Source organism: Eretmochelys imbricata, chromosome 7, assembly GCF_965152235.1.
Source record: "Eretmochelys imbricata isolate rEreImb1 chromosome 7, rEreImb1.hap1, whole genome shotgun sequence".
Classification (NCBI taxonomy): Eukaryota; Metazoa; Chordata; order Testudines; family Cheloniidae; genus Eretmochelys; species Eretmochelys imbricata.
This window is the reverse complement of record NC_135578.1, coordinates 7,795,917-8,372,632: the sequence shown is the minus strand read 5'-3', so window position 1 is coordinate 8,372,632 and position 576,716 is coordinate 7,795,917. Positions and strand designations below refer to the sequence as shown.

The 576,716-nt window shown below is 42.3% G+C and overlaps 2 protein-coding genes across 4 annotated transcripts; one reads left to right on the top strand and one right to left on the bottom strand.

The window, feature by feature from the left end:
• The first annotated feature begins 100,911 nt into the window (after positions 1–100,911).
• SUCLG2 (succinate-CoA ligase GDP-forming subunit beta) lies at positions 100,912–333,320 on the top strand. 3 transcript variants are annotated; one of them, XM_077821193.1, is made up of 11 exons: positions 100,912–101,013; positions 142,581–142,722; positions 208,344–208,443; positions 208,576–208,666; positions 220,370–220,522; positions 221,533–221,622; positions 225,010–225,106; positions 239,160–239,321; positions 244,595–244,737; positions 316,560–316,680; positions 331,588–333,320. In XM_077821193.1, exons 1-11 carry the CDS (start codon positions 100,930–100,932, stop codon positions 331,701–331,703), a joined length of 1,299 nt encoding a protein of 432 aa, XP_077677319.1. In that variant the 5' UTR covers positions 100,912–100,929; the 3' UTR covers positions 331,704–333,320. The 3 variants fall into 3 exon arrangements, with proteins under 3 accessions (XP_077677319.1, XP_077677320.1, XP_077677321.1); XM_077821194.1 differs by lacking the exons at positions 316,560–316,680; positions 331,588–333,320 and adding an exon at positions 314,899–314,936; XM_077821195.1 differs by lacking the exons at positions 316,560–316,680; positions 331,588–333,320 and adding an exon at positions 311,261–311,386.
• A 170,812-nt stretch (positions 333,321–504,132) lies between these two features.
• Positions 504,133–552,741, bottom strand: LOC144268138 (monocarboxylate transporter 2-like). The gene is made up of 5 exons (XM_077822759.1): positions 552,652–552,741; positions 547,848–548,107; positions 521,286–521,429; positions 511,178–512,053; positions 504,133–506,557 (listed from the first exon to the last, which is right to left on the bottom strand). The coding sequence occupies exons 2-5, from the start codon at positions 548,062–548,064 to the stop codon at positions 506,256–506,258; spliced, it is 1,539 nt and encodes a 512-aa protein (XP_077678885.1). The 5' UTR covers positions 548,065–548,107; positions 552,652–552,741; the 3' UTR covers positions 504,133–506,255.
• Between the last annotated feature and the right edge of the window lie 23,975 nt (positions 552,742–576,716).

The window sequence follows — 576,716 nt, the reverse complement described above, 5'->3', positions numbered from 1 at the left end:
GCCACTGGCCACTGTAGGAGATCAATTGCTCGACAAGATGGACCACGAGTCTGATCTGGTATGATATCTATGTTCTGATTTGAAGTGGTTATTAAATCAGGCCCTACACAAGTTTGAGTAAGTGCTTTTGAAAATGTATCTTTGAAGTCTATTAGTGAAATCCTTGCCCCACTGAAGTCAATAGCAAAACTCCCTTTGACTTCAGTGATACGCATTCAGTCCCTGAATTTGGATCTCAGTTATGTGTGTTCTGGTTGGGCCTTGAAATGGGTGTAAATAATAACCAGTGGAGACGTACATTTAAATGAAGCAGAATAGATTCCGTATAATGTGAAACTTCTGAACATTACTGGGCTTTCACGTCCCTGACAAAGCTGAGTTACCGCCTTATTCTGTTTCTTCTTGAACAGATGGTGACATTCCAGTCACCACAAACACTGAAGGTGTTCAAGAAAATGCAAGGAAAAGAATAAATACTTATTTATAAGCACAATTATGTTTTTATATTATGAAAAAAGTTCCTAGTTTGCTTAAATTGTATGTTGAAGGGTCTTTATTGCTTCATATTGAAAACTGCATATCCCAGCCAGTGTGTGTATTTTGAAATTCTTAAGCCATGCTTTAATGCATTGCTGCAATCAATTAAATGTAAAATCCTATCAGATTATTACTAAATACATGACATCTTCCTAGAAAACTAACCACTGGTAGATCTCAGATTTTATTTTTCATTTTGTTCTTGACAAATAGGTGCAAATAGCGTGCCAGTTCATCGGAGACAGAGCAGAGAGCCAGAGGCCTACACATAATCATTTTTCAAAGAAAGAGAGAGTCAAAAGTAAAGTTAAACTGTGAAGTTGAACTGAGCAAACCTAGCAGCCTGGCTACATATTTGGTATTAACAAACACAGACTTTAATAGTACCAAGGATTTAATTCAAAAAGTATGCTCTGGATGACTAGGGACATAAAACTGAGAGGGAACCCTACACACAATGGAGAAATTGGTGGCGTTTTATTTAAATAGAGGGTTTGTTAGACACGGTTGCATTATATTCAATCACATTCATAGAGTTTAAGACCAGAAGGGACCATTAGATCATCTGGTCTGACCTGTGGTATATCACAGGCCATTACATTTCACTCAGCTAGCCCCTATATTAAGCCAAATAAATCCACAGGAGATTAAACCATTATGTGGCACAGCCAGAAAACAGGAGAGAGAGAGGCAACATCAAAGCCTAAGGCCCCTGCAATGACAAACAATTGATTAGACTAGAGAATTGATTAGGTGGGAGATGCCCAAATGGTCTGAGCAGGTGATCTGTGCCCCATATGCTGCAGAGGAAGGTGAAAAACCCAGGGACAAATTCTGCCCACTCTCTGTGATAACATCCCTGCCTGCAAAAGAAGATAGAATTTGTCCAAAGTTATTTAAATGACATATACAAAACATTACCTGAAGCCATACACCATATCTATATGTAGGTAACATAATTATGAAAACCCAGCAAATCCAGCAAAAGCTGATAGAGCCACTTGTTCTAATACTTGACCCTGCATATTTACCCAAATTGTTAGCACAGCTGCCAAAACTCAGTGAAAGTTTATCAGATGTCACAATAACCCTTAATCACAAATGTTGGTGAGCCACGGTACAAAAGTGAGACCGACTGAATTAATCCAAACAAAAAAGGCTGATTGACAAGCCTCAAGGAGTGTGTTAAGATCATGCTTGGTAAACAAGAGAGGTATGGAACCAGAAATCAATGAACCAAAGTTGGTGTGTGAGAAAAAAGTCCTAGTTGGTGGACAGAATGATGAGGGGATGGGCTATTCCGCCCACTATTCCCTTTGTGGCTCCTTAAAGAAAGAGCAAGCTTCAGCATCATGGCTGCCGCACCACCATGGGAGCCCACAGCGTCTTCATCCTGATCTTGAAAGATGCCCTGACCAGACCAGGCATAGGGAGGGACCCAGATAACATTGTCATCTCTACTGGCTCCAGCTGAATCCCAGATACCACCTGGAATGAAACGGCAATGGACTGTAACGACAACAACAGCTCCAGCCCATCTCAGCCCAATGGCCTGTGATGGGATTTAGATGGGGTGGGATCTGAGTCACAACAGTGAATTCTTTCCTGGGTATGGGTATCGCCATATTTTGGGGTCTGGAAGGAATTTTCCTCCAGGGCAGATTGGAAGAGGCCCTGGGGGATTTTCGCCTTCGTCTGCAGCATGGGGCACGGGTCACTTGCTGGAGGATTATCTGCTCCTTGAAGGCTTTAAACCATGATTTGAGGACTTCAATAGCTCAGACATAGGTGAGAGGTTTATTGCAGGAGTGGGTGGGTGAGATTCTGTGGCCTACATTGTTCAGGAGGTCAGACTAGATGATCATAATGGTCCCTTCTGACCTTAATGTCTATGAGTTAACTTTTTCTCTCTCTCCCCAAAAGGACAGTTCTTACCATCCTAAATACCCCCTAACTGTCTGTCAGACAAGGGGGGGGGGGTTCCTTCATAAAAGCTCTTCAGCTGCAGGGAAAGGGAACAAGGGATGTTGTTAAAATGAAAGCCTTACTTAATACTTTACATTTCAAATGCTTTAACTGCTTTTCCCTTTTTAAAATTGTATCTTAAATAAAAGGTCAAGGATTTTTAACAGTGTGTTTACCATGGTGCTAAGCAGGCTGAGATCTCTATCTATCAAATCCTGAACTGTGTTTAATGTTGGACAGTGACTGTGTTATGTTAACATCTTTAGCCCATATAGTCCATCTAAATTAATACAGTATACCTCACCTGAAATCTAAGGCCTGGATCTTGCTATGTATAGGCAAACAGTAAGATCTCTCACCCCTTCTGATCCCTATTAACTTTCAACAACAAAAAATCTAAACCTCTGAGTAATGATTTAGGATACTTAAGCCATTCAGGAGCATACACATGCTGCAGTCTTCTTGCAACAAGCTAAGCAGGTCTCCCCGGGCAAATATCCCATGTGACTAGGTTATGCCATTATACATAGCTTATGTACGCTGGGGGACAGATCAGAAAATTCTTTGAAATATGACTATTTTCAGAGGCCTGTCCTCTACAGTGTAACCAGTTTTCTTACCTAGAAGGGTGCATGGTTCCCACCTGGCTTTGGTGCCAGATCGAAAATTACAGCAGTGAGAATGGGGGTTACTTGCGGCACTGTACCTGAATAAACTGTCTATCCACAGTGATAGTTCCAGAAATGGTGTGATAGTGTATCCTTTCACCACATCCATTGGTGACATGGTTGGTTTATTCTTTATGGTACCAGCTTCACTCCTCCTCTATTTACCTTTAGGTTCAACTTCTCTTGTGCACTAAGAAGCATGGGCCAGCATAACTTCTTCCACATTATACATTTATGCACTCCTTTCATATTCAACTCACATGCTGTCCACCATTTCAGTATTCAGTCCTGTTACTCCCACTGTGTCACACTCTGTCTTTCACTTCTCTGCCGTTCCTGTGAGCAATAGTTGACAACTTGACTATTCAAGCTTTGAATTATGGAGGAGTCGTAAATGCACTAGAAATTACAGTCTTCTTTACTGTACAGTGTTTGCTTCCAATAGCTGCAAACCACCTGCTTGGTAACTTTTCCCCCTCTGTTTTTCAAATCCAGAAATCTTTCACAAACATAGTGCCAAAGCCTCCAATTTCCACTTATCTATCTGTTTTAGCTGCCCAATCTCTGTTCTATGGAAACCAGTTGAAGAGGTTGCTGTTGTAGAACTTCAATTTACTGTCTAGAGTCATCTTTTTGTAGCTTCAGATCTTTGATAGCTGTCAGAATGCATTGCCTTCTTGCCTGATCTTTACATGGATCTTCCATCAAATTTTGCCTTCCTCTGCAATTCAGCTGTCCAGACAAGTGAGATTTTATACTTCTTTCAGTTCTTCTCCTGCAAACATTACTCTGCTGTCTGCCCCAATTTCTCCTACCTTCATCAACTTTGATGTGGAAACACATATACACAGCTAATATAAACAAACACAAAAGATGTTATGGGTACATCTGCCGAGAATTAGGTACCACTAAGCACAGGCATACCTAGCTACTCGCAGTCAGACTGGGAAATAGGATGTCTGCACCATTACTACCCACCTGGGTACCACTTTTTTGTTTATATGTCATCGCTGGATGTGCATCTTCAAGAAGATGGAAATGCTGATTTTCTTGGGCTGTAATGGTGTCCCAGAAGTATCACTTTTCAGGTGCTATGAAAAATGTGGTCACTGCAGCAAACTGGTGAGGATGTGAATATTTTCATTGAGCTTGCACGTAAACAAGGATGGCAGACATTTTAATACTCACATCTCTAACTGAAGCCAATGCATCTGGCTCTATTCTCTCTTGTATGAATTAGTCTCTTTTTGCAAGGCTAACTAACGAATAATGTAACATGATGTCAAGATAAATTGATGACCTGTAAACAATCTCTCTCATTCCCATTCATTCAGGGATCTTACTGTGTTACATTTACTTACACTTACTGTCTTACACTTCTCAATATCCAATATGTAAGTACAATATTTATATTCCAATGATTTATTTTATAATTATATGGTAAAAATGAGAAAGGAAGCAATATTTCAGTAATAGCATGCTGTGACACTTGTATTTTTAGGTCTGATTTTGTAATCAAGTAGATTTTAAGTGAGGTGAAACTTGGGGGTACACAGGACAAATCAGACTCCTGAAAAGATTGAGAGCCACTGCTTTAGATGACTGATTTCAACTCCCATCTCCATATCAGTACATTAATAGTGGTTTATTTTAGGAAGGCATTTAGGGTAGAAGTTATTGTGTGTACTTTTAAAGCTTTGGAAGTTCAAAGATTCCAAATTTTAGCTGTTTATACAAACCGGTTTGGTCCGTGCTTTGTGTGGTATTTACACTTCTGAACCTGGATGAAACTAGAAGATGAACGAGTCAATGATTTTTTTTCCCCCTAGAAATAGCTTCAAACCTCGAAAGTTTCTGGTTTAATTTGTGGTTGAATGTTCAAGGTGATTTTCACGCTATGTGTTATACTAATTTACATTAATGATCTCTTCTGACCTTAAAAATCTATCAGTCTGACTAATCTGTTTCTCCATTCTATGAGTGTCCAAACACTATAAAAAATATCTTCTGAAAACAACAAATGCAAGCTGTTAAACACCTTAGCAAAGTCAGTGGAGTTAGAAACCATCAGGTATGCTAGGCTTTGTTCAAAGATTGACTGAAGAGTAAAAATCTGCTGTGAAGGAATACCAGCCTGCTGTCTCTCACACATTTACAAACAGCTTTTCTGATTCTGTTCAACTGACCATGATTCCTGATTACTGTCTTGGAAGTTCATACCTTCAACTAGTCACATGACCTCCCTTGTATTGCAATGCAAAGTATTCTGTGCTTGGAAGTTTGCCTTGTCTCCTCCTCCCTCCCCCCGCATCCCACACATCCTGTGTACTCAAGGCTGTTGCCATTCCATGAATGCCGACTGTGACTTTACATTCCCTATTCCTTATGAAAATATGTTTATGATATGAATATGACATAACTGAAATGGACTTTATGCAAGATGGCTCACGTGAGATATCATTGGAACGGTTATGATTTACTGACTATGATTATCCAATTTGTATGCATGTATCATTTCTGTATCTGAAGATATGAATATTGACTATGTATCTGTATTTCAGCTATGTTACTTTGAGTGACACCCTATGCTAACACTTTAGGTACAACAATGGAAAATCCAGACAGGGTGGATGGCTCATCAGCGAGGACAATGAGCTGCGAAAGGTTTGGCCTTCCTGTGGACACTCCATACTGCCACTGACTTATGGACGCTGTGATACTATAAAGTCAGGTGATCTTATCACCTGATACCAAAACATTACCTGGGACCTATTGTAACTTTCCACTGGAAGGGAAGGGGGGTCAAGTTTGGGAAACAAAGGATTCCCACCTTATGTAAATCCTATTTGAGGGTGGGGGAGGAAGGGAAACAGGACTCCTCCTCTCCATGGCCTGTCTGCCCAAGAAGAAAGACTGCAAAAGAGAAGGCAAGGGGAGAGTCCAGACTGAGACAGGGGTCTAGTCTGAAAAGGAACAATAACTGGATCTTTGAACCACAGAAGCTTTGCAAACTGCCGGCAACAATATCTAGGGTGAGAAATACTATTTGTAACCAATTTCTTTAGTGAAACTAGCTTAGTTGGCATGATGGATTTCATTTGTTTAGTAATCTGCTTTGTTCTGTTTGTTACCCCCTTTACCACTTAAAATCTGCCTTTTGTAGTTAATAAAATTTGTTTTGTTTATTATCAAACCCAGTTTCTGTCCTTTCTCATAGGGGTGGGGGGAAGAAGTGTGCACACCTCTCTCCACATTGAGGGAGGGGGCGAATTTCATAAAATATCTTCGGGTCTGCACTCCCAGGGAGGTGAACATCTGAGTGCTGGAGCAAGTCCCTTAAGGTGAGTCTTCCGAGAGCTGATCTGCAGCTGGGTCTGGCCCTGCCTGTGTGTGTGTTAGAGGAGGTTTTAAGGGTCTGGCTCAGCAAGACAGGTTAAAGGGGGCCCATGCTGGCAAAACAGGTAGACTCACTGGTATCTCAGCACACCAGGTGGCTTCCCAAGGGGTCCAACCCATCACACCAGTAAGGCCCTGAAACGTTGTGTCATAATCTCAGTCACTCTGAGGCACCACTTTGCTAGTTCAGATAGCCAAGGGCTGCAACGCTGCCCATATACTACAGCTCTTTTCAGACAGACTGCTCTTCTCCACTGGTTCCACTGCTCCTTCCTTAGCTTGCCTACCCCCCTTTCCCTTCCATGCCCACTTCCTCTTTCTCATCCCTACTAGGCAGCATGTTTCCTACTCCTCGCTTACTGTCTTGCCCAATTGCAGCTACGATATGCGTGCCTGCCAGCTAGCTGCTCCTCAGACTCACTTTGGCCAATGGAACCCTCCCTGTTGCTACTGATTCCATACCCACAAGCCCTCCTGGCCAAAGAGTGCACTCTAGGCGTGGGGCTCCATGGGACCTTTGGTTAATAATCAAGGTACAACATGCCCATCTCCTTTATAAAGACAGTTGGACTGTGCTAAGTTGGCAATGCAATAACCAGAGTGCAACAGGATATTTAACAAGATTGATTTAACAGAGTGTTTATAAAGGTTTATATTATTTAATGGCTTTTGGTTAGTTTACACTACAGCCCAAATTATTGTTTATGTTCCTAGGCCACTTAGAAAGCAGGCAAGAAGGATACATAGGATACCTTTGTAAGCTTAAGGCCATTAGACAATAACAGCGCTGTTGCTAGGATTAGCAATTTAATGGACCAGACATATTCAAATTGTTATATAACTACAGAACAAACTTTTCCAGAGCTACTTCAATCTATCTTGAAGCTCTGGTTCTAACTTTTCTGAAAAAGCCCTTTTATCTCTGTTCTCTTTTGGTATGAAGAATTTTTTTTCAAGGTTAGTTTTAAAGGTGACCAGAGAAATGTTAAGTAGATCAAACATCAACATTATCTACTGAACGCCTCCAAAGAAACCAGGCAAGAGGGTTCCTCAGTACATTAGGGTCCTTGGTCCTGCTGCCATTACAGTCAATGGCAAAACCTGCCAATTGGACTTCACAGCAAAATTGCGTCGTTTTAACGGAATGAAACTTATTTCACTTTGTCTTCTATTTCAAGTCCTAAAATTAGATTGGGCTTTCCAAAATTTTAGTCAGCACAAAGAAGTAAGTGTTACTTGTTAGCACCTCAGTTGGGAATATTTGGTTATAGCCACTTCATTTTTACTCATGGTTCTGAAGGACTTTAGGACTGTGCTTGAACCAAAAATACAGAATGAATTGCTGTGCATCTGATGCCAGAAAACAGGCTTCATATAGCAAGCTCAACATGGGGCCAGTCCACGTATTGGTGGTAGTAGTAAGTGTTCACAGGATATGCTCCAGGGATAGCGTAATTGGTAGTGATTGCACTAGGGAAGGTGGATGAGGCTGGAGTAGGGAGCAATACAGATTTGGAGGAGCAAAGGATCTATAACAGGGGTCGGGGGAGTGAGAGAGACAAGGTACATAGAACAGAAGAAATATTTGTGGACAGCTGAAGTGAGAGAGCAGAGGACAAAGACTTGTGGAAACAAAGAGGAATATTGTTCCAAGATAGAGATGGGCAAAAAATTTTTCACCATTAGCAAAACATCATGTGTCCAGAAATGCTGACCCTTTGTAAGTCCTCTGCTAGGCGGTGGGCCAGAGAGTGTACATAAGTGTATCTATGGTCCCAGTGGATATGGTGGTCTAGGAAGTGGCCAACCCACACATGCAATGTGTGTGCATTACCCAGCAGAACCTACAGTGGGGACTCAGGCAGGCAGTGCTGGAAGAACTGACATTTTAGAGGCTGCATAGTGGGGCCATTAAAAAATGGCAAGCTGCCTCACGGCAACAAATTGGAGGTTTGCTCCTGGTGAAATTTCACAGCACTCACACGGAAAAGCTGCCTTTCCTGGTAATTGTGGCTGCATTTTCTTGTGGAATATATTTGCAGATTCTTTGGAAAAGATCTCCAGCTTTGCATGCAAATATTCACACAGCAAAAGTGGGTCATTTTGAAGAGCTCTAATTTGGTAAATAGAGAGGGGGAAGGAGAGAGACTGGAAAGCAGCAGGAAAAAAAAACTATGGCCTGAAAGGAGAAATGTGTTTTGGAATCAAGCGAACAGAACATGAGATTGATCCTGCAAGAACCACAAAGCACAAATTGTGAATAGCTAAACATGAGCCACAAGTATGGCAGCACATCAGCTTTTGAGGTGATGACGCTATGTAATTCCAAAAAAGAAAAAGAAAAAAAATCCCTGCACAGTTGATTGCAGTCTCTATTCTTTTCCACAACAAAACTTTTTTTGCTTTCTCCCTTGATGCATACTAAAATTCACTTCCCTCTAAAAAAGCCAGTTCAGACACTATCCATTTCTGAATGCATATTTACTTTTTAAAATATCGAGACTATCCTGGGATTAATATGGGCATTTTGTTCAACTGGTTTATTTCTTCATATTGGCAATCAAAGAGGGTACTGAAGTGTAATAATTTCAGTGTGAGGACACATCATTACCTCAGGAATAAGAGGGAAAACATTACAGGAATTAAGAATGCAGAGCAACTGGGAGGGAGGAAATGATCCAACAAGCAAAATGGCCATTCTAGGCCGACAGCAGCTGATCTCTGCCAAATTTAAAGGGCCAGCCCCAGAAAGGCACATGGGAAACTAAAATCTTATAACTAGGGAAGGTTCTGATTTGTCTCCTTTGTATGGCTGATGTAAATGTAGAGCAACAACTATAATTTTACATTTAGAAGGTTAAACCAGGTTAATTATGTCTGGAGTAGAGCAGTGTATTGCTGTGAAGCCTCCTTCGTATTTGTGAATCAGGCATTGAGTTGTTATGTGTCCCATGGTCTGTTCTGGGAGACCACAGTTGCACACGGGAGAGTCTATAATTTTCCATTTGTGCAGCAAGTATCCACAAGGAGTCGGCATTCACAAAGGGAGGTGCTGCTGCCAGTCTGTATTATTTCTGGGAGCTGTAATTATAGAACCCTTCATACAGTATTTTGAAAGTAGGGCTGAGTTCATGAAAGCTGAATAGATTCATACTCTGATTCCTAGAGTGCATTAATCTGGAAAGTAGTTTTGTTTTCTTCGTTTAGGATCCCCTTATCGCATCTTGCAAAGCTCGGCACTCCACAAGCAGTCCCAGTGACTTCAAGAGGCCTGCTTGCTGAAAGAAGAGAATCAGAACCTGGCCCTTAATTAGCATATTTTACAGTCTTAAAATAATATCAAATGAATACAGCCAGCATCTGATATAAAAGGAGTGAGAAAAAGAGGAAAAAGCCACTTGCAAGACAGTTAATCAGTGTATATCATTTATATTATTCACTACATATCACAGGCTACAAACCCCACCCAACACTTGCTCACTAAACCCAACAACCAAAATTAAACCAAAGTATTACAGCCCACAGGAGACTAGCTATTGTGTGCCACAGACAGAGAAGATGAGGGACCAAGGTCAATCCATGTCCGAGACCCCTGCAATGGCAGGGAAAAGACTGTGAGATATACCCAAATAATCCTGGCAAGTGACCCACATCCACATGCTGCAGAGGAAGGCAAACTGCCCCCATCCCCAGGTCACTGCCAATCTACCTGGCGGGGGGGGTTCCTTTCTGACACCACATTTGGTGATTGGTTAGACCCTGACCATGTGAGCAAGAACCAGCCAGCCAAGTACCTGAGAGAAAGAGAGAATGCTTGGGGGCCACCTTAGAGCACTGGATCAGCCTGTCCTATGTCCCATCTCCAGTCATGGCCATCGCTGATGCTTCAGAGGAGGGAGATAAAAAACCCTCCCAGATTACATTCCTTCCTGACCCCAGCAGGTAGCCAGCTGAAACCCTGAAGCATGAGCTTTAGGAACATAAGACATAAACCAGAAGTGAGCCCCAGGGCTACTGAGCCCTGCCCCACCCCCATCACAAGCAACCCTGTCATACAATTGCACTCATAAACTTGACCATTGTTATATTATTTCAATATCTCCCTGTAATAAAAAGGTATACTTCTATTTTATTGACTGGCTACATGAACCTCTGAAAACCTGTATTAAGTTGTCATAGCCTCATATTCTTATTAGTGGGAATGTGCTGTAGAGCCCACTGATATGTTTGCACATTATAAAGAGGGAAGGAAGATTAATGTGAAGGAAGAGAAGAAGGCTATTCACTATATTGCCACCACCATACCTCTAGGAAGTGCAAAGGTTGCTTTAGCTATTCAAGCTATCTTGCCCGACTGTATGTCACAGAGAGAGAGTGGGTTGGTTTACTGAGGAGAGTGTTAATAAGACCTCCTGGATCTTACTGGAGATGATCAATATGACAACATCTGCAGTTTGATAAAATGGTCTGGGCTGAATTTAGTTTCAAAGAGCACACCACACCAATAACAGACTTGGGTAATTCGAAAATCCATTCCTGCAGTACAAGCAGGATCAACAAAGAGTTCTTTGAATTTTACTAGTCTTTCAAAACCCTGTAGTGTGGGGTTTTTCCCCAAAATTGTTGCAGGGCTTAAAGACCATAGGTTTTGAAAAATCAGCAAAGACTTCTTCTTCTTCTTTTTTTCCCCCAACAAAAAAGATCACAACAGGTTTATGGGAGGGGGAAATCAGATGGCACTTCTTACATGCAAATGATGAAATGTCAGTGGGAAAGAATTCAATAGGATGAATGTACTCTGTGGTCTCTGCTCTTGAGTGAACCCCTGTGAAGCAGTTTGCCTATCCCAGTCCTATATTTCCAGAGGAAATTGCACAAGTTTTACCATGCAAATTGAAAGCAGCTGCAGCGTGGACATGCAGCATAATGCCGCTGTTGTTTGGCTCATCAGTCAAAGGCAGTAGATGGAGCATCTTTATTCCAGGATTCAAAAAAGGCAGCCTAAAAAGACAGCTCTATTTATTCTGTACTTGTCTATATTTTTAGGGGAGCAGGGGGCATATTGACCACATACTGTGTTGATATATTCTGCACTTAACCATATAAAAATGAGTGCCCAGGTGAATCCATCAACGACTGTAAATAATGCTTCAGCATAAGCTTTAAATCCTAGTTCAAATTTGTCTTAGATTAACTAATCAGATGAACACTGAATAATAGATAAAAAATTCTTTCCCATTCTTATAGGCAAGTCACCACACCCCTTTTGGCTGCTTATTTCCTGAAAAGTTAAGATAGGGAGATATGATCATGTAGTCCAAATACAGACAGAATTTTCACATAGATCAATGGACTTTTGCCTACAAAGGGAATTGAAAGATTTGACCCAAGGCATTGAAGAGTCATTCAGAAGAGCAGTCAATATGACCAAAGCATCAATATTCTGTCTGAAAATACAACAAAACACAGACACTGGATTAAGAACAAATGCTTGGATTTTTGAAACTTTAAAATCTTTTTGTGTGCATGTTTGAAAGCTAGGGCAACTTTTCCACCAATGTACGAGCTCCTAAATTGGGGAGGGGGGGAATAATGAAAGCCAATTTCCAATGCTTTCAGGCTATTCCATATCAAACAATGTGATGAATGTAGCAATATCACTATTAGCTAAGTGCAAAAATATTCTCTATAGACATGGCAGCATAAAACAAAAATGCTTTTATTACCAGTAGCAATGATGTGACGTGCCTTACGAATGCCATATTAAGATTCCTTTGGGTCCCACCATTGCTTGGTGCTTATTATCAAGTTACTAATAGATTCTGTAGGTTTGACTGGCCATCATTTAGGAGTGTCATTTACTCTAAAATGACAGAAAAATAAAATGTTCTTAAACGTTCAATTTTTCTCTTTTCCCTGACTGAGTGAGTAATGACTAAGAATAGTATCTTTTATTTATGTTGTCTAGGTGATGAAATGGCCATTGCAGAATGATGAATTTCAAGTAAAGATGTTTTCATTTAACACAGATGGGGAAAAGAAACAAAAAACAAAGCACAAACTTTTACTTCTTAAAAAGAAGAGGAAGGAAAATGTTTGGATGTTCACATTTCTTGTGTTATAACCCAGCCTGTTTCTTTTCATATGTTTTTCTTTTTTGATATATAACTTGGCACACCCCATCCATGTCCTCTGATCTCCCAGAAACCTCTCAGACTCTTCAGGAAGTGGCAATTTCATGTGGGTTTATTTATGCTCCCATCCCCAATACCAGTACAGTTTCATAGCACAAAGTATTTACAGTGTGTCTTGCCCTTTAGCAACTTCCCACAGGGCCAGGGAGAAACAGCCATTCCCCCAAGATCTCAGTACATAATAGATCCAACTACCACCAATCCACCCACTCAGTCCCTTCCTGTGTCTTCTTTTATACCTCTCAGCTGATGGCTAATTGGTTCACCAGCTCTCCCAGATTGATCAGCTAATTAGCTGCATATCCCCAGTCAGCCTTCTCCAGGGGAACAGACTGGTGCCTAACTGATCAGAGTGCTGGCTTGCCACTCACTCTAGCACAGTGAGCAATAATGACAATTAGGTCAGAAAGGTTATGGGCTAAGTTATGATTATTTGTGTTATAATAGCTCCTAGAGTGCCCAACTGAGATCAGCACCCCATTGTGCTAGACGCTGTACAAACACGGTCAGACAGTCACTATACTGAAGATCTTAAAATCTAAGTAAACGAGGCAAAGGATGGGAGGGAAAATGAAGGCACAGAGAGGAAGTGTCTTGTTCAGTGTCACACAGCAGATCAATGGCAGAGCTAGGAACAGATTGTATTAACCCTGTGGCTTGAAGCCCTAGAGAGTAAAGAGCTCAGTACTGACTCCTGTTAATGAAAAGAAAGAGGAGCAATCCAAAACTGCCTAATAGCTCCAGGTGGACAGGGGCTCCATCGGGCAGGGGAGTTCTCTGCTGGCACCTATTGGGGAGCAAGGGGTATGACTGGATGAGCTGTGCCTCATTTGCATTTCATATATGTGACAGTTTGGGACATTTGGTTTAAAAGACAGTTAAGTTTTGAGTTTGGGGGAAACAAAATGCTGTTTGCCCTGTTGGGAAATAAGAGGGCAAGAGATCTACACCGAATAGGTCTGAGGTGAGGGGTCTCCATGTCCGAGACCACGGTCAGGTGCAGTTGGATAAGTGATCCTGCACTGAGCTAATGGGATGTGATAGACTTGGTTCCTACTTTCTGCTGGGAAGGCCTCTCTGGTGATGAGGACTCTGTTAAGCATTCTGAATGCTATTGCAGTCTCAGAAAACTCAGTACAGAGGCACCTTCATCACCGTAGATTGTTTTTGAGGCAGCAGATGGTAGTAGAGTCTCCAGATCAGTGTGGGCAGCTCTGACCTGCCAGAATTCTTGGACTTCTCTGACCCTGGACAACAAACTGTGAGTGGGGAAGAGGGAAACGACTAGAATGCTATAGCCTCTCCCAACTGCAGGAGACAATCTGAGGGGCTATTGTTAAGATACTTGGGATATTACTTGCTGGTTTTCCTCCCAGTGAAGTTCTCTTTGTTTTAACCCCTAGACTCAGTGCTTGCAAGTAGGGATGTATTGCCCATCAAGGGTGCCCAGGGTGATATAAATAGTTTCCCAGGTTTCTGAGTGGAGACTCAAACTGGTGTTTAAGTTTTCAGAAGGAACCCTGAGAACAGTGTTTCTCAATGACCAGTCTGTGGACCGGCACCAGTCCCCAAGATCTCCCTGACATGATTTAGGAAGGCAGCAAGCCGGTTGCTGGGATCAAAAAGGTTGAGAAATACTACCCTAGAAAACTGAACCTGTTCCTTTTTCATGCTGACAATACTGGAAAGAAGGATTACAATTATACCTAGATCACAGACTAATACTTAGGTTGTAAACTCTTTGGGGCAGTGGCCATCTTTGTGTTCATTGTTTGTACACTGCCTAGCAGAATGGGGTCCTGGTATGTAACATGGGCTCCTACAGACTAGAGGTTTTGGGCTCATTGTAACTCAAGTTAACTAACATGATTGTAAATGCTGATCTAGATACTCCACAAATGTTTCTTCCTCACCGTGGTTCATCTTAGGCTCAGCCTCGAAAAATGGGGGCTACTGGGGCCTGAACTCTTTCCAAATCTGGCCATGTATTTAAAATATGTTACAGAAGAAACTGCTAAATAAAAGAGCCATACATTAATTGTTGTTTTCAAGGGACTGGATGCTGCAGGTTCATTTACTTGCAGAACACTCCGATTGGTTCCAATCTTGCTTTCTTTACTCATGTAAAACCACCATTGAAGTTAAGGGTCAGATTCTGTCACCCTTAGCCACGTTGCCTTATATCCCTAATTTTCTACAGTTACTTATGGAGTAAAGGTGCTATGCAACATAAGGGTTGCAGAATCTGGCTCTCTGTTGCCAGTGCAGGGATAGACACATTCTTGTTAAGCCTACTCTCATACTGGTTTGACACCAGAGTAATTCCAAAGACTTCAGTGAAGTTGCTCCTGATTTGCACTAATGTGTCAGCAAAATCAGGCCCACTGACTTCAGAATGCCCCGACAGCTCAATCTGTTAGCTCTCCAGTTCTGCACATGGGGAAAAATTCAACCCTGTTCAGAGAGCCAGCACAAGGCCTTACTAGGCAAGATAGAGCTTAAATGAGTCTAATGTGTGCAAAGATCTTGAGCTGGGCCTCTGTACTGTGGTAAATTTCCCCCCATGGAAAGCACTTGCAGAATCAGGATTTGGGATGCGGTGGTGTGATGGCTGCCATCTTAGCTGACGCAACAGGGCTTGAAACCAGGGTCATCCAGAAACAAAAGCATGAGCTGCTACCTCTTGAGCTAAAAGGTCAAACTTTTGTAGCTGCGGCTGCATCAACAGCTTTGCATCCTCTGTGGACTGGCACAGAGAGAAACCTGTAACACTTAGCAGTGGGTTCTAGTGGCATATTCAGCTTTCAGGTCAATCAGTGGCATGAATACCATGCAAACCACAATGTGCATCTTTTAAGCAACAAGCAGATGGAGGAGAAGAAAATAAACTCTGTGATCATTTAGAGGGAATACGAAGCTCCTACCCCACAGCAAAGATCTGCTCCGACTGTATTGCAAACGATGTAATGTAAACTCTACAAAATAAACACACCCAGCTATTTCTCTGCTTTCCAACTACAGTGCTAGAAATGGATGATAATGTTCAACAAATGTAGGAAAACAGCATATGTCAATCCAGCATTTCTTTTGAACTGTTCTATTTCTGGTTGCTGGTTTGTTCAGTTATCATTACCACACCTGACTCACACTTGACACATCTTATCTGTGTGGAGGGAATGGCAGATGTGGTGTCGTTTTAACACTAAAATCGACAGTTAAACAATTGTAAAGCTTTCAGAGTAGCAGCCGTGTTAGTCTGTATTCGCAAACATACTTCATCCAATGAAGTGAGCTGTAGCTCACGAAAGCTTATGCTCAAATAAATTTGTTAGTCTCTAAGGTGCCACAAGTCCTCCTTTTCTAATTGTAAAGCTGTGACACATACAGATGAAAGTCAGGAAATGAAATATTAGGCCTGATGTTCCATCCATAACCCAAAATGGCAGCAAGAAAGGATGCCTCCAGTGAAAAAGATACCTAACAGTAGGGGAAATTTAAAAGCTGGCATAGGGCTAAATGTATCTGATGGTGGCAGCCTTGTGTCTAATATGATTGTGCAGCCATGCAAATGGCTGCGTACTTTACCTTTTGCAAAGATGCCAGATAATCTCTGTTTGTGCCTAATAAGGTATCACCAAGTATTATTATCTTACAATGACCCTAACTAGGTGCTAGGTACCTCCCAGGGCAAATTGCACATGGTTCCTGCCTGGAAGAGCTTGTGAACTAATTTCACATACAACTTTAAAAAGGAGCAACAAAATAGTGGGGTAAAGATGGGTAGGGACAGAGGTGCCATGAATACAATAACGTGGCTATTCAGCAAAGACACGTGTTGCTGAACCTTTGTGTCCAAAATGTTATCTATAATGAATGTTAAGTCAAGAAATAAAAATACCTGGGTTAACTAACTTTTTGCGATGGGCCTTACGGTGGGGTCTGAATGAAAGGATGGTAGCGGCTTGGGAATCAGTTCAGCAGGAGCATTCTGTGTGTAAGGAGGGCGTGAAAAGAGTTGTGGGGGGGGGGAGATGCACAGGGCATTGGGGCTAGCTATGCTGATGCGCTGGAGTGAACGGTGGGATGACGTGAAAAAGGACTAGGTCAGGTAAGTAGTTGGAAGCTGTGTTGTGGAGGGCTTTGGAGGTGAGGACAGAAGCTTGAACTTGGTGATGCAGAGCAGAGGGAGCCCAAGGAGAGAGATAGCGAGGGTCACCAAAAGGGTGGACTGACTTGGTCTGGCTGACAGACAAAAAGATGAAGAGCTGTTGGGTTTGTACAGACTGGAGTGGGTGGAAAGGAGGGAGCTGCAGTAATAAAGACAGAAGATAGTCAAGGCCCAGACACAAGCATTTGCTGTCTGCCGAGGGAGAGAAGTTCAGCTCATAGAAATGTTGTGGAGGGAGAAGCGGCAGGACATGGAATCAGCCTGCATGCAAGGGGCAGAGAAGTGGGTAGAGCTGAACATGACCACTCCCACCCCTGTGTACTAGGTGGGATTGACCGTGCCCATAGGGACAGAGCATGTGGGAACTGGAAACAGTTTGAAAAAAAGCCAAGGAGTGCACATTTGGCTATGTGAAGCCTGAGCTGTTTATATGATCCATTCAAGGGATGACAGAGAAATGGACTGAGTAGAGATCCTCTTGGACCTAATTTTACAGCCCAACCTGAACCCAGCTACGCCCGCAGTCCAACTGAGTCCGAGAGCGTCAAGTGGCTCTTCAGGCCTCATCTGAACCTGACACTTCCCCCCACCCAGCCCTCGAACCTGTTAGGGCTGCCACCTCCGCCGCTGCCTCATCCTTGGGGCTCAGCTTGGTGGAGGCTTCCTGCTTCCCACGCCCTGTGCCCGTGACCTGTCTCCTGCCTCTGGGGTTGGCATGCTGGTGCTGCATGCCCCACTACTGCCATCCGCCTTCACCTCGCCGCGCTGTGGAGTGACTCATCGGCGCACTCACTCTGCAGGGCACACGGAGCAGCAAGGTAATGGGTCAGCAAGGGCAGGAGGAGGAGATCGACCTTGTGGGCAGGAGAGCACCTGACCCAAGCTCGAGAGGGACGGATTGTTCTCAGACTCAACCGACCTGAACCCAACACTTGTAGTTGGGTTCCGTCTGGCTTGGGTTGCAGGGCTCGAGGGCTGAGAGAGAGGTCGGCACTGGAAATGAAGGTTTGTGATTCATCAGCATAGAGATGGTAGCAGAAGCCAGGTGAGCTGACAAGATCTGAGCTCCAGTAATAGAAATGACAATCCCTACTAGCACCACGTGGAATATTAAAGGTCCAAGACTCTAAAGCCCCATTTCAGCAAAGCACTTAGGTCTGCTCTTACTCAGGAAAGCACTTAAGCATGTGCATACATCCAGTGTCTTCAGTGGGACTTGCCTAAGTACTTTGCTGAATCAGGGCCTAAAGAAGCAGGAGAAATCCAAGGAGATTTCAAATATGATAGACACAAGATGCGTGAAGAAATTGAAAACAAAAACATTTCAAGGACATCACAGAAGCTTTTGTAAGCCACGCATTAGAAACAATTTGTAAGATTCTTTATTTGGTTATAACTACAAATTCGTTTTAAACCGTTCAGACATAGTTATTAATAAATGATCACTGGAAACACCACCAGAAGGTCACTTCATCACCAGTCTCATTTTGTATTGCAGTATCCAAATTTCCTGGCATCCGTCTGAGTCTCTCTGCCTTAGACACTCTTCTCCCTCCTTGCTCAGGTGAAGTTGCTATGTGGATATACTTCTCAATGCATTTTCAAATTATCCTCTAAATCAAAACTGGGTTTTGTCAAAGGCAACATGCAATAGTAAATAAAGCATGTGACTCAGTTTTAAATACAGTTTATAAAAGACAGAGTAGAAAAGTTCCCTGAATATAGACAGGAATATAAGACAAGAATTTTGAAATAGAAAACTAACATTAATTAGCTGTTATAAAATGGATTTAAATTGAAATTAACCTGAAAAGATGAAAATTTTAGAAACAGGGATATTAAAATGTTCATTTGAAATTATGATTTTTTACCTGAAGAACAAATTGTCTTAAAGGCTCCATTTTATAACTTAGCACTATTTTCCCTTTATCGAATATTTTGCATTATATTTTAATTAAAGTTATAATTACAGAACTAAATATAATTAGCTTCTGTCTTCAAAAGAAATTGGAAGTGAACTTACTTTATTAAATTTTCAATTTGTTTCCTACAGTGTTACATAGTTTATTCTAATTAATTAAAGGAGATCTCATACATATTTTATCAACATAGGAATCTGATTAACAGCTGAAGAATTTTTTTAATTCTCAATTTTTTCCTCTCTAACACATTCCCCATTCCCCCAGCTTTCACCTGCACTCTAATGCCTTCAACGACAATGTAAATAAGGCACCACTGCCATGGTTCACGTCTCTCACACGGATAAACATGGCACTGTAATAGTTACTGGCTGTGGGAAGCCATTTTTATCCTTCTCAGTTGGAATGTCTATTAGTAAAGGGATCCCTTGTCTAATACAGACCAAGGAAGTGACAGTCATTGCTGGTATGATTTATTACTTCCAAATTAAATAGCTCTCTATAGAGTTTTTTTCTGTTTTAAGTGTGTGTGTTTGTGTGTGTGTGTGTGTGTGTGTGTGTGTGTGTTCCTCAAAGCACATTTATAACTAGTGGAGGCCCCAGTGCAGCAAAGCACTCAAGCATGTTCTTATTTTTAAGTGCTTAACTTTGCCTTAGCTTCAGTGGAACATAAAGACATGTTGCTGAATGAGGGGTCGTATGGCTTCACCATAGAACCTCCTAGTGAAGTCAGTGGGACTTCTGACTGAGTAGGAATTGCAAGACTAAACCCTGTAAATGTCTTTAATTGTTGCTGCAAATGTCATTAAATACTTGGCTAAATATTCAGTGCACTGAAGATCTGCACCTTCCTTGGCTGCTAGTTGCTTATGGGGAAGTTTAAGGTGTCATTTTTGATGTAGAAAGGCCTAAATAGTTTGTGTCCTTGGAGGCCACCTCTTTTCCCATCTCCTTCTCCAGCAGCTGTGATCATTTGATGTGGCAAAGAGCTCCCAGGCCCCTGGCTCAAACAAGAGGGGGCTTTTAGGGAGCAGGTCCTGCTCATTCTGACACTTATTCCCCGCATTGGAACAACACAGCCCACATCTGAGGGCCTCCAAATTTGCTCTGTTTTTCCAGGGTTTTCGAGGATTCTTGGAGGGGAAGATGGGATGGACTGAAAGGGGAGAGGATTTTAGATTAGTGGGTTGAGATGGCCTTTCTTTTTGTATGTATTTGTATTACACTAGTATCTAGAGGCTCCAGCTGAGATTTTGGGTCCATTGTGGTAGGTGATGTACAGACACATAATGAGAGACACAGTCCTGCCCCAAAGAGCTTACAGACAAAATAAATAAGATATACAAAAAGTGGGAGGGGGAAACAGAGAGGTAAGTGACTTGCCCAGGGTCTCCAGCAGAGCCAAGGATAGATCCCCTCCATGTCTCTGGGGTCCCAGTCATAGAATCATAGAATATCAGGGTTGGAAGGGACCTCAGGAGGTCATCAAGTCCAACCCCCTGCTCAAAGCAGGACCTATCCCCAACTAAATCAGTCCAGTGCCCTGTCCACTAAACCACTCATTTATGATCACTTTGAGCTATACCTGAGGAGCAATGGCTTGGTACATCTGTCAATATAGATAATTAACTATTAGACTGATGATATCACACTTAGAAAAAAATTGTTGGTGTAACAGTGTATTTTTTGCTTTCAGGTCATGAAGAGCTAACCACCGTGACAGTATATCAGATATATTCATGGTCTGTTTCTGGTTTGCATGGGCATGGGTTGGTGTTACAGAGGGGAATAGACTATTTTTTCTTAGCTTGAATATAATATTCAAGATTAATTCAATTAACTATTGATTTAATAATACATCAGACCAAAGAAAAATTTCAGCCTTTAGCACAGCAAAGCCAGCTGTATCAAGGGCACATGATAAATGGAAGAAATATGAAATCTGCATAGCATTTTATCTCTATTGATTTGGCACAAAGATGGGGACCATCTAGGCTCCCATTTAAGTCAATAGCTAAACACCCATTGACTTCAGGATTGGGCCCAGCACCTTGTTAAAATTTAAAACCAGATTATGTTCTTAGGGGCTTGCCTATCTGGAGAGTTCATACACACCAAGCCAGGGTGTGAATTTTACCGTGCCCTAGACTGCCACATACTAAGTGGCCACGAGGACCTACTGCTGTTCATGAAACAGTCCATAGTGAACTTTGATCTGCTGCTGTTTGAAATGGATGTATGTCAAAGCACACTACGGAAATGCGTGGCAGCAACGTCCACATGGCACACTAAAGCACTGTAGACTCTCACCCCAGCTTGCCACACAGGGTGTGTCTCCATGTGCCCTGCAGGTCCTACTGAAGTCAGCTAGAATTGCATGCACTTCATCAAAGAAAGAATTTGCCTGTAATTTTCTTTTCATTCAGTCATCTTTCTTGCTGTTTGTTTTTTAATCTGGGACAAGTTTTGAAACTAGAAAAACAAATTCTGTTTCCATTCTGTACATGGTACAGGAACATGGGCCACTCAAGGGCCTAATCATGCACAGACTAAGGGTATGTCTACACTACGGAATAAGGTCGAATTTATAGAAGTCGGTTTTTTAGAAATCGGTTTTATACATTCGAGTGTGTGTGTCCCCACAGAAAATGCTCTAAGTGCATTAACTCGGCGGAGCGCTTCCACAGTACCGAGGCTAGAGTCGACTTGCGGCGCGTTGCACTGTGAGTAGCTATCCCACAGTTCCCGCAGTCTCCGCTGCCCATTGGAATTCTGGGTTGAGATCCCAATGCCTGATGGGGCTAAAACATTGTTGCGGGTGGTTCTGGGTACATATCGTCAGGCCCCCGTTCCCTCCCTCCCTCCGTGAAAGCAAGGGCAGACAATCGTTTCGCGCCTTTTTTCCTGAGTTACCTGTGCAGACGCCATACCACGGCAAGCATGGAGCCCGCTCAGGTAACCATCACCGTATGTCTCCTGGGTGCTGGCAGACGCGGTACGGCATTGCTACATAGAAGCAGCAACCCCTTGCCTTGTGGCAGCAGACGGTACACTGGACCATACACTGGAGCATACTGGTTTGGTCCTCCAGCAGCCTCAGCATTGAATCCTGCCTCCTCTCATCACGATCCCACCACATTTGAGCTTCAGCCCTGTTTTCAGCCCGCCACTTACTCTCTTCAGCACGCCACCTTTCCTCCCGGTCATTTTGTGCTTTCCTGCACTCTGACATTATTTGCCTCCACGCATTCGTCTGTGCTCTGTCAGTGTGGGAGGACAGCATGAGCTCGGAGAACATTTCATCTCAAGTGCATTTTTTTCTTTCTAATCTTCACTAGCCTCTGGGAAGGAGAAGATCCTGTGATCATTGAAACACATGCAGCTGGTGGAGAAAAAAAAAGGGACAGCGGTATTTAAAAAGACACATTTTATAAAACAGTGGCTACACTCTTTCAGGGTATACCTTGCTGTTAACATTACATACATAGCACATGTGCTTTCGTTACAAGGTCTCATTTTGCCTCCCCCCACCGCGTGGCTACCCCCTCAACCCTCCCACCTCCCTGTGGCTAACAGCGAGGAACATTTCTGTTTAGCCACAGGCAAACAGCCCAGCAGGAATGGGCTCCTCTGAGTGTCCCCTGAAGAAAAGCACTCTATTTCAACCAGGTGACCATGAATGATATCTCACTCTCCTGAGGATAACACAGAGAGACTAAGAACAGATGTTGTTTGAACGCCAGCAAACATACACTGCAATGCTTTGTTGTACAGTGATTCCCGAGTATGTGTTACTGGCCTGGAGTGGTAAAGTGTCCTACCATGAAGGACGCAATAAGGCTGCCCTCCCCAGAAACCTTTTGCAAAGGCTTTGGGAGTACATCCAGGAGAGCCGCGAATGCCAGGGCAAAGTAATCCTTTCACATGCTTGCTTTTAAACCATAGTATTTTAAAAGGTACACTCACCGGAGGTCCCTTCTCTGCCTGCCGGGTCCAGGAAGCAGCCTTGGGTGGGTTCAGGGGGTACTGGCTCCAGGTCCAGGGTGAGAAACAGTTCCTGGCTGTTGGGAAAACCGGTTTCTCCGCTTGCTTGCTGTGAGCTATCTACAACCTCATCATCATCATCATCTTCTTCTTCGTCCCCAAAACCTGCTTCCGTGTTGCCTCCATCTCCAGTGAAGGAGTCAAACAACACGGCTGGGGTAGTGGTGGCTGAACCCCCTAAAATGGCATGCAGCTCATCATAGAAGCGGCAGGTTTGGGGCTCTGACCTGGAGCGGCCGTTCGCCTCTCTGGTTTTCTGGTAGGCTTGCCTCAGCTCCTTAAGTTTCTTGTGGCACTGCTTCGGGTCCCTATTATGGCCTCTGTCCTTCATGCCCTGGGAGATTTTGACAAAGGTTTTGGCATTTCGAAAACTGGAACGGAGTTCTGATAGCACGGATTCCTCTCCCCATACAGCGATCAGATCCCGTACCTCCCGTTCGGTCCATGCTGGAGCTCTTTTGCGATTCTGGGACTCCATCATGGTCACCTCTGCTGATGAGCTCTGCACGGTCACCTGCAGCTTGCCACGCTGGCCAAACAGGAAATGAGATTCAAAAGTTCACGGTTCTTTTCCTGTCTACCTGGCCAGTGCATCTGATTTGAGAGTGCTGTCCAGAGCGGTCACAATGGAGCATTCTGGGATAGCTCCCAGAGGCCAATACCATTGAACTGTGTCCACAGTACCCCAAATTCGACCCGGCAAGGCCGATTTAAGTGCTAATCCACTTGTCAGAGGTGGAGTAAGGAAATCGATTTTAAGAGCCCTTTAAGTAGAAATAAAGGGCTTCATCGTGTGGACGGGTACAGGTTTAAATTGATTTAACACTGCTAAATTCGACCTAAAGTCCTAGTGTAGACCAGGGCTAACACTCGTGTTTCACTTTTCTCATTTGAGTAGTCCCATTGAAGTTGAATATGCAAGATCAGTTCTCCTTGGTTGGATGACATCATAATATCACTGCACTGTTGACATTTAATTTTGCTTTTGAAAGTCTGATATTCCCCCTTCACCACAAACGTTAAAACCCAAAGAGCTAAATTCAGCCCTGCTACCTTGCAGGCACAGGCTCGTTGATGTCAATGTAGCTGTGGTTGCTTACATCAGAGCTGGATTGGGCCTGGGGATTGTTTTATGTTTCTCTTGCATTATAAAGCAACTCCAGACTAGCTTTATGATGGGTAGGTCTTCACAGCCATGATGCCGACCTGTCCCTCTCTTAATTTACTTTACTCATCTGAAATCAAATAGTCTGTTTCTTGTAGAACTGCAAAGGCAATAATAATGGCAAATACAATTTTTATGTGGACAAGGTCCCCACGTCCCAGTTCCTACTTTGCTGGGAAAGATAAAAAGGGTAGAAAATTTGTACTGCTGTTAAAATGACAAGATTGTGGATATTTTCTAAAATTATTATGAGAGGTCCAGGATTCACATGTAACATTTAAGGCAGATCCTACATTCTTTAGGCATTGAATTATTTATATTGAATGCAGTATTTACAACTATTCAGCTTTTTAGCTCTGAATTTTTCATTTCCTCTTTCACTTTTGAGTATGGGGGGCTGACCCCTTCCTTCTGATCCCATCATCCCAAGCAGTCTGCTATTACCCATTTGTTCTTTGAAATGCAGCCCTCTATTTCCCTTACTCAACTTTCTTGAGACTTCCTTCTCTCTGTACTAGTGGTCAATATTGTTCTGTAACCCATTGGGAGGGCAGGAAGGACTCTTTCTTTGACACCACCTCACTGATGCCATGTGGATTGACAAGCAAACTCTCACCTCCTTCAGCCCTAAAGAACTGGGATCTTACAACCTAGTAAATCTATCTTGAAATAGATAAAATACCATATCTGCCTTGCTTCAGTTTGTTTTCATATCTACAATCCCGTCTTTTACTATGATAACACCAGGCACATTTCCTGTCACCAGCTTCTTTACTGCTTGCTGCAGCTTTTCTCTTGGCATATGAGGAAAGCAGGTTTCACACTTGCATTCTTTCCATATTCTTGACATAAGGGATGGTTTAAATGACTTGTGTGTGCATAGACAAGAGAAGGGACAATATGTGATGATGTTGAGGGGAGAGGACAGTTCTGTTAAGGTTGCATTGACATGAGTTTCAGAGATGGGGACCTAAATCAGAACACTAGATCTCAGTGCCCACATACTCTAAGGGTATATCTACACTACGGAATTAGGTCAAATTTATAGAAGTCTTTTTTTAGAAATCGGTTTTATATATTCGAGTGTGTGTGTCCCCACAGAAAATGCTCTAAGTGCATTAAGTGCATTAACTCGGCAGAGTGCTTCCACAGAACTGAGGCTAGCGTTGACTTCCGGAGCGTTGCACTGTGGGTAGCTATCCCACAGTTCCCACAGTCTCCGCTGCCCATTGGAATTCTGGGTTGAGATCCCAATGCCTGATGGGGCTAAAACATTGTTGCGGGTGGTTCTAGGTACATATCGTCAGGCCCCCGTTCCCTCCCTCCCTCCGTGAAAGCAAGGGCAGACAATCATTTCGCGCCTTTTTTCCTGAGTTACCTGTGCAGACGCCATACCACGGCAAGCATGGAGCCGCTCAGGTAACCGTCACCGTAAGTCTCCTGGGTGCTGGCAGACGCGGTACGGCATTGCTACACAGTAGCAGCAACCCATTGCCTTGTGGCAGCAGACGGTGCAATACGACTGGTAGCCGTCATCGTCATGTCCGAGGTGCTCCTGGCCACGTCAGCTGGGAGCACCTGGGCAGACATGGGCACAGGGACTAAATTTGGAGTGACTTGACCAGGTCATTCTCTTTAGTCCTGCATTCAGTCCTATTGAACCGTCTTATGGTGAGCAGGCAGGCGATACAGATTGCTAGCAGTCGTACTGTACCATCTTCTGCCGAGCAGCCATGAGATGTGGATGGCATGCAGTCCTTCTGCACCGTCTGCTGCCAGCCAAAGATGTAAAAGATAGATGGAGTGGATCAAAACAAGAAATAGACCAGATTTGTTTTGTACTCGCTTGCTTCCCCCCTCCCCTGTCTAGGGGACTCATTCCTCTAGGTCACACTGTACTCACTCATGGAGAAGGTGCAGCGAGGTAAATCTAGCCATGTATCAATCAGAGGCCAGACTAACCTCCTTGTTCCAATAAGAACAATAACTTGGGTGCACCATTTCTTATTGGAACCCTCCGTGAAGTCCTGCCTGAAATACTCCTTGATGTAAAGCCACCCCCTTTGTTGATTTTAGCTCCCTGAAGCCAACCCTGTAAGCCATGTCGTCAGTCGCCCCTCCCTCTGTCAGAGCAATGGCAGACAATCGTTCTGCGCCTTTTTTCTGTGCGGACGCCATACCAAGGCAAGCATGGAGGCCACTCAGCTCACTTTGGCAGTTAGGAGCACATTAAACACCACACGCATTATCCAGCAGTATATGCAGCACCAGAGCCTGGCAGAGCGATACCGGGCGAGGAGGCGACGTCAGCGCGGTCACGTGAGTGATCAGGACATGGACACAGATTTCTCTGAAAGCATGGGCCCTGCCAATGCATGCATCATGGTGCTAATGGGGCAGGTTCATGCTGTGGAACGCCGATTCTGGGCTCGGGAAACAAGCACAGACTGGTGGGACCGCATAGTATTGCAGGTCCTGGACGATTCCCAGTTGCTGCGAAACTTTTGCATGCGTTAAGGGCACTTTCATGGAACTTTGTAACTTGCTTTCCCCTGCCCTGAAGCGCATGAATACCAAGATGAGAGCAGCCCTCACAGTTGAGAAGCGAGTGGCGATAGCCCTGTGGAAGCTTGCAACGCCAGACAGCTACCGGTCAGTTGGGAATCAATTTGGAGTGGGCAAATCTACTGTGGGGGCTGCTGTGATGCAAGTAGCCCACGCAATCAAAGATCTGCTGATATCAAGGGTAGTGACCCTGGGAAATGTGCAGGTCATAGTGCAGGTCATAGCTTTGCTGCAATGGGATTCCCTAACTGTGGTGGGGCCATAGACGGAACCCATCTCCCTATCTTGGCCCCGGAGCACCAAGCCGGCGAGTACATAAACTGCAAGGGGTACTTTTCAATAATGCTGCAAGCTCTGGTGGATCACAAGGGACGTTTCACCAACATCAACGCGGGATGGCTGGGAAAGGTACATGACGCTCGCATCTTCAGGAACTCTGGTCTGTTTCAAAAGCTGCAGGAAGGGACTTTCTTCCCAGACCAGAAAATAACTGTTGGGGACGTTGAAATGCCTATATGTATCCTTGGGGACCCAGCCTACCCCTTAATGCCATGGCTCATGAAGCTGTACAGAGGCAGCCTGGACAGTAGTCAGGAGCTGTTCAGCTACAGGCTGAGCAAGTGCAGAATGGTGGTCGAATGTGCATTTGGACGTTTAAAGGCGCGCTGGCGCAGTTTACTGACTCGCTTAAACCTCAGCGAAACCAATATTCCCACGTTATTACTGCTTGCTGTGTGCTCCACAATATATGTGAGAGTAAGGGGGAGACGTTTATGGCAGGGTGGGAGGTTGAGGCAAATCGCCTGGCTGCTGGTTACGCACAGCCAGACACCAGGGCGATTAGAAGAGCACAGGAGTGTGCGGTACGCATCAGAGAAGCTTTGAAAACCAGTTTCATGACTGTCCAGGCTACGGTGTGAAAGTTCTCTTTGTTTCTCCTTGATGAAACCCCCCGCCCCTTGGTTCACTCTACTTCCCTGTAAGCTAACCACCCTCCTCTCCTCCCTTCGATCATTGTTTGCAGAGGCAATAAAGTCATTGTTGCTTCACATTCATGCATTCTTTATTCATTCATCACACAAACTGGGGGATGACTACCAAGGTAGCCCAGGAGGGGTGGTGGAGGAGGGAAGGAAAATGCCACACAGCACTTTAAAAGTTTACAACTTTAAAATTTATTGAATGCCAGCCTTCTTTTTTGGGGGCAATCCTCTGTGGTGGAGTGGCTGGTTGGCCGGTGGGCCCCCCCCCACTGCGTTCTTGGGCGTCTGGGTGTGGAGACTATGGAACTTGGGGAGGAGGGCGATTGGTTACACAGAGGCTGTAGCGGCGGTCTGTGCTCCAGCTGCCTTTGCTGCAGCTCAACCATACACTGGAGCATACTGGTTTGGTCCTCCAGCAGCCTCAGCATTGAATCCCGCCTCCTCTCATCACGATCCCACCACATTTGAGCTTCAGCCCTGTTTTCAGCCCGCCACTTACTCTCTTCAGCACGCCACCTTTCCTCCCGGTCATTTTGTGCTTTCCTGCACTCTGACATTATTTGCCTCCACGCATTCGTCTGTGCTCTGTCAATGTGGGAGGACAGCATGAGCTCAGAGAACATTTCATCACGAGTGCGTTTTTTTTTCTTTCTAATCTTCACTAGCCTCTGGGAAGGAGAAGATTCTGTGATCATTGAAACACATGCAGCTGGTGGAGGAAAAAAAAGGGACAGCGGTATTTAAAAAGACACATTTTATAAAACAGTGGCTACACTCTTTCAGGGTATACCTTGCTGTTAACATTACATACATAGCACATGTACTTTTGTTACAAGGTCGCATTTTGCCTCCCCCCACCGTGTGGCTACCCCCTCAACCCTTCCCCCTCCCCATAGCTAACAGCGGGAAACATTTCTGTTCAGCCACAGGCAAACAGCCCAGCAGGAATGGGCTCCTCTGAGTGTCCCCTGAAGAAAAGCACTCTATTTCAACCAGGTGACCATGAATGATATCTCACTCTCCTGAGTATAACACAGAGAGACAAAGAACGGATGTTGTTTGAATGCCAGCAAACATACACTGCAATGCTTTGTTGTACAGTGATTCCCGAGTACGTGTTACTGGCCTGGAGTGGTAAAGTGTCCTACCATGAAGGACGCAATAAGGCTGCCCTCCCCAGAAACCTTTTGCAAAGGCTTTGGGAGTACATCCAGGAGAGCCGCGAATGCCAGGGCAAAGTAATCCTTTCACATGCTTGCTTTTAAACTACGTATAGTATTTTAAAAGGTACACTCACCGGAGGTCCCTTCTCCACCTGCTGGGTCCAAGAGGCAGCCTTGGGTAGGTTCAGGGGGTACTGGCTCCAGGTCCAGGGTGAGAAACAGTTCCTGGCTGTTGGGAAAACCGGTTTCTCCGCTTGCTTGCTGTGAGCTATCTACAACCTCATCATCATCATCATCATCTTCTTCGTCCCCAAAACCTGCTTCCGTGTTGCCTCCATCTCCAGTGAAGGAGTCAAACAACACGGCTGGGGTAGTGGTGGCTGAACCCCCTAAAATGGCATGCAGCTCATCATAGAAGCGGCAGGTTTGGGGCTCTGACCCGGAGCGGTCATTTGCCTCTCTGGTTTTCTGGTAGGCTTGCCTCAGCTCCTTCAGTTTCACGCGGCACTGCTTCGGGTCCCTATTATGGCCTCTGTCCTTCATGCCCTGGGAGATTTTGACAAAGGTTTTGGCATTTTGAAAACTGGAACGGAGTTCTGATAGCACGGATTCCTCTCCCCATACAGCGATCAGATCCCGTACCTCCCGTTCAGTCCATGCTGGAGCTCTTTTGAGATTCCATCATGGTCACCTCTGCTGATGAGCTCTGCATGGTCACCTGCAGCTTTCCGCGCTGGCCAAACAGGAAATGAGATTCAAAAGTTCGCGGTACTTTTCCTGTCTACCTGGCCAGTGCATCTGAGTTGAGAGTGCTGTCCAGAGCGGTCACAATGGAGCACTCTGGGATAGCTCCCGGAGGCCAATACCGTCAAATTGTGTCCACAGTACCCCAAATTCGACCCGGCAAGGCCGATTTAAGCACTAATCCACTTGTCAGGGGTGGAGTAAGGAAATCGATTTTAAGAGCCCTTTAAGTCGAAATAAAGGGCTTCATCGTGTGGACGGGTGCAGGTTTACATCGATTTAACGCTGCTAAATTCAACTTAAAGTCCTAGTGTAGACCAGGGCTAAGGAAGTTTAGATCTGAATTTAGATCCAAATTTTATTTATAAAATAAGAAGACACAACTCTCTGAACACACAAGACTTGAACTCAAAAGTTCTGGTTTCCAAGACTCCAAACCCTCACTTCTTTGATTCACCAGTGTATTACTTGAATATATCAGGGATCAGGTCCCCAATGTGCCAAACACATAGAAAGCTCTTTTTGTGGCCAGCTCACTTCTCAGTCAGGCTGGGATGATCTCATTACACATACATGGCAGAGTGACACGTGAGCTCTGCAGACCTTCCAAGCAACCTCGACCAAGGGAAGGAAAAATCTGCACATGCAAAAGAAGCTGAATGAGGCCACATTACATTGACTATTCTACATCCTAAAAAGATATTATATGGTGGATGACTCCTGTCATGTATCTCTATGTATCTCATCTGTCCAGAAGAGTTTTATCACTAATCTTCTTTCCTAGCAGTAAAATTCTTGAAGATATAAATATTGGCGGGGTTGTGCCAAGCAAGTGCATTCAGTAACCAAGAGACCAACTGCAAAGGGATTTTAAGGAAGATGTAATAAAACTGAGTATGAATTATCTCAGACTGTAACCGTGTCTGCTAGGTTGAATAGTTATTTTGATGTTAGAACTTGGATCAATATCAATTTTTATTGTAGCTGTGACAAAACCACAAGCTGGATTGTGTAGCTTTCATGTGACATATGTGCCATGGCACCCAGACCAGCAGGTAGCACTAGGCTTGAGTTTCGCTCTGTTTAGTTTGACAGGCGTCGGCATTTGTGAAAAATGAAGAAGAGAATTTATGTGATGGCAGCTGATGGGTGAGTACCTCACCCACTGGCCCACATGGTCATTACTGGAAATGATAGAGAAACCTCCATTGGAGCTGAAAACACAAAACATCTTTAATTTCCGGCAGTATTTTCTGTTTCATGATTCCCCATTGCCTTATAGTATAGGCTCCAGCAATGTAAATGAGCCCTAAAGGCAGGCAGCCTGCCCACCTTTATCATACAGGCTTCCCCAGGTGCTTTGGAGCTGGCTCTATGCTGACCTCCCTTGGGATATGACATGTGCTGCCAGAAGGCCCAGCCAGCGCCCCACTGCACTCCAGCTGTTGCAATGGCAGCTAGCGTGTTTCATTAACAGTGAACAAAACTGAATGCAGGCTAAGTGGAACAAGTGGACCTTTTATAAACCTTGTGGACAGCTCTCTCTATGAGGCAAGTTGCCTCCAGCTTAATTCCCCACTGGCATCCCGTCAATAATAGTCCTTCACAGAACATGGGCCTTCTGACTCCAGTTCCACTGACCAAGACACATGGAGCTGTGGCAGCTACGCTTAAGTAAAAAGCAGCCCTTTGGCTGCTCTGACTTACATCGGGGAATAGGCCCCGGGCTGGGATGAGCATACAGGGAGGTGAGCACCCACCATCATTTTTGCCCTGGACCAGAATGCTGGCCTGGCCTCCACTTCCTAGGTTAAGGGAGGGGCTTGGTGAGGATGGTGCTGCGGTTTCAGGACACACAAGTGAAAAGGGAGCTGATGATGGGAAATGCTGCTTCTGAAGAGCTGGCCTGAGACTGGAAGAGCCTTCCAGTGAGCAGGACCACTGCCAAAAACTGGCTTCCTGGATGGTGGCAGCCCTTGCCCTCCTGACCTTCTCTCTCTCAGCAGTGGCAGAATGGTCTCCCACCTGCTCCTCTCCTACCCCTCGCAGTGGGCTAAAGGATCGTGCTATTGCCTCTGAAGAAAGAAATGGGCTCTTTGTAGTAGTCGTAGCCCAGTCAGGAGTCAACCATTCCCTGGCTCTGTAGGACGTTTCGTGGGGCCACTTAGCCTGTGTGTAGCCATCCTGCCTGGTTCTACCTCAGAGTTATTCTAATGTCCGGGGAGTTCAGACAGGCCCTGGCGCTCTAGGTCTTTACCCACTGAGCTGTCTCCTGAGGATAGGCTGCCAAGTAGAGGGGCATTTCACATATTGCAGTCATTATCTCCACTTAGCACGCCCTCTGTCAGCTTTCTACCCAAACACGTATCTGCTGACTCTATCCCAGACGTCAGAGCATCACTGATTTACACACACCTTTCCCAGCCCCTGCCTTCAATCCACGAGTCTCCTGGGGCTCAATTCCACTCTTGCTAAAGTTACCCCCCTGCAACCCCCCCTGGCTTCAGTGGGCTTTTGTGCTTGTAACTGAGGTTAGAACTTGGTTCATTGTTTTCTCCTTGTCACGCCATCTCTACAGTTCCCTCACGGGGTAGGATTACAGAAACACTACAGTGTGACCCTTCTTTTGTAAAGGGAATCAGTTTGTCCGTTTCAGATAGAGCCTCTGTTTTAGTGAAACCTGACCAATGAAAGGGTTTGTTTTTAACCAGTTGATATAATAGGATAATAGCATATGCGGAATGATGGAAAATGTGAAAGTTTGGTGTGGTTTTTTTAGCAGCATTGCCCGATGCTAAGAGTTTGATGAGCAGCTTATAAATCTACCAGGGTTCAGGCAAGCACCGAGGTACCATGGCAAATAGCAGTAAATGGGGGCGGCAGTATGGCACTGGACTGGGACTCGGAAGACCTGGATTCTATTACTCGCTCTGTCACTGACCCTTCTCCTGGGTGGCCTTGGGACAGCTACTTGCCCGCCCGCCGTTTGTGTGTCTTGTCTATTTAGACTATAAACTCTTCAGGGGAGGGACCGTCTCTGAGCTATGTCTACACTTTGGGCAATGTGTAGAGCACAGGCAGCAGGGGAAGGCTCCATAAAGGGGACACTACGCCACTAAAAAGAGCACTGTGGACATGGCAGGCGCTACTTGGGTGCGTAGGAAGCCATGTGGGGTATGCAGCCTAAGTTCAGGCGTGTAGGTCACTCTACTCAGCTAAGCGGTGCCTCACCGTCTATGCTGCTATTTAAACCCGTGCTAGCTGGAAATGCAGTGTCTGTACTTACACGCCACCGTCAGTGGAGATGTACATTTAGTAGGTGGTGTGTGCAGCGCCTCGCACAATAGGGCCCTGATCCTGGTTTGAGGGGTCAGGAAAGAGGCTACTATAATACAAGATGATTTTTACAGTTTCCCTCTTAATGTTTAGCCAAGTTAGGACCATTTCTCCATTATTAAACTCCCCAAGGTCAGTACTATACTACCATCTGGGGTTGATCTCGCCTCGTTTACCCCACAATCAAAACTAAAGTGTCTAGGCTCAAGTGTTTTTACCTCAGGATTGCTCAAGGGTGTTAGCCACTGTGTGGTAAAAAACACACCCTTGTTAGCAGTGAAGAGAAGGCCTAAAAGAGATTTCTTGATGCTTCCAGGTGATAAGACCTCTCCTCTGCCTTCTGACCCATTTGTCCCCAGGCATCTTGCAACCCACCATTACAGAGCAGTTATTAGCTTGGGTTGGGAGCTACTGCAGTAAGGCAGACATTCCTGTGAAGAGGTTGGTTTGACTGAGAGCTGGCATCCATGCATAGGTGCTGGAAGTAGGGATGCTGGGGGTGTTGCCACACCCCCGGCTTGAAGTGTTTTCCTTAATATCCAGGGTTGACAATTTGGTTCAATGGCTCTCTACACCCCCACCAGAAAAATTGTTCCAGCGCCCCTACATCCATGGCTTTCTAGAGCTTGGCTTACTACTGATATAGTATTGTGGATCAAGCCCCCAAAGGCATGAGATCCATTAATAAGTGAAGTGTGCAAATTCTGAGTGAATCAGGGCCTTGATTCTTTGTTGTTTCCACTGAATCCCTGTACCTGTGGCTATAGACTGTAGCTCATCACATGGAATTTTAACAATGGCTTTCCTAAAAATCCAGTGCCCTTTTGCATTGTTATCATCACATTTAATTTATGACCTTACATACAATGAGTTAGTTAAGCAGGATTTTCTAGTCTCTGTTAGTTCAATACATACTCCTATTTTGTCTCTCAGTAAAGCTTCTGTAACCCTTAACCTATTTTTGCTCATTTAGTGCAATTATAATTCAACGCGTGTTAGATAAATCAAGACATTACAATAAAACCATGTCTTGCTGTAACTTTTAAGCTGTCGCAGAGGCCCAAATTCCTTCCAACATTCTTTCCAGTGTGCCAATTAAGTATAAGATATTTAGGGCTTATTTTCAGCCATTAAATACTGTAGTTCAGAAGTGCATTAAGCAAATAAGAAATGTGCAGTGCTTCCTACCATCACTCAAAGGAAATTAAAACAAACAAACAATAAACCTTGTGATGTTATTTTTAGTGGGGAGAAAAACAGACGATTGTGGATAATTGAAATCAAGATACTCTGTAGATTTTTTTTTTTGAGCACCAGCATTCTAATGTTATAATAGTAATTTTCTCTTGTGCGTGTCAAAATATTACCAAGTGAAACTTGAATCCTTCACTCATTTCCAGAGCTGAGAGGCAGTTGATGTTGTAACCACATTTCCCAAGGGCTGGATGCTGCCCTCTGAGATGCAGGTGCGCCTCACAGCCATGTTGCAGATAAGAGGGATACTCTTCCTCTGCCAAAGTACAGCCCTTTTAAAAACAAAAAATTATGCCCAGATTCTGCCCTTGGAACTTATTGAAGTTGGTGTGAGTATCAACAAGCAGAATTTGGCCCTTAGTAGTTACAAGTTTAATATGTAAAAAGAAAAGGAGGACTTGCGGCACCTTAGAGACTAACCAATTTATTTGAGCATAAGCTTTCGTGAGCTACAGCTCACTTCATCGGATGCAGTATGCGGGGAGGCGGTATGCATCCGATGAAGTGAGCTGTAGCTCACAAAAGCTTATGCTCAAATAAATTGGTTAGTTGCTAAGGTGCCGCAAGTCCTCCTTTTCTTTTTGCGAATACAGACTAACACGGCTGTTACTCTGAAGTTTACTATGTATTAATATTATTATTTATATTGTCATAGCATCTAGAGACTTCAGCTAAGATGGGGATACCACTGTGCTAGGCTCTGTACTCACATACACAGTAAGACAGTCTCTGCCCCCAGTGAGCTTACAGTCAAATGAGACAAGACAGACAAAAAGTAGAAGAAATGGAATTCTCATTTTGCAGATGGGAAGCTGACAGATTTAAGTGACTTGAACAATGTCACACAAAGTCTGTGGCAGAGCTGACTCCTAAACACGTACCTTAACTATAAGAATGTGCATCTTCTCTAAGGTAATATGTTATAGGGACGTAGAACTTTCCCCAGAGTTTCTGCTGTTAGCTCCCTCTGCCAAGGAGTTTGTGGGATCCCACAAGCATAAACCTTGGACTGAATAGAAAGGCACCTTTACAGAATCAAGGGTTGTATGAACACCTAATAGCATTTTCTCTTCCCCACAGTAATTTAATAGCCTAATTGCTGACAAATGCAACTATTTATCCTGGCAGCTACTTTATTGCTTGGTACGGCCCTCCCATCACTGCTCACAGATGTTGAATTGCTCAAACATCATTTGCTACTCTAACAGACGACATAAATAATGTTTTAATACGTTTTTAAAAAGACGGATACATAAAGAGTTCAAGAAAAATGCCTAGCGTGTCTAGATCCAGCCTGTGTTTCTGCCTGGTTTATACCACAGCTCAATGCATGAACACTAGACCTCCCAACAGGTGAAAGTATGAGATAGAAAGAAATAGAGCAGTATATCACAAGGGACTAGTAAATAATCTTGTGTTCTGCATGTCTATCTATGAACGTGACTCCCATGTGATTAGTTACTCAGTGACATGGAGGGGAGAACAGACGTCAGTCATGTTGATCCATTGTGAAAATTCTCAGTGGTCAATAGCTCTTAAAGTTAGAGCCGTATGGCGTGCAGCTTAGTCTACAGGGAAAAAACAGACACATTTGCTTCTGCGTTAGCTTTCAAATGTAGGTATCAGTGATAAATTCTCCTTCCAGTCATGCCCACCTGCTCCTGCAAGGAACTCCTGGGGCTGTGCATCACTGCAACCCCGTCAGCACTGGGCTACAGTAGCTCCCCACTCTGCCCCCGCGTTGGTGCAGTATAAGGCTCAGGTTTCGGGCTGAGATTGACAGGAGAGGCTGCTCTCCCCGGCACACTCTGCCCACGAGGTGATAGATCCAGGTACAGAAACCACACCGCTTGAAGCAGTGTTCGCTGTGACTTGCTGCTGTCAGCCCAGGAGGCTTTGCACAGGCCCAAGATGACTGGCCAATGGCAGCATGGCTCTTGCCAGGGAAGTGGACCAGAAAAGCAGCAAGGGAGGGTCAAACCTGTATGAGTTGTGGGTTATTTTTCCCAGGGATCAATGGCAGCTGTGGGTCTCAGAGGCCACAATCTGTGCTACACAGTCTTGGAAGCTGCTTCTTCCAACAAGGGACAACTTGTTGCCATTGCTCTGAGCTTGTTCTCCACCCTCCATTAGTGTTTCTGTGAGATGGCATGGTTTGCTTCACAGCCTGTTTGCCAGAAGCTGGGATTGGGTGACAGGTTATGGATCACTTGATGATAACCTGCCTGTTCATTCCCTTTGGGGCACCTGCCATTGGCCACTGTCAGAGGACAGGATACTGGGCTTGATGGACCTTTGGTCTGACCCAGGCATGGCCGTTCTTATGTTCTTTTATCTGGACTAAGCACCAGACTTTACAACCAACCTACAACTTCCTACTCAGCTTTATAGTGGCAAAATCTAAAGGCAAAACCACACATGTACTCCCTCCCACCCCGCAGAGCCTCTAAGGGAAGCAGTGATTGGCAAGGAATAGGCCTTTCCAGAACAAAGAGCAAAGGGAGTGCAGATAAAGGGGCAGATTTTTCGCTCATGCTGCTGCACCACTCTCCGCACATTTCGCAGTGCAGGCCTTGTGTCAGCTAGCATGTGTTAGAGCAGCCCCCAGGCAGCTCTAACCTGTGCCTGGGAACTGATGACCTGCCCTCCTCCGACTTCCATGCTGTGCCCTTTGGAAACTAAGCACAGCAGAGATTCAAGCCCAGGCTTTCTAAACTGGAGAAGCAGAAGGATAAATCCAATAAGAGGACTGAGGAGGTGGGAGAGAAAGTGCTGACAGTACAGAAATGCATGGCAGAGCACTCTGCATTCAGCGTGGCTGCTTCCGAATGGTGCCTACTCACAGCATTATCCAAATATTAACAATGGCTGCAAAAAACGTGGAGGAGCAGATCCTGCTGAAAAGTACCCCATGTACATTCTCAAGCAGCCATGTAGCTGTCAGTTACTCCTCCCATGCCAGTACAGCCCTCCATCTCTGAGAGGAATCACATTGGTGTGATGATAATTAACTGACTATCTACTGGGCTATCTAGTGGTCTACAGTCCCTGCCCCAAAGAGCTTTCAACCAAAGCAGATGAGACAGACAAAGGGTGGGAGAAGGACATTGCTGTTATCTCCCTTATAGAGATGGAGAACTGGAACACAGATTAAGTGACTTGCCAAAGGTCACATGGGGCTTGTGTGCCAGAGGTGGGAATGAAATGCAAGTCTCCTGAATCTCAGCCCAGCATCTCAGCCTTCAGACCATCCTTTTTCTCTTCTTTCTGATTTCTGAACTGTAACGTGATTGGCTAGATACACACCACACAATAGAATACAAGATCAGCAACTTCTGAATGGTCTTTTGTTGTTTATATATTTTTTACGTATATTTATAACTGTGCATATATGTATTTCATCATGTGAATACTGTATGCTGATTGCTTATCTTATCCAAAGAGATATTGCGGACAACTTTTCCACTTTAAAAGTATTCTGCTTTCATGAATCATGGCTGTCATTTTGAAACTACTTATTGTGCTATCGATTTTTTTCCCCAAGAGACTGTTTCATTAAGTGATTTGGAATGTAAGGACAAACTAAGAGAATAAATACCATGTGAGTCATAACACAGAAAATCCACAAAGAACATATGAAAGAGAAAAATATTTTAAAAATAAATACATAAAAAAAATAAAAGATTCAGATTAAATTCTCATGACTGTAGGGCTTTTGGTTGCCATTCACAATGGAATTCACTTCCACATGACATCAGAAATGCAGATGCAGTGAATTCATTTAAGACAAAATTAAAATCTTATCTTTTTATACTGGCTTTTCCAGCTTTAAATGCAGCTGTTTTAAAGCTCCTGGATATTATTTTGTGAAAAGCCAGTTGAGGTCCTTCATATAAGCAGCACTCTATACATTTAGTTTGTATTGTATTTAGTTCACATGCTTTGTAAAATACAAAGGAATATAGCCAAAAGATGACAAACAGTAGATAATGGAAGAGGCAAAGAAATCATTTGCTAATGCAAAACGGTAAACACAAGGAATCCTCTAAATCCTTTTCTTTAATATTAGGGAATTTTTAGTGAATTCATGAATATGCCATCTGGACTGGAATATTTAATGCATTCTAATTCTTTTGCTATCAGACTTTTAGAAGTGTCTTTCCCCTGCCCCCTCCCCCCCACCCCCGGTTAATCTTGCAACAATTGAGCTTGAGAAGGGTGCTAGACTGGCAGGCCCAGAGACCTGAGCCCTCTCATCGGCTACAAAATGGGCTGCACTGCAAGCTTCTCCATGCTATTGGAACCTCTCTTGAGGTAAGGTGTTAACATAGGCGCCGACTCCATAGGCGCTCCGGGGCTGGAGCACCCACTGGAAAAAAATGGTAGCTTCTGAGCACCCACCGGCAGCCCCCATCAGCTCCTCCCTAACCCCCAGTGCCACCCACCCACCCCCGGGCCCCACCGTTCAGCACCTCCTCTGTTTCATGGTGTGAAGGAGGGAGGGAGGAGGAGCAAGGGTGCAGTGCACTTGAGGGAGGGGTGGGGTGGAGTGGAGCGGGGCTGGGAAGAGGCGGGACACGGACTTGGTAGAAGGGGTGGAGTGGGGGCGGGAAGAGGTGGGCCGGGGGCTTCGGTGAAGGGGTGGAGTGGGGTCCTGCGGCAGAGCTGAATGTCAAGCACCCCCTAGCACATTGGAAAGTCCGCACCTGTGTGTGTTAATCATTTCCATTCACTCCTTATCTCTGCTGAGACTGCCAACCAATTAGCAGCTGTGGTAGTGATGAGGGTTTTCTGTAGTATGGATATGTGTCCCCTAGGCGCTGGACTGAGATTACACACCCAGTTCAGACAGACCATTAATGGGATGGGAACAACTTTCAATCTTGACCAATCTGGGCTGATTTCACATGGGCAACCTCATGGTGCAGAGCTCTGTAACTCGTTGCTAACACCCTGAGCAACGCAGTTGCTCCCTGTAATTTTTAAGATGTTCCTTAGACATTTTTACTTTGTTGACTGGTTATGCACGTGTACACACATAGTGCTGTCCTCATTGTTAAGGGCATTTCTTTAATATTTAGATTGCATGCTCACAGGTCCATGAACTTGCCTATTTTGAAAGAACCTGGTTGTAGATGATGCTAAAGAATGGAGCCCTCTGTCCTTAACTTGATTTGCAAGTTAAAGTATTTTAGGTAATTGAGAAGATCCTCTTAAATAATCTTGATGCTCTAGTTTATGCCAACTGCTCGTATGTTTCCATTATCACCTTGATAGACGCCTTTAGACACTCAGAAGCGAGGGCAGTGTTTGGCAAGATACATAGGCACTGCACGTAAGCAGAGACAAGTTAAGTACAATTCCTGCTTGCTGAGCTAGGGAAAGTTTTCTCTTTAGTACACCCTGGAGAATTGCTGCTGCTGCCTGAAGTCTGTAAAGACTCTCTGAAGCAAACCCAGACAGCGAGTTCAGCCTCAAGCTGTAACTTCACTACCTGGCTGTGTTTGCTAGAAGTGAGTGGCTGGCAAACAAAGAGGTTACACGCACCCACACACACCCCTGATGTGTAACAGAAAGGTGATCTTGGTGTCTGTCTACATCCGTTCTGTAGTGGATCTAAAGTTTGGTGTATGGTCAGGTGAATGCGAGAGATGATCCAATCCTAACCCCAAACCTATCTTTTCCAGCTGTTTTAGTGAAAGGACTGGTCGAAAAGCAGTTTTGACAGAAACTTTTTGATGGAAAATTGGGTTTTGGCAAACCAAAATTTATCACAAGTGTCTGCTTTCCAGGGGAAATTTTATTTTACTAAAATATTTCAGCCAAAACCCAGAAGATTGCAGCTGAAAATGGGAGCTGTAATGCTTCATAGGAGCTGTAGTTTGGTCTCCATTCTCCTCTAGGGGCTATGATCCTGTCAAGGTTCCTCCCCCACTCTGAACTCTAGGGTACAGATGTGGGGACCTGCATGAAAAACCTCCTAAGCTTATCTTTACCAGCTTAGGTCAAAACTTCCCCAAGGTACAAAGTATTCCACCCGTTGTCCTTGGAATGGCCGCTACCACCACCAAACTAATACTGGTTACTGGGGAAGAGCTGTTTGGACGCGTCTTTCCCCCCAAAATACTTCCCAAAACCCTGCACCCCACTTCCTGGACAAGGTTTGGTAAAAGCCTCACCAATTTGCCTAGGTGACTACAGACCCAGACCCTTGGATCTTAAGAACAATGAACAATCCTCCCAACACTTGCACCCCCCCTTTCCTGGGAAATGTTGGATAAAAAGCCTCACCAATTTGCATAAGTGACCACAGACCCAAACCCTTGGATCTGAGAACAATGAAAAAGCATTCAGTTTTTACAAGAAGACTTTTAATAGAAAATAGAAGTAAATAGAAATGAAGAAATCCCCCCTGTAAAATCAGGATGGTAGATATCTTACAGGGTAATTAGATTAAAAAACATAGAGAACCCCTCTAGGCAAAACCTTAAGTTACAAAAAAGATACACAGACAGAAATAGTTATTCTATTCAGCACAATTCTTTTCTCAGCCATTTAAAGAAATCATAATCTAACACATACCTAGCTAGATTACTTACTAAAAGTTCTAAGACTCCATTCCTGGTCTATCCCTGGCAAAGACCAGCATACAGACAGACACAGACCCTTTGTTTCTCTCCCTCCTCCCAGCTTTTTAAAGTATCTTGTCTCCTCATTGGTCATTTTGGTCAGGTGCCAGCGAGGTTACCTTTAGCTTCTTAACCCTTTACAGGTGAGAGGAGCTTTCCCCTGGCCAGGAGGGATTTCAAAGGGGTTTACCCTTCCCTTTATATTTATGACAGATCCCCAGGTGAGCTACATCTCCCACAATGCCCCAGGGCCAAGGACTCCAGGTTGCATAGTTTTCACTTGCCAAAAAGGGAGACCATGATGTGTTATGGGAGATGTAGACCAGCTGGGGATCCCGCCCCAGAGTAAAGAATGGGGATGTGAGGAGAAAAGTACATCTCCCATTTTCATCCAAAATCCTCTAGTCTAGAGTTTTTGCCAAAATCTCAAAGTTTCCTGTGGAAAAACATCATTGAAAACAAAAGTGTTTTTTCTGTTTTCACTAAAAATTTCTGCAGGAAAAAATTTTTTGGACCAGCTCTATTACATTTTGTACAGCTTGATTTTAAGCACCTGTACATCCGTTTAGTACGGGTGCTTAAAATCAAGCTGTACAGATTCTTGCCCTGGCATGATTGGGATTCTGCATTCACACATATGGTCAGCTAGCTATTGTCTCTCACGCAGAGTGTGTAGAATGACATTGTGCCCTCTCAGACTAGTTGCAAGTTGTTCAAAGACAGGTAAGAAGTAATAGTGACTTTTGTTAAGTTTTGTACATTACATTGTAAGTGCTGTCTATTTTTTTGCAGGAAGCATTTCTCTGCCAGCACAGAGACATTGGGAAGAGTTATTTCATCATAGAAGGCAATTGGGAAAAGTCCATTATGTCTTATACTTGATCCCATTTTATACTCACAGAATAAGCCACAAAAGGCTGTTCTGGGGCAGTGGTTGACAAGAAGTTAACACAGTTCTTTGGTACTTCAGATGGTAGACTAACTAGGTTTTTTGTGGTCAGGACATGGACAAGTCCATGAAGATTTTGAATTTAGGGACCTACTGACTGAAAATTACTGTTAGCACAATAATCATCAGAGGGGTAAATTATTTGCTAGAGTAAATCAGCTTCACTCCAGGTACTTCAACCGAGCTCCGCCAGTTTACACAGGCAGAGAATTTGGCTCCTAATTTACGTATTAAAAAATCTCTGAGAATTTGCAAAAGGAAATAGATACATTTCAGTATAGAAAATGGTCAAAGGCCCAGGCAGTACAAAAAAGCACTCCCTTAAAAGCAATTAGTAAAGCTCATTTCTACCAGGCATATGAAAGAAGAGCAGAGCATGAAGAACAGAAAACGTAGGAGAGATGGGTACAGAAAGAAGAGAGAGATAGCATAGTAACATGAATGTAAATACTTTGTTGATTAACATCAGACAACCATGTCCCTGTATAGCTCTTCTGCAGCTTGCAGTTCATCCATCTCTGGGAAAAAGCTGTTTCGGGTGTCCACATAGCATCAGGTGGTACACCAGTCCAGATGCTAAGTTATTGGACTGGGAGTCTTGAGACCTGCATTCTGTTCTTGACTATAACGCTCACTTGCTATGTGACTTCAGCCAGGTCACTTCACCTGTCTGTCTCAGATTCCTCAGTAAAACCAGGATAATGATTGTAGCCTTCCTTTGTAAAATGCCTTGCTGTATGGAGGAAAAACAACACATCAGAGCTATGTACCAGGTGGTGATATGGCCCATTCTTTTCTGCTGGATTTGAGTCAGGCTTCCTTTTTGTGTGTGTAATGTTAATCCCTACTAGATGCCCCTTTGATAGTTCTTGCAATTTACACATATAGGCATACATTTTTGCAAGTCTCTTGAAGATCATCTGGTGCAGCCTCATTTTCAGTCACTCTGTGAGAACCCTTCCTTCACATCTGCTATAGCAGGAAGACCTGGTCCTGAAAACATTTATTACCCAGGAGTAAGTGCTTACAGGCCTGATCCTGTGGCTGGTTGGTGAGAAGTCATTGGTGTGGACCACTTTCTGTATGCTTACTTGGGGGCCACACTTGACATTTTGATCTGGCATAGAAAAAGGATTCCTACTGTAGGTCAAAGGGAAGCTCTGAGGAGATGCATTTGGTTCCTGAGTCAGATTTAGGTTTCAGAGTGACTAAATAATAGAAATCCACAAGGGCTAAAGAACAGTCCATTTTTGGAACAATATATTTCTGAGAAATTACAAAAAACAGGTGAATACCTTGTCTGTTTCCTAGAATCTAACTGGATATATGCATTTGCATACATCTGAATCAAAATGAAACCATTGGCACAGTTCAACCTAGACCCCCTTCTCTTATGAAGAGACATAATAACTGTTTTCAGTTCATCCTTGTCACTTTGTTCTTTCACTACATGCATTATATTTTCCATCAAGCCCTTTTTGCATACTGTGGCTGTTTCATAAGGTAGTATGTCATGCCAGTTTTGTTCTGCTGTTTTTTCTTGATTGACCTTTGCTTAGTTGTTCTGTCTAATACCCTTGCCTATCAGGTCTATTACTTACACTAGTCCCGAGCTATTCTTACGAGGGGCAATGCTTTCCAGGAAGTGCAAAAATAGTACTCGAAGCAGTCATTGCACACAGCAAATAACATGATGGATGGATAGCACTAAAATCTTATAGGCAGCTGCCTGCATATTTCAACACAGGTGCATTGCTTCAGTTTTTAGGGCGGGATCCTCAGCTGGTGTAGATCAGCGTAGCTCCACCAACGTCAATGGAACTGTGCTGAGTTACACTAACTGAGGATCTGGTCCCTGGTTTGATTCTGCCACTCCCACACACATTGAGTAGTACTTTTCTGTGGAATTAGCACATTGATTTCAGTGGGACTACATGTGTGTTGAGGTAATATTCAACATCAGAAAAGAGATCAGACTCTGGCCCTTAGGAAGTAGATGTCTGGATTTAAAATCACAGCCACAGTGATAAAGTGTTATTTAATATGGGTAACTGGAATCTTGATTGTTCTAACTGATGAGCATCTCAATTTAAAGATGTCATTTATGATTAGATTCACACATGTTAAGGCCAGGAGGACCGGAAGAACATTTAGTCTGATTTCCTGTGTAACACAGGATAGAACATTTCATCCTGCATGAAGCCCAGTAACTTGTAACAGTATTATTCTTCATTAAATGTTAAAACACTATGATTTAGGCCCCAGTAGAAACTTCCATAAAATGTGCATTGTTTAGATATAAAAGCAATAAAAAGGAGTATAAAAAATGTAAATTAAGTCACTGGTGAGGCTCAGAAAAGCAAAATGAGGATTCTTAGTCTTTGATCTGCCTCACTGTGTATTATTAGGTTTCTGTACTGACAGTGAAGATGTTCATTTCCAGGCACCAAAATGTCTGAACTATTTAGGAATTGTCCCTTGCAATCAATTTTTGGTTTTGTCTCCTACATCTGTATGGGCATTATTTCTTTCAAATCAATTCAGTTTTTAAACTAATTGTTTAAAAGCCATGACTTCATTTCCAGGTTAAGGGACTATCTGTAACACTTTGAATTAAAAAAAAAAATCTTAAAGTAGTGTACACAACTTACTCAGAAGTATTTCCAATAGTAAAAGAATTTCCAAAAGCAAATCTTTTGTTTGCACATGCATAATAGCATTGTAAAAGCTGAAGGGTCTCTGGTAGAAAAACTTACTGTATCCACTTTAACAAGAGAATCAGATATCATTTATAATTCATGTTAGTATATTGAAGTTTTCCACTGCCATCCAAGAAAGATGGTTTCAAAGCTATTGAGTGCAATAATCCAATTTTCTGTAGTGACTTCTATATATCTCCTATAGATTTTATTCAGGAGATCATTTCCATACTGAGGTCCTGAAGTATACAATGTGATGCTTTCAAAAACCATCACTTTCTGTTTAGCTATATCAATGTACATCAATGTTGTTCCACAATGTGGGAGGGCTTTAAACTAGGTTCGCCGGGGGATGGTGAGGTAAGCTAAGACCAGAGGTAAGTGGGGAAATGGGATACCGAGAGGAAACACAAGGAGGAGGGTACAAGAGGGGAGGCCTCCTGATTCATACTGAGAAAGTAGGGCAATCGGCTAGTTATCTTAGCCCTAGTCTACACTGGGGGGTGGGATCGATCTAAGTTACGCAACTTCAGCTACATGAATAACGTAGCTGAAGTCGACATACTTAGATCGACTTACCGTGGTGTCTTCACCACGGTGAGTCGACTGCTGCCGCTCCCCTGTCGACTCTGCCTGCGCCTCTCGCAGCGCTGGAGTACAGGAGTTGATGGGAGAGCGCTGGGGGTTGATTTATCGCATCCAGACTAGACACGATAAATTGATCCCCGCTGGATTGATTGCTGCCCGCCGATCTGGCGGGCACTGAAGACATCGCTTTGGGTGCCTGTACATGAATGCAAGAAGCCTGGGAAACAAGCAGGAAGAATCAGAAGTCCTGGCACAGTCAAGGAACTAGGATGTGACTGGAATAACAGAGACTTGGTGGGGTAACTGGAGCACTGTCATGAATGGGTATAAACTGTTCAGGAAGGACAGGTGGAGGAGAAAAAGTGGAGGAGTTGCACTGTATGTAAGAGAGCGGTATGATTGCTCAGAGCTCCAGTATGAAACTGGAGAAAAGTCTGTTGAGAGTCTTTGGGTTAAGTTTAGAGGCAAGAGCAACAAGGGTGATGTCATGGTGGGCATCTGCTATAAACCCACCAGACCAGGAGGATGAGGTAGACGAGGCTTTCTTCAGAAAATTAAAACAAGTTTCCAGATCACAGGCCCTAGTTCTCATGGGGCACATCAGTCACCCTGACATTTGCTGGGAGAGCAATACAGCAGTGCACAGACAATCTAGGAAGTTTTTGGAGAGTGTTGGGGACAGCTTCCTGGTGCAAGTGCTGGAGCAACTGACTAGGGGCCGTACTCCTCTTGACCTGCAGTTCACAAACAGGAAACAAGTGGTAGGGGAAGTAGAAGTGGGTGGCAACCTGGGCAACAGTGACCATGAGATGGTCGAATTCAGGATCCTGACAAAAGGAAGAAAGGAGAGCATCAGAATACGGACCCTGGACTTCAGAAAAGCAGACTTTGACTCCCCCAGGGAACTGATGGGCAGGATATCCTGGGAGGCTAATATGAGGGGGAAGGAGTCCAGGAGAACTGGCTATATTTTAAAGAAGGCTTATTGAAAGCTCAGGAACAAACCATCCTGATGTGCAGAAAGAATAGCAAATATGGCAGGCGACCAGCTTGGCTGAAAGTGAAATCCTTGCTGATCTTAAACACAGAAAGGAAGCTTACAAGAAGTGGAAACTTGGACAGATGACTAGGGAGGAGTATAAAAATATTGCTCGAAAATGCTGGGGTGTCATCAGGAAGGCCAAAGCACACCTGGAGTTGCGGCTAGCAAAGGATGTGGACAGTAACAAGAAGGGTTTCTGCAGGTACGTTAGCAACAAGAAGAAGGTCAGGGAAAGTGTGGGACTGAATGAGGGAGGCAACCCAGTGACAGATGATGTGGAAAAAGTTGAAGTACTCAATGCTTTTTTTTGCCTTGCTCTTCACAGACAAGGTCAGCTCCCAGACTGCTGCACTGGGCAGCACAATATGGGGAGGAGGAGAGCAGCCCTCAGTGGTGAAGGAACAGGCTAAGGATTAGTTAGAAAAGCTGCAATGCAGAAGTCCATGGGTCAAGATCTAAAGCAGCCGAGGATGCTGAGGGAGTTGGTTGATGTCATTGCAGAGCCATTGGCCATTATCTTTGAAAACTCGTGGCGTTTGGGGGAGGTCGCAGACAATTGGAAAAAGGCAAACATAGAGCCCATCTTTAAAAAGGGGAAGAAGGAGAATCCAGGGAACTGCAGACCGGTCAGCCTCACCTCAGTCTCCTGGAAAAACCATGGAGCAGGTCCTCAAGGAATCCATTTTGAAGCACTTGGAGGAGAGGAAGGTGACCAGGAACAGTCAACATGGATTCACCAAGGGCAAGTCATGACTGTCCAACCTGATTGCCTTCTATGATGAAATAACTGGCTCTTTGGATACGGGGAAAGCGGTGGACATGATATATCTTGACTTTATCAAAGCTTTTGACACGGTCTCCCACAGTATTCTTGCCAGCAAGTAAAAAAAGTATGGATTGGATGAATAGACTATAAGGAGGTTAGAAAGCTGGCTAGATCGCTGGGCTCATCTGGTAGTGATCAACAGCTTAATGTCTAGTTGGCAGCCGGTATCAAGCGGAGTGCCCCAGGGGTCGGTCCTGGGGCCGGTTTTGTTCATCATCTTAATTAATGATCTGGATGATGGGATGGATTGCACCCTCAGCAAGTTCGTGGATGACACTAAGTTGGGGGGAGAGGAAAATATGCTGAAGGGTAGGGATAGGGTCCAGAGTGACCTAGACAAATTGGAGGATTGGGCCAAAAGAAATCTGATGAGGTTCAATAACAACAAGTGCAGAGTCCTGCACTTAGGATGGAAGAATCCCATGCACCGCTACATGCTACAATCCCATGCACTGGGGATCGACTGGCTAAGCAGCAGTTCTGCAGAAAAGGACCTGGGGATTACAGTGGACGAGAAGTTGGATATGAGTCAGCAGTGTGCCCTTGTTGCCAAGAAGGCCAGCGGCATAGTGGGCTGCATTGGTAGGAGCACTGCCAGCAGATCGAGGGAAGTGAGGTCTCTTCCAACCCTAATCTTCTATGATTCTATGATTCTATTAATGGCTTTAGGAACGGGAATTTGTTAATCAGATACACAATATAGTTATCCGTAACCAACCAGTAATCAGCACCAATGATATGACCACATTTTTGTTTGCATCCAATATATAATCCAAAGAGAAATAGGCGTTTGATGAGCTCAGGTCAGTTCCCTTAGGACTATAGGGCTCAGGGAAAAGTTATTGCATGTAATTCAACAGTTTCCTGCTGCCACACAGACTTTAAAAGCTCAAAGAGCGAACTGTAGTGTTATGAAAAGTTTAGTTATGTTTCAACCACAAACAATTTAGTTCCACCAAATTAAGATTCTTGTTTGTCAGGATGAGAAATTTACACTATAGCTGCCTGTAAGGTGTCTAACCGTGGATAACAAGAGAAATTCATTTCTTAAATTCTCCAAAACTTGTATTCCCTTAAATAAGCCAGTGAAATTGTTCGACAATTACTAGACAATTGTCTTAAAGTACACAATCCAATAATGCTGTCTCATAAATTCTTCCTATTGCCTAATGAAATTATGCCCCATCTCAAGAATCGGGGATAGTATTTAGCATTGAGTATTAAAAGCCAGATACTGGATAAAATATCATGAGTAGCTTTATACACTTGTGACAGGGAGGCTGCCCCTCACTGGTAGGTAACGGGTTAAACCCCCCTGGGGAGGCTGCGCAAGAGGCAGCCAATGAGAAAAAGGCTTATAGTGCCAGCCAATCCGGAGAAGCTTTATTGGAACAGCCAATCAGGGCCAGGCTGGCCCATATAAGAAGGGGCTGCTGAGCAGAACAGAGTCAGTCTTGCTCTGGAGTGCAAAGAAGAAGGACTGTCTGCCTTAGAGGAGTACCTTAGATAGAGCATTGTGGGCAGGGTCAGGGTCAGGGAACCAATAGGGAGCTCCAGCCTGAGGACTGCCAGATTGGGGCTCCTGATACAAAGGGCTGGGAAGGTGCTGGGGGTATGGGGAAGTGGTCCAGGGACATAGGCAGCAGGAGTTGGAGGAGCAGCAGCACATGGCTGCCAGCTATAGGGTCCCTGGGTCGAGGGCCGTGCCCAGAAGAGGATGCCACAGTCCAGGGAGCAACGTGAGTCTTAGATGTGAAGCAGAAGTGACTGCGATGAGACACCAGGAGAGGAAGGCGCACCAGGAACCAAGAGCTAATTCCCAGCACGGCCAGCAGGAGGTGCCACAGTGGTGAGACCTGCCCTGTTACAACACTGTTGTACAATTAAAAGGCTTTTTTTGCAATTCATTACTTTACAAAAGGGTTTATTTAAGATCGAGACTAAGTGGTTATTTGTTTTGGATGATTATTAAACTAAACAGGAGTAAAGTATCCATTATTACCTGAGAATAATCATTGCAGAAAAACTAGCATTTGGAACCCAGGGAGGTGACATTAATGTTCAACATCCTGAAAACAGCAGCCTATCAAATTATTGATGCAAAGCATTTGATGACTGTTTTTAAGGGGCAGGGACATTGGCTGTCTAGACATGATCAGATATTGAAGTGTATGAGTTCTGCAATCTGATCATTTTGTTTCCCCTTTACCAAGGTAAAGAGGCGCCTATCAGTACTTAACAGGCTGCAGACACAATGCTTATAACAACAATAAGAGGAGCGCCTCTCTGTAGGACTATCAACCTCTGCATAACTTTGTCAGGGGAACTCTGTTGTAGCTTGTTTATTTGGTGTTTTTTCTGGAGGCAAATGTCTATAAATTTCATGACCCTTTGTTACAACTCACATTAAGTAGGGATCCCAAATTGATCTTAAGCCACAATGGTGAGACTCAGTGGCAACATCTGTAGAAGCTGAATTGGAATATATTCCAGACCTGAGATGATGTCATTCTCTGATTTATCATTATGGACAAGATCAGAGTTAACTATTGCTGTTCATCATAAAAGGATATTTTCTCTTAGCTTCTCGTCTGGTCTACTAGCCTTTGATAAATGATTTCCAAATAGGAAAACTATTCTTCTAAAATGTGCTGACAACATTTTTAGATTTTGTTGTTTGTTTTTAGAATGGCAATTCCCCCGATATGTCAATTTCTCTTTCTTTCTAAACTAAGTAGTCCTTTGTCTGTTTTAACCAAAGAAAACGGGTCCCCCTTTCATGAGAAACTTCAAGGTCAAACAAAAGGCAAGATCAGATGAGAAGTACATTGTAGCAAACATGACTGGGACATCTGACGTGGACTTTTCTTTGTACCCAGATTGCATGAATAGATCCTGGTGAAGTCTATGTAAGAGCAGTATTCCCAGCTCTGTATAAGTGTTTGATTTGATTTAGACTATGATGCTGATGTCATTCAGGTGAATACCTATGAGAAAGATAGGATAAGATAGCTACTTAAAGGGAGATTAAGTGATTTGATGCGGAACCTCACTACTATAGTTTAAAAAACTAGGAAATAAAGTTGGGATTTCCAAAACTGAAACTGACCAAAAACATTCTTTCTGTAAAAATATTTTATGTCACCACCATAGGGACTCTGAGTGCTTCTCAAAATATAGGGCACTGCCATTTATCCGAAATTCCCAATATCAGAAAATCCTAGCTATCCGAATGTACAACGTTCCCGATATAGCCCTGGGTTCATTTTATCACCTGCTAATAACTTCTCAATTAGCATCTTAGTACCTGTTAGCATTAATCAATAAAAAGTCGTTGATTAGTGCTAACAAGTGCTAAGATGCTAATTGAGGAGTTATTAGTGAGATTAACATAGGGCAACATGGGGGACACATTGGATTTGAATAACTAGGATTTCTATATCCATGTAACTGCCATGCCAAATAGCACTTCCGCTTATCTGAATGTCCAGTGATCCAAAAATTAGCCTGTCCCCCAGGCCATCCGGATATGATCACATCATTTGATGCTGAACTAAAGTGTTTCCACCTTCAGGTCACAATGTGCGGTCAGGGCACAATGCTGTTGCTTCATATCATGAGGCGAATACTAGTGGGCAGATTTTTTTCAAATGCTCAAAAGGCAGTTAGGCGTCTAGCTACCATTGAAAAGTCAATAGAAGTTAGGCTCCAAGGGGAGGTTGAAGTTTATGGAAATCTCCCCCGGGTGAATAATTTTTCACATTGGATGAATAATCCGAGGATTATTCAATACAAGTTACCATCCTGAGTTAAACATTTTCTTCATATACCTGTTATCAGGGTGCCATAGCCAGGCAATCACTAGCCACCCAACACAGGATGGTAGTGACCAAAAAACACTGCTACCTGAAGGCTGTTTGGTGGCCCATGTGAAGGGAATTCAGGGACTCAGACTAGTTCCTAGAGGACTTGTTTTCATATCACCAAATCCACTACCTAGAGCTGGTCAGACATTTTCCATCAAAACTATTTTTCAGAGGAAAATTGGGTTTTCAACTAAAGTTTTGGAGGGAGGGGGTTGTGAAAATTGGTTTTCCCCAGAATTTTTCAACTTTTCAATCAAACACCCCAAAACCAAACAGCTTTCAGTTTTCCTCTGAAAACCAAAATGTTTCACCTGAAAACATTTTGTTGAAAAATCAAACATTTCACTTTGGAAATTACGTTTCCCATGATGCACCATAGCCATGTGACTCCCATGATGCACCACAAGAGGGGAGCTCCCATGGTGTGTCATGGGAGATGTAGTCCAGTCATGAAGTCATAGAGCATGGAGCATCAGGCATCCGAACTATTCACCACGCATTGTGGCAGCCTTTTTTATAACTGTTTTCAGACTAAAGATTTTTTGTTTGCAGACAAAACCTTTCAATTTTTGCTCAAAATCAGAATTTTCAGTGGAAAATGCCTATGTTTTTTTCCATTTTCACTGAAATATTCTGGGGAAAACACCCCATTTTCTACCACCATCACACTTGCAACTGATTAACATTTTTGTTAGTAGTTGAAACTCTAAGATAATGTCCCAACTCACTTCCCTCCTGGAACTTGGCTTTACTGGTTCCTTAAAAGGACTTATGCAACACCAACGGTGTGACAGACGCTTTGCACAATATACAAAGATAATGTCCCGGCCTTGAAACACTTACTGCTTTTCATCCAGTATAGAAAGTTTGTATGGGATACAACAATAAGCTGGCTGAGCTGTGATATTGTGCATTAATCACATTACTTCTGTTTTGCATTGTTTGTTAACATTCCCTTAAAGAAGGAGATATTAAAAGAAGCAAGTTTTAAGGAGGGACTTGACAGAGAGGGTGGAGGAGATGCAGATGGAGTCAGGGAGGAGATTGCAGGCATGTTGTTGTTAATATTTGTATTGCAATAGCACCAACTGAGATCAGGGCCCCATTGTGCTAGGCACTGTAGAAACACAATAAGGCAGGGTCTCTGCCCCAAAGAGCTTGCAGTCTAAATAGATAAAGTATTACTACCCCCATTTTACAGTTGGGGAATTAAGGTACAGAAAAATTAAGTGACTTGCCTCAAGCCTGTCAGAGCAGGAAATTAAACCCTGTTATTCTAAAGCCTGGTCTACACCTACAACTTAGGTTGACCTTGCTACATCACTCAGGGCTGTGAAAAATTTTGCTTCTTGTGCAATGTAGTTAGGTTGACCTAGCCACCATTGTAGATACAACTGGGTTGATGGCAAAATTCTTCTCTTGACCTACCTACTGCCTCTTGGAGAGCTGGATTAAATAATTGATGGAAAACCCCCTTCAGTTGATTGTAGGAAGCATCTGCACCACAGTGCTGTAGTGTAGGCAAGTCCTAGACCAGTGCTTTCAGCACAAGACCATCTTCCTCCTTGTACAAAGCTCTGCATGGAGCGACAAGAACGAGATAAACCTGCAAAGGGAGGAATTAGCTATACAGCTTAGGCAGAACAAAGGGCTGTGAATTGCCACCTTATTGAGAGTCTCAGCATGGAGGTCAAGGACTGAACGGGCCAGAGGAACTTTACCTCCTAGAGATCGTTCTTTCAGGTTAGTATTGAAACATATTGCCAGAATTAGCTGGGGGAGGAAGTTGCATAGCCACTGCCTACTCTGTTCTCATGTTGTGGGTAAACAGAGGACTTGCATCTACATGGCTGTCCCTTCAATTAGGGCCAGATGTACAAAGGTATTTAGGATCCTACAGATCCAGATAAGCACCGAGTGGTCTGACAAAGGTGCCTAAGCAAGTTATGCACCTAAGTAATGGGAGTTGGGCCCCTAACCTATTTAGGTGCTTTGTAACTCTCACTGAGTGCCTATCTGCATATTTAGGCTCCTAATTATCTTTGTATAGCTGGCCCTTAGAGTATAATCTAGTTTAACTGGGCTTTAGCCATTTAGTTAGTCAAAGGCCTGTAGCCAAATGGTCAGTCATGAGAGCTGATTAAGTTTACATCATCCATTGCTCGCTTTCTTATCCAGATCTCCCATGTTGCTAAATGTTTCAGATATGTCCTAACCTCTTGAGATCAGTAGGATTGTTCTATATTATGAATAATGACAGATAAAGCAGCCATGTATAACGTTACAAAGCTGCCCCCTGCATCCATCTCCAGAATTGGGTGAACTTTTGCTGATGTCAGTAGAACCACTCAATGGAATAAGAGCCTTTTTTCATCCAAGTCTCTATCTATTATCTCTTTTAGATGAGAAAAATGCATCTCTAGCATCAGATGAAAGGTTTTGTGATACAAAGGTTACAAGATAGTGATAAATGAGTCATTATTTAAAAAGTTAGTTAATCGGATAGCACGCAATTGACCAAATCACCAGGTGCTAGTGCGTGGGGCACATGATACTGTATGAAATTACACCCGTTGCTCAGGGGCACCTATGCTTGAGTCATTCTGACAACATTTACAACTCTCTAATTGAACTGCCTGGACATAGGGGAATTGCTTCTTGCTGAAGGAAAATAGCTAGCAGAATTACAAAAATGGCGTATCAGAAAAATGCAGTGTACTTTCTAGCTTTTGAAATGTCATACTCCTGGGCACCAATTTATCTGACTTACATTACAATGCTACAAATAGCCAGCAAGTGTTACAGGCTCGTTTTTCACAATAAAAATACTTTCCTAACTGCTATTTTAGTTCAGTAATGATTGTGTAGATCTATTTATTATGCATTTGTTTTTTTTTCCCCCTAAGTAATATCTTGCCTTTGGCAATGTACTGCAGCAGAGGAATGTGTGTGATATTAATCAGGGTGGACCACTTGGCTTCACTATAAGAACATAATTTGACTTCAGAAAGAGAGAAAAAAGCTCAGAAGAAATCCATAAAGCAAATTAAGAAATCTTTCAGTCCTTTTTCTAATTTGATATTGTTTTCACTCCTTGCTGCCGTTTTCAGTGTAATGGCCATTATGATCACAGTGGAAAAAAATTGCATTGATTGCAGAGTACAAGGAAAGTCTATATTAAAGGTCAATAAGGAAAAGTGGTTGCGTCTTTCTGCTGGAGTTCTGATTCACCCTCTTGAGGCCACTTCTTATAAGACGTTTCCATTGTTTGCTGTGGCACTCAGTGGCACACATGAGGCTGCCCATTTTTGAACAGCTCAGATAAAAACATAGGGCGTCCAGCTTGTAAATTCTGTTCTGCACCTGTGACTGACGTGCTATAAAACACCAGCTAAGCACCAGGCAAGGAAGTCCCAGTTCTCGGAGTCAGTGCTTTTCCCCCTTCCTTTGGATGTCCCAACTGTCAATTACTCGTACTGATCTAAACATCATGCCCCTAGATAAGTAGGTTGTTGGCAGTGGGGATTGAAACTGAGACCTCTAAATCTGAATGCAAATCCTCTGCTGCTTAAGATAAGAGAGCCAGCTCTGTTAGCCACAGCTGCAGTAAGCTCATCAACCTCTATCTATGGGCCAGACACCACTAAAGGGGGAAAAAGCACACTGAGTGGGTGTGGTCTAAGTGAGCATAAACAACCACTGCGTATATTACTGTGGTACCAGGCAATGTGATAGTTAGCTAAATCTAATTAAGATGCGCACCTGTAAAAGGCGCAATGTTGTTGCCGAAGTCCATTTCCCCATGGGTCTGCCTTGAGTGGGATATTATTAATAATGTCAGTGGGATATTATTAATAATGGTGTGTTTTATAGCATTTTGCAAACCTTAATTAGTCCTCACAAAAGCCCTTCCTCCTTATGCTCACCATACGAACAGGCAAGCTGCAGCTCTGAAAGTTAAGGGCTTGATGTTTAATTGGACCTCATAAGAACGGCCATACTGGGTCAGACCAGTGGTCCGACCAGCCCAGTACATTGTCTTTGGACAGTGGCCAATGCCAGGTGCTTAAGAGAGAATGAACAGTACAGGTAATCATCAAGGGATCCATCCCCTGTCACCCATTCCCAGCATCCTGCAAACAGAGGATATGGACACTTCAGAGCATGGTTTTGCAACAGCATTTGAAGTATAGTGACGAGGTCAGGCCTGACAAGAGGCTGTCACAGCTTCCCAGGCAGATTCAAAGATTCCAAGGCCAGAAGCGACCATTGCGGTCATGTTGTCTGACCTCCTGCGGAACACAGGCCAGAGAATTAAAAATTGTCAGGGATGGAGACTCCACCCAGACAGGGCAGAGTGCTGTGAAGCTCTTGTTATGCACAGCCAGATGGAACAAGATCCATAATAAAGCACTGCTCTTGCAAACACTGAGTGATAACTTAACACCACAAGACTGATCATGGTATAGGGCAGTGGTTCTCAAACTAGGGATGCCACTTGTTCAGGGAAAGCCCCTGGTGGGCCGGGCCAGTTTGTTTACCTGCCGGGTCTGCAGGTTCAGCTGATCACGGCTCCCACTGGCCGCGGTTCGCTGCTCCAGGCTAATGGAAGCGGCACGGGCCGGGGGATGTGTTGGCCGCCCTTCCTGCAGTGGGAGCCGCAATCGGCCGAACCTGCAGACACGGCAGGTAAACAAACCGGCCCGGCTCACCAGGGGCTTTCCCTGAACAAGCAGCGGCCCTAGTTTGAGAACCACTGCTATAGGGCACTACTCAGCATGCATAAGGGTGGTAGAATCTGGTCCTAAATTTGGTGACCGTGTTTTCCTTATTTTAGTTTTCCCACAGGAAGGTAGGTGATAGTGTCACATCAGCTTATCTTCAGAAGCAGCAGTGGGGAGTCTGTATGGATGCCCCAACAAATGTGCATTTTCCTTCATAAGAAATTATTTCAATACCAGAACTAGCTCTTATCTAGGAAAAGAGACATCAAGAATCCATCTCAGGGTTCATCACTTTGGACCTGATCCAGAGCTCATTAAAGTCCATGAAAACTCTTCTGTTTTGGTGATTATGATGGGAGTTTGTCAAAAATCCCAGACATATCCCCATAGAATTTCCTGTTCTCAACCTTATCCAAATTGGAAGTTGGTGGGTGGGTGCTCTAGAATGCCTGGGAGCACTTATCTTCTCAAAAATAGGTCAAAGTGCAGATCAGCAAAGCATTTGCTAAAATGGACTGAAATTCACCAATCTTGCCCTCACCCAATTTGCTCTATCATGGCACAGGGGAACCAGCCTTACACAGAGAAGCTTCCCAGGCAGATTCAAAATTCCAAGACCAGAAGGGACCATTGCGGTCATCGAGTCTGACCTCCTGCAGAAAACAGGCCATGTTCTCTGTGTAAGGCTGGTTCTCTGTGTAAGGCTGATTCCCCTGTGCCATGTTAGAGCAGCCCAGGGGCTGATCAAACTTATGCCAGCACCAAAACGCAGCAGGGTACTGGGCTGGTGGAAGGGAACCCCAGCCATGCACTCTTTTCACTGCTATACCAGCAGCAGGGAAGGCAAGGGTACAAGATCTATGCCATGGGTGCATCCGCTCATTGGGCTGATTCTCCCCAACCCAGCTATCCTGGTTTTAGGGCCAGTTTATATCTGTGTGTGGATTGATGTGTTGATGCCACAGCACCTCCTCTGGCCAGGCAGAGCATTGCATCAGAGTTCACAGTATGGCAGGGCAGCCAGTCCCTCTTGCCTGAATCCCATGGTTATTTTTTCTTATTCCTGGCAGGGTCAGCTGGTCCAGGTGCCCAGGGGGTCTGAAAACCCCCTCAGTTCTTAAGTCTCTAAAAGGGTTGGTTGGGGAACCCAGGCACGCCCACCCACTGGGTTTCAGCTCATGGCCTTTAAGTTAGACAGGCAGAATCAGGACGCAAGGACCCTGGCTGGGCCCTAAGCTCCTTCCTACTTCCCCTGGTTTCTGTAGGCTTTTCAGCCTGTTGGTTTGGTCATCCCTTCTCAGTGTGCTGTCTCTGAGCAGCTTGCTAGCAAGCATTCTCTTTCTCCAGCCTCCTTGCTCCTCTGACTGCCACACTATCCCTCTGCTTCCCAGCTCTTTTATTCTCCCAGCTGCTGTGAGGCTGCCAATCAACACTGCCTGGCAGGATTTGCATTAACCCATTGGTTGCCAGGCCCACCGGGCATATATACACCACACGGCATGGTGGTGTGGAGCTCAGTGAGTGCATTGCACTAGAGGATCTGGCACATTGTATTTGAATTGTATGGCCACCTTGTTCAGATTGGTATTCATCCTACATCTCCATGTATAGATCTCTCTGTGTGTGTGTATTTGAATTTATTCAGCTACGTGATTCATGAACTACTTGAAAAAGTTCAATAAGTGGTTCATGAATCACCCTCAAGTTGGTTGATTAAATATTAAGAAGTCTGTTGACTCATTATCTTGCATTTTCCAAAGGCAGCTTGCCCTGCTCACCTGTAGGGTTACTTTAGAAGTGTTGTTGTATTAATATGTTTCAACATAAAAATGCTATTTATTTTGATTTACTCAACATGTGTTCTCTCTCTGTCAGGAAAATATTCCCGATTAGGCATGCTGGAGAGGAAAATTCAGTGAATAAATAGGATAGAGTAAGATAGGTGGTACTACTTTAAAATTCTGGAGTGGAAAATCTGTCCTTAATGCTTGGAACTGGAACGGTTAATGTATTGTTTATAAAAGATACAGGCATACTGAATATAGGTGGAATCATATGTGCTATACACAATTATTATCACTACTGGTGAGCCCACAAGTATATTAGTTATGTTCACCCATCTAACAGTGAAAAATATGGGGTTAAAGAGTTGTGGTGATTTGGGGAATCTGTACATCTTACAAATTTGATATGTATCTGTGTCAAACTGTCAACTCCATTTTGGAAGGACGGGTTCTTTACCTTCTCTGTCTCTTTTCGGTCCAGCATAGATGTAAATCCAACAGGGTAGTTGTGCACAGCTAACTAAGGACTAGAGGGTCGTTAAATTTGGATGGTCCTGCATTGAAATGTAATTGCTCCAGAAAAGGCTGGCCCCTGCTCAGAGGAACTAGTTTAGCAGAGGAGAGGTTGCCTAGCAATGAAATAATTTGGTAGGACTCTGTGCTTATCTGTTGCAGATAACCAGGGAGTTACCTGGCTGGGTGACTGGAAGGTTATAAAAGGGCAGGAGCGGCTCTATTTTCTCTTGCTCTTTGGCCATTTTTCACCCAATTTACTCTGAAATAAGCTGCTGAAAAAGTCAGATGAAGTGCACAGGGGGACCTTGGCTGCCTGAACATAGATTATCTCCCATGGACACCCAAGGGAAGGGTGAGCTGAAGTAAAGGGAAATGTGTGTAGGAGCATACTATCCCTTTAAGGGATGTCTGGAGCCCATGACCAGGACAGCCTGGGGTGTAATCAAGGAGGTCTGCCCCACCCTGGGGTGGGCTATTTAGACAAAAACAAAGGAAGCTGAGCAAGGCTGAGAAGGGTTGGACTTATACAAGCTACAGTGGTGGTCTCGGTCTCTCAGGATCTAGAAGGCCAGCCTAACCAGAGGCTTTGTTTTGTGGACTTTAAGTATGGGCGCTGAACCAGTTTCCTGAGGTGAGGGCCTTATGAACTGCTTATTGTAATTGCTCCTGTGCTGAAGACTGATTAAAAGGGGACATGCTATTTTGTTAGTGTGTGCTGGTCTCTCTTTGCCCTAGGCTGTCAAAGTGAGCCTATTTCCACCTGAACTGGGGGAAATTACAGTGGGATACACCCACAACCTCACATAAGGTGGCAAGAATGCACACAAGGACGGCCCATACCTCTACAACAGTCATATTATTTTTAGCATGGGATTAAGTAAAGAGCAATAAGGTGCTTATGCTCAAATAATTTGTTAGCCTCTAAGGTGCCACAAGTCCTCCTTTTCTTTTCAAGGTGTTACTCTGTGTGTCCTACACTACACGTACCGTGTACCGCCAGAGAGTTAAACTCTAACCCTGAAGGCTCACATTTTTCGGTGGGATTCTGAGAGAGGCTCTGTTTGAGCTACAGGGGGAGTCAGAGGAGTCCGCACTGGTTCCAGGGGCTTGGCAGCTGAAGAGAAGGTCTATACCCCAAGGATGTGCCTAGGGACCCCAAGCTGGGACAGTACCGGGGCTCTGTTCAGACATCAGAAACTTAAAATACCTGAGGACCCAGAGGCTGCATTCCCCTCACAGCATTCTGGTAGGCCAGCAGAAAATGGAGCCCAGCCAGATCAGTGATTAGGATTATTGTGTATGGCTATATAATATTTCAGGGAGCTCTAAACAAATACTGATTATTTTTTTTGGAGAAAATATCAAGATGTATTGACTCAGGAAGCAAGTATTCACTGAAACCAGGAGTAGGTCCGTATTTTATATTCAACTACAAAACGTGGTGTTCAGTGAAACAAGACACCAATAGGCCAAATTCATCCCTGGCCTAACTCTGCTGACATCAACAGGTAGGATAACGTTGGGTTAATAGATGTATTGTGACTAGTTTGTTGCCAGAATTTCAGCACAACCCCCTCTCTCTTCAGTTTTGTAGACACATGATATTGTATCCTGTCGAAAAATACATGCCTATATTCTAGACCAGTGGTTCTCAAACTTTTGTACTTGTGACCCCTTTCACGTAGCAAGCCTCTGAGTGTGACCCCCCCCTTATAAATTAAAAACACTTTTTAATATTTTAACACCATTATAAATGCTGGAGGCAAAGTGGGGTTTGGGGTGGAGGCTGACAGCTCGCAACCCCCCCATATAATAACCTCATGACCCCCTGAGGGGCCCTGACCCCCAGTTTGAGAACCCCTGTTCTAGACGTTCCACACACACTGCTCTGCTGCACATGTGTCTTTAAAATGAGCCGTTTAAAATAAACTCTGGGAAGCTTCCACAGATGAATTAGCAAATAAAACACGAAAAAGGTAGTTTCGTACGTGAATAACACCCTTATTGTGGTATTATGTTGCATATGCTCTTAAAAAAAACAATTTAGGGATAACCAGAGGACTCAGCTGTTAGGTGGTAGCCACAAGGAAGCAGTAGGTTGAAGAGGAGTCTTGGGACCTCTGGTCCAATAGAGGCTGGAAGCAGTAGAGGAGAGACGCTGGCTACTTCTGAGAGAGGTGCACAGATGGGTCATATCATAAAAAGAACACCTCGCTGCAGCACTCAGGCTGACGCCTAATTCATTCCCTGTCCGGAGTTATTCATCCTGCACTTGCAGAGGCAGGGACTGAATGATCTAAGTTGCCTTTCTCCAGCTCTAACTCCTGTGGCTTTATGAAGTGGGATATACCTATGCTGGATAAGGAGGGGCTGTGCAAGGTACAGTGAGGCCCTCGAGAGGGGCAGTACCAAGTTGCACCACTGAGCAGGAGTCTCAGGTGACATTGTACCTTGGAGTGGACTGTGCAGGTTGTTTGGGGGGATATTGCGGCTGATATATAGGTGCTGACTACACTTAGGATGGTGAAACATGTTCCGTTCTCTGTGCCTAGACATCTCTGTTGGCAAGTGTCAGAGTTGGGGGCTACACATGCTCCCACTTGCTCTTGGGGTGCTCTGTGCCCCCATGAGTGCTACGAGACAGAAGTCCCTGCAATAGTGAAACTGGGTCTGCCTCTATGCTGGGGGCGCGATGTGGGATGGAGGTTGCTAGCTCCCACTCTCCCCACATCCCATGCAAAGGCCAATAACAATCTCACTCAAAAGGCGATAGCTGAGGCATGAATGTAACCATACAACATTAGAGAGACAAGGTGGATGAGGTAATATCCTTTATTGGACCGGCTTCTGTTGGGGAGAGACAAGTTTTGAGCTACACCGAGCTTTTCTTCCGGTCTGGGAAAGGTACTTTATATACAAGATCAAACAGATAGTTTGGCATAAATAGTTAGACCATTCACCTTCGATCTGGTATTTAGCTGTGGTACTGTTCATACTTTTCCCAGCAAAAATTGTTCACCTATTATAGATTGGTCTTTAGCTAGGTTGAATGAAAGTATACGGGAAAGCTAAGGGAAACCTTCAAAGGATTGCTTAGATCCTCCAGTCCTGATAGCAATTGGAGGTTTCATGTATGTCTACAGTTTGCAGAAACTTAAGTCACATGAGCGGGGTGTTCAAAGGGACCTAACTCCCATTGAATTTCATCCCTTTGTTGTCTCAATGGAAATAAAAGGTGAGCAAGAGCCTTTAACATCACCACTACAGAACCAGAACCTAAGCACCATGGCTCAGAGCCTCAGCATAGTTCTACTGAGTTAAATGGTGCTACGCCAGTTTATACAAGTCCAGGATCTGACTCCCTTTTATTTTAGGGCCAAAAAGCATTTCTAACCAATCATCTGGAGCCTATAAAGGTTCTTTTCAGAATAAACGTTATAGACTGTGTAGCACTTAATTCTTTTCAATGCAACTTGCAACTTTTGCATTTTTAGGCAACTCACCAAGGTATTAAAGAGGAAGATCTAAGAAAGTAAGTCACAACAGAGCATGTTTGCTTTAACTATCCCTTGATGGGAAAGACATCCCTATTTGTTTTGTTAAACAGTACATAATTAAAAGTCAATATGCAAGATCATAATAAAATCTGTATAACTAGTCAAACTGTCAGTCTGAATGCAGAGGGGAAAAATCCATTAAAACACAGCTACGTGTAAATTACAAGAAATTGGTAATAAAATGTTTTCTTTCAAAATTATCAGCAAAATGATTTGTATGTTAGCAAAATAAATCCATATTACTTTGTGGCTGTACACAAGCATCCATAGGCAAAGTTCACTGGGAGGTTATCTAGCTTATGCACTGACCTGAGGAGTGCTATTCAGAGGAGATAAATTGTAGTTTACTTCTTCAGGTCTCTAGTACATTGTGCAGAAATGAGTTTAGTTCCTTTGAGAATATCTGTCATACCCAAAGAGGAAAGAATACCTTAATAGGCTGTGCCCATTTCATAATGAATCCAGGCTAGATATCTCCCGAGGGGAGAGAGGAGGATGCTTGAAGTTAAAAATTCTGAGCATAGGATTTGTTGGGAAAGTAGGCACTCAATTTCAAAAGCTAATTTGTTAGATGAATTACGGTTGTTTGTTAGCAAGCACCCACTGTGTAAAATAATTTCATTAGCTATAAAACAGTATAAATGCTACAGAATACCCTGTTCTTTTTCACTGTCTCTAGCAATAATTACATCCAAAGTTTGAGAGCCTGACATCTGTCACTGGGTGGCAACAGCACCAATTCAAAGCTAACTAAGACAAAACCCTCGTTAAGATTTCACTTCCAAAGCAGTTGAACGCAAAACTTTGGCCATTCGTGGTAATACGTTACACAAGCACATAGAGGGATAAAAAGGAATCTGTAGATGAAAAAGTGATGCTTCAAAGCAGTTTCAGTGTTTCGGAAAGGTCTTGTCTATATTAGGAAAACCGCAACACTTTACAACACTGGAACAGCTGCTCGGAGTGCAAGCAATGGTGACAGCTCAAGTGTAGTCAGGGCACTGGTATTTTACCACCAGGCCAATCTAACCCAGGTTCCACTGATGTACACAAACGTCTACAGAATGCCCTACTCCTGCAAGGTAGAATTTGGGCCTGCAAGGTAGAATTTGAATTGGAAACTGGATCTGAATTTCCCTATGTTTCAGTGAGTTTGGATCCAGATTTTCATAACTTTCATAGAATATCAGGGTTGGACAGGGCCTCAGGAGTTCATCTAGTCCAACCCCCTGCTCGAAGGAGGACCAATCCCCAACTAAATCATCCCAGCCAGGGCTTTGTCAAGCCTGACCTTAAAAACTTCAAAGAAAGGAGATTCCACCACCTCCCTAGGTAATGCATTCCAGTGCTTCACCACCCTCCTAGTGAAAAAAAAAAGTTTTTCCTAATATCCAAACTAAACCTCCCCCACTGCAACTTGAGACCATTACTCCTCGTTCTGTCATCTGCTACCACTGAGAACAGTCTAGATCCATCTTCTTTGTAACCCCCTTTCAGGTAGTTGAAAGCAGCTATCAAATCCCCCCTCATTCTTCTCTTCCATATTTCTTGCTTGCACTACACTATTTTACTCTTACTTCTGATCAGGAATGAAGTACTGATGCATGACACATTCTGGGGTGCAATCCAGACTGGCAAAGAGTTTTACTGTGTGACCCTGAGTGTCTCACAATGCCTTGCTACTGTAGTTCTCTTCCTGGGATGCCCACGGTCAGCAACAACCATGAACTCTAAGCCTATGTATTGGGCACCCCTGGTCCCATGCTTTGGATCCTGGAGCCTGCTTGCAATACCACATGGTCTCCATGACTCCGGTGAACAACTGGTAAGGTGACGCCACACTCTTCAGAGCCCCAAATTGCCCCCACAGTGTGAAATGTCCAGCCCTGTCTTGGAACAATCAGAGGAATGGTAAGGATTGTTGCTCCTTTAAAGAGTCAATATCCAACAGTTTGTTACTTTAACTGGAGACACCAGACAGGTCAGTTCAAACACAGCACTGGATTGGTTTAGATTAAAAATAAACCAAGTTTAGTTCATTCCAAAGAAAGAGATTTTAAGTGAGTCAAGTATATGGATTAAAGTCAGAAATGATTACAAGAGAAATAAAGATAAAACACTTTCTAGTAACTCAAACTAAACGAGCTAGACTTCATTCAAGATCAAGTCCTCAACATGTTTCCATCAAGATGGCTGACCAAACTCCTGGGTCAGGATCTATCCACCAACATCAAAGGCCTGGTACCTTTGTCTTCTTAGGTGAAAAATAGATAACCTGGGGTTTCTTGGCCACATTCTTTTATAGTCCAATGAATCTTTGAAATGGATTCTTCTGGAGGACACCTCCAGACAGAAGTTTATTTCCAGCTGTGAGGTAGGCAACATGGAGTCTGTCTTGAAGGAAGTTTCCTGCTGCTTCTTCCCCTGCTGGAACTGTGTCTGCTAAAATACAAATTATTTTAATTTCTGTTCCCTCCAGTGCAATGGAATGAACATGTGATTGTCAATCTCCTCCCCTGCCACAATAGTGTGAGCTTTGCCTCCACCCCTTGTTAGCTGGATGGGTCTCTTCATGTGATATGCAAATACACTTTCATTGTCTTTCAAAGTACTTTGGAAGTAACTCCCAGGTGCGGAAACTACATTCAAGGGAGTCTGGTCTTGAACATATGCTAGTGACATCCTACAAGGGGAATTCATAACTTTACATATAATGATGCTACACGCATTTTATCATGAAGTTCTTGGCCAGCAAGATATTATTTTTCAAATGATACCACTCAAGGCATATTGTGTACAAAGATTATTACAACAGTGTGGCGTGTGACTACAGGGGTGCTTAGGGTCACAATATGAGACACAGAATGCACAGCTCTGCAGCAGAAAGCATGTGTAAGGTAAAAGGCATGCTCTTGTAAGGCAGGGGCCATAACTTGTCTACATTTGGGGCTGTTGTAACACAGCTGTACTAATAACCATGTATAGTGAAACTTAGCACCTGGAGTACTTTCCATCTCTATATGATTTACAAACTGTGTTCCAGATTCACTCCCACTGGCTCAGAGGGATACCAGTTGCACTCTTGTGCACCAATGGATTCAAGACAGGCAGTTTTTGCATCACCAGCCTGCCTGACTTGTATTACATACCCTACTTCCACCAGGGGTCGTATTCATACTATATGTCATCAGATTTCACCCAGAGACCTCTCCCTAAATTAAACCCAATGACTTTAGCTGGACTAAAGTCCCCAGGAGACTAAACTTGTAAGCCACCGGGAAAGAATAGGAGGGACTGAGGTGCCACGAACACCTGAAGCCTCTGCAATGGCAGGAAATTGAATGAGAGACGCCCAGCTGATCCGAGGAGGTGATTCACACCCCATGCTGTAGAGGAAGGCAGTCCCTCGCCTTTAGATCCTTCTGACTGTATTGTTCACTGTCAGTGCTTCTTTCAATAGCTCAGTAAAGTTTGTATCTCAATAAAGTTTGCAGCCCTGTAGGCTAACTGTTTACAATTCCATGTGTTTCTGTGACACCCCATAGATTTTAAAATATGGGGAATGTAGTAACTTTTTATGGAATAATCTTGTTATCTTTGAGCATTAAACTATTTAAAAGGAAAATATATTTTTGAGTGTGCACAGCAATTATTTGGGATCTTTATTGTAAAATGAACTAAGTTTATGATGCTACCTTCTGGCTGCTGTTTACGACAATTTAGAGTTGGCAGTTATAGTATGTCACTAAAGGAAAAGGGCTGTGTTAACAGCCTACTTAGGATATAAAGCACCATACTGTACACAGATTTGAATTCAGGTGCAGTATAAGGTCAGCCTTGAATTGTAGGTATAATATGTTTGTCAGGCACCCCATGTGTAAAGCTGACAGTTCTAACCCAGTTGCCACAGGCTGTTTTATACAGTTGGGAATGTTATGTCTTTTTGACTTGGGTGATGTACACTTGAAAATAAAATTGTTTTATATGGAGACAACTAGGGAAGGCAGAACCTAGACAGTGAAGGTTGACAATACAAACTTTCTGGCTGAAAGGGTTGCTGGAATTAATTAATGTGGCCCTGACTATGAAAACACCCTGTATGCCACAGTCACATGCAGCACATATGGCTGATAATTGTAAGGCTCACAGGTCGTGCTCCTCTTTTTGACATAAGCGTGCTGCGTATAGACACCAGCTCCATGTTACATACATTTTAAATGTGAGTAGGGTGACCAGACAGCAAATGTCAAAAATCAGGACAGAGGGTGGGGGATAATAGGAGCCTATATAAGAAAAAGACCCAAAAATTGGGACTGTCCCTATAAAATTGGGACATCCGGTCACCCTAAATGTAAGCTGAATTCTTTGAACACTTAGGAGTTGCCTACACTGCATCCTCTTTCTAACATGAACTAGGTACCTTTCAATTTGTGCCAATGGTGTCCACATGCGGCAGTTAAACTGCCTCACTGCAGCGTCCTCTGCAATTTGCACCCCTATCGTCCGCCCAGCCTCGGGGTTTGTCTACATGGGAAGTTAGTGTGTGGCTAGCCAGGGTATGAATTGACAGCATACTAGCTTGCTGTGCACTAACTGGCCACGCAGTCCCTACTACAGCACACAAAGTCCCATTGTGCACTTTGACGTACCTCAACACACGCTATGCAACTTTTCATGCGCTGTAGCAGGGCCCACCTGGCCAGTTAGCACTCAGCAGGCTAGTGTGCTGTAGAATCACACCCTGGCTTGCCATGCACTAACTCAGCAGGTAGGGCTAGACTGGACATTTCATGCACGGCCACAAGTAAGCAGTATGGAGTGGCACCGCTTGAGATGACACAATGTCTCCTGGGGCATTTGGTTGCACTAAAGTTGGGGATAATTTGCTATTGCCAGTTTTAAGGTGCAGTGTCCCACTCCCCACTCTCCCACACAACCATCCAGAGCTGTTGTCCAGTGCACTGAGTGCAGCCATGGCTCTGCCCATTCTCCACCCACTAATGTGCAGCCCCTCTACTCCCACTGGCATCCAGAGCTAAGATCTGGATATAAGGACATCTTACTCCTTGGGGTAGCAGCATCAGAGCTAGTCACAACCTAGCCCACAAGAAAAAAATAGCACAGGTTTGCAGTATTCATTCTATCTAAAGATCTCAAAGCACTTATTTATGAACATTACTTAATTAAACCTCGCAAGACTTGGTACGCGCTTTACCCGCTCCAGTTCAGATAGCAAACTGAGGCATGGATAAACGGAGCAAGTCGTTCAGTGACACAAGGATGTCTGAGGCAGAAACAGGACTATGACCCAGATCACCGGAGTTGAACTACCCTTTTTCTCACAACACTCCTGCCTTTAATAAATTACAGATACAAGGGTGGATGAAAGGAAGGGTTAGTAGGACTTACAAATGGATGATGTAGGCACAGAGAGCTGCAGTGACTTGCCCAATTAAACCCAGAGCTGAGTCCAGGACCTTAAACACAACCATCCTTCCCTAATTGTACTGTAAATGCACTAGACCAAACGGAGGAGGGAATATTGTACACTCACTTCAGCAATGGCAAAGATGGGTGCTGACCAATGGAAAGAGCAATACAGTATTATGGCCCTGTCCTCCCTCTATGCCCTAAGGCTTTCTTCCAGAGGACAAAGCTGTCAATGAACTTTCCAATCAGTTCCTCAAAGAAACTGACTAAAGATTTATCAGTCAACTGTACGTTTGAAAATATCAAGTTCTTTATAAGTGCTATTGGTCAGATTCTCAGGTGCTGTAAATCAGTGTACCTCCAATTAAGTCATGGAGCTATGCCAGTTTATACCAGCTGAGGATCTGGTGCAATGTATCCTTATTTCTGTTATAAGCATTCTCAGTATCTTCCATTCACCTCCTTAAAAAAGTAGAATCTGTTCAGACTGAATACGTATCATCCTGTGTATTCCTTAACTTCACTTTAAATGGAATAGAAAATATCAAGCTGTCTTTAGAGTAATCAACTTGTACAGTACACATTACTTCAGAATACAGTGCAGCACTTATCTCTGTTCTCTTTAATTAAATCCATGGTGTGCTTTGCCATTTATCTATGCAGAATTAATGTTCCCCTCACCAACAAGAACGTTAACTACATTGATCATTAACACTGATTTTAGTAACAATTTTTATTTAAAGTAAAATAGCCTGATTTACTGCAGGCGATCTTCTTGCTCACTAGATTACTGCAGAACATTCATCGTCGTTCAACAGTAGCTCTGTGTATCATTTGCTTCCTTGTGCCAAACCAGCAAACTTCAGCACTCATTGGTAATGATGGAGGAAATATTAATAATATGTAAGGAAGCCATCCTTACATGCCCTATTTCTCTTCTAATGGTGATAAATACTGCAAACCTGATGTTTAACTGAATTTATGAACGTGTAAGTTTGCTGGGTACTTGAAACGTTTTAGTGAGCATTATGGTGCAAGAAAATTTGTACCAGTGGACAAGGGTACAGCTGTGAACATGATGCTTGCAAAGACACCGTTGAGAACAATACATTGCAAACATTTACTTGAATGCATATATAGATGTGAATTACATTGTCAAAATAGATTTAGAAATTATGGGCCAGATCCTCCACTGGTATAAATCAGAGCAGCAATTTTGATTTCAGTGGAGCTCTGCCAATTTATACCAGCAGAGGATCTTGTCCTATTTTCTGAAACACGAGGAGGTCTGTTGCTTTTGGGGCAGCACCCTCAAAAAAAAAGTTATTAAGCAGCATCATTTCAGCCCTGCTAAAAGTGAGTTGTCTTTTCCTTCAGAATACGGGCTATTCAAACTCCGGGATGCTCAGAAGACAGACATTTAGGAAGGAGTGGTTAATGACCTCTTTTGCCTGAAATTCCTCTGCTTTAGTCCAGTAAAGTATTATAAGTAATGTTATACCATGGTTAGTGATGGGGGGGGGGGGGGGGAGTCCTGCTTCCACTGGAACCAAAGGCAAAAATCTCTATTTCAAAGGGAGAGAAGCTGGGCAGGTGACAGACGTTTGAACAAATTCATTTTTCCTGTGGATATTTTTAACAGTGTAAGTTGATGTATACACTACTCTTTAATTAATATGACGATGGGGCCACATTCTGCTGCCTTCAGATATTGGGCATGTATCGGCTGCATTAGTCCCTTAGGCACAATCCCTTTCTGAGCTATCCCGGACCATCATAATGCCCCCCAACACAAGGCTAGGTCTTAAATAATGTAGCCCTTTAATATCAAGGAAGTAACAGCACAACAGTGATGGCAAATATTGCAGATTCTTCCTTGTGCATACTGCAGACATGGGGTTTTGATCTCATGTAACATTTACAACGTTACAGTCATTCATTCAGCAAAGTTAATGTATATCCTTGATACAAAGAAATGGAAAACCTTTTGCTGTTGTCTGAAAGTTCTGCAGAGAGTGTCTGGGCACTGATTTTGTTTCACCACATCACAAAAAAGCATCTGAACTAATGTAGCACAACATACAACTGACATGAACTTAACAACCGCGCTACCAGTACAACCTTGCCAGTTCAATTTTTCTCACATTTTTGCCAGCACAGTCTCATCACCGTGGCCCATTAGCATCAGCTCATAGCCAGGGACAACCGGCTCAATAATATACCATATAATGAAAATGAGAGGGGAAGAATCAGAATAATCATGCTTGGAAGTTCTCCAGGGTCTTCTAGTTTATTATTCAGAAGTGAGTGAGAAAGATATATTGTATAACCATCATGTTGAGGTCATTTAAGAACAACATCAAGTGGAGACAAATTTTAGTGTAGAAAAGGAACAATACCCCCTATTGGTGTAAAGGGGCATGGCTTCACTGGCAAGACTCTTGGCAATGAAGTTTTGGGTTTTCAATTTTTCATTTTTGACAAAACTTGAAATTTTCCATGGGAAGCAGCTTCCTGTGATAAACTTAGTTTAGTTGAAAGACCATTTTTCCATTGAAAGGCCGTTTTGATAAGAAACTTTAAATCAGCTCTAATATAAAGGGGCCTTAGAGTAAATGAGAATCAGATCCAATGAGTTCAATGGGATACTATATGTTTAAAGTTGGCAAGGTCGCATCCTATGTTGAGAGTTTCTCTGTGTCTAAGCTCCCCGTTAACAGGTTCCAGTGTACTCTGATTAGCACTAAACTATCAAATGTCACTGAGATAGTGTCCAAGAAAAAAGATGGGCGATGGATCAGCACACGGGGCAATGCAGTGGAACCTGCTTTTTCGACATCCGGCAACAGCAAAACTCTTTTTACGGAACATCTCTCTGGCCCATCTTCTCTTTGCTCTTCCTCTGCTAACTGGAGATTAAGATAAGCACAAGGTCAAAAGCTGCTGAGAGCCAACCAGAAATAAAGAACTTGCAGTGAGCAATGCCACCTGTGCATATCTAACGGCAGCTCCAGGCAACCTGCTGCCCGATAATGGAATACTGTGGGGAATAATAATGCTCTGGCACCTGTCTTTCAAGGATCTCAAAGTGGTCTAGTAGCATAAATAATCAAGCCTCACAGCACCTACATGAAGCAGGTAAAGAATATGGGACTTCTTTGCGTGTCTTTCAACAGCAGTGACCTCAGTTTACCGGAGCACAGCAATGTTACATATCTGCATGGGAAAGAAAGTGGAGAAGAAAACGTATCCACTAGAAAACGCAGAGAGAGGGAAGCCGCACTTCATTGCCTGAGCGAGAACATGACCAGCATGTCAGGTTTACCCCCTTATTCTTACGAGACGTGTCTCAGGATACCTATTGAGCACACATACTCAGGGTCTCAGTTTTACATCCCATCCGACGGGCAACACCCTCTACCCTCTACCACCATGAGGGGTACCATCTACCACCATGCTGAGGCATTGTTTCAGCAGTAACTCAGTAGAGAAGGGACCATTTGCTGGATCTCCAGCTGCTTTCTGCAGAAATTCATTGTTCTTTAAAATGGTTCCCCCCACATTTCTGAAGCTGGAGGGACACCATGCAGCAACCATCCCAATCCTTTGCAGACTCAGTGGTAGTTCTTCCATGGGGGCCCCTTTGGGTTTCACTCCGTGGAGTGGGAAGAGGTAGGGTAGGGAAGGCCAAGCTCTGGAATATTGTTCCTGATCCTACTGCTTTTACATTGAGCAATGCCTTACTCCATCCTCAGTCCCATCGGTTTTAATGGGATAGACTCATGGAATAAGGTGCTACTCAAAATAAGAGTGGCAGACTTGGAGCTTACACTGCAGCATAAGAGAGATTTACGGGAAGCTGGTGGCCAAGGAATCCCTAATTGAGACTCAGACCCAGGGAGCAAAGGGTAGGCAACAGTGCAGAGGCCTCCCTTGAAATCCATAATTTTGTAGTAGGACTCATCCAATCTCTCATCAGGAGGACACAGCCCCCCCCCCCCCCCCCCCCGAGGAAACATTCCTATGTAGAAGAGCAAGGGGTCCCAAAGGGTTGGCTAGGACTGACACAGCTTAGCTGGTCACGCTGCAAGGTTAGCATGGTCTCGGGGAGCCCAAAGAGGCAGAAGTCAGGTGAGTAGTGGCTCAGAAGGCATTGGCATTAGAAGGAAGGATTATCGTTACTAATAAAAGTAATTACTAACACCAAGCCAGTGAGCACTCTCCATCTCACCTTCTCCTCTGAAACATCATGTGTGAACCCCAAAATACTAAATTGCCATGTGACTAGCTAGCAAATACCAGATGAAACATACATATAGGTCAGCTTTGATTGTGTTCAGCAACCACAACTGGAGCCAGTTTTCCAAAAAGGGCTCAACTCCCACTCTTCTATTGGCACCAAGTGTAAGGATAAAAACATTCTCCGAAACAAAATTCTTAGAAATAATGCATAGTGATAGTGTGTGCGTGAGATGTATGTGGATCACTCGATGATTGCCTGTTCTGTTTATTCCCTCTGAAGCACCCGGAATTGGTCACTGTCGGACAACAGGATGGACCATTGGTCTGACCCAGTATGGCCGCTCTTACGTTCTTATGACTCAGACCCTGGCCTGTTATCAAACCCTATATTTCCCCTGACTTTAACGGAATGATCTACACATACTTTTTGAAAATTGGCAAGCAGCTGGCTGCTCAGGGTATCTAAGATTTTTTTTCCATGGCACCCTTGTAGGTGAAGGGAAAGCCCTCACTTGAGCTCCTGATCAAAACACCAAGAGTCCAGACTGCTGCATCAAGTACTCTTGGGATGGCCTTATTATCAGAGAAGTTTGTTATTAAGCTTGAAATTCCACATGAAACAGCATCACATCATGTACAGAAGAGACAAATAGTTGTCTCACTTCTTCATTGCTGGAAAAACAGTCGGCTGCAGTTGTTAGCGAGATCATAGTATGAAGAAGGTTTCTGAAAAATAGATTGAAAGGGATAAAAAAAAAAAACCTGTGGCCATTTGAGTGGGGGGAGGTGACTATTTTAATTTTCAAATAAAAATCTCAGATGAGCATGAAAAAATATGCAGGGAAAGTGAAACAACCTCTTCACTGTTAATCTCATTTGAATTTAGCCAGCTTTTCAGTTTCCCTGACTATTTACTGAGAGTCTCCTTAGCTTCACAGAAAATCTGTTTAAGAGTCAACTACAAAGAGAAATAATTCTCTTTGCTACCACAAGGTGTGTGGGGTAGGAGCGGTTGCCTTTAACAGAGCTTTAAAATCGCATCACTGGAAACGCTGCTGTTTTGTCAGATTTGGAGCTCATTGTATGTGCCAATCCCTGTATGTCATGGTACACCTTGGCATATGCCATTTTTGTAAACTCTATCTTAGTGAGGAAACACCCACCTCCTCTGCACCCCTAGCACAGCAGGGCAGTGAGGCCCAGAGACATTCCGATCCTTTCCCCTTGAAGTTCCATGCCTGCTGCACGCTCCTGCTGGCCATGCCTGGCTGTGACCTCCAAACTCTGCTTCCACACTCCCTGCCAGCCATCCCAGCAAGTGGCTGTGAGGTCAGCACCTACATGCCTAGAACTGAGAAAATGCCTCTCACCAAGGTTACCACCCTCTGATAGCCCCGGGCCTCACCTAAAAGGAACTCAAAGCACCCAGTCCTTCCTCCCCCCGGCACATCCACACAATCAATACATGCACAAGCCACACTCGCTCAAGCAGCCTCTGCCCGACACACTGATTATTCCAGCATGTTTCTACATCAGCTTCACCCTGCAAGCTCCCTAGATGAAAGGACGGTGCTTCTCTGTGGACAAAATAAAATTGCCTTCTTTCACCTTCTGCATGGTCGCACTGAAAGTAGGTGGGACTTAGGCTCCTAAATCACCAAGGTACTTTTGAAATGTTTATCCTAAGGGTCGGATGCTGCACATGCAACCTTAACTTGGGCATTTCTTCTCTTTTGAGTGTTAACCCTAATGCAATGAAACGTTAGCTAATATTTAATGGGATATAGATAAATGATTTAAGCTTTGCCCCTTTCTTCTTGTGCTGGGTGAAGTGTCTACCTTTGGTGATCCATGGGTTCAGATCACTGCTTCCACACTGGTTCATTGCATCTGGGGCTGAAGATGGAAGCAATGTGTTGACCCCAGTTGCATGATATGATCACCCTGCCCCTTGTTCTGCTTCTGCTGCCAGATCAAGGCCTTGGTCTGATCGCTGAAGTCATCAGCAAGTCAGGACACAACCACATATTCATCTTTGACCTGCAGCTTTCCAAGACCAGGATGGCGTGAGGGACAGCCAGAGGTAAAGCATTCTTGGTGGAGGGAATTCAGCTGTAGAAGCTTCCAGATGAAATTAGACTAATCTAGGGTCTGGCCCCCTTTGAGACTGTCCACTTAGATAAAGCTTCCTCATAATAACAGGAATGACAAAGGGAAGGGAATAAAACTGTACTTGGCAGAGCTTCCTATTAGCACAGAAAGGAGAAGAGCAGAAAACTCCATGACATCTACTGGAGTCCTCAGTAGGCAGATCTAATTGACTTGGAAGTGCTTAGCTACTAAAACAATGGGTGCTATACAACACTCTTAAAGTAGACTGCCTGAGGGATTGTGAAACATTTTAGAGGGAGTGCGAAGGGGCAGAACAGAAATACAAGTCTCTAGGAGACCTTGGCTCACATACTTCTTGTATATAAATGACTAACATGGACACTGCTGGCATACACAAATTAGTACACGGTCACAGATGTTGTTACACAGGGGCATCTAAAGTGATGGAATGCAAATTGCATGATACTACAGTATATTGTATTATGTGATGAACAGTTTGTGGTTATGACTGTTTACAGCCTGGTGGTAACATTTTTCAAAAGCACGTAAAGGAGTCCAAGTCCCATTGAAGCTCAGTGGGAAACCCTAATGTTTCCTTCCCATTGAGTTATTTTTAATGGAATATAGTTAAGCGGTTCTCTTATGTAGTTTGTGTCTTTTACACTGAGTTGTTGATTGGTTTTTGTGCGAATGGAGGGCTGATTCTGTTTATTTAGTTCCTGAGCTGTTCCATGTGTTTCAACCTACAGGCTCAGCGAGCTTCCGCTCAGATAAAAGAACTTGTACCACTGCTGGAATCTAATGTAAAGGATTCTGTGCAGGCTCATTATAAACTATTCTGTATTATGCTCTGAAGGCTAGAGGTCGTAAAACTGACTAAATCAGCACATCTGGCCTCGGATTCCTTTCTATCTGTCCTTCAGCACCCATCACTGACTGCCCGATCCATATGTTTTCGCTCCCCTTTGGCTACAGAAGCAGAGAGGAGGTGGGGTCCTCAGTCTCTACCACTCACAAGCAGAGGAATGCTGTATACTGGCTTCTACACTTCACTTAGATATATGGCATGTGTTTGCCTTGAGAATGAAGACACTATCCACAAAGATTACATGAGTTATTACCAACAGTGGCAATGTATCATTAATGAAACGGAAATTGCGACACAGCCGCAACACCTACAGCTATAGCAAAGGCAGCAACAAGGAGGCCACAGTGTTGTGGCTTTTCCCTGCAGGAATTATGCCGTTTCATCCACCCTTCTCTCTCAGTGAAGATAGGGGGAGTCAGAATTCACATAGACCTCAGCTGGAAGGCCATATTCTGGTATCAGTTTCTCATCACTGCTCTCTGTGGCGTGGTGCAGTGTATTATTTGCAACAGTCCTTTCATGGGGATGGATACAAAGCATGCCCATGCTTTACTGTACTTAGTAGTTATATTTTCGTTGTGCCTATGGCAGAACTATGTTCTGTAAATGTATCTCTGTGCATTCATAAGCCTCTCGAAAATTAGTGTGCCATACTCTCCCAGAGTCTCTTGAGGATGGACAGCAGGCTTGCTTTCTCCTCCTGGATCTTCAGAAATATCTAGTTTGGCCTCTCATGGCTTTAAGAGGCAACCCAGTGGACCTGGTCCTACCAAACTGCACTGAAGCATCTCCTGGGGGCAGGAGACCAAATGAATCTTCCTGGTCTTCAGCACTGGGCCCCAGAAATGTTTTGCATGATCTCACTGCAGCTATTGCTCCTGTCCCTTTAATTTTAGAATGCTCCAGTCTACCAGCAGCCCAGCGTGTTTTAAAGGGACAGACACTGTAGGATCTGGCTGAATGTTTCTAAGTTCCAGTGTTAAGTTATGTGGTGGTACCCTAAGAAAATTCTCTGACAGGTATTTGTGAGTGGAATAGACCTACTGATCTCTCAGTGAGTCAGACTTGGCTCCCAGCCCTCTGCTCTGACCACTAGACAACAGTGCCACACGTAAGTTCAGAGTCATTGCAGGGACATCAACAAGCTTTCTCCCAGGCTCCTGCAGCACGAATAACACTGGGAAAAATAGTATGATTTGTATAACTCTTTTCACAAACAAACTAAACTTTCTTCAGCCTTTATTGCCACAAGTCTGCTTCTTTTTAATATTCACTTTTAAAAATACACTTTGCAAGGTGGGTTGGTTTTTTTGTCAAATGCATATACCTGTCAGACCCAGAGCAGGGTCCTGGCAATCCGACAGTCCTACCCCCCCGTCCTACAGCATGAATTAACTGAGGAAACTATGAAGGATTTTTTTCAATTTGTTTCATTATTATTAAATGTAGCCTGTCCCACATAAACTACTCAGAACTAAAGCTGTTGTGTTTGGATGGCAAGATGGGAAGGCACAACAAACAGCCTGCATCCCATTTCTGTGTCTATGTATGCAATCCACATCTTCATCACTTGACACAATCACTGTCTCTTTAAAACAACTCATTTTCTTCTGTCCCTTCCTTTGTTGTCTCATCTTCATTTTGGGCATGAAATAGAGTTGTGGTACAAAATAAATGGTATCTGTTTACACGGATTGCTAAAGTATGTGTATACCCCTTTCTTGGTAAAGTCCACCAAAACAGTCTGCACATAGCAAATACATTTAAAAAGTTAGTATTTGTGATTTATATTATATCAACCAGAGGCACCAGTCAGGATTGAGGCCCCAGTGTGCTGGGTGCTGGACAAAAGCATGAAGAGACAATTCTTTCCCTGTATGCTTTGTTTTAGTGCCTTTCACCTCAAATAATTTATTTTCACCAGTATTTGAATGCTTAAGAATTATTTTAGGTGAACCAAACAAAATTTAGTGGTTTCAATAAAAAAACCTGAAGTGTTTAAAGTAGAACTATAAAACAATATGTTTTTAACTCGCTAGATTGTTTGCACCACAAAATATGCCTATTTTGTATGTTATTTAAAATAAGGTTGAATGGCTGAAACATTAGAATAGTCCTACTCCTGGAACAGAAATATATTTTTGCTATTTCTCCAATTACAGGAGTAAAAGACTTACTAATCACGTAGCATTCTTGATGAGCACTATCTAGATTATATTATGCTTGATGCTATCATTGGTGGAATATTATTTTGATTTCTACAAGGTTTCCAGCTCTGCTTTTGTAATGCTCTAGAAAGCTATCTTATGATAGCAAATTCTTCTGTAAGTCATGGTATAATTGAGTTGATCATACTGTCATGATTTCCCATAGAAGCATATTCAAACAGGGTTTAAATTGAGAGATCTTGTGACAGAATGTGCAATTACATGCAGAATGAAATATCCCCAATGAAATTTCAAACAAGGCTCAAGAAAATTGAATCCCCAAGGCGATCAACCATGAAATCCCAAATGTGGGAGTAAAGATGAAGTGAGTAAAATCAAGATCAAGCTCAACAGCAAAACACAATCATATCTGTACAGATGGGACCATTATTGCACAAGTGACAGAGTAGATGTGCTCAGGTCAGATGGAAACCAGATGAAAATAAATCAAGAAATGAAGTAGAATAGGCTGGCGCACATTTGGGAAGAGCAATCACCCTACTCAGTCAGAAAAGAAGGTTTACAACCAGTGCATCTTTATGACAATGAGATATGATTCCAATACGTGGTCAGTCCCTCACAAAGACAATGGATCAAAAATGTCTCCCACACACTGCTTAAAACAGGGAGGGAGAAATGATGTTGAGCTATCTATTAAACAGTCCTGTGATGGTGCTGTAAGTCACATCGTAAGTAGACAGGAAATGGAACCATGGGCTGTGACAGACTAAAGTAACAGACAATATTTGTTAGATAAATAGACGCAGGTGACAATGGGCAGCAAAACAGCCTGTCTAGGCAAAGACCTTGTATTTCTGAGCTTAAAGGTGGGGGAATAAATGTTATTATTATTTATTACTTTCTTCCAGAATCACCCACAATACACTAAGTACAGTAATAACACAGAAGGTACAGTCCCTGCCTCGAAGAGCTTACATTCTAAAAACTATAAATAATGTGAACAGATGTTATCATGAATATTCATTCACATTTTAAATACATTGTTTCTGACAAGTTTGCCCCGTTCTCAATTTCCACTAGGATTTGGGAAATACAGATTTCTGGCACAAATTCATAGTAAGCAGATTTTACAGAGAATATCAGTATTAGTGCCAAAAGTACTGTAAATCTGGGACTGGAAACAATGCCATAGGACCTATCTGACCAGTGACAACTGGGCTAATTTCTCAAACGCAGAATATTCCTGATAAATTCATAGAATTAAAAAAAAAGTTGAAAAGTGATTCTTTGAATAACAAATACATTGAAGGAAATCATCTCTGCTTACAGATATTCCATGCGCAGAAAAATAAAACCTTTCATTCATCAAATATATTGTTCGATGCAAATTATTTGTTCAATTCTTGTTGAAGCATATACATTCTTCGCAGTTTCTCTCTACATTTAAAACACAAATAAATTTGAATAAATGTAAGGATTCAGATTGATTCTAATGTAGTGAAATGTTGGAGTGCTTTTGAATACAACATTCTGAATGGAGCTGGGAGACTTCTGGGTCTATCGGTCTGCTTGCAGTTTGGTTATTCAATTGGAAATTGGGTAGGCATGTGCTTTCTCTAGCAGAAGACTTGTGTGCAAAGAGTTGCCAGGGCTTTTTTGACATGACAAACTAAAGAAATCCTAGCAAAGGGGTAGGAGAACCGCCACAGAAGTGGATGAGACGGACCAAGATAGCCTCAAGATGGTTTCCATAGACTGGAAACTAACAGGGGAAAAGAGGCAAACATTCATGGAGAATAGTTGCTGTTTTGTGAGGTCAGCACAGTGTGTAGCCTCAGGCATACTGTGATGTGCCCCCCGCCCCCAGTAACTCTGCTTCTCCCATGATGTGGTAGTGGCAAGGGAGGCTCCCTTGGCCTCCTGGAGAGGGTCTTACCAACCCTAGGAGCAGAGTCTCCTTGGGAGGAGCAGGGGTGTATCCCAGAGTGGCAGCAGGAGGTGCTGCCAGTACTTACCTGAACAGCTGGTGCACATCTGTGTCAGGGAGGGTGGCAGAACCACCAGAATAGGGGGTCTTGGTGTTAAAAACCCTTTGGGAAGTATGGGTACAACTCTTACAGCTATTGGGTGAGGTCCTCTATTGAACCAGAGTTTCACAGAATTTGCAGCCGTGGGGGAGGGGGAGACCTTTGTGCCCTTCCTATTCTGGGGTGCATCACAGCCCATGACAACCCCGAGCATAACTTAATTAGAGGGCTGCCTATGCTATGGCAATCTGTCCCCTGCTGCCTTTGGGCCACAATGCCACCCAGAATTTCTGCAGTGCTCCTTGCAGCAGATCCATCCCCAACACAGCCCTCCTGCCCCTAGCCCCATCCTGCCCCAACCAATAAGCCAGGTCTTGCAAAGGGGTCTTCAGATGAGAGCCTGCAGCAGTCTTCCTTGGTTCCCGTTCCAGGGGAATTCCCTCCAGCATACAGGGATGAGAGAGGGGTCTGTCACTGAGCTCATGTCTCCAAGCTTTTCTTTACAAGCACAAGGACTACAGAATTTGAGATTCTGATGAAGTCACATGACTCCAGGAAATTAGACTGTAGGTACAGGCCTATAGTGCCTATGTCTTAATCCAGCCCTGTCTAGTTCAGCTTGGCTACAAATAGCCTGAAAGTAGATAACTGTCTCAGCAGCTCTCTCAGACAGCTTTTGAGAGTGCTTTAAAAATATATATATTCTATAAGATGCTGAAAGCAACACTGTGTGACATATTTATAAGTTAGACCAAGAATGGGGTTGCGGGGAGGCCCGGAAGCATGAACTGTTTTGAAAAACAGTGAGCCAGGGACTCCGCAGGGGTAACTCTACAGACCTCAATGGTGCTGTGCTGATTTACCACAGCGGTGGATCTGACCCATTGCTTTTAACAGGAAATTCAACTCCCCATCCTTCCTTCTAAAACAGAGAAAAGTCTCTGCGGGATCATGATTCCATTCTATGACCCCAGGTCATGACCCCAATCCCCGTGGGACTTTAGCCCATAAGGTATTGCTAATGCTGAAGTCAACATCAACAGCTGGAAAGTCAGTGGGAGTACAGAGTAAGAACTGCACATGTGGGCCCAGAATTAGTCATTTCTGTTCAGCAATATGCATGATGGAAATAATATCAACTATGCTAAAAACAGGATCTTGCAGTATATTGATCTCAAGCTTTAGAAAACACTCTTAAGACAGTAAGCCACCTGAACACCAAACAGTAGTAAACTGCAATATATGTTCCTTGGTTCCTACTGTACATTGCTATTGAATTTTCCCCACAACATAGGCATTTTTTTAACTGCATTTATGTCGTTTATTGAAGGAGTAATATAACCAGTGAATAAAATAAAAGAATTCTCTCCTACATGTCACCCAAATGGAATCAGATTTAGTCAAAGAAAAAATATAGCTCCAATCCTCACTCACAGAGTTAACATTCAGGCCTTTCTCCTAGGATTGCTTACCTGATAAAGAGCCTCTCCATCTGGTACCTAATATTAACACATAAATCCTGAAGATGTATCTAAAAAAATTCATACTATTCAGCTGAAAAAAAAATTAAATAGAAAACAAAGGTAGAATAAAATCCTTTGAGGATAAAATGTGAGTTCTATGCTTTGTTTGGAAAGCATGACAACAGATATTTTCAAAGGGCAATTGTCAACTCTCAAAGAAACAACAACAACAAAGCTGGAAACTTTAGATTTAAATGAGTTTGTTGAAATATATTGATTGAAAACAAGTTACTCAACATATATTAGCCTATAAAATATTTGCAACTAATCCTTTTCACTTATTTACTTATCCAATATTTACTCAATACTGGGATTTATTTATTTAGGCCCCAATCCTGGAGATGTTTTGGATACTCCAGACCCAAAAAAGCATTAGCTTCTTTAGCTTGAGCTGAAGCACCAGCCCTGGAGCTAAAAACTGTAACAGGATATTGTTCCCTTTTTGACTTGAGCAGTTAGACAAAATTTACCATCTAGGAGTATGACTAAGAGGTAGGAGTCAGGTATTTCTTTGATGCAATCCTGTTTATTTTCAAAAAATGTACAAAGTTCTGTTTCCCTGAATACAGCAGGAATCAAACAACAGGAGATGGGTTATTTGCTCACTGTTCCAAGCCTCTTTCAGCCAACACTTAGCCCAAAAAGTGCTCTCTCTAGCTTGTTTTAGGGCCACGTTCCTGGCACTTGTTCTGGCGGTATCCTTGGATTTCTGCCGCTTCTCTCAGGTTCGCTGTTGTCTCTTTTGCTTCTCTCACTGACAGACACACCCATCTCCATCAAACAATACCCAGTGAAATCCCTTCACCCATATGTGCCTTGATTTAGGGTGGGGACACATGCCTGGGTTTTGGGTGCAGGCTATTATTATTTCAGTTGTCTGGTTCCATAAAGGAGCTTAATTGTTTTTTACATTTCTCAGTAATGAAGGGTAACTGTTACAGACACCAGTTTCAATTAGGTTTAACCCAGCCAATAACAATATCATCTGTGGATCAGGTACAGAGGGAATATCAAAAGGCACTAACTAGTGGGTAACATAAACAATCTATCTTAGGGTTTTACACTGCCATCCATTACCGTAGTATTTGAGTGGCTTCCATGTAATCAATAGCAAAGTCCCTAGTACACTTCATGGAGACTCTGGCACTTCTCCCTTTTAGGGTCAAAACTTTGTATGTGTTTAACTTACTGAGCAAAAATCACATGCTTAACTTTATGCTCATGAATAGTTTCATTGATTTTTTAAAGGGTGACTCGTGTGTAAAGTTACGGGGGGCTTTCTATACTACTTTTATCCTGGAAGCTAAAAGTTGTGATTTTAAATGTATTACAGTTCCTACTTGCATATTAATTGAATATTCTTTCCATTATTTGGATAGTTGAGAGCTGGCCTATTGTCCTCAAGAGTTGGGCTCAAGAAAGTGATCATATTAAACCTTTGTTAAGTTTTGTATATCTCCTATGTATAATACATTTGCACCTATGCACTAATGGGCTGAAGTCCCATCCCAGAGAAATCAATGGTAAAACTCCTATTGACTTCAGGGGCGGGTGGGCGGGCGGGCAGAGGGTGGCGGGTAGGATATTGCCCTGGTATGCATAACTCATATATATAAGGACTCTCACTTGTTATGGATCCAAACTTGCTGTTCATCCAAAGCTCCTGTCAGGGCTCCTTCCCCACTCTGAACTCTAGGGTACAGATGTGGGGACCCGCATGAAAGACCCCCTAAGCTTATTCTTACCAGCTTAGGTTAAAAACTTCCCCAAGGTACAAACTTTGCCTTGTCCTTGAACAGCATGCTGTCACCACCAAGCGTTTTGGAGGGACAAAGGACAGGGAAAGAGACCACTTGGAGATGTCTTCCCCCAAAATACCCCCCAAGCCCTACACACCCCCTTTCCTGGGGAGGCTTGAGAATAATATCCTAACCAATTTGTTACAAAATCATCAAAGACCCAAACCCCTGGATCTTGGAACAAAGGAAAAATCAGACAGGTTCTTAAAAGAAGGATTTTATTAAAAAAAATGAAAGGTAAAACCCATTTTTGTAAAATCAGGATAGAAAATACTTGACAGGGTATTCAGATTCAAAACAAAGAGGATCCCCCTCTGGGCAAGACCTTAAAGTTACAGAAAACAGGAATAAACCTTCCTCTTAACACAGGGAAAATTCACATAAAACAAAAGATAAACTAATCCGCCTTGCCTGGCTTACCTCTACTGGTTGCAATATTGGAGACTTGGATTAGGATGGGTTGGAAAAGATGGATTTCTGTCTGGCCTCTCTCAGTCCCAAGAGAGAACGACACGTAAACAAAGAGCAAAAACAAAAGCCTTCGCCCCACCCCCCAAGATTTAAAAGTATCTTGTCCCCTTATTGGTCCTTTGGGTCAGGTGCCAGCCAGGTTAGCTGAGCTTCTTAATCCTTCACAGGTAATAGCATGTTGTCTCTGGCCAGGAGGGATTTTATAGCACTGTATACAGAAAGGTGGTTACCCTTCCCTTTATATTTATGACAGCTCTCCATAAAATAATTTCACCAGAGAGCAACATTAATGACCAAGTCTTAATTGTGTGGTCTCATCAGTGGTTTATATGTTATCCATTAGATCTCAGCTTCAATGCCATTCTAGTTGTCATGGATCATCAGAGTAATAAGGAAGGAAACATTGAAATATAGCAATAAAAATTTTAACAACAACAAAAAGTTTGAGCCAGGAGATAGGGTAAACATTACAGGATACTTCTGTTTTTAGAGGTTGTAGTAAAATTTAAGGAGACAGGATGAACATGTTTTTTTAGTGACTAGCTGGACACTTTCACTAACACTAGACCAATTGTTAAAAAGAGTATAAAATTTCAGTGGCTAGTCAATGAATGCCAGCATTTCTTCTGTGCACATTTTCAATTGATAGTTGAGCTGATTTCCTGTTCTGTAATGTTAGTGTGCAACATTATGGCCCTTTTGTTGGCCCTATTCAATGTGTTTGTAGTGATATAGCTCCAAAACCCTTCATCTTCACAACTGGGGAAATTCTATTAAGAGCAATGAAACTGCAATGTTCCCTAATTAAAAAATGTGCAAAAATATCATTTACAAGTTGTGGCTCTGAGGCTCTGATGACTTCATAATCCTCAACGCACATGGTTTTTATTGTGCTAAGTCACTGATGTTAGTTTGCTTCAAATGGCCTGCACTACTTAGGTTTAATTGTTTCTGTTTCCCATACATTCTCTCCCAGCCTTTTTCTGTTCTCCCCTGGCCCTTGCAAAGGTATCTGTCAGATCATAAAGACCTTGCTCCTTTCCCATTGTAACTCCAGATATTTCATCAAAGTCTCTGTCCAGGTCTCTGATTTACCTCCCCAGGTATCTCTCTCAATTTCTGCCACCCACCTTCAACATACACAGCCAGCCCTATTTAAGTCTAGCCTATTTCCATTTTTCCCAATTTCATCTAAATCTCTGCAAATAAAGTCTAAAATTAAGTTTACCGACAGTGAATTAAGAGCAGAATATTCACCAGTGAGACGAGGGTAGATTTCAATTATAGATAGGTTGAAGAGATGTTGTTTGGCTCTGAATCTAGATTAGGTTTGGACTAGGATTTGGGAACCCAATTTGAGAGTAAGATTCTGAAAATAGGCTATGAATACTGAAAATGAAGGAGAAAGAAGCTTCACGTGCCTAATTTTCTCATAACCGCCTTTTATGAATAATGTTTGCGGTGTTGTTATAGTTGTGTTGGCCCCAGGATATTAGAGAGACAAGGTGGGTGAGGTAATATCTTTTATTGGACCAACTTCAGTTGGAAAAAGAGACATGCTTTTGAGCTACACAGAGCTGTTCTAAGAAGACCTTTCTCAGTTCCCATTCTAAGAGTTCTGTGTAGCTTGAAAGCTTGTCTCTTTCTCCAACTGAAGTTAGTGCAATAAAAGATATATACCTCACCCACCTAGTCTCTTTTCTGAATAATGTGCTTTTCAAACATCCTGTTGCTTCATTTTAAATATTGTTAAATACCATGAGCCTGACTGTGATCCCACAGTGATGTAAATCAGGAGTAACTCCACTGAAGTCAGTGAAATAACACAGGAGTAAAAGTGGTGTAAACAAGATCAGAATCAGGCCCAGTGGCCACAGATATTATTCAGCAAATCTTTCATTGACCTCTATCTTTAAATGGTTATACATGGGAGAATTAAACGTTTGAAATAGGAAATTTGTCTGCATAATGGCTACTGATTGGTCTCTCTATTTCCAAAGAGGACTCAATTCTGATCTCAGTTATACCATTTTATGGTGTAATTGAGATTAGAATCTATTTCCAATTTTGTATAATTCAGGATTTGAACAATAGTTGTCTGTTCTGTAAAACATGTATTTCTTTATATGGTTTTCTTTTCACCAAGAATGTCTTCTTCAATAGGTTGTTTTTCCTGCAATGAAATAGCCAGACTAAAAATAAACTAGACACCATTTCCAAGTAGCCCATGAAAGGAATACAGTATCTTGATGAAAGCATATTACCATTAATCTTAGCTTTTCATTAACCATCAAGTTAAATTGCAATGTGCTCCTGACCACTGGTGTGGAAAGTTAACGTTTGGAGGAGTTCAAGCTGGAGTGTGTACTGGGTGTAGCTAAGATGTAGTAATAGCTGTAATCATACACATTACCTCAAAAGCAATCCAATAAAGCCTATGAGCATGTTTAGTCTCAAGGAATAGAATCATAGAATATCAGGGATGGAAGGGACCTCAGGAGATCATCTAGTCCAACCCCCTGTTCAAAGCAGGACCAATCCCCAATTTTTGCCCCAGATTCCTAAATGGCCCCTTCAAGGATTGCACAAACTGTTCACAAATAGACATGGGCTGAAGAGTCAGCATTCAGAACTGGATCGGGATTAGGTTTACTTTACGATTTAAGTTCAAGAATAAGCTACGTGATCTTGGGAAACACTTAAATGCTCTGTATTACAGTTTTCCTAGCTACAACATGGAAATGATGATGGTGCTACAGTACCCACCTTCGTAAAGTATTTTGAACTCTACGAATGACAAGTGCTATTTATATGTAAACTCCAGAGCCAGAGGCTTAGAGGGATAGAATTTTCTGTTTCCCCCACAGGAGAAAGCTAGCTCTGGAAGGCTTAATTTATATATGATAATTTCATTCCAGTGCATTTCTTCCCAGCGTTTTATGTTGTATTGTTTGGAATCTGGTTATGTTCTGCATTTGGAAATTATATTAAATGAGGCATGTAAGTGTGTCATGTAAGGGGGGAAAGAAATTATGAGGTAATATTTTAGGTAAAGTGGATCACCCTGAGCTAAAGGTAATGGACTTTTGGTACAGAGCTCAAAATTTAAGGTGGGAAGCAGAGCTGAAGGACCTGGTGAAAGACTAGGGATTCTGTTCAGGTGTCTTGCAGTGCTCTAGGTTTTCCTATCTAGGGTTTTAGTCCCTGTTCAAGGTAGGCTGTAGCACTTGACCAGCAGTAGCAGAACAGATGCTGTAGCAGTAGCCCAGATTTAATCATCAGTAAGGTGAACTTGACTCTGTGGCACCAGACTAGCAGCAGTGGAGCACACTTGACTCGACAGGACAGACCCCTATTAGTAAAGGGGACTCAACAATGGGACCAGAGTTGTGAAGCAGAAATAAGCAGAGGGAAGGGAGAGCCTCCTCCTAGCAACTACTTGGCCACCACTGCATCCAATTGGGTTCCTGAATGATGTTTAGGTGAGTGGAGGCCGACCCTTAACCAGTGGGGAAATTAACTAAGACTGTAGGGATGGCCATACCCCATGTAAACTATTTTGGTTTTGCCAATTTTATTTTTTATTCATATATGGAAGTACTGTTTTCCCAAATAACCTATTTTATCATTTCATTTTAAAATGACTCTGGTGTTCTGGGGAGTGGGGGAAAAAGCACCAGGAAAGGTGACCAGGGAGGTTAAATTTTAATTTCCCAGAGTCAGAGGTGGGAGTGAGGATCTAGGTGGGGGTTTGAGATGTATGTGTTGTTTATTTTAGAAAGGGTTCGCTAAACTTTTTGAATTTAGACCTCGCTGCTGATACTGACACTTGGCAGAAAGGTAACATACATGCGATTATTTCCCTTCCCTACAAGTCAGCAAAAATCTTCTTCCCAGAGAAAAGATGGTGAATTTTTGTTTACAATATGTGTGAAATCTGAAGTAGAAGGTAGGATTAGAAAATAGTAACTATACCTACAAAAGAACTGAATTATTTTTTTCTCAAACTTCCCAGAATAATTTACCTTTAATAGTAATTTACATGCTTGGAAACTTTCATCTTAAACACGGAAATAAAAATGTTCTAATGAAAGTTAAATTGCATTCTTAACTATAGCATTTGCTGCCATGAAGGTTACAGTTAAAACGTCTGCCTGTTTATACTGCACCATCTGGTTGGCTTGCTTACACTCACTTTATTTTTTATTGTGTGTTGTTATTAATGAGACTTTATATGTTATTATTTTAGTGGCTGATTTTTCGCTTTATAAAGGGAAGAGATTGCTCCTGGGCGAAATTTCATTTTATTTTAACAAATGAGTGAAACCTCCTCAAGACTGGTCCTTCTTATCTCAATATCACTCTGATATCTGAGTACATGAGTTAGGAGACTTTGTGATTCAGCAGTTTCATAGATTAGTCTTTCATTTTGAGAGACCTGAGACAGCAATTAGATTAAGTTAGGATGGCAACCTTACTATACAAGGTTTTATCCATATTATGCAACCATTGTATAGTTTAGCATATAACAGAAAGAACCAGCTAAAATAGGTTGTTACTTGACCTCACTGCCAGCTATTATCTCTTCCTTGGTCCTGTTGGTACCACAGCCTTTGCAGCACAGCTCATGGGAAATGGGCCCCTTTGCTATGATGCTATAGCAGCTGTGTTGCCATGGATACTGTAGTATCGACATGACCTCAGGACCTCAGGAGTAAAGTGGCCTTAGTTCACTATAATTTAAGGATTACTAGGTTATAATGAAATAAGGCCATTTTATTTCTGAATGAGAGCATCCACAGGATGTGTTCGTTTAGCTAAAGCCTAATGCCCTGTCCACACTAGTAAGGGTTTGCATGTGTAGATATACGAGCAAACCCTCCTAGTGGAGACACAGCTTACAGTATCAAGAGAGTGCTTTTACTTCTACAGTTTATACCAGATGCCTGAATGAAATAAGCTACAACAGCAAAAGGACTTTTTAGCAGATATAACTGTCTATACTGGAGTTTTTCCAAGAATAGTTATGTTGGTTGGAGGGGGGCGTGATTTTTTTCACATTCCTAACCTGGACAGCTATGCCATCAAACTTTTAAGTGTAGACTAGGTCTAAGAGATGGTCAGTTGAGGATACAATGACCTTTGATAGCTGCCTTTCAAATATTAACAACTCATCTTATAAACTGTATTTCAGTGTCTATTGAGTAAAGTGGTTTCTGATGGGCCATACTCAATGTTCATTGAGGAAAGTCATTTTTTGTCCGGCTGAGTAGAGTTTTCTAAAGCTGACTCTCACCCCCTCATCTCTGTTGGTTATTAAATATTACTTTATTTATTCAATCGGTCACATTGACATTGACATTACAGGTCAGGAATGGGGTGCACTGGTGAATCTGTTCAATCTAAACAGTATTATCTGCAAGTAATCTCGACGTTTGCTGCTATTCTAAACCATATTATGTGAACTAAAATTTATTCACAATCTTGGAGGAATAAGAGGAAGAAATGGGAGACCTGAAGAAGTAAACTATTACAGATATCCTAATGTCACAGAAGCCAGTAGAACAAAGATCTTCCTTATCCCATATTTAATATAAATTTTGATATAAACCTAAGGCCTCCTTCTTCTGTCAATAAATATGTGTGTGTGTGTGTATGTGTGTGTGTATATATATATATATAGTATACACACACACAGTGTCAAAAAGTTCATTGACATGTCACTTTCATTGGCCTAAAAAAGAATGAAAGACTTTTGTAGGATTATCCTGCTGAAATGAATGGTTATAAGGAGCTAGTCCAGCTGCATAGTTCTCTGTTTCTGATGTAAGGCAGCTTGCACCTATACACTTCCTAAATCCAGAGAGGGATGTTAAAGGAAGAACTCATTGCTAGTCTCAAGGTCCTCCACACCAGGGTTCAAGTCACCCTGATGCCTGTTCCTGCTGCTCAGTGACTAGGTTTACCAACTGTAACTCCTATGTATCTGCTGTATTTTTAGATGATACTCAGCACTAGAGCTGAGTGAATAATACACAATGAATAATATATTCAACAAAGTTAGCATCTTTTTTTTGCTTGCAGAATGTCTATGCATAGATTGCAAATACTTTACGTTATTTTATTAGACTAATAGTACACATTTTTAACTATAGGGTGATTATGAATGGTTCTCTATTTGCTATTTGAAATGTGATAGTTATTATTGGTCAAATAATCATATGGTATTGTTGTTGTTCCTCGATGGATAAGCATGTGTGTGATTTTGAAATTAACTTTTTATGAACGTTTGTGTTAGTAAAAGTCAACTACACAGAAGTAAATTCCAAAGCAAATTCTCTTAAAAATTGGAGTGACTCTTAAGACACTATTTTTCTTATAACCTACTGCCATAATACCTATCACATCTGAGTACTCCACATTCATCCCTATAAGGCACTACACTAGTAAGTTTTATGTTTTGTTTGTAATCACCACCATAGACAACAGTTATCCTAGCAAAGTCATTCAAGTTAAGTACAGTAATAGTGAAAAGTAAGTTTTCGTCAGCATTCATCCCTTCAAACTTTGTCATTTGTTGGGAAACCTACTCTGAATTCCATCATAGAAACCACATGAGTAATAAATTGATTCATTTTAGACTGTAGCTCAAAGCTCAATAAAAATAAATAGAAAGTCTACAAGAAAGAACATTTAAAATAAGGAAATAAAAGAGTGGATAATTTCCTTGACATTCTGTACTTTAGATGCACTTTATCTTAATTTATATATACAATCATCACAGCCTCCTAAATGACTATTGTTCTCCCTGAATTTTTAGTACAATATGCATTTTGAGTCACGCACAAACAATTCGCAAAACAAATCACATACCTCCCATGGCAGCTAGTTGCTTTTAATGAATTGGACTTCACTGGTTTCCCACTGCAGAAAAAGAAAATCAGCCTTTCCTCAAGCACAGACTGATAATATAAAAATACATTGGGGAGGATTCTGAGCGTAAACTTCCCTTTATGCATTAAAAAATTACAGACTTTCCTAGAGAAACAGAACAAATACATAAAAACTCGCTTTATAAAGGAAAAACAATCGGTCTGGCACAGACTACAGTGGATAGAATGAAGATGACTTTTTAACAAGTTAAACTCTCAGAAGGTCTGAACCTTTACTAAATCAGACATCTAGCAGAACCATTAAATGCTTGGAGAAATTTTAACTCAAATTTGCTATTTCATGCGGAATGCTAGAATGGAATTTTCAGAGTTTTGCTACAGTCGGACTAATGGCATGAGCAGTCCCATTTTAATTTGTTTAATAACTGCACAGTGACTTAAAACTTGTTACTTCCTACTTGATTTCATATATTTAACACATTAAAAATGTAGGCCTTATGAAAGTTATTACTGTTCCTTCCTAGCTCTAAGTTTTAAAAGTAGGAAATAACCCTTCCATTGCTATTTCTTGGCAGAAATGTATAACTGTGTGTATGTGCATATGCATTACTAAGTATCTGTATATGTACGTGTGTACACTATGTGCATAGAATCATAGAATATCAGGGTTGGAAGGGACCTCAGGAGGTCATCTAGTCCAACCCCCTGCTCAAAGCAGGACCAATCCCCAACTAAATTATCCCAGCCAGGGCTTTGTCAAGCCTGACCTTAAAAACCTCAAAGGAAGGAGATTCAACCACGTCCCTAGGTAACACATTCCAGTGCTTCACCACCCTCCTAGTGAAAAAGTTTTTCCTACTATCCAACTTAAACCTCCCACACTGCAACTTGAGACCATTACTCCTTGTTCTGTCAGTATGAATGGTGTGTGTATGTAGATGTATGTGAATGCATTGGACTCGGGAGAGGGAAGTATAACTAGATTATCAGTAGTGGGCCTGTCTTGTACTCTAATAATTGTACTACTGAAATGATTAATTTCTCCCCACACAGTCAGCATCTAGTTATCTCCAATGTTTTGAAACACTCTAAGGGTGTGATCCTGCAGGCTTTACTCAGGCAAATCTCTCACTAATGTCAATAAGAATTTTGCTTAAGTAAGGATTGTGAAACTCGGCCTACAATGTGCAAGGATTGTTGGCCACATGCAGCTCACAGATTGTTGAATTGTGAAAAGGTTACATTTCCTCCCAAGGAAATTTCCTTTATAGGAGAAAGAAAAGGAGTACTTGTGGCACCTTAAAGACTAACAAATTTATTTGAGCATAAGCTTTCGTGAGCTACAGCTCACTTCATTGGATGCATTCAGTGGAAAATACAGTGGGGAGATTTATATACATAGAAAACATGAAACAATGGGTGTTACCATGCACACTGTAACGAGAGTGATCACTTAAGGTGAGCTATTACCAGCAGGAGAGTGGGGTGGGGGGGTGGGAGGAGAAACCTTTTGTAGTGATAATCAAGGTGGGCCATTTCCAGCAGTTGACAAGAACGTCTGAGGAACAGTGAGTGGTGGGGGGCAGAATAAATGAGGGGAAATAGTTTTACTTTGTGTAATGACCCATCCACTCCCAGTCTCTATTCAAGCCTAAATTAATTGTATCCAGTTTGCAAATTAATTCCAATTCAGCAGTCTCCAGACCACACCACACAATCCATTGTCTACAGCCAAGCTCTACGATACAACTGCATTTGCTCCAACCCCTCAGACAGAGACAAACACCTACAAGATCTCTAGCAAGCATTCTTACAACTACAATACCCACCTGCTGAAGTGAAGAAACAGATTGACAGAGCCAGAAGACTACCCAGAAGTCACCTACTACAGGACAGGCCCAACAAAGAAAATAACAGAACGGCACTAGCCATCACTTTTAGCCCCCAACTAAAGCCTCTCCAACGCATCATCAAGGATCTACAACCCATCACTCTCACAGATATTGGGAGACAGGCCAGTCCTTGCTTACAGACAGCCTCCCAACTTGAAGCAAATACTCACCAGCAACCATACACCACACAACAGAACCACTAATCCAGGAACCTATCCTTGCAACAAAACCCATTGCCAACTGTGTCCACATATCTATTCAGGGGACACCATCATAGGGCCTAATCACATCAGCCACACTATCAGAGGCTCGTTCACCTGCACATCTACCAATGTGATATATGCCATCATGTGCCAGCAATGTCCCTCTGCGATGTACATTGGTCAAACTGGACAGTCTCTACATAAAAGAATAAATGGACACAAATCAGACGTCAAGAATTATAACATTCAAAAACCAGTCGGAGAACACTTCAATCTCTTTGGTCACTCGATTACAGACCTAAAAGTGGCAATTCTTCAACAAAAAAAAACTTCAAAAACAGTTTCCAACAAGAGACTGCTGAATTGGAATTAATTTGCAAACTGGATACAATTAACTTAGGCTTGAACAGAGAGACTGGGAGTGGATGGGTCATTACACAAAGTAAAACTATTTCCCCTCATTTATTCCTCCCCCCACCACTCACTGTTCCTCAGACGTTCTTGTCAACTGCTGGAAATAGTCCACCTTGATTATCACTACAAAAGGTTTCTCCTCCCCCACCCCCACGCTCTCCTGCTGGTAATAGCTCACCTTAAGTGATCACTCTCGTTACAGTGTGCATGGTAACACCCATTGTTTCATGTTTTCTATGTATATAAATCTCCCCACTGTATTTTCCACTGAATGCATCCGATGAAGTGATCTGTAGCTCACAAAAGCTTATGCTCAAATAAATTTGTTAGTTTCTAAGGTGCCACAAGTACTCCTTTTCTTTTTGCGAATACAGACTCACATGGCTGCTACTCTGAAACCTTTATAGGAGATTAGTGCTTGCTCAGGGCCAGGCTGATGGTTTACTAGTGGCTTTAAATGCTACTACTTAGGGGAATGACGTTCAGAATTAAACTCAGTCCCTCACTCCTTGACTGGCAAGAATAAAAAGCACTGTAGAGGAAGCCGAACTGATAATCCTCTCTCTGATACCAGAACAAATGAGCTCCACTGAAGCTAATGGAGTTACACAGAACATGTAAAACCTGTGAGCAGAAATCCAAGTCCAGGGAACTCAGACCAAGGGCAGTGGGGAACAACTCTTAATGCTATTTACACTTTGGCTGTGTGTACGCTAGCTTTTTTGCAAGAGTTTCCCACTTTTGCTAACATTGGTGCAGCTCCCATAGTGGTTCCCTCAGGTGCTCGCATTTTTAACCTCATACTGTCTTACTCCGCTTAAAGCATATTGAAACGATGTGGCAATGAATATCCTGGTAACTGCAGAAGCCTTGACGACACTAGCTCTCCCAACATTGCTACCATTGGGGAATCAGAGCCATAATAAAAAATGGTTTTTTGCAAACCCCTACTGTGGACAAGCCCTTGGGGCGGATCTATTGTGTGTACCTCTGCATGAACCACTATTCATAAAAGGTTCTGAGATGGTCATTGGGCTTTGCCCAGCTGCTGCCTCTTAACTCGGACACACGTGCTCTGGGCCCAGCATCCCCGACCTCTCCTCCTCCAAAATTGTTATTTCAATTTAGATTGTTAGATATTAAAGTACAACATATATGACCATATCATGTATTGTCCTATCCATCACTCAGCATATCTGACAAATTATCATGTCCCTTTATACAATGTTTGGCCAAATACTAAACTGAGACTCAGTAGATATACTATAGAAACTGCCTCTTCATGTAGTACTATTTCTTGCTCTTCTAATCTCTGTGTGCTTTCCCCAAGTAACTTTTTACCTTAGTTTTTCTTTATTCTGATACATTTTTCTTTCCTGAATTTAGATTGTCTATACTTTTGTAATGGCTTCTTACAAGTCTTTGAGGGGAAGGTAGTCACAACTTATCAAAGAGTCCAGCATCTGAGAAGTCATTTTCCTCCACTAGATCCCACAACTCAGATCTTAACACCTTTCTGTAATCAGAGTCCTCTATTGTCTCTGACAGAAGTTCAATAAAATTGTCTTTCTACCCACAATATTGAGAGTGTTCAACATTGTTGGAGCAGAGCGTTTTATACCTATAGCTTATCTCTACTGAAAATCCTGAACTCTCCTTCCTGCCTTATTATATGCTAGGCCCTTTGCAAAAGATAATAGTACATTTTTTGTAAATTGATAGACCGCTTCCACTCTTTTCAGCCAATTAATTTCTTTCATAATTACTGCACATTTCCTTTTTATATAAATGTATACAGTCTGACACCAAAAGGCTGAGGAACTATTACTACTCAATCTGGTATATCCACTTTTGCTGTAAATCTAAAAAAAGATTGGTTCCTTTCAATCCTTTTTCTCCTTCTTAGCCAAGTATTTTCTTACTTTAAAAGACTTCTCATGTTGTTAAACACCTCATTGCATCTCTGTTCATAATTACCAAAATCAAAGCTATTATGCAGCCTAACAATGTAAACTTCTCTGTAGTACCTGTAGCCCCAATGTGGCAAACTGGATGATGATGGCAAGAGGAACAAAGATTGTTGCACTATTCCTTTGTTGAATTGCTCCATTTCATACAGCTCTTTCAACAAATGCGGGGGAGGTTGGTGAAATCTGAAAGAGGGAAAGCAAAAAAGGTATCTAAATGCATGCTGGTGATCTATTTACAGCAGGAAGTATAAATTATACTGTGATTGACTCAAGACAGTGCAGGCAAGACTCCTACCTACCCAAAGCATCCTGCATTAAAAGAACATTTCCTTCCAACTACTACTTCTCTATTTCATCCAGATCCTTCCTTCACCTTCTGTTTTCATGCTCCTTTTTCTGTCCAAAATTTTATGCCCTTACTTTAGTACTGTTTAAGCTAATATATCCCTTCATCCACTCAGTCACTGCCTGACCATATACCATACCCTTTCTTATTTAGGGCCAGTTTGTGCTTAGACTCATGCAGGGATGCTAGGGAAAGAGGGGTGAGAGAGAGTGCAGGAACCAGCCACAACTCATATCTTGAGCTGCTAGCACACTAGGATCCAGGTACTCTAGTGACAACACTGGTACTATAACCATTAGGGCTATGGCCTTGTTCTCCTGCTCCTGTCTCCACCAAGCTTGGCCAGAGTGAGGGGGAGTACATGTTGCATCTTGCTGCTACTGTGTATTCTCCCTGAAACACTGTGCCAGCTTCTGATAAAAACTGTTTTCTACCTTCATCCTCTGTAACTGCCCTTATTTACCAGCTGCTTCTTATGTTAACGATGTTCCCTACTCTTTGTGCCATTAGCTCTCTGTTCTTGCCTCCCCTTTCACATTGATATAGTGAGTAGTTTGACAGGACTTACTATAAAGTCCTACCAGAACATGTCTTAGTGTTATCTCCTTTTAATATATACTTACAATGACAATGCAGGAAATATTGTAGAAATAAATTGCTTTCAACGTTTTGTTGTGGACACAGATACAATCATAAGGTAACGGGTACACAGAAATATTTTTGCATGCTATTATCTAAAATACCTTGAAGAAGGGGTTAAAATTAGTCATCGGTGACAGCCATCATATTATCAGTGATCAAAATGAAAGCATGACAGTCATATCCTGCTCACTTTACTCACAACAGTAGTCCCACTGAAACCAATGGGACTAATAATGTGAACAAGGAAAGCAGGATTTGACTTAAATATGCTTCATTACAGAATAGAGAACTGTTATCCATAAAAATATAAATGCTTTGTGCTTCATTGCGGTAATACTGATTTTATTCCTGATATGTATCAGCATGAGCTCAGATATGTTATTTAGAAAAATAATTTTTTTAACAAACTGCCATTCAGCTCTCCTGGCTATAATGAGTTTATATTTGTCAAATGGTTTTATGTTTAAATGAAAAGTTCATGATAAACAACCTTTCTGAACTGCAGGATACACCATCCACGGGCTGGCATGACATTCATCTTTAGCAAATAGTTTGGGAGGTAATCTATGTGGATATGAAAATGAGCACATTATTTCACTATTAACAAGTACTGCCAAGTTGAAGAAGAGGAAATGTGAGAACACCTAAGATTGTGTTTTTCCTTACTAGTTATGATACAAGGAAACTTTAAAAAAAATGTTTTAACATTAAAACTATCAACCATTTGGTCTGAATAATGATTTGTGCAGTGATGCCTTGCAACATGTTTCTATAGACCTTGTTTAATTGCAAAAACATTTATCGATTGCTCCACACTAAAGAAAATCCAAGCACAAAAGCAAAAGCTTTGGACCAAAGTCTGTTTTTTGTTGTTTTGTTTTGTCTGGCGGAGATACAAGAAGCCAAGAACAGTTTCCCTAAATACTGTGAACATTGGACTGTGAGGCAAGGTAGGTGAAAGAGGCAAGCTTTTGAGCTTACACAGAGCTCATCTTCAGGTGTCTGTGTATGCTCAAAAACTTGTCTCTTTCCCCTACAGAAGTTAGTTCAATAAAAGATATTATTGTGACACTCTGTACCTCAGAGTAGCATCCTGGAACCCCCATATTCAACGCTATCATATAATTATATGTTTTGTACAAAGTATGCCTTGTGAGGTATCACTTTACAAGGTATCACTTGATCTTTTGAACATTAATATTCTGTTGGATTGTATGTGCTGTCATTATATGTGAGGTTATGATGTACTGCTGTATATGTTACTGAAATGTGTTGCGAGAACACCCACAACCAGCCTTTCAGGTACAACGATGGAGTAGCCAGACAGTGGTTAATGGCTCATCAATACCCACCAAAGAAAGAATTCACAATCCCAGAGACTCTATGCAATGGAGACTTCTCAGAGAGAACACATATGCAATGGAGACTGACTCCCATGTCACAGCATAGATATTTCCAGCCAGCTTGAAGAAACTATAAAAGACGGGAAGTGACATCATCACTTGGCCTCTCTCCCTCCCCTCCACTCAACACCTGGAGGAATATCTGGAGGACAAAGACTTTCAATGGGGGGAGGGTGGTCCCAGGATGGAAAAGAGTCCCACCCTGTCTATTGAGGATCTGTAACCTGTTTGTACCATCTGCCAGGGTGAGACACTGCTTGATTCAAATCCTGTTTAGTTTGTAGAACTTAGACTTCAAATTTATTTTTTTTCTTAAGTAACCAACTTTGATCTCTACACTTGCTCCCTATAATCGCCTAAAAATCTATCTTTATGTAGTTAATAAATCTGTTTTATATTTTACCTAAAAGTGTGTTTTGGTTGAAGTGCTTGGGGATCTCAGCTAAGTTAACAAGGCTAGTGTGTGTCCACTCCACATTGAGGAAGTGACAAACTGGCTAATGAACTTACACTGGCCAGGCTTCTGACCAGAGCAAGACAGTACAGTTCTGGGGTGCAAGGCTGAGAAGCTGGGGGGAATTGGCTGGAGTCTCTTTACTGAAGGTTCACGAATGGTTAGGAGAGCATTCATGTAACTCAGTTGGGTGCGTCCCTGCCTGTGCCTGTGGATGGCTATACAAGTGCAGTGCCTGTCAGAGGCTTGGAGCTTGACATCAGCATCACAGTGAGAGGCAACCCAGGCTAGTAAGTTTGGGAGGGCTCAGCAGTACCTCAGTCCAGGCTGCACTCCAGGTACCCCATCACAATTATCTCACCCACCTTGTCTAATATCGTGGGACCAACATGGCTACAACAACACTGCAAACTACACAAGACAGATGCAGATACATTTGAACTCAAACCTACAACTCTAACTCACATGAGTAATTCCACTGACTATTCACCCAAGTAAAGACTACAGGATCTCACTGTTTGAAAGCTTCAGCATGTGCTCCCCAGAGCAAATATGAGGCAACCGGGAGTGTAGGAGTCCAGACATGGTCCCGACCAGTGACTATGCTCTGTTGGCACCAAGCAGGACTTCTGGGTGCATTACACGGAGGTAAAGCCTACTGCTTTAGAAAGAGTTAGGCCTAATCTTCCCTGGCTCCTGTGTAGGTGCATGAGGGTTAGGTGTGAAAAATGAAGATCTCTACATCTTCTCCACCTTCCTTATATCCTGCACAGGGGCATCTAGAAATCAGCCCTTTGAACGAGACTGGATTTTTGCATTCCCTTTTTCTGTTTGGTAAATCTAAGCAATTTAAAAAGTGCAGTGTAGACACTTCTTAACTATTTATATTTCTGTGTGAAAGTGTTCTTCAGACTATCAAATGTTATTGGTATATGCAACCCACACATATTGTCTGAAAGTTTATTTATCTGCTATATATACATATAATGCAGAGAGCCATAATAATTTGGGCAGCTGGATAATGGTGTGTTTACAGATTCATACTCAAGAAACAAAAATAAATTATATTTTTGTCATAGTACTGAATACTGTACACAATACTCTGCAAGAATAGGCACATGCTAGTTTCTATGTTAATTCTGAGGACTGCACATTATAATACAGTCAAAAGCAGCATCTTCAGAAGCTTTATTTAAGTATATTACAGTATTTCACTTAAATATGGGTAATAGCTGTTGAATTCCAGCCTTGCCAGCAGTTGGGTTATTCTGCAATTGTAGAATTTTTGTAAAGGAAGTGCAATGTTGTTGGTGTTAATAAGAATCCACTGATACACACTTTCAACCCTAACTGTTTCTTAAAGTTTTTTGTTGAAGAATATGCCTTTTTTGTCAATAAGCCTTAGGCATTCACAGCAGGGTTCTCCTTTGGCTCTCATCACATCCTAGTCTTGAGAAAAAGGGATTTGAAATCCTTTCTTCATCCCACAATTTACAGAGATTGTACCATAAAATGGGGATAATAATATTTACTTACCTACCTCTCAGGGTAACTAATGTTTATATATCATTTTGATCTATACGGAGGAAAGAATCAGTTTAAATGACATGCATCATAAAATATTAAATTGTTATGAGAGGAGCTACTGAGATCACAAATGTGTTTTTTTGCTGTACGCAGTAAGGGCTCTAGGCCCAACACATTCTGTATACCGTGCATTCCTGTCACATGTACAGTGGAAAGATTTGCAATATTCAGCTGGTTCCTCAACTGGGGAAAATTATTCTCAGATAGAGATGGTGGATCTGACTCTTAGCTCTGATAGTCTGCCTCTCCCTAAAGTCTAGAAGCCGAGATTTTCAGAAGTGACTAGTGATTCCAAGTATATTAATTTGTAGGTGCCCATCTGAGACACTATAAAGGGGCCTGATTTTCAGAGCACAGGTGCTCAGGACTTGTAGACAATCAAGTTTGGGTCTCAACAATGGAGGTACCCCAAATCAGTAAAAAGAAAAGGAGTCCTTGTGGCACCTTAGAGACTAACCAATTTATTTGAGCATGAGCTTTCGTGAGCTACAGCTCACTTCATCAGATGCATACCGTGGAAACTGCAGCAGACTTTATATATACACAGAGAATATGAAACAATACCTCCTCCCACCCCACTGTCCTGCTGGTAATAGCTTATCTAAAGTGAGCATCAGGTTAGGCCATTTCCAGCACAAATCCAGGTCAGTAGTCACTTTTGAAATTTTAGCTCTCAGTTTTTACTTTGTAGCAAGTATGAGGCAGGGGCTAGGCTGCACTTTGTCCTGAATGGATGATCTCTCATGCAGCAGCAGTGACAGAAGCAGCAGAGCACATCATGAATTCTTTCTGTAAAGCTAGAGAGTGCAGGGTTAAGGTGAGAAGAGTGGATTCCTATTGGGACCCCCCAAACACATCGTCCTCTGCTCCACCCAGTGATACCCCAAAACACACCACACCCCAAAACACATGCCCCTTCCTTGCACGATACCCCCAAACATCCCCTTCCCCACCCAGAGTGACACCTCCAACCTATACTCACCCCAAACACTCTCCTCTTGCTCACATACACTGACACACACAAAACAACCCTCTCCCACACATAGACACTATCCTGTAGTGACACCTCAATACCCCTCCCCTCACAGTGACACCCCAATACAAAACCCCTCCCATGACAACCCAAAACCCCACAACCCCTCCCACAGTGACACCCTAAAGCCCCTCCCCCACACAGATGCCCCAGAACCTCTAACTCTGCCCAACCCCTCCCCCCACAGACACCCCAAAGCCCCCTCCCTCTACACAACCCCTCCCCCATAGACACCCCCAAAGCCTCCTCCTCTACACAACCCCTCCCCCACATAGACACTCCCAAAGCTCCCTCCCTCTGCCCAACCCCTCCCCCAGACACTGCAAAGCCCCCTCCCTCTACACAACCCCTCCCCCACACAGACACCCCAATTGCCCTCTACGCAACCCTTCCCCCCATGCAGACATACCAAAGCCCCCTCCCTCTACACAACCCTTCCCCCCACGCAGACACCCCAAAGCCCCCTCCCTCTACACAACCCTACCCGCACAGACACCCCAAAGCCCCCTCCCTCTACACAACCCCTCCCCCACACAGTGACGCCCCGACTTCCCTCCACACAACCCCTCCCCCACACAGACACCCCAAAGCCCCCTCCCTCTACACAACCCCTCCCTCACACAGTGACCCCCGACTTCTCTCCACACAACCCCTCCCCCACAGACACCCCAAAACCACCTCCCTCTACACAACCCCTCCCCCACACAGTGACCCCCGACTTCCCTCCACACAACCCCTCCCCCACACAGACACCCCAAAACCCCCTCTCTCTATACAACCCCTCCCCCACAGTGACCCCCGACTTCCCTCCACAACCCCTCCCCCACACAGACACCCCAAAGCCCCCTCCCTCTATACAACCCCTCCCCCACACAGTGACGCCCCGACTTCCCTCCACACAACCCCTCCCCCACACAGACACCCCAAAGCCCCCTCCCTCTACACAACCCCTCCCCCACACAGTGACGCCCCGACTTCCCTCCACACAACCCCTCCCCCACACAGACACCCCAAAGCCCCCTCCCTCTACACAACCCCTCCCCCACACAGACACCCCAAAGCCCCCTCTCTCTACACAACCCCTCCCCCACACAGTGACCCCCAACTTCCCTCCACACAACCCCTCCCCCACACAGACACCCAACCCCCCCTCCCTCTATACAACCCCTCCCCCACACAGTGACCCCCGACTTCCCTCCACAACCCCTCCCCCACACAGACACCCCAAAGTCCCCTCCCTCTACACAACCCCTCCCCCACAGTGACCCCCCGACTTCCCTCCACACAATCCCTCCCCCACACAGACACCCCAAAGCCCCCTCCCTCTACACAACCCCTCCCCCACACAGTGATGCCCCGACTTCCCTCCACACAACCCCTCCCCCACACAGACACCCCAAAGCCCCCTCCCTCTACACAACCCCTCCCCCACACAGACACCCCAAAACCACCTCACTCTACACAACCCCTCCCCCATACAGTGACCCCCAACTTCCCTCCACACAACCCCTCCCCCACACAGACACCCCAAAGCCCCCTCCCACTACACAACCCCTCCCCCACACAGTGACCCCCGACTTCCCTCCACACAACCCCTCCCCCACACAGACACCACAAAACCACCTCACTCTACACAACCCCTCCCCCATACAGTGACCCCCAACTTCCCTCCACACAACCCCTCCCCCACACAGACACCCCAAAGCCCCCTCCCTCTACACAACCCCTCCCCCACAGTGACCCCCCTGACTTCCCTCCACACAATCGCTCCCCCACACAGACACCCCAAAACCCCCTCCCTCTACACAACCCCTCCCTCACACAGTGACCCCCGACTTCCCTCCACACAACCCCTCCCCCACACAGACACCCCAAAGCCCCCTCCCTCTACACAACCCCTCCCTCACACAGTGACCCCCGACTTCCCTCCACACAACCCCTCCCCCACACAGACACCCCAAAGCCCCCTCCCTCTACACAACCCCTCCCCCACACAGTGACCCCCGACTTCCCTCCACACAATCCCTCCCCCACACAGTGACCCCCGACTTCCCTCCACACAACCCCTCCCCCCCCCCAGACACGCCGACTTCCCCCCACATCACCGCCAGCCGGGCGGGGCGGCGGCGGCTCCTCCCCCGGCTCGGGGCAGCTCACGTGGCCCGGCGAAGATGGCGTCTCCCGCGGCAGCTCAGGCCGGGGCCGCGCTGCGGGGGCTGGCCCGCCGCTCCGCCCTGCTGAGGGGCAGTTTCCCGGTGAGTGCGCCCGGCTCCCTCCGCCCGCCCCGGGCTGCTCAGGGACGGGGGGCAGCTCAATGAGGGACCCCCCCCGTCCCTCTCCTTGGGGGGGGGCGCTGATCAACGAAGCCCCCCCCTCCGCACTGTCTCCCTCTCTCCGGGGGGGGGGTCAGTCAGTGGGGGCCCCCCCGCCCCCACTCCTGGCCCCTTGCCACGGTGGGTGCTTAATGCGTGCCCATCAGACCACCCTGCCGCGGCAACTCTGCGGAGCGCTGTCTGTTCGTACCTGCCGACTGCCTTTTCCACTTCGTGCACCTGACGAAGTGGGTTTTAGCCCACGAAAGCTTAAGCCCAAATAAATGGGTTAGTCTGGAAGGTGCCACAAGGACGCCTCGTTGTTTTTACTGATACAGACTAACATGGCTACCCCGCCGAAATCTGCAAAGTTCGCAAGCCTCCGATTTCGGGCAGCGCTCCTGCTTTTTCTGGTCTCCCCTGCTGTGCTGTCAGAGGCAGCCCTAGTCCTGAAGTCAAGGACAGTCGCCTCATATGAGGGGCGCACAGACATGCTAGTAACCTAATGATGGCACTGAGGTTATCGGATGTTTGGGGTTATGCCCTTACAGCAAATGAGGGATGTGCCGGATTTGTCAAAAATATACAAAAACCAGGTACCTCCAGTGAGCACAGCTACTCTGAAACTTATTTTTAGTAATGTTATCATGCCTGGGATGGTGGAATAAAAATGAAATGGAAGACCACCAGATTTACCCTTGGTGCTCTTTGTTCTAGGAGTACAAATCCTGTAGGCTTCTGTGGGAGTTGCTCTTGTATAACTAAGGGAACTGCTGGGTCTGTGATGTCCAGGGCACGCTAGTTTACCTGAGAAGGTCAGTAATTGACCTGCATGCCATAACTTTGTGAGTCTTAGTGGCGTTATGAAACAATTAATGAACTTTTTCATATAGCCTTTAAATTAGGCAAAACTTCCCTGTAAATTAATGGGAGTTTGGTGTTCACCGGGACTGCAGGATCAGGCTCAGGGTGTATAGTAATAGTCATGGGGATAAAATTAGACACACATTGTAGACACTTACAGTATCATTAGCAGCCAACTGCTTTATTTTTCCTTTTTATCAGGTCAGCAGCTGCACAGATATTTGCTTTGGTCCATGCTTCAGAGTATAAGTATTTTCCCAGTAGCAATGCCCTCTAGAGCTAACAAAGCATGTTTCCAGTCCTGTTCTGCTCTGCAGGTGTCATTCCTGGTAGTACAGTATTATGTGAGTTTTATTTCAGATAAAGTACATTGTTGATCCTGACATCACTTAATGGAAAAGAAATACAATGTGTAATCCATACAAATTGCACCGGCAGATGCCTGCACCTGTCTGAAGCTGTATAGACTTCAGTAGGGCTTAGTGGTGGGTGCAGAGATCTGTTCATGTGTATCGGTTTGAACAGTAAGACCCAGATCCATAAATGTATTTGAACTCTTAACTTCCATTAATTTCAAGGGAGGTTGGAAGCTTAAATACCTTTTGAGGATCTAGGTCTTTATGCCCAACCTTGTAAACACTTACCGCAGGTGTTAGGGCTCAGTTCTATGAGTGGTCCCACAGAAATTAATAGAATTATTCACAGTAGTAAGCACTAGGTCGAATAGCGTTTGCAAGAATGGGGCCAAAATGAGATACAGTGCCTTCAGATAAAAAACAATGTGGAGTTTGGTGGCACCTTAAAGATTAACAGATTTATTTGGGCATAAGCTTTCATGGGTAAAAAATCCACTTCTTCAGATGCATCTTCTTTTTTACCCATGAAAGCTTATGCCCAAATAAATCTGTTAGTCTTTAAGGTGCCACTGGACTCCACGTTGTTTTTCTGGATACAGACTAACACAGTTACCTCTGAAGCCATCCGGGTATCTGATGTGTATGTTCAGTGTCTTGCGCAATGTGGCTTCAATATTGATCAGGGCCTCTGCATATTATTGTAATAGAAATAAAGAACAGTGATTATAAAGGTTTTTAGTCCATTTCTTCCATGATTCCCCACATTTAGCTTCTAATTCATTAAAACATGTCTATAGGCCCCAGTCCTTCAACCACTTGTGTGTAACCTTTAACTACTGTGAATAGTTTCACTGATTTTGATGACACTACGCAGGTAGTAAAGTTAAGTGTTTGCTAAAGTGTTTGCTGGACTGGGGCCTTAATTTGTACACTTTGTGTGTAGAAGCAAGGACTGTGTAGGCCCCTCTTGCTGTCTGAGATAGAGCTCTCTGTTGTCATAGTATCCTTTTGTGAGTATATTTGTACTGGAATTTAGCTCACTCCCCTGTAATCTTGGTGATTTATTTGCAGAAATGCTTTTTGTCTCGAATGAGTGTTGCGTGCTATACAAAAATGATGGATTTTTTCCTGTTGCCAAAACTGACTGCACTGGTCATTATTGTATTGAAACAGAGAAGTCATTTGAATGAATGTGGGTGGTACTGACTTTGAAATCTTCAAGAACAAACACATTCCTCTATAAAACTTAATTTTAAAAGAGCAGTATATAGTACTTAGTCTGGTCTTTTGTCATAGTTCCAGGTTTCAGAAATGGTATTGCATAGTTTTCCCAATAAAAGGAAACTACAAAACATTTCTTACACTTTAACTTTTTGTTGGTTGTTACATTTTTACGGGTGTTAGAGTAAATTTTGTAGCCTGATTCCTAACTTCTTTTCTCTTATATTTTTAATAAATTATGCAATGGTTCCTGCTTACAGAGATTATATCTTATCAAGTCCTTCAGGAAAAATAAGACATGGATTTCAGTTGTCCACAGTGTCCCTGTACAAGAGAATGCATGCCCACTCTTCTTGGAGCAATATTTATAAAGCTCTGAAAAACACGCTAGAGACCATTCTGTGACAGAATTCAGTGGGCCTGCAAGATTGAAGTCTCCTCTTTTCTTGAAGGGGAGTTGGGTCCTCTGGGAGTATAGGGTGTTTTCAAAATAGTCTCAGAAACAGTAAACTAAATTTCAGCAATGAATATAAACAACGAATAACTGAGACTGGATTATTACAAAGTGCTCAAGGCAATTCTTCAGCCTTCTAGTGCAAAGTATATACTATGTGGCATATGTGTCTAGAAGAGCATTATGAATCCTTATTCTCAGGCTCAGTGAACGTGGAGAATCCCCTTCAATGGTATAATCTTGTCACATCTCCAGGAAGGACTCCCTCTTTCATGTCTCATTGAAAATGTCAAATCATGATTTAGTGACAGGAATCACCTGTAAAAACTTGCCAATTGCCTTAGCAAAATTAGCAAGTTTTTAAGGGTAGCCACTGAAAATCCATATAAAATCTTCCATCATTTCTGCAAATGGAGAAAACTTTCCAACCAGCATAGTAGTATCTGAGGGTGATATTGATCCAAATAAAATTCATGTTCTGCCATACTACAAATGGATATATTAAAAATAAATTATAGTCCAAAACCAGAATTCTCACACTTTTCCTCACGGGTCTTTAGCTTCATGTAAATTATTTAAACCTTTCTTGGAGAATCAGACTATACTTCAGTTTGACTCTTTGTAGATGACAGATTTGCCCTTGAGCTCTAGTTGTATTATGTCCAGAGGGCCTTGAACCCTGCAGGCATGTAGTGCATGAAAAGCTTGCAGATTTTCATGGATTTCTTTGTAAAAAAACAAAATGTGGAGCAAACCTTTGGCCCATTCCTCCTGTGCTAATTTACAGATACATGACAGTTCCATTGGACATTATGATAAATCTGTTATGATATGGGGAAGCAGTGGTCATTACTGCAAAAATAATGTTTTTTCCCAAGTCAGATAATGTCAGTTGGGAAATCTAACCTCAGGTAGGCCCTGATCTTGCAAGTAATTCCATGCAGATGGACCCTTGTGCTTTTAAGACAGTGGGACTCTGTGCTGGTGACCACAGCTTTATTTAAAGGCAAAAAAACTTTGCCATTCATTTACTTTCTATTCTGCTTCTATTGAGCACTTTTCAGACTGTCTTTTAGGTATCTAGTAGAGCGTGTGTGAGTGAGAGACAAAGCCAGGTGGATAGACCATTGCAGTGGGAGCTGAGAGGGACTTCTGGGTACTCATTCTGACTGTGCCACTCTGAGGATAAGGGGACACATCCTCCCTACCTTAATTTCCAACCAGTTCACCTAAACAAATGTCACCTCACATCGGTATAGTTTGAATTAATTAGCAGTTTGTAAAGCCTAGTATAAGAATAACTATTGGTACCAATCTGCTTCTAATGTACTGTTTATAGCTGTGGGTAGACACAGTCTCTGGAGAATTAGTATTCATTTGTAAGAACAACTTGGTGCTCTTGGAAAGAGTTCTTGTATTGTGTAGGTATCAAAGTCACTTTCCTCCTATCACCTTGTTTTTACGGTATATGTTATATAGTAACATATTTGGTAATATTCTGCCATATCCTTGCAAAACAGTGGGTCAGCAGAAAATTTTGTTTAACCTCATTTAATTCTGTTGTCTACCAAATGACCTGCAGAACAGATGTCATGAAGAATGCTTAGGAGTTTGAGCCTGGGTCCTTAATAACCACAGTCTCCTTATATACTCATTTCTCTTTATACCCTTCTCCTTTCCTTTTTTTAGAGGGTTGACTGTCATAGTGAATTGTTGATTCCTTTGCCTTTTAGGGATGCCATTTTGTTAAATCCAGCTCATTGTTTAGTACAGTTTTGTGGTTACTTAACCAAACTCCTGCTGAGTGTCTGACCACGCCTTCAGTTGACTCTCTGAGTGCATTGTTCCCTCAGGCATCCCAATCTCTTTTTTGTAGCTTCAAGCATATACATCGCAGCTTTGAGCATATACCCTAAGGAACTACTCCAGCAAATCCACTTCTTTAATATGCTCTGTTGAAGAAGCAAGCTTCTAGCCATCTGCTGAACCCGTTTATCTGTACTGTCATCTTTTTTACACTAAGTTCTTTAATAAAATGTGGGGCTTCGTGATATAAGTGTGACTGGTCATGACAGTAACTTAGAAACTGGTAATTATGCACTGATCCATAGTTAATATTGATTCAATTAAAAATCAGATCAATAGTTTTGAGGCTTGGAGTTATGGGATGCAATTAAGTAGAGGAAAACTTTAGATTGAATATTGAAGTATTTTCTAACAGTGGAGTTTACTAGACTGTTGCACAGGAAATGTTGGTACTCCAATGGCTTGTGCCATTTAAAAAAAGAGATTGGACAAAGCACTGAACACATACCGTAGGCAGAAATCCTTCCTTGGCCTGACGATGTACATGATGACCTGAAGCCTTCTCTTATCTATTTTCTGATTTATCCTGCTGCTGCTGACATAGTCTCACATAGCAGCCAAATATTGTTGATTGTGTAAAGGGAGAATTCAGAAAAGTTACAGATGGTAACGATAACATCTTTATACACACAAACATTTATTTGTAAGGACAGATTTATTTTACATTGTTAATCCCATTATATGCTGATTCAGAGAACAAAATATGTTCAGTAAATATAGGCTTGTGAATATCACCTTTATCCACAGGGGAATTATCAGCTTTCTATTTGGTTGATTTTCTCTCTCTCTCTGCTTGCCCATAGACTTCTTAAACAGCAACAGTGCTCCATCTTCAACATATTGAATTAGGTTTTGTTTCTTTTTGTCTGTCTGTCTGGTGACCTGACAACTTATAAGTCACTGTCTGAAGAAATCATAATATTGTGGTTACACATGTCCTCAGTGTTGGGTGGATGCATAGTGGACTTTGTCTTAAAGCAACTCTTTTAATTTATGTAAAGTTCCCTTTTTAATATCTTGGGGTCCATAGATAATATGGTGTATTTAATGGTTCTGTGACAAATTCTTATAGAAATATAAAGCCCCTGATAGTAAGTCAGCATTCAAAATTATGACTGTTCTGTGAATGTGAAGTGTTAAAATTGTTGCTCTGAAAGTCATATATTCATTTGTGTATATTGCATGAAGCACACTCTTTAGGTTTTACTTAATTTGAGTAGTACTGATTATTGATTGGCATTGGAAAACACAGTAATTTAAACATTCGCCTCTACCCTCTGTATCCTGCATAATTAATAGTTCAGGTTTAGTTTTTTTCTTTTCATAATATAAAGGTATGGATTCTTGCTGTCTACCAGTGAAGGACCAAAGGTTATATACAAGTTCTTATCAGCTAAATGAGGTTGTACAAGCTGCATTGTAAATGTTGCAATTTTCCTGTGTGCTTTGTTGCTCTGCAAAATGAATGTGACTTTTTATATAGTGCCCATGCAATTTAAGTTAATAAAGCTGAGATTCATCTTAAAGGTGGTGTAGTAGATGGAATGCTGACCTGCAGAATTCAGTGGACCTTAAATTAGGTCCTTGTCCCAAACTGAATTAGGTTTTTATGATTAAACTGTACGTGGAAGAGTTTCATTTGTCTGAAAATGAATGAATAAATTGAGAATATCAGTAACAGCAATTTTAAAAAATACCGATTTATATAAAAAGAAAAGGAGGACTTGTGGTACCTTAGAGACTAACAAATTTATTTGAGCATGTTAGTCTCTAAGGTGCCACAAGTACTCCTTTTCTTTCTGCGAATACAGACTAACACGGCTGCTACTCTGAAACCCATTTATATGTTATGTATTCAGAATACTTTAGGAACAATAAGGAAGCTCTTGGGAATAAAAACTGGCCAAGATGAAAAATGGGAAGGTATTACAAGAACAGGTAAACTCGGGGGGGAAAAATGAGGTAAACGCTAAAAAACGTTTTGTTTTTTTTTCAAAAAAACCCCACACCTCTAAAAAAACTCTTAAAAAAAAAAGAAAAGAAAAAAAATCTCAATTTGTGTTGCTGAAAATTTTTTTACCAATGGAACATTTCATTACTCTTTTAGGTCTTCCTCTAAGGGGTCCAAAGACTAAAGTATAGTTAAATGGCTGCCAGGAAGGCAGTTACTACTTAACAAAAAAATAAAACAGCTCCTGATACACTGTATTGGCATGAAAGAGTCTGGTAAAGGAAAAATATACAAGTGCAAGGCAGAGGTGAAAGTACCATGAGAGTGACTTTGGAATTATGAACAAAATATTCAATTCACACTAACATATCACTTGCTGTAATTTTTAGATATATGTTATAGCTGTAACCAAAGCTATGCAGGAAAAGCCATTTGCAGTGCACAACAAGAAATTGTATTGGTCTCACAAACCCCAGGGATGGTGATTCATATTCTTGAGTGCCATCTAAGTTTAATCATTTATTTATATATATATGTAGACGTCTCTTTTTATAGACCATTCCTATAATAATGAGCAAACTGAGACAGAGGTTAAGTGACTTGCTTGGCGCCACAGATGTAGTTGGGGCTAGAGCTGGGTTGAGCGTTCAGGAGTTCCTGACTCCCACTCCATTCCTCAAATACAGAACGTGAGTGGCTCCCCCTCACTCCCGTTTTTCAAATGTCCAATATGAAACTGGTTTGAAGACTATTGGCCGGTTACTGATTCAGCTATTGGTAGATGAGCCAATGTTCTCACTCCTCTATTCATTCTGTACTGTCTCTTACGTGAAGTTGGTGTGGGTTGGCATTGGCTTTGCAAGTGACCTGTCACTTAGTGCCTCATTAATGTTGTCAGCTGTCAGGTAAGTAGTGTGTTTAGCTATTGGAAGAGCATACTTCTGATGAAGGATTGCTTTCCCTTACTCCCTCAGCTCACTGATTAGCTTTTATTGAATGAACTTCCCTAGGTCTAAATGTCTCAATCATTTCAAATGGCTAAGCATATGCAGTGAATGTGCCTGCATTTCCAGGAAGCAAGATTGCTTTGTCTTAAAGATGACTTAAAAATAAATTTATTTTTCTGGGTGTTTGATCAGTGATGCTGGAAATGTAGAAATTCACTTTAAGGTCAAAGTCTCTGATGATGAAGAGATAACACTCTTTGTCAGAAGGTGGGAATGAGTGACAGGATGGATCATTGATGATTAACTGTTCTGTTCATTCCCTCTGAAGCATGCGGCATTGGCCACTGTCAGAAGACAGGATACTATTGGGCTAGATGGACCTTTGGTTTGACTCGGTATGGCCCTTCTTATGTTCTTAACACTGCTTATAGTGTCCCAGACCCTTGCTTTGGGATTTGATGATGGCAGCAGTGTAAATTTCCATCATGTGGTTTTCCAGTACCCAACATGACTAATTGAGAAATACTGGTAAAAAGTGACCTGCCATAGGTGGAAAAAGATACTTGTAACATTTGGTCCCCTATTCCAGCCACACCAGTATCTGTTTGGCACTTATTTAAGGGCTTGCCTCAATGGAATATTATTTGACTTTTCAGTTTCTCTCCAACTGCCTGACCCAGGAAATCAGAAGGTTGTATTCCTTCATGGGTGTACCATGGTGACTTGAGCTCATTTCACTCTAGTCTGTGGAAACTGTCTACTCTGATACTTCACAAAAGGGAGCTATGTAAACCCACCTGGGATTAGTAAAGTAAACTGTCTTTCATGTCAAGGTACACATTGGACAATTCTGTTTATATCTTATGTTTTCCTCTAATTCTCATATCTCTTTCTATTACTATGCATATTTGCATCTTTATTGTTTAAAAATGTGCTGCTGGCTGCTCAAAATCATAATCCACTGTGGTGATGTGACTGGATACCATAAAGATTATTAGTATGAGACTTCAAGTAATACAGAATAGGAGCAGAAAATTTCTTAAAACAGTGATTCCATTTTATGCTTGATTCCCTAGTAAACACAAGAGAATACAGGCAAATATTGGCCAGACTGTTTCTAAATTGAATGTTTATCTAAGTTTTCCATAAAGTGTCAATGACTCCTGTCACCATGCCTTTGTGGGTCACAACTGAGAATACCAATTTCAGGACAAATTGTTGAGAGTAAGGGTGGACAAACCCCAAAACTGGTGGTTATTCTCCCTATAAGATATACCAGACCAGCAACAAAAGTAAACTTCTGTTTCACCACACTGGTTAACAAGAAGTCAGAAAAGCAGTCTCCTTAGACATTCCAGTCCTAGATTCAATACCCAGGCACTAGACTTAAAGATGGGTGGTTATTAAAACCACTGTCGTCAAACCAAAAGGTTCTTCTGCTCCCAAAGGACCACCCAGGTCAATATACAATTCAGATCTGATCCAATAATCACGCTGTTGCCAATCCTTTAGAATCTAAAATTTAAAGAAAAGAAAAAAAGAAAGAAAGGTGAGAGTTAAAATTGGTTAAAGGAATCAAATACATACAATAAATGAAAAGTTCTTGATTCAGGCTTGTAGCAGCGTTGGGATAAACTACTGGCGTAAGTCAAGTCTCTGTTTGCTTCCAAATCGTTGGAAGATCCTCAGTCCCTTGGTTAGAATGCTCCCAGTAGTATAAGTTCATAGTCCAGAGGCTTGAGCAGAAAAGAGGCAAAATGGAGATGTTTCCAGGGCCTTTTATAGCTTCTGCCATATGGAGGGAAATACATTGTTTCAAACAAAGCCCTCAGGACAGCTAGTGGAAAATGACAGGTAGCAAGATGGTGGGTGTTGTCACATGGTCAAGGCACATGTTCATGCATGATTTCACTTAGTCACAGCAGAGGGCATTACCTATTCTATGTTGTTCACATGAAAGTCCATCAGGCGTCGATGGGCGTCTTCCATGGTCCATTGTGAGTTAAGCCGCTTAATTTGATGAGCCACTTAATTTGAATAGTCCCTTTAAGATACGCAGGCTAAATACTTTATGGGTGTTACCCCCGGAGAAAATGTATTTGAAATACAGGTATAGAGCCAATGCTCATAACTTCAAATACAAAAATGATACATGTATACCAATAGCGTAATCTTATTCAGGAAATCATAACCTTTCCATAGACACCTTACTTGACAACCTTTGTACAAGATTTGTTCCAATTATATAATCTCATATTTTAATCAGATAATGTCACAAATCCTTAACAGACTTTTAAGAAATATATTCTCTAATGTACAGCAGTATTGAAAAGCTTCGTTGATAAAATGATTACTTGAGTTAGAAATTCAGAAGCACTTCTGACCAGCTCATTGGTCATGACTTGGGTTTCTTAAGAATTCAGAAAGTTTAAATTAGGATGAAGTAAGTATACTGAAAATTCATAGGAAAGCATAGTCTGAACATCATAAATATTTTATCTTTTTGTAGGTTGTAAAACAGCCTTAGATTTTCTTTTTCTGCTGGCTGTATTAAATATGCAAAGCATTTTTTCAATGTTATATTTTGCATAAAAATGTAATTTTTACATTGTAGAAAAATTATGAAGTTAAACATTTTATAAGATGAGAGCAAAAATATTAAATTTCCCCTTAAGATATTTAAAATAAAAGGAACATTTCTAATTTATGTGGAGAAGATATTTCATTTCACTCTTTCAGTTAGTAATGCATATCACCAACAATCATTTCTTTGCAAAGGCAGGGAACATATTAGAGTATTTTCTGCAACTGATTACACAGTTGTATATTGCAGTCTATTTTCAATAGATACTTCAAAGCCCTTATTTTTAGGTCCAGGAAAGCTACCTTTCCTAAAGCTTTGAAGTTTAAATAAGCAAAATGGCCATAATTTGGCTAAAATTAATTACTAATGGAAAACAGTGCTATTGATAGCTAGTCCATTGACAAAATACAATTGAATCCAAATTTTTATTACGCATACATTTTATCCAAAAAATAGGCTTATTTAAAAGCAATGAAAATTGGGTCCAGAAATGTGAAGGTGCTCTGAGCGCCTTTGAGTTGTAAGCATGTGGATGCTCAATAAACATTCTGAGTACTGATTTATTATGTTGAAGTTTTGTAAATCCTGAAGTTTGTTTAAAAACTGTCATAACGGTTTATTTCGCAAATGTTTTCTGATTTAATCTGGTTGTGTGACACTAAGCAAGACAAGGTGGGTGAGGTAATATCTTTTACTGGGCTAACTTCTGTTGGAGAAAGAGACAAGCTTTCAAGCTTACACAGAGCTCTTCTTCAGGTCCGGAAAACTTACTCCAGGCTTGGTCTAGGAGCTTATGTTGGTATAACTATGTCGCTCAGGGGTGTGGAAAATCCATCCCCCTGAGCAATATAGTTATGCCGACCTAACCCCTGGTGTAGACAGCACTATGTTGAAGGGAGGGCTTCTCCCGTTGACATAGCTACCATCTCTCGGGGAGGTGGAGTATGAGAGACATTTCCTGTTGGGTAGCATCTTCATTAAGCTCTATAGTAGGACAACTGCACCACTATAAGTGTAGACAAGCCCTCAGAGCTAAATACAAGCTAAATAAACAGATTATTTAACAAAAGTAGTTAACGCCTTTTAAGGGACCATTCAAGGTGAAGTGGCCTGTTAACACCCCTCCAGTCATAGGGAGGAAAGGAAGGGGTGGGGGAAGCAGCTGGCTGAGGGGGAGGAGTTAGATTGTTGCAATAAGCCATAATTCCAGTGTCTCTGTTCAGTCTATGGTTTTTAGTGGCTAGTAAAATTATGCATTTAAGCTCCCAGACGCCTCTTTTGAAAGTGTTTGTGTCGGTTTCCTTGGCGAATGAGCACTCACAGGAAGGGTGACCATATTTCTCAAAGTGAAAACGGGACACCGTGCGAGGCTGGCCCAAACCACTTGGTGTTGTTGCTGGCCTAAGGTGCACCCCACCCTCCTGTCCAGGGCCGCCGTTGCTGCTGGCTTCCCCTCCCGAACGTTCCTCTGCACCCCACTTTTTTATCCAAACTGGCCATTTGTCCCGTTTTGCTCTTGCCAACTGATCATACAAAATTACGTCGTTAAAACTACATTGCTCAGGGGGTGTGAAAAATCAACAACCTTGAGTGATGCAGGTATTCTGACCTAACCCCTGGTGTAGATGGAGCTATGTTGATGGGAGGGTTTCTCTCGTCGATAAAGCTACCACCTGTTCCCAGGGCAGTTGGAAGAGCACAGGAGGGCGCCAGGCTATGGTGTGAAAGTTCTGTTTGTTTCTCCTTGATGAAACCCCCCGCCCCTTGGTTCACTCTACTTCCCTGTAAGCTAACCACCCTCCCCTCCTCACTTCAATCACCGCTTCCAGAGACAATAAAGTCATTGTTGCTTCACATTCATGCATTCTTTATTAATTCATCACACAAATAGGTGGATAACTGCCCAGGTAGCCTGGGAGGGGTGGTGGAGGAGAGAAGCACCGGGAGGGGTGGTAGAGGAGGGAAGGACAAGGCCACACAGCTCTTTAAAAGTTTAAAACTTTAAAACTTATTGAATGCCTGCCTTCTGTTGCTTGGGCAATCCTCGGGGGTGGAGTGGCTGGGTGGCCAGAGGCCGCCGCACCGCGTTCTTGGGCGTCTGGGTGAGGAGCCTATGGAACTTGGTGGAGGAGGGCGGTTGGTTACACAGGGGCTGGAGCGGCAGTCTGTGCTCCAGCTGCCTTTTCTGCAGCTCATCCATATGCCGGAGCATATTAGTTTGATCCTCCAGCAGCCTCAGCATTGAGTCCTGCCTCCTCTCATCACGCTGCCGCCACCTTTCAGCTTCAGCCCTCTCTTCAGACTGCCACTTACTCTCTTCAGCCCGCCACCTCTCCTCCTGGTCATTTTGTGCTTTCCTGCACTCTGACATTGTCTGCCTCCACGCATTCGTCTGTGCTCTGTCAGTGTGGGAGGTCAGCATGATCTCAGAGAACGTTTCATCGTGAGTGCGTTTTTTTCGCCTTCTAATCTTCACTAGCCTCTGGGAAGGAAAAGATCTTGTGATCCTTGAAACGCGTGCAGCTGGTGGAGGGGAAAAAAAAGGGGACCCTCCCTGCTGAACATACACCAAACTACATTATTGCTAAGAGTGAAAGGGTCAGACTAGGGAACAATCAGTTTGCAATCAGACTGATTATAAAAGACCAAGAAGGAGCACTTGGCAAAATCAGTTCTAGGGCATATAGCAGGACAGAGAGGGACGAAAAATGGTCCTGAAACCTTGAAGTTAAAATGTTTGTTGTAGTATAGTGGTTCTCAAACTGGGGGTCGGGACCCCTCAGGGGTTCATGAGGTTCTTACGTGGGGGGAGTCACAAACTGTCAGCCTCCACCCCGAATCGCGCTTCACCTCCAGCATTTATAATGGTGTTAAATATATAAAAAGGTGTCTTTAATTTAGAAGCGGGGGTGGGAGGCACTCAGAGGCTTTCTATGTGAAAAGGGTCACCAGTACAAAAGTTTGAGAACCGCTGTTTTAGTAGGTTTCAGAGTAACAGCCGTGTTAGTCTGTATTCGCAAAAAGAAAAGGAGGACTTGTGGCACCTTAGAGACTAACCAATTTATTTGAGCATAAGCTTTCGTGAGCTACAGCTCACTTCATCGGATGCATACTGTGGAAACTGCAGAAGACATTATATACACAGAGACCATGAAACAATACCTCCTCCCACCCCGCTCTCCTGCTGGTAATAGCTTATCTAAAGTGATCACTCTCCTTACAATGTGTATGATAATCAAGTCGGGCCATTTCCAGCACAGATCCAGGTTTTCTCACCCCCCCCCCCTTTTTTTCCAAAAACCACACACACAGAAGCTCACTCTCCTGCTGGTAATAGCTTATCCAAAGTGACCACTCTCCTTACAAAGTACATGATAATCAAGGTGGGCCATTTCCAGCACAAATCCAGGTTTTCTCACCCCCCCCACCCCCATACACACACAAACTCACTCTCCTGCTGGTAACAGCCCATCCAAAGCGACCACTCTCCCCACAATGTGCACGATAATCAAGGTGGGCCATTTCCAGCACAAATCCAGGTCTTCTCAAACCCCCCCCCCCACACACACACAAACTCACTCTTCTGCTGGTAATAGCTCATCCAAACTGACCACTCTCCTTACAATGTGTAGGATAATCAAGGTGGGCCATTTCCAGCATAAATCCAAGTTTAACCAGAACGTCTGGGGGGGTTAGGAAAAAAAAGGGGAAATAGGCTACCTTGTATAATGACTTAGCCACTCCCAGTCTCTATTTAAGCCTAAATTAATAGTATCCAATTTGCAAATGAATTCCAATTCAGCAGTTTCTCGCTGGAGTCTGGATTTGAAGTTTTTTTGTTGTAAGATAGCGACCTTCATGTCTGTAATTGCGTGACCAGAGAGATTGAAGTGTTCTCCGACTGGTAAAAGAATACGTAAAAGAATAAATGGACACAAATCAGATGTCAAGAATTATAACATTCATAAACCAGTCGGAGAACACTTCAATCTCTCTGGTCACGCAATTACAGACATGAAGGTCGCTATCTTACAACAAAAAAACTTCAAATCCAGACTCCAGCGAGAAACTGCTGAATTGGAATTCATTTGCAAATTGGATACTATTAATTTAGGCTTAAATAGAGACTGGGAGTGGCTAAGTCATTATACAAGGTAGCCTATTTCCCCTTTTTTTTCCTAATCCCCCCAGACGTTCTGGTTGAACTTGGATTTATGCTGGAAATGGCCCACCTTGATTATTGTGCACATTGTGGGGAGAGTGGTCGCTTTGGATGGGCTGTTACCAGCAGGAGAGTGAGTTTGTGTGTGTATGGGGGTGGGGGGGGTGAGAAAACCTGGATTTGTGCTGGAAATGGCCCACCTTGATTTTCATACACATTGTAAAGAGAGTGGTCACTTTGGATGGGCTATTACCAGCACGAGAGTGAGTTTGTGCGTGGAGGGGCGGAGGGTGAGAAAACCTGGATTTGTGCTGGAAATGGCCCGACTTGATTATCATACACATTGTAAGGAGAGTGATCACTTTAGATAAGCTATTACCAGCAGGAGAGTGGGGTGGGAGGAGGTATTGTTTCATGGTCTCTGTGTATATAATGTCTTCTGAAGTTTCCACAGTATGCATCCGATGAAGTGAGCTGTAGCTCACGAAAGCTTATGCTCAAATAAATTGGTTAGTCTCTAAGGTGCCACAAGTACTCCTTTTCTTTTTACTGTTTTAGTAGGTAACTGGCAAAGATCAGTTAAAAGTGGTAAGTGTGGTGTGTTTGTTTTTGTATAAATAAGGATTGTGAATGCTCCCCTTGCTGCCACAAGCTTCATTTCCTTTAGATATTTGCAAATTTTCCTGCATTTCTAATGGCAGCAGCTTGGAATATTCAAGTTATAAAGCGTATCAATGTTTCTGAAACATTTTGGAAAACTGGGGAGTTGCACTGTGTGTGATGCTATGGCTCAGGATTTGAGAAATGCTCTCTCCAGTGGCTAATAGGAAGTTTTCCTGGGCAAGAACTGGCCCCTTCTGAAAATCCTAAGTTTCCTTTATCTTCACAACCATACAGGATTTTTTTAAAATTTTCAGAGTGTGAACCGAATGTAAACCAATTCAGTGCTGTCTTCCAGACCCTCCTCTGCTGCTCTAGTTGCCTCTACTTATTCATAGATTCATAGATACTAAGGTCAGAAGGGACCGTTATGATCATCTAGTCTGACCTTCTGCACAATGCAGGCCACAGAATCTCACCCACCCACTCCTGCGAAAAACCTCACCTATGTCTGAGCTACTGAAGTCCTTAAATCGTGATTTAAAGACTTCAAGGAGCAGAGAATCCTCCAGCAAGTGACCCATGCCCCATGCTACAGAGGAAGGTGAAAAACCTCCAGGGCCTCTGCCAATCTGCCCTGGAGGAAAGTTCCTTCCAGACCCCAAATATGGCCATCAGCTAAACCCTGAGCATATGATGCTTCTATTTCAAATCCAGTTTTACTCTGCTGCTGCTTGGGAAAGCTTTGAGAAATGTTAAAAGGTGGGCTTGAGGGAACAAGAGAGAAAAACCCACAGAAGTCTCCACTAGTCCCCAGCATCTCCCTTCCCCTAGGAAGCAAGAGGCTCTGGGGTAGGGCGAGGGAAAAGAGAGAACGCTGTGAATTCCCTGTTCCATCCACTTTAAAGATACTTTCCCCTGCACGTATGAAGTTTCTCAGCATGACATAGGTATGTTTGCATGGGCGTGGAATAAAAATCTACTTATGGAAAGTGAATTTATCTTTATTATTCTCCATCCCCTGGTGGCTGCTGCTAACATTCAAGACGTTAGCAGTAGGTGCATAAGCATTGTGATAGTTGGGCCCGCCCAGCAATCATTACAAGGTTAGTAGCACACTGCAAACAATGCTAGGCTCAGCACACTACAGCAGTGGTCCCCAGCCTTTCTGTGGGAATGGCATATTCCTATTCCCAGAAGACTGTGGCGGGCGCTAGACACCCCGCTGCCGAAATGCTACTGACCAGCGGCAAGAAGCGTCGCTGCCGAAATGCCGCCGAGAAATGGCAACGCTTCTCGGCGGCATTTCGGCGGGCGGTTCTTCTGTGGCCGCGCTCGGTGGCGGCTTTTTGGCGGCACAGTGTCCTGCGGGTGCACACAACTGCCCCAGCGGGCACCATTGCACCCGCGGGCACCGCATTGGGGACCCCTGCGCTACAGCAACACACATTATTGTGGCTCAGGGTTAAAATGCTCCTTCAAGGCCTCCCTCAGCTGAACAGTGCCCCCTCCTGTTGAGCTGCTCTTCCAGTCTTGTGTTCATAACATACAGCACAGTACTGAAGAGCAGTGCAGGATTCATGCTTTTTGACAGAGATGGTAGGTTACCAGGGCAGGTGAAAAGCATCTGGAAACCTAGCAGGATGCCCATAGAATGATGGGATTGAGAAACCTGCGTCGTGTGACATTGTACCTGCCCCTGTGAGGCATTGCAAACCCCTTCCTAAAACACCCTGTGGCCAGTTGCACGGGGGATAGCTACTTCATATTGCTTCTCACTCGTTCCTCATTCTTCCTTGCAGGGACCACCTATAGGACTGAGAGTGTAGATGAGTCTCCATATTCATTCAGTTCTTCTGTCTTTTAGATTCTGACCCCCCCATGTCAGTTGTGGTGGAGCAGTTTGTGAAAGGAAAACTTGTCCAGTAAGAACTGGAATAGGTGACTCATTTTTGATGATCCATAAAACAGCTAGTAGATATATAAACTGCTGTATTTTTGGCTACTTTGGACATTGGCCATCTTTGAGGGAGAAACCTACAGTAAAAGTCACCATGTCCAATTACTCTGTTCCTGTCGCTGTTTGTCTTTTTCCCCCTGCACCCTACTCTTTACCGTTGGTACTCTTAATTATGTTGGACTTTGCTTAAGTGATTCATTGTTTGCCTTCTACCATGCTGGATTTTTTTTTCCTAATCACTTGTCAGTGAACAGCAAAGACTTCAAGTGTTGTTGCTGGTTCTTTATTTCTCTTTACTTGAACTTCTGGTTCATGAAGATGTACAGTATTGTTCTTTTACTCTATACAGTGTATTCAGCTTTATCTTTTAGAGTCTCTTCTGTTTTTTTGGTGCCTTTATTATTATAATTATTATTTTAAACTGTCAGCCATGGGCTTTGTGAAGGTCATATGTCACATGAACTTGCCATACTGGATGTTCTCCTGCATAACTCTTGCTTCCACTATCTAAAGATCATTTTAATTAAGATACATTTTAGCTCAAAGATATCTCATCATGGAATAGGGATTATACATTCTAATTCTATAGTATGAGACAATACATTCATGTAATGTTTAAGAAAAGTTTTGTAAGTGAGTTCCAATAGTTCATGGATTAGAGACCCAATTTTATGGGGTTCCAGGGGCTTCTGTATAGATTATTTAGGTTAATCTTTCTATCTACCCAATGGGACTCAGTGCTCAGTCTAGAAGATACCATCAGAGATGCTTAGTTTTGCAGTTCTCAAACTGTGGTTTTCTGTCTCCAGAGATAACATGCTTGTTAACAGCAAAAATGTTTTAAAATAAATAAATATAGAGAAGTGAGAAATAACAGACCTCAACCCTGTTGTCCTCTGCAAATTTGTGTATACTGAGTCAATCAGTTACCTCTTTCTCAAAGTGCAATGTTTCAAAAAGTTCAATGAATAGAAGATTGTGGGGGCAGAATAGATCTGGACAAGGAGAAGAAGTCTGGAGATAAATGTGATAAGGGAGGGACAGGCAGTAGAAACAAAAGTGAAGCATATTCCCGAAGTCTTGAGGTCTTTCTGAGTGTAGCCTTCATTGATTTGAGATCTACGATACCGTTCTCTCACTAGAAGGGAAAATCTATAATGGCAGCAGGCTGTAAAAGAGACCCAGTTTGGGAATATTTTAGTGAAGTACTTCTCTACCTGTGGGTAAGACAGGGATGCAGTGCAAAATGCAAACAGAGCAACAAAGAAATGCAAGGTCTGGGTGCCTGAATGAAACAATGTCATGAGACAATGTCATGAGAAGTGTTCCTTCTCAGGAGGAAGCTGCGCTGAAGATGATGAAAGGAACATGTCTGAACATGCAGGATCTTCAGGTTGGTAAACTTTTTTTATTTCATGCTTTTCTTAAGGACTGCCTTCTAGTCTTCAGTCTTCCTTCTAGACAATTCTTGAATTCTCGTGTTTGAGCAAAAAATATAGTTGTTACTCTATGGTACTATCATTTTAGATGTAGTTGTGATAAAAAATAAATAGCTGAAATAGGGAGATCTTTCTTTTACAATTTCACCTTTAAAGTAGTATTGGGTGTCAGTGAATGCAATGAGTAATACTAAATGATGAGCAGTATGGTAATTAATAATTAAATAACTGCATTGACTTGTTTTGTTTAGGAGAATCCATCCTCAACATACAGGATTCTGAAGACTATCCACCTTCAAGATCACCATCATTTTCTATAGTTTGAGTTTTCTTCCAATGATAGTGTTTCAGTCACATTATATATGTCACATAGCCACAGTATATCACCTGTAGCAAAAAGGAAAAAAAAAATCTTCATCATCCAGAAACAACCATAGATAAGTTTGTGATAAGAACCACCAGATTACAAAAAGAGGTAATTGATGGAAAAAATTGCCCGATTTGTTTATGCAACAAACTTTCCTTTCCGTATGATTGAAAATCCACACTTCATTAACATGGATCAGTCATTAAAACCAGGATACGGTCCACCCAACAGAGCAGATGTCACAGGCAAATTGCTGGATAAAGTGTATGAAAGAGAAATTGAGCAGTGTGCAAAAGATCTAGAGGGTAAAATTGTTAACCTGAGTCTTGATGGGTGGAGCAATGTCCAGAATGATCCTGTTGTATGTGCTTGTATGTGACAACAGAAGAAGGGAATGTCTTCCTTACAGAAACAATTGATACATCAGGAAATGCGCACACAGCAGAATACTTACGAGAAGTAGCAGTAAAAGCTATAACAAACTGGGGAAAAAAAATTCAAGTGTCTAGTACACAGCTTGGGTCACAGACAATGTTGCAAATGTATCCAAGATGAGAAGAAATTTAGAAGAGAGTCCCAAGCTAATTACTTACAGTTGCAATGGTCATTTGATGCACCTCCTCGCCAAAGACTTCAGTGTTCCAGAAATAAAGGCTAATGTTGAAATTGCAAAGTACCTCTGAACAACCACTTTGCAGCAGCTGCTCTGAAAAAAGTGGGAGGAACCAAGCTAACTCTCCCACAAAACGTGCGATGGAACTCAGTAGTGGACTGTTTTGAGAGCTATATAAAGAACTGGCATAATCTGATGATAGTTTGTGAACAAAATCGTGAATAAATAGATGGCACTGTCACAGCCAAAGTTCTCAACATTGGGCTTAACAGAAATGTTGAACACATGCTGAGTATCCTGAAGCCTATTTCTGTAGCCTTGAATAAAATTCAGGAAAATAGCTATTTTATTGCTGACGCTATTGAAATTTGGAAGGAACTGAGTGAGATCTTAAAAAGAGAAATATGCAATGACAAAGTTAAATTACAAGCATTAAAAAATGAATGGGACAAGCACTATCTCCAGCTCATTTTCTTGCAAATATTCTCAATACTCAGTACCAGGGTGAACCCTTAACTGTTGAAGAAGAGGAGTTGGCTATGACATGGACATCTAGCAATCATCCCTCCATAATGCCAACTATAATAAACTTCAGAGCTAAGGGCGAACCATTCAAGAAATATATGTTTGCTGATGATGCTTTAAAGAAAGTCTCACCAGTGAACTGGTGAAAGTCACTTAAGCACTTGGATTCAGAGATGATTGAAGTGGTAATTTCACTTTTAACAGCAGTAGCTTCTTCTGCCGGAGTAGAAAAACTATTTTCTTCCTTTGGACTAATTCATTCAAAATTGAGAAATCGTTTGGGACCTGAAAAAGCAGGAAAGCTTGTTTTTCTTTTCCAGATTATGAACAAACAGGAAAATGAAGGTGAAGACAACTGTGTTAGCTGCAGAAGCCAATATTTTAAGTTTCTCATGTTGACCTGGCTGACATAGTTGATTTAATTTTTTTTTAAATATTTCATTTAACTATTTTAGTTAAAAAAAATTTTAACAAAAACAAACCTGATTTAAAAAAAACTTGAATGTTTAACTAAATTGAAAAAGTCATTTGCTTGTTTTGTTAAAATATTATGTGTTGAAGAAAAAATCCAGAACACATAACGTTGTTGTTTTAGTTGAATAAAACAATTTAAATGTCTGTCAGGTGATGTTCTCCTAATACAGCATGGCAAGAAAATCCTCCAAATACTAATGAATAACCTGCTGGTTTGGAGATAGTTCACCTCCCAATGACTTCATAAATATCTGCTTCATTTACCTTTGGTAAGAAATTCATTTTCTAATATAGCTGTAAACCTAATCTGAAAAGTTTTCAAAATAAATCACTTAAAAATGTATAGTGTGTACCTTCTAAAAATGAAACCTACATCTATCGCTGAGTTGTAAAGAATATGTAATAAGGTTATAACAACCAAGAAGAATTCCCTTTTATGTAGAAATCCATGATTAAATCGAGTTTTCCTGACTAGTGATTTTAAATCAAATCCACCCTGATCCGACACCTACTATTTATTTAGTTGTGTCACTTTTCCAGCTTCATTCTGTCCCTTCAGACTAGCAGTAACTGCTGTTGCTTATTGTTGCTGTCCTTGTGCACCATTTTATTTCCTCTCTGCTGAATTTTACCTCTTTGCCCCTTCTTTTCTTGTTACTAGCCTTGTGAAAATGTTCAGGTTTGATACTGTGAATGCAAATGTAGCCTTGTTGCTGTTTGTGGGATGCTAGTTTTTTGTCTTTTCAAAGAGAAGTAGTCCGCATGGCTAATCTGGCCATATTTTTGCCCACAAGTATTAATATAGATTTTTATTGAGTATTCGTTTAAATGCTTGTTGGTTTTTATAATATTACAGAAGTCAAAACCAGTATTTGCTTTTATATTATGCTGAAATTAGAAGGAAGGAATAATGTTATTTCCCACTTAAAGTGCCTGTGAATACATGATAAAAATTTAATTGAGAGAATAATACAGATATTGCTTCGAGTCATTTTCCCCCATATATGAAAAACCAATTACCACCTCCTTCTGACCCTAGGAGCTATTTAAGTCAGTCAGATTCTGAACAGATTAAAACAGAGAAACCTCGCTCACAATCCAAGAGGAATTGTGAGTTGAAAGTTTAATACCTACTTGTGTTTTTAGGGCCATGTAACACTGCAGTACATTTATAGATAGCCTGTTAGTTACACTTTTTATTTTTTAATTAACATTCCTCTAGGGAGGTTAGAATTTAATAGTAGCATGCACCAAAACTGAAAATATTCAGATACAATAGATGGTTGAGTGGGAAACAAATTGGTCATATTCTTTAGTGTGTGAATGCAACTCTTTTAGGACCTGTTTCCGTTGACTTCAGTGGTGCAGGTCAGGTCTGCAGGTCTTGATTTTCAGAATCTAGCCTCCAGCTCTGGCTATAAATACTTATGGGCACTAAGATTTGCATGCCAAAGTGATGCATTCGAACATCTGTGTTCACAGGTGATAGAATGTTCACACTCACACACCATCCTGTGTGTGTGTGCGCGCGTGCACAGGTGTTAGTCTCTTTCTGCTTCATGTGCAGGTTTTCATGCTGAGGTTTGCATGTGCAAAACCGTGCATGCCCAATTGGAGGCTGGGTTGAGGTTCCACTGGATATCCTTTAATATCATTTAAAAAAACCCAACTGGTCATATTTTAACTTTATTTGTGTAATTGAACTGTTTAAAACCAGTATAATAATATTTTATAACCTTTATGATCAACACAGCTGCCTTTCCTTTGTTCATATGTAGGAGGTGATGAATTAGTGATGCAGGAACCTTGCTATAATAATCCTTTTTAAAAATATGGTTCTATTGATAGTGTGGCTGCCTACTTCTCACAAGGCAGCTAAAGTCAATGCAACAAATTAGTTATATAAACTTTTTAAATTTAATGATGATTTGGGGTTTGCAGTCTTTGCTTTCTTAGTTTGTGCTGAAATGATCATTTCTCCCATTGTCCCTTTTTAAAGCAAACTGGGAAAAAGAGCAGCTTCTTTTAACTAATGGGGAAAATGGTTAAGAGTACAAAATGGCTGTCCTTTTCTCACTCTTTTCAGCTAAAATAATTTCACTTTGTGGAACTGAAATGTCACTATTTCAGGTAAGCACTTCCCTTGATTTCTGTTAGATTGTCATTTTCTTGATGTTTCTTGCTGGAATGTGCTGTGTTTCTTGACTTTCTATCTGTAGTCTGCTGCGGCTTCTGTTAAACTACTTCAAAACAGCCTGCTTTGAATGACAGGAGGAAATTGGCTTTCCATTGAGTCTCAAAGTCTGTGAAAGACTTTAGGGCAAGATCTGTAAAGTCCGACAGAAGACAAAGCTCTAGTTTGAGTGCATGAGATAATACTAAATTAGTGACATACATCAGATGGCTTATGTGAAAATCTCCTTGAATCATATTAAATGTAGACCTTCTGAAGTCTTGTTATTCCAAGGGATGAACTCCCCAGTGAGTTTGGGTGATTGTTCCAGAGAGACAGGACTGTTGTCCTGTAGTTAGGACACTTGACAGACTTGGGTTCAAGTCTCTTCTCCACTACATACTTCATTGTGTCTAGAGGCATGTCCCTTAGCCTCTCTGTGCCTTAGTTCCCCATCTGTAATAGAAGTGTTATGAAGGTAAATGTATTAATGAATGTGAAGAGCTCACACACTGAAGTAATGGGGGCCATATAACTACCTAGGATACATAGATCATTAAGGTCTGCCAGTTCTTCACAAGAAAGTTTCAAGACTGCAAAAAATGGTCAGCTTTGACTATTTCCAGTGTGTACTTGATATAAATCTGGGCTAAAGCCACATTTAGACACGCAAATTGAGATTTTCAGCAGCCCTGATTGCACAGTAGTTCCCGCTGAGGTTGGAGGGCATTTGCGAGCACTCAGTATTTCTGAAAATCCAGCCACTTGTTCAGGTTGCTTAAGTCTTGGCTTCTAGCTCTGAAAATCTTGGCGCTGCTCTCAAATGTTTGGTTGAGTACAATTTTTTAAAATCAGTTTTTAGCTATTTAAAACTGGAAACATTCATTAAAACGTAGCTATAAACCGAACCCTCAGTTTTTCTGCTTTTTCTGTGTGATGTGATTAATTTAGTTATTTGACTTTAACATTTTGTTTCTAGAAAGTGCATATCTATTAGGAATGCTAATAATTATCCAAATGAATAGGCTGTCTAGCTTTCAGAAAACAGTCTGTTTAGGGGACATATTTCACAATCTTATTACTTGTGTAATTTGAAGTTGAGATGGTTACATAAACCTTAACAGTTGTAGTGACAGGTCTCAATCATTCCAAAGAGTGAGTATATGGTTCAGCAGTATAAAACAGTAAATTGTCCTTGCAGTTTATTGATCAAAATGTTCTAGCCCTTGAAGAACTTGCAAGTGTGACTTTTTCTATTTTTTTCCTTTTATGAGGCAGACTATATTTACCGTGCAACAATGTTCATGGTGTACTTTAAAAGGGAAAGTGGAACCAAAAGGCTTATAATTATTAATTGGAGTCTGCTGTATCTATCTGTCATCTTCAGTTCATTTCAAAATAAGTCCTATTTAAAAGTCCTTTTAAAAAATGTTATATAACATCGGGACTTTAATATGAAAAGTTTCCCCTGCTGAACCTATATGAGACTCTGAATGAAAAGAAGACCTAATGTAAAATAGGATTGTTCACAAAATTATGGTTTCAATATCAACTTTAAAATAATTTATTACTCTGGTCATATTTTCATACTATTTTAGATCAGAGGAGGGCAACCTCCTTTTCCACCAGGAGGAGATTTAGGTGTGGTTCTTACAGGCAAAGACTGTGACCTCTTTCTCCTCTGTGCAGTAGTACAGAACTGTGTCCCAGTCAAGGCCATACTGATGAAGGCAATGTGGTTTAAACTGGTAAACATTCAAGTTACAGGTACTTAAAACAATGTTAAACAACTGTATTTGGACTATCTTTGGGAGGGGTAAGAAGTCTCATCAATGTGGTGCACATGTTACTTTTTGAAATACAGAGATCTATAAGATTTATGCAGAATCATCCTAGTTAGTTCTCCTAGGAAAGAAAGACAATGCAGGCCAGAATTTCATCCAGTGATTTCTGCATCAAGCCAAATAATTTGTGGCTGAACTACAGGATATCTTTCAGAAAGACATCCCATATTGATTTAAAAAAAAAAAAAAGAGGAGTCCTTGTGGCACCTTAGAGACTAACAAATTTATTTGGGCATAAGCTTTTGTGGGCTAGAACCCACTTCATCAGATGTATGGAGTGGAAAATACAGGAGCAGGTGTGTATATGTGTAAATGTATATATGTATATACACATACACACATCATACATGAAAAGATGGGAGTTGCCTTACCAAGTGTGAGCTCAGTCTAATGAGACAATTCAATAAACAGTAGAATACCAAGGGAGGAAAAATAACTTTTGTAGTCGTAATGAGAATGGCCCATTTCAAACAATTGACAAGAAGTTGAGTAACAGTAGGGGGAAATTAGTATGGGGGAAATTAGTTTTACATTTTGTAATGACCCAGCCACTCCCTGTCTTTATTCAGGCCTAATGTGATGGTGTCCAGTTTGCAAATTAATTCCAGTTCTACAGTTTCAGGTTGGAGTCTGTGTTTGAAGTTTTTTGTTGAAGAATTGCCACTTTAAGGTCTGTGATTGAGTGACCAAGGAGACTGAAGTGTTCTCCTACCGGCTTTTGAATGTTGTAATTCGTGATGTCAGATTTGTGTCCATTTAATTTTTTGCGTAGCGACTGTCCAGTTTGGCCAATGTACATGGCAGAGGGGCATTGCTATTTATGCTTGCTCCTGTATTTTCCACTCCATACATCTGATGAAGTGGGTTCTAGCCCACAAAAGCTTATGCCCAAATAAATTTGTTCGTCTCTAAGGTGCCACAAAGATTCCTTGTTGTTTTTGCTGATACAGACTAACACAGCTACCACTCTGAAATAGGTTGATTTAAAGATTTCAAATGAGTGGTGCCCTGCCACATTCCTTGGTTCCATTGGCTAGTTACTCTTACTGTTAAAAATTTGCAACTTATTTCTAGTTTGAAATGTTCATATGTTGGTTACTACCATACCAGGAAGTAAACATGAAGGTACATTTAAATAAAAACATATATGTATATATAAATACATATTTATTTAATTAAATGAATGATAGCTTAGCTACTGTAGATAAACTTTTTTCTTAAATGAACATTGTTGAACAAAACGTCTTTTATTTTCAAAGTTTTCATTCAGTATCATTGCAGCTCTTGTTAGTTTTCTGACAGCAGAGCATAAGTGCCAAAAAAAACAACAACCCCAGAGATTGTTTTTGAAGTGGATTCTTTGGCCACACATTTGTATAAGTATACAAAATAAAGCCTACATATTTTAACATTGGTTCATTTGAAAGCTTCCTCAGTTAGTTATCTTTCCTGCTGTTCCTTTTCATATGAACTTCTACTACAATATTGTAATTACATTTATTGAACAGCTCACAGTGTAATAGAAATCTTTTCTTCTTATATTGATGACTTGTACACTTTTTTCATTATCCTCTTTGTATATTTGTTTCCTTCCACATACACTTGGAACTGTAAAGATTTCTTTGTATTACCCATCATAGCACATAAGCTAATGCAGGGAAGGTCAGCTTGAGCCTGAGAAGGAGCCAGAATTTACCAGTATATGTTGCCAAAGAGCCATGGTAATATGTCAGCAGCCCCTCATCAGCTTCCCCGCCTCCCCTGCTCCCAGCGCCTCCCACCCACCGGCAGCCCTGCCAATCACTGCCTCCCCCTTCCTCCCCGCACCTCCCGATCAGCTGTTTCGTGGTGTGCAGGAGGCTCTGTGGGGGAGGGAAGGACTGAGGGCACGGCAGTTTGGGAGGGGGCGGGAAAGGGTAGAGTGGGGGCAGGGCCGGGGGCAGAGCCAGGGGTTGAGCAGTGAGCATCCCGTGGCACATTGGAAAGTTGGCATCTGTAGCTCCAGCCCTGGAGTCGGTGCCTAGACAAGGAGCCGCATATTACCTTCTGAAGAGCTGCATGTGGCTCCAGAGCCCCAGGTTGGCCACCCCTGAACTAATGAAATAAGTTGTGAAACAGCAGAGAATCTGATGGATATGCACATACGTTTTTGGTTAGGTACTTTTGCTTTAGATAACATATGCTAAAGGTAGTTGCCATTGTCTATTAAGAGACACTTCCTAAAGATTTTTCCCTCATATTTTTCTCCCCAGATGACTTGTTTCCAATATAACCCATTATAAGATGTTCCATATTTATAAACCTTGACACTATAAATATATGGCTGATAATTTGCATTGGTAGAGCTGCTTCACAGAGAATCTGTGTGCACAGGTTATAGCTATATTTGGTTCAGTGAAGCAGAATTGGGTTTGTATTTCATTTGGCCAGCCTTAAAATCAAATATTTCTAGAATAGCCATCTTCACTTCATGATATTAATACTGGGTTTCTATCTTGAATAAAGAAGGGATCCTGCAAGTCATGAAATTGAGTGTTGTTTTTCCTTTTAGATTTGTCCAAATAAAGGGGCTCCAACAAGATTTGTTTACTATAACTCCTAAAATAATCCCCACAAATGCATTTTCTTCTTTTACTGATTGTGAAAGTACAGATTATGGCTTTGCCTTGAAAACTCTTGCTAGGGGAAAATAAGTCCTTTAAGTTACCTTGCTTTTCTGGTGGAGCTGTCAAAAATCTCATCACTAACCCAGGCAAGGCAAAATCCTGCATCATAATTATATTTAAATATCATTGTTTTCAAAGAACTGTACAACCATTAATTGATTAATCAGTTAAACTTCCCTAATGTAATTCTTAACTGGGACAAATACTGCTTTTGTCTTACTTTGTTTGTGAGTGTGAATTCTGTTTGGGTATTGTATATAGTTGAAAAGCATCATGGAAGAGTATTTCTTCATTGTTCATTGCTACTTAGACTCAGGTTTGGACACTGGCTGTCCAACGTTCTGATTGACCTTTCTGATGACTTCAGACTCCCATCAAAGTATGGTTGAGATCTCATATCTGAAATACTCAATTTTTTTTTTTTAATCTTGTGCATCTGCTAAGTTAAATAGGGGCTGGGGGGAGAGTTTGCTTGTGGAGAGTAAATAGGTTGAACAGGCACCTGGAATGGGAGAAGGTGAGTGTGAATTGCTAAAGATGACTATTTTAAATTGTTCCTTCCCCTCAAAGCTGCCTTTTCATTAGCAGATTGTGGTCCTCCAGTCACTTTTAAACCACTTTGTAGTGTAAAGCTGAATTGGAAACTCTTCCGACTTCTGAAACTGGCAGGCTAATGACAGAGAAAGCTACTGCAGTAAGAGAATTTTTAAATGAGCAAAAGCTTTAAAACAGACAATTCGGGATTTTGGAGAACTGACATTTTATTTTCCCTTCCTGTCTTCCCAGTGTTAGCTATGTGTAGGGCCCTACCAAATTCATGGCCATGAAAAACGAGTCATGGACCGTGAAATCTGGTCTCCCCTGTGAAATCTGGTCTTTTCTGTATTTTTACCCTATACTATACAGATTTCACAGGGGAGACCAGCGTTTCTCAAACTGGGGATCCCAACCCTAAAGAGGATTGTGGGGGAAGTTGCAAGGTTACTGTAGGGGGGTTGCAGTATTGCCACCCTTACTTCGGCCACCCAGCTCTGAAGGCAGGAGAGCTATGGGTGTTGGCCAGGCGCCCGGCTCTGAAGGCAGTGCCCCACCAGCAGCATCGCAGAAGTAAGAGTGGCAACACCATACCATGCCACCCTTACTTCTGTGCTGCTGCCTTCAGAGTTGGGTCAGGACCCCTACAGTTACACCACCGTGAAATTTCAGATTTAAATATCTGAAATCATGAAATTTATGGTTTTTAAAAATCCTATGACTGTGAAATTGACCAAAATGGACTGTTAATTTGGTAGGGCCCTAGCTATGTAGAAGCATAAAAAACCAGAATAGACAGGTTTGGCAGTCTTTTGTTGGATCTTTATTGTGAAATGCCTGTTGATTGTCAGTAAAATACTCTGAAAGTTAGGAAATGCATGCTGTGAAAGAGCTTAAAATAAATCTCTTTTCATTAAGATTTTCATGTTGTAAGCAGTCGTCATTTGAAATTAGTAATATTAATGGATGAATGTCTTTAATTACTTCTGCATCACCTCTTGGCGAGTGCAGTTTTATTGATAGATTCCTTTTGTCTGTCTGTGTATGCATTACTCCAAACAAAAATGGTCCAGGTTGCATAGTTAAGTGTTCAAAAGTTAATCTGGTTACATGCCTTTGATTTGAACATTTATGGATGCCATAGTACTTGATATATCTTCCTTAATTTCTTTGTTTTCAAATTTCACATTATTATTTTTATTTATTGTTACACAGATGATACAATTATTTCAGCCCCATTCGGCTCTATGCTGTAGGAAGTACGTAGTAAGAGACAGTCCCTGCCTTAAAGAGTTTGTCTGATTATTTTATAAAATTATGTTATAGTAACCTTGTACACATAGATTAACCGTTTATATTTTGGTAAGTGCACATTTTTTAAAACTGAACACTAGGAAATTGCAGGTTGAAGTCCAGAAGCAGTGTCCTTTTTAATAGATTAGCCAAAAAAGTGCCTGATTTCAAGAAGTGCATATGCAAACTGGCAATTTATGCGTGCAAAGGGATACTGGGATATATAACTTGCCATTTATATCTACCAATATCCAGCGTGTATGCTCAGTTGATGTAATTGTATGTGAAGTTAGGCAGGATATTACATAAGAATTTTTGAAATTCTTATTCTTAAACAAAATTCTAGAGTAGAGTTAAAGATCTGAATCTTTGAGTATTTATCTGAATCCATCCTGTTAAGATTTCCCCATCACAATACTTTAATATTTGTCCAAGAAAAAACACACCAGCACATTAATATTTAGAGAGAATATGTGATGTTTAAAGATCTATGACTTTTAAAGCAGGATGGGAACTGGCTGAAAGTCTTACGAGATCCCCTCTAGTTCTTGCTACGATTTTCACAAATGATGACACTTTTCAGCAAGATGTCGCCTGCCAGCAGCAACCAGCTGATTGAGGTAAAGGCTATACAGTTATGTATTTGGCTGAGTTTTATCTGTCGTGGGCAGGCAGGGATCTGGAAACTGGTTTATCAGTCCAGGACAATCAATTGCTTTACCAATCCAAAACTTGTTCAACGTTTGTGGGCCGAAAGCTGCTATTTCTGAACATCAAAGCACATTGAATAGGTTCTATGAAGTCTGCTTTTAGTTTTGCACAAACACATTCTTTGGGGTAAGATAAGGCCACGTAGAAATTAATCGTCTGTAATTAAGTGAAAACCAATACAAAGTGACTGGCACATTGGATTAGATAATGAATTATATACCCTCTTTTCTGAGTCATAAATTCAAATCCTATCCAGGTTTCTGATAGCTGGATATCTAATAGCTGTCTCTCTACAGTATGTGAGATGAATTGGGGTACGCTTTAGTCTGTTTCAAGGTGAGTTAGCATCTTGTGCCAGTATACTTGGAGTCTTTGCTAGTAGTTTCAGCAGAGAGGCCAAGGATGGAATGAAAATGAACTAGCTTCTCAGGGATAGTGGTGAGGAAGTGTGGTGAAGCTTGCACTACCAGCGCTGTATCCATTTTGTGGCTAAATGGAAGATTTCATTCTCTGGAGAACTAAGGTAGTATCTTTTCCCAAGCAGTCAATTACCCTTCAATTTGAAAACTTTTTTTTTTTTGTTTTGACTATATGAAGGCCTTTTTCCTGTTCAAATGCACAAAAATAAGGGGTTTTATTTTTTGGTTTGCTTTTTTAAGCAGACTTTGGAAGAAACCTTGTGGGTCATCCGAAAGAGACTGATGGTAATTAATGAAGCATATAGATAAGGACTAAAATACCTTAGTTAACTGTTATTTCCAAATGTCTTTTTATATATGAAAACTGTTTCCTTCTGTAAAATATGCTGCTTGTTCCACTCCTGTTTAATTATAGTGTTGTTCTTATTCATATTCTAATTGTCTTTTAATTTCTGTCGCCTTGTGACATCTCAAGCAACAGGAAACAGGGTAGGGAACGAACTTAATTTGACATCCCTGAGATAACGTGCTACTATTACAGAGAGATGAGGGAGACAACCTTTCGCTCTGACCATTTTCTACAAACAAAACAGCAGGAAATAGAGATGATTGTGGGAGTATAAACAGTCAATTTTGCTCTCTAGAAATAGCCAATAAATGCCTGGTATATTTAGGTTTTGCTGGGGGGGGTCAGGAAAAGATACCTGACTTTTCCTTTTAATGTGCCTATGCAACTCATCTGAATGACAAAAGAGGGTGAGGTAGTAATATCTTTTATTGGACCAACTTCTGTTGGTGAGAAAGACAAGCTTTCAGAAGAAGAGCTTCGTGTAGATCGAAAGCTTGTCTCTTTCACTAACAGAAGTTGGTCCAATAAAAGACATTACCTCACCTGCCTTGTATTTTTAATATCTTGGGACCAACACAGCTGTTAGTACCTGCAAACAACAATGGAAGATATTTCATCTGAATGGTAGTTTTTGTACAGTGTACATGCCCACAAGCAAAATATACAGAACTTATATATGTACAGGTATAACTCACAGCAGGTTTGTTAAGAAGGGGAAATTCAGTTACGTCTAATAGTGTTTCTGTGAAAGCCTGGCTTGGACCCATACGTTAAAAAAATCTCAGAACTCTTTGAGTACCTACGGATTAACACTAAGGAATATGAACCCAAGAGTGAGAATCGTGAGTTTAAAGCGCCTTTAGAGTGCCTCTTTATCTCTCATATATTTTCCTTGCTTTTGCTGGTGTATATCAGTCTGAATCTTAGATTCTATTTGTTTAATTTTTCTCTTTTTATATTAGCTTCTAAGACAAGGGAAAGAAAAGAAAGGAAGAAAATTACCCTGAAACACTTTTTACAGTGTTTTCAACCCCAGCTTTCAAATGTGTCACAAACTGAGTGTCACAAACTAATGCTTGGAGTGGTTACTTATGACACTTTGACCAATCCCTTTTTTAAAAAAGCACTGCTCTACTTTTAACAAACCTGATGTATCTGAGTTCTAAATAATGGCTATTGTATAACTTTGTTAGTAGTAACACTGATTCCACTAGAAGCCTGCAGTAAAGATGTGAATGGCACTTACCTTACATGCTGATAAAAATTTCCTTTTCTGGGATTAATTCTTGTAGCTTGAGTTTCACTTTATCCAACTATCTGAAAATTATTGCATGGTTTTTAGTTTCTGTGGGTTAGAAACACAAGATAAGCACTGGAACAAATTACCTAGGGAGGTTGTAGAATCTCCGTCATTGGAGGTTTTTAAGAACAGATTAGACAAACACCTGTCAGGAATGGTCTAGTTATTGCATAGTCCTGCCTTGAGTGCAGGGTTCTGTGCTAGATGACCTGCTGAGGTCCTTTCCAGTCCTACACTTCTGTGATTCTGTAAAGGGAGACTTGTGCTTTTTTCCCTTGGATAAATGAACTTGAATTTAAATGTACAAAAACGGGATTGGGTGCAGAAAAAGGAAAGAAAATTAGAAACATTTTTTTTCTTTAACCACGAAGCCTTCTTTGGACTGTTGGGAACACAATAGTAAAAGTTAAGATTTAAGATTAATATACTTTTACAGTGATGAGTATTTTGAATTTGAGGGTTTTAAAAAAAGTGTGCTTTAAGAAATTGTTTTCTTTTGAAAAATGGCAATCTTCTGAAGCAATATCAGGCAGCAGAAAATGCTTCACACCAACAGAAATACTGAGGCTCAAGTTCTCCCAGTTCTTGACTGTCAGACTACAAATGCAAAATTCAAGATGTGTCACACAATCTCAGGGGGTTTTATAGCAAGGTCCATTTATTGACTTTTTCCAATGCTTCCTTGATAGGTTGGAGTGACAGAAATACCTATGAAACGGATTACACTTCTTATGTTGCGATACAACCCTGCAGTGAAGAAATAGATTGCTAAGAAGTAAATGGCATAAAACCCAAATGTATCTTCAGCTATTAAAATGTGTTGCATTCCACCCAAATGCAGCCCTGTGTGAAAGAGTGTGAAAGATATATGGCATACTCCCCGGGATTTTCCTTTGATTTTTCTGACAGAAATGTGGGAGGAGGAGTTGGAAAGAGAGGAAGGGCTATGAGTAGAACGGGGGGTGGAGGAAGAGGGAGAACAGAAATAAAAAGTCTGTGCTTTTCCTTGTTTTACTCTTGCCCTTTTCAGCCTTTTAGATTTTCTTTAAAGAGACTTTCAGATGACTTCCACTGATCCTTGCTCACAGCCTGGTTCCCCTATGGTTTATTTTTTATGGATGGACAAGTGTGCATTGGTGCCTCTGGGTGCAATTTAATACTGCTGAGGGCAACTAGATTGTCCACAGCAGTAGAGCTGTGGCATAAAGGGGAGCGGGAGAATAAATAATAGAACTGGCAGGTAGGAGATGTTAGTCGCATTCCATGCCAAATTAAAGCGTCCTGCTAAGAAGTCTCAAGGGGAAGAATCGGCCTGGAAAATATAAGGTTTCTTTTAAAATCTTGTTACCATAAAGTCCTTTGTGGTGTTTGTATTAAGGCTGTACAGTTGTGCAATAGCACTGGTAACGTCAGTCAGTGCTATATCTTATTTTTACCTATAAGATGCATCATGGTATGGAGTGTGTGATCCCTGGGATGTTTTTCCTGTCTACAGTATGTTGATGAGGTTTTGAGAATACTTGGGAAAAGTGCATTTGAGGGGACTTGTATCATAGTAGTCCTCTGAGCCCTGGGTAAAAGTGAGTAGTAAAGACTTGGAGGCTTTCATTCGTTCTATTCACCATAGTCCCACCTATCCAAAGGTCTTTGTTTCCATTCTGATTAGGATGAATTTTTCTGTTTTATCTTCAAACATGTTTTTAGTATAACAGAACTTCTTAGATCCAGGTGTTAATTCTGCGATTAGTGTCTCTTCTGCTGTTGGTCATCACAGCGTTTTTTGCTTTAGCCTATAATCCATCACAAATGATTCCAAGTTTTCACTTTTAAGATGCTCTTGAAAGAGAAAAGATCTTTTAGAGAGGGGCATGTCTTTTCCCTTCACTCAGTCTCTCTTGTAATTACTGTCTTTTGCCTGTCCTTATCAAGGCAGAAGGTCTGTGTTTCTCAAGAGGTTTAATGTAACTTTTTCATGTCCCTGTGCTCTGCAGAACTTTTAATATAGAGTCAATTTCCACTGATTTCTGAAGTGTATAGATAAGCAACAAATGTATATAATAGTAGGCTGTTTTCATTCATCACCTTCACTAGTTCATCACATGGAGTTGGTCTGTTGTAAAAAAAAAAAAAAAAAAAAAAAATCCTGATTGAAAGCCCATCTTGGTTGAAATTCAGGGCTAAAGTAAGATGGTTGCACAGTACTTTATGGTTTGCAAGTGAAGGTGTGATTAAAAACATCTTGTGTCTGTCTTCTATAGAAGCATAGTCTTTCATTATTTCTCCAGGGGTTTGTTCTGGTTCTGTGTTATCCGTTTTGCCAGTTCTTCCGATTCTGAACTACGCTCTTCTTGCTGTCTCCTTCTCTATACCTCAGCTCTGACTTGTTCGTAATATTGGCATGGATCATTCTTCTCTTTTTTTCATGTTATTTTCCGCTGGTGGTACAAGAACAAATCTCTCTGTGCAACACCTTTTTTTAATCTGATGCTCTCCACAGGGCTTCTCAAACATTAATTACACTTCACAACACTCGCGTGAGGTAGTAAGATGTTTTTAATACCCATTTTGCAACTGGAAAACTCTGGAGGTGGAGGTTCAAAGGGGTGTGGATCTTGCCCAGGTTGTTCAACACTCTAGTAGTGCATTTGAGAATAGAATTGACTCCCAGCCTCTTGCTTTAACTACTAACCTCATTTTGCTTTTTGTTTGTGAAAATGGGATTTTTCAGGAAGATGATTTTTCATACCTACTGCTGCTTCATACTTGAGGAATTTAAAGCCTTCCCGATGACACCTGTTATGAAAGAAAATGCTTGCTGCATCCAACCAGAGAGAGCTAATTGAATAGTCATAGAGATTAATAAATTTAATTTACTAATTGTAATAAATGTAAGGATTTTCTTTTTTCTGAGGAGATTGTAATTGCAATCAAATTCTGAAAAACTTGTTGAGTATAAATATTTTCTTTTGGTTTGCTTAGAAAATTCCCTTTCTCAGTGACATAAAAAGCTATCATTTTAGGGATGAGAGTAAATTCAGAAATACTCTTCTGTTATAGCAGTGGATATTAAGGAGTATACCATAGAGAACAAAGAATTTCTTTGAGATAGTTTTGCGAATAACAATTATCTGTGCACGAGTCTGAAATTTTAAAATGGTTTGTCAAAGTGAGGATGCTAACTTATCTGTTTTGTTTTGTTTTTTTAAACAGACATATGAAACTGCAACAACTCTTTCTTGGAAACATTTTTGTTTGAAAAAAACAGTGATAAAGCACTGTTGAAATATGAAAACTGTAACTTGTTCTGTTCATTAGTAATTGTAGCATATTTTAGGAGAGAACTTTTTAAAGCATAGTTTGAATGAGAATAGAATTTTTCCTTGAATAATCTGTTTTTAACCTCCAAATAATATCTTGAAACCCTTTCAAGAAGGTAAAAGTAAAAATTTTGTTCTTTTTGCGTGCATATTTTCAAGGCACGATAAATGAATTAACTAAAAGCTTATTTTTCTGTACCCTGAAAGTTAGACTTGTAAATTCCCTATTGAGCAAGAGAGACAGAGCGAGAGCATGAGGAATGCCTTCACAGATGTTGTGCTGAGCTCCAGGCCTTGACAAAGAGGTGTACTTCTCAAATACAACTAGTAACCACAGCAGAATGTCTCAAAGCCAGCTGGTCTGATCAAGCTTTTTCTTCCAAGATAGTTGTCTTCTGACCTGAACAGTTTAAAAGTGTTCTTATTTTTCTACCTTCTCTTACAGCTGAAATAATTTTTATCATTTATATAATGTTATGCCCATTGAAGACTTGTAAAAAAAATCTTATTCTTTTGGGGCTCATCAGATAACATAATGGCCAGAATTTTCAATGCATGAGAGGCACCTGAACAGGCAGGCAGGAGCTTAATCAGGCACATGAGGAATTTTAAGAAGAGTGGCTTAAAAGCATAGAAAACCTACTGGATTCACCGGAGTTATGGGTATGAGCTCCCGACCCCTTGACCAACAAGGGATTTTTTTAAACTAGTTATTAACTTCCCCAATACTTAGTTCCACAGTGAACTGGGATTGCTCTTCTGTTGGATGAGGGCCTATGTAGTGCATTTGGATTCTCCTTTGCCTCACACACAGTAGGACTCAGTCACTTGCTCTTGGAGGTCCTGGCTGATGCTGCATCCTGGTTGCAAAGGCTCTTCTCACACTCTCCCCCACTCCCCTCTCCCCCCAAAAGCTATCTCAAACTGCATCTGGCAAGGCAGAGGATCAGTAGCTACGTGCTGCAAGGTCACCTCTAATGGGTCTAATCATCTGAGACTCCATTTCACTGCAGTTGTTTTGGCTGCTGCTCTAGTAGGGTATGTGAGGGGATGCCTGGCAGCTGATAGCGTAAATGAGAGCTCATGAGATAAGTACCTTACTTGGAAGGAGAAATCAAGTAATGCTTGGGAAGGTTTACACTGGTGTTGGGGAAAGGGGCGATCAGGAGTGAAAACAAAGGGAAGAAATTACACAATTCATGTTTGGTCCTCAGTGTAAACATGCAGTAAAGCACCAACCTTTCCTGAGCACTCATCTGATAATGATTGGCCCCTACAATACTGAGCTACCATACTTTTGTGTCTGTATTTGCCAGCCTTTAGATCAGCCAACCTCTTTTAATCTTATAAGTAGCTGTTTCTCCTTAAATTAGAAAACTGACATCTAGTGGACAGTAGTTCCCTCAATGTGTGATATATAGTATTGTATACCCCTGTTTCATCACTTCTAAATTCCTGGGGAAATACATTTGACTCTGTAATCCTTCACTCCAATCTGCATGTGTGTATGTATCTGATATGTATATTTACACAGAATAAAGAATTGAACTATATATCGGTGGCAATTAATTTGTAGCAGAGTGCATTAACATTTTGTTGAATGAATGCAGCATAGGAATATTTTGAAGACAAAAGAATCCAAATGAAGAGTGTAAAATTAAGCCCCCAGGATTTTAATGTTATAACTGTGCTTGAACACACACACAGAGGAAAAGAGGCGGGGGGGCTTTTTAACGTGCTGGATATATCTAAGAAACCTTCTCTACTCTTTCTAAAAGAGATGCTATAATTCAAATAGAAATGATGGGCTTGATGCAGGAATTATTGGGTAGGATGCCATAGCATGTGTTGCAGCAGGTCAAACTAGACAATCATAATAGTCCCTTCTAGCCTTAAAATAAGCTTTGGTTATGTGTGAGAGTTCACCCCTTTGAGGGTGTGGTTGTGAAGAAAACATGAGAAGGAAAATATTCTCATTCAGGAATTACGAGAGTGACTAGTTAGTGGCTTTAAATTTGGATGTGGTGTATAAATCGAAAAGTAAATGTATTGACTCTGAAGATCATAGAGAAATAAAAAACAAGTTGAGACACTTGCATGGTGGAATTATTACCTAAAATTTAGAGGCAGGTTATTGTAGGTATTCACTATAAGCATTTTATTCTTCTAAAATACTTCAACCATTATTTAAAATGTGAGTTCTGAGCCATTTGTAATTGTTTCAATTCTGCAGGAATCACTTTGTAATATACAAAACCTCACATTTCCTGTATGAAAGTACATGGCTTTTACGTGTCTTTAATATCAGTCTTTTGTGTCCTCTGTTTCAAAGGAAGTGGCAACAGATGGATGTTCGTTTTTGATATAATGTAATATCTAAAACTCCAGTATTGCATAAAAGCCATATATTGTTGAAAGGTGGACCTATTACCATTTTTTTGTTTTTAGTATAAAACTATATAAGGATAATCATTGTTTTATGTCCTGCTTTTAGAGATCAAAGTATTAATATCATAAATAATCCTTTCTGTTATGTCCAACTGAGAGGTGCCAGCATGCCTTCAGTGCTTTTTATTTTATGAGCAGCTGAGAAATTATGGTGGGTTATCTGCCACAGGGGCAGCAGTTCATCTCTCCATAAGGAGAAGAGTGTCTTCTGCATGACACAGATTGTAATTAAACCACAGCCAGGTAGCACTGCTGTCATTCAGGCTGATGTCCCTTTTCAGTTAACTCTTCCCTTTTCTATTTAACCATTTTAAAGTGGATCCCAAGAAGAAATGTTAGCCAGCCTGCAGATATTTCTAAAAGTATGGTCATGCTTGGTTAAGTGTGTGAGAGGGGAGCATGAGTTGGTTTGTCATGGAACATTTCAAATTCAGGTTATAGTAGAACTTTCAGATGTTCCCCCCACACCTTCCCCTTGTAAATTTTAACTAAAGTTAATTTTTTCAAGAAATTGTGTTGACAATGAGGGTTGTTCCATATTTACTGTAAGTTGTAACACTCTGATCTGGAAACATATAAAACCTCAATTCTGTAATGATTTACCAATGTGTTTAATATCCGTGGGATTACTGACATGCTTGTAGTTAAACATATACAAATGTTTTGCGGGATCAGGGCCTAAATGACATACGTTAAATTTATTTTTGACTTTAGATCATGGAATATATATTTTAAAAAAATATAGTAGTAATGGAAGTGTAACATGTACAAAAGCAAGGAAATTTGGATCTACAATAACTTAGCCAGATAAGTGGTATGGCTTATGGCAGTGTTTCCCAAACTTGGGACACCGCTTGTTCAGGGAAAGCCCCTGGCGGGCCCGGCCAGTTTGTTTACCTGCTGCGTCCGCAGGTTCTGCCGATCCTGGCTCCCACTGGCCGTGGTTCGCTGTGCCCGGCCAATGGGGGCTGTGGGAAGTGGCGGCCAGTATGTCCCTCAGCCCACGCCGCTTCCAGCAGTTCCCATTGTCCGGGCACAGCGAACCGCGGCCAGTGGGAGCTGCGATCGGCCGAACTCGTGGATGCGGCCAGTAAACAAACCCGTCGAGCCCGCCAGGGACTTTCCCTGAACAATCGGTGTCCCAAGTTTGGGAAACGCTGGCTTATGGGATAGAGGGAAAATGTCCAGAGGGACGCACAGATTTGATGGCAAAGCTATCTGTTATGTGGTTTCCCTGAAGTAGGTTTTACTACTAAATTGTTGTAATTATGTGTTTCTTCTAGAACCCAGTGTGTGCTAGGTGCTTTCAGACACTAAATGGCTGGTATTGTTAACAGTGGACATGGAGACTTTATTCTCTCCTGGTAGTGGTGCCTCTAAGTCAGTGTTGAGACTCCTTAGGGGGGAAGAGGTGGGGGGGAAGGGGGCGGTGCATGCTTTCATTCTTTTCTGTACAGTATCCGTTATATGGATAAATGGGACTTCAGTCTCCAGGGCTGTCACTCTGGCACCTTTCATCACCATCACTAAATTCGTTTAGCCTAAAAACACAATTCAATTATATTTGGAGAGTGTAAAGTGGAGCCAGGCAAGCAGCCACCTGATGTGACTGACAGAAAAAAATACTGCACCACGTTTCTAACTTTGTTCATCAAAGCTGCTCATGTTAGATGAGGAAGCTAGAGAGGATTGTTCACAATGTTCAGCAGTAGCCAGGAAAGGTCTTTAATATTAGTATTTGAAGCTTTAAAGAAAGAGCTGAGGCATCTCAGCTAAAAAGGGTGAAGTTGGATCAGCTGGTCATGTAGCAGTACCGTATAGAAAGGAGTAGACATCAGGCCCACTCCTTTGAACTCACAACTCTGAAATGCCCCTGTCTGCACTTTTCAGTGGTGCACCTGTGGCTCCCATGGAGGCAAGACTCAACATTTGCTTGTGATCTTTTGTTTTCTTGGCCTTTGGTTTGTGTGCATAAGTCTCTATCTCTCTCCCAGCCCCCCCCTCCCACCCATGGTATATATAACACACACATACATAATTATACACATGTATAAGTATGAATAATTTGTATACCTTGTATGGTGAGGTTGGGAAGTTGTTCTTTCTGCTGCTACTCCTGGACTCATATGGCCACACTGGTCATTTGCTAGTTCCTTTAACAAAAGGTCACTAAAACAGAGCCAATCAGGAATAGATGCCAAACCTTTTAAAATGTGTTGGGATTTATTATTACTTTGAAAATTTAACCCTTAATTGAAATTTAAAAAATTTCCTACTCAGATGTACAGTGTGTATATAAAAACAATGAGAAGTCATTGTGGCACCTTAGAGACTAACAAATTTATTTGGGCATAAGCTTTTGTGGGCTAGAACCCACTTCATCAGATGCATGGAGTGGAAAATACAGTAGCAGGTATATATACTCACACACAGAGTACATGAAAAGATGGGAGTTGCCTTACCAAGTAGGGGGTCAGTCTAATGAGACAATTCAATTAACAGTAGAATACGAAGGGTGGAAAAATCACTTTTGTAGTGGTAATGAGGGTGCCCATTTCAAACAGTTGACAAGAAGGTGTGAGTAACAGTAGGGGGAAATTAGTACGGTAAAATCAGTTTTTCTAATGACCCATCCACACCTAGTCTTTATTCAGGCCTAATTTGGTGGTGTCCAGTTTGCAAATTAATTCCACTTCTGCAGTTTCACGTTGGAGTCTGTTTTTGTGGTGTGTAGTTGCTGGTTGCTCTGTAAGCAAGGATGGACAGACAGACAGCCCCCCAACCTGAAGCAAATATTCACCAGCAACTACACAACACACAACTAAAACACGAACCCAGTATCCAAACCCTGCAACAAACCCCGGTGCCAACTCTGTCCATATATCTATTCAAGGGACACCATCATAGGACCTAACCACATCAGCCACACCATCAGTGGGCTCGTTCACCTGCACATCTACCAAATGTGATATATGCTGTCATGTGCCAGCAATGCCTCTCTGCCATGTACATTGGCCAAACCGGACAGTCTCTACTCAAAAGAATAAATGGACACAAATCTGACATCAGGAATGATAACATTCAAAAACCAGTAGTAGAACACTTCAACCTCCCTGGTCACTCAATAACAAACTTAAAAGTGGCAATTCTTCAACAAAAAAACTTCAAAAACAGACTCCAACGTGAAACTGCAGAAGTGGAATTAATTTGCAAAATGGGCACCATCAAATTAGGCCTGAATAAAAACTAGGCGTGGATGGGTCATTAGAAAAACTGATGTTACCGTACTAATTTCCCCCTACTGTTACTCACACCTTCTTGTCAACTGTTTGAAATGGGCCACCCTCATTACCACTACAAAAGTGGTTTTTTCCTCCCTTGGTATTTTACTGTTAATTGAATTGTCTCGTTAGACTGACCGCCCACTTGGTAAGGCAACTCCCATCTTTTCATGTACTCTCTCTGTGTGTGTGTGTGTGTGTGTATATATATATATATATCTGCTACTGTACTTTCCACTCCCCGCATCTGATGAAGCGGGTTGTAGCCCACGAAAGCTTTTGCCCAAATAAATTTGTTAGTCTCTAAGGTACCACAAGGACTCCTCATTGTTTTTGCTGATAGAGACTAACATGGCTACCCCTCTGAAAAGTGTGTATATAGTGTCTGAGAAACTTATTGTTTGTATCTTATGGACTTTAAACTAAAGCAAAGAATATTTTTATTAATGTAACAATTTTATTATCTTTTTAGGTAGCACAGAAATGCATAAAACCATAAATATACTGTAGAAATCAAACCAAGGAAATTTGCAAACCTGTGTTGATTTTAAATGAGACACACACATCAAACCAAGATCACCCTGTGAGCCTTGTGCAGCCTTTTAGTATCTTTGATAGGTGTCAGAATGTGTTTGCCACACATGTTGAGATGGCATTTTCCTAAAATGATGCACATTCTTCCTTTTCTCCTAAATAATTTTGTTTGTTGTTAGTTTGAGGCTTAATAGTTCAGTTGACTGTTGCATGAACGGTTCATAATGAGCATTTTGTTGTTTCTCCTTATTTCTGGAGGCTGTTCAATTAACCCCGAGACGATGGCTGAACCTGCAGGAATACCAGAGTAAAAAACTGATGGCAGACCATGGGGTTACAGTTCAGAGATTCTTCGTGGCTGACTCTGCAAATGATGCCCTGGAGGCTGCTAAGAGGCTAAGTAAGTTGACTAGTAACAGTGACTATCTGCTTTGCTAGATACCAGCCTAGAAAATAAATTGCCTTATAATAAGTTATATTAGTTGTACACAATCTTAAATTTAATGTTTATTGTAGAGGTTTGAAATATCATCCAGTCGATAAGTGCTTGTTTCATTGCACATGTGAAGCGAGCTTTATAACAGCAATATTTTTCAGAGCGTGGTTTTATTTCCGTCATAATTTTATTTTGTAAACTGCATATAACATGGAGCCTTTAACATTGCTTGTGTCAGTTTTAATACATTCAGAATCAAGATTGTAACATTATGAGTGGCTGCTATAGAAATCATTGTCATGTCATAGAATCATAGAGTATCAGGGTTGGAAGGGACCTCAGGAGGTCATCTAGTCCAACCCCCTGCTCAAAGCAGGACCAATCCCCAGTTTTTGCCCCAGATCCCTAAATGGCCCCCTCAAGGATTGAACTCACAATCCTGAGCAGGGTCATGACTTCGGGAGCAAGAGACAGAAACAGATGAACGTCTTTTTAAAAAACAACCACCGTTTTTTCAGACAAAACTCTGTTCTAACAAAGGAAGAAAACAAGCGTAAATCAAATTGCTTTTAAACAGACTTGTATTTGTGTATAGTGGGTTTTGTTCATATGCGGAATCTGGGGTCACATAAAGTTGTAGCGGCACAGGAGCAGCAAACAGAGCTGTAAACAGGGGAGTTTCAGTGGGAGTTTGAAAGGGGAGTTTGTCTTGTGGTGCTTGTTTGGGGTTTGTTTTTGCTGTGGGTGGTGGTGTGGTTTGTGTTTCCCAGATTAACAGGATTTAGGTGGGAAGGCTATAACTGATACAGAGGCAGCAGTGGGAGTGACCCATATAGTGGAAGAGACAATGAAGATGACTGGATGTGGAAGCTGCGGTATGTACGTGATCTTGGAGGGGGGTACCTGGTAAGAGTTTTGTATGCATGAAATACCATCTGATAGAGCTGATGGAGGAAAAGATCCAAGGTTTGGAGATGCAGGTGGAAAGTCTGGTTGAGTTTAGAAGGGGTTTGAGCAGATTATGGAGTGAAGACATGAGGTGTCTGAAGGGGAAAGCTCAGACTTGCAGATGGAAGCAGGACTGAGGAATTCTGAGGGGAGACTGCTGGGTGAGAAAAGTGGTCAGTGGAAGCATGTGACTAAAAGAACCAGGCAAAGGAAAAGACGGGCTAGTGAAGGAGAAATAGAGCTCAAGAATAGGTTTGTAGAGTTGGAAAATGAAGAAGGGGCTCAGCAGGTAGTCAGTGAAGGTGGAAGGGCAAGGAAGAAGAGAAGAGCGGCTAGTCCTGTAGGAAAAGGGGAAGAGTCAATGGAGACTACACAAAATATGAGCCCCAGGAGGATACAGGATGGGTTGAAGAGGATTGCAAGGGAGAATAGGAATGGAAAGAACTTGCAGCCACAGGGAACAGGGGATAGACTGGAGAATAGTACCGTCACCAGGAAAAGATAGGTCTCTGTGATCGGGGACTCTTTACTGAGAAGAATAGACAGGCCTGTAACCAGAGCTGATCCAGAGAATAGAAGGGTGTGCTGTCTTCCAGGTGCTAAGATACGGGATGTAGACCTGAGGTTGAAAAGGATCCTAAAGGGAGCGGGAAAGAATCTCCTAATTATCCTTCATGTGGGAACAAATGATACGGCTAGATTCTCGCTGGAAAGTATTAAGGGAGACTATGCTAGGTTGGGGAAGACGCTTAAGGAAATTGAGGCTCAGGTGATCTTTAGTGGGATTCTGCCTGTTCCTAGAGAAGGGCAACAAAGGTGTGACAAGATTATGACTATCAATAGATGGCTTAGGCAGTGGTGCTATAAGGAGGGCTTTGGGATGTATGGCTACTGGGAGACATTCATGGACAGAGGACAGTTCTCTTAGGATGGACTTCATCTGAGTAGGGAAGGAAATAGACTTCTAGGATGGAGGCTGGCACAACTGATTAAGAGAGCGTTAAACTAGGAATTTGGGGGAGATGGTTGGGAGATGTCCAGGTAGTCTCCATGCTGGATTTTGATCCATGCATTGAGAGTGAAGAAAGTAAGAAAGTAAGAAAGGGTACAGCCGTGGGTAGGAGAATGGATATAAGGAGGAAGGGCAGTGTGAATACCAGTCTAATAGGTTATGCTGGCTGTAGAATGACCGTGCCTCATTGGGTACAGAATGTGAGCGAGGCCAAACAGCAAAAATTAAGATGTTTGTACACCAATGCGAGGAGCCCAGGTAACAAAATGGAGGAACTAGAGCTACTGGTGCAGGAAGTAAAACCAGATGATATAGGGATAACGGAAACATGGTGGAATAGTCGTCATGACTAGACTACGGGTATTGAAGGGTATGTGCTGTTTCGGAAAGACAGAAATAAAGGTAAAGGTGGTGGAGTAGCGTTGTATATCAATGATGAGGTAGAATGTAAAGAAATAAGAAGTGATGGAATGGATAAGACAGAGTCCGTCTGGGCAAAAATTACATTGGGGAAGAAAATTACTAGAGCCTCCCCTGGGATAGTGCTTGGGGTGTGCTATAGACCGCCAGGATCTAATTTGGATATGGATAGAGCCCTCTTTAATGTTTTTAATGGAAACTGCGTGATCATGGGAGACTTTAACTTCCCAGATACAGACTGGAGGACGAGTGCTAGTAATAATAATAGGGCTCAGATTTTCCTAGATGCGATAGCTCATGGATTCCTTCATCAAGTAGTTGCTGAACTGACTAGGGGGGATGCTGTTTTAGATTTGGTTTTGGTGAGTAGTGAGGACCTCAAAGAAGAAATGGTTGTAGGGGACAATCTTGGTTCAGGTTTCAGAGTAACAGCCATGTTAGTCTGTATCCGTAAAAAGAAAAGGAGTACTTGTGGCACCTTAGAGACTAACAAATTTATTAGAGCATAAGCTTTCGTGAGCTACAGCTCACTTCATCGGATGCATACAGTGGAAAATATAGTGGGGAGATTTTATACACAGAGAACATGAAACAATGGGTGTTACCATACACACTGTAATGAGAGTGATCAGGAAAGATGAGCTATTACCAGCAGGAGGGGGGGAGAGGGGAGACCTTTTGTAGTGATGATCAAGGTGGGCCATTTCCAGTACTTTACAAGATCAGTAGGAGGGGAAATAAACAAGGGGAAATAGTTTTACTTTGTGTAATGACACATCCACTCCCAGTCTTTATTCAAGCCTAAATTAATCGTGTCCAGTTTGCAAATTAATTCCAATTCAGTAGTCTCTCGTTGGAGTCTGTTTTTGAAGTTTTTTTGTTGAAGAATTGCCACTTTTAGGTCTGTAATTGATTGACCAAAGAGATTGAAGTGTTCTCCGACTGGTTTTTGAATGTTATACTTCTTGACGTCCGATTTGTGTCCATTTATTCTTTTACGTAGAGACTGTCCAGTTTAGCCAATGTACATGGCAGAGGGGCATTGCTGGTACATATCACATTGGTAGATGTGCAGGTGAACGAGCCTCTGATAGTGTGGCTGATGTGATTAGGCCCTATGATGGTATCCCCTGAATAGATATGTGGACACAGTTGGCAACGGGCTTTGTTGCAAGGATGGGTTCCTGGGTTAGTGTTTTTGTTGTGTGGTGTGTGGTTGCTGGTGAGGATTTGCTTCAGGTTGGGGGGCTGTCTGTAAACAAGGACTGGCCTGTCTCCAAAGATCTGTGAGCGTGATGGGTCGTCCTTCAGGATAGGTTGTAGATCCTTGATGATGCGTTGGAGAGGTTTTAGTTGGGGGCTGAAGGTGATGGCTAGTGGCGTTCTGTTGTTTTCTTTATTGGGCCTGCCCTGTAGTAGGTAACTTCTGGGTACTCTTCTGGCTCTGTCAATCTGTTTCTTCACTTCCGCAGGTGGGTATTGTAGTTGTAAGAACGCTTGCTAGAGATCTTGTAGGTGTTTGTCTCTGTCTGAGGGGTTGGAGCAAATGCGGTTGTATCGTAGAACTTGGCTGTAGACAATGGATCATGTGGTGTGTGGTCTGGATGAAAGCTGGAGGCACGTAGGTAAGTTTAGCAGTCAGCAGGTTTCCGGTGTAGGGTGGTGGTTATGTGACCGTCGCTTATTAGCACCATAGTGTAGGAGGTCAGACTAGATGATCATAATGGTCCCTTCTGACCTTAGTATCTATGAAACAAATGGATATAAACTGGTCATTGGGAAGTTTAGATTTGAAATTAGACGAAGGTTTCTAACCATCAGAGGAGTGAAGTTTTGGAATAGCCTTCCAAGGGAAGCAGTGGGAGTAAAAGACCTATCTGGCTTCAAGGTTAAACTCGATAAGTTTATGGAGGAGATGGTATGATGGGATAACATGATTTTGTGAATTAATTGATCTTTAAATATTCATGGTATATAGGCCCAATGGCCTGTGATGGGATGTTAGATAGGGTGGGATCTGAGGTACCCAGGAAAGAATTCTCTGTAGTATCTGGCTGGTGAATCTTGCCCACATGCTCAGGGTTCAGCTGATCGCCATATTTGGGGTCGGGAAAGAATTTTCCTCCAGGGCAGATTGGAAGAGGCCCTGAGGGTTTTTCGCCTTCCTCTGTAGCATGGGGCATGGGTCACTTGCTGGAGGATTCTCTGCTCCTTAAAGTCTTTAAACCATGATTTGAGGACTTCAATAGTTCAGACATAGGTGAGAGGTTTATTGCAGGAGTGGGTGGGTGAGATTCTGTGGCCTGCGTTGTGCAGGAGGTCAGACTAGATGATCATAATGGTCCCTTCTGACCTTAGTATCTATGAGTGACAAAAGGTGTGTGACAAAAGCCAGGAAAGGAACCCAGATGTGCTAAATCCAAATTCTATGCTTTGTTGATGTTCTATCAACATTGTGGTGTATTTGTAGGAAGAATTTAGCACAGAGTATTGAAGTACACAATGTTCCTGTGTCACAGGGTCTTCAGCTCAAACATGACAGAATAGCTGTGCTATTCAAAGAGAATGTGATCTGGTAAATGACCCCGCTTTTAAGCATTTTTTAAAAACCTGATTACTAGATATTTCTATTTGATAGCAGCTTGCCCTTTGTTTTCCACTCACACAATTCTGAATCAGAACAGATAAACTATCCACGAGTAATATGATGGCTCCTGTGCCAATCTTCCAGCAATTTTCTGTTTAGCAATAAAAAGCTGTTTTTTGTCTCATGTTTCATATATGCATAAGCCATTTAAATGTACTGCTTAGTTAAATATTCTCAAATCTTGCACACAACAAAGTAAATTAACATGGTTATATCAGAGATCTGAACTGATCTCCAGGAGCTAAAGGGTATGGCCGTGACATTGTCGGGGATACTGTTCCTGACAGCTTGTAGTCCATCTTTGTGTGGAAAGTTGGTGTAGAAATATCTAAAATATTAATCTGCCCAATGAAATACTGGAATAATTGAAATCACTTTTTTCAAGATTTGTTCATTGAAATGACCATGCATCCTGTTAGTTTGAATGGACCTTTGGATAGTAAAAATAACTTTGTATATTAAAAGAAAAGCTTAAAATATTGTGAGGCCAGATTCTGCATTGAGTATTTGTATACCACTTCACTAGGTACATTGGAATTTGGTCTCAAGTTTGTAATGCAAGTCAATGTCAGTAAATGTGAAGTTTATCTTCCCTGATTCTCTGGAATTCTGATCTTAGATTCTTCTCTGGGGCCTCTTGCAATTGACTATTGACTCTTCTGAGTCAGAATTAGACTGACAGCAGTTGAGTGAGAAGTGTTCCTTTTTGGACACTTTCTCAGATCATTGTCTCCTTTCCCCAATTAATCCTTCTGAAGGCTGTTTTATATTTCATGCTTATTTTGAGGAACATGACTGAAACTTTATAAATGGATAGTCAAGGCCAGTAAGTTGTTTGGTATCCTGATCACAATAATTTTCATAGAGATTACCCATACTCTTTTAATAAGGTAGCAGTGCAAATGCATACAAACAAGCTATTCCATCCTGTGTCTGCCCTTCTTGTTCTAGGCAGCTGGGTAGAGATATTTAACCCCCAAAGGAAATATGAAATTTTTTTGCTCTGGCCTTCTAGGGATATTTGTTCTAAATGAAAATGTAGGATATTGTTTTGTAATCCCAAATCCATCCATCCTTTTTACCCCTCCTCAACTAACAGTAACGATAGTGATAGGTTCCCCAGGTAACACAGGCAAAAATCTGTGCTGTGGTAGTAACGTATGCCAGTTTATCAGATCAAACACAAATTCAGCATCCCTGAGACACTCTGTCTGCCATTTCTTAAACTCTCTCTCCCTCGCCAATTCTCTTTCTATAGTATTGGTTCAGTGGAGCTATTGAAATATAGCCACCTTCCTGCTTTTACCTTGAGAAGTGGTGCTATGTGGGTGAAAATCAGGAAATGGGGGAAAAGAAAAGGATTTATAATAGAGACAAAAATAAAAGCTAGTCTGTGATTACTTGCTTATAAAAATAGATGGGAGTTCATTTGAATAGCAGTCTTATTGTTTGGCATATCCACAGTATATTAATGATGTCATTGACTGTGGCATGTAAACCACAGGAATGTTGATCTAGGGAGAAAACTGTATTGAAAATATTTTTTAGCATGGTAAGAAAAATAAAATATAAAAGCAGAAACTAATTCTCTGCTAAACCATCTGCAGAATGTGAACTGTATGCAGTGCTCTTACTGAACTTGGCTAGCTTATCAACACTTTCAGCTACATAAATGTTTCCATCAGTCAGTGATAATTTACTCTTTTGTCATTTTATATAGTTGCATCAGAAGAATAGAGAGTTACTGTGCAATAAAGGAATTGTGCTTTACAATATGAAGAACGGTTGCATGTTGAAATGATTGACATACTCGTTGATCCATTAAGTAATTAACAATATCCTACTCATCATTCTGCATGTTGTGCTGTCATTTTGTCATAAGGTGTGGTTTGAATATCCAGCAGCAAGAACATAAGTTCTGATGACGGTATATTGATCATTACATTACAGTTGCAGATCAGTGTCACGTTTATTTGTTTTATGTTCAGTCACTTCACTAGCATCCCTATCACTTGGGGTCATCCCACAAAGGACACAATAAAAAAGATTTACATAATGGAATAAGAATGGACCAAATGGCCCACCGAAAAACAAGCTGCAAATCAAAAAGGAGGAACCTACAGGAGACACCAAAAAGTTCAAAAATGAAGTGACCTGATTAGACAGGGAGGTATTCCATAGACAGAATTTCTGAATTGAGTAGCTCCTAGCCCCAAGCCTGGTCCTTGTTCAGGCTTCTGCCTAGAGAACAAAGGCATTGTATTCTGATAAGCAACTTTTTATGATTACTACACAAGTATCTGAAGAGTAATGGTAAGTATTATATTCTAAAGTGACCTATGGTAACTACCCTCAACTTAACGTGCTGGGTCTTTTATTAAAAATTTGATTATATTCAGTTTTTCAAACAAAATACACATCAAACACTTACCCGCGCATTTGCAGGTTAAAAATAAAAGCTAGCTATCATAGCACGAAATATCCATTCACAGACTCTTTAACCTCTGTTGAAATGAAAGATCTGATGACAGACAATAGCATGAACACAGGAGAAGCATGTTCTCTTAGATGCTCTGACAGGATTAAAAGTATCTGAGTAAGGAAGGGTTCTAATCTGATCCTGTATTAACAATAAGTATGAGACTATTGCACTTTATTCATAACAAATTACATGACTTGACCAAATACTGTGTGCTGGAAAGACTGCAATTCCCCCATGCCATACTGCTGCAGCTACGGCCAACAAGCAAGCTCCAGCTGGATTCCTCTGTTTATTTGGGACAGGACCTCAGTTGTGGAACAGGTTTTCACCCTTCTTTCAAAAATAGTCAGGGACTGTTGAGCTTCAGAGATTGTGGCCATGCTCCCCTTTTCTCTTGAGCAACTGATGAGGGTGGTGATTAAGGGAGATGGAGACTAGATGGGGGTTTTCATATAGCTTTATTTTTGTCACGCTGTTTTAAAAAAAAAAAGTCAATGTAGCAATGGGCCACTGATTTATGTATTACAAAATTGCAGGAAATAAATGAAAAAGTGAAATCATGTAATATTACACCATTGTCTTACAAGTCCCATAAAAGAATGGCATAAAAAATACCTTTGTCAGGTCACCTCTGTAAATCCTATGTCATATTCTTTTTCCATATGTTTTGAACTGGACAATAAAGACAGTTATTTAAATTGAATATCTACGTTAGTACTTAGTGAATGTAAGGACTATAGTAATTACCGGAGCTGCTGTTTTCCTCCTTTACTGGCCATGAGGACCCTTAGGTTTGTTTGTAGATGTCTGTTATTGCTAACATGTTGCATCTCCTTTTCATTTAACCTAGAAACTGCTTAAGTTTAATAAGAAAAACTAACAAGGTAATGTGACGTTTTCTTTTTTAGTGATACAGCTTATGAAATACGAGAAGATAGGTGAAGTAACTTAAAATTTAGTTCACTCCAAGTCCTAGTCTACACTTAAAGATTTTGCTTGTATTGCAGTGTCGGTTAGGGGTGTGACTTTTTTTTATTTTGGGGGGGGCAACATTTCTGTAGTGGTGAAAGATCTACTGACAAATAATTATACTGGCAAAGAAAAGTCATTTTGCCAATATGTATTCTTTCACTCGGAGAACCGTTTGTAAGCTATACTGACAAATGGACTTGTTTGCTGGTATAAGTTTGTCTACGCTAGAAGGTTTTGCTGGTCTAACTGCATGGCAAACCCTTTTAAATGTAACCAGGCCTCAGTTCTCAGTGAAATTGAAGTAGTGTAAATCAAATTCCTCTGATATACAGGTTACTCCTGTAAGGAATTGAGCCATGAAACTTTAATCTTTCAGCTTCCTTTTTTATTTTATGGCTGTATTTCAAAATCTAGTAAACTACTTAGATGAAGGTGTTATACACACACGTAAAAAGATAAGTCTTTATCCAGTAATTGAGTATCAGCAGTTCTATTGTAAAATGTTTAGTATCTCTGTTATGGTAAACCCTCTCTAACATGAACCTTGAATAGTAATTTCCTTGGAAAGATTTTGAAAACATTAATAATACAGAAGGCAATCTAGAAGAGATTTTTAAATAAATTAAAAGATCAGTAGTTTTTTCCAGCAAGATAAGCATGGCAGATGTCAAGAAAATTTAAGTGACATAATTCATATTGACTTGCAAGGGAGTTTTGCACAGTAAGGAACACAGAACTGGGCTCAAAAGATTTTGTTGCTTTTTCATACTAAACAAGTCTCAGGTGTAAGTGTTGTAGAAGAGGCACTATTTGCAGAATGTCAGAAAGTTTAGCATTATGTGATTTTATGTTTCAAGTCAAGATTTCTAAGTTTCCAAAAGAAATAGATTGTGATATATGTGAAAATATTACAGTCTTGCTCGGTCTGCCTTGTAAAGAAACTCGGTGGATAAACTACCTCAATTAAGGACCTCTCTTCAACACAGAACAAGCTGAGGGATTTGAGAGTCTGTTGTTTGTCTGAAATATTATATATGATCCAAGTATTAAAATACAGACTGTGTGTTTTCATGCTTTTGTGTATATTGGGGACAAGTCTCTGCTTCTGAAAAGGAGGAAGAGGAGGTGGATGAGCTGTGGATGATAAGCTAAAAATAGCAGTATTAAAAATATTTGATATGTAAAAATCAAACAGTTTCCAAGGATCTTTAGGAATTAGATGCTGCAGTCATAATAAGATCCATTGTAAGAAACTTTACTTAATGGTAGATTGTGCATTTAATTTTACTGGGTGTAAGATGTCATTGCTACATGACCACCAGCTTGCCACTTGCAGAATAAGATAAGTCCTCTATACTGGTTCAGCATGCTCAATCTAAGTGTCACAGGAGTGGACTGTCTTTATTATTCCTTTGAGCGATAGGAACATATTGATGTAATGTAATGCCTGATGATCAATCGTATTCAATCCTGCAAATTCAGAATTGTGTGCCATCTATGCTATGTATGGATTAGAGCAGTGATACTCAGACCTCAGTGGTTCAGGAGCCAAATTAGCGATCAACAGTACCCTAAAGAGCCACAATATTGTGAATTCATTGTTTCATATTCTCTCTCTCTCTCTCTCTCCCTTTATATATATATATATACACACACACACAGACAGACACTCTATTATATTTTATTCTCACAGCAAAATAACCAAGTATTATTTCTCAACTACAGTTGGTTAATAACATGGTAAAAGCATCCTGATTGGGTAATAATTAAATCACAGTATTTTAATATCATGTCTGCAAAGAGCCGCAGGAGACACATTAAAAGAGCCACTTGCGGCTTGTGAGTCAGCCTAATCCAGTAATACTCAGACAATCTCAAATTTTAACATATGAAAGCATTTTAAACCTCACAAAATCTATTGCTTTTGTGCCAGGTGTTAGGGTGTATGTCTGAGATGTCTGTGCAGAAGATATGTTGTAGGGTACAGGAGGAGATTTCACAGGAGTTGTGCTACATAGTATTTGTAGTGCACATAGAGTGAAAAACATAGGTAATGCTTATCGGAGAAAATGCTGTGCTGAAATGATTCTGAATACCACCTGGTAACTGGCTGACCTGAAGGTGTCACATTCTTATTATTAAAAGGATGGAGTTGTTGTAAGGCACAAGACTGTGAAGCTTGGAAACTGGATTCCATTCTGTGCTGAACCATAGACTTTCCTCTGACGATGTTGACAATATTAACTTGTCCTACAGCGTAAAATTCACCTTTGTGCAAAGGACACCACTTAAATCCTTCAAATGAGGCTCAAGTGGGCTGTAGGTGGTGTATAGGCCAGCGTGGATTTGATTTAAATAATCACTGATTTTAATCATGGTTTAAATGTGCAAGCTGGAAACCTTGATTTAAAATAATTGATTTTAATCTTGTTTTGCATTTGTATTTTTTAGCTATTTTCCTGTAGAAAGGTTGATTCTCCTTAGTTGGTTAACATTAAAAAGATTGATTTGCAGCTAAATGCGGTCTTTATACTACACTAAATTTGGGATTTCTTTTTTGCTAATCAGAAGGCTACACTATTTGTATGTATTATTTTAAGTTACATAAATTACTATACATTTATTCAGATTCTTAATTTTTATATTTTTTGATGTTAGAAAATGGTGAAAAAGGCATTTCTTCTTTACTTATGATTTGTGTCAAGCAGCATTTGGATGGAGATTCAACTTCTATTAAAATGCACAAACAGCATTTTAAAATATTTTATTAGTTAAATAATACCCTCAAGTTGGTGGATACATAAGGGGTGAGGGGGGAGTAAGTTTAAATGTGTTTTGCAAAATGTGTTCTGCATTTAAACCTGTCTGATGTATTAAATAAAGGAAGTACCTGTAGTTAGTGAATTGAACTGATTGCTTCTGGTTGTCACATCCTTCAGGATTTTAGAACTAGTAGATCACATCTTTTCACATCTAATTTTTGTTTATATATTGGGAGACAGAAACAAGTTTTCCTGCTTTTTCAACTCCCAGTCATTGCCTTAGCTATTGAACAGACCTAGTTGGGGAAACTGAAATTAAGAAAATATTTTCTCTCTATCCGCAGTAGAAACTACTGCTGTCAGAAGCTGATTTAACATTTCAGAAGGGTGAATTTTGCCCATAGTGAGCTATTCCTACATTCTCACACAAGTCTTTTTGTCTGGATCTCACTTTAGTATAACAATACTTCTGGTGCTTCTATACTAAGAGAAGATATTCTTTATCTCCATTTCATTATACATGTTCTTCCATGTATTTATGATTCAAGATAACAAAACCAGGGACTCCTTACATTCCTCCATTGCGGCATTTCCCCCTACCTCCTAGTAGTATACTACCATCCCATCCCCTTTTATTTCAGGGGTGCCTACAATCCTCCACATCCTTCCTCACACTGGGGTTAGGTCCTGCACCCCCATTTCTTCCTTTTCCCCCATGCCTGGATCTCTTTGTGCCCTCTTATTCACACCTCCAATATATGCCAGGGATTCTGTGTGACCTGAATATCCTATTCCCTCTGCATACTAGGATCCCCCATTTTCATCTCCATGACCACCTCCACCAGGAGTTCTGTGTGCTCTTCATTCTCCCCTTTCCCTCATCCCTCCTTCTGCACCATGGCAGAGGCTTTGCGTTGCGTGCCCCTCCTGCCCGCCCCCTTCCCTCTCTGCTATATGACAGGCTCTGAGAGTCCCTGTGCCTGAAAATTTATCCTCTTGGAGACAGAGGAACCACTAGCCAATATCTTAAACAAAATTTCTCTCTTCAAGGAGTGTTTCAGAAATCCATATTTTAGATCAAATATTGAGAGGAACTGTATGAAAGATTGTTTTTCCCTCAACTGGGACTGGTCCTTTTCTGGTAGGGCCATAGAAAATTATTTTAAGTATTTATTATCGGTATTTCCTGACACCTTCAGAGCAACACAACCATGGAACCCCAGCGACTTTTATTATATATAAATAATAGTGATTTTTACTGTAGAGTACATAACTTACTTTTCTTTGGGGACTGCTCACTATACAAGGAAAGAAGAAAGTTCTGTTTAGTGTGTGTCTAAAGTCTATTGAATCATGAAGGAAGTAGACGGTAATTTCTGTCAAGGAACAGGGTGGGGAAGGGGAAACACAGTCTCCTGCCATATTTTAATTCCTCTCCGACACTTCCTTTACTTCTTTAGCGTGATATTGGCAGACCTGACATAGTAGTTCAGGTTTAAAAGAAAAAGGAATGAAGTTGTACAAGGAAGGCAGACTACAACATGTAAAACAGATCAAGCTGTACAGCCAGCTGAGTAGATGACAGAACAGTGAAAGAGAACAAGCTTTTTAAAGGGACCTTTAATGACATTTGGATAGTCTCTATTGTAGGATACTCACAAAGGAACTCTTCATAATATAACACAGCTTTCACCTGAAATTAATCTGAAACCAAATGATCACATTCTTTCAGACAGCTGAATAGAAACAACGCTCTTGATTGCCTCAGAAATTTCAAATTGCAGTACCTGTTTCCTTTGCACTAATAGATTAGAAGAAAAGTTTAGAGTAAATGCAGACCATACGTTTACAATATTTCTTCAGAAACTACCCAAGATGACACATGACCAAACGGCAGCCTCTTCTGCAGGTGCAGAGAGAATATTTTCCTCATTTCAGTTTATTCAAGTAATTCAGTTTAATGACCAGTTCATTCAAAGTTAAGAAACCAGTTGGAAGCTGAAAATGTAGGGAAACGTATTTTGCTTTTGCAATCTATGAATAAAAACTAGATCATGAGAGGATGAGATCTACTAATTCTAACATCTTGAAGGTCCTGGTATAACCAGAAACAATCAGTTCCATTTACTAACGGAGAATACTTCCTTTGTTTAATAAATCAGTTTTAAATGCAAAACATGTTTAGATAAACTTTTTATAAATGTATCAAGCACATTAAGTTAGTTTTATTTATTAAAAAATTAAAAAGCTATGTCTGTGCATTTTTAATTGAATTCAAATTTCCACCCAAACAGAGTTTGACACAAATTACTCCTGAGGGAATTCTGCACCAAAAAATTAAAATTATGCATAGAATATTTTAAAATTCTGCAGATTTTGTCAAATGTTGCTCCAGTATGGCAGTGGGGAGCACAGACCACTGGCTGCCTTGAGGTGGGAGATCACCCTGAAGTGTCCTCCCCCCCCCCCCCCCCCGAATTTCCAGCGGATACTGAAAAGCAATACACTCTTCAGCTTCAAATACAAAAGAATCAAATTATGTAGAAAAAAACCCATTGCAGTACATTTTAATGTACACAAGTCTTCCATTCTGGCCTTCTACTTCCATGAGCCAAATTGGAAGGGGAGGGGGAGGAGTTGTACTCTTTCAAACATAATCTACTAATTGTATCAAAATGAGATGCTTCTGGTAGTTGACTGTGCAGATCTGCAATCCTCCTCTCTTTTTAATACATGTTTTGATATTTGTGGAATAGTTAAATGTTGACAATTATTGCCATTGGACATCTGAGTTGCCTACCATCAGACATTGATATGAGTGGGTCATTTTTAACCTCTCAGATCGGTTTCAGGCTCACTGCATACTGAAACAGAAGTTACTACATTGATTTTGTTTCATAGTTGCACGGTTTTCTTCCGAACTTGCGTATGAGGCGTGGGCTACACTAAAAACTTAGATTGACATAACTAGTATGCTCAGGGGTGTGAAAAATCCACACACCTGAGTGCCATAGCTATGTTGACCTATCTCCTGGGGTAGACACAGCTAGGTCGACGGAAGAATGCTTCCATCATCGACCTAGTTACCGTCACTTGAGGAAGTGGAGTATCAGCAACCCTTTCTGTCATTGTAGTCTGTGTCTACGCATAATGGGGTCATAAGTGTGTAGCTACAGTGCCGTAGCTATGCTGCTGTAGTATCTATAGGTATGACCCTTTTCTTTAAATGAAAGCTGAGTTTCTGCAGAAAAAGATGGGACCCTGGAAAAAAGTGCTGGGTCATTGGCCTTGTATGGTCTGGTCCTTTTTGAGACGTGTATCTAATCCTTCCATTACCGTGCTGCTTTGCCATTTAATTTAAACATGGATGAAAGCAGCTTCCAGGGGCTTCGTTGAACGATTGAGTGATTTAATTAAGAGAAAGTAGGTAGCTGAAGAGTTCAAAGCAGATAAGTCAAAGCATGTCTGCGCAGTCAGTCATCTTATCCCTAATAGAATACGCTATTCTGACCAATCTTGAATATTGCTGAGTTAGTTTTGTCTGGAAAAGACACTGGCATGTGTGTAGATATTCCTAATGCTTTGAATTCTCATTAACCTTTTCATGAACTATATTGATAATATTCAATAGCTACACTTCTTACAAGAAGAGAAGCGTTTCCACAAACACTGGCCCTACTTCTCAACCCAGAACATTGCTGTTATGATTCAGTGCTTCTTAAGTACAGTCTTTAATATAAGATCCCTTTTAAACTCAAAATACTGTGAAGTGCCCAAAGAATCTGGATAGCTAGAATTTTCCACATGGCTGAGAATATATACCTGTAACGAATTATATAGAACGATTGCTCCTCTGTCGCTTGTTAACCCGTGTAACAAACTGCATACAACTCACATAAGGTTGGACAATTCTTGTTTGGTTTAATGTTCAAATTCTTGCAGTTTGATGCGAAACAGTTCGGCGTGAAATAACCTAGGGCTGTTCTTCCTGTGAAATGTGATCAGTTTTGATAATATTGAGGGTACTGCTGGAGCGTCTGGTTTTCCAGTTTAAAATATTCACCACCACACATTTAGCAGGAATTGGGGTATTTCTATGTCGTAACCTAAAACATTTCTGTGGCCAACCTAAAACTCTTCCAGATTTGATCTGAGTAATTTCAGCCATTCACAAAACAGCCAGATGCCCAGGAGGGGATGGTGGTGCTGTTCCTGCCCCGTTATAACCTTTAGCCATTTGTCTGGGATCGGAGACACCCAGATTCAAATCCTTGCTCTGGAACAAACCCGAAATGGACTTTGCAGTTCGTGAAGAATTCCAAAAATGTTTAGATTTGGTTTGATCTGAACCAGTTTTTTGCCAATTCTTCCCCCATGCCCTCCAGAACTGCCACTGAACTGGAAAAATTAGTTATTTTTCCCAGCTATAATTCCATTCCATAATTTTGGTTTTAAAACCAAGTATTTGTTTTCCCCACAACTCTGGATTTCATATTCTGTGGGTGGTGAAACCAGGGAGCATCTCAAGTGGTTCTACAATTCTCCCGCCCCTCCTCAGTAATCTAATCCTCTTCCTTCGCGGTCACTCTGTGACCTCTACTTTCTTTGAATACTAGCTCTCTTTGCAGCCCGTTCAGATGATTCATCCTCCATTTCTGGGTCCCACAGTTTCCCCCTGCCTATGTCTCTGTTCTCCCTTCCTCGTTCCCTTTGCTTGGTCCAAGCCCTCTCCATTGCACTCCTTTTGTTGCCGGCACCCAGTGCCGAGAGGCTAAACAACAGCTGGGGTTGGTTCGCTACCCGGTGTGCTACACCCAATAATCACAACGGGGTGGAGAAGCAGAAAAGTTTATTTGCAGCTGCAAAAAGGTACAGGGAGAATAAGATCTTGAATCCTGCACACAGAGCAGGAAGTTACACAGGCTTTTATACATCTTTTTTTTCCCAGCATACTTATCTAATAGCAAGCTGCCATAGGTATCCATATAGCCAGCCATTCCAGTTACCAGCTAGTTCCCTTGTTTTTTGTATCATTTATTAAACTATACATAAAACTGCTTTATTCAGCATTTTTCTTCCATATCTGCCCTGTTTGGCCTTGCTTAGTTTCAGGCAGTCTGACTCTGCAACATATTGTTGCAGATCCTCAGCATAACTGCTGTGAGCGCCTCCAGGTGCGGGGGCCAAGGACACTTGGGCCTCGTACACATAACTGCTGCGAGTGCCTCCAGGCAAGCGGGGGGCCAAGGACACTTGGGCCTCGTGCGAGGGGGCTTCCTCGACACTCGTGGTCTTCCATCCCCTCGAGTTACCTAGTGGCCATGCCCCAGTGTCCCCAACACTTGTAGTATTCTCTCCTCTGGTCTTTATTGTTTTCCTCGTCACCCTATACTTGGGAAAGTCTCTTTTTAGTGCTAAACAACTTACCACTTCCCCTTCTGATCCTTCCTTGATCCTTCTTCCTACTGATCCTGCAATAGTTCAACACCATCTCCAGATCATGCTGCCACCAAACAGTCTGTCTGTCTGACTGAGCTGCTTCCTCCACGTTTGAGCTATATTACATGCTGCTCGAGGCAGAGATGTCAAGTTTCATGCCTGCTGCTGGCACTTGATAACCAATAGTAGTTGTTACTAATGCGAATAGTCTTCTCTTTACATGTTCTCCTTACAATAGCTTGCTGTTGGGCAGCTTTCCCAGAATAAGAAAGTGTTTTGCTACCCGTGATACATGGAGCAGAAAAAAGGATTAACATCTCCCTGTTTCTCTAAAAGTGGCACTAAATGATGAAAGTAGTAAACGGGAATAAGAGTAATGAAAGTAACAGCCTGCACGGTACTGTTATTTACTCTAATGTAATTTTTCAAGGGCAGCTGAGTAATCAATATGTCTGTGATCCAATTTATTTACCCCATCTACTGGGAAAACCTCAATCATGGAGATTGAAAGGAGTTAAGAAAGGTGTTTAAAGGTTGTTTTTACTGAAGTCTGCTTTACTGAAATGTTGCCACTGCCCCCTTCCCTTTTTCAGGGTGTGATGGGGTTTTTGTGTTGGTGTCACTTCTGTCAGCTTTTCTGGAATGTTGTGTTTCTGCTGCCTCTATTTTCCCCCTCTTTTTCTGTATTTCAAGGAATCCCTGTTGAGGTTACAGGGACAAACCATCCCGATGAGTCGAAAGAATAGTAAATATGGCAGGCGACCAGCTTGGCTTAATGGTGAAATCCTAGCGGATCTTAAACATAAAAAAGAAGCTTACAAGAAGTGGAAGGTTGGACATATGACCAGGGAAGAGTATAAAAATATTGCTCGGGCATGTAGGAATGATATCAGGAGGGCCAAATCGCACCTGGAGCTGCAGCTAGCAAGAGATGTCAAGAGTAACAAGAAGGGTTTCTTCAGGTATGTTGGCAACAAGAAGAAAGCCAAGGAAAGTGTGGGCCCCTTACTGAATGAGGGAGGCAACCTAGTGACAGAGGATGTGGAAAAAGCTAATGTACTCAATGCTTTTTTTGCCTCTGTCTTCACGAACAAGGTCAGCTCCCAGACTGCTGCGCTGGGCATCACAAAATGGGGAAGAGATGGCCAGCCCTCTGTGGAGATAGAGGTGGTAGGGGACTATTTAGAAAAGCTGGACGTGCACAAGTCCATGGGGCCGGACGAGTTGCATCCGAGAGTGCTGAAGGAATTGGCGGCTGTGATTGCAGAGCCATTGGCCATTATCTTTGAAAACTCGTGGCGAACGGGGGGAGTCCCGGATGACTGGAAAAAGGCTAATGTAGTGCCAATCTTTAAAAAAGGGAAGAAGGAGGATCCTGGGAACTACAGGCCAGTCAGCCTCACTTCAGTCCCTGGAAAAATCATGGAGCAGGTCCTCAAAGAATCAATCCTGAAGCACTTGCATGAGAGGAAAGTGATCAGGAACAGCCAGCATGGATTCACCAAGGGAAGGTCATGCCTGACTAATCTAATCTCCTTTTATGATGAGAACTGGTTCTGTGGATGAAGGGAAAGCAGTGGATGTATTGTTTCTTGACTTTAGCAAAGCTTTTGACACGGTCTCCCACAGTATTCTTGTCAGCAAGTTAAGGAAGTATGGGCTGGATGAATGCACTATAAGGTGGGTAGAAAGCTGGCTAGATTGTCGGGCTCAACGGGTAGTGATCAATGGCTCCATGTCTAGTTGGCAGCCGGTGTCAAGTGGAGTGCCCCAGGGGTCGGTCCTGGGGCCGGTTTTGTTCAATATCTTCATAAATGATCTGGAGGATGGTGTAGATTGCACTCTCAGCAAATTTGCAGATGATACTAAACTGGGAGGAGTTGTAGATACGCTGGAGGGGAGGGATAGGATACAGAAGGACCTAGACAAATCGGAGGATTGGGCCAAAAGAAATCTGATGAGGTTCAATAAGGATAAGTGCAGGGTCCTGCACTTAGGACGGAAGAATCCAATGCACTGCTACAGACTAGGGGCCGAATGGCTAGGCAGCAGTTCTGCGGAAAAGGACCTCGGGGTGACACTGGACGAGAAGGTGGATATGAGTCAGCAGTGTGCCCTTGCTGCCAAGAAGGCCAATGGCATTTTGGGATGTATAAGTAGGGGCATAGCGAGCAGATCGAGGGACGTGATCGTTCCCCTCTATTCGACATTGGTGAGGCCTCATCTGGAATACTGTGTCCAGTTTTGGGCCCCACACTACAAGAAGGATGTGGATAAATTGGAGAGAGTCCAGCGAAGGGCAACAAAAATGATTAGGAGTCTAGAACACATGACTTATGAGGAGAGGCTGAGGGAGCTGGGATTGTTTAGTCTGTGGAAGAGAAGAATGAGGGGGGATTTGATAGCTGCTTTCAACTACCTGAAAGGGGGTTCCAAAGAGGATGGCTCTAGACTGTTCTCAATGGTAGCAGATGACAGAACGAGGAGTAATGGTCTCAAGTTGCAGTGGGGGAGGTTTAGATTGGATATTAGGAAAAACTTTTTCACTATGAGGGTGGTGAAACACTGGAATGCGTTACCTAGGGAGGTGGTAGAATCTCCTTCCTTTGAGGTTTTTAAGGTCAGGCTTGACAAAGCCCTGGCTGGGATGATTTAACTGGGAATTGGTCCTGCTTCGAGCAGGGGGTTGGACTAGATGACCTTCTGGGGTCCCTTCCAACCCTGATATTCTATGATTCTATGATTCTCCATGTCCTCCTTTTGCCTCCTTCAGCTGACCATTTAATGTTATTGAGCATTGTTTTACAGAGGCAGAGAGAGCTGGGCAATACGGGACATTGGTCACGAGCGAATTAAGGCAGCGTGATGTCCTTGGCGCATGCTGCACAGAGCCTCCCCTTACTTTTCCTTATGCAGTGGCTCGTCTCCTGTTACTTCTGGAGGTGGCTAGATCTTCAGAAATCTGAGCATGGAAAAATGCTTGTACGTATTTGTGTGCAAAATTCCTGTAGGCTCAGGCAGTTGCTCTAACTGCATGTGGAAATGACCAATTGAAAGTTGAAATGGCCACTTCTGAGCACAAAAGTGGATGCATTTGCACAGATAAATTCTGAAAATCAGCCCCTGAACGTTTGTTACTTAATTGCAATGTTGTTGGTTTTTTTAACTCCCTTTAAAATAGTGTTACGAAGGATTCAGTCTAAATTTTGCTTCCAGGCTTTAAATCAGTCTTTCTTTCAACTTTAAAGTTAAATATTTTTACATTTAATATTTTAAACGTAAGATTCCTCAAAGGCTGATAGAAATGGAGTTACTTATAAATGTTTGGTTAAACACAAAACAGAACAACCATTTGTACTTTTTGTTAGAAAATGACGTGCAAGGCAACAGTAAGCTAAGTTCAAGTATGCTTTTGGTGTTTGGTGTTTTATAACTATTTGTAGTCATCAGATGTCTTCATATTCAATAGATTTATAGTAATATGAGCAATAGGTAGGGGGCTAACAAATCAAAATCTCATTTCAGATGTTTGACACTAATGTTGTGCTGACTTATTGTTTTCTGTGTTGGATTTCTGATCAAATTACCACATAGCTGCTTGGAAGTACTGTAACAACACAAAGAAAAAAAAATGCATTAGAAATGGGGTACTGAATTTCATATTTTATATGTCATGGAAAGGATTCTTAGCTGTTAAATATATCTAAAGGAGTTGTGTTTCTTAAAAAAACAAAGTTACGGAAAGCATAGTTCTCAACATCAAAGTTTAAAAAGGCATGTAAGAAATGCAACACGTTACTAAAAAAAGTCAGGTACAAAATGACTTTATTCCTAACTTGTCCCACCATATTTTACTGTTCAAGATAATCCTGCAGCTGCAACAATAACCAGATGCATAATTAAGCAGCAGCTGCATGAGATTTTCATTTTTTTTAATGCATAAAATTGGAAGTGTTAGACAAGCTTTATGTATAATATGGAAAACTAAACAGCATTGTTTTTTGTGCACTCTTAGCAGCTGTTTAGGAGAGAGAAATTGCACCTTCTACATTTCTCAGTAGCCATTTGTTTTAAATTGATTTGGGGGCTAAGTATTATCAAAGTAAGAAAATGCCGATTGCGGGAGGGAGGGGTTATATTCTGGCTTAATTTGGAAAATGTACAGAAAATAGTTTTTTCTTTTTAATTTGTAAAGCCTTATTGTAGTACCCATTTGTGACATTGGGGAAATTTCTGAACCGTTCCCCAGCTTCCCTCCCACCCACCTGGACTCATAGTGACCACATTTTAGCAATATGGCAGAGTGCTCTCTCTCTCAAGCTGTGTGGTTCCTTAGAGTTGTGACATAAATGAGTCTTGGTCTGTTTTTTAAAACTCAATGTTCTTTGTCTCCTAGCTGACTGTATATTCCCAGGTGTATGTGAATAAGAAGTTTCTTAATGACATGAACTACAACAGTACTGAAAGAGATGTCAGATTGTTTTGACATTCATTTCATTGTCACTTTTATTTTACGGAATTATATGGACAAGAAGTAATGGTTATTGTCCAGAAGCCAGCCTTTAACTTTTGAGTGCTCTCTCTCCTTTAAGATAGCTCTATTTATTTCATGTTGAGCCTGATCTTTGCATTTGTACCTTTTTTCCCAAATAGAAATATGTTTGGCAGCATGCCTCAGTTTTTTTTTAAAGCAATTCACCTCCTGAACAGTATCAGAAAAATGCATCTCCATACCCCAGTCACCTCAGTCAAATGGTAAAAGTTAGATCCGTCAAGACCTTATTCATGGGCTTGATTCTGTGCCACTGTAACTCCTATGATAGCAAGGGAGTTGCACTGCTGTAAAATCAGAGAATAGTTGCATTGAATTTATTGGGACTGCTTGTAGAAGATTGGCCTTTAGGATGGATGAGTCTTACACCACCCCATGAAGGTCATCAGAGTTCTTTCGAACTCAGGTACTGTGCTGTAAAAATGGATTAATTGAAATGAGAATCTGGAGTGAAAATTTTGATTGATTGAAGTCAGTGACTGATATCTCAGTGACTTCGTTGGAGCAAGAATTTCACTCTTAGCCCTCAAGGGCTGTAAAACCAGTGGGGTTAATTCCAGAGGGAAGGGTCCTCCAGTGACAACTTCCTGCCACCAAGTATTTTGTGTGTGTGTCTGTATGTGAGAGAGAGAGAAACAGTGAGTAACTTTGCTAGTTTGATACCACTTGTCCTACTTTTGTTATTTCTAGCACAAGTACAGTAGACTGGTTACTTTGGAGGGGTTGATGTTAGAGTATTATCTTGAGCACTGGAGTAGGAATGAAGAGATTGGAATCCTTGCTACTTAAAGTTTTTCCAGCTCTGCCACTTGCTCACTTTGTGTCCTTGAGCAAATCACTTAGGCCAAAACTTTTGATCTCATGGGGTTTAACACAGCCTTTTTTTTACAGATAATGGAATTTCAGCACAAAGAGGCCAAAGACCAGATTATTGGAAGCGTCAGGTAACTTTGAGTACCTCAATGTTTGGGTCCCCAACTTGAAACATGTAAGACCTGATTTTTCAGTGGTTACTAAGCACCCAGAGCTCCCAGTGACTACAACTGAGTGTCTAAAATTAGTGGACACTTCTGAAAATTTGGTCTCTTTGTGCTTTAGTTTCTTCATCCTCAAAATGTGTTTAAACCCCATCTGAACAAAACTTTAACATTCAGTGCTTTGTTACCAAGAACCATCTTATGGTGAGGATGGATGTACTCTGTTGTGCAGTATCTAGTCACAAATCTACTGCATTTTAGTGGTTTCCTGTGGTCTTGATTTATATACCATGTAGGCTCTGGAATGCCATATCCTTGAACTTTGAAAAACCCCAGCAAACTCTGGACCTAATTTCTCCCTCCCGGCGAAAATATCCATTGCAGGGCTCCTAAGGCCAAAAGCTGAGCTGAGGCCCCCGTTTTAAAGCCCTGATTCAGAAAAGAACTTAAGCACATACTTAAGTCTATCCCTATTCAGGACGGCATTTAAGCACATGCTTAACTTTCATTAAAATTGGACTTAAGCATGTTCTTTAGTCCTTGCTTAAGTGCTGTCCTGAATAGGGATGTTTTCCTGAGTTGGGGCCTAAAGTAGTAGATCCCAGTTGGAGAGCTAAATAGGAAATACAGTACCTGCTGAAACTGAATTATCTTCCTGCCCTGTGCTCATCAAGACCAGTGTAAAATGAGGTGCATCCCCTTATCCTTGGCCGTTCTTGGCACAAACCCTCTCTGCCATACTCATCTGGGATGCACAGAGTGCTGTCTGTGGGAATGCTGCTATAGAGACAGCTGATTCTCCTGCTGTGACATGGAGAGATTCTCATGCCAAAGTGTCCCTTCTCTGTACATCTAGGGGATGCATTCAGAAAATTTGGCACAAAGGAAATGTACTTAGTATTGACTCTGAATGATGAAGTGTGTACAGTGCATGCAAAAATTGACTTCTACATTTTTTTTTCCCATTTGCAGCAAATGTGTCAATTTTTCTGAGGAAGATATAATGGTTAATTGTGTGTCCTGACAGATACAGGGTATTCTTTTCAAAAGCATCCAAATAATTTAGGAGCCCAAGGCTCACTGAAAATTAATTGGACTTAAGCAGTTTTGAAAATTGTACTTATATTTAATTAAAGATGTAGGAAGGTATTCTGCCAAGATGCACGACTTCTCAATTGTCACACCTTTCTTAAAAAATAAAACTGCAGCTCTCTTTTAAACAATTTTGGATGGCTAAGACTTGGGAGAAAATAATTTATCAGTGACAGATACCCTATTCTTTTTAACAAGCAAGTGTTGCAGAAGACACTACTCAATACTGAATATAGGTCAGGGTGAGCTGCGTCTGGCGGTTGTTGTTTGTTCGTCATGAGGCAGACAGAATCTGTCTTTGCTGCCCCTGAGGCTGTATTTTGTGCCCTTTTACTCTCATGACTTGTCTTAATTTGGCTTCTTTTGGTGTTCTGGGGTGGGGGGAATACCATGGAAAATAGCAAACTTTTGCAGTTAATATGTAGGGAAAGTTCTCCCAGCTTAAGGTTCTGTTTCAGCACCCATTGAAATCAGTTGGAGGCTTTCCATTGACTTCAGTGGACTTCGGAACAGACCCCTAATGGATTCAGTCCTGCTGTCATGACTGCTTGTATTCAGATTCTGTGTCTTAAAATTTCTGTTTAGGGAAGAAAAGTGGTTATTACTTCCACATATTTACTACATTATGAAGTAAATATCCAGTCGAGAGGAGCCTGTGATTCTGTTTCTGAAGGTAAATTGGTCCTGGATAGGTTGCAGTTGTGTTCTGGTACCGGTAAAGAATTTCAGGTACAAATCTAAGAGCCTGTAAGTACCTGATTTTCATCTGTATTCACGTAGTTAGAGGTGCAATGAATGAGGTTTGTGCCTGCAGTTCAATCTATCCTTATGTATATTTAAATTTTCCATTGCTTGTGCAAAGCACACTGTGGAATAAAAATGTAGTGCACAACTAAACATTTTATATAATTGTAGAACAAACACTGGCATTACTGCTTTTTAGTTAGCAGCCCTTAAACATGTGGTGGGAAGACCTGACACCCCAGGAAGCAGAATTCTCTTTGTAGTTCTCGGGCTCAACGGGTAGTGATCAATGGCTCCATGTCTAGTTGGCAGCCGGTATCAAGCGGAGTGCCCCAAGGGTCGGTCCTGGGGCCGGTTTTGTTCAATATCTTCATTAATGATCTGGAGGATGGTGTGGATTGCACCCTCAGCAAGTTTGCAGATGACACTAAACTGGGAGGAGAGGTAGATACATTGGAGGGTAGGGATAGGATACAGAGGGCCCTAGACAAATTAGAGGATTGGACAAAAAGAAATCTGTTGAGGTTCAACAAGGACAAGTACAGAGTCTTGCACTTAGGAAGGAAGAATCCCATGCACCACTACAGACTAGGGACCGAATGGCTCGGCAGCAGTTCTGCAGAACAGGACCTAGGGGTAACAGTGGACGAGAAGCTGAATATGAGTCAACAGTGTGCCCTTGTTGCCAAGAAGGCCAATGGCATTTTGGGATGTATAAATAGGGGCATTGCCAGCAGATAGAGGGACGTGATCGTTCCCCTCTATTCGACATTGGTGAGGCCTCATCTGGAGTACTGTGTCCAGTTTTGGGCCCCACACCACAAGAAGGATGTGGAAAAATTGGAAAACATCCAGCGGAGGGCAACAAAAATGATTAGGGGATTGGAACACATGACTTACAAGGAGAAGCTGAGGCAACTGGGATTGTTTAGTCTGTGGAAGAGAAGAATGAGGGGGGATTTGATAGCTGCTTTCAACTACCTGAAAGGGGGTTCCAAAAAGGATGGATCTAGACTGTTCTCAGTGGTAGCAGATGACAGAACGAGGAGTAATGGTCTCAAGTTGCAGTGGGGGAGTTTTAGGTTGGATATTAGGAAAAACTTTTTCACTAGGAGGGTGGTGAAGCACTGGAACGGGTTACCTAGGGAGGTGGTGGAATCTCCTTCCTTTGAGGTTTTTAAGATCAGGCTTGACAAAGCCCTGGCTGGGATGATTTAGTTGGGGATTGGTCCTGCTTTGAGCAGGGGGTTGGACTAGATGACCTCCTGAGGTCCCTTCCAACCCTGATATTCTATGATTCTATGATGCAGTTGCTGAGCTCACTTGGCATCACAGTAATCAGAAAATCTATCTGCTTACAAGTGCCATAATATAGTCCCTCAATAGAAGGTATGTATCTGATATTGAACTTAGAATATACTTTATCGAGCAGATTTCTGAATAACATAAGTAAAACTTGCAATAAGCTGAATAAACCAAGTTATTCTGGTAGCTAGGTCCACAATGATAATTGAATATGGCATCTCCCAGTTATTCTTTCTCTATATGTCATCTGCACATTTGACCTTGTATTCAGATGGCCTGTAAAAGATGCTTTATTTGAGAATGCCTGTGGTAAGAATAACATTGAGTTGGATCCATAAAAGCACAAATTGATTTTTCAAGTGTGTGTCGGTGGAAGTGAGAAAAGTTTCTTGTTTTGTACTGCAGTAGTGTCTATGAAGTCCCTTCCAGGAGAACTCTTCCAGATGGTTAACAGCTTGATGAATCCAGGCTGCCTCTCTTAGAAATGTGTTTTTTTTTCTTCTTCTTCTTGTGAAATTTTCTATTTTTGTGGATAAGACTGCCTGTCTTCATAGTAATATAACCTACTGGTGTTGTATTACAGGTCCTCTTTGTGCTGATCTACTTACTGTATGAGTTGCTTTAGCTTCCAGATGCAGAGCTTTGTCTCTTTAGCTCAAGCTGTAGCAGCTCATGCCTTTAGCTCTGGAGGTCTCCTATTCAATCCCCAGCATGTTGGCCAGAATGATGACCAATGCAGTAGTAGGTTCATCTGTGGAGAAGACAAATGCAACATCCACATCCCCTCTGATTTTGATGCTGTCTTTCTCACTGGGGCTTTAGGGGAGCTTTAAGTTGGAGCCTCCTATGGCTAGCAAGAGATGGGGAAAGCTTGAATGCCTACGAATAGCATGGTATAACTACTAGATTCCTTCATCAAATAGTTAAAACGCATGCTGCAGAAACCACCAGATGACTGGAGGCTAGCTAACATTGGACCTATATTTAAGAAACGCAAGAAAGTGATTTGGGCAATTATAGACCTGTTAGTCTGACCTCTGTAGCATGCAAGATTTTAGAACAAATTGTGAAGGAAAGAATAATTCAATTCATGAAAGTAAACGATAAAGAGGATGTAATGCAACTTGGGTTTACCAAAGGTAGATCATGCCAGACTAATCTGATTTCCTTCACTGAGAAAATAATGGATCCCTTATCTAAAAAAGAAGTGCAGTAGATTTGTACACTTAAACTTCAGTAAAGCATTAAAGCATGGGAAGTTATTAGTTAAAGTAGGGAGGAGGGGGGATCAGTATAAGAATTGTAAGGTGATTAAGGAACTGGCTAAAGGCGAGAAGGTGACTGGTTGGGCTGAAAGGTAAATTTTAGGACTGCAGAGAGGTTACTAGTGGAGTTCCTCAAGGGTCAGTTTTGAGACCACTCTTAGTCAATATTTTTATTCATGACCTTGGCATAAAAAGTAGGAGTGTGCTAATGAAATTACAGGTTTCAGAGTAACAGCCGTGTTAGTCTGTATTCGCAAAAAGAAAAGGAGTACTTGTGGCACCTTAGAGACTAACCAATTTATTTGAGCATGAGCTTTCGTGAGCTACAGCTCACTTCATCAGATGCATACCGTGGAAACTGCAACCCTAAAGTCTGCTGCAGTTTCCACGGTATGCATCTGATGAAGTGAGCTGTAGCTCACGAAAGCTCATGCTCAAATAAATTGGTTAGTCTCTAAGGTGCCACAAGTACTCCTTTTCTTTTTTCTAATGAAATTAGCTGATGATACAAAGTTTGGAGGCATTGTCAATACAGAGAAGGATCGTAATATTATACAGGAAGATCTGGATGGCCTTGAAGATGGCAGTGATAGAAATACGATGAAATTCAGTAGTACTAAGGTCAAGGTCATGTACTTCAGGTCTAATAATAATTTCTGCTACTACGTGGGGTCTCATCAGTTGAAAGCGACAGAGTGGGGGAGAGATCTAAGTATCTGGACCAATCACAGAATGACTATAAGCCACTAATGTGGTGATGCTCTGAAAAACGCAAATGTGATCCTAGGGCCAGGCTGTTTCAAGCAAGGTATTTCCAGAGAGAGAGAGAGAGAAGTATTAATGCCATTGTACAAGGCCTCTCATTTGGAATACTGTGTATAATTCTGGTCACCCCGTTCAAGAAAAATGAATTTAAACTGGAATAGGTTCAGAAAAGTGCAACTAGGATGATCAGAGGACAGGAGGGCCTATTTATCAAAGGAGACTGGAAGAGCTTGGCTTATTTAGCTTAGCATAAAGAAGGCTGTGAGGGGATATGATTGCTCTCTATAAATACATTATGGGGGTAAATACCAGGGAGGCTGATGAGCTATTTAAGCTAATGGATAATGTTGGCACAAGAACAAATGGATATATACTGGCCAGGAACAAATTCAGGCTGGAAATTAGATGAAGGTTTCTAACCATTAGAGAAATGAGGTTCTGGAACAGCTTACCAGTAGAACTTGTGGGGGCAAACAACTTAATTAGTTTTGAGAGAGAGCTGAAGAAATTTGTGTGATTTATGATGGGATTGCTTGTGATGGCAGGGGGTGGGACTCAGCAGTCCTGGGGCTTACATCTGGTTTGTCTTATGTTCCTAAAAGCTCATGCATCAGGATTTCAGCCACCTGCAGGAGTGGGGAAGGGATTCCCTCCCCTCCCCCACTAATGTGTATTCTGTCTGTCTTCTCCCCCTGAAGCATAAAGCTTGGTCACAGACGGTAATTGGACACTGGGGGGAGGGCTCTGAGTTGGCACCGAGCATTCTTTCTGTCAGGTGCTTGGCTGGGTGGTTCTTGCTCACATGCTCAGGGTTTAACTGATTGCCATATGTGAGGGTCAGGAAAGAATTTTTCCCCAAGTCAGATTGCAGATGTATTTCATCTTCTTCTGCAGTGTCTGGGTGCAGGACACTTCCCTGGATTATCTGGGTATATCTCACTGAATAATTTCCCTTCCATAGTGGGGGCCTCAGCACTGGTTACCCTGGGGGAACTCTGTGCCAAAAAATTAAAAATTCTGTGCACAATATTTTAAAATTCTGCATATTATATTTGTCAATATAACACAATTATAATCATGCCAGTTTCAATTATTTTGGTATTTCAAAATACCTGTCAGCAAGTTTGTCTGTAACAATACAGACAACAACAAAAAATTCAGGAAATGTTTTTGATGAGTAGATTCCTTAGTAGGCAAATTAATACAGAACTTTGAGTAATAATTCATTTAAATTACAATACATAAACGTATTTCCTTTGCCACTCAGAAACAGTGCAAGGGCTTGGGGGAGTCAGGGAAACAGAGGAGCTGAGGGAGAGGGAAGTAATTACTGAGAAGGAGTCTGGGTGTGAATTTGGAGGGTTGTTGGGTGTGGGCGGGAGAAGTATGGAAGAGAGGTTCTTTTGAGGGGGGAGGGATTGTTAAGAAGTTGGGGATCCTAGCCTCTCCCATTCAGTCAGGTACATCTGCCCCTGTTCTCATGTGTCTCTGCATCCCTGCTCAGCTGTCTCCCCCTTTCCATGTAGCCCTGCACCCCCATTCCCATTCAGCCCAGGCTCAATGCTATCACCCCACTAGCTCCTGTCCCTCCACCCCAGTCTGTCCCCTGCACTGGCCTTTCTGAACCCCGGTCTGTGACACCCCCCCCCAGCAGCCCTGTGTGCCCAGCTCTGTCCGTCTCCCCCCTATACAGTGCCTCCTTACCTGGCCCTGTGAGCAAGGTGCTGTGAGGAAGAGAGCCTCTTCTCCTCCCTCTCCTTGGCTGGCTGTCCTGTCTTCTGGTGCCACAGCAGTCCCTGCTGAGTGAAAGGTGTAATTCACATCGGAATGTATTTTCTGTGGGGGGAGAGGAGGGTGGAAATCTGCCGAGGAAATGAATTCTGCATGTGTGCACTGGTGCAGAATTCCCCCTTTGAGTAACTGGTGCACCTTGGTCCTGCCTCTTCTGTGCATGTGGTACATATCTAGTCTCTTCTGGGCTGTAATATTTTGGTCTAATTTTGGTTGTTGGATTTAGTGTGTGGGTGCTGGGCGGTGTCAGACTAGATGGACCTGGTGGTCTCTTCTAATCTTAGACTTTGTGACTGTGACTCTATTACTTGATTTTTGGCAATTTCAGTCTATTATCACCCTTTCTGTAGTCTTCCTTTTCTTTTGGTGAGTATTAATGGTGACAACTTTAGTGTTATCTGGAGTTCTCTGGTTTCCTTGGTCTTGATCTGTCTGGCATTTGGCCTGGTTGTGTTGGAAAGATAGCACTGGTGTCATTGGTTGATGACCACCTCTTAGGAGTAGATAAAGTTCAACTGTCTAAGCTGAGTTGTTCAGATTTGTCAGCAGCTTTTGGTAGGGTTGATCTGGCCTGCAGACTCCATCTGGGATAGATGATGTTGGGTGGTTCTATTTGTTGTTCTCTAAGACGTTTAAGAGAGTAGCGTTGGCTATTTTTTCATCTGCTTTGCCATTAGGTGGGTGGAGATCCTGCAGAATTCGGTTCTGTTGCCCTCCTCGCTCAACACGTGGATGAATCTTCTATAGAAGATACCGAGAAAGGTTTTGAGTCATGACACCATCAGTATGCAAAGGGCATGCAGATCTATTTTTTTAATTGAACACAGATGTGTGTTTTGTCTGCATTCCCAGTGCCTGCATTGAGAGCAAGTCAGCAGAAACCCAGTTCAGACAATAAGAAAGAAGTGCTAGAAGGTTGGGGGAACGTGGTGCTTAGCACCTCTCTGGAGAATACTCAACCACCTTTTGTTCTAAGGTTTTGGAATTTGAGAGTGATTTGGGGCACTTGAAAAACACTTCTTATAGTATAAAGAAAAGGAGTACTTGTGGCACCTTATAGACTAACAAATTTATCTGAGCATAAGCTTTCGTGAGCTACAGCTCACTTCATCTTTGCATTTGATTAGTAAGCTAATGGTGAGATCAGTATTTTACAGAAAAACTTCAGTCAGTCTCTTTCTTCCCCCACAACCAAGTGTAGAACAGACTCTGTCCCTGATCTTGCAGTCGGATCCATGCCATGGACCCCCATTGACTTCAGTGGGGCTTTGCATGTATACAAGGGTCTACCCACCCGGTTCTGATTGTATGGTTGGGGCCTTGAACAGCCGCCTAAGCATTGCACTAGATACTGTAACTTGCTAGTATTTTTGCTATTCTCTCTGACAGCGCATGCAGAAAGAATATTGTTACTTTTTTTTTTACCTTTCTTGTGTCCATTTTATGAAACTTGGGCACTATCAGTGGAAGAATAAAATGTAAGTAAGAACAAATGCTAGGGCTGTCCTGAAGGTTGGTGAGCTCATGCCCAGAATGTTATCTGCAATCCTGGATGCTATGTAACTGTTGGAAACAGTACAGGATGGGTCAGCTGGAACGAAAGTATTTTAGCTCTGTGGGGAGGTTAGGAAAATTAGGTTAATTATTCGTCAGACAGGAGGAGATCAAGAAGGAGCATGATTGACATGGAAGACTCTTGGCTATTCTGTTTGGGATTGTCATTTACCTGCTGAAAAAAACAATGGTTTTGAACCAGGCAAGATGTGCATCTCTGAGAGCTGACCTTCTGAATCTTACACAGCTGAGAAAAGTCCCATGCTTTGTGTGGGATCACTACCTCCTTGTCACCTACACTGTAAAGTAATCTTAACTGGTATTTTACAAAGGTTGGTATGACTTACAAAGGCTGCTTTAGCTCTAAAGATAGGAGCAATTTGAGTTGATATTCTGAAAACATCAGCAGTTGAGAAATGTGATCAGCTATAAGAAGCTGTGATTTTATTTTTTTGGTTTTTTTAGCTAAACTCTACCTAAAATGGTAAAGCAGTTTTTAAAGTTAAGGATGTTCTGACATTTCATTAATCTGCTGCTTCATATTTGAGAAGGCGTGAATTTAAAATGTTTACCTATATTACTTCAAATATTTGCAATTGAAAAAAAGTAAAATATTTCAACACTTTGAATTTAAAATGTCTCTTCATAACCCTGGTGGATTCAATTGAGAGGTATTATCTAACTGTCTGAATTACAATGTTTTTTAAATGAGACTGTAGCCCTCAAGAATATTTTCATGCAATGTCCAGCAAAATATTTAGTGAAAAATACATCCAGGATAGTTTACAAAATTTGATTTTTTTAAAAAATAAATGTAAATAGATTTTGTATTGTTACAACAAATATGGTGGTGAAAATGTTACATAGGCGTGTTCTGTATCCTGTACATTTTGCTACAGCTTAGGTCAACCATTGTTTCTGGTGTCATTGTTAAGGGGTGAAAAATTTTTCATAATTTCTGGACATAGTCAGAATTTTTTTTCCTTGTGGAAAATTTTGATTTTTTTTTTTTGGCCAGAAATTGAAAATCACAAAAAAGGGAATGGGGAAATGCTGCTTGTGCTTCATGGTAGTTGTACTTTGGGTCCCTCGTGCCCTATTCTCCTCTATAGGTAAGCCTCCCTGGTTGGACTACATCTCCCACCACGGTCTCCCCTCATGGAGAAGGGAGGCAGTGCACCATGGGAGATTGTGGGTGTGGTGCATCATGGAGGATGTAGTATGGTCAGGGAGCCTGACCCATAAAGAGGAATGGGGACATGAGAAGACTGAACTAGTGATTCCCTGAAGCACTGTATCATAAGTCAAATAAAAATATTTTGGTTTTTGGAGGTTTGGATTTGCAATTAAAAATTCAGGCTTTCTGTGGAAAGTGAACACATTTTAAGCAAAACTTCATTAAATTGAAAACCCTGATAGAAATTTTTTGATAACCCTTAATGGTTACTCATAATAGGCATGTGCACTTCATGGTGGGACCTTTAAAGTTTTTGCCATATGGATTTATAAAATGAGGGGAAGAGTGAGTACTTTGATTCATTTAAAGCAGAGATTCTCACAACAAATGTTTTGGTGGCCTCAAAATGCAGCCACAGTGGCCGCTCTGACAATTTTCCCTAAAATACTTAATTAACTTTAGGAAAAACAATTAAATATGGACATACACCTGTTCAAGTCATTGTCATTTATTTTTATTGGGTTTTTTTGCAGCCTCAATAATAAAAGTAATGTAGAATTGTCTCTATTCTCTACTGGACCTAAACAGAATAGAAACACAAATAAGGTGCTTTGCCCATGCTTGTATTTTTTTGTTGTTGTTTGTTTTGCTTCTTTTGGTTGCTTTTTTTATTTTTTATTTTTTTTAAAAGACTTGCTAGCTGGTAAGTCTGCTGCTGTGAAACATGATACTTGTATGTTAATATCACTTTTCTTAGCCTTCCAGCTAGCTACTAAGTCTGCTGTGAAAAGTGATATTAACAAACATACAAATATCACTTTTCACAGCAGATTTACTCAGCTCCGGGAAGACCAGGGACAAATTAAGCCCTGAATGGGGAGGTGGGTAGGAAAGCAGCAGGGGCCAGGGGCGATGGAGAGGGTGAGCCCAGGGGCTGGAGCCCGAAACCCCATGCCTCGGGGTGGGAGCCTGCCACCACTCAGCTGGAGCCCAAAACCCCGTGGCCTGAGCCTGCTGCCCGCCATCCCAGGTCTGAAGTTTGACCCCCCCGTCTCCAGGAACTCTGGTTGCCTGCTCCTCTAGTATTTGTCTCTCCAGACGCGGGCAGGGCCCAACCCCTGCTTGTGGCCCTGGGGCTTGAGGCCACTGCTTTGCCCTCCCTCCTCCAATCACTGCCCAGGAGGCTGTGGCCACAAGAAAAGCCTCCGGTGGTGGCATGAGAAACACTGAGTTAGAGAGCTTAACTCTAATCCATTGAAGTCACTGGAAAGATTCCCATTAACTTTAGTGGGCTTTGGGTCAGACCCATAGTGATCATTTTCCCCTCTAACCCTCTTTATCCACTTTATTTTCCTAGTAATTGGTTTTCTAAATCTAGTGTCTGTTAGGCTTGTGTGATATGCTATACTAGAGATTAATGTAGCATTTAGAAGAGATTTCTGCTTTTCTGTCCAATATCCAACATCTTGTTACCATAGATAAAAGTTTTCCAAAGGCTTTTATTTTGTGTCACTTTAAGATGAAATACGGTCAGTTTTCTTCTGATTGGTTGCATTTTCACTGTTTGTCTCTAGTACATTGTTGCATTTGTTTAGTATTTGTTTGGAGTAAAATAGCCGGAGGAATATGAGATTGACTAGTACAAATTTAACTGTCATAGAAAATGTTATTTCTCCTTGTCAAATTCTGTTTGTTTTTTCTTCTATGCTGTCAGGTTCAGCCCTGCTTCCAGTTTCATTTGTCCTTCATTCAAAGTATCACATGGTTTCAATATTTATAAATGTGTAAAAAAAATTTCTGATTTATCATTTTTTTAATGACTTTTCCCACTTGAGGCCCAAGTTCTGGTAGTTAGGTATGTATCTAACTTGAAGCATATAAGTAGTCCCATTGCTGGCAAAGGGACTAGTCATGTACTTAGACATGCTAAATTAACTGGCTGTGTTGTAGTCTAACTCCATATATACCATAGTACTTTTCAGTTTGGTTCCTTGTATCTGTCTCTGGAATGTCAATTTTTTGAACATCTTAGGAAAATAAAGTTTAACTTACACTTACTGTGTCTCTCAAGTGAGAGACACCTGTTTCCTTCCAGTTTGGGTTTTGTGCAGATTTTTCGTCTGGTTGCAAGTTTTAGACACTTCCAGAAAGGTATGAATAAAGATTTATCACTAGCCTATCTCTCTTCAGTCTATGTTCTTGCAATTTACTATCCAGCATATAATATTAAGTACACAGCATCATACAGAACTTTAAATATTCCTTTAAAATACCATAGCCGAATGAAAAAAGAAAAGCTAAAATCAGCAACTTTGAATACAAAGATAGAAACTTTAGGGACTAAGTTCTAAGGTAATGTGTAAGCAGGGAGTGAGTGCTGCACTTTAGAAGTACTGTAAGATGCCATTCCGGCTCCCGCCAAAAAGTTCTGGCAGGATTTGAGTACTGTGAATAAGGTGCAGTATGTTATGTATCAGTGTAAGTTGCTGTGACACACAAGTTGATGGTCCAGAAAATGAGTGTAATCAGATGTAGGCTATAGAACATATGGTGCAGTGTTAATTTACACAATTTGTCTTCATAGACTCATAGATATTAAGGTCAGAAGGGACCATTATGATCATCTAGTCTGACCTCCTGCACAATGCAGGCCACAGAATCTCACCCACCCACTCCTGCAATAAACCTCTCACCTATGTCTGAGCTATTGAAGTCCTCAAATCATGGTTTAAAGACTTCAAGGTTCAGAGAATCCTCCAGCAAGTGACCCATGCCCCATGCTACAGAGGAAGGCGAAAACCCCCCAGGACCTCTTCCAATCTGCCCTGGAGGAAAATTCCTTCCCGACCCCAAATCTGGCGATCATCTGAACCCTGAGCATGTGGGCAAGATTCACCAGCCAGAAACCCAGGAAAGAATTCTCTGTAGTAACTCAAATCCCACCACATCTAACATCCCATCACAGGCCATTGGGCCTATTTACCATGAATACTTAAAGATCAATTAATTGCCAAAATCATGCTATCCCATTATACCATCTCCTCCATAAACTTATCTAGTTTAACCTTGAAGCCAGATAGATCTTTTGCCCCCAGTGCTTCCCTTGGAAGGCTATTCCAGAACTTCACTCCTCTGATGGTTAGAAACCTTCGTCTAATTTCAAGTCTAAACTTCCCGATGGCCAGTTTATATCCATTTGTTCTTGTGTCCACATTGGTACTGAGCTTAAATAATTCCTCTCCCTCTCTGGTATTTATATATTTATAGAGAGCAATCATATCTCCCCTCAACCTTCTTTTAGTTAAGCTAAACAAGCCAAGCTCCTTGAGTCTCCTTTCATAAGACAGGTTTTCTATTCCTCGGATCATCCTAGTGAGCTCTTTTACATTTGTCGTCTCTTGGGGCATCGCATCAGGTAGATTGTACCACCTTTAATTCCTTTACGGTCACTTGCAGCCATTTCCCAAGAAGTAATGTATTTCACTTGACCTCAAAAATGGGAAAGTTAGAGTGGAAGAGAAGGAATGAACAAAACATCCTGCAAAAATGTTGCCTGTGAGAGAAAAATGGGCCTATGCTATACCTGACACTTCAACAAAATCTGAAACTCTGTTTCTCGCTCAAGAGAAAAGTAGTAATAAACTGTCGCATTCGTTTCAGCAGTTACTTCTTCCAATTTATAAACCCCAGGCAGACACAGTTAAATGACTCAGCACAAGACTTGAAAAGTGAGTTTTTTCCCCAGTGTGCTAAAGCAACTTGCTGACCTATAGCTAATAAAGTATTAACTACAGTACTTTTGTAATATTTGTTGGAGTGTCAGGGAGGACATAAGCTTTTGAGAATTAATAACGGCTGACTTTAGGGTTACATTCAGTTCGCATGTGGCTTAAGCAGCAGCATATCTGAACCTAGAAATTCGTTACTGGACCGCAGTCATAAAACTGGTGTATAGCTCTCTGCTGCTGACAAGCGTAACATCCATTTGATTGAGTCTTGCTTTCTTTCAGCTGATTGGTATTCTAACCACTCTACACATAATAAAAATGGACATTTGGGACATAACAGATGGGCGAATGCAAGACCTGTAATGTGCCCAAGCACCCTGCCACTTTACTGATCCAAAAACATCTGAATTGACTCTGTGCTCTTTCAGTATCCATGCAACTGTTGCTTATTCCCTGTTTTCAAATTCCTCTTGAGCAAGGAAGTGAAATTTCCTTCACATATCGTCCCTTGCAGAAAGCTGGAAGTTCTGTGCTTACATTGTGGATGGATGGTCAGTAAACAACTCTCTATCTCTGCATTTTGGAGTGGGTATTTTAAAAATCCTCAGGGATATTGATTCCCAGTGTAGTGGCTAGTACTGCAAAGAGAAGCAAAAACAGAGCTCTATTTCCTGAGCTAGACCTGAATAAAACTGGCCTTTGCTGATCTTCACCTTATTTCCAGCCATCATAGCTGCTCATGCTATCTCAGCTGCCAAGCTGAAGGGTAGTGGGGCAGATATTTAATGCAGGCTTTTCATTTCTTTGACTTTCACCATCACTGTTGTTTAGAAACTGTCGGACCTTCTACCCTCCTTCCAGTCGCAAAACAGCGTCTACAGCTTCTGCCACCAACAGCAAAGGAGCAGTTTGAGTTTTGATTGCTGCCTAAGATTCACCAGAGCATTGCCAGCGGTATTAAAGGAACCACTTCAGCAGTGAGGAAAGCACAAGTCTTCCTTCTCTAATACCAGGATGAATGGTCCCAGTATCTCCTTCTTGACTCAGTGTTGAAAGGTCAGCTGCTGTCACTATGATGCCAAAAGTAGCTCTGTTGTATTAACTTAGATGGAATAAGTGTGCCCAAAGAGTTAAAGATGTTAACATAGCTCAGTCACTTTCCAACATTAAACAATTTTAAACAAGGCTCAGGGTTTGAGACCTCAGCCTGCAGAGCATGGTGCTTTTAAACAAATGCTTTTAACCTGTTGTTAAAGATATGGAAAAAAGCTTTTGAAATATTAAGTAAGGCTTTAATTTTAACAACATTCCTCATTTACGTTCCCTTTCTGAAGGGAGAAAAAACCCTTGTATGACAGTCTCTTAGATGGTGTTACAGATGCTAATAAGTGTTCTTTTGGGCGGGGGAAGAGAAGTGAGCTGAGATGGGCTGAACTTGTTCTTGCTGTTAAAGTCAATCCCATTTCATAGAAGACAAAACAAGACAAACACACACAAAGGGGAAAGAAAAGAACAGCAAACATAGAAACTGCAACTTCTCTCTCACTACTAGAAAAAAAAAAAGACAGTCTTCAGCCACTCTGGGACTTGGCAAACTTGTACCGACATTGGGCTGTTTAGGGCATTGCTTTTAGGTTCCTCTCTCGGTTCACAGGCTAACAGCAGTGTTGCAAAATATACAGTGCTGGCTGGCTGACCCAGACTCTTACTAAATAGAAGGCAAAATAAGAGCGATAGGATAGGAAAAGGACACATGGGGGTGGGGTGGGGTGAGGGGAGTGCTAACATTCTCACATCCTAGGTGGCAGGGATTGAGCCGGTGGAGTCCCTCTCTCATCTGGGTCCCTTTTTCTGGTCCAGTCTGGCCAGGACATTTCTCAAGATGACATCGGTCCTGTGTCCCAGTAGATATTGGGGGTGGTAGCCCTGATGGTGAAACTCAATCTAGTAGCCAATTTTTCCTCCCATATTCTCTTTCTTTGAGGACTCCAAAAGGGAATGATGGTGGAATAGCCGGTTCCCTCATCATTTTGTCTACCAATAGACGTAATTTCCAGCTCACCTGTTTTGGTTCATTGATTTCCAGTGCTGTACTCCTCTTGTTTACCAATCATAATCTTAATACGGTCCTTTAATTGTATCAGTCGGTCTTTTAGCTTGGACTAATTCAATCTTGATCTTTTTTTAGCACCTTTTCCCATCTACATTTGTTACAGGTTATTATGACATCCTATGAACTTACACTTGCTTTGTACAGTTGAGCTCACAATTAGGATAAATTTGTAGGCCCAATTAATACAACAACTCAGAAGGTTAGACACTAAAATATCTTCAGGGAGCTAAAAGAACATGATAGAAGAGACTCCTGGAAGAGTCTGCAGTTCACTAGCATGCTGTGCACTAAATCACCATATGTATCCTACAACGCACTAAAAGTTCTAAAGTTTCACACTGTAGTAGATCAAAGTCCACTATGGAACTTCTGAGGCATGGTAGTAACAGCTTCCACATATCCAGTTAGTGTGGAGCTCTGTAAACTTACACCCCAGCTTGGAGCTCACTGAGGCCTGGGTCTACACTGGGGGTGGGTGGGGGGAGTGAGCTAAGTCGGTCTAAAATAGCGTAGCTGAAGTTGACGTACTTAGAGATACTTACCGCGGTGTCTTCACTATGGTAGGTCGACCGCTGCCGCTCCCCCGTCGACTCGTCTATGCTTTTCACGCCAGTGGAGTACTGGAGTCGACGGGAGAGGACTCAGCGGTCGATTTTATCATGTCTTCACTAGACACGATAAATCGACCCCCGCTGCATTGATCGCTCCGGAGGTAAGTGTAGACATGCCCTAACTCTGTGTAGATATGCTCTAGAGTAATTGCGTTCTGGCATGGTGCTAGTGCTTGTCCAGTATTTAATCTATTTAATGATGTAATTAGCCTATAATTTATACAGTGTTTCTTGCCTTACGAATAAGCATTACTTTCATACATGGTGGTGGTAGATGGCTTGTTTTATGGAACACTGGAAGATATCTAAGAGCCCACTGATGTCAATGGAAGGAGTTAATAACATTTGTTTAGGATCAAAGCCTCCTCCTTTGGTACTTAGTCATTTGGAAAGGATTGAATGGCGTCTATGATGGAAGTAGTGGCTCCCAAGACCTTGCTTGCTTCTTCTTAGGTCTCTGAAAAGCTATTTTAATGCAAATGTTCTGTCACTGAATATCTTTATATTATTGTAAATTAGGCATGGGGAAAGTTTGTGGCATTTGAGGTTTTGTGAGCCCTACAAATTGTTACACCAACAACTAGTTGCAGAACTAGTTAGTTGGTTAATCCTTTTCACTAGTAATGTAAACCCCTATTATCTTTAGAATGTGATTTTAAAATCATGGGGTGAAATGCTGACCCCACTGAAATCAAAGGGAGTTTTGCCATTGACTGCAACAGAACCAGGATTTCATTCATGTTTTCATCTCTAAAGGAACCAGTGCTACCATTATATCCTAAGGATAAGAGAACCCCCTCAAAGACTTTTTATGAAGTCTACAATATTTGCAATGATCATCTTTTCTCCTTTCCTGTTTTTAAATTACACACAGTATATTGAATTAATGTGTCAGAGCACTACTTTCTTGAAAACATTTTTTCACATGAACAAAAAGACAGAATTTCTTTGTATATAAATAAATAAATAGTCATATGCGGGGAAACGAAGAATCTTTAATAAAACATTGTTCCTTTTCTACTTTAGCTCAACTGGGAAAATCAATTTTTGGTTCTTCAAGTGCAAAGGAAGATCAAAAGGGAAAACTGACAATCTAAACAAAGGGCAAGGTGTGATGCTCTGCTTGCACCCCTATTCCCTGGTGTGCTTTATACAGGCACTTTTCCAAGTAGAATACATTTACAGAAGAGTAAAGTTTTTTTCCCTCTCAATCAACTGTTGGGAGTAAGTGACTTGAATGTAAAAACTGTAAAATAGTGCTTTAGATGAATGTTACGCATTTCTTAGCTGCATAGGTATAAGCAAACATTATTCAGATATGTCCGGCTCCTTATTGCAGTGTACTTATGTTTCAAAGAATTGTCACTGATTTTACCTGTGTAGGACTGGTTTAAGTTATTAGCTTTTAAGCACCTTATGTGATACAAGGGGAAAATATTCTGTAGCGTGTACAGTTAACAGACTATTATTCTTTCTCAAATGCATTGCAAGATACACATTTTGAATCTTCATCTAAAAACTAATTTAAGTCACTGTTGAGGGAAACCTTATGGAGATTGGGTTTTCTGCTTTTTAGTGAATCATATTTTTTCCTTTAATAAATAAAATGTGATTTGTTTTTATGGGAGCATATTTATAAGAAGAGATTAAAGTGTCAGCAGAAAAAATGAGGAAGGAAAGGGACTGTGCAAACTTTCTGAAGAGCAACAAATTTTGTGTTTGTTATCTTATTCATTTTTTATTCATTATTTAAACATTTTTAAAATATTAACCTTGGAGAGTTGGTCTTGCTTAACGTATAAAATCTTCCTTCAGAACTCATATATCATCCATACTATGGACACAATTTATCCTATTAAATTTAAATCAAGGTTGGATTTTTTTTTTAAATGCCCTAGTTGAAAAGGAATTATATTGGAGGAGTTCTGTGGCCTGTTATGCAAGAGGCCCTTCTGGCCTTGGAATCTATGAATCTCTCAGATAGGTATGGGACACAGGAGTGCCTGAGAACAGAATTGGGCTCTGTTGCCCCGATACGGCAAACCTCCTAAGCATCTTGAACTTTAATTGTATAAGTACTCTGTTGAACAGCGATGGCCTTAAACACTTGCTTAAGGGGGGATCCAAAGCCTAGTGAAGTCAATGAAAGGATTCCCTTTCATTTCAGTGGGGTTTGAATCATAACTTCATTGCTTTGTTGATTCAGGGCCTGTATTACAACGTTATGATTGAGAATTTACATGTAAAAAGCACAGATTGAAATTTACGACTGAATAAACTTTCTTTAACTTTGTTTTACCATTAAATTGCCGTGGTTTAAAAAAGCTATAATTTAAATAAGATTCATAAAAGTACAGTATGTTAATTTGAAGTTTAAATGGGAGATTCAAATATACCAATAACTAATCTGTGTGTCCTTGCATATGCAGTACTCTATAGGACCATACATTTGAAATAAATAGGCCAGTTTCTGCATTAAGGGAATGTTAATTTCTGTATATTTGTTTGAAGCTGTAAATATCATATGTTGCATGCATATATCTGGAGGTCAATACTTTGGTATGTCTTGAGGAAGTGGGGAGAAAGAAAAAGGAAAAATCACATGTATGTACAGAATGCTATTTTCAAATGGAGACAGCCTAAATTTTCAAAAGTAATTGATAATTTTAAGGTGTCAAGCTTTGAGACTCTTTAAAAGGATCTATTTTTTTTTCAAAGGGTTGGTGCTAGTAGTCACTTTTGAAAATTAGGTGTCTAAAAGATGTTTCAAGATAGACACCCATATAAGTTATCAGTTATGAAAAATTAGGTCTTACCACTGTGATTTTTAAACAAACTTTTCATGTTTGAAGAAGTTTGTCATCGTTGAGGGCTAATGTGGTATTGAAAATATAAAAATAAAGAACGAAACTAATTATAAGAGTGCAAAAGGTATGTGAACATTTTCACAAATATTGTAGAAATGCTTTTTATATCATACTTGATTGAGTCAAAAGTATCTAAACAGAATTTTTGAAGTTAAGGATGCTACTCCATGCTTAAAAGCCAAGTACATGCTTAAGTGCTTTGCTGATCAAGGTCCATACTACATAATATGAATTTGGTTTTGTGTCTTGTGATATGCATGCAATTTAAGCCACTGTCATCAAACTACCATTTTTGTTCTAGAATATTCTCATTGACTTTTAATCTTTAATTCTTAGTAACAAGGTTTTGTTTCTGCCAATGGAAATTACACTGGTTTGCTACACTTGATAAATCTTAATTCCTGACACCAAACAATATTTTAATGTATGCAAGTGATCAAATTGCTTAGAAAAATGATTGCATTCGTAATGGACAACCCAGAAAATTATAGATCAATCGCTAAGGACAGCACAAGAAGAAATAGGCTTAAATTGCAGCAAGGGTGATTTAGTTTAGGAAAAATTTCCTATGTGTAAGGGCAGTTAAGCACTGGAACAAATTAGGTAGGGAGGTTGTGGAATCTGTCATTGGCAATTTTTAAGCACAGGTTGGACAAAACATCTGTCAGGAATTGTCTAATACTAAGTCCTGCTTTAGTGCAGGGGACTGGACTAGATGATCTGTCAAGGTCCCTTCCAGGCCTACATTTCTATGATAAGAGTCCAATCCTGTAGCACCTCATTTGTGAATAATCCCATTCAGGATCAGGATTCAAAACTTTTGTTTCTCTATCCATTCAATTAATTTATAGCATCACGGGATAGATTCTTGGAGATGTCAGCAGAAAATTGCCAACTTTGCCTTCTTGGCTTATGATGTCAAGGAAATGACCTTGCAAACTAAATTCCCTCTAAGCTGCACGGCTGCACAACAGGCTATCAAGGGCTATGCAGGTGGGGAGAGGCGCATTTTGCCCGGCCCCACCCTAGAGCCTGCACCACCCCCCACCACCCTAACCCTCTGCTCTAGCCCTCCCCTGCACTCAAAACCCCTCATCCCTAGCCCCATCCCAGAGCCCGCAGCCCCAGCCAGAGCCTTCATCCCCTCGCACCCGAATCCTCTGTCTCAGCCCTGAGCCCCCTCCCACACTCCGAACTCCTCAGCCCCAGCCCCGCCACATATCACCTCCGTATTGGTGCACATAACAAAATTCATTCTGCACATGGATGTAAAAAATTTGAGGGAACATTGCTTGCAAAGCTTCATCACTTTGTCTTTTGGGCAGGATGACAATGTGTGGTACAGCTCTTTTTGAAAGTAATCCACTCTTCATTTTCCTTTTTATTTGTTCCCTTGTCTCTTCATTCATTATCCCAGGGCAGTGGAAGGCTTTGTGAAATGCTTACTGAATTGAGCATAGTTCATTATCCCAGGGCAGTGAAGGCTTTGTGAAATGCTTACTGAATTGAGCATACTTCACTAGTTTGGATGGCCAAGGTCAGAGCCTCACATGTCATTTTCTCTCCAACATCTTTTCTGTATAGGTGGCTAAAGTTTTTCTCTAGAGCTCCACTATCCAGGGCTAGGAAACCTCTCTCACTCTGGATGGAAACTACTTTACTTCACAAGGTGGTTCAGGATCATCACCCCTCTGACTTTCTTCTCTTTCCCACCACCCCTCTCTTGCTTCTCCTCCCTGTTTTCCAGGTTACAAATACATAGAAAATGTTCGTTCTCTCTCTCTCTGGACAATGGACCTTATTCTTCGATGTGTTCTTGCCCTGCTTTGACCTTTTTAGGATTCCAAATGGCCTTCTCTGGAGGGTGGAGCTTTTTACTTTACACAGGCCATCAATCCTTGACACCCAACGGTTTTGTTTTTAACGGAGTAGTAATCCATTTTCTTTGACTACAACTCCCTATGTTCAAAACCAGAAATCTGTTGTTACTTCAACTTTGCTTCAGGCTGCAGCTAAGAAGCTAACCTCAGTTTAATTCGTGCTGCTTAGAAGTTCCATAGGCAGATGCAAACTGGGCTTTGCAAGCGTCAACTGAGCTAATATTAGAAAAAGAGGTTAGCGTTAAAATAATCGGCTCAAGAAAATGACTTGATTGTAGAAGTTCAGTTTCAGATGAGTGGTAATGAAGTAGAAGAAAATTATTGTGCCCATTATCTGATTTCATTTTTTATTTATCCAATACAATTGGGTTTAAAAGTGAAGTCCTAGAGCTTGCTTTGAAGAAAAATCTGTCAATACCTAACCAAGACTCTTAATGTTGTCACAATCTATGGAATAGACTTTCATTATATTTGTATAACCCTAGCAATTTCAGTTTTATAAAAATGAGGTGAAGCAGTTTAGCTCTAAAAATACTATGTTCGTGAGTTAGTCCTTAATAGGGAATAGACTCTTGTGATACTTTTGAAAATGTTTTAAAATGACACTTATATTTGAAAAATACCTGATGAGCATGTTCAGTAGTTCCGTAGAGCTTTTATTTAATATAGCTAGCATTCAAGTGGAAGGGAAATTTGTTTTAAAAATGCCAGTTTGGGGGGAAATATGAATTGTGTCACAAAATAATCGGAGTGTAGTTGAGAAATGTATGTAATTTTACTGCACAAATGGTAGTTGAGATACCACAGTTTCCATTATACAGTATTTACACAAAGAAATAATTGTATTGACCTGGTGGTTCCTGTTGGTAAATATTTGACTTTTTAAAAACCGAATACTTTTTATTTCAATTACGATGTTGCCAAAAGGTCTGAATCAGGATCAGGACCCTTTTTTTGCCCTGAGCTGTACAAGCTCTTAGGAAGAGGGGGTTTCTATTTTGAGTTTATAATCTAAGGAACCAGTCCTGCAATCTGACCTCTGTGAGCAGACCTCTCAGTTGTACTTCAGTGTGACTCATCCAAGTTTGATATCCAAGTTTGCCACGGGACCTTGAATGACACCATAAGCAGAGGAGGGGAGGGGAATACTGTGAAAATATGTGGAAATTTTTATATACATTTTTAAAACATATGTGGATCAACACCACCTGCCTCTCTGTATAGCCTTAATTAATCATCTAATTAGTTATAGGCATCATGGAAAGATTTCAAGATCTCTCCTTTTAATTACTGAAAACAAGACCTTCTGTATGTGACTATTTAGAAAATTGTCTTTGCTGAGCCCTCAGTTTTTAGTAGAGATTGGATGATGATTAATTTAAGCATCTGTCATTCCTGTTTGATTTTTCAGATTTGCTTTTAAAAGCAAAATGGGCAAACTTGAAGTGCTGGGGTATGTGTCTGTGAAATCATGTTCTACAACAAGGTGCTGGTGATGCTTTTGGCCTCTTCTTCTTCTGATGATGATGATGATTCTATGTAATGTCATTCTGAATTTTGGTTCCTGTCATATTTCAGCAACGTAACATGTCATGTCAGCACTTTCCTTACACTCAATCATGTAGTCCACATTGCAAGTTGTTGAAAATGTAAAACAAATGCTGGTATGAAATAAACATTCAACAGAAAAGGAGAGAGAGAGAAAAGGCAGGCAGTGAACCATATAAATTGACTCTGCCAAATATGTGCTCCTGCACTGAGCACGTCAAATACTGTATAACCTTCCAAGGGAAAAGAAAAATCCAGATACAGGATTTACTTTCGTACGTCTCCAGCAATGTTGTCTGCAAGATCTGGTGTCAGAAATGTGTTGACTTATGTTAGAATGATTCAACTGAACTGCCACAAAAATGCAGGATGACTCTTCAGGGGTTCATAGTAACAGTGGAAAAGAAACACACATCAGTATAATAAGGTAATTTTTCACAGAAGGAACACTCCATCTCTGATATTGTAATTTATTGGCTCTCTTGTGTGTATGGATATGATTGTTGTGCTCTAGAACTGAACCAAAGGGGGAATAAAGGACCTACCAGGAGCAGTAGCTGCTAGAATCCTCCTTTAGCTCAGGAGTTGAAGACTTTTAGTTGGAAACTGATTGACAAGAGTTCTAGGTTCATCTCCCCTATTGTGTGAGATTTATAAAATAGTCTCTGACTGTTCTTTGTCCAACACAGGGAAGTCCATGAATAGAGCTCCTGGACACTACAGTAATACAAATAATCATAATTTCTACTTAAAGTAGACGTCTAAGGAAATATTTGTTTAGATTTTCGTAAAGAAATAATACACTGGCAGATTGTACCTGACCTGTAGATGTTTGAGCGGGGAAGAGAGATTTACAGAGAGTAAATCTCTGGTAAGGCTGGTGGCTATAGTGGCATTCGCCTGCCCAGAGGGCACAGCCTGCAGACCTATTATATCTGAGTCAAATGAGATTATACAAGTGAGAATAGAATAAATTTACATTCAAATACAGATTCCATATTCTCTTAAATTCCTGTGGGTGACATTTCAAGGTGCCTCCTGCTTCTCTCCCAAAGCTGCAGAGCCAACAGATTCCTTATCTTCCCTCCATCTCTGTCTCTGCTGAGGGCCGAGTTTGAGAAGCAGGGTCAGAACATATGAGTGTGTGTCAGCTGTTCTAGCAACTGAGAAAGAGATTTGTCCCTAGCCACATGACTGTGTGGACCCTTTAAAACTGAGACTCTCTCTCTCTGTCTTCCCCTTCCCACTAGTCTAGGAGGAAACCTGAACCCTGAGTTTGGTTTGTTTCTAGAGCCAAAGTCAGGAAATGAGTAAATTTTGGTGGTACTTAAGTATTTACCTGTGCCTAATCAGTGCCATGCTTGTACATACCTGAGGCATCATAGAAAAAGCCTCATGATACCAGAATGGTATGGTATTTGCAGTCCTTTGTTAATATCCATGGTTTGCACAAAAACACAGCTGGCCTCACTTACACTCAGGAGACATGCTTATGGCATACAGACTCTATAAATACTAAGACAGGTTTCAGAGTAGCAGCCGTGTTAGTCCGTATTCACAAAAAGAAAAGGAGGACTTGTGGCACCTTAGAGACTAACCAGTTTATTTGAGCATAAGCTTTCGTGAGCTACAGCTCACTTCATTGGATGCATACTGTAGAAAGTACAGAAGATCTTTTTATACACACAAACCATGAAAAAATGGGTGTTTACCACTACAAAAGGTTTTCTCTCCCCCCACCCCACTCTCCTGCTGGTAATAGCTTATGTAAAGTGATCACTCTCCTTACAATGTGTATGATAATCAAGGTGGGCCATTTCCAGCACAAATCCAGGTTTTCTCCCTTGCCCCGCCCTTCCCCCCCCCACACACAGACCCACTCTTCTGTTGGTAATAGCTTATCTAAAGTGATCACTCTCCTTACAATGTGTATGATAATCAAGGTGGGCCATTTCCAGCACAAATCCAGGGTTTAACAAGAAAGTCTGGGGGGGTGAGGGGGTAGGAAAAAACAAGGGGAAATAGGTTACCTTGCATAATGACTTAGCCACTCCCAGTCTCTATTCAAGCCTAAGTTAATAGTATCCAATTGGCAAATGAATTCCAATTCAACAGTCTCTCACTGGAGTCTGGTTTTGAAGTTTTTCTGTTGTAATATCGCAACTTTCATGTCTGTAATCACGTGACCAGAGAGATTGAAGTGTTCTCCGACTGGTTTATGAATGTTATAATTCTTGACATCTGATTTGTGTCCATTTATTCTTTTACGTAGAGACTGTCCAGTTTGACCAATGTACATGGCAGAGAGGCATTGCTGGCACATGATGGCATATATCACATTGGTAGATGTACAGGTGAACGAGCCTCTGATAGTGTGGCTGATGTGATTAGGCCCTGTGATGGTGTCCCCTGAATAGATATGTGGGCACAGTTGGCAACGGGCTTTGTTGCAAGGATAGGTTCCTGGGTTAGTGGTTCTCTTGTGTGGTATGTGATTGCTGGTGAGTATTTGCTTCAGGTTGGGGGGCTGTCTGTAGGCAAGGACTGGCCTGTCTCCCAGGATTTGTGAGAGTGTTGGGTCATGCTTCAGGATAGGTTGTAGATCCTTAATAATGTGTTGGAGGGGTTTTAGTTGGGGGCTGAAGGTGACGGCTAGTGGCGTTCTGTTATTTTCTTTGTTAGGCCTGTCCTGTAGTAGGTGACTTCTGGGAACTCTTCTGGCTCTATCAATCTGTTTCTTCACTTCCGCAGGTGGGTATTGTAGTTGTAAGAATGCTTGATAGAGATCTTGTCGGTGTTTGTCTCTGTCTGAGGGGTTGGAGCAAATGCGGTTGTATCGCAGAGCTTGGCTGTAGACAATGGATCGTGTGGTGTGATCAGGGTGAAAACTGGAGGCATGTAGGTAGGAACAGCGGTCAGTTGTCAGAAGTTACCTACTACAAGACGGGCCTAACAAAGAAAATCACTTTAGATAAGCTTTTACCAACAGGAGAGTGGGTTTGTGTGGGGGGTGGGGGGAGAAAACCTGGATTTGTGCTGGAAATGGCCCACCTTGATTATTATACACATTGTAAGCAGAGTGATCACTTTAGATAAGCTATTACCAGCAGGAGAGTGGGGTGAGGGGAGAGAAAACCTTTTGTAGTGGTAAACACCCATTTTTTCATGGTTTGTGTGTATAAAAAGATCTTCTGTACTTTCCATAGTATGCATCCGATGAAGTGAGCTGTAGCTCACGAAAGCTTATGCTCAAATAAATTGGTTAGTCTCTAAGGTGCCACAAGTACTCCTTTTCTTTTTATAAATACTAAATGGCTGTTTCATATCTCCTTTACAGAGAGTGTGTGTTTTGGAAGAACTTTTCTGTTTGCCTCCAAAACATAATTATTTTCAACATCTGTTGTGCTGGAAAAGAGAGTGCTCAGGATTGACAGAAGTGTACAACTATGTCAATATTTCCCCACTGTTGGGCTTTATTTTGTTCTATAGGAGCTGCCTTCTTCAACAAATGTTGTCTGTTGTATATCTCTTCATGTAGGCTGTCCGTTTTTGTCCCAATAGAGCCATTACACCCCTTCGCTGTGTGTGGAAAATACACAAGAGGGTTAAAATCGAGCCTCAACAGAAATTGTTTGCACTACATCATTTCTAGTGTGTGTCTTCTTTCAGAGCTCTCTTTTAAACCTATCTGGCTGACTGCGGCATGTTCTCACCAACCTGCTCCAAATATTAGAATTTACAAAGTATTCTCGAAGCACTGTTCTTGGTGTTTGGACCACATTGGAACTTTTCCTTCTATCTTTTAATGTCTCTATTGATATGAATAAGAGCATGTACAATAATATTATTTGTAACATGTATATTCACATTTGAACCATAGAGTTCTGTGCATGTTCTCCTCTTGCTGTATATTTAGATCGCATTAGTATTAACCGGAATGAAAAGATGGAATTAATTGACTATTCCTCTATTTTTAAACAAACAACAGCAAAAACGAACAAAAGACTGAGTTGATGAAGAAGCTTGTAATAAAATAAAACAGACAATACGAAGAAAATAAAATTGTTCACTGCACTTTTTATACACAGTGAAAAACTATTCTTGAAATTTTGAATTGATTCCACATGTTTTATAGATTAGTGAATTCCTTGCACTGATATTTTTAAGTTGAGAGTTTAATTTGGGGGGACGATGGGGAGTAGGAAAAGTGGCTGGTGGATAAGGGGGAAAAAATGGAGCCACATGAGTATGAATTTTGAAAGGGTGTTAGAGATTTTTTTGCTCTTTGGCTTACCTTGGATATTTGCCTTTAAATGTCTTCTCATGAAAGATAAATTTGACAAAATTGCACCTTTGAGAATTGACAGAATTATAGTTTACAATATTTTTGAATGCAAGAAATTCTATGTGACAAATTTACAAATAGGCCTGCTTTGGAAAGGAGCACAGTTCCTTATACCTTAAAAATAAGCTTTTGTTTGCGGGTTGATTTTTTTTTTATGTCTTTTTGTTTAGAACATCTCATGTCTCTATTGTCCCCATGACATGGTAAGGTGATAAGTGCCATATTTATTTTTATAAATAAGTCTGTCCATTTACTTTTGACTTTTAAGTTGCTGGTGATACCACCTTATAAGTTACCAGGACTAGTGTGTGTTCTGTTTGTCTGGTTCCTCTCTCCCAAAGAAAAGAATTAAAACCACTCTGCACCTCAGCTTCATTTCTAATGGAAGAAAATATCTTTCTAAGACCCTTTTATGTGGCCCCCTGACGATGGTGGAGCACCTAATAATCTCTGATGTATTTTGTTATCTTCCCAACATTCCTGTGAGGCAGGGAAATACTATTTCCCCCACTTTACAGATGGGATGTAGGGCACAGAGAGAATCCCTAAGGTCACCCAGGAATTCTGTGGTAGAGCAAAGCACTAAACCCAGGTTTCCCAAGTCCCAGCCTGGCATCTGAACCTCTGGACCATCCTTTCTTTTTCGACAACATATGCTCTATGCATACATGTTACGGGGTCAAGACAGGGATGTTACCAAATCCAGAACAGTATTGAGCCCAAGAGTGTTGCAGTATTGACTGACCTTCAAGTTGTTTAGCATAGGTGGACCCATACACCATTGTGGAGTCTCATGTGCAGGCCTGGATGACCAGTTTGTGTGCGGGCAAGCTGGGGTTCAAATCTACACTGCTCTAGCATGCAGCACACTGTCTGTGTGGACCCTGCGCTCTTCACTAAAAGTTCCGTGGGGTGTTTTGCGTAACAGCTGGAGGTCTTAGTGCACAGCAGCAGGGTCCACACAGACAGTTAACGTGTGGCATGTTGGATGCACTGTAGATTTGTGCCCAAATTTGCTGTGCACTGACTCATCATATAGACATGCTGTTTGATAGTTGTGATTCTAGATTTTGGCCAGCACTATGGTTGACCATTTGACCCTTAGGCTAACATGGAGAGGAAGTGACTGTATTACTAGATATCAACAGATACTGCTGAAGTTTTTTATTTCCTCCATGGCATTAACCATATGTATTTTATTATTATTATTATTTTATTTTATTATTTTTAGTGCACAGAAATTATAAAATTACTTTTAATTGTTCCTTATTTGGCCCCATAAGGCTACTCTGTATTTTTGGCTTCCCATGGATCTTCATATGCATATGGAAAATTAAATTAATTGGAAATCACACCCTGAAATCTATTATTAAGTTAATCAAGCTAACAGCTTGTGGGGTGTCCTCATACACAGCATGGTGTAATTGTGTATAATAAGCAACGATTTATAAATCCATAAAGAAAACTTAAAGGGGTAAAGAAATGTCAGGAAAGGACAGGGAACAGAGTAAAAGTTGGTACAGTTTTAATCAAGCCACTTTTGAAATTAAACACACAGGACATGTTCTGAAAATGTCTTCTGTACATTTACATTAATTGAATATTTCCTGAGAGATTTCACAAATAAAATGCTTTATTTATTCTTGCCATTCTAAACCACCTGAAACCTTCTTGTTCAACATTCCAGAATGTTTTAAGGATTATAGCATGGGGCTTATATCGGAGCCTATGTTTCTATGTGATGTACGGTAACAGAATTTAAACCTCTCATTGTTTTATCCTAAACGTCTCCAAATATTTGAAAAATCTTTGCAACCAAGTCCATAAGGTGTTGGGTATTTTTATTCATTATTTTGCAAGTCTTCCTTTAAAATAAATTGAAGATATTAAATGACATCTGTTTTGTAAAATCAAGTCAGCTGCAAGTGTGATTTTTCAAAGAAGAAAGACTCGAAAATTATTATACCTTAAAAGTGCAATGGGAACTGATTTTTTTCATCTGAACCTCTCCCAGCCTGCCATTTTTTGCATGCAGCTATTGCACCTGCATGTTTTTGCACCTTTAGTTTAATGTGAGTGCAAATATTAATAGTCACATGATAAATAAAGTGATTTGTACCTGCCGGCATGTAATTGCGATAAACTAGTACTACTAAGTGTGCCTGTGATGCAAAAACTGCCAGCACATGGTATGGCTGCAGAAAGTGAGGTTGCCCTGTAAAATTATAGCCTACTTTGGATAACTGCATATCTTTAATCCCTTCTGTAACTTTTTAAAAACAATTTAAAAATTCTCAGTCTAAATGTTAGTGCTTGTGAGAAGGGTCAGACTTAATCCCCTGGAGAGTGAAGTCCTGTGCTTATTCAGAGAACAGGTACAGCAATGGCACAAACTAATCCATACTCTCACACCTCTGTACCTGAACCTTTGTTAAAGTGCAAAGGAAAATACTGAAGTTTGCCTTGTATCTAATATTGAGCTCCCACTATTGTTTCCCAGTACGGACTGCAGTGTTGGAAGTGATGTTTGTGTTTCTGCATGTTGTCATGTCAAGCTCTGCTGTACCTCTTGTAGATCAGGAAGGAGAAACCTAGTTCAGGGAGCATTGCAGGACTGGATGTAAAGAAATATGAATAATACTCTATACTGTGCAGACAGAACTGGGAGAAGCAGAGAAGAATGTCAGTCATACCTGTCAACGGTATGAGTGCTCTTACTTATAAAATACAGGTTTCAGAGTAGCAGCCGTGTTAGTCTGTATCTGCAAAAAGAAAAGGAGTACTTGTGGCACCTTAGAGACTAACCAATTTATTTGAGCATAAGCTTTCATGAGCTACGGCTCACTTCATCGAATGCATGGAGTGGAAAATACAGTGGGGAGATTTATATACACAGAGAACATGAAACAATGGGTGTTACCATACACTCTGTAACAAGAGTGATCAGGTTAAGGTGAGCTATTACCAGCAGGAGAGTGAAGGGGAAAAAACCTTTTGTAGTGATGATCAAGGTGGGCCATTTCCAGCAGTTGACAAGAACATGTGAGGAACAGTGTGTGGGGGGGAGAAATAAACATGGGGAAATAGTTTTACCTTGTGTAATGACCCATCCACTCCCAGTCTTTATTCAAGCCTAAGTTAATTGCATCCAGTTTGAAAATTAATTCCAATTCAGCAGTCTCTCGTTGGAGTCTGTTTTTGAAGTTTTTTTGTTGAAGAATTGCCACTTTTAGGTCTGTAATCGAGTGACCAAAGAGATTGAACTGTTCTCCGACTGGTTTTTGAACGTTATAATTCTTGACGTCTGATTTGTGTCCATTTATTCTTTTACATAGAGACTGTCCAGTTTGGCCAATGTACATGGCAGAGGGGCGTTGCTGGCACACGATGGCATATATCACATTGGTAGATGTGCAGTTGAAAAGATGATAAAGCATCTAAAACTGTGATGCATACTGCAGATGAAACTTCATCTCCTTACAGTAGTTAATATATACTATTTGCTTGAGGGGCAAAACATTTCTTTTTGAACTGCTTAACGCAGTAATTGTGTGTTAAATGAAAAGCTAGGTGCCACGAAAACTATCAGTAATCCTTATAAGGATTTTTTCCCCAGAAAAACATGCAATACGATATATTCCAAAATAAATATACCTTCAATTCTGGCTTCAGTATTTCTGCCTTTAATTAAATAGTCTACATTTAATTCTCTGTTTCACATAGACTGTCTCTCATTTAAATCTAGAAAACTGCCTTTGTGCAATGGGTTTTTTCTGCCCACTTCAAATGTGGGTGCACCTCGCTATCTAGATTTTTGGTGGCATTAGACATGAATATGAGCTGTTCGCCAGAAATCTCCAGTTACTCAGTCTTCACTAGACAAGAAAGAAACATCATAACCAATTCACATCAGATGTTTTTTCTCTTTTATTCCTCTTTTTATTTTCACTCTCTTTGGGTGAAATTCACCCACTGAGCAGCGGGCCAGTATAATGTCCATGCATCACTTGTATCCTCAAAATAGGATTTAAGTGCTGTTAAGGTCTTTTGCTAGCCCTCCTCATAGGAATGAATTTCATTCTTTGCTTCTACTTTTCCACTCAGGATTTATGCCCAGCATCAGATGTTACAATAGGCCCTACTAAAAAACTGTAAGTTTATTACAATGTAGTATTTATTTTCATTATGGTATCTGTGGTATTTGCAGCTCTCCAAATGGGCAATACAGCAGTAAATTTCACTGTTGCAAGTGGTAAATGTCCAGGTCTTAACACCCATTGTATTTTCTGTAGTATATTTCTTTTTTTTATTTCTTCCTGCTTGAGACTTCCTAGCACTTTCCATATTGTGGCTGCTTTTGCTGTCTCCGTACTGTCACAGGTTGGCAAGTTTTGCTAGCATGCAGCACCCAAGTTTAGAAAGATCTAAAACGCAAAGTTTGTATTAGCTCTGTGGTGTTTGATTTGTAAGGGACATTTATTCTGTTATGTTAGGACCAGGGCCAAGAAGCAAGGACCACAAGTGCTGTATGTGGAGATGAGTAGCAGCTGTAATGCAAATCCATTGCCATCTCCACACTTTCTTACTTGATTTCTGCCCTGGGGTCTGTTGAGCCAGCATAGTTCAACATAGAGATCATTTTAGCACCCACATGTTCCCAGGAAAATGACCCAGCTCAATAGTACACAATACTGAACCAAAAAGAAAAGGAGTACTTGTGGCACCTTAGAGACTAACCAATTTATTTGACACTCAGAAGAAATGGTGAATAAAGATCTCCATCCTGTGACATACTGAGCCCCCTCTGAAGATGGTGGAATTGAGGCTACTAAGCACCGTGCAAGGCGGAACAAGCCAGATGTTCTATGAAAGTGATGTGGCAGGGCTAAACTAGGAATCTCTGTTTTGTATTTCGCTGTCATGCTATATGTATTATGGTATCAATTTGTTAAAACGTCTTGATTTGGCAGTAACCTTGTTGTCTCTCTTTGGCATGTGACTTCTTTGAGTAGCTGCACAGATTTTTTTACTCTTTCTGTATTCTGCACGTAAGGATTTCTTGCTATTTTTTAAAAGAATGTTTACGCCTAAAAGTGAAGTATGCACAAAGCAATGTTAATTCCCTGTTTTTTAGTGAAGTATGCACAAAGCAATGTTAATTCCCTGGTTTTTGTATTTGCTTCACTAGGCACAAGTTCCCCAATATCAATTCTGCAGTTCAGTAATGCATAAAGGAGTCAGAATCAAAAGTCCAAAAAGAGAGATTTTTCTAGCTCCAGAGCTCTGCGCATAATCACAAAGAATGAAATTTTGAAAACATTCCAAGAAAACAAGTGTACATATTGCAGCTAGGGGCAAGAGTGGTATTTGTTCTTAATGACTGCTTGACTTCAGCACTACAGATTGCATAAAATCTGTTCTCTCAGCTGCATTATAATGAGGGCTGCTATGGTATTCAGTCAGGATTTTAGGACACAGTTGAGCTGCCTGACTCCACTAACCACTTTTGCATTAAAACAAAATGATGTTTAACAAAAAAAAAAAAAGTTCTCGGATATTTGGGTAATGGCAGTCTTATAAGTTTTGAGAACTTTAAAAGACACCGCTACAAAGAGAAAACTGGCAATTCACACATCCTAATATATCCCCCATATTCCCCTTTCTTCCTCAAAAATAGAAAGTCATGCTCAGCACAAATACCTGCTGAAAATCTACTAACCTCCCCTCACCCCCAAATCAACACCCCCTCAAACCTTCAGGTTTCTTAAATCACATCAGGCTTCAAAAAGTTATATTTCCCTTTTGGAATATTCAGCTAATGTGCCTCTATATTTTATATTCACATGGGAAATAGACAAGTTCCTAATGTACATTTGAAGACTAGAAGATCAGGAGATGCAGGAAAAGTTTTATAAAAGCGGAGATGTCAGTTTTAAAACACCTGCAGTTTAGAAGGATATGTCCTAAATCACAATGGTTCGCTGTGCATAGGCACAAATTAAGTCTGAGATGTGTCAGGGTGTCAGTTTGTGATGGAGATGCTGAAACGTGTCCTGGGATTGCGCCCCAAAAATAGGTATGAGGGTGGCTTTCTTTTACTCATCAATGAGATCACGAAAGGGAAAAATTTCAACATTAGTTCTGTATATGTTATCAGAGTTCTCAATCTTAAAGGTGCTCTCATGGCTAAAAATAAAAGATATAATAAAGTAAGAAAATCACAGTGCATGAGTCAACTGAACAGTAGAAATTAAATTAGTGGGGGAATTTACGTATCTCTTCATTCTCATAGTGTATCACTTAATTTATCAGTGTATTTGGTTAAACAAACTGATTTTAATTTATCCAGTTGCATACACAAAACCACAAAATGAGGAAATTTTGGCTAGACAAGGTAGGTGATGTAATATCTTTTATTGGACCAATTCCTGCTGGTGAGAGAGACAAAGCATTTGAGACTTACACAGAGCTCTGCTTCAGATCTGGGAAAGGTACTCAGAGTGCGATAACTAAATACAAGGTGGAGCAGATTGTTTAGCATACATAGCACATTTCAGGGGACCATTCCAGGTGAAATGGCCTGTTAACATCTCTCCAATCATAGTGGGGAGAGAAATGGAGGGGGATGGTTAGTGGGTTTATATATATATATATATATATATATATATTTTAATAAGCCATAAATCCAGTGTTTTTATTCAGTCCGTGACTTCTAATGTCTAGCAAAGTTATGAATTTAAGCTCCCAGGCTCATCTTCAGAAGGTGTTTGTGCAGGTTTCCTTTGAGGGTGAGGACTTTGTGAAAAATGTACATCCCACAGGTGATGTGGTATTTTTGTCTTTTTGCCATTTTCCTGTGTGTGTTCATTCAAGAATGTAGTGATTGTCTGGTTTTACTCACATAGTTGTGGCATTTAGTGCACTGGATAAGGTACACTAAATATTGTGATAGGCATGTGTAGGACCCATGGATCTTGAAATGTGTGTTATGGGGGATGTTGATCATTGTAGCAGTGGAGATATGTCTACAGGTTTTGCATATCTTGGTCTGGAAAGATCTGAAGCTACTTTGAGTTGGTGTGTCCTGGCCTGTGGGGAGCTTGCTTCTGATTATGAGCTTGGAGAGGTTGCGGGGGTTGTTTGAAGGCCAGAAGAGGGAGTTCAGGAAAGATTTCTTTCAGGACATGGTCCCTATTGAGTATGGGTTGTAATTGTTTGTTTAGATGCCATGTGGGTTGCAGTGCGGGGTGACAGGTGACATCTTGGGGTGTGTGTGGACAGAGGGGTTTTATTTCTGTATTGTATTGTATTGTATGTCTTGTTGTATTTTGGCTAGTATGTAGTATAGTCACAAATGTGGTTATTATAGTTTAACACAGAACAAAGGGAATGTTTTAAAAGGTAACCGTGGGTAGTTTGTGTTAAGATGAGCCCTAACAGGATACAGTGGGAAGTGGCCAGTATAATCAGAGTTTGCATAACTTTTCAAACAAATTTAGATTAAATTCAATTAAATTTAGATTTAGATTTAGATGCTTGGTCCTGCAAGGTGCCAGGTTGACAACACTAGACACTGAACTTTATTTATTACAGAGCAGATGCGGCTTGAGAGCTGGCAGAGCAAGCTTTCCTGCACTGCATCATCAACATACTTCAGCCCTGTTTCACAGAGACTTCATTTAGACATAAAAGGAGATTTCCTTTTTCGTGCCCTTTTAATCCATGTCACCTCGATTGAGTTTGTCAACAAGGGTGACAATTAATCACTTTGTTTAATCCAAGTATATTACTACCAAAAGGTACATTAAAACAAGTTGGTGTTGCAAAGTCAAGCACTCAGAACTTAGAGAATGCCCGAATTAATACAGCCCATGCAACCTTTACCCCAGGGGGAATTCTGCACCCACAAATAAATAAATACAAATTCTGCACACAATATTTTAAAGTTCTGCATATTTTATTTGTCAATAAATAAATGTAGACTCTCCAGCATGGCAGTGGGAAGCATAGGCCACTGGCTGCAGAGAAGTGGGAGATCACCCTGCAGCACCCTCTCCACCCCCCATTCCCCAAGACCATGGACTCAGCAGTGAGGCTGCATCTCACCCTGACACAGTGCAAGGGCTGGACCTGCCCCAGAAACACCCCAGGGCCCTGCTCCTCTGCCCCAAGATAAGAAAGTGAGAGCGACAGAGTCTCATGCGCACAACCAAACCTGGCCCCCATTCCAGGTTTGGGGCAAGCAGGCTAAGCATGGCAGAATCCAAGTGTGGAGGGGCTTAGTGTGCCAGGATCCAGGTGTGGGGTGAGAGGGTTCTGTGTGGGGCAGTCTGGGTGCGGGTGGCTCAGTGCGGGGTCTGGATGCACAGCAGCTTGTTGAGGGGTTCTGGCACCAGGGGGAATGGAACTCTACAGGGGAGTCCAGGTGAAGGTTATTGGGGATCAGCGGGGTGGGGAAGGCGGGCTTGGTGTGGGGGACTTGGTGGGATGGTACAGGTGCAGGGGGGTGGGGCTTATTGTGGGGGGGGTCTGAGTGTGGGGGGGCTCAATAGGGGGGTGGTCTGAGTGCAGGGGTGGGGTTCCAGATGCAGGGGGAGTTGCTCAGCAGGGATCTGGATGCAGAAGGGGTGGGATTTGGGGGGCAGGGAGGGCAGGTGCAGCATGGAGGTTTGGGTGTGGGGGGCTCGGGGAGCGATCTAGGTGCGGGGTGGGGCTCGATGCAGGGGGGAGTGGCTTGGTGGGGTTCTGGATGTAGAAGGGATGCGGTTTGGTGCGGGCGTCTGGGTGCAAAGGGGGACTGGGTGCCAAGGGGCTCTAGATGCAGAGGGTGAGGCTCGGCAGGGTTGGAGTTTAGGTATGGGTGGCTTGGTGAGGGTTTTCTGGGTGTTGGGAGCTGGATGCATGGGGTTTGGGCAGACAGGGGAGCAGCTTCCCATAGAGAGACCCCCTCACACCTGTGGCTGAGGAGCTATGCAGGCAGCATAGGCGGTGGGTATAATAGGCCAGGGGAGGCTAAGCCTCTCCTGGTGCAACCGCTGCTGCTCTGCCACCAGACGCCTGTGCCATGGTGGCCCTGCCTGAGGTCTGCCCTTTCCCATCCCTGCTCCTCCCCTTCTCCGAGGCACCTACTGCTCGCCCGTCCCTCCTCTCCTCCGTCCCCTTCCCGCGAAGCTGCTGCGTCCCTGCGGGTGGCAGGGGCCTGGCGGGAGGAGGGGATGTGTGGAGGAGAGGAGGGACTAGCAGCTGAGCCCAGTGCAGGGTAGGAAACACTAGCTGAGGCATCCCCAGACTAGTCTCCCCCAACCCGTAGTGATTTAAATCTCCAGTGACTGTTCCGGGTGCCTGAAACCATGTGCACTCACTTCTGGGGAGGTGCATGTGACCACTCCTGCAGCTTCCCTTTGCTTCTCCATCATTCTCTATGGGGAAACAAAGAAGTCTGTGGGGGACATGAATTCTGTGTGCATGCAGTGACGCAGAATTCCCCTAAGAGCGAACCTTAATTCTGCACCCTTGTGTGTGTATATACATTGTGATGGTCATTAATTACATGTAATTTTTTCCTCAGAACCCATGCCTCTAGGTGTGTAAATATATGAAATTGGTGCTCCTAGATTAAATGAAGACCCATTTGTTATAGAAATAAATTAGGATTTATTAGGATTATCTTAAAATGCAGAAAAGCTGGATACTTGATTACTTATTTTGAGAAGATTTAAGAGTCCAGTATTAAGAGTGAGCCTTAGCTTAGTTGATTTTATCTAGCTTTAAAATTTTTATCACTGATGAAGTGTGTAGTAAGGGTTATGAAAGCAATTAATAACATCAGTGACAGGATCAAGGGATTGGCTAATTTATCTTTATAGGTTTTAATGAAGCTTATAATTTAGTAATAAATATACAATATATTCAAAAGTAAGGAGTTATAAAAAGGATGATTTATCTGACTTATTTCAGAAGCTAGTCTGAAAATCAAAGGTAGTGGAAAACACTCATGTAGAAAGACAGTTGTGTGAGGGTAGGGGTGAGGATAGAGTGGGAAGGACAGAGAAGAGAGCTTAAGTTTACAGCAAATCAAAACGTGTTTAACATTCTCTGTAGACCTTTAACATACCTGAATGCTTTGCTGTGGTTTTTTTGGAGTGGGGGGAGGGGAAAGAGGAGGAGGAGGGAAAGATATGTCTTAATATGGGCAGCTACTATTTCACATCTCACTTTGTTTAGCTGGCAATCGGTGGGTGTGCTGTCGAAACCACTGCATCCTTCTTAAAGCTTAGAAGAAGAAGGGTAAGAGAGAAGGCTCTTGCCATATTAGCCTCTTGGGAAACATAATAGGTCTATCTTGAAAATAGCTAGGTAGAAAGTCCCAAATTTGAACGTTTACTCTTTCAAGGTTGAGAGTTTGGTCTCGGATGCAACTGCCACAGCCAATGCTGAGGGGCATGCAAAGGGGAGCATGCTGCAGGAGCCCACATTACACGCTGGCTTTTGGGAGGTGGCAGCAGTAGGCCTGTGTAGCATCCGTGCTTCTCAACCACATTTTGACTACCCTCTCCTCATGGATCTAAGAGAGGAAAGCTGCTTATCTCCTCTGTCACCTATGTGAAGCCAGCCACACTGTAGCCCATAGATTTTTATGGCCATGCTGATTACATTCATTTCCATCCAGACCTCTTTTATGTGAAGTTTATGTAGTGCTCACCAGGGTCAATAGGTCCATAGTGTGATTGGAGACACTACTCTGTCGGCAGCTCAATTGTCCTGCCCTTGATTCTCCTTCATTACACTGTAATGTTCTGTTCCCATGCCATTGGGTTACTTGCATCTATTTTGCTATGTACACTGAACTCATAACAATAGATATTACTGCAGCAAATTTTACAGCAAAATTTCATCCTCCGTTGAACTTACACAGCACTGCATGGATTTTGATTCACCACCTTCTTCTACTTTCCACAGTGTAATCAGGTGCCTTACATGGGGGTAAAAATAGAATAAGGCAGTAGTGAATAATCCCTGTGTTTTTAAAACAGGGATTTAATTAATTTTTTGCAGAACCCCTGTGAGATAAGTAAGTAGTGTTATCCCCGATTTACAGATAGAGAAAGTGAGAGACCGATTATGAGATTTGCTGAAAGTCATATAATGAGTCAGAGGTACAATCAGGATTTGATATCAGGAGGTCCTGGCTCCCAGTCCCATGCTCTAACCACATGTCGTATGATTCCTTATTAACATAGCCTTGAAGTTCTTTGGTGTTCTTTCTGACCAGGCACATGATTCCTATTGTTATGTGAGAACAACCGCACATCCTGCCATATGTTGTTTCTGCACAGTGGTTTATTTTTTGATAAGCTACAGCAAATTTTAATGTATTTGTTAACATTCTTAATTTAATGTCACATATTCCTATCAACAGTAGTGAAAAGTTATCAAGTTCTGTAACAGGTGAAACCACAGTCCTCAATGCATTGTTTTGTGATCAAGAATCCAGTAGTTAAATATACACAGCAGTGGGCTGAAAACAAGTGGTTCATTTTTGCTGCAGGCAGTTCCAAGGGACTGGAATAATCATAGTTCCCAAAAGGCAGGTCCAATTTTATTAATTCAAAATAGGCTTTCATTATAGCACTGAGCCTATTTCAATTTCAAGGTGCAGCACTGCAATTTGTATTCACAATACTAATAGAAAAGAGGGAGATGTATTGTAGAATGCAATATACAGGATTTTTGTCCCTTTGAGCATTATGTTCCATTTTGAAATGCTAACATGTTAAATTTTGTCTTTGAAAAAATAGATAGGTTTTATCTATGTCTATATCTGGATATAATATTAATTTGCTAGGAATGTACTTAGGTCTTTGCTATAATTGTAGGTCCTTAAAGTCGGTGGAAATTTTGCCTAAGGTTTTCTCTGTACTTAAAAATTAGCTCAATAAAACTACAGCGTGGAAAAAAAACAAAAACAAAAACCCAACCACCCTTGACCTATATCACTATGACACCCTAATCCCCAGTGTAGATGCAGCAATGTTAATGGAAAAAAGTTCTATCAACATTCAGGGAGGTGGTGTTGCTATGACAATGGAACAACCTCTTCCATTGGTGTATGCTGCATCTGACACAGGGTTCTGCCAGCATAGCTATGCCAGTATAGTCTGCATAGTGTAGACACAGCCTAAGTAACGACTGGAGACTTTGATCCTCAGCTCTGACAGATTCCCTAGAAACCAGGTGGATTTTGTTGAAACAAATGTATGTGAATATTTTGAATGAACCTCTCTCCAAAACCAAGAAAGGCAAATTAACATGAAAATGACCAGAAATAACATTTTCCATTAGTGTTAACTAAGAAACAAAATATAAGTAAAATCTAGTGAAAACATTTTCAAGTCTTTGATACTAAATATATTCAGATTATAATTAGTTAAGAACACAGGCTATCATCAGAAGCATTTCTTTATTCTGCATGGAACAGTTGGGGAATATTACTGCTGAATTACTGACAAAACCTATGCACTTTTAATGAGCAGTCTGACTTTTTTTTTTTTTTTGTAACTGTAAAGAAAACACTTAAATTAATTTCACACAAAGACTTATCAGCCAATAGACAGAAATAGAAATCGACTGAGAAACCTTAGTTGCAAAGCAAAGTGCTCTTGAAAATGCTGCACTATGCTGTGGCATAGAACATGCTTTTAACTATTGACATGTTACTTTATTAATTGTGCTAGGCCCTTTTAAAGTCTTAAATGTTTGTAACTGCACAAATTTGTGCAGTTACAATTGCTCGTAGGTTTGATAAAACAGTTTGAATAGATGATAACTGAATAGATCCATTATAACATTGTCTGAATATACGTGTAATGTATTTCCGTAGAAAATCTATTAGAATCTATGCTTCTTTTACAAGTTATCCTGTGAGTACAGTTAAATCACTTGATATATTCTGACTAAAATTACATTTCTTGTATGGGATAGTCTTTCCTAATGTAATCTGGGAAATCAGGCAGGACGTAACATAAAAACAAATAGAAATTTGTGAGAGCTTTTCTAGAAATCAGATCTTTAAATAAAATAGAAATGGTGGCAATAAGTAGTGAATCAACTTGATAAATACTGAATGATCAAGCCTAGTTACTGTAAAATAAGATTTGGCTGGTTTACTTCATTTTCCAGAGCTTGGGCAAATAACTATTGAATTACATTACTTCATGTTGGTTTCCCCTAGGGCAAGAAGAACCTGCTCTACTGTGTTCTGCTGAGCTGGTGTATTGATTAGTACTTCAGGTCTAACCTTTACATGGTTATTCTTACTTTAGTGCACTTATTTATGTCTTTGATCGTTGTCTTTGTGCAGTTATTTTATTGCCTAGATATTCTTTTTGGCAGACTATAATAATATATGCATTTAATTCAGCTCTCTTACTTTGTTATAGCCAAATTAATATAATTAGTTCATTGTATAGCATGCAAGCTATGAGTGAAATTGACTTGGTGGCCTTAAGACCTGTGGTACAAGGGTAATGATTACATGCATAATTGACAGCACTTATCGTTGGAAATACAAAGCTTTCATTGTCAGGATGGTTAGTGACTAAAACTAATCTAATTAAATGCTTGTAGTGTCCATTAACAGTGCCAACTTAGATGTTTTGTCATAGCAGCCATGTGATTTTAGGTTTTGCTACTGTGGGTTGGAAAGTGATTTATAGTTTAATTCATCTTAATAATTTGTATGCTTAGAAAACACTGATATAAAACTTTGTTGCATTTAAATTTCCTTGTTATCTGCCTTGCAGTGGCATGAATAATAGGAGAGCTGGGAACATGAATATGTTGAAATGCATGAAGTATTTTCAAGGAGAATGTTCTTAAGGGTCAGAATGATATATGCCCAATGTTAGTGGATGGATAAGCATGGGGAGTTTGTCTTGAGAAGCCTAAAAATCAGATGTACTTTGGAGTGCTACTTTTACCAGCTGTGTGAAAAACTTGTGTTTTAGTCTTAATACTAAAATGTGGTTAAATATTCAGGTAAATAGTTATATTGTCAGCTATAGTGACTGAGCAAATACCACAGTTTCTTGCATGCACGCGCACACACAAAATAAGTGCATTAATTAATGACTTCATCCAACTCCCACTGAAGTCGAAGCCTTCCATAAACTTCAACAGGAATTGCATCAGATCCCATAAGAACAAAACATGGAACAATTTTAAACATGAGCATTTTCCGGACAGTGCTTTATAGTGCATTAATATCTAGACCTCATCTCTTCATAACACGTGTGGGGGCATCCTGATAGCTGTGAAAAACTGAGGCTAGTAATCATTAATAAAACATTTTTGGACACTCTGTTTCTTCATAGATTAACACACATTTCTTATGCTTCTGGAAGTCCAGGGAGCAGCACTGTTAAGAGTGCTCTCTTTTTCTTTTCCATCTGTGCTTAGCTAGAAGGTTAGATAGTACCTTTTTTCTTTTGGATATAGACCTTAATAGCTATTAGCCAGGAGGGGCAGGGATGGTATCCCTAGTTTCTGGCACTGGTCACTGTTGGAAGACAGGATACTGGGCTAGATGGACCTTTGGTCTGACCCAGCATGGCCGTTCTTATGTTGTTCTTCTTCTGACCTCACTGCAGTTTCCATGTGCTTGTCACTGCCAGATCAGATTACTCTTGCCTTTAAATTGGCTGTACCAAGACCATTTGGAAACTTTAGCTAGTGCAGAACCCGGTATCTTTGGGTTCATGTGAGTTCCACTTTAGATATTGGTTTTGACTTCCAAAGTTGTAAATGGTATGGATGCTGGCTACAAGTGAATTCACCTTTCTCCTTATGTGCTCACAGGGTAGTTGAGATCAGCTGAAATGTTTGAGCTAACAGTTCTTTGGTTGAAAAAGGAGGGTGGTAGGAGCAGGACATTCTTTGAGCGGGATCAGGGATGTTGTGAGGTATCTCAAATCTGAAACTTGCTTCCTTCTTTGGTGTGATGTAGTTAATCTTGTGAGCTTTCTGCTTTCCCATGCTGATGAGAAGGGAGTAGTTTAGGAGCATGGGTGTATGAGGTTTCAGTGGGGGTGCAGTGCAAAGTCCTGCTGGGTTCATTGAGTAGATTCCTTCCCCATAGTTGTTATTATTTAACATTTACTTTGCATTTGTGACTAAAGATTCAACCATGCTGGACCCGATTTTAATATGCACTGTGCAAACCCAGTAAACAAGTGTCCCTGCCTCAGAATTTACAGCCTAAAAGAGAAGACGTAACAAGTGGATGAGACAAACATGCTCCCAGTTTGGCGGTCTCAGGCCTCCTTCCCAAGGGGTTTTGCACCTTCCCCCCATGCGGTTCAATCAGTTTAGATGTCTTATTGCCCTTCTTCCACTCCCTCCCCCCGCCCACCTGGAGTTCAGCCTGGCTTGGGGGAGGAGAGAGCCACACCTTCCCTGCCTGCTAAACAGCTCAGCCCAGCCCCTACCTCACAACTCTACCCATCAGGCAGCAACCCTCTGAGCTCCCTGGCCAGTCGCCGCAAGGCGAGGAGAACGAACTGGAAAATAAGACAAGAATGGTGGTTAATCTCTGTGCACATAGCACCACCTAGGGGAGCAGCTGTGACACTCTGGGCAGGATGCTGCATGGGCAGGATGGTGGCTGGACTGTTTCCCTGTGCGCAGGCTTTATAGGGGAAGGAGGCAGAGTGAGATGAGAGCAGCTGCTTCTCTGTACAAGGCCACACAGAGAGTAGAGGGGCAGAGTGAGGCTGGAGTAGCCATTTACCTCTGCCCTAGTATTTTATTGCAGGTGAACGTCACCCAGGGCTGAAGAAGGTGTGCAAGGCCCCAGAACTGGAGTGTTGTTGTTTCACAGGGGTCAGGGAAATGCACACAAATGAATACTTAGGGCATTCTGTATCCCTTGTGCACAGCAAAGCTGGAATTTCCCTACTCCACTGTAAAGTGGGGAGCTTGAAACCAGGGAAAAAGGCATTGGCTTGGACACTGGATCAAGTGGACCAAAACCCCCATGTAGGATTAGCAGCTGCTGCTTTAGCTTAGGGATTGATGTCCAGCTGCTCCCTACCCAGCCTGCACTTGGAGATTGGATTCTTCCTTGCATCCCCATATCCACACCCTTGTTGTTTGGGCTTCAATCAGGGACTGAAATTTACTCTCTCTCCATAAACATTTGCCTGATTCCGTGTGCACATGTGACCACTCAAAGGACATATGCTCTGGTCCATGTATTGAAAACAATTCTAAAAACTAGGCAACCAAATTATGCAAGTTACGTGATTATTATTCAAGTTATACATTATTAATGACTGTTTGTCTAAGTACCAACATATTTTAGCCAGCTAATGCGTAACTCGTTGATGTTCTTTAACACTTGTTGGTGTGTTGTGTTATGAACAAAACTGACTTCTCTGTAAGACTGTCTAGCTGTTTTGAATTTTAGTTAGTTTATTTTAAAATATGTTCTAGTAGTACTGTACTACTTGCTTTTTGAAATAGGTTAATAGTTGCTATGGCTCAATAAATGACATTTAATAGCAAAACAGTGTATTTTTTTTCTCTTACAGAGGCAACAGAAATTGTTCTAAAGGCTCAAATCCTAGCTGGAGGGAGAGGAAAAGGTGTTTTTAATAGTGGATTGAAAGGAGGGGTCCATCTAACTAAAGAGTAAGTCTCTAAAATTCAAAAGACATGAGTAATATGCTACTGATAGTATTGAGGCTTTTGCAACGGCTGTTTTAACTAATCAAAATATCTTTAATACATGTTAGTAAATTGACTTTTTCCCTTCTTTTGTAGCCCTAAGGTTGTTGGGCAGCTTGCTGAACAGATGATTGGGTACAATCTCGCAACAAAGCAAACTCCAAAGGATGGCGTTAAAGTTAAGAAAGTAAGATTCTTTCCTCTTCCTTAAAAATTGAAGATAGTTTACAGTTGCAACTGAACAAACGTGCTGTAGTGTATGCCATCGTGTTTTTCACTCCTTTTTTATTTAAATCCCTGATTGACTGCATCCTATTAATATGACAAAGGAAAATGTGTTATCTTTGTCTGCTTTTAAATGTTTGTTCACCACTAAATATTCTGAAATTGGCCACGACATACACTCCATTTTGCTGTGTATGATGAAGCGAATGCCTAGCAAATTCTAACCTGATCTCTGTAGCAGAAGTATGCCTTTTGGTAGGTGACTTCAAAAGGAGAAATATTACATTCTCTCATTTTGGGGAATTGCTTTTTCTAGGATGCCAAAAGTGCCTTTTTTGTGGGGTGGTCATGTGCTTAATTATTGGCCTAAGTAAGAGAAACATAGGTAGCCCTTCAGGCCAGGCTTTCTTAGACTTTCACGCTTCGATTGAATCCTTTAAGGAATTAAATCAAGTAAGTAAGGCTGCTGCTGGAAATTTTCTGATTTTTTTTTCTCTAACTTTGCTTTGTTGAGAGAGGGAATATAATGAAGAGCTATGCTGCCTACTTGATGCTAGGAGACAGCTATGCAAACTTCTTTGGCATGAGTTGAAGAAAAAATAGGTAGCTGCTAATGTACTGCCAGCGTCTTGGCGTTAGTAGAGAAAGAGGACATGTAGCTGAAGAGATGCTTTTTGTTGTGTGGTTGAGGAATGTTCTGCTGTGTCTTTAGCAGTATCTCTGTGGGAAGAAGAAAAGCTGACTAGTATAGTTCCTGATAGAAGTTTAATTTGAAATAGTAAAAAAGAAGAAACAAAAATTACTGCTACCTCTCAGAAACTCTGATAATAAATACAAGAGAGACATTTCTCAGTTTACAGCTGTTCTCAGAATATTGTGTGGTGACAGCTCTCTTCCTCTGTAAATGCCTGAGTCTTATGCCTTTTTGTGTTAGCTGAACTGTTCGAAATACTCCAGCAGAGGAACATTTGTTTCCCCCCTCACCCCGCATCTGATTGGAAGATTGTGCATTCGTTTAAATGGTCAAATCTACAAAGCGGACTTCTAATTTCCATTGAAAATCAATAGAAATGAAAAGTCTGTATTTTCAGAATGGATTATTTAAATGAAAGCACACTAACTCAATTTAGTAGAGAGAGTACGAATATGTTCTTACATAGTGGATATCCAGAAAGCTCCATACATTATGTATTGTAAAGATAAAACGTATTATTTGTAGCTTCTTTTTCTCCCCTTCAGCACATTGCTTCTGTAAATATATATAGTGTCAGGAGCAAGAGCATAGAGTATATTCTGGAAACATAGTGACTAGATTTGTGTGAATAGTGAAAAAAATTCCCATCAATGTTTGTTTGTTTGTTTGTTTGTTTGTTTGTTTGTTTTTAAAGAAAATTGTCATTTCTTTAAATAGTGTCCCTTTTGTGTTTTGTTTTCCATGAACATTCATACCAGATAAAATAATCATAAGGTATTCTCATCCAACCAGGGAAGACAGAGAATACCATGTAGCTTATATAACCAACCTCACCTAAACAATGTTGTTCAGATCATAGAATCTCAGGTCTGGAAGGGACCAGGAGGTCATCTAGTCCAACCCCCTGCTCAAAGCAGGACCAATCCCCCATTTTGCCACAGATCCCTAAATGGCCCCCTCAAGGATTGAACTCACAATGCTGGGTTTAACAAGCCAATGCTCAAACCACTGAGCTATCCCTCCCCCCATATCAAGCCAGAGGGATTTTAATAAAGAAAAAAAATCCAGCAATGAATAAATCAGAGAAAATCAGTCTATTCAATTGTTCTGTGAAGAGAGAAAAAGCTAAATTCAGTGTAAGGATTATTACAAATTATTGTTGTTAACTGGAGAGCGTATCCATATGAGATATGGGTTTTTTCGCCTTTGTCTGCAGCATGGGGCGTGGGTCACTTGCAGGTTTAAACTAGTGTAAATGGTGGATACTCTGCAAAACTTGAAGTCTTTAAGTCATGATTCGAGAACTTCAGTAACTCAACCAGAGGTTAGAGGAATATTACAGGAACGGGTGGGTGAGTCTTTTTTTAGGTATTCAGACTAAATGATCATGGTCTCTTCTGACCCTAAAGTCTCTGTGTGGAAGAATATCAGGTGCTCAGATACGACAATGATTAGCACAGTGTAAGTATGTATATAGACTAGAATGTATGTATTTTTGCTGTCCAGCAAGGATATGTGGAAACATATTACAGTACACATAAAAGCATTTTAATGTGGATCTATGATTTCTCTTCAATATGCATGTGCATTTTGTTGTCTGCAATGAGTAGTAAGGGATTGCTAGCCCATGTGTTTTGTGTTTCTCGTGGTAGCTAGCCATTTTGTTCTAAATGTAAAATCTTTACCATTGCAGAGTTTTGGTGCATTTCAGCAAATTGGCATATTCTCCATCTTTATCACATGCACAAGTTTTCTTGAATTGTACTGCAATAACCAGTTTACTGTACATTTTGTAAAAGCATTTTGTGATCGTAATGATTTATCTAGGCTTTATCAGATTGCCAAGCAAACACACTAGCCCTACTTTATATTAAGTGGGTACATCTATCAAAAGTAAATAATGATAACTAGACTGCTATGCCCTCATTACTCAATAGATTTTGGAGAAAACATAGACCTTTATAATGATGCATATCTCTCTAATTCAACAGAAGTGTTTTTGTGAAAAGCTATTGACCCCTCTTAAAAGATATATGGGCGGGGGGGACTTTACTTTCTAGGCAGACTCCGCTCTTGTTAGCATCTTGGAACTGGCTGTAATTTACAGAAATTACAAGTCATTCAGAGTATTAGTGTCACACTGCAGTATCAGGTTCCACAATCTTAGTTGTAGGATAGAATTTCATCATTGTATGTGATAGCTAAATGGATTTTGTATCTCCAGGATAACATTTAACATATAGAAATTTTTGTGCACAGAAAATGTCTCGTAAATCTTGAAGAGACAAAAATAAAAGGTAGCAGTTTGAGCAGAGGAGAGTGCCTTCAGTAACCTCTGCATTTAATTATGGCAATGGAGATTCAGGAGATAGTAGGCATTTTTGTTCTATTGCAATAGGAATATGTCTTGTCCTATAACTTGGTTAAAGTAAATTACAAGTCAGTACGGAAAGATATTCTTTCTTTTTTTCACTTTTCTGTTCTTTTAGAAAGTTTGAGTAAATTATTTAGCACTTTAGAAAATTAAATAATCATATTTTTTTCAAATAGGTATTTCATAATTATTTTACAGATGAAGAGATACATACATTAAATTACTTGTCCAAGACCACATAACAAGTTGGTTGTAGGTTTGGGATTAGAAGTCGGGATTTCCTGCCTCCCAGTCCCCTGCTCAAACCATTGCCCCATGCTCCTTTTCTTAGGGTTTGTCCACACAGGAAAGTTATGCAAGCTAAGGAGTGAATTTAACTAGTATACTTATACCAGTATTACTTGGTGTGTGGACAGTCTTATTTTGGAACAAGAGTGTTTAGTTTAGTTCAGTTTAGTCTGTCTCACTGAAAGGCATTTGAGCTAACCTAAAAAACCCACTCTTGTTCCTGAGTAAGTGTCCACACAGGGAGTTATATTGAAATAATTATATTGGTTTAGTTATTTCAATATAACTGGTAAAACTCTGCCTTGTAAACAGAACCTTATATTCTCATTTTTGATTAAGTCACAATGGTGAGGATTTGTTTCTTAACGCTGGTGGAAAAGTCTTTGAATAAACCAGCATCACCGTTCACGCTGATGGGATAAATTGCTCGGGTCCCGGCAACAAAATAAAAATAGTTAGTTGTTGTAAAGTGGATTTGGATAAATCTTGCAAATCTGCAACACAGATACCCATGACCGTGCTTCTCAGGTGGTGATTTCGAACACCTGCACACAGGTGATGGAACTTAGTTGCACAACGCTTCTGGACAATGGGTGTAATTTTTATCGTCAGCATCAGCAGGTGTTAGTGATGAAAGGCCATGAGCAGGTGTTGAGTTCTAGGAGATAGCAATATTGTACTTCATTTTTAAGGATAAATGTTAAAGCTCAAAATCTTTCTACAGTTAGAATAGTCATGTAGAAAATGAATTTTGTTATCCAAACTTGAATTCTCAAATGTAGAACTGTCTTTTTCTGCATATGTGCCTACAGAAGTATTTAAACGTGGCTGTGCTTCTTAAAATGGATATTTCTTAAATAAATAGAAGTCCCCTTGGCTCCTTTAGAACTTGGCAGCTATTTTGTGAGGTTTACATAAAATCCTCGTATGGCACCCTGGAATTTGGAGAGTCTGGTTATCTGAGCAGGCAGTCTTCTGCTTATCATGACAACTTAGAGAACCTGATATCTGTGACTTTTCTCCAAGCAATAAGAGAATTAACATTTCTAATATATGATTCAGTATCAAAGGGCCATTTTAGATTTCCATATGAAATTAGACATTTAACTTACAGGCAGAGTGTTAGAAGGCTAAATGTTAAAGCAAGAAAATATAAAGTAATTAGGGTGGCTTTAAAATAACAGCTTTCCCAAGACATTTTTTTTTATAAAACTGCTGTGGAAAATAGGATAATGAATTGTCACACTTTTCATCATAAGCAAAGCAGAACAATACAAGAAAAAAACCCCAAAATTCTATGGTTTCTTATACACTGGCCTGGACCGATGGAGTCAGTTGCTTACGTCATGTGAACACCAGGTAAAAGCCAAAGATGAACTACATGTGAAGGACTGGTACTTCTTGTCCCATCTTCTCTTCCAAATTCTTTGTCTCTTGCCCCACCTCACTTAGATGGCACAGCAGATACAAACTACTGCACCTTTCTCACTGGAGGTGGGTGGGAAATTTAGTGGAAGTCTAAATGTAGCAATGAACTCTACCATGAAGGCCAAGTCACCCACTTCAAAGCAGGTAGACTCTGATGAGATGATTTCCTGAGGGAAGACTGAAAGAGTTGCTGGTCGTTAGAGAGCCACTAGTCCACCCTTTTCTCTCATCCACTGATGTGTCAAACTCCTCTGTGATGTGGCTGGTCAATAAGTGCTGACAGTCTTCCAAGCCTTAGGTGGCACTGGATGAGGAACCTGATTTATCAGTGATTTTGCTGGGGGAGCTTCCTCATCAATTCAGGAATATCACTAAGGTATTCAGAGTTAGGCATTTCGTAACATAAGAGCAGCCATCTAGCCCAGTATCCTGTCTTCCGGCAGTAGCCAATGCCAGGTGCCCCATAGGGAATGAACAGAACAGGTAATCATCAAGTGATCCATCCCCTGTTGCCTATTCCCAGCTTCTGGCAAACAGAGGTTAGAGACACCATCCCTGCCCATCCTGACTAATAGCCATTGATGGACCTATCCTCTATGAACTTACCTAGTTCTTTTTTGAACCCTGTTATAGTCTTGGCCTTCACAACATCCTCTGGCAGAGAGTTGCACAGGTTGACTGTGTGTTTTGTGAAGAAATACTTCCTTTTAAACCTGCTGCTTATTAATTTCATTTGTTGACCCCTAGTTCTTGTGTAGTGAGGAGTAAATAACACTTCCTTATTTACTTTCTCTATTCTTCCTTCTCCTCCGTCTCCCTTCGTCCATTACCTCACTCCTTCCGTCTTTTTATTGTCAAGGAAGGAAGGAAGGCCTAATGAGGGGATTCCCGATTAACTGTTGGCATATGCCCCTCATTAATAGCAAATGGGCAGTCTCTAACACTGCAGACTTCTGTTTGCATTCTTATGCCAGACATTATGTGACTGACACTTTTCTCTTACTAAGATGGGGCTTTTAAAGATAAGGTACCTTTTATCTGCCTACGTACTTCTTCCCTTTGCGCTAACCCTATTCTACTTGCAAGAAATTGCTAGGCATTCTACACCGATCTGTGGAGGAAATTAGAATTTTTACCTGAAAAAAATCAATAATTCTATACCATGGATGCCTGTCAGTTATCATCTTGAACAACTCAAGGCTCTTCTTCGAGTGCTTGCTCATGTCGATTCCAGTCTAGGCGTGCGCGTGCCTACGTGCACAGTTGTTGGAGATTTTTACCTTAGCGGTATCCGTAGGGTCAGCTGTGGCACCCTCTGGAGTGCCGAGGTCCTGCATCGGTATATTAGGCACTGCCGGCCCTGTGACCTCTCAGTTCCTTCTTACCGCCCCTGGCGGTTTATCAGAGTGTGTCTGTCCCTTCCTAGCAAGTGGTTAGCAGGTTCTCCTTTGCTTTGTGATTTAGTGCTTTGTAAATAGTTCTGTTGGCAGTAGTTAGTTAGCGAAGTAGTTGTTAAGCACTGTAGGTTAGGGTCCCGGCGGGGACTTTGCCCCAGGCGGGGCATGCCTCACTCTCCGGGTTTTAAGCCCTGTGCTTGCTGTAACAGGCGTATGCATGTTAGTGACCCCCATAGCAGCTGCCTGAAGGGCTTAGGGGAATCATATGTCAAAGAAAAGTGTCACATCAGTAGGAGCTTTCGTTCCAGAACACAGAAGGAGCGCAACATCCGTTTGAGCGTTCTCCTCATGGAGGCTGCTCTCCGCCTGGCCTTGGGGCCATCCTGGACAGACTCAACTCCCAGTACTTCGGCCTCAGAGTGTAGTTCACCCCGACACCAGATTCTACCTGGCATTGCTCCCCTTCACTGATGCCCAAGGAGAAATCTAAGAAGCATGACCTGGCACCGAGCAAGAAAGACCAAGGAGCATCGGGTAAAGGACCCTGTTCAGACCACCCGCCCACCCTGGAACCACATGAGGTGCCCCCCCATGGGGGCTTCTGTCCCCCTGAGGGATCCGCCACGGACTCCAGGCAGCAGTAGGGGTTCCAGGCTATTGGCAGAGCCGCCACCTTTCCAGGCTCTTCCAGCGCCCAGAGAGCAAAGGACTCTCTAGTGCAGTCGGCACCGCAAGTTGCAGTGGCCCCAGCAAAAATTCCCTACGAGGGCAAGCCAGTTGTAGTATCCTTCTAGAATGCAAGCGAATGCCGCTGGTCCCCGGAGCCGAGGCAGCGCTCTCCATTGCCATGCCATGGATCTCCATGTCCACCCAGGTTGCTGGTTCACCACTTCAGATCGCTGGCACTGTGCTTCCGGTGTTGGCCCTCTCAAGAAGGTTCACCCAGAGAGAGACACCGGTCACCATATGGCTGGCATCAGTCATCCTCTCGCCAACCGTCTCCGTGACGTAGGTTGCCGACACCAAGACTGTGGGAACATTCCCCAACGCAGTATTGATTCCCCCCTCCCCGCCCCCCCCCGCTTCCGGCTCCAATCCGCTTATTCAAGGCACTGTTCACCCATGGTGACAGTTAGTCACCAGACTCAGGGGTCGATGGCCACACTGTGATCACCAGAAGGGGATTCCTCCAGCTCAGAAAGGGAGTTCAGCCTCTCACTGAGGCAGTACTGGTGTGACTGCCACCTGGGGCTGCATCCGCCTCCACGATTCCGCCCTGGCAGCAGGGCCAGTGGCCTTACTGGAGTGCTGGGGCAAGCCGGTTATGCTGATGCCTCCTTCGCACCAATCATCGGTAGCAACTTCAGAAAAGCAACGGACAGCATGGGTGGCACCAGGATTGGTGTACGAAGTGCAGTCGGACACCAGGGTGGAGGAATGAGTGCCCACCCCCCAAAACCTCCTTCCCCCATGGGGGATGAAGCCCTGGGCCCTCCCCCGGTGGTCCAGTTGTCCTCATCCTCTCCAGAGGAGGCTGTTGCGGGGCCCTCTCACGCTAGCCCACCAGACAATTTTAAGGAGCACCAAGTCCTGCTCCAAAGGGTGGCCACAAACTTAGGCCTAGAGGTGGAGGAGATGGCAGTGCTATCAGTCATCTTGTTTAATGTGCTCTCTGCATCAACCCTCGCACGTGTCTCACTTCTGGTGCACGATGGGGTCCTAAAGATTGCCAAAGCTCTTTGGAAACCCCATCCTCAATCCTGCCCACTTCCAGGAGGACTGAAAAGAAGTATTTCACCCTAGCCAAGGGGTTCAAGTACTTGCACATTCACCCTCCCCTGGGGTTGTTGGTCATTTCTGTGGCCAATGAGAGAGGCAGACGGGCAATCCAGTTCTATCCCCAAAAATGGAGGCCAAGAGGCTGGATCTTTTGGGAAGGAAAATTTATTCCACAGCCAGCCTGCAATTCTAGGTCGCAAACTACCAGGCTTTTTTGGGGAGATACAACTTTAACCTATGGGACTCCCTCTATAAGTTCAAGGACTCCCTGACCCAGGACTCGGCCCAAGAATTTAGGGCCCTTGTTGAGGCAGGTACTACAGTGGCATGGTGCTCCCTCCAAATGGTCTTGGGATGCAGCTGATTTGGCGGCCAGGGTGGTCACTTCACCGGTGATCTTGAGGTGCAGTTCTGTAGGGCTGCTACTTGGTCGTCTGTTCACACGTTCACGTCTCACTACTCAGTTACCCAGCAAGTCCAAGACAATGCTGGCTTTGGTAGAGCAATGTTGCAAGGCGCAGAACAATGAACTCCCAGCCCGCCTCCAGGAACACTGCTTGTGAGTCACCTAGAATGGAATCGGCATGAGCAAGCACTCAAAGAAGAAACGGTTACCTACCTTTCATAACTGTTGTTCTTCGAGATGTGTTGCTCATGTCCATCCATTACCTGCACTCCTTCTCCTCTGTCGGAGTTGCCAGCAAGAAGGAACTCAGAGGGTATAGGGCCAGCAGTGCCTAATATAACGACTCACGAGTGCAGCACTCCAGAGGGCACCACAGCTGACTGTACAGACACCTCTAAGGCAAAAATCTGCAACAACTGTGCACGTGGGCATGCACACAACTACAATGGAATAGAAATGAGCAACACATCTCGAAGAACAACAGTTAAGTAAGGTAGGTAACCATTTTTTATTTCTGAAGTTATGGAGGTTAACATATTTAGGTTAGGGCTTTTGATTGGTTTGGTTTAAAAGAATCTATGTTGTTTGTATTGTCGTTTCATCACCATTGATTTAGGCTGGGAGCCAAAGGGAATTGGACACTGAACTCTAATTTAAATTCAATGGGAGCTGGACTCCTAACTCCCTAAGTGCCCTTTGAAAATCCCACCATTAGCGCTTAAACATATCACTTAGCAGTATTTTAGTGACACTTCCATTAACATTTCTCCCTTTCCCTTTGAGCTATGGGAACTTTGTCTGAAGAACACAGATAAGAGTTTCTGGTGCCAAAATTTCAGGTGCCTTTTGACGGGTGGTTTTGCTTGACCTCTAAACAGAGCAACTGACTCAACCATTTCAGATATACTGGTGCAGGTAAAAGTTCTAACTGCAACAAACCAAGCCCATTTTCCATATCCATGCTTGTTACATTAACAATAGTGACAGGTAGATGACCTATACTTGGGATACTGGCTTTTCATTTCCCTTTAGAGCAGCCTTGACTAGAAACCTTTACAAAATAAAGTAGTTTTCTGTATTATTTGTTATTGGCTTCCTTTAACTCTAGTTTTCTTCTGCTTTTGAATAGTTGCTTTTTTGAACTGTTCCTTTAGGTTTCCAGATGTTCTGTAAAGAAAGCAAGGGAGAGGGAAAAGGAAGCAAAATTATTTTAAGGGTCAAAATTTCTTCCCATTCAAAGGTCCATAAACAAATAGCATCTTCCCTCCCTTCTGCCCAGCTGATAGAGAGGAACTTTATTTAATTTCTTGTTTCTTATTTTTTCCTATTCTGTTAAGTACGGACTGGCATAAGGTAAGTGCATTCTTCCTCATATACCAATTTATTTAGTATTCTACTAAATAAGTAAAAGTTTCTCATTTATAGTTGTGAAACCTTGAAATCCAAGGAGGCATTATTCAATGGAATACACCTTACAGTTAGACACCAGGAGTGTACAGGAGCCTTACGTTTAAAACAAATGTGGGCCGTGATTTGATTTCAACAAAGTTACACCAGCAGTAAATCTGACCCTATGTATTTCATTCGTTAAATAATGGATACTTCATGAATAATGGTATACACAAAGCGTTAATCTAAGATGACTGTTTAAAGCCATTGATTTATAAGCAGCCCAGATCAGTAAGTCATTCTCATTTGATACTTGTTTCTTAGCCCACTTAGTGAACTGAGTTGCTGATCTCTATAGTTTCCATTGAAAGGGTGTCCATGTTAGAGTTGTCACCACCAATCTGATATGGCTCATTGACACCCTTGGTGATGTTCTCAGTAGAGAATCCAGAGAGTGAATGGAACTGGAGAGTGAATCACTCTGCCCCAGGGATGTTTCCTGGACTTCAGGATTGAGGTAGGGAAGCCGACATTGCTACCATGCTAGGTGTGCTTAGTCCACTTTTACAGAGAGAGCTCCAGTCCTGGGCTTGTCCGTCTGGCACCTATCAAGATAACTAACAGCACCTACTAATAGTAATACAGTGAAGTTATTTAAAATGAACATTTAAAGTAATTTGATACTCTTATGTCAAAAAGAGTTATTTTGGTGAGTAATGAAGCAAGTATAAAAGTGTGCTTAGTCTCTTAAATGGCTAACAGGAAGTCCATCCATAGCAACTTTCTTTTTATTCGTGTTGCCTTACATCGGTCATTGCTATTAGGTAATAAGTATGATGGCCAACAATCCAGATGGAAAAGTGAGCATAGTTATTACTGTGCTGTAACAAAATGGGCACACGGATTCCAAACACACAGGTGTAATGTAAAGTCTGTATTTCCTTGGAAGCTAAACTATAGATCATAGATAGGCATGAGTGTGTTCCCCCATTTATGCTGGTGGAGGGGAGTGAAAGTAAGTGGATCTGTTGGGAGGGGTGTAGAAGGGGAGGAGTTGCAGCTTCATGATATGGAGGCAGTTTCATTCCATGTGCGTTTGGGAGCCTTTATAGTAGAAGAGGAGAGAGCTTTAGAGCAGCGGCTCTACATGCAATCATCTCCTTGGGACATGGTGGGTTCCTAGTGGTAAATCTGTGCTGGAATTAATGCCATAGCAAACAACCTTAACTCCTCCTCTTGGACCTTCTATCCTCCTTGGAGATATGTCACCTGGGTCATCAATGGCAGACCATCTTCTTAGGAAGCATACTTCCAATGGGCAGCACGGAGCGGCTAAGGCTTGTTCTGCTGCTCTGAAATCTGCAGGGCTGCTGTCTTTTCTCTCCGGATCCCTAAGCCCCACAGGGTTAGCAAGCTATATGTACTCCCCCATTCCCTGCTTAAGTGCTAGAATCCTACATGTTCATGAAAGAATGGAAAGGAGATGCTGAGATTTTCCCAGTTGTCATCCTCTGCTTTGGGGTTCTTGTTTAGAAGGGATGATTGGATCCCTCGTTTACAATTATTATTATATATTCTAATGTAAATGGCTATGTCATGGAAGCCTCTGATATAGGAATTGAGAGATTCAAGAAGAAAAAGGCTAATGTAGTGTCTCGTGCCTGTAACGTAAAACTGTAGCTGCTTTAAGACTGTGTTGAAATATGAGCCACTATATTCTCTGCTAGCAGTTCACAGTGGTGTAAAATTTTATCTTTCTCTTCTGATTCATAATTGCTCTTTGGATTTTATGACATTTAGTACTCCCGGATACCACAACAAATTAAAAAAATATTATGGTTAAATCTCACCAGCCAAGATATACCAGTTAAAAAGATTGTTTGGTTTTTTTCACCCATGTTAATTTTTAGGTGATGGTTGCAGAAGCACTGAATATTTCGAGGGAAACCTACTTTGCAATTTTGATGGACAGAGCTTGCAATGGACCTGTTATGGTTGGCAGCCCACAGGGGGGTGTTGACATAGAAGAAGTGGCGGCTACTAGCCCGGAACTTATCTTTAAGGTATCAGAATGATATTTCAGACTCAAACTGTAATCAGATTTCCAAATGAAAAAAATGTCCTCTGTGGAAAGACATTACAGTAAATAAATAAATAACAATTTCATATAACAAAATAGAAACCTGATCCTGGGAGATGAGGAAGGTTCAGCATCTCATTTTGTTAACCCTAGACCTCTTTTCCTAATCTAGTCAAAGTCTTAGTGAGGCAATGCTCTAAATTTCACACGTTAAAGGTTGCCTGTATATGAAGCATTTTCTTAAATGTTTCTTAGTATCTTTCATGTTTCACTTTAACTAATTGGAAAGGATGGGTAGGCTAATTCTTTTGCAGGCAGGCTTAGGGTCAATACCATGACTGCCAATTAAAAAAAACACACTTGATTTCAAAGACGGACGTTGTCAATTATTTCCTCCTCTTAGTATAGGTTTAAGTCTTGCACCTCAGATACCACTGTGTTGTCACTGTTGACATGTACTCACTGCTGAATGATGAGTAATGCATTCAAGTATTTATGATGTTTCTGTGTCTTGGTAATGAGTAGATAAGCTATTCATTTGGGCAAATAATTGATACAGACATGTATAATTATGGGAGGGGGGGCAAAAATATTTAATGCACATTGTGAAATTATATAAACTTAGTAATATTACTGGGCAGCAATACCACTGTCTTGGAGACTTTCCAGAAGATGTCATAAAAATTAACAACCTAAATATTCATCAACGCCATCTGTACAGTAATTAAAAATGAAAACTGGTGTCAGATTGTCTTGTCAGCATGCCACCCTGAAGAATTATATAGTTTTTTGGAAGGACTGTTTCATAGATGGTGTGATAATTATAACATACCCTATAGGCAGCTGCTATAGCCTGAATCTCCAAGAACTTTGGCAAACTGCCATACTTTAATTACTAATTTGCAAATATATACTAAGCATTTTTCTTTTCAAGTTATAAATCTCTACTCAGATTGAATACCTTAATTCTCTTTATGTACTTTATTGTAACAGGAGGAAATAGATATTTTTGAAGGTGTAAAGGACAACCAAGCATTGCAGATGGCAGGAAATTTAGGATTCAAAGGACCTTTGCAACAGCAGGTAACTTGACAGGGAAGGGTTCAATTGTCTTCAGACAAAGAGGGTGGAGGATGCCAGTTCTGCTAAGTAATAAATACCTCCTGAATGGTTCTGAGAGGCTTTATGCCTTTTAGGGTCATGCTTAAAAAGTTTGTATCTTAATAAATTCAACCTGTCTCATAACAGGTGTTGCCTATTTAGGTGCAGGTGTGCGGTGCTAACAGAAAATTTATTGTTCCTGAAATGAAATAGATTCAGTCCTTGATCTTGTGAGTTCCGTTGATTTCAGTGGGTGGAACAGATTGCCCACATGGATCCCTTTGCTGGATCAGGTCCTTAATATCTCAAATGCAATATGACAGGCATCAACAAATAGGTGTTTTGTATAGCTGAAGAATGGTTTACTTTTTTGAAGTCTGAGAGACATCAAACAAAGGCTGCCAGTTTGCTGACAGGATTCTGAGAGTAGAATTTTCAGTGCATCAGCGCTTATCTCTGTTTTATGCTAGGAATTCTATATGGTACATAATATCACAAGATACAGTGCTGGAGTGAATCACTTTGTAGACAGGAAACAGCTGTATTTCAGTTAATGTTAATAGGTGTAAAAGACAGCTATCATATGCTCTTTCTTCATACTTTTCCCCATAATATCAAAATGCCTTTCCTGTAGAATCCCTTTTCTGTAGAATCTTTGCATTTTTAATACAGCACTTCTAATTAGTTTCCATCCCAACTGTGCAATTAACAAATGCATAATCATTAAGTTGATTAACGCACATTTGAAGATTTAGCAGTATCTTCAATGAGAGCGAATGATTATGTCAAACCTTTCAACCCTTGCAAAGTTCTGGTACTTAATTATTGACAACAATACTTGGGCTGTTAAACTGAACTATTTTATACGTTTCTTTCCATGTGCCATAACCTCTTGAATGGAATTTACTGAAGTATGGAAAAGTAATGGATAGGTCAATAAATAAAAAGGTCCATTTGAATAGCAACTACTTCTGGGGTGTGAATTCTGTGCTGCTCCTCTAAAGGTACGTCTACACCTCAGAAAGACCAACTGCAGCCAATCTCAGAGCCTGGGGCTAAAACTGACTCGGAATCGCGCTGCGGGGCTAAAAATAGCAATGTAGATGTTTTGGGTTTGGGCTGGAGCCCGGACTGTGAAACCCAGCGATGGGGGTGGGTTTCGGAGCCCAATCTCCTGCCCCAGCCTGAACGTCTACCCTGCAAGTTTACAGTCCACTTGCTGAGCCCTGCAAGTCTGAGTCAGCTGACCCAGACCAGCTGCACATGTTTAATTTCCGCGTAGATCATGCCCTTAGGGTCTCAGCACAGAACTTGCAGCCTAGGGGGCAGGGAGCTATGGTGGCTTTAAGCACCTTTGTGTCCTCTTGATTCTGGGCTGCTCTATAAGTTACCGCTGCCTTATGCTGTCTGGACTCTCCTTAACGCTGCAGGTAGTGGCCTCATCCGTGGATGCTCTGCCTGCCCTGGCAGGCCCCCTACACTAAGGCTTGCAGGAAATAGCCATAGGGCTGTTGTCTACACTCAGTGCCTCTGCTTGGGACTCCTGCCCTGATACTGGGCTTTTAGAGCCTCCTTATACCGTTCCTGCCCTTTTTCCTTGTTATGAAGGGCTCGGAGTGGGCGTGAGACTGTCATCCCAATTTTATAGACCTGCTCACTGGTGCCTTAAAAATAAGAGCATGGCTAAATTCTGATGCAATAATGAATTTCTAGTAGTTAATGTTACATGAGCTCCTATTTTAATAATATATTAGTTTGCTCGCAAATTGTATTTTTTTTTTATTTATGTTGCTTTAATACACTGCTATTAATGTCTCGGTTACAGAGGCGCAATTCCATGGGAGAGTCACCCGTAGAACTGAGAGCAGGATTTGGCCCATTTGGTGTAGTCCCAAAGAAAGTGCAAATATATGTGCATACAGAACACGCACAATTAGAGCTTGGCAAATATCTCAGAATGGAATTTGCATTGGCTGTTCATGAACCTTTTAAATTCATTTTCTGCAGATTTTCAACTGAGCAAGTTTATTGGCAGAAACGTTTGTAGAAACTGAATTGTATGCACATATTTGTGAGAAGTGAATGCTTAATTCAAAGAGGAGTATTCACCCCAGAAATTTCATTCTAATAATTATGCCATCATCCAGTTAGGAAACAGGTTACATATTTCTGTGTCCAATTACAACTGAGACCGATAATAGCTCAAATATTAAATACAAGTAACAAACTGCTTGGCAACGGCCCATAGAACAAGAATTACTTTGAGATTATTTGGCACATATTTAATAACAAATAAGTTTTGAAACTTGGAAGTTGGTACTGGTACAATATAGATGTAAAGCACAACCATTCCCTCAATGTTACACGACTGTAGAATTTGGGTATAACTTTGTCCAACAGTAGTAGTGGGGGTTTTCATAAAGGTAGAAGCAACATAAAAGCAAGTTTGGTTTTCAATTTGGTTCCCTTCCTTACTTTCCGAAAGATCCCAAATGTTTTGGTTTGAGTTTTTGGTTAACTGAACCACTGACCAAGGGAAAAAGCTTTGGAATGTGTGGTTTTTGGGGTCCCAATCTTTCCGCTACCTCATTGCAACCAATAGGGTTACAATATACCAATTAATTGCAGATGGAAAGGTTGGTTTACTTGAGATGTCACATTTCCAATGCTTAAAACATAGCTGACCTGTTAATGGGGGAACAGCAGAGGTAAACAGTGGTTGAGGACTTAATATTATGTCACGGTTAGCCCTGCCCACCCCCACACACAGCCACAGAGAGAGAGAGAGAGAGGAGGGGGCAAAGAACAGCAGTGGGGAGCAGGAGAGACCGACTTTTAAATAAACAAACCCAATCTTTCAATTGTTGTTTCTACAGGGAAAAGTTGCATTTTGATGTAGGAGGGAGATTTATATTTTTTCTAAACAGATTCAGCAATTAATCTGCACTCATCAAATCCACATTACTTCTCAGTTTCTGAATTTACACTCATTAACATAACTACTTAACTTGAATATCAGCATACCGGAGAAAATATATTCATTATGAACTCAGAAACTTATTTGATTTTGCTTAAATTAAGCTTGTTTATATTAACGATGCTGTTCATTTTACTGAAATTCCTCAGTTTGTATACTATGAAGATAGCATTTACAAAATGTTTATCAAAACTTTTAGGCTTTATTCTTAATATTTTTGGTATGGTAAAACTCCATTTGAAGTAAATACTACTGTAATTCTCTTAATCAAGAGCTGCTGTAATCGTCTACCGGACTTGAGATATTATGTAATTTGAGATACTAAAAGTAGATGTAAAGGTTTACTGTTCCTTTTTGTGCATGCTACTTACAAATCACTTGATCAAATTTAGGCAGCAGATCAAATTAAGAAGCTGTACAATCTTTTTCTGAAAATTGATGCTACTCAGGTTGAAGTGAATCCATTTGGTGAAACCCCAGAAGGACAAGGTAAGAAATAAAAGAAAACAAATGAATATATTATAACTCTTTCTTTATGCAAACTATTCATTAAATTTCATGGAAGGTGATAGCAGCAGCTTTGCATTAATTTCACTGTGTAATTTAATTTAAGCAATATTCATAAATGTTCCCATGATAGATTTTAACATGGCAATCAATACCTCTTATGTCATCTAAATATGGAAAGTATCAGCATCTGCATGTTGCTTGGTGACAAACTTCAACTTTTTCTTACTTTTTATACAAAGTATTTTTGCTCATGCTATTGTAATTAGTGGGCTAGAGAGGAAAACACTCATTATTTTAGGATTTCATCTTAAATGTACAGGTAAGTTGCAGTTATAGGTGCATGACTGTGAAAGATATCAGAGCATAGGAGAGAGGAAGACCTGTTGGGCTAATGGAGTTCACACCTGACTGTATCCTTTGGGAAGGTAAAGGGTGGTGGATTTGCCTCACCTGTGGAAGTAGGTATAAGACTGTGCAAGATAAAGATGGGAAGCCGCTTTATCTTGCACTTTGCGATGTGACGGAGAGACTGCTGAGACTCATCAAGCCCTTGGATCGCTACCCCTTCCTGCTTCTCCACGTGGGCACCAATGATACTGCCAAGAATGACCTTGAGCGGATCACTGCGGACTACGTGGCTCTGGGAAGAAGAATAAAGGAGTTTGAGGTGCAAGTGGTGTTCTCGTACATCCTCCCCGTGGAAGGAAAAGGCCTGGGTAGGGACCGTTGAATCGTGGAAGTCAACGAATGGCTACGCAGGTGGTGTCGGAGAGAAGGCTTTGGATTCTTTGACCATGGGATAGTGTTCCATGAAGGAGGAGTGCTAGGCAGAGACGGGCTCCACCTTACGAAGAGAGGGAAGAGCATCTTTGCGAGCAGGCTGGCTAACCTAGTGAGGAGGGCTTTAAACTAGGTTCACCGGGGGAAGGAGACCAAAGCCCTGAGGTAAGTGGGAAAGCGGGATACCGGGAGGAAGCACAGGCAGGAATGTCTGTGAGGGGAGGGCTCCTGCCTCATACTGAGAATGAGGGGCGATCAGCAGGTTATCTCAAGTGCTTATATATGAATGCACAAAGCCTTGGAAACAAGCAGGGAGAGCTGGAGGTCCTGGTGATGTCAAGGAATTATGACATGATTGGAATAACAGAGTTTTGGTGGGATAACTCACATGACTGGAGTACTGTCATGGATGGTTATAAACTGTTCAGGAAGGACAGGCAGGGCAGAAAAGGTGGGGGAGTAGCACTGTATGTAAGGGAGCAGTATGACTGCTCAGCGCTCCGGTACGAAACTGCAGAAAAACCTGAGTGTCTCTGGATTAGGTTTAGAAATGTGAGAAACAAGAGTGATGTAGTGGTGGGAGTCTGCTATAGACCACCAGACCAGGGGGATGAGGTGGATGAGGCTTTCTTCCGGCAGCTCGCGGAAGCTACTAGATCGCACGCCCTGGTTCTCATGGGTGACTTTAATTTTCCTGATATCTGCTGGGAGAGCAATACAGCGGTGCATAGACAATCCAGGAAGTTTTTGGAAAGCGTAGGGGACAATTTCCTGGTGCAAGTGCTAGAGGAGCCAACTAGGGGGGGGAGCTTTTCTTGACCTGCTGCTCACAAACCGGGAAGAATTAGTAGGGGAAGCAAAAGTGGATGGGAATCTGGGAGGCAGTGACCATGAGTTGGTTGAGTTCAGGATCCTGACACAGGGAAGAAAGGTAAGCAGCAGGATATGGACCCTGGACTTCAGGAAAGCAGATTTCGACTCCCTCAGCGAACGGAAGGGTAGGATCCCCTGGGGGGCTAACATGAAGGGGAAAGGCGTCCAGGAGAGCTGGCTGTATTTCAAGGAATCCCTGTTGAGGTTACAGGGACAAACCATCCCGATGTGTCGAAAGAATAGTAAATATGGCAGGCGACCAGCTTGGCTTAACGGTGAAATCCTAACGGATCTTAAACATAAAAAAGAAGCTTACAAGAAGTGGAAGGTTGGACATATGACCAGGGAAAAGTATAAAAATATTGCTTGGACATGTAGGAATGAAATCAGGAGGGCCAAATCGCACCTGGAGCTGCAGCTAGCGAGAGATGTTAAGAGTAACAAGAAGGGTTTCTTCAGGTATGTTGGCAACAAGAAGAAAGCCAAGGAAAGTGTGGGCCCCTTAATGAATGAGGGGGGCAACCTAGTGACAGAGGATGTGGAAAAAGCTAATGTACTCAATGCTTTTTTTTGCCTCTGTCTTCACGAACAAGGTCAGCTCCCAGACTGCTGCGCTGGGCATCACAACATGGGGAATAGATGGCCAGCCCTCTGTGGAGAAAGAGGTGGTTAGGGACTATTTAGAAAAGCTGGATGTGCACAAGTCCATGGGGCTGGACGAGTTGCATCCGAGAGTGCTAAAGGAACTGGTGGCTGTGATTGCAGAGCCATTGGCCATTATCTTTGAAAACTCGTGGCGAACGGGGGAAGTCCCGGATGACTGGAAAAAGGCTAATGTAGTGCCAATCTTTAAAAAAGGGAAGAAGGAGGATCCTGGGAACTACAGGCCAGTCAGCCTCACTTCAGTCCCCGGAAAAATCATGGAGCAGGTCCTCAAAGAATCAATCCTGAAGCACTTAGAGGAGAGGAAAGTGATCAGGAACAGTCAGCATGGATTCACCAAGGGAAGGTCATGCCTGACTAATCTAATCGCCTTCTATGATGAGATTACTGGTTCTGTGGATGAAGGGAAAGCAGTGGATGTATTGTTTCTTGACTTTAGCAAAGCTTTTGACATGGTCTCCCACAGTATTCTTGTCAGCAAGTTAAAGAAGTATGGGCTGGATGAATGCACTATAAGGTGGGTAGAAAGTTGGCTAGATTGTTGGGCTCAACGGGTAGTGATCAATGGCTCCATGTCTAGTTGGCAGCCAGTGTCAAGTGGAGTGCCCCAGGGGTTGGTCCTGGGGCCGGTTTTGTTCAGTATCTTCATAAATGATCTGGAGGATGGTGTGGATTGCACTTTCAGCAAATTTGTGAATGATACTAAACTGGGAGGAGTGGTAGATACGCTGGAGGGCAGGGATAGGATACAGAGGGACCTAGACAAATTGGAGGATTGGGCCAAAAGAAATCTGATGAGGTTCAATAAGGATAAGTGCAGGGTCCTGCACTTAGGACGGAAGAACCCAATGCACAGCTACAGACTAGGGACCGAATGGCTAGGCAGCAGTTCTGCGGAAAAGGACCTAGGGGTGACAGAGGACGAGAAGCTGCATATGAGTCAGCTGTGTGCACTTGTTGCCAGGAAGGCCAATGGCACTTTGGGATGTAAAAGTAGGGGCACAGCGAGCAGATCGAGGGACGTGATCGTCCCCCTCTATTCAACATTGGTGAGGCCTCATCTGGAGTATTGTGTCCAGTTTTGGGCCCCACACTACAAGAAGGATGTGGATAAATTGGAAACAGTCCAGCGAAGGGCAACAAAAATGATTAGGGGTCTGGAACATATGACTTATGAGGAGAGGCTGAGGGAACTGGGATTGTTTAGTCTGCAGAAGAGAAGAATGAGGGGGGATTTGATAGCTGCTTTCAACTACCTGAGAGGTGGTTCCAGAGAGGATGGTTCTAGACTATTCTCAGTGGTAGAAGAGGACAGGACAAGGAGTAATGGTCTCAAGTTGCAGTGGGGGAGGTTTAGGTTGGATATTGGGAAAAACTTTTTCACTAGGAGGGTGGTGAAACACTGGAATGCGTTGCCTAGGGAGGTGGTGGAATCTCCTTTCTTAGAAGTTTTTAAGGTCAGGCTTGACAAAGCCCTGGCTGGGATGATTTAATTGGGGATTGGTCCTGCTTTTGAGCAGAGAGTTGGACTAGATGACCTCCTGAGGTCCCTTCCAACCCTGATATTCTATGATTCTATTGGTTGCTTTTTCTGAACCCTACCTTTCTGCACTCTTGGTATATTAATGACACTAGCTTGTCGTCGTCTTAGCAATTTACTGACATGTACAGTACACCATTTATGTTTCTTCTGGGTTTGCCCCTGTCTCTTTACAATGTTGTAAATGCATTGAAAGATTATCGACTTGAAAAAATAATAGTAAGTTACGTTTGGTGCAGTAGAAGGATTAGTTTGAATTTAAGAGTAGCGGTGGAGGACAAAAATATCACACTAATCCTTTTCATCAAGTCATTAATAATGGGACAAACTGCAAAAGTGTTAGATATTCAGGTAAACCTTCAGGACAGAATTGAATGGAGCAACAGCATCTAACCTGGCAGGAAGAGCTGTAAAGAATGGCATTAATTCTTGGGAGATGTGTTCCATGGAAGAGCAGTGAGAAGAGGATTTATTTCAGGAGTGGCATAATGGCTCAGGAGGGTATGTCAGGGAAAAGGGTGTGGTCGAGTAGAGTGCTGGTGCAAGGAGTTGGTATGAAGTGCAAAGGATGGCATAACTCAAAGCTGAATCTGTGTTTCAGCGGAGTGTAAGAGCAGCAGATTTCTCATTCATTTCAATGGGCAGCAACCACATTTGGAAAGACTCAATCAGCCATTGTGTTATACAACCGTGATGGAATTTTTCAAAGACAAGGGAGTGGGGATTGTTGGGCTGGCTAACGCTAAGTATTAAAATAAATAAAATGTATTGTCAAAATAGAATATGACATCCATGCTGCTCTTTGTGATAGTATTGTAGCAACTAGTTGGTGGAAAATTATTCACACACATACTTACATTTAGATATAATATAAAATTGTAGGTTTAATTTAAAAGCTACTGTTAAAATAATGAATGGTAAATGCATGTGCACACAGGTGCTTAGTACACATTCCCCTTATCAGCCCCAGATCACTTTTGGGTTTATCATCTACACATGAACATAAGAATGGTCGTGGTGGGTCAGACCACTGGTCTGTCTAGCCCAGTATCCTGCCTCTGACAGCGGCCAGTGCCAAATGTTTCAGAGGGAATTAACAGAACTGGGCAGGTTTCAGAGTAACAGCCGTGTTAGTCTGTATTCGCAAAAAGAAAAGGAGTACTTGCATCTGATGAAGTGAGCTGTAGCTCACGAAAGCTCATGCTCAAATAAATTGGTTAGTCTCTAAGGTGCCACAAGTACTCCTTTTCTTTTTGCAGAACTGGGCAGTTTATCAAGTGATCCAACCTCTATCGTCCAGTCCCAGCTTCTGGCAATCAGAAATTAAGGGACACCTAAAATGTGAGGTTGCATCTGTGACCATCTTGGCTAATAGCCACTGATGGACCTATCCTCCATGAACCTATCTAATTATTTTTTGAACCCCGTTCTACTTTTGGCCTTTACATCACCTCCTGGCAATGAGTTCCAAAGGTTGACCGTGCATTGTGTGAAGAAGTACTTCCTTATGTTTGTTTTAAACCTGATGTGCCCCCTCCTGTAAGTAACCAATACTCACTTTGCTACTTTCTATGGTCCTCCACTCCATTAATTCACTCACTCCTTCCAACAGGATAGCTGTTTTTAAAGAGCCTGTTATATGACCTACCAGCTCTTGCAAGTCTGTTAGCTTCTTTGACAGGCCCTGGCCTGGCCTGAAAGGTTGGGTCCTGCAACCATCGTGAGAGAATAGTCATGCTCATGTTTTCTTCCCTCCCACTTCCTCTGCTGCCGTTTAGTGGAGAATGATGTGGAATTCTGTATTTGATAGGAAGGGAGTGAATACTTGAGTGACCCTGTGTCAGTGGATGTGGTTAACGAGAGTCATAGTGACTTGGTCGTGAGGTAGATTTACCTTTAAGGATATTTTGGAATTTAAGCTTCGTGGGTAGACCGTTCTAGTTGTGTTTACTTGTCTAGCAACTGGGAGGGATTTGATTTGTGCCTTGAGGAAGTAGTGGTCAATTCAGGGGTGTTTCTAGTGTTCCTTTTGTCTATGTAGAGCCTTAAAATCACATCCAGGGTATGACTGATTGTCCATGTAGGTCCAGAGATTAGAAACTGAAGGTAGAAAATGTGGAGGGGAGGTTTTGGGTTATTACAGCAGCAGGAATTGTCATGATGGCTGTTGAAATCGTCCATTCCAATAGGAGAAGATAGTCACCTTGTCAGACAGCATCTCCATCAGCTCCTTCGGGAGGAGTGGTGCTAAATACAGTAACTCCTCACTTAAAGTCGTCCCGGTTAACGTTGTTTCGTTGTCAAGTTGCTGATCAATTAGGGAACATGCTCTTTTAAAGTTGTGCAATGCTCCCTTATAACGTCGTTTGGCAGCCACCTGCTTTGTCCACTGCTTGCAGGAAGAGAAGCTCGTTGCAGCTAGCTGGTGGGGGCTTGGAACCAGGGTGGACTGGCAGCCCCCCATCAGCTCCCCGCTCCCCTAAGTTCACTGTGTGACAGCCGCCCAGCAGGTTACCAATTGCTGACAGTTCAGCTGTCCCTCACCTCACTGCCATGTGCTGCTCCTGCCCTCTGCCTTGGAGCTACTCCGGGGAGCCTCCTGCTTGCTATTCGGGGGAGGGGGGAAGAGGGGGCCTAATGTCAGGTTGTCCCCCTCCCCCCTGCTCCTGCACCCCACTTACCCCATCTTCCGTATAGCAGGGGGGACACACAGCAGGGCTCAGGATGGAGGGAGTTTCCTGGCAGCAGCTGCCCTCTCAGCTTGCTGATTAACTTTAAAAGGCAGTGTACTTAGAGTGGGGTCAGCGTACTTAAAGGAGCAATGTGTATCTCTCTCACATGCACAGGGTGTGTCTCTCTCTCTGTCTGCCATGCTGTCTCCCCTCCCTCCATTCGTGCTGCCTTGTAGAGTGTGAGGCTACATTAACAATGACTTAACCCTTGAGGACTCAGCCAATTGCTAGTTCATCATTTAGCAGTAAGGCATCCCCTGGGAAATATCCCACCCTCTGACTTCACCACCTCAACCAAGCTTCACAAACATCATCGCTGTGTACCAGTATTAAATTGTTTATTTAAAACTTATACTTCGTGTGTGTGTGTGTGTGTGTGTATAAAATACAGTCTTCTGTCTGGTGAAAAAATTTCCCTGGAACCTAACCCCCCCATTTACATTAATTCTTATGGGGAAATTGGATTCACTTAACATTGTTTCGCTTAAAGTCGCATTTTTCAGGAACATAACTACAGCGTTAAGTGAGGAGTTACTGTACAAGCTTTTTAATTGTCCACAGTTACTTTGTACATAAACTTCTTTTCATTAAAAACCAAATAAGATAGTTTAATATAGTTAGGCTCCCTTTGCTCAGAAATTCAAGAACTGGGTTGTGAGCAGAGATTGTAACAATCTTTCATCCAACTGGCCAACAATCTTTCATGCATGAAATCAAACACAGTAGAATTGGCAGAGTAGTAGACAATAAATAGACTTTTCCTGTGCTTTAATTGAAATTCTGTTGGTATTAGTGACTACTAGAAACTTAAACAAAAACCCCACTTGATACGTGTTGTTTTGTTTTTTGTACAGGTTTTTGGACATTAACATGCAGTATCATAAAGTGACATTTTTAAAACAAACATCAGTAGAAATAATTTGCTTACAGTTCCATCTGACAGTAATTCAGAGATTGCATTATAATCACGATCAAGTGTATGTGTGTTTTGAGTATAATGAGCAGTTGTCAAATAAAACTGAATTAGAAAAAAATGATTAATTACCAAAATTTATAAATGCTGCCTTGATACAACAGCATGTTTTTGCTGGTGGTTGGTGGGGTTGTTTTGTTTTTTATTTTCTGTTGTTTTCAAAAACCCTAAAGTATTTTGTATAGATTTTGCATTTGGAAAACGAACAACAGTATTTCAGAGTGGAAAATAAGATTTGAGAATTTTAGTGAAGTATTGGATGCTTGGTTTCTAGTTCATCTAAGATGCATTAATGACATAGAAATGGATTAATGACCTTTATTTTATAAATCTTACTCAGTTTAATAAATTTAAGTAAAATTCCTATCAATCAATCATAGCTTTATTACGTTTTCACCCAGTTTGTGAAACTTTTTTTCCATGGTATAAAACCAGGACTCTTGTCCAATGTATTTCTGCCAGAAGCCAAGTTTTAAACATAAAGGGGAATTCTGTCCTCAGGAACCCCAGTAGACCAAATCTTGCTTGCCTCATTTATGTGAATAATCCTATTGACTTCACTGGAACAAATTGGAGTAAGGTGAGCAGGATTTTTGTTTAGTGTGTGGGTGCTGATTGGTGCTGGTGTCCTGTGATATACAAGAAGGTCAGCCTAGATGATATAGTGATTCCTTCTGGCCTTAAAAATCATTGACTTTTTGTTTTTTCCATTCACTAAAGTGGGGATGCATAGTCAAATAATTTGAGTAAAAATAAGGTATTGGAATATACACTGATAATGCTTATCTTGTTTGGATCACTTCAAAAGGTGAGGTCCAAATTCTCTTGATAGGTATAATGGGGTATACTGGCTCTTTAAGAGTAGAGGGAGGCAAGAAGATGCCATTCCAGGGAGTTGAATGGCCCAGGAAAATGGCCTGGTAACAGTAGAGAGGCTGCAGTCCCAGGGAATTTTGGGTTGGATGGGGGGAAAACCCCAGAACACTGTTCTTTTAAGGCCCCGGATTAGGAGCCTTGTAGTGTAGTGTGGGGCAGGGTTCCCCTCTCTTCCTGCTATTCGGAGGAGCTCTCTGGATGAGGGAGTGTTTCTCCCTCAGAATGGGGAGACACTGGCAAGAGAAGGAAGCCGAAGCCAGAGCCAAAAGGCCAACCTCCAGGGGGGAGAGAGCTATGAGAAGTGACCCTGTGAAGAGCTCCATGTGAATGGCAGAAGAGCCGGTAGGAAAAGTAGGAATCTTTGGATGGCAGTGATGGACTGTTTGGAATGGTCTATGGGCATTAAACCTGCCCCAAGCGGAGGGCGGTAAGACTTATGAGAGAGGCTATAGGGGGCCCTGAAGATTGAGAACAGAGGGAGGCTGCTGCAAAGGGAACTCACAAGAGACTGCTCAGGAAGTGGCAGCTTTGTTACAATAGGATTGTGATGAACAGGGCTTATCATATCTAGGGTGAACAGATAGAAAGTGTGAAAAATCGGGACAGGGGAGGAGGATAATAGGTGCCTATATAAGAAAAATTCCCAACTATCGGGACTGTCCCTATAAAATCTGGACATCTGGTCACCCTAATCATATCAGACCTTTAAAGAGGCACGGTATCTTCAAACAAGGAAAAAAATACTGGGGAATAATCCTGGACTGGTAACAGGCTGGACTCAATTATCGAATAATATGACGTTTGCATACTAAAGATTTTTTTTTTAATATATTAGAAACTTTTCACTTAAATTAGAGGACGTTAAGGGCCGAATTCTCTGGTTCAGGGTCTGCATGTGAAACAGGCCCAAAGCTGTGGATGGCTGCACAGGGAGAGTTTGCTGCATGTTTCGACTTTCGCTGTATGAACTTTCTGCTGCTAGAGTCGAGAACAGAGATGGAGAACTCATAAAAGGCTAAGGCTGTGCCCAAATCTGATGGGCATGTGGGAGCAGAGAGGCCAGTGTCTGATACTTGTAGGGACACATCTGACTTGGAGCTGGGGCAAAGAGTGAGGGTAGCACGTAGGTTCTGCGATGGGGTAGAAGGAGCATCGGGAAGCTAAGTAATGAGTAAGTGCAGGTGTTGGTACTCTTGAACAGATCATGCTCTGTAGCTGGGAAGTTGATGGGGGGAGCCAGGTCAGTACCTTTCACTGATGAGGTTCAGGGCAGTGGGGGAGAGGTGAGTTGATGTAGCTGGGGAATCAGCTGAGCTTTTCAGGAATGGCTGAGGGTACAGAAGGCTGCCAAGCAGGGCATCCTCGGAAGGATTGTCACAGTTGCCGCACCACTTTTTCCATTCCTCCATACCCGGTAAGTATAGCAGGGGAGCAGGAGCAGAGTGCTTGCAGAAACTGCCAGAGTGGCAGAGATGCATGGAATTCTCCCTCTGCCCATTTTCTGCTTTGTGCACAGCAGAGGATGCCCGCAGCATTTCATCCTTTAAAACCTTAACGAAAAACAAACAGAAAACCCCACACCACACCCCTCTGTGTGTCTAGGCACATTTGAATAGCTTATTGCAATTATTCATCCTGATAAAATACAGCACAGCACATGAAGAGTGTTTGTTCTTGTCAAAATAACAATTCAAATGGGCTTATTTTTTGCTGCTGTTATTTTTCACTTATGTCTGCATTTCCGTTATGAAATGCGTTGCCCTGTGTGTGTTTCCTTTTGTCTCCTATTGTAACACATTCCTTTGTTAACACTCTGGAGTCAAAGGCCTATAACTGTCAATATTTATTAATTCATTTTTTGTTCTCAGTGTAAGCTGTTGAATTAGCAACTCCCCAAATCTTTTACCACTAGGAAACACAACAAAAACTCTCCATGAATATAAGTATTGAAGCTTTCTTTGATATTTGTTCAGAAGGAAAATTCATTTGTATAATCTATCATGCGTTTAACAATGTGCTTTTGATGGTGAAAATTGTTTGATAAATATTAATAGGTGTTTTTTCTTGCTACTTTATACGTAGTGTGGCCTGTTGTTAAAGATGAATGTTCCAGAGAAATAAGATTCCATTAATGTGACACTGAAAATGTTTATGTCTAAGGTAAACTTAGAATGGAAAACCAAGGGCCTCTGAAAACTGCATTTTATTCTACCTCTGGGTCTTTTTATTAAATAATCAAGGTAACATTTGAAATGGGAAATTGGTTGTCTGGTTCTGATGCTGGTATAGGCCTTAATTCATTGTTAACAAAAATTAATGCATTACTAGTACATTGGAAAGCATATTATTGACTTCACATATTTCTTATTCTAGCAGATTCCCACATGACATACTTGCATAATTTGTATTTATTATGGGGTAAGATCTAGAATCTTCCATGGGGTATTTATCACACATGTACACTTGTAAGTAGTTCTCCAAAACTGAAGTACCTGAGACTGGTCTTGATCTATTGTAATTTATTCCAGTATTGATTGTGAGTCAAGGGCAGCAAATTCTTGTATTTAAAAGAATTAAAACAAAACTTTTCCATCAGGAAGTAAGACTAATACTTTTCTATATGGTATTCTCTTTCGTTTGCTCTGTGTGTATGTGTATGTGCGCACACAACAGTGGCAAGACACAGCTGAAGACACAATAGATACAGACAGACATTGCTATCAATTTTATATTATAGTAATAGCATCAGTGGTTTCCAGGCAGTTAGTCTGGCTGGCTTGCTGCAAAACATCAATTGCTTTAGCCAGTGATTAATTTTTAGTAAATGTCCAAACCACAGGTCATTAGTGCTTTAATAATAAAGTAATTTGTATATATTCTTATTTCTACTATCACATTTTTTAATCTATTAAGATGTTTGTCTTATTCATTCATAGATTCATAGATATTTAGGTCAGAAGGGACCATTATGATCATCTAGTCTGACCTCCTGCACAACGCAGGCCACAGAATTTCACCCACCACTCCTACAAAAAAAAAACCTCACACCTATATCTGTGCTATTGAAGTCCTCAAATTGTAGTTTAAAGACCTCAAGGAGCAGAGAATCCTCCAGCAAGTGACCCGTGCCCCATGCTACAGAGGAAGGCGAAAAACCTCCAGGGCCTCTTCCAATCTGCCCTGGAGGAAAATTCCTTCCCGACCCCAAATATGGCGATCAGCTAAACCCTGAGCATATGGGCAAGATTCATCAGCCAGATACTACAGAAAATTCTTTCCCAGGTAACTTGGATCTTACCCCATCTAAAACCCATCACAGGCCATTGGGCCTATTTACCATGAATATTTAATTACCAAAACCATGTTATCCCATCATACCATCTCCTCCATAAACTTATCGAGTTTAATCTTAAAGCAAGATAGATCTTTTGCCCCCACTACTTCCCTCGGAAGGCTATTCCAAAATAGCCTTTGTAAAATCCATAAAAGTAGTCAGTCAGTATTCATCATAGCCGTTCATAGTAAACTCATTTTTAACCCTTAGAATTAAAATAGTCCATAACTATTATTAAATATAATCCTATTTAGTTGCAGTTTACTGCTTTCTTACAACCACAACAGATGTTCAAGTTGAAGAAAAGTCCTGTATGTACTTTCCCATTTTCTTTATTTATAAAAAGTTATGTGTTGATCATGCTTAATGTATACTTAAAGCTGTTGTTAATTTCTTTAAAGGAAGAGTTTGCAAGGAACCAAATAGACTGTAAAATAAACTTTTTCTCCAGTTATATTCTTTATCTACTATGGAGCTATTTAATGTGTAGTGCGTGTGTATATATGTGTGTTGTGACAGGGTCAGGCCAGATGGCTACAGAAGAGTAATAGAAGGCAGACATATTAGCCCCAGGTCAAGTAGGTCCCTTTTCCCTGGGTAAGGTAGCAGGTAAGGTTCCAGAACAATCAGGAACCTTCTGGAAACAATTAAGACAGACAGGCTGATTAGAACACCTGCAGCCAATCAAGAAGCTGCTAGAATCAATTAAGGCAGGCTAATCAGGGCACCTGGGTTTAAAAAGGAGCTCACTTCAGTTTGTGGTGTGCGTGTGAGGAGCTGGGAGCAAGAGGCAGTAGGAGCTGAGAGAGAATGCGTACTGTTGGAGGACCTAGGAGTACAAGCATTGTCAGACACCAGGAGGAAGGTCCTATGGTGAGGATAAAGAAGGTGTTGGGCGGAGGCCATGGGGAAGTAGCCCAGAGATGAAATAATTTGTTGGGGTCACTACAACTGTACAGATCATAGAATCATAGAATATCAGGGTTGGAAGGGACCTCAGGAGGTCATCTAGTCGAACCCCCTGCTCAAAGCAGGACCAATCCCCAACTAAATCAAGTTTGTCAAGCCTGACCTTAAAAACTTCTAAGGAAGAAGAGTCCACCACCTCCCTAGGTAACACATTCCAGTGCTTCACCACGCTCCTAGTGAAAAAGTTTTTCCCAATATCCAACCTAAACCTCCCGTACTGCAGCGTGAGACCATTACTCCTCGTTCTGTCGTCTGCTACCACTGAGAACAGTATAGATCCATCCTCTTTGGAACCTCCTTTCAGGTAGTTGAAAGCAGCTATCAAATCCTTCCCCCCCTCCCCATTCTCTTCCGCAGACTAAACAATCCCAGTTCCCACAGCCTCTCCTCATAAGTCATGTGTTCCAGTCCCCTAATCGTTTTTGTTGCCCTCCGCTGGACGTTTTCCAATTTTTCCACATCCTTCTTCTAGTGTGGAGCCAAAAACTGGACACAATACTCCAGATGAGGCCTCACCAATGTTGAATAGAGGGAAACGATCATGTCCCTTGATCTGCTGGCAATGCCCCTACGTATACATCCCAAAATGCCATTGGCCTTCTTGGCAACAAGGGCACACTGTTGACTCATATCCAGCTTCTCGTCCACTGTAACCCCTAGGTCCTTTTCTGCAGAACTGCTGCCTAGCCATTCGGTCCCTAGTCTGTAGCGGTGCATGGGATTCTTCCGTCCTAAGTGCAGGACTCTGTTCTTGTCCTTGTTGAACCTCATTAGATTTCTTTTGGCCCAATCCTCTAATTTGTCTAGGTCCCTCTATATCCTATCCCTACCCTCCAGCATATCTACCTCTCCTCCCAATTTAGTGTCACCTGCAAACTTGCTGAGGGTGCAATCCACGCCATCCTCCAGATCATGAAAACCACCCTCATAACTGACATCTTTATGGATGGGGCAGTTAAAATGAGCATGGAACACAAACTGTTCTCCTACCTCTAGAAGTGGTTTCCACAACCCATAACTTAGGACACCATGACATTATTGTGTGGGGAAGCTTGCAGTGCCATCACCCATGCCTGGACTTTGGAAAAAGTGTTTTAGGGCCCTAGTCCTGCTTTCCAAAACTGCTATTGATTACTATGGAAACAGAATCAGGGCCTTCGTACATAATTATGAAAGAATATTGCACTTTTGTGTGACATTACACATGCGGAAGTTAATTTCTGAATTCAAAATGACCATTCAGAATACCATACAGTATCTGTAATTTGATGTTTTTCCCCCCCTTCATTTAGTTGTTTGCTTTGATGCCAAGATAAACTTTGACGACAATGCCGAGTTTAGGCAAAAAGAGATATTTGCCATGGATGACAAGTCTGAGAATGAGCCTATAGAAAATGAAGCTGCCAAATATGACTTAAAGTACATTGGACTGGATGGGAACATTGCTTGCTTTGGTAAGAAAAGCAATCTGTCTTCATCAATATCTTGGTATAACCAATTAACAATTCAGAGTTTTCAATATCAATTGACTAACCTATTTCTGTTTACAGTCAGTTACAGAGAGTATTATCAGAAATATTTACAATAGAATAATAATCTAAATACATAAAATTATTCACGTGCTTAAGTGTTTTCAGGATCCGGTCCTATTTTATTACCAGTGAACTCTTTAAAGTGACACCACAATTCAAAAATCACATTTCCATCTGATGACACTGTATCTACTGTTACAAGTGAACCCTAAGATTGTTAGCTAACTGGTTGATTTTTAGTCATATAGTGAGCATTCATAGAATATCAGGGTTGGAAGGGACCTCAGGAGGTCATCTAGTCCAACCCCCTGCTCAAAGCAGGACCAATCCCCAATTTTTGCCCCAGATCCAAAATGGCCCCCTCAAGGATTGAACTCACAACCCTGGGTTTAGCAGGCCAATGCTCAAACCACTGAGCTATCCCTCCCACCCGTTCTGTCAGCATTACTCTGACAGAAAGAGATTAAAGACAAATATATACTTTCTCAGTTTGTAAAATTTGCTTAATTTGTGTATTTTGATTTTCATTGTATTTTTTGACAGCACTTTGAGTGACTAGTCCTCTTTATTGTTTTGCTGATGTCGTCTGCACTTCCCCAAATTCTGTAAGAAGGTAATAGTAGTGATAGGGAATACCAGTATGAGCAACAGCAAACGGGAAGCTGAAATTGAAGGAGCAGCAGGCAGGAGTGCGCACATAGGTTAAAAAGAGGGGTGAGGTTGAGACGTAAGCCTGTGCATGGTTAGTGCTGCTATTCTCAGGTTAGCCCGGATGGCCCTTCTAAGTATCAACAGTGGGTTCAGAAAAAATATATATATATTTTAAAAAATCTGATAATACTTTAAAAAACAAAATCAAACTGGATTTAAACGTTGGTTTCTCACCATGTAAATTTGGTTCCCTTGACATCTCAATATTTCTCTTGTCAAATAGTAATTAATACATTTTGCATTATGCTGAAACCTTTGTTTTAGCTGAAATTCCTTTTTTCATAGAAGTAAAATAGATGAAATATTTAAATCATTATGCAAACATTTTCAGTTGCATGTAAATTGTTTACCCCAGAACATTTTATTCTGAAAAGAATTGACTTCATCGTTTTGATCCGAATTAGCTAAAATGGTTTATCCTCTAGAGGAGGAGGAGTGGAATATGGAGGTACGGTAACTTTTGTTACTGCCCACAGTTTATAGTGCTTAGATTTATGCTCTACCCAGTTATTTGAAAAATGCTCAGGTTGCAGTAGAACCAATTCATTGCATTAAGACCAATGCCGTGTCCATCTTTTAAAGGAACTAACATTAAAAAAATGTGTAGCTCATTAAACCATCAGTAACATCGTATTCAGTGCCCGAGCCCTGATCCTTATGGTTCTGTTCTGTACAGTAGAAACCTGCATAAAATTACATGTGATATAAAAAGACTTACTTTGTACAGAAGCAATAACTTTAATGTACCAAACCATTCTGATTCATCTCACCCGGATGAGCTAATGTCCTTGCAACACTAGCAGCATTTAAAGTAGCAAAGGATATGGGATGCCAGTGTGTCAAAATACATTTTAATAGAAGAAAGCATTCCCCCTTTTGAACATCATGTGAAAATTTCATGATTTGAACAAATTTGTTAAAATGAATATTCAGTTTTAAAATATTTTGTAATGCAGTGTTAGTCTTACCAAGGTTAATGAAATTAGACATGGTTTGTAAGTGTGGCAGGGGAATTATGGGATCAGTAATAAGTGAAGGATACTTTACTTTGTGTTTCTGCTGGGTTAAGAATAATTTTTGTTCTTTACTCTGAGGGGGATATTTATGTGCAGTTACATGTGTGGTGCGTAATCCTCTTTAATTATTATCAAAAAGAAAAGGAGTACTTGTGGCACCTTAGAGACTAACACATTTATTTGACTGTATTTTCCACTGAATGCATCCGATGAAGTTAGCTGTAGCTCACGAAAGCTTATGCTCAAATAAATTGGTTAGTCTCTAAGGTGCCACAAGTACTCCTTTTCTTTTTGCGAATACAGACTAACACGGCTGCTACTCTGAAACCTTTAATTATTATGAAACCCCTTTTCTTAGAAGTTTTTTTTTTTTTTTGTACAGGACACCCTTCATATGATGCAAAAAGAAAAGGAGTACTTGTGGCACCTTAGAGACTAACCAATTTATTTGAGCATAAGCTTTCGTGAGCTACAGTTCACTTCATCGGATGCATACTGTGGAGAGTGTAGAAGATCTTTTTATACACACAAAGCATGAAAAAATACCTCCCCCCATCCCACTCTCCTGCTGGTAATAGCTTATCTAAAGTGATCACTCTACTTACAATGTGTATGATAATCAAGTTGGGCCATTTCCAGCACAAATCCAGGTTTTCTCTCTCCCCTTCCCCCCCCGCCCCCAAACCCACTCTCCTGTTGGTAATAGCTTATCTAAAGTGACCACTTATCTAAAGTGACTCAAGGAATATTTCCAACATACCTCTGAACAACATACTAATCCACAGAGACCTCCCTGCCAACACTACAAAAAGAAGGATTCTAGGTGGACTCCTGAAGGTCGAGACAGCAGACTGGACTTCTACATAGAGTGCTTCCGCTGACGTGCACGGGCTGAAATTGTGGAAAAACAGCATCACTTGCCCCATAACCTCAGCCGTGCGGAACACAATGCCATCCACAGCCTCAGAAACAACTCTGACATCATAATCAAAAAGGCTGACAAAGGAGGTGCTGTTGTCATCATGAATAGGTCAGAATATGAACAAGAGGCTGCTCGGCAGCTCTCCAACACCACTTTCTACAAGCCATTACCCTCTGATCCCATTGAGAGTTACCAAAAGAAACTACAGCATTTGCTCAAGAAACTCCCTGAAAAAGCACAAGATCAAATCCGCACAGACACACCCCTGGAACCCCGACCTGGGATATTCTATCTACTACCCAAGATCCATAAACCTGGAAATCCTGGGCGCCCCATCATCTCAGGCATTGGCACCCTGACAGCAGGATTGTCTGGCTATGTAGACTCCCTCCTCAGGCCCTACGCTACCAGCACTCCCAGCTACCTTCGAGACACCACTGACTTCCTGAGGAAACTACAATCCATCGGTGATCTTCCTGATAACACCATCCTGGCCACTATGGATGTAGAAGCCCTCTGCACCAACATTCCACACAAAGATGGACTACAAGCCGTCAGGAACACTATCCCTGATAATGTCATGGCAAACCTGGTGGCTGAACTTTGTGACTTTGTCCTTACCCATAACTATTTTACATTTGGGGACAATGTATACCTTCAAATCAGCGGCACTGCTATGGGTACCCGCATGGCCCCACAGTATGCCAACATTTTTATGGCTGACTTAGAACAACGCTTCCTCAGCTCTCGTCCCCTAACGCCCCTACTCTACTTGCGCTCTATTGATGACATCATCATCATCTGGACCCATGAAAAAGAAGCCCTTGAGGAATTCCACCATGATTTCAACAGTTTCCATCCCACCATCAACCTCAGCCTGGACCAGTCCACACAAGAGATCCACTGGATTCCTGGACACTACAGTGCTAATAAACGATGGTCACATAAATACCACCCTATACCGGAAACCTACTGACCGCTATTCCTACCTACATGCCTCCAGCTTTCACCCTGACCACACCACAAATTCCATTGTCTACAGCCAAGCTCTATGATACAACCGCATTTGCTCCAACCCCTCAGACAGAGACAAACACCTACAAGATCTCTATCAAGCATTCTTACAACTACAATACCCACCTGTGGAAGTGAAGAAACAGATTGACAGAGCCAGAAGAGTTCCCAGAAGTCACCTACTACAGGACAGGCCCAACAAAGAAAATAACAGAACGCCACTAACCGTCGCCTTCAGCCCCCAACTAAAACCCCTCCAACGCATTATTAAGGATCTACAGCCTATCCTGAAGCATGACCCAACACACTCACAAATCTTGGGAGACAGGCCAGTCTTGCCTACAGACAGCCCCCCAACCTGAAGCAAATACTCACCAGCAATCACATACCACACAAGAGAACCACTAACCCAGGAACCTATCCTTGCAACAAAGCCCATTGCCAACTGTGCCCACATATCTATCCAGGGGACACCATCACAAGGCCTAATAACATCAGCCACACTATCAGGGGCTCATTCACCTGCACATCCACCAATGTGATATATGCCATCATGTGCCAGCAATGCCCCTCTGCCATGTACATTGGTCAAACTGGACAGTCTCTACGTAAAAGAATAAATGGACACAAATCAGATGTCAAGAATTATAACATTCATAAACCAGTCGGAGAACACTTCAATCTCTCTGGTCACGCGATTACAGACATGAAAGTTGTGATATTACAACAAAAAAACTTCAAATCCAGACTCCAGCGAGAGACTGCTGAATTGGAATTCATTTGCAAATTGGATACAATTAACTTAGGCTTGAATAGAGACTGGGAGTGGCTAAGTCATTATGCAAGGTAATTTATTTCCCCTTGTTTTTTCCTACTCCGCCCCCCCACCCCCCCCGATGTTCTTGTTAAACCCTGGATTTGTGCTGGAAATGGCCCACCTTGATTATCATACACATTGTAAGGAGAGTGGTCATTTTAGATAAGCTATTACCAACAGGAGAGTGGGTTTGTGGGGGGGGGGGGGGGGAAAGGGGAGAGAGAAAACCTGGATTTGTGCTGGAAATGGCCCAACTTGATTATCATACACATTGTAAGTAGAGTGATCACTTTAGATAAGCTATTACCAGCAGGAGAGTGGGGTGGGGGGAAGTATTTTTTCATGCTTTGTGTGTATAAAAAGATCTTCTACACTTTCCACAGCATGCATCCGATGAAGTGAGCTGTAGCTCACAAAAGCTTATGCTCAAATAAATTGGTTAGTCTCTAAGGTGCCACAAGTACTCCTTTTCTTTTTGCAAATACAGACTACCACGGCTGTTACTCTGAAACCTTCATATGATTTTGTTCATTTATGTCTACTAAGTCACTCCTGAAAAATTCAGGTGTTGGCCTAATTTGAAACAAATCAAATGGAGCCGGAAATAAGTGAAGTTTTAGGACTAGTCCTTGCCTTGAGCTGATGTGCCGTATCACATTTCACAAGTCTGAATTCCCTTTTGTAAAATATCACCACCTGACTCTTACAATTACAGTGAATGGAGCTGGTCTTGCTATGGCAACCTGTGATATCATTTCCCTTAATGGTGGAAAGCCAGCCAACTTCCTGGATCTTGGTGGAGGTGTGAAGGAAGCACAAGTCTATCAGGCATTCAAATTGCTCACTGCTGATCCTAAGGTAAAAACTGTCTTTGTACAGGATATTTCCTAATGCACTGGTATAAGGACATTTGTCTATCAGTAATATGCTGAATAAATATAAATGATGATCTTGTGACACTTGAGGATAACTTACTAGAAGGATGGTCTAAAACGGTGGTTTGCAATCTGTGGTCCGCAGACTGTCTAAGCTTTCCAAAGCGGTTTGCACCTCCATGTGAAATTTTTGAGGGGTCTGCAAATGAAAAAAGTGGGAAACCACTGGTCTATGTGAAGGGATGGTCATATAGTTAAGGCACTGCACTGGGACTCGTAAGACGTGGGTTCAATTCCTAGCTCAGTCATAGACCTCCTGTGTGACCCTGGACAAGTCGTTTAATCTCTCTGTACCTCAGGTCCCCATCTATAAAATGGGAGGAATAAAATTCCACTTGTCTGACTTATCTAAGGGAAGGAGCTCCATTATCATGTGTTTGTACAACGCCTAGCACAGTTAGGAATCTCTGGGTACTGCTGTAATACAAACAATTGGCCGAGCTTGTGAAAGCCGTACACTCACCTCAAGGGCATTTCTCTGTTGGTTTCTCTCTATATAAAATGGTTGCTTTCGGATGCCATGTCTGATCAATTCCAAAGCTCAGGGAATGTTCTAGGCATCAGTAGCTGGAACCTTATTCTTTGGATGGGGGGGATCTGAAGACCAGAAGAGGCATAATGGGCAATCCACAAAGCCCTTGCTATCATACTAGCACCGCCATAGCCTCTAGAGTCTCTGCAGTTGCCTGTAGATCAAACAACTGGTCAATGGCACTTATTAGTGCCTTCTAGTAAAACAATTCCCCGTCTCATCCCGGCTCATCCTTCCAGTGGAATTTAACATGTTGGCGCCCTGAAGGACTTATCTCCCAGAAATAAAGAAGAAGAATAGTTGGGGCAGGGCAGAAAGGGAGGGAGGGGGGTTCATGGAAGCATGCACACGGTCCCTGCCACGGCGGGGGCCCAGATTGTAGGACCCTACTGTGGGGGAAGTGTTGGAATGAGGCGTACAGAAGCCCTAGCATGGTGGGAATGTGGGGGGCAGACAGCCACTGCCATGGGAGAATGGGGCACCCTCCTATGAGTGGAATGGGGGGGACACTGGGAGAATGGAGGACCCTGGAATGAGTGAAGAGCGCACAGAGAGAAGGCACAGACAACTTGTGGTGTTACTGTGACAAGGTCCAGAGACCCCATGGGGAGAACGGGGGTCTGAACCCCAAAGAATGAGCAATTGAATCAACTGGTTGTTTACAGTCGTATTGTGTATAAACTATGTTAAGTGAGGTCTTTTATGAAAGCTTGTAACGTTCTGCACTCGGTTGTCATGATGAGTTTATGTATTGGTGTGTGCATAGAGCTGTGCTTGGGACCGGAGTGGCTGTGGGGGCCACCCTGCAAGGAGAAAGTAGGCTGGTGGAAGCCCTCGTAGGAGAGAAAGGAGATAGTGGGTTACACAGAACCCATGGCAGAGGGGAGATTGGGAGAAGTTGTGGGGAGTCCCTGAAAAAGAGGAGGATGGGAGGGTGACCCATAGGGAGCTTGTGGGGCAAGGGAATGGATGGATGTAAGGAACCCCTGGTGTGTGCAAAAAGTTAGGCCTATGTAAGCTACGGAGCATATGACCCTCCCCCTTAGTAGTAGTAGTAATAATTAGAGGGATAAAGAAATTGTTTATATTCTCATGGCAGGGCTAGATGGGCACCGACGTTTCACCTCCAGAGGCGTAGGTTCAGGTTATGCTCAAGGTTACAAATGAAGGAAGTGGATTGTCCCTTTTGACCTAATCCAGGCTGGGGCTTTTGCAATCCATGACACACATCAGATTGGTTGATAGATCTGTGCTTGAAAGAACAGAGAGGTAGAAAAGCAAGGGTGCTGCAAGTCAAGGTGGGGAGAGGAGGGGAGCAGGCTCTGGCAGAATTATCTGGGGGGAGATTTGAATAGTTACCTACACTATGCCTGACACTGGTCAGCACTGTTAAATCCTCCCTCACTTTTATGAGTACTAGAGTCACAGATTTAAAAAAAAAAAAGGGGGGGGAAGGGTTTGACATTTGTCTGTATTATTCAGAGATGGGTGTTTAATATGGTAATCAACGGCTGAACAGAGGTAGAGATTTGGGGACTAAATTGCATTGCGACACAGTGACTCACAGATAAGTGTGGTGTGGTCTTATCTCGACAATGTACCACAGTGATGATTATGGAATAAAGTAGGATGTGCTCTCACACTATGATTGTGACTGCACATTTCCTAGGTGCTCTGCATGTGCTGATTTTGATGAGACATGTATCCAGTTTAATTAATTAATATAATTCATAGGCATTTCTGTACCTCTTGTTAATATCTGACTATCTATCCCCATCCTACTCCAGATCTTCACTCTGATTTCAGTGGGGATAACTGGCATGACTCAGTGGATCTCTGCCATTTTACCACATGAGTGTCTAGCCCAAGATGTGCAAGTCACCAGCCTGAATGCTCCATAACTCATGTCTCTAATTTTTATTTCATTTTTTCCTTTCTTCATTTCATTTGCTTAGCCTTCTCCTCTTTGTCCCTTTCTTTCTTTTTTTATATTTTTACATTATCCTTTGTGTATTGTCTCTCTGCCTCTCTTTTTTCACTGAAAGAATTTTCTTACTTTGTAGGCCTTTTCCTGTTTTCTTTTATTTCTCTCCCCCTTTGTTCTCTCATTTGGTTTCTGACTATTTCCCTTGCTTTCCACTCTTTTCTTGTATGACTGCTTAGTATCCCAGTGGGCAAGTACTTTTTCTAAAATAGTTTTCAGCAGGACACTTATCAGCCCTAGGGCATTTAACTCCTAGGAATGTCAGACGCTCGAACGCGTAAATACAAAGGGTGGTTTTGGCTTTGTCCAGTTTAGATTTTGAATCCTACAGAAATTATTGCTCATCATCCAGTTTTAAGGTATTAACCTCAGTTCCTTTGACTCTGTCCCTGCACACCAGTCAACGTTCCCTAGCTTTTATGTTGTAGTCACCCAGAGGGGCTTTGTCTGGTTTCAGTGAGGCACTTCTGAACTACCTCTCATCAGCCCTGTGATTTCACTGATTTAGCTTTTGTCCTTTTGGCTCTATGCCCATCAGTGACACTGTTTCAAGTCAGCATGATATCAGCTGAAATTCAGCTTTCATTTTCAGCAGTAATATATGAAGAATATGTGTGGGATTCAATTAGGATTTCTGAGGACACATAGCGGTGTATCAGTCTCCTATTAAACACCCGGTACACAGCAAAGGAAAACACGTGGCTGGCCCGTGCCAGCTGAATCAGGTTTGCGGGACTTGGGCTGTCGGGCTGTTTCATTGCTGGGTAGACTTCCTCGCACAATCCTAGAGCCCGGGCTCCATCGCTGAAGCCTACACAGCAATGAAAGAGCCCCGAGCGCAAGTCAGCTGGCACAGGCCAGATGCAGGTGCCTCGTTGCTGTGTAGACGTATCCCCAGGAACAAATCAACTGTACCAGGTTTGGACAAACTAGAGGCTAAACTCATGGTGTACGTGTGACCATCCTTACTGCTGTGCATCTTAAGGTCACAGAGAAGCTTATTGCCAATTTTAAAGTAAACATTTTATATTTTTTCTCTTCAGTAAACAAATGGCAGTTGAATATCGGGTCCTTCCTCAATCTGAATACTATTTTCTGCATTGACGGGGAGATGGAAAAGATGATCTAATGAGCCTTTACCATTTCTTAACTAATATTGAGCTTTGATCCCCATGGGTTATTATGTTTAGTGTAGTACTTGGAGTCTGTAGTCAGTTATTAATTACCCTACAACCTTTAACCTGTTTCCTACCTTATCCAAGAAAGGAAAAATTTGCTCTTGGGAGTTTCCAGGCCTATTAAAGACGGCAAATATCTCCAAAACAGATAGAGAGCCTCTGAGAATTATATAAACCACCAGATGCCCTCAGGGCAGCTGACTACAATATATAGTTCTGAACTTTTAGCTGGGGACTCTAAAAGAGATTAAATCTTCCAGAAAATGATCAAATATGCTTTAAAATAGGACTCTGTCTTTAAAGTGTATATTTGGTATAGGGGGAAAAATTGGGGGGAAGGAAGTGGGTTGAGCAAAGCTGAGGAACTTCTCCTCAAACAGAATGTCATGATCTTGTAGTTTAGCATTTTTCCTAAGTCTGACTGTTAATTGGAGCATTTAAGAAAAGAAATTAGTTATGTTTCTTGGAAAACATCAACCATGGTCTTTAAAATGGAAATACCCCCTTTAAAATTTGAGTCTTATTTGAGCTTTTCATCCTATTCTGGCCTTGTATGCTGTCTTCCAGCTATTCAGTGCTGCACACATCAGATTGGTTGTAGGAAGTGGTGCTGAACTTTTTTCCCCCTAGCAGCCCAAAATCTGGCCACGTTTTTCTTCCTGTGACCCCACTTGCCTGTCTCCTTTGCACAAATTCCTGTGGTGCATCTGCCTTGGCAGAAGTTGAGCTCTCTTCCCTTTCCTGTGGCTATCTGCATGAAGAAGGGAAAGTTCCGGTCTCTGTCCTCGTTTTCCAAGCTGTGGGGAGGCATCAGTGGGATTTCATTGCTCTTCTTTCTCACACAATAAGGCGGGAAAGAAGTTGCAGTCTTCAGTGCCACAGCAATGCTGAGGAGCTTGTTTGATGAGGGGTGTGGAGTGCTGATCAGCAAACCCCTGGTAGAGTGCCGATCAGTGAGCAGTTACTTGTTCTCTCCAAATTCTACTTGTGTCCTCACCAGGGTTGAAAAACACTGACCTGTTATTATTGATTATTTGTATTACTGTTCTTCCTAGGAGCCCTGGGGATGGACCAGGACCCCAGTGTACTTGAAAGTCTAAAAGCTATTGACAGGGTAGGAACAATGGTCTACTGGATAGGGCACTGGACTGGAACTCAGAAGAGCTGAGTTCAGTTCCCAGACCAGACACAGACTTAATGTGGGACCTTGGGAAAGTCACTTTAATCTACTTTGTGCCTCAGTTTCCAGCTGTAAAATGGAGATATTCCTCTCTCTCACAGGAAGGATAAAATACAATCAGATATTCAGTGATGAAGCTTGTATAAGTTGACAGATACAAAGTCACCTTAAAGAAATTATAAGCAGTTCTGTTTTTACCATCGACGGACCTCCAGCACTGTCCTGAACAGTGGAATCTAAATGCAATGATTTATTGAAAAGTAGTAACTTCACTGAAAAGAGAGACTAAAATTTATCTCTTTCAACAACTGAAGCCCCTATTGTTTTAAATGGTGTCATTAACAATGGAAAAATTTAATCAAATCAACTGATGTTAACAAGTGTTTACTTGCAAAAAATTATATTGACTAACAAATATTTTTCAAGCAAAATATTATATATTGACATCTGTTAACTCATATAAAGGGAATAATCACTTTCAAACCCAAGAGAAGCTTAATTTGTTTTTCCTTCAGCCATTCCTTAGTCCAAACAGATTATTGTTTTATGCATACGGAATAAGCATTCTTATTCCTATCACTGCTGTTTGCTTATATCAGATGCATCTCTTTGTCCACCTCAGTGAAGGAAAATAATGGCATTGATGTGCCTTGACATTCACTTGTGTGTGAAGCAGAGGTCTTGTGGTTTTTCATTTTCTCAACATCTGAGGCACTGAACAGAATTCAGAAGTAGAGTATCATTACATATTTTGCAATTCACTTATTTTCCAGCTGTGCTTTGTGTTCAAATAATACAGTTTATCCTTGCTTATTATAGAAGACATATTCGCCATCAGTTTATCATTTGGGCTTGAGGGATTCTGAATATTAGTTTTCTTAAAGTTGTGGCCCATTATGTAGTAGCAGAAGGGAGTTGTTGTTTTGTACTACCATAGCAGAGGTTTGAGCGTTTTAAGAGATTTCGGGCGCAGGGGGAGAGAAAGTAAAGTGAAACTTCACACTTCAACCAGGAAATTGTTTAATTTACTTGATCTTTATCTTGTGGGAGTATATTAGTTCAGTTCATAAAACTCAGAGTTCCCATGCTGAGTAACTGCAGCAACTAAGGAGGGGCACAGTTGTTTCCTGGTCTAGTATGTGAGAGTATAGCAGCCTGGTCAATCAAACACATACAGACACTTGCTCAGGGTGTTGTTTCTGAAGTCATAGTTCCTCCCATCAGCCCAAATGCTAACTATATTTTACCACAAAGGTGTCGCTTTACTATATGACTGACGATGTGAAAACGTCGCTTTCGTACTCAGCAGTTTCGTGTCTTGCGTGTATTCAAAATTCTAGATTAATGATAAACATAAGGTTTTTACGGTTATGTTATCTTTCACTTCTTCAGAGCCCAAAGAGTTTTGGGAGAGTGAGTTGGATTGTTTTCTGCCCTATGCCTCTTCAAAAGATCTTTCTACTAAGTTGACTCAGTACATTGAAGGCCCGGGGATAACACAAGTTCTGGCTATGTAGACTCCCTCCTCAGGCCCTACGCTACCAGCACTCCCAGCTATCTTCGAGACACCACTGACTTCCTGGGGAAACTACAATCCATCGGTGATCTTCCTGAAAACACCATCCTGGCCACTATGGATGTAGAAGCCGTCTACACCAACATTCCACACAAAGATGGACTACAAGCCGTCAGGAACAGTATCCCCGATAATGTCACGGCTAACCTGGTGGCTGAACTTTGTGACTTTGTCTTCACCCATAACTATTTCACATTTGGGGACAATGTATACCTTCAAATCAGCGGCACTGCTATGGGTACCCGCATGGCCCCACAGTATGCCAACATTTTTATGGCTGACTTAGAACAACGCTTCCTCAGCTCTCGTCCCCTAATGCCCCTACTCTACTTGCGCTACATTGATGACATCTTCATCACCTGGACCCATGGAAAAGAAGCCCTTGAGGAATTCCACCATGATTTCAGCAATTTCCATCCCACCATCAACCTCAGCCTGGACCAGTCCACACAAGAGATCCACTGGATTCCTGGACACTACGGTGCTAATAAACTATGGTCACATAAATACCACCCTATACCGGAAACCTACTGACCGCTATTCCTACCTACATGCCTCCAGCTTTCATCCAGACCACACCACAAGATCCATTGTCTACACCCAAGCTCTATGATACAACCGCATTTGCTCCAACCCCTCAGACAGAGACAAACACCTTCAAGATCTCTATCAAGCATTCTTACAACTAAAATACCCACCTGCTGAAGTGAAGAAACAGATTGACAGAGCCAGAAGTGTACCCAGAAGTCACCTACTACAGGACAGGCCCAACAAAGAAAATAACAGAACGCCACTAGCCGTCACCTTCAGCCCCCAACTAAAACCTCTCCAAAGCATCATCAAGGATCTACAACCTATCCTGAAGGACGACCCATCACTCTCACAGATCTTGGGAGATGGGCCAGTCCTTGCCTACAGACAGCCCCCCAACCTGAAGCAAATTCTCGCCAGCAACTACACACCACACAACAAAACCACTGACCCAGGAACCTATCCTTGCAACAAAGCCCATTGCCAACTGTGTCCACATATCTATTCAGGGGATACCATCATAGGGCCTAATCACATCAGCCACACTATCAGAGGCTCGTTCACCTGCACATCTACCAATGTGATATATGCCATCATGTGCCAGCAGTGCTCCTCTCCAATGCACATTGGTCAAACTGGACAGTCTCTGCGTAAAAGAATAAATGGACACAAATCAGACGTCAAGAATTATAACGTTCAAAAACCAATCGGAGAACACTTCAATCTCTTTGGTCACTCGATTACAGACCTAAAAGTGGCAATCCTTCAACAAAAAAACTTCAAAAACAGACTCCAATGAGAGACTGCTGAATTGGAATTAATTTGCAAACTGGATACAATTAACTTAGGCTTGAATAAAGACTGGGAGTGGATGGGTCATTACACAAAGTAAAACTATTTCCTGTGTTTATTGCACCCCCCCCCAAACCCGTCACTGTTCCTCAGACATTCTTGTCAACTGATGGAAATGGCCCATCTTGATTATCACTACAAAAGGTTTTTTTTTCCCTGCTCTCCTGCTGGTAATAGCTCACCTTAAGTGATCACTCGCATTACAGTATATATGGTAACACCCATTGTTTCATGTTCTCTATGTATATAAATCTCCCCATTGTATTTTCCGCTGAAAGCATCTGATGAAGTGAGCTGTAGCTCACGAAAGCTTATGCTCAAATAAATTTGTAAGTCTCTAAGATGCCACAAGTGAATACAGACTAACACGGCTGCTACTTTGAAAAAAGTTCTTTGATGGGCAGAGACAGTCTTTTTGTTCTGTTTTTGTACAGCACCTAGCACAATGCGGTCCTAGTCTGACTGGGCTTCTAGGCGCTACAGTAATACAGTAACATTATCGAAGGGCAGTGGGTTTGCACAAGTGTCACTAAAAGTTGAATTTGACCTGCAGGACATTTTAATCCTGGTAGTGATGTGTGCGGAGGAAGGAACCCAGCTGTTCAGTGAGTAAGAAGTGCAGTTCAGTGAATGCCCAGGGCTGGGTCAGTGTGTTGTATCATGGATCCAAGAGGGAACACTGTACATTGGCTCATCTCATGACACCCGCTGAAGCTCTGAAACATGGCTATTTATATTGCTTCCACTGTTCTTCCCCCTTGCCGAGAACGGGAGAGTCAAGGCCAAGCTGCCATTTCTCCCACCGTTCTGCAGTGGCTATAGGAGTAAATGGGAATCAGCAAACTGTTGGGGACTGGAGCTTTAGAACAGCTTCCTCTTTGCTCTTCAGCAGCATCTCTTTGGATTAAATAATCTTTAAAATCTTCAGATGGAAGGTGGTATGTAAAGTTTAAAACAAAGAAGGCTACATAAACCAGGGGCCCATCATAGGAACTGAATAGGGTGGTAGAAGACTAGCCTATTGGTCAATTTCTGTATTTAAGTAACTGACTGATTACTGGTAGTTGAGTTTTCCAAAGTTGTAAGGATGTCAGACCTTTGAGCATTAGGATCAAATGACCTTCCCGGTTTCCTCAGCTACTAGTGCAATGTGTATACAGTGAAGTTGAAATGAAAGGTAAATAGCACTCAGGTATAGATGTATTATAGCATTCTAGCATCGGATTTGTTTGAATTGTCAGATTGCATGTCATTTCAGATAATGTAGAGAGAACCATATTCTTATGTAGTCATTAGAAACTCTTTTGCTTTCTCATTCAAATATCATACATCCTTTACACACCTCATTACCCCGCTCTTCTTTGCCCAGCAGGCAAAGTGTTTTCTTTATGCCTTGCATGTTTTCCCGCAAGTGAGTGAAGCAAGGGACGAATTTTTAAGTCCTTGAAAAGCTGTTGTTGGAGAACTCTTCTAGTGAAAAATGTCCATGGTGTACTGGTTGTATGCTAAAAATGGTAGATGTCTTTGAGAGGAAGCAATGCCTAGTCTCTGAACTCGACCGGGAGCCAAGGCATTCTGATGTGGACTCTGACTCTGACTTTGTCCTGGGGCAAATACTTAGGCTTGAATTTTTAAAAATGTCCCTTAATGTTGGGCATCTCGGTTTTTGGGAGACCAGTTTAAGATGCCTAAGTGCCTAAGGGTTGGTAATGCCAGCTGGGTGTCCAAAAATTGAGCCACTAGGAATTAGTGGACTCTTTTGAAAGTTTAGGGCTTAACCGTGTCTGTTCCCTCCCCCACCCCCAATCTGTAAAAGGTGAGTTATAATACTCATCTACCTCATGGGGAAGCTGGGCATTAATTAAAGGTTTATGCAGTACATGAAAGATGTAAAGTGCTATAGAAGTGACTTCTCTCCATATGGCTTCCTTTCTTTTTGCAAAGCCACAACCTAACAGGAACTGTACACTTAGCATTGCTTTTGTATGAGCCAAATGATAGATAGATAGATAGATAGATAGATAAATAAATAGCAATACAAAATTGAGAGGTGCCCTGATTGTGTTTCTGACATCAAAGTCAGGCAGTTTCAAGCTAGTAAAGTATGTAAATATCCTATGCTTCAGCAACTAGATCTAATTGTGTCAATCTACTATTATTATTTTTCTCTTACAGTAGTGCTTGAGGCCCCAGTTGAACTCAGGGACCTATTCTGCTAGACACTGTGCAGACACCTAGGGAGAGACCATCCCTCCCCTGAAGAGATTACTGTCAAAATAGACAACACAGACAGAGGGTGGGATGGGAAACAGAGTGATGGAAACAGCTTGCCCAAGGTCAAGGGTAAGTGGCTGAGCTAAGGATAGAATCCAGGTCTCATGACTCTTCAGACCCTTAGACCACGCCCCCTCCGATGAATGTACGACCCCATAATGTTAAAATATTTCTGTTTGAAGACAGGGCTATGATTGTTGTCTACGATGAAGCAACCAAATTTAAACAGTTTTGTTTGGGGCAACAATAGAATATTTGGGGGAGAGTCAAATTGCTAAACACTACTTCAGATTTTGTATGATCAGTAATGCTTTCTCTCTTCAGGCTTTTGATAGCGTCGGATTTCTATCATGGGGTCATAGTAGTTAGAGATGAAAGGACACATTAGATCATAGAGGCCCCTTGTAAGATTGGGAGAAAGTTGAATAGTGCAGGTCATATTTTCTGCATCAGATTTATGCAAATACCTGATCTTTAATTGAACACAATGGGGCTCTGCAAGGGTGAAGATGTCCACGTGCCTTAATGTGCATTTTCATCAGTACTGTATCTGTGAGAACATGTTTGCAGTAAAAACTAATAAAACTTGATCAGAGATTTTTTTTTAAAACATACATCCTTGTGCTCATGCAGGCATTATTCTGAAACAACTAGTCATCTTTCACACTACTTAATGTATGTGAAGTGCTAGAAAAACAAAATTTCATTGCAAAAAGGATTTTGCTTTAAGAGATTGCTGGCATATTGCCAGCATTTGTGGAAATTTGCAATCTCACGATTTACAAAGATAATTGTATTGAATCAATACATTTATAATCAAAATAACTGCATTTTTTAAAAAGGGTATTAGGTAATCCAAATAATTATATATTAAATGGCAAAAAAAATCTACATTAATGCAGAATTAAGGTTGCTTGGTGATATGTTGGCCCCTTGCAAAACATTGAGTTGAGCAGAACTCAGACGTCTGAAAACCAGGAAATGCACAGTTAATGTCGCCTGTGCCCTCTTTCAGCAATGCCCCGATATGCCCCATTCACATGTACCTTCAGTGTGCCCTATCTACAGTTGCCGGAATGTACAAGCTCTTCTCCTTTTATATCCCATTCTTTGTCGTACACTGGGTTCCATCTAACATGATTAAAGGACAAAAGAAAATAATAGCTGCCCATACCACCTTCCCTCTCTTCCCCTGGGGCCAGCACGGCCAATGGGAATTATTTGCATACGCGCCAGGTGCAGTCCCTGTGTTAGGTGTGCCTGCACTGAATGGTGGAGGCGGCAGTTGGGTCTGCTTGGTAAAGACGCGTGTGTCTCTGATATGAGGATATGCATGGATCACCTCTGTGTGTGTGTGTGTGTGACAGAGCTGTTATTACAATAGAAAAGAGAGCAATGTTTTTCACCCTCCGAGGTGTGTGAGCAAAGGGAAGAGCTGCATGGGTACCTTCAGGATCTAGCATACAGCATTGCAGTGCAGAAGTGTGTATGTTAGCATTAGCAGGCCCACAGGTGTTCTATTGCAACAGGTATTGTCAGTAGTGGGCTGGGATGTGAGAGCAGTCGAGGCATTTATCCTCTGCATGCACTCAGGGAAAGTGAGCGTGATCAGTGTCAGGTGTAGCTGTCCTGAAGGGCGGATGCAGCAGTTAGCTGTGCTTGTTTGAGGTCTGCAGATTATTCTGAGGCGTGTGACAGAGCTGTGATTGTGGGCTAGTCTACGCTGGCATAGCTCTGCCAATGTAGCTGCACCACTGTAGTGCGTCTAGTACAGACACTCTGTTACAAGGGAGAGCTCTCCCGTCAGCATAATTACTCCACCTGCCTAAGTGGCAGTAACTGTGTTGGTGGGAGAGCTTCTTCTGCCAGCATAGTGCTGTTCACACCGGCGCTTGGGTTTACGTAATTTATGGCACTCGGATGTGGCTTTTCCACACCCCTGAGTGACTGAAGGTATACTGAAGTAAACGCTAGTGCATACAAGCCCTGTGATACGCGAAAATCTATGTTTCCCACCCTTCTGTGTGAATGAGAAGAGGGAATAGGTGCATGGGTGCCTTCAGGGTGCAGTATTTCTATGGAGAGTAGTTTTCAGAGTAGCAGCCGTGTTAGTCTGTATTTGGAAAAAGAAAAGGAGGACTTGTGGCACCTTAGAGACTAACCAATTTATTTGAGCATAAGCTTTCGTGAGCTACAGCATCCGATGAAGTGAGCTGTAGCTCACGAAAGCTTATGCTCAAATAAATTGGTTAGTCTCTAAGGTGCCACAAGTACTCCTTTTCTTTATGGAGAACAGTGTAGTTTATGTCGGTAGCAGGGCTAGGGCTTTTATTACAAAGGATATTGTCAGCAGTGAGGTGGAATATGCGAGGATACTCATGCTTTAATGATGGTTAGGCAGAAGTGTAGGTTGACCTGGTATCCTATGACTAAGTTTAAGGGAGTTTGTAAAGGTTCTGAAATGGTTCTTAAACTGGTCACTGCAGTATTCTTTCTGGAGAGTTGGCGAAGTGTGTGAGCATATGCCAGGATCTGGAACCTCCTGAATCATATAGTGCCAAAGGCCAGTGTGAGTAAGTGGCATAGCTCGAAGAGAGTAGAGGGAAGGTGGCATTGACCGACAAGCATTTTTCCTTTACTAGTGTTGCTAGAATCTGGAATTTTGTGCATTAGAGTGAATGGGTTGTAAAAGGAGGTGAAGAGCTTATACATTTCAGCAACTGTGGGGTTGGCAGAGTAATGATATGTGTGTTAACGGGGCATATTTGGGGCATTGCTGAAAGAGCTGAAAGTTAAGTTTGCATGGGCAACCTTACATGTGCATTTCCTGGCTTTCAGACATTTGAGTTTTGCTTAACTCAGCATCCTGCAAGGGGATGATGTACCACCAAGCAACCTTAGCTCTGCGTTAATGTAGGTTTTTTTGCCGTTGAATTTCTCTTCTGGTTCAAAAAACTAGGATATGTTGTTGGTAGGAATTAGTCTTCATTTAGGCAGTTGTACGCATCATGTCCTGCAATTTGCATCCCTACCCGGCCAGCCAGTGCCTGCAATCCACTCACACACACATCAGCAAGGCCCCACCAGCCTGCTTCAATACTTCTCCCCAGCCATGCCACTGATCCATTCACTGTGCTCCCTCCCCCAACCTGGCCCCCTCCTTGCTGTTGTACCAAGCCCCCTCTCCCACCATCTCTCTGAAGTCCTCACTCCCTGGTATGCAAAAGTTTCTATTGTTGTTACTTTTGCCCTCTCCTCTAACCTGATTCACATGTGGTTCCCAGAATGAAGGACAACTGTGTTATAGTGAAAAGAAAAGGAGTACTTGTGGCACCTTAGAGACTAACCAATTTATTTGAGCATGAGCTTTCGTGAGCTACAGCTCACTTAGTGGAACGCTGTTCCTGACTGCATTTCAGAACGGTTGGAAGGTGGAGCTTGTGGCAGGGCCGGTGAGAGAAATTACAGAGAAGGTTTCTGTCCCAACATACTGACAGTTCTATGTTTGAGAGAAAGATTCTCTGACCAATGTCTGATCGATATACCCGATCCCTGAGAAATAGTGAAGTGTCCATGTTTCTGTGCCATACAGTACACATTTTCTAGTCAGCCACGAACGCTCCAATTTCCTAATTAATGTTTTTCCAAGACTTATTAATAGCTTTCATATTGTTGCTGTAGCAATCGTGCCAATTGTCAGTCAAATCAGAGAAGACTATCGCAGCTCCTGGGCGCAAATCTCCTAGTTGGTCCAAATATGCTCTCATACATCATTTGAGGAGTACACCAGAAAAGGGCCAAGATCATTTCCACCTGAGTGAATCCCCACAATGTCCAGGACTAGATCACAGTGCATTAACGAATCAGCAAGGTCCATGTGGAGAGTTTGTCTGCGGCAGGCTAATTCATAATGGATTGAAACCTCAGCTTGCCGCGAACTAAATGTTCACGTAGACACGCTCTGTGTGTGTTAGAATAGGTGTTCAGTTGGGGCTGCATTGTTCAAGCTGCGGGCAGAATTTGGGTCGCTGTTGCAGCTTCTCAGGAGTTCTTTTGGTAACGTGTCAAAGGATGGCCAGTTCTTGCTTCATGTGTGAATACAGGGTCAAGAGTGAGTGGCAGCAGGATTCAACAAATAAATGGATATTGCAAGCGCATTATATATCAAATACAGATTAGAAGCACCACATGATCCTGCCCAATTCTTTGTCTGAGGACAGGGCTGGTTGGGGTCGTTGATCTCAAGCCATATCTCATTAGGCGCCCATTGGGGTCTTCGTCTTTTATTCATGCCTTTGATGAGGACATAGGACTAACATGACTGCTGGGTTTTAGGTATTGAGATTTTTCTTGTTTAAATAATTGAAGTTAAGGCCAATCTCGTCAAACATTTGCTAGCAATGGAGTCTTTATTTGCTGAACACCTGGTAGCAGAACCAATGTATATATATACGTATGTACGTCCTCAGTGCTTAGTTAAAGGATATAACATAATGAGCTAATAAATCACAGAAGTATTTGACTCTTTACTTTATTATACTTTAGAAAGTGCGTAGATTTTAAAGGTGTATTTGTCTCACTTCACAGTGAATAAATATAAGAAGTTAAGAGATTTTTGGGTACCTTAGTTAAATTGGTAATTCATTCCAGTGGGATGAATAATTGATTATGAATCTTATTATAGATAATCCATCTTCCACATGTAGAGGAGGAATGAAACGCTAATCAAATTAAAAGGTCATATTGGTAGGAAATAAAACATAATTAGAACTCTTACTTTACCTGGTTAGTAAAGGTAGTCTGTAGAGAAAAGTGCATCTTAATAGCCATTAATTTTAAACATTTGGCTTGTTAAGGTCGTCAGAAAAAGTGATTATATTCTTTCCATCAAAATGAGGAGTTCTGACCACCTCACTTCCATCTGTCTGTCACTGAGATAAACCTAGATGAGGAACTGTGTATATCAAATAGTTATTTTCTCATTCGGTCTCGGTAACACAATGCTCTTCTTGTGGCATCAGTGTAGAAATCAGCTGTTTGTTTTTTGTCATGTTAGACACTATCTCAATAATGTATACACACAGCATAAAGGGTTGAGCAATAACCATGGATCTTGTCATCTACTGTCTAGGTAGCTTTGTTTGAAAATGTTGGTCATATTCAAATAGCTAATATTTTTACTCTTTCAAAATAATTTATTTGATCATTTTTCATAGACCAAAGAATTAAGGGCCCAATCCCGCAAAGATTGCTTAGAGTAAGGCCTGTCCATGTGAGTTAGGTTTACAGGACTGATCCTAATGTTTGGTAAAATGATCATCTTGTGACAAGTGTTTCTCTTCAAGACAAAAAGAAAAGGAGTACTTGTGGCACCTTAGAGACTAACCAATTTGTTTGAGTGTAAGCTTTCATGAGCTTATGCTCAAATAAATTGGTTAGTCTCTAAGGTGCCACGAGTACTCCTTTTCTTTTTGCGAATACAGACTAACACGGCTGCTACTCTGAAATCTTCAAGACAAATGCATGTTTTGTTTGTTTTAAAAAAGCAGTTTTTAAATAAATTCTTCATAACTGATTTTGACAGCTATTATGGAAAAGTTATTACAAATAACTATTTAAGAAAGTCTTACAATTAAGCAACTCTTGGAATTGTTGGCATTAATGAAGTAAAAGACCTATTAAAATACCCAGTCCATTTCCTTGCCAATGGAGGATTCTTCCCTGCAGGATACACCCTGTCTTTGTTACCTTTAGGTAACTGGTTCTGTTTAGGATATCAGGGACAGAGAAGTTGTACTCCATTTTAGTGGGACTGGTTGAGTCGTATGCCATGGGAATCTGAGAATTCTTGGTTTAGGTTCTCCCTATTCTGTTGCCACATCATCTTATACAGCGTATAGTTCAGTGTGGTGGTGGTTCACAGCTTTGGGGGATGGGAGCACGAAACACTGGAACTTTTAACAGCAACAAACAGCATGAGGAAGTAATAGGCAAGTTTGTTAAAAATAGCTATGTCAATCAAAAGGCTGGTATCAATGCAAAATATATTATATTATTATTATTTGAATGTATACAGATTTGTAGATGTCTTACTCACATTTTAATAAGAGCCACTGTAAAGATCCCAGAATAAGAACAGGTTATTTGTTTACAGTTGTTATCATGTGCAGTTTATGCTTCTCATTCATTTGATCTTTCTACAAGAGTCTCCTGCATGTATTATCTTTATTACATGGAGCTGAATTAAAGTCTTGAGACATCTTCAGGGATGTGGTTAATCTCTTTGAAAGAAGAGAATATCTTTATTTTGTTTTTTTCTTCTACTCTTCACATCTGAGAGTCTATGCCTGTCTCCTCTCTCACTTCAATGTGCTTTCCTTCACTCTCTAGAGTTTCCATGGTAGATTCAGGTTTACCTCGTTTCAGAAAGAAAGTGGGGAAATCTTTTTTCTTTTTTTTAGGAACTTGTAAATTCAGCAAATTAGATCATATTTTTTTACTCTGAGTGGCATCTTTCTCACAATTGAAGCTTCTTTTTCAGGTACGATAGGCATTTATCTGCATTCCCGGCACCAGCAATGGGGAATTGTCTTTCTCCACAACTGGAGGTGTCTTCTGTAAGTGGAGAACTGTGCCCATGCATATCAGTTAGCATTCCCGTGGGACAACTGGCATGTATCAGAGTTAATTATTTTTCATTCAGTTGATCTATGGGTTTCTTCATTAATCATGTGTTAGCATTCTGAGCACATCTCTTTTTCTCAGCTAGAATTCTGATAGAATAGCTTTTTAGCAAACATTTTGGGTTTCTTGTTCTTGTTCTTGGAGGTTAGAAAAAAAAATACAAAAACAAATCTATCCAAAATCTTAACCCTTAGCATTCTGGATAGCATTTTATCATTCATTGATCTACAGTAGTTTGTCTCACTCATTTGTGTGGCAGGTAAATTACTAGCAACTATGTGTTTCCACAAGAGGTTTATTTTCTGTTGTTGCTCCCAGTACGTTAAATTTCTTTTTTTTAATGATTTTTTCCTCTCTTGCTTTTTGAGAGTGAACATTTTGCTATGATTTAGTACACTGTCCTTCCTTGTTACAAAATACAACCTTCATTTGCTGCATGGGCATTTTCAAACATGTTAGAAGGAAAAAGTGATTTAATACCTTTATTTGATAAATGAAGAAGTAATAGTGTTTCTCAAATGATGATATTGTAATAAACTTGAAATTTGATCAAGAAATCCAGCACACAGAAATATATGATGAGAGCCTTTATGTCAACATGAATTGATGCACTTTTAAGAGATTTAGTGAAAAAAGCTGATATTCAATCCAATACCCTTCTTTTGTGTTTGCTAAAATATGTAGCAATTTATTGGTAGAGAATAAATGACCGATTCTGTTTCCAATAACTCCCACTGGCTTCAAAGAGAGCAGGATCTGGTGTTAAACTACACAAATTCATACTGGAAATAAGGTGCAGTTTTTTAAAGTGAATTAGCTACTGGTACAATTTACCAAGGGTGGTGGTGGATTCACCATCACTGGACATTTTTTAATCACATGTGAATGTTTTTCTTGAAGATATGCTCTAGTTCAAATAGGAATTAATTCAGGGAAGTCCTATGGCCTGTATTAAAGCAGATCGGACTAGCTGATCACAATGATTCTTTTTAGCTTTATAATCTATGAATAATGTAAATTATGAACTCCTGGAGGGCAGAGACTGTCTTTTTTACTATGTCTGTGTGTACAGCACAATGACACCCTGATCCACAGTTGGTGCCCCAAAGCAGAGCAAAATATAAATAATATATAACTGGTATCCCTTCATTGACATCACTTAAATGATGGTTAAAATCCTTACTTACTAAAAAGCTAAAGGTTCAACCTAAGTGTAAAAATTAAAATGTTCAAAATCACTCAGCATTCGCCTAACTCTGCTCCCACTGAAGATGGTCGAAATTTTATATGAAACAGAGTGTAGTGCGGGCTGTAGGGGTATTTTTGTAGAAAAACTTTCTCATCCAAAAACCCAAAACTTTTAGGCCTAGAAGTTTTTTTATTTTTTCAACAAAAAGTCAAAATTTTCTCTGGAAAGAAGACATATTTTGTGGAGGAAAAAAATTCATTTTGTTGAAAAGTTTTGATGGAAAATTTTTCAATCGGCCCAACACGAGTGCTTTTGAAAATCCCACCCTATTAAAAGAAAGTGTGTGTGTGTTTGCGCACGCATGCAAATATTTGTATATACACACACTCATGTATATAGTGGGTACACATACGGAGAGAGTAGTGAATGGTAGATAATGTATGAGTGAATGGATTTCGCTGAAATGTTGCCACAAGATCCAAAAATGTTATTGGAACAGTTATTTTTGTTTTGTTGAAAAGTAATGAAAACTGAAATTGGATTAAGTGAGCAAAAAAAATAAAATAAAGGCCTTCTCAACCTTAACTGCAATACTTGCTGTAATGTACATTTGCTTCTGTAGAGTAGGACAGGTTCTGTACTATTTACATTCCAGCATGTTGTATTTCTAATGAGTGATGAAATATACTTTTTTCATTTTTCTCATAGTATTAATGTTGCAGTGAAAATAAGATATTAAACTCGCATGTTTAGATGGTATGTCTAGTGTATTTACAATTGTAATACATTTATATTTGAAAAGATTTTTGGGGAAGAAAGCTTAGCTATATAAGAATATAAATAATGTATAAATAATAATATAAAGAATAGCTTCATATTTTTCATTTATTTGAATGCAGATGAAATATATGTAAATAGTTCAAAGATGGCTAATGTTTCAAAGAAGGCTTGGAATGTTTGTGTATAGTTGTGAGGGAGACAAAGATAAATATTATCTGGTAGCCGAGGTTAATTTTAAATTGCGCTTTTAAACTTTATTTGGAATTACGATATAATTTTGAACCTTTAAAAAATTTAAGATATAACTTCTACCACAACTGAAGCTAAGCACTTTACAATGAACAATACACAAAAAGTGCTTAGAGCCACCATACGTAGTCTCAAGCCATTGCTGCCCCAACTGTCATGAAGACATCACTTATTATAAACTTTTTAAATCACCCCCCAAAAGAAAAGAAAGATTAAGAACCTCTTTTTCGAAATTTGGCATATGAAGTTAGCTTCAATTGAACATAACTGACTATTTGCATGTACGGCTACCTGAATACATATGTGTAGTTGTGATAATTACATGTGGAAATGAGGTGTGCATTTTCATGCCCCTTTTTGGGCATACAATTGTGTGAACCCTATTTCAAAAACCAGGCGCTAATTATTTAATGAAAGTCTAAGCAAACACAATTGCTGTACAGTGTGCACCAAAGTTTGCCAAATTTAAGCTCTGAAAGGCTTCTGGGGAGAAAGAACATTCTGTTGCTGACTGTAGACTGACTAACTCCAGGAACTGTCAGTAATAGTGGAGCAACCAATCCCAATTGTCATGGCAGATCAACGTTTATACATATGAAGAAAGGCTTACTGCCTAGAACATAGGTGTCTCAGCAATCCGGTCATCAGAAATGCAGAATCACTTTTCTGATTGCATGGAGTTGTGGATTTACTGGATGATACCAATATTCAGTTGACCAAAAGGCAACTTTAAAGGGGTGGGGCGGGGGAGGGGGGATCTTTAATTTGGCTTACAAACACATGCCAGAGTTGTATTCACAAATGAACTCCAACTGAGAATATTAGTCATGAGAGTTAGTACAGGTGAGTCACATCATACGCGCATGTAACTTACGTGAATTCAACTATATGTGCTCGGCAAAAAAAAGGAAAAATAACAAGATACCTGTAAATAGTGCAGGCGATTCCGCCCACCATTCCACTCAATGAGCGTATGCCGTGGAGTGAACGTGAGATGGGAGACGTGAATCTGCTGTTCCCTCAGTCGGTCTCAGTTCCCAAATGCCTCTCATAGTGTGAGCATCTTGCCGCACTGAGTGTGATTCTAGTGTTTAAAGATACGTATTTTTCGTACAGCATGGCCCCTAAACACAAGCCAACTTCTTCATCTGGTGCTCAGCCGAAGAAACAGCGATCTGTTCTAACGCTGGAGACAAAACTGGCTGTGTTGGACTTATTGGGAGACAGTATGTCAGTCTCCAACGTGGCACGTAAATATGGCCGCAACGAATCTAGCATCCGTGCCATCAAGATTCGAGAGAGAGAAATTTGTCAAGCCGTGGCATCAAGTGCTCCAATAACTGCTAAGGTGATGAGCCAGGTGCGTGATAAGACTTCAGTGAAGACTGAAAAGGCATTAAACTTATGGCAGGAAGACATGAACCGTTAACGTGTGCCTATCGATGACAACACGTTGCGAGAAAAGGCTCTTAGCCTCTATGCGCTGTTCAAACCTCCCGCCAAAGAGGGACAGCCTTCTGATGAGAAGGAATTCAAAGCCAGCCAAGGTTGGCTTAACAGTTTTAGGAACCGCTTTATCCTCAAAAATATGCAGACTACTGGTGAAGCTGCATCTGCCAATGAAGAGGCAGCAAAAGCCTACCCTGAACAATTAAAGAAAATCATAGAAGAAAAGGGCTATCTTCCGGAACAAGTTTTTAATGCTGACGAGACTGGGCTCTTCTGGAAAAAAAATGCCCAACTGCACTTACATTTCGAAATCAGAAAGACAAGCCCCTGGCTTCAAAGCAGCTAAAGACCGTGTGACTGTGTTTTGTGGCCATGTGGCTGGAAATTTAATAAAGCTGGGCTTGCTCTGCAGGGCTGCAAATCCCCGTGCCCTAAAAGGCAAGAACAAAAATCTCCTGCCTGTGTTGTGTCCATCAGATAAAAAGGCTTGGGTGACGGCAGCATTATTTCTGCAGTGGTTCCACAAGGGTTTCATTCCGGAGGTCAAGCAGTACCTCGAAGAGAAAGGACTTGACTTTAAAGTGTTGCTGATCGTAGACAATGCTCCTGGCCACCCTGAGGCACTCCGGTTTGCGCATAGCGATGTTGAAGTCGTCTTTCTCCCCCGCAATACCTCCAACCTCTCGACTAAGGCATGATTCACTGTTTCAAGGCCACGTACACGAGGCTTACTTTCTCACGGATACATAGCGCTATGGATGCTGATCCCAATGTTAATGTGATGGAGTGTTGGAAGTCCTTCAACATTGCCGATTGCCTCATTTATATTAAACAGGCAATGGATGCGGTCAAGCCTGAAACAGCCAATGCATGTTGGCAAAACGTATGGAAAGAATGTGTGAATGATTTTAAGGGGTTTCCGACCATTGACAAAGAAGTGAAATGCATTGTTCAGGTGGCCAGGCAAGTGGGTGGTGATGGCTTCATCGACCTCCTTGAGGAAGAAATTGAATTAATTGAGAGCCATAGAGAAACATTGGCTAACGAAGAGTTAGAGGAATTGATAAAATCGTCTACAGAAGACAAAGATGATGACGACAAACAGGAAGAGCCAGCAAGTTGGAATCTTCATAAATTTGCTGAAGTGTTCCAAGAAGCAAAACACCTGAATGATTTAATTTCTGAATATGATCCCTCTATGGAACGAAGCCTCAAAATCACACGTAGTATTACGGACAATTTGAGACTGTATCAAGAAATGTTTGAGCAATGCAAGAGACAACAGCAACAGTTGCCGATCACCATGTTTTTCAAGGAAAAACAACTAGCAGCAGATGAGCCTACACAATCAACTTCTTGAGCTGAACCAGAGCCAACCACTTCATCTATGACTCGCTCTCCATCACCCAAGCTCTCTGTCACCTTCGTCTGCTGGATCGACATCAAGCCCTGATGACCCCCTGTAATTAAAAATACAGTACTATAAAATTATGTTTTGCATATGTACTCTTTATGATATACTGTACATTACCGTATACATTATACATTTACACATAGTACTGTACAGGGTTGTATACACAAAACCATGTACAGAATACTGTACTTTATGGGCGATTGAAGGGATTTTCAAGGGTAATTTTGACTATACGCGATTTTCGCCTTATGCACTGACTTTAGAACCTAACCCCCGCGTAAGATGCAACTCCACTGTACAAAGCTTTGTTCTTGTTGACAAGGTAAACTCAACCTTATTAAAGCAGAAGCCTTAAAGTAAAATATCAATGGCTCCCACTGGTGGTAGATTTTGGATTAATCATGACACAAAAAAAGTAAAAGGATGTCATAGACAGATGAATGTATTTTTTTCACAGTTAAGTAAAGCTCAAATTTTTTTTGCAGAGTTTACTTTTATTTAACTAAATCCTGATTGTGACCCTTCTAGAATACTATTAAGTGTGTAACTGGCTAGCCTTTCAAAAAAAAAAGAAGAAATCAATTATTGGGGGGAAATGAATGAATGTGCAGAGTCAATATTGTATAATAGGTGATAGGACTTGAATGCCTAATGTCCAGCAAATCATTTGATTTAAAGGTTTGGGACTACAATGCATGACTTTTCATTGAAGAAATATAATAGAGCAAATTACTGTTTGCTGGAAAGTCACAGAAACCTTATCAGAATTATTTAGTTCCTGCCCTCCCTGGAGGTTTTCCTTTTCGACCACTGATTGAGTATGTGCTCTCTGAATTGTGAAGGATTTGCCTTTAATCAAAACTTTCACGGGACCCTGTACAGTTGTTGTTGGAAGGAAGGGGTTGTACTTAGAAGAGAAACGCAAATACATTTTTTGTTTTTACTTTGTCTTGCAAATTACAGAAGTAATTGAACTAAAGAGATAAAATGAAAACAATTTCAACCAAAATCAAGCCTGCAATATATAGCAGCAGAGTAAACCAATCTCCGATGATGATTAAATATCGGTGTTACTCTAGTTTTGCTAATATGAGAAGGGCAGCCTTGTTTTCTACTTAGCATCACAGAACATCATGTTGTTAGCAGCTGTTCAGCCAGCCAGCAGGACAAGTTTTCCTCCATTGATTGTTACTATTTTTGGCCCTCTGTCACAGACCCTTCTTGATGCACTTGTTGTATCAGTTGTTGTTGGTCAAATTTGTAAGCTCCATGCCATCAAGTGATATATGTGAGCAAGCAGGACCTATGCATGTGGGGCCTGAATCTAGTACTCTCCCTTACACTGCATGGCACCTTCCTCCATGAGTAGTCCCCCTGAAGTCAATGAGCCCACTGGCAAAATAATACACTAGTGAGGGTGAGTAAGGATATCTGAATCTTGCCCATAATGCAACACTAACCCTGTCACCGTAGTGATGACTTATGTAGCACCCAGGATGTAGACATGCCTAATGACAACTGCAAAATAATGTGGATTCATTGAAGGTGTATGACTTTGGATTCTGCAGTTTCCCCTTCTCCATTTCATAAATCACAGGCAATCTATTTACTCAAAGTTTTGATTCACAGCTAGATCCAAGATCCTGATACCAATTAAATTATATAATATACTTTTTTCCAGTAAAATAGAATTAAGGATTGATTCTATTGGGAATATCTTGTGCGGCTCCTTGTCATTAACAATAACACACGTTGTGCCTTCTACTGCAGACTTGCTGGCATTTCATTTCTTCATTAACCACACATTTCTCAATTTTGATCCACCTGTTTTCCAGTACCGTACTGTTGATGACGAGTGGCTGTTCGCCAAACCTACATTATTTTGCATCTTAGCTTTAGATTTAAGGTGTTCAGGGGGGAGGAAAGACTTTGAGTAGGTCTCAAGTTTCGACACCATAGAAATCTATATTGTTTCAATTTCTCATTGAGTTGGGGCTTCAGCATTTGAAAGATGAGCCTTCATTGGAAGAGTAATCTGAACTGTATATTTATAAAATTCCTTTAGAAAAACTAGAAATATAAAAACTCTGAACACACGCATAAACATAGTGCCCAAGGGAGATGTAGGACACCATGGTTAGTCATGACCACTCCTATCCTCCAGATTCAGCCACTGGAGAAGATTGTGTGTGACCAGCTAGATGTTTTGAGCTAGTTACTATGTGGGATAGTTCCCTGGGGAATGTGAAATTCTGAGCTAATGCTGAAGAGAGTCACCTGTATGATCACCAAGAATAATCAATATTAGCTACTCCAGTGATTGAGGAACTCATCTGTGGAATTACAGAGTGGAAAATGACTGCCTATACTTCAAACTCAGTCCAATGCTAGCTGTATCCTGAGACTCTCGGACATAGTGGTCTAACTCAGATTCAGTTTTGGGTTTAATAGTGAATTTGATAAAGAGCTTAGAACCTACTTATGCATTTGTTCTTTTACATTTCGTATCTTTAGTAAGAGCATCAGGACCAGATAAATAGTATCCATTATCCCCTAAACTTTAGTCACAAGAAGTACTTGATTTCTCTGCTCTTTCTCTTATTGAGTAATACCTTCCTCCACAAATTCTTACTCCCCATTGATTTCAGTGGGACTGTTGTTTGGTTTGGGTAATCTTCATCGCAGATAAGGGGGCAGAATCAGGCCCAAAGTAGTACGAAGAAACTTGTCCTAAAAGAGAAAAAGACAAGCTAATTGGAATGCTCTGGAAACTGATTTGTAAAAATAATTCCACATCTCCATTTCCTCTGGTGCTTCTGATGCTGATTTTTCACAGCTGCAGTTGCTGCAAAGAAAACCCCTGGCATGAACTGTTGGAGTCTGGGAAAGCAGCATATACTGTGTTTTTTGTTCCCAATTTCACTATATGCACTGGAGGTGAAACTGCAATTTTTGGTGAGCACATGTACATTTTTGGTACCGCATAGGCACAAACTGGGGAGTGGTGGTGATAGTCAGATTTTTGCATTCCTTTTTAAAACGGCTTTTGTTAGCATTTGGCAGGTCAGAGCTGTTTGGAGAAGCTGATACGTAGGCTTTAAGTAAAGCACTGATTGCCCTGTCAGTAAGGGCTCTGAGGAACTTGGAACTTCACAGATTGATGCTTGACAGAATAATTAGAAAACTGTCACTTGAAGTAACCGCTCTAGTGTTCCCTAAAGAAATGTGCCTATGCCAAATGTGTGCTGTCCAAATCTAGAGGTTAAATGTTCAGTAAGACAAAACATAGCATGTCACTAGAGAAAATTACTTCAGAAATGCTGTGGAAGTGATGCTCCTCAACCCTCTAAACAATTACTACAGTTTATTGAACCTACCTGCTTTGATCTTGCCCACGTACTCAAGAGCTCTTTAGCCCTATGCTGTTGGTTTTAACGTAGTAGTTCATTGAGGCATTCATGTTTTACATGAAGTAGAGGTTTTTGAGGGGTTGGGTTGTAGTTGCTGTTGTTGTGGTGAAAACATATAAAGTTATAATAATGCTTTTAACTTGTATTCTGCATAGGTTCTTTTACCACCCCGAGCACTGCAGTATTTGAGAGTCCTTCCATAGTAAATTTAGTGACTTGACTAATATCTGTCACATGTCGTTCATCTTTTCATCCTCTCCCCAGAGGGTGAATTGTGTGTGTGGCATAATGTTGTGTTCTAGTGGGGTTTATTTTTGCAACGTATGTGCTGTTCTGCATTGGTTAGAAAAGGCAGGTTGAGGAAGGGTACCTTGGGCTTGGAGAGGGAGAATGGTGAGTTTGGGGATGGTCATTAGAATTTTTGAGCCCAACCTCAAGGAAGTTCTGTCTCCTGCACAGATGAGCTTTACCCTTAGGGTAGAAAGTTCTCTTGTGTCTGAGAAGCAGAGTTGTTGACTGTGGTCCTCATCTCAGAGCATTTAGCTGTCATGACCCCAGGCCTGGATACATGCCAAAGCACTTTTACAAACAGTTTAGCCTCTCAATATCCAGTTACAAAGAGCAAAGGGTGAGACTGTGGCCAGATGCTCCATGGATGCAAAAATTTTTGGGAGGGCACCAACTGTTGGGTGTAGTTGCAGCCCTTGGACTCTCTGGAGTATAAGTCTGCCTCCTCTGTGTGTCTGAAGGGATTCCCCATCTGCCAGCCACCCCTGTGCTGGCTGGACATGAGAGGGAGAATATGCCGAACCCTGATGGGGCATATAGCAAGGGATCCATTCAATTACATCACATAATGGCAGACAGCTAAAAAATGACAATTTTCAAGTGCTTATATACAAATGGTAGAAATCTAAATTCTAAGATGGGTGAACTTGAGTGCCTTTTAAACATTAAATGAGGATATTGATATAATAGGCATCACTGAAACTTGGTGGAATGAGGATAATCAGTGGGACACAATAATACCAGGATACAAAATATATCGGAAGGACAAAATAAGTCGTACTGAAGGGAGAGTGGCACTATATGTGAAAGAAAGCATAGAGTCAAATGAAGTAAAAATATATATATAATATATGAACCAATCTGTACCATAGAATCTCTATGGATAGTAATTCCATTCTTGAATAATAAGAATATAGCAGTATGGATATATTACCGACCACCTGACCAGGATGGTGATAGTGACTGTGAAATGCTCAGAGAGATTAGACAGGCTATAAAAATAAAAAAATCAATAATAATGGGAGATTTCAACTATCCCCATATTGACTAGGTACATGTCACCTCAGGACAGGATGCAGAAATAAAGTTTTTTGACACCTTAAATAACTGCTTCTTGGAGCAGCTAGTCCTGGAACGCACAAGAGGAGAGGCAGTTCTTGATTTAGTTCTAAGTAGAGCACAGGATCTGGTCCAAGAGGTGAATATAGCTGAACCACTTGATAATAGTGACCATAACATAATAAAATTTAACATCCCTGTAAGTTTGTGGGGGGGGGAAGACACCAAAGTAGCCCACCATGGTAGGATTTAATTTCAGAAAGAGGAACTACACCAAAATGAAGTAGTTAGTTAACCAGAAATTGAAAGGTACAGTGCCAAAAATGATATCCCTGCAAGCTGCATGGAAATTTTTAAAGTCACCATAATAGAGGCTCAATTTAAATGTATATCCCAAATTAAAAAACATAGTAAGAAGACAAAGAAGTGGCACCATGGCTAAACAACAAAGTAAAAGAAACAGTGAGAAGCAAAAAGGCATCCTTGAAAATAGTGAAAATCAAATCCTATTGAGGATTTGAATGATATGAAAAGAGCATAAACATTAGCAAGTAAAGTGTAAAAATATCATTAAGAACTCCAAAAAAGAATTTAAAGAACAGCTAGCCAAAGACTCAAAAAGTAACAGCAAAAATAATTTTAAGTACATCGGAAGCAGGAAGCCTGCTAAACAACCAACTGAGCCACTGGATGATTGAGATTCTAAAGGAGCACACAAGGACGATAAGGCCATTGTGGAGAAACTAAATGAATTCTTTGCATCAGTCTTCACGGCTGAGGATATGATGGAGATTCCCTAACCGGAGTCAGTCTTTTTAGGTGACAAATCTGAGGAACTGTCCCAGACTGAGGTGTGATTAGAGAAGGTTTTGGAACAAACTGATAAATTAAACAGTAATAAATCACCAGGACCAGATGGTATTCACCCAAGAGTTCTAAAGGAACTCAAATGTGAAATTGCAGAACTATTAACCGGTATGTAGCGTGTCATTTAAATCAGCTTCTGTACCATATGACTGGAGGATAGCTAATGTGACTCCAATTTTTAAAAAAGGCTCCAGAGGCAATCCCACAATTACAGGCTGGTAAACCTAACTTCAGTACCAGGCAAAGTGGTTGAAACTATAGTAAAGAACAGAATGGTCAGACACAGAGATGAACATAATTTGTTTGGGGAAGAGTCAACATGATTTTTTAAAAGGAAATCATGCCTGACCAATCTACTACAATTCTTGGAGAGGGGTCAACAAGCATGTGGACAGGTGTGATCCAGTGGATATAGGGTATTTAGACTTTCAGAAAGCCTTTGACAAGGTCCCTCACCAAAGGCTCTAAAGCAAAGTAAGCTGTCATGGAGTAAGAGGGAAGGTCCTTTCATGGATCAGTAACTGGTTAAAAGATAGACAGCAAAGGGTAGGGATAAATGGTCAGTTTTCAGAATGGAGAGAGGTAAATAGTGGTGTCCCCCAGGGGCCTGTACTGAGCCCAGTCCTATTCAACATATTTATAAATGATCTGTAAAATGGGGTAAACAGTGAGGTGGCAAAATTTTCAAATGATACAAAACTATTCAAGATAGTTACGTCCAAAGCAGACTGCAAAGAGTCGCAAAAGGATCTCATAAAATTGGGTGACTGGGCAACAACATGACATGAAATTCCATGTTGATAAATGCAAAGTAATGAACATTGGAAAACCATAATTCATTCCAACTATGCATATAAAATGATGGGGTCTAAATTAGCTGTTACTACTCAGGAAAGAATATAGAGTTATTATGGATAGTTCTCTAAAAACATCCACTCAATATGCAGTGGCAGTCAAAAAAGCCAACAGAATGTTGGGAATCATTAGGAAAGGGATAAATAATAAGACAGAAAATATCATATTTCCTCTGTCTAAATCCATATTATGCCCACATCTTGAATACTGGTCTGATCACCCCTCTCAAAAAAGATATATTGGAATTGGAAAAGGTACATAAAAAGGCAACAAAAATGATTAGGGGTATGGAACAGCTTCTGTATGAGGAGAGATTAATAAGATTGGGACTTTTCAGCTTGGAAAAGAGATGTCTAAGGGGAGATATGATAGAGGTCTATAAAATCATGACTGGTGTGGAGAAGGAAAATAAGGAAGTGTTGTTATTCCTTCACATAGCACAAGAACTAGAGGTCACCCAATGAAATTAATAGGCAGCAGGTTTAAAACAAACAAAAATGTATTTCTTCACACAACACACAGTCTGTCTGTGGAACTCTTTTTCAGATGATGCTGTGAAGGCCAAGATTATAACGGGGTTCAAAAAAGAACTAGATAAATTCATGGAGGATAGGTGCATCAGTGGCTATTAGCCAGGATGGGCAGGGATGGTGTCCCAAGCCTCTATTTGCCAGAAGCTGGAAATGGGTGACAGGGGATGGATCATTTGATGATTACCTCTTCTGTTCATTCCCTCTGAAGCACCTGTCATTAGCCACTGTCGGAAGACAAGATACTGGGCTGGACGGACCATTGGTCTGACCCAGTATGGCCGTTCTTATGTTCCATTGGGATGAGTCAGTAGTTGAGAGAGAACCAAAGTCAATGGTCCCATATTACAGGGTTGGTAGTTTTTCAGTTATAGTCCTTCAATGAAGTGTCAAGCACCTTTCCTGGGTAGGGCAGCTGTTCAGAATTCAGGACAGGCTTGTTCAGTTACTGTGCTATTAGTTAACTTGTAGTACAAGATAGCATTCACAATTTGACACAGAAATATCCCACTCCGTCACAAAGCTGACCCAAATTACTTTTTCTCTTCCCCCAATCCTGCTGTTTCATAGTGCTTTTATTCTGCTGCAACTTACCACCTACTTTACCATTGATTTGAGACTTTTTGAGTTAATATTTGCCAGTTCTGCTCAGGAATTTTCTAAGATAGTATGTGACAAAGACAAAAGTTTGATTTGGGGCTAATCCAAGTGATTCACAGTGTTACAGAAACAGTTTCTCTGGCTTTTGACCTGCATGCTCAATAACTGATTATCATTTCCTTAGTGTCTGTAAATCCTGGGCCCAATCCGATGGTCCTGACTCATGCAACTATTTTCCTGGATGTCAGAGGAATGAGTAAGTGTTGTTCATATGTCCATGCAATGGTGAATTGGGCCCAGTTTCACTCTTCTTTTGGAGCTGATAAGATTTACTCGCAGTGGAACTGCCAGTCAGCAGGGAAAAGTGCCTTTTATTTTGAGCGCTACGAATATGATTATTCTGTGGCTGGAATTGACAATAATTCTGAAGTTTTTCTTTTATGAGAACTAGCTGTGAAATTTCAAAACTGCAATAGGAAGAAAAGAGATTTGTTTCAGCACACACACAGTTAGGGCCAGATTCTCCTGTCACTGAAATCCATTGTATACTAGTGACACTCCACTGACATTACTGCAGTTACTCATGATTTGCACTGGTCTCAATAAGATCAGATAAGGCCATTACTACACAAGATCACATAGTTCTTTTCAATGCAAAGTGAACAAAAATGGTTTTTACAACCTTGTCGGTAAAGAAATGTGTCCTCAATTTAAAATATATAATCAGCATTCAGTGCTTGGTATTCTTTTCACACATCCCAGAAATCAAGCTGTTAGCCATGTGTATGTAATATATATTTTAAACCACACACCACACACTGTCATTGTGATAGTTTGGGGAATATCTCTATATAAGCTTATGACTTTTTCTTGGTTTTCTGAATAGCATTTATGATTGTAACATTTCCTGTGGATTAGAATTTCCATTTTGTAGCAGAAAACAAGCCATGTCTGAGCAACTGAAATAGGGCCATGGAGGAGCCATCAACACTGGGTAGCTTTGTCCTGCTAGAACAATGGGGTTGTTACAGATACAGCCATTGACTGTTAACAATTCTGTGCCAGGAATCTCCTATGAGGTTGAAGCCTGGAAAATCCCAGGAGGACAGCAAAAGCTGTCAGACTGCTTTTAAAAGTGGTATATTCCCTAAGTAAGGGGAGCTCTTTTATCCCCAGAGCCGGATGACTCAGCAAAAAGTGGAGGCAGGATGGACCAGAGACTCTCAACAGAGTGAGAGTCTGGACTAAGGGAGATTATGTGCCCGAGTTTGTTTTTTTGCCAAGATCTGTCTCTCGTGCCATCTATGAGTAGAGTTTGTGTGTTTAAGAAGTTACTTTGCAAAGCCAGGTTTCCTTGTTTTAACTGTCAGGTTAGAAAAAACAACAAGCAGTCCTTGTGGCACCTTAGAGACTAAGAAATTTATTTGGGCATAAGGTTTCGTGGGCTAAAACCCACTTCATCAGATGCGTGGAGTGGAACCTACAGTGGGGAGGTATAAACACACAGCATATGAAAAGATGGGAGTTGCCTTACCAAGTGGGGGGTCAGTGCTAATGAGCCAGTTCAATTAAGGTGGAAGTGGGCTTTTCTCAACAGTTGACAAGAAGGGGTGGAAATCACTTTTGTAGTGCTAATGAGGCCAACATAAATAAGGTAGCGCATTTCAAACAGTTGACAAAAAGGTGTGAGTATCAGCTGTGTATTTATTCTGTGTATTTATACCTCCCTACGTATGTTCCGCTCCATGCATCTGATGAAGTGGGTTTTAGCTCACGAAAGCCTATGCCCAAATAAATTTCTCAGTCTTGAAGGTGCCACAAGGACTCCTCATCGTTTTTGGTGGTACAGACTAACACAGCTACCACTCTGAAACTTGTCAGGTTAGAGTTAAACTGTAACCCAGAGTGCCCACAGCGGTGGGTCTTGAGGGAGCATGCATAAGCTAGTAGGGAGGCTTGGGAGATTCAGCAACTGGTCTCAGGGCTGAGGACAGTTGGACTGTGGTATCTCTCATCCCAAGGAGAGGTGCCAATGGGAGTCTACCCTGGGAGTGTGCCTGGGAGGCCAGACTTAGAGGCAGTTTCTGGGCTCTGTGCCAGCTGGAAGCTTGAAAGGTTTGGATCCGGTATAGCAGACTGGTGGCTGTCCACTAGAGAAGACGTGGCTGGGGCTGTAGCAGTCGTCATAACCCTTGCAGAATTCTCAGATTTCTTAAACTGTCATATATATTTTGAAACACTCGGTAAACTGACTTTATAGTGAACATGTGGATGTCATATCAATGGCAACATTGTTTCCGTAGAAACCAGTTTCCTTCAACAGGGGGAAAATCTGAAGGCGACAAAAAGAACAGCAACAAAAATGCTAAACAAAATAAATGACATAAAATAATATATTTCCTGTTGTGGGATCCTATCATTATTATTGTCACTGGTTTGGGGAACCTGCATAATTCATACCTATTTCTGGTACCCATGAGAGATGCTGTCACTCTAAATTCTCAGCATAGGATCCCATGCCATCCCATGTTAGTTTATATTCTTCATTTTTTTTCTCAGTCTCTCTCTCTCTCTCTCACACACACACACACCCCAATTTTCCATACATTCCATAAACAGTTTTAGCATAACAAGTGCAATTACACACATCCCTCCCCCCCCCCCCCAATATATTGCGGCTATTCTCTAGTCCAGAGATTCTCAAGCGCTATCAGAACTTTCTGACCCTAAGGTATAGTAAAAATATTCAGGTTTTTTTCTGTTTTAAACATTTTTGAAGGCCATGGTGAACTTTGGTAGTTGTCTGTAAACATGTGGATTGGGAAAGCTTTATTTTTCCTTTCTTTTCAAATCATTTCCACTTAGGATTCAATCATCTGGGCCAGAGGCATAGCTGGCTGGTTCACGCCATCCATAAAACTTCTATGTCTCTATAAATTGAATGAGTGTGGAGAAGAGCAGCAAAAATAATTGATGTTGGGAGGTGACTGACTTATGAGGAAAGACTGAAATAATTAAAAACTTGATCTAAGTGGGAGGAGAGATATGATCAGCATCTTCAAATATTTGATGGGTGTGAATATCAGGGAGGGAGCAAAACTGTTTTGCCAGGCAAAACTGAGTATACTAGGATTAAACATTGGAGTGGCAAAAAACAGACAACTTTTATGGCCTAATAAATTATTATGGTGACTAATTTTTTAAATAAAACTTTAAGTAGCAGAAGAAACGAGGAGGTAAATGTGAGAATGCAGGAGACCTAGTCCCAACCTATTATACCATAAACCATACGCTATGTTGGGTATATATTTTGCGGGGGAGGGGAGGATGCAAGAGTGAAGGATGAGAACAGGGGGCTTGAAGGGTTGCAATAAGTGACAGTACTTCAAAGAAGAGTTCTCCAAATAAGCAGGGGGTCTAGAAGCAATGAGTTCCTTCATTCATTGGGGGCATTTATCGCATTATATTTAGTCTGAATATGAATATCTTAATTATCTAAAAAACTGGCTCAAAAATCCCATGCCCAACATTGTACGCCCAATGCTGCCGACTTCTTTGGACTCCACTGTGCTACACAATTATGGGGAAGGAAGGATCTGAGAGAACAGATTAAGGGAGACGGTGGCACAGCAGCGACTCAAGAGCCTCTAGTGGAGTGCACTCCATGGTACGTCGGGCAGGGCTGGTGAAGAGGGACTCTCGAGTAAACGCTCCAGCCTTGTATTGAGGTGCCTGAGTGTGTCTCCAGCGGACAACATCCCTGTGAGGTAGGCAGGTATTACCCCAACATACAGATGGAGTCAGAGAGGGGTTAAAGCCCAGATTTCAAAGGTAACCACTGCTTTTTGGTGCCCAAACTGGGACACGCTTTAGGTTTGTTTTTTCTCTTTTTCTCCCATATGTGGAGCACCCACAATTTTAATTGAAATCAGTGGGATCTGCAGCTGCTTGATACTTGAGAAAATCAGACTCAGGTCAAGTGCACCCAAAATCAGCGACAAAGTTTGAGATTGCAGGCCTAAGGGTTTTGTCTAAGTCACACAGCTAGTCAGGCAAGTACAAAACACCTATATCCTAGTTTTGCGCTATAAGCACTGGACTACAGTGCTTCTCTTTACCTCTTTCTGAATATTGACTTTTCTCTCAGGAAGTATTTTATAGTTGTTAATCACTCTATTTGCAACCTTTATAACAGAAAGTAAGAGAAATTATTTTGTATGCTCGTTAATTTTCGGTATTGTTTTTTTTCTCCCCAGTCAACACACACACCATTTGTGCCTTATCTTGAAAGCAAGCCATTTTGATGCTGTAGTAAATTTTCTAATTGAATGCATCCAGTTGGCATTCTAATAGCTTGCCAATTTGTGCCTATTGTTGTCTGACAGGTAGCCCTGTTTTCTTCACAGCTAATGCTAGTTGAGTGCCAATATAAATGCATATGATAATAGTCTGATATTTTGTATGGTCTTTTGCTAAATGTAATGTCAACATTTTCCAGAATCTGTTGTGGTATTTTCCTCAAAGTAAATGGTTGTGAAATAAGTAAACTCTGCTTTGTTTGTTGTATTCATGGACTCTGTGAACCCCACAGAGAATTTTCTTTGCTTTTGGACTTCAGAGAATAGATTTTCTCTTCCCTCCCCCTCCCCCCCCCCCCCGAATGTGCTTTGTAAAGCAGGTCTTGTTAGTCTGAATAGTATAAAAAGGAAAGAATGTGAAATTTGATAACCATTGCAAAAATAAATATATAAAATAAAGAACAGATGCCCTTTTAATGGTTCGTTGGCTGCCAAGATCAGGTGCAGCCTGAATTAGACGCATTTGGATAATTGACCTTCTGAGTGAATATATTAGAATAGATTAAAATTGATTGACCACGTAACAACATGAATAAAGAAAAAAAAATTTCTTTCATTGGACTGTGTCTGAGGTGATTAAGCAAGCTTTCTCACATATCGTGACTCTCCTAAATACTAATAAAAGGAATTGAGAGGGGGCGGGGGAAAAAGTAATTTTTACATGCTGTACAAGTTTGGTTTCAGAAAAATGAAGTAGTAGTATCAGTAGCTGTTAAAATAAATAAAAGGTTATGGCCAGCTGAATTGGGCAATGATAGCTGAAAAGTTTGGGGCTGGGTCAATGCATATGGACCCCTATACCCAGGTAGGCGCCCCACTGATTTGCTGGGGCTCTGGACAGGTGCAGTGGTCTACCATGGCAGGTCCATAATTGTTGCTTGTATTCCAGTAACACCTACAAATGCCAGCCGAAACCAGGATCTCACTGTGCGAGGTGCTGTGCCAACATGTAGCTGAGAGACAGTCCCTTCCCTAAGAAGCTCACAGTCACAATAGACAGGACAGACCAAGAGTAGGAGGGGAAAGAAAAGCATAGGGCCGGGAGGTGACTTGCCCAAAGTTAGATGGCAGGTCAGTGGTGGAGCCAGGATTATAACAGCTCTCAGCTCTCCAGAGTCTCCGTCCTGTGTCACAGCCATCACATCACACTGCACCTGGCTGTGGTGTGTCACTCTTACTTAATTTTTAAATTCCATTTTTTTCTTCTGTTGCACCTGTAGGAAACGGTTTTGTGCTCTAGTGCTCCCTCTGATTGTTCTGCATCACAAAGTAACTAATAAACATGTTTCCCAGAGGGTGCACTTTGCACTTCTCTCTACTGACAGGCTTGATAAATTTTCTTTTTGAGGGGAGTTTTGGGTCATTGTTTTGTCAGATGGGAAATTTACAGAATTGAAAGGGAAAGAGGTTTTATTTATAAGCTTCCGGAATGAATAAGCATAAATAAATACAACTCTGTTTTGTAAAGCTGTAGAGGGTCCCTATAAAAGAAAGTCACTTTCATTTTATCTGACCCATCTGCTCTAGCGAAATACTGGTATATGAAGGGGGAAAAAATGTTACTTTTTGAGTTACAGTGCTCGGAAAATTTACAAGCTTGATGCTTAAGCACTAAGAATTGAAGCATAAGACATTTCTTGGGGATTGATGACTGGCTGGGAGGAGTTGATGGCCCGAGGCATAGCTGAGGGCCATTAACCTCAACTGATCATTAATCTCTAGGGAGTGCCTTGTGCTGAGCTCATTATTTCTGTTACAAGATAAATATTGGAGGGGGGCATTTTGGGAGATGGTTTAACAAGGGGCTTTGAGGTGATACCTTTGTGATGTCCATGTTATGCAGGTTGTATATTCACTACATGAGCCTAAAGAGTTAATGCCTTCAAATTAGTCACCACATTTTGCCAGTCCTTTCTCAGGCTACATCTACCCTATACCTGATTTTCATTAACCAATTTAAGATATAAAGGCCATTAACATCAGGGACATAATTGTTAGAAAAGTTAAACTTTGGTGCATTAATGATTGCGCTTATAGCTGAGAACAGGCAGAGTAACATAGCACCAGAACGTTGCATGAATGTTTTGTCATTTAGACATAATAGGATCTGGCTAATATCTAATGTTCTTTATCCATTCTCAACTCTAATTCTATATTTAGGAGTGTTGTAAATGTTTGTTCTAGCTGCTTCCCCTCTTTACATATGTCCAAGGTCATATCTTTTGAATGCACATTCACTGTCTTGAAATGTCCACCCTGCGAGCTACAGTATTTCTACAACTCTTCTGAGCTGCATGGATGGGGGGGATGCATCTATCGGAACACCAAGTTTCTAGATTGCTGAACGTATCTTGAACAGTGAAAAGCTTCAAAGGGTTGATTTTTGCTCATTTTCTCTGAAATAATAGTGAAAATCAGACCAGTGCTGCTGCAATTTACTTTCAGTTCCTGTTCTTTACTTGAAAGAAGCATAGAATAATATCAGCTGGAACAGTAGATGCACAAAGGTAATTAGAAACATGTTTCTCTTCACTTCCAGAAAGTGCTGCTTTTACACACCATTTGTACAGTAACACAGAGCATTTCACATCTTCATGCCTCTTTGCGCATAATAAAGGGATGATAACCAAAAAATCCCATTCTTGTCTGAATTATTTTACCTACCTTTGTTATAAATAACACCTAGGGTCACTAAATGAAGCAGATTGTAGAGGAATACAGTACTTTCCCCTCATCTCAGATTGTCTACTTTATTCTTTTGAATAGCATTGTGTGTGTAGTCAGTTTAGCTTCTGAACTTGACAGTTTCTCACCCTCGCCTCCTGTCCTACCATGATGACAATGCACTTGAGCACTGCTGTGAGAAAAGCTGCTTTCAACTACCTGAAAGGGGGTTCCAAAGAGGATGGATCTAGACTGTTCTCAGTGGTAGCAGATGACAGAACGAGGAGTAATGGTCTCAAGTTGCAGTGGGGGAGGTTTAGGTTGGATATTAGGAAAAACTTTTTCACTAGGAGGGTGGTGAAACACTGGAATGCGTTACCTAGGGAGGTGGTGGAATCTCCTTCCTTAGAAGTTTTTAAGGTCAGGCTTGACAAAGCCCTGGCTGGGATGATTTAGTTGGGGATTCGTCCTGCTTTGAGCAGGGGGTTGGACTAGATGACCTCCTGATGTCCCTTCCAACCCTGATATTCTATGATTCTATGCGTCTAAGCTAATGGGCATCTCTTTCCCCAAGAGTGTGTTAGTGTTGAATAGGATGTTGCTGTGTAGCTATTTCAGTCATAGGAAATGAAATTATGTTATGAATTTGTAAATCTTAAAACTTGCATCATTAGCCACTGGGAGGATCCTAATAAGGGAAGAGGGGGAAGAAATTTTGAATGGTGTTGTTGACACCCTGTACTGATATACCTGCATGATGTGCGGCAGAGGAAAGATCAAGAGGGTGACTGCTCTGCTCAGGTCCCTGTCATTGAACTGAGCAAGATCTTTGTCTTCCTCTTTGTCCAACACCCATTGAAATCACTAGGAGACTGTGGATTTTGCTGGGCATTGGATCAGGTCCTAAGAAAGGAAGTTGGTGAACGGCATTGTCTGGTTGGGTTACTTCTCTCCCCTCCTCAGCCTAAGATGCAGATGGGGTACAATGCAGCCAATAAGCTTCCACCTTGAGCCTTTCACATGTGAAGGGGAAGTAGCAGGCACAGTGGCCAGGACATGAATGAAGAGATTGTCGCTGGGACATGAGCTTTAAGTTGTCCTTATCAGTATTTTGTGGGATTGCATGCCGATAGTAGTGTCCCTTTAACGATTATGTTTCTAATTTCCAAATGTTAAAAGCATAAATATTTGGGGGATTCTTTTTTTCTTTGCATTATTCATAATACCTGCTTAGAAGCTTGAAATTAAAATTTCTTTCCCTACTGATTTTGTCCTTTTCTATTTCATTTCCTCCCCACCCACTGTGCGTCTAATGGACCTTGAAATTACCATAGCCTTTTTAGTTTCCTTCTCGATGCACCGTCGTCATTGGTATTACAGTAACTTTCCTAATTGTCTGTATTTTGGCATCTAGTACTCTGGAATGTGTATCCAGTTTAGTGAAAGCTCCAGTTTACTATACCTGTTCTCAAAGAATCCACATCAACTTTGATTGCTCACATGTTTCTGAATAAACCCTCTTTGTCTATGTACGGCATAAACTGAATCGGGGCAAAGTTTTTTATATTGCATAAAGAAAGAGAAAGGGCACTTGAACATGAGCACTACCATAGACAAAGCTATGGGTTAGCCCCTCTGCTGGTGTAACTTGGTGTAATTGGTGTTAATTCTCCATTGAGAAATCAGTGGAGTTGCTTTGATTTACATCTGCTGAGGATCTAGTTCTGTATCCAAGTTAAACTGTAGCAAACCAAGCAAAACTGTACATATAATTTTGTTGTATGGTGTTTCTAAGATGTATAGAAATGGCAGAAGAAAAACCAATCTGTTTGCATCTTGGGACATAGATTCATAGGTTGTGAGGTCAGAAGGGACCATTATAATCATCTAGTCTGACCTGAATAACACATCACTCAGTAATTCCTGCATTGAGCCTCACGCCTTTTCATTCAACTAGAACATATCTTTTAGAACAGCGTTCATCTTTGATTAAAGACTTCACTTGATGGGGAATCTATCGCATCCCTTTATAAGCTGTTCCAGAGTTTTTAATTTCTCACTCTTAAAGGTTTGCACCTTATATACAATTCTAATTTTTCTGGCTTCTACTTCCTCTCCTTGTATTCTGTTAATGCCCAAAAGAACCAAATATCTTCTCCCTTTGTAGGCAGAAGTTGCCTCTTAACCTTCTCATCAATAATTAGTAGAGTTCTTTATGTCTCTCACTGTAAAGTGTGTTTTGTACACCTCGAATAATTCTTGAGGCTTTTTTCTGAACCGTCCCCAATATGCATATCCTTTGTAAAGTGAGAACTCCAGAACTAAACCCAGCATTCCTCTCATCATTGCTCTATTCACAAGTAGACGACAAATGTGGAGAGGTAAAAGGACTGAAACATTGCATTGTAGTATTAGTGTCGTCTCCAAATTGAACATTGAAAAGAATAGAGGAGAAACTGAACTTGTGCACACAAAAACATAGCCAAATTTAAGTCATAGATGACTTCTGATTGCATGACTCTGGATGCTACCATATTCTTTTATTTTAAGTGTAAAAAGAATCCAGATATCTTCCTTTTTCTGGTCCAGTTCATGAAGGCTGTCTCTTCTTACTGAAGCATTTAAAAGGCTTTATCACAAGTGAAAGATGAATTAATCAGTTTAAGCCTAAGGCAAGCAAAGGTATATGTCAAGTTACAAGTTTCTGGTGAAAAGCTGTCTGGTGCTGTGGCTGATGTGTCCAAGTTGCACAGGAAGCTACGCAGCGAAATTGAAAACTGAGGAATATGTATGTGTCCAGTGTTGAACGCTGCTGAAATGTGTCTGTATTGGCACTGCATGGTCACAGAGAAGATTTCCGCTTGTGGAAATGAAAAATTAATGAGGAACAAGTCACTATTTTAGTATCTTATTGCACTAAAGGCAACTACTAGTTGATGCTTTTATTAACTGGAAAACTGAAAGGGCTGTCCAAAAATCAGTAAAAATGTCATTCGGTTTCTCTGTGGGCCTGTCTGCCGTAAGAGCCTAACTGCCAACTCCCAAATGTCTGGCTTGGTTAAGGGCTTTCATGTTATAAAAACTATTTTTGTTTGAAGCATAGATGGGACATCATGGTTATAGAACTGTGTTCATTAACGCATGCCATGACCTAAGTTGTCACACTATTCCTTAACCGTTGTAGCACAGTCTGGTCTGCCCACACTACAATGAAAAGATGTTGTTGGAACATGGCTGTGTTCTTAACTATGCTGTCGCAGTTAGAGTTGAAGATAGGCTCTTTATTTCAGCTGAAAATGTTTGGAGAAACCTGAACACTTCCTTCACTTTTACCATTGTTAAATGGGAACATTCATGGCTATCTCCGCTAGAAGGGTTTGTGGAATTCATTTTCTGCTATGATTTTGCTTAAGATTTTCAATATTACAGTGATGGGCACATTACAAGAACCTGGATAGATAGGACTCTCGCAAACACTTTTTAAAACTTGTCATCTCTTTAACTTCAGAACCTGAGAGGTGGTAATGACTTCAAAAATAGCTTTATTACCTGTGCATGAGATGTAAGTTGAAGGGAAAGGAGAGACATTTCTCAAAGTGTAGCATTATTTCAACATTTTCTTCCCGATTCAATATTTCTAGAAGCCGTCATCACAGCTGCAACTATAAGAGGAAATCAGTGATGCTGAATTTGCTGATGTCCTGATTAATCAAAACCAAGGATGTAAGATTGTAGACCGAATATAGTGATGATTAACTAGGACACAGTTATTTTGCAGGAAGGGAAATTTCATGTGAGCTTGAGTTCCAAAGAGGGAGAAAGTCAGAAAATGAAAGCAAGAAAAAAATTGTGTAATAAGCACTAAAGCTGAGAACATTTTTTGAGACATCTCTGTTCTGACTAGGAACTCAGACCCTTTGGTGACGACAACAACAAATATAATAATGTATTTGTATTATTGTAGCACCTAGTACTACCTAGTTATTTAGCAGGACCCATTTGTGCTGGACACTGTAAACAGAACAGATACACCACCTACTTTGGAAGGCTGACCCGAGAACTAGTTAAAAAGAAAATTGCTGATAAACCACATTTGCAAAACATTAATATAATGTATTTACTATAGTTATAGTAGCCTCTCCTTTAATTTTATCCTATGTGTATGCCATAATGTAGGAACATAGGAAATGCTACATTGAACCCATCTATGGGTATGTGTCCAACAGTGGCCATTACCAGTTAGTTCAGAGGAAAGGGTAAGAAATCCTGTAGTAAGCAGGTATGGAAGAACAGACAAACAACTGCTTAGCAGTTGGCATATCTTAACGTTTGATATTTGTTTTCTTGTATTATTTTAATTAACTTTTCATTCAACGCGTCAATTATTCATGCACTTGACATGGTTAAATGCATTGTAAATCATCAGGGCAACGAGAGAATAATTTGCTTTCATGGAGTTACAGCATTTAAAGTTAATTAGGTTTACATATATTTGGTACTTTTGATGAAGGTAACTGGAAATGAACATTCTGTGTATGTGAGCAAATAAATGTTTTAGATACTGTAACGTGTGCTAACTTGATAAGAGTATAAATGTATCTGTGTTGATTATCCTGCGAAGAAGCCCAAGTTTTCTGCTTTCATTCATGGAATAGCAGTAGTTCAGTGTCTCTTAATCTCTTCTCCTTTTAGAGTATATAAAATTGTATGGTTCTTCAGTAGTTTAAGAGTGTGCACATGCATTAGGATTGTCCCTTTGTTATCCAGACTTTGATTATTTGGACTTTGCATGAATGGTGGTTTTTGTCAGTATTATTCAGACATGGACAAGTACTACCCTTTTAGTGACTACATCCAAATAGGGGGAAATAAATGTACAGTTATAGGATCACAGAATTGACATACTGGATCAATTCAATGTTGATCAATGCACATTGGAAAATATAATCCCAACAATACATATAATATGATGGGGTCTAAATTAGCTGTTACCACTCAAGAAAGATCTTGGAGTCATTGTGGCTAGTTCTTTGAAAACATCCACTCCGTGTGCAGCGGCAATCAAAAAAATAAACAGAATATTGGGAATCATTAAGAAAGGGATAGGTAAGAAGACAGAAAAAATCATATTGCCTCTATATAAATCCATGGTAAACCCACATCTTAAATACTACAGGCAGATATGGTCGCCCCATCTCAAAAAATATATATTGGACTTGGAAAAGGTTCAGAAAAGGGCAACAAAAATGATTAGGGGTATGGAACAGCTTCTATATGAGGAGAAATTAATAAGACTGGGACTTTTCAGCTTGGAAAAGAGATGATAAGGAGGGATATGATAGAGGTCTATAAAATCATGACTGGTGTGGAGAAAGTAAATATGGAAGTGTTATTTACTCCTTCTCATAACAGAAGAATTAGTGGCCACCGTATGAAATTAGTAGGCAGCAGGTTTAAAACAAACAAAGTATTTTTTCACACAACGCACTTTTTGAATCTTGTGCAGTTCTTGGCGATAACTTCCTGTGACAGTGAGTTCCACAGTCTAATTACATGTATTTCCATTTGAGTTTTGAATTTGTCACTTGTAATTTAATTGAATGGCTACATGTTCTTGTTTTGTGAGACAAGGAGGAAAAAAACCTCTGCGTCTACCTTCTCTAGACTATTCATTTGATATATTTTTATCATGTCCCCTTTTACTCATCTCCTTTGCAAGGTAAAGAATCCCAATCTTTTCAGTCTCTCTTCATGTGGGAGCTCTTTCAGGCTCTTAATCATTCTGTGACCCCCTTCAAATATTGCCATATCCTTTTTAAGTTGGGGTAACCAGAATGGTGCACAGTATGCCATGTGAGGCCACACTATTGATTTATATAAATGGCTTTACAATATTTTCCATTTTATTCTCCATAGATTTCCCTAAGTATCCTAAAGTCTTGTTGGCTTTTTGAGCACTGTTGTACATTGTTGTTACTCGTATTATCGTAGCATCTAGTAGCCATTGAGCAGAGGTCTTCACTGAGCTGTTTGCAGTGATGCCGTGGCCCCTTACTTGGGTTGATACAGTTAACTTGTAAGGTGTTAGGAGTACTTTTAATTTTTTCCATTCAGGGTACATTACTTTGCATTTATTGATTTGAGTTTCATTTTTTTTGCCATCTTGCTCATTTGCCTAGTTGTTTAAATCTCTCTCTGAAGCTCCTCACAGTCTTCTCCGGTCTTGATTTTCTGCTCTCTCACTATTCCCTCCCCTTTCCAAATCATTTACTCACAGAATCATTAAAGTGTAGGGCTGGAAATGACCTTTAGAGGTCACCTAGCCCAGCCATGTTGAGACAGGACCTAGTAAACCTAACCCATCCTGACAGGTGTTTGTCTAACCTGTTTGTTTTTAAAAACTCCAATGACAGGAATTCCACAGCCTTCCTTGGAAGCCTATTCCAGTGCTCACCAATCCTTATAATTAGGAAGTTCTTTTTCTAATGTCTAACCTAAATCTCCCGGGCTTTAGATTAAGCCCATTACTACATGGCCTACCTACCATGGACATGGAGAACAATTGATCACCATACTCTTTATACCAGCCCTTAACCGATTTGAAGACTGTTATCCGGTCCCCCCTCAGTCTCCTTTTCTCAATACAGTAGATTCTGCTAATAGAAAACTGGGTGTTAACAACTTCTGGTTAACATTTTGACAAGGAACCAATCCCATCCCACTGACTTGATTGTTACTGGAATTTGGATACTGGCAACAGCATGCTGCTTATTAACATTTTTTGGAAGAACGTGTCTTTCTTCCCTCCCCGTCCCCCCCCAAGGCAATTTGCAAGGCTGCAGCCAGGGAAGCAAGCACTGGGACGTGCCTTCCCTGGCTGCAGCTCCACAAATTTGCCTGTGCCCGGTGCTCTGCCCATCCCACCACTTTCTTCTGAGGCTGCCTCCCAGCAAAGCAGGGGCAGAAGGGGCTGCAGGCCTCCCACTTATTTGCAACTGCTGATAGTAACAGGTATTTGCTGGCAGGTGAGGGGCGCTATAAGCGGAATCTACTGTATTAAACATACCCAGTTCTTTTAATCTTTCCTCATTTCTAAATGTATACATCTATTGCTTAAATTTTCTTTGCAACCAAGATTTGTTTCAGAGTAGCAGTCGTGTTAGTCTGTATTCGCAAAAAGAAAAGGAAAGGAGTACTTGTGGCACCTTAGAGACTAACAAATTTATATGAGCATAAGCTTTCACTTCGTCGGATGCTGTAGTTCACGAAAGCTTATGCTCAAATAAATGTGTTAGTCTCTGAGGTGCCACAAGTACTCCTTTTCTTTTTGCAAGATTTGTTGACATTCATGTATTTATTTCCTCAGTTCTGAGTGGTAAAAGCCCCTTGGTGTATTGAACATTGTTTTGTTTTTTGCATCTGGATATTGGAAAAATCAATAAATGGTGGCAGATATGACTCTAAAGCATTTGGGTATTTATGAAAGTAATTTTCTAATAGCTAGGGCCCATCACACACATTTTCCAGTGCTCTTCAATCCTGCTTTGCATCACCCTTCTGATTGCAGTAGTGTTCTTTCAGGTGTTCAGATTGACAATCATTCCACACTGTGAGAGATATTTGGTCCTGGATGCGGGGGGATTTGATAGACCATCAAACTAATTTCACAGAACCTTAAAAAAAAAAGTCCCAAAGCAAAGGAGTAATGTACTAACCTGCTACACCTCTTATCATAGCTGCCTGAATAGAATATTTGAACATAACTTTTGTTGCATGTGCAGGTAAAATACATTGAGAGCCTTTCGGTAAAGGGTTTCCATGGGACTGCATTCTCTGGGTGGGAACAATGGGAGCCTGAGAACCTTTGAGAGGAGGAAAATAATCATGAATGTGAACAGAAAGTCTGATTAATTCACTGTGTGTTCAAGTCTTGTCTACTCCAAGCCTTCTTTCTGTAGCAAGTAATGGAATAGACAATGGCAATTTCTTGGAGTCTGCTTGTTAAAAATTCCCTATGGAGTTAGAGATGCAGTGTCATGTAGTTTGGACCAGGATCTTAACTTCCCTGAAGTTTGAGGGGGTGGAAAGGAGTGCTAAGATCTGGGTTTTGGAATTTTTAAAAAAATAAATGTGATTGTATTTTTTTGTTTGTTTGTTTACTGTGCGTCCAGATTTTCCTTAAAACTCAAAAGAATCAATATTCCAACGAACACTGGGGAAAAGCCCATAGAAACCTTCTCTGTTAGCCAAGATATAGGACTTTTTACTTTCTCTAAGCAAAGTTTTGAGACACTGCCCAGTCATTTGTGGAAAGAATTGAATTCGTCAGCTCAAGTTTGGGGACTAATTCAAAAGAGTTTGCCAGTTTTAGGCTGGCAAAGGATTATAAATGAGTCTATCTGTCAGCAGCAGACACTGAAGACAAATGACAATGTAAGGCTTCCACAATAAACGTATTATCAGCTGCTGTTACTCTAGAATTATTCTTTCTACTTCACGGAATGTAAGAGAATTCTAAAATTAAATTGTTCCTACCCTTTTGTCCCCCATCACTCTGCCAAAAATATATTTTCTGTAGTTTATTTGTAATATTGAAATTTAAACAGCATTTGCCTTTTAAGCTGGACAGACCTCGCACAGTTTCCCCATGGAATATGTTGTTTTGTTAACTCCAGACTCAACCCAAATCAAAAGGAGTGTTCAGAAAGAAGTGGTATAATCATGCTATTCTGTGCTAGGCCTCTGGCATGAAGTAAGGGCTTTTGTCTCGTTATTTTAATTTTTTTGCGGCAGAAGATCTTGTCTGGCAAAGTCGTCACTTGTGCAATGTGCCTGCACCTTTTTACAGATAAGATTATTCTTTCTGTGTACAATAACTTTGTAAATGTAGTTGTATTTTTCTCCGTGTAAGTTCAAAAACATATTCATAGATTCCAAGGCCAGAAGGGACCATTGTGTTCATCCAGTCTGACCTCCTGTATAACAGGCCACAGAACTTCCCCAAAATAATACAGGTACGCTGTCTTTATATGCAAAAAGACATTCAAGCAGGAGTTTAAATTTCCTTTTCTTTTGATTGATATTACATTTTTCACAAGGAGTTTGATCTTTTTTACATAAACATGTTAGTTTGCTGTGTTTTCATGTTGACTCCTTTGAGAACCAGGAAGAAAGTTACAGCGTGAAAGGTAATATTGCACAACCTTTGAGGTCTACAAATGTTTGTATATAAAAATCAAACCACTCTTACAATTTCAAACTATTTAGACTTGTAAAACTAAATATGTACTAATGAAAATTTTTATATTAACTCAGTTCTTTTAGTTTTCAAAGCAAGGCACCGTTTTAGGAGCCAATTCCAGTGACGACTTTCCAGAGCTTTAAAGTGTTACCTTATTTTCAAAGAATTAATCTTAACCCATGGCCTTTAACATTTTCCCCCCACTCAAGCAGACACTTTCCAATTAATTCAGAGTTGGCATCTTAGCAATGAATATAAATAGGGAAGCCTGCAATAAATAGATAACTTGAAATAATAGTTTTAATAGTTCATGATTGTGAGCATATTTAATATATAAGGAGATTTTCTTAGTTAAAACAAAGAGTCAGTGAATGCGTAGGAGATTACCAACATGCATCAAGGGTCTGGCATTGTTTGGACTGAAAAGAGCTGCACATGTGTCGATAGTTGATAATTCAGATAATTATTCATTTGGGTATAGCTGACTATTTCATAATGGGAGAGGGGTACAAGTTCTGGTTTTGTTTTTTTATTTTGTCTAAATTAGATAGGGAAATGATTAATTACATAGCAATATTTCTTGTCAAGCCATGAATAAATATGTTTAGCATTAGTATAGTTGTTTACAAACAAGAAATCCACACTGCTTGCCAAGGGTTTGATTAAAAAAAATAAATTCAATTCATCACACAGTCTCTGTAGGAAAGATCTTTACATTTGTATTGTTTGGCATATTGTAATTAAATGCTTTTTAAACATTTTAATTAGTCTGAAGCAAACCAAAAGCCTTTGCTCTGCTCTTTGTAAGCGCTTTTAGATGTCACCAAGCTAAGAGCTATTTATAATGCTGCAGGGTAGTCTGGTGCTGTTCTTTTTTACCTCTTTTCAAGGCCACTCAACTGCTTTTACCAACATCAAGATTTAAATTTGATTGATTTGACAAAGGTCATCTGTATCTATATTTCAAGGGACTCATTGATGATGTCCAAAATAAATGAGTAGTTTGGTGTGTGCTCTCAAAGGGCCAAAATGTGGTGTAGGGTTCTATTCATTGAAGACCCCCAAGGAACTGTGGGTCAGACATTTTCTCCCCAGCGCCTTTCTGGGCAGGAACTTGAGGCTAGAGCAACAAAAGGATTTAGGCACCTAATTGCCACTTTAGATGCCCAAATGCAAAATTTAGGTCCTGAGAATACCTGCATAGTTACCACCTAACCCTGTAGGCTCCTAAAGCCCCGTAGCACTTAAATTCTGCCTTTGCACCTGCACATGGCTGCCTACCTCCTGATGCTACCAGGCTGCTTAGTACCTAAGCCAAGGCAGATTAACAAGCTAGGAGTTCCCCTGTAAGTATTGACAGAGGCCATCTAAGAACATGTCTTCCAGATTGGGCACCGCACAGAATGCAGCTGACGATGATTAGGTGGCTCTGCCCTGACACCCTAATACGCAGCAGTTAGAGCACTTACACAGGATGTGGGAGGCACTGCCTCAAATCCTTACTCTGATTCAGAGCAGGGACTGAGATCTCCTGTCTTGTCGGTGAGTGCCCTAACCACTGAGCTATGGGGTATTCTGGAGTGGGGCTCTCGCATTCTCCTGTTGAAGCTGTTTCACTTTGTATGAAATACTTAAATATTAATTAGTGCGGGGTCTGGAATCTGAGCCCAGAAGTGAGTGCAATAGACTGTTCTAGTCGTTCTCTCTCCCTCTGGCTCTATGAATAGTAAAGTATTTTATATAAAGTGGAACAACTTCAATAGGAGACACTGGAAGAGATTCATCCGAGGGTTTAAGGCGCTTACCTGGGATGTGGAACACCTGGGTTCAAGTCCTTGCTCTAGAATGGGAAGGGTGTAGATTTGAACTTGGGTCTCCCATATCCTGGGTGAGTGCTCTAACCACTGGGCCATTGGCCAGAAGGTCGCCACCACCTTCATTTTTTGCAAGAAAGGAGTTACCAACTCCTGGAGATGGTTCATGCTTGTGAATCCCAGCTGGAGGGAGGCACCGAATGCCCTTTTGAGGGCTGGGGTTTAGGGCCCGCCCATCTCTGCATTTCCTACTTGCTAGTTTAAGCAGCTTAGTTTGCTGGCTTCTGTGAATCCCTTTTTTAGGCCCCTGTCTCTCCCCATGCATTATGTATGGAGCCTAGGCACCTAACTCGCGGCTGAGAATCCCACTGGGCAGCAGAGCATAAATTTAGGTATTGCAGTGCTGAGCCTAAGTCCCCTTTGTTGATGTAGCCGTTGGTATAAAGACTTGGTTTGCGCATTTTTCCTTGTATATCCCATCAATCAGCAATGGCTCACCATTGCCCAAGTCCAACACCCACTGATGTCTATTTATCAGTTGCAGTAGGCATTGCACTGGGTTCTTTGGGCACACCTCCATTATCCTTTAGCATGAATAATCTATTTTTAGCTAGTAGTTTACAAGGCCATTACTGAGAAGAATACAGGCACACATTACCATGTTTTTTATGGTAAGTATATACACTAGTTTTCCCAAGCAGACCAAATTTAGCACTAAAATGGCAACTAAAATAAAATGGAAGTTTATAGCTGGAATAAACTCCATCGAATGCTGGCTAAGAGAAGGTGAACAGCAGTTCTCTGTGCCACCAGTGAGGTTTGTGCTGTGCTTATATTGAGCTCATTTTCGGTTCCTTTATTGTGCATTTGGTTTGTGGCCTTTAAAGAGTAATATATTAGTTTTAAATGAACAGTTGTGATTCTCAGCTGATGGTTTAGGTAAATCCTGTTATACTGCACGCACTCTTTTTTTGTTAACAAACAGTGTTGTTACACACTACCTCCTATGTATGAAACAACCTCTCTGAAATGATCTGTAATGATCTCTCTTTAAATCCCTCCCCAGGATCTGTTCAGTTGGGTACAGCTGATTTTAAAAAAAAAATTAAAGTATATAAGATGTTTACTGTGCAAATATAAAACTGTGTTAGATCATATTCATCTCCCCACTCCCTGAATGTTCCTTATCTGTTTATATTGTAAGCTTTGGTTTTAGGGACTCTGATTTCTTATGTAGCTGTACTGACCCTATAGTAACAATGCCCAGATCCTGATTGGTTCCTTTCTCCACTAACACAATACAAATAGTAACTTGTATGTGAGAACAGAGCATTGTGGTAACATTGTGAAAAATCCCCAAAAGCTGGGAAATTTGAGTACACTCTTCTGATCTCTTCCAGCTGTGAAAAATTAAAAGTGGCCCCAAGAAGATAGTAAACTTCACATTTTGCTTTTGCACTTTTACAGGGTAAAACCATTCATCTGATTTTGCTTGGGTCTGATTTACTCAGAGGTTGAGAATTGATAAAGATTTTCATTATTAATGTAGATCAAGCTTATGTTGGATTTGCTTCACAGATGTGTTTAGGAATTAATTTAATAAGATGTTTTCTTTTTACAGAATGTTATTTCCTAATCAGTTTTCTCTTAAGAGTCCCGAAACAAGAAATTACTGTAATCTTGTGTTTCTATTCTTAAATCACCAATATTGTATATTGCAATGATCGTTGCAGAAAATCTTAATGTAGAAGTGATATGTCATTTTGAAAACACCGTAGGAAATTACGGCTTTTGGCGACAGTTGGTAGTCGGTTTCGTAACGGAATATTGACTAGTACTCCTTAGTCATTTCTCCCCACTTGATACAGAAGATTGGTCATATTTAGTTTCAAGCAATAGTGTGTGCAGTGTTGTAGTTTGAGCCCTATCCTGAGCACTTGAACTAGGATTTCCAAAGCCACAAGAGATTTGGATGCCCAATTTCCATTCAAAGTAATGTACCTCTAAATCCCATAGGTGGCTTTGAAATCTCAGCCATGCTCCTCAAAGCTAATCCGTGCGACTAATAATTTTCACCATTACCAAGCTATGCTTATTAGTCCAGTTTTTAAATGGTTTCCAAGCAGATGCTTGTAAACAGTACTTTGCAGCCTATCAGAGGGCAGGGCCAAGCCCTAAATCATTGTTGATCAATACAGATCTCCTTGAGACAGAGGATCTGCAGGTTACATTTCTGTTGCCCTCACTGCAAATCATTTTGTAACCCAGTTCCCTTGTCAGCGAGGGTAGTATTGGTCACCTGGGGTTAAGAGAGAGACCCCCTTATCCGATGCTCTATTACACAGAGATCTGGGCTGAGATTCGCAAAGCAGCCCGTGATTTAGGCTACGTCTATATGTGCAGCTGTAACGATACAGCTGTGCTGCTACAGCACGGGCGGTGAAGACGCTTTATGCCGGCGGGAGAGAGCTCTCCTGTCGGCATAAAAAACCCACATCCATGAGCGGCAGAAGCTGTGTTAGTGGGAGAAGCCGACATAGCACTGTGCACATGAGCGTTTGTCAGTGAAATTTATGTTGCTCATGGGGTGGAATATTCACACCCCTGAGTGACGTAAGTTTTGCCAGCATAGGCTTGTGGCCCGGTCAGCACCCAGCTGTGGCCCATGTGACATCCTCCGGGCCATACAGTTAGTATATATATTGTGTGGCTGCAGCCCACATAACATAGAGAGCTGCATATGGGGCCCACAGTGATAAATAGCTTGAGAACCACTAGTGTAGATGTAGCCTTAGATGCATCTTCCTTAATTTTAATGTGTCTGAATCCCCTAGTCTGCCTTGAACATCTCAACCTTGATTACTGTTCCTTCACACTGGCTTTTCTGTGATTGTTTTATGCTCACTCCATCTGTTTCTTCATTTAGCACTGTGACTTCTTTCACAGTTCAGATTTGCTGTTCAGATCATTTCAGGGCTGTGGGTTGGACACTCCCCTCTTGTTTATTGTACGTTGCTTTAAGCTAGGGGGAGGCTGCTGATAAATCGTATTGTGTGTTTGTTTCTTTGCAAGGAGAATGAGTCTTTCCCAGAAACTGAAATGCAGAAATTTTGAGGTCAAATGAAGCACATGATAAAGGGTACCTAAAGTAAAGATGGTGGCCAGATTCTCAGCTGGAGTAAACTGTCATAGCTCTGATATACACTGGCTGGGGATCTGGCCCAGTATATTTTCTGAGTGGGGTTTGGTTTTTTTTAATCCCAGACTGTGTGTTGTGATGATTAACAAAATCCAAAAAGCTCTAGAAACAATGTCAAGCCTGTGAGCCATCCAGTCATCCAATAATGTGATCCTTAACGTTGCACTCTAGCTGTGTGAAAACGTAATTTACTGATCATTAATTTTTAAACTGTCAGTTATTCCATTTAAAAAAAAACCTTCAAATTACTTTTATATAACCTCACAGAAGATAAAAATGATCATTCATCTTCCAGAAACTCTGCTCCCAGTGCATGGTTTTAATATACATAGCAAGGGAGGCTGGGGGTCCCAACAGAGGAAAGTCAGGACAAAAGTCCTGTTAAGGACTGAATTGTGGCTTTGATTCTAGCCCTGAACAGCATGCTGCCCCTGGAGCAGACCTGGAAGGAGATTGTGGCTCAGCCAATATAATCTGCCTTTCAGTCTCCCCCAGCTCTGAGTGGGACATCCCTTGTCTGCCTATACCTCCCACGGCGTTGGTGCATTGGAAGGGCAGTGCAAAAGCTCCACTTACTCTCTCTGCCAAGAATCATAGTGACAAATCTGGCTTGAGTCACAGTTGCATTTATCTGATGAAGTCCAATTCCTTTTGGTGGAATAGCAAGGAATTCTTCACATTAAAGAAGTAAGGGCTTTAGTTCCAAGTGTCTGGTTACAATCACTAGACAGACACTGCGCCCTGATTAAACAGTGTGCTTAAATTGAAAAGATTGTAACGCTTTCACAATATTATCATTGTAATTGATAACAAGGACACATGACTCAAACATTACCGCTCTCCATTTTTATGCAGTCTTGTATAAATTTTATAGTTAAGAGATGATGGTCATGCATTTTGATTTGCTGATGTTGACGTAGTAATAATTCAAAACCTCATATGCACAATAATTTGGGTTTTTCATTACTAGTGTTATTGTAAAAGAACATTTTTTAATTATTTGCAGGTTTTATATGTTAGACAAAGCATATATCATTCAGTATCCTTGACAATACATTTTATGCTTTAATTAAAGTTCCTCCAGTTTAGAATTCTTTTTCAGGAGTTTCCATCTATCAAAACAATAGTCTGACCTAGATATGAGTTTCTGTGATACTGCATTCCCCTCTGCATGGGGAATACATGTCAAACATATGTCTCAGGTGACAAAGTATTAAGCTCTCCCGAGTCTCTGTATCTGATAAATAACTGCTCCTTATCTGATTTTTTGTGGACGAGAACAAAATATAGTATTTTGATATTGTAGGTAAATACACTGTACTTTTCTCTAGGGAAAAGTTATGGAATGAAAATCATTTGGGCTGGGGGTTAGATTCAATAATTATTCCCTTGACATCAATTTTTAAAACATGGTGCTTGGGCCAATCCTTTACCGAAAGGAAAATGTGGAGTCCAGCAGATAGCGGAAAAAAGTAGATGTCCATACATTTCATCACAAGTCTCAGAATATTTGGTGTCACTGTTAACTGCCCCAGGTCCTGGAATCCTGTGATTATGTGAGACTTTCAGCTTTAATGAAAATAAAGTAAGTGTCTAGCCCAACTGGTGCAGAGAAAAGATGAAATCATGGCCTGAGGAAGTCCTGATAAAAGCCAGAAGGCAAATAATTTTCAAGGGTCATAGGTGGGAGTTTGTGAGGGAGGTGTTTTGCATCCTAATTTGCATTTTAAAGTAAAAAAAAATGTTTTCGGGCCAGACATGCAAAAAAGACTTCTAATTTTACACTTGCAATTTTGGGGATACAATTACATGATATCCAGATGGTCAACTGTCTAAAGAATATGGAAATTGTCAGACTAGACCTGTATCTAACTAGTTAAATCTCTGACAGTGGCCAGTCCCAGATGTTTCAGAGAACCTGTCTACAGGGGAAATTGATTTCTAACTCTATCAGTTAGTGGTTGGCTGATGCCCTGAATCATGAGGACTCATTTTCTTTTTCTTCTTTTTCTCCTCTGTTTAATGTAGCTGTGGATGTTCTCATTAGCCATATAAATGTCTCGCTCCTGAAAGTTGCTCTATGCAAGGATTGCTAGCTCCTGCGCCTCCCAAAAAACAGGGGGTATGTCCCAGGGTCCCAGAGCTTGGGCTGCAACCCAAGCACAAACATCTACACTGCAATTAGCCTGAGCCCCGCAAGCCCAAGTGAGCTGGCACAGGCCTGCCGTGGGTGTCTAATTGCAGTGTAGACATAGCCTTCGTTCACTAATCTCTGCACTGTGGAGAGGCTTGAAAATAGAGTGAGACACAGATAGAGTTACTACAGCTCAGTGAATGGCATAGTCAGGAGTGTTATGCTAATATTGGGAACTAGTTTTCTGTTTCTGCTGTGCTTATAGTTACTTCCAAAAATAATTTGGATATTCAGTTTTGTAGCATTCACACAATTTCTTGCCCAGTTCTTCCCCAAAGACCATTTCCAATAAGGATTTAAAATGTCATTGAAGAGGTTTTATTCTCTTTATGAATGAAGAAGTGGCTTTAGAATTGTGGTTAGCAAAGGAGATTTGCCTGTCAGTGATGTCAAATTGATATCAATGTTCATTAAATATGTTGATGAACCTGCCTGTCTTATTTATAATACATATTTGTAAGTGGGTCTTTGGAATGGGCTATCAGATTTGAACTCTTCCACAATTATCAGAAATCATATGTGATGTCTTGTAGATTTTCAGTAAAGCTGCAGTCTGGGTATATGATGTCTATTTCATGGGTACTTACGATCTTCATAAAAACAAAGAACTGTACATTTTTGGTAAATTTCCTAGAGTGCTGTTAATATACAAGGATGAAGTCAATCAGTAAAACTCTCACTCCTAAAATTCAACAATAATTTACATTGACTATATCCATGCTGCATATTGGAGGGTACACTCTGCTAGTTCCATTTTATCACAGCATTAAGATACTTCAGGCACTGTCTTTTTAGAAGATTTTGCACTTTTCAAGTGGTTAGAGTCACTCAGCCCTTAACTTTATAACACCACATAAAGCATGATATACAGAAATGCGTTCACTGTCAGCAGATTTCTTATATAGTAGAGAAATATACTGCCTATTTTGTCGTATTGCTTAAATAATGAATCCTTTACTTATTTTATTTTTATTTTTCACATAACTGAATATCGTTTAGCGATCAGAAATCTAATTTGAACTTCAGGTTCTTTAAAAATGTCAAAAACGCTTCAAAGTACAATTACATTAAGAAATTAAATGTAAGGTGCAAGAAGCAAAATGCAGGATGATATTGGATTAAATGTAATATGAAACTTTTATTCCGTTGTGAAGGATCTATTCACAGCTAAAATATTGTGTAATCTTTCTCAGGTAAGGGGATTTTGGGGTGTACACAACTAGCATGTACAGTCTCCTACATTCTTTTGCACAGCTGGATGATGATATGTATTCATAGATGCCAAGGCCAGAAGAGACCATTGTGATCACTTAGGCTAGGGCTGGGCAAATTTTTTTGCCCGAAGGCCACACCAGGGAATAGAAATTGTATGGAGGGCCACGAATGCTCACAAAATTGGGGTTGGGGTGTGGGACAGGGTGTGGGACAGGGTGTGGGCTCTGGAGTGGGGCTGGGGATGAGGAGTTTGGGATGTAGGAGGGTGCTCTGGGCTGAGACTAAGGGGTTCGGAGGGTGGGAGGGGGATCGGGGTTGGGGCATGGGGAGAGGCTCAGGGGCATGGCCCCTGACGCAACGCCTCCCGGAGCAGGACCGAGCTATGTTGTGCAGGCCCAACCCAGCACCCCGGCCGGAGTGGGGCCAAGCCACTTGGTGCGGCCTCCGACCCAGCGCCCCAGCCGGAGTGGGGCCGAGCCGCTTGGCACTGCTTGGGGCCAGCTTAAAATGGCTCGCGGGACAGATCCGGCGGATCCGGCCCACGGGCCGTAGTTTGCCCACCCCTGACTTAAGCTGACCTCCTGCATAACACACAGGCCACAGAACCTCCCCAGTAGAATTCCTAGAGCAGATGTTTTAGATCATCCAATCTTTATTAAAAAATGGTCACCATGACTCTTCGTAAGTTGTTCCAACAGTTATTTACTCTCACTATTACAAATTTACACCTTATTTCCAGTTTGAATTTGTGTATCTTCAACTTCCAGCCATTAGATTGTCTTTATACCTTTCTCTGCAAGATTGAAGAAATGATTATTCAATCTTTGTTCCCCATGTAGGTATTTATAGACTGGAATCAAATCACCCCTTAACTTTCTCCTTTAGTCTATTACTATAAAAGGCATGTTTTCTGATCCATTAATCATTCTTGTGACTCTTCTTTTAACCCTCTCCAATTTATCAGCATCTTTCTTGAATTGTGGGCACCAGATCTGGACACAATATTCAGCAGCAGTCATACCAGTGCCAAATACAGAGGTAATCTAACCTCTCTACTGCTCCTCAGGACTCCCCTGTTTATGCACCCCAGGATTGTACTTGCCCTGTTGGCCATAGTGTTGCAGTGGGAGCTCATGTTCCGCTGATTATCCATCACGACCCCCAAATGTTCCCTAAGTACTGAACGATCCTCCAGGCGTTTACTACTCTGAGAACGTCCTATTGCTATGAATAGTTCCACCTACATCACTGGGACTGTGTCCAGTATTAAGTTTGTGCAAGATTAGGCCATGTTAGGTCCTAACTACTATGTTGACTGATTTTGCTCTTTAGATAGGTGGGCAATTTTGTTCTCATTTTTTCACCATCTGTTGTAGAACTTGATTTCCAGATTAATTAGTACAGTTGGTGCTTTGCTACCAAAATAATATGGACTTGATAAATGGTATGAATGGAACAAATGAGATTAAATAATATTTAATTTCTTCTAGTTATGTTGGAGAGGCCATTTCTGACCCGAAAACGTCTCTTGCCACATGTTGATTCTAAATGTGCAGTCAGACGGTGAAATACTAGTGTAATGCCCTCAGCTGAAAATATTAATGAAGCAATATCCCATATCTGATACTTTTTCAAAAAATTATCTAAAAGTCTCTTTATTTTTTTTCTCCCATACTGCATTCTAATCTGTTGTGTAAGTAAGGGGTCTGTCAAAAATACAAAGGGAAGGGTAACCACCTTTCTGTATACAGTGCTATGAAATCCCTCCTGGCCAGAGGCAAAATCCTTTCACCTGTAAAGGGTTAAGAAGCTAAGGTAACCCTGCTGGCACCTGACCCAAAATGGCCAATGAGGGGACAAGATTCTTTCAAATCTGGAGTGGGGGGGAACAAAGGGTTTGTCTGTCTGTGTGATGCGTTTGCCGGGAACAGATCAGGATGCAAGTTCTCCAACTTCTGTAAAGTTAGTAAGTAATCTAGCTAGAAAATGCGTTAGGTTTTCTTTAATGGCTTGTAAAATAAGCTGTTCTGGATGGAATGTATATTCCTGTTTTTGAGTCTTTTTGTAACTTAAGGTTTCGCCTAGAGGGATTCTCTACGTTTTGAATCTGATTACCCTGTGAAGTAGTTACCATCGTGATTTTACAGAGGTGATTCTTTTACCTTTTCTTTAATTAAAATTCTTCTTTTATGAATCTGATTGATTTTTTCATTGTTCTTAAAATCCAAGGATTTGGGTCTGTGTTCACCTTCACCAATTGGTGAGGATTATTATCAAGCCTTCCCCAGGAAAGGGGGTGTAGGGCTTGGGGGGTATATTTTGGGGGAAGATGTCTCCAAGTGGGCTCTTTCCCTGTTCTTTGTTTAACACGCTTGGTGGTGGCAGCATAGGGTTCAAGGACGATGCAAAGTTTGTACCTTGGGGAAGTTTTTAACCTAAGCTGGTAAGAATAAGCTCGGGGGTCTTTCATGCAAGTCCCCACATCTGTACCCTGGAGTTCAGAGTGGGAAAGGAACCTTGACAAGGTCACACTAGGGGAATAGTTAGCTTTCTATTAATGTAATTGTCATCAGGTACAAAGGGTACATGAAAACAGTGACGACATTGTTAGATCCCAACTGCTTCCTTGTGCTAGGACTCAGTGTGTCATCCTGTAAACAAAACAAAGCATTCAGAGTATTGTCATTGCAAGGAGTGCCGAGCTAAAAATAGATATCGTACCAGCCATGACAGCCTGGAAGTTCACAGTTTTCTCTTTGCTGCCCACCGTGTCCATTTGGAATTTCATAATGACGGTGGGGATACAACTCATTTCTTTCTGCTCCACAAGCACAGACCACGGTCACTTGAGCAGAAGTCTCTTATCAAGTATGGGGCCTGGGACACACAGTCCAGCATTCCGGGTTCCATTGAGCTAGGGAACTGAGCCAGTTAATTCTTGAATCTCTTCCCATATTGTGACCAAAAGGGAATAAGGGAGAATTCCAGGAAGAAAAATGTCACAAACAAGTCCCCTTGGGAGCTAGGCCTGGTCCCCATGCTGAGCACATCCCAGCCTGCTACAGAACACCTTGGATCTGAACTTTTCTCTCACTCCTGTCAAAGGATTTCTAGGTCCACAACAGTAATCCCTTCAGAGAGACAGAAGGAACACATCATTGAATTCTTTCGGCAGTCTTTCCCAGTCCAGCAAATAACCTTTATTTCTCTTGACAGCCAAATCAAATGGTGGAGCATTCTGGATCTGAGTTTGCGGCAGGTATGGAGAGGAGGGCCTGGAGCACTGGCTCAGTGCATGAAATTCAAATGACTCATTGGAGTTGCAGAATAACTTTGCAGACACATGGCGGTTGGAATCTTGAAACCTTTCTTTCTAGTGAGGTGAATTAACCAGAACAAAGTATCCAACAGAGTGCCAAATTAGTTATATCAGGTGAAAGGTTTTCAGTCTTCTCCTTAGCCAGCAGGACCCCTGAACTAATATGCTAATTACTAATATGGACTGCTAATCTGCAGTCCAGATATTATAATCCACATCCATTCACAATTTATTTTCTATTCTATACAGGTTTTTGTACTGTGCTCTTCACCACAGTATCTGAGCACCTTCCAGCAATACATTAAACCACATGCCTAACATCTGTCCCATGTTGTGCTTTCTCTCCCCAGATGGATGCATGCACACGCACACCTCTTGCTATGTTTTATATTAGAGAAGGCAAGGTCAAATAAATGCACCCTGCACTTGGAGCAGAAAGGAGTGATGGTTTGGGCTTTGTGACGGTTCTTAGCGCTATATATCTCCAAAAGTGCACACAGCACAAGCATAACAGCCATTGACAGCCTAAATAATTTTGCAGCTGTGGTTGATTTGTCTCCTGACTTAGTGGGAATGGTGGCCATGCTTCCAGTCCCAGCAGTTAAGAAAATCTATTTTCCTGCCTCTCCCCATCAGCCAGTCAACTGAATTCTTTCCTGTGTTTCCACCAGAGTTTTTCTCCTGATGAGATAACAGTTATGCTTTTTTTTTTTGGACTAATTTAAAATCTTTACCCATTTTACAATGGTAAAAATCATTAAAAATGTCATTATATTCATATTTCTTCACACAGCCACAAGCTTTCCTGTTTTCCTTTTTAGATAACTTGCCCTCTTTAAATTTGTGACTTTCAGGCTTTGGAAGTTCCTTCCCAAAGAAGCAAAATAAAATTCTACACCATTTTTATAAAGTAAAATTAGATGGCTTGGCTGTAAGTAGAAGAAATAACCCAGGTCTTCTCTCCAAGGGGATATTTTCCATATTTTCCACTTTTCCATATTGAATTGCACTGTCCTCTAGTGGATGTGTTGAGCAATTGATTTCATGTTTATGTTTGTCTAAATCTTTCACACCAATGTGATACATATGCTGAATCTTTGTAAATGGACTGTAGATGGGCTCTAATAGGAAAAGTTAGTGGATCTGAGTAAGATTTCAACATTGAATAAGGCAGCTTGCATTTAACCTGCAGTTAAAACAGCATTTTCAAGGCATTCATAAATGTTCATATCCCAACTATCAGTGGGAACAGATGCATATTGAGCAAAGATATGCCTATATGATTTCAACCTTTTATTACATCATTTTGAGTATTGTAGCTAGCAATAGTGCTTATCTCTCTTCTGGACTAATCTCATGAATAAGTCAGTGTGTAATCACACTGCAACTCTGAGTTCAGTATAATGTCCAGCCTGTATTTTTGTAATTCTATATAATTTATGTGGCAATTGAGTATTTTTGAATTTAATGCTAAACACCATTAAAAATATATTTCAAACTTAATTTTAATGCTATCAGAATCTGTTCAAATTTCTTTCCATTGAAGTTATTTTAACCCTCAAAATTCTGACCTTTTCAGAGTGCTAAAAAAATAAAAATGCTTTTTAGTAGGGGTGCATCCAGAATCCATAGTTTAGTTTGTAGATTAGTTTTAGAATCCATTTTTAGTTTTGAAAATAAGAGTATTTAAAATACTTTTTCCCTGGATAAAACAGAATATATAAAGTTGCATCTTGTTTGGTTTTTTTAAGTTTTTAACTTAGTAAAATGTTGGCCTGTGTGTTCCTTTCCCTTGTTTTGCATATATTTTGTAATGCAAATAATGTATGTGTAAGTCTGTGCCAGTATATGTTATAACGAAATATATCATATGCTGATCCATAGGAAAACATTGAGAGCCATGCACGCCCATTGATTTTTTGTGCAAAGGTTCCATTTACTTCTCTATTCACATAGGATTGATGTGGCTCTTGAGCCATATGTCGTGGTTCTTAAGCAGTAGAAAAGGATGTTATAGAATTGAATTTCTGTTAAAAAGATATTTGCAAGAGTCTTGTGGGCTGAGGCATTTGGACTGGGAATCAGGAGATTTAGATTCAGTTCCAGCTTTGCTACAGACCCCTGTGTGGCTTATGGCAAGTCCCTTGATCTTTCTGTGCCTCAGTTCCCTGCCCATATAGTGTGGATGGTTCCCTGCTCCTAGAATGTCTTGTCTGTTTACTTTGTAGGCTCTTTGGTGCAGAGACTTTTCCTTTGCTGCATGTAGTGCAGCATCTAGCGCAATGGGACCAGCTCTCCTTTGCAGTCCAGGTGCTGCAGTAAGAAAAGTGAGACATAACGGAAGTGTTAAGGGTGAGAATAGTCTTGCTTGGGGGTTTTTGCATTATTTTTTCAATCATTTTGAGATCCATGCATAGTTTTTAATAACTACATCAAATCCATCCGAGAAGTCTAGAACGAGTTCATTCACTAAACTTTCACCATTAGAAAGCGGCATTCAAAATTGATTAGAAAACAAGTATAGCGTATGTGGTGATTTTCAATGTAATCCATCATAGATGTGGTGTTCACACACATTGGCAAAACGGTACAGCCCAGTCTGATCAAAAACGATGGCTTAATAGTAAGGAATATATTGGCTTGGTGGACTGCATTGGAGAGCCATTATACTTGGTTCAGTCATTGCATCAGTCTCTGCTTTTCATGATCACTGTATTCATGCCAGACTGTAAGAAAATATAAACATTCAGATGAAACCAATTTGAAAACCTCCAGAATGAGGGGAGGTTAATTTACCACTAAAAGGCAGTGTGTTGTAAAGGAGTGAGACTGGTGTTGGGAGACAGGAACACCTGAGTTATAATCCAAGCTCAACCACCAACTTCTTGTATGGACATGGAAAATCATTTCACCTCTCTGCCTTGCCTGAGTTTCCCTGGCTGCAGATTGGAGATAATGATACTTACCTCCCTCAGACAGGTGTGAGGATTCATTCCCTACCTGCCGAAAGCACTGTACATACATTAACATGCTGTAGTAATGCCAAGTAATACTAACTTCAGCAAAGTTAAATGTGTCCCCCAAAAACTAAAAAAGACTTGTCAAATCCCAGCACAGAACTGACCACTACCATTTTAATTTAGGTCATTTTTCTCTAAATTATAGCAGTTCTCTCAATGCTTTGCCAGTCTCCCACTATCCCCCGAACACTATGGCAAAAGTGCAATACAACTGAGTACAGAAAAGTATTTTTTAAAAGTGGATTCTAAATTTGTAAGGCCAAATACCTGATTTTCAGAAGTGCTGAGCACCTACACTTTTAGTGCAAGTTGCGGGTGCATAAGGCCTCTGAAATCAGGCCCAAAGAGTCTGCACCCTCAGAAGGACAGATTGATATATACAAATAACACTGTTACATATAAATCAGACAAATAAGCAAATCATGAGTGATACATCTTCCAGCCTAGTTAGAAGTGTAATTTGCATACCCAAAACTGAGTGTTGTGGGTGCCAAGTTTTGGAGACACAAAATTAAAGGCCAATGTGTGGCACTGAACGTTTATGTCCCATGGAGCTCAGTTTTGTCCCATGGGTGCATGTTTTTTCTTGTTTGCTTTTTAATAAAAAGAAAAGAGCAGATAACATTAAAATATGGAATAACTTTTGTGCACTCTCCGAGGGCAGCACAACCTTTAAATGATAACCGGCTTAATCTGCAGCAAGGGATATTTAGGGTAGATGTGAGGAAAAACTTTCTAATTCTAAGGGTAGGTAAACTCTGGAAAAGGGTTCCAAGGGAGGTTGTGGAATCCCCATCATTGGAGGTTTTTAAGAACAGGTTGGACAATCCCTTGTCAGAACTGGTCTAGGTTTACTTGGTCCTGCCTCAGTGCAGGGGGCTGGACTTGATGATCTCTCAAGGTCCCTTCCAGCCCCATATTTCTATGATTCTAGGATACAGTGCTCTTTGTGTTTTGGCAGAAATGTGGGTCTGGACCTGGCTGAGACTTCTATATGTGCTCTGCTCCTGGGAACAATGTGTCTCCATTTTACTTGTCTCTTCATTTTGGCTGCCCAGCGTAGAACAAGTCTCCTGAGCATAGCTTTATATTTTCTTGGATTATATATTCAATGAAGATTATCCGTACTGTGTCTGTCAGATTAAAAAAAAAAAAGTACATGGATGAGTGTCATCCATTCTTTGGTTTATGGATTCAAAATTCTTCAGAGAGTGTTACAAATCCAGATGACATCCTTGGAGTTTGCTTTTGGATCTCTTCTTTTGCTAAAAGTATGTAAAATCACATGCAGCCAGGTCTACTGCAGCAGGTAAGGTATGCAGGGAATCCATTCCTGATCCACATTTCAGATGGTATGACTAATGGCACCCACATTGAGTATTGTAATCGTCATGCCCAGGCATGTCAGACATATGGGGTATGCCTACACCTCAGGAAAAGACCTGTGGTCAGCCAACTCGGGCTTGTGGAAATTGGGCTGCAGGGCTACAACATTGCAGTGCAGAAGCTCAGGCTGGAGCCTGGGCTCTGAGACCCTCCGTGGTCCAGTCCGAGAATGTACACTGCTGTTTTATAGCCAGGCAGCCGAAGTCAGCTGGCCAGGCTCTGAGACTCGGTGCCTCTAGTTGTTTATTGCAATGTAGACGTACCCATGCAAAGCAGAAAGTTAAAACTGAGAGATGGGAGATCTAGGTTCTGATCCTGGCTCTGCCACAGGCTTCCTATGTCACTTTGGGCCACTCAATGCAACGCACATTTACCTGATAAGAGAGCTGTAGGGCTTGATTCATTAGGGTTTGTGAAGCTCTTGGAGACCCTCACATTATAGAAGTGCCTGTTTGTTTTGGAGGATGGCTGCTGGAGCTACAACCCTAAACACATGGAGTATTCTGCTCTTTGGAAAAGTGTCCATCTCTGACATCAGACTGGAGCTGACAAAAATGAGCACAGAGATTGTGAGATTGTCCCCTGTATCCATCCTCCGGAGGCTAGATTCACAAAGGGGATTTAGGTTCAGCATTGCATCGCCTAATGAATAGGCGCACTGCTGCCTAATGGAATCCACAGCCCCAAGTTCGGCATCAAAGCTCTCTGAACAATGTATAGGGAGAGTCAGGCACCTAAGAGAGGGAGCCACAAAAGGCAGCAAGCTAAGCGGGGAGGTGCCTAAGCTAGCCAATAGGAAATGCTGAGGAGAGCAGTGGGACTTAGGCACCTATTTCTGCTTAGGATTCACAGCCGTGAACCCTCTCCTGGAGTTAGGTGCCTAAGTCCTTTCTTGGGCCAGAAAAAGAGAGAGAGAGAGTGGGAGTGATCCCTTAGCCCAGGAGTTAGGTCACTCACCTTGGATGTGGGCCCAGTTCAAGTCCTTGCTCCCATGACTATCTAATTATTTTTTAAAAGTGGAACAGTTTCACCAGGGAGCTCTCCGGAGAGGTGGGAGCCCTTGGTTCAAAAATCCCTGCTCCACAGCAGGCAGAGTGGGAATTTGAACCTAGGTCTCCCACAACCTGGGTGAGTGCTGTAACCACTGGGCTACAGGCTATAAGAGCACCACCATCATCTCCTCCTCCTCCAGCATTTCATGCGGTGCTCGATCTGTTCGGCTTAATGCTTAATGGATCGGGCCCTACAGGCAAGATAGGCAGAGGAACATCTAATTTGAGGATCTCGCTGGGACTTAGGTGCTGGTCATCAGGTCTGAGGAAGCTATGTGTAGGATTACTGGCAGAAACTCAGGCATCATGGGAATTCGGGTACCTGCAAGTCAGCTTGCAGCTGAGCATGGGTTTTGTGTAGCAGTTAGGTGCCTAAATCCCTTTGTGGGTCTATCCCAAAGAGTTTTACTGAGGCTACGTACACCTTACCTCCAGCTTACGTCTGTATAAGTTAGGATGCTGTCGACACCATGAGCGAAAAAGCCACCCCCCTGAGCGCTATAAGTTACACTGGCCTAAGTGCTGGTGTGGACGGCGCTATATTGGCAGGAGAGCTTCTCCCACGGGCATAGGTACCGCCACTCGCAGGGGCTGGGGCCATTAAATCGATGGGAGAGCGCTCTCCCATCAGCGTAGAGGGTCTGCACTAGCAGTTGCATTGGTCCCGCTGCCCCACTGTAAATTCTGCAGCGTAGCCATAGCCTCAGTCTGCTCTTACAAACCATTACTGCTGGGACCTCAGTGTCTTCCCATGGCATACTCGTTTACAACCTCACTTTGACAGCTTCCCCTTTTTTGAAGGTTTCTGGTTTCAGTCATTTTCCCTTAGTTGACTCATTGCCTTGAAGGTAGAAAAGCAGGGGGCGCTCTTTGAAAAGCAATATCTACCAGTATGCAGCTCACCTGCCCTTCTTGTTCATCTGTTTCTGATACCTGAATGGATCAGTTATATAAAATTATATATCCACAGACCTGAAGCTAGGACCTTTAACAACGGGTTGTTGTCAAACTTGTTACATACTTAGACCTATCAACTGTGATATAGTGCCCCGTTAGCCTGAAAACACGTTCCAACTATCACGCAAACTCACTGTATAGCATTCAAATATATGGAAAATATTTCTGACATTAGATGGCACCTTAGAGTTCATATTCCCACTGTTTTGCCACAATCACCCACAAAAAAGAAGACAAAACGTATGAAGAATTACCTGCTTCATAGTCTTTAGATATGTCATTAGCTGGTGAAGGGGTTAAATAGAGCTTATTTATATTTGAAGAGGAGAGGTCAATCAATATGTTTAGGTGCCTGGAGGTATAAAGAGGTTTTGTCAGATTTCAATCACAGCAAGCTATAAGGAAGTTCTTTGTCAATGTAGCTTTTAATTCACCGCAGATACGGTTTTACTGACATTTGCTGAGCAGCTTGTTTCAGCTAAAATAAATGGATCAAGCTTCAGAGCAACTGATTACTGCAAGGTCAGACAGCAATATCAGTAATTTTAGAATATTGTTTATGGTATAGAGGGAGGGTGCGAGTGTGTGGAAGAGAGAGAGTGACAGAGATCTTACATTGGTAGTAGATGGAGAACTAATCCAGAAGATTAGTTTTTCCTACTGTCACAAGATTAGATAACATTAATTTGTCTTTGGTAGAAGTATTCCACAAAGAGAACATTAGCAGCAGTTTTGATTTTGGGGACCTGAGTATTGCAGTCATTTTCATCTTGAATTACTTGTCTAGATAGATAGATATGGTCTTCTGATTTCATGTCACTTCCCTATTCGGGATCAGCTGTCATGAAAATTGGTCTCTCTGAGGTCTGCACCTATCCGGTCCAGATACCAAGTCGTTTGGCCTTCCCCTTCAGTGTCTTCTATCCATGATCATTGTGTGTATATGAAGATATTCTTAAAATTATTTTTCCACTTACAATGATTAGATTCATTATAATTAAAGTATTAATTTTTATTTTATTTTATTTTAATTTATTTTTTTCAAGCTATCAGAGATACTCGATACTAAATAGATGTCATTGCTGTGGAGTGCTAACATGCATCATTGTTCTAAGTCTGCTCTAGTTGTTCTACAGTAAAATGGGAGGGGGGAAAAGAAAGAAAAATAGAAACATGCAAATATCTAGTTTTTCACCAAAAACAAGTGCTCTCTCCTGTCTTTCCATCAAATACAATATTCATGTTGGCACTGTAGAATTCAGAGGATACTTGGCAGACTGGAACTCTGCAGCTGCAGACAGCTAGACGTCCTGTATATAGATTTATAAATGGATTTTTGGGGTTAGGGGAATGCTTCATTGATGCCCCCTCATATTAATTCTTAAATGTATGATAACTGAATGTTGTAATATGTTTTTTTAAGACTTCAGAACATTTTAGAGACCAAGAAATATATAGGAAGTTCCATAATAGGCAGTTACATATTATATAACTGTACAAACTGAACTTAAAGTACCAGTAGACCAAAGCTGTCCACATGCCATACTGTGAATGTTCTTACTTGCCTGCAACATAATAACTGACTGGATTTTGTCAAGGAGCTATACAGCTTTAAGAGTAATCCATTAGCACAATTACTGTGTTAAAAATTGTAAAACTGCATTTAATTTTTTTTTGAAGTTTTAAACTTTTAACATTTTTGAAGGGTTTGTTTGGTATCGTGATGACAGGATAAACAAAAAGTAATTAACTGTAGTTCACAGCTTCATTATTTAAAATGATACGGCAATGCAGAATGTGTGCATAATTATATGTATGTAATTTTATAGAGAGAGACAGACAGAAATATGTATATGCATATTTTTGTGGTATATGTATGTACACACAATACTGATGGATATTTCATTTTTGCATATTAATGGTATTCTGACATTTACAAAAGGCTCAATACTGTCCTCTAGCACGAACAGCTCTCACGTTAACACGGTTCAGTTTCCACCACTAACTCTGAAACTTGGAGTTGATGAGATGTATATTGAGTATCTAGCAGTAACGATGCCTTCACGTTACTGCCCATTGTTTTTTCTTCACTGGAAGGCTACAAAACTGGTTGTAGCTCGCCTCAATGGAGATTTCAAGTCTACTGTGTGTGTGTGTCTGAAGAAGTGCTCTGTGTAGCTTAAAAGCTTGTCTTTTTCAGCAGCAGAAGTTGATGCAATAAAAGATATTACCTCACCCACCTTGTCTGTGTAAAAGGAAACACTTGCCCTGTGGAGATGCCTATATCTAGATTACCCTACTAAAGGTTACTGAAATATAGACTTGTCTTATAGGACATGAAGTTGGATAGAAATGTTAATTATTAATATGTTGTTCAAGGTGATCTTTCTTGTATGCAGGCAGAGTACACTACTCTAAATGTGCGTTTATGTTCATATATATTTATCCCAGTGTTCAGTGGGTGGGTTCTTAATCCCCACTGCGCAATCTGCACATTTACAGGTTTTCTCCGTGCACATAAAATACTAAAAATCTTTTCATCCTAGCACAGCATCTGAATGCTGTTACAGTTACTTCAGAAGACCGTTATTTAGAACTGCAAGATCTACTCAGGGTAGGGAAGCAACAATGTTCCCAAATTTCAGCCGAGTTTATAAGTGAATCTTCTGCACCATTTCAACTGATCTGTGGTTTATTTATAAGATTACAATAAAACCCAAGATTGAATTCTCCACCTGATTCAGTGTCTTATTGATTGAATCTTTTTAGACTCATCTCTGATTTAACAGAGTATTTTTATTAAAGCCAGGCATACAAACATCAATTATCCAAAGCTGCATCTAATTTCCTTCAACATTTTTTTTCTCCTTTAGCTGCCAATGGATTAGGAGAACTGATTAGAATTCAACTTGAAAACTGAAAAGCAGATACTTAAATGAGAAATTCTGCATTAGGAATTAAAATATATGTATTGGGCATAAAATCCTCTTCCTTATCTTTAGTAATGTTAACACACTTGCTTAAGTTGATTTATCACATGCCTGGTACAACGTCCCCAAATTAGGAACATATTTTAGAAAAGACAGAGAAGCGTCTCTTGTATGCACCACTGTTGTAGTACAAAATTACAGTATATTTTAATGGTAAGAAACTTTGAAGTAGACGTGACAGCAAATGAAGACAAACATAGGGATGGATTTTCAGCAGCCGGCCTCAACTTTATTAAACTTAACATACGGGAAGAGGGCTACCCACCCTATCATGCATTTTAAGAGGTTCCAGTGCAGGGCTTCTACCATATAACCCATAACTCAGGGTAGACCCTCCTCAGCCTACCCCCAGGACTCAGCTCACTTTTCTGAGTTCTACCACCACCGTGCAGCGAGGGGGATAGACGGTGCTAAAAGGGAGAACCTGAGCCCATGAAGTCTTCCCCTATCCCATAAGCACAAGGCCCAATCAGTAAAATTCCAGGTCTTTTACTTCTGGGGACTGTTCGTTTTATCCTTTTAACAACATTGGAAACTGGCCACGAATTGCAACAAACTAAAACCCTTACGAAATACGATCACTAATGATTAAATCCTATTCTTATGTAACTTAACTATGCCTCCAGCATGAGTGAGGAAGGCAAAAAAAACTCCTGGGCCTCTGCCAATTTGGTCCCTATGGGAAGAAAAAATTCCTGCTCCCAAAACAGGTGATTGGTCAGACCTGGAGCATCCGCAGAACGCAGCTCTGAGATTACCAGTATTGGGTGAGGAGGATGGGGCTGCTGGAATGGTCAGAAAGAGGCTCCACATGGCCCAGGCTAGGGTTTTAAGTCAATGAAGGGGGAGGGCAAGGAATCAATCAGCTCCCTTCCTTCCTGATGAAATGAAATGAAATGAAATGAAAACAAGACTATGTGCATGAAAAATGCATGCATTTAGCAAATTGAAAGATGTCATTAAATAAAAATATTGACACACATATCTGAACCATGTGGAGAAGAGAAAAGTGATTTGAAGTGAATTAGGAGTATATATTGGTGTAATGAGGAGATTATTCCTTTCCTTATGTCATCTTGTATACTGCAGATGATGAAGTACCATACATAACACTACATACATAGCTAGTTATTGCTAGTGTAGATACAGTACTTAAGTGTAGCAGCTGTTGTCTTGTATATTGAATTATGGTACCTAACTTCTGTTTTATTAATTTAGATGGAATACATGGGTCAAAGGTGTTCACGTGACCTAGTCACTGTCCAACATTAAAGAGTGTTAAACAAGGTGTATAAAGAGATCTAAGCCTGCTTAGTACCATGGTGCAGAAACACCATAAGAATCATCTTTAACCTTTTATTAAAGATACAGAAATGAAGGATTCTGTTAAAGCATTTGAAATGTAAAGTATTAAGTAAGGCTTTCATTTTAACAACATCCCTTGTTCCCTTTCCCTTTAGCTGTGAAGTTTTAGACGGAAAAAAACCCTTATTTGACAGTCACTTAGATGATATCAAAGATGGTTATAACTGTCCTTTTGGGTAAAAGAGAAGAAATTAGTTGAGATTCACTGGAGCTGCTGCTGCTGTTAAAGTCCAATCCTGTTTCTTCTCAGGTGATGGTTGGGATTCACCTGCACCTGGGAAGGATCGCAATGTCATTGGATCCTCTCTCTGGCCTGACTAGGTCAGGACATCTCTTAGGATCAGGATGATGAAAGTTAAGAGTCCCAGGAAACAGTGGGAATGGCAGCCATGATGGTGAAGCTCACTCCAGTAGCCTCCGTCTGTTCTTCTGTCCTTTCTCCCCCCAAAGTCTCTTTGTTTTAAGCACCCAGAAAGGGAATGATGGGTGGAATAGCCCATCCTCTCTTAATTTTGTCAGGCCTAATATCTGACACATCAATTCTGATTCATTTATTTCCGGTTCCACATCTCCTGTTTTTTACCAAGCACGATTTTGACTCAGTCCTTGAATCATACTGGTATGGCCTTTGGTTGTTTTGACTTATTTAATCTCTCTGTCTGGTTCTCTTGCATCTGTTTATAACATTCGTTTTTGAAAGTCACTTGACCTACTTTCCATCAATTTTTGTTGTTATAGATTATTGTAACCTCTTACGAACTTTCATATACTTTTTATAATTGAGCTCACGGTTAGGATAAATTTGTCAGCCCAATTATCACAACGCTTCTCCAGAAGAAATTCAGATATTGGAGTTTACACATTATTAATGTGCAGAGTACTTTAGAAAACACATAGATGAGCCAGGATGCTACCCAGAGAAGCTAGCAAATCTAAACTGCATGACTCTAGACGTGCAAACACTGAGAGGATGAGGAAAGAAGTAGGGCCCGATAGTATCCTAGTAGATCAATAATGGAAGGCTAGGGGAAAGAAGTAGCTTTTAATACGAAATCTGAGAGGAGAGACAGAGGATACTTAGTGCATGGACAGATGGAGACTGTTCCAGACATACAGGGCTGCATGAAGAAACACTTGGAGATGAGAACAGGAGAAGTGATGAGAAACATTAATGAGATGGTACCATTGCCTTCTTAATTATATTAAAATTCTGCTTAGGTTAGAGTTCCTTTGTATACTATGAATACTGCATGTGCTTGTAATAACCAGTGTTTTTGCAATCTGAGATCCACCAAAGGATACTAATGAAACAATTCCTGGTAGTAAGGGAAGTGTTAATTGTTGTTGTTTTGTTTTTTAAACGGATGTCTCAAGGATAGAAATAATGCTAACAGTGGCAAGCCTTCAGTCTCGGTATATGAGATTGCAATCACAGGAGCTAATTATAATGTTTTGCCTGCAATGACATCTTAAACCCAGTTGCTCAGAAACATGAACGTGCATGACTGCAGGAAATTTATTTGGTGACAGCATAAACTTGACTGTGTCGAGCTGGGCAAAATGTTCATTTGGGATACATCTATGCAGCAAATTAAGGTGTGATTGTAGCATGGATAGGCCTACCTATGCTAGCTTTAATCTAGCTAACATAGGTAACAATAGCAGTGTAGACATGGTGGCACAGAATTCAGGAAGGGCTAGTAACCCAAATATGTAGCTAGGGTCCCTGATGGGCTTGTGTTGGGATGGCTAGAGCCATGAGGAAGGCTGTTACCTGCAGTAGCTAGATTAAAGGGAACTGGACCATGGCTTTTTCTTGCCCCTTCCAGTCCTTGGTGAAATGTTAGCACTGGGTGCAAGACTGCAGCTCTGGAACCACCTTGCTCTTTACCCCCTCTTCATCCCACCGCTACCACCTGCACAAGATCAGGACTCAAATGAACCATGTATGCCAGCTACACTTGGAAGGGGAGAAAATCTTCTCTGGGTGGCCTGTTGGGACAGATACAAATTGCAGTGCATTGGCTGGAAGGGCACCCCTACTTAATGATCAAATAGATAAGTATTATTTTTGGTACCTTACTAAGATAGTCAAATGTTTTACAGAATTATGCCACATGGAACGATGATCTTGTTGCATTAATATATTCATTGTAAACATCAAGTTAGATGGGTCTTATTTTAAAGGTATTTTTCCCAGGGCACGTTACTATGTTAAGTTTTAAAATACGCATTGCACCTTTTGTTTCTTGCTGTCTTTGAATGGCATGATTATAGAAGGGGGCACGAAGAGCATCCACAAATGTCTTGCATGTAATGTAGGATAATTTAATTGACAATTGGGTGCAGGAATTTCAATTCCTCTAAGTTGATGAATAGCCATTTTCTGGAGGTGTCATCAATTAATCTGTTGTAATGAATTCTCTTTATTACCTATGTCGCCTTGTTAATTATAAAGGGTTTTCTTACTCCTATTTATCAAGTCAAGATGCATATATTACCTTTTTATCTGTGCTACTTTTAATATAGAATACATGCAAACTTTTCAGTAAGTATCCACATGCTAAATTTCATTACTAAGAAAATTAGAAGTGCCTGCTACAGAATATAAGAATTGCCATCGTTTTTTCACACACATACAAATATGCACTCTCTCTCTGCCTCTCTCTCTCTCTCTCTCTCTCTCTCACACACACAGTATATTAGTAGCCTTTTGCTTTTTATGGTATGCAGGAAAGATAATGCGTTCTCTTAAAAATATATCCCATTCTGATGTTTCTGAACTGTCTGCACAATATCTAACGCACAGAGGATATTTATCTTTGGTTTGTTTACAAGTCAAGCTTAAAACTTTCATTTACTTTTTATTTTTTACTTATTTTAGGTTTAAAATAAATACTTAAAATGGTCTTCTATTGGCACCATCTCACTGCTCCCTGCAGAAGCATGAAATTCACCCCTTGTGCAGAGGGCCGGCACAAGGTCTATTGCATCACTTGCATGTACCACTATGGGAATGGATTTCTCCCATTTGGGCTGTTGGGCCACAAACCTGTATAACTGTGCCCACTTATTCCAGGAATTAATTGGACTGCGTTAGAAACTGAATCCGTCTGTGCATAATAAAGGTTACAGCCTAGGCAAAGATAAGAACACTGTCTGGCCGCTAAGCCTAAACTTTTTCCAGTGCCCACCTCCAGTAGTCCAGTCTGCAAACTAACGGTTTTTGCAATGTGAATGCCTACCAATGACAATTTAAGCCGAGACCACCAATCAGCTCGTTATAGACAGTACACGCTTTTTTTGACCCAGCAGCAAGTTCTCCTCATGAGTTACACAGGGTGCCGTTTACTGATTTCAGTAGTAGTTGGCATGTGTGTAAAAGGGGAGAATGTCCCCTGGGCTGGGCTTTATACCCCTGTTTAGAAAGTAATGCCTAAAACGGTGACCGTATCATTTTCCCTTTTTTTTTTCTTTTTTTTTTTTGTAGGTTGAAGCAATACTGGTCAACATTTTTGGTGGTATTGTGAACTGTGCCATTATCGCAAATGGCATTACCAAAGCCTGTCGAGAACTTGAACTGAAGGTGCCTCTGGTTGTCAGACTTGAAGGTGAGTGATAAAGGTTTGGGGATAAAGTTGGCTCTCAGCTGCACTCAATTACACCGTGTTCCACTTCAGCTTATTCTGTTCTCCAGGCTCGTGTAAAGGATGCACAAACTAGTTCAGATGCAATAAGAATTGACCCAACTCTTTGCCTGTGTAACTACCTGAAACCAGACTTAGGGTCATACCCTCCAGTCTTTATTCAGTCCTTACTCAGGCAAAACTTGAGTAGGAGCTTTCCCTGAAAAAAGACTGTAGCATTTGCCTCTTCACTAAAGCAGAGGCACGCAAGCTAGAACCCCCTTGGTTTAGAAGAGAGTGAGTTTCTGGCAGGTAATTCTCTTGGAGGAGCCCTGAACTTTGGGATTCATTCATGCAGTCAGTCCAAAATCACCCAAATCCATTGATCTTCAGAGAACATGGCAAAGTTCATCTCTGTTCCCAGGTACTGGGATGGGGATCTGTCATTAAAGTGTTGCCTTTTTCCCTTTCCTGGTTTTGTTTATTTTCGTCTGTTAGTCTGATTGTACTTTTAATATCTGGAAAAGTACCTACAGCCCTAACTAGAGGTTTTATGGTCTTCTGTATAAATCTAAAATACAATAAATGAACTCTTCCCACATATTTCTATAGTTCCTGGCCCCAGATGCAAATGGAAGGGCTGAAATACAATGAGAAAAACTTTACTCATTGTATTTCCAGCCGAAACAGAAAATGTTTTCATGGAAGGGCATATTTGCTGGATGGGTTTGTTTTCCCTTTCCAAATAATTTTTACTGAGCACAGTTATAGTATACACATGTATCCAGACACAGACCAATTATAATGCCATAAGCAAGAATAAAATGAAGAACAATATAAAAGAGATACAATATTATTCTACTTGGATGACCTGTTCTTTCCCAGATCTCCAGCTCAGTTTTTAAAAACACAGCAGCTTTGGGGATGGCAGCTTGAATAAATTCCAGACAAGCTTCTTAACTTTTGAGTTCTCAATCTCTTCCCTCGCTCATCCAGAAATTACAAACTTGATGTGGGTTCTGTTGCCTGTGTTGTGCAGGAGCTCAGACTAGATGATCATAATGGTCCCTTCTGGCCTTAAAGTCAGTGAAGCTTTAAAAAGTCTGGTGGCTCGGCGGTTGCTCGTTTTAATATATTTTTGTTATTTTGCTATCTTAAAAAAAAAGAGTCCCACAACTCCTTCCATCAGTTTCTGAAAAGTCTCCTGAAAGAATTGAGGAAGGAAGATTGGGTTTTTTTGACAATAAGAAGAAAAGTGTTTTGGTTTCCTGCAATCTGTTGAAACCAGCATAACGGTCATGATCAGGACATGGGCAGTCCGACCTAGTGGTTGGAGCAGGAATCAGGAGTCAGGCCAGAGGGCAAACTGAGGTCTGGTGTCTGGAGTCAGGCAGGGTCAGGGTACCAGGAGGTCAGCAGTAGAAGTAGGAAGCAGTGCAAAGCAGGCAGAACCCAGCTGAATGGACAATTACCTGTTTCTGTGCTGGTTTATGTAGAAGCTTTGAACTAATTAGGATGACTAACATTCTGCCTATTGGATTCCAGGACTGGGGTCCTCTGTCAGAGTTCAGCTCCTATGTGACAACAGTTAGCAGGTCACTAGGTGGCAGGCTAGAAGTTAGTAGCTCCGAAGAGCCCTGCGGACCAAGGTTCAAAACCCGAGGTCCCTGACATCAACATTCTTATATTCAAAATCATTTGTTTCTGATAAGCGCATTCGGAAAGACTTCATAACAGGTGTTTTTAAAGGCATTTTCCTCAGTAAAATCAATATTCATGCTATAGTAGGTTATTTTGTCAGCAAGTACATTAGTTTAGCTTAACATAAAAACATGAAAGGCAAGATTACACCTTTGAGTGTCCTACTACGGTTTTCTCTGCATAGGTGTCTCTCTGATAGATCAAAGAATGTGAATAGTTTGTCTGACAGAATATTCATGATCTTGGTCATTCACAAATTTTGTGTGCAAACTGATTCATATTGTATACCAAACTATGACAGGTTTCAGTTGGTCCCCCAAGCCGCTGGGGGGCAGTGGGGAGCTACTGTCTCACTGGCAGCCTTGGTCACACCTTTCTGTCTCTAGGGAATTAGCGGAGGGAGAGGTGCCGGCAAGGGTCTGTAGCGCGCCCCTCAGGCCGGGGGGGAGTACTGGCAAGGGTCAGTGGCGTTGTCGGGATTCTGCTACCCAAAGGTCTGGGGGGAACAGCCAGCAGCCTGGGTCTGTCTCCCTCCCTGGTGCTGCCCTGACTGGGCCAAGGGCCCCACCCTGTGTACTTACTCCAACCCCCCGAAGGGGAGGGGTGGAAAAGGAAGTTTGGTCTGGCTGAGAGGGTGGCTCTTTGCCCTCTGGTTCGGAGGGAAGCCACCCTGGCTCCCTACACAACCTTATAGAGTTACAAGGACATAGTCATACCCAATCATTTAACTGTGCTACAAATACACTTCTTTACAGCATTATGTTAACCATTAAGGACTTTTGCAATGAAGCTTGGTTTTATTCTATTCGTTGCGTTGAGTTTTTTTGTTTTGTTTTTTTTCTGTTTTAATGCCTCATACAGGTTGTGAGGCCACTTCTCTCCCTGTTCGCCACTTTGGGGGGTGGAATCTACTGGGGTGTGTTTTTGCCGACTGCCCAGGTTTGATGGCCTGGTGGCAGAATGTTCTCAGGGAAGAACTCTTGGTTCTGGAATTGATTTGTCAGAGTCTGAGTCTTTGGCCTTGCGGGTTTGATGTAAGGCCCATCTCTTTTTCCTCTGGACGGTGCCTGGAGGGGGGTGACTAATAGGGGTCACCATGTAAAAGTCAGCACTTGCACAGGTTTACCTATAGTGTTGTATCTCAGGTACTTTTCCCTGTATTTACAGTAGGCAGCCCAGGGCTTAGAGCAATCCAGGGTAGAAAATGGAGCGTGGCTGATGAATACACTTGAGCTCTGACCCGTTGGCGTTACTCCTTGCAGAATAGCAGGAAATAGAACGTGTATATAAATAAATAAATTAAATGAAATTTAAAAGAGGGGGGAGGGGAATATTATATTTTTTCTTTCAAATGTTTTCCCCCAAAATTTGAAATTCTATCAAAATTTTGAAAATATTTCAACCACCTGTAGCAGGAACTGCCCCTGCCTTAGAACTGCAGAGCGGCTTGTGCTGTCCATCGGTGTCTTTGCAGTGAAGGATTCCAGGCTTTTTAGAACCCCTCTGGCTTTTCAGGCTCAGTGCGGGTGGGGAAGCAATTGTGTCCTTGCGTATACATCAAGAGCCAGACAATACATTTTAACCAACCAGGCTCATTGTTTTTCTCTTGTACCAAATAAGAGTGTGGCAGGTCACTGGCAGGATGCACCATGTTTCCTGTTAAAGAGATAGGCGGTTGCTATCCAAAATGTGAGTGTTACATGCAGAGCCTTGGGGGCATGGCTCTTGAAGTGGCAGGTTGGCCCTGTGAAACTCCATATCTGAAAAACTTCTTCTCTTCACCTTGACAAAGAAGCTAAGTTTTCACATTCTCTCAGTGTCATTCTGTTGTGCATAGGTCATTTCCCCATGACATCAGGGGATGCCAAAGTTTGTAGCATGCACTCCTTCTATTCTGTGTACTTCCTTGTACCACAGTCATCCCCGCAATATCTGAGCACCTTCCAGCAGTGCATTAAGCAACATGACCATCAGTGGAGGCCCAATACTCTGCCAAATAGGGAGAACCTTAAACACCTCTGAACTGAAGCATAGAAATAGGTTGCCAGGGATTTCATTGAATGATGAAACACTCCCTCGTTCCTAAAGAAAGGCAAACTAACAGAGTAATTTAATGTAGGTGACTCAGAGAGCAAAGGAGGTAGCTAAGAGATAGGAATTAATTTTGTATGTAAAGCCTCAACATTTGATTATTTTTCATGCAACTTTTGTTGTTCGTTTTAGTTTTTTGCTAAGAGCAGCCGTAGTTTTCTTGATTTAATAGCTGTTAGTGAACTGATTTAGGAATTGAAAAGCTATCATGTTTGGAAGAAGGTAATTCACAGTTGTAGTTGTAGGCTGGTTATTACCATTTTCTTTTAAACCATCTAGGGGACACAGGGAAAACTAGGCTGCAATGTTTATGGCCCATCTTAAACTACTGCCTGTCTAATGCATCACATGGGAATTCTTGATGTTTTCGTCTACTTGTAATTTGCAGTCTGTGATCCTGTATGTCTGGACCTTGTGCCATGTTATTTTCATTACCTTTGCCCTCCCCAGGTTCTGGAACACTGCAAAAACTAAAGCAATCCATGGTGTGTGTTAGAGCAACCCTACGTACTGCTCTAACCTGCAGCTGCCTATGGCCTGCCCGGCAGCCCAGAATCTCCCTAGCACTGAATGCTGTAACTCATGATTACGCAGGGGCTTGCAAGCAGGGCTGCCTTGATTGACCCGACACTGCTCCTGCACTGACAGATTTCTTGCCAAAACCCCTTGAGGCTCCTGTATGTGCTCTATACTACCACCTGAACATGGTTTATGACAGCCAGTCCAGGGGCCCAAATTGGCCCCATTGCGTCTAGGACCTTTATCTCAGAAGAGTTGTGTGTGCTGCTTAGTCTGTTGGGATCAATACTGGATCTTCATGGTTAGAGATGGAAAAAATCAGTTAATCCATCATTCCCTTCCCATGCAGTATTGGTTCCTGGGATTATCCAGGCTGGTTTAAATGTCTTGGGAGATGGAGCTACCTCTGTTCCCTTTGGAGACTGTCCCACCATAATACCGTAGCTATGGCTGTTAGCCCTAATGTTGCTTTTAATTCATCTTATTAGTCGTAGTTTTACCTCCTGTATTCCCCTAAGCAAGGACTTCTGTGGGGTTTACTCCCTTCAGGTATTTTACTTATAGGCCCTTCTCATGTGACTGCCCCTTCCCCTGCCTCCTTAGTCATTCAGCCAACCTATTCATAAGCAGTTCTTTTCATCTGTCTTCCAAAAGTCAATCCCTCCAACCCCATAATCATCTATGTTGCTCTTCTTTGAACCCCCATCACTTTGTATGAAGATAAAATTATTCTGAATTAATAATCAATACAGCGAAAGCCATAGGGGCTCCCCAAAACATTTTAAAACAAAACTGATACTATTTTACATTTCATTGGATGAAAGAGAGACCAACACACATTTTTGTATTTCCATTTTATACGTTTTCCCAGCAGAAGGTTCATGAGTACTCCCATAAATCTAACCGATTTGTGCCCTGCACTTTAAAGACTCTTTGCCCACATGCAATGTATTACAAATGTCTTGATGAGTAAAGTTTTAATCAGTCAAATCTGTCTTGATTTAGCAGGATTTTGTGGACAAATCTTTGTTCTCAGCTGTATAATAACTACAAGCTGTTTTACCAGTGGATAAAGAAAGGATTACTCTTCTCTTTGAAAATGGTAACTTTATAATTACATGTATTTACTTGCCTTATCAGAAAAGAACTCACCAGCTGAGACGCAGGATTATTTTTGTTTAAAAGGCTCGTGGGTGACTGGAAAAACCACACATTCTGGGTTTTAACTTTTATAGACATAAGAGACATTGTTTCTACTGGGTACGTGCAGCCGTTTTACAGGATTTTTTTTTCTCCTCTTTTAATATAACATTCTGTTTGAACTGATTTCTACATAGACTAACCAGCAGTGTTGGGCTAAAGCCAAAATGCAGCTCATTGTTGTGGTCAAAAATAAAATAAAAACTGAGGGTAGGGAAGAATAAAGAGATTAACTTTGTCATAATAAAATGAAATATTCTCCTGCTTTTTGGTTGAGAATCTGTGACATTCTCTCTCTTCCCTCCAAAAAGTGAACTTCTTTCAAATGTGTCCATAATAAGGACAGGAACAAATGGGAGTGGACTCTGTTATTGTGTATGGTCCATGCTAGAAGGCAGACAGGACCATGTTTTCAAAACTGGCTTCTAAATTTCCATTTCCAAAATTGCCCATCCAAGTTTTTGGGTATGCGTTTGCAGACCTAAAATTTTGCATGCTCAGAATTTCAGAGTTGCACATGGAAACTGTTTTCACGCACAAGTAGAACAGTTATGTATCTGCCCAATTTGCATATTTGAATGCTACTTGTTGTCCAGTTTGTGAGCACAAATGCTGTTCTCATATGTATATCTACCAAAAACCTGAGCGCCCAAATTATTGTGATTAACAGGAGACGAGAACATACGGTATTATGTACACACGTTTGAAAGTATGAAGAAATATTTTTTTGCCTAATGTTAACCCCACTCTGACATCCTGAGTTTGAAAATTCAATGTGAAAAATGCTATGGTGAAAATATAGAGTAGAAAATGGAGAAAGGAATATCAGAATAGAAAGTTTTAAAGGATTTCTGCAGTAAAGTCATGGAAGATAATCTCTTCTTGATTATGTAGCCAAAGGCTACAAAATTCATAAACCACCAAACAGTCTTCAGTTGACAATAACTTTCCATTTAATCCCAAAACTCACTGGTGACTAAGTGAAAGGCTCTATACTCCACTCCAAACACTTGACTCTTCCAGACTCTCAAGGTTGTACATTTCTAACTCGAAACTGTGTGTATACTAATGGAGATGAAATGCCCTTGATGTATACCACTACATAGTGTCATGAGGTTGAAACATTGCTATGCAATGATACCTGGTCACAATGTGGTATCACTGATGAAGCCTTACTAACCAAAATGTGAGTGATGAAATATCTCACCATGATGCCCTAACAAAATGTCCGCTAGGAAGGCTGTACTCAGTTTTGAAAGTTATTTCTTTATTTTTCTCACTTTCCTGCACACTCCCAGGTGTACACACTTTCTCCCCTATTTTCTGGTAAGGGCTGGATGTTACTGCAAAAATCTTGAATCCATTCCTGAACCTCAATTTTCAAAATGGCAGCGCATTCTGTTTCTAGTTCATGTGTATGGCCAAACACCACATTCGCGAGCGCTATAAAAAAAAATTGAATTTTTTTTCATTCAAACTTTTAATGTTCCCGAGTATCGATAGTTTCTAGAGGATACATTTGCACTGCAGTAAAAGACCTGCAGCAAGTTGCAGCTGTCTGGGGTCAGCTATCGCAGGCTCAGGCTGATGGGCTAATCAAATTGCAGTGTGGAGGTTCAGGCTCGATGTGGAGCCCAGGCTCTGGGACCAAGGAAGGAGGAGAGTCCCAGAGCCTGGAGGTCAGCCCGAGCCGCACAAACCCAAATCAGCTGACCCGGGCTCAGAGTCGGTGCCGCAGGTTTTCTTATCGCAGTGTAGACATACCAAGAGATACATTTGTAACAATATAAACTGATTTTGTGTATTGTTAAAACTGTAGCAATAAAACATGTCTAATAGAGTAATTATAAGTAGGTTTTTAAGGTAGCATACTTAAAATAAATGTGTGTAATAAATTTCTGGGTTAGTGGTAACAAGTACTTCAAGACAACAGAAATGTGAATTTGAGACATGACACAGCAAACACTGTAACGCTTCTGGGTCTATGATTCAAAAGTGTGTATTTGAAATAAAGTAGAGTGCAAAGATGTGCTGGTAAAAATACACGTTGCAGGCTAATCCATAGAGTGACATTGATATTAACTTGAGAGAGAGAAAATAAAAGAGAGTTTCGCTTTCCCCGTGTACAATGGCATTCTTATAATAGGAGTCAGGTTGAAAGCAGCCTGCAATATTGTGCATTTTCACTGCTACACAGCTGATTATAGCATAAGTGAAGGGGAGATTATCTTGATAGCCTATGTATGGAATTCTGTTTACAGTTCTCTGACACCATCCAGTGGCAGGAGGTTAATGTTAGACTAGTTTCATGGGGATTTTTTTTTTTTTGCTTTAATTTCCACTGCCATATAAGGCATTTTACTTTAGTTTTTAAGCCTGTTTCTAATGCTTTCAGATTATTTAGTTTTTAGATCCATTTCCGTGCTTTCAGACTGTTTTAGAGACATCATTCAAGTTTCTCTCTTTTATCCATCTTCCTAAAATGTCTATCACTACGTACATAACAAAAGCAAACTGAATTTCCAGAAGCAGAAAATATCAGTCATTTACAGCTTACTTGTTGAAAGTATCTTTATTTGTATGTCCTGCTTAGAAGGCTGTTTTGTATTTCATAGGTACCAAAATCACACTCTTTTGATTGTGAGACAGATTGGTTCATTTTTCTAATTTCCTATCTCCATTCTTTTGCCTAAAACCTTTTTTTTAGTTTGTGTCTTGTATTGATTTTGTTAATATATTAGTCAAGTACAGTCTAGAGCAATCAACGTGAGGCAGCATACATCTAATGTACTGCTCCCATTCTGACCTGTTGGTAGATTGACCTCAGCAACTTCATGAAGAGAAAATGTTAGTTTTAAATACTTGGATACTACAAATAGCATAATGTTTTTGCTTTGTAGGAAAATAGCCAGCAAAATGTCTTTTGCTCTATCTCGCCTCCCATCCTCCTCCTTTTATGGAAAAGTCCTATAGAAGCCTATCAATCAATCCATCTGTCTAATCTTAGTTATATTTGGTTATCACTGTTGTATCTGTGCGCCAGATTAATCCTGCGGGGTTCTGTAGAAATTAAATGGGATTCCATAAGAGTTATTCTAACAACCTAAAGAATTTTTATAGAGAAGGATACCTTTTCTGTAGGCTTTTTAAAACCACCCTAAAGAGTTCTTCTGCATGTGGACATGTATTTCTGCCTTAAATACTACAGGATGGTTGGGGGGAAAAAAACTATATCAAGGTTATAATCTTCTATGAACTTCTACAGGATTTTTCTAAACATTACAGAGCAGGCAGGGCTCCCTTCTGTCATAGATTTCAGATGCTGCTTAGTTGTCATTGACCTTTGTAGACAAGCTGTGACTGTCCGTGCAGTGCATGGGGATAGAAAGCATGACCTCTTCTCCCAGTGCTGCTAGGACAGTAGCAGACAGTTAGTTATTCCTCCTTCAGCCATCTGCCTCTTCGATCACAAAAGTAAGCAGACCTGCTGCTGTAGAGATGTCTTTGGCTTCTATCAATTGAGGGAGTGGGAACCTTGACTTGAGCCCACTGCAGAAACAGGCTCTTGCTTGTGGCAGAATAGAGCTGTTATCTATCTCAAAATATTGTATAATTATTTAAAAAAAAAAACCCTCTCCATGTTTCTATTAAGCAAAATCACACTTTAAAATCATGAGCACCCCGAAGAGAAAGTTGCATGCTACTGAGCATGTTTACTGCATGATTAATAATTAAGGATGTAATTAAAGTATAACTACACATATAATTACAATTCATTTTGTAGGTCCAGGAATTATGAAGTAATTAAACATTTTGACAAGGCAAATGAAGGAGGAATTTGATGAGGGGGAGGGAGAGTTATAGAATCTACTCTTAAAGAGGATCAGTTCAGGTCCTTACGCTGACAATTTCTGATGCAGTCCCTAGTGTGAATTCCACCTATGCAGCCAAAACACCTGACGAGGGATCCTTGTATGTTGCTTAGTGCATTGGTTTTCAGAGTTGTCACTTAGCTTTGTTGAAGGAAAGGGTCCAGAAAGTCCAAATTTTTCTTCACTGCTGTTTTCCTAAATGAAGAGGTTATAGCCAGGGGGGAATCTGAACAACGGCTCTTCTGGTTTTGGAAGAGTCAGAAACCTTCACCATTCACCTTCATTAGTATGACTCTGTTCATGAAAAAGGATGGGGAGCTGGGATTAAAAAGAATGAAATCAGGAAAGGAAAAAGATGATCAGAAAAAGGACTTGAAATCCTACAAAGTTAGTGCAATCAAAATTGTGTCAGGGTAATTTAATTCGGAAATAAAAAAATCAGCATGTTTCTTGAGAAATTACCTCTTTCCTGATGCAAACTTGTTATAGTTTATCTTTGTGTTCTACAGCAATGTCCTGACATAATCACTAGTGGTGTGCAAGAGTCTTTAAAATTTAGGATTAGCATTGATTAAAGGGCTGAAGCAGCATCGATTGTTAAATATTGAGATGACATTAATTACACTCTAGCGGCAAAGGGGAATTGGGCTTGCCTTTTGTAGGATTGCCTTTGTGCTGTACTCTTAAAAATTGTCTATTAAATAAGCAAAAAAGAGCAGGATCAAAAGAGCAGGGGCGAGGGTGTCTTAAAAAAGGGGAGTTAGGTTTGTAGGGTCAGTGCAGTTAGGTCACTAACATAATGGAGTGGACCCATCTCAACCCATGGGAAGGAAACCCTGGAAGAATTCCACCATGATTTCAACAGCTTCCACCCCACCATCAACCTCAGCCTGGACCAATCCACATGGGAGGTCCACTTCCTAGACACCACGGTGCAAATAAGTGACTGTCACGTTAACACCACCCTATACCAAAAGCCCACTGACCACTATGCCTACCTTCATGCCTCCAGCTTCCATCCCGGACACACCACACAATGCATTGTCTACAGCCAAGCACTGAGGTACAACCGCATTTGCTCCAACCCCTCAGACAGAGACCAACACCTACAAGATCTTCACCAAGCATTCTCAAAACTACGATACCCGCATAAGGAAATAAGGAAACAGATCAACAGAGCCAGACGTGTACCCAGAAGCCTCCTGCTGGAAGACAAGCCCAAGAAAGAAACCAACAGAACTCCACTGGCCATCACATACAGTCCTCAGCTAAAACCTCTCCAACACATCATCAGTGATCTACAACCCATCCTGGACAACAATCCCTCACTTTCACAGGCCTTGGGAGGCAGGCCAGTCCTCACCCCCAGACAACCCGCCAACCTGAAGCATATTCTCACCAGCAACTACACACCGCACCATAGTAACTCTAACTCAGGAACCAATCCATGCAACAAACCTCGATGCCAACTCTGCCCACATATCTACACCAGCGACACCATCACAGGACCTAACCAGATCAGCCACACCATCACTGGTACATTCACCTGCACGTCCACCAATGTAATATATGCCATCATGTGCCAGCAATGCCCCTCTGCTATGTACATCAGCCAAACCAGACAGTCCCTACGTAAAAGGATAAATGGACACAAATCAGATATTAGGAATGGCAATATACAAAGACCTGTAGGAGAACACTTCAATCTCCCTGGACGCACAATAGCAGATTTAAAGGTAGCCATCCTGCAGCAAAAAAACTTCAGGACCAGACTTCAAAGAGAAACTGCTGAGCTTCAGTTCATTTGCAAATTTTACACCATCAGCTCAGGATTAAACAAAGACTATGAATGGCTCGCCAGCTACAAAAGCAGTTTCTCCTCCCTTGGCGTTCACACCTCAACAACTGGAAGAGGGCCTCATCCTCCCTGATCGAACTAACCTCGTTATCCGGAGCCTGATTCTTGCTTGCATATTTATACCTGCCTCTGGAAACTTCCACTGCATGCAACTGATGAAGTGGGTATTCACCCACGAAAGCTTCTGCTCCAATACATCTGTTAGTCTATAAGGTGCCACAGGACTCTTTGCTGCTTTTACAGATCCAGACTAACACAGCTACCCCTCTGATATATAAAACATTGGTCTATCTACGCATCTGTCCACACTGTAGAAAACTTAACTTACATTTTTTTAAAAAAGCTTTATTTAAAAACATCAAGTTGGTGGAGATCAGGTGCCACACCACTTTCTGATACATCCCCTACCTTGAGACTATCTTCTACACTTGAAAAGAGAGGCAGTCCATCTGTATTACATAAAGACCGTGGCTTCCACCAGCAATACTATCCCATTAATGTTTAGATAACAGAAATGCATGACACACATACATGGGATTTCATTCTCAGCATAGAACCCGCAGGGGTTACAGTGGCTTTAAGTTAATTTTGCATCTTCCCAATCTTGGGCTGCTCTGGGGGCTGGAGAGGCTTCCAGTGTAAATTAGACTGGCCTGGGAACTACATTAGGCTGTCTGCACCAACTTATGGGCTGCAACAAAGCCCAAAATCTCCACTCTAGAACCCGGTGCAGCCCTGCCCCAAAGTGTCCTGCCGCCCATGCATCACCCTACACCAAGGATTGCCAGGGGGTACATTGCAGGCAACCTTATGGCTGACTTCCTCAGGCACAATGCCAGGGGAATCTTGCCTCAGCTGGATCTGGGACTTCTTGAGCCCCTTTATGCTGCTCTGGCTTCTACCTAGTGTACATGGTCTAAATTGATGAGGAGGACTTCACACCAGATGTTCTCTACCTCTTAGTTCTTACTATCTTGGACTTGAGTATGCATCTTTTGGGATTTGCCTTGATGATAATGGTGTTTGCAGACTGAGTGCCACCCAGACTGATCTCTAGCTAGGTCCTTAAGACCATTTGGCTGGATGTTCAGTCTATGTCCATCAGTGGTGATCTTATCTCACCACCGAAGCTTTTGGTGCCCACATGATTGCCAGATGTGTAGCAGCATTCCTTGGTAAACATGTTTCATAATTTGTTGGTCTTCCACTCTAACAACAGGACCATACCAAAGGCACTGAAATTGAACCAGTGCTGATGGAGGCAGTTGCGGGGTTCGGCTACGAATACTCCTGTTTCTGATCTTGTCCTGCTACTGCAGCTGACAAAGACTAAGAGAATCAAAAATGTCAGTCCACCACTTCCCAGTGCCCACATTTCATTGCCATACAATAAAGTTGGTATAACCATGCTTCTGTGGACGTGCACCATTTTGGCAACACGTCGTCTCAGTGATGCTAAAGAAATAAGCCCAGCACATCAGTGTTCTGTGCAGTTGTGTCCCTGGATTTCTTTTGGACTTCAAATAGAAAATGATTGTTGATTTAACCAAACAGGGTTGTAGAATGTATAAATTTAAGTCTGGCATAAATTATGGGGAATAGTGAAACATTTCTACAGTTCAGAGTGAGAGATTTTACTGGCTGTTGGAGCTGTGAAAATATTGACTCTTTAAGGTTAAAATCAATATTGTCACTCCTAAGCACAGTTCAGTGAAATGATTACATTAGGACTTTATATCTGGCAAAATTAACACGGTTCTCTTACCTCAGTGCTTAGCAACCTTAGTTCACATGACTATTTGACAAGCGTTCCCCAACAACTAAAGGGTTAGGAGTGTTTTAAGAGAGAGCTCCTCAGTCCCCAGAGGAGCATGAATACTCCATATTATGGTCTAGTGGATGTGTGGCCATGAGGCATTGTGAAGCATGGGGATTTTGAGGGTGAAGGCGTAGACTTTGGAACGCATAGCAACAACAGAGGACATCAAGAACTCAGGAAATCTAGTGATAGGCTCATATTTTGATGAGTTGCAGGGTCTATTTCATCTAGATGTCTAGGGAACTATATCGCTCCCATTTCTGTCATATCTGAGCATCTATGATGCCTGAAATCAGGGACGAATTTGTCCCATTATGTCTGGCACACTTTTAACATACTGGGCAAAGTGATTTCACAGTCAGATCGTGATTTTGAGTATGAATATCATTTTCAGTAAATTCCAGGTTCTTTCACATATTTCTATAATGCACTGTTTTGACCCAGTGTTGTTTTACATACAGAGAACATCTTAGTAAAAAGTAGAGCCTGTTTGCAGTCAATGAATGAACAGGAGAATAAACTTAACATTACTGAACACACTGATGGTTGTGAACAGTTTGCCTAGTTCTTAACAATCCTCCATATTGGGGTCTCAGATACCTAACAGCCTACCTTTTAAGTGTCATGTCCGCCTCCTTTTGGAAGTTTTATATGTTCAGTATGTGCTTAGTAAATCCTCAGAAAGGGTTAAGAGAGAGAAAGTCTGCCAGTAATTTTCTAAATCCTTTGTCTCACCCATCATGAAATGCAAGTAAAAACTGCCCATCATTTTCAGTTTGGTGTTTCCAGGAGGTGCCAAATGTATTGCATCAAACCAGGTAAGAGACTTCTGGGGAAACACTAAATATATGTGATCACTGTGCCAGAACATTTCAAGGACCTGTCCCTGTGCAGTATTAATAAACGAAGAGCTTCAGTGACAATCAGTCATCTCTTTTCATTAATCTGTTCTCATTTAACTCTGCATTTGCCTTTTATATGAGTCTGACAGTGTGAAACACGCATTTCCCTGAAATGTCTCTCTCAATTTATAGCCTTTTTTCATGACTATGAGAGTGCTCTGTTGAGTGTATTTGAAGTATTTGTCTACAAACAGAGCACATAGGTTCAATAGCTGTACAGTCTTACAAATGATATTATAGTATTTGATATCTTTCAGGGAACAAAGGATAATGTCATGCTCATTCTCTGAATAATTTACAGTTGAATGCTCTTCCATCTCCAGTCCTTCTGGACTTTAAGCAGAGGTGCAGAAGTACTTTATGGTCAGAGGGTCAGACTATACCTTGGCTACCTGCATCAGCTACTCCCAAACAGTCAAATTCTCAGGATTGCGCAGAAACCTCAAGCTTCTTAAAAATAAAAATAATAATAATTTTACTCCTTTGAGGCCATCACAGGTGGATTTTAGAGTTATCATTAATAACTGTGGTGGGTTTTCTTTTGTAATAATAATACCCCTAACTTGTGTCCAGTGCTTTTAATCTTCAAAGTGTTTTACAAAGTTAATGGAATGGAGCATGGTCCATTATCCATGGGAGTCTTTTCATTGACTTCAGAGGACATTGGATTGGCCCCTGAGTCCTCATAACACTCCTGTGATATAGGTAAGTACTATTATCAGAGAGCAGCTTATCTGAGGCCACAGAAGTAGGCACTGTCAGAGTTGGAATTAGATTTTAGGAGTTCCTGGGCTCAAACCCCTACGTGACTCCTCTCTCTTTAAAGCAAAATTAAATCAGGTTTAATGCTTTAAACCAGGTTGATGAAGGGTTAATGGAAAGCATTTGCAACATGTATTCATTAGTTAACCTTTTCAATTTCCTTTCTAGGAACGAATGTTCATGAGGCACGTCGCATTCTGAATGAAAGTGGATTACCAATTACCTCTGCAAGGGACCTTGAGGATGCAGCAAAGAAAGCAGTGGCTAGTGTGGAAAACAAATGACTCCTTGAAGATATTTGCCTGTAGAGGGTCTGTGATTCACAGAAGTGACATTCACATTCTTGTTGTAGGGAGAATTATTAGGGTTCCTTAAAGCAGTCATCAGTATTGCTGAATTTATCCATCTGACAAACCCAGACGGTACGAAAATTAGTGAATCCTCAATCTGCAAATTTCTGGATTGAGAAATACGTTAATTAACATTTAATTCCACAAAGTTCCTGGGGGTTTTTTTGCGTGTGTTTTTTTCCAAAATAATGTAGTTGATGGATTTGTGAATAAGGTATAGTTAGTAACTTACTGACTCCTGTCGACAGGGTTCTTCCCTAATCCAACAAATACTGTTTCCACATTTTTTTGGAAAAACATTTGAGTTCATTTTTAATGTCCTAAAGAGTCGGCAGGCAAAAGTAAAGCCTAATCATCGATTGATGTATTTTTATGAATTTTTACAATAACAAAAAAAAAATCTGCTTTCAATAAATAGGTTAGTTTTCTTCCTTAGATAATTTGTGCTTGTATCACACTCCATGCCTGAAAATGATTTCTTTGTATTCAGATACAAAAAGTGTACCTCACAATAGGAAGAAAAATTGAATACCGTTATTTGTAGTAGTGAAAGGACCGTCCATTCTTCTACTGTACCAGTAAACAGATGACATGTGATTCAGTTGATTTAGTAGCATTTGGAGGTGAAATTGAGTACCGTCCTTCCAAATGTGTCCGTGCCATACGGTATCTATGGGTGTATGTATGCAGTGAATCTAATGGCTGCCAACTTTTCAAAATAAACTCTTTAAGTAATAGTAGTTATTACAATTCTGAATATTCAGCATAATGTACGAATCAATAGCCGCACTATGTGAGTAATAAGAAAAAAATTCTCAAAATAGTCACTTTATTTCCAAAAAAGAATTTTGATTGGCTGTGAAAAAAACTTTTCTTGTTCACTTTTCACAAACGTTTGAATGCTCAAGCATTAGTAATGCAAATACTTCAGACAAGAACAACGAGGAGTCCTTGGGGCACCTTAGAGACTACCAAATTTATTTGGGCATAAGCTTTTATGGGCTAAAACCCACTTCATTAGATGCATGGAGTGGAAAATACAGTAGGCAGGTATAAATACACAGCACATGAAAAGGTGGGAGTTGCCTTACCAAGTGGGGGGGTCAGTGCTGATGAGCCAATTCAATTAAGGTGGAAGTGGGCTATTCTCAACAGTTGATAAGAAGGGGTGGAAATGACTTTTGTAATGCGAATGAGGCCAATTTAAACAAGGTGGCCCATTTCAAACAAGTTGACAAGAAGATGTGATTATATCGACTAAAAATCCTATTTTGATTATAGAGTCATTTGTACTGTTATAATAATTCAAGCTGTTGATTATTTACACAAATCATTCAATCAGGGAACAGAAGACACTACCAAGTGGCTTGAGTAACTAATCAATGAAGTACACATTGCAGACCACAAACTGTTTGCTGAAATTTGTGAATAATTTTGAGTAAAGTACCAATGAGATAATGTCATGATCTGTTTCTGAACAATTTGTAAATGGGGGAAAAGGTAAAATTTGTCTAATAAATTATTCATTGTGAATTATTTGCTCCACTCTAATCAACACTCTGCTTTATTTGGGAAAAAATACTTTGTCATTTATATTTTTGTTGACATTTCCGTGACAACATTTATATTCAAAATGATTGATTTAAATTAATCTATGTAGATATACAGTATAGCCAGATTCTTCAGGCTATTCTCCTCTTCCTTCACCCTGTTGCCCAAGGGAAAAAATATATCCTCATTAGAATAGTGATAAACATACTAGTGTGAGTTACTGTCCATATAAGAAAATTACTAATTCAATTAAAGATAATAAGTATTTGATCAATTTAATGAGGGTCTGGTAAATGATTATACGGTGGGCTACTTTTAAGAAAAAGAAAGAAACCCTTATCGTAAACATCTCAGTATGACATATTTTAAGTACAGGAAAATAAAAACATTTTTTTGTCAGTCAGTAAAGTGGTAAAGTAAATATTTCCTTGTTAAGGTCCCATACAGTATCTAGCTTTCTTATGACAGGTTTCAGAGTAGCAGCCGTGTTAGTCTGTATCCATAAAAAGAAAAGGAGGACTTGTAGCACCTTAGAGACTAACAAATTTATTAGAGCATAAGCTTTCGTGAGCTACAGCTCACTTTATCGGATGCTGTAACTGTAGTTCACGAAAGCTTATGCTCTAATAAATGTGTTAGTCTCTAAAGTGCCACAAGTCCTCCTTTTCTTTTTAGCTTTCTTATGGTATCCAGCATACACACACACTCAGGTTAATCTACATATAGATCTGAGAGAAGTGGGTATTAGTTTGGACCTGTGCTAATTAATCCAAATTTTCATATTACTTGTAGCCTTTTTAAATATTAAATAATTAGTGCTTTTGAAAGTTTTGTGGTAGTTGGAATTAAATGTTTTTTGCTACCAGCATTGTTTGAAGCAGTGCTGATTTCCCTAGGAGTTTGTGTTTAAACTTTCTACTAAATTTTTTAAAATATACAGAACTGGTAATTAAATTTAGCAACCCATGAAAAGGAGTTTAGGTTTTTGAGGGAAGTAATTTAGAATAGCTGACTCAACTTCCAGTGGTAAATATGATTGTAAATGGATCCAGTTTTTCATTTTAAAATTCATCTTAATGTCCATGGAGCTGCCTACTTTCCCAGAATGTGAATAAATGCTCCTCCCTGTTCTTTATGGCCTTACTAAAGTCAGTGACAAAACTCCTATTTACCTCAACCAGATAAAATCTTGATCCTGTATTTCTCATGCCTTAAACAGTGAATTTCAGTTTCTTGCATTTAGTGGGGAAAATAGTACTTGAAATTTAAAACAATCTTTTTATATTGGTCACAGAAGTCTTTTCTTTCCTTACCATAAGCATCTTCTCTACTTTGATCCAGTAATTTGCAACAGTCACTGGAATGTGTCTATAAAAATGAGTGAAAGATGCACACAATAACTTACCTTTTTTGGTTCTAAATTCATAAAGAATAATAGTATTTGGCACATTTGTATGAAATTTTTTCAAATGTTTTCACGTGCACCAAATATTTAGCCAAATAAATGCAAAAGTCAACCCAATTAATGACTTTGCTTATTCTTTTTAGAGTAAGAAGACTGATTTGTTTGCCTGCTGACTTGTCTGCTCTTCCATTCTGTACCTTTTTATGGACCTGTGAAGTGAAGTTGATGTGGATTTAATTCCATATGGGCAATTCTTGTGTGATCTTAGGCTTTTAAGCATGTTGGTTGGTTTGTTTTAAGCTGTATGCCTCCATTTATGATAAGGTGTTTCCAGTCCTGTCCAAGCATCATACCCAATATCCACATACAGAATGGGGCAGTGCACTGCACCCTTAGAAAAACCTTATTTTTATTTTGGAGACGATATGCAGAAACTGTATAAACTTTGGAGAATGCTTGCACTTCAGAGGTGCCGTGGTTTGACAACACTGTGTGTGGTGGAATTTGAAGGTTAGAAATGCCAAATTCAGCAGCATTTTTTCACTCCAATAATTAGAACATGTGCTGGGTTCAAAAAGTACTTTTCACTCTTTAGTTGTTCGATGTCCTTGGTTGACGTTCTTTGCACGGAATAAACGTGCCAAAACCGCTGGTGCCAGGAATTGGAACCAAAGCCCTTACTTGTAATTTGTCTTTATATTCCTCACCCCCTACCCCCTTTTGGATGCATGGCCTCAGTCCTGCAGGGCACTGAGCTGCCTGTGGAGAGGTATGGAGAAGGTGACCATTGATGTTTGCTATTCAGCAGAAACTCAGCAACTGACTTCAGTATGCGCACAAGGGTGAGCTTCTAGCTGCACCATTCTGAGTCACGGTGCTTTGTCAGTCTTCTGCACAAAACATCCACGGGGGTACTGAGTGGTCAAACTTTCACCGGACCAAATTGGAGTGGGTGTAGAAGCCTAGTGTTTAAGGCAGAACCCATGCATGACATTAGTGACACAGCAGTTATTTTACTTCATAAGAATCCCGACAAGTACTGGAAGGCAGATTGCAAAGCACAGGCCATCTGGAAAACACCAGCCAAAGGCACACATGGTGTCAAACGTCCTTGTAATAACTTGCTTCAGAACGTAAGTTCAGGTGACATTTTGATATGTTGTCAAAGGTTCTAGGACGGGACCCTATTAGAACAAGAATAAAAGGATGAAAATCCTTGCACACTGACATTGTATTAGGGTTTGACAAGATCTCTTTAAAGTTCTTCTAAAGAAAAAGGAACAGCTGGGTGCTACGGACTTTGTTGCGGTGACAGATATTTCTAGGGCTGTTGTATTGGGAATGGATTCCATTGAGGGCATCACAAGAACTCGTGGGAGGGACAGTAAAACAAATTTGTTCCTAGGTAATACTCAGCTATCCATTTTGGATGTAGGTAAGAGGAAGTGTGGACTGTGGCAGGCAACTTTAGACGTGCCTTGGCCATGCCTACAGAGTGACAGAGATGAATAGCTCAGAATAAAGTTATGGTGAAGCTAGGACATTATGCAATAACACCCCTGTGGGTAAAGGACTGCGGCAGTGAACCTGTAGGAGAGTTTGAAGCTATGAATATCCAGTTGGGATTGCTGTTTAGCGGAACTCTGTTTTGAGCAGGACCAAACTGGGAGTTCTGGGTAAGAGCAATTAATGTGACTGACCAGGAAGTGCAGCTAATGAAAAATCAGATCTTGGGGACAGTGTCTAGTGTAGCTGGCATCTCAAAGCCTCTCAAGGAGCAGAGATCATCAGCTGTGAAGTTTAAATTCTTGGGCCCATTCCATCTATTCCTAATAACGTGTAATGCTTCAAAGATCACTGTCCGATTTACATTTGAACAAATTGAGGTGAGGGCAGTGAGAACAGACTCAGACTCGTCTTGTGATGACATCTGGTGAAAACAGTGAAAGGACCCTGAGTTACGTTTGGTTTGCCGATAGATCTACTGAAGGAGACCCAGACTGGGTAGGTTCAATGCAGTTCAGGAACGATTATCCATTGATCTAGCTACCAATTTGCTGGTGTATGAAGATAACAGGATTGTCTTACAGGGAACAGTACTGGAGGCCTTCATGATAACGAAGTGCAGGCCACCTGTGTCTGAAAAGACACTGATCGGCATATTCAGCAGATTTTTTTGGTTAGACATGGCCACGCATGTTAAGGACTGAATACTTTTTATCTGTCGAGACCGGAAAGCACCAGCAAGAAGAGACAAATTTCCTTTAGGGGAAATGCCCCAACATAGTAAGTCCTGGGAGTTCATACAGATTCACTTGAAAGGCCCATTACCAGAAACACCAGCTGGAAATCGGTATTAGCTGATAGCGTCTGACACCCTCTCAAAGTCAACGGTGGTGCAGCCACTGAAGGATAAAAGGACTGGGACAGTCAAGGCAGCATTGGTGAATCATGCCATGTTGCAGTTTAGCCCACCAAGCTTCATCTGTGGTGACCCGGGGAAGGAATTTGAATCTCAGTACTTACACCAGGTCTGCAGACAACTCCAGGTAACCCATGTGAGGATCATGTCACCCGCCCCCATTGCTGCAGCTCCATGTAGACACGCCCGAACTCTTTCTCCCCTCCCTCAGTCACAGGGCTTTGAGGAGCACCAGGAACACAGACCCTGCTCTCCCCACTCCACTCGTGCTGGGAATGGGGGCAGGAGCAATTTACTGGGAATGTGGTGAAGTAGTCTTCAGCTATGTGGGGGCCGGTCATTATCTATGCCAAAATATTGGTTCTATGGCTGGAGGGTTTCTTGGTAGCGAGAGAGACTTTATGCTTGAGAAAAGCAGCTTTTCATTTAGTTCCCAGAGAATGGATGTCCAGCTGTCAGGAAATGAAAGTCAGAGTATGCAAACACAAGATTTATTTTAACAGAAAGAACACGGCTATTGTGCTGCGGAACAGGCCAGGCGAAGAACAAGGAGTCTCTATCAACCTGAATATGTTTAATTTAAAAGGGAACGGGTTGCACCAACAATTTTTCCCCTGCTTCCTGAAGCCCTTTCGTAAGTAAAGTAGCAGGATTTGCCTGTCACCCCGAGGAAATCAGTACATGTGTGTGCATGCTGAGGTGCAAAATTTGTGCCAATCGCATTTATTTAAAACTTTTTTCTAGCCCGGCTGTAGTAGGTTTGATGGCAGGTTCCTTTCATCAGGAAAATAGATGCACTGTTGCTCAGTCCTGAAACTTTTCAATGGCTTTGTTCAGCCTTGTAAGGCCCAATTTTCGGATTTCAAACCATTAGCCGTACACCCGGGTTTTCTAGTGGTGCGCTGCTTGTCAAACACAGGAAAACGCTTAGACACAAGGAGAAAAGATTCATTTGAAGCTTGGTAACCGTCTCCACTTCAGGCAGGGAAAGGGACCTGCATCAGATGGACCTTCCCTACCTGACTGCATTTCCATACGCTGACTGTCTCTGTGACTTTTGTGTAGAGATAGGAGTGTGCTACCTGGCCTGTAATGACACCTACTTCACACGCAAGTTCTCTGAGGAAGCTCCTCCTCCAAAGGGGTTTGAAGGTATGGAAGGGTGAGGCGGCTGTCTGCACTGATCATGCCCTAAATCCGTAGTCCGCAGCCATCTAAGCAGTTGCCTGTGCATAAATTCAGGCTGCTTCGAGGGGTCGTTAATTGGGTCTCTGCTGCATCCCCCCTAGAGCAGGAGGTGTGCAAAGGTGTGGGGTGCTAGAGGGGAGCCATGCTGTTAGAGGGGTGCCAGAGGAGCAATGTGGAAGGGCTGACTATCAACAGGCTTGGGAGGGGTGAAGGAGGAAGGTCCCTTCCTCACAGACTCCCAGGAGCTGCAGAGCAAGGCAGGCCCCATGCTGCCTCTACAGCTCCCTCCCTGTTTACAGGGAATATTTGGTGAAGTCCCCATGAGAGGAACATCAGTTCCCTGCCTGACCTCCACTTCCACACTGCCCCTCCTGTGGGTATTTCCATGGAGACGTACAACACAGCCATCAATGAGTAAGGGCCGGTTCCTCCCACACAGGGGACAAGGAGCGTTTCCTCCCCCTCCTCAGAACAGGCAGAGGGGCTTTCACCCCCTTAAATCAGCAGGCTCCCTGTGCTTTCATTTAGCCAAATATTTTCAACTTTTTGCTTTTGGAACTGCAGAAAAACTTTGAACCACTGCAACCCTAAAAGTTTTCTTATTTTTGATGAAAAATCCAAATGTTCTTATTAAAATTTCACCAGAAATATTTTTGTTGAAATTTTCTGTCCTCTCCCCCAAATCTCTCAATTCCCAGGGAACTCTGTTGTTTTCCCTGAAAAATATAAAATAAATCTGACAGGCAAAAAAATGCCCACAAAGAAACTCCACTTTTCCCAGGAGAACTAAATGTATTAGCTACATGAAGTAGTTGCATTTCTATTATGCAGTGCCATTGGCCACGGGGCACAGTCGGAAGACAGGATACTGGGCTAGATGGACCTTTGGTCTGACCCAGTCTGGCCGTTCTTACATTCTCTGTCACAAGTGTGTGTGTTTAGGTCTGTATATAATAGTGCTAAGTATTAATAAACTATATTTTATGTGACAAACTTGCTCATTCTCATCTGCACCAGTGATAGGAACATAGTACTGGAAGGGACTTCTTGGGTCGTCCAGTCCAGTGCTCTGATATCGTAGACACCTCGTTGCATGATTTCCTTTATAAACATATCAAGCTCCATCTTCAGACTAGGTAGATTGTTTGCCCCCAGTGCTCCCATTGCGAGACTCACTCCTCTCTATTGGTTAGAACCCTTCTGCTAAATTCCAGCCTCCATCTATTCCTGGCCAGTAATAAATCCAGACTGACATCAGCTCACTGTGTAAGAATTCAGACCTGGATTGAGCTGTTAGTCAGAGTCCTGCACCACTCCAGGATCACCCCTGGGTTTCAGCTTCTTCTGCTCACCCGAGGGGCACGATCTTCAGTTGTGGTAGCTGACACTTTCTTCTATCCCTGCATGATAAGTCATTGCCTCTCAAAACTGGCCGGATGCCAGTGATTATAAACTAATTGAAAAACTTTAAAAACACATCACTTTAATATTACCTCAGCTCTGCTAAATCTCTCCTGTAATAACTCCCTTTAGAGTTCTTCACTCTGTTTTCATTCTACTTTGCTATTTATTAGATTATTACAGGTAAACTAGAATAAACAGTTAAACATCACGCTGCTCTGGCTCAGCGGTCTTAGGTGAGCCAAAGGGAGCTCATTTAACTTCCTCGGTATGCTATCGCCCTCCTGAGGAGGGCATGGCCAGTTTCGCAGTAGTTCACAGGAATCTAAGACCTCAACAAAAGTATAGCCAGGAGTGAGGTTACAGGGGTTGAGCAACAGTTGTGTACTGGCATGCTGTCTGGGGTGTTTGTGGATGGGATAGCAGGTCTGTGTGCCTGGGGTATTTGGGCACGGGGAATACCAGTAAGTTCTTCTGGGGTTTTCCCGGATCTCCTCTTCAGTTTAAAAAAAAAATCCATCCCCTATTGATTTTTTTAAGCTACTACAGGAATTTCCCAGAAACGGGAAGAAAACCGCCCCCTTGCCTCAGCTCTTGATCATTTCTGGATCCGTTACAAAATGAGCTATTATTGTTTATATTACAATAACACCTAGGAACCCCCACCCCTGGAGGATCAGGGCCCCATTGTACTAGGTTACAGACAAGTAACACGGAAGACACGATATGCCCTAGAGACCTTACAGTTTAGGTGAATTCACCTCCTAGCTTGTAAATCCTCTACACACTTGCAACCCATCCTCCCACTCCAATCCACTGATCTGATCCTGTTCTGCAGGCTTCACCCCCCAGAGTACTTTCTGTACTGCCTAACTTCCCATCCGTGTTCACTGCCACAGTTGAAACCAGGGCCTCATTTTGCTAGACACAGGCAAGAGGCAGTCCTTGCCCCAAAGGAATGTTCAATCTAAATAGGCATGACAGACAGTAACAGGAGGGGAAATAGGTGCCGAGAGGTGAAGTAACTTGCTCAAGGTTGTCCAGCAAGTCAGTGGCAGAGCTGGGAATACAACTCACATCTCCTGAGTCTCAGTCCAGCGGCCTGTCCACTGGAGCTTGCTGCCTCTTCACCTCAATGCTCTTGTAATGAACAGTTTCTAAATGGGCTCTCCCTTGTATCCTGTGTTTGTAATTTCCTTTCATTCTCTGGGAAGACAGCTACAGGAGGCGCCCTGCATGTAGATGAGTGGGGCAGCTTAATTACCCAGTCCTGTGACTTGCCTTAACCACAGCAGCCCTAGCTGGGAAATGTTCTCAGAGGCTCTTACATGAATGATGCTATAGTAATGGATTGGGTTATAACAACATTTCAAACAAGACTGAGCAGGAAAGGGGCTATTGCCCATACTCTAATGCTCTGGTACTTGCTCCTGTGTTCCCAATGAACATGGCGTGGCGGGGTAATTTTCATTGTGCCACGCTCAGAGCAATCGCTCTCAGCACAGCTGGTGTTCGTGTTGACTTAGGATGGCCGCTCCAAAGTCACCTAGGTGATATAGATGCCCAATTCCCATCAATATCTAACAGGAACTGGGCAGCCTAATCCCGTAGGTGGCTTTGAGTACCTCAGCCTCAATGTCATAAATACTACAAAGAGAACTCTGTTAAGACAAGTCTCAGCATAGGGCTAAGTCTCACCTCGGGTGCCGCCATCTGCCTACAGACTGGGTAAGGGTTTGCTTAATAAATGAGGGTCCAGGTGAGAACCTCCTCTGATACAACCTCTCCTTTGCTAGGAAAAGGGACAATAAGGCAATGCAGATTAATCCATATGTATAATCAGGAGGGTGGTAAGTATAGCTATAAAATATCCAAAATATCATACAATCAGAAAAATGTAGGGCTGGAAGGGACTTTAAGTCCAGGCTCTGTGCTGATGCAGGACCAAGTAAACCTAGACCATTCCTGGCATAGGGTTTGTCCAACCTGTTCTTAAAAACCTCCAATGGTGGGGATTCCACAAGCCCCCTTGGAAGCCTATTCCAACTACCCTTCTAATTAGAAGATTTTTCCTGTCTAACCTAAATCTCCCTTGCTGCAGATTAAGTCCATTACTTCTTGTCCTACCTTCAGTGGCCAGTGAGAACAATTGATCACTGTCCTCTTTATACCAGCCCTTCGCAGATTTGAAGACTGTATCTAGTCTCCCCTCAGTCTTTCCTCAAGATTAAACATGCCAATTTTTTCACCTTACCTCATAGATCAGGTTGTCTAAACCTTACATCATTTTTGTTGCTCTCCTCTGGACTGTCTCCAATTTGTCCACAGCTTTCCTAAAGCGTGGTGCCCAGAACCGGGCATAAAGCTCCATGGCTTACGTATAACATTGCTGTTAACATACCTCAGAATGATAGTAGACTTCTTTTTTTTTTGGCAACAGCACCATGTTATTGACTGATATTTAATTTGTGGTCCATTACAATCACTAGATCCTTTCCAGGTAACCACAGTTAGTCCCCACTTTGTAGCTGTGCATTTTTTCCTTCCAAGAGACATGCTGTGCATTTATGTATGTTTATGGAATTTCATCTTGATGAATTCAGACCATTTCTCCAATTAGTTTTGAATTGCAATTCTGTCTTCCAAAATGCTTGCAACCCTTCCCTTGCACATGATATCCCTGGAATCACTGCCATGAAAGATAATACAATGGTGCAGCACTGTCCTGGGGTAGCATTTACCAAAGTGCCTACCACCCAGATAGTCAAAGGTATTTAGATGCCTGACTCCCACTGATTTCAATTAAATCAATGGGAGTTAAGCATCTAAATATCTCTGAGGACCATGGGCTAAGTGATTTAAGAGCCAAAGCCTGAAAGGCAATGGGGCGTAGCCTCCTCATAAGACACATAGGCACTTTGGAAAGTTTAATCCCTGGAACCTTAAAATGCCACACCAAAAATTCAGTGTGGTACAGTGGAGTTAACCTAGTGGGAGGAATCTCCTACAGATAAGGTGGGATTTTCACATTGCATACATAGGCATGTTAGTTGCTTTAAAGATGGGGGTGGTTTGATACAGCTCTGCATAGTGACTATGAGGGGGTCACTCATATCACACAAATCCCTTGATCAGAGCAGATTTATGGTTTGTGGTTGGCCGGAGGTCCCTTTACCCCAGCTATGCTAATGGAAAAGGGACATCAATCAGGATGATCTGGTCCTAGGCGTAAAGGGGTCCCCTGGCTGGTCTAGAGCCAGCTCTACATCATTGCCACCTTCAGCAAAAGCCTTCTGGTGCAGGTGTTGTGCTAGCAGCATTCCCAGAGAGCAAAATCTTTCCTGGGTGCAAGTTAGTGCAGCCCGGGCTGCTGGGTGAATTGGCCACCAACCAGCCCAGGATCGACAAGGCACAAAGGCGAAATAAAGCATCCTTTACATCCCTGCACCGTGCCCAGCTTCAGTACAGGTCCCAGACTCCTATTGACTTTAATGAGCTTTGGATCAAGCCTTATGCTTTCTCAGCCAAATCTCCCATTGAAGTAGTTGGTAATTTTGCCTGAGTAAGGACTGCAGGCCCTTTATGAGTATAATAAGGGGAAATCATTAACTGTCTCACTCTTCAAGCCGAGCTGCCTGCTAACATGATGAAGACATCCCAGGGCACCTCACGTTTGTCCTGTGTGCCAGGTTCCCCCCACTGCTTATGGTGGGGGTTCTCTCCTGGGGTAGATGGGATTGTTATATAGCAGCTTTGTTTTTCATTGTTTCTTTTTCATTTTTTGGTCGACAGGCCGGTGTCCATTTGTTCAGCGTTCACCCCAATTAAAACTGATCAAGCGATTTATGAAAATAGAATATAAAGTTCACTGTCGGTCACAAGTCAATAGGCAGAACAAAATGCTTAACCCTGTAACTATAGGACTAGGCAATAAAATATCTGATGAAAATATTTTTATTGGAGCATGCATCACCATTTGGTCGAATTATTCTGCCATTAAACATTAAAAATAATTGAACCAAATGGTGCCTAAAAGAAGGAATACATCTGCACCAATGAATTCCTGCCAAAAGGCATTGGGAATCTTAGCACATGCATTTTGTCAACCAAGATAACAGTAGTTCTCACTCTAGCTGATAGAGAAGGGCTTTTGAATCTTTATTATATACAAATTGAATAATTAGTTACCTATATCAAATAGCCTATCTGAATGAGGCATGTAATAACTGCTTTGTTGGGAGACCGTTGCTAGCTTCATCAATTATTGGTTATACAGCCTGCAATATGTGTGCAATTAATACAGGGAGCAAATTATAAAAGAAAATGTAAGCAGGAACTAGTTATTTGCAAGCAAACAAAAATAGCACAAAAGAGGGCAGAAATATGTTTTCAGAGACTTGCGAATAAAATACATTTTTATTTTGAGATAGTGTGATTTGTCTCATGAGAAGAGAGATAAAATACACAAAAACAGGAATATGATGGAATCCAAAAGTGACCTGAATATCACATTTTTGGGTGTACGTCATCAAGTTTTGCAATGTATACTTGAGTTCTGTGTAAAATACAGAATCAGAGTATTATTTCAAAATAAATATGTTGTATAATATAAACATATTGCATTACTATGCTGTAATAAGGGGTTTCTGAAATATAGCCAACAATCCCTTCCCTCAGGGATAGAAAAAAAACACATCTTTTGGCTACCACTGATGGGAACTTTTTTGAAGGATATTTCAGGGGGATAAACTGCCCACAGACATTCTGAAAAATAATGGTGCATTTTTGGTGGAATTTTCTAAACTACTAGCATGGGCAGCTGATAACATTATGTAAATCTAGAGATGATTTCCTGTGTTGACTTGTTAAAAGCACACCGAGCTCTTAAATATTCAGTTGTCGCCAATGATTAAGGCTACTTTTTAGTCATGGGTATTTTTTGTAAAAGTCATGGACAGCTCACAAGCAGTAAACAAAAATTCACGGCCCGTGACCTGTCCATGACTTTTACTATATACTCCTAACTAAAACTTGGGCAGGGGGCTTTGGGTGCTCTGGGGAGGGGGCGGTCTAGGGGCGCCACAGATGCTGGGGGGGGGGGGTTGACTAGCTGCCCACCTCCCATTAGCCAAGATGCATAGCCAATGGGAGTTGTGGGGGTGGGGCCTGCGGGCATGGGTGGAGCCTCCTGGCCCCTCCACCTAGGAGCTGCGTGGCCATGCCAGTGGGAGCCAGGGAGCCCCCCACCCCTAGGTAAGCGCTGCCCTGTACCCCAATCCCCTGCCCCAGCCCTGAGCTCTGTCCCACACACCCAAACTGCTCCTGGCTGCTGCAGAAGTCACAGAAAGTCATGGAATCCGTGACCTCTGTGAAAGACGTGCAGCCTTAACAATGATAAATATTCTCTTTCTCTTTTGCCTCCACCTTAGCTAAAATGATACAGCAACAAAGAGACGATATTCCTTTTCATCCACTTTTCTTGGGCTGCTTTGCTTGCATCTTTCATGCCTCTAGGTAATGTTGGACAGGCTTGGAAACTAACTTAAAAATACAGAAGTTTGGATAAAAAGCAGATCATCCAGACAATGAAATGTTTGTCCATATTTTAGGCATTAAGAGTTTTCTCAGGATCCTGTTCAGATGCAATAAAATGACCTTAGGATAAGTGTTCCTGACACTGGAATTGGTTGTAACTACACTGCCACTTCCCATCTGACATTTATTTAAAGGAATGAAATGCAGGGGTTAATTATTATAATTATTTATTTATAGGGCATCAAAGCCAAAGGCCCCTTGGTACCTAATAAATTAAACAAAGGCTACAAAGTCAATACATTATTAAACTGTCAACCAGAAATACCAGCCAACAAGCCATACATACCAGCCCCCCTACCCTCGTGGAACTGAAAAGGGAAACAAATATGTTTTTACACAGAGTTGGTTGGAAAATGATTTTTTTTTCCCCCCCACAAGAAATTTTGAACAAAAAAATCTGTGTGTAAAATTTCGTGGGAGAAAAAATTTGGTTTCCCCCAGGCAAGTTTTGAACTGGTTCATTTTGAATTGACATTTCAATTACAATGTTCTTTCTCTATGGTATTTTTTAAAATTGAAAAATAATAATGAAATTACATTTTAAGTGGAAACTAGAATTTTTTTTGCTTTGTTTTGAAATGCTGATTTGAATTTTTAAAAAAAACATGGTTTGAAATTTCCTGTGGTAAAACTGTTTTCTTTCCCCCCCATGAAAAATTTTCAGTTTTGATGGAAAACTTTCAGCAAGATAATTTTTGATCAACTCAAATCTTAAGCTTTGACTGGCAAGGTGCTACACATGTACAACACTGAACCAGGAGCTGTCTGCATTGGGGAAGAGGATAGTTCAGTGTTTTGAGCATTGGCCTGCTAAACCTAGGGTTGTGAGTTCAATCCTTGAGGGGGCCATTTAGAGATCTGGGGCAAAAATTGGGGATTGGTCCTGCTTTGAGCAGGTGGTTGGACTAAGATGACCTCCTGAGGTCCCTTCCAACCCTGATATTCTATTATGAGAGAGAAGAGCAAAGTTTCAGAGAGATTTTTCTGGTTGATTTTAGGCCTGTTTTGCTCATTAGGGTTCTCAACATCCTGTGAGGCTTCCAGCCCTGGCTCGTGCTTAGGATCTCTGTCCTTTCTGACTGGTGAAGAACTGACTAAGGGCTTGTCTTCACTAAGGCACTAAATCAGTGCTGCTGAGATTGATGCAGGGACGACAATTTAGCACATCTGGTGAAGACACGCTATGTCAACGGGAGCGCGCTCTCCTGTTGACGTAATTAATCCACCTCAAGAAAGACAGAAGCTAAATTGGCGGGAGAGCGTCTCCCACTGACATAACATGGTGTAGACATCGCGTTAAATCAATGTAAGTTATGTTGCTCGGGGAGGTGGTTTTTTTCCACCTCTGAGTGACGTAACTTACATCGACTTAAGCTGTAGTGTAGACAGGCCCTAAGTCACTTACTGGAAGAGACTATCAGTGATTCCTTTAGGCCTGGATTCAGCAAGGCATCCTGATTCACAAAAGCACTTAAGCATGTGTTTCTCTTTAAGCAAAGGTTTGATAGACCTGGACAATAGTATCATCCCTCTGACTGTGGGAGGGTCTCTGTTGTCAGTCAATTCAGTTTGCAACTGGAGGCTTGTCAGGCTTCCAGCTTCTCCCAATCATATTGCAACAAAAACCAGAACTTTTTGTGATTGGCATCTATTCAGAAGGATGTGACTTTCTCTCCAGTGTGGGTCTCACTGCCATCATCTAAGCTGTTGTCACTTTGAGTAGACCAGAGGCCTATCTTCACTGCAGCTTTAGGCTGGGTAATGGGCACCCAGGTCTGAGTGCCCCTGTTAGCCAGCCCAGCTGTGTGCAACCACACTGCAAAGCCCCACCCGAGTTACTGCCCTCCCTGGTGCTTACACTCACCCCTGTAAGTTGCTAGGGCCTCTGGGGGCACATCCCAGGGTTTTTTGTGCTGCAGTAAGTGAGCTGCTCTGTGATTCTTTTCCCAGTGAATTATGGGAGAACTGGTCTCTCTTTCTGGGCCCATGGGGGAATTGTGGGAAGGCACAGGAGGACTGCCAGCCGGAGTGATTTAGCCTGAATCCTTGTCACAGGGCGACAACTCGCTCCTGTGGCACCTCCAGCTGGCTGTCCAGGGAATTAGCTCTTTTCAGCCAGGAGTGCCCTGTGCCGGTCAGTGTCTTGCCTGCAGCGGCCCCGTGCCCCTCCGGACCTCAGTGCCCCTCTAAATTAGCGTTCTGCCCCCTAGCAGAACCTCCTCAGTCTCCCCTCTCAGGGGAACCCCCAACCCCCTATCCCTCCCTTGCCTCAGTGGCTACTGTCAGTCATCATCTAGCCCCCGCTCCCTGGGGCAGACTGCAGTCTGTACAACTCATCATTGGCAAGGGCGGGGTCAGACCAGCTGCCTCTGTCTAGGTCTGGGCTCCTCCTCTGCAGTCTCAGTACCCTTTCGTGGGCCTTTACCTTGGCCTGCAGCTCTGCTAGGCTGGAGCTCGCCCAGCCAGGTCCTCCTCTCTCCATGTAGCTAGAGAGAGTGTCTGTCTCAGCTCCTGGCTAACAGCCCTCTTATAGGGCCAGCTGTGGCCTGACTGGGACATGGCCCCACCTGTGGTCACTTCCCCCAATCAGCCTAGCTTTCCTCTGGCTACAGCCCTCACTTAGGGCTGTTTTAAGCCCTTGGTGGCATGGCGGGGTGACCACCCTGCCACAATCCTCATTGCAAAGTTACTAGCCAAAGTGAAAGCGGGACCTAGGCTCTAACCATGCCAGCTAGCCCAGGTGGAAAGCAGAACTAAACTGGGGCAATAGGGTTTTCTGTGTGGATGGGAGAGGGGCTAGGGGAAATACCTGGGCAAGAGCTTGGGCTAACTCTGCTCTGAAGGCATACCCTAGAGCAATGCATTCTGCCCAGGGATACATTTTACATCACCCCAGAAACTGTGGCTGGCTGGTGCAGCTGACCAAGGCACATGACACTTCCGTTCTGGAGTCTGCATTTTAGAAGAATGGTCGCTGAAGGTGCTGACCACCTTGCAAAAGTAATCCCTCGGTTCCTCTAACTACAGCAGGTGTTCAACCTAAGGGGTTAAGGAAGAGTGGAGAGAGCACTCTTCTGGGACTTGGGAGACCTGGGCTCCATTCCTGTCTCTGCCACTGGCCTGCTGAGTGACCATGGGCAAATCACGTGCCCTCTCTGTGTCTCAGTTTCCCCATCTGTAGAATGGGGATAATGATACTGGGCTCCTTTTGTAAATCCCTTTGAGCTGTACTTATGAGAAGTGCAGCAGAAGAGCTGGGTGATGGTATTCTTCTTCTTCTGACAAGTACTATTGATGATTTGCCCTTGACTTTTAAAATATTCCTTCTAGTTGTGTCTATTTACTGCAAAACATTGGAGGCCTAAAAGTTTTCTGTTCTTTTCAGTTTCTCTAACACGTATATTTAAATCCTCCTCTTTTAGTTTCTTATGTATTCTTCTGTTGCTGAGAAATGCAGATGAGTTAAGTTAAATAGTTATTCGCTGCTCAGTATTTTCACACTTGCAAGCTCTCCCAGACCAACCAGGAATGCTCTTCAAAACTCCAAAATGTATTTTTTGGGATCCAATTATGACTAATCATACTGATCTCTGTCCCATAATAGATCATGTTGAGTTCTTCAGGAGGAGCGCTTTTTCAGAACAGGTTATTACAGTAGCAGTCCATGTAATGCGTGATAAGGCTTTGCAATATTTAGACCCATGAAGTGCCTTTGCCAGCAGAAACTCCACCATTGGTATTCTTTGTACAGGTAAAGTCTTAAACAAAACGGAATAGGCATTTCTGAAGTTTTATTGTTTGCCTGCTGACTGAATGTGCTTGTTCATATCATATAGCAACCTGACTATCAGAGACCTGTCTATTATCTTTTTCATTCTTTTTAAAGGGCTTTGAGACCCTTGACTGAAATTTGTAAGTGCAAATCCTAATCAATGTCCAGTTTGAACGAGCAGGGGTTATCCCCTTGTCAACAGGCCCTGCCTTATTTATGTTGCCCATACTAAGGAGATGCTGCAGAATTGGCTCATCTATGACTTCTCAGTCCTACTGAAACCTTCCAGCACATTCAGCACTGTGGGTATGTCTACACTGCAATCACAGGTATGATAATAGCACATGTAGACATAACCGAGTTAGCTCAAGTATCATAGAATCATAGATTCATAGACTATCAGGGTTGGAAGGGACCTCAGGAGGTCATGTAGTCCAACCCCCTGCTCAAAGCAGGACCAATCCCCAATTTTTGCCCCAGATCCCTAAATGGCCCCCTCAAGGATTGAACTCATAACCCTGGGTTTAGCAGGCCAATGCTCAAACCACTGAGCTATCCCTCCCCCCACAACATAGCAGTGAAGCCACGGCAACGCAGGTGATGGCAGCTCAAGAGTGTACCTAGAGCCCCGGGCGGGCTGGGCTAGTCTGGGGAACCATCCAGGCTGCCACGGTTTCTCTGCTACTGTTACTCATGCTAGCTTTGATCTGTCCACCCTTCCACCTATGGATCTCCAGGCTCTTTACAAACATCAACGAATGTTTCCACTAACATACCCCAAGAGGGAGGTGGTGTTTTCCCCATTCTGCCAGTGGGAAAGCTGATGCACAGAAGGACTGAAGCGATGTCTACACTGCACACCACAGGTGTGAATAGCAGCATGCACCAAAGCTCTGTGCTGTCACTCTCCCACGTGGGCACTGCAGGCGTGAACAAAAAGGTTCCTAGTTCTCATTAATGTCCGAACTTAAGGACAACGTATCATAGAAGATTAGGGTTGGAAGAATCCTCCGGAGGTCATCTAGTCCAACCCCCTACCCAAAGCAGGACCAACCCCAACTAAATCATCCCACCCAGGACCTTGTCAAGCTGGGCCTTAAAAACCTCTACGGATGGAGATTCCACCACCTCCCTAGGTAACCCATTCCAGTGCTTCACCACCCTCCTAGTGAAATAGTTTTTCCTAATATCCAACCTAGACCTCCCCCACTGTAATGTGAGACCATTGCTTCTTGTTCTGTCATCTGCCACCAATGAGAACAGCCGAGCTCTCTCCTCTTTGGAACCCCCTCCAGGTAGTTGAAGGCTGCTATCAAATCCTTCCTCACTTGATTTCTTTGTGCCTAAGTTCCCCATCAGGAAAATAATATTTCAGAAGAGTGTTTGTGAGCACAAAATCATTATTGTTTGTCAGACATTCATGGAATGTCTAAGCTGCATTGTAAACACAGGTCCAATGGATCCTGGCTTGTAGAATCAGAGGAGTGTCCACACTGTATGGAAACCTGGGTTTAGAATTGCTAAATCTGGGTCCCACAGCTGTGCTAAGACGTCCATTCTGCACTATGCAGACCTTCTGACTTGGATCTGTGACTTGAGCCGCATCCACACGGCAAAATGACAGGGCTTGGACCCTAGACACAGAGGAACTCTGCCTCTGACCCACACCCTAGCAGGGTCTTAGGACCTGGGTCCTGAGTGCTTGTTGACCTGAGTCAGACTGATTTGTGTGTGGACAGAGAGGTGGCTTGGGCTCCAACTGAGTCAGAGGCTTGTTGTGCAGTGTAGGCATACCCAGGGACTAGTATGATGAGGGCAAAAAAGGATCTGAATTGATAAGTAGAACACTGTTTAAACTACTCACATGTTTAAACTGAACATGCATTTAATGCTTTGCTGGACTGGGGCCAATGTGAATTCACAACTGTTAACAACTCAAGGGAGTGTGAACAGAATAAAAGGAAATTCATTTAAGAAAATTCAAGCAAGCATACTATTTTGCAGTTCTCTGTATTGATGTATGTGAGATAGATAGATAGATAGATTTAAAATTAACTATTTCATATTTCAGTTGTTTATTCTATGGGCAAATCTCTGCTTAGCTCCAGGTTCTAATTATGAGAGACTTAATTCTTTGAGTTCTCCCATTCCCTGATGGGCCATGAAGACATACTACTAGCACTAGTCAAGAGTTGAATGACTTTCAGTATCATTCCTACTCACTTTGGACTGGGAATAGATCTACAGCAGAGCAAAATGGCATTTCTCAGCAATGTGTCATAATGATGAGTTGTATCAGTGTCAGAATTTTGCAAGAAATACAGTAAGTTCAATTCTATTGTCAGGAGCGCTGGCTCGCTGGGAAACATTTGTAACTAAAACTGTTGTTCATTTGCAGACTCTCTAAGAGGAATGAAGCCTTGACTGGAAATATGCTGAAAAGCTGCTGTTATAAATTTGACACAATATGCATGACGTGGATGGATAGATCATTGTTCACAAGGTCTGGCAAACAAAAGCAGTGTTGTGGAGCCAGAATTGCAGGCAAAAAGAAACATTGTTCTTCAAGACATGCTTCAAGTCGGAACCAAGTCTGAAACAGCCGTGTATTTTATTTGTGATTAAACTGAATAACAAGGAAGGCTTGCAAAGAAACTTTCTTGTACCTTGGAAAACATATAGATTGTTGTTCTAGTGAACTTCTAAGAAAGTTTCTAACTAAGAAACAGACACATCAGCATGGAATTTTTGCTATGTTTTGATATTCAAAATATTTATTAAAAGATATATTTAAGAAAGAAGCATGGAAAACCCAACAATTGTAACGATGAGACAGCTATGAAGTGAAGTTGAATAATAACCCTACAGGAAGAATAGTCTTTAAGGCACTAGATTGGCCTCAGGTGATCTGACTTCTGTCCTTGGCTCTGCCACAGACTTCCTGTGTGATTGGGGCAAGTCACTTATTCTCTTTGGTCAACATTTTCCAAATGGTATTGGGTGCCCAGCCTGAGATACCTCGAAGGGCACTGGTTCTCAGAACAATCTGAGCACCTACCCAATGAAAATCAGGCCCTGTTAAGATGTCTCGGGTTAGACACCCTAAAATCACTAGCCAGTTTTGAAACTAGGCCTTAGTGCCTCAATTCCCCATCTGTAATATGGGGATGATAAAATACCTTTTCTCCTACCATTTGTCTGTCTTTTCTATTTGACCCTAAGATCTTGGAGACTGAGGCTGTAAATGTGCAATGAATACCACGTGAGGACCCTGGTCTCAGTTGGGTGCTACTTCCATAAAAGTAATGAAGGAATAGGTAAAAGTGAACCATGTTAATGGGAATTGTACCCAAGTAAATGAAGTCAGAAATAGGAAGGTGGAATTTTGGACCATTATTATTGCACGTTGCAGTATTTCTTTTATGAGGGAAAGATCGCTGTAGATTTCAGATCCATATTGCTGAGCACACAACACACGCTCTGCCAGTGCAGGGCTAGATGCTAGCTCATCATTCTAGAGCACATTGCAATACACTGTAACAATAGATGAGGCCAAATTGTAGTTTGTCAGGTAGCACTATAAATTGCTGGCAAATTAGATATTTTTCAGGTCAGGCAGATTGATCAATATCTGTCTTTAATATCTTAGCAGTGGGTGTTCTATTTATTCTGAATGAGTCTTCTACTTCATTCTGCAGGAATCTGGAAGCTCATTAGACAGGAAACTAAACTGGACTGAACCCCTCCATTTCTTCTCTGCTGAGCTTGCTGCAGTGAGTTTGTTATTATGTCCTTCCTTTATAAAGAGACTGATGTGTGATATTTTCCAGGAGTTCAAACTTATTTTTCATATAAGGATAATGGGTCAGACTCTGTACTCCGTTTGAGCTTCACTTGCCACAAGATGAGGTGGAGGAAAACTTAGATTTATGACTTTTTCATGGACCCTCCCTATGCCAGCCAGCCCCCTGAAGGTTGCTTTAAACTAAACTAGCTGCTATTAGCTCCCCAGGATTCTTCTGGCAGCCAAGGTTTCCTGGAGGGGGAGCTGGAGCAGTCTGTCCTGGGCCCCCCGATTGAGAGGACCCCCAAACTGAGTGGTGTTGCAACGTGGCGTGCAGAGTCCACAACCTCATTCGCTGAAATTTGACCTGGTGGGCCCTCCGCCATCACAAAGGGATGGCCAGGCCAAACCCGAGTAGTGGTACAACCCAATATGCCAGGTCACAACACCCAGAGTGGGGAGCGTGGCCCAGCTTGTGGGATGGGAACTGAGCCACCGCTACAGGGTGAGTGCAGTGTGGGCTCACGGTCCAGCACCCACCACCTCCGCCTCCTCTCAGTAATACAGTAGGCCCTTGCTATAACACCCTTTGCAATAACGAACTTTGGGTTATAGCAAACGTGGTCCCTGGATCCCACCTCCAGCCCCGCCCACTGTGGTAGGGGCTGAGAGCTCCTTCAGCTGTGGGTCTGCCGCCGGAGGCTGACGGGTCCTCCAGCCCTGGGGCCGCGGACAGAGCAGAAATCTCCTCTGGCCCCGGGGCTGGAGGAGCACTCTGCCCCGCCTTGCTCTAATGAACCCCTGACTGTACCCAACTAATGGCTTGCATCCCCTGGGGTTCGTTATAGCGAGGATGTACTCTATTTTTTTGGGACAGTTGAGGGGCCTCAGTTTCAGATTTTGCTGTGGGCCCCGAAAAACCTCTGTGCAGCCCTGCTGGCAGCCAGACATGGCTCAGCCATAAAGATGACATGACCAGCCCCCTTTTCCCACCACACACTCTATGCCGGGGACCAGGAGGGTATGCTGCTGGTACACCTCTGGCTGCTGGCTGCCTGCATAGGTCCAGTTTGCCAGCTTTAAGACGGCTATGTGCACGGAGATCTTCACAAAGCAGACTCAGTGGATTATGGCCAATATTTTGTGCTAGATCTCTGTGTTACATTAGGTCCCAAATGTTCCCGTGGAACTTACAATAAATACTCCCATAATACTTGCGGGTGAATTCTTAGCCAATGCCATAATCATCATGTGTGTGGTAGTGTGGTGGGTTTTCCCCACAGATATTGTGAGGGCTACCAAGGACAGCCATGGTCCTCTGGGTGCTACTTTACTCACTGGCAGCGTTTTGTTCACAGAGGATGTTTTTCCCTTTGTGACTTCTGTGTGGAGTCAGTCCACATCAGTTATCAATGTAAAATGCGGCTGACTCTCGTTCTATCATCTTTCCTGACTCCCCTCAACTTCACCTCCCCTCTCCTCCCTCCCCACCCACCCATGGAGAGCTGGAGCACTGATCAGCATGAACAATCTCTTCTTCCCCTTCCCATGCTGCCCAGAATGTAGGCCCATAGGCATCGACTTCTAGTTTTCCCCAGGGGTGCTCCACCTTGAGGCCCATCCCCACTCCACCCCTTCCCCTTTCCCCGCCCACTTCACCCTCCTCCCCTGAGGCCCCCCACCTACCCACTGCTCACTGCTCTCCCCTCAAGACCCTCCCCGAGCTGCCAAACAGCTGTTTGGCAGCATGGCTGAACAGCTATGGATGGTGGGTGCTGAGCACCCACCAATTTTTTTTCTGTGGGTGCTTCAGTCACGGAGCACCCATGGAGTCGGCGCCTGTGGGCAAGCCCTCTTCTCTGCTCCTTGAGGAGGCTTTGGTTTAGCAGTGAGAGGGCTCAGGGACTCCAACCCTGCTAGGCCGCTTGCCAGAGGACCCATAATGCTCCACACTTCACTGGTCTGATCCAACTGGTTGGAAGTTAGTGCATGTAGCAGCAAAAGATCCTATAGTCTGCTAAACCAATGCAGGTTCCTGGAGGTCCCTCGAGAGCCTGGGTCCAAAACCTATGTGGGGTTATTGATTTGGAAAACGGATCCCACTATTCCCTGCTCTCTGAAGGCACTGCTGCATCCCACTGCTGTGAAAAATGAGTTCTTAAAGACACCAGCACTGTTAAACTGTCTAAGTCGGTGTTGAAAGCCATGGCGGCACTGACTGCCTCTTCTTGAAGGAGGTGGGTTATAAAAGGGAAAGTGTGGGCCGGGACGCTCATCTGCAGCTGTGCCATCCTGTGTGGTTTACTTTTATGGAAAGCCATTACAGCAGGAGCACTGTTAACCCTTTCTTAAAACTGGAATCGGTGGGGCCTTTCTCCCTCCCCGCCCCCAGCAGGCCCATGCTCCCTCTGTGCGCTGCCTCTGAGAGGACCTCCCCTCTTATCCCATGACTGCTTACTTTGCTTAAGGGCCTACGGTGAGGAACCCTGTCACAAACAAAATTCACCTGATGTTAGGCAAGTTACACTTGGACAATTCGGCAGCTGGGGACGCACATAAATAAATATTCCTGGCACTCCGTGACAAACGCACACAGAAAAAAAATTATTTCCTCTTACCTCATTATATTTGATGGGCATGTTGATGAGGAGCTAAGGGGCTCTGAAACATTCATCAGCTCAGATAGAGCAGAAATAACATCCTGGATCTGTGGCACTGTGTTGCTTGGACACCAAGTAAAATGAATCAGTAAAAAAGAACCTTGTTTTTCCTATTTATTTCTATGCTTGGGGACTCCATGTCAAAAGCAGTTTTTCACCTCACAGCAACATTTTGTGGAAATGTCCTGGCGACAAGCTTCAGTGAGAGTTGACTTCATATATTAAAACCAACCATTGACATCTGTCAAATGGTTTGGCTCATATTGGCTTTGAATGATGCCCTCGCATTGGCATCTCTTGACCCCAGCCTAAGGGGTTGTTCTCATTTGTTCTCTCACTGCTGAGACGGCTGTGAAAAGTGTCGGTGTGAGTGGTGGGTGGGTGTGATATGGGCTTCCGCCCACTGGGAACTACATGAGCTCTGCTAGAAACAATACTTAGATGCCAAGGTGACAGGAAGAGAGTGGATGGATGGATTGTATTGACTCATTTGCCTTAGGCTACCCAAGAGCTCTGCAACACTACTGTGATCACTTCAAAAGCAAACAAAGAAACCCACCAACCCAATGATTTTTAGTTTGCTACTTACTCAGACCCCAAAGGATTTAAGATGGGATATTCCGAAGTGGTGAAGGGAGAGGTAGGTTGCTGACTCCTATTGCAAATCTCTTTCACTCCTTTACGTGGTTTTGCAAAACTCACCCTTACTTCTTTAGTTCTCTTGAGAACTTGTCCATTGGCTCTAATAGACGTAGGATCAAGGCCTGTGTAGGCACTTGTCTTTTTGGTGCTGATACTCGCAGTTCAATCCCAGCTGATGCTCCTGGTGTCTGTACAATCTATGTTTTGTGCATTATACTGAGAAGCCAAAGGAATTATCGCAGCCATAAATCTGAAATTCCCCAGCATTTCCCACTATGTTCCAGGTTTTGCAGTGCAGGCCCATTTCATGCCTTATAAGAGATTTACGAGGAAAGCAAGACTCTGTATGTCACAGCAGAATAACTGAGAGTCCTTAAATGTAAATGTTACTATGTGTCTTTGCATAATTGCCTGAAATAAGCATGAGGTTTCCACTCAGGGAAAATCTAGAGGTTTAAAATGTAGGCATAGAGTATTTTCATATTATTAATGTCCTGCCTTATCTCTAATTTAATTACAATCAGTTAATGGCCCAATCCAGGGTTTACTTAATCAAAACCTTTGAAGGGAGAGTTTAGAGATGAGATGAGGAAGATGTCTGGTTCATTCAAACATTTGTACAGGAAATATGAATTCACAGATATATTTCTCATAGTACCTTGCTGATTGCTTACTAAATAATCTGATGATAAAAATAAATGGAGTTGTTCCTTAGCAGTAAAATATTTGTATGTAGATGCCTGGCCACATGCCCTGAATCCAGGGCACCATCCAGGGAAGAAATGAGTGTTTTTCCCCTTTGGAAATGTATTTATTTCATCACCCATCTTTATGGTTACTTAGTATGCAGTTACTGAAGGGTTATGCTAAGCACTTCAGACAGTAATTAGATGGGAAATTTGAGGACAATTACACGTATGCACAAATAAAGGCTACCCTATAGTCTACCTGAACAGCATACACGGGGTCATAATTACTTTCTCTCAGTAACATCACATACATTTTGCATACCCAGATGAGATGGGGAAGGATCCGTATTTTGCACTCTAACCAATGAGCTGTCTGCATTGGTGGGGATGAAGGTCACCTTGCAATAACTAAGCGCAATTATCTGAAGGGGTTTATATCTGTGTCCTCTTTCTTTATATTATGCTCGTAAGCTGCATTTTTGGCATCACTTAGAAGCAGGGAGCATATCAAACCTGCATATGTCAAATGCTATTGACATCAAATACCTTTCATAGAGCCCCAAGCCTCTTGGCGTCTTTTGAGCTCTGCACCCAGGAAAGTGGCTTGTCACAGATGATTTTTCCAAGTGAGGAAGCATGTGGCATAATGAGACGATGTAGCCCCAGCATACACCTTCCAACTAGTTTCCCTACTGTTCAGACTCCAAACATGAGCTTGCATAGTAATTAGACCATAAAAGAACTGTGGATACAATGCATATACGCACCGTATTAGTAAACCCTTTATATACCCCCATTACAATGCTGCAAATCTATTTTCTGTCCACATACCCTACTTTTGTAAGCCAAGATGATTTTTAAATCCATGTAAAATGACATGGGTTTACCACTGCTTGTTTCTATTTACAATAGTGCCCCAAATGCACTAGGTGCTGTACAAACACATAGGGATACCCAGAGAATCTCACATGTGCTTGGTAGTCATTCTGAGTGGGCTACAAATATACATGATGTTTTATGGTAGGAAGCCAGTGCACCTCAAAATTTTAAAAGATGTCCCGAAAACCTATTAAAGCCAAAGGCAAAACTCTCGTTGGTTTTAATGGGATCTCAATATGGCCCTAAAGAATGAAATGTGTCCACTCTTCTCTCTGGAGTCCTAGGAAAGGAGAGGAGAGCTCTATCTAGCTTCTGCCTGAAGACCTATTAGGGCAGTTCTCTGACCTGTATTATACAGGAGGTCAGACTAGATGATCACAATGGTCCCTTTCTGGCCTTGGAATCTCTGAATCTATTAATCTATGAACTAAAAGCTTAGTTCATCTAGGCACTCAAGTGCCTGCTTAACTTTCAGCCAGTGTCAGTTAAGTCAGTAGGACTTAAGCACGTGTCCAAACACATGCCTGTTAGGATAAAGATATTCAGGCCTGTCTGTAAAGGCCTATACTCTAAGAATTTAGGTGTATTCTTATCACTTGGCTAGTTAGAGGTATAAAAGAAAGAATCAAAATCACTGTCTGCCAGTGTAAGGTCCTTCTCTTACTGTGACAGTCTGAGGCCCTGTTCGTAGGCTAAGGCCTTTGGCTAAGCAACAGAGGCAGCCATAAGCTGGGAAACGGCCGGTCACCTCCTCACATTCCAAACTAGTCACATTGAAATAAGGTGCTATTGGGCTGTTAGGAATACAGTCCTGTCCTGATAATGCCTACTGCCTCCAGAGAAAGGGAAGTGCCTAGAAGATGTAAAAGGAAACTTAGTTTGATAGCATCCTGTCTGGCAAGAACTCACTTATCAATAGCTGGGATGTGAAATCCTCACTTCTGTATTGTTTTGTCATTATAGTTCCCACTTTGCTATTGTTTGTCTGTATAATCTCTGTCTGGTTCTGCGATTGTTTCTATCTCCTGTAAAATTAATTTTGCTGGGTGTAAACTAATTAAGGTGGTGGGATATAATTGGTTAAATAATCACGTTACAATATGTTAGGATTGGTTAGTTAAATTTCCGTAAAATAATTGGTTAAGGTATAGCTAAGCAGAACTCAAGTTTTACTATATAGTCTGCAGTCAATCAGGAAGTGGATGGGTATGTGGGGTGGAAATGGGAACAGGGAATGGGGGTGGGGAAATTGGAATCATGTTTAGCTAAAGGGGAAAATGGCAACAGGGACACAGGCAAGCCTCTGTGGTGTCAGAGCTGGGAAGGGGGACACTAAGGAAGGAATCTGGAATCATGCTTGCTGGAAGTTCACCCCAATAAACATCGAATTGTTTGCACCTTTGGACTTCGGGTATTGTTGCTCTCTGTTTATGTGAGAAGGACCAGGGAAGTAAGTGGGTGAAGGAATAAGCCCCCTAACAATGCCCATCTGCTCGACTGAATCAGGGCCCAATTGTGGGTCAGGTGTCGTCAGTCACAAAACCGCTGGGAAGAGGTGCCATTTAGGGCACTATTTTTGTCCATTTTCCCAAACCAGGGCTGAAGATCTGGTCCCAACCCTAGTCTCCTGGCCTTCACCTCTCTGAACTCCCCTGATACTACCATAGATTAGAAGAAAACCATTTTATGGGGGTGGGGAGTGGGGAATTGTTTTGAAGGCATATGGGCTTTTCCAGATCTGACACATCTTGTTACACTGAGCTAAACTGCCCAGCATTACCTTGGACCAGACGTACAATCCCACACTGCCATGTCAGCCTCTGTCGGAAAGAAACTGTATCCCACAGAAATATAAAAACGCAGATTTTTTTAAAGTGCATTTTGAAAATAAACCTCCCTTAAACCCCATGTTCCACGGTATTATTTTTTTAGTGATCATTTCCTGGCAAGCTGGCTTTATATAACCTCAGCTTTCTAAGAAAGACATGCTGAGTACCCGGTGATGTGCTGTAAGAAGCACCAGGGTTAACTGAAAAAGGCAAATAATTTCAGGGCATGGATACACATAGGTACCTGAACAGCATACTTAATAGGACTTTTTTCATCCAGACATTTCAGATATTCTACATTATGGTTTTTCTTCCATCCCTTGGTATCTGCCCTAAATAAAATGTGTGAGGCTGAGCCTTCAGCTTTCTTCCACAGACATTTTCAATTATCCTTTACCTTTTGGCTCTCAAAAAGAGAGGAAATTTGGCCAGTGGTTGGGGCACTGGGCTATACTTCAGCAGCCCGGGTTCAATTCCCTGCTCCACCAAAGACTTCCTGTGTGACTGTGGGCATGTCACTTAGCCTCTCTGTGCCTCAGCTTGCCCATCTGTAAAATGGCCGGGGTAATACTTCTCTTCCTCACAGGGGTGTTGAGGACAAAGACATAAAAAGGATTGTGTGGTGCTTTGAGATCTACTGATGAAAAACGCTGTATAAGAGGGAGGTATTATTATCTAAGCCAGGGCCTAATCCTGTGCTGCTACCCTCCTTTAAGGGACTGAATGTGCTGCAGTTAAGAGATGCCTTAGAAACACGTTAGGGCCTAGTTCTGTGCAATGCTGAGTTTTCTGCTGACCATCCTCCCATCCCACTGAAATTTGGCTACCATTGTGATAGTCACCTTGGAAATTCCTAAAAGAATTCCACATTTTTTCCACCAAAAAGTTTTTTTATTTATATATATTGGCCAAAAATGCACCATTTTTCAAAAATGAAAATTTTGAAACCTTTCAGAGAGGTTGCTAAGTTCCCTCATCTCTCAGTGAATTCAGTGAGACTTGAGAACACAGAATAGAGGTCCAACAGGATCTCTCAGAAGGCCTTTAGTACCTCTTGAAGATCCTCCCTGACAGGTAGAATGAATCCAATAAGAGCTGCGGGTGCTCATTATCTCACAGGACTAGACCACTCCCTCGATATTGCCAGCATAAAAACCAACATGTGTGAGAGTCTGAAGGGATGGTTACATGTCCTCACTTTGTATTTTATTCTCTGGTTTCAAGACTTCTTCTAATGAGCAGCATTATAGCACCTCTTCTTGGGCACATCTTTGAATTGCTATCACCTTTGTGGTCTAACATGACCGTGGTTCTCACTCTGGCCTGTCTTTGTGATTTTTATGTCTTTGCGTGTAATGCCTGTTGATTACCAAAGAATCACAGGCCTTCACAATCGCTGATGGCCAACAGTCCCCAGTGATTCAGTCGTTAAATAGGATCATATGGTTGGTTTTAAATTTACTTGATTTTTTTTGTCTTTGACAAACGCAGAAACCAATTTGAATGATATCCAGGTACTTATGCAGGTGCAGATCCAACAAACTTGATAGTGTCGCGTAAAGTAGATCATATTTTCTTAGTGGATAAACAAATAGTATGTTATAAGGCTCCGGGGGAAAAAAGTCTTTGTCTATTAAAGTGCTAGGAATATAATATATATTGTAAGTACTGACAGGAGGTGGTAGCAGGGGGTATTTGATGGAACAAATGGACAGAAAGATCAGATCACCTTAATAGATAAGATCTCCTTACCCCATCAGCTGGCTGTTAAGTTCTAGTTGATAAATTCCATCCTCCTTCATCAACTGGCTGCTGAGTCTTTTGTGAAAATGAGTCAAATTTGAAATTCCTTTTTTGTGACTTGGGTCCTGATCTTGTCCATCATCTACCATTTAATCTAGTGGGAGAGTACTTTGCAGGAGGCACTCAGCACCTGGCAGAATCAATCCCCTTCTGTGCAACTGTGGCAATTTCCTGCAATATCCTAGGGTGCATTACATTTAAGCATCTTTGAGGTCCATTGCTTTAAATGGTTTATGTATTCTTGTGGGCTGGAGAGAGAGGATGTGACAGATGTGAGACCTGAAGGCCAAAGAACTATATTGAACAATGTACCAGAACAGAATGGACTCTTGGAACAAAAAAGTGTCAAGTGGTTTTCCTGGGAAGTATCTAGGGGGAGGTGAATGCAAACTCCCCACCTTTGGTTATGGAAAAACCCATCCTGCCTTTAGAAGCTAAGCCCTGAGAAGGGGGCCTGTGTCTGCTGATCACCAGTTACATGAGGCCAAGATCTGAGGCCCAAGCTGTACAAAGGAAAGACTGAACTGTTCATGCTTGTTCTGGTTCTGACTCTGAGACAGTCATGAACCATAGGTGCTGGAACTAGGGGTGCTGGGGGTGCAGCAGTATCCCCTGGCTTGAAGTGGTTCCATCATATAGAGCAGTGCTTCCCAAACTTGGGCCTTCGCTTGTTCAGGGAAAGCCCCTGGCAGGCCCGGCCGGTTTGTTTATCTGCCGCGTCTGCAGGTTCGGCCGATCGCGGCTCCCACTGGCCGCGGTTCGCTGTGCCTGGCCAATGGGGGCTGCGGGAAGCGGCGTGGGCCGAGGGACGTACTGGCCGCCACTTCCCACAGCCCCCAGGGGCCAGGCACAGCGAACCGCAGCCAGTGGGAGCCAGGATCGGCCAAACCTGCGGATGCGGCAGGTAAACAAACCGGCCAGGCCAGCCGGGGCTTTCCCTGAACAAGGGGCATCCCAAGTTTGGGAACCATTGATATAGAGGGTTTACAGTTTTGTTCAATGGTTTTCAGAACCCCCACTACAAAAATGGTTCCAGAACCACTTTTACGAGCTAATAACCAGGGGAAAAACGCAGTGGTGGGTTTGAATGACTGACATCTACAGAGCCCGAGGTTGGAGTTGGGGTGACCTCTGATAAGTTTTTTAGCATGCATGTAGGTTCTTTTATTGTTTTTAATGTGTTTCTCTGTGATGCGTTCACCTTAAGAATAAATGTGCTTGCTTGTTAGGAGCTGTGTGGTAATGTATTACTGTGGGCAATACACTGGGCGTAGCCTCTGACGATAGAGCAAAGTACAGACAACTGGCCTTTTAGGCAGTCTGGCTTGCTGGAAATATCACAGTTTAGGCAAGGAAATGTACAGCCTTTAAAGATGTCCTGGAGAGAGAGATGTGGGTCTCTGCCCAAGAGAAGGGACAGCGAAGGAACCCGGAGCCTAGAGTTGGTGTTCTTGAGGGACAGTGGAGGGAAAATACAGGTGCAGTTGCCCTGATCTCTGAAAACAGTGTCTACATGCTGGGCAGTTCTCTGTTCCACAGTAGTTTTTCTACAGTTTCTTTACACTTTACTCTGGTGCCCAGCCACCTTGGTTAATTTCAGTGTTGGTTCATTTCCTGTTATCCATTTCCCTTCATATGTCTATGGAGGGACACAAGGGTGGATGGAGAAACTAGCGATCGAAGAAGGATCTTCGGAGTTTGTTTGTTTTTACACGAGTCATAAGTCTTTGCACAGAGCTGTACTGAAAGTTATTCAAGTTCATGGCTGTTACATCCGCACCTCACAGGTTGGGACTATTTATGCACTTCAGTCCAAAGGACAAACACTGCTGGCCAGTGTGGATTTGGGATGGGTGTGTGTAGCGAATGATATTCAGTCGCTAATTAGACAATTTTTACAGAAATAATTGTTGAGCCTGGTTCTCCTTACATAGTCATTACTCCATTGTATCAATACTGAGAGAGAACAGAGAGGTGGATACAAATCTATGGCCAGGGTATCTGCAGGTAGCAGAAACAGCACCAATGTCAACATCTGAAACCATAAAATCTCAGTATTAGCCACAGCCTAATGGCTGCAAGGATGTTCTAGTAGTTGAGGTGGGGAGGGGGTTCTTGGGAGACTTGCGAGTGCCGGTCTAGTGTCCTGTCCACAAGACCAGCCTTCCTCTCTCCTAGACAAATTTTAAAAAGTATAATGAGAAGTAATGATGGTAGATAATACTCAGTCCTGCCTCAGTGCAGGGGATTGGACTAGATGACCTGTTGAGGTCCCTTCCAGTCCTACATTTCTGATTCCATGATAATATTTAGGCCTGACATCGTGTTTTTCATCCTCAGAGCTCCAAGTGCTTTATAAAGGCAATTACTGTTCCCATTTTGCAGATGAGTAAACTGAGGCACAGAAAGTGTATCTACCTATCTTATTTCTATGGCTCTTATTGCTGTAGCATCAGAGCACCTCACCTTCTTGAATGTATTTATTCTCACAACACCTCTGTGAGGGAGGGCAGTGCTATCATCCCCTTTTTACAGATGGTGGAAGTAAGGAACAGAGAGACTACAGCCCAGCTCCTCAAAGGTATTTAGTGCCTAACTCCCACTGAAATCTAGGGTCACATAGGATGTGTATGGCAGAGCTAGGAATGGAACCCAGGGCTCCCGAGTCTCAGGCTAGCACCACTGAAACATCCTTCCTTTCGAAAGAGAAGTGATTTTCGGAACATCACAAGTCCTAGGCAAAGGCCAGAATACAGGCCTGGCCTCCTGCCTCCCTAGTCCCTTACGTTTCCCATTGGAACAATGCTGCCCTAATGAGCGAAACACCCTAGTCAATTAGAATGGTAGCGGCACTGGGCCAGGGACCATCTTTTTGTTCTGTGTTTGTACAACCCCCTTAGCACAACGGGGTCCTGGGCCATGACTCAGCTGCTACCGCTATTCACATAAAAGTAGTGTTTTATTACCCTCCCTTTGCACTGGCGCAACTAACTACCCATGGTGCAGCGCAAAGGAGAATCAGGCCCAGTTTGTTGACATAAGTTGTATTGAGAGATGTGTCCCTCGGGATATGTGAAATTTATACCTCACTCAGAACACATAAAAACCATTGTCATGTATTTGCTGTATCCACCATTAAACTAATGCTGGTGTTTAAAAACCAGTTCTGCTTGGAAGCTTTGCTTCAAGGACTTGTTGCGTCAGTTATTATTAAAATTGAAGAACAATAGTTCTGCGTAATAAACTTGTGCTCGCAGAGCAAGCTGCCCTACTTAATATATTCATAAAAAGCTACAGTTGTAGATTTCTCTTTTATATAGGTCAAGTGAGGGCAATCACTGCTGAATCAATGTATCTAACTCCTTGAATGTCCACATTTACAAAGAATACATTCCTGCTAAGACTGCTATCAGCTTTTTTTGATTGTGTCTCATCAGAGCAAATTCACATAAGGTGAGCTTTTAAAAGTAGTGATTTTCCGCTTCTCCTGACTACACGAGACCGTCAGAAATTAATGCAAAAAGCAGTGCCTGTCTGGCTTATAGGCATCTCAGTTTCATTTCTGCATAAATTCTCACAGGTCAACTTGAAAACAGTTCAGGGTCAAAATCTCATCTAGTCACCTAGATTAAAAACTAATTTCTCTAAAGTATGTCCTATATTGAAGCTTTTTCATGCAAATAAATAGCCAGGGGCCTCATTCTCTCCTCCTTTATTAGTTGTGCATGTCATGAATTTGAACATAACATTTTGTTCCGTACTCTAATTACATGCATTATAAGGGAAAATCTATTCCTTTCGTACATATCATTAGGAGCAGTTCTGAAGCTCCATTCCATCAGGGCACCGGTCATGGTGGCTCATCCTAATATTGACAGTTTAATCTTTTTGTTTCATACAAGATTAAAAGTCGTATGAGGGCCATTCCTCCATGGAGCAGGTGGCGAAGCCAATCGGAGTCAATCCGTGTCTAAGTGCCATTTCTGCACTGAAAATGGACTGGAGCTTACAAAATATATCAGATAATTATCAATCGTTATGGAAAAATAATTTAAAATATTGTGTTGATGAAAGAGTAAATAAGGCTGCTGTTTAAAAAAAAAAGTTTTACTTACAGCTGTGCTGTCGCATATGCATGTGAGATATTATCTCCGTGCTGTCTAACATAGTCATCTAAGCCTGATCATGAGCTCCGTCAATTTCCTTTGCTTTATCTCATAGTGCAGAAAGAGACTGACACGACAGGTGTCAGCTGCTTCTACAGTAATCAAAGCCTTCTTTTATCCAAAGGTAAGCATTGTCCCCCCAAAACAAGGCTTTCACTTTTAACAGACAGAGCTAGGCGTTAGCCTTTTCCCCCTTATTTGTTTTCCGTTCAGAACGGGTTGAAATAATTTCCGATGAGAATATTTAACAGCTGCTCTTTGTAATGCAGAGGCCAAGATGTTCAAAAGTTGACTACTCATTGAGGAGCTCAATTTCTGGCTGCTCAGTGTGAGACCATTTAAAGGGGGCTGATTTTCAGAGGGATCAGAAATCATCTTCCTTTTAACGAATCTCAAATTGGGCACCCAAAGTCAATAGCCACTGTTCAAAATTTTGACCAGAGTAAATTCTCCTATGGAATCTTGACTTCATTGGGGCCAGGATTTCACTCACAGTCTCTAATTGGTTAGTTGTTGAGCTTCTGTGGGCGGGGGGAGGGGCGGTGGAGGAGGCAGGGGGGTTGGGTGCCCAAAATTACATGCCCGAAAGCTAATTCACACAATTTGAGGCACGTCAATGTTGGGCCTGGTCCTGAGTGATGCTGCTCACCTACTCTTTCAGGCCTGGTCCCATTACAGAGTTAGGTCAACACAAGGCATCTCACAGTGACCTAACTATGTAAGTGTCAACACTAAAATTTCGCTCCCACCGGCATAACTGCCTCGCTGCGCTGACTGAATAACTCCACCTCCACGAGAGGCGTATAGTCAATGTCAATGTAGTTAGGTTGATGCAGTTTCAGTATAGACATCATTTACCTTGATTTCAGATGCCATCCCACAATAGCCCACACTGACAGTACAATCAACATAAGCACTCCTGATGGGGATACGCACCGCTGACAAGAGGAGCAAAATGTAGACACGCCCAAGTGATGGCATTACGGTGGCAGTTGTATGCCGATGTAAGTTAGGTCAACTTAATTTTGTTGTGTAGACAGGCCCTAGGTCAGTGGTGAGGGTGTTCCACAACTCTGCCTCAGGCCACTCTGAACAATTTAACTCTAATGAATAATGACATTCAACTGAATAGTCCACTGTAGGAAGTGGGAGTGCCTTGAAGACTGTAAGCCAATGGTTCCAGAGACAGCTGTCCAGTTACTGCTGATGGTACTTGTGGCAGGGCCCACTCACTCCTGCCTCTGCTCAAGTTCACAAACAGCTCAGAGACCTTTACACCGGCAAAACACCTGGTGCAGTTTATTAATAATGTTGTCTCCCACCATCCTTGTACATCATACAGCCTTGCTCCTTCTGTCTTAGGAGGGCCCTCAGCTCCTGAGGCAAGCAGGGAAGAGCATTCTCTCTCTCCCGCTCTGGGTCCGTCTCCCCCTGCTCCTCCTTCCTTCCTGCGCCTTTTTGTATCCTCTGCCTAATGGCTTAATTAGCCTTCCAACTCTCCGCCATCCACCAGGTAGTCACAGCTCTTCTTTACAAGGTCTGTTCTGCAGTGTAAGAGCGGCACTGACCAGAGTGCTGGCTCAGCGGCTGTTGACCAGCACTCTGTCACAGTCGTGTGAATCTGAGGTTGTTGCTGACCACAGGAAAACACAGCGGGCATCTCAGATCATTTCTGAAACTATTATTCTGGTGCTGTGAGGAATTTGAAAATTGTGGCTGAACAAACATTCAAAAATGAAGATGTTTGTGGGTTGTTCCAGAGTAGCAGCCGTGTTAGTCTGTATTCGCAAGAAGAAGAGGAGTACTTGTGGCACCTTAGAGATTAACCAATTTATGGGTTGTTAATGGAAGGTTTTTCAAATGGAGAGTTAGCAAGACCCACGGAGTATCCACAGTCCTTGATTTTATGTACAAAACAGTGTTCCCAAACCCTGGTGAAATCTTGAGCTATGCAGGATTGCTGGCTATGATACACTTAAGCAAATGGGGCTAGTCATTACTCCATCTTGTGACTAGATCAATTTTTCCACAGTCAGTATGTTACTGAGAACAACTTAATATTATTAATACCTGGTTCCCAGATAGCACTTTTCATCCATAGATCTCCAAGCACTTTACAAAGTAGACCAGTATTATTATGCCCATTTTGCTGATGGGGAAACTAACGCACCGAGAAGGGAAGTGATTTGCCCAAAGTCACCCAGCAGGCCAATAACAAAGCCAGGAAATTTTCCAGTCTCCTGAATCCCAGTCTAGTCCTCCATCAAATGGGCCACACAGGCTGATTTACCACCACAGCTCTTCCATCCATGTCATCCCAATAAGACCTGTAAGGCCACCCCATTGTCCTCCTTTAAAACCCTCCTAAAAATTCACCTCTGCCATGATGCCTACAAAACACTTGACAATAGGTAGGCAGCCACTGTGCACTGAATGATGTTTATTATACTAAGCACAATCATTTTATTGTTACCCTGGCCCTCCACCTAGTTTTTTGTTTTTCTCTGCCTGTTGTGTCTCATCACATTCCAGATTGTAAGCTCTTTGGGGCAGAGACTGTCTTTTTAGTACCTGTATCTGCAGCGTGGTGGTGGGATATATGTGGGCCTTTCTGACCCCCTGCTGGAGGCCTTGCTGTCCTACTACACCCACACCAGGAAAAAGCAGCAAAGTTGGGTCCTCCAGGCCTGCCTAGAGAGTCTGAATGGAAGCAGCCAATCAGAGCCAGCAGGCTCAGTTAAAAGGAGCTGCAGGGCCTGAGATGATCAGTCCCTAGCTGGGACCACTCTGGTTAAAAGAGCTTGACTGGCTGCATTTACTGAGCCTGGGAGAGAAAGGGCCTGAGTTCTGTAACCCTAAAGTAATGTGTGACGGTAAAGAGACTAGGTGGGCAGAGGCCCAGGGAAGCAGCAGCAACCAATTACAGACTCCCTGGGTTGGGACCCAGAGTAGTGGGTGGGCCTGAGTTCAGCCACTAGCCAAGTGGCCTAAGCTCCAAGAAGGGGATGAAACTCCTTTAGAAGCCTGAGGAAAGGGCTGGATTAACAGGGCCCAAAGACTGGGCTGAAGACTCTAGTGAGGGCAGTTTGGTGAACTCTTTGCTACCCTAGAAGGTGGCCATTTTTGACTGTGTGACTTGTTTGGAGGGCTGAGCTACTGAAGACCTGCCTAGCAAGGTCAGCAACATTCAGGGGGCACCAGGAATGGAGGAAAGATTGCAATACCACAGCCAGCTGCAAGGAGGCACTCAAGAGGTGAGTGCCCCCTGTTACTGCTACCTATCCCAGTGGGGCTGTAATCCCTGACTGGAGACTCTAGGTACTCTTGCAATTTGAATAATAATAATAAATAACAAACTGTCCTATTTCTGGCTATGATTCACCTTGGGGAAGATGACACAATCAGGGCTATTTTCCTCTTCTTTGGTTTTAAATAATTTTCTATGCAGGATTAGGGATGTATGGTCTAGCACATGAAAGGAGAACTGAGCTCTTTAAGGGTTCTCATTACATAAATCTATAGGCTCTCTGTGCTTGTGCAATGCTAAAGCACGTGCAACTAATCCAGACTAATGGCAAGATGCTTCCATAGTTAGTTTCTCAATATGGGCCGTATTTAGTAGGGATCAGGTGCACTATCTTAACATTAGTCCAGGAGAAGCTTTCATTTCACACTGCACATGCTTGAAGAAATATTCTGTTGGCAATTATCCCAGCTTTGATCTTTTACTTGGCTAAAGCAGCCTGAAAGGTCAGTATTCGCTCCATGTTTACACATTACCCACAGATAGGAGTGGCTATTATCGAGGCAGAATGGTTTCTGTTCTCTAGCAGAACTGCAGTTCTTGAGTAAATGAATTGTGATTGGATAACTATTGGTTGGTAGGGACATTTCTGAGGAAAGGAGCTTTTTGACAGAATTTTCAAACTAACAGAACACGTCCTTGGAGTGCAAATATTGCTTTCCTTTACACATTTGAAAGACCTATTACTTAGAAGGCTGTAAGAATCAGCAATCTGTCATTGAGATAATAGCAGCTTAGCATTCTACTTTGAAGCATTGTTCACAGGTTTTGCAATTTTTATTATAGCCATTGGACAGATAACAAATTCTTCATTTACACAAAATATTTGCAGGATAATTAGGTTCTGATCTACATAAATATTTGCTAGGAAATCATAAGCCAAGACTTTTAATTCCTTCCATGAACACTGAATCATTGCCAGTCTGCCTGGCCAATATTTCCTGACATGACTGGCAATTCTGAATGCCTCTGTTTCTTGGAGGTCAGCTTGATACATGTTAAAGGGGCCTAACTTAGAAAGCGTCTGCACTCCCACCCTGTGAAACTCAAGCCATTGTAAGGTTTCTCCAACTGGGTACCCCAGAACCAAGGCACATAAAAATCACTAGCCACTTTAGAGTATCAAATCTGGTACAGCCTCAATTATTTGAAGATCATGAAGGACACTGAATTCATATGGGGAATTGTACCAGATCATTCACACCAGAGACTGGAGAAATAGAGTAAATCTGTGATTTCATGACATCTGTTTCAATTGTTTGAAAAGGACAAGAACTACACTGTTTAAGATGGTGTTGCCCATAAACACCATCCCCATTCAATCTGTGTGAATGTAGTATGACAGGTAACTGAGAAACTGTCAACAGAAGGCAAAAGAAATAAAGAACTAGTGCAATGCATGTCAAAGGAAGGGCAGTTACATTCCAAGGGCAAGGTACAAAGCACTGTGTTTTTTATTTTAGGGAGAGTGTCTTTAACATTTATTAGCCATATTACAGTGGCTAGAGCCCTTTCTCACCTGAATAATGTATGTCAGTGTTTTCTCAGTGGACTTCACAGAGGACTGATGTGAGAATCATCACAATGGGCTGCCATTTCCATTAGTGTGTTGTCTGAGGAAGAGACACCTTGTCCTGTGGCCATCTAAGAGCCTGGCTCTTAGTTGGGTTGCAATCCAGCAAAGAACCTAAGCATGTGTTTAACTTTAAGCAAACGAGCAGTCCCATGGAAGCCCGTGGGCAATACTCATGTGCTTAATTACTTTGTCGGATCAGGGCCAACATGAAGATGAGGAGATCTGCGACCCAGGAAGAGCGAGTGCTTTTTTGTTGCCACTTATATCCCTTTTTCCCTTCATCGTTCCCAGTTAGGAACTGGATCCCTTTGTTGGGGTGGATCATACTAGTCCTATTCCAGTCTATTTAATTCTATTCAATTCTACACGTGTTCTCATTCCATGCTCATCCCTGTTATCTGAGTGGCTCATAGTAGCACATTATGCAACATGACTACACTTCTGTCACATGCTTATTCTCTTATCCTTTCCCTAAAAGGAGAAGCATGTGCAGTGGAGTGTCTTGTTTTGGATTTAAATATATATAAATATATATTGTGACAAAGTTCCTGCTCTACCTTGGTGGATCTTGCGCTTATTGGCAGATTTGCTCGCCTTGGAGCTTCACAGCAGCCCTCAGCTTGGCCATTTTTCTGAGCCCACAGTCTAGGTCAACTCCTCCTGTGTCTGACCAGGAGTTGGGAGGATTAGGGGGGAACCCGGGCCCGCCCTCTACTCCGGGTTTCAGCCCAGGGCCCTGTCTAGAGTGCCTCCTGGAACAGCTGTGCAACAGCTGCAACTCCCTGGACTACTTCCCCATGGCCTCCGCCCAACACCTTCTTTATCCTCACCATAGGACCTTCCTCCTGGTGTCTGATAATGCTTGTACACCTCAGTCCTCCAACAGTCCACGTTCTTACTCTCAGCTCCTAGTGCCTCTTGCTTCCAGCTCCTCACAAGCACACCACAAACTGAAGAGAGCTCCTTTTTAAAACCCAGGTGCCCTGATTAGCCTGCCTTAATTGATTCTAGCAGCTTCTTGTTTGGCTGCAGGTGTTCTAATCAGCCTGTCTTAATTGTCTCCAGAAGGTTCCTGATTGTTCTGGAACCTACCCTGTTACCTTACCCAGGGAAAAGGGACCTACTTAGCCTGAGGCTAATATATCTGTCTTCTATTACTCTCCTAGAGCCATCTGGCCCAACCCTGTCACAGTATATACACACACACACATTGCTATATGTTTATGTTAGAGAGGACAGGTCAAAGAGTGGAAGGTGGTGAGGTTTGTGATGATCCTTAGCTCCTAGAGGAGTTTGTTCCACAGTATAGGACCAGGCCCAAAGAGAGCTCTGTTTTCTGCACAGACAAGATTTCGCCTTATTGTAGAAAGCTCCATTGTGCTAGAGGAGCAAAGTTATCAACCATGGTCTACATTCCAGAGCTTAGTCGATCATTGAAGGATACGCTGGGCCCAGGTCATTAAGTGCCTTGAACTGAGCCTTGACCTTGATTGGATATTCTATGGAAAGCCAGCGTACAGAGCTGGGGATAGGTATGATATGCTCAGCTAGGATGTGTTGTTCAGGAGACGTGCTGCAGTGTTCTCTATCAGTTGGAGTTTCCTAAGACTGAAGGTTTCTTGCCCAGGTACATTACATTTCTGTAGTCCAATTGAAACTAGAGGTCACAAAGGTGTGAATAACTGAGGTTAGGTCATTGTCCACCAGAACATGATGGAGTCTCCTAGCCAACTGGAGATGGAAGAAAGTGTTACTTGCAGAAGCAGTGAATGAGAGCTTAGCAATAGCAAGGAATCCAGGAAAACTCCTAAAATACAAACTGAATTGACAGTTCTAGGTATGTACCAAAAGGAACTGCACCGTGGCTGCAAATTCTTCAAAATACTTTCCTCCTTCCACCAGCATTACCTCTGTCAAAACCTAGAAGACTATCAGGCTTCCTCTTGCACTTGCATTCTCCCTAGCTATATTTTCAGGCTGCTTGGGTTCGTTTGCATTGACTTCACTGCTTTTTATATTCACTTCTTTTGTATGGCATTTAGCTATGTTGGGATGGGAGACCTATAATTGGGTTAAATTAAATCATTCTCCCTACACACAGTCTCAGACAGACTGACACTTTAAACAATACAATTTATTCTGAGTTCACGGCAGAAATTAGGATAGCAGTCAGGTTACCTTTAGCTGTGTTGGTAAAGGCTAGAGGCCAAATACAAGATTAGATCACTTTAACATAATAATCCTGAAAAAGCCATAATGTTCTGGTTTAAAGGGGAAATTCTTTTTCTCGTTGATTTAGACTACATAAACCATTGCCATGAAATAAAAAAGTGGTGTCTATGGTGTCTCCAACCCTATTCCTTCCAGAGTCAAAGCTGAACCCAACAACTGTCTCTATCAGCAATGGCTCAATTTCAATGGCTTTCTTGATGTGGATGTATTATGAGGATGGAAGATGAATGAATTACAAAGTACATTGGACAAGGGAATGTTGCTGCATGGCTGGTGGTAATGTGGTTGCCAGAAGCTTCAGTGGTATGATAAGATCACCCATGCCATGATGGATGCAGATTGATCATCCAGCCAGCTTGTCTAAAGGACCTAGTTAGAGATCAGTCTGACTGGCAGTCCAGCTGAAAGGAGGCTACATTGCTCTGGGATTTGCCGTGATGACAATGATGCCAGACTGGATACCTGTAATAAGTCATCTGCCAGCAATGCACTGAGGTTTTGTGGCGGACTGTGGAATGTGATCTGGTACTATGGATGTGCTGCAGTGCGATGTTGCAAATGTCAGAGCCCTACTACTCCAAGAGAAGGATTTGAACATGTGGAAGATGACGACTCTGGTACTTCAGGCTACCGTTAAAGATCCTTCTTTTTGAAGGTTTCCCTAACCTCCCCAAGGAGTGGGAAATTGGAAAAAAAATAATTTAGTAGCTGTCCCAAAGATATTTTTTTAAATTAAGGATCAGATTTTTAGTGTTGCCTGTTTATGAATTGTGCATGAATAAGTGTGTGCATAATTTATATGTGCAGTTATGCATGGAAAAGGCCATCTGGACACCCAGCTGTTCAATAGCACACATCTGCACACATGGGTATGATAGTATCTGCACACACATTTCTAAACTCTACAGTTATGATATATTTTTAATATGTACAAAAGATCAATGCTGGATGAGATGGAGGATTTTTTTTTCTTGGTCTACATTTGGGTTTAAAAGTCATTATGTCTCTCTTACTCTCCCTCTCTCTTCCAGGCTGCCCGATAATATCATTAGATTCATGGAATAGTGGCCAAATGCCAACTCCTTTTTACAAATGCCCTTCTAAAAGTCAATCAATCAGATGATCTCTTATTCATCCCAGACCCTATAAGTCGTCCTAATAAGAGAATTTCTGTGTACTCAGGAATCTGAAGCATAATAAACCTGTCAGCTATTTTTTATGAATTAGGAATTACTGGGGCTATAATTTTTAGCAGAGAACTGAAGTTCAAACTGATGTCCTGTATTAAAGATTGTATAAAGTGTAGTACCAGTAATTATTGTGAAATTAGAGATGACACTTTTAAAAAATAAAAGGTATAGATAGCCTCATATTCTGACTGTTCAATACATGTAGTTAATACTGAGCTATTCTAAATATCTTCAATGAGATCATTTCTAGATTCGTTTAATAAAAGTTATCGCATTTTTTTTAAATTGGAAAATATTCCTGTACCTGTTCTTCTACAGAGACTCGTTAAATCTAGATATACAACAACACCTTTTGGGATGTGGATGTACTAGTCAATTTTATTTCAAGAACAAAGAGTTCTGCAACTGTCTTTTAAGATTTATCTGCCCTACATATTGTGTTAGCTTTTGATTGGCTTCTAGAATTCCTGAATTAAAGATGGTTCAGACAGATAAACCTGGCTTGCTCAGCCACTTGGAGATTACGGGATTCTATTAGACATAGAAGTCAAATACAAATAAATTCAAACTGACCGCTTCAGTTTTTGTTTACAGATCTCTGCTTCCAAGATTCTGCCATTCCCTGCTGCGCATTTGTTTGTTTCAGGAAGAACAATTTATTTCTGAGAAAATTGCTTATATTACCGGTATGAAATCCAATCTTAGAGCAGGCTAAGTTTCCACCACTCGTCATTCTAGCTGTGTTGTTTATCAGCGGATTGGAAGAATAATATACAATGTTAGGATCCCATTGTAATCTTTGTCATAAAAATTAGGCATCAAAGATTTAACGAGTTGTGTACGGTATTCTGTTATTAATGGTGCTTTGCTGCATGATGACTTAGTGCAGTATTTTGTAGTTTGATTGCACTCTCCTCTTTCTGCGGCTAAACAACAAACCCTTTGGAAATGGGTGGAAAAGCAGCCAGTCAATATGCAAAAAAATAGAGCCAGACCCTCAGCTGGTGCAAATCAGTGTCACTTCATTGACTTCAGTAAGCAGAGCGCCATTGACTTGAATGGAGCTATGCCAATTTACATCAGTGAAGGAGCTGTCCCATAGAGCTCAAAACACAAAATCCCGCTCCTTAAAGATCATCGCATTCATTGTTTATGACCCAACCTGAAGGTGCACATGACACACATTGTAATGAGAGAGAGAAATGGGCTGTCATCCTTCCTGGGCTTGAATCATCTTTCTGATCTTTGCAGTGTTTTCTTTTCCCTTTGTTTTTCTTGACATAACTAAATACATTTCTACAAAAAGAGGTAATGGGTGAGAGATGGATGGTGTCAATGCCCTCATGAGCTACAATTTGTCATCACCCAGCACTGCAGCTTAAGTGTGATGAACAACAGCTCTTAGCCTATCCAGGAAGTGATGTTTTTCCCTGTTGAAAAAGCGATCATGGTTAAATCAGCTTGGCTGTGGTGACAGGTGGTACAGCAGCATTTCCATGTACTTATGGTAGGACATCTTTGTCATATAATCTGAATTAATTGTACAGGGCCAACCATGTACTAGCTGCTTCATGAGGGGTAGACATAACTGTGGTATCTCACATATGGCAGTGTGAGGGAATAGTGGAGTGAGGGAATAATTGTATCAGGTTAGTGAAGAAATGGTGGTGATGGTGGGGATTCATTCTGGCTTCAACCTACCAGTGTAATAACAGGTCCAGATCTTTCTATGATTCTTGTACACCTGCCATTGTGTTAGTCTTTTTTTGAAATCACTAGCCATTTTCTAACCATCAGATCAGGGACCCAGTAACGTACACCAGGGACCAGAGTCAGCCATACAGCGTAGCACTGCTCTGCCAATGCAAAGCACCATACAGCTAGTTTAATTGGCCTGCTAAGATGGCCAATGGGTGGTTGGTGTCCCTGGAACAGTGCAAAGCAGCCGTGGTCTGCTGATGAACCTGGCACCTTGAGCAGGTGATGGCTTAAATGCTTGAATCATTTGTTCTTGGGGTGTCAAGTCTTAGTGGACAGTATGGTCCTTTCACTCTCTTATGAATTCATGACACACAAATGTTGTCTCTCCCTGGCGAGCATTTGGGATCAAGCTGAGTCTCCAGATAAAGCTCTTTGAGATCAGGGTTCCACTGACGTAGCACTGTACAGACACACAGTAAGACAATCTCTACTCTGTACAGTCTAAATTGACATGACAGACAAAGGACAACAGGTGAAACAGAGACACAGGGAGATGAAGTGTCTTGCTGAAGGTCATGCAGCAGAGCTGAGAACAGAACCTAGTCTCAGTCCAATGCCCTACCCACTAGACTGTGCTGCCTTTTTACTGTCACTGTAAAACACTCCCTTCATCGCCCTGGAAAAGCACGTCAAAAGTCCCTCTTGTCTTTGGCTTCAGGGTTTTTCTTTTGTTTCTGTAAATTTCCCTCTTAACCGGGATGTTTCTTAGCTGCATTTTTTATATCAAGAGCCCTGACTGGATTAATTTCTTTTCCTCGACTATGAATCTCATAGCAATCCGCAGTTTAAGCTGTGTGTTTGAGAGACATACAGCAATATGTAGTGCTTTGGATTCTTAATATTCTGTAACACGAGTATCTGATTGTCTCCCTTTCCCTACTGACAGGTGTAGTGACCTGAGAGGACGGTGCACAGTGGAGACACAATTAAAAGTCTGAGCTTTGAATAGGGCAATGGAAATCCACAGTTACAATCCGGAAGCTACAATAAGGTATTTGCAGTTTTGATAGCAGGTTATTGTGACAAAAGGTTCTTCTGTGTGCAGAACTCCCTTAGAAGTCAAGGGTAGGTCCTTGTATGGAGAGCTGTTGGTTCAGGGCAAAGACTGTAAAGAGAACAGGAAGATAAGATAAGAAAGGAAATGGTGCAAGAATAACCCATGGAAGTAGCACTGGATATAATGCAGACATGCTTATTTCAATGTATGGCTCTGTTATGAGGCCAAGGACTGAGGTTTTTACTTAGAGAAACTTCCAGTACAGTCAGTGGGAATTTTCTTAAACAAAAAGCTCCAATCATGCAATTATCTGTGCTCAGGTGCATCCCGGCAGAAAACAGGGTACACCCGCATGCAGTCATATTGAAGGATGAGACCTGCGTTACTGTCTTGGGGGTTGCCCATTGAATAGAGGCTGGAATTTTGAAAAGGGGTTTAGGACTAAATCCCTTCAACTTTCAAAGGGATCTGTGTGCCTAACTCCCATAGTTCCTCAGCCTTATGTGCCAAATGATATTGGAGAAAGTCTTACAGATTGTAAGTGCCGTTTAGAAGCCACCCTTAGTAACTGCCCTCAATCAGTTTATAATGGAATCTGCACCTGCTTAGTAGCCTGCTGAAGGTTCATAGATTTCCAAGACCAGCAGGGACCATTGTGATCATCTATGTTATGCGTATCCCTTGGCGCATGCAGAGGTCTTCCGAGGGTACATCAACTCAGCTAGATATTTGCGTAGTTTTACAACAGGCTATAGAAAAAGCACTAGCGAAGTCAGGACATACTAAAATTTAATGCAGACAAAATGAGAAAGGAAGCAATTTTTCATGGAATCATAGAATATCAGGGTTGAAAGGGACCTCAGGAAGTCATCTAGTCCAACCCCCTGCTCAAAGCAGGACCACTATTAGTGTGACACTTCTGTATTTTTATGTCTGATTTTGTAAGCAAGTCATTTTTAAGTGAAGTGAAACTTGGGGGTACGCAAGACAAATCAGACTCCTGAAAGGTATACAGTAGTCTGGAAACATCGAGACCCGCTGTCTAGTCTGACCTCCTTTCTGTAGCCTGTTGTAAAAAAGAACTTCCACAAAATAATTCCTAGAGCAGATCTTTTAGACAAACTTACACTTAGTTTCACTTTTACCATGCACCTTTATCAAGTAAACTGCAGGGGGAAATCATTCAATGTAATAAAAGCCAGCCTCTCTTTAAGCAAACAGCAGGAATAATTAAATATGATAGAAGCCATGATTTCTGAACAAAGATATGTGATATCTGTTGTTTTTTTTAAATCTACCACTACATCATGGGGGGAAAAGATAGATTTAAAAATAAAAAACAACAACAAAAAGTTATTATTGTTGTGATCCTCACACAAAAATGGGCTTTACTCCGTCTGCTTGTTCGGCAGCTGCAGTTAACTAATAAACTCTATTCCCAGACCTGTGCTAACAACATTTGATGGGGCTGATGCACAAACAAAGATATCTTGGCAGAGCAAGGTGCTATATGAGTTGCTGAAGAAAAACAGCCTTGTCGATGTCAGCTCCATCGGAAGGGGGAAAGCTACATGTTTGCCATATGGAAAAACAAAACAAACATACAAAAATCAGGAGGGAAAATGAACTGGCTTTTTCCGGTTTCTGAAATAATTGCAAATAATGGAGAATAACAGTGAGATCTAAGTGGGTGGGCGGAGATTTGCCTGGGACCTTGAAGAGGCCATATGGCCTTTAATCACAGGAGGAATTTTTGTTTGCCTCCTGTGTGTCCATGGATACCTTTGCCAACAGGGAGGTGTCAGGAAGCAGGGCCTGCACAGAGCCAGTCTTCAGGCAAGCTAATGATCCCAGCTGGCCTGCAGTCAGCTGCCTGATTGGCCTCGCTCCTTAAGTTGGTTGGAAGACTCAGCAGACCAGCTCTGAAGCCCAGCAGCAGTTGTAGTTCAGTGGCCGCTCAAAGGCTTTGCCTATGGCTGTCAAAACTCCTGCACCTCCTTACCTCATCTCACCCAGGTAACCTGGCTCTGACCCTCAGCGCCGATTCCTGACCCTGGCTCCGATGCTGGGCTCTGGCCTCTGATGCTGGGCTCTGATTCCTGTCTACTTACTCCGGCTTTAGCCTCTAGGCATGACCACCCTCGTCCCAGTCTCTGAGAAGGAGGGAACTATCCCCAGTGGCTGCATTGCTAAGCTGCTTTGCATGGTTGCAGAAGAGGCTGGCTTTGTCCCTTTATCCTTTGGCTTCTGACCTTTCGCATGTTGGTAGCCCCACCAAAGTCAGTGGGATCAATGTTAGCCATGTGCTTAAGTACCTTGCTGAAGTAAGGCCTAGATGGACATGAAACACACTGTGGCCAAACTTTCAAAGGTGGGTCCCTCAGGTAACACACTCAGAGTGGGATTTAGACTTCTGAGTATGTGCTCAGATTTTAAGAAGTGCTTAGAACCCACAATTCCCATGAACTTCCACAGGGGCTGTGAGTGACCACTGCTATTGAATATCGGGTCGTTTTCTGAGGTGCCTGAATATGGATTATGGTGCCTAACTGTAGGCACTCAAGTTTAAAAACACTGGCCCAGATGAGCTTGTTCTGCAGTTTGAGGCGTTACACCGCATCAGTGAATGGAAAGGGATCACCTTGCATTTATTATATAAATTAGAATAGTGACCATTAAAAATACATCTGTTAAACACAGTTCCTACGAGGTGGTGTCTGAAATACTGGAGATATTCTTTTCTTTTAAGCACTGGCAAATACTGTCAGCCCCAAGACACCATTCCATGGTAACTGTGGGTAATGCTGTCTCTTTATTGGCAACCACCATACTAGTTCAAAACTGTCACAAAGCTTTGATACATTCCTCTTGCATCAACGGTGCTAGGTGTCTGGTTTTCAACCGGAACACCTGATCAAAAAGGGACCCTGGTGGCTGCGGTGAGCGCCACCGACTGGGCCGTTAAAAGTAAGGGCGGCAGAGCTGCGGGTCTATGGCAGGCTAGTCCCTACCTGTCCTGGCACCACGCTGCACCCCGCAAGTGGCCGGCAGGTCTGCCTCCGAGGCGGGGGACCCCCGGGGCTCTGCAAGTTGCCCACACCTGAGCACTGGCTCTGTACTCCCATTGGCCAGGAACCGTGGCCAATAGGAGCTGGGGGGTGGTGCCTACGGGCAAGAGCAGCGTGCGGAGCCTCCTGGCTGCCACTTCCAGGGCGCAGTGCAGAGCCAGGACAGGCAGGGAGCCTGCCTTAACCCCACTGCACTGCTGACAGGGAGCTGCCCGAGGTAAGCCTGCAAACCATCCCTGAGCCCCTGCACCAGCCCTGAGCCCCCCCAAACCCGGAGCCCCCTCCTGCACCCCAAACTCCCCATCCCCGGCCACACCCCAGAGCCCACACCCCCAGCCCAGAGCCCACACCCCAAACTGCAGCCCCCTCTCACATTCCAGATCCCTTGGCTCCACCCCCCAGCCTGGAGCCCCCTCCTGCACCCCAGAGCCCTCAGCCCCAGCCAGAGCCTTCACCCCCTCCCAGACCCCAACTCCCTGCCCCAGCCCGGAGCCCCCTTGTGCACCCTGAACCACTCATTTCTGGCCCCACCTCAGAGCCTGCACCCCCAGTTGGAGCCCTCACCCCCTCTGGCACCCCAACCCCCTGTTGCAGCCCAGTGAAAGTGAGTGAGGGTGGGGAAGCGTGAGCCACTGAGGGAGTGGGAATGTAGTGAGTGGGGGGCGAGGCCTCGGAGAAGGGATGGGGCTAGGGTGTTCAGTTTTGTGTAATTAGACAATTGGCAACCCTATGCATGTGAGAAGTAAAATGTTGCTCAGAGAAAACTGGTTGATGTTTTTCAGCCCTGGCAGTAAAGACCTTATCAGATAATAACCTTTTTATCATTCTATTTATTTCTATGATCCCCAAAAGTGTGTGAGAACACAGTCCCTGCCTCAAAGAGCTTACAGAATAAACAGATAAGACAAAATGAGGGGATTTGTACTGCTGTAAGTATTTTGGCTAGGGGTATGACTTTTTTTTTAACTGAAATATTTATATTGGTATGACTCCTAGTGTAGAGGCAGTTATACCAGTATAAAGGTGCAGGATATCATTATAGCTTTTTCCCCTTCCCATAAGGGACTAAATTATATTAGTATAAACACTTTTTTATACTGGTAGAACTGCACCCCCCCTCCCCCCCAGAAGGGTTGTATTGTTTTAACTATTCCAGTATCGTTAAAGTGATAAGGAACATAAGAACGGCCATACTGGGTCGGACCAGCATCCTGCCTTCTGACTGTGGCCAATGCCAGATGCTTCAGAGGGAGTTAAACTGAACAGGGCAATGATCGGGTGATCCATCCCCTGTTATCCAGTCCCAGCATCTGGCAGTCAAAGGCTTAGCCATCTTGTATGTGTTTGAAAAGCCTTAGTGAAAATGGTTAGAAAAGAGCAGGAAGGGGAAGTGAGGCCAAGGTGTAACCACAAGAGGTCAGTGTGGCGGTTAGTGTGCACACTTTCTTAGTTACTTTTTGTGAAGTGTTATTAACTGCTAAGAGTTTGCACTGTTCGAGTACTCCCATATGTAACAGGAAACAGAGGAGCCTATCACGAATGACCATGTATTGACTTGAATGATCCGCCTTTGATTCAGAATGGTGAAATGACTAGATGCCCCTCTGGGGGGGAAGCTGCAGGAGACGGGTAGCAAAGCTCACATCAGAGCGTTCCCAGCCCGTTGTCTGGCTGGGCAGGCCCTGCTGAGTTTACAGGAGTGAGGTCAACATTATGCATTATGCATCCATTATGCATCCTTCAGACGTTTGGACATCTCCTGCCCTTACTCACTTGGTGCCCACATCAGGAGCCTGCTGCCTTTTGCCTACCCCTCCTGTGCATTCTCGGTAGGAATCATGGGAGGGATCCAAGAAGCAGTCAGTCCTACTTCGAGCTGTGGTAACGATTGTCAGAATATCTGCTTGGCTAGTCAGGGGGTTAGCAGAGCTGAGTGCTGTGGACGACAGCCAGTCTCCGGTTGCCCAGCTCTCCAGCAACAGCGCAGAAGTAAGGTATGGCATTTCCACCCGTGCCATCCTGATTTCTGTGCTGCCGTTGCTGGCGGTGCTATCTTCAGAGCTGGGTGCCTGGCCAGCAGCTGCTGCTCTCCGGCCACCCAGCTCTGAAGGCAGCGCAGAAGAAGACGCTTGTGACCCCCTTTGTGTCAGGACTCCCAATTTGAGAAACGCTGTGTACTTACTATAGGGTAAAAGTAACAAAAGACCAGATTTCCCGGGGGAGACCAGATTTCCCGGTCCGTGATGCGTTTTTCATAGCAGTGAATTTCGTAGGGCCCTAATTATGACCCCTGTCCTGCAGATTCTCATGCATGTGTGTCACTTTACATGTGTGAGTATCCCCCTTCAGTCCAATAGGACTACTTGGTGCATATAGTTAAGCACATTCATGAGTGTTTGCTGGATCCAGACCTTCAATTTTAAGCACTTTGGGGCAGGGATTCTGTGTAGAGCACCTCACAAGATGGAGCCCTGATCTCTGACTGGGGCTTCTTAGCACTACTGCAATAATAAAATAATAATAATACTAAGTAGACAATATCAGGTATTAAAGCAATTTTTAATTCTTAAATATGAGGCAGGTGTGGAGAAATGTATTCATTTAAAATATATTAAAGCTCAATCTATATATCTGTCTCACCTCTCCAATGAATTTTTAAATTGCAAAGGGACCACATTAGGGGCCAGGTCCCCAGCTGGTGTAAATCTGTGTTGCTTCATTGCCTTCAATTGAGCTATCCTGATTTACCCCTGCTGAAAACAAGGCCCTAGGCCTTTCCTGGAGCACATAGTGGAAAGAAACGAAAAAGACAGACTAGTCTTTCTGCCCTTATGTGTTTCTCTCACTGGATCCCTCAGATATGAAAGTACAGCTCAATTTCCTCTGATATAATAAAACCTACCATCCATTATATGGGTCAGATCCTCAGTCATTTTAAATCTGTATAGCTTCATTGACTTGAAGGGAGCAGTGCCAATTTACCCCACTTTGGAATCGCCCTGTGTTTGTAAACAGATAAATTAGAGGAATACACTAATGAACCATATTCTGTATAGCCAGTAGCTTGCTACTAACCTCCTAAAATTGCTCTCAAGCATTAATTGAAATCATAAATCCCAATCACATTCAAAGCAGAACTACTGATGCCATTGGCTCATTTTGGTTCTTAATCAGAGTCTTCTGGGGAATTTTCTTGCTGCTTCTTTCTTCCCTTAGGAGCAACCATATTTATTACTGCAGTTCAAACACCTTGAGATATTTCAGTTGAAAAGCTATATAACATCTTTCTAAGCATGTTGATGCGTGTTGAGCTTAATATGAATGGCAGGGCCATTCCCATCGGAGAAAAGTAAAAAAATAATAATAAAAAAAAAAAAAAGTGAAGGAAATATATTTAGCTTGTTTCTGCACAGATGCCTGCAGATATCTTGTATCTAAAGAATATTTAAATTCTGTTTTGTTAAGACAGGATAGTTATATTGTACAGTGGAGCAGCCAGGAGGTTATAGTCTCCACTAGACAATTTGCCAGACAAGAAAGATGGCTTAGTAGCAATGCTGACAGCTTTATTCTTGTGGCTCTGGCAGAAAAATAGGCAAAAAGATTGCAGAGGCGGCAGCATAGAATACAACATGAAAGTTGAGAAAAATATTAACAGGTTGTAAAAGGAGTGGGTGGATGCACTAAAGGAGCTGGCATTTCAGTTATATAACAACACTTATTGCAACATTTTATGGCCAAATTATGCTTTTTTTTCTGCACTGTATCTTTGAGTCGGCTGCTTGGGTCTGATGATGAGACACAAAATGTTTATTTGGCAGGAGAGGGGGCAATAGCCATGAATCACTTTTAGCTGAATCATTCTAGTGATCCCAGCAAAGACCCTGGGCAATTTAACTCCTTTTCTACTACATTAGACGTGGTTTATTTACAGATCTGCTTTTATTTCCTTGCCCATCCTCTTGCCTAGGCCCATACAAATATTCATGAGCTGAATGTAAGTTACACCAGATGCTGGTCTTCTTAGAAAAAAAACTCATCTTTGAAGCCATGAATTGTGGCCACAATCTTTCTAAATGAGAGAGACCCGGTAGCACTGTGGAATACCCATAGTCTCTCATATTTTAATCCTCCAGAGGTGGGTGCTGTTGAGTTTTAAAAGATGCTTGCCTTTCTCCAGGGATTAAGTACACAAGGACAAATTCAGAGGTGGCTGAAAGGGTGTCTAATACATATTTGCAATATTTACCATTTGGAGCCCATCCACCTGCAAATAACACTAATATTGAGTTAATTAGAGCCATTAAAACCTCATAGACTCAGCACTGTTATTATAGAATTCTTATTCTCATTCCTTGTGTAGCAGTGAGAGACTTCAATTGAGATTGGGGCCCCATTATACTAGGTCAGGGGTGGGCAAACTATGGCCCAGGGGCCGCATCCGGCCCTTCAGACATTTTAATCTGGTCCTTGAGCTCCCGCTAGGGAGCGGGGTCAGGGGCTTGCTCTGCTCTGCATGTGCCATGGCTCCGCATGGCTCCCGGAAGCAGCAGCATGTCCCCACTCCAGCTCCTATGTGTAGGGGCAGCCAGAGGGCTCCACACACTGCCCTCAAGTGCCGCCCCTGCAGCTCCCATTGGCCGGGAACTGTGAGCATTCACAGTCCACCATACAATTTCCATACCCAGATGTGGCCCTCGGGCCAGAAAGTTTGTCCACCCCTGTACTGGGTGCTGCATATATACATAGTGAGAAAGAAACCCTGCCCCAAAGAGGAACACACAAAACAGATAGCAAATGAAACCAAAGAAATATTATTGTCCCTACTTTACAGATGGGGAATTAAGGCACAGAGAAATTAAGTGACATGCCTAAGGTCACATAGGATGTCTATTGCAAAGCTGGGAATTTAAAGCAGTTCTCCTGAGTCCCAGTCCAGTGCCCTAACAGGACCATGTTTTCTTTTTCACAAAAATATGGAGGCTTTTATAGGAGTTGATAAGAGACAACTAAGAAATGTTATATAAACAGTACAGATTGTTTTATAAGGCTCAGTAGATTCACGGCTGCAATCTGGCTGTCATAAACTGGTGTATTTTACATGCCCAGTGGTCAGAAAAGAGGACAAGCAAGCTAACGGAGGGCATAAGATGGTTATAATATGAGGAAGGAGATTTATCTTAACACCCTCTGGTTAGCTACTTTTCCTGCTACACCCCTCTCTTTCAACTTCTCAGCATGTAAACTACACCACACTGGCCACTCCGAGTTGATGTGTAAATTATGGGCCATTAAGTCAATGTGAGTGTAAGGGATGTACACTTGACTGTCCTTTCACTCACACCGTTTTTTATACCAGTGCTACTCTCTGTCGCATTCAACAAAGCTACATCTAGGTAAAGCTGATGGGAAGGAAGAAGGGAATCAGGTCCTCTGAATCTGAGAGAGACTAAGCCAGTGTAACCTACATGCTGGGGGCTGGGAGGTGTGCATTACACCAATTAGGGTTCTTAGATTCACCCTCTGCATTTGGCTGGTTTTGGCTCTCTGGGCTTCAAGTCTTTTGCCTTGCACAGAATTTGAACGTAGGTTTCCCACCTAGCCATGTTACTAACCTGGGCCCATCAGACCTGAGCCTCTCAAAAGTCATATCTGAGATTCAGCTCTTAGTTGAATATGAAACTGCTTTCAAAGCAAGAGCTGCCATTTACATAATTTTTGGCAAAGCCAAAACAAATTCATTATTGGCAGTCAGAAGTTTGTATGCAACATTTAACTTCTTGCTGGGGGTGTAACCAACACCCTGAATAAATGGAATCAAGGGAGAGGAGGCAAGCTTCACGACTAGAAAAGATCATGTCGAAGGCAGGGAACTTACTCACTTTGTTACACACACTTCTAAACTTGATCGCTATAAAGCTGCCACAGCCTAGATACTCTTCTCAGACACACCATGTGTTTCTAACTGGAGGCTTCACATGTTATATGGAAATTTGGTGAATTACCTACAGTAGAAGGGGAAAGGGGTGAGATCAGGATCGGTGATCAGACACAGGAAAAAGCAAAACCTGGGAGAAAGTACAAGCTGAGAGAGCAGGGATGAGATCTAGTTAGAACAGTCAAAGCCCAATGAAGAACTGAAGGATCAGTTAAGGGAACAGCTGCATAGACAGAAAAGGGACAAAAACATGATTCCATGCCCCTGAAACTAGTATTGCTGTTGGCAGCCTTTGCAGAGAGGTCACAGAGTGAAGGGGCCACAGAGATTTGCTAGAAGCAGTGCTCCCAAGCATGGGGAATGAATGGTCATAAAGTTTAAGGCCAGAGAGGACACCACATCATCTAGTCTTACCTCCTGTATATGCCAGGCTACCAGCACCTTCACATTAACCCAACAACTGAAATTAGACCAAAGAATTACAACCCACAGGAGACTAAACTCTTGTTCGAAACAGGATATGGGTACAGCAGGTTGGAAAATACTTTTTTTTGAATGTCAACTTTTTGTTGGGAAACTGAAAAGCAAAACATTTTCAGTTTTCATTTTACGTTTTCTAACCATCAAAAACTTTTGAGGAGAGCAGCCACTTTCTGTGGACATTTTTTTGCTTAGGTGAACACCTGATTTTCCGGCAAAAGAAAAAGTTTTGATGGGAAATTTTTGAGCAGCCCTAGTTCTAGGACACAGAACCGTTTGAACTGGTGTCGAGTCGCTGTGATGTCACTGACTGAGCACTAGGGTGCATGACACAAGCACTACCATGAAGGAGAGCTGGAGGTTGAAGGCCTCTTTCCCGATGCCTGTATCTATGAGTCGTCACTCCAGAAAACAATGACCTGATATGGAGCTTTCTGGCGACTGTTCGCTTTTTGAAATCTGGACCAAACGTGACATAGAATCATAGAATATCAGGGTTGGAAGGGACCCCTGAAGGTCATCTAGTCCAACCCCCTGCTCGAAGCAGGACCAATTCCCAGTTAAATCATCCCAGCCAGGGCTTTGTCAAGCCTGACCTTAAAAACCTCTAAGGAAGGAGATTCTACCACCTCCCTAGGTAACGCATTCCAGTGTTTCACCACCCTCTTAGTGAAAAAGTTTTTCCTAATATCCAATCTAAACATGAAGAATGCTTCCTGTGATAAACCGAACTGTATCCTGTGTTCACAGTATTATTTAAGGTTACCAACAGACTTGCATTGCATAGACGTTTTATCAGACATTTTTACCGGTACGCTCTGTGCAATTTGGTTTGTAGAAGTTTCATTTTTTATAGAACTTCTGTAGCATTTTGTTACACTGACATTTAATGGAACATTTTTAGAGAAACAGGGTGTGCGTCAAGAAAGCAGTACTTGGGGTGACCGTGTACCAAATTGACACGTGGTTACGCTGCCTCTGGCATACAATAAAAGAATGTATGAAGTGCTGCAAGAGATGCGAGTTGACCTTGCCACTAGACATTTTAACAAAGCCCTGTTTAAGTTCCTGTAAAAGAAACCCTAGAAATGTGATATAGAAAATTGGCCATTTTTCCTATTCAACTTTATACCACCCCATTATATACTATACAATCTGTACAGTTTTCCAGAGGTGTCCCAGATCAGTTGCTATGAAGACTGTACAAAACTTCTGTGAACATATTCGGTAGAATTCTATAACAACAACAACAAAGTGCTACCGAAGCAGTTTAGAAACTGCCTGTGAACTTTCCAGTGGAGTATGGGCCCATTTTTATGTGACAGAAATGAATTTATTTTAAAGATCCTCTCTTCATTCATGTCCCTTCTAGAGATTCACTTCTTTCCCACTGCCCACAAGAAGTCAATCGATCCAGGAAGAGGTGACTACCTATATATGACATCCACAATAACTACATTAAAAGAATTGCAAAGTCAAGCACTCAAAAATTAGGAAATGCCAGAAATAATGCAACCTTAATTTCGTTCCTTTGTGGGTTTGCGGTATGAGATGGGCATATAATTGATGCATTTATGAGGTACCATACAGCACTTCTTATACAAGACAACTTGTTTCTTAAGGAAAAAAGCATTACAGAGAAAACATATGAAAAACCATAAAAGAGCCTACTTGCATGCTAATAAGCTTACCAGAGATCAGCCCAACCCTCATAGGTGCTCTGGCAGGAGCAGTCCTTCAGCACCCCGCGCTCCATGCCCTGCTACACACACACACACCGATTCCTTTTGGTGACAAGTTCTTCACAGCTTCAGCTCAGAACAAGCATGAGTAGGCCCAGTCTTTCCAATCCTTCCCTAAGGATTGGGGCCCTGAGTAGACCGGGGTCCTGTCTGCCTCTGGGTCACAAAGAAGGCCATGAGCCAGTTTAAAACCAAGCTGTTTATCTGAAAATTCTTTCTTTGTCCCTTGGTCCCTGGAGAATCCAGTCGGAATTAATATATGCACACCGCCACCAGAGGATGGCTTCAAAGGGCTGATAATGGAGGAAGTTCATTAGCATCACCCTTCCTTCCTACATACAATGCCACAATAACACACATACAATTGCATTTTAATACAATGTACTCCAAAGGTGTTAACCCTAATTAAATAGGGTTTACCTTAATTCAAGCCACTTTATTTTAAATAATCTGAGCAAAGTTTATGGAATTACGGGATATTGTCAGTCGGTCCCATCTCCCCCTTAAAGAAGTGGGTGTAACTAGGGTGCTGCCCAGCACCCTGGGGAAACCCATTGATTTATTGTCTCAACAGGCTTAGCCCCCAAATGACAGTTCTGCCTTTACTTTTCACAATTTCACATTTCAGCTCTTCAGATACCGAACATTCTGCTAGCAAGCCAGCATGCATCCTTTCAAAATCTGTATGGGGTTGTCCGACAACAAAACGCTCCATGGTGAACCCAAAGCACAAATATTTCTCCTTCGTGCCTTATTCTTCAGGGTCTGCAATATCTGTTCCATGGCACCACGTTTTTAAAAGACTAGCCACATGTTTGTAAAAGCCCATCTCAATGTCACATGAAAGTCGTCTTTTACTTTACCTCCTTCCCCTTCAGGTATGGAATGTGTGCAGCCTTGAGCTGTGTTTGAAGTGGTGCATAAGGTACAACACTAGGTCTCACCATCTTTCTCCTTCCTTTTAGAGCAAGTGTTGCTGTCTGCCACGGGTTGTCAATCATGAGTAGTTTGGGTAAGTGGGGGGGGGGCGGGGGATGAGAGGGGAGAAGGAAGGGTATTGTGGAATACACTCAGAAAATATGGAAAGCAAATCAGGAGAAAACACAGTATATCCTTCTATGCACTGTTATGTCTTACAAAGATAGTTTAGTTGAACAACCAAGGCCCTGTCACATTGCTTGTTTGCTTTTTACAGACAAAAGGGTTTGGGTTTTTTTGGGTTTTTGGTGATGGTTAGAATGGCACTAATGTTAAGACCCTCGGTTACCCCGCTGATCATGATATCTGCCTGCTGCACAGAAAATAACATTAGTGCTCCAATGACCTCTAAACTGCCTTTTGTTTAGTGATTGGCTAATAGGGAAAATTGATTTTGAACAGACTCACTAGTTCTGAGACCCAAACAAAATTGCTACTTTTAGTAAGTGTATTTTCAGTCAATCATATAAGTTGGCTTAGCCATCAGTCCATTCTTGCTGCTGGGAAAGGTGAGGATGTGTCAAATAATGTGGCAGGAGCTCAGGTACTAGAGACAGAGACCTTGCCAACCCATAGATAAAAAGCTATTTAATAGTATGTAGCGCTAATCACATGCAATGCTCTAGGCAGGAAACAGCTGGCAACAAAAACTAGGTATAACTAGGAGTACCAAGGCAAGGTAAGAAAATACAAATTTAGGCTGAATATCAGGAAAGCCTTCTAGAGAATGAGGGGGACTCAGATGTGGCGTATTCTCCCAAAGGAAGTGGGAGATTATATTTGCCTGTAACTTTTCATGCCAGATTAGACAAAACACCAGAACACGTAGCATAAGGAACAATCCTTCATTGGCCTGGAGATGGACTGGATATTCCAGATGGTCTTTTCCATCTCTAACATCTAAGCTCTACACAGATAAATGTATGAGATTTTGCAACGGTCTTTGCAAATGTGTTCCTCCGTGTACCAAATGCAAGGTTTTTGGCCCCCATGCTCTTCTAAGTCGATGTGCCTTTGGGCCCAGTCCTGAGAACACTTATGCATGCTAATTAACTTTATTCAGGTGAGCAGTTCCACTGACTTCAGTGGAGCTACTCATTGAAGTAAAGTCGCTCACCATCTCTGCAGGACGGTAGGCGTTGCTAGAATATCTCACGCCTTCATCTGGTAAACTTAAGTCTACTAGTTCAGGTGACTCTGTCTCAGCCAACAGCTGCTTCACAATCAGTCATTTGTAGTACAAAAAAAATTAGATCACATGCTCCTGTCTCATCCAAGTGAGCTGTATTTTGCAATGTAGGGGTCTCTTGTAGAATATAATTTTACCACTGGAGAAAGCTATGTAGACTTCATTAATGCTTGGCAATATGGTGGTAGTTCCTTGAAGTGAGCTATAATGTGTGGGTGGGGTAGGGACAGGAAGGGCCACTGATTTTGGGTGTTGATGATCTGAAAATCTGACCCATTTAAGGTATCAGAAGCGGAGCACCCCAAAATTGAGGCACCACAGATCAATAGATCGTTTTGCAAATCTTGGACACAGTATTTTTTTTACTATAATTATATAGCATTTATATGCAAAAATCTTTTGTGAGATTGCACCCCCTGTGCAGCTACCTGAATCCCATTTCATTGCCTGGCAAACATGACTGCAGACTGATAAAACCCAATCTAATGCAGTGCATCCTGGTGCCACAGATGAAAAGCAGCAGATGAAAACAGTTTAAATTCATGAAAATCCTTCAGTGGGATAACTAGGTCCGCTGCACGCATGCTGCTGGGAAAGATGGAATGTTTGATTCCTAGTTCACAATGACCAAAAAAAAAGGGTTACGAAGATCATGATCCATAGACACATTCATGCCCCCTTTCATTTATGTATTGACACCCACAGAAATTTTCATTACCATGATCTTGTGCCATCCCTTGTTCTGTCCACTTCACAGAATTCTAATTTACACATTTTGTATTGCTCATTGTCTGCATTTGTGGAAAATATCAAGATTTAAGGGTAACAGGAAGCAAACAAAGTTGTAAACCTCTTAAGTATTTGTGATGTTGCACTCCATATGTTTTATGGAAATATGCTCATGAGTGTGAATATGATGTAACTGGAACATGCTTTATGCAAAAGGTCTCTTGTAATGTTTCATAACAAAGGTTATAAACTTCTGAATATATTCCTCCTATTTGTATGCATATATCATTCTTGTATCTGAAGCTAGAAATAAGAAGTATAACTCTGAGGTCCTATTGTAATTATGCAAAGGGAGGGCCTTTAATGGTGGTTTAGCATCTTGATGGCTCCCATTGACTAGGACAATTGGTTGTAAATGCAAAAAGAAAAGGAGTACTTGTGGCACCTTAGAGACTAACCAATTTATTTGAGCATGAGCTTTCGTGAGCCACAGCTCACTTCATCAGATGCACACGGCTGTTACTCTGAAACCTGTCATTATGCATGGTTGTAAATGGTTTATTTACCTGCAAGTCTTCCTGTGTACATTTGGGCCAACCCAGGAAGAATGGAGACTAGGGGGGGGTCTTACAGTGACATGTGACCATGTCACATGATACTGGAATCCATCTTAATCCTTGTACTTTTCCATTGATGAGGCGAGGGTGGGGACAAGCACAGACAAAAGATTCCCGCCTTGTGCCAAAGCTGTAAAAGGGGATAAAGCAGGACAAAAGGGCTTCCAGTCATGAGAAAACCCCTGCTTTTTACTTGAGATGTCTGCTGGATCTAACGAAGACTGTACCAGGGAAAAGGATTGGGCCTAGACTAGGAAGGAGTCTAGTCTTTGAAAGAAGCTTATTGGAACATCTCTGAGGGTGAGATATTACCTGTAATCAGTTTCTTAATGCGTTAGGCTTAGATTTGCATGTTTTGTTTTATTTTGCTTTGTGACTTTGTTCTGTCTGTTATTACTTAAAACCACTTAAATCCTACTTTTTATACTTAATAAAATCACTTTTGTTTATTAATAAACCCAGAGTAAGTGATTAATACTTGGGGGAGCAAACAGCTGTGCATATCTCTATCAGTGTTATAGAGGTGGACAATTTATGAGTTTACCCTGTGTAAGCTTTATACAGCGTAAAACGGATTTCTTTGGGGTTTGGACACCATTGGAAACTGGGTGTCTGGATGCTGGAGACAGGTAACTTGCTGATCTGTTTTTACTTAAAGCCTGAGGCTTTGGGGGCGTGGACCAGACCTGGGTATGTGTTGCAGCAGGCTAGCATGTCTGGCTCAGCAAGACAAGGCTCTGGAGTCCCAAGCTGGCAGGGAAAATGGGCTCAGAGGTAATTTCAGCACATCAGGTGACAGTCCCAAGGGGATCTCTGTGACCGAACCAGTCATAGTATTTTTTTAACTTTGTCACATATCGGAACCCTATTGTTCATAGAAGTATGGGCTCTGAAATAGCATAAGACCATGTACCAAAGAGTTAGCAAGCCTAATGCAATTCTTTATTTACTTCCAGCCATTCTAAAACGTACATGCTGATCTTCATTGTATAAATTATGTAGCTTGCTGTGGCTGGGAACCTTTAGCTGAATACTGCAACAAATGTAAGTTTTGATTTTGCAACACACAACTATCATTATTATGTATTTTACTGCATACCATGCTGAGAGTGTCATTATATGTTTTGCTAATGTGCTAGAAAATGTTTAAAAATAACCTAATTTACCCAACAGGAAGTTCAAACACATCTGTTGATTATTTTAAGGGAATTGTTACTTCTGAAATTTGACAAATGCGCCTAGTTACGTTGCTTAGCATCTGACTATTTGAGGCGTAAGATGCTACTCAATGTAAGAAAGGGTGGCGCAGAATCTGGTCCTTTTTGATGGAAACAATCTTCACCTGGAGTGAAGCCTCATCTCACACAGACTATGTGCAGACATATCCTAATTTACTATAAATGGGGAAACAAACAGCTAAGTCCAAGATGCGCCCTTTTAACCTGCTATCTGCATTTCTTTCATTTTGCTGATTCCTATTGGTATTTTAGCTCTTTATATATGTGCTAAAATGTTGCCCTCTGTCAGAAGCAATCAGACATGTAATAGACTGAAGGCAATTTAGCTTAGGCTAGATAAGCTCATTTTTCAAGCCTGCAAAAGCATCAAAGCTTGCTTTTAAAAAACATGCTGTTTACATGCTGTTTTAGTTTGTTCTCAATAATTTATTATCCATTAATGTATTTTTTCAATCTTACTTATTCTCCATGGAGGCAGTCAAGTTTTACCTTAGGGCATGTTTAGTGTAAGGATGTGGACAATAGAAAAGTTAATGGCTTATCCATTAAGGCCTAGAATTTCACAGACTTGGATTTTTCACAGACTTTTTCCTTCTGTTCAGTGGTGGATGTTTCTATTAAACACATTTAAATAATCAAAGGTGGAAATGACAGATATTTGGGAACACTTCAGACAAATCCAGCCAACCAAACTCTCCTTTTTATGCTCCATTAAGATCTGTATTGAGCTTCTCTAATTTAAACTTAATATATAAAAGTTAAAATGGCTATTTAGATTAGGGCTTTCTGGAGAATTGTCTGTGCTGTAACTGGTTTCTGTTTACAAGAATCATCAGTGTTTACCTAGGATGCCCGCCTCCATCACCTACTTGTTGCATTTTCAAACAAGAACATTTTTATATTGCAGTATCACCTGGAGGCCCAGTCAAGATTATAGCCCCATTGTGTTAGGTGCTGTATGTAGACGTAATAAGAGGCTGTCCTTCCCCAACAGTCCAATCTAGGCCACAAGAGGCCTAGGAACTACAGAATTTACAATCCTCTATGGCATATTGCTCTCGTACCTTGGGCAAATAACACATTGCAGTATTTCTCATGCAGTGTGTTTGAGTTCGATAGCAAGCACCGTCCGTATATTAAGAATTTCTTTGCTGTGTTGCTGGCCCTTACATTTTTAACTGTAGATTTCTGTATTTATGGTAAATGCGCACACTGTTTTCCCTTAGCATCTATATTTTATTTGCCATTTATTGATTATGTGAGTGTCAGATTGCATTAGATTATTGATTGCGTTCATATTTTTGGACATGGCACACAATCTTTTACAAGAACTTTTTGTTATTGTCGAGTTGTTTGTTTGAAGTCTAGGGCCCTTAATTCTTAGTTTTATAGGTCAGTTTTAAGAGTTCAGACACAACAGGGTTGTATCTTTCTTTAAAATCATTCTTTAGCACAAGAGCCATGATTTTAAATCTTTAGCTTTTTATTATTTGTATATGTTTCCAATGACTCCTGGCTTCCTGAAGAGACATGACTAGAATAACTGGCATATACTAATGCCCCTTAAGGCTTTTTCTTTGTTGTCTCTTTATACCTTTGGCATTTAGATCAAGCAAGTTTATTCATCTTGAAGCCAAAAATCCCTTATGTAAAATTTTCAACTCTGTTTATTATAAGCATTGAAAATCTCTCTCTCTCTCAGGATTCTACCAGCGCTTGCCATTGCTCTAGCAACATCTGTGCAAGTAACCCTCCCCACCCACAGCTCGTGAGAATGATCAGAAAGTTTCATGCATAATGCAAAAGTAGGGGTTGCATATGGGACTTTAATTTCAAGGCCATGTTTATACAATCAAAGATTCCACAGGTGTACACGCAGGATTGAAGAGAGAAACCACTGGGGAACGACCTAAGCAGATGCATGAGTTATTTTCGAAAGCATTTTAGGAAGTTTGAGTAATCTGAAATTAAAGCTGTACTGAGTATTGATATGTACTCAAGAAACTGGACCACAATTAAAAAAAAACTAATAAAGTCAAATTTCAGGAATCTCCTTTCCCCAAAGTACTGTTTCCTGTAGCTCTGCAAATAACTTTGTAGCCTGAGCTATATCGTTTAACCATACCATTTTGTGGTTATTTGAGGATATACCCCATCCAATTAATTCAGTAGGAAATCTCAGATTCCTTTAAACCCAAAGTGTATTCTTCAAACCAAAATGAGCACATGAGACACACTCCATTGAATTGTTTTCGGCTCACATTCTGCCCTGGAATACTTTTTAATGACATATATCAAGGAAATGCAAAATTTTGATTTGGCAAAATAGATTTAAGTCTTCAGGGGCAAATTCTCTGCTAGTGTAAATGGGTGAAATGATCAACGGAACCACATCCATCAATGGAACCACATTTACATCCATTTACACCCAAAAGAGATTTTTGCCAACAGTAGGTAGTGTTGTTTCACAAAGGGCAACCAAAAGGCGTTTGCAATAGTCAAAGGGTATTCTCCTTTTTTGAAGAAGACATAAAATCAGTGTCTTGGCAATGTGTCAGTGAAGATCCAAGATCCCTTTGCACAATGTCCTGGCCAAATTACATTTAGAGCTACTGATTTTAAATTTATTTTGACTTCAATTTGTCAGCCTAAAAAGAGAGCCCATCACAAAGTCCAAGCAGCTCAAAAGAAAACTAAAAATACACGCCAACCAAGACACAAACAGTAGTAGCAAACCAACAACTACTTACTTATCCCATAGAAGAAGCTGGTCCACAAAACTGAAAATTCCCCCACCTCATTGCCTGCAAAACCCTGTTCTCTGCCAATAAAATTCCATGCCCCTGCCCAAAAACCTCAACCCTCCCCAAAGCCCCAAACAAACAGGTGGGTTGTGTAGTGTGTGTTAAAGTCCAAAAACTTCTTTTCACAAGTCAGGCTCTGATTAGCTGATTTCCCCTCTCACTGATACCAGTTCAACACCATTCCAACTCTATTGACTTAACTGAAGTTACTCCTGATTTACCATGCTCAACCTAAGAACAGAATCTCACTTGAGAGGAAGAATTTTTTTTTCCTGCCATGCACATTCTTACAATGATCCAGTTGAGTCTAGCCAAGCAACCTCTAGATGGCTCTTGAGGCTTGTTTTGTCAATTAGCAAGCATCTGAAATAAGTCTGTATCATTTTGTATCCAGCAGATTTACTAGGTCTGTGTTACTTTTTAGTATCAGAGAAAATATGTCAAGGAGTGTTTCGCTTGCAATGAAACTTTTCTCTTTGCATTGCCGGTCTGGCATAGGTGTCAGAGTATTGTCACAAAGTGGAACACTGTTCATCTGGAGAGACATAGCGACATTTGCTTATTAATATCTTGTAAAATGTTCTGATGGCAGTTTCTACTTGTGCATATTTTATAATAGGTTTTTTTAAAAATTTGGGTGCGCCAATTATCCCCCCGATCACTTATCCTTGTCTCAATTTATGGGGGAAAAAGCACCAGTGTGGGTTTTACTTATGGGGAGAATCACATGTAGGGTCTTAATAACGGAATAATTCATTGGAAGGTGGTGCCCTTAATGTTCTCTTCAGCGAAATGACAACTAAACATTAAAAAAGCATCTGATTGACTTGTGAAATCCCAGCGCTTGACTCCCTCAGAAATTCTGTTTACAGAAGCACAGCCCTTCTTCACACTGTAGAGGGCATCTGGGGTTTATTCTTGATTCACAAAGAAGGGGGGGAAAACTAGAGTTAAAAAAAATAAAAAAGCCAACGAAGATGCTTAGATTTAAGGCGGCTCTCATAATTTCAAACTATCTTTTATCCTAAATAAAACATAAAAATTATTCGCTGTTCATATTATATGCATTTCTTGCAGTCAGAAAGGAGATGAAAAGAACTGGCAATTAAGAGGGAAAAGTTTGCCAGGCATCTTAATCTCTGACAGACAAATAGGCATCTATACAGCTGCCCGTGCACCTGCCTGGTTCCAGTGATGGACCCAGGTGACCCTCAGCTCAGCATCTGGATCTTTTAATGACTAACCAAGCTCTGTGTGATCTGGGTACTTATTCCATTGCTGGTAGAGAGGGATGAGGAGAAAATAATGGGTTTGATATAATGGTAATGAATTTTTCAGATGACAATTCCATTGTTATAGTTTTAGTGCATGCAGATGATAAATATTTTGCACAAGACAAATTTTCCCTCCTGACCTCCAAAAATAAATTTAAAAATGCAAGTCAAAAAAAGTTTACACAAACATGGAACCTTTACCTGAGAAGCCTAATATTGGCTCCAAGGTAAATAAGGGTTAGACATGCTGCCTGCAACTCAAATTTGCATGATTACTTCTTGCCTCCAGGGTAGTAAAGCATTACAGACTTTTTAATTATACATTGAGGCCTCAGTGACTAAACATCAGCCAGCTAATTTAACATTAATAAAGTGTTGTGCAACTAAGAAGGATTCAATGCGTTCTTTGTTTCAAAGGTTAATACCTTTACATATTGCTTGTGGGGAAAAAAGTTGTAAAATATTTACGATTTTTTTTTATATTAGTGGACATCAGCACCAATTACAGTAACTGGATGACTTGATCCCTATTTTCAGGAAAAGTCTTCTTCCTACTTCAAATGTCACACCTCACAATCAGCACACCAGGCCAGATTCTCAGCTGGTGAAAATGGGTGTTGCTCTGTTGAAATGGAGACGTGCACATTTAGATCAGCTGAAGAGATACTTGCTCACTAGAGAGACACTACTCTTGATACAGTGCTGAAGAGCAGATGTGCTCTTGCAGCACAAAAGAAAGTTGTAGAACTTGATTCCCAGGGCAATGCCTGAGCTGTAGTCCTAAAATGGGATACATTAAATAGGATAAATAAGTAAACTTTATGAATGATATTGAAAAAAATAAAATTGATTGTCTGATATTCTGCTTTGGGTCCAGTTCTGCCCTGGGTTAGCTCTATGGAGGGAATACTCCACTCCAGTGAATTTGGACCATGCGTTATTACTTAAAGCTGAAACTCCAATTGGCATCGCTGTTAAAAAGTGATGAAGTGATCTGGCCACAGGTTTTTAATACAATGGAATGACCTGGTGAGTCTGTTTCTGCAGCAAACAAAACCACTGGGCCCTAGTAAATCATGTCTCGCACCTGTAGGAACTCAGTTCTTAGGGAAACCCATGGCTTTACACAGCAGACATTCACAAAGAGCAGAAACTCAAACACTGAAAGAACCATATGCATGGGACCAATTTAGAAACATCCATTTCAACATCACCTTCCTTTGTAGGCCATAAATAGATATGGGAAAGAGCATGTTAGCCACAAAGTAATACCACAACCTGCAGATTACAAGGTAATTAAACTTGAAGCAACCAAGAACGGTACTCCAGGAATAATTTACCTCTTGGTGTGGGGAGTTGATATTTTCTGATGTTTCTCACTAATGCAAAATGAATTATCATTGGGAGCACAAAGCCTGCCAGAGCTAAGGTATTAGCATGTTCTCTACCTGTATCTTTCACTTCTTAACACCCTTGATGACATTCCAATTTAGAAAGCAGCAATAACCATGTGGTAATTGTTTTTAAAAGTACTTACCATGTAATTTTATGGTCTATGTTTAAAAATACAGTGTGACAGGCTGATAGTGCTGACCTGAAATACCCCGCCCTCTTAGCAGGTATTGATCCCGATAGGAAATGCTAAGTGTGTTTTGCTGATGTTAAGGCTCATTATTCCACCCAGATACAGAGAAGTAGAAATTACTGTCTAGAGAGGGTTTGAGCTGAATATTACATAGTCTCATTAATTTCTGGGTTAATAAAACCAACCCCTTGGAAGAGGGTGTATTTGGGTCCGACACACAATCCTGTGGATTGTGTTTGACAGCAGGGTGTGAATGGCACCAATTTATAGTTAGAAAAAACAGTTTGAATAAAATATGACCTGACCTAAATTTTCACCCCACACTTGAGCTGCACTAATCCTGAATCTTTTTAGGAGATTTAAACATGTAAATATGTTTTTGTTTCCAAATATACTTCCGGATTTTTTTCTGGGACCTTTGTCCATTCACAGGCAAAATGCAGAGGTGAGTCCAAATTAGTTTAGATGGAGTCTAATTTGGTTGCACTGATTCTCAGGAAAAAACATTTTATTGATCTTTTCTGCAATTCAAATCAACATTAACGTGACCAGAAGCTATAAAATAGAACGTGCTTTTTAAAATGATTTTTTTTAAATGAGGAGTCCTTTTAGATGTTTGTAAATTGCTGATGGAATCCACTTTATTGGGCTACAATATCTGGTCTTCAACTAATCACTTTAATGTCCTATAACATGTGTACAGTCATTATGAGATTTATCTTTTAGGCCCCCATTCAGGAAAGCCCTTAGGCATGTTCTTGAATAAGGGTGCTTTCTTGAATTGGGATTGTATACATTTATACCTTTTTGTCTTTTATATCTTTATCAACACCTTGTGAAGAGATGAAAATGATCAGCCCAATACACCCCTCTATGTAATTCCTTGAGTAAATCTAAATCTAAGATAGTCCTGATGGGGGGGGAAAAGGCGCAGAAAGACATCACAATACATTACTGATAGTCATCATCCACAGCTGGATGGTTTCTGGTGCTCTTTCAGTCCTGCCCTAACTTAACTACAATATGGCTATCCTGGCTCTGAAGGCTGAATGCCTTTCTATAAACTTCTTTGTTGCAAATGTCAGAGCCATGGAGACAAAAAAAATCTGTCTTCTATCTTCTATTTTAATTTTAAAACAGAAGTTTTTTTTCCTTCAAATTTTGAAGTTTTGTCAGAATTTTGAAATTTGAAAAATGTTAACCAGCTGTAGTGCTGGGAAGGAATAAAGCTGAACATTGTAAGTATAACACCTTCAAATATGAAAACCAGCCTTGCAGAGATTCAGTTTCTAATGGACCTGCTGTCCCTTCCCTCGTGAAAACGAATTGGTTTGGAGTGGATGGGCAGAGATGAAGTATAAGGGGAGGAAGTGAAGCCTCCAGGAGCCAGTAGAGTAACTCTGGCTACAAACTTGAGGTGGGGGGGCGGGGAACCAAGAAATTAGCTTAACAGGTGCCCCTCATCCCTATTGCCCTGTGGAGGGACCTGTCAGCATTCTAGTCCCTCTGCCCATCCTAGGGGGTTACTCAGCAGCACCTCAAATCCATCGCTTTCTCTCCTCAGATCCATCCCTTCCCTCTCAAATCCATCAATTTGTGCTTGTGAAATTCAGTGATCCTTCCCATCAGGACACATCCCATCTCCTCTCTTTCTCTCAGCCTGCCCGCTCTACCCTCCTCTTCCCACTCCCCAGCCCACTCTCTTCCCCCTCTCAAATTTCCCCCGGCTCCTCACACACTCCATGGCTCCCCTTTCCTCCTCAAATTCTTCCCAATCCCCTACTCCTGTCCTGTGTTTTGGCACTCACCCTGTCACCACATCCTTGCTGTTATTCCCTCTCGTCATCCCCCATAGGGGTTCCCCCATCCCTGTCTGTCCCTGCTCTCTCTGGCTTGCCCTTCACCCCTGTAGCAAATTCCTTTGACCCCAGCTCCCATCTTTCCCCCATCTCTCCCTCCACGCCCTTTGCAGTTGAGGGATCTGCAGGGGGATGGATGAATGAGCTCCGAAGGACACAGAAATGGGCACTGCTGCCCCAGGTGTCTTCTCTACAGGGTTGAAAGTTGAGAGGGAAGAAGTGCTCCACTGTCCCCTTTGCCTGCCTGAAAATTGGGGTGGAAAAGTCCTCGCCTCTATTTTGTGGTCCATGATCAGGAAACAGGATGACTTGATGGAAGGAGCATCATTAGTCGAACAGTCGTGCAGATGAGCAATGAAATAAGGACATCTGAAGCATGAGGGAGCTCACAGCCTGTAGTCCAGGGGCCATATTCAGCTGTGGCTTGACAGTTCAGTTCATTGCGGTGGAGTTGTGTGCAGTTGTGGCAGGACTGAATATGGCCCTGGGGACTTGGATAAGAAAAGAGGGTTTGGGTTAGGGACAAGTAAGGGGAGACTGGCACAAGCACCAGCAGGAGACAAAAAGGGAGCAGATGGGAGAAGGGAACCTGCTGAGCAGGAAGAATTTTGGTCTTTGGTTTTACGGTTGCTTTTTGCTGCACGTCTTCAAGGCAAACAGAAACTGCCCCACACCTGCCACAGTAAAATGTGATCTATCAGTAAACAGCAGGCACGCAATGGCAAGGGATCCAGAACAGGCCCAATCCTGCTCCCACTGAGGTCAGCAGAAAAACTCCCCTTGACTTCAGCAAGAGCGGGATCAGGTCCTAAATTCACAACTCTGAGGGGGCTTGTTTGCTGCAGTTCACATTGCCAGTTCACAGTTCTGGAGAGCTAATTGCATATTAAAGCCGCATCTGCAAGGCTGAGGCAAGAGTTATACACAGATTCCTTTTATTTTATTTATTTGAAAGATCACAGTGAATGCACATGGAGCTTCAATTACAAAAGATTATGGGACTGAATTCAGTGTGTGCTGTGAACTTGTATTAAACGATCAGATGCTAATGGGAAAGAGGCTCTTTTAGAGAAATAAAGAATTAGCATACATTAATATCGTTCCATATGTACACGTTCTACAAGGTAACAAAGTATCTCATCACAAATGTATAAATATTTAATTTAATTCTGCCTGGTACACAGAGTTACAGCGAAGCACAGGAATATGAATTAAGAAGGGGAAAAATAAGCATTACACTGTTAAGGTTCATAGAAAGGTCATCCTACTTGCTGCTGCTGTGCCATTAATTTTACTCTACTTTCCAGAGTGTGCGTGTGCGTGTGCGTGTGCGTGTGCGTTTGCGTGTGCGTGTGCGTTTGCGTGTGCGTGTGCGTTTGCGTGTGTGTGTGCGTTTGCGTGTGCGTGTACGTTTGCGTGTGCGTTTGCGTGTGCGTGTGCGTGTGCGTGTGCGTTTACGTGTGCGTGTGCGTTTGCGTGTGCGTGTGCACGCACACAAGCACAGTCGCACGCCAATCCCAGAAACTTTCCCAGGGGGTAGCAAGTAAGTTCTCCGCTTCTTGGCAGAGGAATTACAATACATACGAGGCCCGATTCAGAGCCCACCGATGTCACTGGGGGGTCTTTCCGTTGACTTCAGTGAGAGCAGAATCAGGCCCACGGTCTCTGGCGAAGAGCTGAGAGTACACTTGTCATGCCTTCTAAGCAGCCAAGAGTGCTGTCCTCCTGGGTGTGCTGCAGCCTCACTACTTCAGCAAGCGGAGTGAGATGAGGGATATAAAGCTTAAACCAGAACTCTCTTTATTAGTTACATGACAGGACGGCTCCTACAAACTCTAAACATGAAGGCCAAATGTTTCTCCATCGTGTGAGAGACCCCTCACAGTGGGAGGCCTTCTGGTGATTACACAGGACTAATTTTAAAGAGAAAATACCCATAATTAGGGCCCTACCAAATTCGTGGTCCACTTTGGTCAATGTCATAGTCATAGGATTTAAAAATAGTAAATGTCATGATTTCAGCTATTGACATCTGAAATTTCACGGCATTGTAATTGTAGGGGTCTGACCCAAAAAGGATTTGTGGGGGGGGGGTCACAAAGTTATTGTAAGGTAGGTTGGGGTACTGCTACCCTTACTTCTGCACTGCCGCCTGCAGAGCGGGGCCCTAAATCAACAGCTGCAGCTCTCCGGCTGACGAGCTCTGAAGGCAGCTCAGAAGTAAGGGAGGCAATACCACAGTCCCCCCTAAAATAACCTTGTGAGCCCCACCTCCCCCACAACTCCCTTTTGGGGCAGGACACTCTGGTCTCCCCTGTGAAATCAGTATAGTATAGGGTAAAAGCACACAAAAGACCAGATTTCGTGGTCCATGAATTTGGGAGGGCCCTACCCACAATATGCTACAATACAACTTTGGAATCTTGAGACAACTTTTAGATGGGAGAAAATGTTTCAAAGCAATGATGGAGATAAGGTGGGTGAGGTAATATCTGTTTGTGGACCAACTTGTGTTGGTGACAGAGACAAGCTTTCAAGCTTACACAGAGTTCTGCTTCAGGTCATCTTCTGTGTAAGCTCGAAAGCTTGTCCCTTTCACCAACAGAAGTTGGTCCAGTAACAGATATCACCTCACCCACCTTGTCTCTCTAATATCCCAGGACCGACATGCCTACAACAACTCTGCATACATCAAAGCAACCATGATAGTACTTACAAAGTGTGTGCTGTATGCATACAGAAAAGAGTTGCTAAAGGTATTAATTGACTTTGCCTTACAATTGACATTCAATCTTACAGTGTGTTTGACGTTAATGACATGAGTGAGTAACAATAATTAAGATTAATTTGATGAGGTGGCAGTCAAATGGAATCCTTTACCTTTATTCTCTAAATTTATATGACACTGAGTAGCATGATATGCTCCAAATTTTTCCGTATAGACTTCTAAATTAATCCCCAGGCCATTATCAATAAGCATGTGGGGAATATTTGGACTGATGTGTTCTAACATTGCCTCACATATAGGACTGAGAATGAAAGTACATGACAATACAATTTCATTTATACATACAAAATGGGAAATGACTGCCTAGGAAGGAGTACTGCAGAAAGGGATCAGGGGGTCATAGTGGACCACAAGCTAAATATGAGTCAACAGTGTAACACTGTTGCAAAAAAAACGAACATCATTCTCAGATGTATTAGCAAGAGTGTTGTAAGCAAGACCCGAGAAGTAATTTTTCCACTCTACTCCGCACTGATTAGGCCTCAACTGGAGTATTGTGTCCAGTCCTGGGTGCCACATTTCAGGAAAGATGTGGACAAATTGGAGAAAGTCCAGAAAAGAGCAACAACAATGACTAAAGGTCTAGAAAACATGATCTGTGGGAGAAGATTGAAAATATTGGGTTTGTTTAGTCTGGGGAAGAGAAGAGTGAGAGGGGACATAAGAACAGTTTTCAAATACATAAAAGGTTGGTACAAGGAGGAGGGAAAAAATTGTTCTTAACTGCTGAGGATAGGACAAGAAGCAATGGGCTTAAATTACAGCAAGGGTGGGTTGGGTTGGACATTAGGAAAAACTTCCTAATGGTCAGGGTGGTTAAGCACTGGAATAAATTGCCTAGGGAGGTTGTGGAATCTCCGTCATTGGAGATTTTTAAGAGCAGAATAGACAAACACCTGTCAGGGATGGTCTAGATAATACTTAGTCCTGCCATGAGCGCAGGGGACTGCACTAGATGACCTCTCGAGGTCCCTTCCAGTCCTATGATTCTCTGGTTCTGTAAGCAGGTGTATGTGTTTGTGCATATGGGTGTTGAGTTTCATTTACAGAGATCTGTAATTGTGTGAGTGCATAAAGGTGGGTGGGGAATGGGTGCGCAAGATGTCATTTGCTGAGTTCTGTAATCGAGCGTGGATATGTGTGTGTGTGTTGGATTTCATTTGCTGAGTTCGGTGATTATATGTGTAAGCATGGGGGCATGGGGGGGGGTTATTTATTTATTTGCTAAGTTCTGTAGTTGTGTGTTTGTGTGCACATGTGCATTCATGTGCCTGTTCCAGTTTTCATTTGCTGCGCTCAGTAACTGTGCATCTGAAAGCGGACATGTTTGACTTCATTTCTTGAGTTTTGTAAGAGAAATATGCAGTGAACAGTTTAAATGAATCCACATCCACCCTGCAATATGTCACCTTCTAAGAGTTCTCTTTGTGTCAGTATATCCTGGCATTGTATTAATGGATTTTATTTTAAACAGCTCTCTCTACATTACATTTCAAGAAATAACTCTTTTCATTGACCATTCTATTTTCAATTGCAACTCCTTCATTAGTGTGATAAAGGGTCTCTGGAAAAGAAGAAAAAATTTGTATAATAAACAATCGGAAAGAGAACATCCGAAAAAAAGTGAGTTGGTGCATCTAAGATCTGCACTGTGGTGTGGATCTTTTCTAGTTGAACAACATCCAAAATGTTGCAGCTTTAGTAGCATCATTCCTGTGGCGAAAACCTTAGGCAGCAGCTTCCAAAATATACCATATACTTGCATATGTATTTTGATTGTGTCTTACTACTAAATAATAAACACACTAAATACTACCTGCTACATCTCACCTGTTCGGCAGTGGATGGGAAAACAGCCTTGATAGGTTAGTGTCGATATCTTTCCTCTAGACTGTACACTTAAATGTCTTCACTTGTGATAGGATGGTTTGGTGGGTTAAAGCACTGGACTTGGATTTCGGAGAACTGGGTTCATTTCCCAGCCTTACTACAGACTTTCTGAGTGACCCTGGGCAATTTGCTTAATCGCTCTGTGCTTCAGTTCATTTTCTTTGAAGTCAGGATAATGGTACCTCCTTTCTCCCCTCATTTGTCCGGTCTGTTTAAGTGGTAATCCCTTTGGATAGCGACCTTCTCTTACTGTGTTTCTGCTGTGCCTCCTGTGTACTGGTTTTGGGTGGAGCCTCTTGGCACTACCATAATACAAATAAATCATGATACAAATAACGGGTGGTTATGCTAGGGATTTTGAAGAAGAGTTCCACTATGGCACTCCCACACTGGTAAGCACCGAGAGAGCGGAAGGAAGCTGAGGAGTTGACTTTCATATTAGCTGGTCCTGGAAGAAAAGAACTGTAGCTCGTTGACTTAGAATTACAACTGTATTACTGGGGTTGGTTCATATCACCCCTTAGTGAAGCAAAAGGATGAGCTCGTTGCTCAAACCACTCCAGAGCTCTCTGGTGAATACTAAATATCTTGAAAAGTAGCTATTATTGTGGGCTGGGCTTGGAAGAGCGGGATGTTGATTGATGGACGTAGCAGTACGTGGAACTCTTCTGCAGTTAAGGCATGATCCAAAGCCCATTAAGACCAGTTGGTGTCTTTCCAAGGATTTCACTGGGTTTTGGATCAAGACCTTAGTCTGAGTCAGGATAACAAAAGCCAGGTATGCAGCTAATGCTAATTTGATAATGTGTATCTAATGGCTGAAGACAGTTATTCTTGGCTGTTCTGCGTTTTGGTTTTTGGCCCTCCCAAAATAATCTCCAATTAGGAAATTCAGTGCTGCACAAATAACGCAATTGCTGTCTAATCGTTGTCTAAATTCCCAAGTACTCATCCAATAACTAATGTGTTTTGCTTTCGCTATTTAAAATAAACCTTTACGCCGACAGACATTGGAACATTGCATGCTTTGCATCTTCAGCTTTTGAAACTATTTCAAATGAGACACTTTTGAGAATCGTTGCATCGAGAGATTTCTCTTGATTGTCCTGCCTGCCTGGGCATATAGAATGTCAATTCTGTTCAAGTAACACTCCTGACACTTGATGACTTTCTGCCAGGTTACATGTCTGACAGCTGTTCTGGGGTGCAGTTTTCCCAGGAACTGGCCTGACTACCATCATAAAGCCAATTACAGTCACAGGCAATTAATGTTACCCTCCTCAAGTGCTCGTGGAAGTGATAGCAATGTACAGAGAATCATGAAATCTCTGACCTTTGGAAATATAAGCTTGAGATGGGAGCTGAGCTTGGGTCTACATAAGCTCTTAAGGAACGGCGAGGGAGATGGCGAATTACACATTTTATAAAAGCAGCATGCAATTTTTTCTCACTTCCAAACACAACAGCGTCTGCTTTCCCTGACAAACAGCAGCTCCCCCCACCCCATCCTTCTGCCATACCTATTAATTACCCAACTGTCATAGTTTCATCTGGTAGCAATCAACCTAATTCTATACAAATTTTAAGGTTAACTACTACATTTGGGCCTGATTCTCCCATTCTCAATCACATTGCGTATACTCTGCAAGTAGCCCCATTGAACCAGATCCTCAGCTGGCGTAAGCCAATGTTACTCCAGTGAAGCCAATAGAGCTATGTTGATTTATGCCAGCTGAAGATCTGGCCCAACTGATTTCAGTATAACTTCAAGTGGAATGAGGTCCCTTTGGGGCCCATATGGGCAATAATCACTCAGGGCAATGGTTTGGTCGTAATGCATTTTGGAAACAACTACAGACAAGCAACGAGAATTTCAGATAAAATCACATCTTACATTACAGGCTGATACAACCCTGCTTTTTCCACCTCCTTCCTTGCCTCTCTACACTGAATTGCAACACTGCTTTCACTGAAGCAGGAGCACTGTAGCACAAGCATCTCTTTCAGTAGTCTGGACTTTAGGGTGGCCAGATGTCCTGATTTTATAGGGACAGTCCCAATGTTTGGGGCTTTTTCTTATAGAGGCACCTCTTACCCTCTCACCCCCTGTCCCAATTTTTCACACTTGCTATCTGGTCACCCTACTGGACATCCCTCTGTCCTTCTTCTCACCCACTGTATTTTCATTTATTGCGTTTTTCTGCTCAGAACATTCACAGAGTAGCAAATTTTCAAGAAAATACCCTAAACACTATAGTATCCCTGCAAGTGAGACATTTATTTGTCTTATATATACATATTATGTATATATTAATATATTTTATAATATGTAATATATATGCAATATACTTAAGAGTTTGGAATTATAGGCAAAAGGACACAGAGGCGTGGTGAGCAATGGCAGGCTGGCCAAAAGGAGAGAGGTTTAAGATGGACTTGAAGGGAGAGGCAGCTGGAAAGGAGCAGCTGTTCCAGCACTGGAAAAGGTACAGAGACACAGGTGGGAGAGGAGACAAAAGTTTCAGTGAGGTACAGTGCATGAACAGGAATGTAGTAGGTATAAGACAGGGGATGAGAATAAGCCAAGCCTTAAAGGCTACCTGTATCCATTCCCCACCCTTTTACACCTGTGCAGGGACTGCACTGCCCAGTGCTCATGATTGCAGCACAAGTCTTGCGATATTTAGTGCTTTGACAGAAAGCCCCAGCTCCTGGAGTCAGGTGATGACATGAGAATCTCAGCTTTTTTTTTTTAAGGGGGGCAGCCATCCTGGTTGCAGAAAAAATGTAACACACACACGCTACAACTGGCCCAACAAGCTTGAAACCCAGGTGGCCAATAAAAAGATCTCAACATTTATTATTTTTTTTAAGTCTTGTGATTTTTAAACCAATCTCATGGTTTGCGGGAGGCTTTTAATATTTGTAGCTGGTAACACTGGGACTGACAGCATCTAGCCTGAAATCTTTATTTCCAGCTCTGTGTTTTTCAGGAAATTACGTTTCAGAATGAGATCTGCAGAATGGTTAGTTCTGAGTGACCGTTCTTTATAATATTACCTTCTCGTCAGATATTCTTTATGGAAGGATGGTTCTGCATAATGAGAAGAGGAACCCAGGGGAATGGTATCTGCAGGTCAGGCAGCATTTCATTTCAGGGGGCAGTGTCCCTGAATCTTTAAGTATCAAGTACCAGATTGACATCTCTACTTGAGTTTGCACCCAAGCAAGAAAAAATATAATCTGAAAATCCCTGCCACAGGTCCCCACTCAGGATACATTCATTTATAGCAAATATACTCCCTCACAAATGACCTCTAGAATATCAGGTAGTGAAATCACCCACCACATTTATTCGTGGATGTGTGTGGGAGGATGTGTGTGGGAGTGCTGCTTTCTATTTGAAATGTCTGCAATGAAAATATTCTGACACTACAGATAGGATTATTTGAAATGATTGATCCCCAAGCTGATGGATTGTTGTCTGTTTATTGCCACGTGATTTTTTTAAAATGACTAAATTGATCATTAATACTCCTATGGTATTACTCAACAAAAATGCTGGTGTCCAAACAGACTCTGAAGGAGTACACACAGTGCGTGCCCAGCTAGCATGGATATAAACAGCTGAATAGATGGGGCAGCGTGACTTAGGCGAGTACAATGCCCTACACACCTGACCCCCCAAGGTATATACACTACACTGCTCTTTACACACCCAAGCAGTGCCTGCCCCATCTACAAGATTTTTAGCAGTGTAGCATCGAGCTGCCTCCCCACAGCCAGACCCTTTCCCCGCTGCCTCTCCACTGCCGGACCCTTTCCCCACTGCCTCTCCCCTACCAGAGCCTTCACTGCTGCGTGTGGCTACGCACCGCAGTGACACAGATGGACACAGCTGCCTTTCAGTGCCTGTACTCCACCAGCAGCATAGACAAGGCCAGACTAAACTGCTGAAAGGTGATAGTATTCTGAACCAAGTGGTTAACCACATTCAGGCTGTTGTGGGCTGTCCCAGTTAGGAGAAATATTTCATGATAGAACCAGCTATTTGCTTTGGTCTATTTACAAGGATTACACACAAAGTCCTGTTTCCCTGAACACAGTAGGAATCAAACACCAGGAGACAGTTTCTTTGTTTGCTGTTCCAAACCTGCCTTTCCAGCCAGCAGCTTTCACTCATAGCTTTCTCTCAGGGCCACGTTACCAGAGTTTCTGTTACTGCCTTTGAAGCTTCTTGCTCCTTCTGCTACACTCTCCTGTTTCTCCCTCCCAACACCCCTACCCAAAACAATACCAACAAAGCTCTTCGCCCACATAGTTCCAATGCCAGAGCCGACTCACGTATGCTTTGTTTTTGGTGGAAGCCGCTTAATGTCTCTTACTTACCGCTATCTTAAATGAGGGGTGGCAGTCACACCCAATAGTTTAAATGCGGTTTCACCCACAACAATTATGACGTTGGAAAGCAGTTATTCCCCAAAGTATGGGGGGAATCCTGGCCCCACTGAAGTCTTCTTCTGTCTCTTACTGACTAAAATGGGGTCAATGTTTCTAAGGTGCTTATATGCTCCCTTCTTAAATTGAAATATCTTTATCCTCACTGCACCCCTGCAAGGCAGGGAATTAGTATAGCCGCATTATATAGATTGAGAACCAAGGCACAGAGAGTGAATGACTGGCCACGATCACAAAGGAAGTCTCTGATGGAGCAGTGAATTGAATGCTGGTCTCCTGGGTTCCAGGCTAGTACCCTGGCTACTGACCCATCTTTCCTCTCTAGTTAATGGGACTGTTTATAATAAGTGCTCATCTATGTGAGTAAAAGGTGTACAATGTAGACACCACACTACCGGATACAGTGGTACTAGTGTCTTTGCTTTGTAATATCACAATTTTAACACCTTATGCACCCAAAACACATGCAGCTGGCATGTAGGTTACATTTCTATGCGTACAAATAGGCTAAATGTCTGATAATGGGTGCTCAGCTATTAAAAAAAATAAACACAGTAATTCACCGAAGATTTGGGGATGGCTGCGGGGAATCAGCCTAAGACTCAGCTTATCAAAATTCTCAAAGCAGGTTTTGTATCAATAGAAAAGGGGTTGTGTGCAGAGGAGGGTGAGCTTCTGTCTATGTATTCATAAAGTTTTGTTCAGCTAGGCTGCAAAGGTTTCAGACTCAAGCATCCCCTTGGTACTGTGCTGGTGGCAGCTTGACGTCCTTGGGCCACAGATGTTTGGTCCTAGTGTTGATGTCCAATATGTCCAGCCATTGAGGCAGATGGTGAGCAGAAAAATATTTCTGAACTTTTGGAAAATATTTCACCCAAGAGCCCGACAAGGGAGATGGCTGAAATTGGAAAATAATGTAATCAAATATTTTATTTTCCACAATAGACTTGAGTGCTGGGAAGAGTGCCATTTCTGAGAGGGCAGTTGGCCGACTTCCCTCTATTCTGCTCAGTGTAATAATGATACACCGTTTGCACCCCTTTCCTGTTTTAAGCCCAAGCAGAGATTTGTATTTCATCTTGCAAAAAAGGTAAAAACTGATGCGAGAAGTCAGATTTCAGCTCACTCTTGCTACAAGAAAGGACTGAAGTCTTTTGTTGTTGTTGTGGTATATGACTTAATGATCAGTTCTAACCTCTTTGTAGATGCGATTGTTCCTCTCTCGGTCCATTTATCACCTGTCTATCCAGAGAGGAGGAGAGTGAAAGAGATTAAAGGCCTTGATCCAACAAAGCATTTGGGCCCAGTTTTTCAAAGCTATTTAGGGCATTGTTGTGCTCAATGTTACAATACCTAACTGATTTAGGATCCTAGGGTCATGTCTACACAGCTCTGCAGTTCAGACTATGGGGTTGTGAATAGCAGTGTGCACCAAAATGCTACCATGTAACTCCCCCGTGTGAACCCTGCGGGCCTAAACCTAAAGGCCCTGCAAACTCAGGACCTTTACTTTTCCACCTGCACCATCCACACGGGGGAGTTACAGTGCAGCACATTGGTGCGTACTGCTATTCACACATTTTCAAAAGGGATTTCCTAAATATATTTCCAAATCTGGGCCTCAAGCTTTTGCATAAATTTAAGCAACAATAGTGATTCCATTGATGTCAGAAGGACGATCCCTGTATTAAGTAGTCCCATTGACACGACTTAGATGCTTAGAGGTAAGCATGTGCCTAAAAGCTTTGATGGATCAGAGTGAAAATTAGGGCATTTTACCATATTTTTTAACTTAAGAAAAAAGCCTTTGTCCTGCCAAATATTGTATGCACTTTTCAAGTAAAGTCTTTTTTTAAAGGGTTTAATTTCTTCTTTAGTTTTCCAAAGATGTGATTATAGATCACAATGGTATGCAGAGAAAGTCCGAGTTGTTTTTGCCATCACAACAATTTATTCAGTTTTCAGTATTTAAAATCACAGTAAGGCCAAATTCTGTCCCCAGAGAAGTGCATAGGACTCCCATTGACGACTGAGGGTGATACTTGGATTAGAGCTCAGCAACTGACTGACAATGAATCGTTCAGCCATTGATTTTTTTGTCTCATTTTGGATTCACAGAATATCATAGCTGTTTTCATAAATAACAGTATTAACCAGACATAACTGACTTATGGGAGGGTTAGCTCAGTGGTTTGAGCATTGGCCTGCTAAAGCCAGGGTTGTGAGTTTAATCCTTGAGGGGGCCATTTAGGGATCTGGGGCAAAAATTGGGGATTGGTCCTGCTTTGAGCAGGGGGTTGGACTAGATGACCTCCTGAGGTCCCTTCCAACCCTGATATTCTGTGATTCTATGACTTGATACATTCTGCACAGGTAGCTTGCTGAGCCCCATCTAGGGATCCTGCAAACAGGAGGTCAAGCCTAGCCAGCTTGAAGCCCAACTGAATCTGTTACCATGGACTCCCGGAGCCATGAGCATTCTCCAGTTTAGCTTACAAGAGTAGTCAGAGCTAAAACCAATCCATAGAATTAGTTTCATAGTGTAAAACCTGCACAGGGCAGATTCTTAAGAATGTATCTTGGGCCAATTCTAAAGACAATTTTATTCATCCTGAAGTCATAACATTTCTGCAGCGCCATGGATTGTAACTAAATACTGCTTGCAACCAAAAGGTTTAGAATAAGGAAATGTATCACTTTGTCTGAACAGGTAAAGATGCGCTAAGCTTAAAACACTGCACTCTGAACAGATGTTTCAAAGCTACCTCTCTCTCCAGAGTGTGACTTTGCTTATACCTTCCGCAGAGAAAAAGCACTTTTTTTGTGCAGCAGCAAATTGCTTGGGCTTGTAACACAGATCACATAACTGTTTTCAGACTAATGCTTTATAGCTGCAGATAATAGCAAAGGGAAGCACAGTGTGTGCCCTGGTCCATTTGTGAACCTAACAGCTATGTGCTCTAAATACCTGCTTTGTAACCAGGCATCGTGGGGCAGAGTATCTTTTCTATCTACATGGCCACCATCACTCCAGTATCTGAACTTCCCGTTTGGTTGTGATTCTGACAGCAATATAAATGTAATGGCTAGTACATTAGTGAATTGATCCTCCCAACCACTCAGTGAGGTAGTGAAATATTATGATCCTCATTTTGCAGATGGTAAACTGAGGCACAGAGAGACTGACCAGATTCTCAAAGGTATTTAGGTGCCTAAAGGTGAAGATAGGCATCCACTATATCCCATTGGGGTGGACTCCCATTAACTAGCCTGTTCGGGTGCTTTTGGAAATCATAGAATATCAGGGTTGGAAGGGACCTCAGGAGATCATCTAGCCCAACCCCAAATGGAAATCCCAGAAGGTGTCCATCTTCAGCACTTAAATATCTTCCAAAATCTGGCCCTAGGTGACTTGCCCAGTGTCACACAGGAAGCCTTTGGCAGCTCTGATTGTTGAACCAGATCTCCTGAAATCCCCATCTGGTGCCTTCACTATGAGAACATCCTTCCTACTTAGGGGACAGTGCTTTATTTTAAGCATGTGGTTAGCTCCCTATGAATTCAAATTCTTAAATGCTTTCCTGAACTGGGGCCAGAGTGACATTTCCCAAATATGACTGACCTGTTATGTATATATTAAAAAACGCCTCTCTCAAGTCTTTTAGGAGGTGTAAGCACTGCTGGTTAACTCCATTCCACCAGAAAGAATGATGTTTTGCCACTCTGTCTGGGCTGGAAAAAGATATCTATCTGAGGACTCATTGTGTCATGTACAACTAGATTTATGTCGTATATAAGTCTGTGAAGATCTTTTGGCTTCTTTGGGATGAAGGGAACTGTATAAGTGTAAGATATTATTTATAGAACCAGCATACTATCCTTTTACATTAGAATATATATTAATTCCCCCTTTAACTCTATTGACTATTAGCAATTCATTTTTTGAAAAGTTAGAGCTAGGTATTTTAATGGACATAACACTTTCCATGAAAGGATAATCTCATCTCAGTGTGGAGGGATTTACATGCATATGGGAACTTCCAGTGCAGTTAATGTGCAATTTTGGAAGTCCCTGTGCATCAAGCTGAGAATATACTCTGAGCCTTCACCATCTGTTCTACCCTCTAAGATGAATACAACATCATAATATTCACAATCCACTTCTTTTAAAAGTAAAGTATTAGTCATTTAAATGCAAGTCTGAAGTCTTAGTTACTTATTTTTGGAAAACAATTTGCATCTGCTATGCTTACTGGGGGGAAGATGCCCTCTGTGATATAAAGAGATTTTATTTTTCATGGCAAACAGGAATCCAGGGTAAGAGGGTTTCACGACAGTTGTTCATTTTGATCTCTTGAGCACCGTGATCCCAGCAGGCCCAAGAACTGATGAGTCACGCTCAAGAAGGTTGACTCCCAACTTTTAACAGAGTGGCACTTATTTCCTGAGGGTGGTGCTAGAAGCACCGGCTGAATATTCATAATATTGTCTGTCTAGGAGTGTTAAGAATGGGGCTTTGTTAATAATGCTGTATTTCCTGAGATCCTGTCAGCCTCATTTCCTCACAGAATTATGGAAACTGCTCTGTTTGGTTGTGATTCCGACACTAATATAAATGTAATGGCTAATATGAAATGGGAAGGAAGAGAAGATTTGTTCAGCTTCTCGAACCTCACAGACTAATATTGCTGCCCAGTGCCACACAAGGAGCAAGGTACTCAGCAACATCGTTAAAGTGCTTTGCAACTCTAATATATAGTGACAGAAATGCTTAAAAATTTATGCAGTAGTCAGAAAGAACTCATTTCCTTTTTTCCTCAAGCCCGATTTTTCATGAAGAGTGGTGAAATTGTCAGGAAGGAATAAGAGTGAAAAATGGAGATGGAGCAGAGAACTGTTTGTATGTTAAAAGGCCAGCTTGCCCAGAGGTGGGAGGCCTTCCTTACCTCTCCATTCTGAGAGAGCACTGGACTGATGCAGGCATAGTCCGAGCTGGAGCTCTATTTTAATATGTTCATAGCAGTCCTCATTCTTGAGGCCATAATCTATAATGCTGACAGACACAACAGAACTACGGTGGCCACCCTGAGACGCTTACCACATCTGCCCTACTTATTGTGGTGTGACAGTAGGCCTGATTCTGCATTCCAGGCCCTTGGTACAGATACATATGGAGGCAGAGCTTGGGGGAAGAGGGCTTTAAGTCCCATTTGCACTGAAAAAGCACACAGGGTGAGATTTTCCAAGCAGGTTAGGGGATTTAAACACACCTTCCCATAGGTGCTGGAACTAGGGGTGCTGGGATTGCTGTCTCGCCAGTTGGCTTGAAGTGGTTTCCATTCTATCCAGGGTTTACCGTTTGGTTTCATGGCTCTCAGCACCCCTGATACTTTCTGTTCATTGTGGCAGAGGATATATGTCTAAATCATCCAGCATGCATGGGATAAATCTCACCCTCTCTTTCTATTATTTATTATTAGCTGAGCAAACTGACCTTAGCCTAGAATTGAAGTTGTAAGATCAGTAGGTACTTTGGAGTCGGAACCAAAGTTACCCATGGTATTGTATGGGGGGTGCGGGGGAAGAATCCTGATGTGGTGAGTCTTGGCAGCTGAAAGCGGAGCTTTGCTCATTGCACTTAGAGGCTTGCAGCCAGGAAGGCAAGGCAACTCAGTGAGAAGTTAAGTAATGGGTTTCCTGTTACTTAAAGATTCTTCAGTATCTTTTCTAATGTTATAATAGCTAGCTGGCAACAGCTATTAAAAAAAGTGTGATCTTGCAGGAAAAATAATCTCAAATAATGCCACATTATTCATGCAACTCTTTTGCTACCCTCTTTCTTTTATTATTAGGTCTATTACAGTAGCACCTAAAGGCCACAGCGAAGGACCTCTCTGCTTTAGGCACTGTACACATCTAAGTTAAGACAGTCCCTGCTCTGAAGGGACTATGCTCTGAATAGGCTGGCAAAGGGTGAGAGGGGAAACTGACTTACCCAGGTTTCCTGAGTCCCAGACCAGTGCCCTGTCTGCTAGACCATTCTGCTTTTACAGAGCAATGTTTGATATCAAACTAATTACAGACAGATATCATACCTGATAGTTCTACAACTGTATTAAACCTTCCCCCTTTTTCACTCCTTGCCAAGTGGTACACCCAGGGAATACTGGCTGCCTATCACTTCCATCCTGACAGGCCTAGCAGTGCATAGGAAGAAACTTATTTGTTCAAGACATAAAATTCCTCTGTTATTGGATTTCCTTAACCAGCCCTGAGGAGATATGTAGTCTGCTGGTTTTATGTATCATAAATCTCTGAAAAAAACGACCCTCCAGAAATACAGTACAGCAGACTTAGGGGGAAAAATTATGTAATATGGATTCAGACAATCATTTCATTGCTCTTTGGCCACTTGAGATTACAACAGAGGCTGGGTGTCACATGTATCTTTCCCATAAAATCGTGTGCTCTATTATGCACATGTTCCTGTACTAACTGCATTGCTCTCATTCAGGTCCTAGAGCTCTTGGGTGCAGGACCATTACTGTGAGGGAGAAGGAATTTTTCCCAACCATCTCTTCAGGGGGCAGTCAGGAAAGAAAAATTGTCATTCCTGGGGCTCTTGCAAACAGGTTTCTACCAAGGGAGTCTTCAACTCTTTACTGCTATGTGGATTGTGCTGTATGTCAAGGCTTACTGCACCTCTGGGGCTCTGTGGAGAACACCTGCCACCTTGCTGGCCCCTTTTTATAAATGTATTGCTGTTGAAGATGGGGAAATTCACTTCACCCAGGACTACTGTGTTCAAAGAAACGTCCATCTGTTTGAATGTCTAATCAAAACTTGTGGGCAGGCCTGATCACAACGTAAAGCCCTTGGGATAAATTCATCCCTGGGGTACAGCGTTCCACAGAGTTGTGTTTACCTGTACCAAGGATGAGCCTGGTTCACAATGCAACAGAGAGAGCTAAAGCAAACACAACAAAAGCTAGTCCCAGCTGAGTGAAGGGAAGAGAAAACAAGAAAGATTTATGTCTACACTGCAATCCAGAGAGGAGCAAGGATACCACTGTCAAGGTTCCTTCCCCACTCTGAACTCTAGGGTACAGATGTGGGGACCTGCATGAAAGACCCCCTAAGCTTATTCTTACTATCTTAGGTTAAAAACTTCCTCAAGGTACACTTTGCCTTGTCCCTGAACCCTATGCTGCCACCACCAAGCGTGTTAAACAAAGAACAGGGAAAAAGCCCACTTGGAGACATCTTCCCCCAGAAATATCCCCCCAAGCCCTACACCCCCTTTCTTGGGGAAGGCTTGATAAAAATCCTCACCAATTTGCATACGTGAACACAGACCCAAACTCTTGGCTCTTAACAATGAAAAAGCAATCAGGATCTTAAAAGAAGAATTAAAGTAAAAGAATCACCTCTGTAAAATCAGGATGGTAAATACCTTACAGGGTAATCAGGTTCAAAACATAGAGAATCCCTCTAGGCAAAACCTTAAGTTACAAAAAGACATAAAAACAGGAATACACATTCCATTCAGCATGGCTTATTTACCAGCCATTTAAACAAAAGGAAATCTAAGATTTCTAGCTAGATTACTTACTAACTTAACAGAAGTTCTGAAGAGCATTCCTGACCTGGTCCCAGCAAAAACATCACACAGACAGACAAACCCTTTGTTTCCACCCCCACCCCCACCAGCTTTGAAAGTAACTTGTCTCCTCATTGGTCATTTTGGTCAGGTGCCAGCAAGGTTATCCTAGCTTCTTAACCCTTTACAGGTGAAAGGCTTTTGCCTCTGGCCAGGAGGGATTTTATAGTTCTGTATACAGAAAAGTGGTTACCCTCCCCTTTATATTTATGACAACCACTGTGAAGGAAGAATGGTTTAGTGAATAGGACACTAGACAGACTCAGGAGACCCATGTTTGATTCCTGCCTCCCCACAGACTTCTTATGTGACCTTGGGCAAATCCTGCTGTAACATGAGGATAGTACTTCCCTATCTCATAGCTTTGTTGGGAGGATGAAATCCATCGATAATTATGAGATGTCAGATACTGAGAGAGCCATATACATGTCTAGATAGACAGACTGTGTTGGTAGCCATAAAAGACCCTAGAAAGACAGATTAGACTAAGAGGGGCCTCTGGCCAGGCCCACAGCCCATTTTGCCAGGCTATGTTTAGGCCCTCAATGAATAGAATATACAGGACAAAATTCAACACTGACTTACCACCTGTGCAATCCCACAGAAGTCAAATCACAGCAGAATTTGTGCCACATAATGAAAGAGTGTGAACAGCATGAGCGAATGAGAAGTTTCTACACAGAACAGAGTAGAATGCTCCTGGTCACCTCAAACAGGCTCAGCCTGCAACCTCACCAGTTCTTGAGTGATGTGCTGGAAATGAATACCTGCAACTGTTCAGCTACCGCAGAGAGGGGCTGAGTCTCATGGTCAGCAAGCCCCAGGGTTCCCTCACCACCCACCCCAGCCAGCTGCAGCAGGTGCACCCCAAGAACCCAGCCATCCACACCCCAGAAGTCCTAGGCACCTCTGTTAGCAGTATGGGTCTGGACACATAGCTGAACAATTCTCATTCTACCCAGCAGAGGGCACAATAGGTCTAGCCTGTGCGATGCACTATTCCAATTTCTTGAGAATTCTAGGAAATCACAGTGCTTGCGGTGCTGCACAATCTTAATCCTGTACTTCCCAATATCAGTGGGAAGTCACTGAGTTCTCATTAGCATCATTATCGCTCAGGTCTCCACCCCTATTTCTGGCATATGGTAATTCCTTAAATTGCACAATAAATAAATAATAGTCAAATCTGTATTGATCTTATAATACTATGTAAACTTTTGAAAGGCAGTTTGAATATATATAATTCAATAGCCACCATCGGGATACACCCTTTTTCCAGCTTCCACAAAGAGACAGCCTTTTCGATTCTAGGATGGTCTCATTAGCAGACAGTTAAATTAGGTCACTGGTGAAGGGCGCAGAAAGAACAGGGTAAATAAGAAGATGTGATATTGAAGCAAGCCAACCAAAGCATGATGTGGTTTCTGCACAGTATATTTGTAAAAGGGTATTGAGCATCATGAGTCTAATACTTTGCTCCCTTTCCCAAGCAGACACGAGGGATGCAGTGGGAATTACTAGAACCCATTGAACTGGCATAGCTGTGTAGGAGGAAAACATTCCTCAGTGCCTGCATATTGCCCACACCAGAGGGAAGAAACCTGGAAACGTCAGCATATTGCTTTCCAAATCACCCACAAGCCTATCTGGGCTGGCTGTGCTGATTAATTTAGGGATGTAGGCCAGAAGGGACCTCTGGGGTCAATTGAGTATAACCCACTGCTATTGTGGCCTACCCCGTCATATAAGCCCGTTAATAAACTTACCAAGATCCATCTTAAAACTACATCTTACGTTGTTTGCCTCCCCTGCTCCTCTTAGAAGGCTCTCCCAGAACCTGACTCCTCTCACTGAGGTGATCAACCTTATAGCTTCTAATTTAGGGCTAGTTTGTGCAAATTGGATGCCGAGAGGTGGTGCGGAGGGAGGTGTTCTGTCTCGGAGAGCCTCTCCCCTTTGTGCAGGGCAATTAAGTCTTGGCAGATGTGTGGAGGTGGTGGTGATGGGGTGACTGTACAGCGTCATTGCGGCTTCTCCCCCTGGGAGTGAGCAGTCTTGAGTCTCGGGGGCTGCAAATCCACCAGATCTTTAATTGGGCTACAGAAGACCAGACATGGGGCGGGAGTTCCTTGCACTCTCCACAGCTGCATAAGGGCCAGGCAGAATCCAGCCTTTAGTGCTTTCTCTACTGTCAGACCAAACGATGTAAAAGCTGCTTGCTGACTCTGTGAATGCCTAAAAATTACTTCTGTGGCAACCAATCCACAGGACCATTACGCCAAGGGAACCAACTAAGTGCCCCCCACACACACATACACATGCAAAATCTGAACAGACAGATGAGCTTTGCACTATGCTCTGAAAGTCAACAAACCGGGGAACAGAAAAAGAAAGTGAGGGGAACCTTTGCCATTAGGCAGCTTTTTCTGGGCCTGAATTCCTGAACCACATTCTAGTGCTGAGTTGCCTTGAATAGACAAAACCTCAGCTCATATGCCAGTTAGGTTGAAGAATGTCAGATGTTCCATAGTCAAGACATCCAGTGCTGACCTGTCACAGCAAAATCTTTTCCCTCAAAGAATTGTGCTTCTACCTTTCAAATCAGCTGTGATATATTTCTTCTTCTTCGGTACCTACCCAAAAGGTGATGCGGTACTGAATGGTCTCACCAATAGTCTCTCACACTGACCCCCATGACGATAACATGTCAACTGAAAGGAGTCTGTGAAAGATGTCATAGGTGGGGTGGAATCAGAAACGTCCAATACCATTTTTGCGCTAACCTAGACATGGGTCAAGGGAGAGATCTACATGGAGCTCTGTAATTACTGTCTCAATTGTCAGTACTTTCAGTGTGGCCATGCAGGTGAATGGCACAGTAAGATTTTCACCCCTATTCTTTTCCATGTGACTGTGTTAGATCTACCCGGATGTTGGCTCTGGGCCCTGAGCAGAGCACAAGCTACATGGACACTGCTCACCATCATGTGCAAGTGGTTGGAAAGAAGGAAGAGCCCTGACCCCATTTTTCCACAGGCCAACTTGATGCGCAGCGGGAAAATGAGCTGCATATTTTCAGGGGTGCCATAAATTACTTCCCCTACTCCCAGCACAAGAGGGGTGACTCAGAGTCAATAGTTCTGCCTGAGCCCCTCTTGGGGGGGGGGTGAGGGGGGGACACAGTTACATACCACAGTGGCTAATTGCCAAAAATTAGTCCTATGTAAATACCAGGCACAAAGAAGGCAATTAACCAACAGTGCAAAGTGTCAAATAAGGAGTTTGAGAAAAGAAGCTTCAAGATAAACTTCAAGCTTGCAGACACCTATTGTCTCACAGGCATTTCTGTTGTAGTTTATAAGGAGAAAGAGGCTAAATAAAAATATTAATGAATTCGTGTAATTTACCAAGACTATAACAGGGTTCAAAAGCAACTAAATAAGTTCATGGAGGATAGGTCCATCCATGGTTATTAGCCAGGTTGGGTAGGGTTGGTGTCCCTAAGCTTCTGTCTGCCAGAAGCTGAGAATGGGATGGATCACTTGATGGTTACCTGTTCCATTCATTTCCTCTGAAGCACCTGGCACTGGCCACTTTTGGAAGGCAGGATACTGGGCTAAATGGACGTTTGGTCTGACCCAGTATGGCTGTTCTTACCTCTTCCAAATGTTACTGTAAATGGGAAAAATGGGATTACTTATGAGGGATAGGGGGACAAACAAACAAAAACCCTCTCATCAACATGGGAATTGGACAATTTTTTCCCCTTTAAATTCTTCAGATTGTGCCCTGCAGTGGAATGGGAGGAACATTTCTCAGACATAATCTGTCTCTGTAAAATACAAAGGATTTGGCTCAAATGGTTCCCCAGAAAAGAAGGAAAGCATATTAGTTTTCAAAGTAATAAATAAGGAGATAAGGCTTCATTCTTCAGTACATCAAACCTCTGTTTTTAACTAAATGGTCTTTTTCTGTGTAATTTAGAAATCACTTCACAGATAAAATAGACAACAGAAATTGCAGTGATTTGTTATGGAATATTTTGTAACCCACCAGAAATGAAACCTCTCTGAATGTCCACATGAGAAACTCTACTGGTTCTCAAATGCGCCTTCCTCGCAGTGAGCTCAGAGAGACATGAGAGGGGAATGCCATGGAGGTACAGCAAAGTCCTGTGTGAGTTCACTGCTCTATAGCGTGCAGATTACAATTCAAGTTGTACTGCTTTATTGTGAAACCATTTTTGGTGGGGGGAAGGAGGAAAATGGCTTTGCTACTTGATGATTCCAGGGTACTCTGCTTTCAGTGATTAAATTGTCCCATGTTACAGCCTGGGTATTTTTGAGCCCTTTAATGGGAAATAAACTGATAGTACTTAAGCCAAATGTCACTCCAAGCTTGTCAGCAGGAGGCACATTTAAGAGTTCAAGGAGTCAAAATTAATGGCGTTCCAGGGAGGATAGCCTGGACATCAGGTGGGGGGAAAGAGTTACTGCTGGGATGGCCTGCCCAGGATATAAATTATTAAGGAAGCCATCTTCCTTCAGCTGTGTGCTATATCCTTTACTTCATCTATTGTTCTCGTTGTGTCTTGGCTTGCCTTTATGTGGTCCTCTTTATATCTTGACTTGCCCTGTTTTTCATAAAGCCCCACAACTAAAGCAATCCCATGCTGAAAAGAGAAAGACTTGTGACTCTTCAACTCTTAACAATGATATCCCCCAAATAAAATGTTAAAAAAATCTTTACTCTTGGCCTCGCAGCAATTTCCCTCCAATCACTAACACCAGACAAAGTCCATAAATCATTCCTAAATTGCCTATCAGTCCACAGTTGGGCTTTTAAGTAGAAGATAAAGTAGGGCAAATATACGAGTGCAATAAAATTTAAAGATGTCGTATTTACGAATGCCAATGAAAATCCACCTACTCTGAAGTTTGCACACTATTATGGTCCAGATTCTCATCTGGTATAAATGGATGTAGCACTGTTGACCCCCATGGAACTATGCCTATTTACACCAGTTCTGATTTTGGCTTTATAATTTGCTACCTAAAGACCAGATTGTGCCTCCCTCCCTCTCATTAAACACTCCCAAATTGATTTCAGTGGGACTAAGTTGATTTCAGTGGGCTATTTGAGGAGGAAGGTACTACTCAGCTGAAGTGGGGGATGTGAGAATCTGGCCTTCAGTGTATAATAGATTTTTATAGCACTTGGAAAAAATAGGTGTTTTTTTTTTGCTTGCATTTCTTGAGGACTAAAATGTAACTAGTCCTTACTCTTTGCACCCATTTGTCTCTTATTTTAATGGCTATGGTAAGAGATGAAATTTCACCTAGCCTGGGAATTAGTCTATGCAATTAGATGTCTCTGGCAGTAATAATAATTAAGGGGTTAAGAAGACAATGAAGTGATCAGTGCCTAGTGTCTTTCCCCAGGACACATAGCGTGAGAAAGTCAGACTCCTGAAGTCACACTATTTTGTCAATTCTCTTCCTATCAAGCAGGTGGTGAGTGAAAAGTTATTCAAGGATGGTGTTATGTACCCTTCATGAATTATGCATCTTAAACAAACTTACATGATCTGAAGCACTCAAGTGGAAGCCTTTTAGCTAGAAGCAGGCCACTGGAGATCTTAGCTACAGATCTCTGGTGATGGTTTAAAATAGCTTGCTATAGTATTCCTGCACTCCGTCTCTCTTTGAAATCTCTCTAGGAGAAACCCATCTTACAGCTTCTTCAATGGGTAAAAAGGCTACACTCCGTTTGGTTGGAGCTTTGGTTTTTGTTGTGGTTTAAAAGAAAAAAAAAGAAATTCTGCCAAGGTCACTCATTAGTGTTTGTTTAGTATTTGCCTTCAGTGAAAAGGAATCTGGCTTTATCTTTATTGTGGCTATGGGCTGGTTGAAGTAATGCATCTGCTGTTGTGTGTCATTTAATCGGACTATTGCTAGCAACATCGTTACCAGTTGCTAATTAATGGCTTCCCTCCGGAATTGCATTGTTTGAATGCAGGACAGGACATTTATTTTATGATCATCTGTATTTGAAAAATCTATCATGTCGGTGGCTGAACAGAAATTTACTTGCTGTCGTCATTGAAAACAGTCTATCCTCACATCCAACACTTCAATCTAATCCATGTAATTCTCTCTCTGTGCAGGCAGGATAGAACTGGGCCTCCTTTGTGAGGCGTCATGGTCCAGGCTCCTAATGGGCTAGATCATCATACTGAGGTTTGGTAGTGCTTCATTCCATTTACTTCAGACAGGCTTGGAGCAAGGCATTGTTCAATATGAGTAAGGAAATTAGAACCTGGCTTGTTATAGACTGCCATTTTGGATTCAGATTTGTATGCCAGTGAACAATTGAGCATCTGGGTGCTGTGATGCAGGCTTATAAACTATTGGCATTAATACTGCTGCCAGCCCGTCTTTCCTTTCTTTCATATTTCATCTCTGCTGCTTTTCATAGGGATCAATAATGTCTGCTGACTGAGAACTCACCCTTCCCCAGCTAGGCACTGCTCCTGAGCTATTAAAGTCAGTGGGCGCTTTGCCATTGACTTCAATGAGCCCCTAGCCCCTTGGTCCTCACACTCACTGTTCAAAAAAATTGGAAAACAAAATTTAAAAAAAAGTCAAAATAGTTTGTTTCGGCCATTTCAAAATGAAATGTTTCAACTTTTCCTTTTGAAAGTGTTTGAAAGTTGGTGAAAAACACACAGAAATGACCCAAAACTGAGCAAAAACATGAACCGAACTTGCATGTTTGCAGGTCTGATACAGTAAGGACCTCATCCTGTTGACTTTAGTGGGAGTTGCTTAGGGTACTGAGCACTGTGTAGGATCTAACTCAACATCCTGGTATCATGGAGGTGTTCTGTTTTCAAATATAGGCTCCTTAACTGGTTATCGAATGCTCCAGACAGCCAGCTCCAGACAAATGATACATCCGTGTTGACTCAAGTACCCAAATATGGGCTTTGCATGACTTACTTGCATGTCCTGGTTGAAAGCAGATTCCCTGTGTGGGACCATTTTCAGACTCTGAGCTAGCGTTGAAATTCTTGACCAGGAAAATCTCTCAGACTTCAGCGGGAGTTTTGCCAGTGTAAAACTGGAGGATCAAGCCCCGTCTTTACATTTCATTCCCAGGCTGGTGCAGTAACAATTATTTATGTAAATTTCCATTTTGAAAGCATGTTTAATGTGGAAAACAGCATTCATTAACTTCATATGCATAGGCTAGTATTATTTGAGCTTTAGGGTCTGATATAGTCATAATGCATATTTTTACTTCAGTTAAAGACTTGATCGGCCAAATTGTCTGATGGTGTGACTCCACTGACTGCAGTTTGCTCTGCCCTGTTTTGGATGAAAAAAGCGAACGCACATGTTAGTGTTTGAAGGAGAAATTGTCATTGTTTTAAAAATGTTTCTAACGAGCCTGATAAACGTGAGTGAGGAAAGATATCATTTCACCTTTTTAATCACATAACCAGCCTTCTTGCAAATGCCGTTTTAGAAATACAGATTAGTGCAAATGCTCAGCAGCTTGGTTTTGTGACATGAGCAGAAGTGAGTGCCAGGGAAAGAATGTAGGTTACTGGAATCTGGATGTGCTGTATTCTTCCACATCATTTCTAAAACACATTTCAGAGACAGACAGAAAGAGTCCAGCTAGCCAAGAAAGCATTTAATTGCCAGTATGTACTCAAGAGCAGAGCCAGCTTTATTGAGTGCAAATGTTTTTTTCTCTTTTTTTTAAATATCAGAAGAACAAAGGAGTTCAGTTTGACCCTGTAAGCTCCCTCTTAATCATTTCTTTGATCAGGATTTTCTCCAAGGAACTCCATTGGCATTCTGAAACATCTTTCTTGGCACGCAAGCTATCTCCTTATGGAATAGAATACAGTGATCTGTCAGACACACAGCACTGTATAGTGTGTTCTTTTAAATTACTACACCAGCTCTGCCCTTCTCTGACCCTTCTTATTGCCCTTTCCAGTCCTATAACTTTCTCAACTTTCTCGTCCTTGACTAAGGACGTTAAATCCATAAAATCTGTTCCAAACAAAGCTACTTGGCTAAAGTGCCGGTAATTAAACACTGGAGGATTTTTTTTTTTTTTTTTTTTTTACACATTGCTCTTGAAATCTGTTTTGCCTAACTCTAAATTTTAATGCCCACAAAAAATGTATTGAGACTCTTTAACAAATCTGCTCGAAATTGCTTGAGAATGTGAGGAAGTTCAGAGAGACCAGGTGAGTGAGGTAATATTTTTTATTGGACCAGCTTCTGTTGGTGAGAGAGACAAGCTTTCAATCTTACACAGAGCTCTTCTTCAGGTCTGGGAAGCTAACTCAGTGTTCACAGATAAATACAGGGTGGAACATCTTGATCTCAAAGACGACCCCACACCACAAGGTACCCAGGGATTTAAGGATATCATCAAATCTTCCCCAGACAGCTCCAAGAAAAACCTCTATAAACTCATCCCTCCATGAACCCACCCCAGTGACCTTTCACATGCTTTCCAAGATACACAAACAAGGGAACCCTGGCAGACCCATCATATCTGGCCACAGCATTCTTACTGAGGGAATATCAGGTCTCACTGAAACCATCCTCAAACCACTCACCACACAAAGGGCCAGCTTTCTGCAGGACACAACTGATTTTCTCCACATACTCTGCAATATTAACAACCTCCCTCAGAGCACCATCCTTGCCACCATGGATGTTACCTCCCTATATACCAACATCTCTCGGAGCTGCCTGCCTCAAATATTTACAAAACAATGGAAAGCCCTCAGATATCCACCCCAAAGACATCACCAAATTCATCCATTTCATCTTCACCCATAGCAATTTTACATTCAACAATAAATACTTCATCCAAACTCACAGATGGGAATACCCACGGATACGAGGATGTTTCCTCAATACGCCAATCTCTTTATGGGCTACCTTGAAGAAGAATTTCTGGACAAATGCACCATGAAACCAATGAAATATCTGAGATACATCGATGATATTTTCATCCACTGGACAGGTGATTGAAACTCCCTCATAGATTTCCACCAAAACTTCAACCACCAGCAGTCCATTAAACTCTCTAGAACATGCCCACACTAGCAAATTCCTGGACACCATGATCAATTTCATCAGTGGAACCCTACAAACAACTATACACAAGAAACCCACAGATTACCACACCTACCTTCATAGGTCCAGCAACCACACCAAGAAATCGGTTATCTGCAGCCAGGTACTCAGACACCACAGAATGCACTCCGAGGAGAAAGTCTGGGATATCCACTTTAACCCACTGAAAGCCACCTTCACCAAACAAAGACACCCCACCAGAGAAGCAGATCGCATCATGGAATGGGCCACCTAAATACCCCGGGAGAACCTGCTTTAATACAAATATAAAACCCCCTCTGACTGGACCCCTCTAGTTGCCACCTACCACCCCTCACTGGAGCCCATCATCAAACAACTACAACCCATATTCGATAAGGACCCCATCCTGAAAGAAAGTTTCCCCTCTTCTTGCCTTCAGGCAACGCCCCAACCTTACCAAGCTCATCATCAGAAGCAAGAGCCCCACAGATCAGGACACAACAACCCAAAGTGGCACCAGACCCTGCTGGAACAACAGATGTCAAACCTGCAGACATTACCTCCACTGCTACAATGATCAACAGCCCCACGTGTACCTTTCAAGATCCCTGGATCCTACACATGCCTATCACATCTGCTGTACCTCACCCTATGCACTGAATATCCCAACAACTATGTGGCTGGGACCAGACAACCTCTACAATCTCAAATGACCTCAGACAGGAAAATGATAAAGACAGAAACACCACATCACCTGTCTGCAAACACTTTTCACAAAGCGATTACTCTAATGCTGACCTCTAAGGAAATCTGTGCAACACTTTCAAAAGACCAGCCTGGGAGCTTAAATTCCTAACTTTGCTCGACACTAAAAAACATGGACTGAACAGAGACATTGGATTTATGATAAGCCACTAACAACCTTCCCAGCTGCTTCTCCCCGCACCTTCCTTTCCTCCCTATGCCTGGAGGGTCGTTAACAGGCCACTTCACCTTGAATGGTCCCTTGAAATATATGTTAACTACTTTCGGTAAACAGTCTCTTCCACCTTGTATTTAGCTGTGACACTCTGAGTTTTAGGCCATGTCTACACTACAAAATTATGTCAACCTAACTTACATCAGCATACAGCCACCACAGTTATTAAAATGCTTATGCGTCTGCACACTTGGCTGCTTCTGTCAGCGGTGGGCGTCCTCACTAGGAGCACTTGTATTGTCAGTGTGGGGCATTGTGGGATGGCCCCTGAAATTCAGTAACAGTCAACATAAGCAAAGCAGAGTCTACAATGACACTACATCGACATAATTACATCAACCCTGATTCTACGCTACTTGGGGAGGCGGTGTTACTAATTTGATATAGAGAGGCATTTGTCGGCAGGAGCCAAATTTAATGAAGACACTTCCACAGCTATGTCGACGCAAGGCAGTGTATGTTGACCTAACTGCGTAGTGTAGACAAGGCCTTAAGTTTCCAGACCTGAAGAAGAGCTCTGTGTAAACTTGTCTCTCTTACCAACAGAAGTTGGTCCAATAAAAGATATTACCTCACCCACCTTGTCTCTGTATTATCCAGGGACCAATATGACTACAACAGCATTGCATACAGTAAATTCAGAGGTGCTTATCTTTTCTCTGAGGTATCAGTTGGACTGATATGCTAAACAGATTCATTCAGACTAGACATTACAGGAGCTAGAGCCACAGCTGTTGTAAATCAGCTTTAAGCTCAATTCAGTGGAGCTATGCCTATTTACACCAGCTGACAATTTGGTGCTACCATTATGTTTGTGTCGGAAATCCCTCATGTCTGCATTGCTGAAAGGTGTAACCGGATGCAGACTCACCGGCAGCACCTCCTGCTGGTCATCTCAGGGAATTAGCGTTCCAGCCTCCGGAGTGCCCTCTTCAGGCTGGTGTCTCACCTTGCTGCTGGCTCCCATGTCCCTCCCAGGACCCCAGTGCCCCTTTCCACAGTTCTGGGTCTCCCCTTCCCAGGGAATCCCCCCACCCACTATCCCTACCTCGCCTCAGTCCTAGGCTCCTGCCAGTCACCAGCTAGCCCCTGGGGCAGACTGCAGTATGAGCCACTCATCACCAGCAAGGTTGGGTTTGGACCTGCTGCCTACCCGTGGCTGCCCCTGCAACCCCCATACCTAACAGGCCTTACCAGGCCCACAGCCTGGGGCTTTCCTCGGCCAGAGCTTTCCAGCTCCCTTGGCCTTTCCCCAGCTCTGCTCCAAACTAGGTGTCCTGCTCGGCACCTTGTAGTCAGGCCCTTCTCCCTCTACAGGCAGAGGGAGACTCTTCCTAGGCTTCTGGCTCACAGCCTTTATAGAGCCAGCTGGGCCCTGATTGGGGCGTGGCGGCCCCAGCCCTCTCCCAGGGCTATCTTAAACCCCTCTGGGCCCAAGCGGGTGTCCACCCCGCTACGAAAGGTAAGAGAGTTTTCTCCAACTACATTCGTGCCCCTCCTCTGTGCAACTTAACAACAAATTTAAGAGTCAATCACTCTATCCTGGAAGTAAAACAACAAAAAATTATGACTCGGAGAAGCCTGGATTTAATTTCATCGTAGAAATTGGAATAGCATAAGAAAATCAGAAAATGAATTTTGTATGTCGTCATTTGAAAGCATTTCATTATGAATTAGATTTGTGTGGGACTTAAAATAGGAAATAGCAAAAGGCATCAGGAAAAAAAATATTTTCTATACTCAATATTTTGGCCAAATTCTACTCTGTGCAACTCCACTGGGCCAGGTGCGGATGTGCTGACATTGATTGATACTTCACAGCATGAGCAGTCACACTGAAGTCAGTGGATATAATTGAGAGCTGAATCTGGCCTTTCAGCTCTGAGGGGTACGCTCATCCCTTTTCCTTTTTTGTTCTTTGCCTAGTGTCAGTTTAGATGACAGTAGGAATCCAAATGATAATTGTACTAATTACTGTCAATATCCCAAAATTATACTTCACGCTACTAAATTAAGGCCCAATCCTCCAAGCACTTACTCAGGCAATTAAATCCTTATTTACCTGAAAAATCCCAATGAAGACAATGAAGCTGATCCAGTTTGCACTCCCATTCACACCAGGAGAAGTAAGATTAGGGACTACTTTTGTGATTAACATTCTTGAGAGAAGGGACTGCAGAAATGGGTACATAAGAACAGCCTTACTGGGTCAGACCAATGGTCCATCTAGCCCAGTATCCAGTCTTTTGACAGTGGCCAATACCAGGTGCTTCAGAGGGAATGAACAGAAGAAGGTAATCATCAAGTGATCCATCCCCTGTTGCCCATTCCCAGCTTCGGTCCTCAACTGAGTGATTTTCTTCAAATGTTGCCTGAGATTCTCATTTGGAAATCTTTTAGATTAAAATTATAATCTCAATGCTGAACATTTTATCCAATTTGGTACAGTTAAAAAGAAAAAGCTTTAAATTTTTCTATTTCACCTAAAACGTACTTCAATTTGATCTTTTCTATAAGGATAACATTTAATTATTGGGAAATGTATGCTATATTTTTTGGATTCTGGAGCATGCGGGACATTGCTGGTGTAAATCCTGCTTTCAGTTTACACTGATGTAAACTTGGAGTAATCCTAGCAAAATCAATGGAGTTCCTTTGGTTTTATTTACAATAGTGTAACTGAGAGCAGAATTTGGTCTGCCATTTTTACTTGCCGAGTTGCTTTTAATCAGTAGAATTCTTTTATTTTTTAATAGTAGCCTTTAAATGTTTAAATAGAAGGGCCATCATATTACTGTATTTTGCAAGCTCCTAGGTAGTATCATAAAAATGTAGATATAGCAAAGAAATTATTATGTAGACTAAGGGACATTTTAGCATACATTAATCTGTCAGACAGGTTGTTAAAACTCTGAATTGCGCTTTATATGACACTATTTAAGCAAACTTAAAAGTGTCAAAATAAATCTGTTATTTTATGTAAAGGGATGGTTTTCAAGGCCTTTTCTTTGTTCAGTATGTCTATGGAAAAAACAGGCTGAACAAAAACATACAGTGACTTGAAGATAAACTGATGTTTAGAACACTTAAGGGCCTGATCCAAAGCCCACTGAAATCAATGGAAAGAATGTAGTGAGTTTTGCCATAGTTAAATCCAGGTTGGCTTAGAGCCTTTCTTTTTATGTGGACACTTAGCGTGATATTTTCTATTACACTTGTACAGCTGGGTGAAATTTTTGGCCAAAACTTCTTGTGATGAAAAATGCAGGTTTAGTTTTACCGAAACCTTTCCTGAATTTGTGTCAAAACTGGCTGACTTGTTTAAGCCCCACGTCCCAAAAAATTAAAAAAAAACTTAAGTTTCATTTTGACATTTTTGATATGAAATGTTTTGATTTTTCATTTCAAAATTTACTTCAGTCTTCCTTAAAAGATGAAAATATTAAAAAGCTCAAAACCAAAATATTTTGTTTTGAGTCAAAAAAAATGTTCAATCTGAGGCATTTTTTATGTTTATTTTTTTCAGTTTTGGAGAACTTTTCTTTTTGGTCAACCAAATAATTAAAATCAATCAAATCTCGGAATTGCCGGTCAAAGGAAGAATCAGTTATTCACACAGCTCTGTCCCTACGTCCGTTAGGCTGTTTGGAAAATGCTCTCTCCTTATTTCCAAGTGAACCTCAGCAACAGTGAATTTGCACAAGCCAGATTCATTGGTTTTGGTTTACTGAAACAAGTGGGTTTTTTACACAGCTCTATTAGACGCCAGATTACTTGGAGGTGGACTGACCGTCATTTGACTGATTTCACACAGGCGACCAAACAGTCATTTATTTTTGGTTCTTGCTACTGACTTGGAGTGCCCTACAGTCTTGTGTCCCAAAGATAATATTTGTGACACTGGTTATTTAAGGAAACTTTGCATGACTCTATTACCTCCAATAACTTGATTCAAAACATGGGGTAGAATTCTGTTACTATTTAGGTCAATGGGCAAACTCTCATTGACTTCACTGGGGCCAGAATCACCTACAGTACTCAAAGATACTATATTGTCCTCTTTCAAATCCCTCCTTAAAGCTTGCCAGGGCTGTGATTTAATGGCTACGCAGGTGAGCTGACACTTTTGTTTATTAAGCTAATCAACTGTTTAGCTTGTGGTCTGCACCATTTATTTATTTTATCCACCTGTTACTGTTTCATCATATGTGTAGATTTGGGGCAGGAACTTGTAATTTGTGTATGTACAATGCTTAGCACAATGGGACCCTGATAACTGGTTGAGGCCTTCGCAATAGAAATAAACAATAACAATAATCAAAACTCCCAGTGAGGTATCTCAAGATGGGCTTAGACAGAGGGTACATTCAGTTTACCTTAACTAACTCAGGTTGTGTTCCTCACTCCGTTCTTTTTATTTCCCTTCCCAGCATGACAATAACTCCATAGGTTATAGCAGCCAGACCTACACCTTCAAACGCTTGTTTTGATTCAGCACAACAAGATGCTGGAGCCTGTTTTCAAACATCTAACCACAGAAACCATGATACTGCACTTCATCTCAGTATAATGCACACATAGCTGCTCCCAGTTAAGAGGTAGAGAGAACTGCAAGTTCGTTCTTGAACTTCTCACTAGTGCAGTGCATACTGGCTGCCAGTACATACCTGAGTATATTGGCCCAAACAACAGAGGACTATTGGCCTTGCCAGTGATGCCATGGTGAGCAGCTACTCCCAAGCACCAAACCCTTTCCCTCAGAGCCCAAGCTTTTCCCCAAAAAAACTGCAGAAGCCAAACCCCACACAATTTACCCAGTGGGGTCTCTGTGGACCTCCAGAGAGGGAGCATCTACAGTGAAGTAAGTGTCCCACACCCCTTCCTCAGACATTCTAGAGGTTTGGTTCTACTCCACCCACGTCAGCAGAACTGAAAATATATTGCCAGATCTTCAGTTGTGTTGAGATTTTAATACCTTGTTCACCAAGATCAGCACAGCAGTTTGGTTTAAATAACGTGAAATCCACGTTGTGTACTGATTACTCCTTTTCATTTGTTTTTGAAAAGAAGCATTAAATACTCCTCAATGCGTTCTGCAGAAATCGTTGGAGAAATTCTAGCTTTTAGGATTCTTGATGGAAACGAGAGAGAAACTTCTAGACTCTGATCCTGCAAACGCTTACACCCATGACTAACTTTACACCTAGGAGCAGTTCTCTTCAGTTGAGGTCAGTGGGACTACTCATTTCCATAAAGCCACTGACAAGTGTAATAGTTTGCACTGCAGGATTGAGGCCTTAGGTTGTAAGATCTCCGTGGCAAGAAATGTCTTGATATTTGTGTCTTTTTACAGCACGAAGCACATTGCTGGCTACTAACAAATAATTCTTTTAAACTGCGGACTTTATCCCTACACCATTGCATTTGTGCCCCTTCAGCAGCTGGCTCAAACACCCAGTTGATGATTCTTCTCCAAGATCGAGGCCTCACCCAACAATAATGTTTTGCATGTGCAGCAAGCACGTTCTTGTCAGGTACCCAAGTCCCAACAGAGCTCTCATTTCCCATTTTAGATGGGGAGTCTGGGACACAGAGAAGTGGTTTGTCAAAGGTCACACAGGACAGAACTTCAAAATCTACGTACTAACATTCTAACTAAAAAGCATAAGGCCACATCCTCAGCTGCTATAAACCAGTGTAGCTCCAATGATTTCAATGGGACTATTTCCATTGGCACCCACTGAGGAGCTAGATTGTTTTAATCCAGTCTTCTCCAAATTGCTCTTCTTCCTCTAACACACATTCAAATAGTTGTGATGACTGTCGGCCAGACCGTTCAGACTGGGCACCAAACTCTACCAGCTAAGCATATGGCCTTTTTTTTCCCCCACTTAGAAGAGATTTGTATTTTTGCTTGTCTTCCAAAGAGATTTCCTTCATTCTTGTCAGCGCACTCTGTATTCGCTTTCTGATGTGCTGAGAGGATTGTCTTTTTTAATTGCATCAGTAATATTTTATACGTTCTGAAGTGATATTAAAAATTAAATTATTTCAGTTTCCTAGTAATTTATTTTGTATAAGGGAGACAGACAGTTCCCCATGGATAAGAGCAGACAGGGAAGAGTGAGAGACAGTATATTAGACCTGTCTTCCAAATAGTGAGCCACCTTGTACATTTCTTGGATGGCTGGGGAACAGACACTTTGGTATATTCGTTGTGGTTTATTGATCCTGTTAACATTATCTTGTGGTGAAATCGATGCTGGAGTTTCAGTCTGGCAGGAGACATGTAAATGAGCAGATGAAAAATATGCCAAGACAAATGGCTTCCTAATGGAAAATGAGATGTGAGAGGAAACAACTGGAGATGAGCAGAATGTGAGTAAGTTGGAGACAGTGTTGTAAAACTAAGGGCCACATTCTGTTCTCCGTCGTATGAGTGTAACTCCCACTGGCTTCAAACCCTGTGGCTGAAATTCCAGTGCCTAAAATGGGACAGCAACAGTGGAGAGAACGTCTGTGGGTTTTAGGAGTGGATGTAACACCCTTCCAACTCCCACTGTTTTCCCTGCACAAAGGCCAGTGGCATCCTATATGATCAGTCCATCTCTCCTACATGCCAGTTACAAACAGGCTGTGAGAGTCCTGTTGTTTTCACTGATTGAAGTAATTTTGTTATTTCTGCTCTTACAAGCCATCCACCTTCTTTCATAAAAGGTCATGTTTGCCTTTGAATCCATCAGCCAGGCCAGACTGGTAAAGTCAAGTCCCAGCTGGAAATGAAATATCATTTTGCCCTGAGAACACTAAAATTACGCCCTCCATCTGCAATTAGCATGTGCACATTACAAACACCAGCCGACTCTAGGCACACTGCTTAGAGGGACGAAATGACTAAAGAGGTAGTCACGGGATGCTTTCTCAGCCCTGCGATACGCATGGGATTTTGTTTTCGAAGCCTTTGATGATGCTAGGCGCAATCTAGGGAAGTTGACTCAATCCTCAGTAACAACAGAGCAAGCACATGTATGTCCCCATTCATAATGGAAATAACAGCCTGAACCTGCATGACCGTCTATAGCTAAACTATCAGAGGGGTAACCCTGTTAGTTTGTAACCACAAAAACAACAAGGAATCTGGTGGCACCTTAAAGACTAACAGATTTATTTGGGCATAAGCTTTCATGGGTAAAAAACCTACTTCTTCAGATGCATGCAACAGCTCCTCATTGTTTTTGTAGCTAAACTAGTCACTCAAGCCTCTGATCACAGTCTCCCCCCGTCTCCCTAATCCCATCTCATGTCACATACAGTCTGGGCTGCTCATTCTGCTCTTTAAGACTCTGCCTAACTTTGCCCCTGTCTGCATCTCATCACCTGTCAAGCCCCAAGTTTACCCGTGCCTGTCCCCTCCTTTTTTCACTTGTCTCCTCCTATACTTCCTATCCTTTGTGCCTTTTTTCACACTGCTGCCTTGGCATGTCATCCCTCTGTACCTGGCACCAACCATCCTCACTGGCCTCCTTCAAACTCTAACCCCAGCCCCGGTTCCTTTTGCCTTGCTTTCCACTGATGACTTCCACTCCTGTGCTGCAGTCAGCGTTTGCAGGTCCAGCCCATAGAGCGTTTGCTTGTGAGGCAGGGACATTACCTTCTAAAATTTTTGTAAAACATTGGGCAGTATTATAGGGTGTTACATAAAAGTGTCATAATAATACTGTCCGTGACCCCACCAAACATCTAAGATAACATGAGAATCTTCCTCAAAACTAGCCTGGTGTGGCTCTGAGTTTGCAGCACATTTCTGAGACAGAGCTTTGGATGGGATGTGTATGTAACTGCAAATAATTATTGTCGCTAGAGAGATCCCCAGCCCACGCTCCCAGATCTGAACAACAGTGAACTCTGAGCACTTGGAATCAGAACCTGAATTCAGATCTGAATTCAAACAACTGGGTCCAAAAACCCTCAAACTCTGTAGTGTTTGAAATCCAGAACCAAGATTTGCTACTCAGGAACATATCTACTTATCACCCAGAAAACTTGATCTCCCTATATCCCTTGTTCTTAGCTCTGCTGTTCTGCAGATGGCCTTGGTGTTCTTGTAAAGTAACATTTCTTGCCTCTTCTGCCTGGTGGGTCTTAGATCATCATGCAATTTTAACAAAAATAATGGTGTTAGGGAACTTTCTCTTTCAAACTAGGTGAGAGCTTTCTCCCTGCTAGCAGCTGATGTGCATCTCAGGAAATCAGTCAAGCACAAATGAAGGAGGAGCTGGCAATACCCAAAAGAGGGTGTGAATGAAATTGAAAATAATATCTGAGGAAGTTGCTCAAATGAGAAAGTTATACATATTCCCAGTGCTTGCAATTTTTGACATTTTGGGAAAATTAGGTGCATGAACCTATCCTCAGGCTACTCTGACTTGAACTGGTTCTTTGTCAGTATGTCACCATGGGTCACTCTCTCTCTCTCTCTCTGACCTTGGCTGCATTACAGAGATTATGTTTTCACATGGGTGAACTGTTCTTGAACCAATTCTCCAATGTATTCCGCTTTTCTTCCACATGAGCCATGCTCTCCTCTTTTTATTTTCATGTATGTCTCTTCTACAAATGTAGTTGTAGCCATTGTAAGAAAAACCCACTTCAGTTAATGTCGGAGTTCCTCTTGTCCTTCCTACTGGTAGATACTGGTAGCAAAGATAGTATAAGGATTCTTATCCTGCAGTTATGTCTGTTTTCATTTTAAAAAATCTGATCCTGAATCTCTAGTAAAATAAATAAATAACACTGTTTATTGACCGCTTCTATTAGAGCTTTCTTTTCTGACATAGTAACCTGAATAACAGACCAAACCTGTAATTATTCTAGTCCAGTATCCTGTCTTCAAAAGTGGCCCATTATCAGCTTCTTCAGAGGAAGGTGCAGAAATCCCTGTAGATGGCAATTACAGGATAATTTTTCTAAGGGGGAAGAGATGTGTTTGTTTCTATTTTTGCCTTGCCATATGAAGTCTTGAATGATCTCTGTATTTGTACTAGTACCAAAGGATATGAAGGTTAAGGCTTTCTTAAGCATCTCAGTGTCTTCACTGGGAATTTCACCATGACCATTGCTTATCAGAGCCATTTTGTATGCACAGCCCATTGGAGGAGGCCACACTTTTGCGCACTTATTATGAGTGTCTGGTAACATATTTATCATGAGGTGAATGAAGGTTGTACTAAGGGAATATCTGCATACTTAGAGGTCATATCTGCATTCAGATACACTCACATTCTGGCTCTGAGTCATATCACATTGGTAGTTTTCATGTGGAATATGCAGTGTGCCCATCTTTCTACACAGAAGATTTGCAAGGTAAACAAACAAAAAAAAGAAAACGCACACATTTTGTGTCCTCAAAGAAGATGAACCACATGTGGCAGGCAGATAGTCATGCCACTTCATGAACAACTAGAAAGTGATCAGATGCTGTGGGTAAGGAGGGCATTACAAGAACTGGTATAGAATAGAAATAATAGAATCCTGCTACAAAATAACAGTGCTAAAATGCTAGCAAGCAGTTATGAGCTGACCATCTTCCGTGACTCATTTTCCTCTCACCAACTGGAACTGATGAATGGTCACTCTCAGGTTCTATGTCCTGATCTCTCATGCCAGCCTCACCAAAGTCTTCCCAGGAGACCTAGTGGTCATCTGGCTCCAATGGGACAGCAACTCAGTGCTTAAAGTAAGAAGCACAGGAACCTGTGTTAGACAGTCTCCCTTCCCCTCCTCCTATGTAACTGGTGCCAGGTGACCTTGAGTCTCCTAGGAGGCCTTTGATGTGATTGGGACACCAGGAGTAGAAGTGAGGGGGGCATGAGTAACAGAAGAGGGTCAGCTCCTGTCCACTTGCTAACATCTCTGGACACTTCAGCAGCTGTATCCTGAAAGAGCCAACCTCCCCGGACATCACCTTCTCCACCTAAGCAAATGGAACTCTCTCTCCCATCAGGACAGAAGAACAGTTTACTCCTCAGCTATAGCTGACCCCCGTCAGTAACTGTTACGAGCTTCAGACTCTTCACAAGCAGGAATACCCGACTAGACCAGAGACTCCCAGAAAGAAGGCCACTGTTGACTAACCATGTTCTGGCTGGACCTAACCAGGGAAAGCAACATCCAAACTCTGGAGCAGCTTAACTGGACACAGCTGGGTGCCAGAAGGTCCAGGTGATAATGGGATTGTTACCTGTGACAATCTGTTGAGGCAGCAGCCATCTAGATGGCAGCAATATATATCTCAGGGATGGTCCTGTCCATTGTAGGGAGGTGAGCCATCCATGGCATGGGCAACAGAAAGGGGAAGTGCTTTTGAGCTTTTTGAAGTCTCTGTCTTCCTAAACACTGGGGGAGTGGAAAGGAAAGACCAACATTTTTCATTGTGCAGTGGAGGAGAGCAAACTGCACACTATGAAACTTAGCTGATTTTTGAATCTTAGGGCTTTGGGCATCTATCTTGAATCAGTCCAGCAACCAAAACCTACATGTCTAATCAAGTATGTTTATTAGATGCCTGGAGCATTTCACATCGTAGCCTGAGTGCCCTTCCTAATCTGCTAGGTATTGTTTTTGAAATAAAGCTATTCGGTTTTATTGCCAGTCGCAGTGGAGTGTGTGTACTGTTTTACATTCTCAAAGCAACTGTGGGTTAGGATATATTGTTCTGTGAAGGTTGAGATCATGTTGTCTGCACAGAATTTCCCCTTGCACATATCATTTGCTTATTCCTATTTGAAGGATGGCTTTAGTAGGAGATGTTTCAGTGAATTCATTAGGGACATATTACAAATGGAAACACTGATATCAGTGCCATAATGCACACGAGATTCTATATCCCAGGTTAAATAGCTCTAGTCATGCTTACAAAATTAGCTATAAAACCTGACAACAGTTGGTTTATTTATTAGCTGGTGGGGTTTCCATGGCACCTATTGCTTGGCAGATAGGGTGCTGAATTGTAAAGATTAGAATGCACATTAAATATGTCTATTTATAAAAGCAGTCAATCATATGCTAAACAGAGTACACATGTTTTGCAGCACACCATGTCTGAAATGAACTGCCAACAGGAACCAATTCTACAGAAGCTGTCAACTGAGCAACCTCCCAGCAGTCATGGAGTTTTGAAACTTAGGAAACATCAGGAGGAAACAAGCAGCTGATACCGTAAGAGTCTGTTAGTAACACCTTGAGTTATGCCTAAAATTCCATTCTATTTTGTATAGATTCTCATACCATGTTCTTCACTGTGGTATCTGAACGGCGCCTGGTAGCACATCAAATGGCAGGACTACACATCTGTCACATGTTGTTTGTTCTCTCATCATCTCCCCAGGGAGAGAAACATATGTAGTCGAACGTCTTGTTTTGGTAGGGGCTGAGTTTTGGGGGGGATGTTTTTTAAAATATATCCTATGCTACATATTTATGTTGGAGAAGGCAGGTCAAAGAAATGTACCTGGTCCGTGGAGTAGAAGGTGCTGAGGTTTGAGATGGTCCTTATACCCTAAGGGAGTGCTCATTCCACTCAGACCACTTCCCAAAAGAGTTTTATCTCCCGTGCAGACGGGCTTTCCGCTCATGGAGAAGAGTTCCATTGTGCCGGAAGAGTCAGGCTGTCAACCAGGGTCTTTATCCTGGAACCTATAGGTGCTCTTTTTGGAGGCCACGGAGAGCCTTGAACACGAATGCAGAGAGGAAGCCAGGGCAAAGATCTGAACCCAGTTGTTACAAGCTTGTGGTGCCTGGCACACGGCAGGCTGCTGAATTGCACAACAGTTGACATTTCCATAGGGATTTAATGTGTACAGCCCATTTCAGTAGCCAAGGCTAGAGATGACAAACATTTGGATAGCTGTTGTGAGGTCTGCGTTACAGAGGAAAGGTCGCTATTGCAAGCACTTTGGGTGAGATGGGAACGTGCCTTCAACAGATTATTCCTCCATTCTCCTGACTGTTTCCTCATCACTTTGTCTGGCAGTGGCAGGGATCTAGATGCGTGGGAGAGGAAGGAGATTAGCCCCTGCGTGGGATGGAAAGGAAATGTAGAGCTGAGTATTGTCAGCCTGTTGGTGACACTGCAGCTAAAAGCATCACAGAAACCCTCCCATAAAGACATTGAACACAAGGAGTGACAAGGAAGAGCCCTGGAGAAACCCCATGTGCAACAGTTGTGGTTTAAACACTGAGACTCTGGAGACCAGGGCTAAGTTCCCAACTCTGCTACAGATTCCTTGTGTGGCTTTGGGCAAGTCACTTGATCTCTCTGTGCCTCCATTCCCCATCTGTACAATAGGGATAAGAGCAGTGCCCTGCCTCAGAGAGAGGTTGTGAAGATAAATCCATAAATACTTGGGAATCTCTGGGCACCTAAATTGCCGCTTGTAAATTTCTGCTATTTCTCATGAACAGAGCAACCTACGTTCTGATGCACAGCTCATACCTAAGCCTCAGCAGGACCCCCCAGCTGGGTGTTGTCCAACCAAACATGCTGGCTTGGCCTAATGCACCACCATACCAGAGAGTGATAGGTTGCCTCTACAGCCCAGTGGTCATGGCACTAACCTGGGATGTGAGAGATCCAGGTCCCTTTTCCGATGACTACTTTCTGGAAGTAGAACAGCATGAAAGAGCCCCACCCCAGAATATCTGACAGCCCTGTGATCAGGGTACTCACCTGAGAGGTGGGTTCAAATCCCTGTTCCCCATCAGGCAGAGGAGGGAACTGAAGCTGGGTCATCAGCACCCTGGGTGACTGCTCTTTCCACTGAATTAAAAGTCATAAGTGGGAGGGTTCCTCCTGCCCAAGTTTTTCGAGAGAAAGGGCATAAGCACCTAACTCTGAAAGAAGGTTCATCGCTGTAAACCCCGAGCAAAAAGGAGGTGCCCAGAGTTCATAGAATCATAGAATATCAGGGTTGGAAGGGACCTCAGGAGGTCATCTAGTCCAACCCCCTGCTCAAAGCAGGACCAATCCCCAACTAAATCATCCCATTTGTCAAGCCTGACCTTAGGTGCCTATGTCCCTTTGCAGGGTGCCTAACTCTCCCCATGCATTGAATAGGGAGCCTGGGGCACCTAACTCGGGGCCATCAATCCCACTTGGCATCAGGGCACCTAAATACTAGGTGTTTCAATGCTGAGTCTAAGTCTCCTTTGGGGATCTAACCCTAGATGCTGCAGGATAAGGACTATATAAGAAGATAGATAGACAGGAAAAGCCACTGCCAAGTGGACACCACTTGAAAAGGCAGCGGTGAACCTATGGAAAGGCCATTCCATCCACCCTCAGAAGTTCTCACAAGTGAGTTAACAATTCCCCATGGTCAGTGTTATCGAGAGCTGCAGGTAGTTTCGGTAGAATCTGCACGTGCACTTTACCCTGCTGCATTGCTCCACTGGTACAGCCTCACTCACAGGTTTCAATGCAATCTCAATTCAGTTCTCCTCCCACAGTGACAGGGATGAAATAAATGTGGTGTTTAGTACAGCTGGACCTGAAGACAATATCACTCTCCTCCAGCTTTATTTAGGGGGAGCAATCATTTCTATCCTACCTAGTTTCAGATTTTTCCTCCATGTTTTTCCCTGGTGAAATTCACCTTTTTCCAATATGTTCTTAATGATCAATTAGTGAGTTACCAAGAAACAATCCATATTACAGAATGACAAATTAGAGACGTTTTTTATGAGATCATTTTCCACTCTAGTACGTTTAAATTAGTGAAGCTTCATTTGCTGGACAGCTTGATCATAAGGGGTTGGCTGTTCATGAATGAATGTAATGTTATGTTGGTGTTATTTGTTTAATATCAAATGGTCTCTAATACTTGATTTTTAATTAATCTAGTTTGTAGCTCATGTTAGGTCAGCTGGGTTATTAACGAGAGATGTGATGCATGGTTTGGCAGAAAATTTGATGGTGACAGTAAGGACTGCTTGTTGAATCACAGTTCCTGAGAAATACTCCAGTCTCTTTACCCTGTAGTAATGAATTCTGCAGGCTACTTTGCAACTGATTTATCTGGGCCACCACAGAAATTAGGGGTGGGGACTCCTAAGGTGCTCAGTCTTGGCTTAACTCTGCTCCCATTGAAGCCAATGGTACAACTCCCACCGATTTCACTGGAAGAAGAGTTAGTCCAATGCTCAGCACTTCTGACACTCTCAACCCAGAAAAATAATTGAATGAGAAAATATTTGTTAAAATTTAGAAATGTACAGTCCAGGTGCCAAATTGTGGCCCAGGCATGTACGGTTTGGAGCTGCCATTCTGAAGTCTCTCACTGAGATCGCCATATATTGTTTCGGTAGGAGCTTTGTCTTCAGCATACAAATCCCACTCCAGCAAAGCATTGAAGAACATGCTTCATTATAAGCACATGAGCAGTCCCATTGACTTTAGTGTGCTTAAAGTTAAGCATGTGCTTAAGTGCTTTTCTGCATCTGGCCCTAGTGCCTTTCTATTTGGCTTTCTGTTAAATATGGGTGATATTTTTATAGCGGCATAAGAGTACCATGGACAAAACCCATTTTGTTCCATTTCCCTTTGGCAAATGGATTTCCCTTTCTTCGCTCATATCAGTCTTGTCTGATTTTAGATCTCTATTCACGCAGCTGTTCCTGGTACTGCTACTAGGGAATTACTGATGATTACAAAGCCCATCACCTTAGTGTTGGATCCATAGTCGACACGAGGCAGCACTAAGACAGGTATGATTTCTTGTCATTATCACCTGATCCAGTGTTTACTCAGTAGGAAATAAGAGGATCTGAATGCTTGACCCAGCTGGAAGACAGAAAACTTGTGCTGGGCACGAGTTTATGCTGCACTTTCAGGACCTGACTCTCCAGTGCCTTGCACCTTGTGGAGTCATTTATACCTACATTCAGTTAGAGCAAAGTGGGTGTAACATGTCACTAGATTAGCACTATACATTCAGCTTGCATGAGGGCAAATGAGTGCAGTGGAGGCCTGGTCCGAAACACAGTGAATTCAGTGGGAGGGTTTCCATTCACTTCAATGGTCTTTGGAGCAGGCGGGAGGTGAAAGGCACTGGAGAATGAGGCCCTTGCCCTGTGGAGCTAGCCGAGTATGGGACAAATTCTGCTCACTCTGGACACGAGTAATCTTCACTGAAATCAGATTGTGCCCCCCCTTGCTCAGTGTTGTTACTTTGTGACTAAAGTGAGCAGGGTTTAGCCTAGAGTCACTGCCATTTATTCTAGCATCTTTTCAATAAGATATAGCTTAAAACAAGCAAACAAACCAATCAAGCCTCATTAATAACTGCAGATTCCACCACCAGTTTAACAAGAGAAGCAATTTAATTGGGGCCCAGATTGCTTTGTGTAACTCCGTTAATGTAATTGAGTAATGCATATTGATTTTTCATGGGGCTGGAATCTTTTTTCTTTGTCTTGTGTAAGAAAGCTTGTTGAAGAATTATTAATCACACCATAATTGCTTTAAGATCTATGCTCTAATTAAAACTGTAAATTCTTTATTACATCTTTATTTTAATTAGACATACAGAAAGACAATAATTTTACAACAAGATTCTGTGTACAATAAAATTACCCCATTTAGCAATGCTTCGAAGAGCCTACACTTAGGACACACTTAGATTGTAGTAGGACTTCCTAAATTAAGGCATGAGTGATCCAAGTCACAATCAAAATTAAGCATTCCTTTCTGACTGTAATTAAATAGCTTTACACACACAAACACAAATCTTCCATGTGCAACAAAGGACAGGAATCATCTACTGTAGTAAGGCTTTACCTTCTCTTGGTATTGTGCTTCACTTCTTTTGGGGGTTTTTTTATATGAGATTCAAGAAGTACTTTGTGAAATTTAAAAAGTCCAATCAAAGGCGTTTAAAAAGCTTATTTTAATAAAAATGAGTTGATTATCATACCAGCTTTTGATATTTCTCTTGGTTAATGTTGTTCCTGTAGGCCTGTAGGGGCTTTGTACCTGCCTGAAGGAATTAAAAATAAAACAATTCTATTTCTTGGTTTTGCTTAAAAGCAGACCAAAGCAAAGGACCTGACTCGTCTCCCACTGTGCACAATAGGGGTTTTGCTGTTGGGGAGCAGGATCAGAGCTAAACTTTCCAGTTGGCTTTTTGTGGACTGTTAACCCAAGGGAACTTGTGGACTTATGTTTAGGATCCCGTCAGATCCTCAGCTGGGGCAAATCATGTTGCACTGATCCGCTTGGTTGATTCAGACGTGGCCGCATACCTTTACATAGCAAAGGTAGTTCGTGTATAGATAGATCATTGCCATTTAGGGTGTTTACCTTTTCAGATTTTCAATATTTATTTCTACCCCCATTTATTAGAAGTCAATTTTGGGGTTTTTCAGTCCATTTGTATGAAAATTAAATGTTTTTTTTCTTTCTTCTTCTTTCTGAAGCTCTCTGCTTCTAGGCATGGCTTTCCAGGATGCTTCACTGACCCTTTCCAGGGAGCACTAAACACTGCAAGAATAGTACATTTTGGTGTGTGAGAGTTTGCTGAAAACCTGTTCTAAAATGTTTGCTTGAAAGGGGTTTTTTGTTTTTGGGTTTTTTTACAGGTAATTTGTTTGAACTTCAAATTGGCAAGTTTACTAATGTATCACAGTGCGCTGCTCTTTGTAATCCATGATTCTGCATCCTTTACTCACAGTGAGTAGCGCTTGCTCGTGTGAGTATTCCTTTGTGTATTCATGCAGGCAAATTGGGATAAACCCAATTTGCCTCTTTTCCATGGGAGAGAGACACTGATTAACTCCCACTCACAAAGCGGATTTTAAAATAAGGATTTGAGCAACACATTGGGTGCAGCTTACATAGATATGATTGTTTCAGAAAAGGTTTTTTTTATATATCACATTTCCCTTCAAGAAGCTGCAGCATATCTCCTGTCAAAACCCAGATTACTACATCACATAGCAATGTTTAACTATCTAGGCCTGTGGGCTTTGAATGAAAAGCCAATTAATAGCATAGCAGTTGGTAAACCGTGGACAGATGGGTGTATTTGGCACTAATTCCCCCACTCACAGTTCAGAAGGAATCCAGAACTCAACAGGTGTACTGTCTAGGGGTGTCATTCATCAGAGAATCTTTTGATGGTAACCAGATACTCTCAGAGATGAAAAAATTAATTACTCCCCTTCATGGGGATGGTGGCATTCGAATCTTCACCGGGCCTGACACATTTAGGCCTGACTGGAGCCCTTACTAGCTCTGAGTAGTGATTATCCATGTAAGTAGTCCCATTAAATACAATCTGGATTTTTCAAAGTAGGCAAGGGAGACGTGGCTCAGGTTATCTCCTTAGGTGACCATAACCAGCTAGCAGTCTCTGGGCTGTTCTAATGCAGGCAAAGCAAAGGGTGACGAATTTATAACCACCCTTGCAGCCCTCTTTCCCCACCCCCTTCCAGTTCTGGTCTGACCAGAGAAGCCTTTGTATTTCACATTCCTTTCCAGCCTTATTTTAGGTTTCTCCATTTCAGTGGCCATCACTTTAGCTTCAACATTAAATCTTATTCTTATATTTCTGGACTTATGTTTAAAAACGCCAAGGTCTGGTAGGTGCCTACACTAATTATAATCCCAGCATTCGAACACCCTTTCCTGAAGTGGTTGCCAGTACTCCAGGCCTGAGCGAAAGCCCACTGAAGTCAATGGGCATCTTTCTATTGTCAAAGGACTTTGCATCAGATTGGCCTTAGGAGAGACAGCAAATGAGTGAATTAGATAAGCATAAGTAGAAGTCTATTTGAAATATGCACAGAATCCCTTCCTTGTGGAATAGGCTGCCGTGGCAATGCATAGCGGTAGATCTGAGAGCTCACAGTGCTATCTTTCATCTAAGGGATAATGAGGGTGGAGGGAAGCTTGTGCTTAAACGCAGAGGGCTGCCTGCCAACAGACAGATTAGCACATAGATCAAACAGCCTTGCCAGCCAGGTACTCTTTCCCCTCAACCGTTTCATTTGTTCTGCAGTCTTTGTGAAGTTTGCAAGATGTTTCTGCCCCAGCTTCTGTTGCAGAGGGTGGGATTTTAAGGCAAAAGTTCTAAGGGATGCACTTTCCTTGTCTGCCTTTGCTTAGCCTGGAAGCAATTCAGCAGGTCTTTTGGCAGGAAATCTCAAACAAGCAAACTGCTAGGTTTGGAATATTTTTTATATAGATTGGTTTTTCTTTGTGGAGCAGAGTGAATAGAAAAATAGAGAGAGCCAAGTTTAAGTTAAGTTTCAAAGGAAAGAAAAATGAGTGTCTTTTTATGGGGGGAGGTGATGTGAATATCTGGGTGTGTCTTCACTGCAGAGTCATCTTGAATTATAACTCAAGCCATTCCCCACACAAACACCCTTGACTTGAGCCTAGTGGTGCCTTTAACTCAATTTGGCTGACCTGTCCAGGAGTGTCAGCTACACCCTGAGTTAGCACAACCTGAGCTGCTAACACAAACACTTTGATCAGCTCAAATGTGACTTTGCAGTGTGTCTGCACTCAGGGCTCGTCTACAGTGAAAATTTACCCTGGGAAAAGTCCACATCCCTGAACGACGTAGCTATGTGGACGTAACCCCTGGTGCAGACAGCACTAGGTTGATGGAAAAATTCTTCTGTCAACCTAGCTACTGCCTCTCAGGGAGATGGATTACCTACAGTGATGGGAGAACCCCATCCACACTGCGGTGCTGCAGGTATGCTGCTGTAGCATTTTAAGTGTAGACATAGCCTCAGTCAAGCTAGGCTAATTGGAGAGGAGCTAATGCAGGTGGAGATAACTCAAGTTAACTCTGCAGTGAAGATATAGCCTCAGAATCTAGATGCAACTTAAGCCTGTTCGAGCCACACTCCACTCCACAAACACAGACCTACAACAGCTTGAGAAAATAGCTATTTCTAATTCTGTTCCGTACAGAGGCTGACTTATGTTATTTGGTACACCACACTGTCAGGATGATAAATCCCCCTTTGCAAATGTTAATTGAAGAAAACTGAGATAAAAAATCTAACGCCAAATCTAGAGTCACACTAGTGGGTCAGAGCCTCAGCAACTCTAGCTTCATTGACAACAATAGAACTATACCGATTAGTTGGGGATTGGTCCTGCTTTGAGCAGGGGGTTGGACTAGATGACCTCCTGAGGTCCCTTCCAACCCTGATCTTCTATGATTCTATGATTTAGAGCAGCTAAGGGTCTCATCCACTGGCACAGAATCATAGGATGGGAAGGGACCTCGAGAGGTCATCTAGTCCAGTCCCCTGCACTCATGTAGGACTAAGTATTATCTAGACCATCCCTGACAGGTGTTTGTCTAAACTGCTCTTAAAAGTCTCCAGTGATGGAGATTCCCCAACCTCCCTAGGCAATTTATTCCAGTGCTTAACCACCCTGACAGGAATTTTTTCCTAATGTCCAACCTAAACCACCCTTGCTGCAATTTAAGCCCATTGCTTCTTGTCCTATCCTCAGAGGTTAAGAAGACAATTTTTCTCCCTCCTCCTAGTAACAACCTTTTATGTACTTGAAAACTGTTTTTATATCCTCTCTCTATCTTCTCTTCTCCAGACTAAATGAATGCAATTATTTCAATCTTCCCTCATAGGTCATGTTTTCTGGACCTTTACTCATTTTTGTTGCTCTTCTCTGGACTTTCTCCAATTTGTCCACATCTTTCCTGAAATGTGGCGCCCAGAACTGAACACAATACTCCAGTTGAGGTCTAATCAGCGTGGAGTAGAGCAGAATTATTATTTCTCGTATCTTGCTTACAACTCTCCTGCTAATACATCCCAGAAGGATGTTTGCTTCTATTGCATAAGTGTTACATTGTTGACTCATATTTAGCTTGTGATCCACTGTGACCCCCAGATCCCTTCCTGCAGTACTCCTTCCTAGGCAGTCATTTCCCATTTTGTATGTGTGCAACTGATTGTTCCTTCCTAAGTGGAGTACTTTTGCATTTGTCCTTATTGAATTTCATCCTATTTCCTTCAGACCCATTTCTCCAGTTTATCCAGATCATTTAGAATTTTAATCCTATCCTCCAAAGCACTTGCAACCCCTCCCAGGAGTTTTGTCTGTGTACAAACTGAACAAGAACTTCAGGATTTGGCCCATTGTCAAAAAAGCAAGATTAACAAAGATTTGGAAACATGGACTATACAATGAATGGCTATACTGCAACAGTTAGAATGATATTACTCCAAGAAGTATTTTCCTAGGAGCCATAAACAACATCATATTGTCCTACCAAAATGATGGTGTGAAGCTGTGACTTCATTTGTGGAGGCATTACTTCCTGAAGTGATAGAACTCAAGCATACCTTTCAGTGGTCACATATGTGAGGCATAAGGGGAGGGAGAGACAGCGTGACCTAATGGCTAAAGCACTGGACGGGTGACCTGGGTTTTAATCCTGGCTCTGCCACTGGGTTACCTTGGGCGAGTCACTTCACCTCCCTGTGCTTCTATTTCTGCCTCTGTAAAATGGAGGCAGTTATGTTCAACTCTTTTTTAAAATACTTTGAGATCTATGAATGAAAAGCATAAGGTGTTAATTATTTATTATTATTATTATTATTATTTATTATTTATTATACTAATATTAAAAAGGAATTGGCAACTGAAAAAATAGTCGTTTGTGGATTTCTAGGGAAAGTACAGCATGGTAGGTTGCTTAGGCAGATGAAGCCTGGGTTGGAGAACTCTTTTAGGCACCTTCATGGGAGACATGAAATCCTTTGTATTATCCCACTAAAAATAAATACATTAATAAATAAATAGGCTATCTATCACTCAGGACACTTACATTATTTAACCTGTCAATACATTTCAGCTATAAAGCAAAACAGATTATTCTGACATCTTTTCCTTTAGAACTTCACTAAATGCCTGTGCTCTTCTATTCATTTCATATGATCCCGGTACTCGAGGATGGATATACACTTCCTCCAAGTTTTAAATAACATAAATTACACTGATTCTTTACTTTGCTAAATTATTCCCACGTGTAGCTCCTTTTAAAGTCCCAGTGCCCAGGGATTTACCATAAAGCAGGGCTGAAAGCTTTAGTTTCTTTGGTATAGTGCAAACAGCTTTATCATCACAAATGAAGCAGAAATCTATGGTTAAGCGACTGTAAGTGAGCGAAACCTCGTCAGCTTTCCCAGCTGAGGCTATGGCAATTGGTGCTGTGTGTGTGAACGTACTGCCTCCTGTAGCTCCTGCTGGCATGGTGCGACTCTGCACTTCCCCAGCAGAAGTCTGTGCTTGAAAGACACCACAGAGACCTTAACAGCATTGGTGTCTGGGGCTGATGAACTCACAGCTGTGTACCACAAGGTGTTGGAGCATGCTGGTGATATCGCTAAATAGCTTCAGCCAGCCATCCAACAAGACGAGAGCTTTTGCCAGTCAACCATGCTCTCTAATACATGCATTCAATGAAAGAGCAGCATTCCATAAAGCTGCATTTCATAAAGCTCTGCACCCACTCCACTGATCCTCTGCACCCACAGCTTGCCAGGCTGGCTTTCAGAACCGCAGAGGGGCAGAATACAGAGGGAGCCCTTAAGCGGGACAACAGCTTGTGCCATACATCAAATACCAAGGGAAGGGAATGGAGCGAGGGAGTGTGCAAAAGGCCCTGTCCTTTCCTGCAAAGGAAGTATAGATGCATAAGATAAACTATGAACGTTATATTTAGCAGATAGGGCAAACCAGTGCAGTTCTTCAAATCTGCACCCATTTCTAGAGCTAGACTCCAACCAAAACTATTTTAAGGTTCTGAAAAGGTTGGATGAGTTTTCTCCATTTCTGCTGTCTGTCTGCGTCCATTGCTGTAGTGGTGTGAACACTCAAAAGTGGAAGTAGCGGTCTTGCAAATCTCACGAGAGAAGTCGTTTCTTGGCGTTTTGCTGCTCAGTTTTGCAGAGTCAGGAGCTCCAGGGAGCTTAGATTACTTTCAGATGAACTTCCAGAGTGAAATCTTGGCTTCATTGAAGTAAATGGGAGTTCTGCCATTGATTTCTAAGGAGCCAGGAATTCAGCTCCCAGGCTTTTGAATACTTATCTGGACTGAAGCCAAAACCCCAGTCCTACCGAGATTTGACAGTTGTTGCAAACTGTGTAGTTAATCATTAGAAAGATACTTATAGCTACCTACCTTGGTGAGGCTAACTTTAGGCACGAATTAATACATTACAGACAGTAATGCATCACGTAGAGAAGACGTATCACAAATGAGCCATGCTCAACAGAAATAGACAATGCAGATCTCACCCGTGGTTCAGCATTGCCATTATCCAGCGTTGGTACTATCTCCATTCTCCAGTCCCAGCAGGCCAGAGCCTGCCCAGGGTCCTAGTCTCCATGTAGGTTGTCCTTGGCACCAGCTCCACTCACTGGCGCAAAGGGTTCCGATAAACGAGCAGCAAAGCAGGAACCCTAAACAGCAGCAACTTTTATTTAAGCACTTCCAGCAAAACCCGGGAACGGCAAAGCGTAGCCAAGTGCCTCTTTCCTTCTCTTGTCTGAGTAAAACGCAATGAAGGAGACAGTAGGGTTGCTAGGCGTCCGGTTTTCAACCAGAATGCCCGGTCGAAAAGGGACCCTGGCGGCTCTGGTCAGCACCGCTGACCGGGCCATTAAAAGTCCGGTCGGCGGTGCAGCAGGGCTAAGGCAGGCTCCTTGCCTGCCCGGCTCCGCGCAGCTCCCGGATGCAGCCAGCATGTCCCTGCAGCCTCTAGGCACATGTGTGATCAGGGAAGCTCCATGTGCTGCCCCCTCCCCTGAGCGCCAGCTCCACATCTGCCATTGGCTGGGAACCGCGCTCAATGGGAGCTGTGGGACGGTGCCTGCACAGATTAGCCTGGCTGCGCCTCCGCCTAGGGGCCGGACATGCCAGCCACTTCCAGGAGCAGCACGGAGCCAAGGCAGGCAGGGAGCCTACCTTAGTCTTGCTGCGCCACTGACGGGGAGCTGCCCTGAGGTAAGTGCCGCCTGGCTGGAGCCCGAATCCTGAACCCCCTCCAGCACCCAAACCCCCTGCCCCAGGTCGGAACCTCCTCACACACCCAAACTCCCTCCTGGAGCCCACACCCCCTCTCACACCCCAACTCCCTGCCCTAGCCCTGACCCCTCTCCTGCACCCCAAACCCCTCATCCCCGGCCCCATCCCAGAGTCTGCACCCCCTTCCACACCCCAACCCCCTGCCGCAGTCCTGAGCCCATGCCCCCAGCCAGACCTCCCACACCCTCTCCCACACCCCAACCCCCTGGCCCAGCCCTGAGCCCACTCCTGCAGTCCAAACCCCTCATCCCCAGCCCCATCCCACAGCCCGCACCCACAGCCAGAGCCCACACCCCCTTCCATACCCTCTCCCACACCCCAACCCCGTGCCACAGTCCAAACCCCTCGACCGCAGCCCAGAGCCCCCTCCTGCACCTCTAATCCCTCATCCCCAGGCCCACGCCAGAGCCTACACCCCCAGCTGGAGCCCACACTCCTTTCCACACCCCAATCCTCTGCCCCAGCCCGGAGCCCTCTCCTGCACCCTGAATCCCTCATTTCTGGCCCCACCCTGGAGCCTGCACTCCCAGACAGAGTCCTCACCCCCTGCCCCAGCCCAGTGAAAGTGAGCGAGGGTGAGGGAGAGCGAGTGATGGAGGGAGGAGCCACAGAGAAGGGGCAGGGCGGGGGACAGGGCAAGGGTGTTCGGTTTTGTGCGATTAGAAAGTTGGCAACCCTAAAACACAGCCATACACATAACAGCCACACCTACACCATGTAAACATCCTGTCATTTCCCTCCCTACTTATCATAGATTTTGTCACCTAAAGGGGTACTCCGTCTGGATCATTAATTTCTGCAGCAGTCACCTCTTGCTTTGTGATCAATTGTAAAATGAAGAGAAATGTCCAAAGTGCAAAACTATTCCCTCTGCCTCTCGTCCATCCGGTGACTCTTGAGTGTCTGCAACCATTTCTCATTGGTTACATTTCTGCAGATTTCATGCTGAGCTGGAGATAAACAAATTTCTTCCCAAGTCCAGCAACAGGTTCCACTGGGTTTGAAACGATTTGGCACTTTTTCCAGAACAGAGAGAGAAAGAGTGTGTGTGTGTGGGTGTGTGCACACACACCCGAGACTTTTGCTGGTTTGAATCACCCACACTTCTGGGGGTTAGCACATAGCGCTGGGCAAGATTCTCCCCTGTGAGCTACGCTCCCTTATCTGTAGCAAGACTCTTTCTTGCACATTCGCCAGTTGTTCTGCTTGCGACGTGGCTTTCTGGATGTGGATGCACATTCCACACAAAGGATGAGTGCAACTCTACGTAGTAGGGCTAGAAAAAGCCGACGGAGGATTTACATCTTGAACACTTTTAGACTGTATCCGCATGACCACTGAAACTGCAATAACATCTGTATTTAATGTGACGATTGCCAGCAGGGCTCTAGTGTGGTTTAACAGAGAGAGCAGCGAAGGATTTCTTATTTGTGGTCTGAGACCTGTTAGAAAACTGCTATAGAGGGTCCATAGCACCGGTGAGCCCGTATATCTCAGTGAAAACGGGGATGCTGTGCTAGCCCCAGCTAGATCAAACACGGCGCTTGTTAGCACCGTTGGTCAGTGATATATTTTGTGTGAACCCGGTGACTGCTAGCATAGAATAGCCAATGTGTGGATAACCAATATGAATTATGCTGTATGCTTTTCCCCACTGGGAGCCTGTAACAGAGTGACTTGCCTCATGACTGGAGAGCCTGGGGCCAAGCCAGCCCTGATTACAGGATGGGCCTCACCTCAGAGAAATCAGGGGATTGCTGTATAAAAGAAGCCAGTGCAGAGAGGGCCCAGGTAACAAAAGGCTGCAGGGAAGAGAATGCAGGGCATTAAAAGGTTCCTCCAGGGCCCTGGAGTGAGCAGTGAGGAAAGCTCTCCAGGCAGGGAGCCTTGAAAGAAAGCCTGTGTAGCCAAGCAAGAGACTGGCTATAGACAAGCCCGAGAGAGGGTGGAAGGGGTTTTGTTTCTGTTAAAGACGGTGTTGCAGTTTAGTTTGCACAGTTGTGACCCTGAAAGGGAGGATTAAAAGACTGTGACCCAGCTGGCAGGCTGAGTTACCTGACAGAGAAACCACCACAGTGCTGGGGTGACTGTTGACAGGGGGTGCTAGCTCAGTGAGGGACTGCTGTGCCATGTCTAGTTGTGAGGGGGTGCATGGGGGCGAGGGGGACTCTGTCACAGAGCTGTGTATGACCTTCATGCATGGATGGAGTGAGATAAGGGGAGGGTGCAAAGATCACATTCCCCAATGCACCTGCTTGAGAACAAACATAACTTACCTCTGAGGATTTTGTTATACAAGTGCAACAGGGTTACCCACTGCCTCAGAAAGCAATGAATATCCCAGAGGTATATAGCCTTATGTACTGGGAAGCGAAATGTATTGTGAAGCATGCATCTCCAAGTGAGCTGAAGGCACTAAGTCACAGGCAGGCAGCTTCAGGTGGTGTAGATGGTCATAGCTCCATTGACTTCAGTGTTGCCAAGATAATTTACACCAGCTGAGGATCTGTCCTGATGTCTCCAAACACCTTTCTTAGCGCAGTGAGTTTCCCCAGTTCTTCAGTAGTGCTCAGTCTCATAAAAATCCCAACATACATAGGAGAAGCTAAGACACAAAGTTCAGCCTTACAGAGACATTCATATTTACTCCTGTGGGAATTCTGTGCCAAAACATTAAAAATTCTGTGCACAGTATTTTAAAATTCTGCATATTTTATTTGTCAAAATAACACAATATAATTACACCAGTTTCAATTATTTTGGTAATTTATTTCAAAATACCTGTCAGCAAGTATGTCTATAACAATACAGACAACAAAAAAGATTCAGGAAAAGCTTTTTGACAAATGGATTCTTTATTGGGCAAATTAATAACAGAATTTTGAATAATAATTCATTTAAACTACAATACAGAAATGTATTTCCCACACCCTTCAGAAGCAGAGCAAAGGCTAGGGGTAGTCAGGGTAAGGGAGGAGCTGAAGGAGAGGGAAGTAATTGATGGGAAGGAGCCTGGTTGTTAATTTGGAGGGTTGTTGGGTGTGGTGGGGAGAAGTATGGAACAGGTCTTTTTGGGGGGGGGGGGGGAATTGTTAGGGAGTTGGGGAGCCTCCCCTATGCAGACCCTGACTGACCCTTAGCCTCTCCCATTCAATCAGGCACATCTGCCCCGTCCCCATATGTCCCTGCATCTTCCTTCCCCCCATCTCGATGTGTCCCTGCATCCCCACTCAGCAGTCCCATGCCCTGCAACCCCATGTGTCCCTGCATCCCCACTCTGCCCTCTGTCCTCATGTGGCCTTACACCCTCATTCCCATTCAGCCCCTGCCCAAGTCTGTCCCCTCCACTAGCCCTTCTGAACCCCAGTCCATGACACCCCCCGCCCCCCATGGGCCCTGGCTCTATCTGTCCCCTCCCCCATATCCCATGCCGCCTCACCTGGCACCACTGACAGGGTGCTGTGAGGAATGCAGCTGGCTGCTGGCTGCTACTGCTGGTCAGCAGGCTGCTCTCTGTTCTGGCACCATCTGGTGGGTGAAAGGCATAATAGCAGCACCTCTCTGGCAGAATGTATATTCTATGGAGACAGAAAATCTGCAGGGAACATGAATTCTGTGTGTCAGCTATGACATAGAATTTTCCCAGGAGTATTATATTGCCCCCAGACAAAGCAAAGTTTATATATACCTAGGAGCAGAGAGACAGATGTACAGATGAGACAACAGTGAGGCCATAATAATGCCCACTATTAACAGAATACATTTATACTACAACTAACTAAATACTACTCACTCTAACCGCACCAGAAGCAAGGGTAACTGTAATGTAGAACTATTTTGGCCATCAATTATCCAAAAGTTCTCCATCCCAGACAGATACAAGGCTGTTTCTGTGCAGTTATACATAATGTCATGCTCTGTTTGTCAACTTAATAGCTCTCCCGGGATCACAAGAAACATTTAAATGCTACAACACCATCGTTCACAAAAATAGCCTACTAAACCTAATTAATAGTGCATCCTAGCTAACACATGCAGACTTGGCATTATTAGTCTAATTAAAAGGATTTTAACAATCCAGGTCCCCTTTTGCCTCCCTCTTCAAACATTCAGACATATGCAAGTCAGGTAAATTAAACGCATTAATCACCATTGGTGCAAATGGCATAGGTTCCTGTAATGCAGGATCGGCTCTGAAAAAAAGATACTAACTGCCCTCATTATGTTTAATTTCATTGCCCAGCAAAGGGTAATAAATACAAATTGTAACATCACAATAAAACATTTAATTATTCAAGAGTAGGCTTAGAAACATTATAATTAGCTTACTGGTATGTGTCTTCATTTGTGTGGTAATGGATGCAATTTAGGAGCTTAACCATTTCTGACTAATGGTTTGAAATCCAAGTCTTCAGGAACATTATTGCTCAAACCCTTAACAAAGTGAGGGCTGTCCTGTAACCTCTAGGTTATGCTGCGATTTGAGGTGTGTCCCTTTGTGAACAGAGTGGTGTGGTGTCAGCAATGGGAGATAGTGATCGATTCATGATTTGCCATTACCATTCAGAACAGGCAGAACAGTTGTCTGCTGTGGGGTTAGGTTGTACCTGCAAAAGGCAATTTGAGCATAAGTCTTCGGCCAGATCTACACTAGAAAAGGTTTGCGATAGCTATAGAAACATAGATGACTCATGCCTCCTGATACCGGGGCGGGGGGGGTAGGGTTTGCCAGTGTAGTTTACATCAGTTTGGTGAGCAAATAACCTATACCAGCCAAGGCACTTCAATATCAGTATAAATAAGTCTACACTAGGGATGTTGCTGGTTTCAAAATGTTGTAAAAATATCACACCCCCTAACCAACGATGCTGTACCATCAAAAGTCTCCACTGTAGACGTGACCTTAGCTTTACTGGCTATTGTAACTTAGGACCTGATTTTCAGAAATGCCAAGCACTCACAACTCCACCTAAAATCAGTGGGAGCTGGGGATACCCTTGAAAATTAAGCCCCCAGAATGACCCTTTCAGTCAATGAAGAGATACAGAAAACGAAAGGTGGGTGGTACATGGAAGTGGGAATACTGTAAATGGACTAAAAGAGTAGTTAATTGCTATTTTTTTGTTAAATTGCACAATTTTTTTTTTGCCAGATATACGTAAGCCCTTCTCGATTTTACAAGTTGTATGCTAGGGAATGCAGTCATGTTAGGGTTATTTGCCAACTGCTTATTATGTGAGACTAAGGGATTTCACATTAGTTATTGTCTGGTTTGGGGAGGGAGGGAAGGAATCATAGTTAAAGACCTCTAAAAGTTCTCCCTTCAGTTTGCTCGTGGTGACAAGTGGAGTTGAAAGCATTTGCTAGGAGCAGAGCCAAATCAAAACCTTGTGTTTTTAGCTCAGACACCTGCATTGTTACATTGCTGCTGTCGGCAAAATTTAATTCACCCTCCGTGACACACGGGGGCAGTGCTGGCAGAATGACCATGCCAGTGCATACCCCAGATGCTGTGGAAAGATTATTAGAGGCTGGCACAGAAGCTGCTGTTCCCTTTTTTGATAAATTGCTGCTGCTTTTAATATCTTTTTAACCATTTGCCAATGCAAAAGTTAACTCTCTGATGTTGCTCCAGTAATTCAGCCATATATAGGAGGAGGATTTTATTTCTTTAACCTGTTTAGTATTGCTCATATTTATTGTAGATGAGATGATAGGCGGGTATGTCCTTAATCTCTTACTGGTTACTCCATGAGGTTACAGCGGGATTTTGACAGCATTCAGAAAGTTCTGAGCTGCCAAAGGGTGATAAACTTCCAACATACGGAAATCTGGAGAGACCCGGGATTGACTCCTGGAAGGGAGATCACTGAGCACTTCGTTAAAGGAATTAGTTAAGACTGGTGGCCTTTGACGAGTTCATAATGTCTGAATGCAGATGTAAGGGTGCCCAGCATTGCTCAGCAAGTCACGTTCCCAGCCTTCGATTGTTATGTATCATTTGGGAGCTCAGGAAGCTTAAGAGTGGATTAATGCACTGAACAGCAGAATTTGAAAATGTTATTTCCGATGCACAGGCCAGACACCCAGTGTAACCTTTGGTTTTTTGTTGTTGTTGTTTTTTTTTTTTTAACTTGGATGGCTCGTATGTGGGTTAAGCACCTGAATAAAGATATGAATAGCACAATTCGAACATACTTTGTTAGATAGCTAATACAATGGAGATTGACTGCTTGGCAGAATATATTGTTTTACAGACCACAAAAGGAAACAGAAGATTTGTCCCAAGGTTAAGAAGGACATTAAGCATTGTGTTTTTGCTTAGATTGGCATTATTGGAATTATTTTCCATAACATATGGATGATTTTTTACACCATTCCCACTACTGAATAGATTTTCAAAGTTCATTTCTCTACAGCATAAATTATCTTGTCTTTTCTAAACCGGCAGTTGAATTACTATAAGAAAGTGTGAATATGAATTTGCAATCAACACTATGAATGTGGGGTGAGTGTTATTTTTTCCTCCGCTAACTCTTCTCGGTAAGATTTACTGTCACAGTGAGTTTTTTAAATAAATTAAATATAACATGAACTAGATAGTTGCTCACATGGAGCTAGTAGTTTAAAGGCTCATTAATCACTACTTTACATCCCAAAGTCTCCAGTCATCCTAATTAATGGTACAGTGCTGAACTGTAGTCTTGTAGTGGCAACAAAAACAAGCTATTACCCATTTCAGCCGATAGTGACCATGTGTGCAAAAACTCAGGAGGGCACTTTACTGTAGTAAAATTCATAAATGTTCAAGAAAGAAGGGCCTAGTCCTGCAGCCCTTCTTCATCTGAGGAATTCACCCCAGGATGAGGAGCACTTGTGCAAATAGTCCCTCAGTGTTCAACTTGAGTTGGGTTCAGTGGGGCTACTTGCACCAGTAAATAATAATCATTGTGATTAACAGTCCCATTGGCCTCAATTAGACTCCTCACTTGAGTAAGTCATACTTGCATTGGAATAGGTTTTTCAAGCCTTGGTCATGCTCACTTGTGTGCTCACCAGCGTGAGGTAACTGTTGCACAATCAAGCGCAAAATCAAGGGTTGCAGAATTGGAACCCATACCTGTAACTGAAAATCAGAAATCATAACTATTTATTATTCAAACTCATAAAACTGATCATTAGGGTAGTTTGCAATTTTATTTTACTTCTCTGTTTCCAAGGCTAACAACATACAGAATTGTATGGCTTTCTGTGTGAAGTACTTTAACAGGCAAATTGTTATTTTCCTTGGTAAAATCAAAGAATGTGAGATCAACTTTCATTTTTGCTTTAGCTTAGTGTGTTTATTAAATGTTAGCAACACATTCCACTAGCAAAATGTATCATTGTTTCTCATTCTGTAATGCACGCACATGCAGGATCCTAGAGCAGCACAGGACCACATTGCAGATTTCTTTGCCTCGCTCGATCTCTGCCAGCTGAAAAAATTAATTAATTAGATGATCTTGAAAGTGTGAACTTAGCTGTGTTCAGGGAGCAACTTCCTTATGGTGACAGGTAAATTGTCACTGGAGAAAGGAAGCTATCTAGAGCATAATCTCATTGCATGGATTTTCTAAGTAAAGTAGCACATTGCCTTGTGTCATTCATTTCTGCTTTTTTGATTATAATTAAATTCAGCAGTGCTCCATATGGGCTCAGTGATTCTGCCCGTAGTCCTTTACGCAGAATTGGGGCTTAGACCATCTCTATATGAGGAACACTTTGCCAGTAAAGGAGAACTGCTACATTCTACTTGGCAAAGCACTCTGAGCAGAGATGCTACTGGGCCGGCAAAGCTTCACTTGGTACCAATATAGTAAAACCATGAGTGAAATAAGATATACCAGTAAAAGCACAGTTTTGCTGGAAGAGCTGAACCTACACTAGGGATTTCTGCCAGCACAGCTATATCGATCAGCAACCTTCACACTTCTTCACACCTCTGACTGATGCAGCTGTTTCAGCCGAAGTCTGTAGTGTAGACAGGAATACTTTTTGCTCTTAATGTTGATTGTTCTTTTTAATCTGAGGGTAGGAGGGGATTTTTAGGCTATATAATTTGAATTATTTCATGAAACATTCAACAAGGACCTATTTCATTCTTCACTAAGTTAAATTGGTATAAGACAACCATGTTATGCTTAATGTAAATCATAATTATCACCAGGTGCATCAGTGAACTGAGAAATTGTGTTAAAAACGTAAGAGTTTTGTTCTATTTCTTATTGAAAAATTATACTGCAGTCTGACAGCTAGTAATCTCTGTTACAGGAATGCTTTTCTTTGTGTTGATAAGTGACAGCAATAAGACATAACCAAGCATGTGTTAGCAAGATAAAGGGGCTGGGATGGCCAAGGTTAATGGTTGAGGCCCAAATCCCCAAAGGTATTTAGACACCTAGCTCCAGTTGAAAGTGATAGCAGTTTAGATACCTGAGTGCATTCAACTACTTCAGCAGGCATTATAAATGGGTTTTCATTTTAGAGAAGAGAAGGAAGATGGTTTGAGGTTAAGGCACTGGACTGGGACTCAGGAGATTTAGGTCCAGCTCTGCCACAGACTTCTTATGTGACTTGGAGCAAATCACTTAGGGCTTGCCTACAAGGCAGGTTGCTGCATGTCAAGCCAAAGTGCAAATCTATAGCTGTAGCAGTGTCCCTAGGGAGCATTACTGTGAGGCAAGCTGGTGCATGGTAACTTGCTGTGCAATCATTTGCTGTGTAGACAAGCCTTTAATCTCTGTGTGCCTCAATTCCTCATTTGTAAAATGGCAATGATAATACTTCCTCTCTCCTGTTGTTAATCAGCCTTGTCTATTTAGATTTTAAACTCCATGAGGATCCTTTCCCAGAGTCTGGGGCTGGCATGGCATTTGTCCTGCCTTCCCCGTCCCAAGGAATGGATCACAGAACATGCCCTAAAATCCTGTGGATCCTTCAGGTAAATTTTATCCTTGGGCCCAGACCCTACAAAAAGTTCCATGTGGGCAGAGCCTTGCAGAGCCCCAGAGATTTCAATGCAAGGGTCTGCCTGTGCACAGCTCATTGCATGATCAGGGCTTTCATTAGCAAGGGTGCATCATGAATTCCTTCCACAGCTGTTAGCCTTAGGGGGATCATTTGAATTATGTCATGGGAGGCTTTTTAATGGCCGTTATGAATAAGAAAAATTCTTAAGAAAACAAATAAAGTAGGTAAATAGTTTATTCCTCATGAATAAGTGGTCACTTTTTTTTCTCCATGATGACATTTTTAGCATTTTTTTATATATTCTTCTGGAAAAGATGGGATAAAACCCAAACCCAGCATCCAAACAGCCTTACATTTTGGGGAAGTTCATCTCTCATCTCCAGATCTAAACTCAGTGGCCCATCGCTATCTCCACCATCTCTAGTTTCTAGACTTGCTGAGTGTCTGCTAATTGCACACATAGCAACGATGATACTAGTGATGATAACCTGAACAACCCAGTGCCTCCTGGTACATATGGATATCTCCCCAAAATTCTATCTCCCTACCTCAGGTATTTATGCAAAATCAATGCATCCATTTAATTCTCCAGAATTACAGCTTACAGAAGACATCATGCTTGGTTAGTTATGCACTGCATTGCTTAATATGTAAATCCTGGACACATTAAGTACCCTTAACTCCTAGTGCTGAAGATGCTCAGCACCTCACATGAGGTGGTTAGCCCTTGATAAGATGAGCCCTTTTCCTTGCATGGGCTATGTTGTGAAATAACCACACTTGAGGATGAAGGATACAGGTCCTAATACAAAGTCCATTTACGCCAACGTAGGTCATTCCATTGACTTCAGTGTGCTTTGGATTGGGCCCCACTGTGTTATATAATTACATACTAGCCTAACCCATAGCAGAGGTATCTGAATGCTCCTTATTTAATCCATCTACACATTTGTAAACTTTCCAGCTCATCTGCAACACCTTCCAGAAAAAGTTCAAGTGGCTTTGACAAATGCAGCTGAGTGATGTGCTGGATAGTAATGTAACTGCCTTGGTGGCCATTTTATTTTCATTATCCTGTCATGGGGATTGCTTGGAAGTAGGCTGGAGCGAACTTGTCTGTGCCTTGGCAGCGCTGGTCTCTTCACTTGTAAGAAGGAATATTGAAACCGGTAGAAGTGCACAGCAAAGCTGAAACCTACCTTGTGAAAATGATGATAACAGCAAACGGGAAAACATTTAATGCTGGAAGCGATGGCTAACTTGACAGCCTTGCGATAGTTTTGCCAGCCCTGAAATATATTCCTTGACAGCATAGAGTGGGCAGAAAAAGCTGAGGCTGCAGAATGACTCTACTGTGGTTCAAAGAAATTATAATAACAGAAGAGTGTCTCAGGAATTTGCTACAGGTACCTGAGAATGATATTTAACAGTCCTTTGGCTAACTAGTGTAGGGAAATATGTGTAATTTTATTTCCTGAAACTGATACTTAATTCGGTGGCTCAATCCAAACAGGGCTTGAAGGGCTCATTAGTGAGGTACTTAGTCCACTATGATTTGCTGTGGAGATCTCATTGATTACTAAGTGACCATTGGCATTGTCCACCACTTTGACATCTGGCATATTACTAAATATATACCTTATTTTTCCTAGGAAAGTACTATATTTAAAGCTGTTTTACCAGGATCATCATCATTTGAGAGCAATAGATACTGTAGCACAACTGTTTCTCTATGTGCCATTTTCTAGGCGCCTAAAAGAAAGCTACTATCTCTGCCAGAAAGAACAGATGTGAGAAAATTGCAAAATAGGTGCCAAGCATTGTGAATTAACTCTTTTGGTCAGATGTTCAACTCCCCCTGTTGATTGTGAGCTAATCTAAGTGAAGAGTAAATCAATCATTATCCACATTCATGCTATCCAGCAAGACCATAGGAAGCCCTTTGATTAATGGACACATTCTGACCTAGACAATGCTCAGCCCTGCAACTCATGGTTACAATGAGGTAAGGAATAATTGGTTTTTAATAACCTTGATAATAACCTTCTGATGGCTCCATTTAGGATGCTTTGTTAAACTACCGCTTTTGCATGTCATCAACTCAAGTCACTATGACATTATTTTGAAGTATTTAAAACTATTCTGGCCATGCTGTTGATCACAAAGAGGAGCGCTAGATCCTCAGCTGGTGTAAATTAATTGACTTTGACATTGACTTTAAGGAGCTGGGCTGAAATTTTTGAGCAGAATTTGGAGTATGAGTCAAAACCATGCATAAAAATATTAATATATACTCTATTTATATACATAGAACATCATTAAACTGATCAAAACTGAAAAACACCCAGTTTACCCCTTATCTCATACACCATCTAAAGCCGTATCCTCCTGAATGTGCCACAGTCACATGTACAACCAAATGAGCGAACTAAACTCTTAACAGCTGACGGTAGGTCATGTGCTGAGCTCCTTCCTCAGTTCTTATTCAATCCTCCACACTTACAGTGACTCCCAGTTTGATGGGAGCTCTCTGAGTGAGGACCAGATGGCAGTTGAATGAGTATCTCAGAGTTTGATCCGGGGAGATGAGGCCAGGCACATGGGAGAGCTGCAGACCTGATGCAGGATCTCAGACCCAGAAGTCAGAATATGGTGGAGACTGCTGACTTTGTGAGGTAGTGCTGATGGATGGCGACTAAAGATGCCGAGCAGATGAGTCATCGCTGAGGGTACGGGATGTGGGGAGGTTAACAAGTTGTCGTTAAGGAGTAAGTGAACCAACAATGGTTGGGTCTGGTGATTTCCAGTAATTTATTGCATCTGCTGCTGCTAAGCAACGCATGTCTGGAGAGCTTGTTGGCCCAAATAATTAAATATGAAAAGGAAGCCACAGCTCTGAACATTGTGGTATAAAAGGCTGGAAATCTGTAATTTCATAATTACTATGTAACTCCGCAGAGCTCCACTGAAGTCAATAGGGTGACGTTGATTTACACCAACTAAAGATTTGGCCCTGAAAGATTCCAGATTTATAATGATCTTGTAAAATATTGACACACTAGCATGAAATAATTCCTCTTTTCTGATCCTGCTCCCACTGGACATTGGGATATTTCCATTGACTTAAGTGAGGCTGCGTCCAGAATGAGGGTAGCTAACCACATGCACGGAATGGTCACAGCGCAACAGTAGGCCATGCAATGCATAGGAAATATTAGTTTCATGGAGAAAAGACTTTCTTTACCATTTTCTCCAGTTAGCAGTTAATCATTTTATATGACATAATACAATGTACCATGAGATCTGATGCAGCTATCCCTTTATGTATAATCATCTGGGTTTAATTGCATTTGGACAGCACAGAAGTAGGATTAACAAACAAATCTAACAGTGAAGCTGACGTTCATGAGAAATCAAAGGAATGCAAATAAATGTTTCCCAGATTGGGTGAGAAGTGTTAAGTGTTGTTAATTGTTGTCAACCAGCTAGGATTGGTGGGGTGAGGTGTGGGGCTAAAAGGAATCTCCATGCCTGGCACTCAAGAAGTTATACAATTGTATAGTTAGGTGATTATTTATTTCTATGATGATAGCAGCTAATGACACCAGTTGGGATCAGGGCCCTATTCTATTCTACACAGGCTTTTATGCCTCTCTTATTGTGTTGGGCACCACACATACACATTGTACAAATTCAGTCCCTGCCCCAAAAAGCTTATAATCTACACACATGATGAGACATCAACAGGTGGATACAACAAATCAAAGGGAGAGAGGGCAAGGTAAATAGTGAAACAATCCCAATGACCATAATAAGTAGGAGAGACAGCACACCAGCTGCCTGATTGCATATGAAAGAAGCCCTAAATAAGACCCATATAGAATCAAAATTGCTTGATGAAACTGCACCTTGGAACACAGGCTTTGTTTTGAGTCCTGTATCCAGTCTAACACTGTGGCCGGGAAGGTGCGAGAAATTCTCTCGTAGACAATTTTAGAATAACCTGCTGTGATGGGGTGTCCACTCCACACAAGGATGAAGGGGCTAAGGGGGCTTGGTGGGCCAATTAACAGTCTGAGCTGCACCTGGAGGGGGAGCCAGGGAATAAGGAGGACGAAGCTGGAGAGGAACAGGAGGGGCCTGTGTAAAGCCCAGTAGCTGAGAGTAGAGGGGGTGGGCAGAGAGGGTATATCTGCAGTCACTCTCAAGATGTGAGAAGACAAGGTAGGAGGTAGTTCAGGGATACAGCAGTAAGGTTTAGGACTGTGCAGACCTTGGCTGCTGGTTGTAGGGTCCCTGGGCTGGAACCCAGTGGCGGACCTGGGTTCCCCTACCAGCCACTGGGGAAGTGGCCCCATTAATGGGCAGTGAATGGGAAGACTGGCTGGGACAGTGGGTCTCTAAAGAGACTTTGATACACACACAGAGAACTGGAAGGGGGAACAACTGTGGTGACCTGGCTGGAGGGCCAAGCCATGAAGCAGGAGCAGACAAGTCCTGAGAGAGAGAGAGAGAGATGGAATGAGCAATTGCAGGAAGGGGTGTCAGGCTGGCAGAGCTAATCCCCAGATGTGGCCACAAGGAGGCACACCGATGGTGAGTAGAGCACCCCGTGACACCTGCCGATGGGGAGTAGAGCACCATGTTGATTCGTAATCCCGCTATGGTGTCTGGGTGTAGAGATGCTTCACCTGCATTAAGCATTGCATAGAAGAACCTGCCCCTCATACTTGCCTACCATCAGTAGATCTCAAAGCACTTTACAAAAGAGATCAGTATCATCCTCATTATACAGCTGGGGAAACTGAGTCACAGGGACGCAAAGGCACTTGGTCACCCAAAAGCCAAGAATTGAACCAGGTCTTCAGCACTCCTGTCCAGTGCTCTGTCTACGCCATGATGCTGAATAGACTAGAGGGGGGATGGAGGGTTCAGAGATGCTTAGATGCAAAGGAGACAGTATTTGAGCTCCATTGTCCCTGTCCAGATTCACTGAAAGTATGGGATAGATGTCTTTTTCCTGATTTAAAAATTTTAAAAAATATATTTGCCGTCAGTGATGGCTCTGCAGTTTTATATGGTAAGTATGCCAGGGAACTATGATGGCAGCGTTACCACAAAATCAATATCTATGATACGGGATTTGAGAGAGGCTTTTGTTGGGCAAACTTTTCTTACATTCTAGTTCTGAGAGTTCTGCATCTGTTAGGGAAGTTGAATAGCAGTCAAATAGAAACCATTCTTTGTCCCTCACAACCTTCTCCAGTGTGTTGCTTTTACAGTAAAAAGGAGCAAAGGCTAATGAAAAGCACCTTAGATGTCTGGCTTGCTAAAGCAGAAGTCTTAAAATGGAAGAGGCCTATAAACCACTGTGTTTTCAATATGTGAACAACATATTAGAGTGTCCATATTAAGTAATAATGTCGTGCAGAATAATCGTGTATTAGATGCCAAGGAAATGTGAGCTTTGCATACCAGAAAAACTAACATGGACTCCCTGCTGGCTTTTTCTTCTTCTTCCCAGTACTCACAGCAAGAGAATATGTATTTGAGCTAATGAGTCAATTAGCTTTGAATTAGCTGATGGAGGATCTCGTTGCTATACCAAACAGCCAAATAAATCATCACATTCCTGGGTTCGCAAATAGATTTTTTTTTTAAACACACACATCTTCCTGCCTTGTTTTCCCTCACTGTAAAAGTTCATTTATTAAAATGAAAGTTATTGCTGTGCAAAAAAACCCCCCAAAACCAAAAAAACCCACCACACCTACTTCATTTTTCTAGTGCTCTGAGTAGAGTTTCTTCGACTTTCTTCCCATTCTGGTGGCTTCAGAAACCCCAAGCTTTTCTCTAAGTTTTGGCCTTGTGTAATTTCAAAATCCTAGATTGAAATTCATTTGAAAGTTCTGAGTTTATTTTGGGTGCATGAGGAAACAAGAGATGGGTATGATTTCAATACAAAACCGTCCTGGTCTGCTTATTATTTATTGATCATGCTTTTGTTTATTTATGGGAGCATCCACTCTTTTGCTGGATGCTTTCCTATTATTGGCAACCCTAAGCATTCACACATCATGAGTCAGGCTGCAAAAAATCATGAGATTTTAATATAATATATATTTGGGTTCTTTTTATTTGACCTTCCATCTTTTGAGGCTTTAGGGTGCACTCAGGTCATGTTTACTAGTTTCTCTCCTCAGCCATATGAACTAAAACCTTACTCTTTTTTTTTTTTAGATGAAAGCTGAGATTCTCACATACTCATATGAATCCAGGAGCTGGGATGTGAGGAAAAAATACCAAATATCATGAAACTTGGGATAATATTGCAAGAACTGGCAACCTTGCTTTCCGGATAGACAAAGCATAGCTGCTGGGAGTTTAAGGATGGACAGAAAAACAGGTAAGAGGGAAGGTACAGCCAATTGGTACAGCCAATAAGTAAAGTGGTTTAGATGGTCCTTAATCTTATTTTTGCCAAAATGGCCAAGATCATTTACATTCAGGTGAGCATAGGTTATGTCAAAACTCAACCCAAGTTCACAAAAGACTTAATAAACCTGGTCGGTTTCTAGTTTATAACAAACCTCAACCTGGCATATTTCATGTGTTGTGGAGTTTTGTAGCATACGTTCTACATACATTTTTAAATTATTTGCAATTAAATACCTCTCCAGGATCTAGGAAGAAACACTGTCACAGTCCCATTTTAGTGAAAAGAGGGGACTAAGTTAAGAGAATCTGTGTTCAGCACAAATGGGACTATAATCAGGATGGAAGTATTATAATATAATGCCATCTTCTCTGTGAGAAGGTGAGATTTAAAACTGCCCCGTTTTTTAGTAAAAATGGTTTTCTGACAGCCAGGAAAGAAGTCACCAGTAGTAACTGAAGAAGTGGTTGCTTGCCTGCAGAGAGAGAAAACTGGCTAGAATAAAAGCAAGGGACTAAAAAGTTTAATAAATTTAAAGGCAAGGGAGGTAGCAAACCTACTGTCATTAGTCACAGGCTCACCCTTAGTGAAGAAATCCTGGTTATAATGGCTGAGACTGCAGCTTTGTATAGCTAATAATCCTCAGTATTCTCATAATTTCCAGAGGAAAGGGGGAAAGGCACAAGAGGTTGGTAATGTTGTCTCATTCCTGAACCAATGAGCCCATCACAGCTTGCAGGGACAGACCGCACGGGCATGCCAAGAGGTTAGCCAAAATATTGCAGAGGGTAAGGTAGGGAGGATGGTCTAACAGAGACAAAAGGAGATGGTCTAGAACAGTGTGTCACAGGCTTGTCAGATTGGAGATCTTATTTAAAGTCAGAATTTCATGATCCGCTTACTTTTATAATAAATCTAAGGGTAAAACTTCTATGAGTGGTAAATTTATATAATTTGTGTGTGTGTGTTTCTCAAGAGGTTGACAGAGAATATTTAACTTTCAAGTTGAAGGGGGTTGTTGTTTTTCTCTTGGACTGGAATGTGATTGTAATTTGAAGAGCAATGCAGGTCGGAGGGGCTCTAAAGTAATATTTTGTTTGATTTCCTACGATGATCACGATTCGCACTGGTAGCATTGTCTTGTTGTGTATATAAAGCTATGGCCTTTTCATTCCTGCGTTAGATTCATGGATGACGGTTCAGTTATGTTTGGGAAGGGAGGGAGACTGCAAACCTGCCAAAGCTAGTACCAGAGGACCAAAAGAGGCAGCTGATATTCTTCGCACCTGGTAGCTGCAGGAGGTGCTATTGCTTTCTTCCACTTCACTTGGGACACAATGTAAATGTAACACAGATGCTCAGGATAAATAATTGAATGGGAAACAAGGGATATAAAATTCGTGAGCTGCGAACGTGCAGTCAAGACAACGACTGAAGTTGCATCTTTGCATCATTGTGCAGTATCAGCATTTGAACTTCTTATCCCGATGTTAATCCCTAATGGGGGCAAACCTGTATAGTTTTTCTTGGAGCTTTGCTGCAGCCATGACATTTGTACAATAATGCCAGTGCATGCCCATTCTCCAACTCGCTGTTCTTATAGCACAAAATACACAACTGTAATGCCACCCTCTGGCTTTCCCAGATCTAGCTTTCCCATTTGAAAGAGTTAAGCAATGGCTTTCACACTTATTTCAAGAATAAGCTGCATTGTTGACAATGGGCTAATTTTTTTCAGAGACTCAACCTGCCCTCTACCTTTGTGCCATCTAATTGTGGGTACAGATGTTATACTTTTGACATCCTGGGTCCAGATCCGCAGCTAATAGAACTGGTGTAACTCCATTATTTTGAATGGAACTACACGGATTTATGCTGGCTGGGGATCTGGCTCCTACCTGTTACATCCGATCTGTGGTCACAAATAGTTAGCTTCTGTCACGGGCACCTACACTTAGTTGTGCCCACACAATTGAAGTCAGTTAAACAAAGTAAAAAAGAGATGTATTAGGATTGGAAAAAGTACAGAGAAAGGCAACGAAAATGACAGGGGTGTAGAACAGCTTCCGTATGAGGAAAGATTAAAAAGACTGGGTCTGTTCAGCTTAGAAAAGAGACGACTAAGTGGGGATATGATCGAGGTCTGTAAAATCAGGACTGGAGCAGAGAAAGTGACTAGGGAAATGTTATTTACCCCTTCGCAAAACACAAGAACCAGAGGTCACCCAATGAAATGAATAGGCAGCAGGTTTAAAAACAAACACAAGGAAGTACTTCTTCACACAGTGCACAGTCAACCTGCAGAACTCATTGCCAAGAGATGTTGTGAAGGACAAAAGTATATCAGGGGTGGAAAAAGAATTAGATACATTCATGGAGGATACGTCCATCAATGACTGTTAACCAAGATGGTCAGGGCTGCAGCCCCATGCTCTGGCTGTCCCTAAACCTCCGACGGTAAGAAGCTGGGTCTGGATGACAGCGGATGTATCGCTCAAAATTGCCCTGTTCCATTCATTCCCTCTAAAGCGTCTGGCACTGGCCACAGTCGGGAGACAGCATATTGGGCTAGATGGACCATTTGTTACCACACAAATATGGGGAGGTCTCAGACCTACACATTGGTCTGGCCCAGCATGGCTATTCTTATGAATTTTGTCCATTTTTGAGAATTTCATTCCAGTGTCTCCATAGTATGCAGCTTGTCCCGTGAACAGGGCTTTTGAGTTACCAGTTTGTGCAGGATATGACAATTGATTAGTATACCTGCTCCTGTGTAACACTGAGCATGGAGGCTTCCAAAGTTCAGCTCTTTTATTACCTTGAGTGTACATGGAGAAAACTGCTTCACACTCCTATTGGAGGATGTTGAATGAGAGGGAAAGAGGATTAATAAAAAAAGCAGTATGCAAGGTGTTTGGAGACTAATCAAGGTCACATGGGGTTTAAAGGAAAATTATTCATGTTTGATTAATGAGCTCACTTCTTTGAGAAAGGCAGCTATGCAAAAGAACAGTCTCAAGCCTATAATAAGGACCTGTTAAGTAGTTAATACCATTTCACTCCAAGGGGCTGGCAATAAGATAGTCCATGTTGGCAGTGTTTGTTTTTTGGTTTTTTTTTTGCCATAAGTGATCTCGTTGGCTCTTTCCAATACCAGTAGTAAATATGCCACATTGGAATTGCTGAGGTAGTTGGAGAGGTTGTAGAAAAGTCTCCCCATCCCATTCAGTTACATTTCCTTTAGTTAAGAGTCTTTCTTTCCCTACTTTGTGCAGGGCTGAAGAAGTTCCAGGCAATCATAAAGGGAATCCACATCTGGGCACATCTGGAATGATGTGACAGAATAAAAATGCCTACTACATGCAGGGGATTGTGGTTGCCTGCTGGACTACGTTGACCTTTTCAGTATTCCGTATTTTGATTGATTGGCCATTTTTCCTCTTTGCCAGGTTGTAAACAGGGGAGCAGTGAAATAGCTGGCCAAAATTAATGCTGCAAGTTGCATAGGCTAAAGCAGAATTTATATAGAATTTATTAGATGAAATTCTGCTACCTTGTTCTCATAAAAATTATAAAGAGAACAGAAAGTGACATAAAATCAATCAATTTTCATCACAAAGATCATTATGAGAATAGAAAGTAGTGTCCTGTTTTTGCTCATTCTCATTACAATTATAAGATTATCATCTCAAGTTGACACACAAGGGGCTAAGCGGAAATGCTTCCTTATCTTGGCACTGGAAAAAACAAATAAGCTAAATTACCCTCATCTTGTCCTATGTGCGATCTTGTCATATTTCACAAGCCATGTAGGCATCAAGACAGATCAAAACTTCGATAGGAGCCTCCCACTGAATGCTTTGGTGGTTCAGTGGATGACACTCCTCCTCCTGAGTCTATAATAAACCAACTCTCCAGCATGGTTTTTGGAGGCATTGGATGTTGGTGGTGTCATTTGTTTAAGCAGATGCAAAACCAAAGTCCCATCACTTATGTTTGCTAAAGAACCCAAGGCACTATTTGCTACATAGTATCAACTTCCCTGAACTGCCCCTCAGCCACCTCCCACACATCCCTCAGTCTAGCCGTTAAGCATTGGCTGGCGTCTTATAGGTGTTGCCTACTAGATTTTTCTTTTGGTTCATTGATATTTTTGTTTGTTCTTAAATTCCTTTTTTGTAGACTAATAAACACCATACAAATCAAAATATTGACTACCAGACATTGTGTGTAGTCTAAACATCTCTTGCATGCCTACAACATTATCTAAGTCCTCCTAGCCAAGGTGAAAGAAGTCTGCAGTTAGGTATGTAACATCTCATGTGGCGTCAAGGTCAGTAATAGACATTCTGCATAAGTACTTCCTGCTCATGGGGATGCATTTAAGGATCCTAATGTACAATAATGTGCCACCCTAAAATGGAGAATGTATTGCTTTATTGCTATACTCTTTTAAATGTAATTTAAAATGCCCATACTGTGTGGTGATGGCATATTTTTATAGCCATTTACTGCATGTGGAGATGTTGAGAACACAGAGACGCCCAGGGTTCTTTCAGGGGTGCCATTAGGTCTTGCAAGTTTACTGTCAAACATTTAATTGGGGCAGCAGTTGATTGCCAAAGCACAGGGCTGTGGAGGTCAACGTGGCTGCAACTTTAATATCCTGATCCTTCTCCCGTTGACTTAAATTAAAATAGGATCAGGTCCTTATTGAATAACCCACTGAACCTATTCAACCAGATTTAAACCGGGTTGCATGTTCTTGCAAAACTCAGCTCAGATCCATGTACACTGGTAACTGGTGCTATCACAGTAACCTGGGACTTGGTTACAGGGCCCCGTCCATGTGATAATTGCAAATGCACACTGTGCTAGGAGCAAATGAGATTTTTACCCTTCTGATTGTTTATCTAGGCCTCATCTATAATCCAATCAGATGCTAGTTGATTTAAGACCACCAGTATGTTTCTAGTAGGAGGTACAGACCCAGTTGCTGTTCTGAATCATGCTTTATTGGCAAGGACTGACTAGCAGGATATGCAGTAAGAAGCGGGCGGGTGGATGGTATGTAAATAAGGGGGACCGGGGTACACAGAACTAGAAAGGCCAGTCACTCCTGGACGAACCCGATAGGTCAGCTGTTTGAGCTGACAGCCGTAAATTCCAATCAGTCCCTGCAGCTCTGGGTCTCAGTACTACTAATGCAGAATAACAAGCCCAAAGTGGAAAGCCCAAGCCTTTCACTTTGCAGAGAGGATGGCTGCACCATTTGTAATGCAAGTCCACAGCACTGGATCTTGTAGGGCACATTCAAAAATCTAGTCTTGTCTCTGCATGCATTTTGTTCCTCGTGTACAGCCGAACAACTGTCGTTCATTTTAGAGCTGACATCGGGCGCTGTCAGACTTTATAACTGGTACTGACTTGTAATGAGAGCTGAACATTCTGATCTCTATAATATATTTATGGGATATGATAGTCCTTATTCATAACATAGATACAGTAGTCATTGCACAGCATATGTAATCCAGGAATTTTGCATGCAATTATGTTGAGAGAGAAAAAAAAGGTTTATGAAAAAGAAGTCTTCCAAATGTGGCCAACATAAAACTTCACCAACCTGCTGAAGAAAGGATGAGTTGACATGATAAATGTAGGCCATAATGCCCTAATCAAAGCAGGCATTTCCTCATAGCAGGATTACAAATGCTGCTTCTCAGTTCACCCAGCCCATGCACATAAAGTTCCCAGACTTCACCCAGGACCTGCAGAGCATGGAATGTGATGCCTTAATTCTCTCCAGATGGCTGCATGCAGCCGCTGAATATATAGGACTCTACACACTTTGCTTTGTTTCAAAAGAACACCTGGGTATTAATTTAAGTCTAAAGATGGAGCAGTTAGGGAGGTATGCTGAAATCTCCCAGCTTTACTCAGAGTGATGTTATTTTAGGGTTATTTCATTTGCCATCTGTTGAGAGCATACCTGGCTGTGGTGCTGTTATGTAGTTGGAATCCTTGGGATATTTTAGTCCAAGTTATTTATCTGGTGCCAATTGTCATAGTATGTGAGCACCTCACAATACCCACATGATATAGGGAAGTGATATTACCCCATTTTTCAGAGGAAGACCTGAGGCACAGAGAGTAACTGGCCTAAGATCACATGGGAAGTCTTTGGGCTGCAGGGAATTGAATGCAGGTCTCTCAAGTCCCAGGCTGGTGCCCCAACCACTGCACCATCCTTACTGTTATGCTGAGTCCAGTATTCTACCTGTGGGCCAGCTTGTGCCTTTCAGTCACTGCCCTGAATATAGAGTGGTGTGGGCTCATGCTGCGACAGGCGTTGGGAGACATGACAGTAGCCAGATTCGCTACTGATGGAGCTCTGCCTAACTACACAGACTAAGGGTCTAGCCCAGTGTCTCCCAGAGAGCCTCAATGCACATGTCAGTAGCCTACTGCACCATCCTTAGGAAGGTGAAGGGTGCAGCAGGACAAAAGCATGTTGCTACCTCTTTCCCAGCCCTTGGCGTGTCAGCAGCTTTTGGTCCCTGTACGCATGACTGCACGGGAAGTGCAGTTCTTGCTGGACCCTTCTCCCCTACTTCCGCTTCTTAGGCAGATAGAACTCCTCCTGGTGCTCCCTAGGACACAGTGAGGGTGTGGCCACTGCTACACTCTGTCGGAGTGCAGCATGCTTTTCCCTGTGCACCTGGCCCATAAAAATACTTGGCCTGCATTTGTGCAGGAGCTCGGACCAGACGATCATAAATGTCCATATGAATGACAACTAAATACGCAATCTGATTTTTCTTCGCAAACGTTTACTTTGAAAAGTTGTATTTGAAAAAAAGTGAACGCCAAAGCAAAAGTCCAGTGAGTACCCAGACAGATTCCTTCTTGCTGTGAATTCACTCCTGTTTTTATTCATTTTCAGTATTCTGGCCGTTGAGTCTTAACTCTGACCTTTTTCATGCCAGACGCTATAAAATTATTGCCATTCCTCATTTAGAGATCTGCTGGAACATGTCTTCTAAAAGCATGGGATGTTTCTTCTAATGGATCTTCGTTTTTGAGTGTGCAATGGAGAATTATGTTGCTGACCTTTCTTTGTGCTGAATAGGATTCTTTCTCATCTTGAGAATCATGCAATTGGTTATAATCAGGACAAAGAGCAGTATTTTCATGTTTGTGTGTGTGATGGCATGTGTTTAAATGTTTATGGAGTACTGTATCAACAGTACTTACAGCAGAGCATATTGGATAGGAAATCTCCCTTTATCGTCACTTATAGAACACTAATGGCTAAGAAATCTTAAAAGGTAAAAGTGCTTTAAAAGGTATGGGTAGGTAAAAAAAATGGAAACACTGGTTCACGTCGTCTTCTTCCTCATGCTGATAAAGCAAAACATACTGTGTGGAAAAGCAGCTAAGTTTTGAGTTCATTTCCAGGCACAATTAGCTTTGTGTGTATTCAAGGTGAATTTTGTTTGACCTCTCCAGTTCAGTGGAAGTTGGACTTGAGTTTTGCATTTGTGTGGAATGTCCATTCTATTCTCCTGTGGGGGCTGGTAGCTCTGCCTACTATGAAGGTTGCCCAACACTTCCCTTTATAAGAGCCTGGTTTCAGTTGCTTAAAACTCTTGCCAATCGCTAACCATTTAGAATGATATTTTGCATGCTGGGCAGCTGCTTCACACTGAATTTGTCCGGGCAGTTGGAGCCAAAATGGTTCTCTTGTTTCTGAGAGTGAGGGTATGGGGGAGGAAATGCTGTTTTCCCTGTGTTTAAAAAAAATTCTGGTAACTTTTCTTTCTTTTTTTCTTTTTAACAGCTCTACCACCCTCATGCTTTGGAGCAGGGATTTGAAATGTGGCCTTTGTCAGAGAGGTGCCTTTGGCCGTCCCTGTGAAACTGCCTAAATTGGGCCGGATGATAAGCTGTTCTAAAAAGGCAGTTTGCAGATATTCAATAGAGGCGTCTTCAATTTTTAGCAGCTACAATCTCCAAAGAGTCATCCTCGCTGACCGTACTCGAGCCTCTGAGAGCTTGTCATGCGGATGAGACTGAGCAGGTACCAATCCCACAGGCAACCTTAATTCTGGGGTTTCCAAACTTGTGAATGCTTGACTTTACAAGTGTAATAATGTTCTCTTAATGTAGTGTGTGCGTGTGTGTGTGTGTGATATGTCGGTTCTTGTACCTCCTTCATCATCATAGTGTCTGAGTACCTTCCAGTAGTGCATTAAGTGCCATGATTAAAACCTCATGTGCCGTTTTTCTCCCATCCTATCCCCAGAAGAAGAATTGTGTGTGCACTGGAGTGGTTTTGTCGCGGTAGGGTTTGGTTTTTGTTTGTTTTTATTAGAGAAAGCAAGATTGAAGGTGTGCCCTTTGCACTTGGAGCTTAGTTCCTTATGCACTCTCAGACGGGCCCCTCAGAAAGCTCCGTCTCCTGCACAGAAAGGCTTTACCTCTATGGCACAGTGCAGGTTTAGGCCCTTCGTGTGAAACAGATTTATCCTGTTTTGGTCAATTTCAAGTCTTGTTTCTTGAGGCATGCTGCAAACAGACCAGTCTTAACAACTTGGAATGTGATGATGTGTTTTGGAGACGTCTCCGTACAGCAATAATAAGAAAACTTTGCACTTGCAAGGACAGATCCTCAGCTAGTGTAAATTGGCATATGCCACTCGAATGTGACACACTTAATACAAGAGACAGCTGCTTTCTGCATCAGGAGCGCTGTATCCCAGTTCTCTGCACTAAACACTACCCTTTGCAGCTCTGTATTCAGATGCACAAGTTCTTGTGTTTGTTTAGGAGCTGCAACTCAATTTGGGGATCTCATTTTATAGAGAAAATGAGAAATCAAACATGTGCAGCTCTGTATTCAGATGCACAAGTTCTTGTGTTTGCTTAGGAGCTGCAACTCAATTTGGGGATCTCATTTTATAGAGAAAGTGAGAAATCAAACATGTCCAAGGCACAGCGATTGAAATACATGGCCCCAACTCAGTCCCACAATGGGACTTCTGAGGCACATGCTTGAGCATCTTGCTGAATCGGGGCTTAACTGACCTATAAGCATTCAATTTGTACTCCTCCAGGCAAACTTCAGGAGCCAAATTGTATCTTCGGATGCAGGTGTCTGAAGTTCCTTTGCCAATGGGAGTTGTGCAAATACTCCTTCAAAAGCAGAATTTGGCCTTAATCAAGGCCCAAATAAGTGGGGGACTGGATTTGAATGTGACGTGATGGACCATAATGCTCAGCTCCTCCATGCATAAAGCCTGCTGGAAGGGCTTCTCACCTCTGCCCCTCTGTCCTGCACTGCGATCCAGTGACAATAGATATAAATAGGTTTCAGAGTAGCAGCCGTGTTAGTCTATATTCACAAAAAGAAAAGGAGTACTTGTGGCACCTTAGAGACTAACCAATTTATTTGAGCATGAGCTTTCGTGAGCTACAGCTCACTTCATCGGATGCATTCAGTGGAAAATACAGTGAGGAGATTTATATACACACAGAACATGAAAAAATGGGTGTTATCATACACATTGTAAGGAGAGTGATCACTTAAGATGAGCTATTACCAGCAGGAGAACCGGGTGCGGGGGGGAACCTTTTGTAGTGATTATCAAGGTGGGCCATTGCCAGCAGTTAACAGGAACGTCCGAGGAGCAGTGGGGGGTGGGGGAAATAAACATGGGGAAATAGTTTTACTTTGTGTAATGACACATCCACTCCCAGTCTCTATTCAAGCCTAAGTTAATTGTATCCAGTTTGCAAATTAATTCCAATTCAGCAGTCTCTCGTTGGAGTCTGTTAGATATAAATAGCAGCAGTAAAGGAAATAGTATCATCATGCTGTCACCAGGAATGTTAGCTGACATTTGTTTTGAGCCTGTACGAGTGGGTCACAAAACAGAGCCTCATCCTGCAGATGGTTCACGTGTAAAATTTCCATTGATTTCAATGGAACACCTGCAAGGCTGGGCCCATACTATCTGTGTTTCCACTGACTTTCTGCTCTTTGATTCACCAAATAAATCCCCCAGAACTGAAGCATTTAAACTTAGTGTATTTCTTGTTTGGTCATAGCATATAAATCTGTCATTCTTCCTGCCTAATTAGATAGAGTGCAAACTAAAACAATTTCAATTTGCTGTTATATTTTATTCTACACTTAATCAGTGCTTCTTGTTTGTCTCTAAATTGCCACATAAATACAAATTAAATGCCATGACATCTCTTTTTGGGACTCAGTCAAATACTTTCCGGTTAATTTCTCTCTTACAGCAAGATTAGGATCTTGGATATATGATTGCATATTTGTCACACTTCATGTAAAATCATCTACAGCGTATCCATGCGCAGATTCAGCAGCTAATATGATAATGCACTCCTCCTCTCCTATGTAGTGACAAGCACTTTTTCAATACTAAGCAAATACATAATGATGATATGTCTCCATCTGCTGATTGTGAGATCAGAATCAAGTTCTAAGTTTGGCACCTGCGGAAGGAAATAAGGCCATTTGGGAGTAATACTACTTGTGTGATTCCCCATTCTCTCCTTTTTCCTCCTCTCTTTCTCCATCTCACAGGGATCCTTTCTGAGCAGTATCTTATAGTTCCAGCAGAACAGCTGGCTCCTGCATTCATTGTAATTTCCACTCCCCAGCAGATGCATACTGTGATTTTTGGCATTTCAGAGAGGCTTGAGGTTCATCACAAGACTAATGGGTGAACATCAACAATTTAGGCTTTCAGGGTGGAGGGCTACAGCGTTTCCAGGATCTGACTATCTGACAAGCAGATGCCTCTTCTGCTCATCAGAAAATAACCATATGATGCCATGTTGGCCAACAGTCAACTCTAGAAATAGACAAATGCTAAAAGAAATCTCTGCCGATGTTCACTTGAGTTTGGAAACGTATTCGTGTCCCTTTTGTGCTCATTCTCCACAGAGATTGAAGGTTGCTGGCGCAAATGTTTGTAAAAAGTGGATTTCAAAACCTTGTGCACAAACATTTGCAGAAATGGAATTTTAAGTTTGCCCACTCTGGAAGGAATTCAGCATTCATTCAACCAGGTGTCAAAAAGAATACCATGCGACTTTTGTGACTGCTCATAGCTCACCGGGCCAGCTCAGGTGATGAGCAATGAATATTGGATACCCAGAGATCATCAGTATTTTTTAAAGGTTTTCAAAACCGTTCTTGAATAACTTAATCACAATTTGCTCATAGCTATTTTGCAAGAAAACAGGATGAATATAACATCCTATTTGCTCAGCTCTAGTTACTTCTCAGAGCTGCAGCCCCATCTCCTTTACAAAGAAAGCAGACTAGACCAAGCACTTCTGCAGATTTCAGCTGCGGCAGTACAGCACGGGCAGTCCGTCATTTAGGAGATATGTGAGATACCACAGTTATTCCATCTCCTAAACACAGACTAATCTGATGCTGTGGTGTTTTGGATACCACCGTACAATGAGAGAAATGGAGTACCAGACCTTTGAGTCCAGAAGGGGTAGCTTGAGAGGCCGGTCACCCTGCTCCAAGTAACCAAAGCAGACACTGAGTGAGAGGAAGATGGTTGCAGAGAACAGATAGCATGAGGACCTACAGGGCTAGAACCTGGGTTTGCTGGTCCCTCAGCTACTGCTGTATTCATGTCACCATCCAGTAGCTCCAGCAGAGCAGCAATCGATGGGCCTGAGCCTTGTGGGGCCCAGCACTACAGGCTGAACTGGCCACAAAGGATCTGACTGTCAGTGCTCCCAAGGTCCTGGCTTCCGACTCCAGCTCTGACCCTTAACCCTGGTTCTTTGCTTCTGGTTCTAGCTCTGGCCCAACTCCAGCTTCACCCATTAGACTTGACCATTCATGCCCTGGCCATGAGAAATAGTATCTTGGAGGGGAAGGCATAGAAAAACCCAGCCTATTATTCCTTTAAGGGCCCGGGAGCAGGAATCTTGTTGAGTGCATGGGACAAAACTCACCTATTTCCTAGCCAGCCCAGATACGTGTTTGGCGGGTATTAGACCCACTTGGGAAAAATTAAGGGAGTGGTCAGACAACTGGGTGGGTGGATCTCAATAGAAGTCTCCAAGCCCAGTTAAGGGGGAGCTGCTGAAGCCAACTGATGAGAGCCCAGAAAAAGGAAGAATTCAGCGAGCACGCAACCTTTAAGAGGAAGGCTGTGAAGCCCTGATCTAAAGAGGTGAGTTTGTGGGCCCCAGAGGCCAGGACTCCGATGATACAGTCTAGAAGGAGGGCTCTGAAGCCCTGATCTAAAGAGGTGAGTTTGTGGGCCCCAGAGGCCAGGACTCCGATGATACAGTCTAGAAGGAGGGCTCTGAAGCCCTGATCTAAAGAGGTGAGTTTGTGGGCCCCATTGGCCAGGACTCTGATGATACAGTCTAGAAGGAGGGCTCTGAAGCCCTGATCTAAAGAGGTGAGTTTGTGGGCCCCAGAGACCAGGACTCCGATGATACAGTCTAGAAGGAGGGCTCTGAAGCCCTGATCTAAAGAGGTGAGTTTGTGGGCCCCAGAGGCCAGGACTCCGATGATACAGTCTAGAAGGAGGGCTCTGAAGCCCTGATCTAAAGGGATGATCTTGCAGGCTGAGGAAACTAGGACTTGAACCACACAGCCCCTGAATTAGCAGCAGATAAATGGGGCCTCACTTTGGGAAGTGGGACCTATGAAGAATAAATTAGAGCCCAAGAAAGGGGGAACATGACTTTAAAACCATTGTTGTGAGTGGATTATTTTTGGAAACCTCAGGGAAACTGAGGCAGGGTGCCTGCAGGGCCACCCCAGGCCACAAGGGGGTGCCCTGGGATGGCACAGATGTACAGTGAGCATTAGCAAATGTTGATTTTCTACAGGTGACCACAGTCTGTAGTAGAGACGTAGCTGTTAATCCTTGATAACAAAATGTTTCCCTAAGTACATTGTTCTGTTCAATCTAACGCCTCAGATTTAAGGAGACATGTTCAATGCCAAATGTTTCCTAAAACATTAAGACAAATTCTGCACTCTTTGCTGAGTTTGAACACAGTCACTGAGGCAGACTCTCATGGCATATCAGTGGCGTGACACAAATCCAGAGTTGGAGCACAATTTTCAGCATGTCGCTTTTTTACCTCCCCTGCACCCCCATTCTCTGTGCTTTTCAGTTCTCCGCGATAATTCGTCATGGCTGGTTACATTGGCACATCATGTTCAATTTATCACTGAGAAGCAAAATGAGAGATGATTCGACAACTTTGGGAAATATTTGAAACTGAACTAACGGCTAAGACACGGCACTGAGCTAGAGGGCAGACGGGACAGCTCTGTTTGAAGGCAGTCCAGCCGCTGTGTCACTGCTCAGGAAGGTCAAGCGTGTGTGTGCTCCTCTCTCTAGTAGGGGTCAGGAGTTCCATGCAACATGGGGTCAGCTTCCACCAACTCCAGTGGCTACAGCTGCACTATCCACAGCCCTGAGAGCCAGTGTGGAGGAGTGGGGGGAAAGGGCCTCCATCCCTCCCCACATCAGAGCTAGTCCCCAAATACAACAGCTCCTATTATGCTTCTCCCCTACTCAGGGGACAGAGCGAAAGCAATGGATCCTTGTGATCTCTCCCTTCCTTGCATATACTGTGTGCATCATCCGGCCATCGATTTTACCTCTTTGTTGTGAGACCATTTTAATCACCAATGTAGTAGAAAATCACTCCGGGTAGATATGTCTGCCTGTAGGAACTGGAGTCTGCATGGATGGTGCAGGGAGTGGAATCTTTCTGCTTTGCTTCTTAGTATTTATCAAAGATTTAGGTTTTTTAAAAAAACAAAACAAAACCCTCAGTGGTAATCTTTTTAGGGGTAACTCTGTTTTAAAATATTATTAAATGTAGATTGTAATGTGATATGAAAACTATTCTGTAGCTGAAAAGAGAACTGATGTGAGATTTACTACAGCATGCTAATGGAACCAGGGGAGTGAAGTGAAAGTCTTCTCAGGGCTGGCCCCACAACGTGGGATTACTCATGTGCCTAAGAATATACACATGCTTAAATGCTTTGCCGGATCGGGGTTTATGTGGATAACCAGCATACCCAGTAAATATTACAAAGAAACAAGGGGTTTGGAAGGGATATAAATCATCCTGCTTCAAATCCAATCTCTGACGATAGGGGTGAGAAAGAAACTTTCCCTGGGCCCAGATTATCCCATACCTGCCTGTGCTGTAGGAGTCTTGTGTAAACCCTGTGGAGTGAAGATCTAGAGGGGAAGAAGCTCTCTATTGGTGAACAGGGGGAAGTATGGGTTACAGAAAGAGAGTTTCATTTCCACTATAAGGTGGGTAGAAAGCTGGCTAGATTGTCGGGCTCAACGGGTAGTGATCAATGGCTCCATGTCTAGTTGGCAGCCGGTGTCAAGTGGAGTGCCCCAGGGGTCGGTCCTGGGGCCGGTTTTGTTCAATATCTTCATAAATGATCTGGAGGATGGTGTGGATTGCACTCTCAGCAAATTTGCGGATGATACTAAACTGGGAGGAGTGGTAGATACGCCGGAGGGCAGGGATAGGATACAGAAGGACCTAGACAAATTGGAGGATTGGGCCAAAAGAAATCTGATGAGGTTCAATAAGGATAAGTGCAGGGTCCTGCACTTAGGATGGAAGAATCCAATGCACCGCTACAGACTAGGGACCGAATGGCTAGGCAGCAGTTCTGCGGAAAAGGACCTAGGGGTGACAGTGGACGAGAAGCTGGATATGAGTCAGCAGTGTTCCCTTGTTGCCAAGAAGGCCAATGGCATTTTGGGATGTATAAGTAGGGGCATAGCGAGCAGATCGAGGGACGTGATCGTTCCCCTCTATTCGACATTGGTGAGGCCTCATCTGGAGTACTGTGTCCAGTTTTGGGCCCCACACTACAAGAAGGATGTGGATAAATTGGAGAGAGTCCAGCGAAGGGCAACAAAAATGATTAGGGGTCTAGAACACATGACTTATGAGGAGAGGCTGAGGGAGCTGGGATTATTTAGCCTGCAGAAGAGAAGAATGAGGGGGGATTTGATAGCTGCTTTCAACTACCTGAAAGGGGGTTCCAAAGAGGATGGCTCTAGACTGTTCTCAATGGTAGCAGATGACAGAACGAGGAGTAATGGTCTCAAGTTGCAGTGGGGGAGGTTTAGATTGGATATTAGGAAAAACTTTTTCACTAAGAGGGTGGTGAAACACTGGAATGCGTTACCTAGGGAGGTGGTAGAATCTCCTTCCTTAGAGGTTTTTAAGGTCAGGCTTGACAAAGCCCTGGCTGGGATGATTTAACTGGGAATTGGTCCTGCTTCGAGCAGGGGGTTGGACTAGATGACCTTCAGGGGTCCCTTCCAACCCTGATATTCTATGATTCTATGATTCTATGATAAGCTTTCTACCCAGAATTCCTTTCAGAGCCATCATAATTGTACACAAACTCAGAATTGGTTGGGTTATGGAACTGCACTGAGGCCCCTATATCTATCAGTTAAATAAAGCTGAACTCACTATACTGGGGTTATGTGGTGGAGCCTCAGAACAGGACCAGGTGGCACTTTCCAATGGCCTGGAGACATGAGCAGATGGAGAAGGGGGAAGTGATGTGGTAAAGGGATGTTTGCCTACTGGATGTTCACATAGGCAGGTGGGGAAACTCAGTTAACAGACTTTTGCCAAAGTTACCATGGGAGGATGTTTTACTTGTCATTTATTTAGAGGTATGGTTGCTGTGCTTTCCCAAGTTGATGTTCTGTTCGCTTTTCACCTAATAAAACATTCCTTTTTTCATACACAGACTCAGTGCTTGCAAGTGGGGAAGTATTGCCTATTAAGGACACTCAGGGACGGTATTTAGTAACCTTAGAAACTCTGGGTGGGGGCTCAAGCTAGTGGGGTTTGTTAGTTTTATGAATGACTGTTAGAGAGCTTATTCCTTCACTCTCCCACTTCCCTGGTCCTTCTCGCATGAACAGAGAGCAACAATACCCGAAGTCCGAAGGTGCAAACAATTCGATGTTTATTGAGGTGAACTTCCAGCAAGCTTAAATACAAGTTCCTTTTTCCTTATTTTCGAATCCCAACTTACTTCCTGTTTGCCCCTAATTTATATAGTAATATTCTTAGCTATACCTTAACCAATCATTCTACTGAAATTTAACTAACCAATCCTAATATATTGTAACATGATTAGCTAACCAATTATATCCCACCACCTTAATTAGTTTACACCCAGCAAAATTAATTATACAGCAGACAGAAACAATCACAGAACCAGACAGAGACCATGCCAATAAACAATAGCAAAGTGGGAACTATAATGACAAAACAATACAGAAGTGAGGATTTCACAACTACATCTATAAAGACATAAGAGTTTCCCAGCTGTGTCTATTGATAAGTGAGTTCTTACCAGACAGAAAACTATCAACCTCAATTTCCTTTTACATCTTCTAGGCACTTCCCTTTCTCTGGAGGTGATAGGAATACAATCCTGTCCTGATAGTGCCTAGCAGCCCAATAGCACCTTATTTCAATGTGACTAGTTTGGAATGTGAGGATGTGACCGTTCGCTTCCCAGCTTATGGCTGCCTCTGCTGCTTAGCCAAAGGCCTTAGCCTAAGAACAGGGCCTCAGACTGTCACAGTAAGAGAAGGCCCTTACACTGGCAGACAGTGATTTTGATTCTTTCTTTTATACCTCTAACTAGCCAAGTGATAAGAATACACCTAAATTCTTAAAGTACAGCCTTTACAGACAGGCCTGAATATCTATATCCTAACAATGACCCTTAGCTATTTGAACCGGGCAGGAGGGATAGAGTTGTAATCTGGTGCTGGCCACTGTTGGTGATGTGACACTGGGGTGGCTCACTATGGCACTTCCTATGTTCTTATGAATTTGTAGTTTTCAAAAAAACTACAGAGACCAGGGCACCGAATGAGTCTACTTTATATCAAAAGGCTGAAGAACCACTTGCCTCCATTTTTTGCCATAATTCTTTGGCCAAGAGAAGACTTGATGAATACTGGACACTCCAAAAAATGGAGTTAAAACCTATTATAACTTTTACTTCAGTGAGGCTCTGGTGGGCACAAGGGTCTGCCTGCATGGCCCAGCTTGCAAGAGCAGGGCCAATGTCATCAGAGCTTTGACCAAAGGAGCTTTGCTTGTGTTCAGAAAATAGAGCGGGGCTGACCTAGCAACGTCTGGCTCCTACTCTCAATGTCGGCATTCAGGCCTGGGAGTCACTGCAGCACTCTGGGTCCAGAATCCAAACCAAAATGAGGAAAGTGTCACCAGAATAGATAGATAATAGGACAGAAAATATCATGTTGCCTCTATATAAATCCATGGTATGCCCACATCTTGAATACTGTGTGCCAATGTGGTTGTCCCATCTCAAAAAAGAGATATTGCAATTGGAAAAGGTTCAGAAAAGGGCAACAAAAATTATTAGGGTTTGGAACGGTTTCTGTATGAGGAGAGATTAATAAGACTGGGACTTTTCAGCTGGGAGAAGAGACAGCTAAGGGGAGATATAATTGAGGTCTATGAAATCATGACTGGTGTACAGAAAGTACATAAATGTTGTTTACTACTTCTCATAACACAAGAACTAGGGGTCACCAAATGAAATTAATAGGCAGCAGGTTTAAAACAAATAAAAGGAAGTATTTATTCACACAGCATGCAGTCAACCTATGGAACTCCTTGCCGGGGGATGTTGTGAAGGCCAAGACCATAACAGGGTTCAAAAAAGAACTAGATAAATTCATGGAGGATAGGTCCATCAATGGCTATTAGCCAGGATGGGCAGGAATGGTGTCCCTAGCCTCTGTTTGCCAGAAGCTGGGAATGGGTGACAGGGGATGGATCACTTGATGATTACCTGTTCTGGTCATTCCCTCTGGGGCATCTGGCACTGGCCACTGTTGGAAGACAGGCTACTGGGCTAGATGGACCTTCGGTCTGACCCAGTATGGCCATTCCTAAGTTCTAATAGCTGTTCTTTTGAAGCTTCTACTGTTTCTGCCTCCCTCAGGGTCTCCACTCACCCCATCTGGGTTGCATTCAATCCGGCCAGCTGGCAGGCTCCACCAGGGGTATTGTCATAAATATAAAGGGAAGGATAAACACCTTTAAATCCCTCCTGGCCAGAGGAAAAACCCTTTCACCTGTAAAGGGTTAAGAAGCTAAGATAACCTTTCTGGCTCCTGACCAAGATGACCAATGAGGAGACAAGATACTTTCAAAGCTGGAGGGGGGGGAAACAAAGGGTCCTCTTTCTGTCTGTGAGATGCTTTTGCCGGGACCAGAGCAGGAATGCAGGTCAGAACTCCTGTAAAGAGTTAGTAAACAATCTAGTTAGATATGCGTTAGATTCTGTTTTGTTTAAATGGCTGATAAAATAAGTTGTGCTGAATGGAATGTATATTCCTGTTTTTGTGCCTTTTTGTAACTTAAGGTTTTACCTAGAGGGATTCTTTATGTTTTGAATCTAATTACCCTGTAAGGTATTTACCATCCTGATTTTACAGAGGTGATTCTTCTACTTTTTCTTTAATTAAAATGCTTCTTTTAAGAACCTGATTGATTGTTTTTTCCATTGTTCTTAAGATCCAAGGGTTTGGGTCTGTGTTCACCTATGCAAATTGGTGAGGATTTTTATCAAGCCTTCCCCAGGAAAGGGGGTATAGTGCTTGGGGGGATATTTTGGGGGAGAGACGTTTCCAAGTGGGCACTTCCCCTGTTATTATTATTAGACACTTTGGTGGTGGCAGCGTTTAACCTAAGCTGGTAAGAATAAGCTTAGGGGGTCTTTCATGCAGGTCCCCACATCTGGACCCTAGAGTTCAGAGTGGGGAAGGAACCTTGACAGGTGTACAGACTGTCCACTCACTTTTTGGTGGGGATTGCCCATGACAGGCTGCCCAGTCCCCAGACCAATAGATATCTCTTGGGGATAGGATGGGAGTTGTGCTAGAAGGTCCAACACATACATACATGGGGCAACAGGCAGTGGTACCTTGTATTCCTTCACTAGAAATATGCATTCTAGGAAGAGCTGCTAGTTTCCCCTTTAGTTTTTTTGAGATTTTTTTGTATAAATAGGAAATTAAAACACAAATTGTTTGCTATACGAAGATGTGGCACTAATGAGACATAATAAAAACAGGTAGGAACATAATAGAAAAATAAGTTCTGCATAAAACTCTTTCCCCCAGACTGAAACATTCTGAGAGGAGAGTGCGTCTCTCCTGTGAGGCAGTGGTTAGAACGTATGTGTATCACATACGTGCGAGCAGACACATTGCTGTGGATGCCAAGCACTGATCCTCTTGACCCCTCAAAACACATACACATAAAGCAAGATGCACATCTATGCATCCGATGAAACGAGCTGTAGCCCACGAAAGCTCATGCTCAGATAAATGGGTTAGTCTCTAAGGTGCCACAAGTCCTCCTTTTCTTTTCGCAGATACAGACTAACACGGCTGGTACTCTGAAACCTGTCAATAAAGCAAGTGATTACTGACTGAGGCCGTACTTACAGAGAAACAAAACCTATCTTAAAGAAAAAGATGTCACTCATCTATAAATTGCCTGTAATTAATTAATGACACCCAGGCCTCAGAAGGCATGTGAATATCCTCTAAGAAAACCTTATGTTCCCTGGGGAGAACAGGTACATTCAGAAAATCAGATGTTAAAAGCCAAAAGGCATGCTCTAAATGAAACTCTTTCTTTCCAGCCTGGCATTGAATGCGGAGAGAGACTGATCTCTAGTGGTTAAATCCAGACACTGCATTCAGCTTGAGAAATCTCTTTACAGCATATTTTCTAAAAGCCAGAGCAGTTGCTATAAGACAAAAATAACCCCTCTTCTCCTTAATAGAATACATGTTCAGCACGTTAGCCTGTGTGCCATTGCTCGCATTGTGCAGGTAACTAATTAAAACATAAAATAGGCTGTTTAAAAAAATAAGAATTACAAAGGAGAGGTTTAGGTTCTTACATGTTGGCCGCTGTTTTGAAGGCACAAATACCAGGTACATGTAACTGGGTGGTGCAGTTTTCCACCGATTACAATCAAGGCCAGGTTAAGAGCAGACTGAAAATTTGCCCCTTAGTCTCTTTAACAGACAACACAAATGTACCAATATATATTTTACCTTAAACAGAAGTAACACCTTTCCTATCACATAATGTATTTCTTGGAACGTAGCTGATGACAGAACATCAGGGCTGGCTGAAAATCAGGATTTTGCATGAAAACTTTTGGAATAATAAATGAAAGAAATATTTTGATTTAAGTCATTTTCTTGGAAATCTATTTTTCGTAAAAAAAAATAAAAAAAAATTAAAAAATCTCGTTTCTATTCCAAATGAAAAAAATGCTTTTCCAGTGGTGTTTTTTTCTCTAAATTTTCCCTTCTCTCATGACCCTCTTTCCCCGCCCCCCCAGGATAAAGAGGGGGGAAAGGAAAGAAGAAACCCAAAACTGAAAACCAAAATATTTTCATTTTGGTTTAGAAACAGAATTTTTTCTTTCACTTTGAACAAAAATAACCAAACAATACAAAAATTTTCCACAAGAAATGCTTATATTGTTTGAAAAGGGCATTTTTAGTGGGAAAAATGCCACTAAAGAAAAATAGAACCAGCTCTTTAAAGCATGCATGTTTTCAGTCCTACCCAAACCATTCCTAATGAGATATGCACCAAAATGTTAAGGCCAGAAGAGACCATAATGGCCCTCTAGTTTTATCTCTTACATAATACAGTCACAGAATGACGCTAAATAGTTCTTGTATCAAGTGATTCCTGCATAACTTCCAGCTGAACTAGAGCAGGGGTGGGCAAACTTTTTGGCCCAAGGGCCACATCTGGGTGTGGAAATTGTATGGTGGGCCATGAATGCTCACGAAATTGGGGGTTGGGGTGCGGGAGGGGGTGAGGGCTCTGGGGTGGGGCCGGAAATTAAGAGTTCAGGGTGTGGGAGGGGGAGCTGGACTGGGGCAGGGGGTTGGGATGCAGGAGGGAGTCAGGGGTGCAGGCTCTGGGCAGTGCTTACCTCAAGCAGCTCCTGGAAGCAGCAGCATGTCCTCCCTCCGGCTCCTGTGCAGGGGCATGACCAGGTGGCTCTGTGCACTGCTCCGTCTGCAGACACCACCCCTGCAGCTCCCATTGGCTGCAATTCCTGGCCAATGGGAGCTGGGGGGGTGGCACTCAGGGTGGGGTCAGCGTGCAGAGCCCCTTGGATGCCCCTATGTGTAGGAGCCAGACGAGGGATATGCTGTTGCTTCCAGGAGCTGCGCAAGCCCCGGACTCCACTCCCCAGCAGGAGCTCGAGGGCTGGATTAAAACATCTGAAGGGCTGGATGTGGCCCCACCCGGGCCGTGGTTTGCCCATCCCTGAACTAGAGCATGTCTCTTGGAAAGTCATCCAATCTTGACTCAAAGACTTCAAGTGATGGAGAATCCACCATGTCCCAGGTAAACTGTGACAGTGGTTAATTACCCTCCTGTTAAAAATGTGTGTCTTATTTCTCGTTTGAATTTGTCTAAATTCTGCTTTCATCCATTGCATCTTGTTATGCCTTGACTGCTAGATTAAAGAGTTCTCTATCAGAAATTTTCTCCACATGTAGTTACTTATAGACTGTGAGCACATCACCTGTTAACCTTTTCTTTTCTCTTCTTTTCTTTTCTTCTTTCTAATGAACTGGTCACCCCCACTCACCTTTTGCTTCAATTCTTGAACTACCCTGGCTCACATTTTCAAAAGTGACTTATGATGTTTGGATACCCAGTCTGAGTCTCCATAGCCTAGATTTTCAGTGGGCGGGTGATCAGCACTTTATGAAAATTAGTCCCCTTTGCTGTGCCTCTGCTTTGATACCAGGGGAAAACAATGGAGGAACCCAAAATCACTAGTGGCTTTTGAAAACTTTTGAGCTCTTTGGCTTGATCTCTTTGGTGTGACTCAGATTCCTGCCTTCATATATAGGTCACACGCATTGAAAAGTGATTGCATTCTCTGGGATCTACTTGCAACACGCGTCATTACTCCAGTGTACTTCTGAATATTCCCCTTTTTTTTAAAATGCTCACATTAAAAAAATTACATGAGTTGTAATTTTTGTCCTTTTTTTAAGTTGGCTTTGACATGCATAAATAAGTACTTTACAGGCTGCACATAAGACCCATTGGAATCGCTGAGAGAAATCAGTTCTGTCTCAGAGTTCTGGCCCTGGGTAGAATTTTTAGGAGAATTTACAACAACAACAAAATAAAAGTAATTAGTATCAACTTAAAAGAAATATTGAAAGTCTTGAGAGAAATGGATTTCCATTGAGTTGTGATGTATAAAACACAAAAATATAGAAACACCACTTTGTTCACATGCTGTAAGTGACTCTAACTTACCTGACTATTTCTGTTGACAAGTGCTTGAAAACGAACAAACTCTTAGAAGTGCATCCTGACACTGATTTAGTCCACACCTATCTTTAATCAAGTGGGGTTTTTAAATTAGCTGATAAAATAACAATAGTGGTATCATGTATATTTGTATATGATTCATTAGCAGCCATTACTTAATGTTGATTGATGAACTTTTGCAAAACTCAGGGAAAAAGACTGGGAAGAGTTCAGAAAAATATGCCTTCATCTATAGCTCTCACATGAAATAGCAAACCAATTTTCCCCAAATAATTAGGAAAGAAATGTATTAATCCTTTATATTGTAGTACGCTTCATGCTGCAGTGCTCTGCACACAACCTTGATACCATATAAGCCAATTTAAGTACGTAAGTGCCTTGGGGCAGGGACTATGTTTTTATTCGGTGTTTGTACAGTCCCTAGCACTATGGGGTCCCAGCCCATAACTGGGACTTCTAAGTGCTACCCTATACAAATAATAAATAAGATCACTGAAAAAGCAGCCATTTCCACAGTGGGGGGGAGGGGGCTGAGTAGCAGCCAATCAACACATTGCAATGTGGAGAAAAATTGTCAAAGAACACGAATTCTTGCAAAAGACTGGATTGTTAACAGTGCTCAGCATTGGTCCAACCCTACTCCCATTGAAGTCAATGGTAAGCTTCCCATCAACTTCAGCCAGAGAAGAGTTAGGCCAATGGTGAGCATTTTTGAAAATCCTATCCTCACTATCCACCCAGAGCAGACAGCATGTCTGGGGCCAGATCCTGTCCTGGGGTGAAGTCATTGGAGCTATGCCAGCTTACACCAGTGGAGGAGCTGGTCTAGTCTTTAAGATATCATTCAAAATGCCTCCACATCGTGAACTGCATGAGACTCTATTTATCTGCTTTGGAAGGGTGAGTTTGTCTTGGTGGGATTTGAACCCGGGGCTCCAAGGAATTTAGCTATTCCTACCCAGTGCTAAAACCATTAACCCTTCCTCTCCAGCAAAGGCAAAGCTGGTTTTCTAAATAGCTTTTGCATAGGGGTGAAATGGCACCTTCTAGAGAGCTTAAACAGTTTTCCACTGTATCCATCCACCCTGTAATCTACCAGCAGATAGGGCAGGGAGACATTCCAGGCAGGCCAGTTGGGCATGTAAATGCCTTAACATATGGCATACAGGCTTTTATGGGACTGTCAGTATAGCAGAGCAATGTACGGCAAATTTAAATTTTGCATGAGTAGGCAGATATACAGTAGGCTATGCCATTACCTGGTCGGATAAAGGCTCCTAGAGTTCTCATGGGAAACACACTGGAATTTATAGCACAGATTCCCTTATATTAAAATGCTGCAATAACTGTTTTGGTGTAGGTGGTTGTGCAACGCTTCCATCTTCCACAAAACGAAAGCACAAAACTACATAGAAATACCCCATCCATTTTATTGCCTCTTCTGCCACTTTTTGATGAGTGCTATCTCTCTGTCTCTCACACACACACACACACGCACGCGCACTCGTGGGGAAATACGTCCCCAAAGTCTCATTTGGATTCGGAAAGTGCTAGTTTCCCAATCCCCTGCAGTGAGAGAGACTGTGTGTACGCGTGAGAGAGACCGCGCTTGCTGCAAGTGGGAGGAACTGGGAGGCATCTTAAACAGGGCTGATGTCCGTGGCATTTTAAAAGCAACCCTGCATGTTTGCTGTCCACTTCAAAGCAGGTCTGCACATTTTGCTGCTGGCCGTCGCTATTGTGTCTCCAGCAGCCAACACTGAAAGCATTTGCTGCCTTGTGACAAAGGAGCATCTCAACATGCTTCAGGCCATAAAACGCCTTAGGCAAGCACCCTACTGCAGGCCAGTTCCTGCCTCCCTCTGCAAACACTCGCTCACCAGTGTAAATGAGGAATAACTCCATGGCATTACACTGGCAGAAAACCAGCTCAAAGGAAACCCTTATATTCTTGCAAGATGCTGAACAGAATCCTCTGATTCGGGGCCTAATTCTTCTGACCCTGATATGTTTGAAAAATAATTTAGTATGCAAAGATGGCAGCTTAAGGTCAGGGAGTATAAGGTGGGCAAAGATGTTTGGTGGTTATTATAGGTCAGTGACGTTCAACCTTTCCAGAACAAGGACTCCCCTCCCCTGCCCCTTCTCCCAGGCGTCGCCTCCCATGGAACAATTCAGGAGAGACCGGCTTGGTCACAGCTCCATGGCTGTTGTTAAAGTAGAGATGACGTTTTCCTATTCGACACTCACCCAGACTAGAGGGTCAGGTTTAGGGATATTCTTGTGCCTGTTTCAAATGGTTTCTTGTTCTAATCTGACAGTGATGCCAGCTAACTAGAAATCTTTTACTTACTTATTTGGCTGTTACCATGAAGTCAAAATGAATGTTATGGGCTAGATTTTCATGACTTAAAGAGCGAGGGCATTTCTACAAAAGGCCCTCTGCTGTACAAACGGTCTCTGTGGACTCTTAACCTAGGAACGCACCGGAGCTGATTCTGTGCTCACTCACACCAGTGTAAATCCAGAGTAACTCCACTGAAGCCAAGGGGAGGTACACCAGTGTAAAAGTGATGTGAGATCCGAATCAAGTGTCTGCATTAGCTGGTGTTGGACATTTGTTCTTGCACAAAGCCATATTTTTGATTAAATAGTATGAGTGAATAGCAGAAAGAACAATGAAAACAATGTCATATACGGAGGGCATGTGATGGGAGAGAAATGCGTAGGGAAGAATAAGTCTAAAGCTATTGGGCCAGATTTTCCTGTGACTCCCACCACAGGTTTTACTGTCATGTAACACTGCTGACTTCTGTCGAGTTGCTTCTGAGCACATCAGGGTAGCTGGCACTTCCATGAAAGATCGTGAGGCTCGAGCCATCTCCCTGGTGCATCCAAAAACATGATGCAGCATAGCCCCACACCCTCCTTGAGGCCTCTCTATTTGCAGGCACATTTTACACTGACGGAACTTCTGCTCACACTCTGCCACACTGAATTGTCAGAGCAAATCCAATAACTTATGCCCCCTGCTACCTGATCTGGGCTTGCAAATTTCGCCTGCAAGGAGGGAGGTTCTGGCCAGTTTATAGTCACTAGCATTTCTAAGAAGCAGGTTCTTTTGCTGAATGAACCCCCACCCATTTCTTCCAATGGTACTTATAATGCCTACTTGCTTGGGAGTAAAGCAAAACCATTGGCTTTAACATATTTCCGTCTTTATTTTTGTGCTATAAGATCAATTTCACAAACTTTTCTAGGTAGGCTGATTGCCAGCATCAGGAAGAGCGTAGTAAATTAATTATAGATGTATGTTAAATTACTTTAATTACCGCCGTCCATTCTGGGATGGGCTCCCGCAAGCAGGAAGACTGATGAAACCGCATTTTTATATAGCCCACTGGTAGTGGACATTTTTACTCGACTGGCACTGTCGTTTCTGAATTCAGGAAAGCTGGAGCTGTGTTTCAGGAAGCCCAGGGCCAATCTAACATAAACATTGTAAGAGTATTGTGGCTAAATATACGCACTAAAATTTGAGCTATCCATCTTGATTCTAATATTGGCACCCCTTAATGGAGTATATGGCTACAAGCCCCTAAACTTATACATCAAATACAAAATATTAGAATCTAAATAGTGTTTACAAGTTGACTAGAATATTTAGACATCATTCAAGAAACCTGGTTAGCTAACTGGGCATTATTTCTATAGACATGCCCAAGACATAGCAGCTAAAAACTGAATCAGCTATGAAAGAAATCCATGTACATTTTTCCTTCGTTCCCCTTTATATTAAACTTGGCAAAGGGTATTTTCTAGGGAGACATGACCAGATGGAGTTAATAACCCTCAGCTGACTTTCAGGCTATCCGCTCTTCACAGGCAGTCATTAATCCCCAGGAACTATCCTATTCTATAATTTTCTATTAAAATCAGTACATTACATTATCACCAACCCTAATTACTAGCTTTAGATACACTTCACAAAGCAAGTAAATTAACTACAGTGTAGTTAGGTTGCAATTACAATCCAGTTACAGTACTGTCCTAATCCTTGTTACATGTGATTACCACTAACTCCTATAAGTGGAAGCGGTACTTAATAGCTGAATTACTTAGTATTATCCCTCCAGTTTCATACCATAATGTAACTATACTGTATTTAATGTACCTGTATTTAGTTTATCCAAACTTGTGAATGACTGAGCTAATTTTACATTGAGCAATTTACTTAGTCAATATAATTGATTATTTATAAATGTTTTAAAATAAACTGAGTAGAAATATTTTACTTGCAATAAGAAAATCAGAAAAGTTAATACGTTATGAAGAATTTAGGCCAAGACTGGAGGACATCATAGAAAAATGTGAGAGATGGGCCTAGCTAGCAGTATAGACTTTGAGCACTGCATGGTCTCTTCCTCAGAAGACATAGATGTTTAAACGAAGATTTAATGGTGGGTCAGCTGCGGAATGAGCACCTAACAAAGTTTGGGCAAATCAATCTTGCCACATTCAGGGCATATTTCAAGACCCTCCTCTTCAGTAACCCATCCTGATGTGTATATACTACTAATCTCAGCCTATATTTACTATTAATGTATCATGACTAAGATTTTCAAGAGAGTCTAGGAAAGAGCCAGTGAGTTATAACACTGCTCCCCTCTTGTATGGCTAAACACTGGTGGCCAGATTGACCCAGAGAGATGTGATGTAGACCCAGAAATAAGGGTACCCAGAATTAGAGGCCACTTTAGCAAAATGTGTGGCTCAGTGAACAAGAGCCTGCACCCTATGAAAACAGGCTCTTAAAGATAGTATATGTTGGGCAGCATAAATGGAGGTACCCGAAATCACGCCGAGTACGTGGTATTATAACTAGCTAGCTCTTGGAATAGGTCACTGTTTGACTATGGTAAAATGGATAACTTGTTTGCACATCATTCAGAAGCCCCACAAAGCTTTATCCCACTCACAACACAACAGGAAGGTCTCGCTCCTGGTCTTCATTTATCACCACATGTAATTAAGAGAAAATGTATCTTCTCTATTAGCTTCTTGAATGAAACGCAAAGACTCATTCATCTTCAACATATCAACTTGCTAACACTTTTGCCAGAGAGAATAATGACACACATTGTGGAGAACACAATCTGTCAGGAAGGAATATATTTGCTCCTAAGTCATTCTGCATCAGTATACACCCCCTTACTCTTACTAGACTGGCTTGTGAGAGTAATGCTGGGGGAGCTACAAAAACTCAGTCACAGAGAGGAAGAAGAATGTGGCATCCCAAAGCTCATCCCTCAGAAACGAGGCCTACATCCGTGTTAAAAATCTCAGCTCATGAGCTGGAAACAAACCCTACATTTTTAAGGGGGTCACAGCCATAGGTCAGTCCCTTCAGTACCCTAGTGCCCTATGCTTGTAAGAATAAATATGCATAGGTGTTCCCCACTCTCCTTGGAGTACAGTCATTGTTTGGATTTCTCTGTACCCCAAGATGCTGTCAAAATCCATCAGTGGGAGGTAGCTATCTGCCTGCAGGACATATATGGGCCTATGATCATAGTAGCTGAGCACCTCACAGTATTTTCATTCATTTATCCTGACATCCCTGTGAGGTAGGGTTGCCAACTTCATAATATTTAAGAACCGGACATGCCAGCAGGAGCTCCAGAAGCCCCCCGCTCCACCTCTTCCCCCTGAGGCCCCACCCTGCCCCACCTCTTCCCCCAAGACCCCACCCCTCATTCACTCCTCTTCTCCCTACCTCCCTGTCACTTGCTGCTTTCCCCTCCCCTCACTGCACCCCTGCCATGGTCAGGAACCGGGGCTGGGAGCTGCAGCTGTCCGACGCAGGTAGGAGGTGGCCCTGGCTGAGTAGGAGCGGGCGCAGGTCATGACCCAGCACCTCCCCACCTGCAGTAACCGGACTTTGGGTGTCCAGTTCATACTACTGACTGGACACTGTCAGTAGGGTGACCAGACAGCAAGTGTGAAAAATCGGGATGGGGGTGGGGGGTAATAGGAGCCTATATAAGAAAAAGACTCAAAAATCAGGACTGTGCCTATAAAATCGGGACATCTGGTCACCCTAACTGTCAGGTCCCCTTTTTGACCGAAATTTCAGGTGAAAAACTGGACTCCTGGCCACCCTACTGTGAGGCAGGGCAATGCTGTGGTTCCCATTTTACAGATGGGGAGCGGAGGCACAGAGAGGCTTACGGTCACGCAGGATGTCTGAGGTACAACTCTGGTCTCTCAAGTCCCAGGCTACTCTCTAGCTGCTGGACCATCTTTCAGGAGAAAAGGACAAGGGGTTCCTTCAGGGATGGCTGTCAGCTGCAAAAGCTCTGTCAGCATGGCTCCTTCAGAGATGCATTCCTGTGGGAAGGGGTGCCAGTGGAAACCAAGAGTTGGCTCAGAGATGAAGCTTCTGCACGTGTGGATCTAACCTCCTGCTGTTCCTCCATGATCCACTGGGGATTGGGTGAGGGGGAGGAGGCAGCCAACCACCCTGATGAACTAATGGGGGAAATTTTGCAGATTTCTTCCTCTGTCATGCCTCTTTCATGATCAGGCCTTCAGCAGTTCCCTCCAGAGCTGTAGAAGGTGCAGAAAAGTTTTCCAAGAGCTGATGACAGATGCTGTGTTGTAAGGAGGATGTGGGGAAGGTCATCCTGGGCATTCTGAGAAACTTTGTGCTGATATAAAGGATGGTCAGCATTGATTATCAGCATTGATACTGAATTACACACAGATTAAAAATGTAAGAGGGTCATCTGTTCAGGAAGAGAATGCAAGCCCTGCCGCTACTAGTAGGAAACTTCCCCCCCGCAAACCTCACTTTTTCATTTCAGCTATCATTGCACAAGAAAGAGAAGGCCATCTATAATACAGCTTTAATATGTGCCAGTTTTAATCAGAATTAGATCCATAAAGCTCACTGATGCGTAAATGATTGTCTTTTCTCATAAATATACGGAATGCGATGATAAAAAAATGAAAAGTATGCTAATTGGGGGTGACTAGCCTGTCAAAAAGAGCGATACTCCCCTATCTTCTGGTCGCGAGCCAAACGTTTCCATAGTAGAGCGTTTTGGCTGGAAGGCCTTGTGCTGACCATCTGCAAGTGCAAAAAGTAGGGCTGTCGCTTAATCGCAGTTAACTCACACGATTAACACAAAAAAATTAATGGTGATTAAGAGTTTGCAGCTGCAATGTAGTTACATTTGGCTAAAGGCACAGACATGCCATTGGTGGATTCAGCCCACAGCTTAGGCATGCTCTTGGATTCCTTGCTGATGCTGAGCTCTCACAAGGCAGTATTCAGGATTGATGCTTTCTGTCCTCTCTGACTGGCTAGGGGATGCTGTCCTATCCTAGCAAATGATGCCCATGCCTCAATCATTCACACCTGCATCACCTTTTGGCTGGACTACAGCAAAGTGATATATCTGGGCATGAAGCCTTCACATGGAGGAAACTCCAGCACACTGCAGTGCGTCTCCTCAGCAGACAGGCTACTGCAAACTCATCAGACCCATCCTCTACTCGCTAAACTGGCTTCCCATAGAATAGCAAATCACATTCAAGGCCTCAGTCCTTATCGTCAAAGTGCTCAAAGACCATGATATCTCATACAGCCTAAAGCTCCAGGATGGGGACTGTGGTCACCAGCTTCACTACTTCAGCATAATGGAAATTGCTACAATTAGGATAAAGCTAGTATACTGAGTTTTCCCAAGGGGCCGATCTGACATTGTGGAATGAACTCCCACAGGGGGGCATCACAAACCTCACCACTTTCCACTTCAAGTGCAAGGTGCATTTCTTTGACCTGCCTTCACTAACAAAACATATGGTGGGTGTGTGCATGGGTGTGTGTGTTAAAAAAAAAACTTACCAAAACACAACACTCTAGTGCACATACTTCTCCCCCCTGGAGATGATCAGAAAACAAACAATGTAACAGTCATAGCACTTAATGCATGACTGGAAGACTCTTAGGTCAGGGGTGGGCAAACTTTTTGGCCTGAGGACCACATCTGGGTATGGAAAGTGTGTGGCGGGCCATGAAAGCTCACAAAATTGGGGATTGGGGTGTGGGAGGGGATCAGGGCTCTAGCTTGGGGTGCGGGCTCTGGGGTGGGGCTGGAGCTGTGGGGTTTGCGGTGCAGGAGGGTGCTCCGGGCTGGGACAGAGGGGTTCAGAGGGCAGAAGGAGTATCAGAGCTAGGGCAGGAGGAGTATCAGAGCTGGGGCAGGGGGTTGGGGCACAGGAGGCAGACAGGGCTCCAGGCAGCACTTACCTCAAGCAGCTCCCGGAAGCAGCAGCATGTCCCTCACTCTGGCTCCTGCGCAGAGCCATGGCCAGGCGGCTCTGTGCGCTGCCATGCACAGGCGCCGCCCCTGAAGCTCCCATTGGCTGCGGTTCCCAGCCAATGGGAGCTGTAGAGCTGGTGCTTGGGGTGGGGGCAGCATGCAGAGCCCTCTGGCTGCTGCTACGTGTAGGAGCTAGAGGGGGGACATGCGGCTGCTTCTGGGAGCCTCACGGAGCCATGGCATGAGTGGAGAAGGGAAGCCCCCAATCCCGCTCCCCAGTGGGAGCGTGAGAGCCATATTAAAAGGTCTGATGGGCCAGACATGGCTTGTGGGCTGTAGTTTTCCCACCCCTGGCTTAGATCCTATGGTGATGAACATGGTATAAGAATCTATTTAGAATAGAATATGTAAAGGCAAGACAATAGGGCATCAGGAACAGGGCTGGCTTGGAAAAGCATTAATCTGAACTTCACTTAAAACGGCATGTGGAAAAATGTGTAATCGTCCCATTGCTTATAAATGTATCATAAAATATTGACACCTGCCAATAATGTGATATCACACGACATGCCAGGTATGATTTTGGTGTCATTTGTATCCACTTTGATGCCATCAAATATAAGTAATAATTAAATTATACCCATTATAAATGCCAAGGCAGATAGAGAGGTAGCAGTGGATGGCAAATAAGGCCTTTATTCCTGAGATATACTGCCATTATGGAAGGTGATGTTGCCATTGATGTATACTATACATTTAAACACCCACACTGGTTTCTGGTATGTCTAACTCTGCCTGCTCATATTTTATAATCAATGTTAACATCACTGCTGCGTGGCATGACAGCCATGCCTTAGCTAATTCTTATCAACCTGCACTTTCTGAATGCAGCCAAAGAAATCTGGTGTCAACTGCCATGGGGGAAAAATGGCCTTGTTGGCCAGTCTCTCGTGCAACGGCTACATAGTATTACACAAAATGATTGTATAGTTCAAATACACATGTAGTCAGGTTATGGAGGTACATACGGGAAGCTCGGCCTGCACCTGTTTAACATAACTAATATCTCTTCCCTTCAGCTTTGTTATGGAACGTTTGGATTTGATTCACCCAACAGTTGCCTACCTTAAAAGGCGCGCAAACACATTTCTTTTTGCTTGTGCGTGGGCTGCTAAAAAGCCTCTTCCCTTTCCTAGGCTTTAATTTATCTCTGTCACATTCACCGGTGTGCACAACGAGCGGTAAACGTACACCCTTTTTATTTACAAAACCAGACGCCGGCTGAATGGACATTGCTACCAAAGCTCTCCGGTCAGCAGCCCAGGAACGCACGGCCACCGACAGTGGAGTACCCATGGGGACAGCACATGAAGAAGAATCAGGAACTCCAGCCTTCTGTGCTGGCTCATCAAGAAAGTCTTGCTGAACCATTTTGTTAACTAGCGACCATTGACGCCATCTTGGCTGGCATTTTGCTTCAGACAGGTTTCCCTAGCAACAGCAAACATAAAAAAAAAACTAAGAAGGAAAACATTTATAAACACCGGCTTCCTTTCTGGAAGATATGTTTTAGTTCAGTTAACAGGCTCAATACAGGTGTCCCTGGATGAAGTTTGAGGCCCTGTGACATGCAGGAGGGCAGACGAGATGGTCTAATGCTCCTTCTTGCCGTAAACTCTGTGGGTCCAATCTTGCATCTCTGGCTACTCATGTAAGTAAAGACTGCAGGGTTAGACCCTGTACCGCTGGTGTTCACCAAACCACAGCATGAGCTGAAATAGGCCTGGACTACACTTCAGTGTTAGGCTGACATAGCTATGGCACTCAGGGGTGTGAAAAATTCAGCTGCCACATCACCACTGCTCTTTTAAACCAGTTAGCTAGATGAAAGCTATCCTGGATAAGGTCTACATGAGTTGCAATCACACCTTGGATTACAGTGTAAACAACGCCTGAAGCAGGGCAAATTCAGAGGTGGTGTGTCCACTTGCGTAAATTAGGCTGCATCACACTAATTTAGACTCTCTCACTCTGTCAAACATACACTTCCTTAGACTCTCGCTCACTCTCTCTCTCTCTCTCTCACACACACACTCTCTCTCTCTTTCTGCTGGGAAAATGAAGGACCCCAAATCAGTGCAGCTCCGAGATTAAGGAACAGGAAGAAAGTATAATCAAGTTTAAAGGTAGAGATTAGCCTACTCTCACTAACACAATTTTATACTCTCCTGTTAGTTGCTTATCTTGTTACGTTCCTTTATTTTGGCCCATCAGTGTAGCATTCAGCCAGCTGGGGTCCCTTCCATTGCATTAGATTCAGTGGGTCAAATTCAGAGGCAATGTGTAAGGGAATGGAGAGGGGACCTGTAAATTACAAGGTAATACGTGGGATGAATCTAAGTCTAAAACCATCTCTAAAATATTATAAATTACACCAAATTATCCCACATTCCTTGTGCTGTGGTTCTCTCTTAGGCTGTGATACAGAATGTAATTGTTAATGGAGAAAAGTGATAGCTCAGGCATTCTGTTGCATCTAACGAGGTGGAATTGATTGGAGAGGAAATTTTGAAATATTGAAGTTTTGCACATCTCATCTTGTGTGAGGCGCTTTCTTTGAAGCAATTGGAGAGACAAGGTGGGCAAGATAATATCTTGTGTTGATCAACTTCTGTTGGTGAGAGAGAAAATTTTTGAGCTACACCGGGGTGGGCAAATGTTTTGGCCCGAGGGCCGCATCGGAGTTGTGAAACTGTATGGAGGGCCGGCTGGGAAGGCTGTGTCTCCCCAAACACCCTGGCCCTCTATCTGACCCCTCCCACTTCCCGCCCCCTGACTGCCCCCCTCAGAACCCTGGACCCATCCAACCCCCCCCCGCCCCTTGTCCCCTGACCACCCCCTCCCAGGACCCACCACCCCTAACCGCCCCCCAGGGACCCTACCCCCATCCAACCCCCCCCCCTTCCTGTCTCCAGACTGCCCCAACCCCTAGCTACACCCCCGCCGCCCCCTGACAGGCCCCCGGGACTCCCACACCTATCCAACCCCCACCCGTTCCCCGTCCCCTGACCGGCCCCCCCCAAACCTCTGCCCCATCCAACTGCTCCGTCCCCTGACTGCCCCCCAGGGCCTCCTGCCCCTTATCAACCCCCCACCCCTGCTCCCCGCCCCCTTACCATGCCGCTCAGAGTGGCAGGACAGGCTTATTGGAAAGCCTGGGAGGTGGGTGGGTGCCAGCCGCGTGGCTGCGAGGGAGGAGGGACAGCAGGGGATGACAGCAGAGGAGGGACAGCGGGAGCTCACGGGCCGGGCAGGACGACCGGCCCGCGGGCTGTAGTTTGCCCACCTCTGAGCTACACACACAGAGCTCTTCTTCAGCCCCAGGCCAAAGCTGAAAGCAATTGCACAGCTTCATCCAGCTCTCTTACAAACCCAGAGGTGGTGCCGGCCAGGCCTTCCTGTGAAACAGCTGCCATTTTTTAAAGAAGACAGGGCAGGCTGCAGAGTAGAGCGAGTGAAGCTTGCACGGCTTCTGTGACCGAACATAAATGGGAGTCCATCCCATGAGAGTCTCCTGGGAGTCCTTGACAGGGCCATTGCAGTAGCAGAGGGGCAGGAGAAATCTTTCCCAGTCCTTCCTTCGCTTCTGTTTCTTCAAGGGCTATTTCATGGATCTGGTTTTGCCATCTGGCCTGGATTTTTGCTACATAAAAGGGACTTTTTGGTTAAACAACAAAATAAGGCTTCTTTTAAAACCCCAAACAATCCGTGCGTGTCTGAGCAACACACTTTCCATACGGTTACAAGTTAATTTAATATAAAATGTATGTCTAGTACTTGAACTCAAGTGATATGGTTTGAAAGCCATCTCTGCACATCTAAAATCTCAGTCATGCTCCCATGTGCCTGTTATGTATGTTTATTAACCAACATTCGTTCCTCTTGACTTGCATTCACAGCTGCTTTCCAGACTCGAGCACGCATGTAAATATGATTTGTGTGTCCGAGTTGCCATGCAAATCACCAAATTAGATGCACACTCAGAGTGCGTTGCGTCTCAAGAGCACACTCTAAAGGATGGTTCTCATTACATCACTTTCATTTTCAACAACTTCAAAATGAGCCGATGAAAGTTGACTTGCGGTGATTGTCTTTGGAAGCCCAATTTAAGGCTTGATCCTGCCAGGTGCTGAATATGCTAGCCCCAATTCAGCAAAGCATATATGCATATGCTTAACTTTCAACCCATGAGTAGAGATCACTGGGGCTACTCATATGCTTAAAAGCTTTGCTGGATTAAAGTCAGTGTGTTCCACACTTCGTAGCCTCAAATCCTTATAGAGCCGGGGAACAGCCATTCAGAAAGTTACTTTGGACCTAACGACTCCATTAAAACATGCTGGCCTCTCGTATGATAGAAATGGTGCCGTAAGCTTACAGAAACAACATAAATATGTACTAAGGAGCTGCCCAAGTAATAAAGAAAGAATATAGCTTGAAGGAAATTATGAGAGAACTGGTGGTTTAATCTAAGGAGCGTTATTAAGACATAAGGAACTTGTTATGAAACATACTGGCAGCCTGTTCTGCACATGTGCTGTGCTAACATTAAGATTTATACGTTTATGCTTTACACATATATTTATACGTTTATACGTTACACATATATTTATACGTTTATGCTTTACACATATGGATACGTTTATTTATCTGCATTAGAAATGTTACTGTCTCCGGTAGTGTTATTTTTATTTATAACACATTTATTAAGCTTCTTTTGGAGCTCCATTAAATCATGGCGCCGATCCCCAGCTGGGGTAAATCAGCATTATGTCCATTGACTTCAGTGGAGCTATGCTGCATTATGTCAGCTGAGGATCTAACCGATTGTTTCTAGAGTGAACTGATTGATGGGAGCTGGTGAGAGGCTGAGATATGAAAGCAGCCCTGGTGTAGTGGAGCCCTCCTTATCAGACTCACCGGAGATCATTCTCAGCTGCTTTCAATGACATCAAGGAGAACAGCATGCAATTGGGAGTGCTAGGCTAGCGCGGTAAATGGAAAGACTCACGCTGGTGCCAGCAGACTTTGAATTCTGTCCCAGAAGAACTAGATTAATGAGAAGGAGGATGGATCCTCATCTTTCCCCAGTTCTTCATCAAGGGGAATGTGGATGCTGTATCTGCTGGAGCTGATGATATTTGGTGTGGTAGAGGGAGTAGGTATCCTAGGCCTGGTGTTGGCTCAGGCTGACAAGTGAGAGCTAAGCGGGAGGCATCCATGAGTTGCTGGCCTACAAGGATCTTATTTAAACACAGAAGCTTTTAGAGGAAGAGAAGGTACAGCTGGTGAGATCCTGCCACTGTTGAAGTCAATGAGAATTTTGCCTCTGATTTCATTGGGACCAGGATTCCACCTAATATCTTGCAAAGCATTGTATTCCAGAAGTTCTGCTCTTCAACACAACTACTGGGTCAGCTTAAATTTAGACCATGGCACTTCAGATACCCAAACTGGATGTGTCTGTTTTGAAGATGGAGACATGTCCGTTCTTTCCCCTGCCACCAGCTGCATGTACAAAAGGGGGTGTGGGGAGGAATCAGCAGGGCAAAGCTGAAAATTATGCCAATAAAATGTGCTTGAATTAGAATCCTCTTCTGTCATAGGCTTGCAAGGTCATGTGTACTGACCCAGCTAAGGAGAGTAGAGAGCAGATGACTCTCTTGGTAACTGGTGTGTATTTGGTATGTTAGCTTTACATACCGCAGAATATTTGTTACTCAATTGTGCCGGGTCTTCTAACTTTTAAAATAGTTACAGCAGAATAATGTAATATAAAAACACCTTACAAGTGACAGAAAATGATTAGAAGAAGGGGCTGACCTTGATCAAGACCAGCAGTATCAAAAGAAAAATACAGATATTTCTGTAAGGGCCAGTAGACTGTTCCAGGCCTTGGTAGGAGAGATTATGGTTCTGCTTTTTTTTTCATACTTAAGTATCAATCTGATTTTATTAAACCATTCTGTAAATGACCTTTCCAATATGTCATAACGTTTCTCTGGGCAACTCTTTATAAAGAGGTTGAGACATTATTTAGCCTGTCGGGTTGTAGCTATTAATGGAAGATAAAACATGTGATGGTCCAGGAGGATGATAGTAAACGCTTGACTTAGATTCGGAAATCCTGGCCCACATTATATCTATCTATCTATCTATCTATGTATCTATCAGAGAACACATGCAAAAATATGGGGGGGGTTTGACATGTCCACTGCATGTATTGTGATAACCATCTTGGTTTAATCTGTCTGGAATATGAGTGACATCAGAGTTGAAAAGCAGGAGCAAAGGATAGCTGCAAGATTCCAGATTAGGTACATTTTTAAGGCACAACCCAAACCATGCAATCCCCTATGCTCTGAGTGGAGTTCTGCATGGTCAAACTGTTAATAAATACTTAGTCCTTATACAGTCAATTAAGGTTTAGTTCCTGCCCATTATTAAATCATGATATAGATGCTGGGCAACTGACGCAGATCGCTGGCCTACCTGCGTCAGTTGCACAGCGTCGGTACCATGATTGGCAGGTACATGGCAAGCACGTTCATAATAATCTTGTTAGGACATTACCTGAATTGCATATGGGTTTGGTTTAATTAACATTCCACCAAGAGCTGAGCAACAGGCATGGTGACAAGAAAGTCTTTTGTCCTGTTTGTTTAACTGCCATTAACGCTAACAAGTTATGCACATGCATCAAAAGGAGATTAGACCCCAAGGTTTCTAAATACATCAGGGATCACAGCGAGCAAGAAGCAAGTCAGTGTTAGACCTGGTGATGCTTGCAGAAACAAATGGAAGAGATTGCTTAGTCTGGAGAAGCTGTATCACTTAAACCAAGGAGTAAAATATTTCCTCTTCCAAAAAGCTGTAGTAAAAGGTCACTGTGACTACTACCTGCGCCAGGTACAGGACCTGCTCTAAAGCCCATTGAAGTCAAGGGAAATCTTTCTATTCAGTTCAGTGGGATAGGAAGCAGGTTCACAATCCTGTTCCCATTGAGGGCAAAGGCAAAGCTATCATGTATTAGTGCAATATCAAATGCAACTCACCCCCCACTCCGCCCAGCTACATTAAAAAAACCCATTCATTTTAAAAACTAGGGTGCACTTAGGAACAGCCAGACTGCATCAGACCAAGGGTCTCTCTAGCACACTAGCTTCTCACTGATAATGCCCAATACCGTTGTTTCAGAAGGCGGCACACTAAACCCAGCTGCATACAGGTATGGGATAACCTGTTGTCCCTTAGTAATTAGTGGCTGGTTTATGCCCTGGGGAAGGAAGGTATATATCCCTGCTTGAACTCTTGTTTAGGCTTAATATTTACTGCTCTAATGCTGTATATTCTGGTTATCCATATAAATATCCAATCCCTGTATGAATCCTGCTTTGCTCTTCGCCTCAGTGTTACCCTGTGGCAATGAGTTCCACTGGCTTTTGGAGTGGAAAAGGATGAGGCTTATTCTCCCCCTCTGTTTGCAGCAATCTATACGCCCACGTCTATGGAGCTGGAATGGACATGACTGTATGTGATGCTATCACCAGACTCTCAACAAAGGGAAAGCACAACATTATCCTCACAAACTGACACTGAATCCGTTACAATTTTTTTAAAAGAGCTTTATTGAATAGCTTAAAACTTCCAAATGACATGTGCTTTCAGGAAATGTTCTGGCACCTCCATCAACACCGTTAGTTTTGTTCATATTTACATGACTGTGATAATGAGTATTTTAAAAAAAGTATCTAATGTTACTGTCCACAACAAATACAAGATGGTGCCTAAGGATGAAAGCCTAGCCCCACTGACTTCAATGGAAACAGCATTTCAACCCCACTGCACATCCTCGAGTGTTGTGGTGGAAACGATTGGTCTGACCTATGTTTAAAGGGCAGCAGAGTACGTAGAAAAGATTCATTTTTAAAAAGCCATCATTCACAGCTAAGGCTTACTCAGTCTGTACATTGGGTGTAATTAAATCCTGTTCTCAGACGACAGAGCTAAGAAATATGATTTTTCACCAGTATTTGCAGTGAGTTAGGAAGTCATTAATCATACTTAGGCCCAGGTTCTCAAAGATATTTAGGTGCCTAATGGCAATTGAAAGGAATAGGAGTTAGGTGCCTAAATACCGCTCAGGACCTGGGTGTTGGTGTTTATACAAACCTTTATAAGCTTAACTAATGAGCCCTCACAACTCCCTGTTGTTATTATCTGCAGTTTATGGATGAGGAAACGGATACATAGGACTGTTGATGGTGAGTGAAACTCTATGGAATCCAGCGGCCTTGAACCCACGGGCTTATCTTTATTCACGTGAATTGGCTCACTGAAGTCAATGGGACGAGTCAGGAGTAAAGTTAAGCAGATGTGCAAGCAGAGATGCTGCCGCACCCCTTGGCTTAAAGTGGTTTCCATCATATGCAGGGTTTACAGTTTGGTTCAATGGCTCCCAGCGCCCCTGTGTGTAAGTCGTTGCAGGACTCCAGTTGTTCCCGCTTAGTTTTCCCTGCTTCTTGATGTCGATGGAATTAACTTTGCCCTTTTCTTGAAGCCTTAAGTGGTGCACGGGCTCATGCTGGTCCTCTACACAGGGTGAATTTCACCTTTGTTAAGTTACTCTGCTTATGGTGCCTGTGGGTTTGGCTCAGAGCCATTATCCCAAGGCCATACGGCAAGTCGTTGGTCTAGCTGGCATTAGAGCTGGCGACTGCCTGGCTCCAGATCCTGTACGCAGTCCACAAGACCATGAACTACTGTACACACACACAGCCATGTACCAAGGCATATTGCCAACCGAGCATGTGTGTGTACAGCCAACCGAGCATGGCTTCAAAATGAAGATGATTGCTATTAAGCCTAGTTAATTTGCCCTGTGATGAAGGTGCATTAGTAAAAGTGAAGTGACTAAATGAGGGTGACATTTAAGCCTTCATGATGGGTCCCTGAGCCCTGATCCAATACACCCTGACGTCAGCGGGAGCCTTGCTGTTGGTTCCGATGGACACTGATCAGGCCCATGATGACAGTACTTAAATGGTTCCCTAGCAGTGGAAGATTCCTCTCTGATACGATCGAATTGAAAGCTCACTGAAGCCAGCGGAAGGTTTTGCACTGACTCTGGCTACATCGGCACTACAAGCGAGCGGAGTGATCCCCCTGCTCGTGTACACAGCCTTCCGCTAGCTGTCGTTGAGCTAGCAGGCGCATGAGCAGCAGTGGAGCTGTGGCAGCCTGGCTGGGGGCAGTGGAGGTCTGGCTGAGCCGTGCGGAGTACACGCCTGCCTGAAACGGGTGGGTGTGTACTCAGTTCTGCTGCCGCTCCCGGTGCTACCATAGCTACCCTGCTCTCTAGACTCACGCGAGCTCAGTGAGAGCCAGCCCCAGTCTGCGTGCGCCAGCAGGGAATCACACTCCTAGCTCACAGCGTAGATGTAGCCTTTCATGGACATTGGAGCAGGCCTAAGAGCAGAATGGGGGCTAGGTGCTTTTAAGGTCCCTCTTGGTAACAGGAAATAGCTAAAGAAAAATGATGCGGCCCTCCAACAATATAGGAACAGGTATTGCACTGTACGTTCCAGCACTTCGTGAGAAGCTAGACTTTTTTTTTTTTCCTTTAGGCTTTTCCTAGACAAAGCAAAGTGTAGAAATAGAGCAGTATCAATGCAGAATTAGAAATCTAAAGTCATGTCATTGTTACAGTCAATTTAAGAAACACAAAAAGCATTTTCCCAATCAACCTGTTAAACCAAGCTTAGACTTCACTTTTGCCATTCACTTCTTTTTTTAGTCCCTCTTTTTCATCTCTCAAAGATTCCACCTCTGGACCATCCTGCATCTTTTCTCTGGCCCAGATATTGCCATCCTCTGTTTCTGTCCTTATATGTTTGTTGTCCTTCATTGTCTCTTCCATCGCTTTTCTTTCCTTTTCCTCTTTCGCCAGCATACGGTAATTGTAGTAATTCATGATGAACAGGAACGTTCCTGCCAAGACCATCACAGCTCCACATTTAATGAACATGTATTTGTAATCTCCAAAAGTATCTATAAGCGTTCCTGTGAATTGCAAAACAAAAACGCAGTTTAGACGTGAAGGCAAAAATTGAAATATCTACGGTGGCTTCCATTTCTGAACACCAGGGCTACTATTGTGATTGTAGCGCAGAATAGGATATTTTCTGTCCTTTCTAATAACTTAGGCTCTGATCCTGCAAAGGCTTAGTGTTTGCTTAACTTCACATCCTATGTGTATCATATTGAAGTCAATTAAACTATTCACATTGCGTAACGTTAACCAGGTGCTTAAGTCTTTGAGTGATGGAGGCCTTGTACTGTAGTTTCCAGATTTCTTAGGCACATGAAAAATAGAACTATAAAATAAAATATTAGAATTCATTATAAACGGATGTTTTTGTGCTATTAAATGAATTTAGGGCTTGTGCAAAATACCAAATTACTGAAGTCCTTTTGGCAACACCAGTTTGTCTCCATCACCTTGCCATCAAGTCTCTGCCTTAGCTGCAAGAATCACCTGATCTAAAGGCCACTGAAGTCAATGGGAGTCTTTGCATTGATTTCAATGGGCTTTGGATCAAGCATGGGGTGAATAAGATCCACCTCGCTGACTCGGTCCTCAGCCTCTATGTTGGGGCTGCAGACAGAAATGATAATTGTGACAGTGGCCTATCTGATGGGACACCTGGCCATTAAGAAATGGGACTGAGACCCACCAATTCAGTTCTTCACAAGCCACTAAACAGCAATCGGGTGGCAATGACATTCAGTCATTACCAGCCTTGCCTGGACTTGAACTGGTGAACTAGAGGCGAAAGGGCTTTCCATAGAACTTGAAACATTAGTTGCAGGGAAAGCAAAGAGGGTGCCGTCAATGTTAAACATTTTCAATTAGAGAGGCCAAGTGGGTGAGGTAGTAATCTTTTATTGGACCACTTCTGTTGGTGAGAGAGACAAGCTTACACAGAGCTCTTCTTTAGGTCACCTGTGTAAGTTTGAAAACTTGTCTCTCTCACCAACAGAAGCCAGTCCAATAAAAGCTATTACCTCACCCACTTTGCGTCTCTAGTATCCTGGGATCAACACGGCTACAGCAACACTGCACACAGCTATTTTCAACGACAGGAAAAATGTGAGTTTCATCTCAAAGGTTAATGCCTTGGCAATGGATTTATGGAAACATTGAAGAGATTTGGTTTAATTGAAATGTCAATGTTCTCCATTATGTCAAATGTAACATAATGTAAACCTTGTTGAGACTGTGATGCTGAGTATTAATGCCTGTCCACTGGAGCAATATGGACTGAATTTAACATCCCGAATCCTAATTAAAATAAGATTGACCTCAAGCATAGCCTTTTTAGTTCTTTCCTGCAATTAATACACTGTATGTAAGCTCTGACTTTTTGAAACCATTTTTTCTCATTAAGAAGGGGAACCTTTAATTACTTCCTGAGTGACAACTAATCTGTTGAAAGTCTGGGGATTAATTATCCCAAAGTATGCTTACACTAACTAGGTATTTTATGGCCACTAAATATATTTACTGATTGCAGAAATTATTATTTCAACTGGTTTTGGTCATCAATCTGCTTTCTTCTATAGACATCCTGGTACACAGCTTTCAATATATTGTCTTATGAATGGTTTCAGAGTAGCAGCCATGTTAGTCTGTATCCGCAAAAAGAAAAGGAGGACTTGTGGCACCTTACAGACTAAAATTTATTTGAGCATGAGCTTTCGTGAGCTACAGCTCACTTACTCATAAAACATCAGCCAAAGGCTAATTACAGCAATTCTTCCTTCTTGGTAATCAGGATGATCTGGAAGTCTGTTAAATAGGTTTCAATGAGGGTTTTAATGAGTAGAGTATTGGAAAATTCAACAGTAGGCTAGTCTTGCCTCTTGTCCTTTGAGAATAAGAAAAGCCATAAACCACACAGGGAACAATTTTCTTAGTTCATTAAAGCAGAACCCTGCAGTGGGTTATTAAATGCCAAAGAACCAATAAATTTGTTGCTTATTAAAATGATGAGAAAAATACTCCAAAACTAATATTACTAACTATTACACAGCACTGTTTTGGCCTCATTAGCGGTCTTTGGCAATTAGCTTAATCTCTTGCGTAAAAATGACAGAATTTAGAAAACAGTCACCTTCAAACCGTCCGTTTGCCATGAATTATATAATGGCTCTGTGTGAAAAGAAGAGACTGCAGCTGCTTCTGCCACACAGTGCAAGCTGCACCGCGAAAGGAAGAATTAAACTGCTCTGTACAATGTGCGAGAATGAAGCTTAGTCAGCTCTTAGGTTGTCATCCTATGAAAGTCAAACCCATATTAACGCTACCTTTCCCTTGCGAGTTCCTTGGATTTACTATCACGTACAGTAGTGCTCAAAGGTGCTATCACTGGTTAGCAGCTTTATATCCAAATACCTGCCGAACACTGAGCCTCGTTCAAAGTTGACGGCCATTCAGCGCGTGGAAAGGTGACAGATTAACTGGACTAGCAGCAGACAGTTACCCTATCCAGATGCAGGTGCTGTGTAAGCCGCTTCTCCTCGCCTGCACCACCCTCTGTTATTCCAGCGATAGATGGAGAATAAATGCCAGCTGGATGTCACATACAAACTCATTTAACTCATGGCCACGTCAGGTTTGATGAAAGGCCCGGAGAGGTGAAAAGCGTGTTAAATAATTATATCATGTAGATATTGTTGGCTCCTTGATGGGAAAGGAATTTACAGTACCTGCCACATAATGACACAATATAAGGTAATTTTTTTCGCGGGAAAATCCTTCTACCTCCTGCCAAGTGACTCTGGGCATTGCTGCAGGTTTGAACACGTATTGTTAGTCTGGACCCTTGAGGAGAATGAACTTAAAGCTAGATGTTATCAACTAGACTGGTGCGCATCGTTAGCAGCTGTGTTCAGTCGTACTGCTCACGTGTTTCGTTACAGGTGTGTTCAAGTACTGGGCTGGGGCAGGTGAGAGCTGATAAAGGTAAGTGCTGCTCTGGTTGCTTTATCAGATGGAGCACACGCAGGGACTGCAACCAACTTGCAAGCTCTGCACAAGTGGGACTTTTTTGTACTTTCAAAGCCAAAAGGTACTGAAGATGCAATGAGAGGACAGACTATTGTAGCCTGGGTTCTCAGGGTGTATGTGGGAGGGAGGGTTATAATCATAAACGAGGTCCCCAGATGCCCATCTACTGACAGCAAGTGGCCTCGTTTTTGTTTGATGTCATCTTAAATTATCAATCCTTTATCAGAGTGGCACTTAGAGCTGTGAATGATTTAGGACTCTTACTCTGAATAACAGATAATATCTAGGGCTCTCATCCTCAATGATATTTAGGTGCTTAATTCCCATTGATTTCAGTGGAGGTAGGCCCAGAGCCTCAAAGGCATTTAGGTGCTTAGCTTCCTTTCCAAGAGTGCTATCACATTCACAGAGATGCTGCATACCTTTCCTGCAGTATTGATCCAGGGTTGTTACAGGTTGTTTTTGTATCATCAGCTTGTAGTGCAACAAATTGTAAAATGGTGCTTGATAACAGAAAGAAAGCCGCGTCTGAGGAAACCTTGTGACAGAGCTGGTCGGTGCTACCATTTTGCCCCATATATCTAGCACTTAGCAGTATGCTAGGCACTTTACAATAACAAAGGTCCCTGCTCTGAACTGCTTTCAGTCTAAGATAACACACAAACCGAAGTTTTTCATGTGACATATGAGAAAAGAATAAAGGCACCCAGATCGCATTCATATTTATTTTCTATTTTGTCAAATGTTTTAGGAATATATGATATATTTTTTAAAAACTGTAAGAAGGAGAAGCAAAAATTCTCAAATCTATTCAAAATAAATTATTTTTCCTTTTAAAAAACAGCCCATTTTCTTCATTACAGACTTTACAGCTGGAATGCTATTGGCCAAGCTGAGAGGATGCAAATCTATAAATGGAAGTGTGCCGAGTTCCTTTATGGCCAGAATGTACACCTGCACAGAAATTAAAAGCATATACATCTGTGGCTACATGGATCTATTGTGTCCTTGCAGACGAATAAAAAACATCAGCTAAAATCCGGGGGGCTCGATTCAGCGAAGGGTTTCAATGGGATTATTATCATGTTTAAAATTAACCATGTGCTGGATGGTGGCCTTAAGCAGTCAATGCTCTGCAGGATAGAGACCCTGGCATGTTAACACTTATGCATGTGAATAAGTTTACATATATGAGTAGTCGCATTGCGTAAAGCCACTTACACACCTACGTGTTTGACGGATGAGGCCTAAAGGCATCAGCCTGCATCCATGTCTCACACACACACACACACAACTGTTGGTTCCAATGGGAATTTTTACATATGGAACATATGCAGGTTCAAGATCCAAGGAACAAACACATGAGAGATGATCTTTTTGTTTTTAATGTTGCTAAATCCTCACTAAGAGAAATCACGGAGGACAAATCTATGACCTTTATTACTCTATACATAATTACTTGCAAAAAAAAACCCAAACAAAGTGGGACTGAAATGGAGAAGATGAAGTTAGATGCACCCCTCTGCAAACTGTATTTATCTCAATATCAATCTGGGAATTAGAGCAAAAGCTGACATGTCACTAGAGTTATAGTATAGAAACATGCTCACCTCCAATAGGTGGTCCAAGAAGTATAGTGCAACACTCCACTATGGTGACAAGGCCAACAGCACTTGTGAATCGCGCAGCTCCCACGAGATCCATGAGGGTTTCAAAGAGCATGGCACAAACCATACCAAAGGCCAAGCCAAAAAAGACAGCGTATATGACTAGACCTGTGTAGCCTGTGGCTAAGGGGCACAGGAGATGGCAGGCACCATTAAAAGCAATTGAAAAGCTGAAAAAATACTGGATCTTTGGCCTCACCCATTTACTGTTGGCAATAATTCCAGTGGTGGGTCTGGCGATCATATCGACTATTGCAAGGATAGAAAGGAGGAAGGCTGCTGAGTATTCATCAACGCCAAGGTGCTTCGCGTAAGGGGCCAAAAAAACAATAGGGGCAAAAAATCCCAGAAACATGAGCACATTTCCAATCAGGTAAATCAGGAAACCTCTGTGCTTAAAGAGGGAAAAATCAAGGTACTTATTAAACTTCTCACAGCAGTCTTTGTCCTCCTCCTCTTCTGTTCCGCTCAACAAACTGACAGTTTTGGGATGGACCATTTCAACCGAGCTTTTATTGGACTGCTCTTTTACAGTCTTTTCAGCTTGCTTGATGGTTTGTTTCTGAGCAGGGTCAGCTGCCATTCCAATGGGCCGGAAGAGAGCACCAGCCACACAGCAGTTCAGTAAAATTGCCCCAAGAATAAAGAAACTGCCCCTCCAGCCAAAATTGTCAAAAAGGAACTGGTTCAAAGGAGCAAGGGTACAAAGCATTACGGGGCTCCCAGCCATGGCAAGACCATTGGCGATTGGTCTCCTTTTCAAAAAGTATTTCCCGATGATTATCACTGAAGGCTGAAGGTTAAGAGCAAGGCCAAATCCTGTAATGGAGCGAAAAAAACAGTGACAAAAGGTATAAATTATACTGCCAGTTCCTCATTTCAGAATATGGCTCTGTCTAAATCAAGGGTGAGATCCTCACTGTCACTCTGGCCCCCTTTATACCAGGTGCAAGGACTGGACTGGCATGAAGCGGCCCTAAAAGCCCCAGCTCTGGCCAGGGGAAGGATTCACCCAATGCAGGAACTCAGGAAGACAGCCATAAAGCTGCCTCCAAGGACTCCTTTGCAAGCCTTGACAAAGGGGCTATGCGGGGGGCAAAAGACCCAAGTGTTTTTGTTCTGTGTTTGTACAGCACCTATCACAGTGAAGCCATGACTAGGCTCCTAGGTGCTTATGGTAATATAATTAACAAGAAGTCAGGGCAGCATGCAGTCCTGAGGAGTTTCCAGGCAGCATTGTGGCCCATAGAGTAACCTTGAGATGCTGCTGTAACTTTGCAAGTCCCCCGGTGCTGTCCAATTTATGCCTCGGGCCGCTTCAACCCCAGAAAGAAAAGGAGTACTTGTGGCACCTTAGAGACTAACCAATTTATTTGAGCATTAGCTTTCGTGAGCTACAGCTCACTTCATCGGATGCTGTAGCTCACGAAAGCTTATGCTCAAATAAATTGGTTAGTCTCTAAGGTGCCACAAGTACTCCTTTTCTTTTTGCGAATACAGACTAACACGGCTGTTACTCTGAAACCGTTCAACCCCAGAGCAACCCAAAATCAGGAGGTGCAAAGGTGGCTTAAAGCCACTTTCCAGCCCCTTACCATGGGCTGCAAATCTCACCCTTATAGTCATGGCTCACAGAATATGGAAATCTGTATCCCTACAAGACCATATAGAAGTTAACAGGTCCCAAGTGCTTTTGTCCAGACACAACAGCTTGGCATGATAACAGTACCCATCTATTACAAAAAACGATGGCTGCTTTGCCACTGCTAGCATCTTATCATGCTTGTATAATAATATTATGGCCTGGTGTCTGTGACTTGATCACACACACTTTAATGACCACGCAACTAAACAGCCCTGGACTTGACTGGCACTTTTGACTTTAAACCAGGCTTTTGACCATCTCCTGGTGCTGAAGTTGTCCTCGTTAATATAGCTGCTGCCAAACTCATTCTGCCAATGAGCAATAGAGTATGGTATTTAGTAACCACAGTAGCTCCATCAGAAGTCCTGGAGACCACTGACCATCAAGTGTCGGTGAAGATGGTGTGGTCTCTGGCTCAGAGCTGTAGAGCTGCTTTCAAGTGGCCGGGATCATTCCTGAATAGAAGAACTACTGGGGGTGCTTATGGGCACTCGCCTTTTTCACTGAGAGGCTTCTGGGGAGTTGCAGGATTTCACTCTGTCCCCAATTGCCAGAGGGGAGAAAGGTGTGGCACTTGAGGAGTCAAACTAATTTGTACCTTCACTTCTTTGACAGCACAGAGGGCCATATTACAGTGCTGGTCAAGGCTGCTTTCTTTTTACCACTGATCAGTTGCACACATACTAAATGGGAAATGACTGCCTAGGAAGGAGTACTGAGGAAAGGGATCTGGGGGTCATAGTGTATCACAAGCTAAATATGAGTCAACAGTGTAACGTTGCAAAAAAGCAAACATCATTCTGGGATGTATTAGCAGGAGTGTTGTAAGCAAAACACCAGAAGTAATTCTTTCGCTTTACTCTGCCTTAATTAGGCCTCAATTGGAATATTGTGTCCAGTTCTGGGCGCCACATTTCAGGAAGGATGTGGACAAACTGGAGAGAGCCCAGAGAAGAGCAACAAAAAATGATTAAAGGTCTAGAAAACATGACCTATGAGGGAAGATTGAAAAAAATGGGTTTGATTAGTGTGGAAAAGAGAAGACTGAGAGGGGACATGATAACAGTTTTCACGTATGTAAAAGGTAGTTACAAGGAAGAAGAAGGAAAATTGTTCTTCTTAACCTCTGAGGATAGGACAAGAAGCAATGGGCTTAAATTGCAGTAAGGAAGGTTTAGGTTGGACAGTAGGAAAAACTTCCTAACTGTCAGGGTAGTTAAGCACTGGAATAAATTGCCTAGGGAGGTCGTGGAATCTCCATCACTGGAGATTTTTTAAGAGCAGGTTAGACAAACACCCATTAGATAATGGTCTGCCACGAGCGCAGGGGACTGGACTAGATGACCTCTCGAGGTCCCTTCCAGTCTTATGAGTCTATGCTCAGATACCAAAGTGACAGGCAACCTTATAAAAACTTGACCAGATGAATCAACTCTTTCCACTCACATGCAGATCTCTCCCTGGTCATCCATGCTTTTGCTACATCCAGACTACTGGCGATGTCAGCATTATGCCATAGACAGCATTTGGTATTTAACCACTAGAGGGCAACGTGCTTACATGCTTGATTAGGACTCACATCCCAGCCACTGGAGGGCTGTGGCGTCCCTGCCCACTAAAGAAGGGCAAGCAGATCTAGGAATCAAGTGCAGTAGCACCCATCTCTTCCACTGTTAGTTAGTATGCTGATGTGAGCAATTTAGGCAAGAGATTACAAGCCCTGAGCTGTCAAGAGCACAAGTACATTGTAATACCAAAAGTGACCCCACTGCAGCTCATACTAATGTAGAAGGTCCCTAGAGCTAGAGACGTTTAAATTAAAATACCTTTTTTATTGTATTTAAACAAAATAGTAATAGCATTATAAATCTCCGTAAGTAACTCAACCACCTAACTGACCATTAGCTCTCCTATTGCACAAGCTGAAATCTGTTTTCTGCCACAATGGATGTTAAATGTTGGACGATCAGATCATTCTTGGGTTCTTTAGGATACCAGTAATGAATCTGTTCTACTTAAAAGATGTTTTTAAGCATCTGTGTCCTGCTATTCCTCACAAAATAAAGTTATGTAAGTAATGCATATTGGCCTTAAAGTTACATTTAGAAATATAACACATTTTCCACCCTAGCCCTTACCTAAAGAATGATCCCCTGTAAAACAAAATTGAAATTTCATCCTTGAATTGATAATACTGGAAAATGTGAATCATGAAAACAGCACCATGCCGATTTTTTCCCGTTCGTTAATCTATATAATTAGTTTGTTTAATTGTGCAGTACCTGATTAAGCATATCACTTTACAGCATAAAAAGTAGGAATGTCAAGGTCCTTCAAATTAATTAAGGAAAACTATTGTTAATAAGAAATATTAGCTACTCAGAATTCCATTGGTTTTGTGCAGCTCAAATTCCATATATGCTATGATAACCAAGATGGTGTTAAACAATTGCTTTCCAACTGTCAAGCTTCCATTTAAAAAAATTAACCTAATGTTTTGAAAATGCAAAAGAAGTTACAAAACAAATACATGTTAAAATAACCTTAGGGCTATATCCTTGGTAGGAAATTCAGACATAGGTATGAAGCACAGTCCTTAACTTGACCTGTTGGGTCTAAATAGACCATAAATGTGGTGGGACAAATCCTCAGTTGGTATAGATTGCACAACGGGTGAAATTCCCCACTGTGCAGAAGTCTAGCTCAAGGCCTCTAACACTAAAGGCCAGATTTTTCAAAGTATTTAGGCATCCAACTTGCATTGAGAGTTAGGCACCTAGATACCTTTAAAAATCTGGCCTAAGATCTCCAAAAAAAAAGCATACGTGAGATTTACAGGGTATATAGTTCTTCTGCTGGCTTTCAGCAATAGCGGTAAATTTCCCCTGCTAAGATAACCCAGTGATCATAGAGACCTGCACAAATGGAAGTAACTGCAGTTTTAACTCCAGATTTTCCAACCTCTCTCAGATGAGTCTGGAAACTTACCGTTAATTTTAATGGACTGTCTTTCACAGGAATCTACAATATGCATTGGCCAAAAGAGTCACTTTTAGGCGAAAAAAAATTGGGTAAGAAGCCAACTATCCATTTAACCAAATCAATTAGAATCTTGTATTATCTGACCATTAATTTACAAGCGACACAAATTAATTTAATATAACCCCATTCTGTTCCTGCTAATTAGGATCCAAGTTTCAAACTTACTGACTGGACGTTCTAATTACTTTAGTCTTTTTGCTAATTTTATTCTGAAATATTTATATCCATTTTCTTCTCATTTGTTCTCACAGCAAGAGGGATCCCAGACCTTAAATTGATCCCAGCAGATGGCATTTTGTTCCAAATAAATTAGAGAGGCTGTATCATGGTGGCCTAGAAGAGGAAGTCTGAGATGAAGAGAAGTAATTTGGGTATGATGGAAACCATCCTTTCACCCATTATTCTGAGAATCTGTCCATAAAATGATTTTATCAGGAGCCTTACTCAATAACTACTGTTCTCTGTTACATATCAGTAAGGGTATGTATGTCTGTACTGTAATCACACCCTGTGATTGCAGCTGAAGACAATACACCCAAACTAGCTTTACTGTCACTAGCTCAGGTCCTGGCAGCATGTGTTTCAGCACAGGCTAGCCGGTGACTAATTACTCAGGGCTCCAGATGGGTTTGTACAGCCAGGGCTGCAGCTCGTACTGCCGTGGCTTTGTTGTTCCAGGACCCGAGCTAGCAAGATTAAAGCTAGCTGCAGTGGGTCATCTCAAGCTGCAATCGCACCCTGTGATTAGAGCCTAGACATAACCTAATGGGCTAAATTTCAATGGCCTCATAGGAGGTGTGATTTTCCATAGAGCACAGGGCCAGATTTTTCAAGCGCCCAGCACCCACAACCAGAGCTAGATTTTCAAAAAAAGCTCAACACACAGCTGCGGTCTTCTGACATCTCCTTAGTGTCTGATTCAACGCCCATTAAAATCAGTGTCTTTCCACTGATTTCCATGAGCTTTGGATCAGGCCCTTAGGCCAAAATCCTCAAACCCTCTTCTTGAAATCAATAGGAGTTAGGCACCTAAGTACCCCAGGCCCTTAGTCTTTACTCAAGCAAAACTCCCATTGAAGTCAACAAGAACAAGGGTTGGATCCTGAAAGGGGAAAGAGTTCTCTATGCCAGGAATAATAATAATTAATAAACCAATATTTGCATTTCTATGGAGGTCTTGCCTCAAAGTGCAGTGTAAATAAGGGTTGGCCATAAAATTTCCACAAAAACAACATTTTGACAAAAAAACCCAGAAACAAACATTTTTGACAATGTTTGTGAATTGTTTCTTTCTCTGCCAGCATTAACCAGTGCTCATGACCACCCCATGACTTCAGTAGCAGAGATACTGGGATGACATCACACAATCTGAAAGGCTGCAGCCTCTGGGGTGGAACACGGCAGCCGTTAAACAATACACAGCACCACTACAAAACTGTTTTGGAAAGGAAGTGAAGATTAAAACCCTGCCCTACTGAAACTGTAAAGGCAATTAGAGTTAAGCAGAATTTATGTATCTGAACTGGCCAGAACAAAAGAGCAACCGCCACTCATCTTATTATAAGTGCTTGGGGATATTTAATGACCACTGGTGGTCAGGTATTTGGTTTTATGTCTCATTCAAAAGATAAGGTGGACGAGGTAATATGGTCTCTCTAATATCCTGGGGGACACACGGCTACAACAACACTGCATACATCATCCAAAAGATGGCAGCTCCCTTGCATCAGGCAGGGTACCACTTCCCTGACTCAATGATTACATGAATTTGCATCTGACCTACATATAAATCAAGGGTAGCAAAACTGGCTCATGAGCCGCATGCGGCTCTTTTACAGTTAAATTATGGCTCTCAGAGCCCCCTCCCCACCCCTCATTCTCTGCCTACCAGATTGTTTGGGGCAGCTCAGGGCTTCTGCCCTGTGGTGCGGTGGTGGGACTAGGAGCTTCTGCCCAGCAGGGAGGGGGGTCTTGGAGCTTCAGCCCCATAGGAGGCACCTTCCGGGGCTCGGGACTTGGAGCAGGGCTGAAGTCTCGTGCCCCAGCAGGTGCACCCCACAGGGCTGAAGCCTCGAGACTCCTGACCCTGCACAGCAGAAGCCCCCAGCCCCATCACCTTGCTGCAGGGCAGAAGCCCCAAGCCGTGGCAGGTGCACTCCGGCTCTCGAACTTCTGAAGATTGTCGTATGCAGCTCGGAGGGTAAGTAAGGATTGACCACACCTGATATGAATAGAAAAAAGACAGACCTCAACTGAGAGAGCAATTGAGAATGGTGTGTCTATCTAGACAGTATGAACTGATACATTTATGTTTCTAACCTCTACCTCTGAAGAGACGCTATTAACATGCCAAAGGCAAGGGCCGCTAGCAGAGATCTTTTGCTGGTGGGTTTCTCATTTTAACTCTGTCCCTTGGAAGTACACAGGGCATGCTTTTCCCAGTCAAAGTGTGTCTCCTTTCAGACTAAGCAGTGAAGTGTAGTTCACTGTAAATTGCTGTATATGTATCTCTCAGGTAATTACTTTTCCACAGTCATGTGATCAGTAGGCTGACTTTATACTTATCCTTAAATGCTCCCATGTCAGATCTGAACAAACTAGTTGAAAAAAATTTTCAAATATAACTAGGAGCATCAAGCTAATTAAGAGCACTGAAAGCATTTTCTTCTCTCCTGAGAGGATTCTCATTCGCTCCTGAGCACACTAGCAGCAGACCCAGGAAATTATAGGTGTGTCTAAGGCCTTGTGCACTTGGGAGAGTTTTACCAGTTATACCAGTACAGTTAAACAACAAATAAGTGGGGGGGGGGGGGTGTTCTGCGCTTGCAGTATCAGATAACACCACTCCCTGATTTTTGTTGGATTGATGGATCTTGTGAGGCAACTTGCAACTGTGTCATTTTGTCTTATCAGCACAGTGATGTAAACCTCTTCAAAGAGACTCAATTCCTGTGGTAAATTCTTTGGGGCCTATTGGGATTTTTAAAACCTAGTGGGATTTTTAAAACCATGTAGGCCCATTGGGAGTTAGGCATTTTGCACACTAGTTACTTAGCAACATCTTTAGGTGCAAATATCTGGACCTGAAGCTTCCTGGGTGTTTGTACAGCACCTAGAACAACAAGGACATGATTCTGATTGGGGCCTTTGTGTGTTAACCCAATACAAATAATAAATCATTATAGTTTGAAGGAGACGCTACCCCTAGGGGCAACTTATTCCATAATTGTCCATTATGGGGAAGAGTCTAGTACCTTCCTGTGCAGCAGCTGGTACAGGGCACTGTCAGGGACAGGATACCAGATGAGACAGTCCTCTGGTCTGATCCACTGTGGCAATTTACTGTAGCTCAGCATTTATCCCAAGGCATACAATGTTCCATATTGGTGCACTTCTATTCCCGGTTGATAGTGTGAAATGCTTATATAGTCTATCACAAAGGATTTGTGTTTTACATTAACTATTATGATTTCTTAAAGGGCATTTGTCTGTAAGGGAATGCAGCAATCCAGTGCTCGGCAATGGCTTATAGCTGGATCCATTGCCCCTTTGACTAGCACATGAGGTTAAGAATTGCAGGTTATTTTTATTTCTGGACTCTCCTTCCAAGAAGCTGTGTGAATTGTTGCTCACTCAGTGACAACAGGGTGTCACCTAAATGTGGTGGCACAATCAGAACCGTGTAAGAAATAAAAAAAACCAAACTACTTAGGTGCATGAAGTAACATTTCACAACCAGATTTAATGAGACAGTCTGTGTGCAGGGGAGCATGGTCATAAGTTTTCTGTCCCAATTAATGTTTTTCCCCATTGCCAGTAAACTGTGTTATTAATCTTACAAGTTTAGCCCCTGGAGTTCATTATCAGACGTCAGGGCTATCTGGTGCAGCCACAGTGGCAGGGAGTATATTAATTCCACATCTCAGATGCTGTAAAGTCAGTACTTTAGCGTAACGCGTCATGCTTTCAAACAGATGTTTTCGTTGCCCTGGAGGCAGCATTATAAACATCTATTCTAAAATGATCAAATGGATGCTGAAAATTAGGCACCTAGAGAAGACTAGTTATGAATTTCAGAGTCTAATTTTAGGCATTCACGCTAGAAGATGCTGTTCGCCCTAGTGCAGAGCCAGCCTTAACCTAACTGGGAACCGCCGGGTTTGGCTCACTCTGAGGGTTTTAACAGAAACAACTGGAGAGGGAACAGATTTCACCAGCAATCAGTGGATTATTTTTGCTGTATGGAGGGCGCAGGGGAGATGAGAGGAGGAGGGTTCAGAAAACACAGAGGATGCCTGTAGCTGGACTTGGTTGCTTCCTCCCTGCCACACTTCTTCCCAGAGGCAGTTGGAGAACTCAGCCAGGGCTGTTTCTCTGAAGCTCTTCCCAGTGGCTAAAGTGAAATGTAACAGGAACAAGGGGAAGCGCTCACGGTACTAACCCAGGAGGGGGAACTGTAGGGAAGCAATTCATCCGAGCCAGGGAAATGAGGGGGAGCCCCTCTCGGCAAACCTTTCCTATAATCCTGGACTCTTTCTGCCTCCCAGGATTCTTGCTCTAGCACACAAAACCTGACTTCTTCCTCCTGGTGAACTCTGCCCACTGGTGCTCTGAGCTGTGATGTACCGACCCAGCTAAACGTGGATACTGTTGTCCCCACACACAGACGCGCAGACGGAGGGCTGTACCCAACTCTCATTGAAGTCAACAGCAAAATCCCTGCTGACTTTAGCCGTGCAGAACTGGGCCAACCGTTGAACTCCAGGAAAGGAAAACTTCTTGGCTTAAAGGGTTATTAGAATTCCACCTTTTCAATGAAAAAAAGGAACTAAATTTTAGGAAATTTTTAAAGGAAAAATTTCTTGCTTTCCAACCAACTCTAGTTTTTATTGTTTTTATATAAATATAAATCTCCCCTTTCCCCACCAAAATGAGTATCAACAAAACCTGAACTCTCGTAGATCCACTATTTGTGTACAAATCGCCATCTTCAGAAAGAGAAAAATATTAACAGATAGGGCTATCTGATCATGCAAGGTGCCGCATGATCCACTGACTTCAGCAGGAGTTGAGGGGCACTAATAACCATCTATATTATTGTCCTGAAGGAGAGCACTCATCTGCAAAGAGCCTGCCACACTTTAGACTCACACAAAGTAAGCTGAAAACACAGTTATGAAGAAGTGTAGGCCTGGTCATGCAAACATTTAAGCATGTGTAACTTTATTTGGGTGAGTAGCCCTGGTTGTGAGACTACTCAGATGCGTAAAGTTATGCACATGCTTAAGTATCCGCAGGAGGACAGGGGTTTGCCTTAGAAAAGAAATCTCAAGAGAAAGGGCAAAAGGAAAGCTTTTTTGTTACCTGAAATGACTCCAACGCAGATGTAAAGCTGTAAAATGCTAGTGCAGAACGCCGCCGAAATCATCCCAATTCCACACAGCAGGCCTCCAAATATAACCACGGGTCGGCTGCCAAAACGATTCACTAAAATACTGCTAATAGGACCTGAACAAAACAGGCAGAAGAAGAATCCAAGTGTTAAATAGCTTCCAAACACCCTGCCTTTTGAAAATAAGGTGGTTAAAGCTCACTGTAGTTTCATTAATACTTAAGCTGTTGGTAACAGCTGCTTGAATTTGCTCATGCTAAGAAGTGAAGAAGAATGCAAGATGATTTGTATGGTGGTGGCATGTAGAGTCCCCAACCAAGACAGCGCAAGACACTCTAGATACACATAAAATGTGCAGGGCTGGGACAGAGAGGACAGTGATCAATTGTTCTCTATAGCCACTGAAGGTAGGACAAGAAGTCATGGGCTTAGTTTGCAGCACAGGAGATTTTGGTTAGATATTAGGGGAAAACTTTCTAACTGTAAGGGTGCGGAAGCTCTGGAACAGGCTCCCAAGGGAGGGTGTGGACTCTGTCCTGGGAGGTTTTTAAGAACAGGTTGGACAAACCCCCATCAGGGACGGTCTCGGTTTACTAGGTCCTGCATCAGTGCAGTGGGCTGCATTTGATGACCTCTCGAGGTCCCGTCCAGCCCGACATTTCTATGAGTCTATGATAATAACAGACAGTCCCTGCACCAAGGAGATTACAATAGAAACAAAGAGTGGGAGGGGAAATAGAGCCACAGATTGGTTGTCCATGGTCAGACAGCAGGTTGGGGGCAGAGCTGGGAACAGAATCCAGGTTTCCTGGGTTCCAGATCAAGCATTGCCCCACACTGCCTATCTAGCATTTATGGTCCAGTGATCCCAACTGTCAGTGTCAATGGGATTAGGAAATAAAGGGCTATCAAGAACATTGGTCCATTTGGGCAAAGCAAGTTCCGCGCTGCCCCCATAAGACCTTCATGTGTCTTCTACTCAGAGCCCGTCTAGACACCAAAGTGGTACCGTGTTAGTTAAACCAGTGTAGTTAAAGCAGTACCGCTCCACTAGTGTGGATGCAGTTATACTGGTATAAGATGCGTTTGATGGCACAGATATTCCCACACAGGAAGGGGAATAAGCTATAGTGATATGCTTGTACATTTACACCAGTATAACTGTTTTCACACGAGGGGCTGTATAGATATAACTATGGTTACAAAAGCACACGTGCGCCCACACACACACAAAATATGATAGACTGGTACAAAACCTGTGTGTAGACCAGCCCTGCTGCCTGACACAATCTGCACTAATGACAGTTGTAAAAGCAGCAAATAGCTAGATGGAAGGTCTGTGTTTCTGTTTAATAAGGGGCCAAAGGACCAACACTGTAGAGCAGATCTTGGTTTTGTAGCCCCCCTCCATGCCCCTATTCCTGTGACAAAGCTGGCAGCCCTCGATGGCCCTGCACACTCAGATCCACAAGTCTGGTTAGAAAATGCAAACAGTGAGGGAGCCTATGGAATTTCTTTATACAACCTTTGATCAGTTCCTAAATATTCCTATGTTATTTCTTTCCAAAGCACTTTTCATCCTTGTGGGTAAAAAGGAAAAATAGCCTAATACATGCCTGATTCCCATCCCAAACAAGTCTCAGCACCTTTGTTAAATTCACACCATAAACCATACCCATTTATCTTCTTTCTAGCTAGATGCATGTCTAAGATTTCCAAAGGGGCCTGCACCTCTATTTGAACATTTTTAGGGGGGTCTGCAAATGAAAAAAGGTTGAAAACTGCTGTCTTAGATACAAGTAACCATTTCCAATGTGTTTCTAGTGTTTGTTGGATAAACACTGATTTTTTTTTTTTTGGTAATTAGGGTGTTTTATTGGCGTTTACTGATTAAAAGCTAAAATCAGTACCCTGTGTACAATGTACACCTCATATCAATTTTCTTCTTTCCTGGCACTTTTATGGCACTTTTCCTGGTGAGGTTCGCAGCAGCGGCAGCATGGAGAGTAGGGAGGCCCAAACCTCCTTTTCCTCCACAACAGGTTCCGGCGCCCCCTGGGGGTTTCCCCCGAGTTCCCAGGCCGGCCGGGGGATATAACCCTCTATCATTAATCTCTGTATGTTACAGTCCCTTTAATTGAATGATGTGTTATATGGATCCACTGACTGTATTATTCAGTTAAAGGAACTTTGTGTAGATAATTAAGGTTTCTAGTTTTATGCCCTAATCCTGCAACAGGATCCCTGTGAACAGCCCTTTGAGCTCCACTGAAATTAATGAGAGGACCTGGGGATAAGAGAGAGACACTGGATCTAATTCAGCCCCGATGTAAGCAGGCACAACTTTTACTGAAGTGCCATTGACTAGGAGCTGTTTTGCTTACATCAGTGTTGAATTTGCCCCGATGTGTCACGCAATTCAGTAGAGAAAGTGAGGATCTTTGGCCAGGGCTGAGAAAGGCACCAACCCTCCGAAACTGGTCTGCAGCCAAAGAGGGCATGAGCCTTACATTTTTCAATTTTACAAAATGCTCATTTCTCATTATGCAAACCTAATTATGCAATTGGGAAAAATGTGGCTCCAATTAGAGTCTCCTGCAAGCTTACATTAGGGCTTTGTAAAACAGTGGACCATTCCAAAGAGGACTGGGACACATAAAGACCTTTATAGCTTCTCCTATGCCTTATATCAATCTGTTAACTCTGTCCTCAGTTAGAATAATAACTGAAGTCCTGGGATGGGAAGACAGTATTATGTCAAATGCCCTGGGGTAGATGGTCTTGGGTTAGTGTTTTCACAGCTGCTAAGAAAATGGAGAAAAGGGTGGGTGCCAGTAAACAGCCTTGTTTTACACCTGTTCGGATGACAAAGGCCTCAGAGGTAGAGGCCTCACAGCACTGGATGGAGACAGTCACCTGGACATGGAGGAGTCATACAATGGTGACAAATTTGCTTGGGCAGCCAAACTTTGACATGATTTTAAACACAGCCTCATGGTTGACAGTTGAAGGCTGTGATCAGATTGATGAAGGCCATATACAGCTTCTGGTGGCCTCACACCTCTGGGATCGAAGATGGTAGTACCCTGCTTAAAGATAACAAATCCATCACAGAGCACTGGAAGGAACACGATCAAAAGCTTCTAAATCGAGAAACGACGGTGCCTGATGACACCATCGACTCCATCCCTCAGCACCCAATCTTGGAAACTCTTGCCAACCCACCACCACCAGAGGAGGTCTGCAAAGCAATTAAACAAATGAAGAACAATAAAGCACCAGGTCCTGATGGCATACCAGCTGAAGTACTGAAAGTGGGGGGGAGAAACACTGACTAACAAGCTTCACTTGCCGCTCCTCAAAATCCGACGCACTGAAGAAATCCCTGCTGATTTACGTAATGCTGACATCGCCACCATTTTCAAAAAGGGAGACAGGGCCGATTTTGGCAACTATCGAGGCACTGCTCTCCTCTCCATCGATGGGAAGATTCTTAGTAGAATCTTACTGAATCACCTGTTCCCTCTTGCACAGGAAGTACTTCCAGAGTCCCAGTGGGACTTCAGACCATCATGAGGCACAACCAACATGATTTTCGCAGCCAGGCAGATCCAGAAAAAATGTCTGGTTTCTATACTGTACCTACCAACATACCTGATCACCTTTCAATAGTGTTAAGTGACATGATTAGCATCTTTAATTGTGGTCTTTCCTTCTGTCTGTCTTCTTCTCCCCAAGGGGAAAATTGTGTGTGTGTTTTTTTCAAAATAGCTTATTTCTGTGTGCTGTGCTGTGAGTATTTCTTAGGCCTTATCTACACTTACGGGAGGTTTGACACATGGCGATTGATGCATCAGCGGTCAATTTAGTAGGTCTAGTGAAGACCTGCTAAATCGACTGCCGATTGCTCTCCCATTGATGGGAGAGCATCTCCAATCAACATCGCGTAGTGTGGACTCTGCAGGAAGTAGATCTAAGTACATCAACTTCAGCTACGTTCTTCATGTAGCTGAAGTTGCGTAACTTAGATCGATTCACTCGCCCCGCCCATAATGTAGACAAGGCCTGAGTGAAGGCAGGTCAAAGTGTACCTTCTACGGGAATACAGGGAGAGGGGTTTCTGGTGATTCCTACATCCTTTGAGAGTTCGTTCCAGCCCCCAAGAAAGCTCTGTCTCCTGTCCAAGCAAAATACGACTTACTATCAAGAGCCTTGTTCTTAATTGTATTTCCATCTATTGATGCATGCCACAAGATTTGATCTTCAATGAATTGCTTTTATAGCAGGCCCATGTGATCTTCAATGACCTGGCTTCATCTTTATGATCAGTGTTATCATTTATCCCTGGTGATAACCAGATTAATTTGTGTATTTGTACTGATATATGAGCCGGAATCTCAGTGGTGACGTAGGTCACACAGATAGCACCACTGAGATTCTAGAACGTTGGCATTAATTACCATTTCTTTTTGTAGCAGCCATGGGTGGGATTTCCAAAGGCACCTAAGCAAGTTGAAAATCCCATACAAATTATTTCTGCTTGAATAGTTAGGACCTTGTCCTGCATGCACTGAAGCTGGTCGGAGATCTGCCATTGACTTGAATGGAGCAGGCTTGAGAAAGCTATGAGGGGAGATGGTATTTAACACACTATCATCACTCTCCAGAAACACCCATGCTCCATGGCTAGCACATCTCTGCAGCATATCACACGTCTGTGCTCAGTGCAGCACACAACCCCAGCTGATTTTTGCAACTATGAAAAACAGAGATAAATACAACCCCACCCATTCCAATGTCTCTTCATGCACCCACCAGCCCGAATGCACCTCACCAGTCCAATATACCTACATTTCACCCCACCACCTTCCAGATGGGGTTTCTCACATGCTGGCAATCCAAAAAATGTTACATAAGTAAATCTTCCCCTGAAATATTCTGGGGAGCTTGAGAAAACATCAAACAGCTGAATACCATGGAATGGAATTAGAATCAGCTAGCAAAGGAGCCGGGACCCTAGCTACAGAAAAAGGAAACATGATTATTGCTTCGCTTGAGGCTACAGCAAAAATTAAATCTGTGACAACATCTCTGGGAACTGCTGGAGTTGAAAGGCAGGACCTGTCATTTACAAGCTATTTAGAGCACATGGATGGAATAAAGATACTGAATATTACCACGCGGAAACCAATTACAACAGCAATGTGCATAGTTCAGATCCCAAGCCCATATTCCTTGCGGATACCTGCGTGGCCAAATGTGCAGGAGCCGTAGGCTTCCTGTCCTGCATTCTGTGCTAAATCATCCCAATTTCTTGTAAGTAGGAAAGAATGTGGGGTTAAAATGAGCCTCTGTGATTTTTGCCTCTTAATTAATAGAACTAGGGGAGGACAGGGCATGAGAAACAGCTGGGATATCTCTACCATACACTCATAAAGCTGCCACTTACTTGCCTTGACCTTGCAGAAGAAACAATGCAAGCTCTGACAGATCCTCTGAAAAGTCTCAGAAATGAGGAAAAAGCCTTTGAGGTCTATTCAGCAGCTGTTGAGTGTGTCACCAATAAAGTGCACAGCTTTCAAAACACCTGAGATCCATCATTTTTAGCCCAATGCCTCACAAAGAAAGGGTGATCACCTGGTATCTTCTAATGAGGAAATAGAAGATAAAGCTGAATAAGCCTCTTATTAGACCAAAATATATTATATTTGGTAGATTGCTTGACATGGGGAATAGACATCAAGATTTTTGCAATGGATATTTTGCTGATAAAAATGGATGAACATTTCCCCCCCACCCCAGCTTAATGAGTGAGGCAGACAATTACATGACCCAGGAAAACGCTTCCTTCTCGATGAACTTTTAGTCTCCGTGAATTTCATTAATCCTCTGTCAAAAGAAGTGAGCCAGCAGAGGACATTCAGAGATGGGCCTGTTTTCCCTCTCTCTTCTGTGGAATTACCCCAGTATTACTCCATTATATTCAGCGGGGCTTCTCCTGATTTGTCCCCATGTAAGTGAGAGAGGAATTGAATCTGGACATGGCACAGTATCCCCTATGTTAAACCGTTCAGAGCATTCATTATTGTAGCTCCAACATGTAGTGGTCAGAGCATTTAGTGCTGCTGGAGGATACTGGAAAGCTATCCAAGAGCCACCACTTGGGTCTGTTCTTTACTGGTTCCTTCCTGTGAAACAAAGGAGAAAAGGATCCAGTGGAGGTGATTAAGAGATTTCCAAGATTTGCAATGTGAAGGCTCAGAAACGGAGATATACATTAACTGTTTTCCATTCCAGAATCCTGCAACGATGGGGAGGGGTGTGCACCAGCAAGATGTCCTGTCCTTCAGAAAACCTTATGGACTGGGGAAGAGCGGTCTATACTAAGCATTCCCTAAAGGACTATGGGAATAATGTCCACCCATCACTCCTGGAAGACTGATAGAATGTAAAGCACTGTATTTAGCCCACATAAATCATACCAGTTTAATGCCTGGCCTGCTTAAAAGATCTGTTTTCTCGTACCTGTGTCAGGTTTCCATTCATCGCTTGCTTGTACATAAAAGGCTGTGTCAAAGAATCAGATTTTGGTGGCAGCAAAATACAGTAACTTGCCTGCAGGAGATAAACGCAGGCACCTTCTCATTTGTTATGTTGTCCAATTACTTTTCACCTTGAGCTTTGAGTTTTCAAAAATGAAAGTGACTCTTTAAAAGGAGTTGTAAAAATCCACATAAAAGATCTAAATGACCTGGAAGCCCAAAATCCAGGCTACTACTGAGAAGGAAGGAGACCCAAATTATAGTTGCACTAACAAATACTCCTTTGGTGTTATTCACCATTCTGCAAAGCGCTTACTCAAGATCTGTCCCTTGTCAACACTGGATTAATTAGCATGTATGAATATTTATTGTTAAATAAATGAGCAGAAGAGTGACACGTGGTGGCAGCTCTGACAATTAAGATGACACTGGTGTCAGCCACCATTCACTCTGGATAAGAAAGGTGTTCGTGTGATAAACCTGGATTGAGACAATAAAATCATTTCTTTTAAAAGCTGAAGCAAATGTTATGGGGCTGGTAAATTTTAATGACATTAACACTATCCAGTGTTGTGATGCTAATTTGTGTGCCATACTTCTGAGATATAGAAGGGTGGAGTCTCTCACCTCTTATCAGTCTGCCACTCAATGTAAAAAAAGAGGAAACAGTTTTGAAGAGACAAAGGATCCTAGCTCTGATCTACTGGATTTATGGTTTTACATTTTAATTTCCAGGATACATGTCCTACATGCATGGGCTCAGATGGCATGTTCAAAAGCTTTGGGCCCAATTTTTTTTTTTTTTTTTAATGTCTAAAGTTAGGCTCCTAAATTCACGTTTAGGCACCACAATAACTGAACCTCTGTACTTTCCAGAGCACCGAACATGCAGCAGGTTTAACTGACTTCAGCGGGTGCTGCTTAGAAATTCTGAAACATCAGACTGCTCATTAGCATGCTCACATTATTGACATGACAGCCTAACTTTAGACTCCCAGTTTTAGAAAATCTTGGCCTGGCATTTTTGTGAATTCCACTCCCCCCACCCCCCGATCTTTGCTGAAATTTTGACAGAAATATATCCCCCTCATAATCTATCTCAATCCAATGTCTAAATGCAGAAAGCTAGTTTGCTAAACCACTGTGACACCTATTTGCTGACCTCAGAAGGCTTTGCTTTACATCCTGCTTGAGTCTACAAGGAAGCTAGTTTTCTTCATACATGTTTATAAGGGTTCTTTGTCTACATCCACAGCACTATATAATCTGGCCTGAATAAGCAGGGCTAGTAGGTCCTGTTCGAGACACACTTAGGGCTAAAATAGTTGTAATATGGCTAGTCACCACGAATTGGGGGGGCATGGATCAGCATTCACGGCAATACCCGTACCAAGCCAGGGAAGCTAATAATCGAACCAGCAGACCAAATTTGGTGATGAATCCTGCTCACGTGCCACCTGAGGCACATCGCGCATATGCTAAGAAGACCACTAATTGTGTTAGCAAAGCTTTGGGAAAGCCCTAGCAGATCTTTCTTGCCCACATTTGACACCATCTGTCTAATGGCAACCATGTGGCTGCAATTGCATCACCAGGATGAAATTCATACTACACAGATTTAATACAATAAGCTTTAATACACTGGCTTTAAAATTTACTTTTTTGAACAGATTGTAATTTACCGCAATACCTAGCCCATCACTCCAAAGGGTTAACAAAAATCCCTTTGATTTTTTCCTTACTAGCACACAGTATTCTCCTTTTTTAAGTCTGTCACAACTCTGTTACGCCTGTCTGGTGGCCTTGCTAGCTGCACTGAAGGACAAAATGATAAAGCTTTGTGATGACGGAAGACCAAGAACACCAAAATATTTCACCTGAATCCCTGGTGCTATTATTGCTGTGAACTAGAATGGAGTTATTTAAAAAAAAAATAAAAAATGAAGTGCACAGGTAGTGACCTTGTAGGGCTGGAGTGGTCTGTGATGTTCAGTAGACGTGTACAAATTTACTGACCACCATCAATGACAGAGCCAAAATCATTATTTGCATGGATTCTTAATATAAATCAGCATTATAATGAAGATCCTTTTCTGGGGACTGCACCTCGACTTGGTGGGAAGGCTTATGTACCCCAACAATCCAGAGAGCTATGCTGGTGGGAGTTTTAGTTCCTGGTAGGGCCACCCACGCCGGACAGGCAGGGAGCAGAGGAAAACCAGCCGACTGCTCCTCCACACTTCCCACGACTTAGCCTTGTCATAGTGTCACAGGGTACGTCTACACTGCAAAGTGAGTCTCAGACCCTGGGTCAACTGCCTTGGGCTTGCGCTGGGAATCTAAAAATGGCAGTGTAGCTGTTCCTGCTCAGGCCGGAGCCTGGGCTCTGAGACTCAACCCCTCCCCGAATTTTACAGCCTGAGCTCCAGCCTAAGACTGAACGTTTACACTGCCATTTTTCGCCCTACAGCACCAGCCCGTGAGCCCAAGTCAGTTGACCCGGGCACTGAGACTCACTTCCGCTAGTCTTTTTTTGTTGTGTAGACGTATCCATTGAGTTTAAGGCCAGAAAGGATACTATATCATCTAGTCTGACCTCTTGTATATTACAGGCTGCTAAATGTTACCCAGCCATCCCCGTCCCAGGCCCAACAACCAGATTTAGACCAAAGAATTACAGCCCTCAGGAGACTAAACTATTGTCTGCTACAGGCAGAGAGAACAGTTAATACAACAAGGGAGCCTTTCCAGTAAACAGTACAATACATAGGGATGGCGAAGTCTTGTTCATGCCCTCTAAGCCATCTGATGGCACAGGAAGGATTCAGATTATAATGAAGTTATTTAACAGTCAGGGTTCTTGTTCTTACAGCAAGTTAAGGACTTAGTGGTAGACTTTTAAAGTATCTAGGTGTCTAATTCCCAATGAAATCAATGGGAGTTAGTTAGGTGTCTAAATGCCTTTAAAAATCTGGCCCGTAGTTCCGCATCCTTACAACATTTACATACATGCGTCTCTTTATTTACGGGAGTAGAGCCATTGAACTCAACGGGTGTAAAGTGAATTATGTGTTTAAGTGCTGGCAGGATTGGGACCTTAGATTCTGGGAATTAAAACATGACCTATAAATGCTAAACGGAATCAAGGTCCAGAAAAAACTACTCAGTACGAAAAGGCAACAGAATTAAAAGTCATGAGAACAATACTGAATAATGATTATTTATAATTATTTCTATTGCTGCGGGACTTAGGAGTCCCAGTCACGGACCAGGACCCCGTTGTGCTAGATGCTGTACAAACACTGAAAAAAAAAGATCATCCCTGATCCAGACACTTTACATCTAAGTAGAACAACAAGGTTTTTTTCAGCAACTGGCATTTGAGGCTTGGAACAGAGGAGACTAAGGGGGGATATGACAGAGATATAAAATCATGGGTGGTGTGGAGAAAGTGAATAAGGAAAAGTTATTTACTTGTTCCCATAATATAAGAACTAGGGGGCCACCAAATGAAATGAATGGGCAGCAGGTTTAAAACAAAAGGAAGTTCTTCTTCACACACTGCACAGTCAACCTGTGGAACTCCTTGCCTGAGGAGGTTGTGGAGGCTAGGACTATAACAGGGTTTAAAAGAGTACTGGATAAATTCATGGAGGTTAAGTCCATTAATGGCTATTAGCCCGAACGGGTAAGGAATGGTGTCCCTAGCCTCTGTTTGTCATAGGGTGGAGCTGGATGGCGGGAGAGAGATCACTTGATCATTACCTGTTAGGTTCACTCCCTCTGGGGCACATGGCACTGGCCACTGTTTGCAGACAGGACACTGGGCTGGATGGACCTTTGGTCTGACCCAGTATGGCCATTCTTATGTTCTTATTTCTGCAGCTACCCTCTCGTCATTCCAGTCCCTCCCTAGACATCACATCTTCAGAGATGGCCACAAGAAACGAGGCGATAATTAGTTATTTTTACATATACAATACAAAAAAATCTTTGTCATTGAACCAGCACTATGAAATTGAACACATCTCTATCGTGAGTCACCAGGTGATGGTATTCTGTAAATACTGACTTTCCTTCTCTCCTCCACTCCCCACTCCATTCTGTTGTTACCCTCAACTTGATACTAAATGGCTAAACCTAGCGCTTGATTCTCCATCACGTCCCTCTTTTGCCAGAATTTACAACTGCCCAAAGTGAGTGCAAATTATTAGTAGTTATTAAGGTAGCACCAAGAGACTCCCCAACTCACTGTGCTAAACTTGTGGTGAGACAGTCCCTGCAAACACACAGACATGGCAGTCAGAGGGCACAAGGGAAACAGAGGCACAAAGTGCAGAACAGTGGCAGGGCCAGGAACAGAAGCCAGGTGCAGGACTGTGGAGAATCAATCCCATTGATTATAAACTGCTCAGCGCAAAGGCCATGCACTTCTTTTTGTTTTTGTAGAGCGCCGGGCCTGGCTTAATCATAATTAGGCTTGGCAGAATTTGATTTTTATTTGTTTATAACAGAGAATATCAATGTTTATTGTTAAGCATTTTTTCCAATTTTTATCGATTTCAAGTTTCATGGTTGAGCAAAATTATGGATTTTAAGCATTTTTTTAAATTGTTATCAATTTAAATGTTCACACTTGTAGCAAATTATGGGCAGGGTGAAACAGTAACTATTTAATGACAGTAGACATTCAGTTTCAAAAAGTTTTAGCCTTATAATCATTCAAACACAGATTGTCAACATCACATGTCAAAATATATAGTAAATATTCTTAAATCAAACTCTAATAAATTCTCAAACAGCATTTTTCTTACTTTGCCTGTGTGACAAAGTTCGTCCTCTACCTTGATTGGTCTTGAGCTTATTGGCGGATTTGCTCACCTTGGAGCTTCACAGCAGCCCTCACTTTGGCCGTTTCATGAACCCATAGTCCAGGTCAACTCCTCCTGTGCCTGACCAGGAGTTGGGAGGTTTGGGGGGAACCCGGGCCGCCCTGTACTCCAGGTTCCAGCCCAGGGCCCTGTGGATTGCAGCTGTCTAGAGTGCCTCCTGGAACGGCTGTGCGACAGCTACAACTCTCTGGGCTACTTCCCCATGGCCTCCTCCCAACACCTTCTTTATCCTCACCATAGGGCCTTCCTCCTGGTGTCTGATCATGTTTGTGCTCTTCAGTCCTCCAACAGTATGCGTTCTCACTCTCAGCTCCTAGCACCTCTTGCTCCCAGCTCCTCACGCGCACCACAAACTGAAGTGAGCTCCTTTTTAAACCCAGGTGCCCTGATTAGCCTGCCTTAATTGAGTCTAACAGCTTCTTGATTGGCTGCAGGTGTTCTAATCAGCCTGTCCGTCTTAATTGTCTCCAGAAGGTTCCTGATTGTTCTGGAACCTCCCCTGTTACCTTACCCAGGGAAAAGGGACCTACTTAACCTGGGGCTAATATATCTGCCTTCTATTACTCTCCTATAGCCATCCGGCCCGACCCTGTCACACCTGTCTGTAAATTTCTATTATCATTGATGGAAATATTTTTTCGTCGATTTGGATGTGTTTGGTGAAATTGACATTTACCAACATTTACTGATTCCACAAACAACAACTCTAATTCACGGCTATCCGTGACAGTATTATGGGACAGATTGGATATAGGCCAGATAAGAAATAGGCATTACAAGCATGTAACAGTGAGTACCAAACAGCTGAGTGCTAATGCTGCCCACGGATTAGAGTCATCGATATACCCTGAAGTGGTGGTTTTGGCCAAGATCCTCAACAGTATTAAGTACCTAATTCATAGGCATTTTGTCTCTATTTAGACTAAGTTATATAGAACCTTGGGCCCCAATCCTGAACCCATGTAAGCACACGTGTATCTTTACTAACCCATTGGTTTCCCATGAGTAGAATTACATGCATAAGCATTTGCAGAATCCGCGCAGTGATTTGTTTCTGGAGAAGGTAATGCAAGAATTGCAGCACTTACTGCTGCAGCTGTCAAACCTCGATGACGCTAGACTAAACACGCTGGTAACAGACCCCTGCCGGAGCAGAATGCCTGCTAAAATAACTGCAGTTTGGAGGAAACATTTCTTGAACTGGAGCACGCACCGTATCTTTCTCCCTTTGACAGATCTGCATTTAAGTGGGGAGTTGAAAAGAGAGATGAAAATACCTATATGCAGTAGGATCATTGTAAAATGTTAACAAGCAGTGTGATCCAATGGATAAAGCTTGGGACTTTCGGAGTTGTCACCTGATGTGCTGAGCAAGTAACTTACCCTTTCTGCTTTTCCACCTGTAATGAGGAAAATACTATTTACATATTTGGCATAGGGGTGTCCTGAGGATTGATATTTGTACAGTGATTTGAAAGGTTAAAGGACCTGTTCCACGGCCCATTGAAGCTGATGGAATGATTTCAGTGCCTCTTGAATTAGGCCTAAAGTTACCTTTGCGCCTGATCCCACAGCCTTTATTACATGGGGAGTTTTGTCTGAGTTTGCAGAATCAGACCCATTATCCATAATGCCTTATGCAGTTGCATGTCCTTTCTATACCCCTCATTGTAAATTATAGTACTAGCAGCATAATACAATGGAACAATAAAATTCTGGATTAAAATGTGCAAGGTCAATTGTTGACTTTCAACTTCCCAAGTCCAATACAAGCCCAGCCTTGCTGTTTTAGCAGATGCTGTATTAAGAGTTTACAAGCTTTGCGAGAGAAAAAAAAACATCAAATCAGGGGATCTCCAGAATTAGATCCTCTGGCTTTTTCTTCCAAGTTCAAATTGATAAATAATAAATTTTGACAGTAATAAACACTGCCTGGCTCAGGGATCACAGGTTTATTCAAAAACAAATCACAATTTCTTTGGAGTTTTCAGACACTGGCTTGTATGTTCCTGTATCTCAAAACATTCAGACAGTGATTCTCAAAACAGTAGCATAAATATTAGTTTGTGGACATTGCCTTGATTGTCCTTTGGTTTATTTATTAATTGTAGTACAATAGCAGCTAAAGGCTCTAAAAGAGACCAAGATCTCATTGTGCAAGGTGCTGTACAAACACACAGTTTTGTTTTTGCTCTCTACTCATCATTAAGAGTATGAGGAAACCACAAGGACACAGCTAGGGTCCAAACAATTGTCATTAAAAACATACAAGGCCTACGTACATATACACCCTGCTACTCTCTTAGGTTCTGGTGGCTTCTGCAACAGAAGACAGAAAGGAATCCCTAACTATTTAAAGGGAGACTACCTAATTCCTATAAACTACAGACACACATTGTATACAATCCAAACAGACAACAGTAGCATTCCCATTTTACAGATGGGGAGACTATGGCACACAGAGATTAAACAGTCTCCCAAGGATTTTTCAGCAGAGCTAGGAATCAAACCCAAGTCTCTTAAGTGGCTCTTCTGTGCCTTAACCCCACAACCAACCTTCCTGTCACATCATCCATGAAGACACTGGTTCCATTAAGAGCCATATCCTATCACTTTGCTCATATTTTTCACCACATTCGTATCTGTGCTTCACAGGTGCAAACACCTGCACAAATTCTAATGCATTCTAACAGTGAGCCCCAACAGGTAAAAGTAATACTTTGCATATATATAATAGTAATATAAATAGTAATACTTTGCATATATATAATAATACCTCGCTGGCATATATTGCTTTTCCTCTATAGCTCTCATAGTGACACAGACCTACCTTGTGAAGTGCTAGCTCTGTTTTGAAGATGAGGAAACTGAGGCACAGCGAGGGGAAATGACTTGCACAAGGTCACTCAGCAAGCCTGTGACAGAGCCAGGAATTGAACCCAAGTCTCCTGCATCCCAGTCGAGCGCTCTCAATTGGACTATTTAAAAGACAAGTGGAAGTGCTAGTGGGCATGCCATACAAGCCCTCAAGTTTCAGTGGAGAGCACATTTTACCCCTTCTGCACGCTTTGCCTCGGAGCATGATGAGCATATTTAACGAGAAACTGCACCAACTACCTCAACAGGTATTTTTAATAGACTCTTTGGCCAGTTAGACCCAGACACCTCATGTGATTTTGGCTGAGAATGGCTACTCTGATAGACCCCCGCGTTGCAGAGCAATGGCTTCTCTCAAATGTAACAGTGAAAGGTTGGAGCACCGTTCCAGCAAGGATCGTCAACTTTGTTAGAAACCACATTGCTTGGCGTAAGGCTTCCAGAACAGCTTTAATCCTCAAGAAGGAGGATGGTCCAGTGATAGGTAGGCCATTCGTCTGGTTTGAAGCTGGACAGTCCTGTTTTGGAGTGGTTTGTTCCTTGTCTGGCACCGAGACAAAACCAGGTATGGTTTTGTCCAGTATTTCGCATGGAGGGACACACTGTATCATGCACAGAGGTCACGCCAACAGGGGCAGTGCAGCACACTCTTCAAAATGGCGTCTTCCGTGTGGCTTGACCTTGCACCTTCCCATGTGTACCAGAATGTCCGGTATTCTGGGGATGCGTCAGTGGCCACCCTATCCAGTAATTAGGCCGATAGCCAGGGACTCTGGAGACCCCCATTCAGTTCCTTCTTGTTCTGTGGACCTCTAGTGTGACTTTGCGGATCTGGGCCTCGGTTACTTGTCCAAAGGCATTTAGGCGCCTGTTTCCCATCTGTAAAACTGGGATAATACTTGGACTGTGCTATGCAGGAGGTCATAATGGTCTCTTCTGGCCTTAAAAATCTATGAAAAATTACAAGCAGTTGGTTAACTAGTAGTGTTAGAACAGTGCCACGGGAGGAACAGATATGGAGACTGAACGACCCACTCTCTGGATCAGGCCACTGGAGGGACAACTGTCCGCGTACTGACTGTTCTGTGGCTAGAAAAGAGGTCTGTGAAAGACAGACCAAATTCCACACTCTCTAGGCCTGTCAATCTAGAGCCAGCAGTACAATGGGCACAATTATGCAGGATATTGCGTGCCCTCAACTCCCACTGATCACCGAGTGTTCAGAATCTGCTCAGCACTTTGCAGCCTTCACCCCCGGACTCAGGACTAAAAGGCCACTCCTAGTCTTTGAGTCCAAGTCCTGCTATTGCAGGCAACCCCTTCACAGAATCCCATTCCTAAGCTTATTGAGTTCCATCTTAAAACAAAGTCTGTTGTTTGCCTCCCTGAATACACATTAAGGAAAATGTAAATTGTTTATAAAGATTAAACACAAGTATTCCATTTCTTCAATCTTATTTCCCAAAACCAGGGCTGCTTTGATATTATGGCCCAGCCCCACAGCTGCTATAAATCAGCAATGCTCCACCAAAGTCAACAGATCTACACCGATTTCCACCAGCTGCGCGTCTGGCTTGGCGTATGAAAGAAGTGCCAGAAAACAAGCTCTTTCTGATTCACTTGTGAAATGTAGACAGAGAGCATGGTATAATGTAAGCAGTGAAAGAACACCTTTATAATGAGGATCATGTCAAGGCAATGAGAGACAGCAGGCTGAGGATGTCTGAAAATAAAGGCTATTATTAATCAGAACATCAGTGTCTCTACATTTTGTTGAAACATACAGGGTTAGTTCCTCAACTGGTGGGGAACTGACTTCAATGGAGCTATGCTGGTTTCCAGCATCCCACTCCAATGCCTTTCAATCTGCTGTACAGTTATTTCGCTCTATCAGACTTAGAAATCCCATTTAAAGAAGTCTTTCTCAAGCACTGCTACCACTTCCATCTTCGTCAGCATACAAGCAGGCAGTTACTCAAGCCGATAATCAAGGATATCCTTCTGTTCTCTATTAGCCCCGCAGGATTAAGAGGAATTCCATGAAGGAAAGTTGCTCAGGGCCAGGTGCCAGTGGAGGACAGTGACCCGTCAATGAACTGAGATGAACAAACAGCACAGAACTGTTGACTTTGAATAAAGCTTTTGATCTACATGGCTGGATCCCAAATAACTGCATTTGGCCCTTTCGCTGCTGTAAAACATAGCGAACTTTGGGTTATCATACATACAGGGCTGCATTGGCGCGGGGGTTCGAACAGAGCCACACCGCTCCAGGGGGAGGTTGGGTAGGTCTTGTGCCTTGATTTCATTGCTAAAAGGCTGATTGTTGAGGTGTGAAACTAGTCAGTCCTCTCACTTCCCTCAAGGCACAGTATGGACATACACTCTTTCTCATGCTAATACCAACTGGATAATCTAATTTAATTCAGTTTCACACTAGTCAGTTACAACATATTTACACTGGCATCCAGGCAAGGTTACTCCCTATCCATTTTAGACTGCATTGTTTTACAACACCACAACAAGACACCCCACATTCACCCCATGTTTCAAGCAGGATGAATATATGACCGAAGCTTGCAAAAGTGACCAATGATTTTGGGTCCCAACTTGAGACACTGTGAAAGGGCCTGATTTTCAGAAAGTGCTAAGCACTCGTCCTCTGAAAACCAGGCCTCTTTAAAAGGGTCTCAAGTTGGGTGCCCAAATATACAGATTTGGGGTGGTGGTGGGGGGGGGAAGGTTTGCGAAGATACTGAGGGAAGATCAGATGTTGCACCGGCAGCCAGCTGAGCAATCCCTGTCAGGAGGTTGAAGCCACTGGTAGATCTTTGGGTCAGATGAGCCAGGGCCACTATGCTGGAAAGGTTGTGGCAAAAAATGCCCTTGAACCTTGGCATTCTGTCAAAGGAGTGTTATTGCCTTTCAGTTCTGTTTCTTGGTCTGAGTCAACCACAACGACTCAATGAGGTGAGAGGAGCAGGTCATAAGAAGATATTAAAGTTTCATGAATCTTCATTTAGGCTAAATGAATATTTGGAGACGAGTTACCTCTTCCTACAGTGTATATTAGTATGGCACTAGGCTCAATTATAGAAATTACAGCAAGATAGATTTGATTATATGAAGTATAACATGACCCAATGGCTAGAAGCTAAAAACAGACAAATTCAGACTGGAAATAGGACATAAATTTTTGACACAAAAGTAATTAAACAATTGAACAACAGACTAAGGGTCGTGGTGGATTCTCCATCACTGACAATTTTTAAATCAAGATTGGTTGTTTTTCTAAAATATCTGCTCTAGGAATTATTTTGGGGAAGTTCTCTGGCCTGTGTCATACAGTGGTCAGACTAGATGATCACAATGGTCCCTTCTGGGCTTGGAATATATGAATTTATTATTCCATTCAAGTTTGTATTTCATGCCCATCAGTGCAATATCTAGTCACCTGTGATGGCTTGGATTTCTCCTACTTTGGAAACAGCATTATTTAAAGTTCTCCACTGAGGACAGGATACCATTATCGGTCAGAAAAATAATAAGCACTGATGCCAGCATTTGGTATTATTTAGAGAAGACCCTGAACCACAGAGTACAAATCTAAATCCAGACACAAGCTTCTCCAAAGTTCAGGGCAGTTGCAGTCTAGAGTTCTGGGTTGACCTTTCTGAGGCATTTCAGAATCTAGCTCTGGGTTCCGTCTCTTGCATTAGTAACTACAGCAAATGTTACAAGATTTTTGTTCTGTTTTGCTGGTTGAAACATATTGAAATTAGAAATTCTGATGACATTTTCATCAAAATTTTAATAAGACCAGCAAACAGTAGGTTACATTTTTGTGAAAATTACATTTTTTAAACCAGCTCTAGTAAAGTGCACATATAAAAAAAGCTTATGTTCTTACTTTATTATTTCAATTAAAAAAACAAAGTTACAAAACCTGATGTCAAACTACTAACTAGCTTGCATAGTAAAACAGGCTTTATTATATTGACTTGCAGAGAATTGCAATAGCTGCTTTAGCAGAACAAAACTCTGAAAACTCATACAAACTGGTGCCCTGTTCCTTTAATGACATCTTCTAAATCACTCAAGCTGTTTATGTCAGCCTGCTCTAGTGTTAAATACCCAGTCAATCACATTAGATGTGTTAAATACACTCCGGGGCAAGTGTGTTTAATGTTCTGTAAACTCCCACTGCTACCTTGTCTGCAGTCACTAAGCAATTTGGCATCACCAACTTGAGGAAAACTGAAGCAAACATAAACCCAATGCAGGAATGGAGAAGGGGAGCAGAGGACAAATAAATGTACATAATTCTAAAGGATTGCAAGGCAAAGGTGAAGGCCTTGATCATACAGCTGCTCCAAAGATGGATCTCTATGCATTCATTGACCCTGTGTTACAATTGTGGTAGCAATTCATATGTAACATTTAAGATCCTTTCAAAGGGACAGTTAGCTAATTAGGATAAAATGCCTTCCATTCCAAGGTCCTATTTAAAGAGCATACACTGTATTTTAGCCCTATTGTTTTGAACAGTGTAAGAGCCAGAAGAAAATGAATTGCAATGTAGGAACATGGGAATTGCCAGATTGGATCAGAACAGTACTGTATCTAACCCAGCATCTTTTCTGCAACAGTTGCCAATCCCATGTGTCAGAGGAAGGTGCAAGAAATCCTGAATTTAGCAGCTATGCAATAACCTACCGTGAAGGAAAGTTTCCTTCTGATCCCCAATAGTTAGAGGTTAGATTGACCCCTGAAGCACAAGGGTTTATATCCCCCCCAGAACTCGTTTCTGGTTTACCACTTATGATTCTAACTGGATATTTTCATTACCCAAATAAATATACATGCCCTTTTTAATTCTGCTAAACTCTTGCCCTCATTGATATCTTGTGGCAGTGAGTTCCACAGCTAATCGCATACCTGACATTCCCCAACCACCTAATCTAGCCTACGTCTCCACAGTGTGGACGTCCCCATAGTAGCACTTCCACTGAACGTGTACTGATGTCAGGGCCCGAAACCTGCGCTGTCTGACCTAGTGGTTGGAGCCAGGAGTAGTGGTTGGAGTCAGAATTGTGGTCATACCAAGGGTGAAAGCTGGAATCAGCAACTGGGTCAGGGAGTGGTGACAGGGTCAGGGACAAGGTGTGGTGGCAGGAACAAAGAACAGGGCGAGACAGCAAGAACAAGGAGCAGAAACCAGGCAGGGAAGCAAGGAACTTGGTCTCAGAGGTCTAGGCAGTAACAGGCTTAGAGACTAGTTGCTCAGATGAGGGATGGGACAGGAACAGGAAGCTTTGCAACCGGTGATGCCCAATCAGCCGGCTGCCATTAGTCATCTGACCTGGTTGAGTCAACCTGTGCCGCTCCTGGTAGCGGAGTGTTAGCAGCATTTTGCTCAGTGGCACAGACGATAAGGCTCCCACTCGGCGGGCCTGGGTTTGAGATGTGGGCTCCTTGACAGGAGATTCATGGACAGGAGGCCAGCTTCCCCCCGGAAGCCAATGGCAAGGCTGCCACTGAATTCCCTCCGGGGGGGAAGGGGTGTACACTCCATCTGAACTCCCCCTTCATCCCCCTAGTGGTCAAACCAACCAAAATGAAGAACATTCCAAGAACCAAGAATATACCAACATGACATCTTGACTACATCGAGATGCACCAAGGCTTATAAGCCAGTCACTGTCAAAGCCAATTTTAGAAGTGCTCAATGAGCCTGTTAAGAATGCTGGAGACACAAGACAGTTTATGTGAACAAACATGGCTGTCGCATCACACTTTCTTTTTAAGCAAGAGATACCACACACTACAAACTGGAGGCCAACATTAAGTGCATTGTCACTTATTAACCCTGAAGTTGGACACTGTTTCCGAACAAGACCAGCAAATGCTCACTATCTTTCTGCAAGAAACACAACTGACTGGTTAGAAGCATGCCATGCAACAGTGAAAAACTCAGCAGCTGAGAAAATGAAGAACTCTCACCACATTCAAAAAATTTGCATACATGGCTGATGAATGCACCGATGCAAATAGACATCAAGTATTAAGTCATTGTATACATTATCTTGATATCATTGGTAGACCAGTAGATGCATTTCTAGATGTGCAGGTTATAGAAGACACATTGGCTGCATCTGTGACACTCCACATCTTAGAAGAGTTAAATGCTTGTAAACTGGACCCCAAACAGATGGCTGCTTGAGCATTTGATGGAGCTGCAAATTTCCCTGGAAGCGGGCTGGCCTTTGGGGCGCCGTGCACAGGGTTTGCCTGATTCCCACCTGACCTGCCAAGAGCCAGTTGGGCTGACGGAGGCGGCAGGCAGCAGGCAAGCAGCAGCGTCTGGAAAGGGCAGAGGGACCCGAGCTACAGCAGGGCAGTTGGATGATCAGCCTGGTGACTCCTCTGGAGCAGGGGTGTCCCTCCTCCCCCTGCTCCACTGCCTTGTGCAGCCAGTGATGCTGCTGTTCTGCCCTCTCAAGGTCCCTTCCAGTCCTATGATTTTGTGATTTACTCAACTAGCACTAGTACGAGCTGCAGAATCTTCAAAAGGCATTTAAAGAGTTATAAATGTAATGTCTTTGTTATATTCTTTTTTGAAGAAGAGTCCAAAAAGACTGAACATCTTGGAAAAAACAGACAATTCTCTGGGATTGAAGTTCAAATTAGTCCAAACTGGGAAAACTTGCTGGCTTTCCCATGCGCAATCCTTGGCTGTTTTCTTAAAATTAATGCAACCATTATTACTGGCTTTATCTACCAAGATGGGACGGATCTAAGTAGTGAGGCTGGTGGGCTATGGCTACTATGTTCAGAGAATACAATCGTCTTTCTCTCTGATAAGTCTACTGTTAAGACTTGGTCATTAAACAATGCCATCCAGGCATCTGCTACAACAGTCATAGATCTTTCTCCAGCAATAGAAGCTACACTTGGATCAATCAGAAAGATATCCATTGAAAACGTACTGGAAGAAGCAAAGACATCAGCCCTGAAGTTGACTAATGAAGGCCCTTATATTGAATCCTTAAGTGAAGAGGACAAGAAGTTTCAGAGTGGTAGCCATGTTAGTCTGTATCAGCAAAAACAACGAGGAGTCCTTGTGGCACCTTAGAGACTAACAAATTTATTTGGGCATAAGCTTTCATGGGCTAGAACCCACTTCATCAGATGCATGGAGTGGAAAATACAGTAAAAGGTATATATATATACATAGTACATGAAAAGATGGGGGTTGCCTTACCAAGTGGGGGGTCAGTCTAACAAGATAATTCAGTTAACAGGAAATGGGCCACCCTCATTACCACTACAAAAGTGATTTTTCCTCCCTTGGTATTCTACTGTTAATTGAATTGTCTCGTTAGACTGACCCCCAACTTGGTAAGGCAATTTCCAACTTTTCATGTACTATGTATATATATATCTGCTACTGTATTTTCTACTCCATGCATCTGATGAAGTGGGTTCTAGCCCACAAAAACTTATGCCCAAATAAATTTGTTAGTCTCTAAGGTGCCACAAGGATGCCTCGTTGTTTTTTCAGGACAAGAAGCGTTTGTTAAGCCAGCTGAAAAAGTACACAGACTTGATTCTTACAAATCTACAACAGCAACTTCTGGATTCTACTCAACCTCTATGTAGCTTTTACAGATACCAATCTTATAAAATATAAAATACCAACAGTTTAGTCAGGGGTGCTGAGAGTGAGGGTGCTGAGAGCCACTGAACCAAACTGTAAACCCTGTAGACAATGGACTCCACTGCAAGACAGGGGGATGCAGCAGCATCCCCAGCACCTATGAGTTGAGTGAAGTGAGGCATTACCAGCAATGGGGCTGCCAAGTGATCAGGACAACACAGAGAATCTGATCACAGAGTGGAATGTCATACCATGAATGAACGAAGATTTGACTTCAACTTCTTTACTACCATCTCTAGTGGCTCGACCTGATCTTTGTGCTATGTTTCCTGGGATGAAAGAAATGGGAACTCATCTCTTGCTACTCTCAGTCACAACAGCTACAGTTCAGCGTTCTTTTTCTTCATTGAATAGAATTTTGTGTTCTGAAAGAAGTCGCCTTCTGCCTGATCATGTGAATGAACTAATGAGCAGATCAATTGAAGGACTGGAAGTACTGGACACATGAGAAGCCACCAAAGATGAACACATTGCATTCGAGAAGTTTGTTAACAGAGTTGTGAAAAAGTACAACAAGAAACCAAGAAGAATGTAGAAGGCTTGAGTAGCCAACTTTAATTTGCGTGATTTTAAAAACAAGAGTTAAATCTAATAAAATGGTCATGAAACATTTTTCAGTTACTATGTTGCCATACAACTCTACATTCGCTCTCACAGTCTCACTCCTCGGCCCTCACCTCACATAACACATTGTGGGCCACATATGTGGCCCACAATGGTAAATAGGTTAAGAACCACTGAGTTAGAGAGCTTGTTTTTAGCATCTAAGATGCCTGATTATGATTACAATGTCTGATGGTCAGTGTCAATGGTTTACAGTCAAGCTGAAAGGGCATATCAAGAGGGGTCCCACAGAGATTTGTCCGGGGTGCGGTTTTATTCAACATCTTCATGAATGATTTGTATAATGGCATAGAGAGTACACTTATGAAGTTTGCATAAGATACCAAGCTGGGAGGGGCTGCAAATGCTTTGGAGACAGGATTAGAATTCATAATGATCTTGACAAAGTGGAGAAATGGTCTAAACTACATAGGATGAAATTCAATAAGAACAAATGCAAAGTACTACATTTAAGAAGGAATAATCAATTGCACAAATACAAAATTGGAAATTACTGCCTAGGAAGGAGTACTGCAGAAAAGAATCTGGGGGTTATAGAGGGTTACAAACTAAATATGAGTCAACAATGTAATACCATTGCAAAAAATAAGCAAACATCATTCTGGGATGTGTTAGCAGGAGTGTTGTAAGCAAGACACAAGAAGTAATTCTTCCACTCTACTCCATGCTGATATCTGGAGTACTGTGTCCAGTTCTAGGCACCACACTTTGGGAAAGATGTGGACAAACTGGACAAGTCCAGAGGAGAACCACAAAAATTATTAAAGGTCTAGAAAACTTGAGGAAAGAATGAATGAAAACATTGGGTTTGTTTAGTTTGGAGAAGAGATGACTGAGTGGGGACATGATAACAGTCTTCAAGTAAGTAAAAGGTTGTTATAAAGAAAAGGGTGAGAAATTGCACTCCTTATCCACTGACAATGGGACAAGACGTAATGGGCTTAAATTGCAGCAAGGATGATTTAGGTTACACATTAGAAAAAACTTCCAAACTTCCAAACTGTCAACTTCCAAACTGTCAAAAACAGGTTAGACAAACACCTGTCAGGGATGGTCTGGATAATACCTTGTCCTGCCTCAGTGCAGGGGACTGGACCAGATAACCTAGCGACGTCTCTTCCAGTCCTGCACTTCTATGTTTATTTATCAATATCAATACAAAAGGATTAAATGCACAGCAAATTATGAGCATCAAGGGGAACAAAGGAACCTCTCACAGCACTCCCCAGCCCCTGCCAAGTCATGCATTTCATGTATGGGGAGACTACTGTGGTGAGGGAGAAGGGGGTTGGGCAGGGTAGCTATGCCTGGGGTTGGTGGGACAGAGCTTCAGTTGCCAAACTACTACTCTGTGAACATCACCCCGACCTCTGACCTTTCAAAAATTATACATCCTTCCTGTGAGTTGGCGCTAATGGGCCTGCATGTTTCCGAGCACTCCTCTGAGGTGAGGAGAGCCCTACGGGCCCATGGAAGGATGTGCCCAGGTCCTTGCAAGGCTGGGCTCTATGGGACTGACCCACTGGAGTCCACTGAAAGACTCCCATTGATTTCAATGGGCTTTTGAATCAAGCACTAGGTCAACAAATACAAGCCCTAGAGCATTCAGCATGTGTATGCCTTTAAACTTCCCAGAGTGCATTAGTCCACGAGGGAGGAAAACTGTAGTCATTTTATTTTTAAAGAATGCAAAGGGACAGTTTATTGCCATAAAAAATGGGAGAAACCACCTGTAATATCTATTCAGGATTCAGTATTGACATGCCGTTACATTAGTTTTATCAAAGACTGCCCAGGTTGTTCACAGCCTGTTATGATGGAAGTAGCAAAAAGTAACAACTACCTAATACGCTCTGTTCAGTGAGCTGATGAGGGTGACTAGCTATTGCTATTGTATTACAGAACTTACAACCGGTCCCAACAAACAATAAGCTACAATTCAGGGGACTGCTTCATTTATTGCTCTGCCCAGTGTTTGGCTTTGCCCAAACACCATAGCCAGCTACTCCTATTGACTTCCATGGGCATTATATCAAGGCCTTAGACATTTGACAATGCTACTCCCAAAGACATTAATGCCCTTGCTGTACAGGCCAAATTGTTTCACAGCTGCCCTCTTGATTGAGAGAAGTTACCCATCGAGGCCAAAACAAGGAAAAACATTTCCGGCACGCTGTCAAAGCAGGCATCCTGTGTCTCCTTCACACTTGGGAAATAAAGTGGGGCAGGCTTTCATTGGCTCCTATGGATGGAACTCAACAGGTGCTTTATCATAGGCAGAGAGGGTCAAAGTCCAAGTTCCTGCCAATAAAGGGCCAGAAGTCATGTAAAATTTGCTCTGGGTATGTGAAGCCAGACAAAACATGAGGTCAAACAGGTTGTTCTCATAGTGTGTAGCAAGCAGAAAACTATCTCGGTATCATGTACGCCGCAAATTGGGGCAAAGGTGAACAACCGTGTAATGATAAAAGAGGACACCCAAAACATCACACGTGCCAGGAAAACCCTGCATGTTCCATCAGACTGAGCAGAAAACTTACCAGACTGCACTGCCGTAGAACAGAAGAGTGCAGTTTCAAGGGTGCATTGAGCAACGCTGCTAAACCCCAGACATCCTGCGCCCTCAGTACGATCACTCAGGCCAGTCACCTGCAAACACCCGAGGCCGCTGGGCATGGCACGAACTTGGTGCCTGGGGCTAATATTTTTTAGGTTTGAGTCCCACATCCCATGTCCCTCGACTCAGTTTGATATTTTCCAGCATTGACATACTTGGTTTTTGCTCATTTCTTTCAGTCCTTCTGCCCTTCTGGCATTACAGCCCCACTTCTCCCCATCCCTGACCATGCAGCCCAAGTCCCCCCACAGCCGCACTCCCCTCTCACTACCCCACTCCACCTATGTTCTCCCACACACAAACAACCGTGCTACACCCATGCTCTCTCCTTCCACGGCCACCCTGAGTCCCCATATATTGCACCTGTTCACACAGGCAATAGGATGTTGAGGATGACAGCTCTGAATGGAGTCCATGGGGGACATTGGAAGGATAATGCACATTAATGTTGATAACTGGCCATGTGACTTACCTATCAATACTGATATCTACCTATTTAACAAAACAGGGAATTTCCCCCAAACAAACACTTGGTTGGGTCAGAGTTAAGGTTGCTCAACAGCAAATTCTACAAAGACAATCGCTACCAAGCAGATCTATAATCACCATAGCTTAGCTCTTAAACATACTGCAACATTTAAAAGTCTTAGAACAAGACATAAAATAAATACCACAATGCTTTATAAAAGGGTAAAATTTTCAAAAGCACCTACCTGACTTCGGAGGCAAAGTCTTATTTTCAAAAGGGACTGAGTCACTTCAGAGCCCATTTGAAAGTGAATGGGATTTAGGCTCCAAAGTGCCCAATGGCCAGAATTTCAAAGGTTACGTAGCACCTAAAGATGCAGAAAGGCACCTAGCAAGATTTTCAAAGCTGCCTAAGTAGATTAGGTGCCTGACTTCCATTGAAATCAGAGTTAGGTGCCTAATGTAAGTGCTTACAAAACCCATTAAGCACCTATCTGCATCTTTAGGCACCTAAATACCTTTGAAAATCTGTCCCTAAATCACTTTTGATACTGGCATTTAGGCTCTCAAGTCACATTTTGAATTTTTTACTCAAAGCAGCATCTTAAACATGATCTGTGCAACACAAGATTTTTGATTTCATTATCCAAGTACAGCTTTCTAAAAGATGCATGATACTCCAACACACACATGAACAGAGTGCAACCAGAATCTACAGTTTCTTTAATCTGTAGGTACCTGTACTCCCTTATTAGAAGAAAACAAAAACAACTGGGTATTTCTGATGTACTCACCTCCACCATAGGTAGTGGCCAACATAATTGAAGACACCCATGCAATCTCACTGTAGGATGTGCCAAAGAAATCCTGGATTTCTTTGAAGAAGATTGCTATGGCTTTAGGAAAAGCATATGAAAATCCAATGGAAATGAACGCTCCAAATACTACTGCCCAGCCCCATCCCCCATCAGGAGCGGTGTAGGCTAGGCCTGTGTTAGCTGGAGGCGACATGGCCAGGCTAAATTAAAGCCCAGAAAGCACTCCTCTGGAAGCCCTGAAAAACAAAGTGTACACACACAAAGTTAGTCCTCGGGCAAGTTCTCCACAGCCAGTTCTCTCTCTCTCACTCACTCACTTTATCGCGGTGGTCAGGGTTTGGAAAATTTGCAACTACGAGAGCAGAGTCAACAGAAATTTCAAACACTGTTTTAGAAAAACACAATTCCTAGATAAATCACATTGTAGGTTATTCAGGGCAATGGATAGCAGCTAATTCTAAATCTATTAACACCCCCTCCCCTAGTGACTCTACCTGCCCCACTCGCTTTTACCTAGGACCGATGAGATACCAGGCATCTCCATAATTATTCCTTTGGAGGTGGCTATTACTTAAGACTAAGGCCAAGATTTTGTCACGGAGGTCACAGAAGTCATGGAATCTATGACTTTCAGAGACCTCTGTGACATTTTCCACTTCAGCCCCGGGATGGCGGGGCTACAGATGCCCAGTCGCCACAGGTGGACCCCGGAGCTCCCAGCTGTGGGCCCGCAGCTCCGAACTGCCACAGGCAGCTGGGGGGTGGGGGGGGAAAGGGTAGAAATACTGTGGGTAGCCCCTGGAGCCCCAGCAGCGGTGAGTGCTGGACCCTCCTCCCTCCCCATTTTGTCAGTTATTTTTAGTAAGCCAGGGACAGGTCACAGGCTTCCTTCATTTTTGTTTATTGCCTGTGACCTGTCCGTGACTTTTACTAAAAATATCATGACAAAATCTTAGCTTTACTTAAGAATAACAGCCCAAATTTTGACCATTTCCACACCCCTTTGCAACTCCAGTGGCTTCAATTGGCTCACTCTGGGATGCAAATCCAGGAAAAATTCCTTCTGTGTTTAACGTTCCACTCTTTTGGAAAGAACAGAATTGTCTCACTGTATCTCCTTCCTACTGCTGTGTGTATTCAGGGAAAACCTGAACCCCCCCATCATCACCACCACCACCACCACCACCACACATAAGCAGGAAAAGGCAGAAAGGGACCGCTTGAAAATGCCACCAGGAGCACAAAGACAGCGTGACTGCTACAGAACCACCTGTGGGAACATGCACACTCAACACACACATGCATGATCATGCACACAGAGTACACGTAGGACACGTGCACACACACAGAACACACCAGGGGCAGATCAGATCAAAGGATTCTTACTCAAGGACCTTATTATGTGCAATGCACATGCCTGAAGAACACAATAGGATATGCATATGCAAAGAATACCTCGGCATCCAAAGAATGCACGTGCACATAGAACACACAGCTCATGCCTATGGAGTACACATAGAACAAGTACATGGGAATCACATACACACCCAGCACACATGCAGGCATTGTGAATGCACATGGATACACAGAAACAATACAAGAAACATGCACATATAGTATACAGATGATCTGTGACATACACAGGCACACAGCACACAGATGACATCAGATACATCGCTTAGGGCACACACGGGACTCATATGCACAGGGCACAGCAATAATACATGGAGCACATGGGCGTATGGAACACACACAGTGCACAGGCTACACAGATATGGGGCAAACACCCTGGACTTACACACACGGCACTGTACACAGAGTGCACCCCCACAGGTACATCCATATGGCACAGTGATAACACATGAAGCTCACATGAATGTGGCACACACAGGGCACACGAGAAACAAGCCGGTTACTGCACCTAGCACGCACAAGCAGGCAGATGCGTGTGGCACACAGGCCGCGCACAGGGGGCACAAGCAGGCAGATGCGTGTGGCGCACAGGCCGCGCACAGGGGGCACAAGCGGGCACGTGCATAGGGCGCACAGGCCGCGCACAGGGGGCACAAGCGGGCACGTGCATAGGGCGCACAGGCCGCGCACAGGGGGCACAAGCGGGCACGTGCATAGGGCGCACAGGGCGCGCACAGGGGGCACAAGCAGGCACGTGCATAGGGCGCACAGGCCGCGCACAGGGGGGGCACAAGCGGGCACGTGCATAGGGCGCACAGGCCGCGCACAGGGGGCACAAGCAGGCACGTGCATAGGGCGCACAGGGCGCGCACAGGGGGCACAAGCGGGCACGTGCATAGGGCGCACAGGCCGCGCACAGAGGGCACAAGCGGGCACGTGCATAGGGCGCACAGGCCGCGCACAGGGGGCACAAGCGGGCACGTGCATAGGGCGCACAGGCCGCGCACAGGGGGCACAAGCAAGCACGTGCATAGGGCGCACAGGCCGTGCACAGGGGGCACAAGCGGGCATGTGCATAGGGCACACAGGCCGCGCACAGGGGGCACAAGCGGGCACGTGCATAGGGCGCACAGGCCGCGCACAGGGGGCACAAGCGGGCACGTGCATAGGGCGCACAGGCCGCGCACAGGGGGGGCACAAGCGGGCACGTGCATAGGGCACACAGGCCGCGCACAGGGGGCACAAGCAGGCACGTGCATAGGGCGCACAGGCCGCGCACAGGGGGCACAAGCGGGCACGTGCATAGGGCGCACAGGCCGCGCACAGGGGGCACAAGCAGGCACGTGCATAGGGCGCACAGGCCGCGCACAGGGGGCACAAGCGGGCACGTGCATAGGGCGCACAGGCCGCGCACAGGGGGCACAAGCGGGCACGTGCATAGGGCACACAGGCCGCGCACAGGGGGCACAAGCGGGCACGTGCATGGGGCGCACAGGCCGCGCACAGGGGGGGCACAAGCGGGCACGTGCATAGGGCGCACAAGCCGCGCACAGGGGGGGCACAAGCGGGCACGTGCATAGGGCGCACAGGCCGCGCACAGGGGGCACAAGCGGGCACGTGCATAGGGCGCACAGGCCGCGCACAGGGGGGGCACAAGCGGGCACGTGCATAGGGCGCACAGGCCGCGCACAGGGGGGGCACAAGCGGGCACGTGCATAGGGCGCACAAGCCGCGCACAGGGGGGGCACAAGCGGGCACGTGCATAGGGCACACAGGCCGCGCACAGGGGGGGCACAAGCGGGCACGTGCATAGGGCGCACAAGCCGCGCACAGGGGGGGCACAAGCGGGCACGTGCATAGGGCGCACAGGCCGCGCACAGGGGGCACAAGCAGGCACGTGCATGGGGCGCACAGGCCGCGCACAGGGGGCACAAGCGGGCACGTGCATAGGGCGCACAGGCCGCGCACAGGGGGCACAAGCGGGCACGTGCATAGGGCGCACAAGCCGCGCACAGGGGGCACAAGCAGGCACGTGCATAGGGCGCACAGGCCGCGCACAGGGGGCACAAGCGGGCACGTGCATAGGGCGCACAGGCCGCGCACAGGGGGCACAAGCAAGCACGTGCATAGGGCGCACAGGCCGTGCACAGGGGGCACAAGCGGGCATGTGCATAGGGCACACAGGCCGCGCACAGGGGGCACAAGCGGGCACGTGCATAGGGCGCACAGGCCGCGCACAGGGGGCACAAGCGGGCACGTGCATAGGGCGCACAGGCCGCGCACAGGGGGGGCACAAGCGGGCACGTGCATAGGGCACACAGGCCGCGCACAGGGGGCACAAGCAGGCACGTGCATAGGGCGCACAGGCCGCGCACAGGGGGCACAAGCGGGCACGTGCATAGGGCGCACAGGCCGCGCACAGGGGGCACAAGCAGGCACGTGCATAGGGCGCACAGGCCGCGCACAGGGGGCACAAGCGGGCACGTGCATAGGGCGCACAGGCCGCGCACAGGGGGCACAAGCGGGCACGTGCATAGGGCACACAGGCCGCGCACAGGGGGCACAAGCGGGCACGTGCATGGGGCGCACAGGCCGCGCACAGGGGGGGCACAAGCGGGCACGTGCATAGGGCGCACAAGCCGCGCACAGGGGGGGCACAAGCGGGCACGTGCATAGGGCGCACAGGCCGCGCACAGGGGGCACAAGCGGGCACGTGCATAGGGCGCACAGGCCGCGCACAGGGGGGGCACAAGCGGGCACGTGCATAGGGCGCACAGGCCGCGCACAGGGGGGGCACAAGCGGGCACGTGCATAGGGCGCACAAGCCGCGCACAGGGGGGGCACAAGCGGGCACGTGCATAGGGCACACAGGCCGCGCACAGGGGGGGCACAAGCGGGCACGTGCATAGGGCGCACAAGCCGCGCACAGGGGGGGCACAAGCGGGCACGTGCATAGGGCGCACAGGCCGCGCACAGGGGGCACAAGCAGGCACGTGCATGGGGCGCACAGGCCGCGCACAGGGGGCACAAGCGGGCACGTGCATAGGGCGCACAGGCCGCGCACAGGGGGCACAAGCGGGCACGTGCATAGGGCGCACAAGCCGCGCACAGGGGGCACAAGCAGGCACGTGCATAGGGCGCACAGGGCGCGCGCAGAGGCACGTGCCTACGGCACACAGGCGGTGCAGAGCGCACACGCGGACCCCCACGCAGGTGCCATGTGGCACACAGGCTGTACAGGCAGGCCACCGGCAGGCCACGTGCACGGGCAGCCCCGCTACCGGCTCAGCTCGCTAGCAAGTTCCCAGCTGGAAACACCCGGCCAGTCCCGTCCCCGCGCCAGCCGCTTGCCGGGCCGGCCACTCACCTGCGCGCGGAGCCTGGCACTGCGCGGGCGGCGGCGGCGGGAAAGCGCCAGAGCGGGCGGAAAATCTCAAGGCAACCGGCGCGGGGGGACGGGGGGGGTACAAGAAACCCCCCGCGGGGGCGGGGCCGGGGAGCAAGGTCTCTCCTCCAGCCTGCCCGGCCCAGACCCGGGCGGGGGGGGGATTCCTAGTGACTCCCTTGCCCTGGGATAAGTCCCTCCCAGTCCCACCCCAGGCGGCAGGAGCAGCGGCTGTTCACCCTCCCCCCCCCCAACACACACACAGGCCGTGCCTCTGCATGGGGCTGAAAATCGCACCCCCAGCCGGAGAGCAAGCCCCCCCCTCCCGCAGCCACGCAGGGGTGCAGGCCGGGGGGGGAGGCGGGGGGAGCGTAGCTGGCTTTGGAGCGGCGGTGCAAATGCGCCCGCGGTTGCATCAGTTTTATTGCGCGCGCTAAAAGGGAGCCCGGCCCCTGCCGCGCTGCGGGGCGGGCGAGGCGCGGAAGGGAAAGACTCGGCGCCCCTTGGCCGGCGGGCTTGGGGAGCTCAAGAGAGCGCCCCGCGCCTTCAGAGGTCTTTGCAGAACGGGCACCACGCTTCTCCCTTTCGCGGGAAATTGCCAGTCACTCGCCGGACGCCCAAGCTCTCTGCCCAGGCCTCCGCCAAGCTCGCTGGGGGGCCGAGGGGGGCGCGTCCTGGTGCGCTGTAAAAACAACGGATCTGGCCTGAAAAGCGGGAACCCTGGCTGCAAGGGGCACGGCCCCCAACCAGTCACCCGCACTCTCCTTACCCGGGTTGCCAAGTACCCTCCCGTCCCCCACCCACTACTAGAATCGCCAAAGGGGCGGTGAAGGGCAGCGGCTTTTTGTGACTGGGTTGCTGGTTTCCTTTCGCTGGCTTCCCCTGCTTGGTTTCATTCACAGGGGTGAGCGCCGCTCACCGCGCCTCGGGGCGGTTTTGCTTTCTCGTTCTCACGCGCCGGAGCCCTTCAAGGCTGCAGCGTGCCGACTGCAGAAACGGCAAGGCCACTTCCCCCTGAAAAGCTGTTTATTCCATTTTTTTTAAAAGGCAATGGCGTTTATAGTACTAGGGAGGGCCACACAACTTCCCCCCCCCCCCAAAAAAAAAGAAGTGTACAAAAAGTTTTGAAAATGTTGCCAAAGAAAAGATTTGAAGCACAAAATAATTGGTCTTTGAATATAATCTATTTTCCACTTATTTTTAATACATTCCATAGAGCTATTTAAGTTCTTTTATGTATAAAAGCAAACCTAACAGCCTAAACAGTGGGCCAAAGCCTGATCAATCATGTTCTCTTAAGGTTCAGTTCCATTTTTCCCACAGCCCCTGGTTCAAAGTGGTTTCCATTATCTACAGGGTTTGCAGTTTGGTTCAATGGTTCTCAGCATCCCTACTATAAAAATTGTTCCAGCAGCCCGGCTCCACCTAGTTTCTATGACAGGCAAGCCACATCTCCACTCACCTCACACATCCTAATTGCCCAAATAAACATTGTAAAATGCAAAACAATCATGAACCAAAGAGCATTTGGGTCTTGTGTTATTTGTTTAATATTCTTTTATGCCCGCTGCTCTGCATAACCAGGTATCTTTAAAACATATAAATAAATGTTATTTCTGAATGATTACAAAATCTGAGATTAAACTGAAAACCTCAGACTTTGGAAGATAGGAGAATTTATAGAAAGTTTAAAATATTTATCACAAAATCCCAGATATTATATTCTATGATAAGGTGAACATAGAAATGGTTTTGTAGATTTTGTTAAATAGTATCCTTTCACTTGTCTGAGTAGAAAAATCAATGTTTCTGTTAAGCAGGTAACATCTCCTTTAACACTAATTTCCTTCTCATAAAACTGCACATGGATTGCTTTTAATCTAAAAATCTTATATTACAAATGCATGTTTGTGTAATATAACAGCATATCATTTACATTTTGTTATATCTCACCATGTTTATGCATAGCAGTTTGCTGTGCAATACATAATTATATTTATATCCCTACATATCAAAATTCTCTTTATGAAACCTATTGGTAACAATTTAATTCTTCAGCAGCACAAGTTGCCAGTAAATTAGGGTTGCCTTCTCACACCTGTATTTAGTCCAACTTTGCCTCCTCAGTTCTGGTTTATATAAGGGCCTGATTCAAAGCCCTTTGAGATCAATAAAAAGCCCTTAAGGCCCGCCATCTACCACCTTTGGGATAAGGCAACTATTTCTGAACCACTCCAAACTTTGTGGCAGTTCACATCCAGATCTGAGTTTTGCAACTAGTCCCTCTTTGTATAACACACTAAACCAAAACCCATCTCCAAACCAGAGACATTTTAATCTGGATTTGGAGACATGCAGATACACTTATCAATCTGAATTTGGTGACTCAAGTCAATCTCTATTCTCAGGAATTCTGGGACCATACAATGTTTATCAGGGTAAATGGAACCCAAAATCACCTTCAGGGCTTGCAGAATAGCATCCTGTTGTGATTATTTTTTTGACATAATGTGATGATGTTATTATGCAGTATCATCATGCTGTGCAGTGACATGCTAGCATATCACAATATTGTGGTCTGTTAGATGGTACAGGGCAGGTCTCCTTTCTAAGAGTCAGAAGAACCACACAGCCTGGTTGCCATACATAGTCTCATAACCATAAAGCAATATTTTGACTCCCTGCATCTGAAGAAGTGTTTTTTTTTACCCGTGAAAGCTTATGCCCAAATAAATCTGTTAGACTTTAAGGTGCCACCAGATTCCTCATTGTTTTTATAAAGCAATAGGTGCACTGTATTTATGGAACATTTAGTATTAGGGAGAATATTTTCCAGCATGAAAGAAGCTCATGTAAGTAATTTCTGACATCTAGATTGTGCATGTGCCACATCCCGATGGTAACCTAGATAGGCCTAACTTCATTAGGCACCCCCACTGGAATCTTAATCTGGTTCCCCCGAATGACTAACACCTCTCCTTTGAGAGAAGTTTCCTTTCAGACCCGGCTATATTCCTTTTGTTCTTCTGTGTTCTGGGTCTTTGGCCCTCCCATTAAAAAAATCAGCCCTGTAGGCTCAGCAGGAAATCAAGCCAGAGTCCTCAGAGCCACTGGTTCAGGCATTGTCCCTTAACAGCTCTTGTGTTTGCTGAAGGGTGACTTTATCTTTTCATTCCTGGTTGTTTTTCCAGCCAGCCTTATAGTGAGGTAATGTATTCATATAGTAAACATCCCAACAACCAGGCCAACATACCACATTGATAATTTATCACAGGGCAGCTCCAAATCCATCACAGTTATAACCTGCCTTTTCAAGAGAGCCTGGTGATTGCAATTTTAAAAAAGTATCTTATTTAAACGGGGCCTGATTGTCAAAAAGGGCTAAGAACCCACCCTCTGGAAATCAGGGCTCTTTAGGTGTCTCAAGCTGAGTACCCAAAACCACTACTTTTGAAAATGTAGCCCTAAACATCTTATTATTAATCCACTTAATGTGCATTGTTTTGTTGCATACAAGCAGATTTACAGCTGTTTAAAACGGTAAAAATTCCCTTTAAAAAGAGACTTCTTTGGGTCTGAGTATGTATCTCTTTATAATGCCACTAATCAAAGAAAGCTTTTATTTTCTTTTAGTTACATTAGTAAAGTCATAGGGAGGAATGCTGTCCATGCATTTCACAGGAAGCATGGTCATTAGAGTCCAAAGGGAAAACCCAACCATACAAGAGTGCAAGAACTAAAATGAATCAATAGAGTCCATGTTTGCTTAGACCAGTATTTAAGGCAAATCTTTCATGTGCCATTGAATTTTCACGAGGGTTGAAGGTTATCTTACAATTCAAAAATTACCATAAATAAATCTTAAATCCCTGAACCAGTCCAAGTTCTTTACTCACTGATCTCCATAGAAACAATTCATTATCCTTACGTAACAAACCAGGTTTTTTTTAATTGGTTTTACTATATAGGGCCAATACACAAGATGGCACAATAGATTACACTATGCTGAGTAATCACTTACATCTGAGATATCAACTTCAGTTCAAGGGAAACATTTGGTAGTTCAACCTGGCAAATAGGGTGAAATTCCCCATAAACTGTAACATCAGTGGAATCCAGATCCTTTTTCCATGTACAACAATTCCATTAATTTCCTCAGTGTGACCTCATTTTGGGAAAGAGATTACCTAGTACATTTGAAAATGGTCATGTGTGTTTAGAGTTCTTACAATATTCTTAATTTGCTGAAAGGATCAGTATGTATTACTGTGGATTATCATTAGACAATGTTTTTTAATTCCAGAAAGCCCGTTGCACTAGATCTAAAACAGATACAATCATCACATTCAAGCTTGAAGACATATCAATAGTTTCTCTCAATAACCATAGCAGAACTCATGGCAGCGTTAGCTTTATACTCTTTTGACCAGGACTTTGGATTTCCTCATCACTGAGCATGACTAAACAAAGTTAACATAAAATGACTTCCAAGAGCGTTTAGCCCACAGGCCCTCCAGCCCTTAGGGATTTATTAGCACTAATAATTGCAAGTTAGGAGTTTTAATTAAATGAAAACTTACTTATTCAGTTCCCAGTGCTGTGTTCTAGTGAGAAGCCAGCAATAAAGAGGACTGCAAATGAATGGGCTGCCACTGGCTAGAGTCATGCTCCGAACAGGAGTGGCGGTTGTACCACGTCTGCCTCACCCATCTAGGTCAAGCTGAGATTCTTGGTGGGGCAAAAACTTCGACTGTCATCAGCTTTATCAGATATCAGGGTCAACCACTCATTTTGGGTGTTCGCCTCATGCGCTGAATTTCAGTTTCGGGAGGTATCCCACCAGTTAGATACTAGATCTCACAGGGTGAAGTTCCGTAGTCTGTATAATTGCTCAGATTCCCCATTAACTAGAACTGGGTGGACATTTCACAGGGAAATCTGAAAGCAAGCAAACAAAGCTATCTCCGTCCAAAATTCAGGCTCAGTTCCCCCGAAGACTCACATTTTCAGATGAAATTGGGCTGAGACCCCAGGTTCCATCAACCTGCTTAGCATTTGTACATTCTGTGCGTGAGATGCAGGTGGCCTGAAGTCCTCCCAGATGTCAGATACACTATCACTGGAGATATGTTTGGGGCCTGGGCAGCTGGCTCACTCTCCTCACCCCCTGAGTTTCTCTTTAGCAGAGAAGTAATTAAACAGTGCAAATAGAGACTATAGGTATAACCCAGGATGCTGGATATTCACAAGAGCTATGAGGAACAGATAATGATCCCAAATTTGGGATGGCATCCACAGTCACTAACATAGGTTTCTTTTTCTTGCCTATTCACTAAAGCAAACTATGTGGCAATAGGGGACATCGCATCCTCTGAACTCTGCATTTGCCATCCACTAACTAAATTAATTCTTGGGATGGTTAGGTCCCAATTCAGACGGAGGGCTGTGGGGAGCTGCAGAGGTGGAAGAGCATGGAGATAAGTGTGCCAGAAGCAATCCAAAACCCACTCTTGGACATTTATGATACAGGCCTTTGGGAATCCAAAGATTGCGCTCTTTGAAATTGTGACATATACAGTTGGCTATTTTATTAAAAACTCTCTCACTTAGAGGATAATGTCTGAGAAAGACTGAGACATAACATTGGGGTAGGTTTGTGGATAGGCCCATTATTAGGAAATGCTTTAGGGTCAGATCCTTCTGTCCATTCCATGGTGTGGAGAGGAGCAAAGCTGCATCACTACCAGCAAAGAGGAGCCAGCTAGTGAGGAATAGCTACCAGCAGACTGACTTAAGAAACATGAAGTTGCATGGGAATTAAGGGTGTATAGATGACCAGAGAGGGGCAACCAACCTCGACAGCACACTTGCCTAGCAACCCAATGGGTATTTTGGTAGAAAACGTGGCCTCCCGCGCCGAAATCCCTTGTTCCTTCTGCAGGTGTACGGGACTAGCTGCCACAAAGCAGAGATGCATGGCAATTGGGGTGCCGAGTCACACAGGGTATGTCCACTTTGCAATTAGACACCTGCAGCTGGCCTGTTCCCACTGACCTGGGCTCAGGGCAAGGGGCTGTTTAATTGTGGTGCAGACCTTTGGGCTCGGGCTGCAGCCTGAGGTCTGGGACCCTCCCAGCTCGCAGGGTCTTAGAGCCCAAGGCCCAGTCCGAGCCTGGATGTTTACATTGTAATTAAACAGTGCTGCAACCAGAGCCCGCGAGCCCAAGTGAGTTGGCGCAGGCCAGCCATGGGTGTCTAATTTCAATGCAGACATGCCCACAGGCACCCCACTGCCTAGGCAGCCTGCAGAGCTCAATTGCACTGATCCCACTACATTTCCATCCTCACATGCTTCACGCAGGATTGGCAGGGGCAACAACTGGCCCTAGAAGAGAGTTCTAGTGTATTGGTATGAACTGATAACAGTACAGCAAGTAGCTAGGGACATGGCAATCTTCTCCAGCTCACTTCCCTTTCCATTTAGTAATGCTGTACAAGGGGTCAAGGAGCGGTCAAAACAGAAACTTGGTGTTTGCTAAGCTCCAGTATTAATAGCAGAGAAGAGGCCAAACTGCCAGAGGAATTCATACAAGAAATAATTCATTTGTTATCCCGGGAAATGCTTAAATAGCTCTAGGCCCAGGTCTAGATACATACACCATCACTGCTGGAAAGGATGGCTTCCTGTAAACCAGAAACTAGATCTAGCAGTGAGATTTTTGTTTTAGCAAGTGTTTCAATGAGAATAACCTGAATAGAGCTGTTGTAGCCATGTTGATCCCTGGATATTAGAGAGACAGGGTAGTTGAGGTAATATCTTCACTAACTAATAAAAGATATTAGTTCACCCATCTTGTCTCTCTAATAACCCAGACAGAAAGTTACAGAGATAAAACAGATTAGATTTAAAGGAATCATATCACCAGAATGTTTTCACTTAGGAATTATTCCCTGGCTACTACATTGCAAATATCGTTTCTTACCTTTTAACCCTGGAGTGGACCCTATTCTGTTAGATTTGGAAAATGGTTACCTAAGAGGAGGGAAATAACATGGTTGAGGTTTTCAAAGCAGTGCAGGGGACTTAGCTATTCATTTTAAAAGAGGATGTCGGGCTAAATCCCCTCCACAGCTTAGAAAATCTCAGCCCCTGTATTTAATTCTATCATGACTGTGAGTAAAAGCTGGCAGTATTTAAAATTATGTACATACATGGCCAAATGCATGGCTTGTGCAGAAGGATGTATAAATAACAGATAAGTCAGTGGGTGTTGCAGTGTCCCCCTGGACAGAGAAGAAATAGGACAGTTGTTTGCAACGAATATAAAGGGGCTTGTTTATTGAGGCCACTGGACATAGACATTCGCTGTTACATGAAGTCTTTAAATCATGATTTGAGGACTTCAGTAACTCAGCTAGAGGTTAGGGGTCTATTACAGGACTCGGTGTGTGAGTACCTGTGACCTGCATCGTGCAGAAGGTCAGACTAGATGATGCTGATGGTCCCTTCTGTCTTAAATTCTACAAATCTAGGCTATCCTGCTCATTCCCATTCCATGGCTTTCTGCTCCCACACTATGGCCTTTTCTTCACTACCAACAAAAAGTACGTTTTTACCTCAGGGTAGCGAACACATGTGAGCTAAAAACCACAGTGAAGACAAGGCATTTCAGTGTTACCATAGGTAAATGAGGTGAGATCAGGCATTTTAGTTTTATTGCAAGGTAAACTAGGGCAGGATTAGAGTGCTGACCTTGCCTAGTTTACCCTGCTGTAAAACTAAGGGCCTAGTCATCACTGTTTTTACCTCAGGGTAACTGACCTGTGCAAGCTATTCTAAGGCTAAAGTCATGCCATTTTTAGCAGTGAAGACAATGCCCAGCTAAACACAGGTTGCGTTGCATAGTGACATCACACAGGGTGTCCCTAAGACCTGGACTGGCCAGTAGTGGAAGAGAGACAGGTGCAAAGGAGTCTAAAGATCTTGTTGACATAAGAGAAAGTTGTACCAGTTTAACTTGAATTGTGAGTCAGTATCTTGTTCTCTCTCTGGCGCAATGAATGTCGACAAAGTGGAAATCAGAAAAATGGAAAGAGGTAGACTGACTTTATAGCCTGGTGGCTAGGGGCACTCAGTTGGAACATGGGGTACCAGGTTCAAGTACCTCTTCTCTCTGTTTTAGAGCCAGGACTTAAACCTCAGTCCTCCACACCCCAGCTGAGTAGACTGATGGTCAGGACACTGGCGATTCTGAGTGTCTTTCCCTTGAAAAATTTCTAAGGGACTTAGTTTCAGCTCAATGCAGAACAGGAAAAAAGAAAATATATATCTTTGAAATAGTTTTCCTTTCCTGAGAAGACTTTTGCTATTTCCCACCCAGCTCTACTCACTTGTTCTAACTAATTGAGGAAGAAAGCAGAGATGCTTTATTGAGTTTACCTTTAGGACATAGAAAACGCTCAGATAGGACAGTGATGATCGCTGCATTAAATGCCTAGAGAGATTAGACTGCACATCAGCTATGGCCTGGTTTGCTTTGGACTAGAGCTGTGAAGAAAATACATGGCTGTCTGAAACGGGATCAGACCCCTGAGCTCTCGTACAGAACGCTGCAGCTTGATGTTCCTGTGGGTAGAGATGGTCTGTTTGCTTACGTTTTCCCCCACTGCTTTGCTCTTTGCACTCGTTGGCTGTTGTCCGCCACATCAAGCATAAGGTTTTACTATTAACTTTCAAGGTCCTACCTGGATTGCTCTTCAGTGTCACTGAACTGTCTTTTGACACTTTTGTTCCATTGTACCCTGTTCAAACAGAAAAGATGAGGCTTTTGGTCCCGAGGGTAGTGCTCGTTCAAGCTCTCTGCAGCCTTGCTTCAATGGAATGGCCTCTCCAATAGCTCTAAAAATGCCAGTCTTTTAAAGAAGGGGTTTGTCTACTCGCAAGCCCACCTGATCTTCTGGCTCTAAGCTCAGGGGGCTAGTGCGAGTCTCAGATGGAGCAGTTCAGCCTGCTAAATTGAGGCAAGCTAGTGCTATTCCATCAACGCAGGCTGGGATGCTCATTCCGAGCTGCAGGATAGACATACCCTTTCTTTCAAGCGCCTTTTGCCAGGTGCTCCATTAACATGGTTGGAAGCTACTGTGACAACATTCTTATAGTGATCACAGGCATGGAACTTGTTTCTAAAAATTACGTTAAGCCCTTAGCCTCCTCTTCATCCCTTTGGGAGGACACTTTCTATGCTTCTAGCACTCACATTAAAGGCGAATGTTTGAGAAGAGAGGAGGAGCTAAGATTTCAATGTCAAAATGTCCACTGACTTCAGTAGAGCCAGGCTTTCAACCAGAAAATGTCAGCCATGTCTGTTAAGCCATTTTGGAATTAGCCGGGGGGAGTCTTGTCCTGCTAAAAATAATTAAAGATGTTTTTCCTCTGCAGAGTTAGCTCAGAAGTTGCTGGGTTAAAAACGGAAGTTGAGCTTTCCAAAGACTTGCCCACACAATTCTCGCTGTAAGGAATGGAAGGGGTGTGTCTATCCCCACACGGAAACTTTTATAATCTCAGCCAGAGCTTCCCCATGTCTTAAGCAAGAAATACTCCGAGAGCTGGTCAAAATTTTCCACTGAAAAATAGTTTATGAAAAAAATGGCCTTTTTCAAAATTGAAACTTGTGAAAAAAGTGTCTTTAAAAAAAATGTTTGACCAAAAATATAAACTCCATAAGACCCCCCAAATTTTTGAAAATTTGGAATTTTGCTTTCCTCTTTATTCCCCCCACCCTTTTTACTATTAAATACAGTAGAATGAACACTAGTGGGTACCCATAGTCCCCCTCCTTCTCATTTTCTCTTTCAGAATGTCCTCAACTTTGGAAAAGTTAGAGGGGCAAAAAGTTTGAGGAGCAGAGAGTAGAGAAGAGAAAAGAGAAAAACCCACCCTGCAGATTTTATAGGGTTCCTAGGTGCCAATTTTACAAATTATAAAAATAGTGTATGTGGTGTAAAAGAGGAAAACACAAAATTGCAGTAATGACCATTTGAAATCTAAAATTTCAATTTTTAAAAAAAGTTTTATAATTTTAAAAACACAAAAATAAGCCCGTTTGAGACAAAAAGGACTGAAATTTTGCCACTGTTTCTTTTTTCAATCAGCCGTATTCATCGTTAATTACAAACAGCAACCGAAATTACCCATGTGCAGTGATTGCACACACCTTTCCCTTGATATGATCCTATTTTTATTAAAATGTGATAATTCAACCTACATTTTGAAGATCTGCTTTCATTTTTTAAAAAACTCAATTTTCCCAGTCACTGATCTGAGTGGAACTTGAGGGGCCCACAGCACTTCACAGGATCTAGCCCCAAATGAATAAAATTGTTTTTTTATATATAAAACCATTTAGATGTTCATAATAAATGCCAGGAAAATGTGATGTAGAAAAATTCCCCTTGTGAAAAAACAGTCATTAAATCAAGAAGTTTGAGTAAAAGCAATTATTATTGGCTTGCAAAAAAGTTATCTTACGTCTCTAGCCATGGGAGCATCTCACCCTTTCCCATTTAAAATGGTACTTCTAATAAACTTGCTTGTTGAGAACTCCTATGACTTCAATGAGGCCAGGATTTCACTCTAAATATAACAAGACTTGGAATAAAACCATGTGAACTGGCAATACGTATATATTGATTTCATCACCAAAACATTTTCTAATGTAAACATTTATCAATAGTCTCTAAAGTGTCATGGTAACACTTTATGTTGTTAAAGGACAGCCTCTAGAAAACCAGAGTTTCAGTTTAAGCCTCCCCAAAACTTTCTAGAAGATAACATTTTCCCCCACCCAGTTTTGAAGTAGAGATATTCCCTTCCTGACCCAAAGAAAGCTAGTCTAGTTTCACTCACCTCCCCCGTAGGTAGTCGCACACATGATGGAAGTCACCCATGCAATCTGGCTGTAGGATACATTAAAAACCATCCGGAGTTCTTTGAAATAGACTGTGAAAGCTTTAGGGAAGGAATATGCAAATCCAACAGAGATGGAAGCTCCAAATACCACTGCCCATCCCCATCCACCATCAGGAGGGGTATAGCCTAAGTCTGTGTTAGCTGGGGGAGACATAGCTAACCTAGATTTCAGGCAAGAAAGCAGGTCTCTGGGAGTCCTGAAAAACAAAGTGCATACCTACAAATTAGCAGTTCATATTTAGTTTTCAACTTTATGGAGGTGTGTACTAAGTGCAATCAAAACACACATAAAGCTGGTAATTCATATGTAATAAATGCCAGAGTCTCTCAAGTCACCATTTGTTCTTGTGGCAGGGTTATGGCATGGCACCTGCTCTGCCATAATCCTGCCACAACTGCCTCTTAAAACATCAAGACACTATTCCAAGCGTAATGGCCTGAGTTTCTAACTTTTTACAGTCGGTTAGTGGTAAGGTGTATACAGCTAGTCAGAGCTAAGAGGTGAATTAACATCAGTCTTCAGTGCAGGAGGCAAATTCCCCATTGAAAAATGATGATGAGGACTAAGTTTACTTTTCGATTAGTTTGCAAAAATCATTTATGTGATCTAGCCTGTAAAATGTTTCCTAAGCAGCACATATATTTTATTTAGTTAACATCTTATCTTAAAAGAAGATCTATTTTGTCCCTTCAAAATGTTTGTGATAAATTTGAGGAAAAACAAATCTGTCACTCAAAATAACGTAGGTCTTCTGATTTTAGGTTTTAACCATTAAACACTGATAAGACACTACCGATACAAAATTTAAAAAAATGAAATCCATGTTTATCCAATGAACACCAGAAGAACACTGGAAAAGGTTACTTACATGTAAGTACTTGTCTACATGGAGCAGTAATACACAAGAACATAAGAATGGCCACAATGGGTCATACCAACAGTCCATCTAGCCCAATATCCTGTTTTCTGACAATGCCCCAGAGGGAATGAACAGAACAGGTAATCAAGTGATCCACGCCCAGTCGCCCATTCCCAGCTTTGGCAAACAGAGGCTAGGGACACCATCCCATTCCATCCACTCTAATAGCCATTGATGGACCTATTCGCCATGAGTTTATCTAGTTCTTTCTTGAACCCTGTTATAGTCTTGGCCTTCACAACATTCTCTTGCTCATGTGCTCAGAGTCTAACTGATCATCATATATGGGGTCAGGAAGGAATTTTCTTCCAGGTCTGACTGGCAGTGACTTTGGGTTTTTTTCCAGCTTCCTCTGCAGTGTGTGGGTGATGGCTATCGCCATTGTGTGAAAGTTAGATATCGGGGCACCTCAGTCCCTCCTATTCTCTGTCTATGGCACATAATAGTCTAGACTAAAGTATTACAGCCCTAAGGAGACTAATGTCGATTATTGGGCTTAGTGTGCAGGTGCTGATGGTGGGCTGTGATGTACAGAAGGTCAGACTACATGATCTGGTGATTCTTTCTGGCCTTAAACTCTATGACTCTATTCCAGAATGCAAATTTGTGTCCCAACATTACTTTCTCTTGCTGCTTCTGTTGCATGTGTTAAAAGACCATTGCTTAGTCATACACACACAGTGCCATTCCAGTTGCCTATGAAGTGCGTCTCCTGCACTTGTCTGGAAGCATCTTTCACTCATTGACAGTCCAGGAGTCTTCTGGAGGCTCCACACCAGCAGAGTGGAACGCTAGAACCTTGATGGGGTTTATATCACTCTGTGTGCGTGTGGGGGGGGGGGAAAGAGGGATGACACTAATGCAGGTCCCTGACTCGGGGAGAGGATCTCAGGGGGGAAGAAGGTGCTGGTGAAGGTCTCTGGTGAAGGTCTCTGGGGAGACTGGAGAGTGATGCTGAACCTTGGAAGTTTTCTACACTTTGACCTGGCAGATGCTGCGATAGGTATAGAGGGGAGAGGCTGCTGGCTCTTGGGGACAGATGCTCAAAGATGGGAAGTAGATGAGGAAAGGCTTGGAAATGAGGACTACCTGGGAAAGGGCTAGAGAAGCAAGTGTGGTGGGAAGGGGCTCAGATGTCAGGTCTGAGGAGTAAGGTATGGGGTCCCTGAAGCTTGGCAATGCTATAAATAAATACCCCTGAGTTTGGGGGTCTCAGGGATAAGTATACACAACAATTCAGGAATGGGAAGTTGGGTCATCTGAGACTTGGAGGGGCTAGGAGCTGGTGGCCTGTCCTTTGGTGTCAGGACCCCCATTTATGTCCCCAGAAGTTTGAGGATCTCAGATAGATGGTCTCTAAAGGTTTTGGCAGCAGAGAGATGGGGGCTGTCATATAACAATGGCACAGAATCACAGAACAGGGAGTCTTAGGGGTAATGCTGGTTCTCTTATTCTCATATAGCTTCTCTGCCTCCCCACTCCAATGTAACAGATTCTCCGAAGAACCTTCCCCAGCCCCCTAACTGATTTCATTCTCTAGATTTAAAGACCCACCTCCTCAAAGGTCTCTTGGGCTAAATAATGGGCACTCTGAGCCCCAGAAGAGCTTGGCAGCTCAGAGGTACATGGGCATGGAGTTGAAGGACAAGGGGAGCCCAGAACCTCTCCCTACACTAAGAGGTGATGGAAACATTACAGAGGTGACTTACCTTAGAAGCTGGTTTCTAGGAGCTGTTCTTACTGCAGTCGAGCTTTCCCTCCAGAGAGAGGGAAAAAACAAAGCTTGCCCTCTTTTTAGGGTAAATGCTTCATTGTACAGTTTTCAGATGGGAGGGAAAAGCCTCATGATTTCAGGTTATCCCTGCTTAAAAGAATAATTCCATTGCATAAGCAGCAGGTGATTGGCCCCGCAGGGTGTCCGTCTCCCCAGCGTCGCATGGGAGCGAGGATCTGACTCTCCCAGCTAGTGACTTCCACAGCATCTCCAGCAAACGACTGACAATTTCTGGAGAGCTGACTGAAAGTTCCTGGTGAGCAGCCCTTGGAGTATGCCGGACTCTTGCCAGAATATCAGATTATGTCCAGAAGCGAGACAAAGCAGAGGGGATATTGCATGGTTAACATTCTTACTGTACTCCCCCATCACTCAACTAAAATAAGAGTTAGAAGATCAGTCACCGCCCTGTGCCTTTTAGGAGCCACTCCAGTCGTCTTCTCTAAGGCCAGTTCTACAGCAAGGAGGGAGAAGCAAGGTGGACTGCCACGTGTTGGCTCAGCACAGCTGCATGTTTCTCTTATGTTTGCAACAAAAGGGAATAAAACTAAAGGAAAATTGTGTCTTCAGAGGAAGGGGATTAGAATGTCACCTTGTCCCTGACTGATGCTGACCACCCTGCAGAATAGAGAGTAAACAGTGTTCAGTAAGTGGCAAGAAAAAAAGAAATGGGGAAATTTAGCTAATCCCTCAAAGAAAAAAAAGTTCAGGGAGAATACAGCTAGGTCAATTTATACCAGCGGAGGGTCTTTCCCCATCAATTAAATAGCTTTCTCTCAAGAGAAGGGGACTGGATTGGCTTCTAAAAGGCATAGGGAGCTGGTTTCCTTCTAATTCTTATTTTAAATGACATTCTGATTCATAGGGTTCAAAACATAATTGTTGAAATAAATATAAAAAAAATCCATTCTTTTTCAATTCTGTGACAATAGTGTTTACAAACATTCTGCTAGAAATGCTCCACTCCCCTTTCACTTCGGTTTTCCTAAAAGTAGAATTATTGCTTCTAGCCTGGTAATGAGAACACACGGATCCTGACGTGGCATGCCTTGTTCCACCCCACTGAGCGCTATGCCTGTGAGCAAGTGTTGTCTGAGCCGACCCAAAGGATGGGCATATGCCACGTTAGGATAGTGTCAGTCACACCATGGAGATGTTATTTGGTATGAGGATGGCTGGCTGAGAGATGGTGCAATAGCAAGGCCAGCATAAAATCCTGAGAATGTGTTACTGCGAGAAGATATCTAGCAATTAAAGGATGTGAAAAGGTACATGCTCTTGATAAGGTGGTTTCAATGTGTTATTCTTAATATTATAATCACAGACATGAATCAGTACTATATATGCAATACATACATCAATGTTACATACCATCCCTCCACTTTTGTAGTGCAAAATTGGATGTTCTGCTCTGAACAGCCGGTTATTTCTGCTTCACCCCTCAGTATCGTTCCTCACTGACCTTCCTTTGATAAGAGCCTGATCCTGGGAGGTGCTGAGCACTTTCAGCTCTTCGAAGTTGAGATTCCAATTCAGCAAAGCATTTAACCAGGTGTTTAACTTCAGTGGGACTTAAAGTTAAGCATATGCTTAAGTGCTCTGCAGCATCAAGGGGCAAACGGGGTTTTCAGTATCATTTGTACTTCCGTATTGCTAAAATACGGAATGGCAGACTCATGTAGGGCCCCCTGGGAGAGCGAGTATTTTGTCTTACAATAACAATTAAATCATTTTCACACTCACCTGGAATCACTGAATAGGTCTAGGGCAACCTGCATTCTGTAACAGGTTAACAGCCTACTTATCTCCACCCAGGGAACAGCTGCAACCTACCCACCTCTGCTGCCTCTAAACACTCTTCCCAGGGCGCGACTATTCTTTCCCAGCAACAACCCCTGCCTGTTGCCAGCTTCCTGGCTTTATAGGCCCCGCCTGCTCCTGCACAGCTGAACCTGCTTCTGACCAATTCCCTGCCCCCGCCCCTCCCCCAGGTGCAGCCTGTGGAGTTAATAGGCCTACCTGACCACCTTAACCCCGCCAGTCCAGACCCTATCACGAGACCATGTTCAGAACACACTTCCTTAGTGTTCTTTAGGCTGTCCAAACCTGATCATAACCAGAAAAAAAAGCACTAGCTTACAAAGCTTGTGTTTTATTTGATGGAGTTAGCACTAGAGAATTCGGTGTTCTGCCTAGGTAATAATCCTGGGTCAACAGTTCATCACCACACCAAAGCAGCACTAACTTATGGTCCTATGACAAGAAATTGTCACTGTCACACAATGCAGGATTTTCAATGGCGCATTATGATTTCAAGGTCTGGGAAACTAGCATTTGCAAACCCACGGTCCCTTACCATGGCCAGGTCTGATCACTGTGGCACAAAGCATTCTGGGAAGAATTGGTGAAACCATGCTTGCATCATGTGTTCTTGATCCAAAAATAAACAAATTACTCTGATACAAAATATTTTCTCTAGTCAAAACTTCCCATTCTCCTGATTTTTAAGGCGGGAATTTTGCACATTGTCTTTTCTGATCATTATTTTTCACTAAATTTTAATACTGTTGGCATGTCTTTCTTTCTGAAATCCAGCTCCAAGGCCAGAGGTTTGGAATGACTCTGTTCTCTTCCACAGTGAAATCTCTTAAGGGTTTTGCTAGCTGTGGCATTAGGATATGTGCATTTCTTATTGCACTGAGCATGTCCCCTTATTATAGTCTGGTGCCAATGGCTATTCTTCACAATTCAAGCCAAATTAGAATAAGGCACTGGTTATTATAAACATCACCAAATTCATAAATGTATCCCAAAGGTTATATAATTCTAGAGAAGCAAAGTAATAATGGTGCTCATTTTTAACAATGGGTAATTATTCCAGGATAGGTTGCCTTTAGGAAGCATCTTGCTTGATTTTTAAGGGTTAGAATAAAGGTATGGAAATTGACCAACATTCCAATGCCCTTGGCCACCTCTGCTGGCCCCTGCCATTCAGAAGGGCTAGCTCTGAATTGTAAACTTAGTTTTGAGAATTAACTAGAAGATAATATTTTAGTGCAGCCAAAGCATTGACCTTGTAAAGTTATAGTTAAAATACCAGGTTTCCGATGAAGTGAGCTGTAGCTCACGAAAGCTCATGCTCAAATAAATTGGTTAGTCTCTAAGGTGCCACAAGTACTCCTTTTCTTTTTTAGTTAAAATACCTTTAAAGTCTCATGTTTATGAGTGTATTTATTGTTAATTTAAGTCCATATCTTTTGTTAAACAGCATCTATGTAATTTGACTAAATAAGATCAAGTACGGTATATTGCTGTGTTGGTCCCAGAATATTAGAGACAAGGTGCGTGAGGACTGAGAGGTCAGAGATGTTCGTTTTGTGAAAAGTGTTCACCCATGGGTGATATGGTGTTTTTGTCTTTTACCATTTTTCTGTGTGAGGTCATTTGAGAGGCTAGTGGTTGTCTGGTTTGACCCACACAGCTGTTAATTGGGCACTTCGTGCACTGGATGAGGTACACCACCTGTTGTGAAAGGCACGTGTAGGACCCATAGATCTTGAAAGATGTTATGGCAGGTCTGGCACTGCTTTGATGTGATGTCTCTTGGTCTGTCATCTTCCTCAAGATGGTCCATAAAATGTTGGCATCTTAGTACCTTGGCTGTTTCCATAGTTTGGACAAAGTATGTGCTGTTGGATGTAAAACTGTTATGAGTGAGGATGACATGGATGAGTTTAGTGATGTGTTTGGGGTGAGTATCTCAGCGTTGTCCGTTGTCTTGTAGATATAAGGTCAAGTATGTTATATGCGTCATTGATCAAATGTAATACACCAAGACCAGGATACACTTAATATAACAAAGCGAAAAGAGAAACTGAGTAAGGTTAAATGAGAATGTACTTTACACTAAAAACATGACTATACAGCTTTTCACCTACACACATTGCCAATGGTTCCAATAGCTAAGATGGAAAAGTAAAAAATATATATATTTAGATTCTTTTAACACAGTTTAATAGTTGGAAAGGAGAAACGGCCAGTACCGCATCACAAGACAGCTCTCCGTGATCCATCAGCAGTTGGTGAACTATTGACCATAGTTCAGAAACCATTAGGGGACGGGATCATAAACTTCACATTTCAGAACTTTAGGACATAGTTGGGGTGAATTTTACACACACACACACACACACACACACACACACACGAAATAAATAGGTTGCTTAGGAGTATTTAAAGATCAATGTCAGGTAATGCAGGCGCACACTTTCATAGAAGAGTTTTGTACAATCCAATTTTAATAGGAATGTTTCCATACTACTTACATTGTAGAACTCCATTCTGGGTATTTAAAACATTCCCCTGCAGTGTTCATAATCCAGACACTGCAGCAGGGTAGTGAGAACGGTGACCAGATAGCAAGTGTGAAAAATCAGGACAGGGGATAAGGGGTAATAGGTGTCTATATAAGAAAAAGCCCCAAATATCGGGACTGTCCCTATAAAATCGGGGCATCTGGTCACCCTAGTAGTGAGGCCCAAGAAAATAAAGCTGATGATATGCAGGTCAATATGATTTCATTGTCCAAGCTGGTGAGAATTAAACTGCACCAGATATGAATATTCCATTTAAGTTGGACTGTTAAGAAATTCTATAGAGATCTGACACCCTCCGTAATACATCGAGACACGAGGTTTCAGCACTGATGAAGAAATACTCCTCTATATAGTTGATTCCCAACATTTGCCTTCCATGGACCAGCTATCATGAAGGAACTTAAAGGAACATTCAAGTAGTTCAAGCCAAAATCTGACCTAATTTAAGATTATAAACATTCTGGCCAGTAATGATTTCTGTATCCATCCAAAACAACATAGGAACAAAACACCGCACACTGGAGATTAAAAGCCATTAGCCACCTTTCCCTTTACAACTTAGTTTTAATAAATTCTTCTTGTTCTTTTCCCCCAACAGCTACAGAAAACTTTGAAGAGCTTTGTAGAGGCAAAATGCCAACTAATATTATTCCTGTTAGCATGGAAACAAATCTTCCACTGGTTAAAAGCGAGGCCAGAAGTGAGGCCAAACTATTTGTTTTTTTAAAGGCATCTCTTTGAAGTACTGTAGTAGAGTATACAGACAGAGGGAACGGGGCTTAGGGTGCACCACAACAAATCTCCTGTTTGACCTTGGACAAGCCAGCTAGCCTATTTGTGTCTCAGTTCCCCATTTATAGAACACGGATAATACTTCCTACCTCACAAGTGTACCACAAAGGCAAATACATTGAAGACTGTGAGACACCAAGATGCTATGGTAACAGAGGATCACACAAGCACTTTAGATAGATACGGGGGCAAAAAATTCCATGTGCGAAGCACATTGCTCGTAGCTGGTTCACAAGTGTGAACACATAGCGAGAGTCAGTCCCTGTCCTGAAGAGCATACAGTCTAAACTGGCAAGACAGACAATGGGTGGAAAGGGAAACAGAGAGGAAGTGATTCACCCACAGTCACACAGCTAGTCAATGAAACAGAACCAGGTCTCCTGAGTCCCAGCCCCATGCACTAGCCCATGCTACTTTCCATCAATGGCTCCTTTCCTGGTGGATCATAATAAATGTGTAAACCTACCTGTTACCTCCCAATTTTCATCTACAGGAACCTGATTAGCACTCTGGAAGTTGGACTGCATGCCCAACTCCATTTTAAAATATTGACATCTGGCATACAATGTCTGAACATTTATCCCTTTGTATTAATTGTAAATTAAATGGTATTTCCAAGAGCAAGTCTTCCTACTTTAGAATTTCCTGTCTTATTTATTTACATCGAGTGTTCCAAAACTGGATTTACAAAGCCTCCTGGACTGACAAACTGGATGGGCAGATGATCTGGAGAATTGGCTCTCTCTTACATCGTGCTAATCCCAGAATATTGTGCTATGATAAGTAGCAAGTGACAGTTTGAGATGGTGCACAACACACATTTTGTCCTGGGTATTTTTGTACTGGACTGGAATCTGTCTGCTCAAGCGATTGTGGTCACAGGGAAAATAGAGCTCATAGGGTCCATTTCTCCTGAGATTAAACCCTTTAGAAATAATGTTTTTGTAAATCTTACCGGCCTTGCAAAAGGTGAAATTCCTTGAGACTTTTAGAATTAAGCAGCTTCTGCATTGCTGGCCTTTGGCCAAAAATGTTGTTTCTTCTTTGCTCAGACACACCAGGTTTAAAGCTTCTTTGGCTCTGTGCCGTTCCAGGCTGGTGCCTTACAACTTGTACCAGCTAGGATTTTTCATTTATTAAATATAAATATTTGTACTATTTTTCTAATGTGTGTACATAACACATGGGTAAAGTGGAGCTAAATTCTCTTCTAGTAGCTACTATTATTGCCATCAGCTAATGAAGTTGCTCCGTGGGCTTAGTCGTTAGAAGCTTGTACTTTTGCATCCAAATGTTTCAGCGTGAAACCTTGCAGACCACCCATGAGGGAGTACATTACATGTACATAGTGGATACATTCTGCATTACTTGGCTACCCAAGATATTTTGAGTGATTGCTGAAAGGAGAATAATGGTAAGAAAAGGTTAGACAAGTAGAGTGGTCAGACTTTTTCCAGAGACTTATATGTCTACTTTTATCTGGCTCTCTCATTTAGAGTTCTCCGAAGAAGGTGCATTACTTAGTTTGGTTTTTGGATGCATATTCTAAACAGAACGGAGCAAATAACTTATAATGATTAGACACATTCTTCCTGTTTCTGTACACAAAATGTTGAAGCAGAATGTATCTCTAGGTTTGTTATATGCATTTTTTTAAAAAAATTATTCAGATTTTCCACAAGCAGTTCTTGCACTCTGGCTTGTTGACATGCAGTTCATGGAGAACAGAGCTGTTCAGAAATAAATAGAGGCATTGTTTTTTCAAAATTCACAAATCAAAAAAGTTAGAGCAGCTTTATAGTCGGTTGACAAATATAAAGGGTGAAAATTTGCAAAAGTTATGTTGAAATATTTTCCCTTTTCATTCTTTCAAATTTCACAATTTCATTGAAATTCCAACACTGGAAATATTTCCACTTTGAAATTGGAGCTGTGTTGGTTAGTTTTGCTATGACATACTTCCCAGCGCCCCTATTTGGAGGAAAGTAACTCTGAAAATCAGGGTTTTGGAGTACATACAACATAAAATGTATTTTACTGTAACATTCTCTCAAGATTTATGCACAATTTGCTGTTCACGTAAACATTCCTTTCAGTAAACTTGTGCATCAGTATATTTGCAGAAATCCATCACTAACACAGCATAAACAGAGACCATTTGAATTAGTTGAAAAAACTCAAAATATTTATTAAAAGTTTTATTGCAGAAGTTATCCAACACTAATCCAATATATGAACAGATTTCTTTGACAAAAGTAATTGTTCTATTGTGTCAGCTTAGCTTAGACTGTCAATTGTTTGCTAAAATCTAGCAAGTTAATTTTACCAATATGCATGAAGTTTCTGGAAACCTCAGTCTTGGGATTTTCTTTGTTAACTAGGTAGGTGCAGTATGTTTAGAATCTGCACTGACAGCATTTTGCAAAAGTAAAAGAGCTGTAGAGCAGAGATCACAAATTGTCGCTACAAACCAGAATACAGGATGCTGGCATTTGGAAAATATTCCTTTCTGGATTTATTTGGTACTATTCTGGTGGGTGGATTCTAAGTATTATACTATCTTTGCTGGGCTGCTCTAACACTTAGGGCTCTAAATAAGCACTTGTCTTTTTATCGGTTCAGAGTCCATTCATCAGATTAAATGATAGGAAGAAGTTCTAGCTAGGTGCCTGCTTTTTCCATTTGCTCTACTCGGGTTATGAGATTAGGGCCAAACTACGTGCTGCTCTTAGTTGTGGAAGGATGTACAAGAAACCTCCTATCTTCTGGAGCATTTCCTCCAGTGCAGGACACAACAGCAGTCCCAGTACTGTGGGGCTGCTCACTCCTGCTTTGGGTGGGGGTGGAGAAACAGAACATGGCCCAACCTCCCCTGCTGCTCCCGTTCAAAAAGCAGGCCTGAGCCACAATTAATCTTCCCTGTACTTCTCCTCAGAGAGCCACACCATCCTCTGCTCAAGGTTTGACATAAGGGACACAATCTAGCCCTTAATGTCTGAACCTTGTGAAACATTTTAGGAGTATTACATTTTCAAAATGCAGCCCAGCCGTGCAAAGTTAGCTGAACATTCATAAATCCATCCATAGCAGATTGTGCTAATGAAACTTTGTCTATTGGGTAATTTTTATTTATTTTTAACAAGAAACGTGTTAGGTCCTACATACTGTGCTGCAGGTTTTCTAACTGGATTTTTAAAAGCCTGAGAACAGTAGCACAAGCCTAACTCTGCTCCCATTGAAACATGTGGCAAGGAGCATTTTCTTCAGTGCTGCAGGAAATAGAATAACCTGCCCTCATTGCTTGAAAGCTCTCCCAGAGAGATGGAGAATGGGAGAGCCAGTAAAGAATCCCTTTTCTGAGACTGAGCACTCAACCCATGTTCTGTTCACTTTTCCTCTTTTGAATCTTATCCAGGGTTGGATTTTTCAAGGGGGGGGGGGGGAGGGGTAGGTGGATAAGGTCCTGTCTCTGATATTCTCTTTTTCCATAAGGACTAAAGGAACATCTGGAGCTCATGGTGGAAATTCAATTTTCCTCTATGGAGTTTTGTCTTGTCTTTTTTTGGGGGATGGGGCAAGAAAGCCAAATAATGTGCATTTCTTTGGGGGAAGGGGGTGATCCATTGCAGGAGTGTCTTGCCACAGTTTCACCTGGGTGTCTCCTTTACTATTCTTAACCAAAAGTGCCTTCTAGATACCCAGTTAGCAACCATTACACTGGCTGAAAATTTACAGGCATCTATAGAAACCTCTCCTCTGAATGACGCTATAGCCAATTTTGTTCATAGCTCCTTTGATATTCTTTGGAAATAGCCATGAACTCCACAGCCAAGCAAGTACAGAGAACAAAAAACATTCAGACAAGGCTAGGACTATAGGGCACTGGCTGATATACATGTTCTGCTTCCTACGTTCCTGTGCAGTGATCCTTCAGTTCTATTGTCTCTTTGGTTAGAAATCTCCTGCTGTGGAGAGAATAGGTTTTTTAAGCTTTTGAAGCTTCAGCTTTGTCCACATTGAAGACTGGGACTTAATCTGATCTCCCTATTGCAATCTCTCCCTCTTTGGCTTTGATAATTCCCTCACTTAGGGAATCCAGAGGAAGGTTTGTGTTGTTCTTGGAGGTGAAGTATTCTTTGTCAGCTTCACCTCTTTCTGGTAATGGATTAGTCCAAGGGGTTTATACTATCATACCAGAGAAGTCATCCTTATGAGTAATCCGAATTTGGGGGCTTTCCCCTCTTTTCTTTCTATCAACCAATGGAAAGAGTGGAGGGGAGAATTCAGGTTAATCCTCCCTTAGCAGAGGATTCTTAGACACTGGACAGAAGTTGTATGGGAAATAAATCATCTGCTATTTCAAACCCTCCTGGGATCAATTTGAACTCCCATCTACCTCCACCACTGGCTGTATGTTAGTTCACACTAGCTCGGGCTGGCTGTACTCTGGCCTGTCTGCCTAGTGCAAGTCATCACTCCATCCCAGTCTCTGGTGGGGACATTGGAAGTGGAGACTGAAGCAGAGGAATAGCTATTGGGGAGGAGAGTAATTTAACGTTTACTCTTAATGTATTCAGTCCCATACAAGACACACAGGAGGACACAGACTGACACTTCACTGACCTCCTCCATGCTGGTTTGATCAGCCTTTTAGCTTGGACTTCAATGGGAAGCATTCCTGGGTTTTGGCAGAAGCCTTTCAGGCATGGCCAGAACTGCCTGCAGTATAGCCTGGGCCACACAGGGCAAAAAGAGTCTTTCCCTTCCTATGGCTCCCTCCCAAGTATGAGTCTCTTACAACCATTGGCAAGTTTGTAAACAGAAAAGGCACTAACATCACTGAGTACCTGTGAGCAGGGAGGAAAGTAGATTGACTATCAGAGGAAGGATACGCCAACCATTAATTAAGGCAAGTGGCTAAACCCTGCCTAGAGTCACTAAAAAAAAATGCCCAGAAACTGAGAACACATTGTACGGATGCCAAAGCTAGAACGGGTTTCATGTGGGAGCTGCAGAGTACTACTCAATATTGCTGCGGGAGGCAGAACATTCTAAACTGAAGCTCAGAGTGGGCTCCAGTCAGCACATGGTCACGGTCACCCTGGACTGACCGCTTCACACTGCCTTCCCCGGAAACCATGGAGCCAGCCCATCGGCGCTAGATCATCTGGCATTCCTTCAGCAAGAATGCAAGGGTTCACAAACAAACCATGTAA

Excerpts from the sequence above, each read along its gene's own strand:
- SUCLG2 (XM_077821193.1), top strand. The coding sequence starts at position 100,930 with ATGGCGTCTCCCGCGGCAGCTCAGGCCGGGGCCGCGCTGCGGGGGCTG. Across the intron at positions 208,444-208,575 it reads GGGGTCCATCTAACTAAAGA|CCCTAAGGTTGTTGGGCAGC; the intron begins GTAAGTCTCTAA and ends CTTCTTTTGTAG. Across the intron at positions 239,322-244,594 it reads TGGGAACATTGCTTGCTTTG|TGAATGGAGCTGGTCTTGCT; the intron begins GTAAGAAAAGCA and ends TTACAATTACAG.
- LOC144268138 (XM_077822759.1), bottom strand. The coding sequence starts at position 548,064 with ATGTCGCCTCCAGCTAACACAGGCCTAGCCTACACCGCTCCTGATGGG. Across the intron at positions 521,430-547,847 it reads GGCCACTACCTATGGTGGAG|GTCCTATTAGCAGTATTTTA; the intron begins GTGAGTACATCA and ends TGTTTTGTTCAG. Across the intron at positions 506,558-511,177 it reads TCTTGGACCACCTATTGGAG|GAACGCTTATAGATACTTTT; the intron begins GTGAGCATGTTT and ends TGCAATTCACAG.